This window comes from Anas platyrhynchos, chromosome 1 (genome assembly GCF_047663525.1).
Source record: "Anas platyrhynchos isolate ZD024472 breed Pekin duck chromosome 1, IASCAAS_PekinDuck_T2T, whole genome shotgun sequence".
Classification (NCBI taxonomy): Eukaryota; Metazoa; Chordata; class Aves; order Anseriformes; family Anatidae; genus Anas; species Anas platyrhynchos.
In genome coordinates, this window is record NC_092587.1 from 56,293,765 (window position 1) to 56,795,847 (window position 502,083).

At 44.4% G+C, this 502,083-nt stretch overlaps 10 protein-coding genes and 2 long non-coding RNA genes across 22 annotated transcripts; 6 read left to right on the plus strand and 6 right to left on the minus strand.

Moving 5' to 3' along the window:
- Window positions 1-454: 454 nt before the first annotated feature.
- Window positions 455-189,977, plus strand: SYN3 (synapsin III). Its single transcript, XM_013092067.5, has 14 exons — window positions 455-651; window positions 20,969-21,471; window positions 33,955-34,012; window positions 46,059-46,150; window positions 59,248-59,404; window positions 65,502-65,591; window positions 157,192-157,254; window positions 168,707-168,849; window positions 172,762-172,836; window positions 176,263-176,365; window positions 181,799-181,933; window positions 186,044-186,128; window positions 186,937-187,234; window positions 188,116-189,977. Exons 2-14 carry the CDS (start codon window positions 21,155-21,157, stop codon window positions 188,246-188,248), a joined length of 1,749 nt encoding a protein of 582 aa, XP_012947521.1. The 5' UTR covers window positions 455-651; window positions 20,969-21,154; the 3' UTR covers window positions 188,249-189,977.
- On the minus strand, window positions 68,320-105,167 carry TIMP3 (TIMP metallopeptidase inhibitor 3). Its single transcript, XM_005011515.5, has 5 exons — window positions 104,747-105,167; window positions 80,805-80,887; window positions 74,065-74,176; window positions 73,570-73,691; window positions 68,320-72,933 (listed from the first exon to the last, which is right to left on the minus strand). The coding sequence occupies exons 1-5, from the start codon at window positions 104,868-104,870 to the stop codon at window positions 72,736-72,738; spliced, it is 639 nt and encodes a 212-aa protein (XP_005011572.1). The 5' UTR covers window positions 104,871-105,167; the 3' UTR covers window positions 68,320-72,735.
- LOC119715638 (uncharacterized) lies at window positions 105,798-173,221 on the minus strand. 4 transcript variants are annotated; one of them, XR_005262903.2, is made up of 3 exons: window positions 172,507-173,221; window positions 114,892-114,983; window positions 105,798-106,520 (listed from the first exon to the last, which is right to left on the minus strand). It is a non-coding gene; the product is annotated as an uncharacterized lncRNA (long non-coding RNA). The 4 variants fall into 4 exon arrangements; XR_005262901.2 differs by lacking the exon at window positions 172,507-173,221 and adding an exon at window positions 147,302-148,032; XR_005262902.2 differs by lacking the exon at window positions 172,507-173,221 and adding an exon at window positions 121,617-127,532.
- Window positions 189,978-192,373: 2,396 nt separating the features above from the next.
- FBXO7 (F-box protein 7) lies at window positions 192,374-204,181 on the minus strand. 2 transcript variants are annotated; one of them, XM_072038220.1, is made up of 9 exons: window positions 203,909-204,181; window positions 202,696-202,996; window positions 200,717-200,944; window positions 199,239-199,380; window positions 197,985-198,068; window positions 196,779-196,871; window positions 195,623-195,799; window positions 194,889-194,926; window positions 192,374-194,527 (listed from the first exon to the last, which is right to left on the minus strand). In XM_072038220.1, the coding sequence occupies exons 1-9, from the start codon at window positions 204,022-204,024 to the stop codon at window positions 194,123-194,125; spliced, it is 1,584 nt and encodes a 527-aa protein (XP_071894321.1). In that variant the 5' UTR covers window positions 204,025-204,181; the 3' UTR covers window positions 192,374-194,122. The 2 variants fall into 2 exon arrangements, with proteins under 2 accessions (XP_071894321.1, XP_038029343.1); XM_038173415.2 differs by having other exon boundaries at window positions 203,903-204,180.
- Window positions 204,182-204,681: 500 nt separating this feature from the next.
- On the plus strand, window positions 204,682-230,212 carry LOC106014557 (BPI fold-containing family C protein). Of its 3 annotated transcripts, XM_072038242.1 has the most exons (17): window positions 204,682-208,867; window positions 210,317-210,424; window positions 211,549-211,674; window positions 213,889-214,000; window positions 215,982-216,110; window positions 217,803-217,958; window positions 218,670-218,733; window positions 218,821-218,881; window positions 220,513-220,604; window positions 221,933-222,106; window positions 223,277-223,330; window positions 224,283-224,453; window positions 225,076-225,143; window positions 226,549-226,591; window positions 227,589-227,652; window positions 228,675-228,751; window positions 229,285-230,212. In XM_072038242.1, exons 1-17 carry the CDS (start codon window positions 208,801-208,803, stop codon window positions 229,360-229,362), a joined length of 1,644 nt encoding a protein of 547 aa, XP_071894343.1. In that variant the 5' UTR covers window positions 204,682-208,800; the 3' UTR covers window positions 229,363-230,212. The 3 variants fall into 3 exon arrangements, with proteins under 3 accessions (XP_071894343.1, XP_071894338.1, XP_071894341.1); XM_072038237.1 differs by lacking the exons at window positions 228,675-228,751; window positions 229,285-230,212 and having other exon boundaries at window positions 227,589-228,637; XM_072038240.1 differs by lacking the exons at window positions 204,682-208,867; window positions 228,675-228,751; window positions 229,285-230,212 and having other exon boundaries at window positions 208,920-210,424; window positions 227,589-228,637.
- A 3,823-nt stretch (window positions 230,213-234,035) lies between these two features.
- LOC101789816 (BPI fold-containing family C protein) lies at window positions 234,036-251,585 on the plus strand. The gene is made up of 16 exons (XM_013092061.5): window positions 234,036-234,188; window positions 235,910-236,030; window positions 236,299-236,410; window positions 237,874-238,002; window positions 239,355-239,510; window positions 240,278-240,341; window positions 241,114-241,174; window positions 241,827-241,918; window positions 243,735-243,908; window positions 244,342-244,395; window positions 245,674-245,844; window positions 246,400-246,467; window positions 248,055-248,097; window positions 248,931-248,994; window positions 249,759-249,835; window positions 251,222-251,585. The coding sequence occupies exons 2-16, from the start codon at window positions 235,928-235,930 to the stop codon at window positions 251,261-251,263; spliced, it is 1,410 nt and encodes a 469-aa protein (XP_012947515.4). The 5' UTR covers window positions 234,036-234,188; window positions 235,910-235,927; the 3' UTR covers window positions 251,264-251,585.
- Window positions 251,586-252,070: 485 nt separating this feature from the next.
- On the plus strand, window positions 252,071-263,185 carry RTCB (RNA 2',3'-cyclic phosphate and 5'-OH ligase). The gene is made up of 12 exons (XM_027449922.3): window positions 252,071-252,296; window positions 252,400-252,478; window positions 252,581-252,648; window positions 254,569-254,668; window positions 255,540-255,696; window positions 256,308-256,464; window positions 257,576-257,735; window positions 258,728-258,903; window positions 259,521-259,709; window positions 259,954-260,064; window positions 260,960-261,079; window positions 262,165-263,185. The coding sequence occupies exons 1-12, from the start codon at window positions 252,204-252,206 to the stop codon at window positions 262,270-262,272; spliced, it is 1,518 nt and encodes a 505-aa protein (XP_027305723.1). The 5' UTR covers window positions 252,071-252,203; the 3' UTR covers window positions 262,273-263,185.
- Window positions 263,186-280,774: 17,589 nt separating this feature from the next.
- Window positions 280,775-288,598, minus strand: ASCL4 (achaete-scute family bHLH transcription factor 4). Its single transcript, XM_013092059.5, has one exon. The coding sequence runs from the start codon at window positions 282,767-282,769 to the stop codon at window positions 282,203-282,205; it is 567 nt and encodes a 188-aa protein (XP_012947513.1). The 5' UTR covers window positions 282,770-288,598; the 3' UTR covers window positions 280,775-282,202.
- A 187-nt stretch (window positions 288,599-288,785) lies between these two features.
- PRDM4 (PR/SET domain 4) lies at window positions 288,786-303,636 on the plus strand. 2 transcript variants are annotated; one of them, XM_038185107.2, is made up of 11 exons: window positions 288,786-288,927; window positions 289,369-289,502; window positions 290,130-290,315; window positions 292,453-293,247; window positions 295,878-296,027; window positions 297,220-297,359; window positions 298,103-298,188; window positions 298,880-299,007; window positions 299,261-299,575; window positions 300,963-301,131; window positions 302,460-303,636. In XM_038185107.2, the coding sequence occupies exons 2-11, from the start codon at window positions 289,370-289,372 to the stop codon at window positions 302,764-302,766; spliced, it is 2,409 nt and encodes an 802-aa protein (XP_038041035.2). In that variant the 5' UTR covers window positions 288,786-288,927; window position 289,369; the 3' UTR covers window positions 302,767-303,636. The 2 variants fall into 2 exon arrangements, with proteins under 2 accessions (XP_038041035.2, XP_038041046.2); XM_038185118.2 differs by having other exon boundaries at window positions 288,787-288,927; window positions 297,241-297,359.
- A 187-nt stretch (window positions 303,637-303,823) lies between these two features.
- PWP1 (PWP1 homolog, endonuclein) lies at window positions 303,824-320,048 on the minus strand. Of its 2 annotated transcripts, XM_027449914.3 has the most exons (16): window positions 319,918-320,048; window positions 319,720-319,778; window positions 318,789-318,973; window positions 318,263-318,348; window positions 316,311-316,407; window positions 315,637-315,747; window positions 314,820-314,950; window positions 313,414-313,487; window positions 311,319-311,415; window positions 310,612-310,673; window positions 308,810-308,921; window positions 307,709-307,799; window positions 306,727-306,848; window positions 306,166-306,271; window positions 305,256-305,395; window positions 303,824-304,530 (listed from the first exon to the last, which is right to left on the minus strand). In XM_027449914.3, exons 1-15 carry the CDS (start codon window positions 319,981-319,983, stop codon window positions 305,280-305,282), a joined length of 1,515 nt encoding a protein of 504 aa, XP_027305715.1. In that variant the 5' UTR covers window positions 319,984-320,048; the 3' UTR covers window positions 303,824-304,530; window positions 305,256-305,279. The 2 variants fall into 2 exon arrangements, with proteins under 2 accessions (XP_027305715.1, XP_027305708.1); XM_027449907.3 differs by having other exon boundaries at window positions 303,824-305,395.
- A 15,783-nt stretch (window positions 320,049-335,831) lies between these two features.
- Window positions 335,832-497,184, minus strand: ABTB3 (ankyrin repeat and BTB domain containing 3). 3 transcript variants are annotated; one of them, XM_027449865.3, is made up of 18 exons: window positions 495,924-497,183; window positions 406,617-406,766; window positions 394,338-394,542; window positions 383,726-383,878; window positions 370,775-370,940; window positions 367,449-367,538; window positions 364,076-364,177; window positions 362,874-362,967; window positions 362,628-362,763; window positions 360,695-360,915; window positions 358,858-359,036; window positions 352,593-352,664; window positions 347,207-347,312; window positions 346,329-346,431; window positions 344,736-344,817; window positions 343,811-343,879; window positions 340,572-340,685; window positions 335,832-337,143 (listed from the first exon to the last, which is right to left on the minus strand). In XM_027449865.3, the coding sequence occupies exons 1-18, from the start codon at window positions 496,930-496,932 to the stop codon at window positions 336,934-336,936; spliced, it is 3,261 nt and encodes a 1,086-aa protein (XP_027305666.1). In that variant the 5' UTR covers window positions 496,933-497,183; the 3' UTR covers window positions 335,832-336,933. The 3 variants fall into 3 exon arrangements, with proteins under 3 accessions (XP_027305666.1, XP_071894375.1, XP_027305684.1); XM_072038274.1 differs by lacking the exon at window positions 364,076-364,177 and having other exon boundaries at window positions 495,924-497,184; XM_027449883.3 differs by lacking the exon at window positions 352,593-352,664.
- Window positions 383,800-392,156, plus strand: LOC119717368 (uncharacterized). Its single transcript, XR_005266763.2, has 2 exons — window positions 383,800-383,932; window positions 390,756-392,156. It is a non-coding gene; the product is annotated as an uncharacterized lncRNA (long non-coding RNA).
- Window positions 497,185-502,083: the final 4,899 nt, after the last annotated feature.

The window sequence follows — 502,083 nt, forward strand, 5'->3', positions numbered from 1 at the left end:
ATCGTGGTACAAGGCAGACTCTCCCATTTCCTTGTGATCTGCTCGTCTTGTCACTCCCTTGTGCAGAACAGTTTTATTCTTTTCACATGTCTTGCATTAAAGGAAAGATTCAAAGCGTTTGATGCACTGTGTGTGCCATCACTTTGCCTGGACAGAGATCTCTGTATCCTCTGAGATAGTAATGGCCATGCACCAGAGAAATACTGCACTGTAGGACGGTTACACAGCAATGAAAAGGGAATGCCATGGCTTTTGGGGGGTGAGGACAAGAGAAACAGAATGGGGAATACAAGTGAGAATACAATCTGAGGTCTCCTTTTCAGCAGCGACAGATTCTGGTTTCTTTACCCGCCTCTCTTTGATAAGAGAAAAGCCTGCCAGTGGGGATGAAGCCAGTGACACCGGAGCCTGCACATCCTTGTTGTTCCACTAAATTATTCATCCTGTTCCTGTGATAATATAGTTATAAGGAGGAGCCTAATTGAATTTACTGTCTGGCTTTGGCCAATAGGGCGATAAGGATCCAGCAGAATGGGATGACGGTGAATCCTGCCAGTGTGCTGTGAATGTGAAGCAGGAGGGACTGGCAGTTTGCGTGCAGGAGGGAAAGCGAACAGGTCCAGGGCCCCCGGATTAGCAGCCCAAGGAAAGGTAAGGGGGTGAGCGGGAATGGGGCTTGCCAGAATCTGACCCTGTGCCACAAAGGTGTTTTTGTTTAGAGGAAAGCACTCTGCAGGCACTGTTTTCCCGCAGGGCTTGGAGGGAAAGGGAATGTGTGTGGTAGCACTTGCTCAATGCATGAAGCGTGTGCCTTTGTCTTTATATGTGCTGCAGGGCTTTATCATATCGCGTGTTCATTATGCGTGTCTGCACGGAGATGCCTGTGTTTTATATGGATGCAGCAGCAACCTATGAAACCCATGCATTTAAAAACGCAGTGAGAGCAGCAAAAAGACAGCAATTACCTCATGGGGAGTCTGAAGAAAACAGCAGCGCTTTCTGGTTTGATTGAAAATGGAAATGCAGAAGCTCTTAGCAAGCTGCTTGCAATCAAAAAAGAGCAAGTGCATGAGCATCTGTCTGTGTATGTATTGAATCTGCAGTGAGATATGAAAATGGGAAAGAGGAGGTCAGACTGGAGTATTAGTCATGGCAGGTGGAGATAAGTGACAAGCAATCTGTGTAATCAGATTCTCTAACATGGAGTGAGAGTGCATGTGAGTACGGGTGTGGATTAATCCTATCTGCTGCTGAGCCACCTACACCTGGAAAGCAAGGTTGGGGGGATCAGGACAGGTTATGTGACTGTCTGGAAGAACCAATGATCAATCTGTCCTGTTTGCTGCGTGCTCGAGTGATTAGCTATTGAATTGTTTCCACAGATTTGCTACCTCCCTTTTAATCGTGCAAAGAGAGGCTGAGCATCTCTGAGGGTCAGGTTGAAGACCACGAATTAACATTATCTGGAAGAACAGAAGCACAGCAACTAAATTAGCCTCTGCTCTTCGTTATGTTTCTCTGCATTTGCGCTGATAACAAGTGACTGCTAAACAGGCAGAGCAGGTGGGGAAAGCTGGATTACGTGTGTGACAAGCTCCACTAAGCCATGCAGGCAGGGAACATTGTACCGAGGATGTTGCAGTCCCGCTCCCACAGCTTTCATCTTTAGCAGCAGGCTGGCCCGAGCTGGTGAACCTTAGCCCAGCCACCACCCAGAGCAGGGTCTGCAGCTTGCTTCCTATAGTCACAGGTTTAGCTGCTTTTTGTATGCCTTCATCACCTTGTTCTTTTAAAGCCAGGTTCCAAATGGAGGTGTTGTTAAGCCAGGGAGGAACTCAGCAGTGTAGCTCACCTGTGGGTGTCTTATCTCAGTTGGGAGCTCCTAGGGTGAGTGTTGAGGAAGGTTTGCTTTTTCAGCTTGCTCAGAAGGTGATAACCAGGAGCTCCCTCTGAAAAGAGCAGTAAGGCAGAGAGCACACAAAATGGTTCATCTTGTATTAACCCAACCCGTTCACTCTGAGGAAGATCTAACCTCAAGTAAGTCCTCCTCCTGCCCTGACACCGAATCTCTTACAGCAGGGGGTTAGCTTTCCCTTGCCAAAACTCCTTTCTCTTCACAGGTTTTCCCATGTGGCCCAAACATGGGAAAATACAAACGCAGTGGGTGTTCCCCCCCCAGGGAGTAGCTCCCTGTGCACCTTGCCCTGTGTCTGTGAGGGTCTGGGCAGAAGTCTCTGGGCTGTGTTGCCCTGGGGGGGGGTGCTCATCCTGAGCTCCACCATCTTGTTGCTTGTGTGCATGCCCCAGGTGAGAAGAAATGTGTCCTGCCTCTTAGTGTAGGTGCAAAAGGGCTCCACCTTACAGAGGATATTTGTATTTGCTGACAGAAATCCCATAGGGAATGTGGTGCGGCTTCTGGTAGGATGGGGCCGTGCTCTCTGCCTCACCTGAATTACAGGAGCCGACTGAAAAACAGGGCCAAAGGTACATACTGAAAGCTAGTGGGCTTTTTTGTCTCTTGATTTCTCTTGCCTCTTTCCCGTCCTTCAGTTCCCTTAAGCTAGCAGAAACATGGTCATACTTGAGTTTGCCTCCAACTTTCACAGCACATACAAGAATCAGCTGGGAAATGAACCAAAACATTCCTGGCCATCTGAAAATAAACTCCCTGGCAAAGCTGACTTCTCTCCCTTACCTCTGCCCTAGCAAAGGAGAGATAATGAAATAACTTGCTCATTCACACGCTCCTAAAGGGTCTGGAGCCTCCAGGTGCAGAGCAGAGTGTTCTCCTACCAAAAAGGGGGCTGTGCTGGAGACTCCATCTCTCCACCCTTCAGAGGAAGCCGTTTGCACCTGCCTGTTTTGGGATAACAGCATCTTCCTCAGGAGATGCACACGGGGTGTTGGGCAGGAGGAGCATCCCTCTGACAATGCTGCAGCGGCAGCCCGGCGTGCGCTTGCAGCGTTTAGCGCCGGTCGGGTGACCACATTGTCTGCCTCTGCCCTCGGAGTCAACAGCGAGGCTCGGAAATGGGCGAAACGCCAGCATATTCCCAGGGAGGCTGATGTCATTGCCAGCTTGCCGGTGCCAGAGACAGTGCTGGAAACCTGAGGTTGCTTTTGCCATTAATTGCCCGAGATGATTAATTCAGGCGATGATATCATTTTCCTGGGTGGAGGTTAGGAGGTTACGTACTCGAGTAATGAGGGGTGTGATGGGATGCCAAACTTGTGCTCTGCAGTGAGGTTAACACTAATTACAAGAAGCCAGCCACAGTATCCTCCAGATCATCCTTCTTCCCCTGGAAACAGCACCATTTTTCTTTTGCTCTCCCGTCTTGCTGTTCATGACTTTTCTTCTTTTATTATTTTTTTCTTCGTGTGATTAATGAGTTGCTCCTGTGGGATATGCAGTATTGCAAATTCTAACTGAAACACTCTGCTCTTAACTTCCACAGCTCTCGCCTAAGAAGGCTTGTTGCTTTAATTTTAACTTTTAATTAAAGCTTTTTTCACCTTGCAGATCTCATTCTATCTTCTAAGAATTCCTTGTATTTGTGTCATTTACACTGCACTATCTGGCAAATATGTATGTATATAATATATATATATATATTTCCCTTAAAAGTAATAAAGTAGCTTTGGTTCTTATTGCACAGTGACTAGTGTGCTGCATTGTTGCTCTCCCCTCAGAGGATGTTGCTCTGTCTATAGGTGTGTAGGATTGTTTTTCAATCACCCTGGAAATTCTCTAGAATTGGGTTTTGCAGTTAAACTCTATGATGTTTTACTGTTTCTGAACTTTCTAAGCTCGATATCTCTTTCCTGCCACATTGACAGCTAAGCAAATAAGTGCAGAATTCCCAGGTGGAAATCACGAATTGCTGCCTTGACCCAGATGCAATTATTAGCTGATAAAGGTGCAGCAACTCGATCTGATTACCCATCGGTAGGTGAAATTGCTAACTTCATATGTCAAAGAAAACATCCAGGGCATTTTCGGAGCTGTTGTAAGTGTTTCGTTTCAAACAACATCACTGCACTGCCTCTTGTATTCCCCCCCCCCCCCCCATTCACTCCACTTTTTTTGTTCTCCCCTCTTTCCTCCATCTTTTTGGTTGGTCCCCAGAGGTTTTACACAGCCTTGCATTCTAAGTTTTCAGATAGACGTAGTAAGATCAAATGGAAACCTTCCAATTTCTAGATATGCTTGTTATCTGTGGGATAAAATGGTTTCCCTTCTGTTGAAGCAGTGGGGAAGCTGTGCTATCTCTCCATTCTGGATAATTTTACACTTCTTCCCATCCTTCATGGTTTGTTGTGTTTTTCTATCTCATCAAGAGATTAGAAAATGTCAAGGAATTTTTCATCAGTGCTGACAAACAGCAGAAATCTGATTAGCAATCGTTAACAGTTAGGCACAGCAGACTCATATATATTTATAATATGGTTGTCAAGGAAAATTAAGTGATTATGCAGATTTAACAATGTCTGTATTAATGGCTGTCAGGTTCCAGACACTCATCTATTGTCTGTTTAATGAGAAATAAGCTGTATGTGGCTGCACAGATCAAACACTAGAGCAGGGGTGCAGTATGACTTTGCTGCTGTTATCAGGGTGCCCTGGCCACAGGACAGGCGGTCCAGGGCATGTGCTTGCAATTGAGACCCTTCTCATAAAAGGAAGAAAATAAGGAGATGCCTTTCGTCAAGCAGTAGAAAGAGCCTGCAACGTGGCCTTTAGGGTGGAAATGATCTTTTGTCCTGGTGACAGGGCTCTGTTGTAAAGGACTGAGTTCTGCATTGCCCCCAGAGTGACCCCAAGAGGAAGAAAGGATCACCTGCTTTCCATGGTAGTTTGTGTACTTGTGGTGGGCTACCCCAGGAGGAAACAAAGCAGGTTGCAAGGGGTAAGAAAGACCTCTTTTCCAGGTTGGGAGTATTGCATTCAAATCACTTCTGTGAGAGCTGCAGTCATTTTTAAAGGGAAATTAAATTTGCTATAAACTGTCAGACTGGAATATAAAGAAGACAGACAGCTGCTGTACTGTTTGATATTCCAGCCTGAAGAACATTAGTGGCTTTATCTTCCTATGGACCAGAAGCAGGAGTCAGAGTTCATGTAAAAATGAGGAAAGGTGAAAGAACTGGAGAGAGAGGAGAATGAAGAGCTGTAGAAAGTGGGGGAAAAGGAGAGTGTATTTTTTTTTTTTAAGAAGGAAACTTCATTTTTGCCAGACATTGCGGTTTGGGGCTGATTTATTTCCTGCTCTCAGCAAGAACCATAGCCAACACTTCTTCACTGTATACTTGAACTGGGAAGCTTGGAGAAGCACCAGCTTCCTTATTTCATCTCACACACAGGAGCAAGAGCACACATAATAACTCCTTTTAAAGTATGGAAACCAATGTCTTCCACCAGGTCTCCATGGCTCAAAATAGTTCAACTCCCTCAAATGTAAAAAGAATGATCACTCAAGCCTTACATTTTAATTTACAATTTTGTTTTACCTTTAATTGGCAACAGCACAAACATGGAAGGAAATATATTCCAACTTGTTAATTCTAGGCCATTCAAACCACTAGGCTTTTTAAGAAAAGATTCTAATAAACACTTTTTGGTAGAGGCTATAGCTAAAACCACCTTATTTGGAGCAGAATAGGGGTTTTATAGATGCATCATTTCCATCCAAGTGAATGGAGAAAGTCCCACTTCATTGGGACCCAGAACATCCAAGCCTTGTGCAAGAAAACAGCCAGAGCTGCTTACACCATACTTCGTCTGTAGCCAACACAAAGTATTTTTAATCAGGAAGGACCTGAAGACTTTCACCAGCACTAAATTAACTTCATAGGCAAACACAAGAGTATTTACATAGGACTATTAGAAAAGCAAAACCAAGTGCAGCAGTGCATTCAGCTCCAAGATGATTCAGACCTTAAAAATCTGCTGTTTAAAATATAGTAGCAGTCCTTTTTTTTTAGTCAGAATGTATTATTTTTAATATAGGATATCTTTGCGCTGTGTGCTTGGCTTCTTTTGTACAACACAATGAACACACCCGTTCCTCTGCCATCTTCTTCACCCACTCTAATCTGTATCCTGTTGGGCTTGCAGTAAGGCTGAGCAGCCACGTAGCACAGGTGGGAAAATGTCAAAGACTATCTTGGCTCAGAAACACTTCTGCTTGACTTTGCAAAACAAGCTGGGAAACACCAGGGGAAGATGCTAAAAAATAGATTATTTGGAAAAGGAAGTCAAGAAGCAGAAGTTTTCTTGTTCAACTTGGCAGCACAGCACAGTTATAGAACAGTGGGGGAAAAAAAAATGGAAATCTGGGGAAAAGAGTGATCACACGGTCTTGGAAGCGACAGAATGGGTATTTCTTCCCCCAGCTCATTACGTGCACCTCTGATGCACTGTACACTGCCAAGGACTGAGTGGACACACGTGGGCAGAGAAACGCACCCAGGACCCAGCTGCTTTCTGAAGTGGGCGTGACAAAACCAAAGACCAACAAGTTCTTTTTGAGCCCTGAAATATTTGGCTTTGCTGCTTAAAGATGAGAGCGTGCCTTTATTTCCCTTCTGCTTGCTAAAGCATTAATGCGCTTTGGTGAGAGGGGCTCGATGAAGTGCTGCACTCCCTCCAGCAGCTGAAGGCTGCTGTATTTAGCTTGATGCATCTGTCTAAAATAGGCCGTTGTGTATTTAGTTAATCTTGTGGGCAGGCTTTCTTACTTCAGCAGCCTCATGAAGTTTCTTTTAACAGCAGAGAGAGGAGTAGGCGAGGTGGGGGATGCTGTTTTATAATAAAACTGAAAGAGGCTGTCAGGAATTAACATGGAGGTTACCCTGGCTTACTCTGGGCAGCCTTAATAATTCAACAGAGCCTCTCAGCCACAGCTTCCCCTGCTGTTCCCTATGGGGCAGTTTCATGTATGAGAGTTTCTTTACTCGAGAGCATTCAATGCGCTGGCTACACAGAAACACAAGGCATAGGAGGGGATGGTGCCTGTCAAGGGCTGACAGTCCCTATTAATATGCAGGGAGATTTTTCCCAGGAAGTTTCTTTGACATCGCTGACTCTCGGTCGCAGGTCACAGACCTCTCACTTTATATGTCATGCCTCTGCCTTGAAAGACAGTGGCACCCTTTTTGCTGAGCCCTGTGGTCATATGGCATGACTATTGTCCTCTCCCTAGGAGCAACCCGCAGAAAGAGCAGGATGGTGCTTTTAGTTACCCTGGGCGTTCACAGATCTTCTGATGTCACCAGCTGACATCTCCTGAAGAAGTCACACCAACCATGCAACATCATCTGTCCTCCACTGTGTTGAGTAAGAGAGACAGGTCAGATCTGAACCTAAAACTTTCAGTGACTTATTTCAGTGAGAATCCAGTTGAAGTTGATGGGAATTTTGCTCAAGCTGGAAGGGAAGGAATTGACTGTGTGCTTGCTGGCATGTTTTCTGGTTAAGTAAGTAGCATTGCAAGTTTCCTTGTACTCTCTGTTCTGCTAACTTGCACACAATGTTGGAGTTTGGTAAATATTCCAGGAAAAGCAAAGCAGTAATCAGAGAAAGATATAAGACACGAGCTTCTGCATTGCTGTGGCATTTCGTCTGTCAGACAGAAAAGTTTTGTGGTCAGCGTTGGCTGCATGGAATAAATAATAACAGTAACATGCTGTAACTTGTGATATCCAAACCTCAGAGTGCTCCCTCAACGCCACCATAAGGAGTACGCAGCCAGCCATGTTTCAGCTTAGCATCTCTCCATTGAAAGATCACAGCTCATCAGCTGTGAGACAGGCTGTGGAAATGCCATCTTTGAAAATTTGTTTGGAAAACAAAGTCTGGAAATGAATGGGACATTTGATACTTCATTAATATGTTATAAGAAATTTTGGAATATTTCTTGCCCTGTTTTGGAGCAGAAAATACGTTTAAATGGCAAAATGTCCTTGAAACATACAGTCTGGTTTTCAACCTACTATTACAAATATAGAAATTTTCAACTGGACCGTTCTTAGCCCAGCTCCATATGTCTCCCTGTGCTGTAATTTTACCCATACAACCACGCCTGAAAAGTCCTTTGTGCATCTGTTCAGAAGAACAGACATCTTCAGCTCTGCCCCTGCCAGCCTGCCTTTCTCTCCATCTGATCATTGCGATCTGCCGAGGTCCCAAGATAGCTGACCTCTGGCTTGGAAACAGAGAGGACATGAACGAAGTTTAAATTTTAGTAAGTCATCTACAAGTGCAGCCTTCTTGCCCACACCTTGGACTAATAGAAATAATACTTGGTTACCTCTGCACAATGCTGTAGGATTTGTATATTTTCTCAAAGCAGAATGGATGGTGAAAAGTGAATAGACTCGTGAAATTCTCTTTAGCTGTCTAACCTTGTAAGTGTACTTAGTGATAGAGCAATGAGGTCTAGGGACAGATAAGAACATTTTTGTTTTGTTTTGTTTTTTAAAGAGAGCACAGCACATGTCCATTTCATGGTATGGTCAGGGCTAACAGTTGTGGGGAAGAGTTGTCAGGAAGTTTTGTGAGTCTCTAAAGAGCACCTCTGAAACCCCAAATACAGCCAGCCTGCCCGTTTAGCTAACAGCAAGTTCTGCACTCCCTCTTGGCAACACTCACATGTTCTTTGCTAACACTGAGCAGTTGTTACACTTACGGGGTGGGAATTCAGAGTTACTATATGGGTTTCCCATCAGGCTTTCTCTAGCCAGAAGGCTTCTGCTGCTGCAGTAGAGTGTCAGGCAGGTGCCGTGATTGCACGGAGATGCCAGCAAAGGCCAACAGTTTGGTCAAAGTCTGCAGACTCACTGCCTCCTGCTAGCAACACAAGGTTGACAGCCCACGGCTGTCAGGGACAGCCCCAGGGAATGGGCTGTGCTACGAGGCTCAGCGACCAGGTGGAGGGAAGGCAGAGCCATGGCTGACAAACCAGCTGCCATCTCCTGCAGTGCTTGGCAGTGTTACTTGTGCAACGGTCAGGGTAGCATAAGATGAGAGATCGGCTCAGGTAGGGATCACTGCCAAGCACTGAGTAGCCTTGCAGATGATGCGCTGGCAGCAGCCGCTGCTTTTGCAGCACGAACATCTGAGCTCTTCCGGGGTGCCTGGACAAGTGTCTTTGTATTTGGTTATCCAACACAGTGCCTGCTGAACATGGAGGATCATCACAGTGAGACAAAATGCTGGCTCCTTCATTTGGGTTGTCAGGGAGCCACCGTTTTGCTTCTGCCACAGTAAAGGTGGCTTACGTATGGTGCTGGTTTGGGCCAGACTGGTGACTGCTTGTAAATTAACGATGGAGCTGGTTTTAAATCAGAAGTGATAAGCTCATGGCAGGGGTTGCTGGAAAAAACTACATGAGCTGCACTAGGTGGGAGGCCAAGCTCAATGATCCTAGTCTCGAAATCTATTTGATTTTTCGCAAGTGCTCTGCAGTGCTTTGATAGTAATTGAAAAGATGCAGAGCAATTATCCTCTTTCAGCAATGAGATACTAATGATGGGGAGCTGAAGTGAAGAAAAAAAAGAAAAAAAAAAGAGTAAGTGATTAAGCTGATGATAGTGAAGTACTTTTATGTATCTGCTATCAGGCAATGTACATTATTAGTACTGCTTGCGGTATGATCTTCTCTTGCTCTGACTTTATGCGTGGATTTCCATGCAAACCAGGGTTCTTCCTACAACTTTTAGGGAACAGCCCATGGATGTGCATGGTCTTTAACCAGCTTGTGAAAGTGACCTACATTTTTATGGAGTTTGATGATGATGACAGATTTACATATAACCCCAGAACTTGCTGGGTTGTGTTTGGATACTGTGTTTGCATTAGAGTAGAAAGGAGAGGGGACAGAGATCCTAGCATGTAATCTGACTTGTAAAAGGCCACCCATAGGTGACCCAGGCTACCTTCTTACACAATTAACATCTGGGTATACACAACAGTTTTTACCATTATCAGCTCTGAAAGCATTATTATAGCCTTAGCAGCTTTCACCTGAGCTGAGAACTCTGTATATTCTTCCATATTAAAAAGTAATAGTGTTTCCAGTTTTCAAGTAGATCTAATTTAAAACAGCTGCCGTGCTTGCTTTGTATATTATAGAACACCTCTGCAATCTGTATTTATATCGTCGTGCAACACGGTCTCTCTCAAACACGAACCAATTCAGTATTTCCACACTTTATTATTTTTAACAGGGAATGTCATTACATAATCAGGCATGCTATGACACAGAATATTTAGGAGACTTGCTTAAACTCAAAAACTAAGTCCATGGGGAAAAAAATAAAAAATAAAAATAAATAAATAAAAGAGAGAGAGTGAAAGGGGCCACTGTTTCTTTCTGCAAAAGCCATAAGATTGGTTTCCCTTTTGTGTGCAGTCTTGAAATAGAGAAGGATATTTTGTATGTTTTAATGTGCTGACTGCCATACTACAACAAGCAGGAAGAACAGGTCTGCTCTTATAGCTCATGGCTGTGGAAAATGCTGAATATGCAAGCGTAAACACAGGCAGATTTTGGCTGGTTGTCTTAACTGGGGGAGGCCAGGCTCCAGGAGCATCCAGCTCTGTGCAAAGCTGCAGGGAACAAGCACGCTTCCCCAGCCTCCTTCAGTTAGCACCCTGCCATCCGTGGTGCCAGCCTCTGAATGCTTGAAACTAAGAAGTTGTGCCCCAGGGTTTGTTTGGCTGTTTGTTTTTCAGGCTGTTCTGCGATGGTGTAGGGATGACAAAGCAATGCAGCTGTTGCAGGGTAGCCAGCTGCAACAGGCAAGCTTTCAAAGCAGGTCACCTTCATGAACCTAGGACTCAGGCACCTCTCCTGGGGAGTGCTGAAAATAAACTCAGCGGAGCACAGCAGCTCTCTAGCTGTTGCTCAGAGCTTCCTTGTGTTCAGTTTGGACTCTTCAGCTGATTTTACAGTCTACTTTTGGACGTGTCTTTTTTTCTGCAAATACCTATCAACAGTAAAAGCAGCTTTCATCAGTAAGCTTCAGTCACACGGGATTGCACTGCTTAGCCCTCATCCATAACAGATTGTCCCACAGAGTAATAGGAATACTGCAATACTGCTTCTATCCCTAGCAGTATCATCTTATAGCCATACATAAAAGGCAGAAAAGTACAGAAAGTGATAAATTGTGAGACTTGCAGAATGTGTCCATCTCTGTTGTCCATGCTGCAATGCTCGTGCTGTCTGTAACACAAGGGCATGGGGCTCGAGCTTCTCTGGCTGCACCCTGCTCTGCTGTCCAGCTGCACAACTCTCCCTTCTTTCTTCTTCCTTTTCTCCTCTCCAAGCTTAGGAAAGAAGATTTGTGATTATTGGAGAAGAAGCCAAAATTGTTGTTTGGATCAATCCTTTGCATTTCCAGTTACAAAATGGTTCTAATTGCCAAAGTTTTTCCTCTGAAAAAGACTTTTCTTTTTTCCTTCCATCCCTGGTGGCTACAGATTGAGCAGCCCTTGAAAGCCCTGGTGGTTGGATTCTTAAATAAGGCCGGCCAGTTTTGTAACCTTAAAAGCTTTGTGATTCAGCTGTTGATCGGCAGGGGAATCAGAGCTCTTGGCTGGTGGAAGCTGCTAATGCTTGGTTTAGTGGTGCAGCACGAGGGGACGTGAGCTGAGTCTTACAATGTCTCTGCACTAAATAAATTCCTAAATGAGGAAATCAAGGCACTGAAGTCCAGTGACCTTTCCTCCAGCTGACGGCAGAGGATGCTATTAAAATCCCACTGTGCTTTATTTCCATTTTTGTGCCCAGCCCACTTGCCTACTCTCTCAGGACTTCTTCAGGGTACAGAATCTGTTCCGGTTCCCACACTAATGCTTTATATTTTCTGCCTTTTTTTTTTTTTTTTTTTTGTCTAAACATGGTTCCGGAAGTTTGGATCCAGTTATGAAGGGCTCCTACACTTTTCAGCATGAATGCAAAAACTGGATAGGCAATCAGACAGGAACCCAGAGAGAAGACAGCTTGATAAAGGACTGTTAGTGAAATCATTTATCATTAGTTTTTTAAAACATATTTTCTATTTATAGTAGTGCACATCTGATGATACAGCTCTTTGTCAGTGCAATATGCCCACAGAGCCAACCTAACTTCTTAAATGGTGTTCAAAAGCTGGCCAGATGCTCTCCTAAAGAAGTGTGGCACCTGTCCCTGACTGTCCCGAACAAGCTCCTGCTGACACCATGAATGTATTTGGCTTGCAGCTTCAACCTGCACTGTGATAGTTCAGAATCTCACGGATGTCTGTGAGGTCGCAGCTGGAAAGCAGGTGCTGGATGGGGTGCAAAGACTGAGGTGATCAGTTCAGATGGGTAAGCTCTCCTCACTGGAGTCTGAAGTGTGTGGGTACATGAGTAAATGGGATGTACTAACACAAACCCACACAGCTTTTCATGCGTCCCCATGTGATCAGGAGCAATCACATGAAAAAGTGAAGAAAAACATCTTCTGGAAGTGCTCAGCACAGTTTGGGTTGGTCATTAGTGGTGAGTCAGACATAGCCAGCTGGTCCCCCACAGTGCTCCAGGAGAAGCTCTACCAATCCCTGTTCTCGCTGTCTCTTTGGGGGGAATAGTCTAGCCAGCCAATTTCCTACCGCTTCCACATCTCATGGATGAATTTGGCATCAAGCTATCTTACAGTCATGCCAGAAATCTTCCCCAGAGGGCAGTAAAACATCGCCTTGCTCTTCCATCATCAAAATAAATCAGTAAGTGTGCTCAGATTCCCAGCTTATTCTTCTCGTATTAAGTGCTGCTAAGTGAGATGGGCAAGTATGTTTAGAACGCAAATGAACAGCTTGCCACACAAAGTAAAATCACAGGCTTTATTTCTACAGGTATCTGTTAATCACATCATCAGGTCAAGTGCACCTCGAGTATTATAAAGGGTTCCCCTCCACGTGGTAGAAATCTGGGAAATTGGAATAGGATTGTGTCTGGAATGGAGTCGGGGGAAGAAAAAGGGTGGATGCAAATGGCAGCAAAACTTACAAGGACTATACTGGCAGTACAGATGGTTTAGAAGACTTCAGATGTTGGAAGGAAGACTGTTTAACTCCAAAGCATAAAACATTTGGGGAAAAATGCTATTTTGGAATAGAATAAAAAGTAATATTTTTTTGCGGCATTTTAAAATGAGTTAGAACCATTGGTGAAAGAAATGTAGGGTTCTGTTTGAAGATAAGTTACTTGGAAATATGTGATGCATTGCTGTCCTATAAACCTATGAAAAGTAATGGAATTTGTACTCTAGATAGAAAATCACTCTTACTGTCATCTATTAATTAATAATTATCTCTTTGGTGCATATTATGACTTTTCAGTGAACTGTTTCTTCCCTTTCACAACCTGAATATTTTTTTTCCAAGACATCTAGTTAGCTCTGTAGCAACAAAATGCTTTATTTACTTGCATCTTGAATACCTAATGTGTTGGGACAGAACTAAAACGCAAAGGAAAGAAAATGAGGTAGGAGTGAGGAATAGTGTGTGATCAGAATCGAGACCGGAGCCCCATTAGCGCTGGGAAAGCTGCTGCAGTTTCCTCTGAGCTATCAGTCCCTTAGGCACCTTCTATCTATACAAGCTCTAATGCATATCGGCAGGCCCTACATATTAAATACATCCAGCTTCTGGATTTTATTCAGATCAGCACTCTTCAAAGCTGCACGTCTCTCAGCTGAAGGAACTCCCTGATCTGTTACGGGCTTGTCTGGTGCCTCTTTAGCTCTTATCACCATGAAATCAGGACTTGTGTGGTTACTGCAGGAAACTTGGAGCACGTCTCGCAAACACACATGAACTGCAGTCACATCCATGACTGGGAAGGAAAAAGACAAGGGCAACAGAGCCCCACTTGCTTCCTCCTCACAGTTTCATACACTCAATATGCAGACCATTTATACCTACAAATTCTCTAGTTTGAGCTACTGTCTCCTGCTTTTCTTTAATATAATCGTGGGAAGCCACTTTGACATGTGTATAATGGAGGCTTAATGGAGGCATTAGTATCACTGTTACTTGGGATGGAAATGACCATGCCATTCCAGGAAAATAAGAAATGGAGACCGTGTGCCAACTCAACCATCTTTCAGATGGAGACGGTGCAGTAGCATTGAAGGATTAGCACTGGATTACCTTGCCCCATCCTGCCTGCTCCAGTTGAGCCTGGTCTGGCTTTGCTGATAAGTTTTTGATATTGAATAGAGACAGGCCACAAAAGGCTTCCCTAAGTGCATTGACGAGGGGATATTACCACTGCAGCAAGACTGAGGCCATTTGGTGCCAACCGGATTTCCACACTGAGAATAAAATGAGGAAGTAATGTATTGTTTCCACTAAGTAGCAAATCAGCATTTTAGTTCTTGTGGGCATTAAAGACGGAATATTATCCTAATATTCAGGTTTATTTTTCACTAAAAACTTTTTCACTATTGTTCATGGCTTTAGTCATCTTCCTCTGCAAAGTACTTGAATGTCCAATGACCTTACAATGACATTTTGTTATTTTAAAGTCTTTTTTTTTTTTTTTTTTTTTTTAATTCCTTCTTCTTCTCGCCCACCATTATGAAATAACTGGCAAAAGGGGAAAAGGACTAACTTACTTGCTGTGCTGGGGGCAGATCTTGGGAAGTGCTTTCTTTTGCACTCATTTTGGTATGTGTATATGTATTATCTACAGGACCAGACAAAGCAAATACTCTATGGTGAAGCTGCTACACAGACAGCATTGACAGCTGCAAACTGAAAATAAAATATATGTATATATATATATATATATATATAAATGTAAGAAAAAGGAAAATAAAAAATAAAAAAATTAAAAAAATAAAATCTGTAAAGCCTAGACTTTTCTAGTTCAATAGCTGCACAAGAAAGTAGAGAGGTTTTTTTAAGGTCTGCAGGAGTGCAGCAATAAGACAACAGAGCTCTTGCACATTTGTATGTATCAGTGGTTTAATGAAGCATGTTGGACTTTTTAAAGTGATCCATTTCTGACAAAGAAATCTCCTGACATCTCTGAAGATCTCTTTAAACAGAGAAACAAGACAGACAAGAAACTGGCTTGCTGTGAAAGAACTTAAAGGACCCATTTCTAAAGGAAATCACTGCGGCTGAAAGATGATATAGAGATAGTGAAGCAAGCGGCATTCTGGCCAGCAACTGTCTAACCCCAACAGGGATCTCAGACCCCGGGGAGCATCATTGTCCTGGTGGCATGCCACCTCCACTCCCCTGCCCTACCACCTTCCCCAACTGCAGCTTCCTGCAGCCTCCCGAAAGAGGCAGCATTGCTCTGCTGGTGTCAGTCACAGCACATAACAAATTTCCAGAAGTGTCCCTGGCAACAAGATGCACGAACCGCGCTGGTTTTAGGTGGAACTTGTGCTGTAGTTTTGCAAGCTTTGGAAAATTTCCACCAGTGTCTATGTTAGAGCTGTATTACATTGCTGAAGTTTGGGAAATCTCCCTGCAAACTGAACACAGGCATGGAAAGTTTGCATTTGTGTGCTCCTTGGGACAGCATACTGCCTTCCCAGCCCCTACCATTTTTGTATATGCTTCATGCTTTTTGGTGGAATATTCCTTTTCTGGTTGTCTCTGTTGTTGTTTTTTCCTAACCCTTGTTGTTTTAATTTGTTGATTTATGGAATTCTGACTTTCATAGAAAACTCCCAAGAAATGTTTGAACATGTGAACATCTTGAGCCCAACATTGTGGGAAATGAGGTAAAAACCCAACAAAAATTCTAATTAGTTTCAGAACTACTTGTGTTATTCTGCTTTCAATTCATACATTATACAAAGCTTGGTAATGCTGATGCCACTCAGAGTGAAACACTGAAAACTTAACAATAGTAATTTATCTCCTGCTTTCTTCTTTTTGGAAATATGTGCAGAAAGCCAAGCAGATGGATTTAAAGCTCTCTGGCATGGCTGCACCTCCACATAAGTCCTCTCCCACCTTGTGCAATACACCTGAAGTCAGAAGGAGATCCAGTGGGATATCTTGTGGTGTGCATGTGCACTAAAGGCTGTCCACAAAGTGAATGTGAGAGGCTTTAGTGAGCATCCCCTCATCTTTCCACCCCTCACGGGGCACAAGTGCAGGTGGGAGGACAGTCAGCACTATTGTCATCCACAATGGGTTTTCCGCGTTGCTGCCCCCAGTAATGCTCTGTTGAGGCTTTTAGGAGCAGGAATCAAATGCAGGCAGATGTGGTGCTGTTAGCTCATTACTTGATGGCATAGATAACGAGCTCAGGGGAAATCTAAGCACACTTACCAGTTATCTGCCAATTGAGCTTGGTTCCTTCTGGATGTTACCAAACGTTAGAAAGCAATCCAGGGGAATGGCAAGAGGTTTAAGTGAACATTTTGTTCTTGTTTTCGAACACATGTCAACAGTTTTCTTGAGATAACTTGCATCTCTGTGGAGTACATCCTTGAGAAAAAGCAGCTAGGTGCCTGGGTGTTGCTAACACACTTAGGGAACAGATTGCTTTCCCTGCCTTACCCTTCCAAAAATATCAGCCAGGAAGTTTAACTATGTGTTAGTAAGGGGCTGGTGGTGCCAGCCTCTTTGTCGTTATTTTCAAGGTCAGCTTTAATTGATCTCTCTCTTGCTTCATGTAGTTGCTCACATCATTTCCTTTTGATTCCCTGACTGTGCCCTCATTGTTGGGATTTCCATACGTTCCCGTGTTGTCCTTTGGTTAAACTGGTTCCTGTTTACTTCCTCCCTTTCTGCTTGTGCCTCCTCCTCTCCTTGCTCTCTTTCTGCAGAACTCACTAATTCTCCTATGCCTTATATATTATTTCCCCATCCTGAAATATAGCCCACAGTCCCGACCTGCAGCTCCATGGACCAGATGCCCACTGTTTTCCTAGCTAGCTTTTGGGAACGTCTGTTTCACACAGCAGACGATTACTCCTGCGTGGAGGAAAGCAGCTCAAAGACCTTGGCAGGAGCTGTGGTCCCAGCTGGAAGCAGCCCATGGTCTGTATTTCAGCTGTGCAGGAGGCTCCAGGCCTTTCTATGGGCAGGTTTGTGCCTGGCAAAACAGTAAATTGGTGACTTGTCTCTGTGCAAGCCACAGGAAGACGCTGGTATACACAGGAAGGTACAACTTAATGGTGTAGAGCCAGCAGCTCTCCTGCCTGTGGCTCTGGAGTGACAAAATAGCACTGAGCAGATCTGTCTTGCTTCTGAGAGAGGTGTTGGCTCCTGGCTTTGTCAAAGTTACAGCCCTACTTGTCTGCTAGGGTAGGAACTGTATGTACACTGGGTGGATGCCGAGCTGCATGCTGTGAGAGCTGCACAGAGCCAGATTTGGCATGATGTGCTGAGCCCTCAGGATTTCCACAGGAGTCTCAAGCAGCAGGAAAATGAGGTTGTAACCTACTCAAACTGCGCCTGTATGAAAGCCTCTCTTGCTGAAAGTTAATAACTAGCAAATGTGCATGATGCAGAAGCCGACCGTGAGGTTTTCCAGTAAGCAAAAGAATCTGCTGGCAGTTTGCACAGCTCAGATTGCAGAGAAGGCCTCAGTGGCTTCGCTAGTGGCAATCATTAAATTGATACAATGAAGCCAGCAATAACTTCATTAAAAAATAAAAAATAATAATTTAAAAAAAAAACTGTTTTTAACTACATTACTCATCTCCTTAGAAAAAAATGTTTAATGGGATGAGAACAGTTAGTGCCATCTCTTCAACAGACCCAAAGTTGAAGTTCCTGGTGGGTTTGCTATCTCATGTCCCAGAGCAGAGCCAGGTGTCTCTCTGCCACAGCAGCAGCATCCTCTGGAATTCACCTTTCACGTGCTTTGCTGGAGGGAGTTTTCCCTGTAACATCAGTTGCTTTGGTTTCTTCTTCTTCCTTCCTGAGCCAAGGGCACACAGCCCAGTCTTTGCAGCGAGCAGAAGCAGTGCCAGCCTAGCGCAGCATCCCAAACTCTCTGGACAAGAGAGTTTTGCCAGCACGTGGTACCTCCTGGACAATATCTACCACTGCCACACCCCTGGTGGAAAAAATGTTGAGGCACTGTAAATATTGCTGTTTGAAAGGCTGCAGGAGGTGAGTGCTCATTGCCTTGCAACAAGTCTGATAAATTGTTTATTGTAAATGGTACCTTGAAGGGCACGATTTGGGAAGCCCTCCTGCAGAGGAAGCCTGTGTGTTTTCCAGACACATCACGAGGTACTCTGGCCCTTCCCAGCCATACACCACATGCCTCCATGCCCTTCTTGAGCAGAGCAGAGAGTCCCCTTCGCTTCACTTGCTGGTGCACTGCAAGCAGCCTGTGTCCTTTTGGAGAGTGAAAAGCTCACGGAGGAGGAAACAGCCATGCAGTCACCTGGCAGTGGGGAGAAACAGTTCCAGGAGCATGCAAGTTGTACTGGACCCTGTCCCAAGGATATTGGCTTGTGAAAATTGGCCTTGTCTGGCCTGGGCAGCTGCGGCCAAGTTCCCTTCCAGGCTGAGAGCTGCCACAGCAGGACCCAGCAGCTCTTGGGCAGGCATCTGGTTCTAAAACTGCTCCTCCTGCGGCTGGTGTTGAAATCATTCTCGGATCCCACCTCTTCCCAGCTAACGCCAAGGTCCTCCAATAGAGCACACCTAGCTGCTGTACACAGTCACCGGGCAGTTATTTGGAGCCCTTCTAATGGTAGGCAGATCTCTTGGTTGCTCCTCTTAACAAGGACTGGACCTTCTCTTAAGCCATTAAAGCAAGGGGATTTTTCTTGTGTGCTTTACACAAGGTAAAATACACAGGTTCCTGAGCAGAGGATAATACAGCTCATTTTCACCCAGCCTGTAGTGTATAAATTCCCCAAAGTCTTTACAGATTCTGGCCATCCTGGACAGGTGACAGTATGTGTTAAGTAACTGCAGTAGTACATGAGCGGACCAAGTGTGTGTGGAAATATATGAGGCAAGTAGCTGGCTCATAATTCATGGATATTGTATGTTACCTGTTTTTTGGAACAATTACTGCATAAGCAGACAGGGTTACCGAAGTGCTCACTGGTGTGCGTCTGCTGATTTTGTGCAGTCACTGGGTGCGCCAGGACCGGGCGGGAAGTCAGCACAATGCCTCGAGATACATTATCGACTGTAAATGTGGCAGGAAATCATTAAAGATTTCCTTTGCTGTTCCCTGGGAAAAGGCTACCTCCAGGTTCCAGCAAATGCAGAGGACTCATACTGCCAGGGCTGAGAAATCAAGAGAAAAATCACTCTAATAAGCTGATGTGTCAGCAGCTTCAGCAGAGAGCCCTCTGCTCCAGATGGCTCCTGCGCCCATGGATTCAGGGAGGTGATGGATAGCAATATACGGGGGTCATGAGTGAAGGGAATTTCTGTAGTTCTTCTACTCCAGCCAGGCTCACCCAATCCTCACTGAGGCTCTTGGGGGCTAAGAGATCTGTGGATGCAGACAGATCTGAATCCCTTGTCTCTAAAGCTTTATAAATCCCTATAGCCAAAATTAAGTAGCTCCAGGAAGGAGATTCACAGATGCCAAACTCTCTTGGACCACCTGGAAGAAGACAATTTCCTACTGCGCAGAGGCAGTCAGAGACAAGAGGGCAAGCAGTGAGAGACACCACCCTGGGCAGGTAAAGGCAAGGAGCCCTAGCATTTGTAGGGGCTCATTCAAAAAAATTGTTTTAATGGTGATACCAGGAATTCACTTGACTCATCTCACTTGATGTGTGGGGTAGCTTTGACTTTTGTTGTTGCAGATAGGTCTGTCTTGAAAAACATTCATGTTTTACCAAAAATATGCTTCTGTCTTTTCTTTTTTCTGCATCTCACAAACCAGCCTCCAGTCTACAAGACTTAAATGCTGTGTCAGCAGAGAAAAGGACTTGGGGAATTACTATGGAAATCTCATTTCTGGGCTATGCCTACAGGTGCAAAATTAAAATATATATATATAAAAAAAAAAGTATCTGTACTAATTTTGTGAGATTATTTAACTGCTGAGGAACTTAGTGTTCTGGGTAAAAACAAAGTCGTCATACTATGGTCAAGGGAAAAGAGCCAGATAGTTACATTCCACAGTGTTCATTTTCTCACTGGAAAAGATGAGCAGAGTAACAGACCTTTCTTCTTTCTTTTTCTTTTTTTTTTTCCTTTTTTTTTTTTCCTTTTTTTCTAAAAGGAAAAATTAGATGGTCAAAATTCCAGGTTTGAGTACCTGCAAAAATCCTACAAGTGAGCCTGAAAAGGCCAGTAGCCTGTGCACCTGGATCAAAGTCCAGTTTTAAATATAGGGAGCAACTGGAACAGAAGAGAATAGTTTGAAGGTTCCACTGAACTTGATCAAGATGTGTAGGAGGATTTTTCCACTACTTGTTTTCTACATGCTATTTCAATTTAGGATGTTTGTTTCTTAAATGTGGAGCCTTGCTAACAAGCCTGCCAAAGACGATACAACTTTCTATCCTGTTGGACCGTTTTCTGGTTATTCCATAATAAGCATATTATGTGTGTTAGAAATAACACACACAATGTCAGAAATAAGCTGTCTCTCTTTTAAAAATTATCACTTACGGTCAGAATAGTTTTTCTTTCCCCATGGTGAAAAGAGTCATGAAAAAGGCTGTAAACATGCTGGAATTTCTTTCTCTTCTTATTTTTTTTCCATTTCTTCTGAACTGTTAGCCCCTAAGCTATTGTAAGTTGGCCTTCTTTGACTGAAAAATGTTTTGGGATGGAAGAGAGGCCATGAAACATACTTCATTGCATCTGTCTGGCTATACCAGTAGCATACCACATATAAACCAGTAGTCCTTTTTCTTCTTCCTCTCACTGTTGATTAATGTACTCATTGAAAGGGCCAGAAGAGTCTTCCTTATGTAAAACCCATGGTATGCATCTCACAAATGTGTCTTTGATTCTTTTTCCACAGGAGAAGAACGAAAACATAACTGAAAAACAAAGTCATATTCCTCCAGCAGGATTTGAAGGAGGAAAGCCTGCCGGCCTGGACAACAACGAAGTTCCCTACATACACACAGAAGCATTTCCCCAGGACTGGTGACACTGTTGTTCAGTCTTTCTCTTGCTAAGAGGGCTTCCACACAACTTTACAACAATGAATTTCCTCCGGAGACGTCTCTCAGACAGTAGTTTTGTGGCGAATTTGCCCAATGGCTACATGATGGACTTGCAGCGCCCTGACAACTCCACAAGCTCCCCAGTTTCTCCTGCCATGGAGAGAAAGCACCCACAGCCACCACAGCCCTCACAGTCTTCCTCTACTGGCACCAGCATCTTCAGCTCCATCTCCAGTGCCATGAAGCAAACCACACAAGCAGCTGCGGGACTCATTGATCACTCAACAAGCCCCAGTCCACCTGTGGCTCCAAAACCCAAAATCCTCCTGGTGATTGATGACGCACACACAGAGTGGTAAGTCATCATAGTACTGCTGCGTTCAGCTCCACCATGTCTGGGGGATGAGAGAGATCTGGGAGGCTTAGGGCATCTGCATCTCAGGCACTTTCACACCTAGGTCACCAGATCTTGCTCCAGTTTGTTATCGGCCTGATGACCTGCATACACGGCAGAGCAGGCTTTCTGCAGATCTTGACTGAAAAGGTGCTCGTTTGGCACTCATTGGCAAAAAAAGTCTTGACAGTCGCAATGTACAAGCACACACAGAGCACTGTTGGCTCATCTGGCTTAGCTGAACTGGCATGTTGAGCCGTGGTCCTAAGAGGTTGGACTTGAAGGTGTTTTAATGACACGGACAGGGAGTTAAGCCTACTGTCTGTGCCAGTCCTAGAAACGAAAAGGGATGCTTCTCTCCACCTCTCTCTTTCTCGGTCTTTTTCCTGGATGTAAACTTATACATAAATTAACAAAAAATAACCCAAGGCTACTACTACCAGTAGTAATGACTGGAGATCATTGGCTGGTCAAAAGCCCTTCACCTGTTTGTCATAGTGGTTATGGTCAAAAGGCTCTCAGGCTCAGCTAAGTCTGCCTTTTTCTTTCAGGTCTTTGTTTACAAACAGAAGTTTGGAAGTTTGTTTTCTGTGATATTTGGCAGCAGAGGACCCTTTCCAAAGAGTAGGACAACTGAAGTATTCTGAAATGTTACAGAAGTGACTTACTGCTCGCAGTGTGCTTCCTTTCAAAGTCTGCTGGTTTAGAAAACTGGCGGAGAGACCTATTTTGGGGAAAATCCAGACCATGTTTTGAGGAGATGTTCATTGTTCTGTCTGCCAGCTTGTCTCAACACAGAAAAAAAAAAGGAAAGGGTAACACACGCAAGGGGACTGTACTGAAGACTTGGAAGTGAAAGAAGTTGGGTTACCAGGTCTTGGCCAAGGGAGACGATTTTATTATTTTTTTCATTCCACTCCACTCTCCAGGAAAGTGGTCACCTTTGGTCTTCTGTGCTTTCTGATTGAGAGGGGGGACAAGGTGGGACCTGCCTCCCTGGGGATATCTTCACAAAGCAAGAGCCCTGCGCTCTGCTTTGCTTCCTTTGCTTCTCTAAAAGGGGCAGTGACTGAGCACAACCAGGTCAGGTTGCTTCAGCCAGCTTCAAGTAGGCAGGGGAAACAGCAGGGGTTTTCTCGAAGGAAAAACAACTTTTTAACTGTGGAAAAGTCCCTGATAAGGTGGTCTTTGTATCAAAAGTTTCAGTAGACTATCGTATTTTATCACTGTAGCAGTGTGTTAATGGAAAGTTGTTCAGCTGACAACACCACTCTGGTTCAATCCTGACCTCTCCTTCCTGGGTGCACCTGTAAGTCTCTCAGCAGGTTCACTGATCTCCATCTCTGCTTCGGTTTTTGCAGTTCCCTGAAGATGCTGCCAGGTGGCAGTCCCTTAACGTAGCATCCTCCAGCTGGGGATGGGAGTGCCTCTAATGCACGAGTCAAGCATCTGGAGTTTAGCCGGCGCTGCTTAGTCCAAACACTGTAATCAGAGAGGAAAGCCCTAGTTCGAAGGCCAATAAGTTTTTTTCCTTGAGATTAATGGTGCTGAAGGTAGTCCAGGCAGGGAAGAGAATGGGGAGGGGTTGGACTTTTGTTGCAATGTTTTCATGGTTTAAAACACACACTGCATTCAAATCCCTGACTTTATATCTCCCAGCTGCTGGTCTGTCATGCAGACTTTGTGCTCTGCAAACTGCAGAACCCAAGGAGCAGCAGCTGGGAGTTATAAAGAGGAGGTAAGGCTACCCGTGCTGTCTTCACTCCTCTGCTTGTGTGTAAGCACTCTGTGCATCCTCCTGTCTTGGCTATACCTCTGTTGTCTGTAACTCAACAGTTTCTACAAATGATGGAGGACGCTTTTCATGATGGAGGACTCCTCCCAGCAATCTGCATCTATGCAGGCCTACAGATATCAAATAATGCTGCTGGCAAAGGCTCACTGCTTTCACTATGTGTCTCAGGCTGTGAGGACACTGATCAAAATCTGGGTATGCATTTACCACAGTGTCATGAAAACCGAGGAAATAATATTACAAACCCTTGTCCTCCATGACTCTTTGTACCATGGGTAGAAATTCATGCTTAGCCTAGAGAGTTTCACAGCCTAAAGGTACCATAGTATTTTCTGAGAGAGTACAAGTGCAACCACTCCAGTAGGCCAGGAGTGCTACTCGCAGCTGATCTCACATCTCCAGGAAATTCAGTGAGGCCTTGACAGCAACACTGGAGAACAGTGCCTCTTCAGATTTTTATTATTGGTAACATACTTCCAGGCAATGCCAGTTATCTTCTTGGTCTCAGCCAGGGTGTTAGGTGAGCTCAAGCTGACCAGCCTGAGGTCAATGGCAGCAACATTTGCCTTATGCACATCTAAAGAAGCTGGTAATCTGGAGATTCTGGTTGTCCAGCCCTCATCATGTACAGAAACAACCCCAGATTTTGAAACGTGGACAACAACAACCTATTGTTATTTCTATGCTGGTGATTTGGGGTTTGGAAGAAGCATCATGTCTGCAATACATTTCTCTTCAACCCACTCTGGTTCTTGCTTCTTCTGAAACCAAATTTGGTTTTCAAGAAAGGGTCATTTCCTTTTCTTTTTGAACTAGTTAACTCAACTAGAAAAGATCCCCAAGAAATAACTACTAAAGAGCTACCCTTATTTTAAGGGGACGGGGCTTCCTCCCCCATAGCAAGTTACACAGGGTTTACAACAAGGACTAGCTTGCTCACAGACAGGAAGAATGAGAGACGATGGAATCTGCCATTTGATTTATCTTCTCTAAATGAAAACACTTTCTCATAATTGGAGACTGCAGCATTATTGCCAAGCCAGACATTAATTTATCATCACTGTTTGTATTACAGCAGAGACAAAGAGCTGCAATTATGGATTGGGACGAGGTGTTTCACAAGTGCATGACGAAATGATCTAACAACCAAAATAGGCATGTACATGTTGAAGGCACTTTAAAGTGACAAATGGCAATCCTATCTATTTTTAAGGAGCTACTCTGTCTCTGATGGCACAGAATAGCACTCTACTTATCTTGGAGACGTAGAGGAAGTGAAAAACACCCATGGGAATCCATGCTCTGTCTTCCTCTATAAAATCCTTGCCACTCCTGACATGTAGTATGCTCTGGTTTATTCCAAAGACAAAGTACTATAAAAATAATGTGAACTCCACAGAATACAATCAGCTGCTTTCTGCATTAGCAGCAGTAAAAGAAAGGTACATTCTATTAAAAGCGAGGGAACTCACCCAGCTTTCTGCTAAAGTGGCAATGTTTTGACAAATTTTCCATCTTACTCCAAGACCCTGCTCTAGCACATTGCAAGGAAGCACACAGTTAATCTACCACATGCAGGATGTACACAAGAGGAAAGCACTATCTGTATGGCTCCCTCATGCTCTTGGCTTTGACAGAGAGCTCTCAGAGACACCACAGAAGTGACTGTATCCACACATGGACATGCTAAGGAAAAGCTCTGTTTCTCTTCAGTGATTAATGGTGCACTCCTCAGACAGGTATCTCCACACAGAGAATGAGGGAGCTCCTTGTGGGCCAGGCAAGCAATATCTGTGCCTTGGGCAACTTCTGAAAATGCATCCACAACCCACCGACAGCAGCTGCCAGAAAAAGGGAGCTCAGACATGAATACATACACGCATGTGCACACACGTGCATGCAAACACACAGCTAAAGGGAGTGAGGCCATGAGAAAAGGGGATGGCAGGACTCCATGTAACAGCAGAAGGGCCAACTCTGGCAGCCTGACCTCAGCCAGCAGAAAAACATCCCACCTCTGGCAACTTCTTCGCCCAAAGCTCTGTTAAGTAAAATCATGCTCTTACTGGACTGAATGTCTCAGCAGATCAAGCAGGATTTAGAATTGTGAATTGTTAACGCACCTCCTCTGTGAAAGCACTCAGCTTCTGAGCCTAATGCTTCATATTTAAACAGCTTATTTGGGAAGTGATCAAGCACAGCTAAGGTTCCCATTAACAACATATGCTAAAAACATTGCTTTTTGGACCAGACAGCATAACAAAGTTGTTCTTGTTGCATTTGTTAGATATATTTGTTGCACTTGTGAAATATCTCGTGACAATTTTCAAAGCCGTTGGCATGTGTTGCCTGAATTTCAGGCTTTTTCAATTGTTAACAGTGGTTATGCTGTCTTGCACAAAAGGCATGTGCCCTGTGTGAGGCAGCTCTATAGGCTAGGATTGCGCCATATGTCACCAAAAGAAAAAGACTGAGAATATTTTAAGAGACAAAAATTGTATTTTTTTTTCCCATTTAATTTACAGCCAGATCTGCCTGAACATATTGTCTCCAAAAATTTAAAAATTATGGAAGAGAAAAACTATGATTAACACTGAATGAAATCCTCTTAATGCATCTGAAATGGCTCTTTGTATAATAATAATGTCATGGTTCGGGTCTAATTATGGGCTGACCTGACAGGATTACTGTTTTTCACTGGACGGAGGAGATTATCAACCCTTTTTATTAAAATAAAGCTATTTTTACTTCTGATAGTATATGATGTATTGAGCCTTAAATATGTAATTTGTCCAAAAATATAGCAGGTCAAATAATAACAGTCTAATACAGAATTTTAGTAATTTGGGACTTTCTAAGCCCTATTTTTTTTTCAAGAAATGGCTTTTCAAAAGTATTCCATGAATGTCATCATGAGTCATTTCATGCTTTCAGTAGGCTAAAGATGATATACGAAAGCTCACGTTCAGAGAAATATTTCTGTACTTAACTCACTGAAGTATAATGGCAAGTTATGGACTAGCTTTTCAATTTGGACTTCATTACTATTTATTATTATTATTATTATTCAGAGTTGATACTTCAAGCTTGATCTCAGGAATTTGCTGGTTAAATTACAAAGCTTTGTCTGTATTTCCTGGTAAGAAACCCACAGTCAAATAATATTGTGGTAACTGACTATAATTATGAATTTGCCTTTATTATACAAGGATAACCTTCTAAAGCTTCATAAGTTCTGTGCAACTATGCCGATATAATTTGCAAAAATTTACAAGTGAAATTTATGTTTTCACAAATCTGGATAAAAGCCTTACATTTTCATTATTTATCCATAGATAGCCAGAACTCAATATTACTGTTCCTATAATCTATGCCAAGTGTGACTTGAGGGCTGAGCTCCATTTCAGGGAAAGCAGAGGCATGCTTGTGTTCAATAGTGTGTGTGTCTGTAAGAGTATGTATGTGTACTTGGAAGCAGCATGAAGATTTTCAAAATTAGACATATTCCCTAGCATACAGGCATAGGGGTGAGAAGGAGGTAAGCCTGTCAGAGGTATTCAATAAATCACATTTATCACATCACTTTTCAATCTGTTTTAGGTATATCACCATCATGTCTGCCTGTATTTTCGTCCTGCATATGTAAAGCAACTTGGGATCTAGTCCTCCTGCGTGAAAGGTGATACAGAAATGTAAAGGATTAGTATCATTACAAAAATAGACACAAGGAATATGGAAAACATTCCCCACCAGGTTATAAATATGCTAATGCAAGTCAAATCTGGGACCTTAATTGCTTTACCAGAGTTCCTATAAATGCATAGAATTTAACCTCAGAATGTCCTGCCTAGTCCCGTACATATTTTAAAAAAAAAAAGGCTCAGATGTGTTTCTCAAGGCTTGTGAGCCAGATTTCTTCTGCTTGAAAGCCAGCAGCCCTACCTCAGCTTTGGTGTGAGTTAGCCTGCTACCCCCACTCCTAAAGTTCAGAGAGGTCAGAAGTGGGCTTCCATTCCAAGGAGGAACCGGGACAAAGCATTGCACAATCCTCAGCAAAATGACACCCCTCGCAAACAGCTCCAGGCCCTACCCTCTAGATTTAGCAGCATGGAAGTGTGCCAGCAATGTACTATTTTGAATAATATGCAAAATAAACTCGCTGCCTCGTGTTGTGCTTAAAGCACGCCTCCCCCTTCCCCAGCTCTTTGTGGCCAGGAGGAATGTGACCACAGTGCCGGCCCTTCAGAGGGTAGCCTGGGGGGGATCGGACCTACAGCGAAGTGTCCTTCCTATCCCGACAGCTGGAAGAAATACAAAAAGCCGTGCCCAAAAGCCTTACACTCACTTGTGTTTCTTCTCTTGGGTAGCTGCGTTGATTACCCCTGTTTCGTGAGCAGGAGGTGGCACAGGAAGATGCTGGGGGGCCAGCATTATGTGGGACTCTGCGGTTCCCTGAATAGGAAGAATGCCCTGAATTGTGGTGTCTGCAGTCATCATTAAAAGTCCTGGTAGTTTGCCAGCCCAGGTCTCCCCCAAAAGCAGGCTTTTGGTTCTGTTTGTCAACTTCTCGCCCTGAGAGAAAGGGAGGAATCACAAAAGAAACCTTAAAAAGCCATTCTCCCTTCCTGCCCCCAAACTTCCCTTTCTGTGGGTGTTCAAGCCAAGAAAACGCTTCCAGCCCTGTAGGGTGGGACCTGGGGCCTCATAAGGAACCTCTCTGTGAGGACTTCCTTTGTCCAAAAAAAGAGCCAACCCTACACCATCATCACAGCCTGATACAAATCTCTTCAGGAGCAGGCACGGAGGCGTTTCTTCCCTTCGTGTGATCCCATAACTAAGAATGCCTCGGGGGTTGTTTTACAGTAACCAGAGCAGGCTGGGCTTGTGGTTGTTCCGAGAAGGTAACAGAGGACGTCTGTTCCCACTAACTCGCCATCTGACCTCGGGCGCCAAGGACGTACCTGCTGAGCTGGCTCTTGGCTAGGTGGCTCCAGCAGCCCTGGCGGTGACAGCAGGGAGAGCAAGTTAATGTCACCCCAGGGTAAAGCAGCACTGCGTCCCGGGCTGGTACTGAAACATCCGTGGAGCTCCTGGCAAAGTATCAATGTATTTAGGAGCCCAAAATTTAGATGTGCCTCTTGGTCCTCCCCTTCCCACCTGTAAAATGGGGGTCTCCTTTCCTTCTCTGATCTTGCCTCTGGGCTATTTAACCTCTAGTTCAGACCTTGTTGTCTGAGATGTCGAAACACACATCCATCATGCTTATCCATCATTTTTAACAAGCTGAACAACCCTCCCTAGTGTTTATTAGGTACTCCTACGAAACAAAAATTAGCTACCAACCAGTCCATCCCACACCTGATCAGTGTGTAAAGGTCTCTGGGCTGCAACAGTTGTAGATAAGAGCTCAAGAAACTTACAGACCACAACACTCGTGGAGTGATTTTTTCTCTTCCCTATGCCCTGGGCAGTCAGGACTTGACCACCTCAAAAGTCCTTCCTGTTTGCAGCTGGGAATTGCAAAACTGAGCATAAGTGGTGAAGGGGTTGAGGGCTGGGCCCTGAAAGGAAAACCTCCCTTGTTTTTACCCCTGAAGAAAAAAGGATACAAATGCATCTCGTCTTCCTCCTCCCCTCCCCACTGCCTTTACAGCCTGTTGGGGGCTGGGGTGGTCGGGGCATTCCAGCGGCTGCTGGCCAGTATCCTGGAAACTGCCTCCTTTTTCCCAGTCCCAGCCCCTTTTATGAAGGAGACAATGCGGACATACAGTGAGTGCCTTGTGCATCACTTGGGCCCCAGGCCCTTTGACACGGGGATTTGGTACAGTGGCCAACCCCCCGCCCTCCCTCCGTGAGGTGCCCCCACACCCAATTCCAAGGGTTTTAGCCTGGCCTTTCCTAGGCTGGTCCAGAAAGAAATGACGTGCCTTGTTTTCCCATGGGGCTCGAGAGAAATATTTGTGATACAATTCCAAGGCAAATAATTCAGATAATCCCATAATTTACCCACTGATCCTTTGTGGTTTATTTACTGATGTCTTTTCCCCAGCACTCCTCTCCCTCTTTCTTCCACCCACTCCCTTGAGCTCCAGGTGAGAAGCAGTCTCCATCCAAAGAGTGGCTTTTCTTTCTTTGCTGTTTGTGTCTTGTTCCAGAGGCACAAACTCAGAGGATTCAGAGGAATTTGCTATCACAATATTTCTTGGCATGCTTGCCGTGACTCCGAGCCTGGGGAGCAGGAACAAACCCACTCCTGAGTTTGTAGCTCAAGGCTTCTGTCACACAGTGATGCCCCAGAAGGTGCCTGGGCTGATTCACATCACGGGGAGTTGGGGCTCAGATGTAATGCTTATTTACTCATCTAGTTACTCCAAGACATGCTACCAGCAATTGCAATGACATTTGTTACATCAGCTCCATTGCAGTCTCTTATAGGATGCTTTGAGCTATATTTTCTTGATCTTGTCCTATCCTCAAAAATTAGTTAATGCAGAAACCAGTTTATAGGATACCCTGAGGAAGTCCCATGAATTTAATACAAGATACCAGCCTGTCTTCAAAGCTGTGTAATGTGTTATAACCTCTGCTTCACCCAGCTAACAGAGCTGTGGGAATAGCTGGAAGCTCCTGTTCCACACAGAGGGGTTGCTGCTCTCATGCTGTGTTTCCAGGTTGGCCCCAGCTCACATACCCATAACTTTACTTCCCCTGGGCCTGGGGACACACAAGGCTTTGGTGGGGACATGGTGCCATCTGAGGGACCAAATCCCTGTGTCTGCAGACTACAGGCATGGAGCACATGGATTTTTGCAGCCTTCTCATGGCTGCAGTATGGGTTACCCTGCTCACAGAGTTACACCGGAGGGATAAAATTCACTGCTGGTATTCAGGTGTCTTACAGATCTGATTGCAGCTTTGCATCAGCACTCAAATCCCTTGTTCAGAAGGATGCTTCACAGATACCTAAGCCAATAATGTTATACATGGATTTTCTATGAATTCTCTCTTATGTAGGTAATTCCAGGTGAATTGGTAATAACCATCAGGTGTCTTTTTTCCCTGCTGCTATTCAGGATATACTCTGTGTCTGGCTGAAAAATCACCCATATGCTTCCTCTAGCCATGGTCGCTGAGGCAGACTGGGGACTGTTTCATGGCAGCTCTGGAAAACAAGCTTTTTATTCTTTCCGAATTACATCATAAGTAGAGGCATCAGGTTTCCTGTGGCCCTGTAACCACGTCAGGGCTGAGGCAGAAAGCAGAAGTTGTGCTTGTCTGGTGCCCTTGCACCCTCAAAACCTATCCCTTTCCAGGGTGTGCAGCTTCCTTGTTGCAAGGAGAAGAGGGGTTCAAGGAAAGGTCTTCCCCTGGAGGCCAGGGCAGACCTTTAGCTGTTTATTATGGTGCTTCCTCTCTCCCAGCTGGTGTGGCCACATTTAAACACAATTCCTAGCGCTGCCAATCCCACCCAAGAACTTTTCTTGAGCGTGGCCCTGCATTTTTCATCAATCACAACATGTTTACATGCTAATTTGCTGAGATCACAGCAACCGCACCACCCCATCTACACCCTGCGTTGCCAAATTATAACACTGCTGTGCCAGCTTCAACGTCTGATGTGCTTTAAAACAAAGAGCACTGCAGGCTGCCCAGGAGAGGAGTGGGCTTGTGTGGCTGGTGCCTTGCCTGGTGTCCCAAGCTGGGGGTGCTGCAGGGCAGCTCCCATCCTGGGTGATGAGCTGCTCCTCCTGTTGCTGGTGGTTGGCTGTGGTTGAGGTAAATGGGAGCACTCTGAGGCTTCTTAGAAAGGATTTGAGCTGGTCTTGTGGGAGAGATTCACAGCTGCATTACAAGCTGCCTAGAAAACCCCACAGCAAGTCACATTCCTGGGAATAGGTCTGGAGGAGCCCACCACCTAGAAGCTCAGGTTGATTTGGAGGAGAGAGCATTCTCAGATGTCTCTCCTGCAAAAAAATGCCCGTCTTTCCCCTGCATGCCCATCAGAGCAATGTGTTATTTCTTCCATCCATTGTGTGCTGTACTCTTGTAGGTAGGGATCAGAAGCCATTTCATGTGCTGTGCAGTACTGACCAAAAGATATTCCCCCTTGCCATGGAGGTATCATGATGTTTCCACAGCATCAGCAATGATTCCAGTTTAATTTCAAGGAGTCCAGGGTGAGGCTAAAGCCATTTTTCATTTCAGCATGATAGCCTCCACTGCCCAGGGGCTCTGGAACACCAGGTGTGAATTGAAAACATCACTACACCCGTTTCAGACATATTTTCAGAAAGAAGTGTTTCATTCTTACCCTGGGCTGTGTCAAAACGATGGGCTGACCAAAATATTTGCTGCAAATTGCTTAGCACCTGTAATCTTCAGGGACGCTCAGAGCAGGTTAATCCTCCTGGGGGCTGTCTTTCAAAGAATGTGACATATTGTGCTTTTAAAAGAAAGTTACCTGAGAGATGGGATGAGACAACCTGCGTGGAAGGAGGGATAAGGAGAGGTCACGCAGCATCTAACTTGAGGATGTTGCCCCAATGAATCCTCATGCTGGATGTGCCCTCTGCGTGCCTACCCATGAGCAGAGCCAGTGTTGTGGAGATGAGAGGGAGGATTTTTTAACTGTGTTGAGGGTAATTTCCTGGACTAGGCAGTGGAAGCCTCTTTTGCTCCATCTGTACCGGGCTGAAGACCATGGCTAATCACACTTCATTACAAGCTGAAGCAAAGCAGCACCAAGGAGTCTGCAACCAGCTGGTCAGCAAAGCAGAGAGGCCATAGAGGGAGGAAGTGTGTTTCATAAATGTGGGTAAGGAGTATATATTACGAGTGTGCTGGGAATAAAAACAAGCTTGTACCAGTGAGTAGCACGCCTCAAATTTCAGACCAGTTCCTGTGGGCCCACTTAAAGCTTATTCCAGTTTTTGAGAAGTTGCTGGTTCCAGCAATATCCCTCATGCTTAGGAGCAAGGAATGTTGCCAGACTCAGCCATACCTCCAGAAACACAGGAGAATTATTAAGCACATTTAGCATTCCTGTTTATCATTAGAGGCGTGATGTCTCAGCCTGTCTGTTGAGTTGCTTTTTTTCATGCAACATGTAAAGTCAAAAGAGGGGGAAAAGTGGCTGGAGTTCTGCTTGTCATACTGGACAGGGGTTGTTTGAGCCATTTAGTCTTGGTCACACCTGGCTGTTACAGCATCCCTCACCAACATCCATGCAGAGGTCTTATTAGCACCACGCTGATGGATGGGCTGTCTGGGAAGGGAAGCATGATACAGCCCACAGATGCCCTCATTACAGCCAAGCAGAAAACTTACGATTTTTTTTTTTTTTTTTTTTTTCCTAATAAAGTAAAACCTTTTGACTTGGTTTGAGCCAGGATCAAAAAAAAAAACAAAGCAACTTTTTTATTTACATTTCACATCGCTGGAGGAGGGGAGAATTCAGCTGAAAACTAGTGTGTTTCAGCCATGGGGAAAATTGCCTTCCTACTGTCTCTCCTTTTTTATTGGAACAAATAGACACATAGTAAAAATGTGAGCCAGCTTCTTTTTTTGCTAATACTATAAAATAGGGAGCAAAGCCGGCTTCCCCTCATTTTCCTTTACTTCTTTATTCTGTCCTGTCTTTGCCAATTGGAAACAGAACTCAGAGAGTTACTTTGTCTCTGGAAATAGCTCTTGAAGGGCTTAACTGTGTTTTCAGCGCTTTCCAAATAGAAGAGCATTTTGGAACCAACACAATCTTCCTGAAATTTTAGGGGGGGGGTCTGAGAAAATAATTTAAGCTCATGTCTTCTTATTTGAAGTCTGTTTGATGAAGGGAAGAAACTGAGAAAAATATTAAGAGGGGAAATTCTATTGGCAATTTCCCTGCTGACTAATCAATACAACAAGCTTCATGTGCAAATATGGATGAAAAGGCTAAAGTTGCCTGCCCTTTTCCTATGCTGTCTTCTCCAGCACAAATGTCAGCTTTGCCCTCCCTGTAATTGCTCTGTGGTCTATTTAGCTTAGGCAGCTAGGAGCAGAGGTGCTGGAAAGTGCAAAGAAATGGTCCTTCTTGTGACATTTCTCAGTTCCAAAACTAACACAGTTTCTTGGTTCAGGATATCCTACGTTCATGGTGCTGTAGATGGGTATAATATTTCTCTACATTAGTAGCAGAAAGACAAACGATGGAAAAGCAAATCTTCAGGGAGAGAGCATGAGAGAAAACTTTACAAGTACTTCAGCTGTGATGATAAAGATCCTTGCTCAACATCAGGAGAAAAAGTTTCTGATGGCATGACATACATTGCACTCCTTCTTTTGCAGAATAAAGATGGTGCATTAAAGGAGATTAGCAAGGGATCATTGATTAGAGTTGTTGCTCTGGAAAAGATTAGGAGAACATTTGGTTTTCAGCTTGAAAATGAAATGTAAAAGTCACAAGCCTTGAAGGAACTTTCCGGTGTGGTTTTCATCTGGCTTGGCAGGTTCCTCCTGGAGAACAGAAAGCTGAAAGAAGACAGGAATTAGGAAAACATGCTGTGACCCGGATAGGAATTCTTCAGCAAAACGGAACTGCAGAAGCAAAATAGCATTCAATAAGAGCCCCAAACCTTTAACCATGCCCATGTCTCTCATTTCTTCTGCAGGGCCAAGTATTTCCAAGGGAAGAAGGTGAATGGAGAATTCGATATTCGTGTGGAACAGGTCAGTGACAACTGAATGTGGTTGTAAGAAATGTGTGTGGACAGGGCGGAGATATCAGCAACAACCTGAGGATGTTCTTCAGAAGAAAGGAACTGGGGATGAGTTTTAATATTTGTTCATTTTAGAACATTATGGAAGACATAAGTGAAAATATCCTTTCCTCTCTCCCTGCCTTTGCAGAACTAGTGACTATGTCACCTTAAAATTAAGTTTTCATTTTGATGATGGAACAATAATGTCTTCCATTGGAAGATTATCTCACAGATCCATATGTGTGCCAAAAAGGTGCAAAGGCAGTACACCACAGTGCATGTTGGTGATGTTGTATTCCACATGTGAGTTATAGAAGTCTTCTGACTCATCCTATTTGACCTGATTTGAGCCTAAAATCTTTTTGATTTCCATATGCAAAAGAACTGCACACAGCAAAATATTTTCAGCTATTGAAAGCCCATAGGAACACTGAGAAGGCTCATGAACTGTTATCTAATGTGCTCTGCAAGGCACTGGACAAATATTCTGTTTCTCTGGTAGCACAAGGCATTCATTTCAACTCAAGACTCTTCATGCTGGGGACTGTTCCCTCCTCTCTGTGTTGGTGCAGTGCCTGGCAAAATGAAGTCCCCATGTTGACTGAGGTTTTACATGTTATTGTCACAGCAGAAATGATTATTAATAAATATTTGCAGGTACCTAATTTGAAAGCAAGCATAGTAAGAGAGAGATGTATATATGAATGGGTGATCATGAAGGAATGATATGCTTGCTTTTTCCCCTTTAGGGCTATAAAACTACTTGGGTGGGTAAAGAAAGCTTGCAAATGTTGTTTGAATGACCTGATATTTTCTGTCTTTACAAAGATGGTGATTCTGTGTTATGTATGTGTGTGTATAAAAGAACTAATGCAGTGGTTTTGAAGACTTTCTCAGGACCCACTGCTCATGACAAGTTGCTCCTTCTCTTTTCAAAGGGCTGTTGTCCTGTTGCCTAAGACTGTATATGAGAACACACAGTCAGTTTAAATGTTGTTTCTGGGACAGAAAAGTTAGAAGGTTGTTTTTGCAACTGTTATCAATAAATGCTTCATTTTTCTCTTTTTATTGGTGCCAAATTAGTTACTTCTTGTTAGCAAGAACAACTCTCACTTGCACTTTCTGATCAAAGCCTTTATCTTGCTGGCTGTGGCAGTAAATGTCTTAAAAGAGAAAAGGAAAAAAATAAAATTAAAAAAAAAATAATCATACTTCTCCCATTGAAGCATAGAATCAAATAACAATTGCCCTTCAGACCTCTGATCCAACCTTCTGTACCACTCAAAGTAGGGTCAGCTTCAAAGCTAGACCTGGTTCTCTTCAAAATGACTTACTAATTCTTCCTTAAAACTCCAGCCTCTGCCTTTGCCCTCACAGTGCTTCCCCTCAGCTTCCACCTGAGCTGCTTATGAAAGGCCTATCTCCAATGGCTGTTGAATGGAGAAGGGCAGAAATGGACTCTTGATCCGCGATGGGTTAGACCCAGTAATGACCCTTGTCATCGTCACTAAGAGCATATAGCATTTCCTCTAGGACTCCTTCAGGAAGACTCTTCCAACCTGTCTCTTGAAACCCTTCACGTGAGCTATATGTCTGTGCTTGAGAAGAGGCACCAAACTGCTCTAAAACCCTTAGGTTAGCGTGACTCTGCTGGTGAGGACCACTGCCAAGTCCCTCGCAGCCCTGTTAAATACCAAGTGGAGTTGAGTCTCTCAGTGACTGCAGCTCTCTCTGCCTGAGAGAATGAACCACACGGTCTGAGAGCTGGGGAACAATGAACAAGGGTACGAGCTTCTTCCTTTTGCCTCTCCCCACTCCTCAGATCAGGCAACCAAACCTTGGTGTAGCTGGCAGGGAACTGCTCTCGACTCCACCAGACCTCAAACACAGCAGATATGATCTCTTTCCCCACTTAGATCACTGTCTACCAAGGGAACACAGAAGCTGCATTGTCATGGGGAGTCCTCAAGTCTGACCTCAGTCCTCTCTGCATATCGTTGAGGCCAAGTGAGGGGCATTTCTTTCTTCAGACTCTGTTTTTTTGCCCCTTCTTTTTCTTTTCTTTTTCTTTTTCTTTTTCTTTTTCTTTTTCTTTTTCTTTTTCTTTTTCTTTTTCTTTTTCTTTTTCTTTTTCTTTTTCTTTTTCTTTTTTTCTTTTTCTTTTTTTCTTTTTCTTTTTTTCTTTTTCTCTTCCTCTTCCTTCTCCTTTTCCCTTTTCCCCATCCTTTCTTGCCTGATTATCTGGAGCCTTCCTCCACTCTTCTTGCTCTTTTTTGAGTAAGACTCTAAAGTGTTGTGGAACAGCAAACCAGAGGCTGAACACAGATCCTTTTGACGTGAAAAAAAATAACTTTCTTCTACAATGTTCTTATGGGGAAAAAAAAAAAAAAAAAGAAAAAAAAAAAAAAGGCAGGAAATAGCTGTGCTTATCCAGCTGGTGCACACCTTTCTTTTTGAGATCCCAGCTCACCGGTCTTCTCTACTGTAATGGTACCATGAACAGCACAGAAACTGTGTGGTGGCTACTCAGTTCCAGATGAGCTCTGCATCACATCATGGTTTGACTTTCAGGGATCTCTTGTGCTACTTGGTCTTCTCAGTAAGTTCATGTAGTTTTTCAGCTTTCCATTTGATCTTGCTTCAGATATCCACATACCATTGCCTCAACCAGAAACACAGTTTGCCTTAGGAGAATTCTTAATACCTTATAGGAAAAAAAAAAAAAAAAAACCACTTTTGATCTGAGAAGCTAAATAACAAAAAAACAGAAATTGAATAGCAGAAAGCAGTGAAAGGAAATATCCAAATGTTTAACAATCTTGAAAAACCACATTGGGGGAAAAAAAATAAAAAAAATACTGCTATAATTTTTCTGACAGTGCTATTTTTTTTTTGCCATTCTTCCAGGGTGCTCAATACTTGATTTAAATTGAAGGAAGGATTTGCCGTGCTGCTTTTCTCTTTCATCTCCATGCCTATTACATCTTCCTTCCTACTTAGCAAGCCATTTGGGCAGTTTTTGGGTGGAAGCAGAGAAGGAAAATGTTTTGTTGTAGTTTTTTTTTTAAGTCACGACATCACTTATTTATAGTGGAGTAGGAGCACTGAAAGCAGCACAGTCTCTCTCTCTCTCCCCCTCTCACTCTCAGCAGCGGGGAGTCAGTTATCTAATCTGGTTGTACTCCCCTACCCACTCTCTGAGCTGCCTCTCCCCCTTGGCTGTCATTTGAGGAATGCAAGACGTATGTGATCATACTGTCTCGCTCTCTCTGTCCCCCACACCCAAAACTGCAGAAGCCATTGGCTGATTTCAGCTGAATTTGAGAAACAGGCAGGAGTTTCAAGATATTAAGTTTCTACAGCTTCTTCAGCAGAAGTGAAATCAGTTCTTAGACACTGGATAATCCACAGGGAAGAGACTGTTAAATGCCATCCAGCCACTCAGGGAACCACTTCTGTAAGTCTCAGCCTGTACAAAAATAGGTTTTAGAGACTCTCAAAAAAGCTTTTCTGGTTATTTAGCACAGAAATGAACCAAATGACCTTGATACCACCCCAGTCCATTGCTCTTTAGCCAAGTCTGTTACCACTAACAAGGGACAAGAGACACTGTGGGCACCACCTGGTGCCAATGAGTAGGAGAAAGAGCTGTCAGGGATACTGCTGCTGGTATATATACTGTCCAGCCTCTGCTCTCTCCTGTGATTCATTAAAATGAATGTGACTTTGTTTCCATCTTTGTTTCTTCTCTTCTAATCTCCAGCATAATGCCCCAAACTTATCTATTAATTTGCTTTAAAGGCTGCAGCATTTGTTACCACACATCCTTAACTGAAATCCAGGGACACAATTCCATTTTCTCCTCCCTCCTGGCTGCAGAGGAAGAGGTTTTCAGCTGAGGGTTGAGAAACTGGGAAGCAAATGTGCTCCTGGAAGGAGGCAGGAGAAAAAGAGACATAGGAAGCCATGCTGTAAAGTGTAAGAGGCAGAACCAAATGCCATTGGTAGCAGCAAGGGCTCCACTCCTGGAACACAGAGAAGCAGACTTATTGAATGACTTTTATTTTCTACAGTCCCATGGGGGCTGGAGGCATTCACAGTTAAAGTGCACACAGAGAAAATCACTGATGCCAGCAGCATCTCATCATACGAGCTGTTCTACTTCCCTAATAGCCTCCATTTTTACATTAGACACATTTATGGATTTCAGTTCATCCAGCATAATGTCTGTTTCCAAAGCTTACTTGCCCTCTTAGCCTGGATGTCAGAAGACCCCCCTGAGGAAATACAGACAAAGCCAGGGAAACTACTGGGGGGGAGGAGATTATCCCTGCATGCAGGTATGCAGTGTGTCTTTCCTTTAATGGGACAATGAATCTACCCACCTGCATTTTTTCATAAATATAGTGTTGGCATCAAGAAACCTGACTGACATCCCTGAGTCCTGTCTTTGATGCTAATCCCCAGAGTGAGGCATAGTGCAGCTCTGCAGCTTTCTTTCTTTACCGCATCAGTAAATGGGGTATTCCTGCAAGAATTAGGCAGATAAATGCCTGGTTTGATTTTAGTGTAACATAGGTTTGTAAAAACTAATACTTAAATGCAAATACTCTCCTGGATTCAGGTCTTACTTCCTTTGGAGGCAGTTTTGATTACGTTTCTGTTATCTGAATTTTTTTTCCACTATATGTCCTTCTGGAGCAACAGTAGTCATTCAAGAGACTGAATGAATCACTGATCAAAAAGTGAAAATATGTTTGACTTATTCCCATTAAACCTTTGATAGTTTAAGTCTTACTCAGTGAGGGTAAAACCCTAAGCTTTAAGAAGCAGCCAAATCTAAAAATACACCTCCTAACTTATGCTAAAAATAAGGGGTTTAGGTTTTGAACCACATTGCTGCTTTTGCTTGCCTTAAGATTTCTGGCTTTGAGAACTGTAGGTTATACTGCAGGGTATACTGCAGCTCTTTTCCTCAGGAAATACAAAATCTAGGTGTTTTTTGTTGCTTTTTAGAAATGAAAAATATAAGTTTGATAATGTAAATTGGCCCTAAAGCTAAGTTAAGCTTAAAGAACCTTTAAGTGCCACAGGAGTTGACACTCTTCTGAAATTAATAATTAATTTTAGTTTTATCTTCTCGGACCATCTTTCTCCTTCACTAGCCAGAGGACAGGAGACATTAGGAAATACAGTATACTCAGGAGGAGAAAGCCTTATGCTCTGTGAAACATTTTCCATCTCTGGAGGCAACTGGTATTAATTCAACACCTCCTTCACCACATTCTTTGCCTTGTCCCAAAGAAAACAAAACTATGCACGCCTTAAGGATTTCACACGACTCTGGGATTTCCAATAGGAATCATAAAATGTCCTGGGTTGGGGTCTCCTTGTGCGTTAGGCTTTCCCTGTGCACAAGGATGCTGCGTGGCTGTGTGCCACCAGCAGAAGAGGGGAGGGATGCTGGGGCTGAGACGTGGACAACTACAGACCCATCAGTCAGCTCGTGGCACTGTGGGCAGTGGCCAGGTGAGTGGGACACTCAGCACCTGTCCAGGATGCCGATGCCCACAGAGCAGAAGATGTGCAGAAAGAGGTCACTGGGATGACTGTGGAGACCTGAGTTATGAAAGGGGACCAAGAGAGTCGAGTTCGTTTATGCTGCCTAGAGGCAGAAGGAGATATTACTGCTTTTAATAAGTACACCAGTTTAAGAAAGGGTTTCATGACATGGTACCTGCAGCAGCAATGGGTCATACCTTATGGCTCTGGTGGTATTCTCCAATTCTGTGTCTTGCATTGACTGAAGAGAGCACGTGAGAGAAAGAAGAGAGCACAGACCTGGCAGGCAAGAGCAAGCAGCACTTCTTAGAGTCTTGACCCTGAGGGTACCTTTCTTTCAGGTATTTTCTGAAGGCATTTTAATATATTTAGAGACGTCTTTCCTGGCATTAGGTAATTGATGGTGCAAGGGGGAAAAGTGTGAAGGAGGTTTGGCGAGGCCAAAAAGTTTCTCAAAATATTGATTCCTGTTGTTTGTCCAGCCGTCTTCTTCCCACCATTTCCTGCCCTTGACAAGGTGGGTCCATCTCTGTCTGACATGCATTCTTCTTGCACAGCTCATTCATTTGTCCCCGCTGCCTGGTTTATTTTCAGGGAATGATTATTCAGTGAACTCCTATGTACATGCTTCTGGAAAAGTCTTGTGGTATAGATTATGACTCCATTGGCAGCATTGTCAGGAAAAATGTTGTACTTGGCTCACACAGGAGATAATTGTAATACAAATCATGTCTTCCAGTTCCATTGTGCTTCTTGTTCTAAAGCAATATTTTCATGTGCGGCATAAAGTGGTCTTTTCAAAAGGTAGAGACTGATAGGCCCGTGTGTGACTGTGAGAATTAGCCTCTCATCAAATAACTGTATAATTTTTATTCATTACATGCTTAAGGTGTGGGTTTTTTTTTCCAACTAAAATACAGAAAGTAGTTCAAGAACAGCAACAAAAACCTCACAGCTTTTCCACATACAAGCATTCATGAAAAAGAATTCATGAATAAAGGAAATTGGAAGAATAGCAAGAATGACTTAAAATTATGAATTTCGTAAATATCTAAAATCTTGTTTTATTATTTTATTTTCCATTTGTTTTTTGGAGGCTTTCAGAGTTCATGCATTTGAGCTATTTCCTGGGATCAAAAGGTTTAGAAATGTGGTTTTGCTAACTAGAACTCCAATTGTCAGGCAGTCACATGGTTTCTGAAAAGAAAATTTAAGAGACAACTCCAAACGCCATTGGAGCTGATGTGCCAGCCAGCACTCTCCCAGGTCAAGGTATTAGCACCAGCACTGTCTGTGGGCTAGGAGCAGAGCATACGTCCTGGCTTCAGGTTTTATAAAGAGCGGTGGTGGAAGCTGTTCTTGGAGCTTCACAGCAGTGTTCCCCTCCCAACTCTCTATTGTCTCCAAGGGACAATGTCTCAGCAGAGAGATTTGGGAATCAGGGGTTGCTTAATCTCTAATTCTTCATGTATGTGATTAATTCATGTATCAAGTACACACTGCCCTGGTCCTCCCCCAGTTCACATCCATATGATTTGTTCACTCTCCTGCCTGTGCAGGGATTAGGGACTGCTTACCTCCCCCATGAAATGCTTGTAATGGTTGTAGTGAAATGTGCTGTTACTGGAATGCAGTCTGGTGTCTGCCAAAGTTTCTCTTTCCTTATACGTATTGGAAGGTCCACCAAGAAACTAAAGCATAAAATCCACTAAGGAATGTATGGGATTTGATTAGACATTAGTAATTCTTCATCTGAAGTGCCCAAGCCATGACACAAACCAGCCTATTATTCTGACTGCATTTTGTGTCACAGGAAAGGAGGAGCAAAACAGACCCACAGTGATAATTGGTGAGGAGTTGCAAGAGCAAGATTAGATGAGCAGAGAGCCTTGGTCAGAGGCTGGTTGTGTAGCACAGTTTACTGGGAGATGAAACAGAAAGTCTCACAGGGACATGTTGGGAATATCTGGGGAGATGGATGGTGCTTTCCAGGTGGAGAGCTGGCTCTAGAGGGAGTTTAAGAAAAAAAAAATAGCAGTCCCTTTGCTCAGGTTCTGTCCCTTGTGATCCTATTTAACAAATCCCACATCATTTTCCATGTCAGTTCATTCCCAGAGCTCCAGACCTCCATCAACAGCAGGCTGGGGGCAGGAAGGATGCTGGAAAGGATACAGGAAGGTCAGGACCTAGATCATGGGTGTACAAGCATGTGCACACACAGCAGGGATGAGAGAGGAGAAGAGGAGAAGCTTGGGTGTGCATAGTGAGTGTCATCTCAGTGACACAGGAAAGGAAAAGGAAACCAGCCCTCCCAGGCCTGTGGGATGGTTGGGCACAACTGGTGGGTAGGGGAGAGACAAAGGAGATAGGAACTGTGGAGCTCCAGTTTGCCCCGAGGAGGAGGGGAGAGCGGCCTCCTCAGAAGACCCCTGCTCACTTGCAGAAGGCTGGAGTGTAATGCCAGACTGAGCAGGAGTCTCCTTTGTAAGGCAAGTGGCTTCGTCCTTCCATCTTGCTCAGCAATGGTCCGGTCTCGGCTAAAAGATCATGGTGACTGGGCTGTCACAACCTAAAACTATTGCAGCCCCATCAGAGTGAAGCCCAGTGACAATAACACTGCTGAAATTGCCTAAAAGAGAATCTTACAGGAATGTTTGTTTTTTTCTCTAGGGAAAAAATAAATAAATAAAATAAAAAATAAAATTAAAAATTAAAATTAAAATTAAAATTAAAATTAAAATATAAATATAAATATAAATATAAATGTAAATATAAATATAAATATAAATAAGGAAGAAGGAAGGGTAAGTCTTCAAGCAGTAAGTCTTCAAGTTCTGCAATGGGCTTAGAAAGCAAGAGGAGAAACTTAGGTCAGACATCAGGAAAACTTTCCAAGGTTGTTAAAGCACAGATTGACTGAGGAGGCTCCTTAACCATGGAAGATACAAAAAAAGTTACATAGCACCTACACACAACGGCAGAGGTAGACCTGATCCTGCCTTAGGAAGGAGAGATGGTCTGTCTGATGTCTTGAAGTCCTTCCACCCCCGTCTTCTGTTATTCTGTGAAACTTGGTTTATGGTTTAAATCCAGCCTGAACACATGCCTCCCAGGAAGCGTTTTAACATATGGCTGTCAGGCCAGACATTCCACTACGGCATAATTTAAAACGACAAAATCCTCTTTGTTTCATTCTCAGCAAACAGAAACAGAAACCCTAAAATAGTTCAACAGAAAGATACCGAGTACCTAGGGAACACTGATGTGAGAAATGGAGAGTAGGTTAAGATTTAGTCCAAATGATCTGGAGAGATTTGTGAATCCAAATACCTGAAATAGTAGGCATTTTTAACATAACTATCCTCAAAATATTTGTGGGCACTCTCTCAAATCTGGGCCTCATGAAAATTCAGAATACAAGTCCCACAGTCTGTATTAAATTATTCTTAAAATGAACTGTGTCACGTTTGTCACATGGGGTTCACTCTTACCCTAGATGTTTTTGCAGCCACTGGCACCATCTGCAAAGCAAGCATAAAACACCATCTGACGTATTTCTGCCTAATTTTTGATGGGTCCTAACAAAAATTGCTGTGCAGGGCAGTGGAGAGCTGCGCTCTCCAGGTTCGTGCAGTTACCTGTTACTCTATCTGCTCAGCCTGCTTTCAAAGGCCTCTTTGTCTGCAAGGTAAGAGCAGGCTGGAGATGATCTCAGACTTGAAAGCCCAGCCAAGGGAAATCATCAGGCTACAAAACCCACAAAGTCAAAAATACAGGGAGCACTGGAAAATCAACAGGAAACAATTTCTGCTGACTGAAGTTTTCAGCCTTCTTCCAAGCGCCAGCTCGCTGCAGCCTGTCGGATCGGACAAAGCAGCTACATGAGAGCAGCAATGCTCCTTGACTTAGCTCGTTAAAGCTAAGTGGCAGGGAAAGATTAGGGACTCTTCCTCAGCTGTGGTTGTATTTCTGGGCGTTTTGGGGCTGGGGTAATGCTGTGGGTTTGCAGAGTCCCGCAGGCCCTGTTTCTCCTCGCTCTTTGCCAGGGTGCCCTGGACAATGGTTGCCACAAGGGATTTCTCCCTTTCTTCTGGCTCTCGACATTAGCAGGCCTGAAATTGGTCCTGGCAGTTTGGTATGGAGCACTAAGCAGCTCGGGGGATTCCCAGGCCTGTTTGGATGTCAGGTGTCTGAACACAGCTTTGTTTGGTCCGACCGCCTCTGGGCAATGCCTGTCAGGCTGGCTTAATTCAGCTGTACTTGCCAGCCCATCAGATGAGGACTCCCCACTATGGAATTATTATGGAAGAAAAGCATTAAAAAAAATAAAAATAAAATACAGGCCTAAAGCTAAAGCTCTGATTTCATATCTGATGATGCTTCCCTCAGCTGCAAAAGCCAAAGGTCCGGTTCAGTGGCTCTCTGACTGGGGCCTCTCTGCAGTCACAGAGGTGGAAAAAACATCCTTTCATCTCCCCATTCCATAAAGCTTTCACAAACACATGAAAGCTATCAAGCAGGTATGCTGTGTCCCACTTGGAGCCACTGGAGAGATTGCTGATGGTACCCAAAGCATCTCTTCTTGCTGAATTTGTTCAAGATGAACTCCCACTCCTTATTTTATTGAGTTTTTTAAACATACTAAATGCAGGTGAGTTTTAGAGGTACGGATTTGCTTTTCTCAGATCCAATATGATCACTGAAGATCAGCTAACCTGAGCAGTGTGGCAGTACCATGCAATCTTATAAGAAAAGTCCAGCAAGTCACCTGAATCACTGCCATTGTGTGTGTGTGTGTTTGAAGTAGGATTTACTTCTTGGCAACAGGAATTTTCCCCTTCCTTCCATTATAATTGTGAGTTAAAATGATGTAAGATCATGTAAGGGTGTTGCTTTGAAAAGTTTACACAGGGCCGCAGACATGAAATCCCATTACATCATCAGGTCAACAGTCCACAGCCATTGCTTTCAAATTACGTGGATTTTAAAAAAAGAAAGTTGGAAGTTATTTTTTCATTTGTCGTCTGGCCTCTGAGCCTTTACAGGTGCATTAAGTCTCCATCTGCAAGTTTTTTCCATGAGGAAAAAAACATGGTGTTTCTTTTTTATTATTTTTGTATTTTTTTTCTGTGTAAAAGTTGTTCCTGGCACTATCTTCCAGTTCCATCTAGTAGAAATATCCAAACATTAAATACTACAATCATCGTAATAAAATCACAATAAGCAACACCATCTAAGTGCTCTGATATTAGGTAGCCAGTGGTTAGGAGATGATTTTACTGCTGCCCAGTCTCCACCATACTACCTCTGAAAGAAACACATTAACAGGCAGGATTAAAAAAGCTGTTGAAAGGGAGAAGACAGTTTTTTTTGTCTGAAAAACTGAAAGCTGATTATTTATATATACAGGCAAATCTCATCTTGAGCAGGCAAACCCAATAATTTAACACAGGATTCTGAATCCATAAAAGTTAACTGGAAAGAAAGACTTTGCATAGTCCAACAAAAAGCACCATATATGAATAGGTTAAGATAGCCTGAGCTCTACTCACTGGCTCGTAAAAGACAGGTTTAGGGTTTGGAGCCTGAGTTTGGTGCAGATCAGCCAATCCCAACGTCCTCCTCCTGCTCTGAGTGGCTTGGGCTCACCAAGTCCTGCTGGCACTGCTGCCTGCCCGGAGCACAGTCAGCTGCCACGCCACAGGATTGTCACACCTCTCGCCCCGTTAATCGCTGTGATTTGTGTCTTAACCTTCACTGACACTCTATGCAGCCAGAATCACTCAGTGCACATTTACCTTCTGCTCCCCACAGCTTAAACATTCCCTGACAACCTTTCCAGACTCGTAAGTTGCACCTCTTTTAGAAGATAAAGTGTTTTAATAACTGTGTAGTACCATTAATAGTCTGCCCAGCTTCGCTAACCCTTTAATAGTTAAAATCTTAACAAGTAAACTGAATTAGGTGGGTGCCTCTGCTTATCACTTTCCTATAGCATAATGAGTCCTTTTAGCTATTTATGGAGGTTTAAACCTTTTGTATTAGGTTTATGGCTGGCCAGTGGCGTGACAGCCAACTCAGACATAATTCTAAATGAATGTTTCCAAGTGGAAACTTGGAATTTGAATTCAAATGACCTTACCTCTTTTTATTATTATTATTCTTTCCTGTATGTGTTTTTCATCTTGCTCATTCTTAATTCCTTCAGTACTTATTACTGCAATAAGCCTAATCCTGTAAGTTTGTACACCCAAGTGTGGGACCATAAATACTTCTGCAGCCTCTCTGGGGCAAATCAGCTGTAACAGGATCTCCCATTGCCTCACTGAAAAATAATAATAATAATAATAATGGAAAGGCAAATTCCATCTGAAGACAATTCTGTGTCTGTGTTCATGTGTTTATGTCTCTGCTGTCCTTGAGTAACGCTCTGTCCTTTTGCTCCACTCCAGGCTGAGTTCTCTGAGCTGAACCTGGCTGCATATGTCACTGGTGGCTGCATGGTGGACATGCAGGTCATGAGGAACGGCACCAAGGTGGTAAGGTGAGGAGTGCCAGCTTTTCTTTATAATCAGTCTTTCTGGGGAGATCTGGGAGCAAGCAGGATGACCTCAGGGTCTGGGCAGTATCTGAAGTAGAGCAACACAGACCTGATGATTTCAAAGTTTCCCAAAACGCATGGAAAGACTGACCTGACTGGTGGTTTTGTATCAGGTCTCAATTGCACATTATGCCATACAGTCATAACTTCCAGTTCAGACCCTTTATACAACCACAAGTGCCTCCTTTTTAGGTTCTTTTTAGCCATAAACCTCCTAATAAAGGGACAGACAATGGATCTTCCTTTCCCTTGATTTTTTTCTCTCCTAGTATGTCAACAAACTAACCTTCATTGTAAACAAAGGTTTGCATCATTAGCCTACCTGTGTTAGGTCCTGACTCTGGCAGACTATCATTGCAATAGCCACAAAGCCCCTCCATAAATATAATCCTTTTTTTTTATTTAAAAAAAAAAAAAAATCTCGCCTTTTTTTGGCTGAGATTCCTCTTGCTTCAGCCTTGGTCTGTGGTATATCTCACAGGTTAATACCATAACTCTCTTTGGTGGGGATTTCTGTCCCTGCTGGAATTACTTTGTAATTGCAGTCATTGCAAACAAAGACTCTTCCTAAGCAATGCTTCCCCAATCACACATTCAATTCACTTTCCAAACGCATTGTTTCCCTTCTTTCTGACACCAGAGTGCCCACAATTTGGACTTAATGCTATACAAAGTGCAATGTAGGTTGTCATATCGGTGTATGATGTTAAAATGTGTCTGTTTACATAGCCCTGAAATTACTTTCCACCCCAGGCTGTATCTTTATTAGTTTCTGTCATTACAATTTTCAACTCTGTATTTCATCTTTGAAACAAAAGCTTTTCCTTTTTCATGTAGAAATCTCATTGTTATTCCCAATCCATTTCCTAGCCTTCCTACTTCTTTCTGTACCAATTCCTTTGTCCTTTTTAGTGTATACAACATTTTGAAGTTTAATATTTTTCACACATTTAATTACTCTTTTGTCTGTTTGCTTCTTGTTCGGAAACAGAAATGCGGATATGTGTTATACCATGCAGGGAGATTTTTGAAAGGGATTATTAGAGCAGCTGAAAAATGGTGATTCTGACAGTGCTGGGCTCAGTTTAATTTCTGAGGACGTCATTTCCAGCCCAAACAGTCCAAAACAACACTTGTCACTGTCAGTTAGCTGTGACTGTGGTCCATCAATTCATTTCAGGTCTTGACATCTCTTAGTATGTCCGCAAGTCTCCGTTCTTTAGTACAATTTCACGAGTCTCTGTTAAAAACTTTAAAGGTTGAGTCTGTTATATCCATTTGCTTTCTTTCGTCCCATGAATGTCTGTTTCTCAGTGAAAGACAGCATACGTCCTGTGAACCTACCGCTGGAGCATCCATCAGACAGCGCACCGCACTAATCTGCTCTTGTGTTCACTTGCTCACAACGCTGGAAGGCTTCCCAAGAACCATTTCCTAGGTTGATCACATCTTCATTTTCCTTCCCATGCTTTTCCTCTCAAAGCCATTCATACGTCTGGCAGAAAGCTCATCAGCTATTAAACTGAAACTGAAGACAAAATTTATTTCACAGGAGTGTCTGTGGCATAGCATTCATGTTTCTGCTTTTGGTATATACAAATGCACCAAAACTGGCCTCATGAGGCTATTTATATATGAAATATGTATTTATATATGAAAATGCATATGTTTTTATAAGTGGCAGTAGTTCAGCTCTCTGTGTTTTCATCTAAGTATGCTTATGGAGGAGGTGGATTTGCCTCTGCTTGTGTAGAGATGCATATTGCTTGTCAACACACCAAGATACGGTCGACACTGTTACCCAGTGAGAGCACAGAGTTGCACACACCAGGGTGCAACCACCTGGGTGCAGCTTGCTTCCTACTCCAGTCAAACCCCCCTCATCCTGCCCACAAAGATGCTCTCCCTGGCCAGAAGCTCATCCATGTGCACCAACCCCTCCAATATGAATGTGGTGCTAGTCAGGGGCGAACCCTGACTTCCCCCGAAAAGGGGAAGGACTGAAAAGGATGTAACATCATAGGAATAAATGTGTGGTTCCAAGCTATTGTCCTCAGCAAATACTATTGAAGGAACCAAGAAGGCCTCGAGAGAGACAGGAAAGGAATTTCTGCTGCCCAAAGCACTCAGAGGCTGCTCAGTTAAGAGCTGTTTGTACTTCAGGAACAGGAAGGTCCCAGGGCCTGAGAACCACAAAAGTAATGGAAGAATTTTGGAAAAGAGATTTATCAATACTGATAATTATGACAGTAGTAAAAATAGTAAGAACAGTAAACTTTAATAAATTAGAATGAACAAAAATTGAAATGAGAGACTAATATTTATAGGATACCAAATCTTTTGACTTGGATGCAATCCTTCAGCCTTGGTGAACACAGACTGAGGCCACCAAGGAAGTGTTCTTGGTGCTGTATTTTGGTCATACACGTCTTTTTTTCCATCACTTATAGGGCCTCTGCTAATTATTAAGCAAGATATTCAGTCACAAGTCAGAATGTTCCTGGCTGGTGAGATATCGTACTCATGGTGTTTTTTGAGCACCCTGAGCCCATGGAAATCCCACCTACAAGTTACAGGAAGGTATCATGGCAGTGTCTTGCTAACACGCACATTTAGGATTCTCCCCCTGCAGGAAACCTGCCTTCTTCACATTTCTCTTCAAAGCAAAGGCAAAAGTGTGGTGGGTTGGTCTAAAAACAGTGAATGCACTACAGGCCAGTGGATTTTAAACCAATGACATGATAAACACTTTTGTTATCAATATTAATAATAACAGTAATAGTAGTAATAAATCAATCACTAGGATATTCTCTCCAGTCTTATATAATGTTAACTGAATTATTAACTTATTAAATTCTGCCATGAATGAGAACATACAACAGTCCTTGAAGCTCTCCGTGACAGGACCCGCGGGAATGGGGTTAAGCTGAGGCAGGGGAAATTTAGGCTTGACATCAGGAGGGGGTTCTTCACAGAGAGGGTGGTTGCACGCTGGAACAGGCTCTCCAGGGAAGTGGTCACTGCACCAAGCCTGACTGAATTTAAGAAGAGATTGGACTGTGCACTTAGTCACATGGTCTGAACTTTTGGGTAGACCTGTGCGGTGTCAAGAGTTGGACTTGATGATCCTTAAGGGTCCCTTCCAACTCAGGATATTCTATGATTCTATGATTCTATGATTTGCCACTTGCCTTGGAAAATTTTGAAGAAAAAAAAAAAAAGAAAAAAAAAAAAGAGCTTTGGAAGAATTATTGTTAACTAAAGAGACCAAGGAACTTGGTATACAGATCTCCATGACTTCTAGCCTGTATATCTTTAAACAAGTAGTTGTTTAAAGGTTAGCACACAGTATAACAGAAGGCAGGAATGGCAGGAATTACTTTTCTTGCCTGATTTTAATACAAGTGTAGCTCCCAATGTGTAATTTTGTAGTAACATAACTTCTTATGCACTGGTCCTTGTTACCCCAGCACTTCTTTGGATACAGTTGGCACTACAGCTTCCTCAGTGAAATCTTAAATATAGGAAACAGGAGATGGCACTTATGCATCCCGGAGGATCAATCCCTCACTGACTTAGACAGGGTGACCACTTCAACAGAGAAGTGGTATCATATCTGGGTGCAATGAATAGGCCATTGTGGAGCAATTAAGCAGTGTGAAATAAAATAAAATAAAATAAAATAAAATAAAATAAAATAAAATAAAATAAAATAAAATAAAATAAAATAAAATAAAATAAAATAAAATAAAATAAAATAAATAAAATAAAATAAAATAAAATAAAATAAAATAAAATAAAATAAAATAAAATAAAATAAAATAAAATAAAATAAAATAAAAAACAAGCATGAGTGATGCTTACTTTTAAATCACTTGGGTGAATTTTTCATCATTCTTCCAGGGCATCTGCAACTTCCTTTTTTACAGGTCTACAGACCTATACACATGCACACAGATATACAGAACTGTCTGGAGTCTAATTTACCTTAGGAACCTCTTGGGCTGTGTCACCTCTACTGGGTTTAGACGTAAGGAATGGGATTTTTATTTCCACTTGTTCTTCATTTCTCTGAAGGGCTAACATTTACTAACATTACTAACATTTCCCACAGTGAAAACAGGCTGTCAGTGTTGGCATGGCACCTATTCTGAGGTGCATTTATGCTTTCAGGATATTATAAAAGTGTCCCAGTATAAATGAGAATTTGGGCTGTCTCTGCTTCTGACAACGCTTAGACTCCCAAACTATGATCTCAGCCTCTGCATTAGATTAAATGCAGTCCTCTGTTTGCCTTTTGGGCTTTACAAGCCTTCAGCTATTAATTCCAGTAGATGTGGGAATAAGGCAGGGATATGTTGAAAATCTGGACAGCTTTCTTACATAAGGAATACTAATGTTTCTGGGAGCATTTCAGACTTTTGAGGATATAAATTAATCATGCAACAGACTGCTCTCATCTCCTGTCTCCCCGTTGAGTTGGCTTTTTTGCCATTGGGACTGATCACCCAGGGCAAAAAGCACATTTTGGTGTGTTTGCATGGGTCCTACCACCATAATGTCCTGGTGCAGACCTCACTGTACTACCACAGCACAAGCAACAGCTGATGGACCAGGAGATGCCCAGGGGCTGAAAGAGGAGGACCTTGTGTGGAACAACAGCCCCGGCAAGTGGGGAGGAGTGACAAAACTGACAGCAAGGCAGAGAGGAGCAGAGAATGTGGGACAAACCCTTTCTGTGGGAAGGATCCCTGCCATGGTTGCAGCATTTAGTCCTCCAGGCCTTGCCCGAATTTGGCTGGTCTGTGTAAGGACATGCGTGTCTCACTCCGCTTACCACAGGTGCTATGCCCATGTCACTTGTAGCTGTGGTGTGGTCTTGAACTCTGTGTCCTCCATGCAAGCCCATTCACTCCTTTAATTAACACTGACTTTCCCATTGGTTCCAGCTGATTCAGCGCTCATACTAAGCTCTGTGCTCTGATAACAGGACAGCTGCCTGTTGAATGACCATCCCACATAGACCAGTACCTGAAATGCTATTTTCTCAAAAGGTGTTTTTGCACTGCAGTACAATCATAGCCTGAGGAGGCAAATCCTTTTGCATGGAGGAAGCAAGGAGGAAACTGGCCACCCTGTCAGCAGGCATTTTCTTGCTATTCAGAGCTTGCAGAGCCCAGGAGACTTGTACTCTGGTTAAAAAATAAATAAAATCCAAGATACAAGGCTCTTCAAAGCTTGCCAAGGATACTGTCCCCTTCCCAATGCACCTTCTCCTATCCCAGTAGGTTCGATAAGTAGCTCCCTGCAAGATGTGTCTGGGTTTTCTAGCCTACAGAGGCCATGCTTTCTCACCACACAGTAGCTGTGCATTGCTAGGAGGTGGATGTTTTCTTGTCCCTTGAAGAGTATTCACTCCCAAGAGATGGTGGTTCCTTACAGTTCTTCTTCAGGGAGAATGTCCAGGGAATAGCTACCGGTGTTGGACACTGATGAAGGGTGTATCAGCAGGCAGTAGGTCGCCATCCACCTTCTTGCCTTCCAGCAAGTTTTTGTCAAAGAGGAACCCTAGGCTCTGTCTAGCCTATATCTTCTTAAATTTAACTCTTTATTTAATTGGGGATTTTTTTTAGATTTTTTTTTTTTCTTTCAAACCAAAAATCTGAAAAACATGGGAGAATTTGTTTGAGAGAGTTTAGATTCCTAGAAACCAGATGGAAAAATATATTGTGCCTATAGCTCTCCCAAGATTCACAGGATTTGGCATGCTGTATAGGACAATATGTGCTATGTATTTAACACTGAGCAACATTTGGGCAACATTTTTATATTGGTGGCATGGCAATCTGTACTGCAGTGGAGAAGTGCGTGTAACCTCGTGTGAGCTTTTAAAGTGCACCGTAGACAAAGCACCAAAGTGTCAAACGTCCTCTTCCCTTGCCTAAATACCCTTCAGAGATATCAGACTGGGACAAGGTGTCAGACAGGGTAGACCCTGGCAAGCTGCTGTTACACATGAAGCAATTCAACACCTCCAGCAAGTGATTCCCATGTGGGTGACAATTTACCTTCATCTTCCACTAATTTCTCCCTCTTCCTTACCTTCCCGTCCCACTTTTCTGAGCTGGAGCTGAAAAAGGCAGAGAAGTTGGGGCATGCTTATTTATTTCTTTATTCTCAGTTGCTTCCATCTCAGCTCCTGCTGTTAAACAGCTGCTTGGAGGCCTGCTTCTCTCATCGGGGCTTACTGATCTCCCAGATGAATAATGTCCCCCTTCACCTCCCCAGCAGCTGACGCCCAGCCGACATGCAGGCAAGATGCTGACAGTTATTGGGAAAACATTTGGCGTGCAGGCAGCTGCAGAAAGCAAAAGTCACTCTGAGCAGACGAGGGTGGGGAGCATCACCGAGACTAAACCATTCCCTGGCCCCTTTTACATCTGCAGTAATTCTTTCCGATAAGAAATGTGCTGCCAGGGCCTGAAGCACTCATTAATTAGTTAATCCAGGACTGAATGCAAGAATGATTAAAGACTGTTGTGGATTGTTTCAGTCTTGATCGGCTTTTTTTTTTTTTTTTTCCTTTCCTGACTTAATTTGTCTCCTTTCCACATGGGTTTTTAGTAAGGCTTTATCTTCATCCAGGGAGCAACACAATGGAGAAGTGAAGGGCCAAATCATGCTGCACCTGTACTTTACTGGTCAAGGTGGGTCCTCATTAATGGTCTGCTACTGGAACAGACTGTAGCCTCAGCAAGCACATGGGTAGTAACAAGTTGGAGGGTGTGGAGTGGTAGATATGCCAAAAGGCAGAGCTGCCATTTGGAGGGACCTCAACAGCTGGGAAAATGCACCAACACGAACTTCATGAAGGTCAATAAGGACAATCACAAAGTCCTTCACAGAGGGAAGAATAACCCCACGGACCAGCGCTGCTGGAGAGAAGCTGGAGAGAAAACAGCTCTGAGAAAAGGACCTGGTGGTCCTTCTTGTGTGCCCTCGTGGTGAGGAAGCCCAAGCACTGGTTCAATGGGCGGCATTAGCAAGGCTGTAGCTAACGAGACATTATTCACATCTGGAGTACTGTGCCCAGCCGTGAGCTCCCCCAGTATAAAAAAGACATTGACAGACTGGAATGTGTTGAGTGAAAGGCCACCAGGATTATTGGTCAAATACTGGAACAAGTGCCCAGAGAGGCTAGGGGATCTTCATTCTTGGGAATATTCAAAATTTGGCTGAACAAGACCCCAATCAACATAACGTAATTTTGTAATTTACCCTGCAATGAGAAGGGTGTTGTATCAAATGCTCTTCAGAGGCCCTCTCTGACCTAAATAATACTGTGACTTTATTTTATGTTCTTGGAAGGTATTCAGATCACCTTCTGTGAAATCTGTGATGCGCAAGTGTTTTGAAGGCAAGCTGCTGTTGGCAGGTGTGGTTGTTATTTCTTTGAGATATCATCAGGGTCCACATGCTTTTCCTTGTCAAGGTCAGTCAGTTTACAAGGAAAACACATAACAGACTTCAGAGACTGCCACAGTGCAGATCAGAGAGTGTATGACGGGATTTTATGGCTCATTGGTCTAGCGCCGAGAAGCAAATCAGAGCATCTTCCAAGGTGTCCTCCTCTATATATAGAGGTACTGGTCCTACTGCAACCATGATTACCATGATTCCTGTTTCCTGCTGCTTTTGCTACACCAATCTCCCTCACACCCTGTGGTATTTCCTCAGGTATTTCTCTATTAGTGTCCCAAAAGACCCCCTGCTCCTCTCCCCCAGCCCAGTAAAGTCATGTTTTTCTCCATTCTATGTTGCTTTCTTGTTTCTCAAGAGCCAGCTCTGCCTGAGCTTACGTTCATTATTTCTTTGAATAACCACAGCAAGGTTTACTTCTTTCTGTGGAAAATGACATGAGGTTTTGACTGAAAGAGATTTTTTTTCTTTGTAAATTACCCGTGTTAGCATGACATCCAACAGAACACGAAATCTAACATAATTGTAAGTGAAAATGTCATAGATTTCTTATTGCATTTCAGTAACTTAATAATAATACCATTAATGTACAGGTAAAGTTCAAAAAATAACTTGTTCCTATTTGTAAATGTCATTTTTGATTAGCCTTCAGACACCTGAGGCAGTGCATAGTTGGAGGGATTATTGTACTTCTCAGGTAGACGCAACCACTTATGGTTTGGACTTGTGCCTCAGAAGCTTGCCTGAAGGCTCCATTAACTCCCAGTAATGCAAAGCTTGTATCATATTGCATAATTATGTGCTTTTCTTCCTCTCCATGGCATGCCAAGCAGATAGGAGAGGTTGTGGAAGCGAATTGCTTAGTCAAAAATGTGTTGCACAGTTGGAAGTGGTTTCTGAGGAAAGGCTCCTTGAATAATGGAGAAATGGCAGGCCCTGAGGTGAAGATGTTCTTCTTCAGTGTCCAAGGAGGATCTTTTCCTATTGACATGAAGGGCCAAGTGCCTTTCAAGATGCGCAGTCTTTAAGAAAGAGAGCAGGACAGCCCATCTTCCTCCCATAGCACAGGCAAAAAGTGCTCTGAGCTCATCACGGTACTAAGGTATCTGAGTCAGCTGCAGGTGATTATACACAGTGGGAGATGGAAGGGATTATTAAAGGGTATTTTGACAACATAATCTATTCTTGTGTGTTCTTTCTTCATGCCCATGAAGCCATTTCTGCTTCAGTGAGAACAGCTGAAGGGCCAGGAAGCAAGCCAGAGTCATGTCTATAATCAGAAATAAGAAACAGGAGATCTCTTTAAGGCATGAAACCTCCCAGCAGGAATTGCTGTCATCATCTCTTCTCCATCCATTCACAGTGGCCGGAGACCTGTTTTCCAGAGAGAAATGTTATTGATGATCTTTTCTGGGTTGATTCTCCTTTTATCATTAGAGAAGTTAGATATGGAGTCACCAGGATACCTACTGCTGCTCCTGGGTGGTTTAGCTTCCATAGCTTACATCAGCAATCTCTTAAATTGTTTTATATTCCCTCATTTCTGACAATACTGTTTCCAAAACTGCTAATGCTGTCACAGATTTAAGAGCAGATGGGTCCAATCTAAGAACTTATATTCTGCGGTCAGATCTCTTCCTTCCTTTAAAATATTAGGTATTTGGGATCCAGGCTTTATACTTAGGTTGGTGTCACATCCAGTTTTACCACTAAGAGAGAAAGAAACCTCAAAGTACATTGGAACAAGTTGAAAAAGAGCTTGTTAAATGCAAACAAGCATCCTGCATCAGAGTCCAGGCTCGGGACTGGGAGTACCAGCATCTTCCCTGCCAGACAGTTGTCATCACCCAGGGGCGGCTGACTCTGGTAATTGATGGCCAATATCAAGTTCCCAGGGTAGGCTGAGCAGCTGCTATGAGCTGTGGCTAGCTTCTGGGACAAGATGGCAACTACTGTAAAGGAAGAGCAAGCCATGGGCACCCATAGGGGCTGCTTCACCATGGGGTGGCCAATCCTGTCATGCACTACTTAGAGCATTGAAGGGCTTCTGCTGCTGTGGCTGTGCCATCTGCCAGAGCCTGTGGCCACGTGAGCTGCAAGGAATGTTCTTTTCCATTCCAGAGGAAAACACGATCTCATCAGTTATTTCAGTCTGAAAATTAAACTTTTCCAGTCTCCCGATTGTTATTGTTTTATTATTATCATTATTTTTAAGAAAGGATTCTTGTACCTTTTCACCACTCTGGGAATGAGTAACAGACATTTTAGTGGCCTTTATTTTGCTGGAAAGTGCTAGGAGCCAAACTAAAACCAAAAGTGCTAGGAGCAAATGAAAACAGAGCCCTCAAGGTCTGAGAAGGGGTTTCTCTAAAAGGGTGGTGGCCAAAGGTAGGCTCCAATTTTCTCCTGAAAGCTTCATCCATCCATCTGTCACACTAAGGAAGATTTCTGACTTCAGATAGGTGTCTGTCGTGCAGCCCAGGCACTGCACCAATATGCAGAGCACAGCTCATAAGCAACATGTTTTAAATGTGTTCTACTTTCAGTTCCATTTACCTATGCCATCTCCCTGTCTATTATGTGTTTGAAGCCCACTAGGCTCCCTTGTATTCTTCCTGTGACCAAATCTACATGTATTTCTGTGAACTGTCTTTAGCAGGAGTCTAGATACAGTTTTAGTCAGAACTATCCATGGTCATCTAAATGCTGGCTGGACAGATCTATGGAATATGGTGGGCTCGTGCTCCTGCCATTGCACTCTTAGTCCTGCCAGACTGGGGTGCTTAGGACCTGAGCTGCTGAGTTTGGCTCACCCAATGGCTTTGGCAGTGGTGTTTCAACTGTGGGACTTCTGCCGAACCTGTCTCTCTGCCAAGGTTTTGAACTTTCTTTCATGTGAGATGCTATTGTGTTGTGTTAAACTAGGAAAAGAAAGCAGTTATACTACTGGTTAACCCAAATCCAAGGCTTGCTATTTAAAGATTTACACTCCAAGAATAAGGGGTAGCTCGCAAAAGTAATCTTCCACCAAAAAAAAAAAAAAAAAAAAAAGAATTCTCTTGTGTGAAACAATTAAGCTCTTCTCTCTTCACTTCACTTGTAGTCCCAGTTACTCAGCTTTCACACTGCCACTCCCACCATGATCATTCATGTTGCTTTTACTGTCTGCAACCTTTTCTAGCCCCTCGTCTCACATTTTGCCACTGGACTCAGCTTCTCCTTTACAGCCGCCTCACAGAACCCAAGGCTCTCTGGCTGATGTTTATTCGCAGCTAGTCCCAGACCCTGCACTCCTCTGCCTTGTTCTCAGTATCCATGGGAACATCATCATTGTCCCACAGTGCAAAAGAGAGATTCAGTGACCACCTTCACTGTAGAGATTCACTCTTCATCTCCTGCGTGAGAGAGTGCCCTGCCTTCCTACATGATGCAGACTTTGAGAATAGGCTTTTCTACATTTATTCTGTATTCTTGTGTCTGTCTTCCAAGCTGAAAAACTCTTCCTTTGCCAGGATCTGAAAAGACAAGAGCTTTTTTTTCTAAACTTTTGGCTGTCAGAGCTAAAGCTGCAGAAGGCAGCTTCCCAGCCACTGCTTGTCCTCCCCCCATCTGGCTACACTTACTCGCATGCCTCCTCCCCACCGCGTCACCTCAAGCCCACCCTTGTGTCAGGGAGTTGCTAAAGGGCAAAACCAGCAGCTTCCTCCAGGGATACCAGAGCACTGGTCTCAACCATTAGCTCTGAGGCCCCAGTAAGAGCTGTTCCCTAAGTCAGTCTGGGGGAAGACGAGCCATAAGAGAGATCGGTTCCTTCTTCATGTGCTCTGCAAGCAGTATGAAGGAGGAATGTGCCTGAAGCTCCTGGTCCCCACAGACCCCACAACTGTTTAGTGAATCAGTGGAGACATGGAGTCCCGGTCATAGGAAGCTGATGAACCGTTCCTGAGGACCTGTGCCTGCCTCTGGGCTGCTTTCTACATGGCAAGTCCAGCAGAATGGAGGAGTTAAAGCTTTCCAAGATTTGCATTTATTTGCTGTTTCTCAGCAGGGGGTCACTGCTTGCTTCACCCCCATTGACACCAGGGAGGTCCATAAATCAGCCACACAGTGATAGCGCAGCCCTCCCGATGCTCATTATGCATCTCGCTGCTGGAGGAAAGCACCACCTTTGGTGCCAAGTACATTAGGGAACACGCCTGGGTTTAAAAATACTCCATGGGAGGGAATCACAACATTTCCAAACATTGGCGTCTTGCATCACAAAAGCAGAGCATGTGCCTCGCCATGTCTAGAGCAAGAACAAAAGCCCAAGGCCAACAAGCAAAATGAACAGCTCTAAAACAACAAAGCGGCTCTGGGTTCTGTATACAGTGTTTGTTGCCACAATCTGGCCCAGACTTACCATCTCCGATTTCCTTGCCAGAATGATGGAAATATAAATAGGGGCTATAAACCCAGCTCATATATCCGAAGGATTGAAATTATAGTCTCTTAGCAAGGAAAATGTTCGAGGGTAGTGAGGTAATGGGACCTGGTTACAGAGCTCATTTCTCTGAAAAACTTTAATACAGCATGGAAATTTTTCCAATGTCCTTGATGCAACCTTTGTTAAAGTATAAAGTAATCCCCCATTTCAGTGGAAAAGCCCCTTCTGTGCCTTCAAGAATGAACTGCTGAGCTCCATTTTGGAAACAGTTTCTTTCCAACTGCTGTTTCCAGAGATTTCTGAAGGGCTCCAAAGGCACAGCATCACCGAGGAATGAGATCTGGCTGTTTGCAAGCTAACCCGTCGCCTCTTGGCTTACCTAGAAAGGGCCTCACTTTTCTGTCAGTTTGCTGAGAGCTGCTGCTGTTGAACCATAGGAGTCCCGGCTCCAGTCTTGCTAAACAATATTCTGGAAGTCCATGCCATGAGTCACAGAGCTGGATGAGGGGCTCTGCTCGTTTGATTAATTACATTACCATGCCTGTCCTTTATTTGTTGACTCATAGCCATAAAAGCCCGGGATGTGCTGCGTATGTAGTAAACTGATTAAAGGGGGAATGTATGTAAATGCATGGATGCATACGATAGCTTTTTGAAATCCCTCATGATCTTCCCACCCACTGGGCATTGCTTCAATATCGAGTTCAATCGTCAGGAAACAAATTTGCTCCCTCATCTGCGTAGCACATTGCAATGAGCTTGCCAAATACAGCCAAGCTTTCTGAAAGAAAAGAGAATCCCCCCACCAGTGAATTTATGACCCTTGGCTCCCACGTGTGCCTTGTTCTTGTGCATGCCTCAGTGACATGGAAACTGTAGAAAATCTGTTTGGCCTCTTTCTACACTCTCATACTTGCAACTACGTTGGAATTTTCCTTCTTTTTTTTTTTTTTAATGACTATGTTTTTTTGTTTGTTTTCTTACCTTCTAACGCAAGCAACACATGAGGAGAGGCCCAAAGAAGAGTAACATGTGTTAATGAAAATAAAAGGAGAAAGGCGGAGAAGAAACACAGAGAGGCTGGAAGTACTGCTGAGTGTGGAAAGTAAAATGTCACTTCCCATGTCTCTTCCAGGTCCTTCAAGCCTGATTTTGTCCTGATCCGGCAGCATGCCTACAGCATGGCACTAGGAGAGGACTTCCGCAGCCTCATCATCGGCCTCCAGTATGGTGGCATCCACACCGTCAACTCCCTCTACTCTATCTACAACTTCTGCAGCAAGCCCTGGGTGGTAAGTGATGACCCAGGTCCACTGCATGCCAAAGCTGCAAAGCAGATATCTGGTACTGATAGAGCACCAAACTCAGCCTCCAGAGTTCTTTCATGGGAATTCACCTTTCTAGGGTAAAACCACAGTCTAAACCACCTTAGTAATTCAGCTGGGAAATCTTGGGGGAAAAAAAAACAAACAAACAAATGAAAAAAACACCTATGAACATTGCTCCTTTATCAGCCTCTAGTAATCTCAAGGTGTTATTTCCTCTCACTGAATAGGATGTGTTTCACCTTTCCCAGTCTCTGTTGTGTCAAAAACAATAATACAGTGTGAGGGAGAATAGATGAATAGTAAGAGATTAATAATAGCAGATCAGTAGGCTATCTATGTCCTGACCAAAACACAATAAGAAAAAACAACCTTAAATGAAATATTAACCTTCACAGTTTTAAAGGGTATTTGAACTACACTGCTAGGATCTTTCATTAGATAGATGCTTGTGGTAGCCAGCTGCCCCATCCTAAGACTATGATTATCCATTTCTTGCAGAAGTGCAATAGTTTGGATATATCATTCTAACATATCTTGTGCTCTCTTCCTACTTCTTCTGAGTGGTGCTTTCTTGCAAGAATATCATCTGAAAAGACAGTCAAGAAAGGGAAAGAGATGGTCACTTCAACAACTAGGTCTAACAAAACAAAACAAAACAAAACAAAACAAAACAAAACAAACAAAAAAAAAACCTTAATATGGCAGAGATATTGGAAAGAGGCAGAAGAAAACACGAAAATGTATAGAGTTTGTCAACAGTTCCAAAAGGAAATGTAAGTTTATCATAAGGTGTTGGCCTGAAAGACTACCTTGGAAACTCCTTGGGCTCCTGGGGAGCACAGGACGGTGTTTTGTGTTTTTTTTTTTGCACTGGGAGCCTCCTTCACCTGTTCTTTAAATTTTGTCAAGTTCATCTTGTAATCTCAGAAAACATGAAAAAATATAGCATTGGCTTTTCTCAGCCCCGAATCAAAGTTTACAGTAACCCCCCAGACCTGTTATGACCAACTCTAAGTCATTAGGATCTGAAGGAGCAGGACAGCCTGAGGAATGAGGCTGGCAGGAAGGAGTTAGATGTTGATACCTTTCTGGAGTCTACATCTAGGTCTCCAACCAGTTTCATTGGAAAATACCCTCACTGATCATTGACACTGCCAGAATGGAAAAATTCCACTGCATTGTTCTAGGTACAAAGCAGGGAACAACAAGGTATATGGATCTGCCAAGGATAAAGCACTTTACAATATATCTCCCCCTGGAATATTTAAGATATTTTTTTTAGGGATTCTCCCTATTCATTGCACAAATACAGATAGGGTCCTGTCTTCTCCAAAAACATTGCAGCGCAGCAATGCTCCAGATAACCCATATCCTCTCCTCCAGGAAAGAAAATAAAAATAAAAAATCTAATTTTTCCATCACTCTACAGGTGGATGATGCACATTTGCCCTCAGTTGTCATTTGAGTGATGAGGGTTGCTGGGAGTGGAAAAGAGAGGAAGAGAGGGATCAGTGGAAGGTTCAATACAACCCTTTGGCATTGTTTTCTACAGTTAGCCTGACACACTACGAGAATGTTGACCCCAGTGACCAGACAAAAAGCCTCTGCACTTATGCTGGCTTTTGCTGAGGAAGACAGTCATGTGGTCTATTCCATCTGATTTGGGGTTTGAGTCTGTCAGGATTTAGCTGACATTTTTCAACTCATGCCTTGTAATTATGCTTGTGATGGTGTGCAGGGACCTCAAGATATAACAGGCCTATTTTTAGGAGTCTAAAATAAAAGAAAACAAACAAATTCAGCACACTGAGGAAAAAAAAAGAGAGAAAAAAAAATAAAAATAAAGCAGGGCTGGCAAGGCAGTGTGGGATAAATTGGCTCTGCCAGTAACTCAGCTCTAGATATTCAGGGTCTGGTAATGCCATGCTTTTCTCATGGAAAATACAGCTGGCTCACACAACCGTCCCAGAGAAGTCAAGGAAACCACTTGCAAACACTTAGAACAGGTTTACAGAGTGCCTCCTTTTCCTATTACTCCCCAACAGACATCACCCCCAAAGACAAATGATTGTAATGCACTAAGTAATCTAAGACCTAAATGGGGTCTGAGCTGGCATTTGGCACTGCTGAAATTTTATCAGGTCAAAGTTAGCTCAGGTAGAGATTGTACTGGGGCATTTGAGGGCAGGAAGCCTCACTGGCAGGAGAATCAGAAGATTTTGTGATAGCTGGGAAGTGAGGAGAGGCACAGAGCATTTCAGTGCATGTTCCATTTTGATTGCAAAACAGGCATCTTGAAATAAGGCATCTGCTTAACAAAGATTATTGGAAACTTTTTGGACATACAAAATGGTTGAGATACATGAAGAAATGAAATCTCCTGGGAAAATGTGCTTTTCACTCTCCCTTTTTTTTTTTTTCCAAAAATGGTTCCATTTCATAGAAATGTTTATGATTTTGTGGAGGGGGATGGAAGGAAAACTGTTTTTCCTTGGCAATTTGCAACGATGTTTTCTCAGCAACTGTAATTACAATCAGCTGAGTTTGGGCTTGAGTTTACTCAAACATGCAGCTCCACTTTTTAATGACATTTGCCAGGTTTCCAGTACTACAAATTTCTCCAAAGGTTAAAATTTGCATTAAACACAAGCACAGTTTAAAATAGACATTTCTGAGAGAAGAATAGACATATTCAGGGGGATTTCACTCACTGAGAAACATCTATGCAATTATTGAGAAATAATGCTACAAACATGCTAAACATAGTGCTTCAATTTTTTTAAAAAAAAGAAAATTTGTTGTAAAAGTCACAATACAAAATACAGTGGGAACAATGCTGAGAGTAGTACTCATACGACATGCAGAAACATCTTAACTGTAAGACAACTTTTGCACCTGTGAGACTGCAGGCAATAAGAAGTCTTAAAGACAGTCATCTACATAGTCAAAGGAAACTGCCAGCTGCACTCTTATGGACTGTCAAGAGATAGAGGCTCCCTGGTGACCTAGATAGACACTTTAAAACAGTACAAAAGGAATTGAGATGCTCTGAAGGGATCTTCTTTCTCTGGAAAGATTCCCTGCAACTCACTTGGATATCCTAGCAGCCAGGCGAGGCACTTCACTTGCTTACCTGTTCCAGGTGTCTCAAACCCAGATTGTGCAATGTTGCCTTGCCCTGTATCTTGCTCTGCAGTCTGGATGTGATCTCAGTAAAACCATGGAGCCACAGAAAGTAAGAATTGACACCAAAATGTGGAAGGAGCAGTTATCTCTAGTTGAGGTGCTGACTGTAACATTCCTACCCATCTAAAATGCACTGGGAGTAGCAACTTGATCTGTCAGGTATCTGATAGGTTCCCGTAGCATTCAACGTGGGTATCTCTTTGCCAATATCCTGTCCTTAATAACTGCCAAAAAGGAAAAAAATATATATACATATATATGTATATATGCATATATATATAAAAAGGAGGGAATTGACCCATGACCCAATTGACCATGGTCAATACCAAGGTCAGAACTTTTTTACATTGGTTCAGTGAGGAGGCTGCCAGATGGCTGAAGCTCTCACCTGTCCATCTGAAATGCTTGCCATTTCAGCAACAAAGAGCTATGCACTTCAAAAGAAAGCCCAAGGTACAAGTTGGAAGGCTGGGCCATTGTTCCAGTTACTTTGACTGAGCTGTTTTCCTCGAGTAACACAGGTGTCACCCCAGTGTCCGTGGTTTTCCAAGGGCTGCATGCACACGCAGCAAGGGACTTGTGCTGCTCTCAGCCTGGGTGTTTTTCTCCTCCTCCTTGTCTCTGTCTCATTCTGCTTAAATTTTGAGTCCTGTTTGCTCACTTTGCTAGTCAAAACAGGGCTTTGTTTTTCTTCTCTAGGATGTGCAGGACTAGCGCAAGTGGTTAAGAGAAGCAAGCTGTCCTCCTTCCGCAACATAAATACCCTTCTTGCCAACAATAATTATTCTACCCAGGGAGTTTTTCTCTTATCTACAGATGCAAGTGAGGGGGTGGTGGTGTTAGTGAAGGGATATGCCAGCTCTTGATAATTCCTGGGTTTTCTTAAATGCCACATTTTGACCTACGAGATTAGCAACAGGATTCTTCACATTTGTTTGCAAATCTGCTGGCAGCTGCCCCTTCAGCATGTAGCCTGGGTCTGGCATACACCCTGCAGCCATTTATTTATTTATTATTTTTGTGTGTGTGTGCTGGCTGCATTTTTTTTTCACACACATATCACCCCTTAACCTCCCAAAGGGGTATTTCTTCTTACCCATTGAGTCACGCTTCAATTTCTTGCACAGAAACGCTTTTGCTTAGACCAACCCAGGAAACAGGACAGGAGGCCTAACACAGATACTCAATGAAATCTCTTCTCAGTAGTTCTCACTTTATCTGCAGCGTAACCTTGAGGTTGCAGTGTGGTACATTCACTGGCTTCAGCCATTCCTCAGAAGTGCTCAGAGCATTTAAGATTATGCAGCCCATACTACTGGGACGAAAGGAAGCTTTCTTTCCTTTCCCCAGACGTCCTCAGGTGATACAGGTGACACAAAGGTCACTTGCAAGGTGACTGCATTCCTATGTTTAATGGGGAATTTGAAGGAAATTGTGATAAGGAGAAATCTGGCCAGTGAGACTTGGCCCAGACTGGAGGCCATTTGTTAATTTAACTCAATCTTACCAAGTTTCAGAGGACTTGGAAGCTTGATTCAGTTTCTAAATCATTTTTCAAATAAGGTATTAATGGGAAGTGAGTTCAGCCATGTCTCCCAGCTCAGCAGGAGCCACGATTCTCACTACTTTGGACCACTTTGTTTTCTCAACATTCACAAAAATAATTGAGCTATATTATTCAGCTCTGTTTCCCCTTCTGCAGGACTGCTGGTCTTACCACTTCACTAGCAGCACTGCTGGTTCTGCCTTGACCAATGATAACAGGGCTGTACCTCTTCAGAGTAGAAGGAGGATAAATAGATGGGTGATTGTGAAGAATCTAATGGAAAGTTTCTGTCATATACACCACCTCATATTCTCTTATTTATACTAACCCTCTTTTGGTGCCTTTTTCTACTATGGTATCGCAGGGTATAAAATTTCTGTCTTAGACAGAGGTTTGGTTGTTTTTTGTTTTGTTTTGTTTTGTTTTCCATCTGATCAATGACAGGTTATATAGAGAGGCTGCAGGCAGCATGCAATAGTCTGAAAGTTCGCAGATGGCCAAAGTGGAGCAGGAACTCACTATGCTACACTTCTGTTGGGGTTTTGGAACACAACCAGAAATCAAAACTCTCTCCTGCCCTGGGGGGCTTTAGGTCTGTGTGGGCACAAGCCTGACTGATAAAAACTTTGTAATAGCAGTGACAATGGTGATGTTCATGCTGACAGGCTGGGGCAATGGCAACATGAAACACATCAATGGGCCATGAGGAACAGATGATCTCCCCTTTCTCCTGCCCTGCTTGGGTGGATGTTGGGAGACCCACAGCTCATAATAAATACCAGTTATAACTGGCTTATGTCAAGCTTGTGCTTCCTTGGTCTAGCGCTCAAAGGAGGTTTTCCTCGAGTCACATTTCTCTCTTAGCAGTTCTCCTTCCCTTCAGCACAATGAGTAAAGGTGCCTTGCTTTGCTTTGGCCATGGAACAAAGATGTAAGGGAGAGCTTGGGTTTCTTTTGTCTCTGCTTAAGAGTGGTGGCACTGATTTCCTGCCTGGTCACTCCTCTGAGCCCTATCCTCTGCTAAGACAGGCCTCCCACCCTTTCCCCAACCACTTTGGAAAGTAAAGCCTATTCATAGCAGATCTGTAACTAAGCCCAAACTGATCCTCTCCTGGCTCTCGAACCCCTACTCTTAGTCCAAGGTTTGTGTATACTGTTCAGCTTGGCCCTGGGTAATTACAGCGAGTACTTTATTTGGTCCTCTCAGTTCTCTCACCTCCTTCACCAGTATCAGAACGTTTTGCAAGATCTTACCTGTTACACAATAAGCCACTGACATCTACTGTGTCTTGTTTTTTTTTTTTTTTGTCTCCTTCTATCTGCCCCAAGTTTTCTCAGCTCATTAAAATCTTCAACTCGCTGGGTCCTGAGAAATTCCCCCTCGTGGAGCAAACTTTCTTCCCAAGCCATAAGCAGATGGTGAGTACCTGTGCTTTCTTCTGACTCTAGCATGGGTGGGGGAGAAGCAATGAACATGAGTTGTTTATGAAACACTGAAGATTTGGGACGTGGACAGAAAGAGATGTTTGTTTCACAACATCAGTTTGCTTGGCCTGTCATGTCATTGCCATCCATGAAATGTTTATCAGCCTGACTAGGTACTCAAAGTAAATTGGACTTCTCAAAAGAAGAAGTTGTTTCAGCTTGTGTTTCCTTCTCCTGGTGGTTCTGGGGCTCTAGTCTTCCTGTCAACACCTAAATACCCAGTGTGCTGCGTGGCTACTGGAAACCATCCCAACCTCTTAGGGCACCTTCCAAAGAGGTATGCACAAGTGCCCGCTGCATTTGGCTTTGGTCCTGGAGAACATGGCTGAGTGGCTTTATTTAAAACTGTTGATGTCTCGTTTCCTTTGGGTTACAAGGACGACTAGTTATTGGCGAATTTTTCCTCCTAACTTATATTGGTGAATTAGTGGCTCTTCTTAGCTGGCTGGTTTTCTGGAGACCCTCTGTGTGTGAACCATGACCCCATGTGCAAGGCACCAGGTGGCTGAGTTTATTTGCCTTTGATTGAGAACTCAAGTGTGGTTTACAGCCTGGAGGTTAAGAGTGTTGCAATGTCAAACTGGAGCAAGAAAACATTCAAATCCCTCCATTCCCACAGATTCCTTGCTACACTGTGGGCCAACTACAATGTATAATATGGTGTAGGTACCTGATGGCAGAAATTAGTGCCGAGTGGGAGCTTTGAAGTGCTTAAAGAAACCTCATTTAGATTCTTGTAAAAGATCACTCCGGTGCACTCTAGGTACCTGAATGCCTTGAAATGCCACTCCTTTATCTCTGTGTTCCAATTCTCTGTTCCCTGTAACTGTCTGAAGGGACAACAGCAATTCCATTCCTCACAGGCACATGGTGAAGGTAAGTACACTCATATTGTGAAACACTCAAGTGAAGCGGTGTTAAGAGCTGTATTATCAACTAATACCAATTTGAAAAAAAATAAAAAATGGATGGCCCTTATATATTGAGCAAGAGTTGGTTATAGATTTTTTAAGAAAAATTAGTTCTTAAATCCTGTTGCATTTAATCACCACTGATTTATGAAGAGGGATTTGTGATATGAGTAATGCTTCAGGACAGTTTTGACTTTGGCTGACTATCACTTCAGGAATGGTATTTTTGGAAGATTTGATTAGGCTTTTCATTACAAATATGTTACTTGGCAATTTAGCATTATTTTTATTTCTGGAAATCTGACTCCTCCGCATGTAAACACATTTGTTACTGGTATAGTAGTTTGGTTTAGCAAAGCACTGATCTTAATTTCATGTATTTGTCATCTTTATAACTTATCACCTACTTGCAGATGCTATTGCTTACTTCCTAAAGAATACAGGAACCTTTTTAAACTGCAGATAATCTCATCTGAACACACACTATTGTTGACATGCAAGCTTAAGTAATCTGATTTAAATCAGTCACTTTCCAAACATTTACACAGGCAACAATCCACTTGGGCAAATTAAGACCTGCCCTTCCCAGGTGGGGGGTCTGCCCTTCTCTTCTGCCTGGAGCAAAAGAAATGAGTCTGTGTAACTTCCTAAGATCTTTCTAGATGCATCTTACAGTATCCTGGGCTGATAGGATGAGTATAAGGGGCTGAGAGAGTAAACGCTTATGCCAAGCAAGCTGTGTTGCAGCCATCACTCCATCAAATGCTTGTGAAACTTGCCCACTCTGCATCAGCTTCTCAATGTATCAGGAATTATAATTATATCCCCTCCCCAGTCTTTTCTTTCCTTTCCTGGAGGTGTTTTTTTTTCAAGCTATTCCAGTTAACACTGGCACTTTGGTAGCTGACCCCCCCCAGAAGTGCTTCTAACTAGAGTTATGGTGTTTCTTCTTTGCAGTGTGACACATTTCAAGCAATGAAATTCTCACATAAGAGACCCTCATCCCTCTATGTCTAAAACTTTCCAAAGCTTACTTTCCAAACTTCTGGATGAAACGCAGAACAGACACAGAAGTCTGTTTCATTCTTTCCTCCTTGTGGAGAACGGTGATTTTCCTAAAGTAAAAGTGACATGAAGGAAATTTCTAACAGCTGTTTTGGAGGCCCTATTTGCGAGCATTTTAATTTAGTTGAAAATGCTTTCTCTGAAGCTTCCTTCTCATTTCAACAGGGCATTTTTACCCAGCCTTAAACAGTAAACCTAAATAAAGGATACAAGGCTCTGACATTTCACAGCAGAAAAGATCTGACTGATGAATCTCCGTTTTCTTTGCTATGGGCATGTACCTTTCGACCATTCCCCCTGTTTACTAGAAATAAAAGCAAATTTGGCAACTGTTTGTCTAAAGCCCTACTGGTGCTGCTACATGACTTACCCATAATGACTGCCTTGCTCCGTAGTGACCCCCTATGGCCAATTAACAAGTGGGATGTTAACTTCAAAAAGGACTTTTCACCTCTCCAGGGCTTATGACCCCAATAACAAGTCTTCAAGTGATCAAACTCTAAAGAGGGAGGGACTACTGGGTGTCCTCTTTCCCAAAGAGCCAGAATGGCCAGAGGTGGAACGTCTGCTTTGGGCCCAATAAATGGTATCAAGAAAGGGAAGGAAATGAACAAATCCACTTGCAAATCCATTTGTGTACATTTGAAGTGGACAGAAACTAACATAAGTGAAGCAGAGACAGAATGTCTGTGATAGAAATAAAACCACTTTACTGTTTAGAATAAAAGGACACTATAAAAAGTGAACATTATGCAACATTACCTTAAAAGACAATATACATTCACTGAATATAAAATTTATAAATAACATGGAGGAAAACTGTAAACAGTGCTAGAAAATTTAGCAACAAATACATTCCTTCTGGACAAGATTTTTCACGCAGGTTTGGTTCCTTCCCCAAATTTCCATGACTATCAGGAACAGCAGAGTGGCTCTATGAAGGAAAGACTTTGTCAGAAAGAATGAGAAACCAGTACAGGCAAAGCAGCAGCATTTAGTGGGTTGTTAAGCTTTTTGTGAAGACTGGTAGCTCCAAAAGATACTTAAAAAAAAAAAAAAAAAAAAAAAAAAGTTTTGCAAAAATTTTGCCCTGCCCTTCCTTCTAAGCTAGAAAAGATATTATAAATATTTTTTTTCAAAGACATCTGAAAGAATGGAGGTTTGTTCCCATTGAGGCTTTTACTTCAAGAGTCTGTACTGTGAAAAACACCAGAGTGTTTGCCATCAATCACCCTGAGGTAGCACTTTGCTCCAGCCAGTATGAATGGTTGCTGGTGATACGTTTAGGTTTTCAAACAGTCCTATCTAAAGGATCTTGCAGCTTTTCAAAACAGGATTTTTGGCCTAAAATTGTGGTTTTGTTGCATGAAAGGGAGGGGGAAGCCTCCCACAGAGGGGGGAGCACTATGTCTCAGCAATTCCAGGAGAACTTTATTCAATGTACTCCAAGCACAGATCTCCTCCTGCTCTCTACCATTTTGGAAAAGGAAAATTGAATCCAATCATTCCCAACCTTTATAGTGATTCTAAAAGGGAAAGCACTCTCAAGCAAATAAGCAAATTGTCTATAAATAAGAAAACAAAAGGCAACAGCCAGAAATGACCTATGCCCTTCAAAAATTACTTATTATAATGCTGATGTACGTGAAGTATGGGGAGGAAAAAAAAGCCTCATCTTGTACATGCCCAAAGGACACGTTCACATGAGATGTGCCATTGACAGTTCCCTCTAACCTTTGGTTTCAGGGTGAAGTAAGAAGCATGGGAGAGGTGATGTGTGCTGCTGCAAGCCGTTTTATGTTCCAGAGCCTAATATTTTGGGGAGAGTGTCATACCTGCCTCCTCACATCCCCATCCCTGGCATGCCCACATCCTGCATGGCCTGTTCTAATGAGGGAGAGTTTTGTCCATTGGCAAGCAGAAGTGACTTAGCAGGACAGGAGAAAGGAGAGAGTAGAAAGAAAAGGAAGAAGTCTTTGAGTCTGATTTAGAGCCTTTCCAATCCATCTAATGGCTCCCTCCTGCTTCAAGGGAACCTTCGGTCAGGTTCTTAATGCACACACAAGCTAAAATTTAGCCCAAGAAATACATGTCCCTGATAGCATGCACAGAAACATAATTAAGAAGCTTCCCAAAAGAAATGTATTTTTACTGGATTCTTCCCCCTCCTTTTGGCTCCACATTTTTAAAAGCCTTAAGAACTGTTTCTTTACACAGCAAGGGAAGAGATTTGGTACCAAATCCCCACCCTTGCTGGTCTAGCTATCTGCATCTCAGAAATATTTTACCGTCTACAATATAAAATGGGTATTCATTTCATTTTCTGGTAATGTGGTTGCTGTTTTGCTGTTTACAGAGCACATAGCTACATTATATCCTACTTAGGGACACAAGTCCTCATAGCATTAGAATGCAAATATTTTCACAATAATTTGAGTGCAATACTGTGATGTCTCAGCTAGCTAAATGAATCAGTGACAGGTAAAATATGCAGAGCTGCAATTAAATGAAAATTCAAATCAACACTTCACTGCATCGAGGGGCACTCTCACTTAGCCTCCGAAGCTGTGAAAAGTGGCTGCAGCTCAAAGAGACGTCCGCTTGGCAAAGTCGCCTTGAGCTTGAGGAGGACCATCTCCAGCGATGCCGACTCCACACGATGCAGACAGTGAGGGTGGAACCATCACCGCTGGTGAGGCTGGCTCCACTCTGCCCTTGGTGACCCTCTGAGATTTTGTCAGCAGTGCACAGCTCAAACAGAGATTGCCCCCCTGCGTCCAAAGCCAAACCCCGTGTTCTGCCAAAAGGGGCAACCCACCACGCGATCCTATGATGGGTGCTGTGAAGCGCCCTACTCTCCCTCTCATCTCCAACCTATAATTTAGGAGTAGTCACAGGGAAGAGGATTTTTGGAAAGTGTTCCAAGCCTGAATCACAGGAAAATCCAACAGACTCGCAGTGTGTTTTGTTCTGTATTGCCACTCAGAGCTGCTGGAAAAAAAAAATACACAGCAAACCTAGGCGCCTCCTACATTAACTCTTTGAAAATGCCCTTTAAAGCTCATCTTAAAAATGAAGCTACAAACTTTTTGCTGCGACAATTCATCTAGGGAATGGGACATTTCAAGGCATGTACATCTGCCAGAGCTCTGGTAGCACAGAAGGACCATAAAAATGCATCAGGACCCACCTCAGACACCCATTCCTTCCCATTTAGCAAAGAGGCCCCAAAAACTCCAGTAGTTGTGAAGGTCACTGACTATAAAATGCTGTTTTGCCCCAGGCTGGAATCACTGCAACACTTTTTCCTGCTGGTGGCAGCTCTGCTTTCTAAGTGGAATGAGTTGAAGATATATGGAAACTTAAGATAAATAATCATAATAATACAAAAATGAAGTTAAGCATAATCTCCCTGCCCAAGCCCTCCCCGTCCAAAACTCAGTCACCCATTTTGCCAGCACCCCTTCTTCACCATCATTAAAACTTAAAATACTTTTATTTGATAAGAAAAATTATATTATAGTTTTCTTAATAAAAAAAAAAAAAAGAACGAAAAAAACTTCTCCAGTCGACAGCAAAGCACAAGACAGTAAGGCTCCTCCTCCCACATCACTGCAGGACACAGTAATGAGCACATGCACAGAGCTATGCCTAACAGTGCCTAGAGGGGAAACAGCACTTGACACAGAAGGAATCCTCTGGGCAGCTGAAATTTTATGATCCCAGCCAGCACTTATTAGAAGACCACTTTTCCTTGCCTAGCCCCCACACACACTTCCTTCCACTATATAAACAAATGTGCCTAGTATAGCTGCAGGGGAGGAACCGTGGTGCTAGGGTACAGAGGAAACAATGACTGTAGCCACTACTGCAGATACACTGGAGCTTCAATATCTTAAAAACAACTCACTGACTCGGAATGTCAATATTTCTGTCTTTAAACACAATCAAACCATTCTTTTGTTTACAACACCAAAAAAGTCCACGTCCTGTCAAAAATAGCTTATGTCATTATGTGTATATACATCTTAGTTCAGCAAAACACTATTTTGGCAATAGAATTTTTTTTTTTTATAGTAAGAGCTCTAGCAAGTCTCCCCTTTCCCTCTCTCATGTGATTGATTTACAGTTGGTATTTTCATATCTGTTTAGTTTAAGGTGTTTACAAGCTGTTTTTCCTGTTGAAGCAAAGCTGCAAAGATCCCAGGGACCAATGCTGCTCAAAACAGGATGGCACAGCACTTCATCTGCTCTCCTGCAGATGGATTTACCTCCCTGCACATAGGGGATGTGGCTTTTGTTTTTTAAACAATGGAAAGACGAAATGCTCTCTCCTTTGTTCTGGGGAAAGCCAGAACTATAAATGTGCTGTTACATTCACCCTGTGACTGAATTAGCTAGGACAACCAGTCAGCAATGCTTTTACCAGATGATGTGGTCAGACTCACCAGGTGAATTCTCCCACTGCTGGAGTCAATCACGTTGCCAATCTCTCCCACAGAGGAGGATTTCTTTTGGACATTATTTTTTCCAAGGTTGAGGCTGGGTTTCTTTTAGATTTGTTTCATTGGCCAATCTGATTAATGAAACCTGTTTTCCTTCAAATAGATTTGTCTACATATTTTCAGCACTTAGCGTATGAGAAGGGGGTGAGGGGAAGCCAGCGCATAGAAGAATACAGTGCCTAATTGGCATAGTTTTTAGATTTTTGTTTTCCTAAAAAAATAGAGATTATATTGCTACAGCTAATGATACATGTAAGAGAGCAAGAGCTCCATCTTTTTTTTTTTTTCTTCCATTTTTCCCTCTGGTGTGCAAAAGTAAGCTCCCAAATGTCATCTGATCAAAATGAGTGGTATCAAAAATGGAAAAGGTGATTACAACAAATTCAGTAAGGTAGCACAGACTTTTTTTCTTTCCTTTTTTTTTCTTTTTTCTTTTTTTTTTTTCTTTTTTTTTTTCCTTAAGTGTTCGAAGTGCTAAAATTTGCAAGAAAACAGGCACTAATTTCATTGTCATCATCATGATCTGGTAAGAGTTAGTGTCCAAAGGAAGATCAGCCACAAGTAAGGGAGAGGGGAGATAAGGAAGGGATAGCGTGCTCAGGGATCTGTGGCATTGATGATCGTTTTATCTGGAGGTGCCCATCCTCTATACCAGCTGCAGTAACCTTCTACTCTCTGGATGCAGGCATAGTGCTTCGCTTGATATCCTGAGTGGCCAAAGTTGGAGAGCATGTCTGTCCAAATGCACTCATTCTTGGAGGTGGCAAAGCAGGGCAAGTAGTAGCAGGGCCTGATCTGTAATTGTAAAGAGCAACCAGGTAAGGTGACATGAAACAACAACATTATATAAAAAGCCTTTTTACCAGAAATACAGGATTCAGAATTCCTCTCCCTAGAACCTTACTTACTAACTCAAAATTCAGCCTCAGCTTAGTAAGCACATAAGCATGTGCTTAACTGCACACATGCAGGTAACTCCAGAGTCAAAGGAGCTTCTCAGGTGAAGGAAAGTTGAGCTTATGTTTATGTTTTTGCAGGCCTGGGTCCATGAACAAAATCTTTGTACCACTGCTAGGACGTGAGTTTTAAACTATCCAAATTGTTTGCACGGGAAAAAAAGCTGTCCACATCTTGCCAATACTTTGGTACCCGATTTAAGTCATCTGCAAATGATTGAAATTGCCTAGAAGGCTTCTCCAACCCCAATTAACTCCAACACAGAATTACAAAGGCATAGACACTGCATCTTTATTTGATTATCTCTTCTCTGCTATCAACTAAAGCTAAGCTTTTCTGTTTTCCTTGCAAAAACTGTTGTCTTCCATTTGCTTTCCTGACTGTTCACAAACATCATTGGTATCAGCACCCAAGGTGAACAGAATTGTAGGGTTCTAATACCTTAGTACCAGCTAACGAGGAAACGCAACATACCTTGCATCCACAGCCCAGGTGGTAACGATGATTGAGTCCTTTACGCTGGGACAGAGTCAGACGGTCCCACTTCTCATACCAATTGCACAGGCCAGTGTAAACCTTCCCTTCGTACACGCGGCCTTGAAAACAGAGACATGGTCACAAGTTAGCACTTCACAGCTCAAGCGCTTTGCTCGTTTCCTGAGACCACTAATGCTCTCAATATGTTTGGCTTCAGTCGCTGTTCAACAACTGCTTTCTTTTTTATGAACTGGCTCAGGAATCGCTGGCCAGCAAGATTACAGCACTTCTGCACGTTAGGAGTGTTGTGTCAGATGTAAGCACCAGCAGCAACATGCAGGTGAGTAATACTGTCAAGCTTGTCTCAAAAACAGAGCAAAACTAAGTGAATTGACACCTTCGCAAGAAGCAAGGCTTGGCAACTGCCATGTCCTTCGAAGCTGTATGTATAGAATGGAAGATGTTTTCATTATGAAGCACATTGTCTTTTACCTGTAATCAGATACTGGTACTTGTTGACCTCCAGCTTCACTCCACAAAGACTCTCAGAGGCTTCTGTGTAGATATACTGGACATGAGGCATTATTTGGAAGCCTCTGTACATCTAGAGAAAGAATAAAAATGCTTTAAGTCATCTTAAGATAAAAACTTTTCACTTCAGTTCTTTACAATCTATATTCCTAGACTATCATGGCAAGCAGTGAACTTTCAGTGGTTAGGATGAAGGACTGACAGCACTAGCTGGACTCAGGGATCTGCTGGATCCCTCAGGGGATCTGAGGGATCACTGGATCTGCTCCTAGGACAGAATACCCGCCTGTAACAAGACACTGCAACTCCACACAGCAACCACTTTTCCCACTCCCATTAGTTCCAGTGGCATGAAGTGAGCAGTGCACTGACACTGCAAGCTCTGCCAACATCCTGAACATTTTTTTCCTTTACGTAGCTTATAATCAGGAAGAAATTAGTTCAAGTTTGGATTCTTTCTCCTTCATGTGATTTAAACTATTTCCTCTGAATTAAGGGATTTTTCTTTTAAACAATGACCCTATTTTCCAGTGTTGTTGCTATAAGAATTTCAAGCTTTTGGTGCGTGATCTAAGTCATCATCCCAGATGCCTCCTTCTCAAACATCTAGCATGTGCTACTCCTGCTGACCTCAGCAAGGATTTAATGTTTCACTAACTAAATGAAAGCAGAAACAAAATTCCACCCCACCTCCTAAAATTAGCCTGGTACTGATGGGTGCCATAAAGAAAATATCATGTATACATAATTCCACTATGCTTCTTCTCCTTTTTCATAACCTTTAAGTGTAAGCCAAGATACAATTCAATTTAATTGAAATATGAACTCACAGATATACTGGCAGTTGGAATCAATCAAGAATTAGCATGTCTCTCTATCTGCATTGACTTTACTGCTGCAATTTATGGAAATTCGTACATGCTTTGAAGTCTGTGCACAACAAAGAAACAGCCATTGCATGTGTACATTGGACCCGATAAAACATATCTTATTTTTGAAACACTGAGGATGATTTTCCTCCAAATTTCATCTTTCAAATTTGGTTATCATTTCAAATTATTTGGTCTCTTTCTCCCCACCAACTCTATGAAATACCAACTTCTAAAAGTGGAAAAATAAAAAGAAAGATTATTTTAAGAAAAAAACAGGGAGCTGAGAGAATCACTATTTCATATCATTTCCCAGCCTATCCTTCTCTCTATCAGCTTTACTGATAAAGAACACGTTCATATTCATTTTAACTATTAATAAGGTGAGGCATGAAAGGAAAAAAAAAATCCTAGAAAGTCCCAGAGCTATAGATTCTTGCTGCTGTGTCACCTAAGTGGTACTATTTCCCTCCATGATGTATTCTGTTCCTTGAAATCCCTTATTACTCTACTATCCCAAGGTATGCATCCCCACTTGCTCATCTTTCACTCTCCACCTCCACTCCCCCACCTAGAAAACAACAACCCTTTTTCTTCCACAGAATTCATCAGTGCTATTTTTTCTGGTGTTAGCAGCCTGCTTCCAACCTCTATGAATTCAGTGAACAGATGTCTGTTGATTTAATGGATTTTATACTAGACCCAGATACTGCATATAAAAACAAAACACTACTAATTTTTCTATGCACAGATGTCCAGCCACCTTCTGGGCATCCAGGGAGTGCCTGTAAGTTTTTTTTTCCATCCTTAGTGACATTACTCTAATCAGCACGTTATGCAGTTATCACAGTTCAGTAACAGCGCTGCTGTGTACAGTAAAAGACATTCCAGAGGGTTTGTATTTTCCAGCCTTCCCTCTACACCCTGCAAACATGCAAGGAAAGCATTTTTTAAAATTAATCACGATATGTGAGCTTCTGTTGACATAGTATGTTTGGAATAAAGCATCATGTCCTTAAGTGAGCAAAGTCTTACGCTGAATATGGAAGAAGTGAACCTTGCCTCATCTCTACATTATTCCTGCAATTTTGCTGGTATGGGATGACCTACTCAGATTTTCCAGTTACCCTCAAAACAGTTGAAGATCTAGATTCTGGCACAGGCATCCTACGTGTCCTTGGATGAGTTATTTAGCCTTCAGTGCACTTCCATTCCTCATCTGCAAAACAGCTCTGCCTTGCCTCACCAGGGTACTGTGAGGAAAGGCACACTGAGTAAAGACCATGTGTTTAGACCCCACTCTAGCGGGTGTTACAGCAAGAAGCTATGATAGCAGTATCTAAGCAGATAAGAGTAGCTAAGATAACAGCTGGGGCTGCCCAGCCTCTCCAGCCAGGGCATTATCTACACTACAGAGGGCTGGATGCTGTGCATATGCAACACAAGTGATCAGTCATCCAGGGTGCTAATCTCCAGGTAGTGTAGGACTAATTAAACATCTGTGCTACAGGGTCTACACATGCACCAGCATGCTTTGAGCCCATGATCCCCCTTACAGAAAGGGCCTACAATCTAGATAAATCACTCCTCTGAGGAGCTGCTCGGGTCCTTTCCACAGGACCCTTGCATCTTTCAACGTAACTCCTTGCTTCTTCTGTCCATCAAGCTCTTAATGATTGCCTCTGAGGTAATGCTGAACTGGGATCATTTTTTTTGACTCCGGCATCTAATTTCTTGTTCACACTCCCATGAGTCAGCACTGGCATGGTTGCTGAAGGAAGCACACTCAGCCCCTCAAAAAGCCCTTCAGGTCTACCCCAGTGACCCTCAGCAGTGCCAGCAGCTGAGGTGTTCATCGGCCCAGGGTTGAGGCCAGACAGGGCCCTCATCCTCTGATGACTCAAGAAAACTCACTACTACCTTGGTCCTCAGGAAGAAAATGGAAATTTGACAATCTTCTACAGATGCCTCCTTTCAAAACAAATAAAGTGTGTTTGGGGGACACACAACACATCCTGTAAGGGCTATTGGACCAGTCAGAAGAAGCCCAACCATAAAGCTAGCCTCTCTCCTAACTGCTACCCTCAGAGTCCTCCTGTGGCCACAAATGTGTATTTTTGGAAACATAATGACAGGGAACCAAGTATTAGCAAGAGTCACGTGCTGTTGCCTGCTAGTGCTGCTCTATTTCCAGCTGTGTCAGCATTCTCCTTCGTAGCCCCCCTGCTGCCTCAGAAACGCACGTGCAAATACTGTAGTGGTTCCTGCTGCATGAGTAACTTCTCCCCGTGACACGATGTTCCTCCCTCCATCCCTCCCGTGCAAGGTCACACCAGATGCCATGGCTTCCAGTCATCTTGCCTAACTTCAGCTCCTTAAAATTGTTTCATGTGAAGTAGACATCCCTCTCCTGTCAAATGCCAAGGAAAGGCAATTCCAAAACAACTCAGCCCACCCTAAAAAAAAAATAGTCTACAACTCTTAGGCTGAATTACACTTTGGTGGGGCCTACCCCTCTCCATTGACGATCAAGAGAGCAGGGAAGACTCAACACCTCATTTTAGTCTGTCTAAAATTAAACTTTAATCCCACCCTGCTTCTTTCCTCTTGTGCCTATCAGGTTTCACCCCTTTAAGGCTCACCCCTAAAGACTCCCTTCACAGACTAGCAACAAACCAAAGAAAGCCTTCTTGCTTTTGGCAGCCTGTGCTGAGCGTTGCCATGGTCAACCAGGGCTGTGCATGCACATGGAGCAGAAACATCCTGCCTCCTTATTTCTCTTGCAGTTGCCTGAAATAGCTTTGGGCCATGCTCAGGGTGCACTGCAGAACATGCATGGGTTAGAGCAGTCCTGTGCAGACCTCTGACACACGATCTTGAAATATTCTTAAATTATTTGAGATTTGAAATACTGTTAAGTTATTTGAGAAGGCAACGAGGGGAGTACTTGAAAAAGCACAAGGCCTTTTCAGGGCCGTGGGCTGACCTTATGCTCTTGCCTAGGCCCCAATCTATTTTAGTTATGAAATTCAGCAGTAAGTTCAGCAGTGTTAGCAAGAGCAAGAATCGGCCACAGCAAGCTCAAGGAGCCTCACGGAAGAAATACAAAGATAATTTGTTGCCTTTTAAGGCTCTCAATGCTCTTCAAAGGCAATTCAGTGCATGCTGCTAGACTAAAAGGCGTGTTTGTTTTTCATCTGCAGGTGCAGGCGGGTTTATAGGTGGCCAAAAAACACTGACATGTTAGTTTTATCTTCAGAGTTGTTCCCATGCAGCTGTGCAGAGCCAGAGTTTTCTTTTCAGCAGGAGGACAGTCAGCTTTCACTGGGGTGAGCAAGGGAAAGATGTGCTGCGTCACTCCGAGCTCCCCCACTGCACGGAGCCGAATCTCTCTTTATGCTGAATCCCCTAAGCTCAGCAGAAAGGCAGCAGGGTTTCAGAGAAGGCACTTGGTTTGTTTGTTTATCAGGAACTATGTCCTTGGGACATTCCAGCTCCACTGAGCACTTCGACTGCTTCAGGTTCCTTCTTGCCAAAGGTCGCAGTTAAATGTGCAGTGCAACTTCTCACCAACCCACCATTTACGTGGTAGGACACCACATGCCAGCAGAGGCAGTCTGACCAACACTTTAAAAATCACTCTTGCCTTTGCCGGACGTGTAGCTTTCTGACAAAATATTGAGGGACAGCTCATGAAAAAAAGGCAATTGTTCTCTTGTGGTCTTGGCGTGAGGCATTTATGGATTACTGCAGTCTCTGCTGTAAACACTCTGGGCCTGTGCTGCAGAATAACTCAAGGAAAAGAGCCAGGACAGGCTCCTGTGTCTTCTTTAAAGATTGACACCATGGTGTCCAGTGACAGGAGAGTGGCTGCTGCTCCATGCAGCGTGCTCACCTTGCCTGGGCTTGTGCTCTTCCCCTTGCCAACAGACACAGAGAAACCTTTTTTTTAAAAAAAAACTCCATTACGCAAAGACGGACCACCTTTCTTGTTCTGGCAGTGGAACATCAACCACTGGGGTTGAATTCTGAGGGAGCTGTAAGTTCTGCTAGTGCTAGACCAATATGTGATGACAGATTATGCATTTTTCTGGGAAATAAGCACTTGAAGTCATTCAGTTCCTGAGTCATATTTGTTTCCCTTCTCTCATTTGCATGCTTGGCTGTCTGATATCATGAATGTCATCTGACCTACAGATAGCTGGAGAGTGTGGTGCTGACCTTATTCCTTAGACAAAAATAGAAGGAAAATCAGGGGTTCCTGCTGGGTCTGGAGGAAAAGCTATTTTGCTCACTCTCCTGCACCGCAAGTGCTTTACATCTGAAATCTCTGTGCTTAGGCAGAAGAGCAGTAATATAACACATAATTCACTTTGAGGAACACTGTCATTCTAGATCACCACTGCATCCTGTTCTTTAGCCCTGTGTTAGAAACAAAGCACCAAACCGAGCAGGAGAGAAAGGAGTGGTCCTGGACAGATGGAGATGAAATCAAAAAAAGAATAATTGATGAAGCCATTGGAGCCTGTTGATGCTGAGTAGTATTGTGAAGTGAAGTACACCAGCTGAGCTGGACGGTGACAGAGCTGAACAAGAACAGCACAGAGTGCTGCAAGCCTGGTGAAGCCGGGGACTGCTGTCAAAAAAATGGAGTGGCAGCATTGTCTTGCTGCTAACGACATAACCCGTTGCTTTTCTTTTTTTTACACAAACACAAGTTAATGAAATTACATTTCCTTTTGAATCTTAAAAAGATTTTTTTAAGATAAAGGAAATTAATAAGCCCGGCACTTCCCTTATGCAAAGTGGAAGCATTCCACTCTAGTGGGAGAGCCATGCCAGATTTGGCCACGTGTGCGGTTTTGCGATAGTTTATGAAACAGGCTTTTCCTCTCCTCCTCCCAGCTTTGTTGCTTAGCTATAAACTGCCTTATAAAGAGACTTACTGTTACGAGGCAAGCAACTGTTTTTTTTTTCTGAACCTTTACTTTGTCTAATATGTTTCAGATTTCTTCAGTGTCTGCCAAGCTTTTCCATTCCCTTTCCTTTTTTTTTTTTTTTTTTTCCAAGACATAAACCAGTCTTATGACTGGAATCACATAGCCAAGAAAAACAACGTAGGGCTGATTTTTAGCATTACATAACAAGGGAGCAGTTTAAGAAAATGTCCAAAGCAGCAGGTTGAATGCAGTTTGTACACCAAAGAAATCAGGGCTCTGAAGAGAAGCACCTGAGAAACCAAGGAACTAGGGTAGGAGACCTACCTCTTTTCACCTAAAGAGTCAATAGTTCATAGCTCTTCCAACCTGATGATATCTGAAAGCTACAGTGTTTGCTTTAGCTTTATACAAAAACCTCTACTATATGAGTTTCCTTTGTTCTTATGTGGAAAAAATGCCATCATGCTAACTGGTGGTCACAAGGAGTGCAAGGCAAGAAGAGATGAAAGAGCACTCTCCCAACACTGGCAGATCCCCCAGCACCACATCTTGAACTTAACAAAAGAGCTGCATGGAAAACCTTGCATTTCCATAGCTTAACACTGTCTATGTTGAACACAAACATGACTCCAGTAGCAAGAGTGGCCCATCTGTCCTCCTCTACTACCAGAAACGTTAAAAGAGGAATTCAGGTATTCAGCACTGGATGTCAGGATGACCTCTTCCTGCTCCTTTCCACTCTCCAGACAAATTTCTACCAATTGCTGTTTACCTTCCATTCGGACTGACCAAGAGAACTGTTATTTTAAATATGTAATCTTTGTATGTTATCGCATGCTAACTAGAGTCATAATCATATCTGAAAATCTATGCGAAAAGTCTGCAAACATACCTTCATCTGCTTGACTGTGTATCGCATTGTTCCAAATGGTCCATCTTTCATGAGCTTCTTCCCCACAACTTTAGCTCGGATCACTGTCATGAGAGAGTAAAATACAACAAATTATAAATAACTTTACAGTGAGATACAAAAACCATCACAAGATTTAGGCTAGACCCTCCAATTCAAAAAATTCACTTAGGTAACTTACTCTGGAAAATAAAACTCCAGGCCAACCTTCCTCTCAATTTATTCTAAAAATCTCACACACAACAGAGGCATGTAAAATGGGGTGCCAAAGAAAGTAGTTATTACAGAAAATCCAGTTGTTTGTGAATACTAAGAACAAGCATTATTTGTGTTGAAACCCCACTTAAACCTGAAAAACAGACTATGGCTGGGACCAAGGCAAGGTAAAATCTTTGCACCAAGCCAGTGGGATGAAATTTGTATTGAATGCCTTAATTCTCAACATGGAGAATAATGTTCCACGAGGCACTACTTTTGACCTGCAATATCAGTGCCCCATGCAGCTTTTGTTTCCCAATAACCACAAGAGCACACTGGAGCCAAGCCAGTCAGAAGCCACCTGAAGGAAAAACTAGAGCTGATCCATCAATGTACACACTGAATCCAGCCTGAGACTCAGCCATCACAAATAAGGACCTGGAGGTGAAGATGAAGGCTTCATGAAGAGTTTTCCTGCTCTTGTATTTTTCACATATTCTAAAAAAATTACTGTTCTATATATCCTCTTATCAAAAAAAAAAAAAAAAAGAGAGATCTACAATCACTTGCTCATCTCGGTAGGAAAGCAAAGCTTAGTAACAGCACAGGAATTATTCAGCTAAAGACCACTACTCTAGAACAATCATATCACATTATAAAAGCACCAGAAGTGGCTTTTTACAAGGCCTTAAGAAAGTGAGATTTGACAAGACCAGTCCTGAGAAGTATAAGGATCGCCATTAGAAAACCCTATACCCCAAAAGCCACTTAAACAAACAAAAAAAAAGGAAGTTAAAATTCCACTAATCAAGAAAAATGAAGACAAACTCACTCTGCTCCAATTTGAATTCTGTGCCTCAGCCAGATTTCTCAAATAAACTTTAAACTTTGTAAGACAGTCCCCTTCTGGCTTTGATTCAAAGGTCCAACAAAACTTTTGTTTATTGAGTGTCAAACTTCTTTCTTAATTTTTTTTCAAACTTCTATTATCCAATGGCAGTAAAGCATATGAATTTTTACAATTTTATTGATTCCACTATTTAAGAACTTGCTCAGACTTCAATTTACTCCCTTCTTCAACATTTCATAGCTGCACTGAAGCATGTCCTTCAGGACAGTAAATATGTTTAAAATAAATAGATTCTTCTATTTGTTTCCTCCAGCCACCACCACTACCAAAGCTACAGAAACCAGATTGCTTAAGTCAATTAAAAATAACACAATTTCTTTAAAGCTTTGTGAATTCCGGGGCACTTCACTAATAATGAAGTCCATAGCAGAGGGTGTCAAAGGTCTTATCTACATCTGTTGTATAGCTGACATACTGAAATTGAAAAAACTGGTGTTTGCCTGGCACATCTGAAATCAACAATGGAATCTCATAACTAATTGACAATGACAACAAATATACTAAAAAGCAATTTTGCAAAACACTGGGGTTTCCAAACCAGAACACAATTAGCATCAGAGATGACAATCACGTTCCCAGTCGCTGACAAAACACCTAAAAATCCATTTTCTTCATGTACGTAGCTGCTAGCTTGGCAGCCCATTAACTCCCTGGTTAAAGTAGCGCAGCCACTTCAGAAAGAAGTCAGCTTCGATTTATGGACTAATCATCAGCTTCACCAAAGGACCAAAGATTCAAAACGTGCATCTTCTCCTGCACATAACAGCATCCCAGTTTCAGCTAACACCACCCACCAGGGAGGTGAAAGGACCTCTGACGAGACAAAGAAATCCTTGTCTCTTCAGATTATTACTCCCCAGTAAGGTTAGTAAGTAGAACCTTAGTGTGGGCTATTGCTTCAAGCTTTTAAGTAAATGGGTCAAGCCCTCTATGTCTCAGAGCTGTTGCCTTTATCATCCAAATGATAAACTTTCTAAGTAAGTTCCTTCCTCTGCCAAAAAGCCTGGAAGCAACAAGGAACCCACCCTGTATCATTTTTCCCATATTAAAGGAAAAGTCAGTCAAGGAGCAAAGGATGCTCCAGCTTAAGTCTACTTGCTGTATTTCGTGAGGCTGATTTCCTGCCCCTTATGGATCAGACACATCTGGGTAAATGGAGAGAAATGCTGGCCAGACAGGACTGCCCAGAGCTCCCAGCTGCAGATCTGCAGCCACATGTCTCCCAGTTCCCATCTTTGCGTGTTCAGACTGCTGTTCACCAGTTACACTGCTGAGCTACTCTTTGCACCTGGTCAAAGGACATTGCTCCTAACTCAGCAGGGGCCACGCATACTTGCCAAAGGACTTGTTCACTCTCTGCAAAGCATTGGAAACTCAAAGTATTTCTGCTGCAAGTTTAGTCCCTGTTACACTGAAGAAATCAACTCCTTAGATCTGGGGACTCCTATTGTTTCAACAGAATAAGGCACAAGGTGCCATGACTGCTCCCCTGAACTCCTTCCTTCTCCCTGAAGCTCTATTACAGTCCTGCTGTTACTGATGGGAAACTTTATCCCACACAAGTGGTCACCAAAATAGCTGCATATTTTTAAACCACAATTCCTTTGATGTACTGCCTATAAAAATACTCCAAGATGAATGTTTCTCAGTACTTTGGGGTTTCAGGTCAGGTCACTTTGTGGGACTGGAGCAGTTGGCAAGGTCTCACGAGTGATTTGTAATTATTTATGAAAAGTTAAATTAGATGGGGATATAAATCTTGGTAAGATAAGCATGGCAGTCGTACTGTGATTCAAAGAGGAGAAACTATACAGGCTGCTTCTCCAAAGTTGACACAATTAAAAAAATGAGGGGGAGAACGAACAGAGAGAAAGAAAACCGGATATTTAGATGATACTCCAAAAAGCTGTCAGGAAAGTAACAACCTGCTGTGGTTGAGGATTCAAGGAACACATCTAACAATGTATCACCAATAGCCAATATGTTCATCTTTTTTTCCCTCCTTTTAAATGTGAGCTGACTTAATACTTCAGAAAAACAGAGATGGCTCAGAATTGCCACAGGCCTAACATAGTGCAAACAGCTCATAGTTTGTATTTCATTGGCATCTATATCATGGTTGGAGCTCTCTACATGTGCACATATACATGAACGCACACAAAAATCATCTAAATACTTTTCCAAATGACACTGGGTAAGGCAAACAAATGAGAATGGGTACAGGATAAAAAGGCCCTACATGTGCTTTCACTTGTCCAAATGCATACCCATCCAAATCCACTCAAAGGCTCCTTAACTGTATCCCTTACTCTGTGGCCATTTTTTCAAAGATTCATAGGAAGAATAAGTCCAAAGGTAAGATATGGAGCAGGAGAGACACCAGCTTCACAGCTGAGATAGCGGAGAGTGGTCTTTTTGTGAAGAAAGTATTGGACAATAACTGGTGAGGGGAGTGGACCCATGCAAAATTAAGACAAGCATTTGCCAGGCTGAGGAAACAATATGGTGAAAAGACTTGTATTTACAAAATCTTTTCATCCAGGCACCTACCAGCTACCACACATGTAGCAGCAGCAGCTTAGCAGCTCTTTTTCCCCCCGTGCGAAAAGCAAAGGTACCAAATATCTTTCCATCCAATCCTGTGTCCTTTATCGGGATCAGCCACTAGATGGTGACACTACCACAAATCTCACCTTCTGTCAACAAGAGGGCAGTGGTATGTGTGGAAGCTCACACCACGAATCCCAGTTGTACATCCAACCACACCAAGAGAACCAGATGCTTTCTCTCAAGCTGGCTGGTTGTCATCCATGAACAGCAGCTTTAAGTGCAGGCATGCAGCCTTTAGAGACCAGGATTTGCTCCAAACCCATCTCCCTTGTGACCAATTATCATGAAAAGCTCAGGAGAGAAACATCTGCTACAATCTCATTATTGTTTCATGGATTTCTTTTTCTGGTGTGCAATATGAGTATTTTTAAGTGAGAAGTTTGGCTGAGACGTACGTTCATTGCACTTAAGTAAATTAAGGATGTGGAGAATTCTTGCTGTTTACTAATGAAGACATAGGGGAGAAGTTATTCTCCCCGCCCGTTCTTCAACATCGGCCACAGCCTGAGGCCACTGGCTACGGCAGGAGCTGGACTGCCAAACCAACCCCAACAGAATGGGGCACTTGGAAATGCCACCTCAACACGCAGTGTGGGACATGCCAAGGAGGAAGGCCGCCATTTTACCCATCCAAGGCCCCGTGCCCACTCCCAAGAGCAAGTTACTGAGAACTTTTCCCCAAGCTTACTAGCAGCTCTCCCACTCGGCCTGTCTCACAAGAGCTCCTTACGGTGCTGTACATGCCATGGGGCTTCCATCACACAGGGCTATGGCCAGGGGTGTGTTTAAGACTTCCTAGCACCCCTACCACCCTACTGAGGTATCAGTCAGTTGGCCAAGGCGGGATGCTCTCACACACAGATTTGCTAGCATTGTGGAAACCCTGATGGTGCTGCTTAAAGGATAGAATTGCTCCGTGCTTGTCTCGTGCTCTCCCTCTCTCACACAAGCTCGGTTCCTTTTCCCACACCCCGGCTGATCTGTTAGCAATCATTACCAACACTCTTGGCCTCCCTAATAACAGAGGGCCATAACTTCAAGTGGATTGTGTCCTTTGGACTGGAAGTCTGGCCCAGCTGTACGCAGCCTCTTGGGGACCTGTTAAATTGCCTGGTGGCTGCAGGCTTGCATGAGAAGCCAGCGGGCGGGGCTGTCTCTGGAAGAGGGACAGGAAAACACCCGCTCACCCGTTCCTCCACTTTTATGGCAAAGCAGAACAGAGGGGGAAATGTTGATGCCAGCAGGGGGTCACGAAAGGGCAAAAAACAGATACAAGTCCCCAGTCTGTCTGATCATTTGTCTGTACTGAAAGACGCATCCTCCCATGTAACCAAAACAGAATTCTTTTACAAACTGGAGTATTGAATTTGAAGGCTTCTTGCAAAGACTGAGAAGGCTGAAAAAATACAACAGAGGAGCTTTCTCTTGCCTTGTTCCACCGTGACCTCCAGCCAAAGCCACAAGAGCAATGAAAGCCTCTTTCGCTTTGTCTTGGAACACGCCAAGGGCAGCAGTGCTGCTGGAAAGCATCACTGGAGAAGCTCATCACAAAACCAAAAAAAAGAGGTAGTGAAGTAAGTAGTTTGCTGCTGGCTGCCTTCCTCTCATACCCCTCACCAGCTAGCTCCCAATTAACTTACTCAACTGACAGCCCAAATCTTGACCTTTTGGCTTTTCATCGCACTCTGAGGAACACCGATCAAGAAAGAGCACCCTCTTAACACCAACCGCTTCTACCAGTCAGTAACAACAAAAAATAGCACAGTGGAAAGAACTTGTACTTCCATCAGTAACTACTAAGCTTACTGGAACATTTTGACTGACATAAGTCTAAATAAAAACAGGAAGGAAAGACACCCAGGTATCTTTCCCTCCAATTTCTGACCAGAACTATTGGCCTTCAAACCACTTTTGGCCTTCGTCCTACAGATCAGAAAACTGTCCCTAACTGTGGCACTGCAAGGCTATTTGAAGCCTGCCCCAGAAAGCAGAAGCAATTAAATGGGATCATCCAGGCCCAAGTTCTACTTGAACCAACTGATCATAAATGCAGTTGCTAAATAGTAAGCAGGGTTTGTATTCCTTTCTATTCTACAGCTTTTCCTAGGCACTGAGAGCCTGTTTGCAGGACACACTGAAATTGCCTCACTTCCAACACCACAAAACAGGCATGATACATTCTTTCACACAAGATCAATTGCATCAGACCTCTCATTACTTCAAAAAAAAAAGATATAAACTGTTCTAGAAGGGTTTTCCCTATGTGGGGAGAAGGCTAATCCTCCCAACAAGACCGCAAATTAAAGATGTAAGGTTGCATGAAACAAGCAGAATTTGGGTTGTGCTTGGCATTTCTCCTGTAGGTTATTAACTGAACACAAATTTTGAGGTGGCATCATTTTTGAGGTAGCAAGCATTTCACTCTTTCTCTTTATTGTGCATCTCACTCTATGGAAGCCCAAGCAGTACTGCCTTGGAAATACATCGTGAATAGAAAGAAAAGAGAGTCTTAAACAAGAAACCACAAATTCTCTTCTAGATATTTCATTCTGGTTCCTACATACGATTTGTTTGATGCTCAGCTGCCCAGCACTGCATCTAACTCCTCCTGTCAGTTCCCTCACTTTCATACACAGGTAGACTGTTTGGTTGACAGAGAGAAGACCGACAGGAGGAGGAAGAGAAGAGGGATCTAAAATGCGTTTGCACCCATTTACAAGAACAATCCTTAAAGTCTATGTGTAGATGGTACGTTTTGTGCCAAGCAAAACCAGCTTCAGGAAATACCTCTTGCTAAAACACAAAGAAGCTAAAGGCAGAAAAAAAATAAATCTGTTGTTACTAGCTATTAGTACCTACTGAGTTCAGGAAAGCCAGGCGGGACCAAGAGATTATCTAGAACAGGCAGAGCATGACTAGTTGAGTCATAAGAGTTACATGCATCACTAAGTTAAACTCACAGCTTGCGTCAACAACACATTCTAGGTTTGCTACAGAAGTAAGCAAACAGAGCTGCTGCAGGCTGCAGAACAAGCGTGCCTACAGCTCTCAGGATCTTCTGACAAAATAAAGAGGAACCAAATCCACTCCTGTAAACTAGACATTTCTGTCTCCTTTTTGGCAGGCTTCTTTTTTTTTTTTTCCCCAACTAAATATTTAACTAGTTGCTGACAGATGAATTCAGTCTAAAGGCAAAAGGCAGTAGTTGAGTATCAGAGTAAAGGAAGGATGAGCAATGCAAGTAGAAGAAACAGGAGTGCCCCACAAACAGAGCGCAGCAGAGCAGCACCTTCTCTTCTCTCTAAGGGATGTTCTCAGAAGAGAGCACATTGCCTTGGTTTGTGTCACTGACAACTAGCAAAGAATGAACTGCTTTCAGTCAAGGTTGGCAGTATTGAAAGGAAACCAACAAAATGCACTTTCAGAGCCAACTTACAACAATGGATATAAATAATATGCATGTTACTTAAAGCTGGTCAGGTAATGCCTCACTCAAACACCTTTTCCCTGTTCCTTTTGTTCTACATAAGACTTCAAGAGTAAGATTTAACTCAGTCCTAACTTCTGGATCAAGTATTGTAGACACAGTACATACAGGACAAGGGGAAGCCACGCTGAGACAAGTAAGGCTCTGGTTTCTCACAGCTCTTTGGAAGCATTCGAAGGAGCCACAGCTCTTAGTGTTCCACTCGGAGAATATGGCAGGGCTGAGGTGAGACCAATTAGGGGCAAATGGAAACCACATGCGATTTTAATGAAACAAGAAGCTGGAGTGCACGGCTTACTGCTGCAGGAGCATTTACTGCCTGAAAGGAATGTGCATCTGGCATTGATCGTTTCCCAACCCATCAAGTGAGCTGTAACATGGAAAGCAAATTGGAGCATATGAAGAGAGATGAATTGCCTGAAGAAGTACCGTTAGGGGAACAGCCTTTGCAAGAAGAAAATGTGTCCTCTGGCTGTGATTTAGTGATATGATTGCAAGTGAGGCTGATCGGACATTTCCACAGATCACAATCAGAAGAAGAAACTACAAGCACAAGTGTTAGAGTGACTAAAATGGATTGTGTGGTACTTTAAAGAACCTAGGATCACAAAAATCCTGTTCTGAGTTACATGGAGCAGAATCTTACTCCCTGAAGGTCATAGGCACCACTTAAAGAATAAAGTACTGCTGACCGTAAGCAAGGGCAACATAGAGTCCTCAAATGCAATGGCTGTTTCTGAAGGTGAATGATGTTCTTATGTGTACCTCAAACAGGTAGACAGTGAGGAGATTTGAAGCTGAAGAGACAGTGCAGATACACCCCTTTTCCCCATTTTTTTTTCTTTTTTATTGCAATTTTTTTTTTTTTAAGAAGTTTCAATTCTGCTAGGAAAGAAAAGTCTTCGGTCTGCAAAGCTGTAGATAAGTTGCTCTACTGGGATATGGTCGTTCCTTTTGCAAGCTGTCGTGTTGTAGTTTGATATCCGGTTCTCAGAACAAAACCGCTATCTCCACCAAGCAGCCAAGAGACTGCTCAACAGACATCAGAAGGCAGGAGAGGGGGGAAAAGGATGCTCTCAACCAGCACTCAACTGTATATACAGTGAATGTCCAAGGCTTGCACCTGGTAGAGGCTACTTTGCTTTTCATTTAACAGTGAGGCCTTTCTAAAGCCGGATATGTAGAACTGGCATGTCTTTGCTTCTTTAGCATTAAGTCTCCTTTCTTAGATATGTGAAGTTAACAAGCTTAATCGCTGTATTTTTCAAGAAGGCAGTAGAAAATTCTTGAGTCAAATCTGCCTATTTATTAGTCTTCCTTAACATACCATGATATCCACGAATGCACTGGGAGACCTTCTGAAAGCAGTTTTCTTCTGCACATAAGAAATGGAGCAGCTCTGACAGCGCACGTAAACCTTTCAAAACGGGGAGTATCAAAAGCCACAGGCCTGGACACTCCCAGCCTCAGTGACTTACTTCAGAGTCCTTCCTTCAGCACCTCACCCGGCCGGGACGGGTGCCAGGCCCTGCAAGGAGGCTGCATGCTGCTGATCACTCCATTTTGCACGTAGGAGCTGGGGAGGAAGAACTGTTTGGGAACACATATAGATTTCAAGGGTACTGGGTGGACCTGCCAATTCCTTCCTGCATTGGAAAACTTGCATTGAACTGATAGAGTCAGCAGCTGTCCATGTCAAAGAGGTATACATATTTAACCAGGTCTGACCTATATGTGCAGCTCTGCTGTTCCTATTTGCACCAGACCCTACAGGACCTAGTAATAAGCCTGCTTGACACAGGAATTAAACCTGCATTCAAGCGATTTCTGCTGTCAGCAGCCAGTACCTTTGCCCACATTAAAAATTTCACCCTGAAGTCTCAGCACCATTTAAAGACCTAGGGCATAGCTCTCAAGACACTGGCCGGGCAAACTTCACACTGGCCAGCTCACCCACCTGGCCAGCATCCCATCATTTACCCCACCCTAACTGTGTGCTTAAACATCAGGCTTCAGTTTCAACAATCAGAGGGACATCGAGGGCCAGAGTTACTCAGTGATGACTTGTTTTGTGAGTAAGATTAAAAAAAAATAAATAGGAGAGTGATATGAGAGGCTTATGAAAAGAGGTAATGAAGAGCTGGAAGTCCAAGAACATCTGTAAGCAACAAGCATTTACATGAATAATTATTGCACATTGTACATCCTCTGGCTTTGAAGGGGCAGGATTTTCCCAGTGCACAGACACAGAGCACTGGCAGCAGAAAGGATAGGCAGACACTGGCCAGCAACCTTTGTTCTTCAAGTGGTTTCCTCAGAAAATCCCTGACTGTCCTACTGACAGACTGGCTAAAGTTGCTCCTTAGAAACGGTGACATAGAGAAATGGTAATTTAGTTCTTTTATTACCCAAACTTTCTTCATCAAAAGGAATTTTCTTCAAAAGTTCATGTTCATGGACAGCCCAAAGGGCTCAATGCAGAATAGATGTCCAGAAGTTATGTACTGCCTTACTACCCTGACACTTATGTTCATCCTGGTGTTCCCAGTGAAATATTAATGCGATACGGCTCTTGGCTAGACTTCCTTAAGCAGAGAACGCACTGAATAGTTAGTAGTGCCTGCCCTACCACCAATTGTTCACTGTGGGATTTTTATTTGTTTTTGCACGAATCCAAGACTAACCCATAGTGGTCTGTTCCTGGTCAATATTGCTGATTGGTGCTTTTTACGTGGAAATGTTCAAGTCTGACCATAAAAACCTGATGGTGGTTTAATTAATGTTAACCTACCAGTCAACTAGCTCACCTGTACTACTGGAGTTTGAGAGCTTCATAAAGTATTCTTACCAAAATCTTCCATTTAACTTCTAACTTGGGCAAGTTAGGCCTGCATTCTGGTATCAGTTCTTACGTGTTCTTGTCACTTTATTTTTATTTTACTTTTTTTTTTTAAGTAAAGCAAAATGCTTTATACAAGACGTGGATGGTTAGTCATTAGATTTCAGCAAAGTCATGAACATGAGCTAACCTCCCAGGAGCCTGCTTTGCAGAGCTCGGGTGAAGCTCACAACCAGAGCACAGGTGTAAGCAAGTTTAAACATCTTGACAGGAAGGGCACTAACACAAATGTAAGGGGAAATGCCTCATCTCAGTCCTCTGACAGCAAGCAGCACAGCCACAAGCTTGTTTGTTCATTAATGCAGCAAACCCATAGAGAACTGCCCATTGCCGAGGGCTAAAACAAGTGAAGGGTGGGTAGATGTGTACTAAAGAGAATCCTCAGCATCCAGAAAAAGATAACCACAAAGCCCAGAGGACTAATGACCCAGGATCCCTCCCAGCTTGAGGGGTAGCGTGTAACCTGATCAAAATCACTATCTCCTGCAGGGGAGGTTGTTCCTGTTAAATCATCAGGGACAGGACTGGAAGAATTGTTTCTGGAATGCTTTTTCCTGTCAGGAAATGTGGTTTTACTTAAGTCACAAATTTCTAAGAAAAGCATCAACTTCAGCAAAAATATTTATTTTTCTCCTCAAAAAAAAATGAAACCTATTTTCATCCTGAGTCAGCGTTTCTCTTTGATTTCTCTTGAAGTCTAAATGTTAATGTGACACCTCTTAACCCTTCAAAACATTAGTTTCAGATGCACCAGAATAATCTTTTTTTCCTGAAAATTCCGTTCAGAAGACTTTAATATTTTCCTTTTCCCTCCCATTTCATTTTGAATGAACTTCCACCATTTCAAAACTCTCTGCGGAACAGAAATCCCAACCCTCTCCAGTGTGTGCCCAGATTCCTCTTTCGCTCTGTAAATCAGAGGTGACAACAACAAGCTCTAATGACAAAAGCAAGAGTAACTTTCATTTTCCACCCTCGTTTCTCAAAAGCACCAAGTAACAAATTCCTGCCAGAGGGAGCTGCAGGTGCCAGGAGCTGGCATCATTTCAGAAAGTAAACCTGTTCTTCCTTATCTCGAAGGGGATCTAAGCCAAAATGGGCACCCAACATGAAAGTCCTTTAATTCAGTGCGCCAATAAAAGCCTGTCAACACCGTGGACCGTAAATGAATGCAGACGTACTAGAGCTGTCTTTAAAAAATGACTTAGGACACCACAAACACGGTAATTTAACCTGCTCCTCGAGTAAAAGCACGGTGCTGCTGAGTGCTTGTTCTCTGAGACTGCAGGGAAGTCAGCTCTGACAAATGCCTTCCTCTTCTCTCTATGCTTTCTAGCCATTTCCAACATTTTGAAGCAGTATTGTTTGATTGCAGGCTGCTTCCTGAAGCTGCTTCCTTCAACTGCCTGCTGAACCCAGTGGGAATCCTGCCTCCAATTTCAGCCGGAGTGGGATCAGGCCCTATATAAGTAGTGGCGGAATCCCCAGACTTAGGAGCTGAACAGCTGCCTCTGCCCTTCCGAAAGAAAAGAGGAAAAGTTACTCCTGCAGCTGTTTTCCCCTAAGTGCCTTCACTCCGAACTGTAACAGGACTGGAGGGAGGGGGAGAAGGTGGAATTTTAATAACCCATTAAAAAGAAGTACGGGCCATTGCGCAGCAGCTCTTTCAGTTCGACTCAAGCAGGGTCACTGCTGCCAGGCTCAGACAGCCCTAAGGGCACGGGAAAAGTCGTCTTCTTGTTTTCACATCTCATTCACTGAGCGGGTAACGAGGGGGAGGGAGGAATCAGCTTTGGGGTTAATTAGCACCATGAACAGACAGCTGCATTGTCATTAGAAGTTCAAGAAGTCATCAGGGTCATCACTGAACCGCAAGATGTACACACACGCACACGAGGCACACGTCTAAGCCTGGAGTTTTAGAAGCCTTGCTTGGCTCTGATTTTCCACTACTCCAAGGGAAACTCTTTGAGTTAAGAACACTGAACTGTTGTGGCTCTGAGGAGAAGCCAGAAGCACAAAGGCACTCCCCTTCTGAATGGTAGCTGTTCATCCCCTTTGGAGCTGCTTAATTTCGCACTTAATATACCAACTAAGAATACTTACATGGCTTTTTTCCCCTGAGAAAAATCAGAGGTCTAGCTTACCAAAGAGTAGTTTCAACTCTGCTTCCAGTATTCTGTGGGAAAAGCAGACAAAACCAGGGTACCGATGCACACAATTTCCTTCCACTGCTTCCTTCCACAAGCAAGGAAACAGAGGAAGTGCAAGTGCATATTAGCAAAACCAGAAATGATCATGTACAAAGAAAAATGAAAAGACAAAACCTCCAAAATGACAAGTACTACTATTAATAAGGTTTGGAGCAGTGCTGGCCTCGGAAAGTCACAATTTGGCTTAAAAACAAAAACAACAAATTATCTAACTATGCAAAACAGCCACAGATTACTTTCTCACTGCAGTTCACAGGAATGTTTTCTGGTAAGGGACGTTAGTGAAAACGCATGAAGAAAAATAAAAGGATTCCCCTCCCACCTTCCAAAAGAGGTTAGGAAGTAAGTAATACTTCAGACCTTGAGTAGTGAAAACATTACTGCTTCTACAGAAAGCAGACTGACATTGCCTGATCCTGTCGGCTGTAACTTTGCTGCCAATATATTCTAAAACCAAACTGGGGCTAAGACTAGTATCCCTAAAGTGAAACCTCACAAAAAATGTGGTTTTCCTTTTCTGGGTGAAAGGAACACAGATCCTGCTTGCTCTTGCTATTATATTGGCAGTCAAGTCTGATATGTGTAGCTCATGAGTGTACGGTTCTATTTGGTGCTTGCTCTTTGCCAAGGGAAATTACTCCAGGAATATAGAAGCCAGATTGTATTTATTTATTTATTTATTTATTTATTTATTTATTTATTAACTGTGATAGCTCTGTTTATTCCAGTGTATGCTGGTTGTTCACATTCCCAAATTTCGGTACGTTCAGGAATATACAGCCATTGAAGGATCTCAGGTAGAGATGTTCTCAGGAGGGAAAAAAAAATAAATATATATATATATATAAATATATATATATATATACATAAAATAAAAAGATATAGTCCAAAATCACACTTCAAAGGAGAAATTACATTCATCAGCATTTCAGTTCTAATTTCCCACATTAGGGTGGCTATTGGAAGCTCTGATGGATTTCATCAATAAAGCAAACCCATCTGGGCTACATAGCTCTCCTTTAGAAACTCCTTGGAGCTCTTCCCCTCCTATCCACAACTCTGAATATTTTTTGGAACAAAAGCTGCCTTTTCTCTATTTGACTATGGTGTTAACCTGGAGGGGCTGCCTCATCGCACCACTGCAATAATCTTTCAATAACCACTGTGGTCAATCTTTCTTTGCTGGTCCACATGTGTGTTGGGCAATATATGCTGGAAGGAACCCTGCTGTGTATGGACTTCATGAGGGCTTGATGAGCAAATATGGAGCCTGCAGAGAAACGTGACCCCCATCAGGTGTGCCACAACAACTACCACCCTAGGATCCTGTTCTGTCCACTCTCCTGTCCTTCCATCAAGGAGGCAGCCTAGTCAGAATACGTGCAGGCAATGTTGTCAAATTCAGAAGAGGGGAGCTTTGAACAGCACAAAGGACAAAGTTTACGTCAATGGTCCAAGCTACCATACTGCATAAAAGACAAACAGGAAAAGGTCTCAGTACAATTTCTGAGACTGGAGGAAAAGAAAGACCCAATGCTTTCCTTTATCCTACCTCTTCCAAAAGCTATTAGTTCTGGAGGAAATTGCTACGAGAGAAGGGCATTCAGAAACAAACATGAGATCTAGCATGGACAGGAAGGAACCTATTGGCTTGAAAACTTTCCGGTACTAGTGAAAGCTTTGTTTCCCATCCAGCCAAACACACAGGTGCTGCCTGCTTTTTTCAACCTACACCGTTTCTTCAACCAACTTAAACATAGCATGGGAAGAAAGGCCAGTAAGAACCTGCTTCCCAATTTGCTGTGCTGTTTTTCAAAGGAAGAGTCAATCTTTTGGAGAGGATGAGTGTCCTTGGGATCAAACGCAATTTGGTCCAACACAGCCTTAGCTCAAATAAAGCCCTTCCCTGCTGCTGGACACCTCAAGATAAGATAGTGTAAATGATAAAATGACCACATGACCTGCCTAAGAAAGGCTCAGCAGTTTCTCCATAACACTGTGAGCAGTTCTCATGATTTCACAGCTAGGGAGTAAATGTGGAAAGCAGATGAGAATGACAAAAAACCCAACGGAGACCACATTATTATCTGATGAGCCATTCATGTGCCAGAGCACAGGCAACCACGCCCTGCGGAGCACAGAACCCCATGTCTTCAGGGCTCTGAATCATGCAGCTCTAGCTGCCAGTGCCACTCCTGCAGACTCCTGTTAAGTCACACAGCAGAGAGGTGCAGGGCTCTGCAAACACAAGGACCTATAGCTCTAGCCTTATAGCCCTGTAATTATTTGGTAAGCATCAGGAAACATCTCAGAATAAAATATGAATAAATACACGATTCCCATCCTGCAGGCCAAAAAGAAAAAGAACAAACCAGAATATGCTAGGAAACTCACATGGAAGGTAGATTTGACACTCATACTGGTAACAAAATGCCTTCTCCAGGGTTAAATTATTAAATGTGTTTGAAGAGTTTTAGAAGGAACTTAAAACTGCAGGGTTTTTACTAACTACAAGGAACTAGGATGATGGCCACAGAAGAAACTATGAGAAAGCTGGGCTATCATCAGGCTTCTGGGAGGGGTATTGGTGTCAGCATCAGAAGTCCAGACTAGATGGATGGTGCATATGACCCTCGATCACAGGTGCTATTGCAGCATACTTGTTCAAAAGCGAAGGTGTTAAAGGCAACCTACTGGTAAGGGTCACTGTCTGTTTGCCACCAGGTCTAGCCAAACTTCTCTTTGAATGGATAACATTCCATTAAAACCGTCCTGTCTTGTGCCACCTAGGAATTCTGTCTGATATTGTGGAATCCGCTATCTCTGGGCTGTGACACAGTGGGGGAAAAGGAGGACAGCTGCTTAATTCTGTTGCAAATATAGTCTGTAGAGAAGATGGGAACAGACTTATTGAAGTCTCCTTTTTATCTTGATCCTCTGAGGAAATAACCAACTAAATCCTTAATCCCCTGACCCCTTGGGGGAAAAAATAAGAAAAAAGGGACAGGGGCTGCTCTTCAAATTTAGAAAAGTAAAACAAAGGGCTTACGAACTCATCCTGCCCTAATCCCAGCACAATCTTTGCAACACTGAGTCACCTGCACGTGAGCTGCAGCCCATCTTCCTACACTTCTCTGGGGCTGGGATTTTTGTCCTTCTGGACACTAAGGGAGGGCCCTGTATTTTCTGGCTATTGAAGCACTTGCACGTGAGGGCTACTGAAGTGTCCAAGAGGAAACTTCATTGTTTTACTTCCTGTTGGACTGATCCTCTTCACCAGGGCACTTTAGGTACATGTTACTGCAACTGCTGTACTTTTCCATGTAGCGCGGTCCCTCAACCAGCGTCTCCTGTTCCTTCTCCAACCTCTCTTCCCCACCCTCCCTTCTTCCCAAATACCAGAAACTGCTCAGTTTTTAGCTCTGGGCCATGTGCAGTTTATTATTTACTGGAGGAAACTGTTCGCTTGGAAGCAGGGCTTTGTATCCCAGCCCAGAGGTGAGCACGACAAACAGGGAGGCCGCTTCAGTCCTGAAGGACTCCCTCCATTTTCCAACAGGAATCCAAAGCGGGGGACCCAGCAGCCCCACACTCGACAAGGGCTGGCCTGCAGGCCGCTGCGTGCTGCCACCTCAAACCCCTTTAATCTGCAGCGTGTGTGTGCCTCCAGCCCGATGAAAGGCAGGCAGGATATTTATAGCGGTGTCAGACAAGGCAGGAAGTAGGAAACCGGGGCGGGTGTTTGGAAAGCGTATAAAGGGCTCGGAAAAGCACGGCCAGCCTGGAACACCTTCCCCAAGAGGACGCGGGGCTGAAGGAGAAGCGTCAGGGGAATAGCTGGTCTTGTTCAGACATCCTCCAGATCTCTCCTCCTCTACCTGTTGCCTCTCCAGCACCAGCTATTTCCTGTCTTTCAAAGTCAAGTGGAAGTTTTCCATTCTGAGGTTTTCCTGTCTTGGTACAAGCAAGCACTTTTTTCCCCTCCTCTAAGTATTTTAACTGTTTGGAGACCAAAAACCTGCTCGCTAGGGGAAGAGCTTCCTATTTACAGCTGATACCAGAAATTTGAGAGGGCTGATTAAACCCCAGAGGAGCAAGATTTTTTGCTTGTTCATGTATTCACTGAGCATGAGGGATTGAACTTGTTGTCTGAGCAAATGCTCCAGTGCTCTTCTATAGAAAATTAAGAGACTAACATAATGCCAGCAGGCCTCCCTGGGGGCTGCACTGCAGCGACACCCGACATGGAGAGAAACACTGAGAAAGGGAAACAGATGTTGAAGTCCCAGTGCTGTAATTACAATATAGCACAAGGGAATTAAAATTCATGTCTTTCAGCCCAGGCCAGCAGGAGCTTGGGTCAGTTTGAACATGGCCCTGTGGAATAGAAGTACTCCTGTTTCCAATGCGCTGTTGTAGGATTATTTTATTTATTTTTTTTTTTTAAATGAATCACCAGGGAGCAAGAAATAATAATGTGTTACCTTCACACTGTTGCACCTGGTGCAGCTGTTGCTATCTGTGCAAGTGTTGTGCAAATGCAGTGCAATTTATATCCACTTTGCTGAAGTACCAGTGATCATGCAGGCCAGGAGAAACCCAGTCCTTTACATGTCAAAGTCAAGGAAGTAAGAAGCGAAAATTTTAACAGGGTCTTTTTTCATCCTTGGAACTTTTCATATACCTGTCTTTACCTCCCATATAAACCAGTTTCAAGCTCTTGAGAAACAGCAGGGCTACAATACCCATCTGTTACTAAAGTGGCTGCATAACTAAGGACAATCATTGTTTTTTGTGTGTATTTTTGTCAATAACCAATAGGTACTGCACAACGACAGCTCTGCCATTTGCATGCTCACCCAGCATCTCCTGTCTGCACAGAGTCAGGCTACTACTTCATGTATATGAAAAGTACTTTTAGACAACATATTGTGTTTGGTTTAATTTCATTTGCCTCTCCTGATGTGGAATCTGCATCATTTTCAAGCTATACTGTATTTTCCTTATAAATTCCATGGGGGAATTAAAAAAAAATTTAAAAAAAGCAAAACTACTTCTTGCACACACAGCCCTGCAATGTGCACTTCTTGAAGGGCTATTTGAAGGAACTGTGCATTCCTCTAAATGGAGGCTTTCCAAAGCCTAAGCCTGGATCGCCAGTCAGAAACAAACATGCTACAGGCTGTTAGAGAACAATCAGTAGAATACTGTTGGTTTTTTTTTTTATGAGGGTTGTACTGCCCATCTTTTTACTGAAGCCACAGTACCCATTTCACTTCCCTGGATGGCACAGATCCACCTTGGGCTTGCCCCAGTTTCAGGTAGGGTGGCCTATCGCACATCCCAGCTAATGATTCTTCTTCACTTGACTAGCCTGTAACTAGTTCTTCAACAACGCTTCCATACAGCATTACTCCCTTCTCCAGTAACCCTTCTTTCATACTCCAGGACCATTCTTTGACGGGTCTTTGCAGCTTCTTTAGCTCCTAAATACCTTTCCCATTACAGGTTTCTGACTGAGCCTATTGGTGTCACCACCCTCTTCCCCACCCAGCAACAAAGCTGGACTTTCTCAGACCTGAGTCCACTGACACAGACCACCAGTTCTCCACTAGCCCAATCCAAGACCTTTACCCCAAGCTGAAAACAGCCTCCCCAAGAACTGCTCTCTGCTGGTTCGCAGTGGATTTCAGTCCCCAGGATACCCCACATCAATTCCTTCCTTTCTTCAATAAAAAATGATATTCTACATCTCAAGCAAACTGCTGCTGCTATTTGATGAGGTCTGATGATGATTTTTGCCGATGCATCTCTCTGCTATTTATATTGTTTTATTGTCTGTATTCTGTTTCTAAGGGCTGAAATTGCCCTTTGGAAAGGTCTTGTATAAACATGAGCAGGAATTTGGACTATTCATAGTCAACATTTGTTTTACCAGCACGAAACTCAAGAGACTTCTATCTTGTTTCCAAAAGGCTCACAGAATCTTTTTTAGCTGGCAGAAATGTTGAATAAATAGAATAATCAGGGTTGTGTAAAACAACATGCATTTTTATGTTATTAGACATTGTCAGCTAATCTACTAAATCTTCACTCTGGTCACTCAAGGGAACTACTTCACATTACAGGAGAAGGTTAACTGCTTTTTTTAAATAGTTTCAAGCACTTTGGTGTTTGTAGCATTCCTCTTGGAAACTTGAAACTGTCAACTCAACTCTGATAAAAGCCACTGAAATGCTGATGAGACAAGTGGCACTACACCTGCTTTACTTAAATTATGATGCTGGTCCAGTGTTCTCTTTCCATATTGATAACTGAGCCAGATTTAGATCTGGTGTAAGAGGGTGTAAAACTACTTAACTCACCTTGATCTCTTCTACCTCAGACCCAGTACCAGCCTAATGCTTTCAAACAACAGAAATTTGAAATTCATATGCCTCATGTTTATTCACTCTCCCAGTAGACAAGCACAGGAATCAGGACATTGGTTAACACTTTTTCTAAGATATTCCAAAGCAAATCCAGTTTAACTCGGGTTTTAAAGAAGCACTTACCCCGCTAAGGTGAAATAACACTGGTAGCAGTCACCAGTGGGCAGCACACAGACAACCTCAGTATGCTCCTTCTGGTACCACTTTACAGGAAGATTTCTGGGTTTTAATAAAGCCCCAGCAGCATGTCTCCCTCCTCTGGGACTCAAGTATGCAGGCACTTGAAGTACTTTCAAGTACATGAAAGAGGAGAGCCATACCCTGAAAGTCTAGAGTAATATGCAGCACATCCAAGCAAAAGCCTCCTCATCTTGAACAACAACAAAAACCTCATCACTAAAATGAAACTCAAGCACATGCATCCCAGACATTATTAGGACTGAAATGAGGCCCTCAGCTTGGTTTGGCTCAGAGCTGACAAGCACAGCATGCCTGGCCCTGCCTGCTAACTCACACCAAGCTGCCCTCTCAGGTTTACTAGCTCTTATGAACTTCCATCCGGAGCATACAGTGGGAGCTTCATTTAATGAGAAGACCTCCTGCACAGACCAAACGGGCTCCTTTTCTCAGTGATGCATGCTTGGTTGGGCTACATAAGAGCACCACATGGTACTGGAGCTGTGAGGAAAAAGAAATACAACCTCAGACAATACTGCTACAGGAAAAAAATAAGTTTTCATCTTAGCTTTAACATCCAATTAAGGCCAAGGTGACTCACCAAGTGCTCCTACTAAAGACTCTTGGTCCCACCATGACTGTTAGCAGGATTACACTTGAGTGCAAAGATCCATTTCATCAGATACCAGTCCAGTTGTTATATCTAAGAGACCCTGGAAGGCGAGGTCTTGGAAAATGTGAAGTCCACAGACAAAGATGAGAATGAATCTGCTACCTTGTGCCTCTTCTATGCTCAAGTCCAAACATCCTGAATAACCAAAGCAGACCTTTCCCCATCCCAGGTGAAAACCTTTGCTAAGCTAAAAAATGCTAGTACTGCGTGTAGCTGTACATAATTTCATTCCCACCAGCCTGCTTCTTCCCAGGAACATTAGAGGAGCATTACCAGGTAGGGAGCTCTCCAAAACAGGTGGGAAACCAAAGAAAATCAGAAATAAAAAAGCATCTTCATAAAGCAAGGAGCTCTAAGACCCAAGGTTAGAACATCTGGCTCTCTGCTGGCTCAGAGGTCTTGGTGGAGTTACTTCCTGCAGGAAATCTGGAGTAAGCACATGCAATGGTAACAAGACACCGAAGGAGCCTTATATAACATTCTGCACTACATCTTCCAAACAGTAATTCTCACCACATTTTTTTTTCAATAAATACATTTGGAGAAGTGACAAACTCCAGATCCCATAAGGTGATCTCTTTACTCTGAGAAAGCAGAGCAGGATTTGGCTCTACTTTAATTGTAAATATCCAATAAAAATAACAAATAGCAACTTCTATTTCTGCTTCATAGCACAATTTGGTTCTGAATGGTGATCTTTCTGTCAGAAGGCATGACCAGGCACAAGGAATGCCATTTCTCATCATGGACATGGGAATTTCATAAAAGTTAAACCAATCTCCTCAACTTCTTCCCATTTGAAATGGAATTTACTTTAAAAAAAAAAAAAAATACAGAGGGACTTCTCAGATCTCATGTTTCTAAAATGCCTTCAAGGGAAGTCCAGTCTAAAAATGAAACCACACCATTATTTCCCCAACAAAAGTACAATTTTTAAGTTGATATAGCACTCTTGCAACCATTATCGTGGCATGTAATCCATAAATTTGTTTGAAATTCATCTCAGCTCAAAGGATTTGTATTAAAATTAATTGAAGTAGCTTTCTTTCAACCTTTAATTTTAAACTCCTAAGTGATAAATCCAAAACCTTACGTGTCTGCCTTAATGGATAAGGCAGCACATGTGACCTCACCAGAGTCCATACACATGCGCATCAATGGAAAGACTGCATCTTTAAGATCTCATGTCTGATCAAATTGTTCTGGTTCTTCTTCTTCCTTCTAGTCTTCTATTAAAAAGGTGGAATGGTGAAGTCAAAAAAAAAGCCATGGAAGAAAAAGGGCTGGTTTTCAATTAGAACCTTAGACTTTGGGCTACACAAACTTCTGATCTTCCTCCTCTCCTGACTTGTGCTTTTCTCCTATCACACTCCCAGCTGAAAGGAGGCTAGCCACTGCAGATGTTTGTAACTAAGCTCATAGCATGGCAGGATGGAGGGATGGATGGCTCCCCTCACACTGAGGGACTCTAAGAGCTTGTCTCCATCTCCCCAAAGCTTGCCAACTCCAACTTAACCAAGAGTAAGGAGAGGGGCGCCTCTTACAGGTACCCTTGCTGAAATAGACATTTCTTCCCCCAACCCAACCTATAGAAAAGAATGTTATTTCGGGCTCCTTTGAACTTAGGTAAGAGACAGCTCATAGTGCCACGGCTCTTTTCTGAAGTATATGCGCAAGATGAAAGGGAAATAGGTGTGGAGTGGACAAAGTACTTTCTTTATCGTTTGCAGATTGGTTTGTCAAAATCCAACCAGTGATTTCACATACTTTGCTTTTCCTTTTTTTTGAAGGAGAGGTAGGGGGGAAATCCAGGCAGGAGGTGTTTTTCCAGACCTGTGAATGCAACACTCAGCAGCCAAGCTTAAAAGTTCCTGCTGCTCCTGCAAAAAAGGGACAAACAAGCCCTTTTCATGTCAGCTATGTCCAGCTGGAAATGTCACAGCTTTGTCACAATGGAACAAAGCATGCCTGGTGTCTGTTCTTTCAAAAGGTCTCTTAATTCAAACAAAAGAAAAATATTCACATCTGGAAGGGGTCGTAGGCAGGGGGTGGGAGGGGAGGAAGCAAAGTTCAGATGGCATGTCATAGCAGTTGCTGTTTGTCTAATTATTGTACTGCCTGTTCTAGCACTTATTGATCCAGTTAAAGAAAGAAAGCCAAGAGTTAAAAAAGCAAATTTTATTATTGACTGACCTCAAAGGGCCAGAGGAGACACACCTCTTCACTTTTGCTCGACTCATGGTGCGGAACACTCAAGCTGAGTGAAAAGACCCTTGTGACCAGTCTAGCAGGAGATTCTCCTTTTTGATTTTTTAAAGGAAGAAAATAAAACTGTGGTGTATGTCCTCCAGGCTCGCATTACAAAACCACAACCTTCACGTCCACAGGACGTACATCTCGCATGTGTTTTCCAATAGGTTTATTCGAGCATCTGTTTCTGCAAAGATTAAAACCTTCTAATGACTGCCGAGCTGGGAGGCTGCATCAGAACTGAGCTGGAGGATGATCAAAAATTAAATGTGTGGTGACGTGAGATTAAAGGGGAAGGGAATAAACTTGAGAGCAGGACTTCACTGGCTAGGCACGAAAGACCAACAGCGAGAGTTTACATTAGTGCTATATTAAAATCCTCCTCCTTCAGCATTCAGCGCTTCTGGACGATGAAAAGCCTCTCCTAGGCTGCCACCTAGCTAGTTAATTTCTCGTATTGTTTAGGAGCTATTTTAAAAAGCTCTTCTGCTCCAGCCCTTACTGCACTGACTCCTCCCCTCGGAGCTGGTATTTTGTCAGGAGTTTCAAGAGCGGTAAAAACTCGCTGCCAAGTCCCTTTCTTCCCCTCGTCGTGTTTTATAACGCAGCGCGCGGTTTCGTCTGTCCCACGGCCACACCAGCACCCTGCCCTCAATTCCCATGGAGATGGTGAACTCCGCCACAGCCAGAAAGCCTTAGCGTGTTTTTTGCCATTAAAAAAAAAAAAAAAAACAACCTTGACAGTGTTTGCTAAAAATCAGCCTGCAGGAGCATCACATTTTCCAGACAGTTCTAGCAAATTTAGCGCATTCCAGCACAGGATTTTGCTTCAGTCTTTCATACAGAACCACGGTCTTAACCCAACGTGCATGTAAGTCACCTTCCAGCTCAAGCTGCTCTTTCCCTGCGTGCTTCTCTGCATTAGCAGGATGCCTGAAGGCACGACGATCCCCCTGGCATCAGCCTGAGAGCTGCCACATCCCCGTGCAAAGCCGAGGTCCGAGATACAAGGAAGACTGCAGGGCAGAGAGCGGGGAGGTGACGGACATGACTTTGAACTCCATCAGAGGCAGAGCAATAAACAGGAAAACTTCACGCCCTGAAGTTTAGGAGCGCTGCCATGTGAAACTTTGCAGTTTGCCCTACTCCTAGCCATTTACCATCTGGCAGAAATACACCGGCATCAGGGTCTGTTCACAACAACAACTTATTTAACACCAGCTTTCTTAAAACTGAACTGAAAACAGCCCCCAAGCTGCTCCAACATGACCTGAGCAGCGCAGGAAAGCAGACCTGCTCCCCAAACGCAGCAAACGAAGGCCACACGCTGTGTGCAGCTTCAGCTGTGCAAAAATGGTTTCCCAGCCTTACTTTCACTGCAAGGACAAGCTCCTGGCAGCGGCACGTCGGTGGCACGCTTGTTGATCCAGGCTAGAGAAGAGGCGGTAACAAGCAGAGCTTTGAACAGCGCAGTTTCCTGGAAGGATTCCCCAGTTTAAAGCTATTTTATAAATATTTTCCAGGCTCCCATCAGCGAGGGAAGCTGGACCTGCAGTGGCTTTTTCTGGCACTCGGGAGCAGCCGCTCCATAGAGACCAGACACGGATAACCGCGCGCAGCCGCCGCTTTGGGACAGAGGAGTTAAAGGCAGGAGGGAGAATGATTTTCCTAGCAAGTTTGGCCAACTTTAAAGCCACTGGCAGGGCTTGTGACAGCGGGTACCCCGCCACAGTGAGCACCGATGTCCTGTCGGACTCCCGTAGCACCTACCGGGGGGGTTTCTTTGCAGACTGTGGCATCAGTGAGGTGTGGGTACCAGCACCGCGCAGCCCTCCAGCACCCTTCACACCACTCAAACCACCTGTGGAGGTGCCAGAAACCCTCACCCATGCACCCTGCTCGCCGGGTGCCCTGGGGACACCACCAATTCCTCTCGCATGCAGCCCCCAGGGCTCACCCCAACAGCTCCCCCCCGCCCCATTTCGAGCCCACCGCCCCATTTCGGGCCAGGGACTGAGCCCCGGGGCTTCGCCTCTCCCCCCAAAAACCCGAGGAGGCTCCGTGGGCGGCACTCACCGATGTCGGAGTTGCAGAAAGCATCCTGCGGGTGGATGGGGACGCAAGTGCAAGCCTCCACCACGGCGTCCTGCAGGCTCCAGCTGCAGAGAGCCAGGGCGAGGAAGCCGAGCCACGCCGTCATGATGCCCCCCGGGGGTTCACCCCTTGGCTTGTGTGGAATCGAGAGGGCAGGAGCCTCCCTTTTGCTAGCAGCCTCCCTTTGCACGGTGCCCCTGCTCGCTGGGACGGTGCAAGCCCGAGAGCGAGGTGCAAGGCGGTGCAGGGGTGCAAGGCGATGCACGGGTGCAAGGCGATGCACGGGTGCTGCACGCTGCTGCTCGCTGCACACTCCTGCTGCTTGCTGCTGCTCGGTGCACGGTGCTCGGTGCACGCCGCGGTGCGGTGCAGCGCGGCGCCGAGTTATAGCCGCCCCGCCGCCGGCCAATGGGAGCCCCCGCATTACCTCATCGGCGGGAGCGGCCGGCGGGATGGGAGGGGCCGAGGGCCGCCGCTTCAGCGCCTTATAGGGAATAGAGCGGGGCCGTTGGGGCGGGCGGTTACCTGCGCCGCTGGCCGCCCTGAGGGGAAGCCCGCCAAGTCGTGTCCCCGTCCCACAGAAACTTCGTTGTGCCCCATCCCTGGGTTTACTGAGAGACCCCGGCAGTGCCCGCACGGCTTTGGTCCCTTCTGGCCGGCTCTGGTCCCCCCGCCCCCTCTGGGGATTTGCCTCCCCTCAGGGTGGCAGCCCGCAGGGCGGGCAGAGGCGCCCCCGAAGCCCTCCGGGGTTTGCTTATAAAACTCGGGCTGTTCCCTCCCCTCGGCTGGTTATAAAGCGATTTTTTAGGTGAAAGGGGGTAGTACCCTAAAGAGCTACTCCTGAAAACACAAGGGGAGCACTGCGCGTTGCTGCTTTTCCCCTCTCAGCAGGCAGCGGATGGAGGAGAAGGACGAGACCTTAGCCAGAATTTCATCTTTGTATTTTCATCCAATGCTCAAAAAAAAATAAAAAAAATCTCAAATGCTCCTTCTCCTGCCACCACCCACTCCCCTTCTCTTCCCCTCCTCAGTGACTTTCTAGTCGCCGGTCACATCTACCCGGGTGCTCCCAACATTTCATCTCAGCGTGTATTTTAGCAGAGCAGCTTTAGCAGAATTTACAGAAAAGTCCCGTTTGTTTTGTTTTCCCTTATCCCCTTTCGGAACAGTAAATTTCTATCAGCTGTAGAAATGTAAATGTTATAGTAGAGCCGGGGCTGCGACGAAGGAGATTGCCAGCTGCAGGATACAGACATCCTCATTATCCTGCAGAGGGGACCAAGGGGCGATTAATCACGGTATCAAACCAGTATATATAATGTCAGAGTACTTTCCATGGGGTTTACAAGACTTAAGCATGTCTAGTTATAAATTATGCTGGTATTAAAGGCCGGGGACCAGCTGTCCTAAATTTCTAAATAGTCAGCTAAGTCTTTAGATTTACAATTCTTCTCCATCTGGGTGAAGCACAGCCTGCCTACACCTCTTCTTGAATCATGCCATCCCTATAAAATTAAAACCTCCAGTCTTATGGAAACACAGGTCTTTATTTGGAGCATAGGTGCACAAAAGCGTCGAGATGGGTGTTGCTAGCAGTGATCAAGGTTGCAAAGCAATCGGAGGAAAATGCAGGTTCCTCTCCTCGCTGTGACACAGCCAACCTGTGTGGCAGCTTCATCTCGCCGTGCTTCAAATCCCAATCCGTGTAATGGGGATAATGGTGATGGAGCTTCACAGGAATGTCTGTTAGTGAGCACTGAAAAAAAAATCAGGTGGTGCAGAGGTGATAATGGGTCATATAAGTATGTATGAGGCAGGACATTAAACAAGGCTTTAGATTTAGGTACGTCACTGTCAGAATCATTTGGCTTCAAACCGCAATATGAGAACCCCTCTGCGAAAAACTCCCTAGATATTTGGGCTGTCTGCTGGAGGTACTGCAGCTGAAGCTGAATCTGTCAGATTGGACTGTCATTTCCATTTTACTGGGTGTAAACAAGGAACAACCCCACTGACCTCAGTGGAGTAACAACGGGAGAAAAATGAGGTGTGCCCGGTACTTTCATTTTTTCTTTATTGTTCTAAAAAGGTTTGATATCGCCACCATCATGATACACCTGATCTATCAACATCTCAGATCAGTATCTGAGAGCAGCTCAGTTATTCCATAACCTGACACTGTGTAAATAAGGGAGACTTTGGCCCTCACACAATGAGATTATAATCACAACCCCAGCAGCACCTGGCCCAGTTACTTCTCTGAGAAGGTTTCTTCATTTCTATAATCACACCTTTCCTGTGTGTTCCGAGGGCTAACGAGCTGAATACTTTGTACCAAGCTTTGAAGACGATGGGTGTTGTGTAAATGCCAAGAGTGGCTATAATACAAGACACAGGACATGTTCAGAGGAGACTGAAGAACAAACCCTTCAGTCGTCTTCATTTCTGAGTAGGGAAAAGGAAGGGGGCTGGAAGTTACACAGGGCCCTTCAGGCATGGATGTAGCTTGTTTACAGTGAGACCAACCGAGCTTGTTCAAGTAACACCGAGTTTGTGCTGACGACAGGAACTGGTTCACTTTTCAAATATAACCCAGAGAAGTAATCTGCAATTACTTGCCGGGCTGAAAAGGAGTGCCGCAGTCTGACCCAGCAGCAGGGCACATCTGCTTGGAAGGGATGATGTGCAGGCTGGCTGCGTGTCTTCTCTGCCACAGTTTGAGATGTGACCCAGAAAATTCAAAATGCATTGTAGCAGCAGTACCTGCATGGCAGGAGTAGTAGTACCTGTGTTCAGTCAGTAAGGATTTGGCAGATTTGGCTGCTTTTCTGACACCTAGATACTCTATTTCAAAGAGATCAACTTCTCTGTAGTAGCTGGGATGCAGGATACTGTGCGATAATAACAGTTCAGTAGCACTGTATACCATGCAATAATAACAGCAGTTATTTGCCACTTAGAGGGTACACTTCATCCACAGAAACCAACTGCTTTGTTTTTGTAAATCACAAATAGTACTCAGGAAAACTCAGTCTGGCCTGTGGCCTGCTATGAGGCCCGTTAAATCATTTTACCTGCCTGCACATTCATTTTATCATCTGTAAATAGAGGTATTACATATCATCCTCTGACAATATCTATTAGACGTTCAATATTAGCCTCTCCACTTTGAGACCCACCAGTGAAATGCACTCTGGAAGAGGCAGGAAGGAGTTCTGATTGTTTATTTATATTTTGAAAAATTGATATAGGGTCAAAGTAACATAAAACGTCATGAAGGAACTGAAAGAACTCCATCTGAATCCCTGTTCTCTGCGTGGGAGAAACTGCAAAGGGAAAAAAATAAAAATAAAATAAACTAGCATTCAGCTCCTTTGGCTAGATGAAACTTTAAGCCTTATATGGCCATAAAAAACGTAACAGAGAAAGAAAGAGAAAATAAAGACCTTGATCTTCATATGAGAAAATTAGAGTTCACATTTGATTTATGTCACCAAATAAAGAAATCCACGTTATTTCAGTCCACCCCCGAGAGCACACTGTTGAACACAATTAAGGATCTCTCTGCTTTACTGGGCAGCCACACCACGTCATGCTGTGATCTTGTCGGATCCCACAAGCTAAGCCTGACTGGGCTGGGTCAATAGCTGGTGTGAAAATTCCCAGGGAAAGCCGTGTCCTGCAGGTGTTGTTGGCTGAGCAAAGTGGCCTTCTCCCCTCAATCCTGCACGAATGTGTAGAGGCAGTGCTAGGGGGCACTGCGCTGCAAGAGATGTTCGCATTTCGTCCGGATGGAGCCAGGTTCCTCGCAGTATCTGAAGAACCCCGTCTTTGCAAAAGGAGCGGTGTTAAGCTGGGTGTCTTGGTTATGTTTCGGGAGAGAGAGCTACTTTCTGCTTCCACAGATACTGCAGTTTACACCAGGAGCATAACTAACACCGTTTCCCTTCCACAAGTCCTGTTTGTGGCTGGGAAGGACCATCCCAGAGCTAGGTACAGTGACTGAGTCCTTCAAGAGGCACGAGGTGCTGCTGTAAATGAACTAAAGGCAGATCCTCTTCCCTTCTGATCACCTTTCACAACGAAACGTGAGGGATGCCAGACACTGGCAGAAAGCTGCTTCTGAACTCACAAAAGCATCTGAATCTAATTTGTACAGAAGGGCTTAATCAAACTACAGGAACCGCTGGCCAGAAGAAAAAAAAAAAAGAAAAAAGAGGAACAAACGAATGAACAAAAGAAGGACACACACACACACTACTACCACCACCAAAGGAAAAAACCCTGACACATGTAGCAGCTAAAAACACCCCAGCTCATCACAGACCTCAGCTGGCTTAAACTGAGCAAGCTCAGTTCATGAATGAAGGCAGGAGGCTTCAGCCCGTAGTCGCAACAGTCCTGCCACCTTGATGAACAAATACATTAATTTTAAATGCTTCTGAAGTATGGGCATTTTTCCATTTTAACTTTCCCGCAGCAACTTGACTTGCTTCATGAGCATGGAGCCCTGCCACCAGCATTTCAGTGTGCAGCTGCCAAGTTACTCCAAAGTCTTGTCTTATCCTAAAACCTTTTCTTGAAGTTGACGATCCTTATATCTTTTCCATCAGTTCAGCCTCACACCCTCTAGGGGATGTCCTTGTTTTTCTGCTTTTGTCTAGCGGGTTGGAAAGGACTGGTGCTTTTCGGAGCCACCTGATGTCCTCTTTGACAGCACACCCACACCATGTCACAGGCAACTCTACTGAGGCGGTTGTGCATTGCATTAACAAAATGTTCTCTTGTTTCCCGATTATCTGTTTCTCTCTCAGAAAGCCTGTGGTGTTTTTTTCTGACACTTTTCTTTGAGAAGGCTGTTTTATTTAAAATTTTCCTATTTGCTATGATTTATGAGTATAAAAAAGGTTGGGGGGGAAAAAAAAATCTATTAACTCCTCTATTGTATCAATGGACTTCATCTGCTACTTAAAACAAGAAGGCTTTTTCTTCAGAAATGTCTTTGATTCTATATATACATACGAAAATGTTTTATTTGATCTCTTTCTCAGTGGCTGCAAAGAATTATGTCACCTTCCTGTCTGGAAGCCAGACACAGGTAACGCTCTATCCCACTCCCAAGCTTTCAGTTAGAGATACGCCATTAACCTTCCCCAGCTCTAACAGTTCTATCCCGAAGATGCTCCACTGAAGTCAACACGACCATTTACATGCGCAAAGTTAAAATATAAGCTTAAGTGCATTTCTGGAGCAGGGCCAAAGGGTTCAAGCCAGGAAGCTGTGATTAGATGGTCTGACAGAGTCAGGGGACGGGACGTGATTTGCTTGGCTTCACCTGCCTGTGCCTCATTCCAAGCAATTAATTTTCTCTCATTTTTGTTTATAATAAGTTGTGTGTTGTTTTTTTTTTTTTTTTACTTTCCATTTCTCTTGCTTTGCTTTCATGGCTGCTGTAGCCATTTCCAAATTGAAGTTTTGTTTTTCTTTTTAAACCCTTCTAAACTGCATCAATAGCTTTAAGTGACTGAACAAAGAGATTGCAAATAGACGGAGTGCTTCAAATGGTAATAAGAGCTGGTGTTCCCAGAGCTTTGGAGGCTGGCACTAAGTAGAGAGGAGAGCCAAAGTGACCGAAAATCACTTTTCTGTTGTTCCTTTGTATGAACTGTTTTCTGGCTTATGCAATGCACGGTAATTAAAATGACTGGAATGCCTCACATTTTTAAGAGAGCTTTAAGGCAGCTCTGTGGCACTGTGGCCAGCAGAGTTCATGAGCTGTAGATTCATGGCTGTAAGCAGGTCTGACGTTTCTCTCCACGTAACTTGAACGAGACAGTCTCTCTGTGGAGGCCTGGGAGGTGAGCTTGAGGAAGAAGGACTTTCCATGGGAGAGGGTTTGCATCCGAGCACTGGCCACTGCAGTTGCTTGATGCATTTGTGGAGGTCCAAATAACTCCCCAATATTGAGCAGGCAGACAGCCTGGCAGACTGGCAAGTCTCTCACTCATGATCCCATCCCTCTGCTGGGGTTTGCTCTGCGTGGTGGGGATACGGGAGTACCTTGTAGCTTTTCACCCTCCTGGTACAGTCCAGAATTTCATTTTCCTGTTTTTCCATTTTTGCCGTTGACGGCGACTGGGAAGTGGTGTGGGGGAAGCCACTGAAGCCCTCATCTCTCAAGGGTTGGCCTGCCTTCTCCAAGGATGATCAGCCATGGAGGAACAGGGGCGCTGAATCCAGTCCTCTTGGCATGGGAGGCGACTGGACTGAAGCACAAGACCTTTTTGGCAGGCTGTGCAAACAGATCCTTCTCTCCTCACCTCTCTGCCTCTCAACAGCCTTCGGAGGCCCAGTAGGCCTGCTGGTCCCCAGGATGTGCCACTGGTTTTATAGAGCATGTTCAAATCCTCTGAAAACATCATACTTGTGAAAGGCAGGAAGAGGAGCACAAGGGAGCTGGCATCCCTCTTTTTATTTCACTGACGAGCCTGGAGACACCGTCACGTCTGAAGGAAGGGCCTTCTCTCCACCTGCACAACAGGTGCAGCTGCAGGAAAAGTTTACGGTCTCTTGCCTCTCCTGCATAACCTGCAAAAACCTCCTGCAAAAATAAGCCAGTTACTTGATCCCCTCAGTCCAGCTGTTCCCAGCTTCTCACCTGAAACTGCAAACAAAGGTGTTCATTGCAGGAATGGTCTCTAATACGAGGGCAGTGTCCCAGCAGGGAACAAACTCGGCGATTCCTGCCCTGCATGTCACCAGGCAGGTGTCAAAAGTGAGACGCAGTTCCTCTGTGTGGTGATCCCAGCAGAGATGGCTGCCTCAGCACAGGATTTTTTTTTTTTTAAATCCAAATCCACTTTTTCAATGCTTTTGTTTCTGTATTCCCAAATTTCTGCTGTGTTGTAACAGCAAGCGGCTGCCTCAGTTAGAGCAGGGCCCTTTCACACAAGCTCCAGGCCTAGAAGGCACTAGAAGCTGGAGGATTTCTGACCTCAAGGACAGATTTCTATCTTCTCTGGAGCAAAAGGCAGCACTCGTGTTTCCTCACTCTTCTGGAATTTTTCTCCATAAATCTCGGCTTACAGTGGGAGACAAAAGGTGAGGCGATGGTAGGTCTGCAGTCGGGAGCAAGGAGGGTCCTGTCATTTGTTCATTGTCTCACTCTTCCTGAGTGATGAGGAACGCCTGCATCAAAGGACCCTTTCATGGCTGCAGGGCGAGTTCCACACCTCGTGGATTAACGTCAGCAGTGAGCAGATCAGTGGCTGATTCAGCACAGATGTGTGAAAGTTGTATTCTTTCTCCACTGAAGATAGAGGGGAAAATGTACAGTCCCTCTTCCCTTTTCCTTTAATCTGAATGGACTTGAGCTACCCCTCAGTCGTGCCTTTCTCTGCCCATTCAGCCAAGCGCCCTGGTTTCCATTCTGTTCTGATTGGTAATGGGTATTGTGGAGGATGAGTTAATCTGTTACCAGATGCAGCACAACTGGAGGTGACGCCAAAGGAAGAGGAACAGAGCAAACTTCCTCCGTTTTTCCTTCACACTGAATGCAAGAACCTTTACCAGGGAGCAAGGGGATACGGCTATGATCTCACACGTTACTAGCAGAAGCTCAAAAAAAAAAAAAAAAAAAAAAAAAAAGGCATCCTATACTGGCATAGTTCAACTGATTTTAACTCAGTTTGTAGCAAGAGCAACAGGTAGCACACGGGGCGGGTCAGTGCTCTTCTGAAGGGGAGGCATGCAGTATGGATGAATGTCCTTGGACCCCACTGAGACTGCCCAGAAAGAAGGACTTCAATCGCATATCAGAGGCAGCGATGACAGCCACGCAGAGCGGGCAGGAAGCAGGGAGGTGTTGAATGTACAGATGTGAATCCATATTGTATGTACGGCTCATGAACACGTGCCCTGAGCAAGACCTGTGGCAGACCGGTGGCTGAGGGACTGCCCCACATTCTTCCCATCTCCCAGTATCTGCAGCAGTGATTGTAAGCAATGCTTAAAGCCAGCTGAAAGAGGAAAATGAGCTCGCACCACACCAGCCAGGGAGGAAGAGCTCTCCCTAGACACCTAGCTGAGGACTGGGAGGAACGTGCTGAGTGAAAAGGTTCTGCAGTGCACAGAAAGGCTCTCAGTTCAAGTTCACTTGCCATCTGAGTGCGTATAAAGGGGAAGGAGGGATGGAGACCTGCTCAGTGTAGATAAATCCTTAGTATGGGTATAACAGAAGACACTAATCTGGTCTCATATCTCACTGCATAGCAGTGGAAGGTGTACCTTCCACAGCAGTGTAATTCTCTCTCCCACTGCTCAAACAAAATGATCTACTGCTGGGAAAGAAAAAAGAAAAAAAAATCCATATGATCCATAGTCACTTTTGTTTCAAGGAATTTATTTTGCCAAAGCAGCAGCAGCACAAAGAGCACAGACCTGCCTCATGGAACAGGAAGGAGCATGCTAGAAAGGGGAATTTTTACTTCATCTGAAATTGCTTTCCCCATCCGGAATAAATCTTCACCAATGATCATATATAATGTCAATAGTGACTTAGCCTAGGGGGGTAGTATAGCGTTAGCTGTGCATGGCTGTAAGCAAATAGCACCACGGAGAGTTGGCTGGAGGAAGCAAAATCTTATTCCCAGTGAACACGAGAGCATTTCCTTCTCCTCCCTGCAGAGACAGAACCCAGCTCCTCAACTTCGACAATGCCTCCTACTCCCCCAATGTGTTTCCACTAGTATCACTGTGATTACACTTTTTTTTTTTCTTTGAAAATATAGTCTGAAGGCAGATAGAGCCACTCAGTTCTATCCTGAGACAAGTCCTCAGAGGAGGAGGGAGATGCTAATGCCAGAAAATAAAATATTCCGTCAGGCATTAGTGAAAAGGAGGAGGGAGGGCAGCTTGTAAAGCCATGCCTATGGCTGCGTGGAAGGGATCATTCTCAAAGGACTCCTTTAATCAGATTCCGCAGAAGATAGGCTCTCTCTCTGTAATTCACTCCATACCATATTCAAGGGCCATATGCGCTGGTCATGTGGAGATTTACAGTCTCAAATTTACTGGCCTCGGAGACTCTCAAAGAATTGTGCAAGAAATCAAGTTCTATGATAACCGAGGCCTCACGCTGCCGTGCTTTCTACAGACTGCTTCAAGCTCAAGATAGGACCCCTCTAGGGCTTTGTAAGCCCTTTTGGGGAAGAGGGAAGGAGAGAAAAGGGGCAGCTGCTGATCATTGCCATATGTGAGAAGCATCCCTGTCTGCACGTGGGTGTGATGTCCGTGTTATCAGCGAGTCCGAGCTCCAAATAGGCCCCGTTTCCTGTTTGTAGTCAGCAGCTTGCTGCTGGAGCAGCAATCCCATGTCACACTGGACTGGAGTTACAAAAGAGCAGAACGGGTGGGGGAAATCCTCTAGAATAGCAGGGATGTGAGCCAGCAGTCCTCAGAGGCAGCAGAGCAAGTGGGAGTTTAGCAAACAACCATTTTCTGTCTCTTTTCCTCAGAGACCTCAGCAAATCCAGTTCTCAGAGCTCATTTTAGCTGTTTGTGGCTGGCCTGTTCCTAATGTCCCTTTCCAATCTCTCACACACACTGAACCTTGGGATACTCTCTGTGGGCTGACAGATGACATAAAAACCTCTAATCTGCAGGTCAAATATCAAAAATGAAGTGGGATCAGGAAACTGGTAGCACAATTTGTGTTTTTTTCCAAATAAGGGAGATACGTTCATATTGCGAGTTCTTAGCATACCAGGTCTGTGTGTGTTTTTTTAAGAACCATATGAGAGGAATGACTTATTTTTGAAAACTTTATGGTAACCACCGAAGATATTACCATCCCATGGACACTGCCTTTCCTATGCAGACTATGACAGACGTGCTTTCATTCCTTACTAGCACTGCTCTCCTGGAGGAAAACCAAAACCACATTGTCCCAAGCACTGTGCTCATGAGTAACAGGCAGAGTGCGTCCCTGCCAAAGGGCACAGAGTACACATTAGAGAGGGTTCAAAACGAACACAGCAGCAATAAAGCTGCGATGCCAGGAGTGAATGAGCTTGCTGTGTGCGGTGTTCATACCGTAGGCGTGATGTTCACAGAAGTCTGAGTCTTACCTGCTTGGCGCTCCTGCGCTGATGTGCTGCCAATGTTCTCCCACCCATAACATTTGCCCTACAGTCTGTGATGAATCTGATGTCCGGAGGCACTACAGGACACGGAAAGAAGGTAAAAGGTTTGGGATGATTCATCTCAACCAAATTTAGCCATAAACTTGAAGCAACAGGTGGGTCTGTGCCTTCCCCTAAATCTCTTGTGACTTCATTCCCTGATCTCCCCTCCTCTTACCCATACAAATCTGCAGAGGATTCTCTGCGGGCTCAAAGTATTTGCTCAGAGTGATATATCTGTGCGACTGGGGACAGTACAAGGGCCTATGAACCCCTAAGGGATCTGGAAGAGAACCTGCCTGTATAAGAAAACAAAGTCCAGGGCCTGAATATCAGCTCAGGACCCTTATTTTCACTAGACAGATTTAAGAAAGCTTTGAGTCAGGTGAGGAATCCTTAAAAGACCTCGGTCCTGGGAAGCTGACTGGCAGCAGAAGGCAGTTATTATTGCCCTCAAGGACCGGAGAGCACTAGTCCTTGAGCTGACAGGGGGCAGATTTCTGTTATTAGTTGGGCAGGTTGCCCTAGTTTGGTGTTGGACTGGAAACAAGAGGCTGACGAGGACTTCTTGGACGAGACTGCCTGGAGCTGGCAGGAAGCAGCAGTCTGTCTGCATGAAAACCAGACCTAGGGAGCTGGCTGCCCACGGCTCTTCTCCATGCCCCGCAGGTTTTTCCCAGGTGTGGTTGTGCTGCACAAGGAGCTATTTTCCACTCTACAGAGACCCAGCCACTGGCAATCGTAGCAAGCATCACTGGTAGCAGAGGTGTAGCACAGCCAGGCTGCTCGGAGAAGCCCAGCAGTGAGCGGAGCACGTGTAGGGGCGCAGGGGGCATCTCAGGTTGGCTCTGGCTTCCCACAGACTCCCTGCGAGCTCTGCAGATGCCTGAAGATCCTCTCCATTTTGAAGAGCAAAGTGGGCAGCTTGTTTCACTTTCAGAACGTGATGAATCCTGTCCAAGCCAAAGGAATGAAAGGGGGGAAGCCTCCCTCCCACGCACAACCTACAGGTTTTCCTAATAATCCCTGGACGGATGGACCCGGTCATGTGAGTCCTTGAAACTCTAGCCACTTTGGAGGAGCCACGGGTGTGGTGCCATGGATGTGGCCAGCTATATGCGTTGCCCTTTACAGACAAGCTCACTGTCCTCCAAAGTCTGAGTATCAACAAAACCCTTCCTGTGGGGATTTCTAGCTCTGCCTGAGCCAGCTGCAAATTCCTTTGAGGCTAAAGACTAAGAAAACTGGAATCATGGGAGGACCTTGGTACAGTCCCAAAACCATTTCCACTGATCCTTCCCAAAAATACGGTTTCTCTGACCCAGGAATGCTAGCTCTGTAACAATGGCAAAGCTGAAGTCCTAGACCATTGGCATTAACTAGTATTAGCTCATTATTTCTGTGCACTCTGTCTGTCTCGTCTAATATGAAAATCATTCATGTGATTTTGAGAGATGTCTCCCTCTGGGAAAGGGCCTTTTTGTTCTTTCTTGTGTAGCACCTGGCACAAAAGGGATGCTAGCATTTGAGAGGGGTGCTACCTCCATATAAACGAATGAGGTTAGTGGGACTCCTAGCTTCTGTTTACCACTTCATTTTTGAGTTAATTATTTTTGAGTGAATAGTCGTAAAGCAGCTGAGTTATCACAGCAAAGCTAGAAGCTGTTTCAGCCAGGAAATGGTGAGAAGGGGGGAAAGCAGAAGTTGGTGAATAAATTATAGCGCAGCGGAACAGAAGCCAGGAGCTGGTATGAAGCAGCTGAAGCAGGCGGTGGCAGAAAGGTAACTACATACACAGAGAGCTCCTCATTCAGTGCCAGCAGAGCTGGAGGAAAACCGTGTTTGCTCCAAGGCAGGTGAAAGCACAATCCTTCAAAGCCAGGCCAGCCAGCCGCCCTGACCACAGGACCAGCTGCTGCCTTGCTTGCCAGACCTCCTGTTTTTGTGCTCTGTCCCCTCCAATCTGTCTGTGTATGGAAGGGGTGCCCACCAGTTGTCACCCTCTGCATGAACCAGCTGAAAAGTTTGGCTCCCCTACTTTGACAGGTTTCCTGCACGATATTTGTCCTTCCTCGCACGACGTGCTTTCTTTTGTCAATACTCGCAGACTTCCCCTTTTAAACGGGGAGGTTCTGCGGGGACGTACCACCTCTTGGAGTGAAGGCATTCCCCAAAAGCCTTCCCCGTGATGTTGTGTCCCCAGCTGTCAACACTCTTCTCTCCAAGGAAGGAGAACGCATACCAGGCCTCCCTCCCCTGCCTGCGGTGTCTCCAAAGCATTAAAGGCTCCAGCAAGCAGCCAGCCAAAATAGCCACCAGCATTCAGGGAAGGGCATGTCAAGGGTGGGAAGGATGAGTGGCTACGCCGCATTGTGTTCCAGGCACATTTGGCAGGTGGTCCGCAGGGGACTATTAGGTGCTGGTGTGTGTTTGGGCAGCTTCTGGGCGACTTGTACTCACGCTGCTGATGGAGGGAAGGCAAAATGATGCGGCTGCTCCTACAGGCTCTCCTCCTTCTCACTGTTTTGTCAGCAAACCCTGGGCAGAGCAGAGCACCTAGCCCCACATCACACCACTTAAACACCCAAACTTCTCTTTCCTCTTCCTACCTGCCACAGCAGCAGGGCGGGGGGGTCAGAGAAGTCTTCCCCCCAGGGCAAGAAAAAAAAAGGCAGATGAAGAGCAGCCAGTGCACTCATGCTCTTCGTTGTGTCCTAGGCCAGACCCCACAGACCCACAAACCCCACAGACCCATCATGATTGTGCTGGCGTGAAGCACACACAGGCATGAAGGGGGGAAGGCTGTCGGGCCTGTTCCCAGCGCCGGGGCAGCCCTTTGACAGGACTAGACTTTTTTTTTCTCCCCTCCAAGAGAGAGGGTGGTCAACACCACCCCTAAACTCACCTCCACCCCCAAACAGCTGCTTTGCCAAAGGGTGGAGAACCAGACCTCCTGATTGAGGGTGGAGCAGCTTGAAGGGGAGGAAAGCAGTGACTTCACTTACATTAAGTAACAGCAGAGCAGGGTGTGCGTCACTCTGAAAAACAAGATTTTGGGTGGAGGCAGGAGCTCTCTGCAGCATCTCGCACATGGAGCCTTCCCCTCTGTGGGAAAGCAGCAGGACACGCCATTCTGAAGGGGCAACTCGCGAAGTCAGACACCTTAATAACCTCGCTTAAGGAGATCCAGCAAGAAAAGTGAGGCAAAAGGGGCCTTGAGATTTTCTTCCAGCAGGGATAGAGGAGTGTGGCACCAGATCAAGTCCGTGTGAATGGAACAGCATGGGGATAAATTGAAGTCTGTGTGAATAAGATGAGGGTGAAGAACGGGGCTGGAGGCAGCGCTGCGGCAGGCCCTCAGGCAGGGCGAGGCCGGGCAGGGCAGCAGCAGGGCAGGGACGGCCGCCTGCTCTGCCTGGAAGCTGGGCAGCCTTGGCTGGGGCATGGCACCGCCACAGCCCCAAACACCCCACGGCCCGCTCTGAGTCAGGTCACTGGGCCAGGCTCTGTAAGGGATCTCGTCCCTTAACGCTGGTTATTGTGTGAGTGGGGCAGTGCTGGCAGTTCTGAGACCAGTGAGGCCTCCTGCCCTGGCTGGGGAGCGCTGTGTGGACAGGGCTGAGCTCCTCCAGCACGTATGACCTGTACCAAAGACCAGGTTGCAGTGCTTAGACTTGTGCTGGAACTCACGTGAGTTATTTTCTGTCTGGCTCCTACACACCTTCACATACCGCAACCCACACGTGGTGAGATGCAGGCAAGAATTCAGGCTCCGCTTAGCAGTAAAAAAATTGCTACGCTGTCAGACCTTCAGTCTCTTTATCTATCTTTATCACGAAAATATAAATCGAAGCCCCAGTTTTGTGGTACCAAGCTCCCAACGGTTCCTCATGCAGACTTTCCCTAGAGACTCACCAAATCTGCAAAGAACTCAGACAAAACAATAAGCCAGTTTCCTCACTCCTGCATCAAGTGTATAAGAGAGGGGAAAGAGAAAAAATGAAGGAAGCAAAAAGTGTACCTTTTCAGCCAGACCTTGACTGGCAGCAGCAAAGGCAGAGCTCAATTTCTAAAGGTCACCAATAAACATAATTTTGTGTTCCCACTCCCCACCTGAGAAAATTAAACTGAGTATTCACAGAGCTCTACTTTCTTGCTTCCAAATAATAAATAGCTTAGCAGAACAGCGCTGTTTTGGAGAAAAAGAACAAAGGAACATAAAATAACAGGCATCCACCAGGATCCCTTTCCTAAGAGGTACTTAGCAAAGCTCGCTCTCAGTGCTTGCTGAAGCACCGCTACAGCAGACCATTGCTTCTCCCTGCTCTAGAAACAGTCAGCACAGCCAATGGTTTGGGGCTACCACCAAAATTCATATTATCCTCATTTTTATGATGACATTATTTTTGTATCTTACACAAATCCTCCCACGTGTGATAACAGGTAAAAATTAAATTTGTGGGTATTAGACCTACCTCTAGGCTTTTTCAGCTCCTTTTCTCTCCAACATAGGCCAGCAAAGCAGTCCTTCCTTTCTAGCACTTAACCCTTCTGGGTCTCCTTGCTGGCAGGTCAAAAAGGAGAGAAAGGAAAACTCGTATTCAAGTTTTTTGTGTCTTGTGGTCAGCCTCGGCATCTCACCAAAAGGATAAGGATATTCTATATATCCTTACATATCCTATATATGCCTCAAGACAATGCCGTTCATAACAATTTAAGATCCTAGTGTTGTATCCGTGCTGCAGGTGAATGAACTCAGGCTAAGAGATGCCAATGAGCTTCTGACCCATTCCCAAGCTTTACTGCCCCCTCTCTGTTTTCTTAGGGCAGGCGAAATTCCCTCCGCAGACCGGGGCATTAGTAACACTAATGACGGGATGTATCATCCCTGCCTGCTGAGCGTGATTCACAGAGTCAACATGGCCCCAGCAGCTGAGAGGAACAATGCGGCGTGTTCTGTTACACTTTTTTGGCTACGCCATCGCTGGAGCCCAGAGCAAGGGCAGTGATGTCATGGCCATAGGCTTAATGTGTGAGTAACGCGTCCAGCACTACAAGCTCCCTGTGATCTCTTACTTCCACATTAATATAACTTAGGGCATATACACACAATTAGTTGCCAGAGCCAAGAATAAGTCATTTGGAAGAGATTATTTTATTTTAGGCTTTTAACAAGAATGCTTCTCGGTCCCAACAGGCTCGTTCTGGAGAGGTAGTACCTAGCTAAATGTCGAGCTATATAATTTAGTCAAGACCTCGGCTTTAAAGACAAAAGTTTGGAATGTAGAAATGGGCAGACTAGAATCCCACTAAGAAATAGCTTACATTTTTTCTGACAATTAGACATTGTTGTAAGTATTTACATAAAAAAAAAAAAAAAAGAAAAGTAAGAAAAAGCAGCTCTGAGGCAAAGAAAGAAATTATTCCCAGCCATTTTCAAGAAAATTACTTTGAAGCCTTTCGTGCACTTGTGTTTGAACAAAGCTTTTCTCCATTTAGCTTCTGAGTGGAGAAGGGAGGGGGTTATTCCTTCCTCTCAAAAATGTGTTATGTGTATTTAGTGGCCTGTCAAAAGAACCGGCGCAGGAGGGGGCGTAGGGGCTAAGCATATAGCGACATTGTAATCGGAGGCCAGTCAGCGGGTCACGCAGGCAAGCTCGTACTAGCTCTAAGCTATCTCATGCGTGTGCTGATAACCATAGGCATGGAGTTCAGGGTGAGCCATTAGCCAGCGCACTGCCCCGGGGACCAGGCAGGTTTTGTAGCCTGAGCTCAGAGCTGCCACAGCTACGCTGCCGGTAGCACCCAGCTCAGGTAGCCCCAAGTCAGCATGGATGGGGCCGCATAAGCTGCTGTCAGCTCTCTTGGTGCAGCAGGGTGACTGGTCCCTGCTTTATAAAGCTCTTCCCTGATGCACTGCCAGGTGGTTGCAGGTATCTCAGGTGGCAAGGCTTGGAGTTGTCCTCTGTTTCGGGCACAGGATTACGCCAGGATTCCTTTGCCCAGCGAAACAGGGGAAGCCCTGGGAATTCGTAACATGAAATCTTATCTCAAGAGAAAAACAAAGCAGAGGCTTCTGTGTAGAGGCTTGTTGAACTACGCATTCCTCTAATAGTTTCCCAACGCTTTGCTGCGTGTTCCCAACAGGCTGGAGGCTTTATCTCCTGGGCAGGCTGGGGCTGGAGTACTGCCAGCCTCCCTGGGGACCGGCTTTGGCCCTGTAGATGCCTGTGCCTCTGCAGTGGGCTGTGGATTGGCGGAAGCTGGTACAAAGCTGCCTGTCCGATTAAATTTGTTGTTCTGCGAAAGGATTTAGCTTTGTTTGCTGGTTATTACTGAAGAAAAAATCCTAAGCTGCTGCTTTAACCTGTGTTAAACCTTTCAGGGGGTGAAAGAATCTGGCTCCTTTCCTTCCACGATGTAAACATGGAGGAGAAACCTAAGAGAAGGTGCTAAAAAAAATTAAAAGAAAAAAAAATAATTAAAAAAAAGTTTTAAAATACTGTTTTGATTACAGCCTTTTTTACCTTACAATAAAAATAGAATAGTTATTTTTAAATTTCCTGGGCTAAAAGGCTGCTACATCAGAAGCAGTACTGAAGTTGGCTTCCGAAATAAATCTGATGGGTCATTAGCCACCATCGCAAACACGCTCCAGCTCCCACACATACCTGCTGTCTCCTTGGGAATGTGCTAGTAAGCCATCAAGAAGAGTTTGTAGAATATAAAGTTGAGGGGAGATGTTTGAGACTTTCGTATTTCATAATTCAATCCTGTACAAACACACCAAAGGCAGCCAAATCAAATAAACAACTTATTCCAAAACAAGATATCTGTACACAAGATTTGCTCTGGTTTAATTGAGTTTATGGCTGACTATTAGTTAAAACAATAAAATGTTATCTGTAGAGAAAATTTCAGGTCAGCAGGGACTCGTAGGCTACAAAAGATGACTGTGAACGTATAGCGTGAGCACAAGAACTTCTGAACTACTGCTACAATTGCAGGAAAGGCCCTTACAAAGGCTGCTTCTAAAGTTTTAATTTCCCTTGTGTGAGACCTGCAAGGTAGATCGTTTCTCTCACAGGATTCCTGCCTCCTTTCTTCAATTAGCAAATTAGCATCTCATGCTTTGTTTTATCCTTCTGCTCAGTAGATAGACCTGGATCGTCTTTAGTACACAGGATTTAAACCACGCTCCGAGAGCAGAATTACTAAAACCCACTTTGAGTTCAAGGCTTTCGGTGAGATACCATATCTAGCTGCTTCAGAAACATCAGCAAATTTGTTTTCACAGCACTGCCGTGGGTATCGTGTATCTTGTAGACAAGAGGCTGCCTACTGAAAACAGTAGAGGCAAAAGATTTGGAGTACCTGATACAGAATGACAAGGACTTGGGTTTTCACAGTTCCTAGCATGCTGCAGCACTTTATATTCCAAGCACAAAACCCAGCTGCAGTTGTGAGCTCTCAGTCCCTTTGCAAGCCGGCTGTGGTTCAACCTTCTGGGGCTCCAGCTGTAGCATTGCTCCAAAGACTTGCACCCTGCCACCAGAGCCCACACCTTCCTACCCTTGCCCTGCAGCACATCCACACACTGTTTTGCAGGGCTGTTCTGCAAACAGGATTGGGAAAATGATTTATATTAAAAATAATCCTTCTGTGCTACCTGCTTTCCTTAACGCACGAGGCAGGGGCTAATGCAGAGAACTGTTTTGATGCTTTCACAGCCTCAGAGCGGTTCCCTCCTGCCCGTGGAGCCAGGGAGCACCCTGAGGAAACAGTCTGTGCACTTGGAAATGAAGGCTGCATCATAACCCATCTGCACAAACGTCGCCTGGGTAACTTTAATCCCGGATTTCCTAACTTTTTGAGCACTCGAGTCCATAGCCATTGCAGTTTTTCTGCAGGCTTTTTGTGTGTGATATGTGTTCTCGTTTCAAGTAAGCTGGAGCATAAGAAGAATGAGTAAGGGAGGAGATAGCTATCTGGGCAATGCCAAGGTGTGGAAAAAATGCTTGTTCCTTCATCTTTATGCAAGAGTATTTGGAGATAGAATTTGGAATAATTGCCAGCAAAGGTTCCCCACTCACAGAAGCTTGTTGTTGTTAACAGCAGAGTTGAACTGGGTGTTGGTAACTCACAGAAAACCTTCCCCATGCAAAGTGCTCCCTTCTATTGAGAGTGAGATGGTTGCTGTGATGTTCAGCTCAGTGTTCTTCCTATCCCATGACCACTGCAAACAGGGAAATCAGTAACTTTGTTGGATGTGCACAAGCATGCATGATGGGCTTTGCTGCCTAGCACTGCCTAGCAAGTTCCTTTTCTCTTGTAAGCAGAATTACATAAAGGAGGTTCCTCTTCAAGTATTGCCATCACTAGCTCAATCACTGAGTTTCACCTGCTCATTATTTCACCTTTAGTGCAGATTTGCATGACTGGAGCAGCACAGAGACAACTGTTAGAGGGGCCAAAACCTGGCACAGAAAGATTAGTTACTGTGAAGTACACTAAAATAATAGTCTCATACTCCATCTGGGTCATCCTTAAAATTGTCTTTTCTGGCTTCCTTTCTTTTGCCACATCAGATCTAAGCGCCTTGATTTCAGCTTTTCTGTTCAGAATGTGTCTTTCTATTCCCACTACTACCCCAATCTACCTTTGGCTTGTTTGTTTGATTACAAATTCCCTCTCTGGTTTACACTTTTCTTTGTGCTGCTTCCCCATTTCCAGAATCCATGGGACAGACTCAGCCATGGCCTAATAAGGGTCCCATACAGCAGAAAGTCATTGTGGGGCATGGAGTATTGAGGCAAAGTGAGAGCAAACCATATTCTGGAAGATTATCTGCCATTAGCAGAGGTGATGAACGTCCATGCTAATCCAGCAGCATACCAGTCCTACCTGTTCTGAGCCCTGACACTTCTTGTAGAGTACCAACAGCAGTTTTGGGGAGGCACAACCAACAGTCCTTTCCTCAGACAAATTCCTACTGGGTGGTAGCCACATCACCAAAAAGGAATCATCACACACAGAGTTTTCATGCTTTTTCTACCTGGAACAGGTAGCTCTTATTTCCCACACAATAAACAGCATTCTCATTCCCTTAAAAGCCTTGACCAAGTTTTCCACACCACTTGCAGCATGGATTTTCTCATTACCATACCTGTTCTTACAGTCTGCAAGATACTGAAAGACAAGCTTGATACTTAGGTTTCCTCTAATAACCTCTTCTCCACAGGTATTTTGGTGTTAGTGATAGTAATGACCATAAATATAATAATGATAATATAAGGAGTAATGATTACTATAAGGTGAGTGGTAGAATTACTCTTGAAATCAGGCTTAAATTTGAACAAAATGCAGTAATATCCCTTCTGGAGAAGCCAGAAGCACTCTCCTCTTGCAGGATGAAAGGAACTGAGGAATGTGCTGGCTGGCACTGAATCCCTGTCCTCTTGGGCCTTTAATGGGTTTCCTGCTCCTGTAGGTTCAAAGAGCAATTACAGTCTCCGGCAAAAGTACAGCAAATGGAAAACAGATTCTTTGGCTCCCCCTGAAATGCCAAGAGAATAAGTAACCAAAAGATGCAGGACTTGAAGTCACTTTATTGCAGTAGTTTATTGAGCTGAAGGGAAATTTCCCTCCCTGTATCCCTGAGGCTGGAGGAAGTCCCAAACACAGGAGCTGGGTGGTAGGAACCCAGTGGCAAACCCATGTTCACACCCATCTCCTTGGAGGGGCTCATAGGGGGGCCAAGGGGGCCAAAAGATAATCCTGGACCGCTGCAGACTGCACAGCAAGCTGCCTCTGGGGTCCAGCTCCTTCACCTCTCTGCTGGGGGGTTGTTTAGTGCCTTTGAATTGTCCGTCAGAGAGGAACAAAAGCAAGGCCTGGGGAAAAGGGGAGGACAGCAAGGGCAGGGCAGCTTCCTTCTTGACAGGAAGTCATTATGAGGGTATATGGAAGTATATTTCCAGCACAATGCAGCTGGATAAGCAGATGGAGGCTGAGGAACCAGCCTTAGATATCAGGAGCCTGACAGTGGCAACGCTTGCTACCTCACCCAGGGATAACAGCCTGTGCAGAGCAGGAAAGCCATAAAAACAAACAATGGGATATGGAAGAAAAAGGGAAGGGCCCAGGTCATTCAGACCCAGGATAATCCATTCAGAGAGCTGCTGGATGTATGCACCACAGCGGGTTAATACTCTGGTTTTTCATCAAGAGAAAGTAGTGGGCATGAGCGCTGTGAGCTGCATACTAATCTCTTGTGAGGGCCTGCGTAGGCCACACAAGATGGCCTCCAACAGGGCAACGCGGCCCAAGTGCTTCTGCAGGGGTCTGCGCAATCAAGCACTGAAGGCTAAAAGCAAAATCCATGGGTAAAGCAGGACTGGATTTAGGACTGGAGCAGCACATTTCTTTTTTTTAAATTTATTTGATAAAATAAAAGTATAGTCCAGGGTTAATGAACAGGAGGTAGTAAGCATACATTGTGTCTATAAAAGACAGTTCTCATCTCTTACACCTGGCTCTGAAAATGCTTTCCCATGATCAGCAACACCTGCAGCATTAACGCACCACAGCACTGGCATGTTGTGAGTGAGGCTTCTCTTCCATCCCCGAAAAGAGCTGGGGCTGAACCAGTAGGTTTCTGATTTAGTATTCAGTAAACTACGCTGTACAGGAGAAACTAAATAAGCCTGCCTAAAGTAAAAAGCCCTGCGGGTTGCTTTGCATCATGTTTCATTTCTACCTCAGATTACTTGAGATTAAATCGTACCACTGATGGCAGAGAGAAATAGCTAGTAAGGCAGCACATCAGCAATAATCCCAATTTTGTGCTTGAACAAGGATGCCCGGTATCCAGTGACGGTACAAGTAGGTCACCCAGCTGGCTTCACAACCAGAGAAACTTCTGCATTCAAACTCAGCTTCAGGCACCATTCTGTTGTATGGCACAAGGATGGGATGTAGCTCAACTCTGCAGTTTCTCAGGTGTACGGGGGAAACTGTACACTCATAATTACACAACTGTGACGCAATAATTGCTGAGGATTTCCTTGGTCATCTTGTATTACAAATTGATGCTTCCTCTAGTTTTCCTTACTGTCTACAGAGGAAGAAGGGATCCATTCTCTCCTTACCATATGTATGTGTAATTCCCCTTAAGCTAACAGGAACCAACAAGAAATTGGACCCTAAAGAGGAGGGGTGAGGAAGAGATGAATGAATAAAAGACCCCTTCATAAGAGCTCTGACCTAGATGTGTGGGGTGTTTTTTGTCTCTGACCTCCTGCTGACAGACATGGACTACAGGCATAGAGTTTGGATATAAAATCTCTGAATCCAGAGCCATGCACATTTGGAGAGGGAGCATTTTTGGTTTGGCCCCCTCTTCGCACCATAAAGGATTTGCAGCCAAAGCAAATCTAAAGACAAATTGATATAATTTGTTGACCTTTTGAAACTATTCCAATCTATCTGGGGTGGCAGGGAGAAGGCTGTTGTAATTAAATGTTATGAAGTAATGCCAAATATTTCTCCTAGAAGGGGATCTTTTGAGTCAACAGGTTTGGACAACACAAGGTGAAAGTGACCTTTTCCTGCTACAATTTGATTGGGTCTCTAGACACAAAAGCAGAATGGGACAGAAAAAACAACTTTGGAGCTTCCAGTACAAGAAAGCCACTTTGTCCTCCATGAATGCTTAGTTCTAGTTTGAACATGGTCTTTCCTTTATCATCCCCATACAGCCACACGCAGTCTTTCTGATGAATCAATATGAATGGATTCCAGAAAATTCCTCCAGTGCTGCTTTAGAAAAGTCTAGTAATGGTAAAGCTCTATTACTTTCTGGACTCTTCACTGCCAAGGCTGAAACAAAGGACTTCTAGGTTGGCTGAAAATCAGCTGGACCACCAGACTGAAAAGGTAACGATGATCAAAGACTTGGCTTTGCTCACAGCAGTAATAAGTTATGTACTCCAGAGGTTGGTCCTGTGGTCCCTGCAGTTCAATCATCATGAACGACCTGTATAACATGGAAGCACACCCTCAGCCTGTCTGTGGAAGATGCAAACTTTACAACAGCTGGCTGATATAAATATATACGCATAACATTATCTTCAGCTGAGAGGGACGTCATACACCTAAGGACTGGGCCAACAGAAACCTCATTAAGTCCAGTAAAGAGAAATACAAAGCTGTGCACCTGAGGTGGAATAATTCCCTCCATCCCTACAAGCTGGGAGCCAACAGACCAACAGCCCTGCAAAGGAGCAGGAGGTTACAGTGGCTACCAGCCTGAATGAGCTGGCAGGGCATTGTCACTGTAAGGCAACTGTGTACTGTGCTACAGGAGAAGGAGCATGGCTGACAGATTTGGAAGTTATTTTCCCTGTTGTCTGGCACTGGTTGAGTATGCATTTGACACACTGTCCAGCCTGAAGCCTCTCTACTGCAGAGGGATGTGAAAACTGGAGGATGTCCAGATGAAATCTACCACAATGGTCAGAGGTCTGGAACACATCAGCAATGGTATGTTGAGGGATCTTGGCTTGTGTAGGCAGGTGAAAGGAAGGCTCATCTAATAGCCTACAACTACCTGAAGGGTAATTATACAAACATAACAGATCCACATTCTCTTCAGTGTGATCAGATGATATTGCACAAAAGAATGGCTGCAAATTGCAGCCTGGGACATTAAACTAGCCATTAATAAAAACATTTCCTATGAGGGTAGTGCAGCATGAACGCAGTGGTCACATAATATTCAGTTTTGGAGGTATTCAAGACAGGTATTCAAAGTTAGAGCTAACCCGATCGTGTGGCACTAGTACTTTGGTGAACAGGTGCTCAATGGAAGTAATATTGGGATCAGCCACACAATCAACATGTCTCTAACTGGTCTTGGTCAGAGACAGCCTCACCAGGGAGTAAGGAGGGATTTTAACCACTTACACTTAACAAGCCAAGTTTTATTGGCAAGCTCAGATACATTCCTTATGAGCAGAGGCACATTTTACATTTTATTATTGGTCCTGACAATCTATAGAGACATTTCCAGAGGTAGCCAGCCAGCCAGAATGAAAAGTTGCTGCCCCAGAGATCCCAAAGCAAAAGGCCAATTGGCTTCAAATGTTTTGCCATCTAAAACATCTTGAGACCCATGCCTATGTCCCATACTAATGCAATAAAGTTCACTTATTCAGGTGTCAGGAACAGAAGAATCATTCCTTCACTCTGACAGCTAAAATGCTAAAGCTATGCTGTCTTTTTACCAGCCTATTTTCTTTATCACAGACTATCCTGTGAGAATTCCAGCTACATACAAAGAACAATGACAGCCAACTATCTCCACTCTGGCAACAGTCAGCTCACAGCCCACATTTGAGTCAATGACCTCTTAACTGAAGAGAGAGACGAGCAGTATCAAAGGAAAACCCAAACCCAAAGTGTTACATCCTCACAAAGAATGCGATGATTTTACTCCACTGTTCATGACTAATAAATCACAAGGATTCAGTGAACCACCAGTTAATTTGTAATAATATTTGTGAAACAGAAGAGGGACAGTCTTGTGGTTAAGGCTGGACTGACACTCAGGATGTCTGGGTCCAATTCCTAGCGCAGATTTTCCTTTGTAAGCACTGTCAGGCCGCTTCAGCTCTCATCCTCAGTTCCTTGCCTATAAAGTTTTCCCTTTCTTTGACTTTTTGTCTGTCTGATCTGTTTTAGTTCTGAAATATTTCTGTAGTTTCTGACATCCAGGAAAGTAGAAAATATAACACACATGATGTAATGAATTGTGCTGTGAGCTGCAAATAGCTCTAAAATAGCCCCCAGGCTGTACGTATTCACTTCAGCCAGCTGACAAACATATATTTGAAGAAACCAGCCTGGACAAGTGAATGGTTAGCAAATGGAGACTACATTCAGAAGTAATTGTTCATAATGAATTCTGCTAAATGCCTGCTGCTACTGTTACCATTGAAATCAGTACCAGCACAGATATTTTTACTCACATTTCATGTAAACTCGATTTAAGTGATGGCACAGTGTTGATATCACCTTACAACAACAAAGTTGTTTTTTTTCAGACCACCAAACGTGGAACAGGAATTTTATGTTTGACGTTTTTGTTTGTGTTTTTTTTTTTTTCTTTATAAATTGCAACATTCAGATGCTTATCAGTAATGTCTCCCAGGGGTGATACCTCCAACTTTCAACATGAAATAGTTTTAAAATTGAACCTAGCACTGATTAGGTTGATTTCTAGCCTGAAATTTTTAGAGGTCGATTAAAACATCAAGATACAAAAACAAACATAGACATAATTATCTCTGTCTTGCTGCTTAATTTCAGAAGAACTGTCTAAGCACCAGTAGGCCTAGATTGAAATAAATAAAATCAAGTATAATCAGTTGACATTTTATTAACTTGACTCTTTGGACCCAAGACTGAAAACACATGGATCCCAAAGTATTAAAAAAAAAAAAAAAAAATAGTTCTACCTGCAGAGTTCTACAACATTACAAACATGTTAAAAACTGTCCAGAAAAGCACACATTAATACACAAAGGGGATTTAATTCATAAATAATGCCAGAGTCATGCACATGTCTGGAATTTTTGAGAGAATGAGGATATCTATGGAAGGGGATACTAAAACCCTGACAGAAAAAGAAGACTGACAATAGAGGCTTCTGAATTCCTATCAGAAATGCAGTAATGGTGAAAACCATGATATAAGGCATACAAGTTTTCACACTAACAAAGAAAAGTAAGACAAAGTGCACTAAGTCCAGCAATCCAGTCAGGTGAACCAGCTTTTTCCCACATTGAAAATAATCTTTGTGCAAGCTAGGCATCCTTCATTCATAACTGGGCTAAACTGTGGGTTGGAGTTAGTGGGACAGTGCCTGTTCTGGGAAACAGAATGAGCTGGAAAGGTCTTGAACAGTATAAAAGGACAGCAGGACCAAAGAACCCAGGAGCTTTGCCCTCTGCAGAAGACAATAATGTCTGAATGGAAAAGAGCTGCACATGCATTAGCTCTGCCTGCGACACCCAGAACAATACCGTGGCGTGCACTTGTCATAATGCTGGTCATTGTGCCCAGCAAATTGTGGCTGTTCATTATATTCCACTCTGAATGCAGTACTACTACCAAATTCAGGGGTCTGCTTTTCACGTAGCTCTGTGTAGTTAAAAACCACAAATCCTGAGGGACAAAGGAGTAAGTCCCTAGGAATTCTTCAGAATTAGTGGTGGGAGGTGATAGTCTCGATGAGTTTCCCAAGACTTGCTGCAAGGGGCTGAGGAAGGCTCACTGAGCCTTTGACTGAGCACTCTGAACTCTGGAGAAATCTAGAAATAACACAATTTTTCCAGTGTTACCAAAATCTGCAAGGGCTTCTCAGTTGACTGCTTTTCTGCATCTTAAGAGCGGATGAGGACTTTTTCCCTGAAGTCTCTGGAAGCCATTAGGAAGGTAAATATCCATTGAAAGTACCATCTCCTCCTTGTCACAGTTTAGTTATGTTCAGAAATGAAGTTACCCCTAGCCATTAACCATCCCTACAGGTAACTGCAGCTGGCCACCTGTCTTGACTTTGATGGACACTTCTATTCTTCAGTAACACCTATGCTTTAACAAGAACATACACAGCCTAGAGGCATATATATAATCCATTCGGTCCACAGAAAAGACTTTTTTTTTTTTTTTTTTTTTTTTAAATAAGCTACTGCAATCCACCTCCTAGACTGGATTTTCACTTCCCAAGTGTGACAGCTATTGCCTAAGATGAGGGTGTTCCACTCTTCCTTTGCACATCAAGTAGTACTGGTTTGCCCAGCTTATCACCTATAATTCAAAACTACAGTATCACTCCTCTTTATATAAGGACTTTAAAAAAAGTCCTTATATATAAGGACTTTTAAAAAAGCCTTAAGTGCTCCCATGATAAAACCTAATGCTTCAGCTGAACAGACCAACGCTTAACTACTTCTGTTCAGTTCCTTTGCTGGTGGTGGCAGGGGACACTACCCCAGCCAGTCCCCCTCTCTGCAGCAGATGATGAGACAGGTTTGCTACCCCTGTCAAACTTCAGCTCACAGATGAAAACCTACCTCAAATACAGATGTTACATTACACGACCCTTATTTGTTGGAAATTGGGCAGAGTACGTATACCACTTTCACAAAGCTTACAAGCAGCTTCTGTTCTTGCACCAGCTTTTGAAAAACGCTTATCAAGGCTGTCATCAAACATAAGACCCTACTCCTTTCATTCCTAGGCTGACCATTTATGCTCCCCAACTGATTTTAAGTCCAATTCCTCAAATATCAGAGCAGTATCAGAAGATAAACAAACAGAGCAGAGGACCAAGACAGGGAACGGCCTCGCCCAGCTAGCAATTAGTCATCAGAAATTAGGCTCTGTCAGAGCAGCATTGTTTTGGCTCAGGCTCTGAAATATACAATAAGGCAGTCTGGTCAGTGGTAGGCCTTCATCCCACCTCAAATGTAAACACATGAGGCTTCTTTTTTTAACCACAAGTTTAGGAAAGCAACAAGAGCTCTTGGCAAGCAACTGGAGATTACTTAGAGGCTGCTGGCATGCTCCTCGGGCTGTCATCTTATGCCCTGAGTGGTTCTGGGTGCACACACACTGAGTCACACATACACACAGAGCTACTAGTCACCAAACCTTTGTTTTGGCTGAAAAAAAAAAATAAATTAGTTATTTTTGGCTGGAGAGTTCTCCTTCCCTCCCTTGCTACAGCTGCTTGTGTCTCCTGCTGTCAAGGCAGCCTCTCCCTCTGGAGAACCTGACGTCCAAACTCCTCGATAAGTCTGTCAGGGAGCACCAAGAGCTGGGCTGCTCCTTCAAGGGCGGTGAACCAGGAGCCATGTGGGAGCCTTGCCAGCCAGGCCGCAGCCTCAGAGGGCTAGAGAAATGTGAACAGGACAGACCCTAAGATGGTGCCCAGGTCCATTCAAAAGTTCAGATCAAAAGACGGAATTATCTTGATGAGGAAAATCTAAGGTCAAACCAGGAAGTCAATATGTAGGTCACGGATAGGATCAGGTCCAGCGATCACCAGGCAGGTCTAGACAGGGACAAAAATAAGCCAAGAGACCAGTCCATAGCTTGAAGTCCAGGTCAAGCAGCTCCACAGCCAGGCAGGGTCATAGCTATATCTATACTGGAAACCACCACTCCTCCAAAATAGCTCATGTACGGAGACAAAGCCCAGGGCTGAGCTTACACAGAGTTCCGGGGCCCCATGGGTGTGGGCTCTAGGTGAGGATTATCAGGGTCATTAGTGCCATTAGTGGCTCAGGGCCCTGACAAAACCAGAGGCTCCATGTGGTCTGGGATCATCTTGTATTTACACACTGTCTTCTTGGTGTTAGCTTCTTACCCACATGGTAACTGACACCTCTCCTTCAACATGATCTATTTTTCTAATTTACTTCCCTCTCTAGCCCCTGCTTTGACAATTTTACCTCTCTAAATCCAGACATGGACATCCCATTGGCTTTCCCCTTCACCATTTTCCAGTCTTTCTCTGTGAGTTGTATTAGACCTGCAAATGGTTGGGAATAAGATGCTAGTTTTTATGTAATTTAGACAGATTTCTTCCCAGAGTAGGTTCAAAGGAGATACATGTGAATTAATGTCACGCTGCAGTTATATATTTTACTATATTCCATTTTCTTTTCTGCTTATAAAATGAGAGATATTGCCAGGCTAAAAACTTGAGATTGGTTTGGAAATGCCAGAATTGGGGTTGATTGTACAACTTTATTTGCCTCCTTTATGCTTATGTATCTATGTGCCAGTCCTTGATCGCTGGATCACATGCTGTTTTTTATCACAAGATTTCTGCCTTATTTAATACCGTTCTTACTGAATTAGCTCGTATCTCCTCATATTTCTTGTCCATTTTTCTCCTGCTATTCAGCTTCTGCCTTGAAGTGAGAATTCTTTTACCCACAAGCATTTCAGTGGTTCTCATCACTGAAATTTCACAAACAATAATCAATGCATACTCACATCTCTTCCAGATAAGGAGAGATTATCAGCCTCGTTTTCTAGATTAAAAAAAAAAAAACTGAACAAGTAAGAGATTAAGTTCAAAAGTATATAGTATATTTGAATGTCTTAAATGAGATACCTTAGACCCTATTTTTTTCTGCCTGTGTAGCACTATTTAACATTTTATATAATCATAGAGAAGTTTTTCACTGACATCAGCTGCAACCATGACTGCCTGGCACTTGGATTAGCAACGATAAGGGCTGTTAGGTCACAGTCTGACTTCCTGGATTTTACATTGTATATACATTTCACTCAGTTAACCCCATAATTAGTCCAATAATTCAGGATCAACCAAAGTATAAAGCAAGTAGTTCAGGAAAAAGCAGCCAGTCTCAATTTAAAGACCTCATGAGATAAAGAGCTGATGATTTGCTTGGGTTGATTTTTCTGGGGTGATTAATTACTCTCACTGTTAAAGCTTATGCCAAATTTCTTGTCTGAATCTGCCTAGCTTCAGCTCACAGACATAGATTCTTATTTTACTTTTCTCCACTGCATTAAAGAATCTTTTTACACCTCATATTTACTCCTCAGGAAGGTATTTGAATCCTGTATTCAAATCACTTGTCAAAAAGCTTTGTAAGCACCTCTTTGGATAAACATATTCTTCAGATTTTAAATAATTTCAGTTGCTCTTTTTCACACCATCTCCAATTTTTAAGTATTTCTTCTTTTTTTTTATATGTAAACACCAGACCAAGATGTCATTTTCGGGGGTTAATTGCAGCACGATATAAAAATTGCAAATCAGTTTCCAGTGTTTCAATTTAAAAAGGCACTTTTTTTTTTTTTTTTTTTTTTTGAGGGACAAAAACCTACTTCCTACAGAGAAGTGTGATTCAAGTGATTTTCTCAGCATTTCATATGGACTTTTAGGCACAGTTAGGGACAGAATCCAATTCACTAAGATGCCTTTCAAATGCCTTAATCCTCAAAGTGCCCTTTCTTTTTCTGCTACTCCCTGACTCATAATTTATGCATTTTCTGACTTTTGGAAGAAATGAAGCAGGGGTCCTGCAAACAACCTCCTCCTTAAGTCCAGATTTAGCCTCAGAACAGGTCCACCTGATGGACCCTTCCGAAGGGGACCTGTGGAAAAAATAACCCATGGTCATATAATTAAGGACTGATTCATAATGCTTATGTACAAGGAAGGAAACTGAAGGCTGCATTTCCTAACGTTTGTGTGCTTAACTTTTTGACCTTAATAAGGTTCTTTTAACAGTATATGGGCATGACCATTCATAGGTTTACCACAAAGCAAACTGAAAGAAAAAAATTGACATACTCTCTCTGGCAGCTACACATTGGCACTCGTGTGACTCACCAAATCTGGCACCTTGACCTGCACTGCGTGAAGAGCAGACACAATCAGCCCTTCATGGCTATAAACAGGTATCTATCAGCATGAAGACCTAGCATGCTGTAAATGTAAGGTAGTTTATCTGCATTTTATTGAAGGTTAGATTGCCCTGAATTACCCCTATTTATATAAAGTAAGAGTTACTCTATATAACCATAATACTGATTTGACAAAAGATCACGTATCAGTCCAGTATAACCTGGAAAAACAAAACAGAAAGTGTTTGAAAGTACTTGAAGTATATACACATACAGGAATAACTGTTGCCTATTAGTTCACACAAGGTAATTGGTTTTCCCTATATTTGTTTGTTCATTTTTCCACACCCAGATTCCCTTTTTTCAGTTCAGTACCTATGGTACCCGAGACTTGAAATGGAGTGGAAGAATCTTTGTGAACTTCTGTATTTCAGCAGCGCACTCGGAGCAGACAGGTGCCTTCATGAGTTTAGCGTAGATCTCTGGCAAGATTGCACTTAGCATGTGCAAACTGCAAGTTCCAGAAGTTTGGAATTTGACCAAATTTGGCCAAATTTTCATAAGGATGAAGAAACCCAATGAGTGCTACACTTCACTGCCTTTTTTCAGAGTTGGACTTGCCAGTTTCCCAAAGAAGCAGCCACAAGTATTCTTTACTATGGGCAAACCAGCAACTCTTCCTTTGCTTGAGTATGTGAGTGTGTATGTGTAAGTGCATACAGCCTCCTGCTTTGCCTGAAATTCCCCTTACTTTCATCTTAAGGGTGGCATATTCCAGCCTGAATGGTCACCAGAAGGCAAATTTTTCAGGTCAAACAGCATCTTATAATAAGACGATGGTCTGTCCGCATGAAACCTGCTCATGGAAGATGTTGTTAAACATATGTAGCATTCAAGGTACATAGTGCAGTTGGCTAAAAACAAAGAATAAATTGTAACTACATCCATGCAATCTCCAACAGAAACACTTGTGAACTATAATAATAATAATTAATAATAATAATAATAATAAGCCTGAATATGAGACACTCCACATATATTCAAGCCCAGTTCTGTTTTCAAAACATACATTTAGACAGACTGACATGTATTAGCCTGACGTAAAGCTGGGCTGAGTGATAGGAAACACGTATTTCTTGGTACTTGTGGATGCACAATGGTAGAAAGAGTCCTGACATTCTATCGGTCTCTGGACAATTCCGCTATTGATGTGATGTGAGTCATCACAAACAGGCCATCGCATGTTTCTGAATCCCGTCCTGCTCAAGGGGTTCCTCCGCTTCTTCCAGAGACTGTAGGCTGAGGAAAAATTCCGTGGGCTAAAGCCCTGGAGACCCATTCTAAATGCTTTCCCTTTTCCTTCCTTTTCTGTGCTGAATGACTCAGAGAGTCATTCGTTGAACTGAAGTCACCATTCCGCTGGTAGGATGGGAGAACCCCGTGGGGAGTCCAGAAGGAAATTTAATTTCTGTTTTATTTTAAGATCTTTTTTTTTTTTTTTTTTTTTTTTTTTTGGTGTAGGTATTTTGAGATTTATAGGGTTTAGGGGGGAAAGGTTTGAAAATTAGTAGCTGTTCTGTGATAAAATAAAGGATGTTTCAGCCATTTTCAGTACAATTGCAACGCTTTGTCACTCTGCCCCAAATATATTATGGTTGATACCACAGAAAGGGGCATTAGACGTGTAAGTATCTCTGAGGCCTAATTAACTTTATTAATGCTTGTAACTAGCTGCACTGAGATTCCTGGAGCATTCATAGGTGCTTTTCTTAGGCAACTCTGCACTGTTGAATTGGTGGTATTTTGATAAGCAAGAGACTCCAATCCTAGCAGGAGATAGCAGGTACACCGTTTCAAAATTCAATGTCTTGTGTGATTTGGAACATCCCAATAGTATTGCTTTGTGTAAAAAGAAATGTCGATAGAATATTTTAGGTATTTTCATTGTAAAAAAAAAAATCTGCAGGTAAGGGAAATAAAATGTTCTCCTGCTATTCAAAATGCTCCTGCTTTCATTTGACATTTCCACTAGAAAATGCTGTCTTGATGACATTTTTCACAAAAAGATAAGCTATTGTGACTTGCAGAAACCTTACATTTCAACTACTTTCTGGTTTGTTTTTCCCAAGTTATACTGGACTGGTACATGATTTTTTAGCAAATCAGTATGTTGATGAAAGCACAATCAGTTTCTGAGTAATTCCAACATTATTTTGACTTCAAGAGATACTTATCCTGAATGCCAGCTGACGCAGTACTTTCTCACTAAATGGTAGTAAACAGGGTTCCTGAATGAGCCATGCCTGCTGTTCAGGAGTCATTTAGAGCAATCGTATCCAAGGTTCACTTCATTGGTGTCTGATCTTCCACTATCCATCAATGCCTGACGTCAGCCCTGTGTTCGTGGCAGTCCCTTGCTTTCAGAAAGTCCCTTAAAAATCCAATTCTCCATATGCATCTTCACTAGCAATAATACAGTACAGAAAGCCAGGTACATGTACATGTATGCAGCATAACAACTAACATTCAGTCTGTTCTTGGGGCACGCTGTGGAGTTACACAGACCTGCCCCAAACTGCCATCAGTGCAAAACCACCAGCAGCTACTGACGAGCACCTCTAGGTCAGCGGGTCTTGTTGTGCCTTACCTAGGATGCAGGTGCCTCAGCCAGCCCCAGTCATCTGCCTGGGACCTTCCTAAGCAAAATAACAGACATTGTGCTCTTCATCTCTCTGTCCCTTCTAAAAAAAATTGGAAAATCCACCTATGTTTTTAGATAAAATGTCCCTTTGTAATGACATCTTCATAAATTCAAAGCTGCTAGTTCAGATCTCACTACTTACTTGGAACTGTTTTGTTTCATGTAAGAGTGGATGCTTCCATGACCTTAGACCTTAGTTCTTAAAGGTTTATTTTACCTCATCTCTTTCTTTGTAGATGCGCCAGGCTTTGGTGTCATCAGTTTCTAACGCTGCAAGCACTCTCACTTCTCCAGATTTTTGCTGAAGGAAATCTTCGTAGCTGACAAACCACTCATCTTCTGTACGCTCCTGTAATTTAATAATGCTAAATGCAGGTCACAGTTAACCTCTTCACTCTTTTCCAGTGGGTGGTTTCTTATTTCGATATTGCTTTCTACCAACCTGTTGTACTGAGCACAAATTTGCAATAAAATGCCTCATACTGTGCTTCACCACAGACTGCCTAAACTCATACCCATGAAACTGCAGGGCATTGTTAGCCAGAAGCTACACCAGGTGGCTAGATCTAGAGAAAAAATATGTGTGTGACCACCTCCAGGACTAGTAAGGCTATCTCTGAAATAAATATTAATTTCTCCAGCATACAGTAAATTATGCCAGACTGCATCAGCTGACCAATATTCCCATGCCATGGGGTTTTTCACTTGACCGGCCTGTGCTTTCAGTGCATGTGACAAGCCTTGACAGGTTCCCTTTCCCTTGGAAGACATCCTCAACCTTTTTTTTCCAATTGTTTTGATCTTCTGCCTCCTTGGTGACTTACCTCTTTAATATGAGATGAAGGGAGTGGCATGTTTTTATTCGCGGATAATTTTTTTCCCTTGGTGTGATTATAAATTGTGCTTCTTCCAACTTGCTAATTGCCCATGAGTTTAGTCACAACTCTAATAGGAATTAGCTCGCCACAGTAAATCCCGAGCTTCACCTATTTATGGTCAACGGCCTGTGGTTTTGCTTTCCATGCAAACATCCCTATTCCTGGCAATGCATCAGCTGCACCAATGTCCACATCCAAGGCACAGACATTTCATCTGCTTTCGAGATGATAGTGCTTTAATCCTCCGCAGCACTGCTCACCGGTCCCACGAAGAGTCATCTGAGGACGCGGTTCTATTGTCCTCTGTCCATGCTGGAGAAACTCTTGGAAAGTGATAGAAATGACTGTGGTTCCTGAAGGTTTTTCCAAATACCAGCCATTGTCCTTGTGTTGCTGTAGATCAGTGAGCTGCATTATGAGGACGGCAGCTCCGTGCCCAGCTTACCATTCTGCTTCCAGTTTCTCTTCTGGTAACAGCGTGCATCCTCTGGAGCACGATAGTGCTGTCCGTCTTCTGCAGGTTTCAGTCTGAATTAGGTAACTTCCTTTGGCTGGCAAATTCAAATTGCATTGCCAAGAAATAACTCTGGCTGCTCCAGTGGCTTTTCACAGCTTCGCCTCAGGTTCCAGCCATGTTTGCTCTCTTCCTAGAGACTCAGCTCCTCATAATCAAGGAGATTGGCTCTTCAACCCCCTGACAACCACAAACTCTGCTGTATTTTTGCCTGCTTATTGTACTGTTTAATGACATATGGTTCACATGTTTCATTTTTATGTGGAAGCCAGTATTCTTCTAATTCCTGTGATACAGTGTCCTGGTGAGCCTCAGATGTCAGGCCTAATTCAAAACTACTAGAAGCATCCAGTACTGCAGCACCAGCTATTGTCGAAAATAAAGCCACCTCTGACTGTCATAGAAGCATTCAGCTGAAAAGAGTCACTTAGCATCACCTCCCACCATCACCGAGGGCCACAGACTAGAATAGAGGCCAGAAAGACAGACGAGGTGTCCGCTCACCCACGCACAAGCACTGCAGACCACTCGCCAGCACCTCAGAGCAAACAAGGCTCCTTCTTTTCCTTGGCTCACAGTATTTGCTGATAGACAACAAAGCAATGGTTTTACCTTCTCCAGTTTGCTTACTCCCAAAGACTGTCACTGCCAGTAAGGTGAGGCTTTCAGTAACTGCAGTCTTCCAGGAAAAGTATTTTCTTAGCATTTTTTTTAACCTCTGGACAGCAGGATGTTGCTCAAAATCACTTACATTCCAGGGCTAGGATTCACCTAACCAAATGCAAACATGTAGATGTATATTATGCAGTTGTGTATATTTGGCCTTGGTCACCAGCATTGTCTTTGTCATCAATGGGACAAGCATTACGGTGGAGCAGCTATTCTCAGCCTGAGGTATGTGTCTCAAATACTTTGGACAAATCAGGCTCCTAAAACCCCAATTTCTTTCCACTGATTGTAAAGTTCGTTCAGACTGGCTGTTGAGATGTAGGCAAAAGCCAGAAATGTCTAATGTTAGGTGAGAAGTATCTCATTGAAGGAGTCTGACAGAGGTCTGCTTTGTTCAGTCTCTGATTCCCAACTGTTCAGAAGCAACTGACATAAACCCCAGCACAGGAGTGGGATCAATCCCAGCATGACATCTGCAGGGCACAACCTTTCTGAAAGACACTGCTCCCCTCCTGCTGGCACCTGCTCATCGAAACAAGGTACTACCACGTAAGCCTATAGCCACAGTCACAGTGATGACACGGAGCACCAGCCTTTGTATTAGAAGGTCTTCAAGCTTGAAAGAAAAGCAGATTAGAGCAGGAACTTTGTCTCAGAAGCAGCCTCTGGAAAAAATGCAGCCAAAAGACACCAGCTTTCCAAGCTTGTATCTCAAAGTGCCATCTCACACATAGCTCTGGGTGCATCAAGTATCACTGACATTTTCCTAACATTCGTCACAGACAAAAAAAAAAAAAGTGTATGCATTTGTCCCAGTGAAAATCCAAGTTGGGTTTATGTAGTACTTGTACAAACGTCACAGGAGGAGAGTGTTTTTCAGCTCTGTAGACAAAAGCTGCCGAATTTTCCAGCTTTGCTTTCACCGTGGGAAAAGAGCTGCAGAAGATACCCTAGGATAGTAAATGCAGATCTATGTAGAAGACATGAACCAGGCAGACTTGCAGTTGTTTGGCACATGCTCTCAGCCAGCCAGGAGATGCCCAAACCTCCTAGCACAGCTCCCAGCTCCGGCGGCTGTGCTCTCATCAGCAGGGGCAGTTGCTCCTGGCTCAGCACGGTGTTAGAGGTGGTACGGTGAGCTGGGAGGGGTGCAGCACGCAGACACGTGGCTGTGCTTGCACCCTGCAATGCGACGGCGGTTACCAGCAGAACTGTTTCCTTCCACCCTTCCCTATGGATCTGGGCTGACCAGGGGAGGGCTGCATGGCCCTCAGCTGGTGTGCAGCCCCTGCCAAGTAATCTCCTGTTTGCTTGTGAATGCCATCCCCATTGATCATTTTCCAGCTGGCTTATATTGATTTAGCTTAATTCAATGCAAGTGTTTTGCATGTAGAAAAGGCTCCATGAATGTTCCCATGAGGTCTAAATCGGTTCCTCTCTTTTCTCTTGCTCTTTAAATCCTATTGTCACTCATGTGTAGCTTTCCTGTGCTCAGTACATGCCTATTCCTGGGGGGAGCAATTGCCAGGGGCTTAATTTTAGAGAGGAATGCTCACCCTGCTGTCTGGGAATGAAGCCTGGCATAGGCAGCTTCAAAGAGCAGACAGATTTGTTGTTGAGCTTAAAAGACATCTTCCCCTTGAGTGGGATTTGCTATTGTATCTCTTCTGCTCTCATCTTCCCTTTCAGCGCATGGGAGGGCTCAGGTGCTTTCCAGGCTCCTTCCGTCTTCGGACCCTTCCAAATGCACATATTAGGTGCTAGCAAATCCTCAGCTCTGCCTCTTACCCGCTGAACATCACTGAGCTAACTGAGGATGTGGCAGATTTGGCAAGATTTGTGCTTAAAGAACCTGTCATTGGCTCTTCTGTTTACACAGAGCCCTGGCACTCAGACAGTAGAGACCTAAAAGAAGGATTATTTTTGATTCCAATAATTTAGCACAGAAGGAGAGAGTTCTTTGCCTTCTTCCTTTGCTTCACATCTCAATTTTAGTCTCCTAACAAAGGACTTCACACCAAATATAATAAAGCACTGAACTATTTTTCCTCTGTGCCTGTTGTTTTTCTGACAGACATATGTGTTTGTTTATTTTTAGATTATAAAATGCAATTATCGTGTTCTCTGAAGTACACATGTAAAATTAAAAACATGTTGAGTCAACTTGCTGCTTAATTTATGTTAATTAAACTATTCAATGGGAAGGATGTTCCTGGTTAGGTTGCTTCAGTGGGATCTGGATTTTATTCTTGGCTCTTCCACAGATTGCCTGCTTGATTCATGGCAAGTTACTTAATCTCCCAGTGTTTCAGTTCTTCATTCCCAAAATGAAGACAATAATTCACCTTCATCTTGTCTGTTTTGACTGCAAATGCTTAAAGCAGGGTTTATTTTGCACAGTGCTTGGCATAGTATCCTGTGAGTTTCATTTATAATTGCATATATTGATAACACGCCAACTTCTTTCCAAGAAAGAACAACTCTGCAAGTTGCTCCCAATGCACAGATTTTGCAAATAAATATGCTTTCCACTCCGCCCAGAAGGGCAGCCAGGCAGAGCTCTGTCAGATCACGCTCAAAACTGAGTTTTCACCAGAGGAAATACGCCGAGCTCAGGTTTCTAAACCCTGGGGATTTATTCTGGAAGTCAAGTACTGCTCTTCAAGGAGAGCTTAGTTCTCTCGTCGCGTCCCTTCATCTAAGCGAAGGAGTTTGTGAAATCTCCCAGGGAGTTTTACTACAGATCAGGTCCAGGCCTGTGGGTTAGGTAAGACAGAAACTCTGGCTTGAGCACAATTGGCCAGCACGCCTGGGAAAACTCGCTGTCATGTGAATGGCTGAAGGACCTGCTTCACCACGGTGGGTTTTCACCTCTCTGTGCCTCAAGTAATCAGGCTCAGCACAAGCTCCACTGGGCGGGCAGGACCTGACCCCGATTAGCCTGGTAACTCCACAGCAGCTGTGATGATTTTCTATCAGGACTTAACGTATGCTTGTTTGTGCTGACCGTCTTCCCACTACACCCTCACACATCTGCTTCTCTGTTTATTCACCAGTCGTGTTTTGCTGGGATTTTGCCTTATGGTTTTGTGCAATGCCAGTACATTCAAGGCCTTGGCCTTAGGCTGGCATCACTGGATTAGCAGTTATTGGAGGCAGTGCACTGTCTTCAGTCAGTGCTGCCTTTAGCTAAATCATTTTCTCAAACCCAGCATCTCTACTGAACCCCAGATCTAAGCACTTATTTCCCCAAATCTAGAGTATCCAACTACATTTGCAGTAAGGAGGGTGAGCAGGAGCTAATGCATGATGGAATTATGCTGTTAGTTTAGCTATTTCTACCTGACAGCAACCAGAGTGCTTCTCAATACCATCTACAGCCAGTATAAACCCCTCATTCCAAAAGGGCAAGGTGTCTGGGGTCCTCCCCCCTTACTGCTGCCTTCCACCACCCTACAGCAGTATAACGGCTAGGCGACCCTTACCATTTTTCTACCTGCACAAAGTAGGTACATTTCTACCAGCCTAAAGCTCCTTCCTTCACTTTTAGTATGTTGTACCACTTTGCAAGCATAACTCAGACCTAACATGAGGTTTACTGAGTGTCCTCAGGGTGCCAATCCTTTGCCTGGCCAGCTGGGCCTGGACTGTCCTGTCACCAAAGAGGGGGAGTCCCAGCTTTGCACTGCTGCTAACACACATGCCAGTTTGGGGCCCCATACTCCAAAACTTCCACTAAATGATGTATTTCCCATAGCCAAGCTTGTGGTACGGCCCATGCCCCAAGCATGACCCAAAGTGCTGGAGTACCATTACCCCACTTGCTCGTCTGATCATGTCCACAGCGAGGAATTGCTAGGATGGCTTTTAGTGTCATGTGGAGTCAGTATAAACCCCTCTCATTATAACAATTTCATGCAGTTTAAATCTGCCCTGCTCATTGCTGGGTATATTTGCCCAACAGCACTGTAAGCTTCATGATGCAACTCATCCTATTCACGAACAACACGATCGTGCAATAGACCTCTGGTTTGTGGGCTATCCCTTAGCAGAAAAATTCTGGCCACCAGCTGGCACTCCCAAGACAGATCAAACTAATGAGCCTGAAATAGAGGTCACTGAAGTTCAAAGCTTGTTCAGTTTGCACCTGGGTATTTAATTCTTCACGTTGCTGGTTCCCATCAATAAGCTGTAAGCAAAGAAGAGCAGTCAGGAAACAGGAGCAGGAGAAACCAAGGATCGGGGTATCCATGGGCATCTGCCTCCTGTAACATTCACAGTGAATTAAAGCAAATAGCCTCTGCTTCACCCCATTTAGTCAGCTCGCTTGCAATTCATGCCTAACTCATACAGCTATTTCCTTTTTCATTTCTTCCTCACGATTCACTGAAAAATTCTCCCTCACTCTTTCTGTAAACTCAGCAGCCTGTCTTCTGTTGAAGTCAGATGTTAGCTTAGCCAGTGATTAATGCAGCTTTTTAAAAGGTCAACTTTGAATCACACTACCAAGTTCACCCACCTCTCTGGGCAACTCCTTATGCCTCTTCTCTTCCCTATTTGCAGTTGAAAATAATTAAAACCGACATATTACTTTATATCTTGAAAGAACATTAATTGTAATCGTGCTCTTGGGTATTGGGAGATATCTTGAGGCTGTGGTTGAAGAAGCAGGACCTGTTTAATCCATCTCTCACACGGATCATTTGCAGCTCTGGAAATCTGGTCTCCAGTTGTCCATCTAGTTCTACATTCCTCCAAGCCAGCTCTCAAAACAGCCTGGTGGTTCTGAGGCAACTGAATTCCTCATTCTCCCTCACTTCTAAACCAGTCTTCGTAAGCCTGGACAAGCAGACTGCATTAAAGATTAAGGTTGGGTTTGTCACATGCTGCAGCGTGTAAGTTGTCCCTGTTCTGGGCTTTTACATGTATAGCGTCACCAGGGAAGAAGCTCTGCTCTGCATCAACAAATGCAAAATAATCCTTTTGATAGGTGATATTCTAGGGAATTTGATCTGGGAGCCTCTCACATGGGGAAACGTAGTGAGGAGCAAGCAGATTTTGCCTGTGAGTGTTTTTGTTTTCTTGTTCCTTTTGAAGTAAAAGAGGAAATGTGGGAACCATTTCAAAATTACCCATGCACCAGAGTGACGGAAGAAACACAGAAACAGATAAAGACCAACAGCTGGAACATATTGTGGTACAAGGAAGCAATTAGCTTATAGCATAAAAGAATGAAATCACATATAGGAATGATTTGTGCCTCCCACCGTTCCCTTGGCAACGCGGAAACTTTGGGGCAAACTAGGCCCGTGGCGGCAGGTCGGCCCATGCCACCACAAAGGCAGCAGTCACGGCCTTTCCTAAACAGCCCCTGTGTGCACTGGCTGCAAAAGTGGCACCACGTGAAGAAGCAGCACGTGCTCGAGAGAGCGGGGAATGTGGGGAGCCGGGCACGTTCCTGAGAACTGGGGAAGAAGCAGGCTCCGCATCCCTCAGATGCTTTTACCCAGAGCACCGAGGCCGGCTCTTTGATCATGGAGCGTGCTGTGGCATGAAAGCTGGCTGAGATACCTGCTCGGTCTCACGAGGCCCTTCTCTACGCACACATAAACCCTGCTGCTCGCCTCTATGAGGTGATCTTAGCCCGCACGGCCGAGACTCTGTACGAGAAGAGAGGGAAGATGTGGTCTGTCCCTTCCTCTCTTTTTGGGCTTGCACAGAACTGCTCCAAGTTCCCCTAGGAGCCTACTTCTCCCTTCAAGGATGCCTCAAGGCAGCTGTGACCCACATCCCCCCAGGCTTTGCATGATGAGCTGGGTGACCACAGCCTCCCCGCTACCCTCCTACTCTCAGTTGGCCTCAACTTTTGGCACAAAAGGCCGTCCTCGCAGGGTTGCTTAAAAGTTGCATAACCGAGTAATAAAACAGTGAAAATACCACAGGGTGGGAGAGGAATTTGAGATAAACAATCTTTACCAAACATTGCAAAAGAAACCGTAGCCTTGTTGAAATGAATGAGCTAACTCCCATCGCCTTCAGTGAGGCCCGGGTTTCAGTCTTTACGTGTGAGATGCCACGCTGCCATAGTGATGAGCTCAGGATAACGTTAGCCCCATGAAGTCAGACGGCTGGATTGATGGATGTAATCAAATTTCCTGCCCCGGTTACAGTTTTACTGTCCAAAGACTCAGTTTAATCAGCAATCTTACACAGAGTGGGATTTGTTTCAGGAGGGACCCCCTTTACCACTCCCAGTTGCTGAGAGCTGGCTAATCCTTTCATGGGGCCGGGTTCACATATCATGCCTCATAAACTCCCTCCATGAAGGTTTAGGAAGAAAGGGCAGGATTTTTTTGTAACTGCTCCGTGAGCGTGTCTTCACAGCAGGCACAGAGATACCCAACCAGGTGGCTTCACCCCATTAACTTCTCATGGGTGGAGACCAAGGTGCAAAAATACACAAGCAGCCAGATCCATGTATGCTAACCCCTGTCTCCCTCCCTGGAAAGGCCTGGGAACAGAAACACCCAAGCTGTCCCTGCATAAGCCATCTACATGTGTTCTTTTTGCCACGTTCATCCAAGTGTACATTTCCCAGCTGCAAACCCATATCACGACATGCTTCATGAGCCCATCAGCCCAGAGGATCTCCATGCAGTGTCCCACTGCGCGGAGCAGACATGCCAGCTCTGGTCCCACTGAGGTTGCTGAAAAATTCAGTGCATACAAAGGGTCACAGCAGCATTCGTGCTTTTGGGAACCCCTCCCACCGAGGACTATCGCTAGCCCCGTGTGGTGCAGGATCGGTTTAAAATAACTTCGCTCAGAGCCCTCCATGGAAATCCCCTGCCAGTCACCCTCCTCACGTGCTTTTTGTTCTGAGAATCAACAGGCCTCAAAGAGCAGGCTCAGAAGAGGCCACATCTGTACAGAATTTGCTTTCATCCCCACAAGGGTTCCCAAACAATGCCAGTGCCAGCCGGAGGTTTGCTGAATGGTATGAGAACCAAAGGCTTTCTTTGCTTTCTTGTTCATCCATTAAAACCTTGTGAGTCAAAATTAAGAGGACAGGAGTGGGAGCCTTTGGAGGCTGTGGTTTCTCACAAATGCCTAAAGCTAAGTACTAATGAGAAAGTTAAAAAAAAGTCTGCAACCCATCACCACAGCAATGCCACAATTAGAGACAAATCCAGTGTGCGCTGCTTTACATTTATGATGCAGACAAACTAATTTAGCTAATTAGGGCTGTCTACTAAATGCATATGAAATAGTACCCTGTCCTCAAGGTCCAGTATCAGTCTTGCTACCAAAGTCCAGAAGTGTGCACACATAGCCTGGACACCTGTTTCTCTAGCGGAGCTACCTCTGCACAGGAAAATTTGAACAGTTTCCTCAGGGACCCACCCACAGCTGCTGGGTGAAAACCAATCAACCAAGAAGTTCACCAGGACAAGTGTGTACAAAACTTTCTCATTTCAGAGTTTAAGAAACAAAATCAAGAAAAAGGAAAAAGCCCAGTTGGCTTCTGCCACCTGAGACTAGGTTTTCTCTCGCAGATTTTGAGTAGTCTAAAGAGTTTGAGGTACGATTTAGCTTCTTTGAGAGAGCATTTTTTTGTTTGTTTTGTGTTGGTTTTTGGTGGGTGCCAAGGCTTGTTTGTTTTTTTTTTCTTTCTTTCTTTAAGAGCAGCTCCCACTCCCCTGAAATTTTACCTATACATTTCAATAGCAACTGTTTTTTCAGCAGAGTTCAGTGGCGTTCAGTTGCTGCATTTCTGAGGTGCTGACGCTACCTCTGTGAGAAACAAAGCAAGAACCACTGTGAAAGACTTCAGCAGACACTTTGGGGAAATAATTTCATGATCTGATGGGAAGAAAAAAGGTAGAATCATTATAAGGAAAGAAGTACACATCTTTCTGGACTGGTCTTAGATTTTGCTCATGAGTGAGCTCCAGGCTGGTGCAGCAGTGCAGTGACAGCAGTGGGGACAAGAGGTGCCGCTGCTTCTCTTTCCTCTCTTGTGCCCCGTCTCCAGCCAGAGTGCCAGGCCTGAGCTCCCCTGGCTCTCCCAGCGCCCTTCTCTCAGGCACGTGCCCGTGTACCTCCATGCTGGCTTCTGCCCATATTCCGAAATCCTACCTGTATCCCGTGACAGCCTGGGAAAGAAACAAACACCTTCCTTCACTGGGCGTGGACCAGCTCACTCACATTTGCCTCATTTATCCCAGAGAAGTGGAGATATTGCCTCACAGATGAAATCAGCTCAGGTCTCCACCTCTTTTTCCAGTAAAGGGCGAACACTTTCTCTCCAGACAAAACAGGAGTGGGCTTACGGAGACCACAGCATCCTTTGGCTCTCCAGGCTTGCCCAAGCTAAAGAAGAGGGTCTATGTGTTACTGGGAATGGAATTTCTCTGCTTCCTGCTGCTCGCCTGCCGTTCCTGGCTGCTGCAGCCTGCCATACATCAATGTGTGTGCGCAGCAGGGGAAAAATGCTGCTGACCGAGGTGGTGGCTGCGAGATGAAAAAGGCTGATCCGCACAGTGGTTTCTTCTGTTTCCTCTGAGTGCAGACACTTGAGGAGCCCCTTTCTCGCTACAGCTGGGAAAGATGTCAACAGAAGCCAGTCCCAGCTGAAAATAACTCTGCCTGTGCCCTGGGTGTGGAGCCCGCTCGTCTCCTCAATCATTTTTGATTCAGATTGGCAAACTAGGTTTCCTCTTAGCATTGAGGTTGCAGCCAAGGTTTACATTTATGTTAATTGCACAGGACAGCCATGGAATGCCTTTCTCCCACTTCATTTAAAGCTATAATGCCTTCAGGAAACAGCTGGAGGAGGATCATGTCTTATCTCGTGGAACGAGCCACAAGAGGGAGACAAATACCCATATGGGGCCATTTTGGGTTACGCCCTAAAGCCTGGGTAGGTTTTCTCAGCTCTCCAGGGGTTTTGAGGTTTCAGATTATTTCCCTAGCCCAAAGTCAAAAAGCCTCATGAATGAAACATGCAGAAATAAAACGCATATCAAAAATACTTCCCTTGTACGGTTTGGAAGCATTTCATTTCCCTGTTGGATTAAAAAAGTTAATTAGTGCTCATTCACAGAATCATTGAAATGTGAAACTTTCTGCTTTGAAAACACAAAATTTGCAGCTTGGAACCTTATTTTTTTCCCCAGGCAACTTTTGGGGAGATGGTGAAATAGAGCCCTTCCTACAGTTTTTGGCTCCTACCAAAAACTTATAATTTGAAAGTTCCTAAGAACCCCCAAGAGACACAGAGCTAATTCAATCACAGGATACAATGGTTGCCTTTCATGTCCTCAGTGTCTCTGACATAAGGCAAAAATTAGCCTGGATAAACATACAAGATTTTTATCTGGAGAAATAAACTTGAAACTGTGAAGCACAAGAACAAGAGCATAGAAAGAACAAGGCTCACACTCAGCCTCCGCCCACTGTAGGTGCCTACAAAAGATGTCACAACACCTTCAGGGCTCAGAAGAGCTTCTACCAGGGTTCAGCTCCACGTGCAGCACATGGAGGAGGTGGGTCCTTGCTTTTGGAGCCTTTGGAGACCCTTACTCCACACATTTATGGCACAGAGAGCTGGAGAGACCACAAAAGGTAGGGGATGTGTGTCCCTGCCAAGCCACATTGGTGAAGGATTTGGATTCCTGCACAAGCCTAAGGGTTCAAAATGCCTAAAATGGAATCTGGTTGTAGAATATAACAAAGTGGGCCCAGAGCATAAACATTTCTCATGTGAGGTAATACTTGATTCTCTAGGTCAGTGGACTAAAGATATGTGGTGTAAATATTTGCGGCTGCAGGTGAAAAACATGGCCACCGTGGATTCAGTATGAAACAGTGAAAGTTATCACAAGGGAATGGTGTGACGTACAGCAGCTTTAAGCTACTGTGCCTGAGATAGACCTTTCTTTGTTCAACAGAAGTAAAACGCTAATGTGGCAGCATACACAGATAGGGCATAACGTGAGATTAAAAACTGCTCTGCTGCTCAGCCCTGTGAGACAGACCGAGGTCACATTTACAGTAGCAAACCACACAGTGCCAGGGCCATTCTCTGGCAATGCTGGTGTGGTCTGGCCACAGCCACGCTATTAAACTGTCTTGGCCTCCAAAATACCCTGTAGACCCACTCTGGTTTTCATGTTGTGCTTGGGAAATGTTAGGGGATTTATTAGTAAAAGCAACTCAATGCCATTGTCCTTGCTATGGCATTAATTTACCAGAACAGATGTACCCTGAGATACTGACTACTCAAGGGACACATTCCACGTTCCTCTTTCTTTTTTATATCCAAAGCCCCTCATGCCTTGGAGGGCATGTAGTAATCAAGGTTACTTGAGAGGGATAGTAATTAAGATCACTAACTGTGCTGGTCCCTTGGACTTTTAAAAAATTACAGAAATAAACCAGGGATTTTTCATAAAATAAGGTCAGACTGTGACTGCCTGTTTCCCTTGTGCTGCTATTTCTATAGCTCTGAGTGCTGAAGAATGGCAAGGAGGAAGGAGGCAATGATCCATTGCCCAGCAGCTTTCAGGAGCCCAGAGGGCATTTGAAATGTTCCAGCAGACCATGGCATCCCGTCCCATTTACCAGGCAACATCCATGGCTCATTGCTCCTCCTGCCCGCGTCTGGCACGGCAATGTCAACCAAGGCTGCTCAGGGTCATTGGCACACTTACAGCGGCATGAGACCTGCGGTGAAACATCAGAGCCTTTTCTGTGTCAGGCAGGGTGTTTCGTGCCGAACGCACTAACAAGCCCAGGGCCCGCTGCTCGCTGCACGCTGCTGAAGCTGCAGCATTGCCTGGTGAGCCGCAGGTTGTGAAACCACAGCCCAGCCCTCACAGGGGTGTGATCCTCCTGAGCGTCGCTGTCAGGGCATGCTTTGTGTAAGAGCTGGGAACCACTTTTGCTTTGCCCTTTGGAGCCACGAAAGCATCTGCAGCTCAGCACGTGGTGAGGCTGGAAGCCCACGCTAGCAGGTGAATGATCAGCTTCAGCAAGGCCTCATTATTCCTGCACTGCCTGCTCCTGAAGGTTTTTTTTTTTTCCACCATGAAGTTCAGGGAAGTTTCGTTCTCACCATGGAAACCCTAAGCTGCTCATTTTGGTATCAGTGAGAATTCAGCCTGTCCCGAAAAAAGGACAGCCTTCTGAGCAAAGGACAAGATCTGTTGGCCTGTGTCTTCTGAACCTTAGGGGCTCTTGGAAAAGGGACAGCTTTGAAGACCCCAGCATAACTTCATAAAGCATTTTCTTCTCTCTGTTTCCTTACTGTATCTTCTACCACAGCTGAGGCACTAAATGTTTTCCCAAGGTAACCCCTCACAAGAAAATTCCCAGAGAGTTCCCCACCCTGCCGACAGCAGGCACTCACCTTCCCTCCCCCTGCAGTGTGTTGATATGGAGAACGGAATTTTCTAATTTGAGAAAAACATGACAAAAATACCCAATTCGGGTTTGGGGAGGCGGGAGGGAGAGAGAACTCCTGCGTTTCCTCTTGATTTTCCTCTTTTCTCCCCACTCCATCCAGCAAATATACAATTTGCTGTATATATACAATTTTTTAACATCAGAATGTATTTCTTCCCCTAACAAGTGAGGAATATGGATGGCTTCCTTAATGAAAATGTTGAAAAAGAGTGGCTAAGCAAACCCCACACATTAAGGAATTAAACATTTCCATGTACTCCTAATGACCTTTAAAAAAACTTGCATTTTGAGAGGTGGTAATGGGCATTTATTGACCAGCACTGCTAGATGTGTGTGTGCATAGAAGCACACACACAGACACAAGCTATATTGTTGTTTTGCTGAGCATCTGTTTGTCTGGACTTGTTCATGTAATTCTCACACTTGAAGCTCCAAGGGAATGAGAATAATATAAAATGCTCGCACTCTTATCCTCCAAGTGCTGAGGGAGACCACTGGGAACCCAAAAGGATCCTGTCTCAAGTGTAACAGAAGTCACAGTAACCTTAGAGGTGGACTTAATGACAAAAAGTTCTGCTTTATGCTTAACCCTTTCCATCCGTTTCTGTGTCTAACCACAGCAAGTGCTATGAGCTCTGAAACATTGGTTTGTGGTTTGTTTACTCCAGGATGTGGACACTAAGTTGTGTTGCTGTTGGCCTTTCGTTTTTTTATGTGTGTTGTGTTTTCTAAAAGCAATGATAAGATCAAAGAATAGATCTGTACCACCCTGAAGGATCTTCTCACACTAAGGCACTGCTGACTTCACTTCGTAGCACAAATTGACTATTGCTGTATCTCCACCCAGTTATTCTTTCTATTTAAAACTGGAGGTCTCAGCTCCGGTGCTAAATGAAATGAGCAGAAGTCCATCCACTCAAAGCATCTTGAATCTAACCCTTTGCTTTGCACTTGTTCCTGGCCCTCCCATTGCTCTCGGATATCCACCCCTGTAGCAGTGAGGTCTCCTCCAAATTAGTCAATGTTTTCTCTCCTCACAACCTTGTTATCAGCAGCCTCATTCTTGGCTATTCTCTGTGCCACCTCCAAAAACTTGCACTTGCTTGCTAAAATGCTGCCCTCTGGCCTCACAGTGCTGTTTTGTGTGTTAGTTTATTCCCATTCGATTTTGCAAGCATCCCTTACAATCTACCCAAACTACTGCCGTCTAAGGCATCCACCTTGCCCCACGGCACTGATTTCACCACCCCAGCTCCGTAAGGCTCTGTAAAATGTATCCCATCCTAAAATGAGGCATTGTCTCTACTTTTCTAGAAGGTGCACTATTGTACACCAGCTGCCACCCCGTCTACCAACCACCGTACTGCTCCAGGTCCTGCCTTATATGATGCTGTCCTGATACAGTTGTTACTGAACTCCTCCTGACACAAGTATCTCACCATTTTTCTCATGATAACTCCTATATTCTCCTTCCTTCAGAGACTTTTGAGGATACCTACTTCTCCTCAGGGTTTTCTTCAGCTGGTTGGAAGCACAGGCCCTCTTCCCCCAGCTAATGATTTTTTCTCCATTGTGCTGCAATTATAATACAGTAATGAACAGACACGTGTGACTTGAAGGAATCCGTATCACGTGCCTTTAATAGAGCACAGATGTTCATGTTGGCAGCTCTTATTGTTCAACATGTTCCCCTATAGTTGCTTGTTGTTTTTTTCTCACACTATTCCTGATCTGGTAAACAGCAAAGAACAACTTGTCTGTCATACATGGATGACCACAAACCTCCACGGGGCCATAGTACTGATCCACTGAGTCAGCCATTCTGCACGGAGTTGGTGATTACATGAGGGAGCAAGTGAATAACTGAAACCAACACTTCTTCTCCTCCATATTTTACTAAACAGCCCTGAATGTTGCCACGACTGGCAAGGCCAGCATGCAATCAGTGCTGATCTTTAGCTTAGACCTTCAGTAAGATAGTTCAATAAACATAATGACATCATGTCATGACATCATTACTTTCCTCTACATTTGCATCAGCTTGCTTGCTTTTACAGGAAAACATATATATTCACTGCTCGTCCAACTTAATTGACACCAGGGAAGTGCCACACACATTACTTTCAACATTCAGCACTCAAGGGCATGAACAACATTCCCAGAACCCATTAGGTACCCACCCAGAACAGATTTTGTCATCCTACAAGTAAAGACAGCTAAATAAACAGAAAGGTCAGTTTTAGAGTGTCAAAGCTTGAAAAAAAATAAAAAATAAAAGATTAAAAAAGTCACAGTATTACTTCTGGGGGGAATATGAAGCAAAAGTCCTACAGTACCTTGTGCAATGGGGCTTCAGACCCAGTTGGAAACACTGGACACTATGGTAATACAGTACTGGTGCCAAGAGACTGAAGTTTTAACGTCACCTTTTCCCATCTCCCCAAAACCCTCCGAATATCAACCACGATGTCACTGCTCCCAGGGTTGTTTTAGTGTTGACTGGAAAGGCTCTGCAGAAGAAAGAGTAACCCTGGAAACTGGAAGTGCATTGTGTGAGGTGGATAATGTGAACTAATGCACAGAACTGAGCATGGCAGAAGGAAACTGAGAGAGGCATTCGGCATTGTTTATGGACTGCAGGACAGTATATAAAATCATAGACCTAAGACCAGCATGTGTTGAGGGCCGCCGTGAAGTAAAAGAGTGGAAAACATTGTATTTATGTGATAGAACAGGTTTCATCTAAGATATCTCCCTGGGGATCAATTTATATCCAGCTCTGTTCTACTGCTCCACCAGCAACAAATGCAGAAGATATCTGTATATTTACAAGAAGCACTGAAAACTGTCGTATTTGTTGGAAAGGAGGGGCAGAGGGTAAAGGAGAAAGTGTCATAGTTTACAGCCATGTGTTTTCAAACAGAGACTAATGCATGCATACCGGCACTCACTTTCACACGCCAGTGCCAAAATACTGATTAACTGCAGAGTTATCTTTGTAGTGACACTACACACGGAGCAAAGCCGGTAAAATCAGGGACTACAATGACATACTTTGGGCCATCCATGTCCTAAATTGGAAATACTTCATGACTCTCCACTCACCCCTACCAAAGGTGGCTTTGCTAAGTCCCTAATTTAGGATTCAGACTCCTGCTTGACTCCATACACCAAGTTCTAGGCACATCTGTAAACCTTGCCATCTCAAGGCTTTTGTGTGACAACATCTGGGAATCAATTTACAGGATTTTAATTCAAAGGGTTGAGTTGTGCATATGAACTAGCACTCCGTGTCTGATCACTGGGTTAGCTGCAGTGCTGCAGTCCCATCCCCAAACCCGCAGACATCATCTATACAAGCCCTGTCAACAATTTATGCACATTTTAAAAGCATCAAAGTGTTTATCCCCATTTCTCCAAGAAAAAGAGCCTTTCCTAAACATAAACAAACACATAGAGAGACACAGACTTGTCTTTGCATGATTTTAGTAAAAACATGCTTTTCTTATTAAACTCTGTTATCCTTTGATCAAAAGCATCTTCTTTCCCAGGAAATCTATGACTAAGCACATGTAAATACTCATGTTGGGGATCTGCTCTTGTGGCAATTGTGGCCACCCCCAGAACTTCTCACTGGGTTTGTGTGTCCATTGCCCCATACTCACATGTGTAACACATTCTCCCTCCGTTCAGCTTCCCTGCCCATTCATCTGCTTGCCAAGTATGCTGGCTGACCAACTCATTAGCAACAGAAATGGGGTTGGGGTCCCAACCTGTCTATGGCAGAAGCTCACAATATCTCCGTTGACTGGGGTGGAGTCCATCCCACTTCCACCACTTCAGCAGAAGCGTCCTAACTCAGATGGTTGTGGACTCTGCTATAATCCTGTGGATTATTGAGAGCTTTCATTCCCACTTAACTTCAGCACAGACTAACGGTACTCCATCATCACTAGACACACCCATTATAAATTGCAGCGAGTGCGTGTGCTGCTCTCTCTTTGCTTCCTCCATAAGGCAGGTTCATATACATACAAATTATTTCAGTGTGGGCTTTCAGTGGAAGAAACATATTGCTGGCAAGCCCTGTGCCAGCATTTTTCCAGGGCTACAGCTTCCCCAGCAAGGCTGCCTGCAGCACATTCGGAGCCTGGCTCCATGTTTCACCCCCAGCCCCTGGCACCGCGGCCAGCCCAAGCAGCTCGTGGCTCCAGCCCGCTGTGGCATCGGCCAGCCACCGCTTGGGATGAGGCAAAGCCTTACCAAGAAAGCTGAGCTCATGTTTCCAAGAAGCAAAGAGAAAGGGAGATGTTTGAGCAGAGCTTTGCCATTGCCTGTGGTTTCTCCTAGGCTAGCAGTAAACTTGGGTTGTTTGTCGGATCCCAAACTTTCTTCGCATGTACACAGGAAAACAGATGCTTCCCACTCCCGGGCCCCGTGCTCGAGCCAGGCTCCCTCAGCAAAACCCGCAGGTAGGGTACACAGCTGGGATAGCAGAGACACCGCTTCCTGCCTCTGGCCGCTCTGAGCCTGCGATACCGCATTATCTATCCCGTGCATTTCTTTGCCCCCTTGCCAGGGGCTCGCAGCTTGTGGCTTGCTTTTCCTGTGTGGTGGGAACAGCCACCGCCTGCGCTCCCAAACAGGGAGCAGAGGCCAGGCCTTGCAAGCGCTTTGGCTCAAACAATGTGCATGGGGCACGGATGACAAAGCTGGGAAGCAAGCCAGGTCTCCCTGAGCCTGAGCAGGTGGGTGCCCTGGCTGCTGGGTTACCTTTCATCTCCCAGCATTAAAGGCCTGGCATGGTCCATCCGCAGTCCTATCTTCAGTAAGCCTCAGGTGCAGCCTTCCATTTGATTCTGTTATGCCAGCAGCAAATTAAGTTTCAGACTCTTACAATGAATTAGAGAGGTGAAGGGGAAATGGAGCACTAACTCATGTGCCTGGACATATGCTTATCTTAACTGTGAGGCTCCAGGAAGGCCACCTATCGTGGTCTCTCGCTTCTTCCTCTGGCACAGGGCTGCCGGTCACTGCTGTGCCAGAGCTGTGATATATTGCCGCTGAGGGTGCCCTTCCGTGGAGGGCCCTTCAGCTTTCTGCCTGAAGAAAATCCCCACAAGTGACACAGGTTTCTTGAGTACATGATACACTCACTGTTTCCCCCTCTTGTGACATTTCTTTACATAAGCAGATGAACAGCAAAACATTAGTGTTCATTACTAATTTATTTATAGCGGGCTGCTACAGATGGAGACGGCAGCACCATTCTATCTTTAGGGCGTAGCGCCTGCCTGTCCATACAGACAATTGGTAATTAGCACAAGAACAATTTGTTTATGTATTCTCAAACTTAAATAAATAGGAGAGCCATTTATCTGTCAAAATTCAAGTCCCTTCCATTGCTGGATTTCCAGGTTAACTGCTTAAAGAGCAGAGCTCAGTGCTTCAGGCATGTAGGTAGAGACAAAAGTATCTTATAAAACATTTTCCATCAAAGCAAATGAGATATGCAATAAAAACAATGGGTTATGTACTGTAGGGCTAGCATTGAGATCACTAGGATCAGGAGCACGGGACAAGATGAAGCTCATGGTGATGTCAAGCCAAGGCATAGAAATGGACCAAACAGGACGTAGGGAAGGCGTGGTGTGAATATCCAGACAGACCTGGTCGTTGTCCTGCCATGTGCACTTCCTAGCAGCCTGTGCAACCCAGCTCTCAGCTGATCTCTACAAGTGAATCCTTGCTTGAGAGTGAAACTGAGGAGCAGAAGGGAGAGGGGATACTAGCAGCTTTCCAAATAAAATCCTACATGTGCACTCAGATGTACTTGCATGCTCAGATGGCAGAACCCTGCCCAATGTAAACATCACATGAGCCAACGGAGAAGACATGACATAATTTTTTCTATTTTTATTGCTGATCCCAACCCTTCTTTGTTCTCTTTTATTCCCTACACCCACCCCTGAAATTAGAGGAGAAAGGGCGCTTTATGAATAGATGGACTTTGTGAGTTGTACCCAAGAGTTGGCCCCTGTTCCCCCTCGCCTTCCCCCACCACTGCTGATGGGAGGGGAATGGGAGCTGCCGAGGGACAGCTCACACTCATGCTAAAGGCCAAAGCAGTTGGCGTGGAAAAAGAAAACAACCCTCATCTTTCTTAGAACTCAAATGTTTTCAGCATCTGAACGTGTTCGCGTATTCAGGCTTGCAGGTGCAGCTTTTTTACATGCATATGAGTCTATGCACATCCACACGTACACAGTGGGGAGGGGGAGGGGGGAATAAAATAAAAATAAAAGGAAGGTTTAGAAGTTACTGCTATTAGGCAGCAAAAGTGGGTCAGATCTGAGGAATTCTGCCTGGCCTCTATTTCCAACCATACGGGTCCCAGTGAAGAGCTCCTAGCTAATTGTCCTGCCACCTGGACAGTCTTCATTGGACCTATTTATCTTCCCATTGGCATGGGCATGAAAGCTACTAAATGAAAGTAAACTATTTCAGATACAATGGCTGGAAATGAATACTGATGAGGAGTTCCTTCTTCTGTCTTTCAGGTCACAACTCCGAATTTCCCGGTAGTGGTCAAGCTGGGACATGCTCACGCTGGAATGGGGAAGGTAAGGAAAAGGAAAAATACATACACTTCAGGAAAGAGATACCTATGTGGCACAGCATCCCTGCGATCGTACCCTGTGTGTGGCCAGATGGTGAAGGGTTTAGACGTCCCCCCGGCCTATCTGGGTGGCTCTGGATGCTGCTGGGGGAGAAGGGGCCTGCTGCTGCTGCCCTGCACTCGGAGCCAGGCAGCCAGGGTTGCAGGAGGGGGGGCGTGAAGAGCGGGGGGAAAGCTGGTTGGGCTGAAGTCATTAGGCTCGTCTTTTATACATTTTCTTCTCTCCCGAAAGTGGTGATGTTGTTTATTCAAGCACCTGCAATGCACAGCTACACCCCACAGTTCTCACAATGAGGCACGGCAGCGCTGGTCCTTCTGTGCGCATGATGATGAACTTATTCAACAAAGTGGGAGCCCTTCAGTTTTTTTTTTTTTTTCTTCCTTGCTAGGAAGAACAAGACTTTACAAAGCAGAGTGGCTGGTCGCCTGCCAAGGAATCCTGAAAAACAGTTCGCTCCCCAGAAGGACCTGTTTGTTTTTCCCAGGCTCGCTGGGATCTTTATTCCCCCAGTGAATTACCAGCCCCTGTTTCTGGGGGTGTCTGGGCTCCCTTTTCAGTGAGGCTTCGCCAGCATGTCCCTGCTGTGCTTTTGCCTCCTTTCCTTGCATATACCTCTTTAAAAAAAACACCCTCTATCTGTCTAAAACGTGATTTGTTCAAAATTAGGGAATTCTGGTGTATCATCTCTGAATCCAAATGGGTGGTATTTGAACTTTGTGACTGACACCCTTCTCACAGCACTTTCCTAGAGCAGACCAGACTTCTGCCTGCCTCACACTCTCTTTGCCTGAAAATTATACATAGGTACAGCTGACCTAAAGCAGGGTACAGCTTGTTTGCTTGCGCCTCATAAACAGAAATTCCTTCTGGCTTCCTGGATTGCACACAGGAGCTCTCATGATCATTCTTGCTTTGGTTGCAATGTTCCCCTGTCTAGATGGTAGCTGCCAGAGAGGAAGTGGGCTCACATCCCTGGGCAAAGTGGTGGAGGTGGCTTACAGAATTAAAGCATGTGCATTTAAACAAGCAGGAAAAGTTTTCTAAAATATTGGTGTTCCGTATACTAAACACACAGGGGGGTCATTGAATGAGACTACATGCAGACCGCATAGATCTGCTTTCAGGGCAAGCTGTTGAACATGTCCCCAAGAAGGATTTCATTAGCAAAATCCAAACAGGACAAACCAGGAGGAAGAGGCTTCTCCCTGATGAAGGGTTTCAAGTTCCCTGAGGCCCCAGTGGGTATCTTAGTCCTACTGCAATCCTGGACCTCTCTGACTACTCTGCAGTTTCATCTGTAATGTAGGGAGAGCTTCATGTGTCTCTCTTGTGCAACAAGGATGCTTGGGTGGCTACAGAAATGAGGGAAGAATAGAATCAAAGGAAAGTGCCCCAACCTAAACAGCATTTCCAGACAAAACTGTCCCCAGAATATTTAACTGGTGTCTTCTGCACAAGACAGCAGATCTTCTTCCACCTCTCACTTTCTCTCCCATTTCATTCTCTAATGATACTGATTTTTGCTGTCACAAGTTACAAGGAAAGGGGGTTTCTATTGTGCACAATTCAGTGCACAATTGTATGCAATGGTACAAGGAGGTTACGCAGGAAGTCATTCCAGATGCAGATAGGCTGACAGCCAGGGTCCTAGAAGAAAGAACTGGTCTGAGGCCAAGTTTACTTTAGTCATTATGAAATTAGGGACTACTAGGAAAGTCTAAATGTGGATTTGGGCACAGAGTTTCAACACTGCTCTGTTCAGTAAATGGGGAAGGTAAAGCAAGGAAGCGCTGTTGACCTTACAGTTTAGGTTTGGGTTCTTCAGTTTAGGTTTCTACCTGTCACAATCAGCCTGATGGAAAGTTGAGGCTCATTAAAGTAGTCTTCTTGAAGTCCCACTTCATTTCATTGCATTGAGGAAAAAAAAATAAAGAGAGAGAAGAGAGGAGGTGAAAATAAAAGAACAAGTTGGTTGGTATAAAAAGCAAGTAACAGGAAATTGTTTTATTTTTAAGACAGTAGAGTTCAAGATCAAGTGGGGCTGATGGAAAGAAACCACAGAAAATGGCAGGAGAAATACAGATAAGCAGAACTATGGGTTTTCTAGAAAAACAACACTTTTACATTAAAAAAAAAAGGGAGGGGGGAAGAAAGAAAGAAAGAAAGAAAGAAAGAAAGAAAGAAAGAAAGAAAGAAAGAAAGAAAGAAAGAAAGAAAGAAAGAAAGAAAGAAAGAAAGAAAGAAAGAAAGAAAGAAAGAAAGAAAGAAAGAAAGAAAGAAAGAAAGAAAGAAAGAAAGAAAGAAAGAAAGAAAGAAAGAAAGAAAGAAAGAAAGAAAGAAAGAAAGAAAGAAAGAAAGAAAGAAAGAAAGAAAGAAAGAAAGAAAGAAAGAAAGAAAGAAAGAAAGAAGGAAGGAAGGAAGGAAGGAAGGAAGGAAGGAAGGAAGGAAGGAAGGAAGGAAGGAAGGAAGGAAGGAAGGAAGGAAGGAAGGAAGGAAGGAAGGAAGGAAGGAAGGAAGGAAGGAAGGAAGGAAGGAAGGAAGGAAGGAGGAGAGAAAGAGAGCAAGAGAGCAAGCAAGAAAGAAAGGAAGGAAGGAAGGAAGGAAGGAAGGAAGGAAGGAAGGAAGGAAGGAAGAAAGAAAGAAAGAAAGAAAGAAAGAAAGAAAGAAAGAAAGAAAGAAAGAAAGAAAGAAAGAAAGAAAGAAAGAAAGAAAGAAAGAAAGAAAGAAAGAAAGAAAGAAAGAAAGAAAGAAGGAAGGAAGGAAGGAAGGAAGGAAGGAAGGAAGGAAGGAAGGAAGGAAGGAAGGAAGGAAGGAAGAAAGAAAGAAAGAAAGAAAGAAAGAAAGAAAGAAAGAAAGAAAGAAAGAAAGAAAGAAAGAAAGAAAGAAAGAAAGAAAGAAAGAAAGAAAGAAAGGAAGGAAGGAAGGAAGGAAGGAAGGAAGGAAGGAAGGAAGGAAGGAAGGAAGGAAGGAAGGAAGGAAGGAAGGAAGGAAGGAAGGAAGGAAGGAAGGAAGGAAGGAAGGAAGGAAGGAAGGAAGGAAGGAAGGAAGGAAGAGAGAAAGAGAGCAAGAGAGCAAGCAAGCGAGAAAGAAAGAAAGGAAGGAAGAAAGAAAGGAAGAAAGGAAGAAAATAGAATTATCAAATGTCCTTTTAAGAAACCCAGAAGAGGAACATATCCAGGAGACATTATGGTGGTTTTAACCATTACAACATAAAAGCAATAATCAGTGACAATAAGGAGATTACAGAGAGGTAAAGGATTTCTTTGCATTGGTCTTCAGAAGTAGAGATGACAAGAAAATAGCAGGTCTTTAGTTCTAAATATACATAATAAGAAAAGAGAGAGGTTTGCTTTCGGTTTGGATGAGTGTTAAAAAGTAAGCATTAATAGAGCACCTACATCAGGTCATGTTTTGTATAGAAGCAGTGACTGAAGAAACAAAAGATAAAATAACCAGCCTATTAGCCAAAGTACACATGTGAGTATTAAAAATAGTACTTACTGCAGCAAATGATGCCAAGATAGAGAGCCATGTACCGGTACCTGTAATGGGTGCTTCAAAGGATTCAGATTACAATCTCATTACCAGGAGAAATTGTCAAAGAAGTACTTACATTTTTCTTTTTATTAACGATAAAATCACATGTAATGGGAGGCACCAAGACTTAGAAGAATGAGCAAAGACTGGAAGTCCAGACACTGTTATTCTTTATTTGTACTGAGGTAGTGGCCAGAAGCCAAACTCTGGACAAAGAAAAGGCATCTTCCCCAGCAAGCTCCACCATTGACCTGCAGGCAGATTTGTGTCATTTCACAGTTCTTCATCTTCTCTGTGTTATGGACCAGAGTGCTATAATGATTACTGGTAATTCATGTTCATAAGGCTCTTGGCACTCTCAGAAGTGCTGAGTGTTTATTATTTTGTAATAATGGCTAGAAAGAGCATAATTAAAATATTCAGACTATCATTTTCACATATCCTTTGTTTTCACAACATTTTCACTAAATTCGCTCACCACGTTTTTTAATGAAAGGGTTGAACAGAGAATCCTCAAACCTAAAATAAAAAATAACTGCATTAGGACTTGTAAGAAAGAGGCTCTGTTGATTGTCTTTAGCTTGGAAGTGGACCAGTCAAGGTCAGAACCAAGAAGGGTGGCAGCATACCAGTAGTGACAGAAAACCTCTTGCCATGTGATGCATGTATGTAAGGTGCAGGTTAGAGATGAGTAAAACCACAATAAAAGGCATCTTTTGAACTTTCTGTTGAGAAATCCAGAAACAGTAGCTCTGTTGTTTGACCTCAGTGCCAGGGAAACTCATGGAGCAGATTATTTTGAGTGTCATCACATGACACTTACAAGGCAAGCAGGTGATCAGGCCCAGTCAGCATGGGTTTATGAAAGGCAGGTCCTGCTTTATGAACCTGATCTCCTTCTATGACAAAGTGACGCACTTGGTGGATGAGGGAAAGGCTGTGGATGTGGTCTACCTTGACTTCAGCCAGGCTTTTGACACCGTTTCCCACAGCATTCTCCTCAAAAAACTGTCTGCTCATGGCTTGGACTGGCGCACGCTTCATTGGGTTAAAAACTGGCTGGATAGCCGGGCCCAAAGAGTCGTGGTAAATGGAGTCAAGTCCAGTTGGAGGCCAGTCACTAGTGGCGTTCCCCAGGGCTCAGTACTGGGGCCAGTCCTCTTTAACATCTTCATCAATGATCTGGATGAGGGCATTGAGTGCACCCTCAGTAATTTTGCAGATGACACCAAGTTAGGGGCATGTGTCGATCTGCTCGAGGGCAGGAAGGCTCTGCAGGAGGATCTGGATAGGCTGCACCGATGGGCCGAGGTCAACTGCATGAAGTTCAACAAGGCCAAGTGCTGGGTCCTCCACTCAGGGCACAATAACCCCAAGCAGAGCTACAGGCTGGGAGATGAGTGGTTGGAGAGCTGCCAGGCAGAGAAGGACCTGGGAGTGATGGTGGACAGTCGGCTGAATATGAGCCAGCAGTGTGCTCAGGTGGCCAAGAAGGCCAACGGCATCCTGGCTTGTATCAGAAACAGTGTGACCAGCAGGGCTAGGGAGGTGATCGTCCCCCTGTACTCGGCTCTGGTGAGGCCGCACCTCGAGTACTGTGTTCAGTTTTGGGCCCCTCGCTACAAGAAGGACATCGAGGTGCTTGAGCGGGTCCAGAGAAGGGCGACGAAGCTGGTGAGGGGCCTGGAGAACAAGTCCTACGAAGAGTGGCTGAAGGAGCTGGGCTTGTTCAGCCTGGAGGAAAGGCGGCTCAGGGGCGACCTTATCGCTCTCTATAAGTACATTAAAGGAGGCTGTAGAGAGGTGGGGGTTGGTCTATTCTCCTAGTGACAGGACGAGGGGGAACGGGCTAAACTTGCACCAGGGGTGTTTTCGGTTGGATATGAGGAAGAACTTTTTTACTGAGAGGGTTGTGAGGCATTGGAATGGGCTGCCCAGGATAGTGGTGGAGTCACCATCCCTGGAGGTCTTTAAAAGACGTTTAGATGTTGAACTTAGCGATATGGGTTAGTGGAGGACTTGTTAGTGTTAGGTCAGAGGTTGGACTCGATGATCTTGAGGTCTCTTCCAACTTAGACAATTCTGAGATTCTGTGATTCTGTGTGACTGGAACAGAGACACCAGGAATAGCCTTCACCAGGAGAGACAAAGGGGCCCCAGACAATCTACTCATCTAAAATCAGGACATATGCCCCTCAGCCCCTCCCATGACCCTTATTACCCCCTGCCAAATTTTGAAGTCTCCCCATAGCTCATTGGCAATGGAAGACATAACAAGTGCTCTGTGCTTCTAGTCCAATACCCTATCGATACAGATGCAATATCAGAAATATTACTTAGACAATATTTTACAGAGGAGTCAGCAGAGAAAAACCCTTTTCTTTTCAATGAAAATCACAGAAGGACACTGAGAGGAGAGGTCCTTCCTCACAAAGCACTGCACTGTTGTTCATGCAGCAATTCACAAGAGGTTAAGACATTTTTGAGCATTGTGCAGTTTGAGCCTATTTACCCCAGATGTGGTTGGGGGGGTCTTTGTTGAACAGGGTGAGCGCTACAGTGAGAAAGGAATAACACTTCTTCCTGACTCCAGATCTCATAATGCCAGAGCCCATTGCTAGAAATAAAGCTCTTAGTGTGTTAATATCTGACATTTGTGCGCTAACATGACCCTTAAGTGCCCTAGGAACAGAGCCCAGCACTGCAAATTCACTCAAAGAGTCTCTTCACCTCTTCCTGATCAGATCATGAGAAAGAAACAACTGCCAGATCTGCAAAGAGAGGAAAAACTGTTTCTATGCATGTGGCTATATATATATATTTATATAAATTTAATAAATAGATATATGTTTTTTGCTACTCTTGCTTTATTTTTAGACCTCTCTAATTAGGCCAATTTAAGAGTCACCTCCTCTCCATGCCTGCCCCACAATTATGGAAACACCTCCCCAGTACAAATCCTGGCTCAGACGAATTTATTACATTGTAGAAGAAAAACTTGTTGTTCGTAATAATGTGGTCAGAGTTATTTTCTCTTTTACTGGATGGGAAAGACTTTTTTTTTTTTTTCCTGGTATAAACATAGCACAAACTGAACAGAGCCACTATGTAAAGTAAAAATACCACAAGCTTTTTATCAGGAAGGACAGTTCATCACCTTGTCCCTCTCTCTGAGACTTGAAATAGAATGTTCTAAAAGTAAGAGCTTTGAAAACCCAGCGCACTGAAGAGGAAAGGAAGAGGAAAGGGTTGCCTTGGCTTGTCAAGAAACAAATATTTTCATTTACAGAGGACAAATAATGACTTGACATGTAACATTCAGAACAGAGCAGCCCAATCACTGCATTCCCACTGACCCATCTTGAAAATAGCAAGAGCATCCTCATTTCTTGCGCAGCAGCCTTGAACCTTTTGCTGGACACAGAAAATGGTGACTGACCCAGGGTACTGGGGACCAAAGCTGCCAAGACCCATGGCTGAGAGTAGCTGTTCATTGGGAAGTTAATAGGGATTATAAAGCTGAATGCATTAAAGACAGCATAACATTTGGAGAGCTTCAGTCTGAAAATAATCAGGAAGCGTGGATTCTGTTGTATATTTATTATTTTGAGGTGGGTCAAAGGATTAACCACATTCAGTTAGGCCTAAACCACATCTGTGTCAACTGGATCAGGTATCTTCTGAGAAGGAGAGTTTAACTTGGGGTAGAGGGAAGGAGAGGCTGAGGAAGCCCTCTGTGCAGAGCTGTTCCTCAAGACCCAGTGTCCCCAAATAGCAAAGTCACTTCAGAAAAGCCAAGTGCAGTTTGAGATGGACAAAAAATCCCAAGCTCTGTGTGGCCAAGCCAGCTCCTCTGGAGGAAAGCGCTCAGTGTGTGTTTTCACAAGCCTACCAAGACTCAGTTAAACACCACAGGGCCAAGCCCAGCCCTGGCTCAGCCTTGGACATTTACTTTGCAGCTGAACCTGTCTCTAAACCCAGTTTGGACAGAGAAACTGCTTCTGCAAGCCATCTCCCGGGTGGTGTGAGATTAACCTGTGAGGCCGAGTTAACTCTGGATGACACTTGGAGAGGGCAACACAAGGGCAGCCCTAGCAAACTACTGTAATTATGCCACTTTGGCTGACTTTTTATTATTATTATTGTTGCCACAAAACTAATGAAAGCAAAAGGGCACAGCAAGGCAATACCTGCACTGCTTAGGCTGGAGATGAGCGAGGAGGACCCAGCCTTGGGATCCTGGTGTGCAGGAAGACGTGGCATGTATATGAGGCAGTGGATTTGGGGACTACGAGACAGAGGAAACAGAAGTTTTTGCCCAAGTCTGCTCAGGGGCAGTAAGATCAATGCCTCTTGGGAAAGCTGAGGGTGGAAATTGTCACAGTATCAGCTTCTGAGGTGCCACCAGCAAAGGGTTGGTCACCTCTGTGTGAGCATGTCCCCAAGGATCCAGGTTCCTCTGCTGCAGCCACAGGGAGCATGCTGGGCACTGCTGGTACCTGAATGAGAGAAGAGAGCCAGAAGGGAAGCAGCGACTCTCCCGAGGAGCTTTCTTGCTCAGAAAAGGCATTTGTCAACACGCTGGCCCAAGCTCTTCACAACAGGTCACTAAAACTCTACAGCAAACAGCAGCTGATGGCCCCAGAATGAGCCTATTGCTGCTCAAACAGCCAGCACAGCTAAGCAAACAGCCCGGCGGGGCAAGGGCTCTATTTGCCCTCGCTGTTTGCACTCCTCTATGCAGCTAATGGGATACTGCATTTATCCTAAGAAGGATGCAAAAAAAAAAAAAGAGAGACAAAATAGCTTCCTATTGATTCCTTTCCAACTTCTTTCTTTTCTCACTTCCATGTTTTTTGGCCAACCTGCCGTTTTAGAAGGCAGATTTATCCCTTATTGGGTAAATTGGTAACTGTTTGCTCTGTAATGATTTTTAACAGTCCTGTCTTAAATAATGCCCTCTGGTGTCATGCCACATACACCCTGCCTTTGGTTCTCTCTTTTTTTTTTTCTCTCCTGTTAGGAGAATGGAGATTTTATTGACATGTAAAATGGTTACAAGGCAGGAGGAAATGAATTATAAAAAATGTAAAAGTAGAAAGCTAATAAAATGGTGGACTTGATAGATAAGACAGGAAAATAAATCTAATTTGACTGTAACTGGAGTGCTTCCTGTTTATGAAGTAATAACCGTATCCTGGACTAAGCCAGCATTAACCCAGGACACAGTTGTTATTTTGTCAAATTTGGCTGGCTCTCACAATTAACAAGAGGCAGCTCAGATTTCAGCTTTGGTGTGGTGATTATTTTGATGCCTGGTGGGAAATAGGGCCTTGGCCTCCCAGAAGGGGACCTGGCGAGGTGCTTTCTCTAAGAAGTCCATGGGAAGGGCTGTGGCAAGGGCTGAGGAAGACAGCAAAGCTGTTTGCAGAGGATGGCACAGCGATGTAGCACCGGGGAAGTCAGCTGCTGTGTCCTTCATTTCTTACATTGCGTCCTACTTACCCAACCAAAAATCCTCCGGCCCATGAGAGAACATGTGTTTCATGTCCCTGCGGGGAGAGAGGAGGAAGGAAAGCACCCTTCCTTCCTACAGCATGCCACTTCTTTGAGGAAGAAACCCATTTATGAGAAGAGAATCCAAGTCCCTTCTAGCAGTATGAGCTAACTCTGGTCTGCGAGGGGAAGCGGCATCCCTTCCTCTGCCCCCAGACTGACGCTCTCGGGCTGGGAACAAAAATGCCTCGGCCGGGGCCCAGAGACATCTGTTGCACAAGCGCAGCAGCACTTTGTTTCAGATCCCACAGAGGTCCTGGTTCCAAGTAGGTCATTACGTAATGGCTTTTGTCTTTCCCCATCGCCAGCAGGGTCTGGGAGCCTGTGTCGTAACGCCCTGCAGTCCCTCCTGCCATCATCTCCGCAGGCTGGGACGCTCCAGCTTGATGTCACCCAGCAGCACCGGTGCTGCTCTTATCTCTGCAGCAAAAACACCTGGTACCTGCCCACCCTGCACTGCTCCCCCCAGGATTTTGTGAGCTGTGCCCAGGTTTGGGGCTCCCCCGGCTTGGGGTGCTCCCCATAAGGCACAGGGAGCAACGGCACAGCTAGGAGCAAGGCTGCTCTCCTGCATGACGTACAGAGGTTCCCTTTACATTTCCCCTTTGTCTTTTTTAGTTCTTTTTATTTTTTCCCCACCCACGCACATGCCTGGAGTCCCCCTCTGCTCCTTTTCTCTGATGGCCCTGAATAGTAAGAGCCCAACCCTCACCGCAGCCACAGGGAGGAGGATGAGGGCATTCCACATTCAGCAAGGGAAGAAGCAGAGACCAGACATTTTTCTTTTTACTCAGGCATCTAGAGATGGTTATAGGTCAAAATAGCTGCATTTTTCACCTTTCCCACAACCTGTGCAGTTCTCAAGAGCTTCTCTGCACCAGGCTGTGGCTGAGTCCTTGGCTTCTGCTGTGGCTGAAGCTCACACAAAGGCATCTGAACAGTAAAACAGGTTAGCAGCAAACCTGCCCTCTGTTCTCTAGTGAAGATGGCTCCTGCCCTCTCATGGCTGCAGGCAGATATGTAAAACCACGTGTTTGTTCTTCGCAGAGAAACACCAAATGCCACTGCATGCAGTTTCCTTCAGCCGGCTCCGCGCAGTCTGGCATCTCCCTCCTTCAGCACACACACACCGACACAACCACGGAGCTCTTCTGGGGCAGAGCCCGTCTGGCTGCTACAGGCGAGCAGACAAAGCGGGGCTGCCATCCCCAGCTGTGATCTCGAGATGTTACCAAACTACAAAGAATAGGTAATGCGTAAAGAAAGGCACTCACTTGTTCACCCTTTACAGAGCGCTGGTCTTTTTTCTGCCAATCAACCCGCCCTTCCTGCGTCCATCCCTTTCTGAGGAACATCAGTGGTTCCTTATGTACCAAGCAGATTTTGCCAGTAGACTAAATGCTGTGGTTGATGGTACCAGATGAGGTGATGTTGTTCATCATGTTCTCATTACCAGCTTGTTCACCATTTCCCTCCAATTAGCTTTCATAGAGGTTTAATCATATTATTAGAGCTTCTACTGTTTAGGTCCTTCCTTCTTTCTTTCCTTCTTTCCTTTTTTTTTTTTTTTTTTTTTTGGATAGGGTTCAAAGCATTTCTCATAAATGAACCCAAATCTGTGAAAAGCGGGCTTCTCAGAAAGTTCTCCAGTTCGTAGGTTATCGCCCTCATCTCCAAGTGTGACTCAAGTCCAACGCCCAACCAGCTGTCCCACGCACGCACCATGGCATCCTCCTCATACCGATCCCCCAAAAATCCTGGGCTCCCCCAGAGACAGCCTCTTCCTTCAGAGCCTGTTTCCCTCCAGGAGACCTGAACTTCTCCTCAAGGACAATCTGGATGGGGGCAATGTGAAATGCCAGGGAACGGAAGCCTAGAAGTGGCAGGCGACCAGTTCGCTTGTTGATTTCCCGGCCACCCAAAATGCTCTGTTTTCATCCGTCCCGACATGGGAAATAGCAGTTTCAAAGTTTGAATGAAGTAATGCCCCTTAAGAGATGAAATATTTTTTTGAAGCATCATAAAAGCAATGAGCGTTAGCAAGAGCCATCTGGTCGAAGTTCTAGCTGCCTGCATGGTGCCAGGTTTGCCAGGGCTTGTGCATGAGGAAGGAGAAAGGGGTTCATTTGCTCTGGGCTAGGTTCGTTGGGGAATTTCTCTCTCACGCAATCCCTGCTCTGTTCTCAGCTCTGCGTTTTTTAACAGACATTGTGTGACACAGTCACGGAAATGACTTCCACTCACAAAGTATTCCTGTTCTTTTTGCACTTGTCTTGTTTTTGCTGTATTTTTGGCAATCAAGGTCAAGGTTGAGAACCAGCATGATTTCCGGGACATGGCGAGCATCGTAGCCATGGCAAGAACCTACGCCACCTCCGAGCCATTCATCGACTCCAAGTATGACATCCGAATCCAGAAAATTGGCAACAATTACAAGGCTTACATGTGAGTGCGTGGCTATGCCAGGGTGAGACGTGGGCAGGGGTGGGGGAAACATTGCTGTGAGTGCAATTCATTCAGTGTCTGCTCTGCGCAGAGTAGGAGGCTGTCTTAATTCCCTTGAAAAATAGCCCTACTGTTCATCTCCCACCTCTGAACCCAGATCCCGCTTCCACTGATCACCCTCATTACTCACCATCAGCTCGTTGTTTTGGAAGATAAATCTCCCTCTACCTGTTGCTGAGCTTCAGTTAGTTCCCACTGTAAAACCATGCTGTGCTGTCACCTACCACCTCCACCTCCCCTTGTGACAGGGCTCATCCTACCCAGCAGTTTAGCAAAATCCTCCGGCTCTCAGTGCCCTCCTGAGGAAACTGAGCCCACCACCCTCCCCACCAGTGGGGGCAATAAAAAGGAGGGGTGTCCCAACAGCCTCAGGGAGCTGAGAAGTTTGGAAGAGGTGGTTGTAACTCATGGAGTCCTACAGTGTCCAAGCCACAGCAACACCCTGTCTTCTCCCCAGACAGAAATCATGGCACTGTCCTTACACAAGGGCACGAGGAGCATGCAGCACCATGCACAGGTGGCCTCACTTGGCCACCATACAGGGTTTCCAGGAGCATTTTGCATGATTGCTCCCTGGAGCATACATAGGAGGGGTATTTCTGCAGGTGGCCCAGTGCTCCTCCCTGCTCTGCAAGGGAGTGAGAGAGGCGGGACAAGGGCAACCCTCAGCACTGGGGTGTTTAAAAATACAAAACAGTGCTCAGCCAAACTTCAGTAGTCGTCAAGCTCAATTAAGGATGTAACCACACGGCTCAATAAAACACCTGTTTCTGCTTACTGCAAACCAGTAGACAAAGCTAAGCCAAATAGCACAGCTTCTCCAGGAACACCACTCCTTATGCAGCCACAAAATGCTGGACAAGTGGCCAGCCCTGGCAGCACATTCTTCAGGTCACCAGATAACATCTCACATGTTACCTAAGACCTGCAACACCGTGAGTTTTGGATCCATGCTTACCAACCCCCAGGCCATCTAGCTCTGGCACAAACATCGTTACATAAGATAATCAAATGGACCTGATCACATATTTTTCGGTTCTAGTTGCCTGGCCGGATTCCTGACACAGAGGTATTTAAGTAAACTAGATAATGACTGAGCTGCATTCTTCATGGGAAGGACTTTTGGAACACTCAGCTGCTTCATGTGAACCCAATGAGAGAAAAATTGTTTTAAACCTGATCGGGTCAACAACAACTCAAACTGGCCAAAGGAAGGAAGGTTTAAAGTGTCCATTAAAATTCCCTGTTCCTGCCAACCTACCCAGCCTTGGCTCCAGAGCCTGCTCCCACACTGCCTCTACGTGAAACAAAGGCCCAGTTAGGCTGATCATATCCTCTCCCTGTTTATTATTCGCACTCACCACACTCTCATCCAGACAGGGATCAGAAATAATACCAGATGATTGAGAAAAGAAAGCAGTCACACTAAGAGCTAATCCCATTTGGGAATATAGCTGTGCAAACAATTGTTTGCTAAATGAAATACGTTTTCACACACACAAAAAAAAAAAAAAAAAAAAAAAAAAAAAAAAAAAAAACAGCCATGAACGGGAAACACCTTAATGAGAAATTAAGCTTATTAGCAAAGAAAGCAAACAGCAAAATTCACCAAGTGACTTGCTAACCCAGAGTATTTACTTATGTTGAGAGATCCGTTTGTGGAAGTGAGCCTGGGGATCGGCGTAGCCAGTTTGATTGTGGGCTGCCCCTTCTGTACCAGTGTCAGACAGAAGAGAAGGTTCTTTCTATGATATCATGAGTTCCTATTATGTCAGAGGGCAGAGGTAGAAGCACTGAAATATTGGTGTCTCACATAGAAGACTCAAATTCATTAGTCATGCTAGCAAATCGCAGCCTTAAAGCAATTACAGCATGCGTCAGTCTAAGTGAATTGCTTTGATCTGTGAGCCATGGAATCTACCCAGGATTTCTATACCTTCACCCACACATATAGGCTTTAAAAAAACCCTTCCTTCTGAGAACAGGCTGTATATCAACATTTCTGCAGAATATGTTTACTTAGCACGCATCTGCCCGAGGGAGGATGCTGCAGGGTGACTCACATTCCTCTCCGCCCCAGATGTTCAATGCACTTCCTTCCAGCCCATGACCCAAGGCTTGAGTTCAGTTTCCCATTGACTTCAGTGCAGTGACTCCAGATTTACACTACTAACAAACACCTACTTAGCCCATGCCTTGGGCCAGTTACAAAACAGCAGATAAGTAGCATGTGATACATGCCTAAAATTCCACCAAATATATTGGACCGACATTGTACTACTGGTGAGGAGAAAACATGAATACTACTCATGTGGCTGAAGAAATTGTGGGAGAATTTATACACCCCCACATTCCTCCTTCTCAAGTCAGAGTACGGGGTTCATTTCCAGTTAAGACTTTGAATTTCTTTGTCAAACTGTATAGCTGTGGTTTGGTTTACTCACGGATGGCTCAACTGCTTGCATTTGGTATGCCAGGTACATTTTCTGAACACTGATATTTAATCATCTTGTTACTATTCAGACTCCAGGAGTTCTCATCAGTGCTAATGGCATTCTAGGTGCCACCTGCCACTATGGTGGCATCTATATGATAATAAAGCATTGGTCTTCCCATTATAGAACTGAAAAACGTAATCCCAAGAATCACATATCAAAAGAAAAAGAGATTTGAACACTGTCCTTACAGGGTATCAAGGATTCACAACAACCAAACCTCAAGGAGGGATCCATACTTTTGCTTAGAAAGTAGGGCAGGAAGGTGGATGTTGGGTGAAAGTAACAAAAGGCAAGAGTCAACTATATGAAAACACAATTATTCATAACAGTAATTAGGCTCCTTTGGCCCTCCTCCCACACCTTTAAATATGGGTTACAAAGACTATTTAAATTTCACAGCAACTATGCATACCACTTAAGAAGAGAAATCAGGAAAAGGACACCAGGCTGTCGTTCACCAGAATAAAAGGAGGTGGTAGGGAGGGTTCCAAAACCTCCTGTTGAAAATGCTTGATCATACTCCCCTCCTAAATCTCTGCCTAAATATCTTTCAATGTAGAGATTCTCCCTGGATGTATGCTGTCAGCTTGCTGACTTTTCTTAGGTTGTACACTGTGCCAGGATTATCTGGACAGTGTTGTCAAAGCAAGCTGTCCAAAGTCTGCCCCATGCCTAGGGTCAAGGAAAGGAAATTTTTCATCCCTTACTGGATGATGGTGAAACTCAAGATCTGCCAGCAACAGTACCATTCTGGGGAAATTAATCATCAGTTGCAGCTAATGAGACTCAAACCATTTTGCAATGGTAAATTCTCCAAGTCCAAACATAGTAAGCCACAGTAAGATCAATGAAAATCCAGTGGAAAAGAGGATATAAGCATATTTCCTAAGATACCCGTGCAACTGAAGTCAAAGTTAGGGAGACCTGAGTGCTATAACTGACATTTGTGGAACTGCTTAGTCAGATGTTTGCACAGAGTGTTGCTCTGCCACAGACGGAGGATGCTACGATTGCTGAACACAAGGGTGATTATCCCAGAGACCTTCTACCAACATTTCAGCTCTCCTAGGCCAGATATATAAAGAAAGAAAGTACTCACAGAGCTGGATGTGTACTCAAGATTCCTTGGAGGTTTCCCTGCCTAACTCCTCACTCAGCCTTTCATGAGTTCGAACAACATATCCTGTATGGAGTGTTGTTGAGGCAGGATTTGGAAAGATTTCTATGAGGAAGTACCTCACCTCATCCCCTCCTGTACAAGCACTGAGTCAAGAATGAGGAGTACAGTATGAGGGAGGATGGGGCAGGGATGTATTTTCATGTTCATGGTTATGTTTTTGGTTTGTTTTCCTAGGAGGACGTCTATCTCTGGAAACTGGAAGGCAAACACAGGTTCTGCAATGCTGGAACAGATTGCAATGACAGAGAGGTAAGGAAGAGGGTTTCAAGACAGTACTAGCTATTCTTGGGTTAGAAGGGAGGAATTGTATTTTAGACTTCAGTTCATTGATAGAACTCGTAAGCAAGGTCTCTCGGGAGGCCGGATAAAGGAGTTTAAAAGACCAAATATTTCCTTAAAAAAATACTAAGGGCACAAAGGCAAACTGTCCTGTTTTGGAGAACAGACTGGAAGTACAGCTAGGGAGCAACATTGCTAAATCATTAGATCTTTGGTGAATTTAGCCACAGGAAAAAAGACCAGCATACTAAGGTCAAGCACACAAGCACAAACATGTAGGGATAAAATCAGAAAGGTCACAGTGCAAAATAAGAAGAAACAAGAAGTTATTCTAAGTACATTACTAATGAGAGGCACACAGAGAAAAAGTGTTTTCCTGCTGCTCAACAGAGAGAAAAATCTGTCAGCTGAAGTGTTGAAAGCTCTAGTCTTCCAAAGTAGACACTGTTGTAGCTAAGGTCTCACGGCTGAACAGGGGAGAAGGAGCTGCCTCGTGCATCTTTCACACTAAACTTTGCAGATGGTAATTCCATATATTCAAATCACTGTGATATTTGCTAATATTACAACTTTGTGATATTGTTGACTCATGGTAACTTTGGTTTTGCTGCATAATCCAACCCTTTTTCTACAGAACTGCTATCTGTTTTTTAAGTAGATTATTCATAGATTTATAGAATCTATGAATATAAAATTAAATATAATTAATTATATGAATATATATAAAATAGAAATATAATAAATATATGTCTAAAATTATGACTAAATATAAAATAGAAATTAATTCTGTAGAATTAATAGTACATGTGTACTCACTCATCTCTAGTGAATCTAATATTTTTTTCAGACTATATCTCCGGTTCCCAATGATCTTAGTATCATAGTTAATTCTAACTCTGTCCAGGTTTGGGCACCACATTTGAAGAAATATAGCAGTTGAGTTAAAGAGGTCACAGGATAATAAAGGAAATGCTCAGAGGAGAAAAGAGAGCCTATAAGAAAAATATGCAACAATTGCTTATGAAGTTTTTTACCTTTTCCAGTTGCGGACCACTGTTGTTTTTTTTTCAGTAGAGGTGTGCACTCATGCATAATGAATGTATGTCTGCAGTGCAGAGGTTCACTTTCCTTCATTAGCTTTCCCAGAGCTGGAAGAAGTTGTCCACAAGCTGAACACTGCTGCATCCCAAAGATGAAAACATTTAGAGTGCAAAGTCTTCACATATATGAAAGGCTGCTAATAGGGCATTACCCACACTTTATACTGCTATACAAACCTGTAAGAAGTAATAGGCTTAAACTATAGTAGAAAAGGTTCATTTGGGCATAGGAAATATTTCTGAACAGTAAGGATAACACAGAACAGAAATGGATTGCCTGGAGGGGAAGGGGAATTTGTGTCCTCTTTCAGACTAGATTAGAGAAATGCCTCCTCTTTTGGGTACATGAGTTGTGCAGGTGATCATATAAGGTCCCTTCTGCACCTTTTGTTCTGTGAGATGAGGAAACCAAGCCAAGCACCTAATCTGATGCTGTAGGTGACTCTGAAAGATGCTAATATGACTATGGAAACAGGACATTATTACGTATCTTGGTTGTTTTACAACACAGCTGCAGCCAGAGAGAAGGGTAGAGATTCCCTAACTGCAGTGTTGCAGGATTAAAGCCCAGATTCCTGCTAACCTACTGAGCTGAATTTTGAAGGTTCAGTTTACAGAGGTAGTTCCCCCATTCACTGCACTAGCCCTGTCTAGCCACAAATGCAGCAAAAACCCTTGAAATCTGTGAGTCATCAGTGTATGCAACAAGACAGGAGTGTGCTGAAACATTTTGCTGAGTAGAAGTCATCTGAAATACCTGCTGTACTGAACAGTAGCCCAAAAAAATTGTCATCCAAATAATAATAAGCAAAATGACAGTAAAAATCTGCAAATGATAAAGGTAGAAAAAACTACCCTGATGCACATGCATAAATATGCTCCTCAGCCCCATAGCACTGCTATTCCACTAGAGCAGCCCTGATGCCTCCCAGTGCTCACTTAGGGCCAGGTAGCTATCAGGGACTCTGGCATGGGCAGCAATTCCCTGAGGCTGCCTGTCGAACCCAGACACCTAGAGATGTCCCTTAGGGAGATCTGTGATGGTGCTGAGTGTAGGAGCACAGCAGTGCATGAGGGCAGCTTGCAGGGCACCCTGCCTGGCTCACAGGGTCCGCAGTTCTCCTTGTGCTAGGCTCTCCCTTCCTCACAGGGGCTGGGGTGAACGTGCTTGGTCTCCTCATTAGGAGCCATTTTCCTGCAAACATTGTGTTCGCACAAGTTGATCATTATATTGTCAAGCTACAGGGACTCTGGCTGGCTTCAAGGATGTAAACTTGTTCTTTGGCCAGAACAGCTCTTTTCCCAGTCCCTGCAGGGTCTGCAAAATGTCAGTGTTTTCAAAAGACTGTGGCCTTCCCTCCCTCCCCGCATCTTGTCACAGTCCTGCTTACAGATCTGCTGCTCTGAGATTATTATTCTTATTGAAACGGCCGGGACTGCAGAGCAGCTGCACAGGAAATAAAACCAGGCCGCCTCGTTCCCTCCTCATTTCCACAGGGGGGGGATGCGGCCCCCTCATAACAGGCCCCTTGTCATTCTCCCTCCTCCTCTGACACCAGGACAGCTAAGGGGACACCTGTCAGACCTGGCCCCTGCTCATACCAGCTGGTGGTCCCGTTCGGGGACAGAAAAAAGGGCTGGTAGCCTGTATCTCTTCCACTGACCAGTGGTGCCTGGTCCCTGTGATGGGACCTCCTGGCTAGGAGCAACGCCCAAGGGATCAAAGGGAGGAGGCTGTAAAAGGATGGCACTGAAAGAGTGAATTGTCAAAAGCAGGAGGCGCTAGGTCACAGATCAGGGAGGGGGTGGCTACACCCTGCTAAATTCTGCACTCGCTTTCCCGTCTTATTGCAGCCCCAATATCCTGGACATCTTATCAGGAGAAAAGCTGCCTGCATAATGGAGGGCTTTCAGGCAAAGCCAATACAAACGCTAAGGGGCCAACTCTTCTGGGAGATTAAATGAGCTAAATATTTATAGCTTGGCTAAATGACAAGGGACTGGAGATCTGATGTAAATACCAAGGAGGGAAAGAAACATTTTAAGGTGGCTTTGAGGGCAGGATTGAAACAATCTGCACTAAAGAGAAACTCCAGGCAAGATTCTCTCTTTTGGTGATTTTTTTTGTTTGTTTGCTTGTTTTTCCGGTCCATCTCCTGTGCAAGAGGGGCAAAGTATGTAAAGTATACCAAGTATGCCTTCAGAATCTCTTTGTGCTCCTCTGAGCAGCAGGATGGGTGACTGTTGGTGTAATACCCAAGACACTTAATCGTAGGCCATGCTCTGGTTTCTGCAGGTACAGACTCTGGGCGGACGCCTGCGCGGAAATGTTTGGAGGTCTCGATATTTGTGCTGTCAAAGCTGTCCACAGCAAAGATGGAAAAGACTATATCATTGAGGTGAGAGCATGGGGAACCTGAAGGCAAGTCTCCTTCAGGAAGTGTGTCTGCATGCACACACGTTCCCTCAGAGTTCATACGCACCCATGTGCTCTCTTACTCCTGTGTGCATGCTCCAGCAGTCACTGCTCCTGAATGTCCGTCTATTTTCTCAAAGCTGTGGCCCACTGATATGCAAGGGACTTGTTCAGAGTCACAGGTAAACTGACAGACATACAGCAGGGGATCAGATTTATAGTGCCCTCATTTCTCAGTGTGTACTGTGAAAAGAAATGGGAGAGCCACACACTGCTTGGCCACCCGTGTTTTCCAGCTGATGAGACCCCATAGTGTGGCAATTTACCACCATGGGACAGATGTGATTCTACCTTCTTAACGAGCACATAGCAGCCTGCAGGTGTCGATGGCAGCATCCAAAGTTTGGCATGTCTCATTGCACCACTGCCCCAGTACCTTTCGTCCTAGGCTGAGCACCTGCAAAGGCAGCACACCTCTCAGAGCTGCGAGGAGAGATTGGCAGAATCATGAATAAACAGACCCAGATTCAGCCCAACCCGAATTCAGGTGCCACAGGATGTTAGCATATTGATCGTATTCATGCCCCCCCATTACCCATTCAGACAGAAAAATAGTCACGTCCAGCAGGTGATTCAGTGCCCTAAAAGTCTCAGTTTCTAAATGAACATGTCTTTCTCTAATCACTTTAAAAGGGAACACCAGTAACAAAACTCCTAGCCACACCTTATTTAAGAGGGTAGAATAAATGGCAAGAGTGTAGCAAAAAGGCCCATAAACAGCAGAAACAATTTAATTTTATTTTTTTTTAAAAAAGGTGAATTTGCTAAAATTTTTGCCTGGACAGCTTTCGCTATAATAGCAGATCAGCAGGACAGACCAGTACAGAGCTACTCCAGGCAGTGTGGGCTACAGACTTCTGTGCTCAGAGCCCCACTAACAGGATAACCTGTGGCTCTGAGAGTTAAGGTTATGCACGTTCCTCACCAGACCAGGAGGCAGAAGTGGGAACGTGGTGGATAGCACACTCAGGTCACCCGAGCGGGGCAGAGAAGGAAAAGCTGGCCAGAAAATCAAAGTGGAAACTTAAGAGACACTCTGGGGGAGAAAAAAATCTGGCAAGTAAGCAAGCATCTCTGTCACTATGTGATTCAAGGAGGCACAGCATCTGACCTGCTGTAAACTCCACCAACACAGGCCAGCCGAGGAAGATGAGCAGAGCCAGCCTACGGCTTCATGCAGGGTGCTGACACACTAGAAAGCTATGTGTGGGAGCGCAGTCCCACCCACTGATGAGGTTGGGATGCTGATGAGAACCACATGAGCCCTCCAGTGACTGCACATTCCAGCATTATGTATCCATTCCCAGGGGAGCGGTGACCTGTTAAAGGCCATGCGATCCAAGCATGTTGCGAGCAACAAAACACTGGGGAGCCTCTGTCTTTTCTGCAGTGATGGGCCCATGGCTGATGGGTCTGCTCCTGAACGCAATTCATCGGCACCTAGAGGAGCATCCCCTAGAGCAGGCTGCCTCCCTGCTGTGCATTTTTATGTCTCTGTGCACATGTAGCTGAGAAAGGAAGAGCGAGAAAGCAGTCTTGCTAGAGTAAGGATGTTTGGAGTGTGTCCATACATGGTCAGATGTGAGATGTGGTTTTCATATCCCTGCATCTATTCTTGCACATAAGCCCATGTACGTGCACACATGGGTAATTCTCTGTTTAAGGATTATATGCCTCTGTCAGGATATACCGTTTTTTTTTACATCTGCCTCTGTCTGAGTGACTGCATGAAAAGGGTGGCCGTATGCTAACAGCCCTCGCCAGGCTGCATGCAGAGGGAAATGCACACCAATACCCCCTCTCTCTCCAAGGTAAAAAACAACGGATCTAATGTGATACAAATCAGAAGAAACACATCAGCCTCAGATAGGTCATGCTGAATTATGCCAGCAGAGAACCTAATTGAGTAGGTCTGGTGTACCAACATCAAGCAGGCATTCAGATGCCAGGCTGATGGACACTGTCAGGAAAGTAATAGAGTAATGCAATACAAAGAGCAGAACAAAGCCAAACAGGCACCTTTTCTACTTTATGCAGATTGAAGAGAGATGTTGACAAGTAATTAATTGCCTCCAGCCTACTTCCTGGGGTACTTTTCTTGGTCTGAAACTGATCCTTTATTTTGCTTTTCTCTTTTGATACTAGGGAAAAAAAAGTTTTTGACTGTGCGACAGTTGTATTTTTCTTGGTGAGAAGGAACAGTAAGCTGTGACATTTTACAAGAAAGCACACCTAAATGGACTGAATAAATAAGAAATCTGCACAATGCAATTGCAGGCAGTAATTAATTTTCACAGTGCAAAGCAGTTCTCTAGGAGAGAATTGCAGAAGCAGTGATGGGCAGTTCTATGAACTGCGATTTAGCACAGTGGTTTGTTGCAAACAAAATCAGATTGAAAAAGATGAGTTATCAGCACAGGACAAGAACAATCTTTCACTCATGGTGTTTGCTGCCATGTGAACTTCACCTTCTTTTCCCATAGCAGATAACAGGACCTACTACCTTTCTGCCCCTCAAAGCACTAGCACATTAAGCACCATGTTCATGGCTCATATTCAAAGCTAAAATCTACTGCTTTCATACTATTAAAACAGCTGTGAATTTGATGGCAAATGCTGGTTCTTCTTTTTTCTCTGCTTTAAAGGACTTTGCCACTTCAAAAGAATATTCAGAATGAATATTCAGAAGGCCAGGTCCTCAAAATAGCACAAGTTAGGTACTGCTGTTAGCAGCCAGACTCTCAAAAGAGCTCAGCAGTGTGTATGGTTTAATAATCTCTCCTTTGGCCCTTTTTTTTCATAATGTAGCCCTTTGACACACCTCTTCTATACTGATAAATACAGAGTAGGTGGGGAGCAAGTAAAATAATCCTTTTGTTTTATTCTTCCTCCTGGATCAACTAAGCCCCACCTGCCACATAGCCAAGCCGTGTTAACTAGACACACTCCCTGCTGCCCCGCAAGGAGCCCTGCCCATCCCCTCACCACTGCCTTATCAGTCCTTCAGATATGTCTAATCATCTGTGTCCTTCCTTCCTTCCCTAAAAATCACCTAACACCCCACTCCTGTGCACCAGAGCACGGAATAACAAGCCCGGCCTTCAGGCCTCCGCGTCAGATCAGCGCAGGGGGGTTTCCAGAGTCTCTTCTTTGCCCTGCCGCCTTCCGCTCCCCCCATACACCTTATCAGGCGACAGCAGCTGCCTCAGGAGCAGCTACTGACCTTGGGCCACTACAAAGGCCGGGTCCACATGTGCCGACGTCCTCTTGTCTCACATGGCTGGTCTGTGATCTCCTCGGGAAGGGATGAGTGCAGTCTGTCGGTGATTCCTGTATTCCTTCCAGCGCTAGCATTCGTGGCTGCCCAGCTGCAGAGCAATTCGCCTTTGCAAGGTGTCATCTTGTGCTCCTTCCTGCTTCAGTGGCAACCGGCTGTGTCACTTTCCTCACTGAAATCTCCACCATTTTCAAAGGCTTTCCCTTACGCGTGTGATTGCCTGGTCCCATACTGGTGGTCTCCCGAAGCTCACACCCCTGCCAGGCCCTACACAGAACTGATCCCTGGTGTGTCTTCACTGCCTCAGGCAAGACCTGCTCCAGGGTTCGTTCCCCCTGGAGCCTCTGTTTTATTCAACAGCATCATCTTCATAGAATCGTTAGGGTTGGAAAAGGCCTTCAAGATCATCTGGTCCAGCCATCCCCCTACCACCAATGTCACCCACTAACCCATGTCCCCAAGCACCACGTCCAACCTTGCCTTAAACACCCCCAGGGACGGTGACCCCACCACCTCCCTGGGCAACCCCTTCCCCTTCTGCTCCAGCCACTGCTGCCACAGAAACAGGGAAAAGCAGTTCTTAAGGTGGGGAAGCGAGGGTTTTTATCTGATTTGCGTGTTTTGAACTGAGCTGTATCCCAGGGAGGGTCAGGGAGCCGCCGAGCGAGGCTGGGCCTGTCAGCAGGGTAACGGCATCATCTAGTGGCCGGACACGTCCCTCGCACGGTGCATTGCAGGGAGCCGAGACCTCTTTTCCTCACACACGAACTGGAATTGCCAGATGAAGTGGGAATGGTTTTAAGGGGGGGTTAATGGAGGGCGACTTGTGAAGGAAGCTGCCAGAGGGCCCCCGGGAGCCCCTGTGTATGAGACACGGAGGGGAATTGGCCGTTCCCTGCCACCCTCTCCACAAGAACAGACTAGAATACAAACACTTATTGACTTCACCTCACTGATTTCCTCTACCTCTAAATAAAATACATGAAACTTTCCATTTCACTCAAATAGTGGACTCAATGCCCCTGATCGCCTGGCCAGGGTGGAGTGCAATTCCAATTGTTATCTGAGCGTGAGTCAGTGCCTTTCTTGAGCAATACAATCTTTAACTCAGCATTTCCAGGGTTTTCAATGTTTGGATTAAAAATCAAAGCAAAATAAAATAAACTTTTCCAACTCTTCTTGTTATTTTAGTACAGTTGTATTTACTCCAGCTGAATCTTAACTCCATCATAGCACAGTTCTTCCTGTGGGATTCTGCTGTTTGTGAAGCACTTGATTTATGATGAACTGCTGAAAATGACGTTTAGAGCTGCTACACAGCTGAGGATCTGCTACGCTATCCTTATTATTGTTGTTGCCAGAACATTTCTTACCTCAAAGACCCTTTGACAGCTCTCCTTCCCCCATCTCCACAGTCTTGCTTCCCAACTTTCTCCAGCAGTTGTGGTACATGCTGGACAGCAGTCATATTACAGTTAATATCAAGAAGACAAGCAGGGAATAAGTTTACTTTTCTGCACTGGGTGCTGTTGTTTTGGTGACATCCTATTCATTATGCATTTCTGGTGTTTATTTCCCTTCTCAGGGTGCAGTGCTCTGTGTTGATTAATCCCAAATGTTTCCTGGTTTCCTCCAGTCCCTGTTGCTTTCATCTCCTCAGACTTCAGTACATTTTGTTTCCATCCTCCTGTGTCTGCCTGTGTCCCTTTCTGCTGCAGTGTCATCCCAAAATGTTGTAGCACAATGCCAGAGAGACCTCATCCACAAGAGGCATCCCCTCAGGAGCAAGTTTGTGTTTGCTTGATGTAGAAAACCTTCAGCCACCAGAAGCCTTGGGTTGGCTTCCAAGTTGTAAATGGAAGATGGGGAGCAGAGGAAGCACATGCCATTTCCAAAAAATAAAAAATAAAAATAAGAGAAATCACACCCTAGCATGTTTCAGCATGGAAGAGACTTAGGACTAGACGTGTTGATAAGGACATGGGGACATAAAGCAGGTTAGCATGAAAGGTGAGTTGAAACAAGCATCTGTCACCAGGAAACCTCTTTTTTAACTGCTGTTTTTCTTTCTTGTGGCAGGTGATGGACAGCTCGATGCCCCTGATTGGTGAGCATGTGGAAGAGGACAGACAGCTTATAGCCGATCTGGTTGTTTCCAAAATGACTCAGCTTGTCACCACTGCTGGATCTACCCCATCACCGCTGAGGCCTTGGGTAAGACAGAATATCAACCTTTTGGCCAAGCTGCTTTCCTGAACTCTGTTTCGCTCTCTTCTCCCTGTAAATATCAGCCAGTCAGACATCCCATGGAGATGAACAGTCCCATACCAGAGTGACTGACTCCTGCTCTTACGGAGAAGTCTCTTGCAGATCTTTGCATTGGGTGCCCTGAGAAATAGCTCAATCTCCTGCCCTCTCCTTTCATGTAACTGTGGCATCACATGGTGGGGGAGGAGAGGGGGAGGGCACGCATCTAGGCATTTTGCCTTGCTAAATCAAATCCTATTCTAGATTCATATTGCAGACAGCATTTCTAGAGGTGCTTGTAACTCCCAGCTTCACTTCCATCTAAAACCAGTCCTCAGGATAGGTTTCATTCCAGTTTTTACATCTCTGGTGAAAATCTGTGCTTCCCAAATAGGAGAGTGGGAATTTCCACCCTGACTTGTTTCATTTCTCAATGCAGCCTCGCTTCTTTGGAGATGCCCTTTACCCACTTTATCAGTAGGAGGCCTGACTACTGCTGAATTCCTATAATAACCTGTCATTTTTGCATTTAAGCTGACCCCTTCGCACTCCTCATGGCACATTCATTCCCTGAGTATATGCACTGTTACCTCTTTCAGTGTCTAGAAGGGAGCCAAGCAGGAAGGGTTGAGAACAACAGAAATCTGTACAAAAGAAAGGGCAGAAGAGTAATCAGGCTGAGTGATAATACTGACTGCAACACACTGGAAAAGTTTCCATTTCCACTCAAGAGATAAAGTGAGAGGAAGGACTGTGGCTCTCTGTCTCTGCTGTATGACAGCCTACTCCCTGCTAGACCTGGACCCCAGCATGCAGTGCATTCAGAGTAAATCCAAAGCAAACTTTAGGTAGAGTGAGGGGAACCTTTAATAGACACTAAAAATGCTTTGGGACAGTGAAAGTCATAGAGAATGGATAGGATTTACTCTGGCCAAAGTGAAACCAACAACTGACCCTGAAATAACCAAGATAAAGAGTGTATAAACTAAGAGCAAAGGGGAAGCCTGCAGAAGAACATGGACAGATGCATATATTGTCTATATCTGTACAGGACTGGATTGAATTGCAACAGAACTAAAACAGGGTCAAAGGAAAACAAAACAAATGGTCTTGGAAGCATAAGATGTCAAATAGAAGACTTACGTTAAAAAAAAGGTTTCTCAACAAGAAATGATATAGCACAAACAGTTAGGAAATGTACTTTTAGTAAGAAAACTATTCAAAAGCTCCCTACTATTAGAAGTCAAGCTTTATGGATGCTATTTAAGAGAACGTTGTTCTCCTGAATGCGTATATACATTTCTGATCTGCTCCTAAATGAGGAATGCAAGAAATAAACTTCTAGGGTTAAATCACAAAGTGAAAGAAGACATTCAAGACAAACAGAAAAAAAATCTTCCAGATTTGGAAATCTGACATTTTAAAAGATATTTATGCACACAAATCATTCATGCATACAATCACACAAGTAATAAAAGGAAACTTTAAAAGGATAGAATTTTATTTTAAAGATCAGATAGAGGGAAGAGTGAAACAAATTCTCTGAGTTCAGCAGATGACAGAACCCCACCAAAGCATTGGTGAGCTTTATGGATCATCCGATGTTAAGGGAGAAAGGGAAGACAACAGAGACAGTGCTGGGACTCCAGTGAATTTAATTGCTGAAAGTGGAGAACTTCTTAAATCATACATAGATTTTCCCAGTCAGTCATGCAGGGCAGAGAGCAAAAGCAGTTATTAAATTGCTGATAGCTGATATTTTTAAAAATTATTAAGCCCCCAGACCCAGCTGGCTACATCCAATGACGTGAATTTAGGAAGTGACTCAGCTGCCAAGAAAAAAGTGCAATTTCATTAGAAACAGTTATTGCTCCAGAGGATTGGTGTATAACAAATACAACATTTGTGTTTAAAAAGGCTACAAGACTAACATAGAAAAAATTACGTAAGGAAGTCATGGATCTTACACATGATCTCAGCAATTAATTTAAAAAATAATACAAAAGATTAATAAACCTACAGAAACATGGCTTAAGAGCATCCACCACAATATCTTTTTTCAAAGAAAAATGTCCCATTAATCTTCCTTTCCATTCTTTGTCCATCAACTCTTTGAGAATTTGTTCATAAAGTGGTAGACAGCAGGCAATCGGCCAAAATAATGTAACTAGACTGTCACAAAGCCTCAGGGAAGGTAGCAGACAAGAGCTATTAAAAAAGCAAGCAAATAGGGTCTAGAAGGCAAAGTTTCATTGTGAAGCAAATGCCTCAGATGAAGACACGGATATGATAGATGTTAAATCTTGCAAACAGTCAAGGACATTGGGTGGCCATCACTCCTGCATCTCTCCACCTCAAAATTGCTTTGCCTTCATCTCTGAGAAGCCTTGGGTTGGCTGTGGGCAGAGGCAACAGAGGTCAATATGAGATCTTATTCCCTTTCTTTGGCTGATCTAATCAGGATGTTTTATGTTATTTCCAGTATAATTCCTGCAACACCAAGACAATGTTTAAGTGTCCCAAGCGATGTAGGACTAGAAGCTATGGAATAGAAAATTCCCAGGTTTTCCTTCCCATCCATTTAGCTTGTCACAGATAAATTGTGTACAAGATTGGCTGACAACATCATTGTTGTCAGTATGTTAGTCAGTTGAAACTCATTTCAGTGCTTCCAGCTATGAAACATTTCTTCCCACTTCCAGAATCACTTAGCTCGTTCTCTTGACCTTCCAGGAGCTTCAACAACCCCTTTATCATTGTGTTCTCCATATAAATAATCCAGCACATACCAGTCTATCTGTCTCCAACTTCCCTTGCTCTTTCATAAACAATTTTGTGCAATAGGCTTACTCAGACTTTTGTTAACCTTGGACCAGCCCTCCGTGCAACAATTCTGTTTTGCTTAATCTGTTTATTAAAATATCTGTCAGAAAGAGTAAACAGTGAGAGAGAAGAAAGTGCAGATGGCACCAACTTATTTGGGTTAGCCAGGACCAGGGATGTCAGCGAAGAACTTCTGAGAGAGCTATGTATGTTAAGTCACCACAACAGCAAACCGTACCGAAGACTGAAAAGTAAGCTAAACTGGGGTAGAGAGAGGGAGAACATAAACTGTATATATACCTTGTAAGTCCTGCTAACCGTTTCTCTTAAGAAAGACACTGTTGCAAACAGACTAACGAAAACCATTGCTCAGCCTATGGTTGTGCTGACAAGGGAGAAGCAGGGAATTTGGATGCACAAGGAATGAGTTGGTGAGGTATACAGAGAACCAAGACACTGCTTCATCTGGAATAACACAAGCAGACACGCTTTGGGCAGCTGCAGAAAGGATCACAAAGCCAGGAAAGAGAAGTGGGTGATGAAAATGATTAGGAGCCTGGAAACATTCCCATGGAGGGACCAAAGGGATTCAACCTGTTGGCTTTAGAAAGGACATGAATGGGACTGAGGGCAGTAAAAACCTGCAAAATAATGAATGGCCTAGCGAAGGTAGGTTGTGAGAACTATTCTCAAACTCAAAGTAATGGAGTTAAGAAGTTGGGAAAGTTGTAAGATTGAAATGGTCTGAGTGACAATATAAAAAATAAAAATAAAAAAAAAATACCTGGAACTATTGCAAAGATTTTGCAGAGCAGATCATAAACTTTATGTTCCAGGGTTTGAGCTGGACCTTACTTAGGAGCAATCAAGATGAGACGCCTCAGGGTAAAAAGATGATTACTCCATAGACATTTCCATGGTTCATCCCTCCTTCCTTTGGAACATCTGGTGCTGGCAACTGTCCAAAATGGGAGATGGGACTAAGAGATCCCTCGGGCCTGATAAATTTGGCAATTCCCGATTACCTAAAAAACATTATGAACTGTAACTTCACCGTTATTCCCTGTGAACAAACAATTTATATGCTCCTTATTACTTAGCTCTCAATTTCAGTCCCTTGAAAATTTACCAGCCAGATGCTGTGTGTGTGTATTTAAGGAACACTTCAGGACTCCACTGCTCCTATATTACATCTGGGCTTCTCTTTGGGGACTCTGTATTAACTGGAATAGCTTTTTTTTTTTTTTTCTCTAGCCTCCACAAGTTCAGCCTCAGTCAGTGAAAACTCAGCCTGGACCTCAGCTCGCACAACTGTCTCAGCCACGGCCTCCTCCACAAGGTACAGTTATTTGGGACCCATGACAGTATGGACTGTAAGACATCAGTTTGCTTTCTAAACAAACACTCTCAGGATAAAGGTTTCGGTCATAGTCCCAATTCACTGATAAGCAGGAAGCAAATTCATTGTACTTTTAAAGCAGCTACTGTAAAATCCCGTATCAGCTCTGAAAGTGGGCTGAAAATTCAATACAGATCCAGTTGATAACTCTGTTAGGACTTGGCTCAGCAAAGAAAGGCCACTTGAAATGGCACTGGAGCAGGATTTGGGGCACAGAGTGTATTTGTGTTTGTACAGAGCTGTAGCGGCGAGAAGTATTAAGAAGGGATAGTGAGATTTGAGGGTCTACTACCAATATTGCTAAAGCCACCTTCTGATAATGCTGGAACAGATGCTCAGATAGTAGTAGGGTGCACCGCTTTTTTACATCAAAATGCTTTTCTCATGAAGGGACTGTTGACCCAAACCTGCAGATTCAGCTTTCATTTCCTTTAGAGCTGGTATTCCAGTGACTCTTCTTTCTCAATGCAGGAAGCACTTGATGAGAATAAGAAGTATTAGTTACATGGAAAAGTACAGCACATTGAAACGACTTCCTTTGGGGGGAGCAGCAGGGCTTCTTTGAAGAGGTAGAGAAATGGACAAAAACTCCAGAGACACCACTGTTAGATATTGGATTTCCCTTATCTTTTTTGCATAAAAGTAGTCTGAGTAGTCTCTCCTCATAGCAAAACCCATTCCTCCATATAGATATTTGCTTGTTTTCCACATGACCTTCTTCATGCTTATACGCACACATCCCTTTCAGGTGGGCCACGCCAACCTCAGGCATCTCAGCCTCCACGGACAAACGCCCCTCCACAGCAACGGCTCTCTCCTCAAGGACAGCAGCCCCAGAGTCCCATGTCCACTTCACCTCAGCAGCAAAGGTCACCTGGATCTCCACAGCAAGTTCGATCAGCAACTGGGTCCTCTCCAGTCCAGGCTTCCAAAGCAGGCGTCTTCCCACCACAGCAGCCCAGACCCCCTGCTCAAGGCCGGGCTCCTAGCCAGCCAAGCCCCACTGAAACGTCCAAGCAGCAAGCCAACCCACACCCGCATCTGAAGTAGGTGCTCAGTTAAACCACTGATAACTGTAGATAGTAGAATAAGGCTATCAAAAAAGTATCCTGAGCTGGCATGAAGAACTTATCACCTGTTGTCAGGCAGCAGTCCCCAAAGACAAAGGCCTGGACAGCTGCGAGTGACTCCAGAGGTACAAGTACCTGAGCAGAACTCAGGCCACCACTGAACTGTTGTCAGGAAGAACAAGTTTTAGGTTACATCTCAAAGATACCACATTCTTACTCTTGTTTGTATGCTCATTGTTAAATGCATGCTGTACCCTGGCCATATCAATGCAGCTACTTCCTTCTCAGCAGGGTATATAATCCTTATCCTTACAGACTGTAAGCAGCACATTATTGACCAGAAAGCTTGACAAGAGTAATTCCTTCACTTCTCTTTGGATGCAGGAGCCACACAAGGTTCTTTACTGGGCAATTATTTGCAATTGCTAGCAAAATGGGTGGGGACATGGCTACCACTTTGTACAAAACCTTGTGCTCTGTGTTTGAAATCAAAGGATCGCCATGCATGGTGTGGCTGATTAAAGGTGATCCTCAGTAGGAATCCATTATTCTGTATTAACGGTGAAATAACGTCAATGTTTGTCACAGCAGTAGCATCAAGAATTGCATGTTTTTAATCATATGCCTTCATAAACAGGTACTAGTATGGACTGTGATAGTAGATTAGATCCACTTGCCCATCCCTCATTCCTCCTATACTCCCCAGATCCTGGACGTCTTAGCATATGGAGATTCTCTTTGCTTACATCTTTTTTTCCTCACATGTAATTGTGACAGAGGACAAAGCATCAGTAACCAGCTTTGAATAACTGCCTTCTCCTGCTGAGTCTCAGTGTCAACTCTGTTTTCCATTTCAGCAAATCGCAGTCCCTGACAAACACCTTCAGCATATCTGAATCATCTCAGCGGGGAAACCCCAACGAAGATGAAGCAAAAGCTGAGACCATCCGCAACCTGAGGAAATCATTTGCTAGCCTGTTTTCTGATTAACAGCCCTGCAGCTGGATCTGTGCTTTGCTCAGCCTTCACTCTTCATATACCCAATGTCATCCTGGAATATACTCAGTGGCACCCAGCAATTACAGCTAATACCTGGGTAAAAGGAATTTAGAAAACAACAGTTGTTTTAATACAAAGAAAATATTCTAATAACGGCCTGAAAAGTGACTGTATAAAAGTGGCACTATTTCATTTGTTTTTCGTGCATAATCAGAATCATGTATGTTCAAATGACTGAGTTGTAAATCAAATTTTACTCCTGCTAACCCGTGTGTAGTCAACAGTTATTACAGTGCAAACTAGATTTTATTTCGGTTTGTATGTAGTCCATACAATTGCTAACTTCCAATTACAGAATCCTTGTTGAGGCTAAGATAAAAGAAAACAGAAATCTGCTTATTTCAGAAGCAGATGTGCAAACGGAGGCACATATTCATTGACTGATGAAGTGAGCATGCCTGAGCATGGAAACACAGTGAACTGTGGAACTTCATATTACCAACTTTACTAAAAGTCACTTTTCAGAGTAAAATTACACATTCAAGTTAAATACAGTACCAGGCATCAGTAAACACCGAAGATCACATGAGCAGGTCATCCAGATGAACTGCTGGTTTGTTCCAGATCACTCTGCTCATAGCAGTTAAAACGTCTGTTTCATGCCTTGCATTTAAGTCCCCAGCACATGATTCCTGAGTTCTGAGAGAAAAACGTCACGTTCTAACCCTGTAGCCTTAGCTCAAAAATAACCTGAGAAGTGGGCCTTCCACAAGAAAAAAGGGGGGAAGAAAACTTCTTTCCCTGTCCCCAGAAACACTAGGGAGTTCATATCCACAGTTCACACAAATTTCAGACAAAAGCCAGCTACACTCCAAGCACTTAGGTGACTTGGTCACATCTGGCTAAGGATGTCCCCCAGGAACATGGTTAATTAATAGCAGAGCTGATGAAGTGCACATACTTGTGTGCTGAGTGTTCCATAATACAGATCAGACAGAGAGATGGAGTGAAATCCTGTCTTGCTCCTCGAACTCCCATTGACTGGGGTGAGTGCACAATGAATCAAGGTGACAGACCTGCGATAGAACAGGAAAACTGTCATTTCAAAATAAGATGAGCTGGGCTCCATCCAGAGACACCAAGCAATGGGAAGGCACGTATGCAATTGCCCCAAGCAGGTAACAATCTTCCAGAGAAGACAGAGAGAGAGATCTCTGCTGGCTGTGGTTTCCCTCAAGTTTTGTCAAGTACTTGAGTCACAAATCAGCTTGAAGGCCAGACTTCTGGCTTTACGCTTTCCTTTGCAGCTTCACATCAGTTGCTCTTAGGCATACCAAGGGAGGAAGGGAGGTCAGTAAGCTAAAAACATTGGAGCCAATGGCACAGATTTTTGCTGTCACTTGAAGAGAGAGGTCCTCAAATCAGCAAAACCAACAGCAATAGTTGCCATTTTGGATCTCATGATTCACTGGTGGGAACGAAGCCAAACAAACTATTCCTGCACAGCACCTGTAATGAACATCTAGATCCAACGCAGTCACCTGGACCTCGCATGACCAACCCCTGAGCAGGCCTGCACACATATAATAGCTTTTGTGACCTGTGCACTTTCAGGCAAGTAACTGCATAGCTTTTCCAGCTTGGGAGGCTCTCGAGAGACTCATCTGGACCAATGATTTATACCTCACATTTCGAATTAAAGAATCACCCTATCCCCTAATGATTTATCTTTTTTTTTTTTTTTCAGCTCTACCATTGTCCTTCCAGGTTTGCTAAGCAGTTTACAATGTTGCATCATAAATACATGTCACTGCCTGAGAAAGAAAACAGACCCTGCTGTTCCGCAGCCTCCAGGAGCAATAAAAGAGTGACAAATGACCTTGAGCAAACACTGTCCCACTAGCAAGAACAATAGCAGATTAACAGGCTCCGCTATATGGAGAGAGGTAACACAACCCTGGTGGGAGAGGATTTCCTTCTGTAGTGCTTCCCTCAGCATAGCTTATGCCTTTCCCCTACTACACAGTCACCAGAAATGCAAAGATAGATATAGAAGTTTACTGCCAGAATCCTCAATTGTTCTATCAGATCTTTTTACATCTCTCTTACCAATACAGCCTATACAAAAATGAAGTGACTACTGACATGGCCCCTTAAAACGACCCCAGTTGCTCACTGAAACCACAGCAGTGGAATCATTTGCTGGTGCTGCACTTGAGCACAGCAGGGCTGTCCTGTAGCTGACCACTGCAGCAGCATAGCACTGTTGGTTTGATGCCCAGCTGCAATCTCAGACCTGCCTGCAGCTCCCAACTGTCATCTTTCAAGGGACAAGCAAACAGGATGGGATTTCACCCCCTTCTAGCTCCAGCTTGCAAAAATGAGTAAAACCAACAGGCAGCATCAGCTTATCCTGCCTATTTCTATAGTTCCTAAAAAGTATTTTCAGTTGTGTCCACAAGAGTGCTTTAATGAACACACTGAGCTGATGCCCTCAGTTAAAATGATGAAATGCTGTGCTGTGCCCTATAAATATTCTAACAGTACACTTCAATCTACAAACTAGATGTTGTGGCTAACAGATGATTCACAAATGCACCATTGTATGTTCACGTTATCACTTTCAATGCAGGGCTTCTATTCCTAAATCCCTACAATCTAACAAAGCAACAGAGAGAGGAAATACAAGGATTATATTCTCCATTTTACGAGTCATGAACTAAGGTATACCCAACTATTTAGGTGTCTAGATATAACAGCTGGAGTTAAGTACAGTTAAAAAGGCAACATAGAAGTTGGTGAATAGAAGTTACATTTAAATCACAGGACAGACATGCCCCACAGCATGCCTTGGGGTCTTTCTCACAGCTGTGAAAACTGAACACCTGGTCAGAGCACACTGGGTCTCCCTTTTGTCCTGCATGCTTTAATTTTCTTCACATGGAAGCCAGGAAACATGAATAGATGTGTGTTTGGATTCAGCCCAAGAAGCCGGGACACAGCTAAGACACCCACTCATATCCACCACCTGGAAAATGATTTTACAGTTTGCTGTTTAGATACACACCGAGACACATCTTGACCTTCTTGTAATATCTAGGTGTGGTATTTCAAGAGGAATGTAACTCACGTTCTCATGCAATTAAACATCTTGTATAAAGCTAGGGCTCAACACAGCAGTTCTGCTCCAGTAACTGCAGCTGTATCTTCTCTTTCACTGATCACAGACAGGTACATAGGACCTTATACCTTGCATACACCCTTTTTTTTTTTTTTTTTTTTTTTTTTTAATATAGTTGTCTTAAATTTTAGGACGAAGGTAAAACAATAGAGAAAAAATAAGTTTCTGATTTCCAAATGAATGTTAGTAGTGACTACACAGCACTGGATACAGATGAACAGTACAGGCAAGGAATGGGGGACACTTTAATGCAATTCACCTTTTGTGGTGTCTCTTCTGTCATTTGCAAACAGAAATGACACATACACCTGTCTTAGAAGCTGCCAAATAACAAAAAAAAAGTAGCTGGTTCTCATATATTTCCTGTTTTCTTCTCATTTTATACTGTTGGTCCTGAGATATTCAAATAGCATTTCATGTACTGTTTTATGAATTAAGGGAACTCCTCTGTAGGAAACTCAACAGTTCAGGATAAGTCAGGTTCCTTTCTCTTTGGCTCACAATGCCTTCACTACAATGCGAAGCAACAAAGAAGAAAATGAAGGAATATCTTCAAGTCACTCATTGGCATATCTGTAACAATGCTGAGTTCATTTCTTCACAAACAAACGTCCAAATGACAAAATCCAGGATAAACAGAACCTGTGGCATAAGCCTGGGAGACAAATGACCAGGTTGTCTTCGTGGCAGAGGGCTCAACTCCACAGCAGCAAGAAGCATGAGCAGAGTGAGCAATGTGGATATCATCAAGGCATTAGTAATGAGTACCTCTGGTACCACAAAATTAATGTATCATACACAAAGATCATTGTTCACAGAAATAGCTTGAAAAAAGTGAAGAATAAGTTACAAAATACTTTATCAGTTAAAATTGTCTGACCTTATCTGAATTTAACGTACGTGTTTCTGAAGAATTCAGCACAAGAACAAAATGGTGCAAGATCCACAGCGTAGACATTCATTTTATTTCTTATAGTCAGTGGAATATAAAGAATCACTGCTAGCTCCAAGATGTCTGACTGTGCACTTTACTTAAGTGAAAAACCCATTGGAACAAGGAAATTCAACCGCGTTAGGAAAATGTTAAAAATTAAGGCTAGACTTGGCATCAAATGGGAAGCATTGCCCCCCAGACTCTATAGATATTTACTCTTCACTGTTGGATAAGGGCAGGATTTGCTCTGGTATGCTGTAGCTGTGAAGTAGGAGGGGGGAAAAAAAAAGGAAATGCAACTTTTGAGAGCAAAATAAAGTATTATATTTTACTCCCGTGGGAGTTAATAACAAAACTTTCTGACCACACTCGTCAGCTGATTTTATACAAAACAAGATGAGTCACTGAAATATCACCTGGAAAAGCACATAAGTGTTACTGATTAAACAGCTTGTATTTAATAGGAAATGTAATCCATTTCCCTTCTTTGAATTCCAGAAGGATTGTAGAAAATAGTATCAGCTGTCACAACAGTCATCAGTACCATTTACATTTTCAGAAACAGAGATCAATCCATCTTAAAAAGGAAAAAAAAAAGAAAGAAATGAAAAGTTCTAGCAAAGTTTTGTTAGTTATTCCAGTCTTTAATTGAGCTTCAGCATCAGACTGAAGATCTTATCAGGAGACTTCAACAGTGACTTTGTTAGTTGTTCATTAATTAACAAGACAACACTTGAAAGGTGCTTAAAACAAACTACAATGTTTCCTTCCATAAAGATTCAATACTGCAGTAATGGAATTAAATGGAACTTACTGCAGTAAAGTAAGTATTAACTCTGTTTCTCCTGCTGCGATCCCATTTCCACTGCAACCAGATCAAGCTGCTTAATTCCTTAACTAGTTAGGCAGGAAGAAAGACTTACTTTTGCACCAATTTTAGTTCACACACAGTAAATGCGGCCATGTACTATAGCTACTTATTTGTAAAGTCAACTTGTTCAACCAAGAAAAACGACAGAAGTCTTGCTGCTGGTTCTTTGTAAAATTGCTCTGCTTCTGTTCAGATTTTAGAGTTGCACTGTAGCATGAGTTTACTCAGTTGTTTGCAAAATGAATTGATTTGTGTTCTAATATATCCATTAAAAAAATCCCTTCCCTGTATTCTTTGTGTATTACATAATAACACAAAAATACTTTTTACCTAATAAAAACAAAAAAAAAAGAAGTAATCTTTGGAAAAAAAAAAACTATGAACTCACATGTACCATAACAGTGATAGTATCCTATTCTATATGGAACACGGTAGATTTTTTGTTAAGAAAGATTATTAGCCAGGTAGATTTTAAACAAAATATTTTTTTCCTGGCAAATTAATAAAACTTTTCAAATAAGACAGACAAAGATAGGATTTGCATTTAAAGTGCTTTTTATCTGATGCAGCAAGTATTTGGCCAGTATCCTTCTGGTCTCTAAGTAGCACTTCACAGATGACTAAAGAGGAGGAGGAGGGCAGAGAACAGCATTAATTGTTCTAACTCATAGCTCTTCTTGAAACAGATGTTAGTGCCAGGTGCTGCAGTGTTACCAGAACATAAACAAACCCTGACTTTGGTGTCAAAACAGTATCATGCACACAAGTCCTTCCAACAATCTGAAGAGAAGGCAGATTTTAGTGCCTGGATTTTGCAGCCTCCTGCAGTTAGAAAGCAAGCTCAGGAATTAGAAAATTCACTGAAGGAGAAAGCAGCAGTCAAATGAACGCACGGCGAATGTCCATGGGGCGGCCCCGGCTGGGTCTAGGTGGAAACCTGTCAGTGGGTCCAGCTCGTCCTGGAAGTGTAGGGTTTGCTCCAGGCAAGGAACCAATGGGGTCAAAATGTGGTCTGAATGGAGGAAACTGGCCTGGTGCTTCCCCTGGACCAGGAATAAGTGAGTTAATTGGGTCTCCAACGTATGGAAGCGTTGGTCTCTCATCGTATTCTCCACCAATGATCGTGGGGGGGTAGATTGGGTTTGATGGGAAGGGGTTCGGAGGAAAGGGACTAGGATAAAATGGGTTGGGATGAAAGGGAATTGGATGAGGCGTAGGGGGCAGAAACATCATGTGCCTCCATCTCAAGGCCTCCTTCTTCTGTTTCAGCTTTTTCTTGTATAGCTGCAGACAGAAACAAAGGTATTTTATGGTCTAGAAGCACTTCGTGTTTCATCTTCAGCACTTGCATTCAGTTCTTCAATTCTCAGAAAAGAACTCCTCTTCATTCTTAAAACCCAGAACTGCAGTCACTCTGCCTGCCAAAGACTAATCACATGTCTGAAAGGCCTGTAACCTGCAATTTGTGCGTGCACTGTCACTCACTGATGCTGTTTTCTCCTACTCTGATCAAACTCAATGTGTGTGCACAGGCCACCACACTTAAAATAAAACTTAAGACTACAGCCTCCCCAGGTCAATGCTTTAGCCTCAAATTATCCTGTGTAGACTATTCTCAAAGAGATTATATCAAGAAGTCACCTACTTCTTTCCAGTCTGTGTCACGAGGCCTTGCAATAGGATCTGCAAGAGAAGCAAAAAAAATTAAAATGAGCAATCCCTTTTAAGTAGCATTCATGACAACGACGCCCCATTTTGTGGGAACTTGCAGGAGGAGATGAAAAAACACTTGGTCAATACATTTTTATATATAATGTGGCTTAAAAAAGATAATGTGGCTTTAAAAAGAATTAAGCTCCAGGACCATCCAGTAGGTAAGCTGCTCATACACCCATTCTATGTAAGGCATCATCTCAAAACTTAGTAAGATATCCCAGAAACACCATTCCCATCTTTGGAAAAATAAGGTTATCTAGGAAAGTACTATCAGAAATCAATCTCTTATAGCAATCTCTTATAAGGGACTGCTGGAAGGAATATCCCTTCCCTCTACTCTCTAGTATCTGCAATAGCCAGTGCACCGAACTACCCAGGGAAACAGGTGAAAAAAAATACTAAGGTCTGTACCACATAATGGCCAAAACTATATAATCCATGAGAAATGAGTCTGCATACTACCACCATTTTTCAAGGCAGAAAACAGCATATCCACCTGAATTACCCCTGACCAACTGTACTGGTTAGTATTGTAAAAGACTCTACTTCCTCCCAGCGTTTAAAAAACAGAAGTGGTTCCTTAAGGAGCCTCTTGACAAAATCTGTCAGACCTAATCCCTCTGTTCTCATGAGAATTAGAGAAAACATGCATCTCAACATTACCTCGGAAATCTCGCAAGTACATAAACCTCCACAGAAGCTGATCATTTGAAGCTGCATAAAGATCCCGGCAAACAGCAGACAGAGAGATGAGCGAACGGACATCCAGAAGTCTGAAGATCCGAAGCTTCAGCTCAAGAGGAAGGACCACTAACCCAAAAACATCTGGCAAGTTCAGTGCTACAAAGTGGAGGAAATAGAAGCATTACCTAAATGGTGCAGAGCTTACTCTGAAGACTCTAAAGAACGGAAGGACATTAGAACTTTTCCCTTCAATCATTTCCCTTTGATGCCTCATTAAATGACTTTTCTCAGAAAGTGTTGTGATGCGACTTCTTATAAAACAAATGTTTCCCAACTCTCAGTACATTTATAGAGTGCACAAAATAGGGCAAATGACATTTTATACTGCACACCACTGTCCACTGCAAGCCTAAGAAACACACCACATGCCTAACTATGTTTACAGGCTACAGAACAAAGGCTGGAATAGGTAAAGGAAAATAAATCTGCCCAATTTCAGGAGTCCACAAAAAAAACACATTAAATATAGAGCATGTTTCACTAAAGCCTTCCTGCACTGAAGTCTACAGGGAATCCCATTGTGTCTTCAGAATACAAAGCTGAATCTTTTATGGCAATACCTATATGCTGAAAGCCCAGTTTTCTAATGCTTCACTAACACCAGCTAGGGTTACTTCTTCCATCCTTTCCAAGCCCTCAATGACCACTTACTAAGGAGATCATTCCAGTGGTTTGACTTCCAAATACGATGCTATACAAGTTTTTCAGCTTTGACAAAGAAATAGATCAAAACTGCAAAACCAGAGCCACAAAGTTACTGTGGTGTGATTTTCTCATCACCAAGTATGAAGAACAGCCATTCCATCTCAATCTTTTAAGTGAGACTAGAAAGGACTTTCTGTCTTTACATAGCAAAACCAGGAAATTGTCATTACATGAGCATTTTTTGAAATACAGTCTCAATAAATTAGGTTAACCTTTGTATAAATTATTTATTCTTATTCTCTATGTACTACCACTGAACAGCTGTTTCAAGTGTTTTTAACACTTTTCCTTTTAAAGCTTTGGATAGACACACACCCCTTCCTTCCATCCTCAAAAATGAAGCACTGTATTGTAAATATCTTTTCCTCACCTTGTCGGGCAGCAGCCAGAAGAGAGTAAACCAGCTGGTCTTTAAAGAGACGAGATAATTTCTGAAGGTCTTTGTAAACACCCGCAACCTTTTCTATCAAAGCAGAGAGAGAAAAAGCTCAACTTCAGCAGGTTAGAATGCAACGATTATACAAGAGCAGGAAAACTACTGTTTTCTTATAAACAGAATCGTGCTTTGCTTGCAGTCTTGATGGGAACACATCTGCAGCTAGTATGTTACAACCGTGGAATGAAGTCAAGAAACTACAGGCCATTTCCATGCTAAAGCTAGTCTTTCCTTTGGCTTGAAAAAGCAACACTAAGAGAAATATCTGAGTTTTTCAAAAACAAACTGGCTCCCAAGCTTTCAGCACTTCTTTTCCTGGATTTCAAAGCCCATAGGCAGCATGCACCTATGTTGTAAATGCCTGCAACGTTCACTTCTCTGACAGGAATGTTTTCCCATTCTGTTCTCTGAAGAAATGATAGCCAGAAGACTGTACCATTATCTTGGACACGTTTCAGCACTCAGTTACTCTTCTACAGCCTTCTGACTAGCCTCATAAATCAGGGACTGGGGATCTGAGGACACAGTGTACAACACTGAGTCAGCCTCAACTGGCAACAAAGAGGTTCATTAATGCTTCATAAAACAAAAGGCTAGTCAGGCTACTCTGCTGACAAAGGATCTATATCCATCTGTCCAACCCAACCTTAGTATTCCTCTGATTTTGGCATCCTGGAGAGAGCTATGCAGTCAGCACATATTTTCTAACAAAAATAATACAACAGTGATAGCACCACAGCAAGACTGTAGGTACTGTCAGTCTCTGCCTGAAATATGAGGCAGAAAGAGGGTACAGTCCAGCATTGCTGCCTCAGATTCACACATAAATTCAGGACTTCATAAGTAAGAGGCATATGGGCCAAAGGATGACTCAGGCTTTGCAAAGTCCTTTTCTTACTCAGTGAATCCAAGAAATTCAAATTGTTTTAGCAGCAAAATACAAGGAAATTGCTACACGCTGAATTCCTTCTACCAAAAAGCAGCAGCCCCTCTAAACGATGACCACATTTTTATTCTTTCTTGCTATTTTTTACCACTTCAGTCTTAAACTGAAGAATATCCTTAACCACTGTGTTACCTGTGTTACTCTACTCCCTTACTCTTCAGTTTACCGTTATCAGTATCATAGCTCAAGCATACCTGGTTCCTGAAAGCAAACAAAGGACGCAGGCAGGAGCTGTATTCTCTTCACACCTTTAATCTCTTTGTTGATTTTTAATGTTGCTGCAAATATAAGAAGAAAATCAAAATTGAAAACATATTGAGATGACAAAGACCACTTTATTATCGCCTTACTCTCAGAAGGTGTTTTACTTTACTCCCTTAACAACTCCCCTCAAGAAAAATACCAAATGGCTTCAAGCAGCTAGATAAATAAGAGTTTCAGAAAAATAAACTGGAACTTAAAATAGTAAAGAAAAAAATATCTTAGTGACAAAAAACAAGCATTGTCTTCAACAATTCTATCACGTGGAAATAAATGCAACACACCTAGAAGGGGTACACACAGCAAGCCATTATTACAACCCAGTCATTAAAAAAATTAACTCAAATGCTATAAACTCTAGAAGAAGATTGAAGAGTCTTACTATGTGAACACTAGGACAGTGTTGCAACTACTATGAATATAAAGCTAACCTGACTTGGTTAAAACATTTCATTGTAATTTCAGAAAGCAAACTGCGTACATGTTCTGAGAATATATTACGTGCTTACACAAACTGGCATAAGCAGCCACATGTTTAACAAGAAAGCCTACAAATTTTAATTAAAGGTATCTTGAGTTAAAATCAAGCTCCTTTTTTTTTTTTTTTTTTTGAAAAAGATGGAATTGCTCAAATGCTAAATAAAATATGAAAAAAGAAAAAAACACATCAAGCGATATGGAAGTTGCTTAGACTTCCCTAAATTTTCTGTATCGAATAAATGCAGTTTTTGAGACCACAGTTAGACTGTTAACATGCTTCAAGAAAGATTACACATTAAAACTATTATGTAGTCCACAAGTTGTTTATAAGTCTTGTAAAGAACATAAGACCAAACAAAACGTAGCTGGAGCAAATCTCCCTCTTTTTAGTCTTTGCTAATGTATAACACAGTTCCTATGAAATGAAACACATAAAACAGGATTTTTACAACATTACAATGAAAAGACCAGTTGAATCCCCCAAGCAATGATCTGTTCTGAAGAGAGGGAGGGAAAAAGCTAATACTGAGACAATGAATGTCAAAAATTTTCATGGTCATGAAGCGGTACCTCACCTCATCAATCTGGAAAATCAAGTTATGGTTCCAAAGAGGGTGTAAGGAAGTATATAAGAGTTTTATCTTGCTGAACAATGGTGATATTTAATGATGCATATTCTATTCAGGATGAAAACTTGACCAACTTACCATTAATAGCAACAAGATCTCCCAAAGGCACACAAGTCAAACCAGCAGAACCTTCTTCACAAAGGGGATGTGTGTATTGTAGCTTATAAACACCATTCCCTCTCCATTTCTCTGGCATAGATACTGCCTTAGCTTCTGTTCCCTAAAAATATACAGAGATAATACTGCCATACATCACAAGTGGAAGAAGACGACTAGAAGTTTGAAAATTCCAGAATTATGCTTGAAGTTTAAATCTTAGTTTAGCCCCAATCTGTGTTATGATACAGTCTATAACTGTGTGAGCATATACTGTTTTCCCCAAGATAATACAAGGAAATGTTTAGTGTTTTTTGTCCTGTCCCAGTTTCTGACAGAGAAGGTTTTCAATATACAGACTTGCACCTATTTCTCTGAGATCTGTACTTCACTCTGTCATTTATTCCTGCATTCTGACAACTCCTGAATATATGTTAATTTGTGCATGAGAAACACGTTACTGCACCTGTTCCATGAACTTACAATCTCTGACGGGACTTGAAGAATCATAGCTTGAAATCAACTTGAAAATCTCAGTGGATTAACAACTTTCCTTTCAATTTCAGTATGAAAACACTCAGACTCCCATAGGGAGATACAACATAACCACAACTACAAGCAGACTCTCTCCTCTTAAATTTGCAGGAAAATTATTCCATATTTCCAAGCCTATTGATTAATTAGGCTTAAACTATTCCCAGTAGCAAATGTATTCTTCAGACAGTATTTCAGGCTATGGGAATACAGTTAACTTAGCAGATTTATTAAATGGTACTGGTCAACCAGATACCTAAACTGATTCCATACACACACTTAGCACTGCAAAGAAAATCAGGAGACTTAAACCACCTCCACAGATTGCAAGTCTTATCTTGCATGTTCAGTCACACACACTAATAAACATATAATGCTAGTCTGAAAATCTGAAGAGAAAAGGTGAAGTCATACACTGTATAGTGTCAGTGCCATAAGGTTTTTGAGTTTGATACCTCGATATGTTAGCGGAACCAAAGCCTAACTCAACGCAGTTAAGTTAATACAAGTTAGGTGACAATACCTGGGCAGACCTAGGCCTTGTCAGCCACCATTTGAACTGAATCCTATTGAGATGATGCTGATATTGAGGACAGCATTACAATGAAGTGCTACAATCCAAGAAGATCTGAACAAACTCATCAGCATAAAGCAGAAATGGGAGGTTACCAGCTGGGTCCCGGTGAGGATGGGGACCAAAAGGAACACGGAGGCAAGCCTCTTTTTTCACACCTAAAAGCTGCTCTAGTCTTTGCCCTTAAGCCATACTGCTCAGGCAAATAAGACAAGGTGATACTTCAGCAGCTGCTGACTGACATACAAAGCCCGATGTGGATCTTCAGAGGCATCTTGTGTCATACATTCTTGTGATGTTCTGCAGCTTATTCACACTGACCTGGAAGTTTCTTTTTTGGTGGTGCACTCACCTGTGGTACGTAGCCTGTCTCCATCATGAGCAGATGTACTAGAACGATCAAAGCATCGGCGGCACTGGTACACTCAGCAGAAAGGTAGAGCATCTCTAAGGAATGTGGTATCTCACCATCAGCAGCTTCACTGCACAGCATGGGCTCGGAGGGATAGGAGCCTGTACCTTCCTCCAGATCGACATCCTCTGGGACTAATCCAGAAGGAAACTCTATGCTGGATCCTGCCTTCAAGAGATAGCAAAAGACATTTACATTCAGAAATTTACACCTCTAAATACATCAGCATTATTTACCTGCTTACCATAGTCTTCATGGGCCCCAAGTCTACACTACAGATTTCCCATGCAACTTTTACAGACTCGTTTCATCTACATTTTCTAGAATCCCTGCTGAAGACTGGGATTTGGAGACTAGGATTACACACGAAGCCTTTGTATTTTTTTAATACTTATAATGCAAGCCCTTTGTAAAAAAAGTCAGTCGTTTTATTTCATATAGTACTCAAAGACAAATTGGTAACATAACGAACCTTCACCAGAATTCTTTTAACATATACTGGAATAATTTAGTCACTGGGGTACACCAACATGCATAGCACATAAAGAGATTAGCTTAGACTCCTTAAAAATACAATAGGCTTATATAGCTGAAAAAAAAAATACCAATAGAACAATTGAGGGCTGTGGTTTTGTTGGGCTTCTTTTCTCCCACCAAAATCGCACCATGTTATTATGTGACTTACAAAACTACCTACAAACTAAAAAAAAGCAATGAATTAAAACCATGGCTGGATTTATCTATGGGAAGAGGACCAAAAAGGGAAAAAAGAGCCTGAAGGAGCTGTAGCTATTTCTCTCCCACATGCATGTTCAATGGCACAAGACACCTTTATGTTTTTACAAGAGGCGTGACCATCCACCCAGGGAGCTTCCTGCCTCTCATTAAGAACAATGCACATAGGCCCCATTAAAAACAGTTTTGCATATTTCTACAGCTGTACTTTAACGATGCATAGCTGCTTGGACACCTTTCTGTAACTGTAGTTTTGGAGGAAGATGTAAGAATTTTTCACATTTGAAAAATGAAATAAATGATAGATTTCTGCAGAGCTAAAGATGGCCTGACCAACAGCTAAGGACCATGTATGCGCACAGCACCATGTGCAAAGGGCATACTGCTCCTGTGACAATGGTCCGACTACATTCACTTTCACTACTTACAATTCTTTTCATCCTAAATCTCAACTCTTATACTTCGAAACAAAATTTTTTTAAGTATGCTTAGCAACATTCTTTGTATAAGAGCTGTAGTAAGGGACATTTTGTATTAAACATTTATTTCAAAACAAAGAACTAATTGCTTTAAAAAGAATGATCAGCTTCTCTAGCTCATGCCTAACAGGGACATAATCACGTAAAGAGATAGGAACCAAGCACTGTGGCACCTACAGAATTTCTTCCAGAAAGCCTCCTTTCACCTTAGGACCCAGCAGCTGGTGGGTGAAGTTACCTGCTTAACTATTATATATACTGTCACACAGGAAACAAACCACTGAATAACATACAAAAAATGTGCCTATTAACTGCAACAAGTATATGGGATCATACAGATGTACACCTTTCTTCTCAGAAAGAGCAGTAAGTCATTGGAACAGGTTGCCCAGGGACGTGGTAGCATCACTGTCCCTGGGTGTGTTTAAGGAGAGGCTGGACTTGGTGCTTAGGGACATGGCTTAGTGGGTGACATTGGTGGTAGGGGGATCGTTGGACCAGATGATCTTGGAGGTCTTTTCCAACATTGATGATTCCATGAAGCACATGGCAGGAGCTGTCTCAGCAACATAACCTCCACACACAAGAAATACAGGCAGGCCTCTCATTCCATAACATCCAAATCACAGGGAACTTACAACCCATGAGAAAGGAATCGTGCACTTTGCAAAGTGCACAATTTGCTTCGCATTGTACAGGCCTTACCCTGTCATCATTACTTTGAACTTCCTCTTGAGCTTTCTGGTTGGCAGATTGTCCATCCTGCCTTTCTTCTTTCGCACTGTCGGCCTGACTTCTGCTGGGGATCACGGTGGATGTCTCATGACCATTCTGAAGCGTGGGAGGATTAGAAGATGAGGGAGGAGGTAGGCTGGGCTTGGCATCTTTTTCTTCTAGCAATAAACATATCAAATCACCAGGAACAATCCCATATGAAGCCAAAGTCTTCTCATCTTCTGTAAGAGCATCTTTGCTGTTCAACGTTATTGAAAACTCTGTATCAGAACTGCAAAATAATAGGGAAAAAAATGAAATGTGGTTGGCTCCGTCTGGGTATGAGAGGTAACAGAGCGGTATAGTTAGAAACACATATCACGTACTACGATAGTTCTATTCCATAGGTTTTAATGCATTTATAGTTAGTAAGACACAAAGGGAAAAGTGATAAAAGATTACTTTGTGATTTTTTTTCTCCTATTTTTCTCCCCAAGTACATTTTAAGTAGCTGTGGCTGCTTGGGAAGCCCAGCGGTGCCTACCGCAACCGCTCATAAAGCGGTCATGAAGGAGAGCAAACAGGTGCGCTCCAAACCAGAAGATACCAAACTTTGCAAAACAAACTTTATCTTGTTTTTACATAACCTTGGCCGGGTGTATATTTAGCGCTGTTGACTCAACCCCCTGGCTATCCGATTAAGCACCAAAACTTGTTTCAAACCCAGCAGCCGCTCTCTAGCGCGCTAGTTACAAACGAAGGCAGAGAAAGGGCTCCTTTAAAGAAAGCGATTACAACAAGAAAACCGACATAAAGGGAGCTGGTCAGCATGAGGGCACCACGTATAAAATGCTTGCTGAGGTAACACAGCCTGCCAGCGCCTGGTCCCCACAGAGAGGCTGAGCCTTAAAACCCCGCAAAACCCGCCCCCAAACGAGCCACTTCCACAGACACGTCTTCAATGGATTCAACAGACTTTATTACAAACACCACCAAGACTTCCTAACACTTTAAACTCTTTTTATTTTAACTCAACCCAGAGACCCCCCCCCCCTCAAGGCCCGCCCCACGACGAGCCCCACAGCGGGCGGCAGCGCCACCGCAGGGGGATATACCCCAACCCCCCCTCTCCACCCCACAATGGTACAGCCCCACCTCCCCCCCCCGCCCCTCCGCGGGGTGGTTCGCTCCGCGCTACCTGTACCCCCAGGCGGGCAGCAGGGCCCGGCACAGCTGCGCGCGCAGCTCCCCCAGCGTTGGCTCCGCCCCCGGCAGCTCCAGCGGCGCCGTCCGCTTCTGCAGCCGCACGCGCAGCTTCATGGCGGCGGCGGCACCGGCACCGGGCGCTGCGAGCGCGGCCCCGCCGAGCTCCGGGTGGTGGCGGCGGGCGTGAGGGTTGCCGGGCTGCCGCCGCCGCCTTGGCTTGGTTGGCGCCGCGCCGCCGCGCCCCGCCCCGCCCGGGACCGCCCTCAGGGCGCTGCTCGGCTTACCGCGCATGCGCCGCGCTGAGGGGCGGCCGTTGGGGCCCTTAGGGAGGGGGGTGTGGGGGGGGATTGGTCGTCAGCTGAGGTGTTTTTTTGTTTGTTTTCCTTCTTTTCGGTTCAATACCGCGTTGGGTGTTGTCTGTAAGAATAAAGATCTCAACGAGGGCTTGTTGTTTGCTGTGTGGTGCGCTCTGGGGGGGAAGTTCTTGGGAACAGGTGGCAGGGGAAGGGTTGAGGGAGGGTGCAGCCGTCAGAGCGCATCCCGTTATAAAGGGACTCGTAATTCCTTCATACTTTCCTTATCACATCAGATCTAACGCCTTAGCACCTGCCCCCGAATAATATTATCACATATGAAGCGTAGCAGACTTTATTATGTTGGCATTAGTTGCACTTCAGCTGAAGTTTTCAGACTTGAAAAAAGGCATCTCCCTGCACCTGATACTACTTTTTGTTAAGAGTATTCCGTTTCACTTGGAAATACCCACTTGGCAGAAAGTTGGTGGAAAAAATGTAAAGGGCACAATATTCAAGTTTGTGCTTAGTTTGAAGAATCATATTAAATGGAAGACTGAGTTCCAAGTAACTTGAATAATGCTTATTCTTACATGATCATGATTTTTCCTTCTAACAGCACAATTAACTCACCTGCATTTCTCCACACACGGAATGAGTACTACGAGGTTCAGGAAAACCATGCTTTGTAGGAATATAATATTTAAATAACAGTAGGCAAAGTGAACTTGAAAGACATAGCTTGCACAGCTCCCACCAAGTGCAGTTTCTTGTATCACTTTACCTTTCTGAACTCTATGGCTACAGGAATGGCCCTGTCTCTTCTTTCAGCATGTATGAGGCCAGTCAGAAAGAGGAGAATCAAACTTGTGAAATTCTGTTCTGGGCTACAAGCCAAATCTCACGCCACTCTATGTAAACATGGTCATCCAACCCAGGTAAATAGTTAAATTTCATTAAGATTTTGGTGTCAAATACTTACAAAACTGGAGGGCAGCCATTTTTGTTTTCAACATGTCAATAAAGTTCTGAATAAAAAGGACATGCTTGTATTGATGAAGAAAGGTGAAGACACTACCAAAATGAAAGAATACCACTCACTGCACCGTGAAAGAGCTGATGCTAGTTACATTTATCTTCATCTTACATACCATGCCCACAACTGCCAGCATTAAAACAGGTGATAGTTCCTAAGAAGCTTGCTGCATCTGTTGCCACTAGCCCAGTTTCAGACATATTTATGCAGTAATAAAATGGGGCTGCATCCTGGATAAACCCCAGAAGGATATGCTGCTGTGGCAGAGATGTGGGAAACTGGAAGGAAGTGGGAAAGGCAGGGACAAAAAAGGACAGAAAAAAAGAATGTCTGAGGATTGATCATGAGCACCATGCCTGTCAAAAACTGCTTTCCTCTGTCCTAGAGAGGGCTGACTCCAAAATGATTCATGCTCCTGCTTCAACACTGTGACCATTTTCTAGTGGCCATGGCATCCTGCTCTGTTTTGCCATTCTGTGTTGTCCATGTCTCAGTCACCCCCTGTGTTCCCACTGGCTCCATGACAGCTCTGTCTGTGCTCTTTAGAAAGAAGGGAGAAGGCTTCCCTAGTCTGAGAAATGCTCATGGATACAGTTGTGATGTTTCCAGCAGAAGCACCATTTTAGTAGCTTGAACAAGCTAAAGGAGTTGTGTGAAGTAAGATGGTTCAGTTTCTCAAGACCTGGCTGTATTAATCATTAGGTAACCAGATATACCAGTTACAAATGAGCATTTCTGCTGACTTTCTGCTAAATTTCCCTTTGAATTTCATGAGTCATGCCACAGTGTAAGGTTCAGACATGCTCTGCACACAGCAGTAAATAGAAAACAGGAAAAACTGAGAAACAATCATGTTAAAAGACTAAAACATTTTGCATAGCTTCCAAGTTTGCCTGTGCCAATTTCAAATGACCAAGAACCACCATCTTATTTTTATACTCACACATCCTTTTAAAAGGGGTGTTACTTGATGAGTAATATTTTTCTCCACCATTTTGGTTTTCTTTTGTCTCCATCTATTGGGGAAAGATTTCCAATGGTCAGGTATGAAGTTGACATCAGGCTGGGAAAGGCAGTCTGCAAAAATAATACAAGAAACCTGTGTACTTACAAGTTTGAAGAAATGGTTGTGTACGGAAGAGTTTTGGCTTTCAGCATGGTTCACACTTACCAGAAATGATGACTTTTTTTAGTCAAATTAATTTGAAAAGACTATACGATATGGTGACAAAAGAAAGTTCTTTGTCAGCATGAAGTAGGTTAAGAGACAACATTGGTTTCTCAACTCAAAGTACTTTATCTAGTTGTTTTTTTTTTTTCCTCACATGGTCAGCATAAAAAGTAATAGAAACCATTTCACCAAAGAACTATTGAGAGTCCTAATGGTAACATTTCTCTTGAGAAATTTTAAACTTAATATAGCTGCAGTCCTGTTGACCTGCAGTCAGCTTCCCATGGCAAGGGAGGACTATAAAAAGTAAAGGTCTCTTTGGTTCAACTAAATACCTCATGGAATATTTTTATTTTTTTCTGAAAGCTGAGTGCAGTAGTAAAGCTCTGAACCAGTGGACCTTTTCCATTGTTTTTCTTTCTGTATTTGCCAATACAAAGAGTGTGTTTTATAAGATGTATAAATATATATACGTGCATATGTATTAACCCTTACAACACTGGTGGTTTTTATGACTAGGGCCACATTAAAAGATGGCAGAGATGGTAGGATGAGCAGAAGGGCATGAAGACTGCAGTGTCATCAGATTTGTGAAAGTCCAAAGTACCATTTTGAGTTTGTCACGGGGGAAGGAGGTTCAAATCAAAGCCAGGGGCAAGAACCTCCTAGCTTCTCGTGGCTTGATGGTGGCCAACTTTACTCCTAAAAGGTATATTAAAGTATCAGAAGTACTATATGATTTATGTTGCTTTCCATCATCATTCTTGCTTGAAGATCAAAGGACTCCTTTGCTAGAGGCAATAAAAAAATTGTCAGAGATGTCTGAATCAGGAATATCCTGCAGGATTTCTTCTGCCAGCAGTCATCCAGCTGGCTGCTGCACTGCCTTTTCTCTAATGCTGTCAGCAATGATGTGGGAACCTTAGACTGGTGAGGGACCTCCTGAGTCACAGAATATATTATTCTCTTAGGTATCTTAGGTAATCATGTTATAGATAATTCTTGATAAAATTATCAATAAAATCTTTCACTCTTGCTTCATAGATCAGACTCTGCCTCTCAAAAGCACATTAGAGCTTTTTTCTTTTCTTTTCTTTTTCACTTCTGAACTCCTTTGTACATGGCAAATTTTTTTTGAAGTAACATCTTAGAGGCAGAGTTTGATATATTTGCGTTAGCAGACCAAAATCACATTTCTCTGGGTCATAATAGGAGGCTTCTTCACCCACGGAGGAAGATTCTCACAGGAAGATTACCTTTGTCTTGTGAGGAACCAAAAGGGTCAGGTTTTTCTTACTGAGATCACTGCATGTACTTTCTAGGAGTCTATGGCGACTTCTTACGGGTTTGCAATTTATATAAAACCAGGGTAGAGGCTGCACATGGAGCACATCCTCATGCTGTCAGCTCCACAAGTAATTGAATAGGTAATATTTTTTTAGAGTTAATTATTCTTTCCATTTGAATTCTATTTCATAGGCTTTTGTGGTGGTCAGGACCCATTGTGGCAAACATACCACCACCTGACACGGCTCTGTTCTTGCTCCAAATGTTTGTAAAAGAGTCTCATAATTGAGCCAAAAAACTGGAAGGAAAGCAGAGAAGAAAACTTAGAACAGACCTACTCAAATGCTAGATAGGGATCTGAGTCTGGGCAGATCCCAGATATCTATGCCTGCTGCATTCCTTTTCAACATAGCCGTATTTCTTACTCCTCCCCTTTTTCTTGGGGACCAGCTTACAAGCACCCCTGCAGTTCTCAGCCATAATGGCAGTGTGCAGAGCGCAGTAGCGCTATGATTAGAACACCAAGTTTTTTAATAAATGGACTTTGGTAAAAATAAATCAAGTGGTTCTGGCTTGGTACTAGGATAGGACAGTCAGAGAAGTCAGGAATTTGAACTAAATGGATTCAAACGGTGGAACGTGTATTTGTTTTCCATCAGCTCATAAGATGACTGCCCATCAACATAGTTGTCCATCATTATTATCAAATTAGTTCGGTGTGAGTACTGCAGCTATGTGTTTGTTTTTTTATTTTGTGGCTTGGCACAGATTAATAGTTCTCTGACAGCTCCACTCCAAGGCTTTGCTGTGGCTGTAGAGAGCAGAAGATCACCTGTTTTTATGTCATTTAGCAAACTTCAGTCTCTGTCATTTTCTGGTTTCTTTAAGCGTTACAGCCAATCTCTCTTTCCCATTAACCATATAAATTTTGTATTCCTTTTCCCTCAGGTAATCTTCCATATGGAATATCAGTGAATAGGAAGGGTTAAAACCGTGAAGCTATTGAGTCCTTTTTGATTTGATATCGCAGGGTGAGCTGCAGAAAGCCTACCTGTTCTTCAGCATGCAGCAGAGTAACAATGGAGCAAGGAAGAAACTGAAATATGCAACCCCAGTTCTGTGCTAACAGCAGAGATATTTGTGAAACTAAATGTTCTTTCTGGAGTGCAGGTTGGGTATATACTATACTTACTGTCATATTTGAGAACTGTTTGTCTCGTGTTTCTTAACTATTGAGACTTCTTTCCTGAATTTTTGGAAGTGAAAGAAATTCTTCTGTGAGCACACTGTGGACTGCAACTGGATTGTTTGTGATGGACCAAGACAGGACATTGACAAAACTCTTTTTCAGAGATATTCTAAAGATTGGGCAGTTTAAGATAGTGTGTTTTTATGGCTCTGCTAAGTCTGTACAAGACAATGGTAGTGACATTTTTTGTATCAGAAGCTTTCTTAGTTCTTAGGTGGGTTTCAGCTGTAATCTTTATTGTAAGTTTTATTTAAACTTTTGGCAGACTGTTCACAAGGGGGAACCCAAATGTGATATCTGCAGACTGGTAAGTAGTACTTCATTAGGGTCAGACAGATACACCGACTGAAACAAAGCAGCTTTTTATCTTTTTCTTCTTCTTAAGGTACTTGAATACTCTATCTCTGAGAAGACAAAAGAATTAAGAGAATTATTTACATCAATTGTATTTACATCAAATGCTTCAATTGCTTGATACATGCTCAGTTACTGAAGATAAAAATCAGAGCAATTTGTCTATCATCTATTGTCATCAACAATGAAAATGGCAGCTCTGATTTAGGTTATCAGTCAGATGACAGCTTCCATCTCCTTAGTTCTGTCTGTTGTGATCATCTGACTAAGCTTGTACAATCAACTCTTGATTCTGACAAAGACTCGGGGCTTTGTTGAAACCAAGAATATCACCCTTGGAGTGTGAAAGTGAAGCTTGTTGATTTGAGAAAGCATATGAAATACCATCTTTTAGTGCCATGAAATTCAATTGTTTGTGCTTTTCCACTTCCCACTTGGGAAATATTTAAGAGCCAAACAAGAACATGTAACTAACAAAGCACAGTGGTGACTGAGATGGCTGGGTTTTATTCCTCAGTGGGAATGACATTCAATGAGAATGAGATACCTTGCCTAGGAATCTTGTTAGATAGATTAGATAAAAATCTGTGTACTTTAATGATAAAAAATCTGTCTTGTCGTTGTTGGTGTTGTTTTATATTGATTTTTACTTGTCTGTGAAGGAGTAGGCTAGAAAAAGTTACATTTGCAGGAAAAGCTAGGACACTTTTTGGAACGACTTTAGGATTTGTGACTCCAGGTGGCTGTTTTGCATAACATTGGTACTTTAAAATAGTTCTTAATTTTGTGTCAGTTAAAATAGAGAAAACCAAAAAGGCATAAGAACTAGAGATGGAAAGACCAATTAAAGAGGGATTTTCAAAATTTGTCAGAATGTGGATTATGTTTTCAGATTTACTCATTTTTTTTCCTGAAACCACTTTTTCGTGCATAGTTTATTGGGGTAATTTCAAAAGAATTCCTTCAGAGAACTGATATCAGAACAATAGTGATGATGCATTTTGTCTGTCTTACAGTTCAGAAGTCCCTTGAAGAGCAGTATTTTCTGAGGTACTGGGTAGATACTGAATTTGCAGCTGTTTGGAGTCTGGCCTCATCAGTCACAGCACAGTCACAACACAGAAGTAAGACTACCAAAGAGTTGGAGGGGTTTGTTTCCTTGTTTGTTTGTTGTTTTTTTTTTATATACATTTGTATGTTTTCTGGCAACTTTGGAATAAATTGTCAGAAGTTGATCAAGACAATGTAGTGTTTATTGGAAATCCAGGGAAGATCTTAGAGGCTGGATTACTTTAGAAACTAGTAAGACCTTTTTGCTACTCATTAGTTAAAATGTTTTTGTTAATGACAGGTACCATGATCACATTCTTAAATCTTGGAAAAGGGTGTGGCACTCTCCTCAGTGTTAAAGCCCAAGTAAAATTACTGTAGGTCCCTAACAACTTCCAAACACAGCACTTAGAAGCTTTGAAGTTGTCTTGAGAAACAGCTTTGTTTCTAGGGAATTGAACAGTGGCTATCATTGCTGGTGAAAAATAGGATGAATGCAAGAGTTTTGAACAAAGGAACCTTAATTTTGTGCTAGAAAAGTGTAATAGAGAGGAAAAAAAAAATCATTTACAACTGCTTTTGTAAAGCTGTGTTATGTGGTTGTGTCCCGCTACATAGTGGCTCACTGTCTTGCTTTGTGCTCAGACATACATGTACTATGCTGCAGTCTCTTGCCATGGCACCCTTCTCTCCTCCCATGTGATCACAGTGTAATTCCTGTGTATGTTTTGAATTTACCATTGCAGTCCCTTCTTGTGAGTTGATTTAATCAATTGCATGTATCAGTGTTTATATAAACATGTATATATATTAAAAAAAAAAAAAAGAAAAAGAAGTGCTTTATTTTTAAAACAGGCATGCTCCTTCTCAACAGGTTTTGCTCTGACATGTTCATTCTGCAGGAGGTAGGACACAGTAAAATAAACCATCCAAAACATGGGTGGGAAAGCATAGAGTAGAGGAGAAGAACCATGCAGTCTCACCAGTAACTGATGCCTAGCAAAGTGCTATCCATTAATCAAAAATCTCTCTTTGCTCCCACATTCACTGCTTTGTGCAATAAACCACTGGCTAAACAGCCCATGACTATCCACCCTTGTTCCAGTCTCTTTGAGGGAACAGTGATGGATAAAGATTTTTTGTGACTCATGGTATGCATCATTTACAATCACACTTGCATCATAAATATTGTTAACAGGTCCCTGTGACAAAGGTGAGAAGATGCTAAAGATGTGGTATTCTTTGCTGCTGTGTTTGCTGTTTTTACAACTTGAAGCTAATCCTGGTCTTAAAGTGAGGATTACTCAGAAAGGGCTGGACTATGGTACGTCTTGACATTGCCAAAAGTTAATTTAAGGTGAATGTTCTGTGTACAGAATATATGTAGTTCCTTAATAAAGGTGCAGTGTAGAAACCAAGTCCTTAAATATTGAAATAGAATAAATTCCTTCTGTCACCTCACACCAGGAACATCCTTTGTCTCTTCTCTCACTTATTCTCTTGCTTTTTGCACCCCAGCTGCAAGTTTATCCTTCTATTGTTCATTACATTCTCCTACAATCTAACAGTGTTTCTATTACACTCATATTGATCTACTCTCTTAGAACCAGAATGAGATGGTCATATAATTGAAAGTGTAATATTTAATCGAAGATAATGAAGACATAATTGGAAAAAAAAAAAGCTTGCAATTTTGGAACAGCCACATAACTGCATACTTTTACTGTCATTCCTTCCTTTGGGGTGGGATAGCATCTGCATGTGTTGTTCTTTCAAAAACTCTTGTAGCTGTCTGCCGTAATTCTACCCCTTAACAGAACATCAGCAACCTTGTGCATGGTAGTCCTAATATCCACAAAATATTTTCCTTATTCTTTCTTTTCAGGCTAGCTCTCACTATCTCACTTAAGACTTAGTCCATGGGTGTGGAGAGCACTTAGTACAATTTTGATTGTTTACAGAATTAGTGTTAATAATAAAGGTTAACAAGGTACAAATTCAACAAAGGCTGGGTCATGCTAAGGATTAATTGTTATTTATGTGCTCAGCACCCTGACAGGTAGACAATGGACTTGTGAGATGAAAAGAAGCTTGGGGTTATGACTTCAAGATGAAAGCAAGGATCAGGTCCACTTCTTTCTCTGTATAAGCATTGTTTTTAAGGCTTTTGAAAAGTTAAGAAGTGCAGGGCAAACATCAGTCATCCAAAACAGAACTGATCTGTGCATCTTTTCATGACACAGAGGGAAAGCGCTCCCTAGGCATCTCTGATGCCTTTAAAAAGAACTCTGACTGGTATTTTTTAGTGTGAGCCCAGAAGTAGTTGTGACATTCAGGATGGCTTTCAAGTGCCAAAGGAATAGACCAACCCTGCATTAGCAGTTGGGGATAAGGACAGATGTTAACAGTGCCCCTCCCAAAGGTATTTCTCATATTTGCCAAGCATGGTACCTGTCATGCCTTTTCCCTTAACATGAGATTTGAGAGCTGAGGCAATAAATCCTGCCTGCTCACTCCTTACCTTCTTCCAGAACCTTTACAGATAATCCATCTGAGGTCACTGGCTGCTTTCATTTACAGTAGTAATAGAGAACTTTGGGTTATTTCTGTCAGACAGAGTCAATTATTTTGCTTTGGAGGCAGAATTCCTAGGGAATCATTGTAAGTTATCATGGATCTCAATTATTTGTGTTTTTTTGTTTGTTTGTTTGTTTGTTTTTAATGCACTGAAGTCTGGAAAAAAAAAAAGTTTTTTATTCAGCAACTGTGAGGCTCCAAAGCTAAAGAAATTCAAGTCAAAAATATGTTCTGAAAGCAGGACATCATTTGGTATTAAAATTTTAGTGGTGTCTTCATTAAAGTTGAGCAAAAAGGATGAAGATGCAATGAATTTGGGATTTCAGGAAAGCAGGGATTCCTTTCAGCAAGGAAAGAAGTTAGCAAAATAAATCAGAGATCTGCAGCATGCTGTAAAATATGTACTCAGAAAGAAAAGGGAAGGAAACATTTAAAAGGATTGGATTTAAACCTCAAACAATTTCCTCTATACAAGCAACAATTCGGACAGTTCTCCATTTTACGTACCAGCAATTCAGATGCATATATTGGCACTTTTTATGAAAGCAAGGACTACACATGTAAGTCATCTTGCAAATTCCTAACAGGCCCTTTTATTTAACAGGTGTAAAATAATCTGAGATAAATGTGATGGCCGAGTGTTTCCAAAGCTATCCACATTGTGTGTAAAGTGAAAGAAGTATAACAGTTTCAAAAAACAGATAAGAGTTCTGGAATATAAAATGTAGGTCAAAATCATCTTGGGTTAAATGATTTGTATGTGGGCTAATACAAGCTAAAATGTGGATGAATAAGGGGATAAAAGTAGGTCTAGGTAAGGGCTTAAGAACTGAAGGTTTTTAAGAACTGAGCATTTTTAAGAACTATGTTAAAAGTGATTAAATTATTTATCAGTATATCTGGACCTTTGCATGTCAGAATCTGGCCTGCAAGGTATGTGCTTCCCTCTGTCCCCTTATAGGTAGGAAGATTGGGATGGAGCTCCTGAAGCAAGAAGTATTGAAAGAGACCTTCCCAGGCTGGAGTGGGCAGGAGAGTTTCTTAGCTATGAAGATCAACTATATGATTTCAAAGTAAGTGAAGGAAATGCATCTCAAAGTTCTAGGATGAAACAGATTATTATATTATTACTGCATAGTAATAATTATGCAGCCATTTTTTTGCTAAATGCAAGTTTTTAATGGTTTATCTAATTCTGCTCCCTTTGATGGAATGCTGATTTGTTTTAAAAATACTTCCTTCTACCATACTCGGAGATGAGCTTTAGAAAGCCTCTGAAAGAGCACTTCAGCTATTTTATTAGTTGATTTGTCTCAGATTTTGGGGCAAGACAGTTGTATGCATGTCTGTGACACAGCAGGTGAAACGGATGGAAAAGAGGGAATAACTGGTGTTATTAAACATCTGCTACTATAAAGGACATGTAGCAGTGAAAGGAGTTTGCTTCATGAGGAAAAAGCCATCAACAAAGGCTAGGATGAATATGTGTGCATGGGGATGATGCATTTGAGCTGATGAGGCAGGAAGATGACTTCTTTTTGGGTAGATTTACAATGGCTAACATAGAATTTTGATTATGTAAGTCTCCACTTCTATTTCCTGCTGAGCAAAATCATTGTACTAGGAACAGCCAGTAGACTAACAGGTTTGTGGAGCTTCCTACAACATCCCCAAATGAGGAAACTAATAGAAAAGCAGAGTTTTTTACAGCCTTCATTCCCATCTTCCAGTTTAAGCTTTTCCAGTAGGCTGTAACCTGAAAAAAACATAACTTCTGGTCATTTAATACTAATTCAGAGCAAAGCTCTGCTGCCCAATGGTGTTTACTTTGTTTTCTTTATAAATTACCCAGAGCAAAAAATAACAATCTGGGAGACTTCATGATTTTATGCTGGATAGGGCCCACATCCTGTATCTATACCTAATACTTTGCTAACATTATAATATTCATTGTATTATATCATCCTTGAGACCTGAATCCTTGCCCATCCGAGAAAGCTGAGTTTGGACAGTCTGGAGAAGAAAGGACTACGGTGGTAGTAGGATGTCTTACTGCATGTCTTCCACATCTGCTGGATGGTGATTATAGAGGATATGGAGCCAGATTCTTCCTGGAAGTATCCAGTGAAATGATGACGGGCATCAAGAAGAACTCCAATTAGAAGTTAAGAGAAATGCTGGGGTGCACCAAAACAAGAGTCCAGAGAGACTGGGAGAGAGGCAGAGAGATACCTCTATACAGAGACATCTCCATCCTTGGAGATGTTCAAGACTCAAGTAGACAGGGCCCTGAGCTGGCTCATCTTGGAGCAGGGTGTGACCTGGAAGATCTCTTGAGGTTCCTTCCCACCTACACTGTTATGTGATCTTCAGAATCCCAATTCATTCTTCCAGCTTCTTGAAATCTTCCCAGTAGACAATCTGATTTTAGCCCACTGAAAACAGGTTATTGAAGGCAGCCGTACTGCTTCCCAAGATGTTATTGGAAAATCGGAAAATCACAGTCATTTTAACTAAAACTAGCTGGTACCTTCAGCCCCAGGGGAAGTAGATTAAAGGCAGTTGTTTCAGAGATCTCTGCCAGATACAAGGAAACAATGAGGAAAGCCAACTATGTGATAAGGTTGCAGCTGATATCTTTATGTTCAGCTTAATTCAGCACACCCATTGCAAGACAATATCCTTGAGTATCAGAAATATTTGTTTTCACAGGGAAATCTTTAAGTAAGATCTTATTTAGAAATACTGAGCCACTACAGAGCCCTTTGCTGAGGCAAGGAAGGGGATATGGAAAGGGAAAGAGAAACTTTGATCTTCTTCAGCAAATATTAGCATTCAGACAACCTGGGTTTATTTATAGATGTAGTGTATGGGTTTAACACACACATTTCCCCCAGCAAGCACATTTCCCCTTAAGGACTTAAGGGGAAAATATTGCAAAATTCTTCTACCAAAGCATAGACTTTGCCTGTAATAGCAGAAGAGTTCAGTGATCAGTAGTCCTTCTTAACCTTTTAACCTGTAATCTGATATCCCACATTCTGTTTTTTGTAGGCTCAGAATTGGCGCTGTAGATTTCCCAGAAACTTCTGCTTCCTTTATTCCTGGGATTGGCATTAGTCTATCCATGGCACATGCTTCTGCTACGATCAGTGCAGACTGGAGAATGGAAACATGGCTGCTGTAAGTATTATACAGTGCATTGGGAGTAGGGGAGACAGTTCTGGGAGAGGATTACAAAGATAATTCAGAAAATTAGTTGCCAGTTTTATTTTTTTTAAGTCAGATATGCTTTATCATGTAACAACAATCTGTTTAGATGTTTCCTCTCAAGAAGGAAACATTCCCTGCTAATTAATACTTTGGTTGGTTGGTTAAATATTCTACACCTGAGCATGTCTCTTTGGGAAGTCTCAAGTCAGATAACTGTTAGCATGCTCAGTTTGTCCAGACTGTATATGATAGGAATATTCAGAACCATGGAGTTTGCGATGACAGCATTTGTTACTTTTTTTGACTGTAGCCAATTATCTATTTGCTAGTACAGTGCATATTGTCTTCCAAAGTGTTCATATTATAAGGAGAGTACTGTCAAAATGCCAAACATTCAGGGGTTACGAAATTACACAGTTCAGGTCACTGCGGAAAACTGATTTGGCTTCAGGTGCCTATGTACTATGACGTTGTCTTCGATTTCATGATCGTATACTGATTTTTCCACTTTTTTATCTCAGCATTCTTGTTACAGATTTTTAATATTCTAGATTTTTTTCTTTTTTCTTTTTTTTTTTTCTTCTTCTTTTTAGAGAGGGAGAGGTAGAACATCTGGGATATCAGCAAAGGTTGCAAGGTACTAATCTCTACAACTGGGGTTAATGGAGTAACTGATAACAGCATTAGGGGACACTCTATTTGTGAGACAGATAAGACAGAAAGATGGATCACCAGGCACCAAGTTTCACCCCGTGTCCTGATTTCAAAGCAGCACACAGCTTTGCATTCGATTTTAGTACTGGCAGCTGGAAACTGCTGTCACAGTGGCCCTAACCTGTCCGTTGTTCATTCTGTCATACCAGCATTGTGAGGAAAAGGATACTGTGTTCAGCAGGGCAAATCAATTGTTCCCAAACACAAAGCCACCTCTCCCTCATGCTGAAGGGCAAGGACCTGGGCATAATCTAAAGGGACCCCAGAAATACAAAACTCTGAAGGCTTCACAGACTGCAGTGGAGACATACTAGTTGAAGCATGCAGGGTTTCAGGGAGGAGGTCAATGCCAGCTTTGTTGGAGTGCAGGGCTGTGAAGGAGTTTTCTTGCCTTTTTGAGGGGCAGAGAGAACACTACGCTCCCTGCTTGGTATGTTTTGTGCATAGCTGTGGATTTAGATAGATCCCAAGTATGCCCCATTCTTCAATCCTCCATGTTTCTTTCAGTTTAGAATAAGAGGGCACAGCTGAAAATGAGCTTTCCAAGGGAGACCCTTGACAACCCAGTCCCCCTGGCTGTTTCCAGGGTCAAGAATTGGGTCTTATCCTAGATTTTAAGGTATCCCTGGGTTCCCAGATCTCACCGTTGCCCTCCTCTCTACAGTGTCCCAGACCACTCTGCCAGTCATAAAATCTCCTGGCAGGCCCTTTGCTCATGGAGGTCTGGAGCAGGGACCCTGCCTCAATAAACCATGTCCTGTAAACTCATGCATATAATCTGTTTTGAATTCAATGCACGTCCCTAATAGAAGTTAATCCCTAAAAAAGAAACAGTCTTTCTTGCTGATTGAAGCAAGAAGTCCTTTCAAAGTGGATTTATAGATAGTTTCTTAAATTATTGCCTTATAGGACATGTTTCCCTGACTGATTGTTTTGTTTTCTAAGCAGCAAAGACCAAGGAGGAATTACAGTGTCCATCTCAGGACTGTTTATTGCAGTTATCTTCAAAGTATCACGGGACAGCACAGGCCACTTGTCCATATTGCTACACAACTGCCAGCTGAGCGTTAGTAGAGTAAAAGTCAAGTTAAATGGAGGATCTAGGTATGTACAGGAGATTTTGTAATTGCTGTGTGGGAAATAGTAGAGTTTGTCACATGAAGGCCACTTTCAAATTTTGACATTTAGGGATCCAGTTACAGGATACAATTATCAAAGGTTATCAAAATAGGTTTTTAAAGGTCTGTTTTCAAAAACAGGCTCCTTTGCCGAGTGTGTGAAATGTGGTTAATCTACATTTCTCTGAGCATGTGCCAAAAAATGAGCTGACTAGACATAATGCATATGAAAAATTTGCAGCTTGAGTATATTAAATGGTACAAGATTGCAAATAGAAATTTTCAGAAGGGGATTTAGATTGATCATGTGTTGTTACAATCTGACCTACAATTTAAAAATAAAACTTTTTATTCCAAAATAAAATGTGAAGTAATGTTTATAGTTCTCATTACTTTGATTTTCTAGAGAGCTTTATGTCGTATGTAAAGAGAAAATGTGGTTAATTGTTATCATCAAGTTTACATGAATATTCTCAACTTTGCAGATTGCCTTCTAAATAGTTCCCATGAGACTGAGAACAACTAGCATTTTCTGAGACTCACAAATTATTAAAAACAATTAATTGTACAGTCTACCAATATTGCTGTAATAGCATTCCATTAATCTAAATGATATTAATGTTCCAGTCTGGTAGATTTTATATTTCAAAGATTTCAATCCATGATAAAGTCTTTGTGTTTGTTTCCTTTTCTCCAGCTGGATAGCCAGCTTCCTGTCTGGTTATCTCCAGAAGCCCATTCAAAACAAATTGGATGAAAATGTAAGTTTCTAAAGATAATTTCAGCTAGTGAAGGGAGGATTTCAAATACAGACCTTACATTACTGACTTCTCTCTCTTCTCATATAGCTATGCCTAAATATCAAACACAGAATACAAATGATGGATGCACAGCTTAGAAAATATAACGGTGAGTTTTTGAAAACAGGTTTTTAAGTAATTTTCACAGTGCTCAGTTTGTACCATTTTTGTTAGATTCCAAACCTTTCCTGTGTTCACCCTACAAAAAAGTAAAGGGATAAAAACAGAGCCATTTTTCTGTACCTTATCCTGTTCCAGACTCTTAGAAATCTCTTGCAAGAATGTTATGTAGAATAAACAGGTTTCTTCTATGCTCATAGCAGGTCACCTGTAACCCTTCTCAGTTTGTTCTAGCTGAACATGTGTTTTCCTTAGATTTTCAAGTTGAACATTTTCTCACTGATCCTTTATGCTCTTGGTACTGTGGACATAAGAAAACCTGAGTAAGTAGTAACCCACTAAAAAGGTAATAAACATCCCATGCTGCACTGCTGTCCTGCAAGATCTTGCAAACTTATCATATCTTGTTTTAAACTTGTGTTCAGTGAGATAATAAAATGCTGCAGGATGATAGTGTCACCTTAAGCATATTTCTCTTCACATCATTAACAATTCCTGTGTTGCTCTTGTAGAGACATAGAGACAATAGATAAATATGTTCAAAAAGCATGTAAGATTTTCATGATTTAAATCAATAAGTATCCCACAACTTTTCTTTCTTTTCTTTTCTTTTCTTTTCTTTTCTTTTCTTTTCTTTTCTTTTCTTTTCTTTTCTTTTCTTTTCTTTTCTTTTCTTTTCTTTTCTTTTCTTTTCTTTTCTTTTCTTTTCAAGACTAAGAATATTTAACTGTAGCTTTCACCAATTCAAATTTATGTAATTCCACTGTTGTATAATTCATGTCAGATAATTTATTTCTGCTCTTGAAACATTTCAGTTTGTATTGTGGATATAGCTGTTATCAGCTCCATATTCAGAAGCAGTGTGTGTGGAAATTGTTTTTTCCTACAATGGCTTATACCCAGCATGTGCCAAGCACTGGCAAATATTACTGAAGATCGTGGTCATCAAGAACATTATCTTACACAGTTGTTAACCAAACACTTCAGGCTGTGCTGTCATATTGAGGAGTTAATAATCTCTGTGTGAATTCACCATTTCTCTTTAAAACCATGTGATTGTTTTTGCAGTATGAACAGACCTTACAGTGCAGCAATCAGAAACAGCAATCAGTCTGAAGTTGCATGTGAGCACCTTTCAGAAAAAAAGGTCTTCAATCATACTGTCTGATAAAGAGCACTCTATTGTTGTGAACAAACATCTCTTGTCTTCAACACTGATATACACAAAAATGTGCTAATGTCATCTTCCAAAGTATTTAGTACTAACTAACCATTTCACTAACCATATAGAATTTTATTTCTTTTGTGCAAACACATAACAAAAAAAGGGGACCCTGCCTAGGTATTTCTTTTACTGAATGGAAGCAGATTTCTGAGGGGCGTATTCAGTTGTGAAACAAGAGAACCAGGCCTTAAACTGGAGGAATTGGTGACTTTCTTTGAGGGGATACTCTCCCTTTTTAACTTTAAACTTTTTTTTTTTTTATTTTGTTCTTCCTTTTCCCACTGTTCTTCTTCAGATTCATAATTTCTAGAACACCTTTGCCTTTAAGTAAACAAAATATGTTTGTGATATTTTTGTAGTAATGCTTGTTTTGTTTTTGTCCATTATTTTTCTAGTCTCAAGCCAGATAGATGCCTTTGCACAAATAGACTATTCCCTAGTTAGTTCTCCAGCAGTCTTCAAATCACACATTAACTTGGATTTGAAGGTAATTTGCCATTAATATTTCTGTGCTCTCAAAGACTGTTCTGATACTCTTTTGCATTGATTCATTTTCTTTCACTACAGTCTTACTCAGCCTCTCTGCTTTTTAATTAGAAAAGCCATAAGACATTGGACGTTTTGGGTAACAGCCATTTTAGAAACCAGATACAATTGTTTATTTAATAAAATAACCACATTGGTTAATTAACCAAAGTTATCATTTAGAATTAAAATATTTCAGAGTTGGAACTTCTTCAGAGGTGCTTTATAATCAGTGATACATAATCCATGATGGCTACCAATGTGACTGCAATTCTGAGTATTTGTTTTGGGATGACTTAGGGTCCTGTTTATGTACAGTCACCCCCCCAAAAAAAAGACTTCTCACAGAGAGTTCTTGAGCAGCACATAGCAGGTCCTTCTTCATTTATTTTTCACCTTCTCTGGCAAGAGATATCACAGCAATATCCAGTTGTTCCAGCAGCTTCAACAATCTTCGTAACTTAGAGCATCCCTATTGCTCTCAGAACTGGCTTCACTTTAGATAGATGTGCTAAAGTTACAGTTGAAAATCTCCCTCTGGTCATTCTGTTCAAACAACAGTTACCATATACAAAAATAAATAAATAATAATAATAATAAACCTCTGCAAAGAGGGTATACGCAGCTTAACAGTACTAAGCATTATTCAGCTACTGTAGCTAGCTAGAGCTTACAGGATAAGCTTTTTAAGTTGACACCCATGATGAGATACCAGATGAGTCTTAGTCAGTTATTAATCAGGTAAGAAACTTATTAGCCTTCAGTTTTCCTTGGATCAGGCTGATTCTTAATGTTTTTGAGTTGCTATCTCCCAACTCTCAACTCTCGTTTTGGAGTTAGGTGGTATACATGTATAAAGGGTCCTTTGTCCCTCTCTTAAACTACTTCCAGTGCTTTTGGGGTGTGGGGAGGGGTTCCTGAAGATTTTCGTTGAATGTCACTCTTAGAATTAATTTAAATATATCTTTGCAACAAGAGAGAGAAAATTCTGTTGAAGGCGATTTTGGTTCTCTCTCATGGTAGCAGTTCAGAATATTCACCTGAATGCTCAAATTAAAATTTAGAAAGGGTAGAAGCCAGGTTTTATCTGTGTTTTTCCAAAAGAACTTTCATTTGCTGATTTTCAGGGCATATAATCAACTCTCTTGCTTGCTTCAGGTTTTCTTTAAAGTCAAGTTTTTCTTCAGGTAAGAAGATGGAATAAGAATTCTTTCTGTTAAACCACTGCTAATGCATTCTGACAAATACAAATGTTTACAAGTAGAAATACTTGTTAATAACTCATTGCAGGGCACAGTTTATCCAGTAGGAAATCACACAGACCCTCCCTTTGTGCCAGCTCCATTTGGTCTCTCAAACCATGGTGATTCCATGCTCTACCTGGGAGTCTCCAATTATTTTCTTAAGTCTGCTTCACTGGCTTACTACAGAGCAGGGGCCTTTAACATCACCATTTCCAAAGAGGTGAGTATAATTTGCATGTAGTAGAATTATGAATATCAGGAGCATGGATAGTCAGCAAAGGAGATAAATACATTAGGTTTGCAATTTCACACAGATCTGGGTCATGCTTCTATCACTTGTAAGAGTGATCCAGGACATTCATTCTGTATTTCATTATTTTAGATAGTCAAAACCTCCCTCAGACCTGAGTTTGCTGGCAGCTCTAGGCAAGGAGTGACAGATTCAAAAGTCACAGAGTCAGTGTGCAAGGGATGGCAGAAAGAACCAAAGAAAGCTTTTATCTACATAAGATCCAAATAGGAGAGGAAATCATAAAATAGGAAAAAGTGTACTTAAGCCACGGTCTGCTGCATAGAGGCCCACAACAAATGTATTGGCTGTGTTGAGAGCCAGAAAAATCAAAAAGAAAGTACAAGAAAACTAAGCTTTTAGTTGTGGGTGAAGAACATGTAAGACTTCTCCCAGAAACGCTGTTTCCACAGTGACATTAGTAGACAGGGATTCCATGAACTTTTTCTATTGAAACATTGCTAAGAAAGTCTTTATAAAAAGTGCTGACACAAATGGCACTGACAGACACTGTCATAGTGGTCAGCAGAAAAAGGGCAAATGAGATTTTTGAGTCCTTTCTCTGAGAGATTCAGTATATTCCATCTAATAAAGTCACAAAGGCAGGACATAAGCAGCATGCCATGTCTCTTCTTTCAAAAAATAATGCCTACACACTGTTTGGTCAGTGCCTCTGAGACATGAGAAAGAAGTCCATGAGAAAGAAATCTGTCTCTCTTCTGTCCCGCAGAACATTGGCTTCCTTAAGAATCACTTTGGGGCAAGGAAATTGTAAATTAAAACATGGATTATTTAAAAACAAAGTAAACAGAGTATGTTTTTTTCAAAGAGAACCTCATTTTCAAGCTGCTATAATGATCTCAGGTTGGAAATTAGGAGAAATTTCTTCTCAGAAGGAGTAGTCAGGCATTGGAATGGGTTGCCCAAGGAGGTGGTAGAGTCACCATCATTGGGAGTGTTTAAGGAAAGGTTGGACATGGTATTTAGGGGCATGGTTTAGTGGGTGGTATTGGTGGTAGGGGGACAGTTGGACCACATGGTCTTGGAGGCCTTATCCAACCTTAATGATTCTCTGATATAATTTATTTAATTTGTTTACAGCTTGCTGCTACATTTAACCTAAATACAGCCATACTTAAAGATTTTGTTCCTGAGGTGGGTACTTCTGCTTGTACAGACCTTTTAAGAAAGAATGGTAGCTGATGTGTCCTGTGGATATTGTCTGTGTACTTGCTCATTTGAAAAAGTTTGGAGGAGATGAGGAAACAGATGGTTTACAAGTAGTGGAAGATTCAGACATACATGTCTTGCCCCTCATAACTCTATGTTCTTCTTAACTATATCACACTACTCTGAAGTCATTCTCTGCTCCCATAAGTGTCAAATTTGCTCTCTGTATCTGAAACAGTTATAAAGAATACGTAGTAGACATCTTCAGGGAAATCAGTCTCCTTTTATTCCTGTTTAAAGTAATGGCATCACTGTTCTTGGCAGCCTGACTTCTCTATGTCAAGATTTCTGCTGGCTGCTGGAGATTATATACAACAGGAAGTAATGGTCAAGAGTAGCAAAGTTTATAAATGTGATGCAAGTCATTAAGATGCTATGAGATGCTTTAACAATTCCTAATGCAGCAACATTTACTATGAATTTATGAAATCAGTTATCTATGGCACTGTAAACTAAAGTTTTGTCCTCGAGGAGTTTCTCTATTTTTCAGAAAATAGGCTGTTCTGGAAGGCTACCTCTCTTCCAAATTCTTCATATTGGCAGGGTCAATGCTTTTTTATTTACATGAATCACTCATTTCTTTAACATGTGTTGCCAATCCCCTCCATCTGAAGTCACTTAAATTATTTCTTCAGATATGTTCAATATTGGTGTGTCTAAAACTTCATCATTTATGACCTCTGAAATTCAGTATATGCCATGCTAATTTAAACATTTAACTTGGTATAATTGAAATAGAGTATTTTGAATCTAGTTTAATTAACTATATTGTTATATAGCACCTGATTATGCTGTAGCCACAGAAACTGTAGTTTAAGAAAAGCTTAAGGTGCAGGAACTTCACAATCAATCTTTTATTCTTTTTGAAACCCCACAGATTGCTCTGCATTATGTAACAGCATGCCCAGTGCTTCTGAAACTGATGGCTACATCACCACCCGTGGTCAGTTTGCAGGCAGACAGATGCAGCCTGCAGATCACTGGCTGTGTAGAAGTGTTTGCTGTTCTGCCAAATTCAACTTCCCAGCACATCTTTACAGGGAATCTAGTAAGTAGCATGAACTATAAGATAACATTCAGTGCTGGAGCTGAACAAATCACACAGGAATCTTCCAATTCGTTTGAAAATCAGAGATCAGCATGAAATGCGTTATGCAGTCCTGCCACAAACATGCATACTGTTCTGTTGCATTTTACAGGGACGAAATATGCGCTACACATTGTAGAATTTAATATGCAGGTACAAGGAGCTATTTATTTTTTCCACGTGGGGGGTTGAGTGGTTATTCAAGAATAAATTTTACTATATATAAGTGATTATCTGATTCCAAGTCTTCCTAATTTATTTGTTATAAAACAGTTCAACATGTCCCCATGACTCTCTTCATTAGGTTGAAAAATGAACCAAGTATGTCAGCCATGCAGGAATTGAAATGAGCTAATGACAAGAAGGCAATCAGGGCAGTACTATCGCTTCATCCAGACAATCCCTGTTGCTGTCAGAAAGCAGCAAATTCACAAATGATTTCACTATCTACGCATACTGACTAAATAAAATATTTAGACATTGTGTTTCCGATCACAAAAAGCAATTGCATTAGTGCCTGTATCTAGGATAGTATCTGCCTCTGTATAGAGTCACAGAAGACTGTTTTGTTTTTTCCTTGCAGACAGCAAGTACCGGAGCCGATTTGACAATAACCAAACAGAAGCTGATAATCTCATTACTTCTGAAGAGGTAAATAAGGAAAATTCAGAAAACAGCATTAATGATCCCAACGTTAGGACCCACCAGAACTTCATTGTGTTAGTCTGACGGTGTTTGCTTCACTGTGAGAAAAAAGAACATTAATTACCTTCTTTCTCACAGGGGCTCCCTTTGACTGCTTAATTTATATCATGCAGATGAAGTATAATAATACCAGGGAACAACTGTGTGTCTTGTACAACATAATATTACCCCTTTCTCAAGGTTCAACACCCCTCAAGATGGCAATGTATTAGTTACTTTAAAGGCGTCTGTTTAAGTCTGTGCTAATGCTGGAGAACAGGGTTCAGTAGTTTATTCTAAACCCTCTACGTGTATTTCCCATGCCATGTCAGCATCATAAAAAGAACTGCCACCATGAAAACACTTTACAAGAGTGCCAGCTTTGTATGCCTTTACATGAGGGGAAGTGAAAAGTAAGACTACAAAGTAACCACACTTGCTGGTTTTGTGGTTACGGACAGTTATGGGTCTTCTCAGATGGCTTACAGTAAATTTTATTCACACTTCAAACTGGGCTATATTTTACAACTCCTTTCTCCCTAAAGACACGCTTGTGTAGAAGCACAGACTCTCAAGCAAGTAGTCCCTACCTGTGTTTCTTCTTGGCAGTTCTGCCCTCCACATTGGGGTAGAATTCCAGAATATATGGTATTTTTTAGTCTATTACATTTTCATTAAAGAAAAACTTAGGCATCTTTTTCTTCGTTTTGATCACTGGGCCTTTTTAACAGGAAGAGGAGACTTGGAGTGATCAGAGCCTGTCATGAGTTCAAGAAATAATGTTGCCACTCAGCCAGGGCTTTTGACATGAGATTGTGTTCTTCAAAATGCTGTGCTTTTTTATGTGTTTGTTTCCCCCAGAATTATGTTTACAACTACCTGAGGTTTATCCAAATCATAACAAACACTTGAGGAATGTGTAGTTCAGCCATTTCAGGAAGTAGTAATTCCAGAGAGATTTTTCTTCCCAAGTACTGTAGTCACAGCCCAAGACTACACATGACTGTAGGAGATTGATATCAGAAAGATCCCAGTAACTCTACAACTGAGTTTTGATTAAAAGCTGTTGGGAAACAAAGAGTCTTTGGCAAAGTAAATTAGCATGAAATCAGTAATTGCACAAATGAGATGTAAAAGGAAATGCAGTTCTCACTGCCTACTATACTTTTGCATTTTATTTCTGTACACACATTATGCAGTACTTAAAGACAAAAAAAAATCTTTTTTTTTTTTTTTTTTCTTCTGGACTGCAAAGGTGTGTTTCTTCAAGACTGTTCACTTCAGATGGTCTTTCATCTTCAAGCAGTGGCTGTGCATGATTTGTACCTTCATCCTTTCTCATCAATCCTTTTCTTTTACTTCTTCCCCTTAGGCTTCAGTTCTCCCTGCTGAGCAGTACTGTTGGCTTCTCTGAGGTAAGTTGATGGCTTCAGTGCCTAGGAAAGGTATCTGATCTCTTCAGAGATAAAAGCAATTCAACAAAACTTGTTGCTGGAAAATTCTTGGTCTGAATTGGGGATATCATCTGCTACTGCTCTTTCTGCTTTGAAATAGTATATTCTCTGCTTCTCTTTTTTTTTCCAGTAAGAGGAAATACCTCCTGGAGTGTTTTCTTTCTCATCAGAAGCACCAAATGTTGTTTGTTACCATGTAAAACTAATTGAAACAGAGAGGTCTGGGGCTGCATGACCTAGCAAGCTAGTTGATTTTGCTTCTTTCTGTATCCAGCAACACAGAGGCAGGCATGGGGCTAGAACATCTAGCTGTTTCTGTCAGTCAACCTGAATTTACAGATGGATTAAGTAGGCCTAGCAGTAGGAGTAAGTACAAAGTCAAGCTTAAGCTCAGTTTCAAATATCTTGAGTCACTTCAAACCAGTAAAAGGGGAGTAAAAAATAGGGGTTAAAAGAAACAGCAAGCCACTGGTTAAATCTTTCACCATAGACTGAGAAGTGGTCAGGGTGACTCTGCAGCAGCTCAGCCCAACCTACATCTTTAAGTGATGGGAGGAAAATACTAATCACAGTAGCTGAAGACAGAGCACTGAAACAGGGGCAGTTCCTGCCACACAGAACACAATTCAGTTCTGAGAACTGAGACTTGGAAGCCGAGATGAGGTTAAACGGATCATATTCTTACAGTTAAGGTTGATCACAGATACTTTACATACAGAAAAAAAAAAATCACTTATATTGCAAGAAATATGAACACCCCACCCCATTGCCTTGTATATTTTGCATTGTCCAGATGCAACTTTAAAAAAGTTCTTTTTAACCTGAGATTTTCTTTTCCAATTTCTGTTCTGATGTTCTTGCCTGTTACACCAGTTCTAACCCTTCATCTCCATCCTCAGGTTACAATCCTTTAGGCATCATACAATAATCACCAGATGTGTTTTCCCCCTTACTGCAGGTCTCACTGGTAAAGAATTTTCTGTCCTATGCTTTACGGAATGTAGTGATGCCAGTAATCAATGGTAAGGATCGTGGCCAGTTCCTGAGCACAGTTGGTGGGAAAGCAAGACTGAAACTGCAAAAGGAAATGCCCAGTTTTAAAGAATGTTACAGGAGGTTTTTTGTCAGTTTGGCTAAATCTGGACTGGTCTGCTCTGTGCTGGACCCTCAATCACCTGAATCAGGCAAGGGCTGGAACAGGGTGAGTCTCAGCATCCTTCTGAATGCTGAGCCTGGGTTTCCTTCTCCCTGAATGCAGTGCAGCAGCAGAGATGAGACATGCCTGAGTGTCATCCCCACAGAGTCAAGCCATGACCAGAGAAGGGCCCAGACTAGGGAAGCTCAGAATTACATCTGCATCCTGGGGCTACAGGATAGCATCAAGAACATTATCACTTCCCTCTGCCTGTGCACTCCCCTGCTGCCCCAGGCAGGACAAAATAGAAACTGGGCTCAGTGGGATACAGACAGTGAAGGATGATGAAGAAGGAGGTAAGGGTGGAAGGAAACAAACTGAAGAGTACAGAAGGTGCTCATGGGGTAAACAGAACCAAAGAGACTGCTGAGGAAGGAGGGGAGATATTAATGAAGAGAAAGGAAGAATGGAAAGAAGAGACACAGAAGTCAGATGGCTGGAAAAGCACGTGGCAGTAAAGCTGGTACTTAATCCACAGAAGTAGTGATAAAGGAGAATAAGAGGGATTGACAGGATTAAAGGATCAGGTAGAGAAGAAAATGAAAGGAAGAGAGAATAAGTCAGAATGGGAAACAGCAGAAAACAAATCTCATGGGGTAGTTAATCTGAAAAGGAGTGGAGGCAGTCAGGTCCCATTGTCATACAACTGAGAGATGTAAGAGTGCTCCCTTTTCACAGGACTTTTTTAATTTTTAGCAAACACAAGTAACAGCTCCCTTGCAGAGGCACAGTGATGACTGATTAAAGGGAAACTGTAAAACTAGTTTAGTTCCTACTGAAAGATGCTTCTGAAGTGTATTTTATTATTACCTAAAGATACATGTATATTTGTATTTGTCCTTTTCTAAGATAAACTAGGAAAAGGATTTCCTATTCCTAACTTCGCCCACACTACCCTGATTGGACCTGTAATAAAAATGAATCAGGTGAGAATCACAATTTCTTGTTCAAGAAAAATGCTTATTTTTCAGGCCTGTGAATTTGTGCATATTGTCATGTTGGGTTTCTAAATGTAGTTAATAGTAAAGCTTTAGTGTAACTATACACTAGATTTAAAATCCAGACTTTGGATGCACCCCACTACCACCACCACCTTAGGGTGCTTTGGGCAATTGTAGGTTATAAAGAGTTCTCTAGCCTTTTGGGGAATGCCAGCAAAGTGAAAACATCACAGAGATAGCTCTGCTATCCCCAGTAGGTCTTAGGAGCTTTGAGTGTGTAAGTTCTCTCTACTCTGCCCTTTCTGTAGTGCAGGAAAGTGAAGAGGCAACCTGGGGTTAGCATCACCCAGCCTTCTGGAGGGTTGTGTTAACTCACATTAGAGCTTATTCATACACTGAGGTCAACTAAATTGCAGGAAGCATAAAGCTACCATTATCACCTGCAGTGCTGAGGTCTTTACCGTGGAATCTAACCTTGAATAAGTCCATCTGAAATTTACATGTTCTTCTTTCCTCAGGGTCATCTGTTGATTTTCACTGATGTTCACTACAAACACGAAGGAGGGGAAGATGAGGACCTTCCAAGTCTATCCTAATGTCGACTTTCAAACAACAGAGAAAAGTGAAGTCTTCCTTCTGTTGGCTTGTTCGGAGTAGTTGCTACAAGATTAGAAGCATGGTCCTTGGTCACTATTTTTGATGTTTTGTCACTTTTCATGAACTGAATCTGTTGTTTTTAGTATAGCAGGTGTAGCTGACTGTTACTGATATTCTAGAAAACTTGTTGCAGTGTGATGGAAAGGAGTGACTGGTTCTTTTTACTAGTGTTACAAACACCAACGTTTATTAATTTCAGATACCAGTTATTGCAGTTTTCAACTTATCTCCATTAGTGTTAGCAAAACTTTATATAGAGTGGGACCTTATTCTTTGTAATATTTTCACAATGTGTCCCTTTGTAACTGTATTCCACGAGTGGGAACAGGTTATAAAATCCAGTGAATTATCACAGAACACTACAGAATCATAATTTATGTTATAAGTAAACTCCAGATCTAGTCCAGAAACCAGCTAAGAACAGGACTTGTTAAATCAAGTTGCTGAGGGCTATTTCCAGGAAAGTCTTGAATACCTCCAAGGACAGAGATTCCACAACCTCTTTGGGCAACCTGCTTTGCTATTTAACCCACCTCAGAGTAATTTGTTCCTAATATCTTATCAGAATTTCCCATGTTCCAGCTTGTGTTACCTTTTGTCCCACCACCATGCACTTTGAAGAAGAGTCTGGCTCCGTCTTCTCTGTATCCTCACATCAGGAAGTTGTAGACAACAAAAAGGCCTTGCAGGTCTCTCCCCAAGCTGAACAGACTTGATCTGTCAGACTCTCCTAGTAGGGCATGCTCTCCAGCCCTCTAACCATTTTCATCACACCTGCTGGACTTGATCTAGGATGTCAATATCCTTCTTGTACTGGGGAGCCCAAACTGGACACAGTACTTCAAACACAGTCTTGCAAGTGCCAAATAGAGAGTAAGGACCATTTACCTGGACCTGCAGCTTTGTGTTCAACTTACTGTCCACTAAGACTCACAGATCCTTTTATGCAGAGCTGCTTTCTAAACAGCCCCAAGCCTGTACTGATGCAGGGCATTACTCTGTTTAGTCCCAGATGCAAGACTTCATGGTTGCTCTTGTTGAACTTTATGTGGTTCCTGTCAGCCTACTTCTACAGCTTGTCCAGGTTCCTCTGAATTGCAGCCCTGCTCTCCAGAATATTGACTGCTCCCCCAGTTTGGTGTTGAGCACAAACTTCCCAAGAGCACACTCTGTCCCCTCATCTGGGTCATCAGCGAAGGCATTGGTCACAGCACTGATTCCCCATGGGACATCCAGTGGTTGCCAGTCAATATTTGGACTTTGCTGATCACAGCTCTTTGATTCTGGCAGTTTTCCACCTATAGCCTGTATGTCACCAATTTGGTGATGAGACTAACTGATAGTGTTTGAAAGGCTTTAATGAAATCAAGGTAAACAACATCCAGTGCCTTCCCCTCATCCACAGAACCACTCAGCTCATCTCAGAAAGTAACGAGATTGGCCAGACGTGATCAGCCCCCACAGGGAATACCTGTGCAGGCTGTTCCCAGTCACTGTCATGTGCTTTAGAAATGGCTTCTAAAATACTTTGCTCCGTGTCCTTTTCAGGGACTGAGTTGAGACCAACTGTCCTGTATTTCCCTGAAACATCTTTCTTGCCCTTCATGAAGGCAAGTGTGATGTCTGCCTTTTTTCAGTCATGAGGAACTTCTTACTGCCATGACTTTTCAAAGGTTATAGAGAGCAGCTTCTTGCTGATATCAGTTGTGCAGCACCTTTGGATGCGTCCTGTCTGGTCCCATGGATTTGTGTATGGGACAACATAAATTCTGTCTTCCTCTACTGCAGATAATACCTCACTCCCACAGACTCTGCAAGAGGCCCAGGGACCTGGGAATCCTCACAGCAGATCTTGCTAATGAAGATGTCTTTCTCTACATTTCTTGTCACCAGTCACTTGGCCCCCTGAGCAATGGGCCCACACTCATCTTAGCCTTCCTTTTGTTGTTGATGTATTTACAGAAACGTTTCTCATTACCCTTCACCTCCCACACTTGTTTCGGCTCCAAATGAGCTTTGGCTTTCCTGACTTCATTCCTACATGTTCAAGGAATGTCTTTGTGTTCATTCCAAGTAGCTGATCCCAGTTTCCATCTTCTGTATGCTTCCTTTTTGTATTTGAGTTCACTCAAGAGCTCCATGTTCATCCACTCTGGCCTTCTGCCACACTTGCCTAACTGTCTTAACATTGCAGTGGACTGTTCTTGTGCTCTGAGGAGGTTGTCCTTGAAGATTAGCCAGCTCTTCTGGGCCTCTGCTCTCCAGGGCAATTTCCCACAGCTCTTGCCAAGCAGGCTCCTGAAATCTGCACATCTGAAGTCTACAGCTGTAATTCTGTTCTTTGTCTTGCTTACTCCTCTCAGGATCTGAAACTCCAGTCTCATGCTCATTGCAGCCAAGGCTGTCCTTGATCTTAACATCATCCAGCAGCTCTTCCTTGTTTGTGAGTAGCTGCAGCTCTTTAAGGATATCAATCTCCACATAATTCTATAGCTCTCGTCTTTCTAAAATGGAGCTGGAAAGTTTATTTTGTCCTATGCCAATGTCACCATAGAGACATTGACCTAACCAGGAGATAGTAAAGGTGCATGAAAAGAAAAACTAGTCTACAATTGTCACACTGCAGAAAGTACTGTTCCAACTTGGGACAGAAATGTGGTGTGGGGTTGATTTTTCTCTGTTTATGTATCTAGCTGGCTACTACAGTTTTTTTTACAGAAAAAAAAAAAAAGCATCCTGAAACCAAACAGCAGTAAATCACTGCAGGACTTCCAGTTCATTGTATTCTATGGTAGGAGAAGAGTGATTATAAAATAAATGGAAGAAGAGAACTCAAAAGAAATCAGGGTTTTAAAATAGTTTGGTGTCCCTCATTGCTCCAGGCACTTCTTTCTGCCTGTTTGAGGGAGGATTCATGAGACAGAGGAAAAAAAGAACACCCTAGTGCCCATCTCTTCTCTCTTCCAATGGGACGTGTTCTCTAGTACAGACTGAGTGCCATGGCTGGATGGGCCTTTCCAAACCAGAGCCATGCCTTAGTGTGATGCTGCCCCTTAAGCCCTAGCCCTGTGGCTGTTGTTCACAAAGTGATAAAACAGTTCATGCCATATCATCCTGTACTTACCTACTGCTCAGTACACCATTTTTGATCTGGTCTTATTTCCCAGCTGACAGAGCAAGGGAAAAGATACATGCGCCTCAGTGTGCTGCAGACTAGAGAGCATAGAGAAAGGGGAGAATTAGGGAGACAGGGAAAAAGGACTGCTGGAGCATCAAGCTAGAGGCAACAACTAGAATCATGCAAAGCCAAAGCGATCTGCAGAGATGCAGCAGCAAGTCTCCATTGATTGCCATGCTGATAAGCTCATTGGGTTTCTTGTATATTGGGTAAAAAGGACTGCAATCCCCATTAACATATATATTGAAACAAATGCTTGGTGGCTCAATATGGAAAATTAAAATAAAATATTCCTCACAGAGCCTCTTTCTCATGCCTTGAAAGGTGAAAAGTTTGGATTTAGGAACAATTTGCAGCATATTTGAATATGTGATCTGAATATATTTGTGAGCAGATACTTGGCTTTTACTGGTATGTTTGTAGAAAGAAATGATGAAGCTGTTCTAGAAGCCTTAGTTTTTCTTTGTTAACTTTTGCTGAAAGCTTTATCTGAACCAGGTGGTACTCCATTAGAAGAACCATAAAATGTTAAAAGGATGTGAAGAGGATAAGCTGAGATGTTTTTTAGGCAATACTGGTTTTTGTAAATCTTGGAGATCTAAGCAGATGGAAATTGTGGAGCTTTTTCTTTGCTCTGAAGGAACTGTGAAATTTGTACAAAAAAGTTAAAGGAGAGGTTTATGTAAACGGTGTTGTGATTTTTATTCATCCTCAGTTGCCAGAGGTATAAATAATGGAATGATTATGCATGTACTGCCTTCAGTGAATGATGGATTTGTGTATAGTATGAGTATTTGTTGACTGACTGACAAATGTCTCTCCCCTTTTCTATTCATGATTGCACAATGAAGTGACTCAGAGTGTCCAGCAAAGTGCTCCATGCCTGAGGGAATTAGCTTGGGTTACATTCAAGCTAATTGATTAAATCACCTCTTTCACAAGCCAAGTAGCACTGGTCAGCTGAAGGATAGGCAACCAGAAGAAATAGAAAATGTTGTCTGCAAGGGCTTGACACTGTCTGTTTACACTATAGATAAACACTAAATTAAACATACACAAGAGAATAAAAACTATATCATTTATGGTTTTCTGTATCCTGAGCAATTTCAGAACAGGTGGGCCTAGACAGTTGTTTTCCATCTGTTTTTCCTAGCAATAGCACACTTTATTTCATTCCTTGTTATGAGTATTAGTTCTGTGGAACTACTGGAATAGTTTCCACTGGAGTATCCTCTCAGGTCCATCTGAAAAGCCAGCACAGAAAACCACAAGAAAGCAGCACACTACCCTGATCTCAGCATCCTGGCATCTGAGACCCCCACCCTACAGTTTGCACTGTCCTCTGCTTAGTCCCTAAATTAAATTAGAGTGATAGATTTTACCTGTGACACCCAAAATAGTTCAGGACATGATTACCCAAGAGACCCCTCCCTGTGTGATACTGCTGAAGATGGCAGCAATTGGCTGTCTTCAGCCTCTCAGCTCTTTCCTTTAAAAGACAGGGTTGGGGCTGCAGAGGGTTTTCCTTGCAGCATCCTCAGCCTTGTGGTACAGCAAAGCTCCTCTTTTCAGCTTTCAGGAGGAGAGGTATAGTAACAAATATTTTATAACTGATTGCTCTTTGTTGTGAAGCGCTTTTGTTGGGAAGGGATAGATGTGACTGAATCTGGCAAAATTCTGGGATTTTAAACTATGAGAACTCTGCCTACATAGAAAACACGCTTCCTTCCAGCATTTTGTTTCAGTCATACATGTTAAGCATATGTTTCTTTTGCCTCTTGAGTTCTGTCAATTGAAATTGAAAAGAAAATACTAGCCTTACCAAAAGGCAAGGGTGTTTTGTGGTATTATTTAAGTGTCTATTACAGTAAAGTTAAGCTAATTTTACATTATTATTTTGCAGCTTGCTTAAATTGTGGTCATGACTGAAATTCTTTTAAAGTTTTGAGGTGTATTATTATCTCTAACAGGTAGTTAAAATAGTTAATACAGCAACACCTAAACAATTTTTCATGTGTTAAGGGAGAGTGATGCTCTCTGCTTATAGAGGGCTGTATCCTTCTACACTATAAAGATGATGGTCCTAGACAAGAGGCCTAACTTTTAAATGGCTCTAATTAAATAAGAACAGTCCCATGCAAGTGTGCTGGGGAAAGGCAACCTTCTGTGAATGATTTTTTTGTCCTGGACAGTAGGTTAACGTTACTGTCCCCAGCTGTAAGTATCCCCTTAAAATTTTGTGAGAGGAAATGACTGAAGAACAGAGTCTGTTACTGAGAAGCCTGAATAAACTAAGGGAAACAAATCACCAGCACTAATATGTAAACTATTGTCAAAGGCGTTTATTTTGCTGTCATTCATTTGGTTTTATAAGGTACTTTGAACATGGATGTCCTTATTTATGAATGGAAAACAAGGGTAGAGCAAGCTTTAGACAAGAGTCTTGAAATCTCAAGTTTAAAAAAAAGTGGGGAAAAGCATGATAAAGGACACAGACTGCACATTTAAAGAGGTCTAAAACAACCATTTTGAGAAGCTAGGTCATGATGTTCAATGCTATTAAAAAAATTAATGGTGTCATGACCAAAATAACAGATAAAACTGATGCATCACTTTCCTAGTTTCCCACAATACATAAAGAAAAATCCCACAGAAGCCTAGGAGAAGAAATACAACCCTAACACAGGCCAGAAGTTATTTAACAGGAAAGAAAAAAGCAAAAATAAACGTTTATTTGACCATGAAGTTTGCAAGGAGATTTTTTGGGGGTAAAACTCAATGCATTTATTAACATGAAAACACCGCCTGCTGGCACAAATTGTTTTCTTTAGTTGACTGCTAGAGGGGTCATAGGGCTTCTCAAAGGTGTGACTAACATCTTCATAAATTGTTCCTGAAGTGGAGGATCTGTGTTTAAAACTAAATAACCTGATAGGTTTTTCCAAAATGTTAAGACCAGTGATACCTGTTGATTCACCAGCAAGCACTGAGAGCTCTGAACTTCTGGGAAAAATAAGGCTCTTATTTCACTAATAGGAGGACAAAAAATACAGCATAAAAATTCAATGTGACCTCTCTTCCAACAGAGTTTGTCCAGGTGGATGTATCCCTGCTGCAGTGAATAATTTGACATTTCTCCTATGCCATGAGGAGAATGCTTCCTCTTCTGTGGTTGCTGGGTTTTTCACTTTTTTCCATTCTGGAGGGAAAGCTGGTGTCAGAACCCCCCTCTCTGGGGGGGAAGAGGGAGTACGGCCACATACAGCATAGCATGAACTTCTACTATCATTATAAATCTTTCTTAACAGGTCCTTTGAAAAACAAAGATGAAGGCGTGCTGTTCTCTCCTCCTCCTCGGTTTGGTCTGTGTGCAGCTCAAAGCCAACCCTGGAGTCAAAGTGAGGCTCACCCAGAAGGGCCTGGAGTACGGTATGTGAGCTGTTTTCAGAAGCATGCAGTGATATTGCATTCAATCCCTACATGATGAGCATCTTTAGTAGTAAAGGCAGTGGGAGGAAATGAGCTAGTCACAGGCTGTAAAGAAAAGGAAGTCTTAAGAGCACAATAATGCATTCCCGTGTCAAATTCCCATCAAATGGAAGCAAGCGTTGTTTTAAAGTCTCCTAAAATGGTATCATATAAATTTAAACTCACTGCCAGTATCGAAGGTAACTGAACTATCACTTTCATCCTGTAGCCAAGGAGGTTGGGCTGGAGATCCTGAAGCAGAACATGGAGAAGGAACGTTTCCCTGATTTGACTGGCTATGAGAAATTTGGGCTTGGTAATGTCAAATACAACATCTCAAGGTAAGTAACAATTCTACAAAGTACGTTTTCTAATATAAAAGTTAGATGTTACTGCTATATTTAGCACTGTACATGCATTATGATGGGAATGTTGATGTGTTTTACGTTAACTATCACTTAAAGGAATACACATGTGGCTTTCATCCAAACCATGATGAAGTCGAAGCAAAAGCTATTGATTTCTCTTTAGATAAAATTATCTGGTCTATCTTAGTCAGCTAAGCTCTTGCAATGATCAGCAGAGAAAGATTCACATACCCGGAGGGTGGTTACACCTGTGCTGTAGACTCCTATTTTAGGATGAGATTAAATGTCCTCTTCAGGTGTCAGTTTTTCTACACTGACCACAGAGAGTCCAGAGAAACAGCTTACCCCAGACATCCAGCCTCCAGGTGGCTGGAGTGGAGCAGAGTAGAAGCTGGATCAGAACTAGCTGCAGATCATGAATACATCTGTAAGAACGGATTTTAAATTGGTGCACAACATGACTTAGCTACTGTCCAGGTAGCTGTCCCCACCAGTTTTGTCACTGGAGTTACAGACTCCCTGGAACAGCTGCTGGAAGAAAGGGCATCAGCACTGCATTGTGCTTGTTGGTGGTTGTACTTGCTGGAACCACCAGGACATCCACCTAAATAAATGATCCCACTCTGTAGTATGATTCTGAACACCTGTACACATACCATGTAGCAGATGCCAAGTCTTTTGAAGGCTGCCAGCCTTAAGATGCACAAAAGATGCAGAAATACTGTATGATTTGAAATAGTAAAATAGGAAAAGTTGCAGAACATTTGGGGTCCTCATGCATAAATGCATATGTCAGTGTCTAGATATAACACTTTATTGTTTAGTTCAGTGTTACAAAGTTCATTAGGTGCCTTGCTGGTTGTTCAGCACTTAACCAATTTGCCTTAATGACTGATTTGTGCTAAGTGACTGTAAACATAACATTACAACATGAGAATGGAGTGGCAATTACTGTAGCCTGAAAAAGTACAAGGTGGACAGGAATATTTCAAGTGACAGCTGAAATTACATTAATTTAGCAACAACTCTGAGTAAAGACTTCAATTTATGGCTATGCTTATTGTTGAATGACTATTATGATGATTGCATTTCAATTGTTTTTACTTACCAGTTACAGTACAGTAAACTGTGACTGGATGCTCCAATAATGCCACAGAAAATAGATTTGATATTAATGAAGGAAATAGTCTCACTAGAAAATGAATTCCAGAAGAACATAATTCATGTAAGGAAGAGCTAGAAAACAAAAAAATCAGTTTTGTTCAATACAGATTAGTGATTCCTGAAGAGTCAAAGTTATCCTGACTTCCTACCATTTCATTCCCTCTGGGAGCAGTTTGTGTTTGACTTAGATTTGAATCTTGTTTTATGTTCACCCTGACTCTTGATATATGTATTTTTTTCTTTTACTACCCCTTATCTCCCTCATGTTCTAGAATACGCATTGCCACTGTTGAATTCCCCAGTGCTTCCATGTCTCTCATACCCAGGACTGGGATAAAACTGGTGATTGGAAATGCTTCTCTGACAGCTGATATGAACTGGAACATAAGAACCTGGATGTTGTATGTACAGCCTCATGTTTCCTTGGATTTTTCTTGATGAAGAATATCAAAAAGCAAAGATTAGTTTGTCTTGTGATCTCCTCATGACAAAGATGCTCTTTAACAGCTGAGAGCGGAAACCCAGTAATGGATAGGTCCTCACCACCAGGGCTGCTGCTGGGAGGCAGCCCCTGCCTATTCATATGCTGAGAAGCACCTCTGCAAATAGTAAAAGATAGAAGTTCTAGCTGAATGTCCTGTCTGCCAGCTAATGACACATTTAGTAAAACAGGATTGTGGTCCAGTATAATAAAACCTTGCATATTTCGAGTGCAGCTGCACTGTTAGAAATCCTGTGCTATGCCTCCAGGCAATGCAGCTCAGAAGCTGATGGAGAAGGGACAAGGAAATGGCAATATCCTTATGGCTGTCTCCCTACATTCCCAGTTGTAGGTGATTTCAGAGAAGAGGAATCCTTCCTCATCTTTCTTCACAGCTTCCATTACTGATATTGCTAAAATGACAGAATTGCTATAGTCTGGAGATGCTGCTGTCAGGGTTGTAAGGGTGGGATGGCTGCTGAGTGAGGGCAGGAGACCTGGTAGCCGAGGCTGAGGGCACAGAAGGAGGGGCAGTGCCTTCACTAGCAAATGCAAACACTTGATCAGAGCTTGTGAGTGGCAGTGATCAGCATCAGCCACCAGGCCAGTCCATAGTGATGAGCCAAGCCAGCAAAGTACCATTGGGATTAATAAGGAATAAGACTGTACCCAGATGTACCTGCAATGTAGCTCAAGCAAAGGTGTGAGCTTCAGTGCAACTCCTAAACCAAGGGTAGAGACCCTCAATGAGGTTTTTCACAGGTGTGAACCAAGCTATGAACAGTTTGATCCAAAATTACACATCTTTGCTATGTTGGGGTTGGTCCTGAGTGGGGGTTGCCAAGCCCTTGGGGGAAGGCTGTGGGGAGGAGGTCACAGGGCCCATTGGGACACTCCAGGCCCTGGAACAGGTTTGCATGGAACATCCCCATATAGCACCAGGTGAGACTGCAGTACAGCTCTCACAGCTCTCCAGTTACCTCTGCTGTGGGAACGCCCTCTTACTAGAACCAAGTACATTAAAATAGTGAATTATATACTTTCCCATATTCTGAATTTCCCAAAATTGCTAGCATGAAAATCTGTGTAGAACACTTGATTCTTTGCAGACCCTTGGAGTCTATTTTTTTCTATGAGCAATACAATAAAAAGTATTCAGATAAACAACTTCATCCTCAGTGGACAGCAAAGAGTCTTATTTGAGAGTTAATGAGTCTAAAATGTTCACTAGCATAGGTTTTACAGTTGTTTATGTATTTTTACTTTATGCAGCAGAGACAGTGGAAGAAGCACAGTGTACATTTCCAAGGTGTTTGTTACTGCAATCTTTTCAACACCCCTGGATAATTCAGGCCATACTTTGATATCACTTACCAGCTGCCGGACAACTTCTGGTGATATAGACATCAAGTTGAATGGAAAAAGTGGGTAAGTGCAAGAGATCTGTATGCATGCTGGGAGAAAACAAGTGTCAGTGAATGGCACAAAGACAACTTCACAAAATAAGACACCCAGAACTGCTTTTAGGTGTCTATAGCTGCCACAGATGAGAATCAGGGCACTAATCCTGTGTTCAAATGGCAAAGTTTGACCTTTGTTCTTTCATTTGTGCCCACTGTCACTTGTGTGGAGAACAAATACAGCAGTTTTGGTCAGATCAAACAATCCCTTGTGCTTCTTTGATACAGTTCTTTCCAAATACTGCTCTAATATTCAGCTCTAAGTAGAAGTTACATGCTTGTTTTGTACTTCTAGTCAGAATGCTATAAAAACTGGACAGAACCAGGCTGCTGTCTGTTGTGCCTCTGGTTATAAACCTGAGCAACATGATCTCATTGTTTTCTTGTACTTCTGTCACTTTCTGAATACAGCTCATATTACGTGGCTTTGTTCGTCTGTTTTTGTTGTTTCTTACTTGCATTGGAAGTCCCTGGAACAGAATGTTTGTTTTTGTACATATGTAATGGTGCTAATGTAAAGAATCTTTTCATAAAGATGAAACTTCATCTACCTAGTCTAACCACTGAAGTGCCTAGTGGTGAAATGACCTTTTAAGTAGTGGCCCACTTCAGAAAGCTCCTATATGTGCTAGAATATCACACTTGGAGGCCGTTAAAATTGTGTTCTGCAGAGATCTGATTTCCTGTTAATGACTGCAGTACTTGACCCGTGAATTGCTTTTTTCTTTCTCTTAGCTTCCTGCATAACTTCTTTATCAAGTATCTGAAGAAACCCATTCACAGGAGTTTGGCCACTAACGTAAGCCTTTCAGATTGTGTAGGGGAGGGGTGTAAGGAGTATCACTTTCACAAGTCAGCACTGGGAGCTTGACAAAGGAAGAACTAGAAAAATAGTGGAGTCTGATTCTGGTCTGGTCAGCACAGTCATTTTGCTGGCCAGAAACACTTCGAGATAGAGTATTGAGTTCATGGCTGAGATACTGACTGATATAGGGGTAAGCTCAACCAGGGCCAGAATGCACAGTTATTTTCCTGTTCCAATGCAAATAGGTCTGTGCATGTGTACATATGCATTCTGATTATTGGGAAACTTTTTTACTCAGCAGGTAAAATGTATTGGGTAACAGATCTTGTCGTATATCACCTGATAGTATGACTTACCTAAATCTCATAGTATCAAACAAGTGAGTAGTTCTGATGGCAACCTGCCTGTCCTTGAGGAGGCAGAGCTTGAGGTGGGTGTCATTCTGCCCCAGGACAAGGATCTGTGCTGTGAGACCCATGTGGGATCTATGTCCTCATCACGCTACTTAAGGCTGTGGCTTTGTCACCCCCATCAGGCTGCTTTTAGCAACTTCTACCTGCCTTAAGGCAGGTCTGACATAAAATGGGCTTACATTGCATGGAATAGATACCATGGGGAACCAGTTGGCTGAAGAAAAGCAATCTTAGATATTTTGACAAATGTTGCAATCTATGTCACATAAGTAGACAGACTTGCTGGCACACAGATAAGAGGTGCATACAGTTCCATGCTAATCAGTCCATAACCTGAGTGTGCTTTTATACAGTCTTGTCCCAACATCAGATCTGGAATCCAGTTGATAAGTGAAGACCTTCAGTCACTGAATGGTGAGTTCCCATTGATGTGTTTTCCTTCTGCTTTCTATCTCCTATTCAATAAAACTCTGTAGTTTCCTTAACAGCAGCTGGCTAACAAAGCCTCCAGGAGCAGTATCAGACCCCACATTGTGTCAGCTCCTTTACTTAGAAGACCACAGGTGGATTAAAGGAGTGATACTTGGACAAGAAAATGACATTTCTGAGAGTCCAAGGACTTAGGGGCTATTCTTAACTTGCAAATGTGGCATTTCTGATATCAGAAATACCACCTGCCGCTCAGAAGCTATACAGCACTGGTAAGGCAGTTTTCCCTTCCCTTCATGCTGTGACTCTTCCTGTGCATGTAGTACTTGACAATCTGAAGCTTGCCTGGAAATTTAGGTCTTACTTGACAAAAGCAAAAAAACATTTGAGTAGACTAAATTTACTTTTTCCCCAATGGGAAAACATTAGACAAATTTAAGAAGATACTTTGAAGAAAGCGCTAGAAGAAACATCAAGTCTGAGGTTGGAATATGTGTTAGGATGTCCCTGGTTATGTTCTTTCCTACCCACTGAAACAACATGTACCATTCTTTCAGGAACTGATTTTGTTTTAATACGCAATTCTTTCTGTGTTTTTGTAATATTGGGTATTTTTCTTTATCTACCATCTTTACAGTCCTAATGCCAATTGATGATTTGGCTGAAATAGACTACTCCTTAAATAGCTTGCCAGCAGTATTCCGACCATACATTGAACTGGACTTAAAGGTAATTGCCTGTAGTGCTTCTGCCAATATTGGTGGATTTTTTTTGTTCTTGTATGATCCTCCTTCTAAGATTGAAGATGCCTGCTGTTCTGAACACTAAAACACTAAGCACTACTGCATTTGTTATTGTAATAATTTTTAAATAGTCTGTTGTAAAATGAATTATTCAAAAAAAATCCATTTTTTAATTGCTGTTGACTTGGTTATAGCAAATAGTGATAAAAGTTGACTAAACAAGCTACAAGAAATAAAGAAAGGAGAAAGGTATTCAAAGAAGAATTAGTCTTTATCCTTCTTTCACTGTTAACATCTGGCGTTTATTTGCTCTGTCAGTTGGGGACAACTTCTACACTTTGCACTAACTAGATGAGTGTGCTGATAGGTGAAAACAGGAATAGCAAGACTAGAAGTGGGAATTATACCTCTCCCACACTGAATGGAAAGAGAGAAGACCCTTGAAAAAGAGTGCAAGTCCAAGTCATGCTCCTGAGTTTGAAGGCCTGAAAGCTTCTTTCAACTGAAGGGGAAAAAATCTCCTTATGTATTGAGACAAAAGTTAGAGTAGTTTCTGACTCTAGAATGTCTTGACTGCCATGCTGGGTAAGGTGACTTGGCTGAGGGTAGTTCTGATCATAGTATCTGAGATCCTTAATTAAGTTCAAGATGCCTTATGCTAGGTACTCTAAACACAGAACAAAAAGACAGTCTTGTCTATTGTTTATACTTAATTTATAAGAACTTAGTGACAACAGGAAAATAAAAGACAGGAACACAACGGAACAATAAGCCAGTTTCAGTGTGGTAGAGACTGTTCTTGGCAGCAGCCACAGAATGCTTGCCAAGTTCTTCTCGGTATTCTGGTGACTAGATCTTATGTAGAGACTTGAGGCAGGCCAAAGAGGTAAAGTCATGGGTGTCTGCGAAAGCTATTATCCCACAGAAGAGACAACATGAGGAAAACATACAAAGCCAGCAGCTGGTAAATCCAGCAATTGATGGTTGACTGGGGAGGTCATAAGCAAAGAGACTCAGCACTTCACAAGCATGTTGACAGTCCTTAGAAAGTAACAGGAAACTTAGATGGGCAAGAGTTGAGGAAAATACAGACACACAGAATACATTTGAGATGAAACAAAGGAAAGAAAAAAAGGATATTAAAAAAATCTTAATCTGAGTATTTTCCTCATTTTAAATTAGTTTTACTTTTTTGTTTCATCTTGATGTATTTAGAGTTATTAGATCTGTGAGCTTTGGATAGCATCATGAGTGCTGCAAAAGGCAGCAAATGTTCTTTAGGATTGTTTAACAAAACTTTTTCTCTTGTACATTTTCCCTGAACAACTTACTTCATTCTCAAAGTGCTGATTTTGACCTAGAAAGGCCTCTAATTCTAGAGATCCATCTTGTAATTAAGGCCATTGGCTAGCTCTGGACAGCAGTTCTCACGTCTAAATTCTTGGAGGTGGGGAAAGGAGAAAGTAAGGTTTTTCAATAAGAACGAGCCTTACTCATTCAATAGGTAAGGCCTTAATTTTATTTTCTGAGCTGGTAGACTGTCTTCAGTGGGTGATCAGCATCCCAAAAGACAGGTCTCAGATGTCATCTGTGAAGGTGTCCAATCCCTGTTGGGATTGGTCTTCACAGCCTGCTTGAAAGCACTAGGACTTCAGGGTGTACTACAAGTCCTGTGTAGTTCTTCATAAAGAACTGTTCATTTTGAACAGTTCATGCAAAAGAAATTAGCAATTAATTGTCAGCAGTCACTTTAAAGCCATGTTTCGATTTTAACTTCTATCATCTCTGAATGTATCTTTCAGGGGATAGTCCACCCAGCTGGAAACTATACTGGCCCTCCCTATGTGGCAGCTCCCTTCACCATCCCAGACCAAACGGACTCCATGCTCTACCTTGCTTTCTCCGAGTATTTCTTTCAGACTTCCTCATTTGCTTACTACACAGCAGGGGCCTTCAACAGAACCATTGCAGAAGAGGTGAGTAGGAGACAGGAACAGAGTCAGAGTAGCTCAGGTTGTTCACGGTGGTGCTTTGACCTGCCAGTAGTCAACATGAGGCAGCTTGACTGCTAATTGGGCTGTAAAGGCCTAATACAGTGGGGCCCCTCTGTGAAAGCTGTGGATTGGAGGTAGGTAGACTTGGCTAACTATTTTCCTCGAGGTTCCGTAAGTCCAAAAAACGGTAGACTGCAACCCACATCATGAAAATATTAAGCATTTGCTTTCTCAGGAAACACCTTGGTATATGTTATTGAAAATCAGTGTTAGGTACACTGGATCCCTTAAGAATGTTTTTGACAACAAAAGGTGCAAAATCAAAGATTAATTGAAATGACAGTAATAATGCATTAAAAAAAACTGAAAATGAAGGTCAAACCTGGTAACATTTATTTTCTTTTTTATTTTCCAGACTTACAGTTATTTTAATATAAGCACAGAGATATTTGGCAGTATCATCCCTGAGGTGAGTACCAGTACTTTCACAAATACTTAAGAAACTTCCCAATATGGGTGTTGAACACTGGTGTATCCCAATGGCCTTATAGCATCGGTCAGGATCTTCCACTGTGGAGGTGGATGTATGTGTGCATGATAACAGCAGAGAAGAAAGGCATTGTCAACTCTTGCCTCCCCAATAAATTGAATGACTTGTGTTGTTACCAAACTTAGCCCATGACCTTGTGCATTAATCTTTGCTCTGGACGCTATGCCAAAACTACAGCTGTTCCCACCTCAAACCAGCCCTGGGCAGGAAAAATCTTCCAGTCATGATTCTTGCTTTGAGAGATGGGGCCTCAGCTCAGAAATAGCTCCTTTCTCCTGCCAAAACTTGTGTAATTGCCTTTGCTTCACTGTTAGCCTGTGACTGAGTAGCAGAAAGCAATCCAGTAAACACCTGGGAAGGGACAGTAGTGGCCATGTGCAGGAAAGCAAGCTAACAGATGGGCAGGAAACATTACATCTATGGGAAAGACAAGGCAGGTGTACAGGGTTTCAATTTATTTCACATGGAGAAGATGAACATAAGAGGAAAGATGGTATAAGCATGCATGGCTTCTACCAGCATTCCTAGACAAAATGAGAAACCAAAAATGAGAATAAGAGACTCCGGCTCTTGAATGCCATGGGTGGATCAAATCAGTCTCACAGTTCCAAGAACTTCACATCCTTGTTTGTTTCCTGGATGATTTCAGGTTCCTTCCTCAGAAATATAAAATTGCAGGGTAATTGTCATATGGTCTTCATAAAATGCCATGAGCATTGATGCTCATTCCACCCCCTTATTCTAACTAATGAACTTGGTGAACCTACTCATTCCTTAGGCAAGGGACAGAGTGAGGCTCCTCAGGGAACAGTCCAGAGCAGGAACCTGTCTCATGAGATGGATTAATCTCGAAGTGAATTAATGACTCCTGACCGCCTTTATTGTCACTTAAATGTCACATTTATGCTCCATTCCTTTCCTGTGTTCACATACCAATTTCTTTCAAACCAGCATAGAGGGAAAAAAAGTATCCTTAGAGTGGAAGGAACTTTCTACTGCATCCCTGATTATTGATTTATCACCACAGAAGTTTTCTGTTTCCTGCTTACATGAAAGAATTTTGTTAGCAGCTGTTCTTAACCTCATCTCAAAGAACTACTTCAACATGATTACTTCAGGAATGAGGAATTGTAATACTCTGGCCTGTTCTACAAGCATTTATCTTTGTTTGTTTGTTTTTGCCTTGGAACCTTACAGGTAGCCAAATATTCAGTAACACCATATCCAGTGATGTTGAAGCTAATGGCTACTGAAACACCTCTCATCAGCTTGCAGCCCGATTCCTTTACTCTAGAGATTCAGGGGTCCATGGAGGTGTTTGCTGTTCTGCCAGACTCAACCAACCAGTCATTGTTCACAATGAACACAGTAAGTACAAGAAACAAAATGACATTTAACTCAGGCTAAATACTTCCTTCCAAGTTCTTTCCTTCTGTTAAAACTCTGTATAAGAAACCAAGTAATAGATCTTTATTATTTAAACATGCAAATTCCCTTTAGTCACAGATGGTGTTGTATGACCACACTAACCTACAGGAAATTTTTGTGGGGATGAACTTTTTCCTGTAGACAAATGAAAATAGAAATAAATAGTGATTATGAATAACCAAATATTTCTTCTTTTAGAATGATTGTTCTACAAGCATGAACAGTCATGTCTCATGGCACTCTGTTCATTTATCTGAAAATGATTTTGATTAGTGAAATCTCATTACCCACTTCAGCACTTGTCAGTGCCATTCAGACAAGCAGAAACTTACTGCATGCAACCTCGCATGGGCCACTGACTAGAGAGAAGCTCCACCTATGTGAAACACTTCTGTGTACAACCAGGAAAATGATGTTTCTGCGTTTGTGATGAATTTCCATCAAGAGTTCCATTTTCTATGTCTGGCAACCCATGTTTTTTTTTTTCTTCTGCAGACAGCCAACACCAGCATTGCTCTGAATATATTCAACCAGAAACTGATGGGCTCACTCTGTCTGAACAGGTAATTCAACACGGGCAGGATGGCCTGAGCCTGTTCAGAAAATAGTGCTAGCAATCTCAACATTAGCAGTTTAGACACATGACCAGATAACCAGAACTTAATGAATGTAGTTCCCTAGTGAGTTCTGCTGTAGGAACTCCATCAGGAGAAAGGTTTGCACTTCTGTATTTTTCTTCATGCTTGTGATAGGTTAAAGATCTGTTGCTGCTCTTGAATCCTTGATAACCTTCTTCACTTAACTGAGCTGGACAGACTTCTCAACCTTAGGCAATGTGATTGCTATGACTAGAGCAAATAATGAATGTAAAAAGCTAGTCATTCTAGAGAGCTGGTTTAGTCTAAAATCACTTGCACAGAGTTTTAAGATCTAGCTGGGATTCTCTACTTCTCTGTGTGGCTGTACTTATACAGCCTAGAGCACTCAGGAAGATTCTCTGTGACAATTGCCGTGGTCCCCAGGAGACTGCTCACCAGCTGTGGATTGATGCAGGACCTATAGTAGTTTCATTGAATTTCTCTGCTCCTGACATTTTCTGTTGCCTCTGAGCTAGATAAATGAAGTGTGCAAGGTAGTTATGATGACCATGAAACATTTGAGAGCTTCCTTCGTCCTCTTCCAGCTAGTAAGATGCAATTGCTTTATAGCTCACCTGTGCAGAGGGGTCCAGGACACAGAAAAGAACCTGGAACCCTGCAGTTTCCTCTACATTCTCATATTCTATATTCTCATAGCAGAGATGCTCCAGCTCAGGCACTGCAATTCCCAAGCTTCAGAAAGCCAGAGATGGCTTGGGTGCTTAAAAATCTAGTGTCTCATTTTACAGAGAGAAGTTTTATATACCACAACCTCATAACTGGGAATTGGGACCCTTATTTCACAAAAAAAAAAAAAAAAATCCTTTGGGGAAGATAGTTATAGTGTTATAAATATGCAGATTCTCCCAAGACACAGATGTTAGGAATGTAAGGATAATAGTGTCATTAGTATATCTTTTTCAGCAATATTCAGGTAAAAAAAAAATCTGAAATGTGCTGGAAACTGGCCATGAAAGCTAGAATGCTGGTGCTGTGGAAACCTAGAAATCTTAACTATTTGGATACATGACTCTGTACTGAATAAATATTTGAATCTGGAAGAATAGACATTAGCAACGTAGCCAGCAGCAGCAGCACCGTGCTGTGAAAAGTTATTCTTCCAATCCCTAGAAAGGTTCATATCATAATATTATATTGATGTACATAAATCCTTGCAAAAGATCTGAGAACCTGCAAGTCTTTAATGCTGGCCTTGGTAAAGTCAATAACCAGCAGGATTTCCAAACCACAACACAGGGAGAACGTACACACATCCCTGGCTACAGCCCTTCTAGGGTGTTCTTTCTGTATGCATGCTCAACAATGCCCTAAGAAAACCACATCTTTCTCTTTCCTGATGAGGCAGTATGTGCTGTGTAAAATGTATTGCTTCAAAAGTCTCTTTACAGATGCTTCATAAGGCCTAGAGCTCTAAAGCAGTGACTGTTCATCTAGAATAATATGTGTTTGTCCTTTCTAGTGACTCATCTTTTTTTCACTTCTTTCCCTCAGGCTCCAGTTCTCCCTAACCCATTCCAATGTTGGTTTTTTTGAGGTAAGCAGACAGTTTAAGCACATAGGAAATGCAAACCAGGAATATCAATGATATCAAGGCTAAAGAGTAAGCAGTTAATTCCATCTATATTTCTAAACCATTTGGCTTCATTCCTGGACAGCTTTTTTCCCGCCTTCTGGCTGCCACCTCTATGCTGTTGATTTAATTTTTTTTAAAAAAGTACTCCTTTGGGGCAAGTTAGTCTTCTGAAAAAAGATATATTCTGAAGTTCCCCTGACTGGTATATCATATTTTATCAGCAAGCTGAAAGATCACTAACCACAGCCCTGTAACACAGCAGTAATCTGAACTGTAGCAGTAGAGGGAGCAGTGTGCTGCTGTCTAAGCAATCATGTGCATGACTGATGCAGAGGCATTCCATGTGTTGTGATGTGCACTCATCAGAGATGCTCAGAACTACAATATGGAATGGGAGTCAAAATGCTATTCTCAGATGCCTGTAACTCTGCTGTTGCAGCGTTCCAGGGAAAAAACCTGCCTCCAGAGTCATTTAATTCTGAATACAATTACTCAGTTCTGAGCAGGTGAGGAGAAAAGAGTAAAACTACTTTAGTCCTGCTTTGCTAATGGTGTGAATTGTTTCACAAGTAAAGGAAGTAGACTGCTTTAAATGAAAACGTTGTCCAAGCATGACGAGAGCTATTTGCAATTTGCATCTCACTTCCTTTGCATCTCTTTGAAGGCATGAGATCTTTCTGGGCTAAATGAGAGCCAAAAGCTGAATGTGAGCCTATAGTCCTCATTCAGGATGAGAGTATGATGATTCTACTCTTATCAGAAAGTGATGTTTAACTGAGCTTTCTTTGTGACAGGTCTCGCTTCTGGAGAACATCTTGTCCTACATCTTACAGACAGAAGTAATTCCATCAGCTAATGGTAAGGCTATGTTTCTAAGCATCAGCTAAAACCTTCCAGCAGAGTAGTTGTAGTAACTACTGACTTTCTGCTGAAGTAGCCAGTTCCTAGTAACTTCACTGGAATATGATCATCAGCCAATAAGCAGCGGAATGGGGAGATCAATTTGTGGGCTGTAAGTATGGTCGCTCACTGGCACTATTCTGCAGTGTCAGCAGAGAAGTCCAGGGCAGTAAGGTCGTGGAAACTCATCCACCTTTACCTCGTGAAAGGTGGCCTTGATGCATCAGTACAGATGCTTGTCTCTAGTCTGTATACCCACTTGCTGCCTCTGTGTGTGAAATGTATTCCTCTCTGTTATATTAGCCTCTCATATAATCTTAATTAAGGCCCTAAAGAGAGACATAGGCTTGTCCAAGCACTCTGTACTGGGACGAACCTTGCCTTCCTTAATTAATGGAGACAAATGGGAACAGGTTCTAATGATTCTATAGCTGTACTGACAATCTCTCAGGTCATTAAGGACAAATCAGTTAGTATGTGATAATGCATTGAACAGGAAGTGCCTTAATTTGGCTGCAATGCTGCCAAGAGAAGAGCACCTATAATTCTTTCCCCCTTTGGTAAATGAGTATTGTATCTACCTCCCAGGGTTGTCTGTGAAGACTAAGAGGATAATTGTTTTAAATGACCTAAATCTTTGAATAAACAGAAGGTTGTTGAAGGGCGGGTATTTATTATCTTCCTAATGCATCCCTAAATCATTGTGTTTGTCTTTTCTTAAGCTAAACTGTCCAAAGGATTCCCTCTTCCCAATTTGGCCAACATTACTTTGACAAGACCTCGTATTGCAATTGTACAGGTGAGATTTTGATACATTTATGACAAGGTTATTAATTTTTGGTGGGGGTGAGGGAGCTAGGCACTTATTCACCTTCTGCTTGTACAAGAAATCTGCTGGATTTCTTTCTTTTACTGCTAGTTAAAAACAAGATATTTTTTACTGTTTAAAATGAGATCTGTTACAATGGTAAAGTCTTATTAGAAACAAAATTATATGTCTTTGAGAGGAAAAACTTGAACTAGATTATATACATAACCACTGAGTGACCAAACATGTTTCCTCAGCCTTGGAAGTTGCAATTCAGTGTGAAAACAGGTTTACCTCTTAACATTTCATTCACGTTTCACTTTCATTCAAGTATCACTTTCCATGCAATACTACTGAATTTAACAGGAATAGTTGAAATATGGGAGGGAGCTGAATTTGATTTTGTGTGCAGTATGCACAGTATGACTGGATTTTGTTAATAACTGCTGATATTGGCTGAGGCTGAGACTATTAACCAAAAGTAGTTAGCAAGCTCTCAGGAAATATTCTTTGCTTCCTGTTTATTCTTCTCCAAATCACACAATATCTATTAAGCACAAAGCACAACTCAGGAAAAGAAGTGCAAAGGTTGTTTTTCACTCTTTCTTTGCAACACCCATGCCTTGCAGCAGCTGGGTATGCAATCCCTACAAGTAATTATTGTTTGGAGACTGCTTTCAGCAACGCTAATTGCCAACAACCTTATAGGCTAATTATGAAGGATTTTAGCGGTTTTGTGGGACCCGTTCCCCACCTCACTTTCTCTAGTCACTCTTCCTGTCAGTAATGAGAGTTGAGAGGACACAGGAGAACTGCTAAACCTATTCAGTGTGAATGGGATTCCCAAGTAAAAACTAATTCTAAAGTCTCCACTTCCAGTCCCATTCTGTTGGCTATAGTTCAGAGGAATGAAGACAATTCCTCATGCTTTTCATAGATAAGTATATTAGACTGTGGTGGACTGCTCTCTGAAGGTTTGTTGCTCTGTATGCACTGACAATGGGGGAAAGCCCAAAGGGCAGATTTAGATTACATGGATAATTCTAAAATGACTCAAATTAGGTTAAAAAAAAAAAAAAAGACAATCACAAAGTCGGATTATCTAGCTGCCTCAAGGCTCAAATGAACTTTCCTAGGTAGGCTGGATGATCTCTAGGTGTCTCCCATTGCTAGCATGCTGCAAAGGGATAACATACTAGGCAAAGACAGGGCTTTTTTGCAAAGTTTGAAGGACAGTTTAGTAGAACTTGGAAGTAACAAGTCTCAACTGTCTTCAGTAGATTTTCTGACTTTTAACACCAGGATAGAGTTGAATTTAATAAATAACTAAAATATTCTGTAATGCATAGCATTCAGTGACTGTTCTTCTCCCCACAGGGCTATGTGTTGATTTCTGCGGATGTTCACTACAACCATTAAAGGAGAAGAGCAACCACTTGTTGGGCATGAATTTAAATTGATGATGTGACTCTGAAGGATGAGCAACTGTGGCCACTGTGCAGTTCTCCTGGAGCACCTCACCTGAGTGCTGATGAGCAGTGGCCTGGTTTGGTGGGGTGGGAAGGGGTGCTCAGAAAGCTGAAGAAATGGTGAGGCTTCACAAGGGTGATAACAAGCAGACTCGGGGGAAGCAAGATGCATGCTTGGCATTATTTATTCTGGAGTTCATCTGATGTAAAACTGTTTTTAAAAAGATGAATGCCTCTCTTGAAATAAAGCCTTGTCTACACCCTTCCTGAAAGGTGCTGCAGTCTCTCAAGCAAAGAAAAAGTGTGTTGTCAAAATGCAGCTAGGGCAGGCATGTCCGCTAATCTGTTTTGACTGTAACAATCTCCAATAACTTCCTTTTGAATGTTATGTACTAAATAGGTGGAGAGGGCTCTCTAGAGCTACAGCAGAGGGGAACTGTCCTGCCTAGAGGGGGAACTGAACTAATAATGTGTTAACAATTCTATTATATGGGTTCAAGAGACCAGGTACTAACTGTTTTGATGTCTTTAGGGCTTTTTGCTAGCCCCTCTCCCCTGGCGGCTCTGAAATCCCCCACACAACACTGCTCAGATAGATTCCTTGAACATTTCGGTACACGTTTTTTTCCTGAAAAGCCTAATTCTCCATCTTCCAGCCTCAGCTCCTTTATCCCTCCTGCATTTTGCTGCGGGGCCTGCTCCCTGTTCCCTCCCTCCATCCCCCACAGAGCCCGGCCCCACACCGCCAGGGGGAGCCGGGCTGAGGCGGGTTTGTCCCTGGGCGGCCGCCGTCCGCGAAGAGCAACGAGGCTGAGGCGGCGGCGAGCGGGGTTGGGATCAGGAATAGGACCGGGAAATAGGATCGGGAACGGGACCGTGAGGGCGCCGCCATGAGCCGCAGCTACAATGACGAGCTGCAGTTCCTGGACAAGCTGGACAAGAACTGCTGGCGGATCAAGAAGGGCTTCGTGCCCAACATGCATGTGGGTGCGGGGAGGGCTGGGGAGCAGGGGAAGGGAGGCCCGGCCGTGCTGACGGCTCTCTCTTTTTCTCTCTTTCTCTCTCTTTTCTCTCGCCCCCCCGCAGGTGGAGGGTGTTTTCTACGTGAACGACCCTCTGGAGAAACTGATGTTCGAGGAGCTGCGCAACGCCTGCCGCGGGGGGGGTGAGTGCGTGGGGGAGCCCTGTGGTGCCAGCAGGCCGCTTACAGAGTGCCTCCTTCTGGTATTTTATCTTTATTTTTACGCTCTTTTTTTCTTTTTTATAGGTGCGGGAGGGTTTTTGCCCGCTATGAAGCAGATCGGGAATGTGGCAGCGCTGCCGGGCATCGTTCATGTAAGTGGCTGCTTGGGAAAGGGCGCTTTGCCACGCTGCTGTGGACCAAGGCTGGTTTTAGGGTGGTTGGTGTGCGAGGAACCTGCCTCTGGCAGTCAGGAGTGCTCATAAGGACAGGCTGTGAAATTAACCTGTCAGAAAGGAAGGTACCCGCCTCCTTCACCTCTTGTGAGCTTGCAGCCCTGAAGGCCAGCTGCATCCTGGGCTGCACCAACAGTGGCCAAAAGGGAGAGGGAGGGGATTGTCCCCCTCTGCTCTGCCCTCATGAGGCCCCACTTGGAGCACTGCACCCATGTCTGGGGCCCCCAGCACAAGGAAGATGTGGGGATCTTAGAACATGTCCAGAGGAGGGCCACAAAGATGAAGAGAGGGCTGGAGCACCTCTCCTAGGAAAAATGCTGAGAGAGCTGGGGATGTTCAACCTACTGCTGAACTACTTTCTACCTTTGCTTTTTATTTTTACTACTCTTACTATTTTCTCCACTGCTGTTATGGTCAGTTTGTTGTTTCTGAGTCACCTCTGCTGACCTGCAATGCCTGAGGAAACAAAGAGACAGCAGAAGGTGACAGTGTTGTCTGCGTTATTGCTGCCCTAGCGTTGTCAGTGAGCCTTCCCCTGCATTCAGCACTCTTTTACCTGGCCCCACACATTTTAGAAACAAAGCAGAAGGATGTAGGAAGAGCATAATAGGCTGTACCACTCTTCAGTAAGCTTAAACTTACATGTGGAAATTATCTTTTTCATGTTCAGTATCACTTAGATTGATAATTAACCAGTACCAGAATTGTGTTGTTGTTTTTTTTTTAATTGCTTCTTATGGTGACTCAGCATAAGTTTTCAATTTGTGGCTGCAGTAAAAGGTTGCCTGTCATTCTGCTAAAATGGGAGTTACAGCTGGCAGTTTGTAGGAGAGGTGTTAGGATCATCTTTCTATTTAGATCTTCACTTATTTTTTTAAACAACATTTTTCCTCGATGGTAAGGGGGTGCAGAAGAAGCACGTAATCCCCTGAAAAACATGCCTGATAACAGTGTAACGCTGTTGAAAAGCTCCAATTTCTGACAGTTTTCTGGGTGTTTGGAACTCTTTTTTATTTTATTTAAATAAAAAAAAAAAGTGGGATTTTGGAGTCCTGTTTGTGCTGCCCTAATTTAAACTTGCCATTCTTTGAAATTGCAGCATTGTGCAGAAGCATGTTCTCACTTTTTTTAATTGTTAGTAATATAAAAAGGTTCAATTAAAAAAATATATATAAATTAAAACCAGATCACTCCTATCTTATTCTGTTGTATCAAAAGAATGACCTTTTCCCACTTACAGCATGCAGCATTTGGCCAATATCTAATCACATATGTAAGAAGGGAAAACAGACTGTTATATGATATTATTCAGTAGCGTTGAATGCCTTCCTTGTTACATTTACAGTATTTAAGTATAGTGGATGTATCTAGATGGACCTTGGTAAAGACAAACTCATCTTCACTCTTACATCCCTGCTTCATGCTACTCATAAGCTGTTGCCTACATGGGATGTGAATACAAGGACTCTTGGGGCCAGAAAAAGGCTATATTGGAATTCAGTTTGAGATCACAGCTCCTACATTTAGGTGTTAAGTGTTCTTGAAATCTGGTTCACAGAGCCAAGGGGGTTTCTCAGCTGCCTAGCCACAGGGTGCTCACTTCAGAGTGAGATCAGCTGCGCTCTGCTTTCTTTGACAGTCTCTCCTGTACCTATATATGTTTAGATACTTAGCCAAATTCAGGTGTTTACCTCATTTTCATCTGAACATCCATTCTCTGTTTAGTGTATTGGTCTGTACGTGTGACAACCACGACCATAAGGCAAAGCATAACCGAGCTGGCTCTTAGTGCTGTACGGAGTTTTGTGGAACTTGGAAATTTCCTTCACTTTCTTTCAGAGATCGATCGGCCTGCCAGATGTCCATTCGGGCTATGGGTTTGCCATTGGCAACATGGCTGCCTTTGACATGAATGATCCTGAAGCAGTGGTTTCACCAGGTAAGGATTCTTCTAGACAGACTTAACCTGTACTGAGAAATGTCTGTGGTGGCTGAAAAAAAGGTAAAATGGCACTTACGTGTCTTTACACTACTATATATGCAGGACCAAAGTGAAATATATCTGAATTACAGAGAGTTAAAAGGCACTTAAATTCCTGCACTCAGAATCTTTATGGAGCAGGTGGTTACACCGGAAACATCTAAATGGTAGACAGGATTGCCCTTGTGTTTTTTTGGCTTGGGCTTGTTGTATCCCTCAGTCTTGAAAAGACAGCACAAGACTTGGAACTTGTGTTTCTCCAGGTTGATAAGGAATTGAATCTTTTTTTTGAGCAACATTTGTAAACCCTTTTTGAGAATACTTGCACAATTTATTAAAAATGTAACCTTACACTATTTCTGACATTTTAATAAACACCTTGCTTTCAGGGACTTGCTTTTAAGAACATATTATCTCAGAGAACTAGGCTAAGATTTTCATCCATCACTTTTCTTCTGTCCTGAGGCAGGAGAACAGAAATATCCTCTATAATTTCTGTGGACAGTATACTTAATATTTGTGTCCACTTGTTGGATCAAGTAGGGTATGTACAGAGCATACGCTTCAGACAGAAAAGCTATCTGTGTCAGTTTTTAGTGCTCTTTTTTTTTCTGCAAGACTGTCTTGAAATCAGAGGCTTCTTGTAAATCTGTTAAAATGGTATTTGTTGTTCTGCTTTATTTGCAGTATTGCGTCAGAAAGGTGTAAGATCACAGCATTTGGTGCATGCTCCCTGTCAGCAAGGATTTAAGATTTAAGATGAATACTCAGCAAATCCTCACCACCAGCACTCCCTTGATTAACTCTGTGGCTTTTCCTACTCTTCTAGGTGGTGTCGGATTTGACATCAACTGTGGTGTCCGCTTACTGCGTACGAATTTGGATGAAAGTGACGTGCAGCCTGTGAAGGAGCAGCTCGCCCAAGCTATGTTTGACCATATTCCTGTTGGTGTCGGCTCCAAGGGTGTCATCCCCATGAATGCCAAGTGAGAGAACAACTTTGTGTGTACATCAGTGGAGGGGACCTCTCTCATCTTTATTCTGATAAAAGATCCATCAGTGGGAGGCTTTAAAAAAGAGGGAAAAATTACAAACCCGTTCATGTTCTTTCTATACATGTGCTTCTCCAGGAGGAAAGGAATAATAATCAGCATACAGTCACCTGTTTCTTCCTCCATTTAAAGCCTTGACATAACTAAAGGTTGTTACGAGGTTCTTATTTCCCCCAACAGAAAACTTTCTTACGTGTAAAGGTATTTTTGGAAAGGGGTGAGGGAGAAAGCAGGATATTCCTCACACAACAAAGAGGAAAACGTAATGATCTATCTAATGTTAATATATTTATAGAGCTTGATTTTCATGAAGTATTAAGAAGTTGGACTTCCTATTAGGGGAGCTGGGGACTAGTCATAAAATTATAGAATAAGTTAGGGTAAATGGGACGTCTTGAGGTCATCTCACCCAACTCCCTGCATGAAGCAGAGCTGACTGAAGGTTGGTCTAACAGCAAAGTTATATCAGGTTGCTCAGGGCTGTATCTGGTTGAGTTTTGAATGTTTCCAAGAACAGCACTCATGTAGGTGTTTGGTACCTGCAGGGATTTGGAAGAGGCACTAGAGATGGGTGTGGACTGGTCTCTCCGGGAAGGCTATGCCTGGGCAGAGGACAAGGAGCACTGTGAGGAGTATGGAAGAATGCTGCAGGCCGATCCCAACAAGGTCTCCTCAAGAGCAAAGAAAAGGGGTCTGCCTCAGGTAATGCCATTTCAGGAGGGTTTTGAGTGCTCCCAGAGCTCAAATGTGAAATAAATACTGTGTAGGTCTCTAGTTTTGTATCTTTTCTTGAAGTATTACCTAGCAATTCTTGGCAGGGGAAAGATGAGATGATGGTGCTGTTTCTGAATAATTCTTGACAGAGCTGGAATACGGAGAAACTAAGTGTTGAGCATACCCAAGGTCCCTTGGGCCATCAGGTTTTCAGCAGTTAACTCCCAGTACTGGAATTCATCTTTGCTGGCATTTCCCTGTCGAGATATAGCTTTGTTAAGAGAAAGGCAAGCAGTTCTCAAACTTCTGTGTTTGTTTGCTCAGCAAGTTAACAGCAGGGCAAGGAAGGATGTCTTAATAAATGTGACCAGCTCAGAACTTTGAATTAAAGTTCAAGGGTTGGATGTCATTTCTGTGCATAGTATGTCATTGCTCTGGGTGGAACGCTTCTGAGATAGCAATAGTAATTCTACCATTGCTGAAGTTCTCTTCTGTATGACTTCTTCAGTTTTATGAATTGTGGTGCTGCACTAGACTACAGCATTTTAACCACAAAATAATCTTACATCCTCAGTTTTCTTACTCACCTAGCAACTGAGGAGTCACCTGTTATGGAATTGGAAAAATTGGGTCTTGGAAGTGAAAAATCTTGTTTTAATCTGCTGGAAAGGTTTAAGAACCTAGTTAACAGGATATTGTAATTTCCCTGTGTGATTATTAGCAAGTATAAGACTGCCTTTCTTATACAGACTGAAGGATAGATTCCCAGTGCTCTGTACATTTTCTGTCTTTCAACTAGGCATAAGTCTGCTGCAAAAAAGTGGCAACACAATCTCTAGATCCTGGTCCTTTCATTTATTTGCAGTCTTGTTCAAATGGTAAAAATTGTTATAACTACGAACAAAGAGAACTCTGATGATGCTACTTTATTCTACTTTCTTTTAGCTTGTCATTTATCATCACCCCCTTCCTCCCCATTCCTTGGGAGAGTTTTACTAAAACTAAAGCTTTTCTGTAGCAATTTGCCCTATTTTCCATATTCTGTGCTCCCGGAGGCTGCTTTACTGGCACCGTCTGATCCTTGTGTTGTGATTGGCAGCTGGGGACCCTGGGAGCAGGAAATCATTACGCCGAGATCCAGGTGGTGGACGACATTTACAACGAATATGCTGCCCGGAAGATGGGCATCGACCACAAAGGGCAAGTGTGCGTCATGATCCACAGCGGCAGCAGGGGTTTGGGCCACCAAGTTGCCACAGGTATGATCTGGCTGGCGTGCGTGCCTTGAGTGAAGCAAACTCTTCAGCATGATCTTGTCACGGACAGAAAATTCCAGCACCAAAAATACCATTTCTTACCACTTGTCAAGTCTATTCCGAGTTGCCTTGCTAGGGGTTGTCTTGCATTTTGTCTGCTTGATTTTGCAAGCCTTTCAGCAATGATAAGGTTCAAACCAAAGTGGTAGTTGTCTTTGGTCTTGCAGAGTATTGATCTTGCTGTTATGGGACAGGATAAAAGATGTCAGACTCATACAAGAGCATATAGAATTCCAGATGGATGCTAGAATTTCCTTTAATATTTTTTTTTTAAACATTAAAATGTTCAAATGCTGGAAATGCCTAGAGATGCTGTAGAACTAGCATCCTTGGACATAGTCAGAATTTGGCTAAGTCCCCAAACAACTTCATCCAGCTGGACCTGCTCTGAGCAAGAGATAGGACTAGGTAACTCCCTTGTAAATCTTCCAAACTAAATTACTGTATGATCAAAAATGGATGGAGATTTTATTGAATCCTGTGTCTAGTTCAGGGACTTTCTTTAAACATATTTGCTTATGGTTGTGAGATTGTAATCTTTGGTATAACAGAGGCAGGCATTTTTGAAGAAGAAGAAAAGACTAAATTCTTAGGTCACAAAAAAAGTATTACGTCTGTGTTTATTGTTTTGAACCCAAGTGAATTGCTTAGAATATTAGAACATATCAATAGACTGACCTGCATTTGCCTAAGTGGAGAATTCTTTCTGGTACACCTCAGGACCTTAACTTTTCTTTCTAAAAATAGTCTTGGGGAATGCTGTTTGCAAACAGCAATGTTATTCCACAAAATTACTTTTGCATTTGAGAGGAAGCTGTAGGTTTGACCACTGGGCAAATACGTTCAGTTTTAGAATATAAATTATAGACACCCATGTTAATCCCATAGATTGAAATAAAACTAGGAAATCACGTAGAAATCTGTTTATTTCCCAGATGCATTGGTGGCTATGGAAAAAGCTATGAAACGGGACAAAATCATAGTGAATGATCGGCAACTAGCATGCGCCAGGATTGCCTCTGTAGAAGGACAGGATTACTTGAAGGGAATGGCAGCTGCTGGAAATTATGCGTGGGTCAACCGCTCTTCTATGACTTTTCTAACGAGGCAGGTAGGAGCAGAGTTGTTGCTGATGTAAATATTGTGATATGTGTGTCCTGCTTTATCCTAGGTGTATGGAATGTATGGAAGCTGTGATATTTAATGTAACTTTTGTTTTTGTGCTTCCTAAGCTGCATTTTATGGATATTTTATGGCCACTAATTTAGTGACCTAAGCACTTGGCGTTGGTGGGTCAGAAGCCTCAGTCAAATTCAGCCATGATGGAATTGAGTACAACAGTGCTGAGTGTGACAGAAATGGACTGCCTAGATGGCTTATCTGCTCAGCAGCAGTTTGAATGCTGGAATTCAACCTGGTATCAACTAAACAAATTCTGTCAACACTGCAAAATGGCTTTTCTTGTATTCTATTCTTCCAGTATGAGGCACGCTAAAAATATTGCCTAAGTAGCTTCTGCAAGTGCAATCCAAGTGATGTTGAGAGGTTTTAAACAGATTATTGTCCTGACTATTAATTTATGTAAGTGTTGTTAGGTCGCTAAATTAGTGGTAAGAAACATTTTCGAGAAAATCTATTGCTTCTAATTACTAAAAATATTGTAAAACTTCCACATATATACAGCAGTTATCATCTTGTATTTCACATCAGGGTTTACTCTCTTCTTAGGCCTTTGCCAAAGTCTTCAACACCACCCCAGATGACCTCGATATGCACGTTATCTATGATGTGTCTCACAACATTGCCAAAGTGGAGCAACACGTGGTGGATGGGAAGGAGCGGACTCTGCTGGTGCACAGAAAAGGGTCAACCAGAGCCTTCCCTCCTCACCATCCTCTTATTGCTGTTGATTATCAAGTAAGTTTAGCTGGGGGAGAAAGAAATGAGATGAGAATTTTGGATGAATCAGACAACTTTAGAGTCCTTAACAGAGATCTGAATGCGATGAATTCTTTATTTGAGCTAATGACACCAGAGGCAAGCTGGAGTGTTCTGAGAGAATGTGAGCCTGGCCTCTTTTTTTGTTGATGTGGTTCTTCTCAGACATTTATTGATAATATAGGCTTTTGTTTGGTGAGTTAAGACTTGTTTGCATCCACAGCTGACCGGACAGCCTGTTTTGATCGGTGGGACTATGGGCACCTGTAGCTACGTTCTTACTGGCACGGAGCAAGGCATGACTGAGACCTTCGGAACTACTTGCCATGGAGCTGTAAGTCAAAAAGCATTTCAAGAAGGGGTTTGAATGGGGCTGTCATCCAGCAAACAAGGTTGTTAAAGGGTAATCCAGTGTGTGGTGCATCTGTTGGTAATACAGGTAGCCTTGCCACAGTAGTCCCAGGCCAGGAGGATTGCACGCTCAAAGTTCTTTGTCCCTTATGGAATAGTTTTGACTACTCCTGGAGAAAATGTGGGGGATGCTCCTTTATACAAAGCAGAGGTTAATGTGAAGATGTGGAGAATGAGCTGCTCTTACAAAGTCCTGGTATCTCTGAGCTAACAAGCATTAACAATCCTGAGGCTGTCCTTATAAAACTCCTCAGTAGTTGGAAAAAGGGATTTTCTCCCTTTTTATTTACTGTGTGAGATAAGATGACTGAGGAAGAGAAATAGCTTCCAGTAAAACTCTGAATTGTGAACACTGGCAAGTGGTTTGGGTAGAAAGAAACTTGCAGACTAGCATGTTTACATACAAAACTTTCCTTGCCATCATACCACATATGTGGTTATGCAGAAGCCAGTCACCTAATGTCTAAATTCATTTTCCATTTTGTGGCTTACTGTGCTCTGTGCCCTCAGCTATTCTGTATTTGCTCATAATGTAAACTGACCTGGGACTATGTGCTGGGTACAGCACCAGATGTCAAGCTTTATCCCAAAATATTCCAGGGGTTCTGTTGTAGAAGTCAACTTCCTTCCTTGTCAGTGTTTACAACCACTTATATTTGTGGATATTCTGACAAACATTCTTTCGTTTTCTTCCAAGCAGTTGGGAATGTAGCTTAGTTTTCCTGTGCGCATCTGTTGTTTTCTTTTTGATTTAGTAAGAAAGAGTTCTGTTTTTCCAAACTGCTATAAAAAACAGAACTAAATAAACTATTTTCTAGGGTCGTGCACTGTCTCGAGCCAAATCTCGACGTAACTTGGACTTCCAGGATGTATTGGACAAGCTGGCTGACATGGGCATTGCCATCCGTGTTGCTTCTCCCAAACTGGTCATGGAAGAAGTGAGTTTAACATTTCATTATCTGAGAGGGAAAAAGGAGTCTTGCTCTGTGGCTGTATAACCCTACCTGACTCGGTTCTTGGCACTGCTGAGCAATCACAAGTTCCCTATATATACAGCTTCTGCAATTCCTGACAGAGCTGTCCAATTTTCTAGAAAATAATGCGAAGTCTTCTCTGTCCCCAAAATCCTGCTGAAGGGGGAGATGCCTGTTTGACAGGTTTTGAAGGCTATGTGTTTTTTTCTCCTGTTCTCATGCCTGGCAATAGGGTTAATTAGCATCTACCCTGAAAAATCTTTGCGAGAGCATCACTAAAGTAGTAATGTGTTGTGGCTTCTCTTCCTTATGAATGATATTCTCCCAGCTTTACATTTACTGCACTCTGTAGTTGTCATGTACATGTATATTCATAGCAGTGTATGAGAAGTCCACGTTTTAAGAGAAATTCCTGTATTTGCTCAAGAAGAACAAACTTTAAACGGCAGAAAACTTGGATTATTATGACTTCGAGTTCTCCTACATTAACGTGATAGGATGTCTCTTGTGTTGACAGCCTCACTCATGGAAGTGCATTAATCATTTGTAGCTATCCTGTTCTGGGTGCTGGAGTTGCACAAACATATTGATCCTGTTAAAAATCTTCATTCAGGGGTGGCTTCCTGGTGCTCAGGGGGGAGCTCCAGAGTTCAGCCCTGATTCCTCCACCAAGAGGCAGTGAAGATAAATCCTAAAGGCTATTTATTTGTAAGGAGGAAGTTGGAGTGACTTCCTGCCAGGTGCTGAGGCCTGACGTTCTCACATGCTGTGGGTTTGGATTATCTGAGGATATTGGGAAAACTGAACCAAAACAGATAGCATTTTATCTGAAATGGGGTGAAAGCTTATTTGTAAAGCCAAGTATCTCGTAGACTTCAGATGTGTAAAATGGCTGGATTTGCAATATGTTCACCTATTTTTACATCCTCAATTTCCATGATTCAATTTTTGCAAAGAAAAGAAGGGATATCAAAAGCCTACCTCCAGCTTCCTGCTGGACTTTGGGTTGTTTATAATTTTGTCTTTTTTTTTTTCTTTTCCCCCTCCAGGCACCAGAGTCTTACAAGAACGTGACAGATGTGGTTAACACCTGCCATGACGCTGGCATCAGCAAGAAAGCCATAAAATTGAGACCTATTGCTGTTATAAAAGGCTAGAAATTGACAAGGCAGCAGAAACCCAGTGACATCTCCAGGCCTTTTGCAAAGCTGACTAGAATCTTCCCATACTTCTTGAAGACTGTAACATGCTCAGATATCACATCCCTGTTCTGGAAACACAGCAGTGGAGGATACCCCTATTTTTAATGACTTCTACACAAAATTAATGCCCCCCTTCCACCTCCTTGTTATATGATGTTCTTTTCTTGGGACAAAAGGGTAAAGAAATCGGTCTTGGCTTTTGCTATGCAGTCCCTCACCCGTTTGGCTGATTATTCCATAGGTAGGACTTCCGACTTGCCTGAGTTCTCACTAATTGCTGTGCTGCAAGACCACCTCCATCAGCAAAGATGGACCTGTCTCCACACCCGAGTGCCTGGAGCTCCTCGTGTGTACAGAAGTACTCTGATCGGCAGGGTATAGCCCTGCTGGGCAGGGAGAGGTTGCTCTGTTTGCAGATGGGTAAAAAATAGGGAGTTGGGAGTGGTCTCCCTCTTGGGTTGAGAGGGATTAGCCAGGCTTGAGGCGCAATCCACCCTCTCCCATGTACCACAGCCCCTGGTGTACGTGGCTCAGCCCAAGTCGGTGTTCTGCAGTCTTCTCTGACTGGTGGTAGGATTCGGTTTGTTTCTTTGCAAGGTTTTGTTTGCCCAATAAAAGTTGTGACTTAACAACTTAGAGACGTGCTAATCCAACGTTTTGCAAAGTTAAGCATGTGTTAAGTTGGATGGGATAATGTTTGCTGTGTCCTGCAGCTGATCGAAGTGGGTCATGTTGCAGGGTCAGGCCCAGTAGGATGTGACTGCTTTCAGTCAATGTTTCTTTTATGTTCATTAAATGAGACTGGAGGGGGGGCTGACTGGTAAATCATATTGGGAATTACAAATAAAATGGGAAGATGGACACTGCAGTGTGTCTGTGTTGTGTTTGTTACGTGGCTGGAATGTCTGTTGGCCACCTCTGAGGACCAGCTTGGTACCCACGACATCTTGTGGCTTCAGCCGGTGGACCTTGCAACAAAATGTGCAGATGGCAGGTTTTTTTGCAGGATACAGGGGAAGGGCGATGCAGTGCTGTTTGGTCAGCTTGGTTACAAGTGTGGTAGCTATCAGCTGTCTTTCTTGGGGCTTGCTGGGTTCTTAGTGGGTAGGTGGAGCCTGCCTGTAAGCCTGCACGCAGACACAAGAGGGCAGCCGGAGGAAAATTGAAGCAAGAATGGAGCCCTGCCAGGGACGCCTGTAAAGGGAGCAGATAGTGATGACTTGACTGCCTTCTGAGGAAACTTCCCTTTAGGTTTAGGATCTTAGCAGACACCTGTTGATCCCGAGATGCATAATGACATGTTGCTGTCTGAATCACTCTGCTTAGTGGTTCCTTATGTTGCAGGATTGTATTTGTTGCAGGTTCACAGGCAGCACATTCAGTACTCGTCACTGCCTTGATTCCTTTTGGATCCGACTATAAAGACAGGGCCTTGTTTTCTGATTTCTCCTGTGGAATTGCTCCAGATTATCATCTCTGAGGTCTGAGACAGACTCACTGAATTTCAAACACAAATAGTTTCACGTAGCAATATGAATTAGCCTCATGGAGCTGCTGACTGAAAGACAAATTGTTGGTCTCAGTCTTCTGCTGAAGTGCATGTTCCATTCAGCAGCTTCTGTATATAAATACTGCAGACTCTCCGATGTGAAATGCAAGGGAGCTCTTAAAACATTCATATTAAAAAAAAAAAAAAAAAAAAGCATTTTGAAACAGTTTTCCTTTCCTACGATTGCAGTTTTACCTACCTGTGCAGCTGAAACAAATTTCAGTTTCTTAATAAGCAGAAATCCTGTTCACCATGTAGGTGCTTTCTCAAATACATGCCTTAAGCCTCTTCTGATCATCAGCATTCATGCAGTAGCCTTTAAGAATGCAAAAAGTGATGGCAATTTTGGTTTCCTGTTGCAAAGCTACTCTTAGTTTTGGTTATATATCTTGCTATACAGAGGAGACGGGTGGTTTCCTAACCCCCTAAAAAGTGAGAGTAAAAATGTAAGACGTTGCCCAGTCCTGTTATTTGTATTTAAATTCGGATGTTGTTCTAATTAAAAGCTGCCCTTTTCCTCCAGATAGGACTGTCCACTGGCTCTTTTTTCAACCTGCATTTAAAAAAAAATAAATGGCTAAGTTAGGATGGCAGGCAGTATTACAATTCAGATGCTGGAATACAGGTGACTGCAGAAGCACTTCTTCAACACCCAAGTGCCCATGTGTTCACCTTTGGTGAATAATTGTTAGGATTTTTTTTTTCTTTGGTAGAAAGCCATAGGTAGGAGGTGTGAGCCTACCCTACGCCCCTGGAGCTGTTGCATGCCTCTGTCTAACAGCAGGTACTTGGCCATTGCCTGCCCAGCAGGTCGATTCTGTCACCTGCAGCAGAAAGCCTGCTGGCCCTGGGGCTTGCAGGGGGTGCCTGCATTATATCTGCTTTTAGCCAGTGCAATAAAATCAGCTCTTGGATGCAGGTTTTGTCTTTTCAGTGAGGAGAGCTTGCTGCATTTATCTTGCACTGTGCTTGAGAACAAGACGGTTTAGCTTACAAATTGGACCTGCCAAAACAGAGCTACTTCTGCCTCTAGCAAGCAGAAGGCACCTTCCTTTCTCCACTGGCAGGGCTCGCTGCAGTGACTGGTGCTGTGCAGCGAGCATGGGTGAGCACTTCCTTTCTTGCCAGGAACCTGCTGCTCGTGGCGCCCTCAAAGGCTTGTGCAGGTGCTGTTCCTGTCGCTGTCAGTGCAGCATTAAGAAGCAAACAGAAAACGCACTTCAGGTTTTTGTTGATGCAGGGTGATTCAGTCCTATAAATCCATCCCCAGCTTGGTGGGGCACCCCTGGGCCCTGTGAGAGCCCCCCAGGCCAGGCAGTTCCCCCCTGTAGTGCTTTAAGCAGGGGATGCTGTGCTTTATTTGCCAAAATACCCATTTGGCCAAATTTTTGGCAGCTCTGGGGTCCCAAACCATGTCCCAGCAAGGTAGGAGCTTGCACTGTTATTTGTCACGGTGTGTTTTTGTGCTGGTTGGGAACGCAGCGTCTAACCTGTGTCATGTTTATCGCTATCCCGAGTCTTTTGGGAATTTCTCCTATCTCTTGTCTCTCCCAGTTTTAAACACAGCTCCTCGCACACGCTGCTTCCTCCTCCGCTGGTGGTCCCGGGCTGGTGTCCTGGCCCAGGAGGAACAAGTGATCTCTGACACATCTCTGGCGCAGGCACCCCCGGCCTCTCCTCCGCTCTCCTTTGTTCCTCTCAAACATAAACACACTTAACTGGCCTCTTCTCCCTCCGCCCCCCAGCCTTCAAAGCAATCTCACAAAGCGATATCCCTCCCGCAGCATGTGCCAGCACGCTCCCTTGCTTGCAGAGGGAACGCTTCAATTACGCAGAGGGCCCTGCCCGCAGCTGGCATTTGCTTTGCTCTCTTGAGCCCTGTCCTAGCTTGAATGGTTTTGATCACCACCGACTCCAGTTTTTTTTCGCTTGGAGAGGTGGCAGCAGGGGCTTTGGGGCAGAAAAGGAGCAGGAGGGCTGCAGGTCCCCAGCCAGAGGCTGAAGGCATCTGCGGCAGGTGCTCTGTCCCCTGCAGGAGGGAGAGGGAGGTGGTAACCCCCTGGCATCCTCAAAACACGGAGAATTAGTTTGTGTTGCAGATGCTCATGGGGTTTGGGGTACTATTTTTTAATAATTACTGTGATATGTAGGAGTGCTGTGCAGGTCCCCCGGCGGCGCTGCTGCTGGCTGTGGTGGTGCTGAGCATGTCCCCCTCTCGCTGCCAGCTCCCTCCCAAAGCCCAGAAGGCTGCTTCGGTTCACGTTGTGTATAACATCCAGAAACCAAAATAATCACTCGTCTTAATTGCAGAGATTAGGACCAGGAAAGGGAAGTGGAGCCTTCTGCCAGCATTTGATCTGGCATTTACTAGCTTAGCAAAGGAAACGCGGGGACTGAGCTGCCCTCCCTCTGATACCGAGGTGTTTGAGGCGGCCCTGCGGTGAAGCCTGCTCCTAAAAGGAGGTGCCAGGTGCATCCGAGGGTTGCTGCTTCCCCCCACACCAGCTGAGCTACAGCCAGTACCCTGCCTTCCACCTGGGCTCAGCTTTGCCTAGCTCCCTTGAGCTAGGGAGCCGGGGTGGGGGTCCAGGGCTCTCCCCACCCTGGTCTCGGTCCAAGCATGGGGTGGGAGGTCAGGCCGGGCTCCCAGAGCTGCCCTCTGAAGGGAACCTGGGGAACCTGCTCAGGAGGGGAAGAAGGAGCAGATAGGAAGGAGGGGTGAAGAGGTGGCCGTGGGTGTGCGCCTGGTAATGCCCAAGCCCTGGTGCATTAGTGCAGCAGGTGATTATCCGAGTCAATTAAGCTGCAGGAGATAATCAAACCTGAGCACGCAGGCAGGGAAGAGTCACCCGTGGAGAACAGCAGGCTGCCAGCAGCTGGGAAGGTACATGCTTGAGGACTAGACAAGAATTTAGTGACAAAACTGAAAGGGAAAGGAGGCAGATGAAAAGCAAGCAAGTGCAGCATTTAAAATAACGGAGGAGGTTCTGGATCTCTGAATCCTTCCTTGTCTGCAGTGTGTGAGGGACTGCATGAAGCCTGGCCTCAGCTCTTCTATGTCAGCACCAGTATTCAGACGTGCTTCTGCCCCAAACTGTTGCTCTTCACTTGCTTTGGTGTCACACAGGCACTGCTGCTTACAGGGAAGGCCGTGGCACCACCGACTGCCAGCCCTGAGGAATCACTCAGCAGCTTCCAACTCCTGCAGCTTTCCAGGAAACCCCTCTTCAATGCCACGAGCCACAGCAGAGGTCTTTGGAAACCTGTAGGCAGCTGCATCCCCATGGGGAAGCAACCGGCAGCCCTTGGGGTTATAGTGTTGGGTCTCAGGGTGCCAGCACTGCGCTGCAATTCCCATTCAGTCCCCAGGCAGCAGGCTCCCTGCCGTACTGCCAAAAATAGCTACAGCCCGTAACTCCTTGTTACCTTTTTTACAGTTCCAGGCAGAGGGAAAGGTGGGTCTCCCGTCTGGAATAATGCCTGGCCGATAAATCACTCCGTTAGCCAGCGCCTGGCTTTCAAGAACTGTAACCTGTTTGCACTTCTAATCTTTTTTTTTTTTTTTAAAAAAAAAAGAGAGAAAGAAAAGAAAAAAGAAAGCTGGTTGTTTTATTTTTGACTAACGCTTATTATTGTTGGGCTATAAATCTGTGGCATTCACAGACAAGTTATCAAGCTTTAAAATCATAGATAGACCGATCAGTTCCTCCACTGTTTCCCTGCCAAATACTTAACCGCTTCTTGGACGAGGAAGAAAAAAAGCATCGCTGTAAATTATTTCTTCCCCGGAGGGTATTTATATTGTAGCTGTCGCCAAAGGGATTTTCTCCATTCACCTATCACAGGAGGACTTTTTTCTTTTCTTTTCTCCAGGCAGAAAGAGAAAGGGCTGTGATGAGTGCTTTCTTCCCCATTTTGGCTGTGTTTTGAGCCTAGCCCATACAGGATTTTGTCATTCCCCTTCCCACCATATGCCTGTGCATGTCTGCAGTGAGGGACTCAACCCTGTAGCAGAGGGGAAGCCTCTTTGCCCAGCCAGAGGCCGTGACCCAGTGCTGTGTTGGCAGGAGGGCACCTTTGGGTGCAGTGGGCACCCCATGGCACAGAAGCAGCCCTGTGGGGCCCGTTGGGCAGCCAGCTGGGAAGCAGGAGCAATATCCCTGCTCACAGGCATTTGGGGTGATGGGGGCTACTCCAGAGACAGGTTGTCCCTCCTGTCCCTGCCTCAGACCCAGGGCCTCTGAAAGGCCTCCAAAACCATCCTATTTCAGAAAACACACAAGCTCCTGGCTGCCCTTCCTGCCAAGCCCTGCAAGCTCTTCCATTAATGGTCAGTGGATGAGGCAAAAGTTTTATCTTGATTGAGAAACATGAAGCCTTGTTTGTGAGACAAATACTCATTTCCTTGTCTCCTGGGCAGGAATTCAAACTATTTGATTATTATCAATAGCAGGCAAGAGCATCATTGCTGTCTTCTTCCCTCCCTGTTCCTCTGGCAGAAAGTGAATCCTCCATCACAGACCAACTCCTGGAGAGGAAAGTTTGGCATAAGGATGAGGCATTTGGGGACATCTTCAGAGAGCAGCTTTCAGTATTGAGCCACTGGAGACTTGTCCTACTGGTGTCAAGTAATTTCATTTTCTTATGTCTTGGTGCTCTATCTGGTCTTCTATTAGTCTTTATGATTTAAGTACTAAACTCTGAATCAGGGACCATGCCTTACAGGTATGCAGCAGCCCTGAGAGTCTCTTTCTTCCTGGGCTTCTGGCACTGTTGGAGGTACGGGTTCACCCCTGGTGTGGTCTAAGCTGAGAACATGAAAACTTATGAAATGGCCAGTTTCAAGTAGTCCCTCCAAAATCTGGAGTTTTTCATAGTGCCCTGGCTACAAAGCAGAGCCCCTGAGTCAGATTCTTACCTTCGGTTCAGTGCAAGAAAGGTTCCTAAACTCTTCCATGCTTCGAGGGTACAGGACCTAGGCTTGTGTGAAGTGCTAAATGTTCCTCCTCATTTTTGCCATGTGAATGCATTCATGTGCTAAGGGACAGAAGCTGAGGGAGCATCAGGCTGCTCATGGGGGTGTTTGGGTTCCCATTGTCTCCACAACGAAGAGGATGAAAACACAACCTTTCCTTCCTGGCATAAAAAAAACTCACTGAGTAGCTCTATCTAGGTGCAGCCTTGATTTCTCTCTGCAAAATAAGATGATAGCACATCTGGAGATGCACACGTAGAACAAGAACAGGCTGAAGGTATCAGAGGAATGTGGCATGGATGAAAAGTGCCAGGAGGGCAGCTTGGGAGATGAAAACTGCCCCCTGTGACCTGTGGCGAGCCCCCTGAAATGCCCAGGAGATGACAAAACTGCTGGGGAAAGTCACCATCACTCAAGGAAATGTCCTGCTGAGCATTCAGGCTGTGCTGCTGAACTAGAGAGTGGGTGAACTAGAGAGTCATCTTGAGTCACTAATACTGAAGCTGCTCTTCTATCCTGCTCTGTTGCTGGTGTGCTGTGGAAAAGTAAATCCAGATAGACTCATAACTGAGTTAGTCCTATTATTAATGCCAACTGCAGAGTCAGGGAAGTCTTCTAGGGATCTCTCCCACCACACTTCCACTGGCCTGCCTCAGCAGAGACCAGCATTGCTTGGAGCAGGAGATTCGGGAAGTGGGGCTGGGACAATCCTGGATGATTTGAGACCTTCTTTAGCTAGATCCTGGACACAGTCTGGGTGTGAAACAAGTTAACATAGCTTCTGGACATCCTCAGTTGTCCAGCAAAGGTTCTTGGAGTACTTGTCCTGAATGCTCCTGTGCTCAGGGCAGTCATAAGCAGGGAGGCATGCACCAGGGGCCTACACCAGCTCCTGGCTACACTCCCAGTGAAGGCAATTTTCCAGGGCAAGCTGGGGTGGGTTTTCTTCAGCAGATCATTTTGATGATGAAGCCTATTTGCCTCACCTAGACTTCCCATTCAATTCATCATGTTGCTTTGTCTGGAGGGTTAGGAAGAAGATTGGAGCGAGCAGAAGGACAGCTCTTGACTGACTTTTTAGCAGGAAGCATTTCAGCAGCACATTTCAGCACAAGGGGCTTTGCTTCTGTGTATTTCATGGAAGACTCCAAAAAATCTTGAGATCAAACCAAGCTATTGAACGTCTCAGGCCATGAAAAGGTGAGGAGACCTCAGGCTGTCCCCAGCTTGCACCTAATGGCTGACCCAGCATGCAGGCCGATCCTCAGAGGTGCTGTGGTGGGGCTCCCCATGCTGGTACCTCCTTCACTCTGCCCTGGTCACCCCTCACACGGCCACTTTCCTCCCTGGTTTCTGCAGCCCAGGGTATGAAAGACTGGATTTGGTTTGTTTCATGTTCAGCCCCTGTTTCACAACACCGGCTTTTCAACAGGCCCACCTCCCCCCTCCCCGCCTGTGGTGACTCATCCCAGGAATTTTAATCTCCGTGGTCTGTCTGTAGTTGTAAAATATAATACCAACGAAGTTAGGCTTATTTATCCCGAAGCCATGAAACTGTTGTCAGAAGAAATTGATACGCACTACTGAGGGGAGAAAAAGGGCTGCTGCTGGGGAGGATTTGACTCGAACGTGGCTTTGAATTCTCAGCACTTCAAATGGAAATTTCCCTTTTTGAAGTGGATCCATTTTCATCTCCATTCCTTTCTTTTCTTTTAAACTACAGGAGTGAGGACTTGGAGGGCTTATTTGCGGGAGGATTAGCTCCTGCTGTGGCTCTTATCTGCAAGAAGTTTCCATCACCATGCCACAGGTGCCCAGATGCCTCGCCTCCCACAGAAGCTCTGGAGAAATGGCTTGGTGTGAAGGTCCTCCTGCCAGGTAGAGCTGATCTGCTTGGCTTTAGATGGTCAATGCAGCAGGCCTTTCCCTGAAGCCATGGCTCTGGAGGACCTGGGGACATGGTGGCAGAGACACTGGCCTCATGTGAGGATGGTCTGAGCACTGCCTCCCTGGCATTCCTCCTGGGGAGCAGCCTTTAATCCCTCACCCATGGTATTGCTGAGACCCACCACTGTCCCACAGTGGGCATTCCCCTGGGGGAACCACAGAGCTGTATGTGACCCCGGCACACATCTGAGCTGCTCACTGTGACAAATACTGCCATGGTTTCTTCTGCAGCAGTGTGTCAGTGCACTTCCCCCAGCAGTCCGGCCTGGGACACACCTCAGCTCCTGTCCTCCTAAGCCAGGAGCCAGCATCTCACCAGCCACAGGCCCAGAGGGAATTGAAGTACACTGTGTCTCTTGTGGTAAGGAAGAAGGACAAGTCCTTTACAAAGTAGAGAGGTCTGCACTTCTGCTCTCTCTGTGGGCTGAGGGAGCAGCTGAACCACTGAGCACATCAGTGCTGGTTTTCCATTAGTTGTGTTGCTGGGAAGTTCACAGTGGGTGTTGCTGCAAGGCACTGTCAAGGGAGTTCCTTTGATGGAGGTTTCTCCATGACTATGAAAGGAAGAAAAAATCGTACTTCAAGCAGTGAGAGGTAGTGTGGCTCTCACCACCACTGTCTCCATGCACAGCATTTTAGAGACACCACCCAATGCTTCTTAAACCCAATGCATAGACCTTCACCAACGCAAGCAGGAGATGGATCAGGCTCCTTTCCATCCCTTAGACATATTAATTTCTTTACCACCATCCTGATGTCTTTTAAAGCTGGGCTCACCCAGCAGCTGCTGGATTACCATCCCGTGGACCTCTTCCAGCCACTGAGCTAAGCACATCCCCCTGGGCCTTCAACACCTGACCAGCTCTGGACATGGAGGATTTGCCCACGTAAACACCAAGCATATCCTAGGCACTCCAGATCAAATCACAGGGTCTTCCCATTCCTTCAAAGACATCTGAGGCCTAATGTCTAAAAGAAGCAGATCAAACATGTAAATTTGAACTGAGATTAATTACACATTTGCAACTTGAGGAGAAAAAAAAAAAGCCATTTATGTTTGTCTGCATTAACTATGCCCGTGGGGGTGTTCCTTTGTCTTTGTACGTGATGATACCCCATGAGAGATTAGGTCTAGTTCCACCAGATCTCTTGAAAAGCCTTAAAGGCTTCAGGAAACTCTGCGAATACGTTTCAGCAGGAGGTAGACGAGGAGAAGGGAAGTGTCGGCGTTGCTTCCTCAGAGCACTGGAGAAGCCTTTGTTGAGTGGCTTGAGGCTAGTTCTCAGCTCCTGGATTTCAAACAGATATAATTATCGCTTGGATCAGGTTCAGGACTTGGAGGGAGCTGCCAAATCTTTCATGAAGTGATGAGTTTGTCCCACTGGATCTGGGATAAAAAACAAGAAAGAAAGGAGGAAAATGATTTAACCGTATAGGTGTTGTCTTACATACATAATGTGCCAAGTAGAGTATACTCAGTGCTGTCCTGTAGCCTGTCTTATACACATTTTCCCTTTGGAGCATCTGCGTAGTAATTTTATTTATTTATTTATTTATTATCTCTCTGAAACCAAGAGGTACTGGAATTGTCTCTATAAAATCTATTGTCCAAAGATCTCTATCCTAAGTATTCTTAGAAAAAAATAAAGTATCTGATCCAGGGTTCCCACTGATTCTCCAAAGCTTTTGAGTTGTTTTTGTTTTTGTTTTTTTTTTACCCAGCCCTGGAACTGCCTTTCCTTAAACATTCCTGAGTAAATTCTAAGTCCAATGGATTTCCATTCATACTTTTCATGGTGTCTGCGTGGCTTAAAACTTCAGATCTGCCTAAGCTGCAAGTTGCTTTTGTAATCTTTGCAATGAAGGCACTGTCAATATTTGAGCTTGTGGCCTTTGCTCTCAGTATTAAAAATCAGGGCTGGCTGAAAAGAGTGGAATGCTTTAGGAAAATAAATAAATAAATAAATAAGTAAAATAAAAGCTCCCTCTGTTTTGCAGACGTGGTTTAATGTATGTCCATTTTTACAGCATTGTAACTTATATCCTTTTGAACTGAAAATCACCATTAGAATTATTCCAGAACATTTCCTTATCTGTAAAATTTGACTTTAGATATAAAATAAAATATATCATACTGGTAATTCATGGACATAGGTTGCTGATGCCATTGTCGCACCCAACTGGCACTTCATACCAGATGCTAACACCAGATGCCCGTCTGCCCTGCTCCATGCTCCAAGCCCCCAGTTCCCAGTGCTTAGAGCTCACTGTAGGAGGTTCTTGGTGGCATTTGTTGCATCCACTTTTGTGCCTACACTTGTACCTAATCTGCTGCTTTAACTCTTGTAATTAAGAACCACAAAGAAAACTCACCAGTGACCTTCCTAGATGTGTTCTTAACATGTTTTAGCCAACGGAAATCTGGCTAAAGACCCCACTTTAGGCTTCCTTCTTGGAGACGACACCCTGAAACCATGAATGTACTCTTAATGCCCCCTTTTTGGAAGTCTGAACTCAGGCCTACATGGATGAAACCTTGGGCTCCTTTCACAATATCTTTTACCAGACATCTCCCTTAACTCTGCCTAAATTCTTTTCCAGCCATTCTTGTCCAGCTGCTGTCCAAAAATGCCTGCTCTGCACAATGCCAATGCTGACCGTCTTGCTCTCACCTAGTCTGCCCTCTGCACAGCCATTTCCTGCCCAGTCACAGTTCCTGTTACCCTTCACTCAACATATGCTGTGACTTTATTAGCTTTGCAGTGGTTATCAGATGATGGAATGACCTAAATTGTGACTTTTTACACTGAAGATGCAAATGCAAAATGCGTTCCTTAAGAGAATGACCTCAAAACACAACTTTTTTTCCAATTACAAACCTCTGAAAACGCTGACTGTTCCTACTACAGAGTAACTCAACCATTGCACTGTGATTGCATTGTCGTTCTTTTCCTTGTCCCTTCCACATGAGCTCCTACAGCACATGTAGATACAACTTGGCGCCCTCCTGAAACTAGCTTTAGTAAAAATTGAGCCAGCTGGTAACTGAATGAGCTTCTCAGACAGGGGACTATAAACAACATTTAATAACCTTATGCTTTATGGGCTCGTTAATGTAAATGGAGCTTTTGAAGCTTTCATAGTACTGAAAAATGCAAAGCAACGGAGCATGCCGCACATAAACAGAGGCGAATGCCCTGCATTTGTGCTGCACGTGTCGTGGTGACATGCTGCACGGCCCAGCTTTGATGTGTCCGGCAGGCCCCTCGGGATGTGCCACCACCGCTTCCATGGGGAATCAGCATCCCTGAGAAGTGGGAGTACAGCCTGGGTGACGCTCACGGGCAGGCTTATCTGTGAGCTCAGGATCTGCTGCTGTTCCCAGCACAGCTTCAAGAAAAGGGCCACGCTGTTGCTAAAACGGAGGAGAAACCCAGTGCTGAAGCAACCTGGGTTTATTACTTGATTCCCAAGCCTGCTGATGGTGGGCTGAGCACTGTCATCACCCCCTGCTCCCCAGCCAGAGCACAGCCTGTTCACAGCAGCTCAGCACTTTGATAAGGAATACGCTCGGAGGTGCTTGGCAAAGACTGACAAGGAAAGATGAATGAGGGGTGATGGTAGGCAGATAACTGTGGTGTGGCTGGGGTGCAGGCAGATAGATATGCACTGTCATGCAAATGCTGTGGTCTCAGCCATTTTTTTTTTGCACAATGACTGGTGGTAAAATCATATTGCTGCTTCTTTTTTGATAGTTTTATTTATTTATTTATTTATTTATAATTTTGCTTATTAAATAGCTTCCTGCCCATCTCCAGCCCAGTTGCTGCAAGGCACATCCATCTTCACCAAGATCAGCACATAGCGTGGTCAGCAGAGAGGTGTAAGGAAGGAGGGATGCTAAGGTCAGGCTGCTGTATGGGAAGGACACCAATTACACAGCCAGGCCATGGCCCTATACCCTTGCCCCTCTAGCAATAGCCAGAGCTACAGGGGCAAACAAGGCAGAGAGAAGAAAAGAGAACTACAGAGACTGATGGACAGTAGCAACATGTAAATAAACTTCTGACTCCTGGCATGCAGGAGTGGTGCTCATGGAGAAACTCCTCATTTAAGAGAGAAACCTCCAGTGCTTGGACTCTCCGCATGCTCCATGCTCCTCATCATGGTGCTGGGCTCCTCCTAACCTCTCTGCTATTCTGTGTTCCTCCTCCAGGATGAAGAACCAGTGTCTGGTTCAGCCCCAGCCTGCCCCACCTCTCATTTCTGGCTCATGACAGAGACCACAGATGCAGCAGGTCATGGCCACATTTGTGAGGGGTGCCCAAAGTGGCCACAGCCTCTTTGCTGTGTCCTCCCTGAACTCAGGGCACCCTGAGCCATGGGAATGAGGAAAGCACTTTAAATGGTAGAAAACACCCACACTGGCTGGTGGGGTGTGAGGCCCTCTCTCCAGCCCTGCCTATGCTTCCCTTTATGCCCCCTTATGTTGAGGAGGGTGACTGCTTTGCTTGCTCTTATTAGCATTTCTGCTACGCAAGATCTCACAGCTCTTTTTCATCTCCACAGGGTTTGCCTGCAAACGTGTTATACGTTATCACGTTATCTTCAAGCCTTTTTTTTTTTTTTCTCACAAGTTAATCCTTCCCAAAGGTGTCATATCTAATTTGCTCTTATTTCCCTGGTTTCAGCCATGCAGCTAATTTGATATCACACAGTGTGCCACACTTCAAAACCACTTTCTCTTCTCCACCTCATCCTTCCTCCTTCTCCGGTGTGAAAACACCACAGCACACACGCCTGTGTTTGTACATCCACCTTATTTTATTTATACATTACACAGTTTATTATCAGTTTCATTCATTAAGCATCAGTGAGCTTTAATGCCACTGGGTGTGGAGATGTATAGATCACCTCCATATGAGTTCCCCTGGGACAAGACCTCTACAGCTTAGTCCAGGACTTCTTCAGTGCTTCTTAAATTTAAAGAACTACATCTAGAGAGTGGCATAATATATCATAATGCTGGCAGTAAAGCAAATACAGGAAAAGACCAAAAAATCAATTTATTAAATTTTCAGTCCGTCAGCCTCTCACAGTTCACTCATTCAGTTTCATCCTCTCAAATCCAAAACCCCCTCAAAGTGCTTATATTTTCATCCCTTGTCCCCAGCAGACAGGACAAAAGGCAGCATGTTCTGCTAATGCAAAGCATGTTTGCCTGCTGACGCCCATGGGCTGACTGGCCATCAAGCAGGTCAAACTGAAAAGAGAATTTGATCTAGTGGCAATTTCAGAGACATGACGGGACAGCTGACGTGACTGGAGTGTGGTCGTGGATGGGTATGTCCTGCTCAGGAAATCCACAGTCTTAGCAGTACTGGCCCCTTCAGCCATATCTGAAGACAGTGGCGGTAATGAACCAGGTCTTCAACCACCCGGCTTCATAGATGAATGCATCGACCTTGACAAATCTCCTTGGTTTACACAAATACACCAAGTTATGACTGGAGGTGGCCAAAGAGTGGGTGCACTGCCTGTTCTTTGTGTTGCCCCAGGGGTTGTTGAGTAGCATGGAAATCTGACCCAGCATTGAGCACCACAGCTCATCAGCCAGAGCCATAAGCCCTCAGCTGGGCTCCCCGCCTCTGCCCAACCCCTTATTTTGTCAAGAATTGGAGAAATGCGATTTGTGTTTTGAGACTTTCTATTCATGAATGGGGGTTTGTTGAAAAACAAGCAAAAGCTCAGAAGCTTTAGGGGATGGGAGCTCTCACACACAGTGTGTTGTCTAAGCTTTGTTTCCATTGGAAATCAGACCAAAACAAAACAAAGCAGAACAAAACAAAAGACACACACACACACAAAAAAAAAAAAAAAAAAAAAAAAAAAAAAAAAAAAACTTTTTATTTTGCTTTGTCTGAGATTTGCAAGGTGTGGGACTGTGAGCACGCATGTGGCTCCTGGTCTTCCCAAGAAAACTCAGTAGTAGGGCTCTGCTCCAGGGCTGGGCTGTGGGTACCCCAACATTTCCAGCTTGTATGCATGCAGCTACTGTGTTTCTTAGGAAGGAACGGTTCTTTTGTAAGCTATGACAAATAAAAGGAAGCCAATTAAACTAACCTTTTCTTGTGCTTTTCCTTTGAAGTGCATCCAATAAACCCAGCCTGTGCATGTACCTGCACTATCCATTCCTGAGTTGGGTTTTAGTTGTTACTCGCTTCATTTTTCAGCTCGTTTTGTAAACTAGGGAAAGGTTTTCTCTTCCGAGGCTGTACCTCACTGCCAGGATGGAGCTCTGAGCCTCTGCCCTCACCTCAGCCCAGGTGTGGTGGAGGCAAGGCTCCGCAGCCTTCACGTGCTCGCAGGTAGCTGCCATGGTGCTGGGCCTACCCTGAGAGCATGCTGCATGCTCAGGCCTTGGAGGGATGAGTTCTGGCAACTACGGTGATAACCGAGCATAGCTGGGCCACCAGGTGACTCTCACGCAGGGCTTTATGCAGAAAGAACAGGTCCCTTGAGCCCCATGAGAGGTTTGCTCCCATAAAGGCCTAGTGGGAAGACTGCAGCGGAGCAGAGTGCTGTGGCACTGCAAAGAGGGACTCATGTCTTTCCCCAGGCCCGCCTTTCGACTTGCCTTTCAACACGAGATATGAGAGGGCAAGGCTGCTGAACTGGGGATGCTCAAACACAGTCTGTTAAATCCCACCCACAGACAATGGTAGGTCAGAAAAATAGGAATATTCTGACAGGAATAACCACAAAACCTGGATATGAGTGGGCAGGGGAAGGACACTGGTGACTAAACAAGGTGGCCCTTTCACTCCTGAAAAGCACCAGCAGCCTCTTGCGCAGAGCATCAAACAACCATCTTGTTCCCTGTTGACTTTCCAGGGTCTTGGCTCAGGGTAGCTGCCCTCACTCCCTGGAAAGAAGCATGTTCTCAGTTCAGTCAAAAGAATGCCAGTTGTAACATTTTCAGCCAGCTCTGGAGCATCTTCTGAGCACTGCCATCTTGCCAAACTGCTGTAAATTGCAAACTAATGCTTTTGGCAGTCTGCACTCATTTCACCAGCATCCTAACCTGACCCTGTCTGTATTTGATCCTCCACTGACTGCATGGAGATCCATTGAGGTCCATCCAACTTTGCTGCTCCCCACTTATCTGGAACAAATTTCTCTCTTACTTTACAGCTGCTTACCTGCATGCTGAGGGTTACTACTGATGAGGTACAGGCTGAGGCTATGAGCTTAGACTCTGTTTTGCAGAGACTGACTTGAAACCTTTTGCATCCATAGGGACTGACCTCAGCCAACCTCAGCAGGGCTCTCCTGTTGGTAGCACTTGAAATGTTGCAGATCTTTTTTTTTTTTTTTCCCTACTTCCAAGTGTGCTGGTGGCAAATGTTTTCAAAGATTCTTTATTTTTCTGTGGCTGTTCCCTGTTCATTTATTCCGGTGGGATAAATTGACCCTGATTGCTTTACTGTCTGAACATGAGTTCTCTGCAGTGCCTTCTGGTTTTCTTTGGCCACGTTATTGACACTGAGTAATATAACATGAAAGGAGTGCAGACAGGCTTTTACAAAGAAATCAGCTAAATAGCTATTAGAGGATTAAAAGCAATCCCATGGCCAGGATTACACATCTTTAAAATGCTGATAGTATCAAGGAGCAAATGGATTTGTAATTTAATGGCAGAAGAGGGAAGATGACAGATGCGTGGGTTTTTTCACATTTGATAGAAAGATTAAAGTGTCTGAATTTTGTGTGCAGGAGTTTGATAAAGCTGCAGCACGGTTGCCTAGGGATATCAGTGTTCACCTCTCTTGTAAATAGTGACTGCACCACATGGAGAGAACTCTTCTGGTCACCATTTTTATTAAAACTTTAACTCTCAGGGTGACAAGTTGGATCATTGTCTGCTTTCAAAGTCTCGTAATGATACACTTTAGAAGCTTTGAAGAAAACCTTTGTCTAGACAGAAACAGCTTAAGAAGCTTTTGAAATGTAGCATTCACTTGAAATCTTTGTTGACACACGTAGGAAGCGCTGATCCATATTTGGGAAATCTTTACCCGTCTTCTACTTCCCTGTTCTAGAGGTGTGCAACAGGTTTGCATGCTAGCAGGAACTCAAGAAAGGAAATGTACAACCTCCCTAGGAGCGGTTCAACTGGTCACAGATTTTTTTGCACAGAAATAATTTCGTTTTCATCCAGAAATTCATTTTCCTTTAAAATGAAATTAAGCTACCTGTGATATTCTAGTTTTTGCAGCTTCATTATTGAGGTTGGGTCAGGAGGTACTTTAAGGACATCTCCAGAGCTGTTAAAGAGTGAAATGCGAATTCTGCAATGTGTATATAAACACCTTCTTATTGATATATTGACTTTTTAATCCATCTCCTTGACTTGAGGCCCAGGGGTCTTTCCCAAAACATGGTTTCACAAAATCCAGGCTTGGTTCTGACTGCAGAATATTTAGGATATACAAGAAATAAACCAGTCCCACCTAGACATGCAGCAGATCAGCCTGCACCTCACATGGGAAGGGTCATCCTACAACAGCGATGGTCAAGCACAGGCCCAGAGTGGAGATGCTCCCCCCTCGGTTAGAGTCCCCTTGAGGCACATCCCACGTGAGATGAAGCTAAAGGGGGCAGAGCCATGGCTCAGTCTGCTTCTCTGTCCATCTGGACTAGCTGATCACTGAGAAGGCAGCGTGCCCTACCCTCCCTCTGGGATTTGGAAACACAGGATTATGGCTCTTGGATATGTCAACACAGAGGTCAAACCTCCGTGATAAGCATCTGACCTAAAAATGTATTTGGAGAGTTATCTGATGCTTCCTGCCTGGAAAGTAACAGGCATTCTGGTCGTTTTTATTTGTACTGGTTTAGTTTGATCTGGTTACTTACTGTCATTATACGTATGTATGTTAACTGCTTTTCATCTTCAAAGTGCTTTACAAACAGCTATGTGTTTCACAGAATTTGACTCAGGTACTCTGAGGAAGCATGTATTTTTTCACAGATAACAGAGATTTAATCTCTGTGTAGATGGAGAAATGCAATCCAGACTTGCTGATAGAGTTACCACTAGTTACCATATTTCCAGAAATCTCAAAACTGAGTCACAGAGAGAGTTTGAATCTCTTCCCAGAGGCCAAAAAGGAAAGAAGAAAAGACATAAAAATAGTAGAACCCTGTCAGACATTCCTACCACTACCTTGCACTTCTCCCCTTTCTTGGATAACAAATAGGAATGCTTATGCACCCCAAAATTAGTGCTTCATCTCTAGATACTTAGCGAGAACTGTCCAGGTAACTGTGCTTAAACTCTTTGGGTCTGGGAAACAGATCTGCAGAAGTAACAGCTCTTACAAAAAAACAGAATAGTCTTTAGAGAAGGAACCTGCCTACCACCCAAAGAATAAAGGACGAAGTTTGTGACTGCCACTGACATTTTTTACAGTGCCTCTTCAGTATGGTCAGGCTGAGTGAATGATCTGAGCCACTTGCTCTCTTAGGCTCTTTCCTTTTCTGAATTGTGCGTGGTTTGCCTAAGTGTCTGTTTTTCAGAATTATTGGCTGTGAATTAAGAAGAAATAATTGGGATCAGAGCTCTAGCAATAGCTAGATGCAAGTCACTCCACCGCAAGTACATGAAAGCAGGCACTCAACAGCTAATAGCGTGCAAACATTCATAGCAGTATTCTAGAAATCAGCACATTATTTTTACACCTAATAATTTTGATCAGATGCCAACAGCACAAGCCACCTCCCTATCTAGGTTTAAAAATCTAGGTTAAAAAATTTGTTTCATCAGTAGTGCTTTGTCTGCTCTTCCTATCCATTTTCTTTATTCTTTGCTGAACATTCAGGGTTCCTGCAAGCAGTGATGTCCCATTCATTACCCACTGAAAGTGAAAAAAAACAGAACAGACAAACAAACAAACACCACCAAGCCACAGCCAGGATATATTCCTTTTTTTTCCTTTTTTTTTTTTTTTTATTTAAATGAAATTTATGGACACATTTGAGGTATTTAATCAGTATGTGTTCTCACTTATACACAAGTATTTTTTCAGGTGGTCAGTCAGCGTATGTGAAGGAAAGACAAAAAGATACAAAACCATTTCACCAACATGAGGCCAAAAAAGAGCAGACGTTTGACAAGTTTGTGCAAAATGTATGAGTAAGAAGGAGCTTACCCCAAATTCAGAATCAGATTTAAGCACATAGGTAAATATTAAATAAATCTGGCCTTAGAAAAACAAAGATTTTTTGAGCAATTTGGAGAAAAGTTCTCATTTTAAGTAGATATTGTCCAAATTATAGGTATTTCAGATATTTTGAGATACCAGTGTGAAAAGGTGTATTCTTTGAAAAAGTAATGCAACATTCTGATCAAAAGGAGAAATGCCTACATTTTCTTGCAGATATAAACTGATATATTTAATGTTACCCTTTCTGTACATTAATTTAATGTACATTTCTGTACCTTTCAGGACTTAACCACCACAGGAACACATTTCTAAGCATATAATCTCTGACCTGCCAAAAAGACACAATCAGGACTAGTTTGTGTACAACTCGGTTTTCAGAAAATAAAGAAACAGGCTGGCAACATTTTTCTGTATCACAAAGGGAGCTTTGCTTTTATAGGCGCAGTTTTACAAATCTCTGTCTACCACTTTCTAGAATGGATTTGAGTGAAAGGGTCAGACTTTCTTTGCCCAAAATTTATCCTTTGGACAATCACCAAATAGAGTCCAAAGCATGAGTTGCTTCTTTCACTTTAGAAGAAGCCGTAAAAGAAATTAATTCACAGATGTACGCTTATTTATTAAAAAAAAAAAAAAAAAAAAATACTGTCTTTTCAGAAGTAGCAGTATTTTTGTGGGTTTTCTAAGAAAAATGTTGGGAAAGACATGTCATCTAGATCTTACCTTTCCCAGTCCAAATGTTTGTAAGCCGGTATGTCTCAGGCTAGCAATCAGGAAAAACAGACAATAAAACTTAAAGGAGGAAGCGGGATAAAGCAGAGGGGAGTTTCCTGAAATGGATTTATCTGGTTTTGCTGTCTCCTCGAGTGAAAGGCAAAAGAAAACAGACAAACAGAATAAAAGCTGAATGAAAAGTGGAAGACAAAAGTTGCTTTGGTTTTAACAAGCCAAAGTTTAGTAACACAGCTGAAACAACCTAAGCAATATCTATTTGCTTAAGAATCATCTTTAAGTTTTGTGCAGACAACATTTAAAGTCCTTCGACAGATTGAAAATACCTTTATCTTTTTTTCCTAGCTGTTCTCCCTTTTCCTGGTACTCGTTTTAATCTGTAGAAAAATCCCTGGGGTTTTAGTTTTGGTTTGCAGCCGATCTTGAAGGCTTCCGTCTCCAGGGGGCCATTTCCTAGCTGCCCGCCTCCTCAAATTCACTGTAGGGGGATGAAGCTGAGGAGGTTTTAGACTCCCCATCGCTGTTGCACTCCCGCAGGGGACCAGGACTGGGACCATCCGGGAGCTCCTTGGCGGAGAGCGTTTCCTTACTGTTAGACCCCAGGGGATGGCAGTCCAGCAAGCTCTGCAGGTGCTTGATGTAGCTGATTGCAGCTCGCAGGGTTTCCACTTTGCTGAGGCGCTTGTCAGCAAATTCTTTGGGCAGGTGCTCCCTCAGGCGCGTGTAGCCCTCGTTCACGCAGCGCACCCGCTGCCTCTCCCTCTCGTTCCTCTTTCGAATGAAGGCAGGCTCAAAGGAATAGTCATAGACGCCCACATAGCCAGGGACCGGGATGTAGGGGATGCGACCTGCGTGCCTGCCGTAGGCTTGCTCCCAGTAAGACGGGTCCAGGTGGAAGGGAACCCCGAAGGGCTCTCTCAGGGGGACCCCATGGGGATGCACGTGGCTGCTAGCCAGGGACATAGCTCCCGAAAATGCAATCCTGTTCAACAGTCCATCACCATCTTTACCGCTGTCCATGCTCCGTCCTTCCTCACCAGCTCAAGGTCGGCTCCTGAATTTGGCTTCCAAATCTCGGATCAATCCAAACGAGGAGGAAACATTTGTACAGGTACTCTGCCCCGCAGGCTGCGGATTCCTCCTGCGGTGTGTAAAAACTCAGATCTCAAAGCACCGCGAACATCTCATGAGGTCCACTCCGTGCTTGGCGATCAGCTCTAAGGCTTGATGTTTTTATAGATGCAGGATGCCAGCTAATTTACAGACAGGTATTGAGGACCATCACTCCACACTTTAAACCCTTCTTTTCCTCTGATCTTCATATTTCAAAAGATAATAAGAGGGTTCCTGTGTATTCCTTTTCTCCCCGCTTGAAATTATGACCATAGGAGTTAACGCCAAACATAAATAATCTTCCAGGCTCTAAACACTTCACATGTATTGTAATCCACAATACCGTTTGATATAATTGTCTCCAAAAGCTGGGTAATTTGCAAAGTTTACAGGGATCTTCAAAGTTTTGGCAGAACTCCTCCCTTTCAGGAACCAAGGATCTTCTGTCATCTGAAAACTACCCAAAGGCTTTTCACAATGAAATCCAAAAGACAACTGCAAGCTTTGTTGTTTCGGCTGCTCTGGTCTAACTGAAACAGCTCACGAGCAGTTTGCAAAACTTATACGGCACGTCTCTAGCTTTCTGGAGAAGCTGAGAGATCTTCAAAGGAAAGAGTGCTCTCTTGTGGTTGCAAGTCATGTCAGATCAAGAATGCTTATGTGCAAGCACAAGAGGAAAACTGCTTTCTTCACCCGAACAGAGGCCTTTTTAAGAAGTACGAGTTCCACAAACTGAACATGAGCATTTTCAAAAAATATGCAACGCTGTGCCTGTCTCTACTCATTGCAGAGCTGTTCTGGTCAGCACTATAAGCACCTGCCTCAGGTAGTCAAATATAGAGATTATGGCCTGGTTGGCTGCCCCAGTGTAGCTATTCCTAGATGTTCATGTAGATAGGGGCTTACTAGTGGGACCCTACAAAATGCTTTAACTGGGGAGCTGAAAATCCATCTCAGCCGTGCCAGATCCTTGCTGCACCCACCAGTTTGCCTGCAGCTTGTCAAGGAGTGGAGGTAGAGAAAAGAAAAAGACTTTTGGCAGCGCATTTCCTTTCTTTTTTTGCCACCATCAGTTTGGCGAGTTGAACATTTTGTCTGGGAGATCTGTGGGAAGGGATGGACGTGAAGAGGTACAGGCATGCAGGCTCTGTTAAAACTGCTCTTTTGCTCAAAGTGAAAGTTTCCGCCCTGCTCAGTCTTTCATGCCAAACAGTCCCTGAAGCGTGAGTAACTGAAACAACATCCTCCCCTCTGAGAAACACATCTATGTCTCTGCTGAGTCAGAAACCTGCAGCAGTGATGTCAGCGTGCGTTTTCAAGTCAGCTTCTGTAAACCTGCTGGCCCGTTCTGCAGCTTCAAAAAAACAATGCTGCAGGAGCAGTCCAGATAGTAATCTTCAAAGTATGATGAACGTACATGGAGACTGTTCCAAACACGTAAATGAGAACAGTCCTCTACTCTCATTTATGCCAGGGGCAGGATCAGCACCAAAATGGCTCAAAATCCTGGGCAAGTATCCATCTACTTTCACCTCTGTCACCAACGTTGACTAGCAAGAGACGGTGACTCAAGCTGAAGGTTTCGTAGCATTACCTAATGGTTAGCTAATGCATTTTATGAGAAGTTGAGATCTTATCCAGTCACAACCAAACGTCTTTCTAAAATGTCTGCCATTGTTTAGATGGGAGGGATGGGTGTGGGGCCAGAATTACTGGGGAACACCCCGTGGTATGTACAACTCAGTTCAGATCAAATAATCAAGACCCCTTTCTGCCTCTTAAATATCTGTGGAGGCTCTTGAATGGCATTTGTTTTTCAGCATCACTTGCACTATGAATTTTGCTGTCAGAGAGGTGTCTAGCAGAAGTGTTTTCAGGACAGAATTTTTAAATTAAAGTATCGCATTCACTGTTGCACTAAGGTAGGCAAGGACTTAAAGTTTTCTTAAAGCAAAGAAGATGTTGGCCTCTAAGCAAATAAATGAAGTAGGAAAAGGACGTTTGATGTGTGCAATTATTCTGTAGGAAATGCTGTTCTCTGTCATAAGCAGCACAAGCAAAGACCTTCCTCAGTCTAGGATCTTTGCAGCAGCACATAGGGAAACAGCAGCGTCCCTCTTGGGGCTCTCAGGTGACAAAACTTTTCACAGCTCTCCGTGACCCTGCCAGAAGCCCGGCCACATTCAAAAGGCAGGGTTAGGTTTCAGTTCTGTTGTCAAAAGCACTATTCTTTGCTGCCAGGCTTCTTTACCGTGTTTACTGTAAATGCAGGTCACCTGCACTTCCCAGGGGGTCAGATCTGCACCTGTGCTGAACAGACACCTGCTCCTCCTGCAGAAAAACCCACCTTGTTAATTGCTTAGAGAAATACACAGAAAGAAAAAAAATATTACAGGTGAATGTGATCTGTTAACCCGTGTGGCTGAAAGAGATGGTCTCACAGCAGAGCCTGCGGGCTGATCGTGTTTCTGAGCAAGAGAAGCAAGAAAACACACCACAAGCGCTCGCTGGGCGTCCTATCTTGTTGACAGATCTCGTGTCACTCCCTCAGACAGGGCTTTGCCCCTGGGCAGGGAGCCACACAAGGCAACACACCACGTGTCCCGTGGCAGGTCCCCTGTGAGAGAGCGGGGAGGGTGAGGGCGATGCATGGTGCTCATACCGACCTTCACACAGTGCAGGTCCTTATTGATGTGGCTACGTGCACAGGCTTGGGAAAGCTGCAGGACTGGCCCACGTGTTCTTTTTAATTTGATGAGCAGGTGAAGACTGCATGGATAACATCCCTCTTCTAAGAAGAGCTTTTGATCCTCATCCTTAGAATTAGAATTTTCCCAAATCGTTAAGAAATTAGAAGTTTCAATTACAAATGAGAAGTTTCCCAAATTAACTTCTTGTCACACCTTTGCCCGGATGATGCTTTGACTCCCGAATGCCACATCCTCCAAGCTGAAAGGAAGCAGAGGGCCTGGCTGGCTTTCTGGGAGGTAGAAGTCAGGTGTTAATCACAGCTCTACGAATGCAGAAAAGTCCTGCTTCAGAGCTGTTGCAAGAGGATATGCCAGCTCTGAGGTTCTGGAAGCTGTGCTGTTTCCGCTTGTATCACATGTTTTGCCTTTTTTTTTTTTTTCTCAGTACAAAGTTTAAATGGGGACACTGGGACATTCCTTACATACTCTGTTGCCTGTGGCATTCAAACAGGTTTCCTTCTTTCTCTGCTTCTTTTTACTTCACTATATGCACCTAATTATCCAGCCAAAACTAAGAGAAAATATTTCCCACATACATAAAAATAAAACATCGAGGCGTCTTCCTTCCAGATATAACTTAGTTGTGGTTTTAACTGCATATATCCTAACACAGTATCTACAAGAACGTAATCTTTGTACAGAGGAACCCTCGACTTGTTCACTCGCTCCCACAAGAATCATGAATAATACTACTGACATTTTTGTGTTAGAGTGACTGCTTTGAATTACTTTGAATTACTCAAAGCAACAGATTCTCCTTGACACCACGTCCCTCGGCGTCTCAAATGAAAGTCATCATTGAAAATATTGTAATAGAAACACAAGCGTCGGCTGAACACATGCAAGTTCACCTACTTCCCAACGGATGAGGTCTCAACTATTTTATCTGTGAACCTGTTACATGAGTAGGAGGAAGAAGAAAATGCATCAGGAGTTAAAAAAGAAACCCTCACAACATTATGCATTTCTGATATTTTACTGTTCTGTAATTATACTGAATTCCAGTACTTATTATATATATTGTAGATTGTCTGGGCTCTTACAGTTTATTAACAGATATAAAACTGAAATTAACTGTTTCTCATGTTAACTGCATATCACAGAATTACAGTAAAAACTGCAATTTAGATTGAGATTGAGGAATATAAGAAAGAATTTGTGCTTTGCTAATAGTTTTAGCAGTGTGGGCCATCTCTCTCCAGCTCTTTAGCTCAAATGGAGTGCTGCATCTAAGCTATAGAGGCTGCGTGCTGTGACTTTAACCGAAATACGGGTGGGCATGCAAAGTGCTAACAACCCCATAAAAGATGGAAGAAAATCTGGATACGTTAAATGGCTGGCCTCAACCATTGCTGTTTGCACAGTTTTCACCCCGTGTAACTGTGCTCACCCTGAGAAAGAGCCCCAGGCAGGTGAACAACAGCAGGAGAGAACCGATGGCTGTGACACGAGGGCATGGTCCTGCAGGACTTCTGCTCACACCGCAGAGAAGTACTAACGCATGCAAACTGCATCTTCTCCCCGTGATTTCAAGAGTCCCCCTTATTTTTCAGGATGTCTCCAGGATATTAATACAACTTGAAAAATAGCTCTGTAATTTCTCCTCACGCAGCAAGTACCACACAGCAAGTAAGCTTTCAGGGGACGTGGCGTAGTTGTCTTATCAAAACACTTCACATATAACACCTGTTTCATATATAAAAAATATCTTCCCTTTCTGAAGAAACGTTTCTGGAATGTGTTTTATCACAATACCTTGGGCATGCAGAATATGTCTCTGCAGACAGATTAATTTCTCATTCAGTGACACTTCACAGTCCCACTGTTTTCCTTTGATACTGGTGCTTTACACCAGCAGTTAAACTATCGCTTGTTCAAGGGAGGAAAATGGCTACAAGAAAAGCTGGAACCTTGAAGTGCTTGCTGGTAGGAGAAAATACTTATCTGCCTATGACTGCACCCAATCTGGCTCCTAGGTTCAAAGTATTACTATCAGCTCAGAGAGCTGGAATAATGTGAGGATTTCAGAGCAAGGCCAGTTCTCTGATCAGACTGCACTGTCATAATTGGCATTAAGACGAGCTCAGGGCTTGGGGTAACCTGGTGTTTCAGGACAGAGTTGGGATGTATTGAGAACAACTGCGAAGTTGCAAGGATGACAAGGGAAAATGTAATGTCTCCAGTCATCTTCTACGTATTAGAGGATTCGTGTGATGGAAGAGACTTTGGGGCTTGTAGTTGTTCACCAGAGTTTATAAGAAAGAGGCACAGTATTAGCAGCAACCATATGAACGTGTGGTACTACACTCAAAAAAAAATAAAAATAATAATAATAATTACAGTTAACCCCCCATCACAATCTTTGCAGTCTGTCAAAACCTGAGGCTTTCCTTCTGACTTGGTGAGCCCTTTTTTCGGCTGACTGAGAAACACTTGGTCACGGTTAGAGCATTATTTGGCTTAGTGGAGAACCTGAGAGACTCTCACACAGGTGGTGCTCTAAAAGATGTCACTCCTTTGGTGACAGGTGACAGAAGCCTGGATTCGCTTCACCTTAAAGCGGTCCTCTAGAAGGTAGGCATCTGGTCTAAACTAATCACGTAGGTCCCAGATACAGGCCAGAGACAGCGAGACAGCTCCACGGGGGATCCATCTCACACGTCTTAGACGCTGACCTCGGGATGGGACGAAGCACAGCGTGGAGATGCCTCATTTTCAGACAGCTAAACCCAAAGGAGAGGCTGTTTCCACCATGAAAAGAACCGCTTGCTGCGTACTGAACTGTAACCGTCCTTCCAGACCGTATGTTTGGCGTTTTATTTAGAACACAGGGCAGCCGTTCACCCCTTTACTTCAGCACCGCTTTGGGCAGGGAGGGTGGAGGGGGGGGGATAACGGGGACATCCCAAAGCCTCGCCACAAGAGGCCGGGGCTCGGGGAAGGCGGCGGGGCCGCCCGCTGAGGGGGCTGCGGGCACGGGGCCGAGCCCCGCGGCGCCGCCGCTTCCTGACTGTGGCGCCCGGCGGCGGAAGCGGCTGCAGCCCCCTCCCGCCGCCATCTCCTCCTCCTTCTTCCTCCTCCTCCTCCTCCTCCTCCTCCTCATTCCGGGCCCCGCCCATGAGGCGGCGGTGGCGGCGGTTGCGGCCGGGGCCGGGGCCGGGGCCGGGGCCGGGGGTAGGGGCAGGGGCAGGCGCCTGCCCGAGGGGCTGCGGCGGCTGCGGGCCGGGGCTGCTGCGGGCCCCGATGCGGCTGCGGCCGCGGCCGCTCCGCCGCCGGGAGAGGCCCCGGCCCGGCGCCGGGCCCCGCGCAGCGCAGGTGAGGCGGCCTCGAGTCCCCACGGGGGTGCTCGGGGGGGGAGCCATGGGCAGCCCCCGGCAGCCAGGGACCCTCCCGGGGCCCTCCCGGGGCCGTGGGTGGCGGTGCCGCGGGGGGAGCTTCGGGGAGGCTGTGCTGTCGGGGTGGGGAAGGGAAGGCTGGGGGCAGGTTGGGCTTTTGGGACCGATTCTGCTAATCCTGGTCATTGCACTCAGATGTGATAAGTGTGCCTCGATCGTGGCGTGGTCACAGCACGAGTGGTCGGCGTGTTTAATGCTTGTCTTTCGAAGGCAGCGTTTGTACGTCTCGATCTGAGTTTGTTTGCTCAACCCTTTTCTCCACAGCGCAGCCAGTAAGCAGGAATGCTCTTCCTTCTGTTTCTCTCTCTTTTTTTTTTTTTTTTTTTTTTTGACCTGCCTTCTCTGCTCCCTTCCCCTCCAGAATGAATGAAATGAACCTGAGCCCTGTAGGGATGGACCAGCTGAGCTCGTCCTCTGTCAGCAATGCCCTGCCCGTCTCGGGGAGCCACTTGGGACTGGCAGCGTCGCCCACTCACAACGCCATCCCAGCGCCAGGTAAGGGCTGAGCCCCACCAGGGGTGCTGCAGCTGCTGCCCTGTGTTTTACTGTCACCTGAAAGCTTGTAGCTGCCTGGCTAAAGTCGTGTCTTCAGCAGGTAATTAGGTGATGGGGAAATGGGGGAGGACAGACCATAAACCATCCCTTATGTGGGAACACTAAAGGGATGCGTACTTACCAGCCTTATGCCTTAGTGGGAGTCTCCTTTTGTGTTTTGCACTGGGTGGGTGGGTGACAGCAGAGTCCTTTGAAATACAGCCTGTCACTGCACATCTGTCCCCATCTATGTCTATCTTCACTCAGGTGAAAATGATGGTCTTTCACCTGTAAAGCAAAGCTGTTTTCCTAGGTGTTCTTTCAGGGGACACAGACAGAAGTTTGTTACAATTGGGAAGCAGAAGCAGACCCTGCATAATGTATCCAAAAGAAGATCTCCCCACATTCAGGCATACCTCTCACTGTTCTTATAACTGATCCATTCTTTGAAGCTTGTCGCCTTACGCTGTCAGTTCCATGTTGTCCTTCCATAGCAAGCTCCCGAGGAATTAGTAACCTCTTTGTGAGCGTGGTTGCTTATAAGCTCAGGTAGTCCCACTGAATTTAAATTAGCATTTTCTTTTCCAGGCTTGCCTGTTGCGATTCCAAACTTGGGCCCCTCCTTGAGTTCCTTGCCCTCTGCTCTGTCTCTGATGCTCCCAATGGGTATTGGGGATCGAGGAGTGATGTGTGGTATACCAGAGAGAAACTACACCCTACCTCCACCACCATACCCTCACCTGGAGAGCAGCTATTTCAGACACATTCTACCTGGTAAGTGGTCTGTGCTGATGGGTGGGAACAGAGAAGGAAACTGTTTTAAGAGCCATCTGGTTTCTGTCCTGAAGCAGCCAAGCCTGAATATTTAGCAGAGCTGTAAATTCTCTTGAGTTTTCCTGGAGTCTGGTGTGTCATTGACACACCTTCATGTTCAGATCTCTGTCGCTGTACATGGGTATATGTATGTGAAGAGAATTGCAGGGCAATTGCTATTTAAACTGAACCTTTTATTGCTCCTCCTGTTGTTTTCTTTTAAGGTAAACCAGAAAACAAGCCATGGCTGATTTTGATCTCAGATGGCTTGTTGTAGTTTGAAAACTGCTGCTTTGTTGTTGTTGTTGTTGTTGTTCTCCTGTAGTCTGAAGTAGCACTTGATAGGCACATAGTGGTTACAGTAGTTCAGAGCTCAAATTGAACAAGTCGTTGGCTGAGGAATTTGGGCTCTTTCCCACCCCTTTAGTCCATGGCACCGTTTTTCTTCATTTTTGTTCAAGGGTGGTTTTCAAAGGCCCAACATACTGATTTCTATCATGATTCCCCTGTAGCGTGCACATTGGAGTATAAATGTAGAATTTTACCTGTTAGTGTATCAAGACATGGATATTCCAGCTTTAAACGTAGACCTTGTTTCATTTTGTAGCTAAGATTGACAGGGTGGAAGGGGTTAGATAAACTTCAAGGTCACCCTGTGAGTGTTGTTGGTTCAGCCTGGATGAGGAAATGAAATACAGCAGCCCGGTTCTCGTCCAACTGCCTGACAGCTAGAGGCTGGGCTTGCCAACTGCTTCGCAGTAACCTTTCCTACTGCTCTGCATGCCTGCCCGTTCTGTGGGCAAAGAGTGGAGGAGGAGACAGTGCATCTGAGGGACAAAGGTATTTGCCATTCTTCTGAGGTGGAATAATGGATGCAGAAATACGTATTTTATTTGTTTGTTTTGTTTTTAAATAGTCCACTTGATGTTTAGTCAGGTATTTCTTAGGGCTCCCCTGTCAGTCATCATGCTGCCTTCAACATCCTCTTGTTCAAGCGGCAGGGCACCACTGCTCACAGAAATGTTTGGTGCAGCTGATGAAATGAAACCATCCATTTATTACTAACTTCTTGGCTTCGCCATTTTTATGGGGTTGTGTTGCAGAAGGAGTGACCGTACTTGCATGCTTATAACAACAGACATGTCTGCATGGAAAATTTTTACAGCAACAAATGGCTCAGAGGGTTCAAGGCCAAAAAGAAACATGCTGACTCAGGTCTTGCAGAATCTGCAAAATCTTTCTCTGTCTCCACTGGAAGTTCTGTTTACTTGACTGTGCTGATGAATTTCCTCCCAAGATTTTTCAGCTTTGTCTAGCAGGAGAAGCTGGTACTGTGTAAATATAGGTTAGCGTTTCTCTGTATCCTAAGTTCTGAGGTTGTTTGATGCTGAGGAGCTTTCCAGAACTACCAGAAAAGATGTTCAGGTTTCTAATTTATATTTAACCAAGCTATTGTTTTGAGGAGAAAAAGCATGCTTTTCATCTAAGGAAAGAGAGCAGATGACTCAGGATACCTTTGAGAGACCTTATCGCGGTCCTTTGGAATTGCGGCTGATGGGCTCTGAGATGGGCAGATGCCTCATTTAGTCTCAGAGGAAGGAAGTCGTCATTGTTAAAACTTAAATACCTAAGCAGAAAAAAAGGATGTATCGTGGACAACTGTTTCTAGCGGAGATGAAACAGGGTTTATCAGATGTTCGATTCTACTGGAAGCCCTCCGTCTTTTCTGAGCTGGTTCTCAAGAAGGAAAAGTAATGCCCAAAATGCAAAGAACCCTGCTGTGGTTCAGAGCCTGGCTTAAATGCTGCCAGAAACTTGGCTCATTGACAGAGTGATAGAGACACGTAACTAGAGACTTGCTCTGCTGGGTGGAAGCTCTGTTTTTGTTGTCAAAAGGTAGTCTGGCAAGAGAGTCAGGTTGGCATATGTTTGTGAGGAAGGTTTTGGGATCAGTGGTTTTTAATTGGCCATAACAAGGAGTGTGCCTTCAAGGATTTAGGTCTTAGTGCATTACTGTGCAGCACTGGGGTATTTTTGTGCGGGATTTGAAAACCTACGCCATCTCACCCTCTTCTCTTCTCCCCTCTCGTTCCACCAGGTATCTTATCTTACCTGGCTGACAGACCTCCGCCTCAATACATTCATCCCAACACTATCAACGTGGACAGCAATTCAGCGCTGTCGGTCCCCAGCAACCCCTCGGCCCTGGACCCCTACCAGCCCAGCGGGACCGTGGGGCTGGAGCCGGGGCTGGTGTCCATGGACTCCCGCTCGGTCAGCGCGCACGGTGCCCAGAACCTGCACCCCGCCGAGAGCCACGAGGTAGCTCTGGACACCGCCATCAGCATGGAGAGCGTGTCCAGGGTGACCAGCCCCATCTCCACCGACGGCATGGCGGAGGAGCTCACGATGGACGATGTAGCAGGGGAGCACTCGCAGATCCCCAGCGGCTCCCGGAGCCACGAGCCTCTGAGCGTGGAGGCGGTGGGGAGTAACCTGGCGTCGGAGGCGGTGGGGCACGGCGGCGTCCTCCCCATTCACAGCAGCACTTTGGACCTCCCCGTCGTCATGGAGCCCGACCACATCGCCGGGCGGGTGACGGGGATAGCGGACAGCACACTAAATGACTCCATTCATACTGTGGCCATGAGCACCAACTCTGTGAGCGTGGCGCTCTCTACCTCACACAACCTAGCTTCCCTGGACTCGGTAGCCTTGCACGAAGTGGGCCTCAGCCTCGAGCCGGTGGCGGTGTCTTCCATCAATCAGGAAGTAGCCATGGGGCCAAGCCACGTGGACGTGTCTGCGGACAATCTGGCTTTCGTACCGTCCTCCCTGCAGATGGAAGACTCCAACTCGAACAAGGAGAACATGGCAACCTTGTTCACCATCTGTGAGTGCGCCTTCGCTGCCTTCTTGGGGTTGGGCTCGCCGCGTTGCCGCTGTCTGGAGGGATGGCAGGGCTCTTGCTGCCAATCTCACAGCATTTTCTCCCATGCTGCCTTCAGGTTGGAAGCGTAGCTCTTTATGAGCCTCATGCCTTTAGTGGCTGTGCTGGTACTGCCCTTTCAAATAAGACTCTTACTTTTTAAAGTCCAATCACAAATGACTCTTCTGGCTGTGTTTAAAGACAAAGACAAACACAAGCTGTGGATTTAATCAGGTGGCCCTAGCTGTTGAGTTTAATGTTGTGTGACTTTGTAGAAGTTTTATTAAACCATGAGCAATCACCATGAAAATGTTGTTCTCAACAGGACCTACTGGAAAAAAGAGCAGAGAGCGAGGGAAGTTTTTAATATTTCTAATTATTCTCAACAAAGGACTTCAGTACAGAGGTTAGTTGATCTCCTAGGAAAAGAGGAGCACTGGACGCTGTATTCTCTCAATCCTGTCGTAGTTGAAGGAGGGGTGTTTGAGAACAGTGAAGTTCTCGTTTGCAGGGATGGAGATCTGAACTTCCACCCGCAGCTTGCCTGGCGTCCTGCCACTGAAGCATAAGGCCAGCTTTTCTGTGCAGTTGTCTCAGTCATGGCAGCATTGCTGCCTGCTGCTCCTGCACCCGAACTGGCCCTACAGCTGCTTGTCTTACGGCAAGCTTTGCCTGCAGAACAGTTTTAAGAAATTGAAACAGTGCCTGGTTAGCACTGGGAGAGGTGCAGGTTAGTGCATTGCCTTCCCAGTCCAGTGAGACACTGGAATTAAATCTTTTACTCTGTGTGATAAGATAGAACTTAAAAGCAGGTGGCTGTAGACTGATAAAATCACAGCTCTTGGAGGAAAGGTTTTACAGGTGATGCACTCAGGAGTTCCTACTAGCATCAGTTGCCTGTTGAACAAATAATGATCAAAATACTATGAAATACAACATGCTAGTGATGAGATCTCCTCTCTTATTCACCACCAGTGGGACACTACAATGGATATAGCATGCCCAGTGCTTTCATGTGATTTGCAAAATACTCTTTGACTTGGGAAGGTTTACATTTTAACTTTTTGTTAAGGAGGGGCAGTTGTTTCAGAGCCTCTGGATGGTTCTTTGTCACTGACAAGGCAGAAATCAGGGCCTTTTTCAGAAAGATTTTTACCGTGTTCCTAAGTAGGAAGAAAAAAAGTGTGCCTTTGCTTCAGACCTAAATGTTTGTGAAACAGAGGACACTTTTTGGTCATCTTTGCTTACAGTTCTGGCTCTCTGAATCAGAGCAGTAATCACTCTGATTTTTATGCATTATTTGGCAAGGACAGAAGTAGAAATTCACATGCCTAGGAATGTTTTTTTGTTTGCTTTCTCCAGTTCTTAAAAAGGTAGGAACTCCTACACCTTTCCAATTGGCTGTGTCACATGCCTACAACTTGCATTTTTTCCTTTTTGCCCCTTCCTGGGGCTACTCCACAGCTCCCTGGTGGCCTGAGGTAGGCAAGGCTTAAAAACAGCTACAACAAGTTTCTCCTTACTCGGGTCTGGCTGTTGTGGCTGTTGCACTCGTACACATGAGGCAATTCTAATATAAACTCTACCTGCTAATTTAGTGGGTACCTTCCTGCCTGTAATTGCAGAGTTGCTCGAACTGCGCTTTGTGTGGGGTCAGATTCCAGCACGCTATTCTCGCTCTCTCTCCAAAAATCTCTTAAAAAAATAATAAGGGAGCTGTTGTTTATGCCTGCTGAAGACTGCTTCTGTGATAGGTGTTTGTGCTGGAGTTGGGCCATCAAGGGGCCAAAGAAGGTCTTTGTGGAGACCCTGCTTAATTAACTGAGCGTCTTTCTTTAGGAGAATGATTTGTCAGGAGAGCGTTTCCTGAGTAGGTGTTGGTTGCTCCATTCATGGAGAATTCAAATGATGTTGTTTTTTTTGAGGTGAGAGCATTTTATGATGTGCTTTTTCCTGAATTTGTTGGACCAAGGACTTTCAGTGGTTTATGTTTTTGGCACTGCGTATGCTGAATGACAGAGTGGGTAAGTGGTGATACTGGCTTTTCTTGGACGCTTGTTTTGGTTCCCTTCAGTGGCATCTCAGGAAGGTGTACTCTAGGAGTTTATTGCAACGTGTCCTGCAAAAGGAACAGCGAGGTCAGGTTTCAGGTGCTGCATTGATTTCTGCATTGTCTGAATTTAAATGGAAACAAGGGGGTATAACTGATATAATAAGGAAATAATTGTGGGTTCAAAAACAAAAACTGTAGAAAGAAGACCTTACTGTCTTGCATTGGTTTTGCAGTAGTTTTGGTGAAGAGTGGGCTCTGTTCCATCACTGCTCCTGTAGGAACAGCCTAGTGGTCATCAGGCAGGCAGGTTTTCCTCGTGGCTGATGTGAATTTGATAGGAACGGTGATGTGTTGGTGCCCACCTGACTGTAACAGGAGGGATTGCAGTCTTCTGAGCAAAAAGCTCCTAAAACTGGTGGGTTAAAGCAGGTAGAAACAGGCTTTGGCAGGAGCTGAGCTAGAACATGCTGGCGGGGAGCTGATCGCAGCACGGGGGCTGTTTCAGCTGTTTCATCCCTGCTGTCCCTTCCTCTCCCTGCAGGGTGCACGCTATGTGACAAGGCGTACCCATCGGACTGCCCGGATCACGGGCCCGTCACCTTCGTCCCGGACACCCCGATAGAGAGCCGAGCCAGGCTCTCCCTCCCGAAGCAGCTGCTCCTCCGGCAGTCTCTCATGGGAGCCGAAGTGGGTAAGAACCAGCTGACTGTTTGTTCCTGCGCAGCAGTTTGTAATGCGCTCACCACCTGAAATCCCAAACTGTAGGGATTTTAATATGGGAAAGAAACACTGCAAGGCAGAGGCTCTTCTGTAATCACCCCGACTTCTCTTGTTCAAGAGCTTCTTGTCCTCCAGTTACTGTTTAGACTTCAGCTAGGGGTGCTGCCACGCAGCGTTACTCCAACACTTGATAAGGTCAAGCACGAGCAAGGTATGATGTTTATTTTTATCATGTGCTAAACAGGCCAGGCACAGCTTTGATAAGAAAAAAAAAAACCTACAGCACTTGCAGTCTGGGGGAAGATACCGATTAGAAATAAAGGAAGAGATTTCTGTCTGCTTGTTCACCAGCTTGGTTTGCTACCTGTGGGTCTTCAGGATGCTGTCATTGGAGAACTGATCACGAGTGCTTCTTTTTTCCCCCCCCTCCGTTTACATTTGGCATGTAGACTGTGACCTTGTCATTGGATGTGGACCTTGTAACTGTGTTACACGCCCTTGTCACCTGGAAGTCGAAGAGCACAGTGCAATCCCCTAAGGACCTGAAGGCTAGAGAAGAATGTGATTATCGGCTCGCTTAGTGCTGCTGCTTGTTGAGCGTAGATTACACTTGTTCTTTTCAAGCTCCACTAGTTCCCAGTTTATTCCTGAAAGCTATGCAGTGTGTTCATGTAGCTCTCTCTATGTAAATGTTTAATAATAAATAATATACACGCAGGAATCCCTCTGCCCATGACAGAAATACAGCTGCCTCTGGGGAGAAATGCAGAAGCTGCTTAACAATGCCCAGCAACAATTCTGGAAATTCCTGGGGATTAGGTAGGCGAAATGTAGTTCCTGAAACTAGTGTGTTCTGCTTCTGCAGAAAGTGCCACGGAAACTTTTAATTGGTGCAAGTGGCTAGGCTCTTAGTTGTATAGCTTACTAAAAAGTAAATTGCCTGCTTTTGACAGACAAAATGAGTATTTGTAATTACAACAAAGCGGCTCCCGATAGTGTCATGTGGTGGTGGTGGTTCTTGTCTCTGCGTTAGGTGTGTTCTACATGTGAAATAGAAGCTTTGATGATCTTATGCCTAGATAATCCCCCCCGGAGCGTTACCTCATAAGCTTCCCAGCTTTTTATTAAGCATCCTTCGTTGTTTAAATAACTGATTTCTGCAGATGTCGGTCTTCTACTGCTAGGTGTGTGGACACGAGAAACCATTCCTGTCAGGACTTGTTTTGGACCTCTGATCGGGCAGCAGAGCCATTCTCTGGAGGTGGCTGACTGGACAGACAAAGCAGCTAGTCACATCTGGAAGGTCGGTGGTGTTACGGTTACGGGCTCTGCAGGCGTGACTTTATCTGGTGAAATGACACAGCAGCTTTCACATTATCATCCTTGCCAAAACCAAAAGACTAATGCAGTTTGATTGCTTAAGACTTAATCTCAGCAGAGCAGAGCTGTATATCGCGTGATATATGCTGGTAGTCAGTCCTGACCTCCACCAAACATCTTTAATGCTTTTTTTTTCAAAGGGCTGCACGTGGTTTCCAGTATTTGTGTGGAGTTGTAGTGGAGATTGGATATGAATTTCTAGGCAGCACTTGTTTGTTTTGTGTTGCTTATAGAAAGTTTCCACAGGTGATAAATCACTTGTTGTAGGGAAGCTGCTTTACAGCTTTCTTTTTCCCATCATTTCATGTTGAGAAAATAAAATTGCTCTATATAAATAAAGTAGGCACCGTGTGCCCAGGTGCTATTATTCACAAGACGTGGCTTGGAAGAAAATGAACTAGATGCATTTCTGCTGGGAGCTGAAGGTGGTGAGTGGGGAAAGCTGCTGATAAATGGTTTTTCTAGTCTCCTGGGGAGCAGAGAGGTCAAGATTTCTGTGTGAAGGGGAAAGTAGGGTGTAAGAACAGGGCTGTTGGTCTTGGCAGCAGCAACGGTGACCTCCTGGCGCATTCTAGTTAAACACATCCTCTCTTAAAGGCAGAAACTCTCTTTCACTGTGTTTGTTGCTGCATTTCATCCTAAGATTGCATCTGTTTCTTCTGGTAGATCTATCACAACGGTGTCTTGGAGTTCTGCATCATTACAACGGATGAAAATGAATGTAACTGGATGATGTTTGTACGCAAAGCCAGGTGAGAGCCACCTATGCTGTGCTAAGTAGCTGGGAGTCTGGGCTTACGGCAGGCTGTGCTGGCTGCCCAGACAGCTCCTGAGCTTGGGACCTGCAGGAGTTATCCAGGTGTCTTGGACTGAGGGGAGAGAGTGAAACAGGACCCTGTAGAGATTATAACAGGGGAACCTGTGGACACGCTGTAGTAAAACAGCTCCAAACCTGAATGCTCTCTTGGGTTTCAAACACTGGGAACCAAATATATGTAGGGTGCAGCTTCAGAAGATGAGTTATCACATCTTGCAAATGGTGTTCAAGAGTTAGGTTTGAAGATAAATTTGCTTTAAGACTTGCCTGATATCTTCTCTCATGTGTTCTCTGTTGCTTAGGGGGGTTATTATGAAAAATATATGTATTTTTTTAGTTCCTTTAGTGATGCTAAACTCTCTCCTCAGCCCACTCCAATGTCTATTAATAACTTTGTCAGTAAGATACCACAGTTTTGTTTGGTGGAGCAGATTGGTTTTTAAGGTCCTGTTTTCCTTTACTTTCCTTTAAAATAAAGAAAGACAGAAGTGACAGATGTGATTTTTTTATAATGTGCTGGCAAGCACTGAGGTTCTCGTTACCTATTTATAGGAATTTTCTTTTTTTTTTTTCCCTCTTTCTGTATTTCTGGAGCACTTTCTTCATAACTCTCTTTATTGCTATAGGAACCGGGAAGAGCAGAATCTGGTAGCTTATCCTCACGATGGAAAAATTTACTTCTGCACCTCCCGGGACATCCCACCTGAACACGAGCTTCTCTTTTATTACAGTCGGGACTACGCACGCCAGCTCGGTAAGGAAGCACTGGGCTTTGTGGGCTTTGCAGGGACTACCCAGCACGAATTGCCTTTTGCTGTGACTTGGGAGTGCTTGGTGTTCCTTGTCAGTTCCGAGTGGTGTACATCAGAGTTGTCTTTTCCATTACTCCTGAAAGGAGCTGGAGTGAAGATGGCTCCAGCTGGCTTTGCTACCCCAAAGTGTTAGCATGGCTCACACTCCATCAGGCCTTGCTGTGCCTCCCTAAAAGCCATGCTTTGTGCCCAAAGGTGTCCCCGAACATCCAGACGTGCACATCTGCCACTGTGGAAAGGAGTGCGCTTCCTACGCGGACTTCAAGGCCCATCTGAGCAGTCATATCCACAGCCACCTCCCCAGCCAGGGCCACAGCAGCAGCCACGGGCCAGGCCACGGCAAGGAAAGGAAGTGGAAGTGCTCCATGTGCCCCCAGGCTTTCATCTCCCCTTCCAAGCTCCACGTCCACTTCATGGGGCACATGGGCATGAAGCCGCACAAGTGCGATTTCTGCAGCAAAGCTTTCAGCGACCCCAGCAACTTACGGACGCACCTCAAGATACACACAGGTGAGGGCTGGGGACTTGTGCTCATAAAAACACTGGGGCAGGGCCCGTTCTCTGGTCCCTGGGCCAGTTGGCGGGGTGTAGCTCGTGTCCATAAAGCCGAGCTCTTGCCCCTGTTCTCAGAGCAGCACCCTGACTGGCTACAGGAATGAGCCCTGTGCTAATCGCGGGGCATGGTCTCAGAGAGCTCTGGTTGGCGTGGGATAGGGCAGTGCTTGTAGGGCAGTGCTTACCCCTGTGTTCTGACTGATAGTTCAGTTCTGTGCCTAAAAGACTGTTGGTTAAGTGTTTTGTACATTACAGTTGGGAAGAATTGTCAGGCTTTGTCTGAAAGACAGAAATCCCTTATTCCCTCCCAGCAGCTCCTGTGCTGGCAGCTATGGTACAACAAGGCTTCCCTTCTGCTTATGAGAAGCCAACTGGGTTGGAGAGCTTGTAGCGGGGACAGTTGTACGCTTAACTGTGGGGCTGAGACCTCTCCCCTCGTTCCTGCTTGGTTTTTCATCTTAAGCAAAGGGCACAAGACCCAAAATTGGTGACTGAAGCAGATAAAGCTCAGCACTGTCACTCATCAAAGCCTAAAAGTCTGAGTATGCTGTCGACTTCTGTGTGCATTTGGATATCGCTAGGGGCTTTGGAGATAAAGGAAGAGTTGTCAGAAGATCTGAGAATGAAAAAGAGGAGGAAAAAACAGTGAAAGATTTTTCAGCTGTGTAAGAACATGATAGAGGGTAAGAAAATACATTTAACACAGGGTGAGAAGAGGGGAGAGGGTGAAGAGCCAGTCCAGCAAGAGGCATGTGGGTATTTTTCCTCTGTTCTCTCAGTAAGGTTGGGAGTATTTCTGGCAATGGAGGACCTACAGATAGATAACTAGAAAAATGGGATTAAAGCAGGTTACCAAAGAGCCAGTCAGCTTTGTATGCGTGTTAGATAAGAGCGCTTGTTTTTTCTAGCCAGTATCTGTGTTTAGGGTCCAGTAAGGCATCAGAGACAGTTCCTATGGGATATCAGTGGAGATAAGGTACTGTACATTAATACATCCCTGATGGTTACTATTAAAAAGGAGGCTACCGTTATTTTTACTCAAGAATTCATCTTGGATAACCCTGGTCTTACTGGATGTTTGCCTGAATCCCTGCTGGAAAATTTACTAGTCCCTTGGTGATGTTTTGAGACCTCATACAGAGAGGCATGGTTGGTGTAGACAAGCGGTGGAAAGTTTGACTTTGAGGGAAGGGGAGAAGAGGAATCAGTCAAGGGTTTTTAGAAGGACAAAGTGCAGTGCCATGCACCACGTGAAGGGTTCAGTGTTGCAGAAGTGTTCAGAGTTTCAGAAGCAGCCAGGTTTGCTTACTGTCAGTCTGTGGCTGTACGTGTGTCCTCGCAGGCCAGAAGAATTACCGCTGTACCCTCTGCGACAAGTCGTTCACCCAGAAGGCTCACCTGGAATCGCACATGGTCATCCACACCGGGGAGAAGAACCTGAAGTGCGATTACTGTGAAAAGCTCTTCATGCGGAGGCAGGACCTCAAGCAGCACGTACTTACTCACACGCAGTAAGTGGTCTTTGGGGATGTGTGGGGCTGCAGTAAATAACGAAGCTTCACGGCCTGAAAATTTGCAGCGTGCAAAGCGTTTGGCCCAGGGAGTGTAGGTTCAGCCTGTAGAATAGCAGAGATGTCGGTCTGGATGAATGCCTCGTTACTTGGCCTGCTGCTGCGCCTGGCCTGGCCGAGTGTTTGTTTGCAATCCTTCCATGACAAAGGAAATTCCAGGCACGCACCCTGTCTTGTGAAATAGCATGCTGGAGCGCTCCTCACTTTGAAGAGGGGGTCAAGCAGTCAATGTACATTTAACTCGCTGCTGAGAACTGTTTCTGAGTCCCAACATGAGAAAACAAACTCCTCAGTGCTGTTATTCCCAGCTGTTAGTGAAGTCTCTCTCTCTGTCTGCACCTGGGGGAGTGGATCTGCTCCCACCTGTTACTTCCACCCCAAGCCTCGTTTGTGCTCTTTGCCCCTTCTGTAGGGGGAGATGCCCACAGGCAGGACAGGGCAGGGCAGGGCTCCATCCACCTCCCCCATTTCTCTGTAGCTCTCCCAGCCCCTCAGCTCTCTGCCAGGCCCTTGGCTCTGAGGCTTTTATCCATCCTGTTTGGAGTTACTCCCAGTCCAAGTTCCTCCCTTACAGGCTGCTTGCCCAAAGCTAATCCCTCTGCTTGTCTCATTTTCGGCATCTGGTTCTTGTATGCACTTCAGATCAGCTTGCTGCTGCTTTCCTGCTGCCTAGGAGACAGCACAGTGCAGCTAGCACCAGGGAGGGAGGGAGGAAGAGACTTGCTTTGCTGCTTGATCTTACAGCCAGAGCTGGGAGCACTGCTGCTGGGAAGCGTTTTGCACAGTCATCTGCAGTCTGGTAATGCTCCGCTTAGCATTTACGGCTGAGGTTTGCTACCACTCAGCAGCTTTGTTCGGTTTTGTTGTGTGTTTGTGTGTTTTTTTTCCTTCCTGTTTGTGCAGGATGGGAAGCAGGGAGAATAACCCATCCACCACGGCAATACCTCTGTCCTTGCCAAAACATGGAGCTGAACCAGGGTTTGGTCTTACTTCAAAAGACAAACAAAAACCTTGCCGAATTCTTTTTAAACTTATCATCAGAAAAGATAAACATTGGTTGCACACTAGGAGTTAACCCAAAAAGCTTGACTTTGGCCAGTGGTGGGAGTAGAGAAGAGCTTTATGAACATGCTGCTTTCTGAGAGAAAACTGAACAGTGTTTACACTTCAGTGCTGCAGTAATGCTGGCAACCCTCTTTTCTCTTTAATACAGCATCAGCTGCCTTGCTGCAGAAGCAAACTAACTTTTTTTTTTTTTTGTCTCGCAGAGAACGGCAAATCAAGTGCCCCAAGTGTGACAAGCTGTTCCTGAGGACAAATCACCTGAAGAAGCATCTCAACTCACATGAAGGAAAGAGGGACTATGTCTGTGAAAAATGCACCAAGGCTTACCTAACCAAATATCACCTCACTCGCCACTTAAAAATATGTAAAGGTCCCACATCCAGCCTGTCAGCCCCAGAGGAGGAAGAGGAGGATTCCGAGGAGGAATTAATAGACTCAATGAGGACTGAAGACTGTAGGATTAACAACGGAGTCTATTCAGCAGGTGATGCCCTCACTGGACACAAATGAAGAAAATGGAGAGGGAAATTTTATTGGACATTAAAACTGGGGAAGAAGAAAAAAACACCACAAAAAAACTCATTTCCCCAGTCAGCGTATGTCAAATTCCTTTTGTTTTGGTCTCCCCACTATCACCACTTAATGAACTCTGTAGCCAAAACACTGAACGAGAATGGATCACGCACTTACAGATGCTAAGAAGGAAAGGTGAGGAACGGAGATGTTTCACACACGCTGTGCATACTTCTTTTCCAAATCACTCAGATTAATCCATCCAGCGCTAGGACACACGACACACCTCGCATCGTCCTTTGAGTGAAGAGCCACAACCCAGAAACGTAGCCGAGTGGTCGCCGTAACCTGTAAGCCAACTGTCCTTAACTGCCAAAGCCCTGACAGTAAGAAAAACAGAAATGCTGGTGGCAGTTGATGTGTTTTTCTTTTTAATACTTTTTAACTGAAGGATGTGGTTTGGCACAGAGCAAAGAATGTCAGTGCTCAGGGTTCCTTCTAAAAATAAAAAATAATGCTTTGGTTGGAAGTCAGTGAGATCAGCATTAGAAGACAAAGCAATTACCCCGCGCTACAGAAGGGTTCAGAAAACCAAAAATTGGCTATTGGAGAACGGTTACTGCCTCTCCTCCCTCTTGTTCGCCAGAATAAGAATGTGAAGAGGTAAAGGCTGCAGACTAGTAAGGAAGAGGCTTACAGATGGTCTGTGTTTACAGTATGCATTACGTCTTATGCTGTAAACCTTTTACCACCTAGAGTGATGGGAGGGTTTGCTGCTACTATTATTTATGGAATGAAAATGTATTTCATTCACTTGTTTTTTTTCCTGGTAAAAAGAAATTAAAAATGTGGCTCTTTTCTAATGTTCTTCTGTAATACTTACATATTCTGAACCAAACAGCACTTTTTTATCAGAAAGGGGGATTGCATCTAGTCAAGGGAGAGCTGGGATACAAGGTGCCTGCTTGCAATCAACAAGTCCTCCCTATGAAACAGAAAGCAACATCTAGAGCCAATGATACCCACAGGCAGAGCTAAAAAACTATTACCCTCAAAGAGTTTAACGTGAAGCGTTTATTTCAAATGGAAGCTTTGAAAAACTTACAGCTTTCCAATGCAGAGCACTTGAGCAGAGGTGGTTCTGGTGCTTTTACCTCATCAGCTTCACAAACCCAGTTGTTTGTAGGACTCTTTTGTAGCCAAATTGGATTTAGATGCAGGCACTTACTTGGAGGAATGGAACAGAAACCTACAGCCCTGCCTTTTCCCAGGTGTAGCCTGTACCAATTAATTTCTCTGCTTTACCTCCTCAGAATCAGTTCCAGTGAGCTAGGATGGAAAGCAGCAGTACCAGCTTGTCAGCTGTGCACACAGACACCACAGCTGCTTTGACACCGCTTGTTTTAACACCCAGGGCATTTCTTCTGCAGCAGTGCTTTAGCAGACACCTTCTGGAAGGTGGAGAGGAAAGCACTTCACAAGAGGCTGAGCATCATTTAGCTTCTGGCCTATGGGAAGGCACTTGGTGCTCGTTTTAAAGGCAAGGAACCTTGATGAGGTTCCTGCTGTTACAAATGAATTCAGTCAGTGGTTAGGCTGACACTCGGGGTTCCTCTGGGCCTTCAGGTTTCAGGCAGAAACGCCTGCGAGGGGTTAAGAACACAAGCAGGTGAAATGGATAGCAGTGACAGCGACCAGCTGAGATCCCTGCTCCCACTTTGTGCCCTGACAGCCTCTTACCCTCTTCTGGTAGCTCCTTATCTGTAAAAAGAATTTAAATTGAAATAACACATTTAGACTTTAAAATAAATGAACAAAACCCCTATCAGCAGCACGCATGCAACATCAGTAAGATTCAGGTGCTATGGAACCAGAGAAAAGAAACTCTTGATCTTGATGGGAAGGAGCAGGGATATTTCTGGTTTGATATTGGTGATTGGATGTGTTACATTCCACAATTCTACTCAGGGACTCCAACTTACTATTCAAGAAATACTCTTTCATACATAACTTTAAAAAAAAAATCTTTAAAACTTAAAATCTGTATTAGAAATCTGTAAGTCCAGTCTCAAGGATAAATCATCTGTGTATTTACACTTGCCCTTTCTTTCAGCATTTGTCTGACGTGACACAACTGTTGACTGAAGTACCGTTCCTTATGCCATTACACGTTCTTTACCCCCTTTGCAGTATCCGACAAACTTCTGAGAGCAGCAGAACGCTTTTCTGGTGACAATCTCCTATCTCAACTCCACACCCAGCAGCCCCTAATTCAGGGATCATAATCTCAGGCCCACGGAAGTCATTCAGTCTTTCAAAGCTGGTGATAGAGGCAGAAACTCGGAACTCCTGACAAGAGCTAAACCACATGACCACGTTTCTTTGAGATGAAGAAGCCTGCAGATCGCATGACACCAATCATTTCTATGAACTATTTCCAAACGGGGGAATTTGTAGAATACACGAGCTGTAGTCCCTTTAATTACTTTGGTTTTGTGAGCTTTGGTCCATCACGATTCCATGGCTGTCTCTGAGTTGTTGCTGCTACTGCTGGCCAAGGAGCTGCAAGCCGCGGAGTTTGCGCCAGCCAGAACAAGTCTCTCTCTGTTGCCAAAAACTTCATTCACTGCAACACAGGTAAGGGATTGTGTACATGTTACTTCCCAGAGAGAAGAGCACTGCAGCAAGTATACAGCATGGCAAACAATCAGAATGGAAATCCTAACCTGATGCAGTTTCAAAGCTTTCCCCCATTACTCAGAGTAGAGATTTTAAGCTTACATATCAGAACAATTCATCTCCCATGCATGACTAAAATCACAAGTTGTGTTATTTTCTCCCCCAGAGAATCTCTACATGTTTCCCTGTGCATAATTCCTTTACTCAAGTACTGTGAAATGGACGAGTTTTGTAGAGCAAAACAAGTTAAATTATTTATTTCTGCTTTCAGTCTCTAGTTTCCACCAAGCTCTTAAAACCCTTCTCAAAAAAAACACCAAAAAAAAACAAACACATTGAGTTATATGCAACTAAGACAACTGATCAAAACCAGTCCTCAGTTTTACTCCTACAGGTACTCAAGAATGTGGCACTTTTTTTCTTTATGTTCTTTGTGTAAACAAATACGACATAGGTATTATAAGAGATCAGGTCTTACACTTCAGCTACAAGAAAATAATTCATGGCAAACACAGTTCTCCAAGATAGAAAAAAAAATAACAAAAAAAAACACATCACATTTTTAAGCTGAAAGTGTGAAAACATCCAGTCTTTGAACACTTTGTTAAAAATGTTAACCTACAGTTTCTCTCACAACCATACTACATTATTGTATATACAAGTACACTCGGAGGGCCAGGGAGAGAACATCAAGATTCCAGAATGTAAGAATGTTACCTGCAGAAATGGTGCTTATATCCCAAACACGCAACCCTTCTCGCTCTCCTCCGAAGGCAAAAACAAACGGTAAGTCAGGGCAGCAAGCTGCACAGAAGAGAACACCCTGGGAAGGACGAAGAAAGACTTTAAATTTATTTATTTATTTTAATATCTAAACAATTTTACCATCTGCAAATACTTTCACCACGCAAGTTTTAACGAATGTAAGCTCTCTGTTTCCTGAAACTTTAATTTTGTGTCTTTACAAAATTTTAAGAGCTGTTAATTAAAAGTAATAAATCACATCTTCATCTTGAACCCAGCAAATACACACTGGAGTACCCATAGTTCTGCTCCAGAACATGGTATCTAATTTTCAAGTCTAAGGCTTTGAAGCAGTCTGGCAATTACATCTTGAATTGAATACTGCACTGTAACAAGAATGATTTACACAGAATACACAGATGGGATTATTTTTTTTCCCTAAAAGATGTTATGTAAAACAAGACTCAAGTTAGAAAACAGATTCAGCAGACAGTTTATATAAAAACCTTCTTGGAACCAAAAAATGCAAGTTACCATTTTCATATCCCTGGAATGGATTAAACTTGGTTTGTCTCCCAGGATATCCCAGATTTTCACATATTTGTCTGCAGATGATGTCACAAGGCACCCTTTGACCTGACTGCTCAGCTGTAGTCCTGGAAGATTAAGGAAGTGATTGTGTGATGCTATTTCAGAGATGAGGATACATTTTGAAGTGAAATCATAGGGACAAACCTAATGTTCTCCTCACACTAAGCTCTGTTCCAGCAAAAAGATGCAAATAGTTATTAACAGCTTTATCTTACCACTGCTCCCTACCCTGAGAGAAGTAACAATCTTTTGAGAGCAAACTAACTTCATGTAGGTCTATTTTGTTTCTCAATCTAGTGACAGTAGCAGTACAAAGTTGTACTGTACAAAGTTCTTACTTCACACAACCTGACTTCCCCCAGTAGTTTTTTTCCTTCATTTCCCAAGCACCATCTCTGTAGCTATCCAAGATGACGGGACATACTCATATCATCTCATTTTAGGCACTTAATCAGGTGCTTCAAGTTGTGTTTTTGAAGTTCCTATACTGGTCAAATGATCAAAGTAGCCTAGAGCAGAGTGGGTGAAAACCTTCCCATGTGCCATACCCAGGCCACCACCAGACTGAATGTCGGTATAAAAGAATTATGGATGCAGAAGGCAAACATTACGGTTCTGGGCCTGATTCCATAGTGTCAGTCCTTCCTCACCCAAAAAGCACAGAGATTGTATCCCAAATGAATAGATCTGTTTTGACATGTTTATTCTTCACAGTATTTGCTGAGAAAAATTCACTGTTTTTGAAGTCCTTCACTTACAGTGGCTTCTCAGCACAGATTGCTTCATGGTCCAGCTACTCTGGACACACACAACCATTTTTTTGTTTTGTTAAGGAAGGATTCACTACCACCTCAGTCATATCAGTTGAAGACATCTTCCAATAAGCCCTGCCACTGGGAACAAACACGATACACGCTCAGCTTACCTGATACCTCTTCCTCATGAGCCTTCAGAGTAAACAGCGGCTTATCAGAGCGAGCATCCAGACAGTACACAAAGCCATCCTCTGTGCTTGCCTAAGGAAACCACAACACTTTAAAAACAAGCAACTGTAGCCATTCATTTAAAGAAAGCTTCTATGACATAACACCCACCCTCTACTAAATCCCTGTAGTCTGGGACAGACTTACAGTGCTTCTCTGTCAGGCGTGTAACACACAGTTCTGCACTTCCCAGGTCAGACTCCGCAGACCCGGTGCCTGAGCTGTTCCACGTACCTGAACTACACTGCACTGACATATGTGGAAGACATAATCCCGTACAAATTTCTTCATTGTATTTTGAATTGAAGACAGTTGCATTGCTAAGGCTGGCTGTAATGCTAGGCAATGAAATACAGAGCCTTTCATCTCTAAACCAACAGCTCAAACTTTCTGGAGCCACCCAGCAGCTGTCCAGTAGAGCTGTGCAAAGTTAGTGTGACTATACTGAGAGAGATCTACATGGCAAACCCAACAGAACTGAGCAGCTGCTTTTGTGGGCTGTATACACAAAGCAACAGAGAACGAGGCAGATAACAGAGATATCAAAAAGGATTTGTTTTTAAATTCTGTTCAAAAGCTTTATTGTAAAAATCTTGATAAAAACAAGCTACTTTTACTTTATACCAGGTAAGAGAACAGTGCCCTCTAGTGCTGATGTGCAACACTGAATTAGCATTCAGGATCTTCACTGTACTTAGCTACTTCTCAGCTGCATTTGCTTCACTGTATGAAACATAACATTAACTATGCACAAGACAATATATCCCAGGCACTGAATGCTATGACAACATAGCAAAGATGGCATGAAAAAGGATCAGCATCAATGTTCACACTGTCACAATGAGAAGAAGATACCAAGTAAGTAACTGATTTCTATCCATATGGTGCAAAATCTACCTAAGAACAGCTTCTGTCATGTTGCGTTTTGAAATAAGCAATGCTGACAGCCCAACTCCCCTTCAGCTCTATTATCTGATTCAGAAACACAAACACAAAAATACAGGCTAAACAAAACAGCCAACAGGCCAAGTGTATATACTCACTAAGAAATTACAAGGTGAAAAATGATTCCAAATTACTCTTTCAACCTGACCACTAAACCGCCAGATTCGATGGTTATCCTGTGGGCTTCTGCAATCATACAGCACGGCTGATCTATCAGGAAAACGGATAGGAAGGGGAAAAAAATTCAAAAATTAAAACGGAAACTACTTCAGTACTAAGTCTTTAAATAACAGATGCTGAAAACCTCTCAGATAAGCACAAGCTTTTTACATAAGCTTCACAGTTGCACCTTGGTTACATTCAGTGGGGCTATGTGAGACTAAGCAAACAGAGCCCAAACTTGCTCAATACATTAGGTTCTTATTATACAGAAGATCATAATATGTATCACTGAATTATCGTATATTGACTTAATTAAAGTCAACTAATTGCTGTGCAAAAATAATGCCCTAATTCAGAAACCGATGTCTGATACATGTAAATTTTCAAACATGCTTTAACCAAAATAAAAAAAGGTAAATTTGGTTAGGTAACTGCTACTCTGAAAAGGGGAAAGAATAGATGGGCGTTAGTTCGAATCCTTCGGGATTCTTTACAGACACCTGCTCAGGCAAGTGGTGGCAGAATCTGTCCAAACCATAAAAGCTCCTGGATGCAAGCACAAGAAAGGAGCAATGCTATGACACTTGCAACATCTCACTGCAATCAACATCCACAATGTAACTCATTCCCACTCTACCTTTAATTAAAGCCAAAGAAACGTGAGCTCTAGTTTTCTCAGTTCCTCTACCAGGCATTTTCTAAAGCTGTTTTAGTGCATACAGAATTTTTTATGGTCTAACTTCCAGGTTTTGAAAGCATCTGCCATCATTCACTGAATTGCCTGCAGTCCTTGGATGCTTTACAAGAGAAATCCACAGAGGCAGTGTACTAGTTTATGGACAATATACTGGTTTATAGGTGTGCACAGGATTAAAGGGGTAGCTAAAAAGGAATTGAGAAGCTGAAAAAAGTCCAAATGCTGAGACTATATTTTTATGGAAGAAAATAGAGGGGAAGAAAGCAGACAGAAGCAGGTTCCCAACAACAACGCAAGGTTTTTCTCCAATACTTTTACTTAAGCAGACGTAGCAAGAGCATAATACAAGCCAGAGAACATAAAGGCTTGGCCAAACACCAATGAGTTTTAAAATACATTAACACAAGGCAAAGGCTTAAAAGCAGAATAAAAGTTAATTTAAAATAAAACTCATGGTTATAGCACAAAATTTAAAAGTTATCCCTGTGAGATTAGAGAACAGAGAACTTTTTTTTGGCTGGTAAAACTTGTAAGTATCTAGTCCAAGTGAGCGGACAAACCATTTCACAGCAACTGCAGGCTGCAATTACAGGACAGCCTGTTAAGTTTTGGCCACGGCGTGCCTGTCAACAGGGGCTATGCAGAGCTGACTGGGACTTGAAAGCCCTTTATATCTCCCGTCTGATCTTACAGTTTGGAAAAATATAGATAAGTTTTAGCAGGGATGAGCAGTGGCACACTCCTAATGCAGAAAATGCCAAAATGCCAAATTATGAAATAAATTCAGTTTGGAGCAGACACCTGGCACAGGAAATTACAGTCCAGATGGTTAAAAGATTTAGCTAAGCTGAGAAAGAGGTAAGGAAAGCTGCATTTTGGCCACGTACAAACCTGGCTACTTTAATGGAAAAAAAATAATAACCTTACTAAAATTTGGCAGTGCTACAAGCAAATGAAAAAAAAAAAAAAGAAAATGTGAAACTTCATTCAATATTAATAGCCATCCTAAGTGTAACATTTGAAAATATTACCCTGACTTACTTATCGTAAGATCCAGAAATAAGGGTCTGAGTTTCAAATGGATGAAATTGCAAAGTCTGGACCTAGATAACAGGAGATTTCATAAAGAAAAAAAAAAAAAGTATTAAGATAATACACAGAGACTTTCTCTGAACAGACATAGTAGACACACACACACACACACAACAAAAAAAACATACAACGTCCCAGCACTTTCACCAAAAGAAACAAGATGATTAGTTCATTTCTGATGTACCTATCACTCTACATATATACATTTTCTAAATTATACATTTTGGTAAAATTTATCTAAAGCTTTCTTACCTAGAACACACTGTAAACAACACTGGTTTCCTTACACAAGGCTTACAGTTTGACTTATGTTCAGAGAGCTACTTTTTGTAGCTTATAGCAGCACAATCAGATTCCCAACCTTCAGGGCTTTTATACAAAAGATGTTTAAAAAAGCAAACAAGCAAACAAACAACAAAAGCCTACTGCAAGTCTTCCCAAAACTTCCTTAAGGATAAGTAAAGTAACACTTCTAAAATCAGACACAATATTGTCTGCAAAAGCAACTAATTCAAAAATCTAAAGAATTCTGCACAGATGGCTGGAAAATTATAGAACTGTTGTTCTAAGGGTTTGCTACCAAGCAGCTAGTGAAAAACTGCAGTATTTTTCTCTCTGTTTTTCACAGTGGAAGACACATAGCAATTACTACATACCTTGTCTGTGTGTAGCGTCAGGCTGGCTGCGGCCTTACCCACGGACATATCCCACAAAATCACAGTGCTGTCAGCAGAGGCACTTGCTAAAACGTTCCTGATAATGCATCAAAAGTTAAGTTTAAAAAAAAATTCTTTATGTGGACACAAATTAATAGTGGTCAAAAATCCTAAATACATACAGAGCCTGATTAAGCACACTGGTCTATGGTCTATATATCTCAAACCTAAGGGATAACTTCCCTGAAGGTAATTCTAAGTTACACGGAAAGACTACAAACAGACCGTGTTATTTTAGTAAAATATTATAACACTGACATTTTTGCTTGCATTTCCTCCCCACACCACTTAAAAATATCACTTAATGGAAGACTTTCTGAGCAAAGTAAGGCGAGAAAGGCTTCTAGGTACTTTGTTTCCTTTAACAAAAAGAGTTTTTTTTAAATGTTACTTACACAGCTTCCATTTGTCAGCATATACGTACAACTAAGAGTCAGACAAACCTATTTTTAACAAAATACTTTGCTCTCTGGTATCTGAGTGTTTATATAACTAATAAAGACCCAACACTGTATGCCCATCCTACAATGTTCACAGGAACCACTAACATTTAACAGTTAGTTTACAGACCCCACATTTCAACTTAAATTTGATCAACTGCATCAATAGCAGTAAGTTTTGAAGTTTAATCAGAAGGAACTTAAAACATTCCTAAAGCTTGTCAAATACACAATACAGCCACTGCACTTAAAAAACAGATCTATAACCTCAACGTGCTGCTTCTGCTTGAAACAGCTCTTCTCCCACGTTCCCCCCTGCAAGGAAGTGTTTCTGACTGAGAGACCTAGCAGTCTTCTGGAAAAATTGTTCTCCCAAACAATGTTTCAAGAAAAAGTTACAAAAATGCATAGTGAAGGCTATGAGAATATTTTACATGAATGTAAGTACCATTAAGACCTACAGGCAGACAGTTATTTATAGAGAGCTGTCACAGCATGTCTTGCTTAAAGAAAAAGAAAAGCATTCATATATAAGCTGCTGCAAGGAGTTATTTGTTTCATAAGCCTCCCATTTCAAAGGCTGCTTTAATTTCTTGAAAGATCTATTGGTATCAGTGTGTTCATAACTCTGTACATTACTGAATTATACATTCCAGACACTTTAATTCTTGCAGCTGTAATTTTTGTGATTTGTCTCCATATTAGCACAAAACAATCATTGTGAGATAATATGAAAGTTAGTCTTTTGTCAGATGGGTAGAATGAACAATAACTTAACGCACTCTGCTCCTATGTGTAATTTAAGAACAACAGACTGCACTGTAAATTAAGGGTGAAGCCTATGTATGCTTATTGTATGTCTATGTGGGTGTTTCCTCCTTTGTCTAAATAACAAGGAACTTTAAGTAAATGTTGATACCTGCTGATCAGGAGTACGCAGAATTGACTACATGCATCTTCAGAGACATTTGTGACAGCAGAAAAAAAAAATTGTCAGTCTGTATCTAAGTGGTACAGTTTCAAGGTCCGTTCTGAGGATCCTTTGACAGCTGAATTGTTCAAAACCACCTAAGCAATAACAGCAAGTGGCATCTTTATTTCAGTCAGCACATTGCCCTTGACCTCTCCCCCAGGATGGGCCAGCTTTGTATTGCTTCAATAGCACCACTTTATTGCTAGCGCATTCAGGCAACAGAGAATTCCCAAAAGCCAGAGTCATTTCTACAGCTGTGCTATCAGGGCTTTCACACTGGTTTCTGTTCACGGCGCTAGGGCAAAAGGCAGAGGGGAGAGGGAAAAAAAAAATCAGATCAGGGCAAACCTTGTGCTATTCCAATTTGTCCATCTGACCTAAATGTAGCTGATTTATTGAATGGCTTGGACACACCTTAGCCCCGCCTTCACCTGGACAACTTGCAAATAAAAATGTGTACAAATAAAATGTGTAAAAATAAAAAATCATTTTTGAGAAATGATTTATTTCAGCACTGCTTTCAAGTTCAGTGTTATATTACATAATATTTTGTGGGAAAAAAATCTGCCTAATTAGGTATTCCAATTTGTATCCATCCATTGCTATTCAAGTACTCTTTTACCTGCTTTGTTTGTTCCATGAAAGATCAAGCACAGCATCGGTGTGTCCTTCCACCGTTCCTTCTGCAGACAAATTCTGTATGTGCAGATACAACATAAACAGGCTTTAGAATGCTACACCTTCAAAGGAAATCAAACATTAATGGGAATTCCTGAAATGCCCTCACAAATAACCGTATTTTCTCTCACTTGCTGCAACAAGGCTTTCGATAGCACTGCAGCATCTGCACTTCTACACCAAGTCTCCTGCTCCATCCACAGCAGGAGAGCTTACAGAACCAGTAACTCCCTTCAGGCTATAGAAGAAATTTCATTTTCACCAGCTAATGTGCAGCTCCTTCAACTTTTTTCTAAATGCTGCTGGCGGTTTCCTCTCTCTCCTCTTAATCAACTGCACTTTTGGCCCTTGTAATTGCCAGCTCCTGCAAATTCTAATTTAAAGTGGTTAAGCTTCGAAGGAGTCTCCCAGCACAGCAACTGGAAACCACCTGTAAGTCACCCCACTCTCTTCTACATACACAGAACATCCATACACAGAGCAACCAGCTTTTCAAACTGGAGGTAAAATTTATGAATGATTACCTTCAAAAGCAATTTTAATAACTCAAGGATTTTCAGAAGCAAGTTTCAAAGAACAAATTCCTTTTCTAGGGGTATTTTTTTTCCTATTTTTAAAATGAGAAGGTTTGAGAGCTCAGGAAGTAAAACCCCTTCCCAACTACACAGAGTGGGTTCTTCAACACTGAAGTGCCCCTTTGCTTGAGAAACCAAAATTAGCTGTACCTCAAATGTTCACATCCATATTTACCCTAAAGAATCTTTAAAGTACTTCATGGAATGTCTATCTTAAATAAAATCTAGAAGATTAAGTTATGCTATCTTCCATATTTGCTCTACATCCCCAAGAATTTGGACAAATCAAGGCACATTCAGGTCTACAACAAGGGTAGGATTCAGATCACAGAACCTGGCATTGAGTCAAAACCTACGCCTTACTCTTTGGTAATTAAGGTTTTCTCCGCAGTCCACTAAAAGCAACTCAGTCATTCTCTGGGCGTGTCTCTATGCATTCACCCTAGATAATCTTGATGACTACCTTAAAACATGCTTCAGTTCTAGATGGATAAAGCTAACAGAGGCGAATCCTGACTAACAGTGTTTTATTAGAGTAAACCTTGTCCTTTATTTCTCAATGCCTTATCAACTCTCTAAGTCATGGGAAAATAGCAGATTCAGCCTCCTGTATGCTACCCTAACATTACTTGCTGTAACCTGTCTAGACACCATCTTTCAACACGACAGTGGGAATTAAACCAGACTACCTATGGCTTTATTTTTTTCATTGTAGGAAAGAAGTAATAACAACATTATCCTTACTTTATGTTTCTTCCATTTAACCAATACTTACTTTTTTTCCTTTCTTTTTCTTCTTTTTCTCTTTCTTGTTGCCAAGAGAAAAGACTGGTTCTAAGCAGTCCACTATATCAAGGTCCCAAACATCAATAACTGGGGTCATGTTACCCACTGCAACGTAATTTCCTACACAGAAAAATGCAAAGGCAACCACTTTTAGTTATAAAAACAGTGTATATGGCAACCCAGATGTTGCTGCTTTCTTTGATTAGGTAAAATTTATGTTTACATGCCAGATTTTTCTATTTGAATGGTTTTGATGATTACAACTGACAAGAAGTGGTTTAAAAATACTGGCAGCAGATGTTGCCAGAAAATTTTGACTTGCTCTTTAGTACTCTTCCCCTTGAATACAAGTACCTTTTTGAAGACATATAAAGCACCACATGTAAGGAAAACAAAAAAACAAACTCTATGTGATATGGAAAAAGTCTGTAAAAACAGGAAAAGGGTTACTAAAAACATCAGTATATATAAATCTAATTGTGTTTTAAAGTTAACCAACTGCATTGGCTGTAATGAATTGGAACATTTTACAAATGTAAAAAAAATAATAATAACAGACTAGAGAAGAGCTTGTTTTGGTCTGCTAATTAACAATAACTATTTCTAATTAAACCAATATTTTAGTCACATGACTTGTTATGCCAGCAGCACCAAGATTAAAACTGTTATACAGTTTTTCCCTCTTAGCATCTTGGGTTTATTTCTTAGTCCCACTGGAGAAAACTACCTAGTGACAACATGACAGTAACATACTTTTCAAGTAGAAGTACTCTTACTTGACAATTTCAGTATCCTTTGTCATTTACCTGGTGATTCATCAGGATTAGGATCAAAATTCAACCACTCCAAACTTAGAGGGTACGCAGGCAAGATAATATCATGATGTACATAAAATGAGTCTTCTTCGTGATTATAAACTGGAAAAGAATTAGAGATATACATGACATAAATGAAGAGGAAAACCACACAACTCTATAGAAGGAAGATGTGGCAAATACTAAACTCCCAAGGTGATCTGGAATGCAAATCTGCAATGGGTTCAGAGTTTCAACGTAAAGGCCAGAGCCTCCAAATACTTACGTTATGGATCACAAAATTATACCTAACGAACTAACATTCTCCTGCGTACTTGAGATACGGAAGTGACAAGTTCAGCAAAATTTAAAGTTTGTTCCTAGCTTTCCATACTACTTTATAAGAATCACTTCAAAATAAATACTCTGTACTCACACATTTTCTACATGAAGAGACTTTAACGATGGTTTAAACATTAATTTTACAGAATCAATAATTAAAAAAAGAAATAAGTCTAGATTCAGTCACAGGGGAAATCAGGGTAAAAGACAGTTTTCACACAGTAGGAAGCTGAAGACTCCAAAAAACAACCCCCACTCCTTGTTCTACACAGCCATATGGAACAAACAGGCTAGGCAAAACCTATTTCCTAGCTTCGTTGTAAGGAACAAATCCTGTTACTTACCATGGACCTCCAAACTACAGTAGTCTTTATCAACTCTGCCACAAAGGACAAGATTGTCACTGGATTTAATCAAAAAGTCTTCCTGTTCATATTGATCCTGAACAGTGAAAAGGACAGGACAACAGACGTTAGCAAGGCACGTACACACACACACACGACTGCACAAGTACAAAAGGCTGAATCAGTAATGTTTTCTAACCAGAGCTGAAAACACTCAAAAACCAGCACCCTGCAGCCCACCCACCCCAAAAAAAAAAAAAATAATCTTTTGATGGTATATGCAAAAAGGCAGGAACCAGGCTCCATTGTGGGGATACTGAGTAGCTGTTCTGCAGGCTGAAGGAGCGTTTATGCAGACCTAGCTGGATTTAGAGAAATGTTTAATTACTAAACATGAAACCATCTCTTGAGGCTACCACGATGCAACCCATTGCTGAAAAGAAAATCACCACCAGAGGCCCACATTTGTATCTTATTTCCCTTGGGCTCTCAAGCCTGGGGCATTTATGTAATGTAACACAGTTTCACACAATAAGCACACTGTGGCTGCTCTTCACACACACAGGAAGCAATTCCGAGAGCATTACAGTGTTGTCCACTTTCTGGAAAATATTTCCAGAAAAGCACTGCCTGCAGCTATACTGGGCACTGAGCTGCACCAGAACAGATGTAGCCTCCATACAATTTCCATTGTTACCGAGGAATGGAAGGCATTTCGGGAATTTTTGTTAGTGGAAAACTAAAAACTGTACATAAAAGTCAGTAAACTTGCACAGACCACCGCCCTTCAAATATACAACACATACAGGACCTTTTGGCTTTTATGTTGCAAGCTTTTAATAACTTCTTTTTTATTCACTCCAAGCATTTTTTCAATATTTGAATTCTACTGGGTATTGCAATGCTTTGAGTTAGTCAAGTTAATGCTGTGCAGTGCTTGGTCTTCAACAGCGGTGGTAATAAACACCAATAACAAGCTGCATGCTGGAGAGTACTAAAAAGCATTCAGAAGCCGTGGAAAGGATTTGAGCATCGAGGGCTGAGAAAAGGGAGCTCCCCTTTTTTCTGTCTGGAAGAAAGCCAGCTTTTCTGACACAGAATAAATAGGATCATAGAATATCCCAGGTTGGAAAGGACCCACATAGCTCGTATTCTCCCAGTGCAGGTATCACTGACTATAAAATCCCTTTCAAAGCATTTATCTTCTCTGCTGGTACATGCAATCAAGAAAAATCATTAATGAGTCAATGGAACACACACAAAACATACAGCACCCCAAAATGCACACAGCAGGTGAACTTGTTTTAAAGATGCACATTTGCCTTTCTCCCTGAGCTCTGTTATGGTACATGAAGCCACCACAATGTCTCGTGTGAGATCACACGTTTGACAAGGGTCCCTTACAAACAAACTGGATGTTGTGGTATGAGCCTACAGCTACTCTTTTAATTTTTAAATCTTGGTGAAGAATCTAAAATAGTACAGAAACTACAGCAACCAGAAAAAAATCAGAACCTTTATGCTTAGTAAAAGGTCTCAAAAATTCACCTACTCCATCCCCCTGCCTCAGATGATCACAGTCCCTCCCTCCCTGCAGCTCTCTAGATTGTATTGTCTCTTTGTTGTCTCAAATAACACTGAGATGTGTTATTTCTTCAAGCACTTTGTGTGTCCAATCAGAGAGCTGACAAGCCACCTCCATGTACAGAAGCACACGTCCTAAATCATCAGCCAGTTCGCCTTAACATCTGACTTAAAGGTAAAAAGTGCACATAAAGGGTACGGCACAAAGCAGCCTTAAAAGGAAAAAGTTCTGTCTGAGCAAAAACCTGACAAGCCTTTTAAATGTGCTGCAAGCACCTAAGACCCCGTGGCTGTCTGGCAGAGAATTAGACTTAAATGAATTCTAAGCTAATGCTGTTTAAGATATTTAGCATTTGAATAGTACTTACAGTGCTTTTTAGAGTGATGTAAGGATCCTGATCATTGCTCCCATACACTGCCAGACCAGCTAAAGTCTCTCCCAGCTTTGTATCACCTAGATGGGAATTTCAGAACATATCTTACATGCGTCAACGACAGGTGGAGTTAGACACTCTTGTATCAGTACCTGTACTGCAGAAATACCAGGAATGGGCTAAATGAACTTCCAAGTTCCAAACACAGGAAGAACCTCGGTAAGCTACATTGCTTAGTGCTTTCAGGGACTCCGGCTGCAGTGCTCTGGCACTGCAGCAGGGGGAGTGACAGCCTTTCCAATGCCGCTCAGTTCTAGCATCAGGGAGGAGGACACTAAACTGTTACACTCACTAAATCACTTCCTAAACTGGGATGAGGAAATAATTCAACACGTGAGTTTCCAGCACTTGAAACAAAGCACTCTGTAGTTTTAGGGTACCCATGCCTCATGTACCACAGGAAGTGGAAAAAAAAGGGTCTTCATTTACAATGCATATCTGATACAGAAATTTCTCCTACCTGTGTCTTCCTCTTCATCATACTTATCCAAATCATACTCAGCCAATTCATCGTCAGTCAGCTTTTCAGCGTTTTCCTCCTGGTCGTCATTTTTAGGAGAAGACTCAGCTCTTTCAGCAGCGGCAACGTCCATGCCATCTGCCGTCTGGCCCTGCTCATCTTCATCGCTATCATCAGCATCCTCCCTGTTCAAAGACAGACATCCCTTGAGGAAACGACACAGACTGAGCACTTCCAGAAAATCGCTTAGCGGACTGGTAACAAGATTTCAGCACACAGTCCTGGCTGTTCATGTGAATCTCCAGTCTTTATATCAATAATTAGGAGATCTACTCATTCCTTTCCTGTCTTTTCCCAAAATAAAAGACACTGTTGTTCTCAGGTTGCCAGAGAAAGTTTTATCTTACACATTTTCCTAACAAAGCGTGGCATAAGTTTTCTTTGGTGGAACTAAACTGAAGCGTGTCTAGATCACTTTCTCTCGCATTTACTTGTGGATAATTCAGTTTCTGTAAACTTTTGCAAGGAATCCAGCAGAATTGGACAGCAGACGTGGACTGAGGACCTAATGGGGCTGCGCCAGGCCCCTTGGTGCAGCACACTGCCGAGCAGCACATGCTGCCCTCCTGCACACACAGGCAGCAACCAGCCAAGGTGGCTCTCACGTGTGGCTGGACCTGGTGATCCTGGAGGCCTCCTCCAACCGCAGTGACCCTGTGATTTCCAATGCAAGCATCATCTGTCTGTTCAGCGGACGCACTTTGCCTGGCAGTGCCAGAACTGGAAAGGATACAATTAGGGATGCTAAACTGAAGCCTGAGCGCCACCCCCTCGCTGAGGGCGCACTCAGCCCCTCACCCACCCCCCGTAAAGCCATGAACGAGGCTGACCCCAGCGTTAACCCCGTGCCCCCCCCACCCCCCCAGCTCACCTCAGCCGTTCGCGGGCCTCCCCGACGAGGCGCCGGAGCTCGTCGCGGCTCAGCTGCACCTGAGGGGGGACACGGGGCCGTTAGAGAGGGACCGGGAGGGACCGAGGGGACCGTGAGGGGAGACACCGAGGGGATTTGGGGGACACCGAGGGGATTTGGGGGCGCTGAGGGGGTCCTGTCCCCGCTCCCCCCCCCCACCTTGTCCGGCGTCTCCTTGGCAACGCCGCGCCGCACCCAGGCTGCGCACGGCACCGGGCAGCTCATGGCGGCGCCGCGTGCGGGGCCCGGCGCGCGGCGGTGCCGTCACGGGGGGGGAGGGAGGGGTGGGTGGTGTCATCGCTGCGCGCCTAGGAAGGGAGGGGCAGAGGCGGGGAGGAGGGGCGGTGGGAGGGGGGGGTGTGTGTGTGGAGGGGGCTGTGGGGGGGTGTTGGGAGTTAATTAGCGGGGCTGGGAAGGGGTCTTGGTAATTGGTCGGTGCCCGGCTCGCCCTGCAGCGGGAGCATAGCCCAGAGGGGGCACACACGCGCCTCCACAAAGGGGGGAAAATGGGTCGGAAACACCTCACAGAGCCGCAGTTACCAGTGAATAGCTGCTCTTTTCAATCACAGAATCATTAGGGTTGGAAAAGCCCTCCAAGATCATCTGGTCCAACCATCCCCTTACCGCCAATGTCACCCTCTGACCATGTCCCCAAGCACCACGTCCAACCTTGCCTTGAACACCCCCAGGGACGGTGACTCCACCACCTCCCTGGAGTTGTTTTGTGCCTGGAATCTCTCTCAGACCCATTTCTTAGCCTCTAATGAGCAGAGCTGAATTTCATTTTCTCCCGAGGCACCTCTGCAGAGTAAGGCAAGACTTGACAGCAGCGAGTTTCACTGTTTCAGTTTAGTCACCTATTCTGGTGGCAGAGCCTACTGCCTGTCTGCTTGTCCAAAGTGAAAAGAACCAAAACACTGTCCCTAATTCTGGATCCGCTTATGCAGAATTTGAGGCATATGACCCATCCCAACCTACCTGAGGAGACAAGTGCCAGGTAGTTCTCATCCATGTCTCATCATAATGGTTCACCTGGGTGAAGGTACCTGGCTAAGCAGAGTAAACTTTTATTCTGTCATGGGCTTACCAAGTGAAGAAGAGCAGGGTCAGTCGGAAAAAAACGTCTCCTCTGAAAGGAAGGATCAACTTCTTTTTTAGGGTATGTGTCAAGGTGCTTGGAGAGTATTACCCTTCATGCTAAGTAAGGGCGAAGGAGAAAGGAGACCTGAAGAGATACAGAAGCCACCAGTCCCAGTAAGCGTCCCAATAATTATTTGAAAACTAGCAAAAAAAGGGTGCTCCAGAGTCCAGGGCTCTGCAGAGACCTTGAAATATCTTGAAACTGTCAGAAACAGTGTAAGTGTTTCTAATGTGGCAGCTGGAAGGTACTACAAGGCCATGAGAAGGTTCATACTACAAATCCTACGGGCTGTAAGCAAGAAAACAAAGGGAATTTTATGTGTTTTGAGAGAAGTGATGCTGCAGGCTTGTTGCTGTGGTTCAGCTCACCTCTTCAGATGAGACAAGGGTAAAGGCATTGATACACTAACACTCAAAAAAAAATAAATCTTCTCTCAAATGAGCTGCAAAGTATGTGTTGCAGTCCCAGAGATGAACAGCTAAAAGGGAAGTCACAACATCAAGAAATCCTCTAACTTTGGACAGACATAAAGAAGGGCTTATGAGTGGCTTTGAAACACCAAGGGCAGCCACAAAAGTCCTCAAGGTTACCTTTTGATTCTCTGTTTGCATTCCCTAGGTATTGCTCTGAAATAAAGAGCATGAATCGGAGGAAACCAAAGGAAGATCAGATCCCAATAGGGCAGTATCTTGTCAGGGGAGACAACATACCCTGCTTGCACACGGCAGCATAGCCTGGAGGGAAGCACTCTCGTACTGATAGCTAGGCATAGGCAAGTTTTCAGGTGGTTGAAACAAGGCCGCTTTGGTTTTCTTTCATCCATGATCTCAGGGTGTTCTCTGGGAGATCACCAACCTCCCCGCTTTAGAAGATAAAGCATCCTTGCGCCAAGGCTTATTCTCCAAAATCTTAGGTTTTGCTTACCTTTATGGAATAAACTAGATCTGTTACTTATCCATTAGCTTATTTTTTATTTCTTTATGGAGCATCTGTTTCCCCCAAACGTGCCCTGAGAATTTGGGAAAACTCTATCAGCCCAGCACTAACTGCTGTAAGATACTGCTGGAGCCAACACAAAGGAAGAGGGAAATCCAGTCAGCGATCACTCGGCAAGCTGGAAGAAGGATGGCTGGGTGTGGAGAACAGTCACGTTTGTCCCCCAGTTGAGAAAAATGACTTTAAATGTATTGGTAGAAATCCAGTAGAGGGGAAAAGGGTAGTGTGGGAGGTGAAGAACCAAGAAGGACAAGAGGGTAGGACACAGTCAGGGCCTCAGCAAGCCTCACACAGAAAATGGATGAAGTTGAAAATAAGCATAAAATGATACAACACACTAGGGCTCTGCTAGTAAAGGAAAGTCAGTAAACATATGGGCATGGGAAAAACCAACTGGCAGAGCTCCAAGTGCTGTGGCTCTGCCAAGATATGCAAGTTTTACTTATAATTGTTGTTCTCACAGCTGGCAGGGGGTGGGGCCTGTGTGCCTTCGTGTCAGTGTACACATGGGTGAGCACTCAGAGGAGAAAGGGTACGTGTGAGTGTGTCAGGGCACCATCACATCTCCGTGGGCAGATGCACTCATGAAAACACCAGAAGACTCCCACCCCTCCAGCTGTGCTGCACCACGGCAGTGAAGGGAGATGCTAGGGGCTCTATTTGTCTCAGTGGTGGGGCGTACTTGCTGCTTGACTGTCTAAGAATATGGCCCAATACCAGTTGCTTCAAGTATTCATGATTTCAGGAGAGACCCTTTTTTTTTTTACATGCTTCTTCGCTCATAGAGCAGAGGGGCTGAGAAGCTCTAGAAGGGCAGAGAGGCAGCAGGGCTGTGCTATGTAAAGCAGCATCCTGGGCTGCAAGGCTATCTGCGCAGATTTGTGGATGTCGTTTTAGATCTTCGTAGCAAAGCTTGGAGATAGACAGCCCACACTCCTACTCTGGAACAACAGCCCCCTTGAAACACTCGTTTTTTAAAAGAGAAGAGAGAAGGGAAGGGAAGGGAAGGGAAGGGAAGGGAAGGGAAGGGAAGGGAAGGGAAGGGAAGGGAAGGGAAGGGAAGGGAAGGGAAGGGAAGGGAAGGGAAGGGAAGGGAAGGGAAGGGAAGGGAAGGGAAGGGAAGGGAAGGGAAGGGAAGGGAAGGGAAGGGAAGGGAAGGGAAGGGAAGGGAAGGGAAGGGAAAAGAAAACTAATTGAAGCAGCTTTCATTAAAATATAAAGGTCTCTTGACATAGAAACATCTGATATTGCCGCACTTACAAATATGCCTGTATATGCCACTATGCAGTTTAACTTTTAAAGTTATTATTTCTGACTGGTTTAAGTGATACTGTTATTTTCTAAATAATCTAATTTAAACTGAGATGTAGAATGATCTTTTTGGTGTGTGTTACACTGATGCCTCTGCTGCTGATGCCACCAATAGACCTACATCAAGCACTTCAGCCAGTCGTCTCCTGTTTGGACAATACCGGAGGGTTCTCTTGGGTAAGCTTTACTGTGTGACACTGATGTTTTAAGACATCACTGCCCACTTCTGCCTTATAGAGGAGAAAACACAGCAGTGGGCAAGACTGTCCTAAACCTTTATTATTTTAGTGAATGTGTGCCAAAGTCCTCGGTTTCTACATGTTAAGGTTGTCCAGAAAACCTACAAAAAATGTGAACTGGCTGTAACAGAAGCACAGATGATTTTGCAGAGAATGCAGAGCAATGTTGGTAATGGGTATGTCTGAGCTTCTCTATTTTTCTCAGGGAAGAGTTAACTCAGATGCCCATAAATAATACTAAATTGCTCCAGTATTGATGTTATCCTTGGGAAAGGTGACAGACCAGACCAGTTTCTTACAAGTGAAGCTTGCTTTGCTTTTTTCCCCAGTGAATGATACTGGGAAAGGAAGGCAAGGAGGCCTACATCTGCTACTAAATTTTGACATTTGTCGCCTTGCGACCTGTCTTTACCACACTCAGCTCCTGGACAGCTGGGCTTGCAGAGCCCGCAGGCACCTGACAGTGCCAGGATCCTGGTCTGGAGTAACCCTGTCGCTTGGAGCAATGTTTCACTCGCATAACTCACACGTATGGATTTTTCCTTCTAGGCCATACTTGAAGGGATATTACCATCTTTTGCCTCCTGGATCAACCTGTTTCATAATAATCCGATACATTTTAAAGAAAAGATTTGACTCTAAATCTTACAAGGTACCAAAAAAAAATTCAAACTTAGAAGTTAAAAAAACACTCAAATGAAAAGATTTTTTCAAAGCTGGATTTCACTGTCATTCTAGAATTAATCATTTCTCCATATTCTGAATTCTCCTTGATAACCATTTGGCATTTATTTGTATGCACTTACAGCAACACTGCATAACAAAGCAAGCTCCCAGACTTTTGGGTCTTCACAAATCCAAACTGGCTGGCTACCATGCGTCTGCAGATGCTTAATTTTAAGCACCATGGCACTCCATTCCCTTGTCTGACATGAATTTTTTTAACAGATCAGGGCTCAGACAGAAATTTTTGGAAACTGCCTCCATGTCACTTTGTCAGAGGCACAGTGGCCATACTGACAGCAGTGAGTGGGGAGAAAAAGCACCAAAAGTTCCTGATGCGAAACACTGAACACAGGTAGTTTCTGGGAGATGCTTCTTGGGGGAGCCCCCACGGTCCTGCTGCTGTCTGAAGTACACCGAGAAACACCTGAGCAAGAGAAGGAACAACAAAAACACTCACAGCAGCCATTGTCTAGGCTAGAAAACAATGGGATTTTTATTGAACAGAGATGGCTCATAGACACGCTCCAGAGAGTTCCACCTGCTGTTCAGCAGTACTCATTGCCGTCTGATAATAACCTATGGGGGCAGCTGTATAAAATAGGAATAAAATACCAAATCGCTATATTCATTAATAACTTTGCCTTCCAAATACAGAACCGTATGTTATTTAAAGTCTGAAAATAGACTACAGTTGTTAGCATTTAAACCAAACCTTTATGATAACAAATATACAAAAAGGCAGTTAATATATTAAACATTTAAATCAATAGCATACATTTCTCGGAGGTAAACATTGAGCAAACAAAGCCACCAATGACGTTCAGAAGTCAGGTAAAAGTTTTAAGGTCAAGCTCCAAACACTGTAGCTTTCCTAAAGCCATAGTGGTATTACACTTGTATCTAGCCCCTAAATTGAAAACTACATAGCATGAACATTTGAAAATACGACATTTGCTATCCGACAGGAAATTGGAAGTTTCTTCAGTCCTCATTGTATTTATATTAAAGCACCTGCGGAGACAGAGGGCAGTAGGAGTTAAGCACTTTGCTTTGCTAGGTTGAGGTTTTAGTTCTGGTACGGGTGAGGGCAACAGCATCCTCACATCAGACACAAATTCCAGCACTGACGGAAGAGAAGTATTGCCTGACAGATAAACTGCGTGAAGAATCAGCCTTGCAGCTTGCATGAAACAGCACGGGATTCGCATACCTGTCTATTTGCTGAAAAAGTCTGCGCTATTTCTACTGCACAGAAAGAAGTCTCCTTCAGTAGTTGATCTAATGCCTGAGTTTGGAAGCTTGGGATACATACCTACGGTCAAAAATAATGTGACAAATTTACTACCAATAAAAACGTGTTTTAATGCCAACAACTGATAAAAGTTCATATTGCAATATTGCTCACAACATAAATGTACAATTTGCACAAAACATGGCTCTTCAACATGAATATTTTGCAAGCTACAATATATATATATATATATAATATGTATAACTTCTTTCCTTAAAGAATTATATGCTGGAGTGCATGCAGAGAATTTCGAAGCAGTAACACAACAGGAGCAATCACTTGTTTACGGGTTACTGAAACCATTCAATACAGAAACACCGGGATATTAGATAAACAGACAGACAGATAAGTAGATGTACGGACACACTGCTTTTTCGTGGACCTTCCCCTGTTACACAAGAAGCGCCGGTTCCTTGTAAGCTCAGGTTCCTACGAAAGACTGATCCAAACAGGGCTCTGAATGTCCCCCACGCTCTTTGACCATCTGAAACCACAAATCACTTCTGCTGGAGGTGACAGCAAAAGAGGCACTTGTCCTTCAGCCAGGAGCGGAGGCAAGCGATCTTCTCCATGGGTAACACCTGTTCCAATCCTATTGCTGTGTTTACAAGCAGTGGGTGGTGAGCATCTATCCATCCTATGTTTTGGCTGGTCCCAAGCAGTCTCCTGTAGCCTTTACAGTTGGAAACCCAAGACGGGAGAACCTGGATCCCCTAAACAGCAGTGCACAGCACTGCCACCATTCTCGTCAGCTATGTACAAGGCATGACACGTCCCCTCCGGTTAAAAATTTACACAAAGTATATACAAATAAAGCTATTCTATCAAGGTGCAAGTTTATTATTCTCCGGTGTGTTCTAGCGAAGATTTCTCAAAAACCTTTATACAAACACACCGGGAGACTTTACACAAAGTTGATGTTTTGTCATAGTTCTCTGTAAGCTTTGTTCTGCAAGCTCCGGAGCAGAAACTCCCATCCCTTTCCCTTGGAGTTCTGCCTGTGCACAGGACTGGATTTGGTAGACTACAGTCACGTCTAATATAATTTTTTGACCTCAATATATTTTTAACTGGGGTGAATTGGCACCTTTTTTTTTTTTTTAATCGCAGGAAGTCATCAATCTCTATGAAATGAAGCAGGATTTGTAACTGGACATCGGGGGGGTTGCGGTTCATATGCCCAGTCCAGCTTTCCTGGCTCGATGGGACTGTTTGTGGTATGTGAAGCTAGCACAGCTTGGCCCTAAGGGTTTATTTTTAAGTCCTTGGCACTATTTTACATTAGCTGATGGCAGGCAATGCCCTCAAAGAAACATTTATTAAAAAAAAAAAAAAAAGATTAAATGCAATTTACTAAACAGTAAACATCAGCCTGATCCACTAACCAGATGGATGTGGAATGCAACTTGTCTAAAATTGGAATGGTTGATGTTTTCTTGGGCAGGTCTAAATTCGTAAAAGTCTTTCCCACCCCACGCAGGGCTCACTCCACAGCACGTAAATATAAGATGCTTCTAATAAAGTCATTGGAAATGCAGGGGCAGTGATCAACAAGCACAAGGGGAGCCTGCCCTCTCCCGTTTCTGCTCAGCAGAAACCTCAAAATTGTGCAACTCGCTCATGTAACTGCAGTAGATGTTTGTGATCCCTGCTGAGACAGGGCTGTGCTGGGCTAGGGCAGCAGGGTTTGGCCTTCAGCCCTGCTGGTGTGCCAACCACAGCCGCTCCGATGACTGGATGGGAAATTCTGTCTGCTAGAGCACTAAAACGCCTTACAGCCTTGCTGTGCTCCCACTGACTGAAGGAGAAACAGGCCAGATTTTAACAAGTGCACGCTCAGCACCACTAGAGGTAAGTTTTTTTTTTCCAAAAATCTTCCTCTAATACCATTTTCCTCCATTTTTGTGACTTGATTTGAACAAGACGTCCAAGGAGAGGCTTTGCACACGTACTTTCAAGCTACGGGGAGCGTTTTACACTGGGAACAGCAATCTGATTAGTTTTTCTCTTTTTCAGAGTAATGCAATAATGTAAAGAAGAACTTACTGCTTTCGCATGCTGCCCTGCATTTTTACAGTGCTGTTAACACAAGGACACTTAGCAATGACGAATTAAAATCTAATTGGAGGTTTTAAAAGGATTAGCGTCAGGCTGAAGGGGGTTTAAGATACCATAAGGTGCACTCAGAGAACAGGCCTTCAGTTTTCACTACGTTTGTGCTAAGGACCTCATTACGTGATGGAACACGTCAAGCTTTCCCATCCAGATGACTGAAGGAATATGTTATGCTCAAGGGAGAATTATGTTCATATTAAATAAAAAAAGAAAAGAAAAGAAAAAGAAATATAAGATAAACGCACATTTCAAAATAACATTAAAGCTGTGGACACAGTGGGCTAAAGCTGCCACTTTGAATTACGGCTGAGCTCCTCTATTTTTAATGCTTTTCGTCCTAGCTTGTTTCAAAGTGCCCTAAGTTGGTGTCTTCAGTGGAAATGTTTCCTCTGGAGCATTAACAGCAAAAAATGGGCAATTTTCAGAGGCATCTAGCAGAACTGAGAGACTGATACCTTTGAATAAGGCAGAGTTATCCATCCATCTTTCTGAGGTGAAATACTTGGGTTTTCTTTCTTAGCTCTACTTTTTGTCTACTGACAGATATCTGCCATCCTAATTTCTGTCCTCTGACTGTGCCATTTTAGAAGCTGAACATTCACAGAAGGACAAGCAAAGGGAAGGAGAGTTTCACCTGTGTTGCTAATTGCAGATGACCTCAAACGCGTCCGTGAAGCCACAAGCCAGTACTGAAGCTACATCTGTGGGACGGAGGACAGTATCTTTGTGTTTGTTGCCGATTACTGGTGGTTTGTGTGATCTTTCATTTGTTTCTCAATAAAAAGCGAAGAGAAACCTTCCCATAAAACCACAACAATGGATGGCAGCGAAGAAAACTACTCTGCTAGGAAAAGAAAAACATACACACAAACAAAAAAAAACATAACAAACGCAAAACATTCATAACCATTCCTGCTTTTATATAACACAAATTAGGAGTCTGCCCAAAAGCCGCAAAAAAAAATAAAATAAAAAAAAAAAAAAATCAAGACTCACTTGATGGTTCTGCACCATTCCAGAAACCATCTTATTTCTAACACATCCTTTCCTCTAGTTTTCATCTTTCTCTTCTGTCTTGAACTTCAAAGACATCTCAGAGACAAGTGGGTGTGGATGTTAAGAGGGATGAAGGAAGCAAAGAGTTGTCACAAGGACAGTGCAGCTCTTCTGTCTTCTCAGGATGCCTGCACCGGGATTTCCCCATTCAGCCGCTGTTTTCTTGGTAAACAGAAAGATCCAAGATCAGTCCTTCAGAAGTGGATGACAGAGGAAAGACTTCTTCCCCATTTAAGGACCGAGATTGCACTTTCTAATTACAGATATGCATTTGGCTTGGAAAGCATGAGATGCAAAAGGACTTCAAAGGTGACACGGTATGAAAGAGAAAACAGACCTAATCCACAGGCTAGAAAAATCAATGAGAAGGCTTCCAGCAATTTTAATGGGGCAAATTTCATTTCATGCTTTCATGTTTGGTTTGTGAATGATGTTATAGTAAAATCTCAACTTGTATTTTTCCTAGAATGTTCCTATATCCTTCATTTAACATGTAAATTACTTCTTGAACCTTGCATCAAATATTTATAAATGCTAAACTAGGTACAAAGTGAAACCCTTTTGGGAAAGTGGAGCAGAGGGAGGTTTAGCTGCACTAATGGATATTGCATTAATGCTTAGCATCAAGGAAGCCTGACTGCCATTAACAAGAAATCTCATTACAAACATGATTTCACGCCTCATAACATATCCTGCAGATCTATTCACTGTCCAGCTCCCTCTTTCGAACACACAAACACACAAAGATGACTACGGATGGAAAGTCCAAAACATTTCATAGCCTTTTCTCCCCAGTAATAATAATGAAATAAAATATAAAAAAATGAAAATCTGACTTAAGATACTTTCCAAGCATCGACCTAATAAAAAGCCTGCTCTGAGGACAGCTGTTGCAGACAAGCCTTGAGATGAGCCAGGACTGTAGGACACTAGCAGCCCACCTGCTACCATGTGGAAGGTGGGACGATGCTGTACTTCCAGTGGGTTTTGTTTGTTTCTGCTGCTCTTCATGACACCATGATTCAACACGCGCAGGATCCAGATCCCTCTGTGAGAAGCAAGAAGAGGGTTGGGAAAGGGAGCACTGAGCCCATCTGGGGACTGTGCAGAGCAGAGATGCGTTATCCGACCTTCCACACGATGCTGATGGGAACGGTGGAGGCAAAGTCCTGCCTTGCTGGGATTCGCCCATCTATTATCAGGATAACGCCCAGGCGCCGCTGTTCCCCACTGACACAGCACATGCAGCTGCAGTGCTCAGAGAAACTCAGACAGGAAGCAAATACCATTACTGGTCGAATAGGACTTAAATAGTTCATTTATTTATTTATTTATTTATTTTTCCCAGTATTAATTGGAATTTAGCCAGGAATGTGAGGACAAAAAGCTCTGAAAATATTTTCTTCAGTCCTCATATCCTTCAACGGATAAACACAAATTCAGAGCTCGAGGAAGACCGAGCACTTCACCATGCCCCCAAATGGCACAAATAATCACTGGTGATATGATTGAGAGGCCAAAATCAGTTCCCAAGCGGTTGAATCGCCTGTCCCAGACTTGCTAATTGGTGGTCTGCTAGGCGAGGCTTGGCTGGTGAACACCTTGATGCTGGGGCAGCTTCCACTCTGTGGAGACCTTGGGGTCCTCCCCAGGGAGCAAATCTCAGCCCACAGAGTGCCTTGGGGTCTATAAAAGCCACTCGGAATCAGAGCTTTTTGAAACCAGGCTTTTGAAAGTCTTGTCTGAAAGCCCCTCGTGCAATGTGCTACAGGACAGCCAATTTGTCCACTGCTGCGGAGGGGAAAGGGCAAGGCGTGTTGTCGTGAACCTGCGGCTCGAACAAGTCCAGATGCTTTGAACCACACTAATCCATCCCTGCCAGGATATCGGAGGTGTGGAGGCTGCGACCTTAATTAATTAAAACGACCTCCTAACAGACTGGCTTTTTCCAATGCGGCTGTCTTTTTTTGTGTGTGTCGGAGCATCTCAGTTTTCTAACGTGGCTTATTTTAAACCAGGAATGATTTCTGACTGGGCATTTCAGGGAATTTTTTTTTTTTTTCCCCTTTCTTTGTTTGCTTTAGAAAGGCAATAAGAAACAAGATTGCCTCTCACTGCGCTGGGCAAAGCCGCGTAATGGAAGTTTTAATGAAAACACAGCAGCAGAGATGATGGGAAGTGGGAAGACCAAAGTTAACCACACACAAAGGGGCTCAGGCAAATTTGTTCTTGCAGCCGCAGCAATGGAGATATTTATAAGGCCAAGAAATAATGCTACCAATTTCTGGAGCTCCACGGCCGCGTCTGAGCAGTGAGACCAAGCAAACCCTGAGCACTGCAGAGCCCAGAGCCACACGTGCTGGGTAGGGATGCAGAGCGAGGGATGGGAGATGGGGCTGCTGCCCCCTTCCCTCCTGTCCTGTCCTCTCCTCAAAACAAACAAACAAACAAAAAGCAGTAAAACTGTGCCCAAAGAAGGATGAAAAGTGCCTCCCCAAAGGAGAACAAACCCTGAAAGCACTCTTCTGGTACATCATGTACAATCAGGCGAGCAGATTTAGCCAACGAAACAGCACAGCTTGCAAAACCACAAGATGTTAATGGATTTCAACCTGTCTAGCCAATGCAACCCCTCCTGCAAGGTGCTGCCATGTCTCCTGGGTGTTTCAGTGACAAGCAATCCCCGCAAAGCACAGGAAGCATCATCTATCAAGACCACGCCAACCTGAGGAAAACAAAAGCAACCACATCTAGGACCCTCTGTGTGAAAAAGTCTAAGATAAATTAGGCCACCCATGACTGATCCACACAAGAAGTCATGAACCAAGCTAAAAAAATGAAAATTTAGCGGCAACAAAAAGGAATCAAATACATTCCCCTCCTCCCCCAACTATGTTTACTCCCCCAGACCTTAAGCTCACTGAAGCCAGCTGACAAATGCCCATTAGCTTCTGCAGATTTCCAGATTTTCCTTCTGCTTTGGGCACCACACTCATCATGTTTTCAGGAGTGGTCTCATTGAACTCACAGATCATTGTCTCACAGCTGAAGACTCAGCTTCACTTTTTTTATTTTTTTGCCCTTATAGGCCAGTTATAAATGGTGGGTTGGGTGCAATTCTGCTGAGAAGTGATAGTCTGGTCAGAGCTGGCAGCCTCAGTTTTCACCCACTGAAGACAACAGACCTCACCTCAAAATAAATAGCACGTTAAAGAATAAAAAACATTGGTTTTGTTATAAATGTGTGGAAGGTGTGATTGGAAGTCCTAGGAATTAGAGATACAAATGTGCTTATGTACAAGCATCTAAAATTAGTGATGTTCTCATCTGTAGAGTTTCAGGTATTATTTGGCTGTTAGTTCAAGGCTAACTTCCTGAAAGTTGGTTTATTAAATATCAGGACAAATCCTAAGCGGCCTTTTTAATGCTTATATATCTCAACAGGCCTACGCCTTTGTGCTAGGGGATGAAAGCAACATCAGGCACTTCATTTCTGCAAAGCACTTGCAGATCCTCACATGAAAGACACTTTGTCAAACAAACTAACTTCAAGTCTTTGACTTCAGGTAACTCTCGCTCATCAAAAAAAAAAAAAAAAAAAAAAAAAAAAAGTCATCCACTAACTTCAGAGGCAGCTTTAGTGAAGGCAGGCTTCAGGATGTCATCTTTCAGGAACGGTTTTGAAAAACAGAACCAGCTCCTGAGGGACACTAAATGCACACAACAGACTTCAGTGAGCTCTGCAGGATCCCAGCCTCTGCTGGGATTTAACCCATGGACAGCAGTACAAGGAATGGCCTTTTCTCCAAGATGGCCAAGTCATTCCTTGACTATGTAGATGTGTGAACTTTAACACCTCTACTTCTCTTGAACATTACAAAATAAATCTCGTAAGTAGATTTAAGTCCTGCAGACCTGAGCCCCCTTGGGTTTAGGGGCAATGCGTGCCGTAACAGAACCTTCCTCTGATTTGGGGCAGGTCTGAGGGGCTGGGGGTGCCCCTTCCTTCTCACCATACCACCTCAGAGCAGCTTACTTCAGTGCAAACTGATGATTTTTTTTTCTTTTAATCTTCAAAAGGCAGCAAATTGTTCAACACTGAAATAAAAAATAGAGTTCCCCAAAGTCCCCAGCACACCACAGGCTGCAACACATCCAGGACAAGTTCGCCGCTTAGTAGGAAGCCTGTGGTCGGTGGCTGTTCAAGACAAAAAGGCTCAGCGTCAACAGCAGCATGTGGAGGAGATTCAGCTCTCGTAATGCCAACAGGAGACTGGCTACTAAGTCTTCACACCTCTTCAAAAATGCCTCTCCTCTGTCTTTTAATAGACATTCGCACAAGTCTACTCAGAAGCCGAGTCCAAGCAGGCACAGCCTCAGCTGGGAAGACGTCTCAGGCATTACAAAGCTGGCCCTTCTCCAGAAGCACAGCATCTGGCCGCCAGCTGCCTGAAGAGGACAGCAGGCTTAAGGAAGAGATCAGGGAAAAACTGAGAAAGGAGCAGACAGTGCTGAAATTTGTCCTGAGAAGGATACCAGCCTTCCTCTCTGATGTCCAAAACCTTTGCCCTCATACATTCCTCATCCTCTTCTCTTCCCAGCTCTGGAGCAGATTATTGGAAATTTGCCCGTCTGGGAGAACGCAGATACCATTTCTGGGCTTGGGATGGGATCCAGGAGGGCTCCGGAGTAACAAATTGGGAAGTGTGGAAGCTGGCAGCATGCGGGGCAAAGTGGAAACGTGAGGGAGTTGAGGAAGTTAAGGGAGGGCCTCGTGGAGGGGCTGAAGGAAAGGCCTGCAGTGAGGCAGGGCAGGATGCCTGCAAGTCCTCAAACATTACAGCACTGGGCTACTATAAAAAGAAAAAGACAGATAAACGGCACCAAAACAGCCCTACACTCATTACAAGCTGGAAAGTTATGATAAAAAAATAAAAAGAAAAAAGTAAGGTTTTCTACAGATTTTACAATTTTTTTCCATCTCACCTAGAGTGGCTGGAGAGTGCAGAGGTCACGTTTTCCCTCTAAATTTGTAAATTACCACAACTCGTACAAAAAGATTAAAGAAGCAGAAGACCATTTGCTTTCCAAAATGATAATACCATCCCTCTGCAAAATGCTAATAAAACGCTCTGATGGAAAGAGCCGTATCTGATAGGGATGGTATTCACGGGCACCCACCGAAACTCACGCTGCTTTTTAGATTAAATTTACAACAGAGCCCTTCCTCCCAGCCCCAGATTAATGGAACGGAGAACCCATGCATGAAGCCACGTATAATAAAGCCAGGATATTATGAAACAGGCTAGAAGACAGGATCAGAATTGAAATTGATTTTGATGAAGTGGGGAAATTGCCCCAATTAAAGCAGCACAAAATTAATAAAGACAAGTCGAAAGTGTTATACTTCATAAGGTGTAGTAAACAAAAGCACACATCCAAAAGGGAACCCCTGGGAAAGGAGCAGTAAATCACCCAGGAATTATAATGCAAGGTAGGGTAGATCAAAGCCATGGGATGTTCTTGTAGAAAATATTCTGGGATATATTTTCTGATATGCTCTACATAAAACTCCTGAGAAAGCCGCTGTGCTTTGGCTGTTACTGTGTAACTCCCCTGGGGGAGCGGAGCATTTTGGGGAAGCTGGGGAGATGAGGGGAAAGACAGCAAAATTCAGAGGCCTAGAAAATATTATTGAAAGGACTTGGAAAGACTTATACTAGTGAGAAAAGTAGGATAGTTCCTCTCATACATTGAACGATCTCATAAAAAGGCCATGGATCATCTGCTCTTCCTGTCAGCTGGGGCTTGAAGGAAAAGTGGCTTGCTTTGCAGGAGCGAGTTTCTGAAGAGTCTGTGAGGAAACCCTTCTGATTGCGAGGGTGGTGGAGACTCTGGATCAAGCCCACAAACTACACATTGTCTGGTGTGGTCCAGCTATACCTCAACCAGCCTTGTGGCAGGAGACAGGCTAAAATCATAGCTCTGATGTGTGGATCCACCAAGCTCTGCTGACTACTTGCAGGAGAAATGCACGCCAGGGTTACGCAGAGGCTGGCTCTTCTGCTGCCAAAAGTTGTGCAGGTTACAGGTCAAAAAAGTATTGGAAATTATGATTTTTTTAAGGTTTCTTTCAGCTACAAATCTATGACTGTGGGATTACCTATGTTTTGAAGGACAAAAGCAATTCCCTTATAACCAACAGCTGCAATCCCTTCCTGTAAGAGCTTTGAACATGGGATGTGACACCTGTGGCTACCGCTGTAACATTTGACACCAGACTGCGGGATGAGGTCTGCTCCTGCCTACTCGTTATTAGCATGGGAGGATGGCTTTCCTTGGAGGAGGGGGCAAAAAACAAAAGGCAACAAGCACCCCTGCATGTTGTCGCTGCATCAGCCACAGTTTTGCTTTTCTAAGATGGCAACGTCCACAAAGAAGTTACCATCACCTAAATGTTCCCGACAACATCTCGTGTGGACCTACATTGTGAAGGATAAAAAAAAAAAAAAAGGTTTAATTGAATGACATGCTGTGTCTCCGCGACACTAGTGGCAGTTTAGACAGTTTTGCAATTTGTTGCAGAAATTGTACAGGCTTTAAAAGACCAAGCACACAGGAGGATTTACACCTCAGAGTGATAAAACAGCTCCCTACCGTGTTGATAACTAAAGCCAAAGCTATGTTCTCTGAGCATGCCAAAAACTATCACTGTGGAAGAGCAGCCGACGTAGACACTTCAACAGAAGAACAAGAGGTTACCAAGCACTGCCAAAATAAAACGTCTAAAGTCTATGAACTGGGCACAGTTTCTGAACAGCATGCTAGAAAATAAATATATTAATGTCACTTTTTGCCATGGAAAAGGCAGTATCTTTGCCTAAGCCTTGCTGTGGTTTTCTCCACGTTTTAAATCAAACAATTCAAGAAAAGTATCACTCAAAGACAGAGCATCAGGAATGTTGTGGCACGTAGCAGATTTATCTCGCTAACAGTACGCTGCAAAATAAACGAAGCTCTGACATCAAATCGCACCCCCCCATCCCACCCCACCCAAGCCCTGCATTGTAGATAACCTATACATTCTCAGGATATAACGAGAAATCATTCTATAGTACATATTTAATTATAATTTAAAAAAAAAAGAAGTCTAACTTGGACACAATCTCTGGCCAGTAGCAAAGTATCGACACGTTACTAGAGTAAAGATCTGTTATTATCCCTTCACTGTAACAAACAGACATCAGCATCTCGAGAAGGGTCTCTGGGGGTATCATATCACAAACAATTGCACTGGATAAAATAATGTGCTAATTTCACAAATGGAGTTTGACAAGAAGTAACATTGCATTTGTCTTGGCAAAACGAAGCACGAACAGAACATTTCACAGGTACAGTTACCATGCAAATGCATGTTGAGTTTGTCATTGTTTTTAACCCCAAATCACAATTAGCATGCAGTTTTTCCTGCCCCCCCAACTACTGTATTAGAGATAGTCTGGGTAATGTACCTCTTTGGTGTAACCATAGCCTGTCAGGCAAGATTATACCACCTTAGGAAAGAATACAAGCAAAACTCGATCATATGTATGTTTACACAATGTACATTTTAACCATTTATAAAACAAAACATGTTACATAGATTCTCAAACACAGCTCTGTCGAAAATGAAATTTTAAGCTTAAGAAATAGTTTTTAAACTACAAGGCCACCCCATTATTTTTTATGAACAATTTAAAAAGTTCCCACCCCTAAAAATCTGCCGGTATTACTTCCTCAGTTGCGACAGTCTTACCCACTCTCTAACACAACTGATCTTTGCTCAACAGCAGTAACAGTTCTTACATTTCTTAAGTGTACGTGATAATGGACTCCGGGACAGACACAGTTCTTAAATGCGAAACACTGGGACGAAACCGCCTTGAATGAGTAATTGGTCGATTGGTTCAGGTGTTCCCTGGCACCACTGCTCAGGCTGGGGCTTCTGCTGTTCACTGGTGTGAGTTCTGGCTTTTGTTGGCATCCAGCTCCACGACCACACTCTCACGTTCAGAATTTGAGTACAACAGCGATGCACTGGACGCTCTGGTACCCCTGTTGCTCAGAAGCATGCAGGAGCTACGTTTTCTGCATTCCCTCATCCAAACGAGGCTGTGGCCTCAGCACACCGCCTTTGGCCAACACAGAACTATTTGGATGCGAAGTAGAATCTATTTTTTTTTTTTGTATTTGTTTAAGCAACTGCAACAGGAGACTTAACTTGCAGGGTCTTTATTAAAGCGTTACCATCTTCCTCAGCTTTATACAATGGAGCCCTTTGAAGAAGACAAATGAATTGACTGAATCCTTGTAGCCAACGTCCTCTGTAAGTCCTGTAGTACATTTTGACCAGATGTTTCTCCGTTCTTGTCATACAGCAGCTGTTTGAAAGCTTCGTTTTCAATGAGGACCATCATATTTTTTAGAAAGTAGCCTTCACAATAGGAAGATAGTTCTGTGACTCCGAGAAACTACAAGAAGTGAAATTAGAGAAAGATAACCATTCTGATAAAACCTGGTCAGCAAGACAGTGCATAAGAGCTGCACACAAACAAATACACAAACTAAACCCTTCAGACAGGCACAGTAACACTTACAGATCTCTGTGTTGGGAGAGGGACATGGGGGTATTCAAACAGTATTTTATGCCTGTGATTCTGGTTATAAGTTCTACCTTACAAGGCCCTGGGTGTCCAGGGCTGAAGCTTTGGTCCCTTGGAAATTGGTGGCAGTTTTACCACAGAGTTCACTAGACCCAAGATTTCACGCCCTAAACCTATAGGTTTGGGATAAGCTACTAGAGCCCACATTTCATGAATGCCAACCTTCGCAGGAGTGGGACCATGACTGCAGAAACCTGTCATGCAGAGTAACAGCCTTGAGGGATCTTTGGAGAAGAAATGGAGGCTTGCAGAGCATGTGCTTGGGCTGTCAATATTCCTCTTATACTGAACATTGTGGCTGGGCAGTAGGCAATGATACCATGAAGTGTGAGCAAACCTCAAATGGTCATCTGCTGGGTGACCACCAGTGGTTATCACCCACTGGCCAGCTCCTGTGGTCATACAAGGAGTATAGCCATGATACTCTGCTACAGGAATTATAAGCTGTGCAAGTGTACAGAGCAGGGCTCAGCCCTTCCTCCTGCCCAGGGCTGAGCTCTGGGAAAAGCAGAGCTGTTCTCCTCTTAAACACCATTCATCCCTATTCATTATTTCAATATATTCACAGCACTGAGAAAATAATGTGTGTTTCTTTTCTTTTTTTTTAGACTTGTTCTGAGGCCCAGATTGCAAATTGTGCTAGCACTGAGTGTTCTAGGTATGTATTTAAAACTCCAATCAATTTTGTTAGGAGTTTGGGTCATTTGCGTAAAACACAACTGGTACCCAGTGGTAACTAAGCAGTCACCACTATATATCCTATTTGCCTGGTTACTTCATCTCTTTCTGGAGGTAACATGAAAACGAAACCCTAGAAGTGGTACTAATCGGAAGGCTGCCTCTGTAGGTGTTGCAATCCTAAGAATGGAAAGCCACGGATGATTTAAAGCTCTCTGTTCAGCTTTTAAATTGTGAGTGTGAGAAAACCCACATTCTCTCACCTTCCTACCAGTACTTCGCCTCTTTAACCCAGGGCTCCAAACACTTGTTCCTACAGCTCCTACTACACAGCTCGCCACCCTGCTAAATGCTCCCCTCTTACAACACCCGCCCCCACCACAAACAGCCTTCCAAATCTGCGCTCACTTCACGCTACGCTTCCACCAAATCAGGTCTTTTTCTCAATCACAGTGAGAAGGACTGGGCTCCCTGTGTCTCCCTGCTCGCACGTCTTCATCTGGAAAAATGGGTCTCGGCATCACCCAAGTTCCTGCAGGTCTTGCAAAATAGCAAGGACCAGAAATGCTACCTACAACAGGAACAAGCTGCTCAAATCCATCACCTGCTCCTGGCTGGCATGGTGGTTCCTGTCTTCGGTGCCAGCTCACCTTATTCCCATCCTCACTGCTGTCTTACACGAGCTTCTTCCACACTTCAGAGAGCAACAAGGGAAGGCAGACAGTTGGCTGGCAAGCTTTGGTTGACCTGCCTCTGAGCTCCTGAGGCACATCTGGCATCTTCCACCACGTACCATGATCTCATATACACATAACAGGCAAGTGAAGCTGCTGTGTGGCGAGAGCACTCTGAGCAGAATGAACTGGGCTCAGATGGTAACCTGCACATCACACAGACCAGGAGCAAAAGGATGGACAAGTCTACTCTGACCACTGCGCAGCAGAGAGGTATCTGAACTAGCTTCACATGTGTTAGTTCAAGGTCTGGAAACAATCTAGCTACAACAGTATGAAGCTTAGCCCTGGTAATTTACTGGAAGCAAGGTAAATTGGCCCATGAAGAGCTCTAGGGTGATGTAACTTAAGTAATTCCAGAAGCCGGGACTTCATTCACAGCTAGCTTAGCTATCCCTGCAATGCACTACGTGTCAATGCAAACATGACCCTGGAATTAAAAGCCTCTCAAGGAAACCATTTCCACTGACTCCACTGAGAGATGTAGGCAAAGGAAGCTGGAAGGCTGAGGCCCTTACAGGCAAACAAGGAACCAGATTTAGCCACAAACGCTAGGTTTCTTCAGTGAGGGTCTTCTACACTGCTGGTGCAGAAAAGTCTAAAGCTTGGTGTAAGAATGTTTTTAAATTGGGACACAAAACCCAGCCACATTTCAAAATTCAAAGTATGTGATTTTAAAACAAAATCATTCAGTTTACTTTTAGTAACAGTAACATAAATTGAGAAGTTCCCACATGAGCTAGAAGACAAATTGAGTATTTTTCAAGATTCCTGCACTGCTGATTTTATTTCCTATTACAATAAATGGACCTGCAAATACACCTAATCTCTTATTCTTCAAGAAGTGGAACTTTATGCTATTTCAAACACTGATTGCATGTTATCTGTACATCAAGACCTAACATTGCTAGTTGCTGTAGGAAATACCTGAGGGTTGGAACAGAGGTCAGATCTGCAGGGGTTTGGAGCAATCTGCAGGATTATTCTGTTCAATCAAACCTCCGTGTCACACTGTAACATTTTATTTTCTCCTTCATACAGCCCATGAAAGTTGAAGAAGAATCGTTTAAGGAATGCTTTAAAAATATTTAATTGCAACTCTATTTGTATCATTTCCATCTTCCAAGTGAAAGTCTAACTACCAAGCAAAAGAAGAGGGGAAAAAAAAATGAAACTAATCAACGTACAATCACCTCCATCAATGACCTAAAATATTTTTTGAGGTCAAAAAAAAACCAACGCTTGCTTTTCTGCCTGATGGCTCTCTAACTAGTTAAGTAATTTGATTCCAATAAGAAGCTGGGAATCCCTCTTCTCCAAGACATGAAACTCTCATTACTATCTTTGCATGGCTGTGAGACACTGCACTTTGACAATGAGGCATTTTCATGTATTAAAACGTTATCACCAGCATTAAATATATCACCCCTGTGGGCTTCAGGCAGGAGGAAATAGGAAATTTTAATGTGAAAATGCAGTCTAGAAGGTGAAAAAGAGAGATCTTATTCAGTCAGGTGATTCTTGTTGAGTAACTCGGTAATTTGGGTTGCTGTGATAAGGGATAGGTCTTCCACACAAGTAGTACACACAAGTAGAGTTTGAACCATTTAGGAAAGGGGGCAAGAACTTGCCCCAGACGCTCTTAGATGTGATTTAGGACTGTACCTCTACTAGGTATATCTATTACAGTCCCAATAAATTAATGACAAATCCTTAATATGTAACAAACCTACTAAGCATACGACATATGTATTACTTCTTAGCATAAAACTGACCTACAAGTACGAGGAGAGACATACAACATGCACGAGTAGTTATTTTTACCTTGGCATGGTTATAAATATCTACGCAGTTTTCTGTATTAATGCTTTTTGCGCAAATGATCTCACAGTGTCGTTGTAAAGCTTCAAGCTGGAAAAATTTAGCAGCAGAGAGAAGCTAAAAAAGAAAACAAAAGAACGGAAAAAATAGTCAAAACTGCTGAGTGGCACACATTCAGAACTTGCTTCTTTACTGCTTCATTATAATTTTTCTCTGCCCCTGCTTCAGTTTGAATGGAACTACTGACCCCTGACAGTCAGCCAGAATGCGAAGCTTGCTTGGCTGCTTTAACCCCTCGCAGTCCCCTCTAGATCAGCCTGTGCACGGGGAAGGTGTACATGGGCAGACCTCCAGGGGCTGTTGAGGTCCACATGCTGACTTTGGGATGGGGTTGTGTGTATGTGTCATAAAGGAAGTGTCAGCTTGGAGAGTCTTCGCTCCCTTGGCAAACGTGACATTGCAAGGAGAGACCTGCAACTGCATTCCAGGAAAAAGAGGTTTGGGTTCAGCAGCTCCCTAAGCTCTGGCTGAAACAGAGCACCTGGGTTAGATGTGGGGATGTCAGCAGAAGGGCCAGGACCAAGAGTAGGGAAGAATTCAAACCAGATGACGATAACTGCCCTGGGTAGTCTTAAAAACCTAGAGAGGCAATAAACTTCCAACCTGTCACCTCAGCAGGCTGGAGGAAATGGAGTCAGACCTCCATATGCTCCTTGCTCTAGCTCGTCAGCAGCAGTAAGGTCACGTCTAGGCCACAGGCGCTCAAACACTGCCTGGCTCCAAGTGGAGTGGGTGTGCAGTGGGATGTGATGTGAACAGGGGATCCAGCCTGGTGTAAGGCGATGCCTAGCAGCACTAGCACAAGGGTAACGTGTCCGCATCGCTGCACTGGCACAGCTCTTGTGCCATCAGGACTCCAGCTGACCTCTCTCTTTGGCCCTGCACCCACCCCATGCTGCCTGGCCTGGCGCTGCTTTGGGATCTCTGCACCTCACTGTCTGTGGGGAGCATGACCTGAAGCATGCAGGGCGAAAAACTGGCTTAAATTGTGATTTCTCCAGCTGATTTCAATACTGCTTGGACTTCCCCTATTGCTTCTTTTACATGTATGTCCTTTTCCAGCTGAGGAAGTGGATTTCATCATCTTTCCATGGTAGGTTATCACCTCTGGCTCTCTGCTCTGGTTTAGGATGCAGGTTGGGGTTCTTCATTGCTTCACACCTTGCTTTAACCCACCCAAGTCCCTTTGGCCAAGGCCTTCAGGCATTTATATGGATCTTGTCATCACAGATCCCAGGACTGTGTGACGAAGAGCCTTCCTGTGATACCCCAGCACTAGGTAGGAGCGCTGGGGAACAAAACCCCGAAACTGCCATGACATTATTATTCTGACTTCTCCTATGCAATCCGTTCAAGTTCTGCTTTAATCCCATAAATAAATCCAAGTGCTGGAAATCTGCAGTGCTGATGTGATAGCAGCCAGCTGGCCTCAATTATGAATTGCAGCAAAGATTTCTGTGGAGTATTTCTGGCACTTCTTGTTATCATATTTGTAATAAGGCAAGTTGCTAAATGCAGTTCTGAAAGATAAAGCCAAATCCTATTCCAGCTGCCTCTGTGGCTCAAGCAGTCACGTGCTGGTTTGTAATTACTTTAAACTGTGAGGAACCGTGGCCAGATCTGTTATCAACAAATCAATCAATCAGCCATACATTCTAGAGTCACAGAAGTTTTGAGATGTCACAAAAGTAGAGCAAGCAGCCAGCTGAACTGCAGCACAAGCTCTTTAACAACCCAGGTGATTACATATGCATCTCTATAAAGTTGTTGTGCTGTCTAGTCTGAGACTCCTTATTTCAGAGAGGGTTAGAAATTCAGGAGCTTTTTTCAAAACTGCAAATAAGAGAATCAGTGCCCTTTTCCTATAAAACTCAGAAAGTCGACGTGGGTATGCTTAGTTAAAAACCCACTGCTTGCACTGGGGAGGGATGATTTCAGTGCTGACTAGTTTCATCCTCCAATTGTTAGCAGGATTCAAACAGATGCCCCTGTACCCATCAGAACTCATTCAACCTGGCCACTTGTACCCCACAGAAGAGTTGCTCCCAATTTCTGTTTTGCAGCACTTTGTTAAGAGTCAAGATTCACATGGGTGCCCCAGATGGCAGCGTCATAGGGACAGATTAACTAATGTAAGCAATAATAAAGGGTCATGGGGGCAGACCATAATCTGCACATTGATGATTACCAGTTATGTAAATAGCTGTGATTTTAGTGTTTACTGTCCTGTATCCCTTTTGGCTGCCATAATTTGGTTATGGTAAACAGGAAAGCTCCCCAAAATGACTATCAAGAATTTGCTCAAATGTGTCTTAGTCCTGTTGAGTTGGAGTTGTTAGGTTGATCATAGCTGGTATTGACGGTGCACACTATATGGAAGAGCCTGACTTAATACCCAGATAGGCTATGGATGTGTGGCTATGCTGAAGGATCCGATGGGTTTGGAGTGGCTTTTGCAAACAGGTACAATGTCACTGGATTTTTAACACCCAGTGAGAAAGCAAAGAAGTCTCTGTATTCCAGGTAGCAGCTTAATATTTTACTCAGAAAATGAGGCATTCACATGCTTGAAATTGAACTAACTGCAGTGGGGTTTCTCCTGTGGTAAAAGTCTGGTGCGTGCCCAAGAATTCTGCAGAGTGACAAACCAAATTGGATCCTGTAATACTGCCGAGATAGGTCTGGGCATGCCAGCCTGAGCTACTACGCCAAAAGTAAGTAAGAGTGTTGTAGAGAAGCTGACTGGCCCAGCTCAACAGAGCACCTCACCTAGTAGGCTGAGAGACAGAGAGAACAGCTTACTGTGCTGTGGGAGTTGGTTCCAGATTTTGACAACACCAGCTCTGCATTTCCTTGAAAGAGCCTCTCCAAGCATCTAACTAGATGTTTTAATTTCAGATGATTTTTTGGCTCAATGATCTTGATTTTGCTATTCTTTCTTTTGTGACAGTCAACTTCATGCTGGCAGAAGTTACCATAATGGGGGAACAGCAGGGCTGGAAGGAGACTGAGTGTCTTCTGTGGGACTGTGGACAGCCTGAGCACTGTGGGCACTCAGTGAGAGGCAGAGGTGGATCTTACAAGAGTGCCCATGTCTTGCCCAGTGGCCTCATGCCCTTGGGTGAATGATACACAGATCACTTAGCATTGCTCCCACTGCAATCAAGATAAATGTCTCTTACCTCCATAATTTCATTATTTTTAATCAGGAGTGACTCTGCACCTCCATAGTACAGATACTGCATAACCAGCTGTAACAAAACAAAGGGAGTGTTTATAAAAAAATAAAAAATAATTCAAGACATCAGGGAGAAGGGAGTCATGTAAAGATTGCAGGTAACACTAGAGGCTCTTCAATACCGCCAAGGATTTGTACATAAAACTGGCCCAATCCAACTGATTTCAGGATATATTTGGCTACTCTATTTCTGCACAGTTCAATGGTTCCTTCTCACAAGTAGTCTGACATCTCAGCCCTCACCAGCCACGTTGTCTGTACTTTCTTGTGAGCCCCAAACAGTGTTCAGGAAGCTGAAAAATTCATTCTGAATTTTGACTGTATTTTTCAGTATGTACATGATGATAATATAGCATTTCTAATGCTTATTCTTCTCCTGCCAATGGCACCCACACCTCCACCCAGCAGTTTGTGGGCATGCAGAGATGAGGAGAAATAGTGGTGGCGCCTTTGCACTGTAATACAAGCTAACTGAGATCCCTCTGCAGTGAGCTTCCAGCACGCTCAAAGTTACTGTAGGCAGCTGGGAAACATCTGCATCTGTAACAGTTGATACATGGAACCACCTGAAGTCTGACTGAAGTAAAGAGAAGCGTATACAAGTATATGATACAGATGCAGAAAGCAAACTGTATTTTCATGGCAAATAAGTGATCAAATAATATTGCTAAAGAAGGGAATTAACTGTGTCTGGAAGCCAGTCCATTAAATACAGAGAAAGCCAACAACAGAAAAAGGAATCAAGTACTTTACACTGACGTGCCCTGCTTTGTCTGCATACCATTATCAAATACACATGTATTAGTTTGGACAGGGCATGTACAATGTTCCTATGTTCCATTCAAATTAAATGTGAGAAGTGACTTTACCTGAAAGATGGGGTACTTCACATAGTTGATCTCAATACAAGTACTATCAGTTGAGGGCTTGCTAGACAGCAGTGCTTTAAACCTAAACAGAAAGGAGCAAGATTGAAATACCAGCCCAATTATCTCTGTGAAAAAGTATGGCAAAGTGGAAGGACAGCATCAGCTCTTGCAAAAACAGTACACTGAAATGCATGGATTTGTCACTGACAAGCTTCAAGATTTAGACACATAAAATAAAGTTCAGTCTAAAAGGAAGAAGCCTTTCTTTTGGGAGATTTCAATTGGAAATTTTGGAAAAATATATCCGATATCACAATGGAAAAAATGGATACAGGAGATTCAGAAACTGTAATGATGTATATTACAAAATCAAAATGTATTTTGGAAACATTATCATTTAGGAAGAGTTGCAACATTTAAAAACTGAAAAACTATTTGAAGAAGATCAGTTTTAGCCGATATCCATTATGCTGCTTTAAAAATATTTTGGAACAAAATATTAAAACAACTATAGTGTGAATTTTAAGACTTCTATGCAGGCTCAATACAATTGTAGAAGAAGAGGCAAGAGAGAAAACTGGATAGGTTGCTTTCTCTGATTATCAAAACCTGAAATTCAGACAGTTTTCAGGATAAAACACATTTTAAATTGATAATTACAGATGTATGTAAGACAGATACATATGTAGCAATCTGTTTCTCAAAACTAGATATTCCCATTTGATTAAAAGGTAAAAATGGGAGGTACACTGTTAAAAACACAAGCCCTTGTACTTTCTCTTTTTGATAATTCATCTGACCTTCTAGATGTAGTGCAAGGCTTGGCTTATCTATCAAGACCAGCATTTGCTGGATGGGAACTTTTCCATACCTCAACTGCATCTTAATTAAAATATGGATAACAATTGATTTGATCTTACTAGTGTCAAACTCTATTGCAAGCACAATTTGATAAGCTTAAAGCTTAAGTTTGGAATGTGCTTGTAGACACTAATTATAGAGCTGTGTAAGAATAGTTTGTGAGCAGTGTAAGAAACAGAAATGAATACACCTGAAGTTGAGCTGGCTGACCCATATCTGGCCTTCTGAGCAAAGGACACAAACCATACGTACTGCCTTTCGATACAGCGTGACATGCTTTGTAGATATTCAATTTTATTTAAAAACATGTAAAATCTTGTCAATGAATTGTGTGATAGCAACATGCTTTTCCTACAGACTGTATACACTGATGCAACACAGGTTTTAATTGATCACAGGATAAATGACTGCTAAAAATCTAACTATTCCAACTCCTCTATGCTGGGTGCAGAAATGGATGCAGCAACGAGCTCCATGCAAAAATGCCTCAGTGGAATGAAGTCAGATGCATGGCCAGAAGCATGGAGCATTTACAGGGTGGGAATCTAGCGATACGAGCACTTGTTAACATCCTGCAGATCAACCAGAAACAGGCTGTTGAGATTTTCTGATTAGTAAAAACTTGAAGGTTCAGACATTAGCCCTTAAAGAATCTTAGCACCAGCAACAAAAACAAAAATACAAAATCAATTTCTACTTTTGGTTAAAAATAGAAATATGTTTGCATTTTACCTCGGTGATGCAGTAAATAGCAACACTCGATGTGCATAAAATGGTCTTCCTTCCACCAGAAATGTAACATCTGACATCTCTTTGTTGTTAAGAAAATGGGGATCTGCAATCACAAAGAAAATAAATTAAAAAAAAAAAAATTGGTTTGGAAGAGTTCACAAAGGTATATAATAATTTCCTGTTTTGACAGAGGAAGACAACAACGTAAAAGGATATTGTTTTTAATGAGGAAAGCCCATAAAGCTATTTTGGACAGTCTGAGACAGAAGATCCACAGACAGCCACTTGGAGTTCAGACTAAGGAAATTCAAAGCTTTGAAATCCGTGTCGACCTTTGCTGAGATGACATCCAGCCAGCCCTGCTGCAGGGAGCTGGCACAGCTTCCCAGCTCCATTACCCAAAGCAAACTTCATCTAAATGCCCTCAGGCCATACCCTCACCCTCTCCCTGGGCAGGACAGCCTTTGTGCCAAGGGGAAGAGAGTCCTGGAACTTGGCTCACGTCTTCTCTAGGTCACATCAAACCAACTCGGGCTCTGTCAGCAGGGCTGGGAGGGCCGTGCTGCCGCGGTGTCACCTCCAGCCAGCCACAGTGGTTTGAGATGCGGACAGACGTTTGGCTTTGGGCCCTGGGCTGGGATCCCAGCCTTGTTAGCAACACAGACAGATTTACGGTCCCACTCCAGTGCATCTGATGATCCTATTGATTTCAGTGGGAGTTTTAGGACAGGCTAAGGTTGGGGCCTTTCATTTTTCTAGTCCTGCCTTCGAAGTCCACATTTTCTTTTGGCTTGAGCCTCCTCAAGCAGCCAGCCTGCAATGTGGACTTCCCACAGCTCTCCGTAAACAACCAAAGAGCATCTCCAAGTCATGCTTACCTAAGCGAGAGGTCTGCTTGCGCTTGATTTCAACAAGCTTTGGAATAGGGTAGGGTCCGTAGCAATGAGTGAAAATGACGGACAGCTGCTGACTTATCACTTCATTCTAAGCAAAAGAAAACAAATACAAACAGCGTAAACTTGGCATTCAAAGGGAGGTGTTGCATTGTTCTCAAGAGCTGCCTGTTTTGAAGCTGAAAAATGTAATTGCTGAAGCTTTATTAAAAATTGGAACTTATAATTATTGGTAGTTGTAAACTACAGTTCTCACTGAGTTGTTTGTTACGTCTCCTGTAGGAAGCAGGTAAAATGAAATGTCCTCTCCTCGGACTCCCCAAGTGTTCTTTTCCCAACAAACTCCGTAGCCCACGTTCTCTCCAAATAAACAAAGCTCCTTTACAATAGCCTCTTCGTTTCATTTGCAAACTTACTTCACTGTAAAATAACTTTTTGCTGCTCTTGTAAAATAACTTTTTGCTGCTCTTTGGAAAAATGGCCATTGCCCACATTTCAGAAAACCAGAGCTACCAAACAGATGCACCGCCGGCATACATTTCTAAGCACAACCCCCTCACAAACAGACCCTCCTCTACAGAATGACAGAAGCATCACGGCCTGCCACAGAAGCTCCTCATTTAATCCCAAACATTTCATTAATGTGATTTTATATCCCTGGCACTGGCCTCGGCACCACTTCTCTGAGGAAGCCACCAGAACCTCACAGGGCCAGGTCTGGTCCCTGGCCCTACTCATCCAGGGCAAGGCACCCATGGGGCACTTTCCTAAGCAACTTAAGCATTTATTTGTCAGCCTATGCTGGAGTGACAGTGAAATGGATTTAGTGCTTAACTCTCTAAGTCACATCTGAAAGCCGGATTTAAAAGCTTTTGCTAACTTTATCCCACTCTTTGGTGGGAACTGAGCAGGTCTAGCCAAGTTCAGTGGGGCAAGGTGGCTAATTCCTGACAATGGAGTGCTTTGTCTTTTAACTGCAATGTTGGTTGGCAATTCCCTTCCAAACCGGGAAACTGTGATGAGACACCTAGATATGAGAGGGTCCAAGACCAAGAGAGTAAGCAGGTAAGGGAGAAAATAATACTAACATAACAAACTGAGGAGTTCAGATGTTATACTAAAATTATCTCCAGGCTTTTAAGACAGAAAACGAAGCTTTGCTTTCTCTGAGCACATTTCAGTTCAGTTCTAAAAGTAGAAATTCCTTAAACCCCTCGAGAGATGAGGAGGAATGGCAGCGATACTGTAATGACTCTTGCACCGTATCTCATTAAACAGGGTGGGAAAAGGAAACAAGCTGTGCCCTCATAGGCACACACTGATGTCAAAGGAAATTACATACACTCACCCTCAGGCAGAAGTTGGCTCCCACTACTACGTCAGCCATAATATTAAAAGAAATACTGAGATAAGGGAGATATTAAGAAATACCGACACCAAGAGAAACCATTTTGCAAGGCACAGGGAGCAGCCTTCAGAGGGGGGCTCACCGCTGTGCCTCCGGGACGAGGAGGATGCTCTGCCCCGCGAGCATCTCTCTGCTCGGTGTCCTGAAGTCGGAGCTCTGCAAAGCCCTTCATAAAGGGAGTGAATCACAGGGCAAAGAGAAAAGGAAGATTTAAAGCCAGATTCACAGAAGGAAGTGACTCAGCCGCTGGGAGAGCTGGGGGGAGAGCTCTAGACAGACAGGGCAGAAAGAGCAATCGCTTCTCTGCTCGGAAGGGCTGTGCCGAGGAGCCGCACCGACTGAGTCAGCCAGGGAGGAGTGCATCCGGGGGGATGCCGATTAGCAGCAGGGCAGCTCCGAGCTGGAGGCGGCAGATGCTAAAAAGTCAATAAATGCAACGCAGTATGGGGCTAATGCTGTGTTTCGGAGCGCGGGGAAGCTTCTGGAGAGGAGAGGTAGAAGAGCAATGCTCACCTTAACCTGCAGTGGATAACAGCGTGACTGCGCTGCCGAGGAGAGCTACTGGCAGCTCCCGTCAAATCTGCCAGGGTGCCAGCCTGGTTTCAGTGGGTCCGTGCACTCCTCGGTCCCAACCACAGCTGAGCCTGGGCAACAGCTCATTAAAACAGGCATATATTTCAGTAATGACATCTCCTCCTCCTAGTCTGTGGGAATGTGCTGGTGAAAAATCTGGTATCAAGCTCCCAGCACCTCGGTAGGAGCCAGAGGTCTCGCTCTCTGCAGACCAGGACATCCAGGTGAAGCAGGATCAGGAGAGAACAGGCCAACCCCAGCCATGCAGGGGTGAAAAGAGGATCCACACGTGTAGCAAAAACTGGCAGGAACTGGTCGCATACCAACAAGCCTGGGGGAGCCTGCCGCTATGGGCAAGACACTGCCTGCTCACAGGGTATCAAACAGGGCACGAACCCTGCCCACGGTGTGTGGACACCAGCCCATTATAAAGCCACCTTGCCACTGACTGCCCACAGCTGTGTTAAAAACTGGTGTTGATTAAGCTCTAATGAGCTCAAACTATGAGACGTTCGCAAGAGAGAGGCTTTAAAAACCCTAAGGTGCAGGAGAAAGATGGGACAAAGGGAAAAGTGACAAAAAGGGAGGCAGGGCCATCGAGCAGGCAGCGATGCCAAGCACTGCGGACCTCCAGAGCTCTCACCCAGGACACCGCTCTCGTTTGGCAGAGAGGAGGTTGGAGAGCTTTGGTTTCTGTCGATAACATTAAGAAATGTTTGCAGCTAGGAAGCTGAAGCATGTGCTCATTTCGAGTCATCGCTAACAAACCACAGCAAGTTTTCTCCCAAAAAAGACACGGAGAGGGGAGTGGTGAGCTATTACGGCAGAACAAGTCCTCTCCCCACACAAACACGTGCGCAGCCAAACCTCCCGGGGCCCTGGCTCTGCTCCCTGCAGCCTGCTGGCTTCACCAATAAACCGCGAAAGAATCGGCAAAAAGGAGAGATAAAAGGGATGCTTTGTCAAAGGTACAGTCTGTGACTGGATTGCTGGGGAAAAAAATCTGCTTTTTCAGAATCCAAATGTTGCTCTTGGAGCAGGCTGAGCCGAGCTGCCTGTGAAGTAACTGGGAACAACTACAAGAGACCACGACCTGGTGCCTCAGAATTGCTCCAGCAGAAGATGTATCCAGCCTGATCAACCTTCCCTCTTCCACAGCACCCATGCCGAGAAGCTCCAAAGCTGCCCTGGTTGCCACATCCACCCCATTTAAGCGCTGAGCATAATTCTTCTCTGTGTATCCATCCCCCTACCAGCTGATTGTGAAAGAACAGCTGTAGGAGCTCTCTGCAGCAGTTGTGGGCGGTGATATTAACACCAGAGGAGCAAACCCAAGTTTGTTTTCTTGCCACAGTTTGATGTTGAAAAACATTTTGCCTGGATGTGTGATGCCAAGATCTGGAGCAAGGCCAGCTTCCTTTCAGAGACTCAGCTCATGAGTGACTTCTATTGTGGGAGGGGAAAGAAAGCTTGGCATAGGATATAATGAAAATATTTACCTAGCCATGGGGTGGTTTACAAATAGGCAAGAGAGAACAGGGAACAGCAGTGAATCTTCTTAGGGAGGATGGTGCTTCCAGCAGCGTTGGTCGATGAGCAAGCAACTTTGCTTTGTAGATGCAAGCATTCTCCTGACTTAAAAGCATTCCTCAGAAAAGATCCAAAGGAATTCCCCACACTTGAACTGTGGGGGGAATTCATAAATCCTCTTGAAGTAAAGCTGAAGGTTTTCAAGTTGCCAGAGATGAATAGTTGATTGATCTGAGAGAAGGTGAAGAACTGGGTGGAGGGTGCAAGGGCACCTTTTCCTGAATTCGTTTCCGATGAAGATCTGCAGCACAACTCAGGAAAGGCTCCTCCAGACTTAGGTCCAAATGCTGGAGAAGTTTGCTTCAGTTCAGCTTACCAGGTTCAGCCTGGCCTTGCCATTCTGGGATGTGGTCCTACAAGGTCCTGGACACAGCTGGGAAACATCAAAACAGTTTTCTCCAGTACTTGGGGAAGCTATGTGTCATCTTGGTGGCTCATGGTCCAGACTCTTAAGGGGAAAACCCAGGTTGGCTTTAGCAGCTAGGCTAAGGTCTTGCCCTTTGACTTCCCAGTTTTCTGAGATCACAATTTGCATCAGCTGACTCCTCTTCAAAGGTTCCCACACTGTTTCTCCCTCAACTGCTCAAACCTCAGTGGCTAAGACTCTTGACTGACCTACAGACATCTTGCTACCTCCACCTGGTTGCCCTCTACAAGTTAGGCTGCTTTTCTTTACCAATTTACTTGTATGTGCGCCAAGCCCTCAAATTCCTCTACCACAAAGCCACAAAAACAAACACTCCCAGTGTTAAGCAGAAAAATGACGCACTTATTCTGGGCTTGGTGTCTGGCAGTTAATGCACATCTCCCCAGCAAGCAGAGAAACCACACATGCAGGGGTGCTGGCAAAGGTTTCTTTTCTCTCCCTGGTCCTGAGGATGCCAGGAAGACCCATCTCTACAAAATACAGAGCAGAAGTGCTGTGTCCAGTCACTTGTTGTGCACATGGTCCCCAGCTGCTGTTCCAGCACTGTTGAAGCCTCAAGATGCCCCAGACCCACTGAGGTGTCACCCACGAACCTCCTTCCATGACAGGCTGGGATGGCCTTGAATTACTCCTCTATTTATGCTCCCCTCCTCCCATGAAGAGCCAATAAAGGGTAAAACAACAGAGGGCTTTTCTCAGACCTCCCAGGCTTGAGCACTCAGACTCTGCTATGAGACTTTGTTCTCCATGTCTCTGAACCTTTGTCACCCTTCTCTAGGTGTTTCCGCTATTGTCCTCCAGCGCAATTCACTTTTGCCAGCTGCATCAAACTGATTAAATGCCACTTTAGAGGGTCACTCCTAGGTGATTAAGCAGCATACACATAATTAATATTAGTCAACAGTTGCAAAGGTAGGGAAGCCCCAGAGGTTGGAGATACAGTTAGAGGCAGTGAACTGCATAACAAAATGGGTTTTGTTAGAGCCAGGCTCAAGTCCTTCCACTGCAGATACAAATGGAAAGGAATTAATCACAGGTAAGGCACAAATGGACCCTTCAGTTAGCTCTGGGAAAGCTGCCAAGCCTCCCTTTCAAAAGACTCTTTATATCACAGCTGTGCATTGTATGTAAAAAGCTCCGATCCCCAGGCACAGTCTAATCCCTGGGTGAAAGCCCAGAAAAGGGCAGGTGTCACATCCATGGCATTCATTTATTGTAAATGAAGAAATGGCTCCTGCCTCTGGCAGGGAAACATTTTAGAAGGCAAACAGAGGATAGGAAAGAAATCAAACCTGTGTTAGTACGAAGCCAAATCCGTGTTATGAAAACACAACACAGGGTTAACAGTCTGTTATTAACATGCCACTCAGTACCTGGCGTTCACATCTCACACGGAGAATGCACGACGTACATGTGTGGATGACTTGCGTCCTGGTTACTCTGAACTGTTTAGACACAGAAGTACTACAAATGACAATGGGCAACATTACAGATCACTGCAATTATGTGAGAACAGTGAAACCTGCCTTAAGAAATCACTCAAAGTCCCAGCCAGAAGATCAATCACTGAACACAAGCTGGCCATTAGCTGGCACACAGAAGGTTATCAACCACTCCATGGAGCCTGTAAGCAGGCACTTTAGCATCATGGAGGTCTTCAGAGTTATTTCTAGTGCTGATTTTGATGTGCCTGTCTCCTCTGTGGAAAGTCTACTTTTTTTTCATTCGAAATATTTCAGTTGATGGCCAAAATATTCCATTTCCAGGCATTATTTTTTTCAAGAAAAGTAAAATATTGTGTGGAGAACAAATATTCTAATGAAACCTGTCATTATAATAAAACCTCAATTTTCCATTGAAAAGCTGTTCCACCAGAATGTGAAAGCTCACCCAGCATAGAGGGGTCTTTCCTGATTTGTTTCCAGGTAAGAGAAACACATACAGCCAACAGAAGGTTTTTCTCCAGGAGCTGAGCAAGACCAACCCAGTGCCTGCCCATACACTGTGCAGGGTTCGCCTCTCCCCTCTAACCTAAGCCCTTCCTGCAGAAGAGGACAGCCTGGCCCCACACAGCAAACCCAACTCCATTAAGCCCATCGGAACAAATATTCATTTCAGCCCACTGTGATGCAAGGGACAAGAAAGGGAATTTTTTAGCTCCATCTTCCAGAGACGCGTCATGTGCAGGCTACAGGGAAAGATGATGTTTGCTGACCACTGTGTCTGGACTTTGTAGAACAGAAGTACAAACTGCGACTGTTGACATTACTCTGAGAAACCTCTTCCGGTGTTTGTTTTAGAGGAATTAAAACCACAAAGACCATAGCAAACAAGTCCAAGAAACAGGACACCCATCTCAAGCTTCAGCTTCTGAACATTTTGCTACAACAGAGCAGGCAGGTGTTTCAGGCCTTCCCACTGCTTTTTGTTTGTTAGAGCCATCAACATTTTTTTTAATAGTTAATGCACTCGTGACAGAGGCTACATGCTTCTATTTCTGAAAGGATGTATTAAAAATATTTACTTTCTAAGAGATTTTGGATTCCAAGTGGCTAAGTCACTGGTTAAAGAGCCCTTTGGCTTTTAAATTACACAGGCCAGGTTTCTCGAGATACCTACACCCCTGAATCCGTTTGGAATTTTAAAAACTGTTTATTGTTTTAAATCGTTATTTGTTCTATATAACTGTCAACACGGGGCCGTTATTCCAACAGCTCAACCTTCCAAAAAAGTCTGTGAGCTCCTACAGGTTTCCTCAGCTGCCTATGGATGTATTTGTAGCGTGTGTGAAACTTGGCACGAAGTTTAAATTCTGAGGAAACATCTTTGCAAATAGTTTCGTGCGTCTTTCAACAAGCCTTCACGCACAGCCTAATCAATGCCTCGCTAATGGGCTAATTTTTAAAATAAACTACCTTGTCACTGACAGAAACTGACGGGAAGGACGAATACTGCTGAAGAAGGGTGGTGAAGGACCTCCCAGGACTTTTCAAGTTGCTTTTGCCTTGGATAATACACTAGCAGGAATACTTGCAGTCCTAAGCCAAGGTTTCCTGGCGTGAAGCACCTCTGGTGTCAAGCAGAGCTTCAGACGACACTTTAGCATGTGCACTTAACACCTGTGGACCAACACATTCAGCAATATATTTCCAAAAAGGATCCCAAGTACTGGCAAATAGCAGTTCCATGCCCATGCTGTAGGGGGAAGGCAGAAAGTTGTACTAGAGATTATTTGGAATTAAAATATTCTTTTTTTTTTCTCTCCAAAAATGTGGCCAAGGACAATTTGATCTAAATGGCTGCACACAGAAAAAGCAGTGGACGAAACTGGCTCACAACCCAGTACTGACAGCAGCAGCGCTGGCTGGTCTGCATGGATGGAGCTGGGTGATTTTAATGATAATTCAAGCTCATGCCGAGCTCCACAATGGAAACCTAACACCAACCTCTTCCAAATACCAGATGTGTTCAACTTCCAAGGCTGTGGTTTTGAATCCCTCTCTCTTCTAGTTGTGGAAATGTCCACCGAAACAGCTCCAGGATTTTGGTAGACGGGGAGGAAGAAGCATCCTCCACATTCAGCATGCTAGCCTCAGGAGATCCTCTTTGCAAAAACAGAAGAGCACACATGCACATAGATGATTTCTTCCCCTCGACTGCTGCCCACCAGCACAAGGGAATGGCCATTTTAGCCCTGCCTGCTGTCACGTGTGGATAACCTGCTTCACCTCAGGGCTGGGGCAGGCCTGAGCTCCCCGTGCCTGTCCTCCCTGGTGGCCACAGCTGACCTGTCGGCCCTGCCTCGGGCACTACAAGCCTGTAAATCGGGGTGCTTCCTCCACATGGCTCCACATAAATTCTCTGTTTGGGGGGCCCAAACTCAGCACTGCAGGCAGCCCGCTAGCACAGCCGCTCCTCAGGCAAACGCAGAGCTCTGACGCAGTTTGGGAGTTTCCTCAGGCCGTGAAGAGCGCACCACGGATACTGACAGGCAGTGATTCGGTTGCATCCTCCTATCTTCTGTAACAAGATCTCCAGTGTCATCTTAGCTTTGAGGGACTCAACCCTGCACGGCACAGCAGTTGAAGTTTAGCTCAGGGCTCCTCGCTCCCAGAAGTGTCTCTCCAGCTTTTGTCACACACAGCCCTGGCCAAAGCACTGTGAGCAGGCTGTTTGCGAGTTTGTCTGCCTCAGAGATTCAGCTGGTCCCAAACTGGCAGAGCCTTTCCTCCTCATCCCTTGGTGAACCACCACAACTTAATCAACAGTCTTAGTGTTATATCTGAATTTTGCCTACTCTTCGGAAAGCACCCTGACCTAAGCTTTCCATGTCCTTCCTACCACCACTGCCTTCTCTGGTCTTTGATCTGGTGCTGGGCTGACTGCAGGAGAGCAACAGGGGCAGAGCCATCTGCCTGTTCTCGTAGCTTTGCCTCGGCTGCACAGAAATACTGTCATTCCTCCACGCTCAGTCTGAGCAGTGCAGCTGATAAAGACATTTAAAGGCATGAAAGGAAATGAAAGCGCTCAGTCCCACCAGCAGCCACCAGGAGCTGGGTACTGAACCCTCATTTGTGCCTTCAGAAGTCTTCCCTCAGGGCTTCAGTGCAGCAGCGGATGACCAAAGTGCAATTTATTAACTGTTCTTCCCTTCTTATTTCACAGCTTTAGGAGAGGCAATAAAACCAGGGACTTCAGCTTAGCCAGTTTTGCCTGATCTGCCAATTTTTGTTGCCAGCTTGTGTTCCGCCATCAGGGCTTCTGAAAATTTTATATTGTTTTTCTTTCTGGTGTTTCCTGGCACATAAATGGGAGCTGAGTGCCACCCTGCCAAGCTCCAGGACACCAGCATCAGTGCTGGTGGCAGAGCTTCCAAGCAAACTCTCACATCTGAGCTTGAAGACAGGGTACAGGCATTTTTGAAAATATCTATAAGACAAAAGGGATTCCTTATATCTGGTCTTGTTCTTACAGATGTTGCTTAGTTTTTCTTTAGTCTTTCAGTTTTGTAATACTTGTCCCTTTTGCATATCCTGGGAACCAGCACGAACCTTATGTCCCAGTGCAGCGTGGAAGCTGGGGGCAGAAGGCCTGCTTCCTATTCAGAGACCTGCCCTATGTTTCTGTGTGAATTCTGGAGTCTCTCAGGCCAAATTACAAACTGATGTCTGGCTTAGCTAGGCTGTCACAGCTTCTGAAGCTGAGACTGTCACCGTGAGGCACTAAAATTCTACCTGTTTAATTACTTTGGTTTCCTTATTCATAAAAGGACAATAAGATCTTAATCTACATCTCAACTCATTAATATTTGTAAATTGTTCTGAGACTGCAGGATAGTTGGAACTACTTTTAGGAATGCAAAATGCCATTTCAATTAGGTATGCAATTAAAATATACTGAGCATCATAAGCAGCAAATGGGACATCTTGTTTCATATCAGCCAAGAAATGTTAAGTGGCTCTGTGCTTTCTAGTTGCATATTTTATATTTTTTGTCCTGAAAAACTCATTAAGGAAATGTATTGGGACAGACTGTGACGTTCAGCAAGAGTTGTAATGTCTGTTGAAGTTCACGGCCCACAGGGAAAAGGATGTCCATGTGGACAAAACGCCTCTCCCTGCAGCTCTACAAAATGTAGAGCTTTACAGTTCGCTGTAGAAAGAGAGGGACATGAACTACAGTTACAGTCCTTCTGCACCTCTTAAAGGAGATTTCCACTCTGTGGGTATATAGAAAGAAGAGTCTCTGCTCTCAGCCCTCCCAGAGAAGGGGAACAGAAGAGCCTTACAATCTCAGTTTTCCTTGGCTGCCTTCTACGGAGCAACGAGGGAGAACTTTTACTGGCTCTTTCTTCTGCAAATGAATTTATTTTGATTCCTTTCAAAGGGCTGCACAGAATCTGTCCTCATTTCTTTCTCTGAAAGCTTTCTGAGAGGCTTTTTGGACAAGACTGTGGCAATAATTCATGTCATTTGCAGACAATTTGTAAACCCTTACAGTGTCTCAGAATGATTCATTATTTTTCTAAGAATATGAAGCAGTTTATGTGTGTGCGTTTGTGAATATGCATGCTCATGAAAAGTGAAGACAGGCAGTTCCCCTAGGCCCAGAGGTGGAAACAAAAATCAGCACAGATTTTTTTTCTTTTTTTGAATATATCAGTTGCTTCACCCCTCTACATTTTAGCTCTTAAGTGAACCCAAAGCAGAAGGCAGCAGTCTTATTTGCTGCAATGTCTCCTAAAAGACACCCTGGAAGACCCAGTATAGTATTTCCCGAAGGTATGATCCCATGTAAGAAAATTATTCTAACAACGATCAGCTACAGACACATTAGCTTTGGCTTCAGCCACCCAGGAGAACCACAGTTACAGCTATTCCTCATCCTAGATTACAATTCTTAAACTTAATCTCTGTTAAATTTTCAATATGATTAGTTTTGTATCAGCTTTCAAACCAAACAGCACCTTGCTGGTAGTTACTGGATGAACATCATTAACCCAAGCCAGTTCTGAGCAAGGACTCCACAAATCCTAGGATTTGGAATGATTTCCTGAAAGATATCTCTAGATATTTTCCATAAATACCTATCCAATACAAACCGATCCCAAAGGGAAAGTTCATGGGAGGAAAAATCTGAGCAACTGCTGGAACAAACACTCAGCATTTGCACAAGACTGCACTCCAAGCCCTCTTTTGCATCAGGATACAAGAAATAAATCCACGTAGGCTTTCACTAGCTATACTATGTCTGGAACCCTTTAGTATTGAGTGCATACATCAGACCTTTCCACATTATTAAGGTTATTGCTGCAGGTGCTAAAAAATACTCACTCCTTGCTGTTATATATAGAGTTGGGTGAGAAACTTGCTTCCCAGTTAAACAAATAGAAGACTGTACCGACATGCACAGCATGTGATGAATGCTTATGTGATGCATACGAAAGAAACTAACCGTCACTAGGTAAGACATTTTCCTCTCCTTGCCAGCCCCATGATCCTCCCTTTGCTCTTATACTTGCATACCTAATGGTATCTCCCTCAAAAGGCTTTGTTAGTCTGATATGTCTGGCTAAGAAAATGTCAGCTGAAAGAATAAATCTGGGAAGGCTGCAAGTACAAACACTCACACAGAGGATTTTAAAAAATTATTCTGTGTGTGATCTTGTAGAAACCAGTCTCCCCACAAGTTTAAAAGTCCAAATCCCACATGAAGGAATGAGAAAGTCATGTGAGAAGTTAAATAAATCCAAAGCAAACACGACTATTAGCTTTGTTGCATGGTCCTGTAAAACAAGCTGGGTAAAGTTAGTCTCTGGGTTGGCTTGGTTATCAACATCTCTTGCTGTACTGCAGTTATCCTGGTGACTTTAATTTCACCGCTACGCATTAGCTTCTGTTGTCTCTCCAGCTCATTGTTAACATCAGGATTAAGCTGTTCTAGCAGGAGATGCGATTAGCTGGTGTTTTTAACCCATGCTTCCACAGAGAAGAAATCTGAGATACACAACACAAAAAGTAATAATCCTATACAGTCTAGCAAGCTTTGGAGCAACTGTGCAAAAAACAATATTGCAAGATTTGTGTCTTACAGGATCAGCATGAGGCTGATTTCTTTAAAATGTGTAATTTATCCTACCTTGCTGGCTTTCAGTATCTCAAACATCAGAGGCAACCCCTGTGTGATGAGCTCCTCTGTGTACTCTTCTTCTTGAATCGACTTGAATTCCTTTAGCAAGCACTGGATGAGCGGTCGCCTGTGCTGCTGGAAGGATGTTCGCAAGGACTCCAGCCACGTGTGCAGCGTCCAGGGAACACCTAGGGATGGAGGACAGAGCTCATTCTCAGCCAGAGAAGGATTTGCCTTTCTGCTATTGCTACCTTCACTTGTATACACGTTAAGATTTTAAGCAAAAACTGCCAAAAAACCCTAGAAATCAAATTCCCATTTATCCACAACTGAGAAAGTGGATGGCTATCAAGACATCCCAGACCTAATACACAGAAGCTCTCCTCCTCCAAGTGCTTAGAGAAGACTGTGGTCTCTTTGCTCATCTAGCCTTCAGCTTCTCTGCTGAGACTGCCAATTTGTGGTAATTGCTGTGGTGCTCTGTGATGCAAAACCCTTTTGGAAACTAGATTTACACTAGCTCATTTGTTTGAACGCAGCCCTGGAGAGCCATTAAATGGAAAAAAAAAAAAAAAGTATTTTGGTCACTACCCACCTGTATTCAAAGTGGTGGTCTTCAGATTACAACTTTCCTTAAGCGCTACCCCATTTCCCACAAACAACACTGGGTGCGTTAAGCAGATCAGCCTTTTCAAGGAGCCATTTGTCATGGCAGAACCACTCTCCAGGAACTTAAAGGGAAACGTTCCCATGCACTGAATGAGAAAACACACGAAGCTAATATACTACTCCAGGCGTTAGGCTGGATGTGACCCAGTTTCTCTTCTTGCGGAACAGAGTGGGAGGAAATGCAAGCCCAGGGTTTGGCAACAAAAGGTTTTTCCTTCCACTTCAGCAAATGCCCAGCAACCTGAGAGCAGCCCTGGTGCTCTCATCTCACTCAGCACCAAGTGCTTTGCCTGCTCAGCAATTCTGGTGAGCCACTGCTAAGACCCTACACCCTCACCCATGCAAGAGGTCTTCAGGGCTGGAGTGCTGCACCATGTGGAGGCACCCTGGGCACCCTGGCCTCTCTCTGAAGGCAAATTAATGAGGATTGGGCACACATCAATGGGCACACAGCCTAGGCTGACTCCTTCCTGTGCTCCCAATCACCCTCGTTGTGGACAGAAGCAGACTCCCAACAAGCTGGTATGATGCTCAAGCCCTGTGGTGGCACAGTTAGACACTGAGAAGCCAGTTCACTGCTCCTCCCCTCAGAGGCTCACAAACCTTGGAAAAGAAAGCGTTTTTTACTGCGGGACTGCATTATGGCAGAGTGCAAAAGAGGAGCTGTTGGAAGCAGTCTGCAGCAGACATACACCGCCCCAGAGACCTAGTTAATACTCTGCCAGGCAGCAGTGAAGATGGCTGCTGGTGGAAACAGCTCTGTCCTGCAGAAAAGTGACTCTGAGCAGGGTATGCTGTGGAGCCCAAAGAGGCCAGGAACCTGCAGGATCTCCCATCATGTTCCAGATGGGGGTCAGAGAATGAGGGGCTGCTGCTAGCATGGGTCTAACACACCATTTGATGTATAGGGTGGATGCCTGTTTTGTACAGCTGGCAGAAGAAGTGGGACACTTAACTGGCTTGAGAGATGCTCCAAAAGCCTTAGCACTACACCTGGGTTCACTTAACTCACTCCGCCTTCCTTACCCACAGACTCACTGGGAACCCTCCTGCAATTACCACTTCCACAGCAGTTCACGGAGGTGCAACTGTGGTCGGGGTAAGCAACAGCACATGAAGAAAACGTCTTACAGTGGTATTTGTGAGGAGGGAGAGAAGAGACGGTGCTGGCACTGACCTATACTCCGTATATCAATGGTCACATCCACGTATCCGTGCTCGGCGCTGTGGTACATGGCCTCCTTCAGGGCCTTCAGCTTGGCCTTGCTGTTGCGGCTGGCGCAAAGCGGAGCTGCTGCCGAGTCAGGCAAGTCTGTCCCCTCTGCCAGGATCTCCTCCAGTGACAGGATATCGCTCTTTTCCTTCTCTGGCTGAGCAAGCAGCTTACGGAAAACATTCCTGTCAATCACAGCGTGATACAGAGGGGGAGAGAGGAAAAAAAAAAAGAGCAGGAGAGCAGAGTTAGCGGCGATGCTTTTTTTTTGTGCCCAGGATACTTGCTGCAGCATGACAGGTTAGGACACCTATCCAGCAGGCAGGTCAGAAACTACTTCAATTAACGGGCTAGCTTACAACAGTCCCAAGACAAGCACCACTCCTGCTAACCCACTGGCAATGCCTGGACCACGACTGCAAGACGCTGCTGTAATGACAGCAACAGTACAGACGTCATACAAGTGGCAGCATCTTGTGGGAACACAAAACCATGAGCTAAACGTGACTCTCACGTGACTCATGACTTCAGGCACTCGCCCCACCATCAGGAAAGGCTGAGTTTGCCTTTGGACAAGCTCTCATGACTTTCACCAAGGAGGCCACTTGAGAAGGGAGCTGTCTGGAGCTACCAAAAGCACCACCACTCAATTAACACTCAAAGCAGTCTGGGAAAGCCAGAGCAACTAGACATTCAACGAGGCCAGTCAGGGCAGGTTCAAGCACTTGTGGGACTACTCTGGCTGGGCCATCAAACAGCAAAGCCCAAATTCAGCCACAGACTTAGTACCTTCGGGTTCATACCAGCATAACCTCATCAGTATCAAAGGAATCGCTCTCAGTTTCCATGGCTGTGAGAAAAGAAACCAGGCTGGTCCCCAGCCCACCTCCCTCGTATTCCTCCCTGTACCTGCTCAGAATCTGGCATGGAGTGGCTGCATTGCCACTGGCAAGGGGTGTCCCCAACAAATGAGTGGTTTGGGAAGAGAGGGGAAGAGGAGGGAGTCTGTGTGCATGGTGTGTAGGTAGGAACATAAAACCCAGTTCTCAGAAGTAAGCTGTGGGTCTGTGACATGCACAGGCTGCAGCCAAGCCTCGGAGTCCTCCTCAGGTGCTCGGCTCCCACCCAGACTGGCTGGCACTAAGGCCTGAGCAGTGAATGTGAGACTCCAGCAGAACAACTGTCCTCTCTGTCCTCCCAGAGATCCCTCGCAGGCTGCAGATGGGCAGCATTGCTTGAACCCGCCCTGACGTGCCATGAGCGTGTTGTTAGACTGGCAGCTCTTCTCTAAGCAAACAGACGGCAGGTACTGTCTCTAACCTGTATCTATGTTCCTCTGGATGGCTACAATCAGAAAAGTAGGAATGTGAAGATCAAAATACTAATCCATCGCACTGCAGTTAACTCCTGCATATTGCAAGATCATGCATGCCAGGTGCTCGTTTCATTACTGTCTTTTAAAAACTTCCAGCATACGGACAACATTAAGGCACACAGGACTTTACAGTAAACGCAGATGCAGAAACTCTGCTCCACAACAGCGAAGGCTGCAGCAGTACAGACACAATCCACCCCAAACCTCAGGAATACGTCAACAAGAAATTCAGAAGGAATGGCTTTGGCATTCCTTCCTGCCACCACACCAGCTCCCGTTTAACAGACATCACATTGCAACACACCATGGAGAGTCCCCTTCCTTTTTTTTTTAATCGGATAGTAAAAAGCAGTTTGTACCACCAACTGGTTAAATTCACATGCCAGCAAAAAGCCTTACATCTCTGCCCAGTTGGTGACATGGTTAATTGCTCATGCAGAATTTTCACCCATCTGCTCAAACCAGACTCCCAGGCAAGAAATAACCACTTGAAGTATGCCACTAGACTTGTTCCCACTCTACCTGTGTCCATGTGCAGCAGCCTGACTGAAAGAGTTCATGTCACCTTGTGGAGTCATGGAAATGCCATTCCTGTACATTGTTCCTATCATGGGATCAGCTCCTCGCTCCAACAGCAAACTGACCAGTTCAAAATTTCCTGCGAGTTAAGAGATACACATTTAGATCTTTCAAAATCCACTATTTGCTCATCTTAATTCACAGATCTCGACTTAAGAATTTATTACAAAGGGAGGAGAAAGTCCTTACCAGCAGCTGCTGCCAACTGTAAAGGAGTTTCAGAGTAATTTTCTTCTCCATGCTCCAAGGAACCTTCTACCTTTGCTCCAGCATCCAACAAGAGCTAGAAAGAAAATTCACCATTTAGAGCAACTGGGGGGGGTATCACAGTGTTCAGAGCTCATGAACAGTGACAAATGAGAGTCTAATGCTTCTTGTTATCTGCAAACCAGATACGATGGAGACAAGTGACATGCACATTCTGCTCATTCTCTCACAGAGGCAAATTGATCCCTTTTTTAGCTCGTTTTACACTGTCAAGACACCAGGAGCACTAGTGTCCAACTTCAGAGCCAAAAAAGTGTAACCCAGCGTTTTTGAATGGGAAATGGGGATAAGGTTGGTGTTCGGAAGTAATGCACTGACGATGGATATACTGAAAATTAGCCCAACGAGCATCCTTCCTTCGTGGTCTAACAAAAGCCCAGCACCGTCTTAAAGTGGAGCAGATTTCATTTGCCTCCATCTTTTATACAAAGACATGGCCAAAGAAAGGCAATTCTTAAGGACAAATCGCAGCAATGAGTCCAAAAGCTGTGGTCTCCATCGGGAACACTTCCACATGAATAACAACAACGCTGAAAACAAAAGTGGCCAAAGACAGCAGGATGGAGCCTGCCCTCCAGCCCCTCTTGTCTATTAGGCTTTCATAGTTTTGGCGCTTCATTATGTGTGCCATAGACACAGCTGTTTTGAAGAATAAACCTTCTCAACTTTTGTGATGCCAAAGCACAGAACCAGCATATCCCACGCGACGCCTTGCTTGGGTAAGGAGACTGAGTGCCCCTGTGGGACAGGGCGATGGCTCTTGCTGTCTGCCTCTCCCCCACCAAGGCAGCCGTTTTGTGTTTGTTAGAGTATTACAGCGGAAGAAAGCGTAATGAATGAGGAAACAAACACAGAAAACAAGTGGTCAGGAAGGAGCACAAGGAGTTGACAGACTTTCTTTGGTGCAAGTTTGCTTTAAAATCATCCTATTTAAACCTCATATTGGTTAAGGTTTGAACATCGTATTCGTTATATAATAGGTTTATTATATATCAGTACACTCCAGAAGAAGCAGAAGTAACCAATATGAGTATGACAAGAGGATACTGGTTTGAGATGAATGTAATTATAACTGAAGAGGAGAAACAAAAGAATGAGATGCAGGTAGGGAAATACAATAATACCTGAACTACAGGAATATGTCCATGCAACACAGCAAATGTCAGAGCTGTCCAATGGCGGGTCTCAGGGTGGACGGATGGGTATTTATGAGCAGTACTGACAACCTACAAACAAATTAAAGTTATTTTTTTAAAGAGCTATACGTAAGAAAATTCAACCTGCCTGAAAGCCAGGCATGTGAGGGAGTAGGTGAAATAGAAAACCTGGGAAAGGTGCTTTATAAAATGATTGGTTTCTTTTTTCCAGCAAAAAATTTTCTTAATGCTAAAACTGTTCATGCCGATTTGACAGCTTGAATAGCGTTCATACCAAATGAAGTCTTTTTACCAACTACTGTAGCTCCATCTAAACCACTGGCCACCAGATACTTTTGCACAAGGTCAAAACATCCACAGCTGTTTACAGCAGCACACACTAGGGAAGCAGGGATGGATCAGACGCTTATAGCTAAGGACTGCTCCCACTGTCTCCTCCAGACCATGTATTGACAGCCCCAGTGCTTGGAATTGCTTCCAGCCCAAAGAAATTCTTTCCACATAAATCAGTAGGACTTTTGTTGTTGACATCAAGAAAGACACATCCCAGTCCCTGCCCTAGAGTTTCCAGCAGTACTTCCAGGCTCCTCCTCTTCCACCAGAGGAAAAAAAGACGTCTGAGAACAGATGGGGCAGAGTGGCATTTCACAGATATTTTAAGAAAACTCCTTTTTACTTTTTTTCTCCTGTCTGAGTTGCGTTAGAACAAAGCAGGGTGGCTACAGTTGAAAGAGATGCAAACTATATCCTCAGGATAAAAAAAAATGGTATTTTTCACACTGCTCCTTCCATTTTCTGTTTTAGTGCCTGTTTCCTCTAATGGAGACATTGGGGAAGATGAATAACCACTCTCTACTTCAGGTTCCCCGTCCTAAAGTCAGGGATATTAATATTGATGAGGTTCACAGAGATGGAACAATCTAATGAACATTTGCAATTTGAGCTTGCACACTCAGATGGAGTGTGACACTAAAATTCAAAACCTTATTATTGGTCTTTGAAGGAGGACTAAAATCAGCGTAAAAGATGCACCATCTCTCTGCCTCATCAGCCAGCTCTGCTTTCCCTATCCTGCCTGAGGTAGTTTTATCCATGTAGGGGAGTGGGGCCAGCAGCCTAATGCTTGGTTGCATTAGCAGATTGCATTTCCAAGTGCCACATGCAGCATTTTGCTAGAAGCATACGACCGAGCCCTCAGTCCCAAGAATGAGGGATGAGGACAAAATCTGAAGAGCCTGTGCAGATCCCACAGCTTGTGAGAGGAGCGGATCTGCACCAGCACCTGGCTGCATTGCTCAGATTTGCCAAAGAGGGAGGTCAAAGTGCCTTTCTCTCTTGTGCAGCCCTGGAGGGACCAGTGCACCGTGAGCCCTGGTGCAACAGAAGTGTGCAGGCGCCTGGGTTTGCTTAGAAGGAAAAGGATCAAGCAGTTTGAGCCTTTGGATTTAGGCTGGGAAGCAAGAGCAGCAGAGGTTGAGAATGGCCATCACAGTTCAGTGAGACACGTGTCCAGCTCGTCCTCCTCCAGCATGGATTCCCACTGCTGTTTGGGGCAGCCCACAGCAAGCAGCAAAGAAAATGAAGTCATTTTAACTCCTTTGCTCCTTTTTTTTTTTTTTTTTTTTTTTTTCTTTCTTTTGGGGGGGGCTGGGGTCAGAATTCTTTTCAGTTGACATGGTGTTTGCAAAAGACCTGTGGCTCACAGGGCTTCTAAAGCCTCAGTTGAGATTTGCTGAGCAGCTACAGGTCCCACTGACTCCCGAGTGAATTGCAGCTTCTCAGAACATCTGGAAATGAGTCCATTTTCACTAAAGATGGGCAATCAGAAAGGGAGGTACCCAGCATTTGAGGCTACTTTTAGAAACACATATATATATATAACTGATTTGCAAAAAGAAATAGGGAAAATGATGCAGGCACCTGACAGAGTATTTATTTTCGTTCATGGCTGATTTGCCTTTTTTTGCCGTAATTGCCCAATTTGCACAGTTGGTTGTGGTGTGCACAAATCATCTTCTAATTGCACACCATAATTATTCACAGTTCTTGTCCCAAAGTGTTTTCATTTGATTTCAGAGCAAACACTCTACAGAAATGAATCAGGGAGGCTCGAATCCTCACTGGAGCTGCACTTTCAGATGTCAGCAGTTTCAGGACGACAAAACTCTTTGCATTTGCATTTGGTTCAAGTCTGGAAGATTACTGGCACAACTGGGAGGACTGGGCTTTCTGCTCCTGATGAAAGCCAAGTAATGCCCTTCCACCTGTGAGCCACAGACTCAGAGCAGCAGGAGAGATCAGTCCCATGTCCATTCAGTCTTTGATCTGTCTATCGAGAGTGCTAACAAGGGCTCGAGTATTCAATTATTGCCAGCTCTGAGGGTGGCTTACTTGAATCTTGTGAGGGAAGGGGTGACAGTGACTTCCTTAAGAAACTGAACTGAAATCATCAGATGATTTCACATAAGCCACCGATCAGCAATCAGATAGTAATGACTATCAGTCTTGTGCAGGTGACATCTATTTCTACTTTTAAATTAAATTTTTAAAAGTGCAAAATGCCTGGCTGAAAGCAGTAACTGCAATCTATCAGCTCGCTCAAATCCAAACAGAACAGATGGAACACAGATAAGTGAAGCAGACAGCTTAATTTACTCATGACCTCCACAAATTGAAACTGGAACCATTAACAAATAATTATTGTATGGATTTTCAAACGGCTCTTTAAAATGTACATACCTGCATTGCACGGAGCTGGACCACAATCTGTTTGGTGGACAGATTGTGTAAGTTTATGATGTGCATTCATCAAAGAGACGTTTATGTTCTGGAAGCTTTAAGCTCCTCATCCAACAGTTTTCAGCCCAAAGCATTTCATAAAACAGAACACTGGAACTTACACTGCGCTTCTGTGCTGGGGATGCTTAGGCAGAACATCCCAAGGCATAGAAATGCTCAAGGTTTGGCAGGCTATCAGATGGGTATTTCTTTTACCCTCTTGATTTTAACTCAGCTGAGATTCAGGGAATCCTTCCAATACCATCAGAGCTGTGCTCCATGGCTAGTGCTAATGCCTGTATTCATTTGCAGTGTGCAAACACAACTAAATCAGTATTACCTGTGGGGAAAGCCCGATGACTTGCCCCTTTCTGTGCAGTGAATCCCAATGTTAACCTAATGCAGTCTGATTTCACTATTCATTTCAAGTGGTGCTGTCCCAGACAAGACAATTTTCTTTTATTTTTAATTCTTGGGATTTTCCTTCTGCTACTGTTTCAGGAGGCAGTTTAAGATGTGAACAAATAACAGAACAAAGATACAACCAACAAAAAGTCCTCACCTCAGCATTCAGATCTGCTCCAGCATCTAGCAGCATCTGCACCATAGCCTCATCACCCCTGACACAAGCATACATCAGTGGAGTCATGCCCTAGTCATTTTTTGGAGTTAAAAAACAAAGGAATTGACAAATTTAACACAAAACTCTTTTCATTTAAAAAAAAAAAATAATTAAGTATATATCATCAAGACTAACAGTATGTATTTAATGACATCCATTATCTCTGTTACAGACATGCCTCTCAGACTAACAAAAGCAAACCATTTAGTAAAATCTCCATTTTCACCGTCACTTTGGTTTTTTTATTTTGTTTACACATTATCCTTGTCATTCTTAGCCCAGCTACTGAAATCCGGCTTGTGAGCTTCACCTCCGTGTTCATGTACTAAACTTAGCGTTTTTGTCCTTGGGGCCCCAGCAGAGAAATGTTTTTATCAGAACAACCATATTTTCACTGATAGTTTAAAAAGACAATAAGTCTATTCCGTTTTCTATGATCACTGTTTCTTAAAATCTAACTTTTAAAATAACCACCAGAGCCATTTTAAACATCCAAAGCTCTTCTTATGACAGGGCAGATTTGGGCGGTATTTTCCATGTAGGATAAAAGGGAATGGAGATGCTAAAGCTTTGCACAGCACTCCCTGGTAAACAAAAACTTAATTTTAAATGAAATGCTAGACAGCATTGTTGCAAGGAAAACACAGCCCTGTCTGGAGGAAAACTAGATTAACTGACCCTTCACTACCAAACCACCACAACGCAATTTGTATTAATCTGATGTACCTGCTGCGCCTGATCACCATTTCCCTTAAGATAAATATTATTGTAGCTGTGGTAATGAGTCTAGATGAAACCATGAAGAAATCATTAAATCTACCATAAATTATAACAGAAAAAGCCGCTTATTGAATACAGTAGGGGGTGTTGATCAACAGTCACTGGTTGTTTTGCAGTAAATTTACCGCAGCGTGCGGCTACTTCTGATGCCTGTTTGTAGCCTATCTCGAAGTCGCCTGGTAAATTTGCTGTCAGATGGCAGCAGGCTCACTGTTTAACCTGAGTGCTGCCATGAAGTGAAATTACTTTTAGAGGCACAGGGGATGCCCAGCATGGCCAGACACAGAGCCGTGCCACTCACTTCTGTTCCTAGCCAGAGCCCAGCACCACCATTCTTGCTGAGCTACCAATTTTCCCTGCTTGCATGCAGGGCTGAAAAGCAGTAGGTGCTTAGGTATGGAAGGATTGCCCTTGTAGAGAAAACATAAATTAAGGTTTGGCCCTGCAAGGTAGTGAGGGACCCCTTGAAAGTCATTGAGAACTTCACAGGATCAAACCCACTTTTGGAGATACAAAGAAAGGGAACAGGAATTTGGGGCCTCCTGCCATTATTAGCAAACAACTTCACCCCAGGCAAGGACAGGTTCGGGTGATTTGGAGATACTTGCAAAAAGAATTTGAAACAACTTCAGCTACAGTCAGTGACAGAACATTTCCTCTGGCAGTCAATAAACAGTAGCAGAGTAAACAAGACCACCAGAATTATCAAAAAGTTGTGCTTGGGCCTTGAAACACGGTGACTGGACAGTAGCTTAAAATTAAGTACCTGTTACTTAAGCTATTACTTCAAATTCTGTAAATGGTTTTATTCTAAAGTTAAATCAGGTGGTTAGCACATGACTTTGAAGTCCTTGTGCATGACCCAGCACTTGTGCAGCCAGAGCCAAGAGCCCCACAGCAATCACAGCAATGTGAAGGGGCTGCCTGTGTGCCACATGTGGTTTCTGGCCCTGCTGAGGCTGATGATGGACTTACCGTTGACTAAAAGAGGCCCTGAATGTCACATTGCTGTATCAGGATTTTAAAGAGTTAATGAGGTTTCCAAACTCCCCTCCTCTTGCGCTGTTGCCCCTGCTTCTTATGCTTCTGCCAGTCCCCAGGCTTGCTCTGCAGCTCAGCCCTGTGCTGTAGCATCTCTCAGCCCCCGTCTCTTTGCAGGTGGGAGGAATGGGTTTTTAATGAGCCCATCATTACTGCTCCGCACACACAGGAACACAGTAACAACATGAAAAATCAGCACCCAGGGCGTTTGGTTTTTGGTAAAATAAAAAATGACTCTTTTTCTTTCAGCCTTGTATCACTTAGGATTCTACCCTGCAAGATGTGGGATGTCTCGTCCAGGGAAGCATTTAAGTACTGGCTTAACTTTCACTCAAATGGGATGTAAGCATGTGTTCAGAGTTAAGCATATGATTAAGTACTTTGATGAATCAAGCCAGAGTGTTCCCAGGTTTCAGCCTGGAGGACAGAGGAAATATGCTGTGAAAAGTTTCCAGGTTCAGACTAACTTAAAATAATAATGATTTTTAGAAGTATGATGTATGAACCTTGGAATGGGCTCTCTCATACAACTTTTTTTCAGGGAGTACTGCTTTCTTCTAAAGCTTTTCTCAAAGAAATTCACAATATTGACCCAAACTGAAACTACTGAATGCAACATAACTCACATTCCTAGAGAAGCTTTCCTCTCAGATGACCTAAACCTACTTACAATCCAACTGTGACTTTCACTGGGGGCATCAGAAAATTCAGAAAACTCAATTTCAAAAGGAAGTGGTAATATCCAGGTCCATCATTACCCTCTTGGGAATGGGGAATGACCTCATGAGGATCACAGTCCAACTCTGCCAGCCACAGGGGCAGGTTTATCCCTGGACACAACCACTGGCCTCCTGGAGAAGCAACTCCAGAGAAATTTAGGCTCTTCAGCTGGTGGATGTTGGCAACACAGCTAATGGAGAGGTAACATTGCAGAGAGGCTTTCACGTCTAGAAGATCATTTCAAACAGGACTCAACTCAGGCAGACAGTGCCAGTGATTAACTTTTTCCTGACTGGGGACTGAGGGTTTATGTAATACGTGTTGCAAATCCCAGGGCAGTTTTCTCTGGAAAGGTGTTCACCTCAGAAAGTCCTGTCCCACACCACTGTTCAAGACATTAAAACCATTTTAAGTATTCAGATTAACTCTAAGCTGTCTCATGATCTCCTTCTGGCTTCACCCAGTTCACTTCTCTGCTAAGAATATTTCAGGGGATGCATTCGCCCTCATGCTGAGTTGCCTCAGTACCAAAGAATCAATACGACTTGAAATGACCAAACTTATCTTAGATATTCACCTGATGGTGCTTTAACTAAATGTGAAGTAATGCAGGGTAAACATTAAGGTCCTGCCTTTATTTAGCTGAAAGCTGGGGCTCATTTACTTCGATAAACAGAAAAAAACCCTCACTTTTCACGATTTTCTTTACATTTCTATCTTGTTACCTGTTCACTCATGCTGTTAATCCCATCCGGCCCCAGCAAGGATATGGCCTGTTTAACCAGATCCGTTCGGCCGCAGTTGAGCATTCGGAAACCCAGGTCTTGCTTGAACTTCGCTTCAGTGGCAACTGCATCCAGTTTCCGAGATGCACAAAAACAGTCGTCGATTCTGTGAACACGAGAAATAAACTCCCTCAGAGGACAGTCACAGGACAGACCTCGCTGTCCCTAGGAAAATAATACTTTGCCCTGTCTCTGAAGGATGTAGGTCATGCACACATTCATTCTCCTTTGACCTGTATGCTCAAGGGACGTGCTGAATGGGAAATGTTAATGCATACTAATGGAGATTGCCCTTGGTCTATCTTTCACGGGACAAGTCATATAATTTATTTTTATAAATGGGAAAAAAAAAGAGTTTTCACTGGATTTTTTTTCCCTATGGAAGCAACGCACAGCGCATTCTCACCACAAGTTCTCTCTCCGCATGGCGAGGTGATCCAGTCCCCCCAGTCTCTGAAAAGCTTCAGTGGCTTCAGTAAGCTTTGAACTAACATCAAATGGACGTATCACCATTGACAATACAACAAAGAGAAAACAACATCATTCCAAACGCCTTCAAGTATCTTACCAGCACAGCCCCAGTAACTGAGGGGCCTTTGTGGAGGAGAAAGCACGAGTCCCATGGACAAGCAGGGCACCGTGCAATCAGGGAGGAGAAAGCATTCTTGCAAGGTAATTGTGGCAAAATACCATGAATCCTCACTGGCTGTGCGTAACAGACAGAGTGTCATTCTGTTAAGGTCTTATTAGAAGGATCCCCAAACTGTAAGCTGCTCAAAATATCCATTTCCAATGGAAGAAGGGCTAGGAGTTATTTAGCCAAGACGTGAATCTACAGTTCTAGTGAGAGCAGGCAATTCAAATCCAATGATTATACAACCTGGTTTCATCTTATTAAAAGACAGTTTTGCTTTTCTTTCATGCTGAAGAGTGTCTGGGGTATAGGGTGGAGTCCAAATCCACAGTGCTTTTGGCATGAACTTGGATAAAGAACTGTTTAGAAAAACATTGCTTTCATTCTCCAACAACACTAGGTCAGAAAACAAGGGGCTACTTGTGAATGAAGAACAAAAATCAGGATCAAAAGTGAAAAAGGCAAATACACATCAAATATTTGTTTTCTAATTTGAATGTAAAAAAATGCAGCAAACCAAAAAATATACAAACAGCACATCATTATCATTTAGCTTTCTCCTTTAACGTGCTTTATCAAAGCTTTACAAAAATATGTGACACACTGCTTAATATTCAACAGCAATATGTGATGAATACACTGTTTATATAGAAGCAGTGGTATGTGGCAATAGCTGTCGTTCTTCCTCTTTCAGAGGAAGGAAAGTGAGACAGGAAATACAAAGGATTTTGATCAAAGCTTCTGCAGGGCTCAGTACCGAAATTGGCATCTGAGCTTAAGTTTGTTCTCTGCCTTGCTGGGCCACAACCAGACTGGAAATGATATCTTTTGTTCTTTCTAAATACTCAGTCTTGCTTTTGGCTGCTTAAAAGTTGATGCACTACAAATGCAAACAAAGTTTGGAGTACCATGATTGAGGGGAACAAGAACGATGCTGCATCACCACAGCACGCCACAAGATTAACACACGACACTCACACACAATGAACACCACCAGCAGTAACAGATTCTTAAAAGGTAAATGCCTGCAACAGAGATGAAGAAAGAAAACCATAAGCAGGCTGTTTGTTGCGCAGTTGTTTCTGAGCAAGTTTCAGGAACGAGCAAAAAGCAGCACAGATCTGCAGGGCTGAGCTCGATGACACGGAGATCCACAGGAGCGATTGCTGCTTTTACACATTCACACCGTGTGGCACATTTCTGGCACAAGAGCTACAGCAACATTTGGTACTTGCTACCCCCATAGCATGGGATGCTAAAGATCATCTGTGCCCTCCTTTAATGTACAACAGGGATAAGGCATACTCAGAAGTTAGATGTTGGGATTTTCAGTGCACAGAGGGAGGGGCTGGGCTTCCCAGCAGCAGCTGGCCATTTCCAGATGACTCTGGGCTGAAAACAAGGTGGTTCCTCAGTGAAGTGCAGCTATGGAAAGATCCAGACATCCTCTGAGGACTGCAGAGGTGTCTGCCACTATGAATCACTGCTTGTGTTAAGCCACTGCTTCATCATTTGTACGGAGGTATGTAACATAGACTCTGAATAAAATGGGTCAAACTCGGTGCTGGCAGGAACAGGCAGAGCTTCACTGACGTCAGCCAGGCTTGGTGCAAGCAGAACGCTAGTGATGATCTTCTCTTCACAAAAAAAACAACAAGATTTTGACCTGGGACGCAAACCCACACGTGGGAGGAAGGAGCAACAAGGACCTATTTTACCTATTCTGTAGGGGCTGCCCAGAGTTCTGCTCTGCTGTGGGTTCAGACATTACTTACTGCTGCTGCTCCGTGCGTTTGCTCCTCTCTGAGTTTGCTCTGGTCCCCTACGAGTACATCACTTCACCCACTTATAGCCAAGGACTCATTAGTTACTACTGATGCTGGATGTCAGCAAATTAGTACTCTTCAATCAGCTGGGGAGGATAATAGTCTTGGCCCAAGGCTACGGCTCTGGGATGCTACAGCTGCACAGGCACTGCAACAAAATCCAGATTCAGAGGAGGGTCTGAACTGCAAGGCTGGTGGGCAGCTCTGAAGGAATTGCCATCTAGACAAAGAACCACAAAGCAAGAAACCACATCTCAGTGCCTCTACCAGTGGTCTACACCTCCAAAAGGACACAGCATGAGACCCTGATTTATGGGACAAAGGGAACTATATGGTGGCAAAAACTGACATAGATCATTGCTGCTGCCACCATTATGTTGACTAATAAAATGGATAATGATCAAACTGGGGAGTTTAATAAAACAAGAGCGTGACGCAAGAGGAAAAAAATGGAAAACATTTCGGAAGAGAAAGTATAGCACCATTTTAAAAAGTCAGAGAGATGAGTGAGTTAAGGAAAAGGAGATTTAACATGTACAGATATAAAGCAGTGAAGAGACAGATCAAAAATGATCAGGAACTACAAGTACTGAATAGGAGAACACAGCATCACTTTTAAAACTGGAGAAAGCCACCTGGGAAGATGGTACGGCAGAAAGAATGAGCAGTCACATTTCAGAATGAAAATTTGGGGGGGGGAAGCATCAAAAATCAACCCTAAGCCAACACAGCACTGCATTTGCTCCTGAGTCCTCCTTACCAGTAACCTCATAATGCTGATTCCACCAGGATCACTCTATGAGTATAAGCAGGGGTCTCTGCCCCATGTTACACGATGTAAGTGGATGCTGTTCTACCACAGACTACGCAGAGAACTCACAAATACTAAAGGATGCAAGATAAAAGGAGGAAGGGAGGAAGCACCCTGGCCTGATGCACTCCGAATTCCCATCTTCGTAATGCAACGAATATACTGACAAGCTATGGAGAGGTGGGAAGAGGATAGGAAGAAGCCTGAAAAATAAGGCTGACGAGGGATGGTGAAGTCAGCTAAATGCACAGGGTCTCACTTCGGAGCTGTAAAGCTGTGCTTGCAAAGTAAGGGACACCAGCATCAGTGCAGCTGAAAAGGGCAACGCAAACAGAACTGGAAACCCCCCCGACTGCACAGTCAGTTCACAGCCCTTTTGCCAAAAAGTATTTGGGATCTTTCCAAACACACAGGACACTGACACCAGCTCGACAGCTGGACATCCCCTCCAAGGCCACATCAGCTTGCTGCCAGCTCTGCCCGCTGCCAGAGCTCTCACACGTTTGTCCTTTCCCCAAGTCCTCAGCCTGCAAAAAAGGATGCTTCTTCATCAGAAGGACAGAGCTGGCTGACGGGAGGAGCAGAAGATTGCAGGGGGCCACAGCTCTCTGTCCCCTTTTCCCTGGGGACAGTCTCAGGAGGGCAGGACGTCACGCCAGCCAGGGCTGCTCAATGTTGAAGTCTCTGACAGGTGACACAGTGGCAAAGGTAGGACTGCCCAGCATCTTTGGAGTTTTATATCCTCCCTCAAAAGGCTAAGCCCATTCTGGATTCCCACATTTAGCAGCCTGTGGAGCTGGGCAGGCTCCTTGGGACCACCACCACTGCACACCTGCTCAGACTTCCAACACTGAGAGGTTACATACATTGGGCTTGACTTAATGTGCACTGATCACAGGACTCAGTAGCAAAACCCATCCCGAAACTCAGGGTTTCAGTCACCCAACCTATAAACTCACTAACTGCTTCTTCCCAACCCTGAATCAAGCAAACGACTGCCTTTTCAGGTACGAGGGAAACCAGAAGCAAGTGAAATCCCGGTTTTATTTTTGTAGCTAAGCTGTGCGCATATTTTTTAACGTACGACTTTCTCCCGAACCTCTTTTAATTCCTCACGGATATTGCTTCCACAGCAGTTATCTTCAAGATCATTACAGAGTTACCACCGCACATAATTAACTTTACTGGGGCTTTATATGGGCAGCGCCATGGTAACATTAATTATTTGCCAATGGCCCCTGTCAAATTCTGCACGGTGACCATGGCACTCTCCCGCACTCCGAAATACTCAAACCTCTGAAAGGAGTCAAAGGCAATCTTCTTCATTTATAACGGCTCCGAACAGGAGAGCAAATTATTTTTATCTTTTCCCAAACTCGCGTTATGAAAACATAATGCGGCACTTCTGCAGCGATGGTGAAAGGCAAGTTTTTTTCATTGTCACTTGGACCGGCTAAGATAAGGTCTGTGCGGATCTTTAATAAGTTACTCACGGGCTGAATGCATTTGGGAAAACAGATGATTCAAAGACAAAGTGTTTCCATCGTAACTGGTATACGCAGCAGTTCTCTTATTACATAGCTTTTTAATTATTTGTTCTTTTGGAGGGGATTATTGCCAGAGTCAGTAGTGGACAATTAAAAAAATGCAACGCTCTGTAAATGTTATAAAAAGAAAAAAAAAAAAAGGCATGAACATCCTAATTATGTTCTAAGCTATACATGCCAGCATCTCAAGCTAATAGTTAATTTAAAAGAAATGGAAAGCAGAATGTGATGAGCAGCAGGACAAACACTTCCCTCAGCTGAAATGAACAGATCATCATCGTGATATCCAAGCACCAAAACCTTCTTTGTCCACCTGGGACTCAGTCATCAGCCCTTTCAATTAAAAGAATGATAATCTATTAATTAAGTCCGTTTCTTTAGCTCTGTGGAGTTTATTCACTATGCCTCTGTCCTAAATATGAATGAGGTCTCACGTCAGAAATTATAGTTCAGCTGGCTGCAAGTCTGGAAGGAGTCATATTTTAGCTAGCTATATGCATGTATTTGCAATGCTTAATTTCTTGGGGTCAGGGATCACGGTTTTGATCTGGGTACACACAGCCCACAGGACAAAAGGGTCCTGTTCCTCGCCTGGGGCTCTTCAGTGAGGCTACAGACACAAACAGCAGTAGCAGGAGCAGTAGCTGATTTGATTTAAATTTGTAAGCGCTCTTTTCCCAGTGACGTGCTCACGGGGAATATCATGTTAATATTAAAGGGACTCCAATATAAATACTATATTGAGACAATTATTTGAGTTTTCAGTTTGGAGAAAGTAAAACATAAGCACTAGCATGTTGATCAAACTGGTGAAGAGCGTTACATTTTAATACAGACATAAAGTATCCCTGGTTACTTTAACCAGGAGCCAAATTAGACAAGAAAATAAAACCACTCTGTATATTTATTAAACAGCTTCTTATTCCTGTCAAAGGCCTGACAATAAATTGGCTACAGATACTAGAAAACACATTTAAAAAGTGATGTAGCTATCAAAATCAAGACCCAAATCTATATTTCAAAACACTTTTAATATTACAGACACGCATAATATAGGGCAGGAACCATATTCAAAACTGAATCTGACTTCAGACTTTGAATAAGGCTAACGTATCAGGGGAAAATTTGAGTACAGATTCATCTTTCACTAATCTAAGGTTTCACTAATTACTGGAAGGCAATATGTTACCTGTATCCTGATGACTGCATTAAGGAACGTATATAGCATCAGAGCATTAGAAGCACTGCTGAACTTGCTTGCAATGGAAAAAAAATACAGAAAGGCTGTTTATCCTTAAGCTTGTAAAATACAAGTGAGTTCCGCCCTGGAAGTGAAGGAGAACATAAGGAGAAGTCCATCCCCTTCAATAATTTTTTTATTACTGCTGTCTTCAAGCAGCTGGTTGGCAAGACAGGTTGAGATTCACCTCAGGAAACCCATGCTCTATCTTTTAAGTAATAAAATTTCCTTCATCTACTGGCACCATCTGCCCCAAGGGACTGCTGGATTTTGTCAAGCAGCTTGTTTACAACCGCTTGCTGGTTTGGCATTTTTGTGCCTAATTATGGCAATAGACACGGTTGGTGTTAAAGGATTAGTGAAAATTTGTGGGAAGAACAAGGACATTCAAGGAGGTAGGCAAACACCACCCATTCCTACTTAACAGTGGCAGTATCTAATTAAATAGCAGATTTTCTTAGCAGTTTTCTACTCCCTCTCTCCAGAACCTCAGCCCTTCACCCTGTGAATTTTAAGAGAGTGAAGAACAGTAGAAATATTTTTGTGCCTTCAAACGTCTATTTATTAAATCTATTTATATTTTCATGCTCTAGTACAAACAGAGCATTTCCATAAATAAAACATTAAATGCAACCCTTCTTTCACTTGAAAGTAAGTAGAGTGTATGTGTGGTGTAGTATTAAGATGACATGGCAAATGGTGTAGGCTGCTCTGAAAGAAGAAAACTGCACCTCTTGACGTTGTGTTGCTGTGTCTTTCCCTTTCCAGTCTTCGGAAAACTCTCTACAGTGAGCCAAGGACATCCTCATGTTAAATTAGCTTCACTCTTGAGGTCAATAATCCTATTTTCCTAGAGAACCTTCATTAAGAGGGATGGTCCCAGACAGAAAAGCAGACTAGGTATTCCCGGTTCAAGGCTAATTGGAAATTAGGACTGATTTTCAATTAAAGACAGATTTTCAAAGGCATTCAGATACCGAAATTGCCTAGAGACCTTTCTGGATCAGAGCTGCAAATCCAACTCATAGCCCTGGGTGAGGTTGGGATGAGGCAGCCACTGTGGACACACATAAGACTGGAGTGTTAATAATCCCCATCCCTCCCTGCAGCAAGGCCTGGACCCATCTGCACTTTCAGCTTCAACTTGCTCATGACCGTTCATATCCACATATTCCCATGTCCCTTTAAACGGAGAGCATTTTTCCTTCTGTGGTGTTTACTCCCAATGTATTTATAGCAGGGAACAGCCCCCTGCTCCCATAGCAGTCACTCCGCTCAGCCAAATGAGCCCCAATCTTTCAGGCTTCCTCTACAACAAAATTTTGTCAGAACTCAGATCATGCTAGCCCATTTCTCTGCGCCTGGTCCAACGTGAATATTTTCGCGATGTGAAGACAATATTTGCTATTCCCCATCCCTTCCTGCCAGTTCCACCTACAGAGGCACCGGTATTTTCCTCTTCTCATGCACCCACAAATTGCATTTTCTTTTTTTTTCCCAGGCTAAGAAAACAACCATTTGGGTGGTTCACTGCCATTCTGTGAGGAAATACTTCACTACAGTCTTTACCAACCCATTTTCAACACTCAGCTCCCAATACAGTCTATTTTATGCTGTGTATCTTTTAAATGAGCTCTATGCGCTCGCCTTACAACTGTGGAGAAGTGCATTTCATCTCACTGCTCTTGTCCCAGCCCTCAAGGTCATCCACTCTTTCCTGGATGATTTCCCAAACTTCCTCTGTTTGGACAATGCCTCTCAGCACCATGGCATCAGCAAATTTTAACTTCATGAGCGCATTGCTAATATTTGTGCCAAAGCCCTTTCTGAAAATTAAAAAAGCACAGCTCTTATGATGGAGAGCTGAAGAACTCTGCTTTTAACCTCACTGCGGCCAACCCCACCCCTTGTCACCTCTCTTTAGGCCAACCCTTGCCCGTTTTTCCAGTCCCTGCACTAATCTCTAGCTCTCTGTCTTAACTCAAAGCTCCCTGCATGGACTGCATCACTCAACTCCAAAAAGATGAGATCTACTGAATTTCCTTGGGGTAGAAAATCAGTTATCTTATCACAAAGTTATTAGATTAGTCTGGCAAGCTCTATCTTTAGAAAATCTGTGTCACATTTTATCCCATTTTCCCCTCAACAACATGTCTTTAATTAGCCTTTGCTTCAAAACCCATTCTAAGGCCTCGCATATTATTGACGTTACACTAAGGGGCTGGAATTTTCCTTGGATCATTTCTCATCCTTTTCAAATATTGGGTGCTGCTATTATTAATCCTTAGAGTTACGGTACCACACTCTGGGCTTTGTCAAAAATATTTCTCTCTGACCTTCTGGTTTCATGAGGCAGCTCTTTCTCATCTCTGGGACAGAGGTTATCTGGTCACCCCAATTTGAGTGCATTAAGCCGCATAATTTGCTCTCTTTTTGATTACTGCTCTTCCATTTCCATAACCTTGTTGTTATTATTTAGTTTTCCTTTCTCCCCAGGATTTTCTTCCTGAAAACAGGAGCAAAGTATTCACATTCGGGTGATAGCATCTGTTAGCACTGATGCACACCTCCCCCGGTGCCTTCTCAAGGCCAGGACATAAACATACTGATTTCATCTCTGCACTCCAGGAAGAGAGGAGAAAAAAGGATACGACCATGGTTGGGAACAGAGACAGGACTCGGCCTCACAACTAGTCAGAGAAGAAAAGGGATATTTGCTGTGGTCACTCTGTGTGAGCCCAGCACCCTTGGGGAAGCCATCCATAACTCAGAAATGCTGCCTAAGCAAGCAATCAAGGTGGATCAAGTTATCATGGCTTAAACGTCTGCCACTCATCAGCTGAAGGGAAGACCAGACTCTGGGCCCTGAAGGACCAAAAGGAACATGTCAGAGGTGGCTCACGATGCTGAGCAGATGTCTTGGGATGCTGCCAGCTGCCAAGTTGCCCTTTGCAAATAGGCTCTGCCTTGCGTGAGGCTGCTCTCAACCAGCTCTGGGACAACTGGCAGCGATGCTCTCACCTCCAACGAAATTTGGCTAAACATTTGGGGAGCCCCGTAGGCTGCACATCAACATGGCATGGGGCAAGAAGACATCAGACACCTGCAGGGCTCACCCATGAGGAGCCTGATGCAAAAGTGCCATTGCCCATCACTGTCCTTTGGTTAAAATTGCCAAAATGGACTTCAGCCCTCTTTAAAGAAATGTCCTGGGCTCCTCTTGCCAAGACCTGCCTCCAGTGAAGCAGCTGTGGGCTGTGAGGGACAGCAATGAATGCTGCAGAAAGCAATCCTATTTCTCCAGTGTACAGAAGAAGACACAGACCTTTTCGTCTACGGACAAGAAGAAACTGTTCATCGAAACTAGTGAAGTTTGTGTCTCTTCCAAATGCCAGCAAGGAGCTTCACAGCCTTCCGAAGTGCTAGGCAAAGGGACAAATCCTCCAGGACTGCCATAATATATTACAAAAAGGAATAAAACCACTGACCCTGCTACAAAGCATGGCAGCCTTTGTGCTGAACAATACAGGATGCTTCTTCTTTGCTCTGTCTCTCTGCCTTCAGCCTCCAGTCCCCATATGTAGCCATCCATCAGCCATTCTCCCCAGCACATGTCTAACACCCTGGGTATTTTTTCCGAAACAAACATCCTGTGGATTGGAAGAAGGAAACCAGAGGCCTAGTGCTGGGGGCAGAACACCCACCTTCACTAGATTTATGCCAGCGCAGAGCTGCTTGGCACACAGCTCTCTGCCGACTTCGTCCAGCTGCCTCAGGTAGCACAACACGTCCTGGGAACAGGTGGGGTGTTATTTAAGTCTGGTCTCCCACCACGACAAAGCATATTTTGGACGCAACTTGGGCTTCGGTCTCGGCTAGCTGCTGTACAACCAGCAGTCGATCCATCTGTGAAACCCAGCTCCTTGCAAGAGGTAGAGACAACTGCTCTATTTAAAGCTCCCACTCCTGGGGGAAGGTGAACATTTAGATCCCTGCTCATTTGACAAGGCTGGGAAAGGGTAGAAACTTTCTGGCATGTCTGCTGCTGTAAAATGAAAAGAGATTAGGAAGGAGACAGACAGCTCCTGCCTGACTCCAGCCTCTACCCAGAGCAAAAACAGCTCCTCTTTCAGGAGATGAAAACATTGCAAGAAATTAAGGAGATGGATTTTTGAAGATCAGAAGAGGGGAGAAAGAGAGGAAGTATTGGAGTGAAAGGCAGGAAGGGAGCAGAGATGATTTACAAAGCCACATATCAGGAACCTCACTGCTGGAGTATGTGATTGTGCTGGGAAGTGTCACACAGCTCCGCTGGGAGACCTCCATGCTGTACTTCAGATAAGAAACCGAACATTTGTTTTTTATCTGAACTTCATAGCCTTTGAGATCCTGCCAGAGCTCTGCCTCTCTCCGTATGCGTATTTTTTCCAGTGTGGAAGCTGATTTTGCTTTATGCGTTTGCAATGACAGGTCGTGAATCAACACCACGGAATGATGCAATATCACAGCACAGGACACAGGCCATGGGATGTAACACATGGGGAATTTTTTGGTTTGGGTCCCTGCATTTAAGGGACTAAAAAAGAGTGCTAAGAAAAGCCTAGAAATTGAACTGGTTTCAAGGTTCCACTTATTAAGAAATATTTATCCGAGCCACAAAAATATATCAAGCTCACAGCACTTAAAATCCTTCAGCTGCCATCCATCCCACAGCTTATTTGAGAAGCCATCCCCTGTGAAGCTGTTGGGTCCCCCCCACACACACCCCGTGTTTGCACTTATGGAATTGGTGCTTGCTGGGGAGCTGGTGGCTGGGAACTCTTCCTCCCTCCCAGGGAGGCATGAAAGGCTGGAGCTCGGCTTAGTGGCACTGAGACACGGTCAGGGTCTGTACAGAATTCAAATACAAAAATTACAAGCAGCAAGATTTCAAATTAACATCCTGATGCTTCGCGTTATTCTTCAGAAAAGCACAGTCCTGCCTTTGATCTCAGGAGTACAGGCACGCAGGACCAGAGCCTCAGCTACACAAAGAACCTCCTGAACAACACTGGCAGCACGCACAGACCTCGACATAACCACCAGGTACACGGACACTCGTTTGCAGACCCCTGCTTTGAGATTCCTGAGATTAACATTTTGGGACATCAGTGGGTCAGTCAGGCCTCTACAGTCAAGTAAGGGCACGCTGCGAAGTCTGGTCTTTGTGAAATCCAAAGCTTGTCTCTGGCACGATTTATTTTTCCCTCCCACCTGATTAATTCTGGGCTGCACTCCTCAGGCTCATTCCCACCTGCGGGACGAGCAGGACAACAGCCACCACTTCAATTCATTATGAAATGAATTCTTGATGGTAACTTTAAACTAAGTGCTGATTTGTTCCTCAGCATTCATAATTTTTCTTCTAGCTTAATACAGCTGTCCCCAACTTTAAGGGATTTTGAAACTTCTGGAAAACCATCTAACCAGTTGATGGTGTTTTATATATATATATATGTGTGTGCATACACGCTGACAAAATATAACTTGCTAGAATGATGCAGATCATGCTTTTTAAATGCACAAATACCAATACCTTCATTTTTAAGACAGGAGATTTAGAGCACAAGCACTATTGCCTTATTTGCAATCCTACCTAAATACTGAAACAGAAATTTAATTAATTGTGCCTTTTCAAGACCAAGTGCTAGGTCCTCAGGAAATGTGTAGTACCTATAAGTCCTGACATTTCAGTAGGGATGCAGAGCGCTGCACTTCTGGAAATGAGGGTCAAGACGTTCACACTGAAGGGAAGCAATTACAGTCAATATTTGAAATATGAAACGCTCCAGATTTAGCTTTCAAAATTCAACATCTTTCTTCAATTAAATATTCAATAGCCATGACTACAAAAATCTGATGCAGATCACAAAGTAAAGTACTATACTCTCTGCTGAAAGAGCATGTCAAGGCCAGAGTCAACAAAGCACAGCTGCTCCGATGCAGGTTGTCACAGCTAATCATGTAGATCGTTCCTCTGCTTTCTGTGTTGCAGGGAAGAATGCACCTACTGCCGTGTGAGAGGCAGACTGCTGAAGATTGTTTTTTACATACAAATTTGTAAAGTAGTATCAGTGAGTAATTTCTACTTTGGCAGATTCATAATGCCTTTTCATATGAAAATCAAAACCAAGTATAAGCTTGATTCCAGCGCAGCCCTAGATCATGCTGTTATACATGTACATAATAATAAAGCAAAACAGACACTAAAAGCATATCCTGGCAATAAATACTTTAGGACTTCATTAGAAAACCAAAAGGTCACACTTGATACACGAAAAAGTCAAATTATCCAGGCTGACATTTACAACTAATTTGAACTGACATTAGCATGAAAAATACAATTTTACTGCAAGAGGTAGCATTACCTATAAGTTTAAACGTGCCCTTTCACCATTAGTGCTGAAAACAAAGCAGTGAAAATCTCTGCAGCCCTGCCAATTAGATCTCGGTATTCTAGAGCGAAGCGTTACGAAGCAGACAATTAGCAGAAGATTTCAGCCCCTCATTACCAAGCCGAACCTACTAGTGAGAGAAAAAAAGCAGGCGAGCAGATGATGGGCTCGATCCAGCTGTGAGATATTCAGGCACCCATTACCATGCAACCACCGGCTTATCCACGGATGTGAGCAAATACCAGAGCCGATTTCGCAACGCACGCAGCGACGAGCCCGAGCATCCGTGCACCTCTCCGGGAAATAGAGAGAGCCCTCTGCCTGCCTGCTAAATCGCTGTCACTAGGAGAGAGAGAGACATTATTCTGCACAAAGCACCAGATCGTGGTGTGGACTTACTTCAACTGTCGAGGTTCGCAGTCAACTCCGGGCAGTAAGAGCCTCGCTGCCTGCCGTACGTCATCACTGTCCACCGAGAAGCTGCGACGGTGCCCCGCGTGAGCCACGGCAACCCGTATCCACTCCATCAGGGGAGGCAGCACAATGAACGGCCTGGGAAAAGCACACAGACATGAGTGCTGTGGTAGAGCAGCAGCAAAATCACAGGTATAGGGTGCACGTGTGTGTGTGTATGTGTGTGTGTGAGCAATGTACAGAGAGCACAAACAGGGAGAGAGAAGGGAAGATGCAAAACGAAACCATGGGAGAGCAACTGGCTCAGCAAATTTCACGCAGGTCTAAATCAAGATGTCTCGCCCTGTCTCTAAAGCAGGATTATCTGAAGAGTGAGATTTATGAGCCACGCTCATCTATGGGGCTCCTGTGAGGTCGGTGCGCCCCCCCAGCAAGCCCACCCCCCACCTCCCACTTCACACCACGTATCCCAAAAAGAGGGCAGGAGCCCGGCACAGGACCACGTCCCGCTCTGGGTCACACACTGGGGCTGGGGGTGCTTCCCTGCTGCTCTGCAAGGACTAACCAGGGTGGAGAGAGGGGACCCCCACACCCCGGGGTGCCAGGAGTGCAGAGGTGATGCACAAGGCTGTCTCCAGCAGCTCCCATTGATGTGATGTGCACTTTGTGCTTGGAGCTGAAAGCAGGACCTCTGCAGCTGATCCCACTGTGTTGTTGAGGTTATCTGTGAGCAGCATCAGAAATCAGCCCGGTTCATTTCACTTTTTCACTTTGCAGCCTACCGCTGGCTGTATGAGATTGCTACACCTTTAGGTACCAGCTGTTCTGCCACTTGAGCAAAAATACACAAAAGTGCCCCCTAAAATGCACAGTGGGACTTGGCCACAGCCCCCTCTGGAGCAAGGTCACTGCCAGAGGCACCGTCCCTCACTTCACAGGACCTGGACAGCCCCATGTCCTAGCAGGAGCTGCCCAGGCCTTACACAAAGCACACAGCACACAGTTTGCCCACATCTACGCTAAAAATTATTTAGGGACCGAGAGAAATGCACCAAACCATGAGTGAGAGCCTTGGTTTCAAGTCTGAGTTTAGAGTTAAAAAAATAAATACATAAAGCATCTGCAGCTGACCGTTTTGGAAGGCCCCTGCCTCTGAGATCATGGTAGACAAAAGCCACAGAGCATCACGGGGTGCAACAACAACTGCCCTTCCATCCCCAGCTGGGCTGCGCAGCTGTCCCGAAGGGTATTCCTCCACGGGCATCCTCTGTGGCTGTACGCAAAGTCTGGGTGGGGAAGGGTTGAGGAAGGGAAGAAGAAATCCCTCTTTATACAAATATAGTACAAAAGTATAGTACAAAATTCTAAAGATTGTAAAATCATTTAAAAATAATAATAATAATTCTGTTTAAGAGCAACCTGTAAACTATGCTGGGAGTCCTGTGCTTAGAGAGGAGCGCTGAAAACTCCTTAGACACAGCGAGACTGCTTTCCTCCAAACTGCAAAGTGGGTACCCCGGCTAGGGGATATTAGCAGAGATTGTTATAATATGAGAGAGAGAAATGAAGCGTATAAATGAGTGCCGTCCTCAAGGAACATCTGTAATTAACCTGCTCCCACCTTCTTCTTCTGAACCTTATACTTTTTGCTTCATTTCCTTCGTGGCTCCCCTTCCCCTCCTCTTTAGCTAGATATTCCCTCTGTTTATGAGCTCAGTATCTCATCCTAATACTGCTAGTGCAGCAGCATCCCCTGCTTTTGCTGCCTTCCTTTCTCCTGCTTCTTCTTATTCAATATTGCTTTCCCTGCCTTGCCTTTCCTTCCGTGGTCCTTTCCCACAGAGGGGAAAAAAAAAAAAAAAAAGTCTGGATTGGATGCCCAGTAGGCAAATACTTTATATTTTAAATACATAATTTTACCCAAAAAGAATCCACCCTGAGAAAAACGATTTAATAGGATGTTGACTCTGGAATATCCTCATCCTATTTATAGCTCTTTCTGCCATTTATTTATCTTTCGAAAATTTGCCTTTACAGAGCTCTGACATTAGTATTCTGAAGGGGGGATGAGACATTTCAGAAGCGCTGAAGGACGCAGAAGCCCTCAGGCCGCTAACTTTCCCTGGGACGCCGGGTTCCCAAATCGCACAGGCACGTAAATGCCTAACCTCCTTTTGAAATATGGCATCTTCTGCTGACTTGACACTTCCATTATTATCCCATTTAAATGCGCTTCCATCACCTCAAGACCAGGCTGCGTTTGTTTCTCAGCTTTTACCTTCTCCACACCTGCCGCCACCGTTGAAGCCGGCTGATAAGAAAAGAACAAATTCTCCCGCAGCCGCCGTGAAAAGATTTCCATAACCCAGCTAAATCGCGGCGACGGTCGGAGGAAGCAGAGTGAGTGCTTCTGTGCCTACAAGCGTGCAAAACACTAAGCTGAGAAGCACTGAGGGACAAAAGGGAAGGGAAAGCTGCTGTGTGCCCCCTTGGGGGGCTGGTGCCAAAGGGTTCCCCCATACCTGTGCTCGGCAGGGCAGGCTGCCAGCCCCGGCTCCCCACAGCCAGGTCTGCTGCTTGTTTGCACTCTCTGTGGGTTAAAAAGTGTGCATTTTTCACCCAAACATCGATCCGAGAGCAGGGCTGGCCTCGCTGGCTATTAGAGCGGAGGGCGAGGGGAACAACTGATCGGTGGGAGCTGCTCTCATCACTTACCGAGCACACAGTGGAAAAGAATTGCAAATCACACTGGAAGTGTAAAAACACATATAATTACGCACAAACCTAGGTGCACTGGAAATAATTAATGGGAAACTAAATTCTAGGCTACTGTTTGCGTGAGTGAACACAGTCTGGGTCACAGACCTGAAGATATGCTTGTACAGAGCCTTCCTACAAAAACACAGGGGACTCGGGGACTCACTCTTTCTTCTCCCCTCTTGTGCAGGTCAGAAACTTTCCTAGCAGAAATCCTGATCCGCTGCAGTATAGAGCAGGGCAAATAAAACTGTTTATGAGAATTGTACCAGCCTTTCTATAAAATGTCAAACTTCAACAAGAAAAAAGAAATAAACAGGACTGTTTGGTGCAGCATACCCAGAAAAGGAAGAGAACTGCTATTCTGTGGAAGCCGAGGGACTTTCTCCAATGGCCAGTTGCACTCTGTCCGCGAGGACATGTGATTCACTCTGAATATATTACATTCCTTTTTCCAGAATTACATTCTTTTTTCCAGCAAAAAGCTCTGCTACTGCATATCTGAGCATGTCAGGGAGTTCGTATTTTGAGAAGAGACCCAAATAGGGTTGAGTGCAATAGGTTAAAAATACCCTTCAAGAGTCCATGCACCATGTGAAGGGGTTTTGTGTTTGTCTTTTTTTTTTTTTTAATGCTATTTGTGCGCCAAAGAAGAAAGAGGAACACAAAGTTATAGGGAGGTGGCAATCCACAAGATAACGTGCCATCAGCAAGATACGTACCACTTTCCAAATGACACCGTGCAAAAAAAAAAGATGAGGAGAAAGCATCACATCACTAGCACACACAACTGATTTATCTCTGCTGCAACGCAGGCAGGCAACAACCAGGAGAGGTTGGTATTTGTGTTTCAGGGCAGCCAAGCAGCAGATAGGCACCTTATACCTTTTGGAAGTGTGCACCTTAATCAGATTGGTCTGAGGGCAATATGAACCCGCTGGGCTGGATGGACTCTGCCAGAAGAGAAACACAAAGCCAGGAGCAACTCGAGTGCCACAAAGCACCCTGTCGGGGCAGGGATCCTCAAGCGCTCTGACCTCCTCCTCCAGCCCCTCTCTCACGTGCCCTCACCACTAAATGCACGCTCCGGGCTTCTTCAATTCACAGCCGGGAAGCTAAGTGTGAGCTCCAGTCATGTCCCAAAAAAGAACAAAATTCAGCACAGGCTCTGACGTTTGCCTGAGCTAAGGGAAGAAACGTCCCAGATGGCGATGCAGAGAGAGGGATGGGGGAGGAGAACAAGAAGGAGACCCCAAGAGGCCGGACCCTTCGACGCACTGTCCTCTGGTCTCTGGCAAGGGGACAGCCAGTTCTTCTCAGAGCCCTCAGCAGGCTCCGACTTAACCTAAAAAGGGAATTATCGGGGCTGCTCTTGCTGCATCAAGACACTTCTTTTTACAGAAGCAGCACCCCAGGCCTCCTTCCACTTCCACACCTTCCACTTAAAGCCTACGGGATGCACTGGGGAGGCGACAGCACACGCTCAGCTCTGGCTGTGAAGGCCAAACCCTGACCCCGTCGGCTCCCACCTGCTCTCAGCATCTCTCCCTGCAGCCCAGCGCCCCACGCTTCCCTCACGACTATTTCGGGACAGCGGGGGGACCTGCAAGCTCCTTTGCCTTGCAGATATCCGCAGGCAACAACCAGGCGGCATCCCTTCAAACGGGGACAGCAGCAGCCTGCCTGCACACAAACACGAGATACTGAAGGAAGGAAGAGCAGGAGAAGCGCCCGCTGTAAAATACAATATGCTGCTCCAGTATCTCTGTGTGGGTCTGCAGGGAGGCTGAGGATGATTTCTGTTTGCAGGATCCTTTAGCTGGTGAGGAGGATGCTAGGTGTTTAGGAAGCACGGGTGTTTAAAACTGCATAGGAGTCCGTGAGGGTGAGCGGTACTTCTGAGAAGCAGGAGGCCGTACCCTTGACGAGAAAATGCCTATCCAGACAAAGGTAGGGAGATGTTTCTGCTTGCAGATATGAGTCAGCAACTTCAAAATTATGAAGAGATCTTTTCATTTGTTTGGGTTTATGCGTTCACGGGTGTTGTTAAAAGAAAATCCCAATATACGAATTGAAAAGCACTCTCAGCTCTGACAATCTTTGTTTAGAAAGCATGATAAAACTATATATGAAATGTGAGTCCATTTCTTAGTGTTATTGGAGCACAGAAAAGCACATTTTCTCCAGTGTTTAGCACACATTTCAGATGGCTTTCTGGGCTGCAAAACGTGTGTTTTATTATTTAAGCCATCAGCTACTTGTCTTCCTCGAGAGCAAACAGCTCCCGTTGCATTCAGGAGGTCCTGCAGAGGGGCCTGGCTCTGGCACGCAACTGTCCCACGCTGGGCAGCCCCCCTGTGCCTCATGAAGCCCCTAAAAAAGTGGCAATGCAACTCATCTGCATTACATTCAGGCTGAAGGATCGATCCTTGCTCTCACACAAGCCTGAGAGGGACCTGCTCAGGCAGAGGGAGGATACCTCAGCGCTCGGGGCCTGAAGGAGGACATCTGCAAGTCACAGCCAGGGCCTAAACACGCAGTCCCCGCTGCCTCCTCTGCATTAAGGGGCGAAACTTGAAACATAACCGAGTCAGAGACATTTCCCAGGCAGTCCTGACATCAGATGTGACACGCCTGGCTGTGACATGCAGCCCTGGAAGGAAGCCAGCCCGAGGAGCGCTGAGGGGAGCGCGGTGCCGAGCGGCCTGGGCACCGCACCGTTCCCCTGACGCTGCAAGCAACTTTCTCTGTTTAAGAAATCCCACAGCGATCGCACGGACAGCTCGGGTCTAGGCTGATAAATGAGATTTAGAAAGCAGCCCCAGCCCAGAGAGGGTGTCGTGTCTGACAGCAGAGCTACAAACACTGCCTGAGCTGCTCCATGCAACATGTGCAATCCAGCGAGCTGCAGGCGGCTGCTGAAGGGATTTTAAAGAGTGGGAAGTTTGGTGTTTCGGATGCAAAGCTAGAGGATTTACTTAAGGATGAATTTGGGATTCCTTTTCAGTGGCTCCAAAAGAAATCAACCATGGTGTTAACTCAAGTGCAGCGAGGGCACAGTTTTACAGCTGAAGTTTTCTACTAAATAGTGGATAAAACCTGATGGGGTTATATAGGGTTATGCCACACTGGCACATCAAGCACGTGCAATGCCTTCTGCACGTACAGACTGCAGGGTGAGCAGGTTTCATACCAGGACTTCCACATTCCCAGTTCTCGGGGAGAGATGCAGGGCTTGCACTTTACCTGTTACTCAGCAGCCTTCCTCATCGCTCGCTCCACTTTCTTCTGGCCTTTGCTGGCAAGTGGCCTGCCCACAGAGCTCATAGCGCCCAACAGGTCACCCCAGGGCTACGTTTCCCCACATGCACCCTCACTGACATGGTTCTGTGGCTCTAACCTGTGCTACAGACACAGCTGCACCCCTTCTGAAGGTGCTTTATATCAGCTCAGCTTATATTATAGCAGCAGACCACTCCCCCAATTAAGGAGATCGCATCATATTAATTAGCCAGGTAGGCTAATAACTACCCAAGGCATGAAACAGAATTCAGCTCACAACCTGAACCCCTGCTGCTGGTCACAGCCAACTACAGGCTACAATTTTCAAGCATGTACTCGCAGACAAGTGTGCATCTGTGTGCATGCACATGCAAGGCAGGCAGAAAAATGAAAAGCAAGCAGCAGCCCCTGGGTGTTTTGTAAGGGATTGCTTGGCGTTCAGGGAAAAAGTGGTGAAGGCAAGTGGAAAGAGGGTTAAAACCAGACAGGTATCCATCAGCTCAATGAAGACTCGAGGGGAAAAGACAAAGGCAGAGGTGGCAGAGGGAGTTAGTGCTCATCCAAGGCAGAGGAAACGCTGGGGAAGGAGCTTCGCTGCCGCGTGAGCAGAATTAATGGGTGGCGCTGGCCGGGCTGCGCTGCTGAGCCACCGCTTCTCAAGGAGCTGTTAATGGGGAACATGGAGAGTTAGGAAGTAATGAGGGCTTTGTCAATACAGCTGTGGGTAAAAGTGGGTAAGGAACCACTTAAGGAGAAAAGCGCTGCACAAATCTGCAACTGCAGATTTCTGTGTTTTCCGGTGCTTAAGAAATTACTTGCAAAAATGTTGGAAGTGTTATAGAGGCTGAGAAGCAAAACACAGCCACGGGACAGATCCTTTTATTAAACCAGAAGCAGCAAGCTAGAAAGAAATCTTGGCAGCAGAGGTCTAATTGACAATTCTCTCCTTTTTTTTTTTTTTTTTTTTAATTCCCAGAAGAGCAGAAGAATGAACAAACCTAAATAAACTGCAGCCCCCCGCAGGTGGAGGTACCAGAGGAGCACTGGCTTCACAGACAGCACCTGGCACATGACAAACGTCTCCGTTGCATCCCAGCTGGATGAGTTAGAGACAGCGGACCCCACGAACAGGTCCAAATCCTCTCCTGTACCTCCACGCCTGCCAAAAGAGCCACCTACATGGTACCTGGGGCCATCAGATAACCCGTCCCAGCAGGACTGGCTTGCGTTGGTGCCAACAGCACAGCCAAAAAGGCAGGGAGTTTATTGAAAACTGATCAGATTGAAAAAAGCACATGATTCTGGAGGGTGCGGGGGATATCACACATCTGTCTTCTGGTTGGGTTTACTGGAGTTGAGGAAGCGGGGAATCTTTTCCAGATCTGCTGAGAAATCCTGGCCACTTTCCATCTCCCTCCTTGAAAGCAGCCGTTCCCCCCTTCCCCCAGCTTCACGGCACAACCATTTCCCCCTTTTATTTTATGCACGGATAACCACTGTTATAAATACACCTCATTCTTATTTCTCTACCTCCGTGAAGAGCAAACGCTGAGAAACACTCCCTAGAAAATTCTCCCTAGAAGCGAGGGCTGGATTTATTCAAAGGTAAACGTCCCCTTTTATGCATACCAGGAAACTTTGCAGGAGGTACAGATTTTTTGTGCTAGGAAGCGCTAAGCCAGGCAGGCCCTACCACTGCACCAGCTGTAGGGATTAAGCTCCAGCTTCCCTCCTGTACCCAGCTGCTGCAGAAGCACACACAGAGCCTTCGCAGCTCCCTAGCTCAACTTTGCTTCAGAGCCCAAGTCCTGGTGGACTGGAGATGGGTAGGAAGGACAGGAGCAGCTCCTGTGGGGCCACCGAGACCTGCAAGCACTGGGGGAGCTCCCTGGTCACACTCCGCAACCCTCTGCAGCCTGGGCATGCACGGTCAGAAGAGGAGGCCAAAACGGTAGCCAAGTTGTCCTTACGTGAGCCAAGGACAGCCCCTGTTCCATGGAAATCCTGTCTATGGCCAGATCCACTCGGTTTCTGGCTTCTCAGCACCAGCAGGGACCCAGAGAGGCCAGGGAAGGGGGAAAAAGCCTCGACTGCCTTCCTTCTCTCTGTGCTTTTCCAACATAAAAGTCATTGTCACAGCCCGAGAAGATGAGAGGGAATAGGGAACAGAGAGAAGGCATAAAGCTTGCAAATATTCTGCATATAAAAGTGTCATGTTTAACAAACCTGCTCCCTCATAAGGCATAAAAACCCATCCCGAAAACCGAAAACACCAGAAATCAGTCACGGACCATAAAGCATGGCCGCATGTAGGGAACAGCACCGATAATCTTTGATAGAAAATACGAAGGGAGGCTTCTCGGAGCACTAAATAGAAGTCAGCTGAACCAGGCTCCTTCCTGGGCAGCACAGGACACTCGCATCCAGCTGGGGAGGCATGCTGCAGAGCACAGCCAGTGGAAACATCTAGGCACGTGTTTAAACCTGCATCACTTCCACTTGTGTTTTCCAGTGCTAAGTACTACCGCATGTTTGATTAGGCAATAGAAGGAGTATCTGTTCCTTCCAAAGCTGACCACAAACTCTTGGCAATAACACCGAGTACTTACTTTGGCCCTAAACCACACAGCACAGTTGTTAAACCGGCCTTCCAAAGCGAGGCATCTTGCCAAACTGAATATTCGTAATAAAGCGCAGAAGAAAAATTGCATCTGGCTTTATATAATCAGTATTTCAATGGCTCTCACAAAGACAAGATATATTAAGACTACCTCAGGAAAAGGAAAACCTAGTAAAGCAAATGCTAGAAGAGATTTTTCAAATATTCTTGCCCTTTTTTCTTTCCACAGGGAAGTCTTTAGAAATCTTACAAAACCAGAGCCTCATTTTTATTCACTTTTCTAATCCCACTGGTCCCAACGGCATTACTCCCACAGATGAGGACTACAAATCAGGTGAGGATATTTTCTAATTTCAGTCCCCACTTTTAGCGCAGTACTAACCACAAACACTCTTGTTCACGAGTTAGTCTTTCTACTATGGAAAGGTTGGCTAGCAAATCACGAAATTACAAATAATTTTAAAGACATGAAAAAATAATTTTGAAGACATGAAAATCCTGGAGTTTTGTAACTTTCCTGCCTCCTTTTTTTTTTTCATACTTGAGAAAAAACAGAGCAAAAAGCAAAAACCATACTCACTGAGTGACCCAAACCGGGAAAGAAACAAAATGCCATCCGAAGGAAGATGGCAAAGTTCCCAGTAACATCATTAATGCCAGAGTTTCATCTTGCATGATTTTCTATGAGCCAGTATAAAAATATTTCAGTGAAGATATCATATTATATACCGCTCACAATTATACAGATGATGACATACTCAAATGCTGCTTTTAAGATGCAAACCCCACAGTGAAACAATAACCAAGCCCCGTACATGTGGCTGTCAGGGCATGTGTGCAAATCAGCGTTTGGCTCACAAATACGGCACGATATATAATATATACATCAGGACATAAATGTGGAGTTCAGCTTCAAAAAAAAAGCTTGCATATGCACCACCATGATACACATCCTGGAAATAAATCTCCGTTGCTTTCCAAGCACTGGTCACTCCTCTCATCTCCTTAGCGGTGATCGCTGGTTTTGGGCAGGGAAATAGCACGACATGCCTCAGGCCACAAGCAGAGGCAGAGCTTGGCTCACATTTCTAGAGAGGCTGCTGGGTTTTTGACAAGATGACTTTATTTGCTTGGCTGGAAAGCTGTCCTGGTTGCCCTCTGCTGTGCCTCGATGCTAAGCGACTGTTGCCCTCTGAGCGAGGGGATCAGCTGCCCTGTGCCAGGCACCCTGCGTGCCCGTAGGCATTTGGTCACCCCGTCACTGGTTTCAGCAGCATCTCCTCCTCCTCCTCACCTTACAGAAGACCTTGAGTCAGGACAAAGCCACACAATTGCCTCCCCTGCCCTGGTTGTCACAAAAGGGTGGATGAAAGCAGCAGAGCCAGATCTGGCCATGTCCCCAGCAGGATGCCTTGCTGGCCAGGCAGAGGTTCACAGCCCCCGGGTTAATCCTGCACTGGGTACACATCACGGCTGGGCACCTGGCATAGCTGGGGCCCTGCGTCTTTAACAGCCCCTCCTCGCTGCACAGTACTCTATTCATTTTCCACTTCCCAAATCACAGCTGTCAGACCCTATTAATGTGTAGAAAAACACATTTAAACCCAAACCTGCTAGGCCCGAAATAGAAGTTCTCATTTTCTTTTCCAAAACACAGAATAGCTGAGCAACAAAGAAAGAAAACGGAAATCTCTACCAAGTGCACATCTGGAATCAATTTGCTGTATGTAGCCACTGGGTGTCACTTTTGATATATATTGGGTCAGCCATGGAGCACTTCAGCAAGAGAAACGGATTTCAAAAAGGTGATCCCAAACCAAAACAGACTGCTCTGCAGCCTCCTATGCACAAGCTGTAATTAGCAATTAGCCAGCAACGCTGATTTATCAGCGAAATGTCTTCACAAAGATATTAAATACACCGTGAGGTGGCTCTTACCTCTCAGTCTGCAGCGTGACTTTGGACGGCTCCACATTTGGGTTCTCCCACTCCATCTGCGGGCAGTGCATGAAGTAGCAGAGGGTGTACAAAGCCTCGGGCTCCCAGTAGAGCGACCCCTGCTTCTGGTGCATCGGCGTGCCGTTCCCGTGCTGCTTGGCATTCAGCGGCTGGAGGTGGTGCATGGCTCGGGACACCAGGTCACCTGGAAAGCAAGATTTGGGTGAGCACCACGCTTTTAGCCCTCTCTCCTTCCCTCACGCTACCGCCTTTCCCTCAGTTTTTCAAACCAAGAGATGCACCAGGCTGTTTTCCCCTGCCGTTTAACCTCAGGTATGTAACCAGGAAAAGGTAGAACAGGATCCTGTGCGCTCATTATTCGTTGCCAGTTCTGACTTTGCCTGGTTGTTTACAGTGTGGTGACATACCCGGGCTGCACACAAGCCCCTGAAGGCCTGCAGGGACGTGTTTCTGTGAATACAATGCAGTCTCTGCTCATCCAGCCCATCCATCACCAGCTTCTCTACGGGGATCTTACAGGGGACAGTCCCAAAGGCCTTCCTGAAGACCAGGTAGCCAATGTCTGCTGCTCCCCCTCATCTACCGAGCCAGTCATTTCCTGGCAGTGGGGACAATGCAGAGTGGCCCCAAACTCTGCATTCTTGTGGTTAGGTAATGCCAGAGAAATCCTGGGGCAGCCACGCACATCCCGGCACGCTGCCCTGGGTGCCTGCCCAAATCCCAGCCCCTTACCCCATAGGGGCGGTTGCTGCCCCCAAAACAAGGAGGGCCACACCTATGGATGGACCTGTGAGCAGAGCTGGTCCCACGGCTCTGAAAAACGAGGCTTCAGGCAGTACCATCAGAAATATGCAAGCCGAAATTACAATTTTTAAGCCCAGGCTGGTCTAGAAAACATCATAATGTTAGCAGAACAGGAAATCTGAGACGTGGGTCCACCTGAGCTGTTCAGCGGACCAGGGAACAGAAAATGGCCCATCAGAAAGATGCTCATTGTCTCCCTCTACGATCATGTGGTGCCGAAAGTTTCCTCGCATTACAGGTAAGGGAAATAAGCTGCAACATGCAGGCCGTGATCGGCAGACCCAGCAAATGAGATTCGGTTAGCAGGCAAATGTAGAGGCAGGAGCACCGACTCTCTAAGCACTATACTGCTTGTAACTAATTAGCTAAAGGATGTCCCTCTGAGGCAGTGGATTTTATGATGTTAGCTGTCTAGTGACCACTATATAAAAGGCAGCAAAACAATTTTGGTCATAAACGGCCTGTTTTCACGTGTTCAAATCATTCTGAAGGTTCTTTGGGGGAAAATAATGATTTCTGATCAAATCAGATGGTTTGTTTTAAATGAAAATCTTAGCAAAAGCCCTTTGGGTCATTCTTGAGCTATACAAAAGCAAGTGATAGGGAAAAGAAGGCATAATTTTCCCATTCGAAGAAAAACTCACACACTTCCTTTTATTTAGTTTTCCCAAATGACCACTGAGCACTGAAACTTGGAAGGAAAAGTTGGAAACGTACACTGAGGTAGGAACGTAACACCAGCTCTGAAAACAAACCAAAACAACAAGAAAAAAGCTGAACAATGAGCCTACAGACAAACTTCAAGAATGATTTTGCTTGTGTGCAAGGCAGAGAAAAAGCTTTTTTTTTTTTCCCCAAAAAATCCCACCCCTGGTAACACATCACAGTACCTCCTCTCTCTGTCCAGCCTGACTTGCACAGGGAATGCTGCTGCTGCTGCTGCTGAGATAACGTGCAGCAGGGAGAAGAGAAACATCTCACTGAAAAACGTTCAGCCCAATCCTCCAAAAACACAGTCTTAAAACCATGAGCAGACGAAAACCACTGGCATGAGAAAACTGCCGAGTCCATGATTTCAGGGTTTTGACACAATTTTTGCTGCACTCTGCAATATTCTTCTGATTCAAAGCTTTCATTTAAAAATAGTTTCTGCCTTTTCCCCCTGCCAGGAAATTGTCATGATAGGACCAATCTTGCAGCCCTGCATGCTCATAATTTCCAAGAGAAGCTGTGCATGCAGAAAGCCTGCAGAATCGGGTCCCCGAGAGGCACAGATGTGCCTCTGAGATGATTAAACAGTCCTGCTCAAAATCATCTGCAGTCGAGGAGCAGCAGCAGGAAAGTTTGGGACAGCCATCACTCATCCCGTTCTGTCACAGCAGAAGTGCATTGCCAAGACACACACGGGGACATTCAACTGCTAGCAACATCACCGAGAGCAGAAGTCAAATCTTTTTTTCTGCAAAAGGAATGAAGATTGTGTAGAAGTGCTAAGTGCAACATCCAGGTTTAGCAATAATTGCAAAAGCAGAAAAAAAAGAGTTGCACTAAATTCAGTCTTTTCAGACCCGAGGCACCACGGCAATGCAGCATGTGGTTACGGTTAAGCACACGACCAGTCCTCGTTAAGTGGATTGGGATGGCACGCATCGGAGAACTCCTCTGGTTTCTGTACCACCAGATGAATAAAATCAGGGCACAGTTTAGGCCAAGGCTCAGTCAGCAGCATTACTTCACCCACGTTCCTCATCAAGTGCCGGGGCAGTGCGACTTGTATGACACATCCAGCACTGGGGGAAGCGGCACGGTGAGTAAGGAGGAGCAGCAGCAGCAGGAATGACGTGCGCAGGGCAGCCAGCTCAGCATCGCTGCTGATGCAAGCCTGGAGGGACTCGAGCCTCACTGGGATCAATGGCAAAACTGCAATCAATTTCACTACGACCGGGAGTTCATCCTTTTATTCTGCATTTCCTCAACTGCTTCATAAGGAAGTCAAAGCAATTCATGCCATTAAAGCTCAATTAATGCTTCTTATGTATAAAGCATCATTTAATTACATTATACCAAGAATTGATCGGCTTAGATCTTGCTATTCCCTTTGCTATGTTATCTCTGGTTACACTTGAAATACAGGCTCTACCAACAATTATTATAACATTCCTCCATCAGAGACAACTCAAGGCTTAAATAATCAATACCTATAAAGCACTGAGCTTCAGAGAGGGCAGTAAGCAAGCAGAAAAAGCCACATTATGATCTTGCTGTCTACCAGGCGAAGCACTGAGCGGAAGACAGGGATCTCAGGTTTCTATTTCATTCCGCTGTGCAACCTTGCAGCAGCCACCGCACCCCCCCGAGCCCTTCTCCTCCTCCAGCCACATCCTGTTACGGAGCCAAATCTTCAGGGCAGAGCTGGGGTCTGTGCACATCGGGGCTGAGGATGGAGCTGGCAGGTGTGTGTGCACTGTACAGCAGTATTTATGCATAGACCGCAAAATGTAGGGTGGCGTAACAACTGGTTTGAGATGTACGTGTGCTGTTTCAGACCCCAATGTTTTGATGTACCTGTTCCTCCTTGCTAAGGTGCTTTTGGTCCGCAACCCACCTGAGGAGCAGACCCGGGAACCCAACTGCCTGCTGATGAAACCCCTTGCCAATGTTACTATCATTTTAATTTAAACCAGATAAGCATTTCCACAATTTGCGCAGCACGAGCCAAATGAGTCGCCGCACAAACTGTTTCGCTGGCAGAGCCGCGGAGAGCAGGCATCACATCGCGTGGGACGGACCAGGAGACGAGCAGGCTCGGGAGGGAGGATGTTGGTGCTGCCAGAGCTTGGGAGACAGCAAAGACAGGAGCAGGCCCCAGGCTGGAGATCGGCAGCCCTGAGGAGAAACGAGGTGCTGGACATACCTGGCAGCAAAGGAGGGGAGAAACCAGCACCACGCGAGCCTCCAGCATTTCGTCCCTCCCACGACCACGAGAGGCATGGCCCGTCGCTGCTGCTGTCAATTCAGAGCTTTGCGGGAAGGCAAGACCCACATACATTCGATTTAGAGACTCAGAGCATTACGTAAGGCGCGTGCCGTGACACGGGCCTGCTTTGAGGCCATACTGAATATTTAAGGAACAGCTCCACTGACTGCAGGCCGAAGATGTGATGTGACAGGGAATGTTCAGCCGCACGGGGGTGGTACGTTCAGCAACCCACAGCACACAGCCCGGCTGCTCGAGCCCTCTCGACAGCGACCAGCTAAGCATTTTTTTTGCCTGCGTTTGACTCCAGTAAAAGCCGCTCTCAGCGCTGTGACTATTTCAGAGCCCAATGCTTACAGAATAACAGATCGATCCCAAGTCTTGTAATAAAGAATGGGGAAAAAAGAAGGAAAACAGAGGAGGAAGGAGGAGGAAATCATAGATGTCCAATACCTGCTTCTGAGAAGCTTCCTGCAGGATTTTATGATCTGGCTTGATGGACTTGATCATGGTTTTCAGAGGGATAGCCTTGCAAAGCCTACATTGTTCAGCTGGGTGTGTGCTTGCATAACCACGACCATAACCACGACAGGTGAATGACAATGGACAAATCCTTGCAGAGCCACTCCCGATGACACCTACCTCAAGTTTTTCTTGTTCCAAGAAACATGCTCTAAAGCCTCAAGAACAACTTGTAAACAGTGTTTCTGCACTCTGATAAGGCACACACTTGTTCAGCCCACGTCTTTCCTTCAAAGCCCAGGGGAGGGACCCCAAATTGTCCTGTTAAGGCATGGTGCAAAGCAGCAGGCAGTGTTTCTGGCACACCATGTGATGGCCTCCTGCCAGCAGCACCCATCAGTGCAGTAACAGAGCTCTGCTCACCCCTCCAGGACTCTGGTTTGTGTGCAGCCTGTTCTGGGGAATCGTGCCCTGTGGTGGAGCTTATTGACAGTGAGTATTGCTGCTTCGCTGTGCTACCTGGATGAGGATGAACATGTTCTCCCAACAGAGCAGGCCAGAGCCACGAAACGGACCTTCAGATCTGTCGATGTCCTTCTGTGATCTGTCCACATCATCAAGAGAAGTGCTGGCCAGAGAGCTGCACTCCAGGCGCTAACTTGCACAGCATGGCCAGCAGCTTTCAAAGTCTGCCCCGTTGCAAGCACATGACTCAGATTCGAAACTCACTTTCTTGACATGGATTTGCTTCGCAGCTCGGTGTAAAAACCTTGGATCTATGTATGGCTTTTGCTGAGGGCAGACTGTATTGAAAATGTGAGTTATGAGCTTGATAATAAACCAAGATCCACCCAGACTGATTGCTATCTGGTAGCCATGGCATCCTGCATCCTTCCCACAGCGTAGCAAAGTCTCTCCTCCTTTCTGCCTGCCTGTTGCATCTGCTTTCTGCACCAACGTGATGTATTGCTAGAGTCCGCCCAGGCGTATGCCTGTAAGCACACGAATGCAGGTGCACACGAGTGGTTTAACTGTGCCTGCTGCAGGACAACAGAGTGCCTCCAGTCATCTGCTCCGCCGGCCGCCCGAGCCATCCACACGCTTTCGAACCCAGCGGCACAGCTCCTCCACACTTGCTCTGCCTCCGGTACTGCACCAAGCTGCATGTTTCAAAGGCAGCTGAACAAAAAACTGCTTGAGGAAAACCCTCCCTCAGAAGATTTACGGGAGGTCTTCGTGTCGTTATCTCGAGGCCTGTCTGTACCAGGAAAGGAGGCTGCAGAAAGCTAGGGAGGGAGCGCACAGCGCAGTATCCATCGCGTACCTTGACGTGTGTGTGCTCTCAGCACTGAGTGTATTCAAACACGAAGCTGTGCTATTCTTGGCGTAGTGTATAATAGATTAAAAAGCCTGGGGCTATGGGTGCACTCGGGGTGCCGTAACGTGCACCCAGTGGAATATCCTGCCTGCTGCAAATTCATCACCGAGCTCACCTTGAGATAACCTCCCCATTTCTGTCCTATCCGCCTGCCTCTGGTGCCCGCCTTGTACCCCTGTGTGAATTTGTTCCTCGCTATGCCAGGCAATCTTTTCATCTCCTAACAGCCACTTATCTCTGCAACAGAAAAGCAGAGGAAGGAGTTTGCGGTCCCAAACTCCGCATTTGGCAGCAAAAGACAGGACCAGGACACGAGCAGCCAATTTCCAAAGAGCGGCTCCCCTGTGGCCTCCAACAGATCATTTAACCTTTTATCTCAGCTTATCCCGCCATCACAAGAAGGTTCTATTTATATGACAGAGTACGTGTTTGTGTGCAGTTCAGTGTTTGCAAAGCCTTTGAAGATAGAGAAATTAAGGATTGGATATAACCCATAAAAAAGCCGCAGTAATAATTAAACCTTTTCAACTTCACATACCTACCATAATAACACTATTACCTTCAGAATCTCCTACCCAACGAGGCAAGCATAATGTTTACGTTTGATTCCCCTCATACCTTGTCAGCTCCAAACAAAACAGCCTTTGACTCAGATGAGCTATTCATCTGCCAACCTAAGGCAGAGCTTTCACTCTGTCTTTCTGGACCACCGTAGTTGGATTTTTCTTTGGCTTAACCTGGACCCACGTCTTTAAATGTTGAATTAAGAGTCCCGCATGCCTGAGCAGGCCATCAGAAGAGTGCTCGCCTTGCCCCAGCTGATTGCCTGCGGTCTGCACAGCATGGGCTGGGGTGACAACAAACCTAAGGAACAGAAAATGCTGCTTTAAGAGTCCATAACTTGAAGGTGTTTATGAGGAGGAGTCCTGAGCTGATACATTGGGGATACCAGAGGAGGGTGGTGGAGGGTTGGAGCTCCAGAATCGCCCACCCACCAAGGTGATGATCATATTGTCAGTGGTGATGGCTGTATTGTCACATCCAGAGTGCCCACTGAAGCCACCAGCTCTATGGCCAAACCCCACACTGCAGGGAGCACTGCCATCTGAACTGCGGGGCTCAGTCAGTATCTCTGCCTAGTTCTGCACTGCACGAACCTAACTGCTACAGAGGAAAAGTTTTGGTGCTCTCTGGTGCTGCTTAGTCTGAGAAAAATACCTGGCATACAGCACTTTTGTTCTGGCAGTAAATAAGGACTGGGCTTACAACAATGCCGCTTCAGATGCCACCCTTCCAGCAAGCACCCTTAGCCTGGCATTTGCTTCTAAACCTGTGTTTAACCTCTTATTTACAAGACATGAATCAATTCGTAAGGCTCCTGCAGTCCTCCCTCCTGTTAGTTGTGGAGGATTGAGACTAGATGAAAAGGCAAGGGAGGAGATGCCGACTTTCATCATCTCCTTGGCTGGGGCTGCGAGGAGAAATGAAAAACAGCATTGGTATGTGCAAGCACATTGCTACTTACACTTGAGCAGTAACCCTTTCTTTCACCCCTAGAGTGCCAAGAGGTACTGTGAGTCTGTTATTTTGGAAACGTATACCTTCAGCACTGTGTAGGCAAAGAGAGGATGATGGGGAAGGGCAGCATCTTTCCAATGGTGAAAAGAAAAACCTCGCTGAGATTGAGTAGTGATGTGGAGGAAATACCAGCTTGAACGTCAGATCTGGGAGCTGTTTAAGTGAAGTATCATTCAAAGGCTAAAAAGCTCTGAGATCAGCAGTGTTAAGTAACATCCACATCTTCAGATTATCCCAGTTTGAAATAAAAGCACCTACTTATTGCTATTAACACTCGAGAGTAATGCCCCCACTACTACCAGTCACCATGCTTTGCACAAGACTGGGTGGCCAACTTCCCACCCAGGAGTGCCAGTGAACTGCCCATCTCAGGACTCAAAGCAGTTTTCTTCTTCTCTGACCTAAGACATCCATGAAGACATGGTTTGGGTGGCATCCTAACCTACAGTTTAGTCCTCTGTGCCCCTCGATGACACAGTCCTTCTGGAGCCTTTCCCATGGCCTCATCATGGGGTGGTTTTCCCAGCTCGGCCCTACACTAGCACCTTATTCTCCCAAAGGCAGGAACATTTCTTGGTGCTGGGGGGTGCCCAGCATCCCCTAAAGCTCTGCTCCTCCTTGTCACCACATCTATGAGTACACAAGAGAGAGGGTCCTTCTTCATCCAGCACAGCAGAGACCTCCAGCTGTAAGGCTCACCCCTTCTGCATCCAGTCTCCGAGCCGGCACCAGTATTTTTGGACGGGTGATGAATAGGTGAGTTGGGAGTGTTACACAGTTAAATCTAACAAATGTCTGTGGATTGCAAACACGCACATAAAGAAGTTAGGAGAAAAATTCAAAGGTCAAAACGCAGTATCACGGGATCTCTCAACAGCCAGAGCTCTCACTAATATTCCTCCATTTATCTGTTCTGTCCATTTTTCCCTGTCTGAAGAGGAAGGAAATGAGAAACTGGAAATCCAGAAGAATTTCCCAAACTTTCTGAAAAATAGACCAGTTCCTGTTTTCCTCCAGGTCTGGTCTAGAAACATGGGAAACTAGGAAAAACTGGAGAGAAAAAAAAAAAAAAAAAAAAAAAAAAAAAAAGGCTTTGTCAAATACTTTTCTAAAAATAAACAGTGAAATACTGTCAGGCTACTGTTTAAAATCCTATTATTTCTGCTGTGCTTCAGTTCTTCCCAATGTTCTCTAAATAATATGCATTTCAAATGAAATTACATTATTTTAAAACACACTGTAGTAGGCAATTACAATTCCTGAATACTAAATGCCAATATAACATAGAGCAAATTTATTGTTGTTTCTTAACTTTGTGCCATGTTCATTATATTTTAATGAATAAGGTTTCACATTAATTTTTCAAGCCTTTTCCTCAGAATCACGTATTACTTCAGTAATTGCGTTACAGAAATAGGTCTCTATTCACATTCTCCTCCTGTGTCCTAGAGACAAAACCTTGCTTTGATTTTCCCTAAGTCAGCAACACCACTTCTTCTTCCTGGTTTTGGGAGAGCTGCACTACGTTGTCCAGTGACAACCAGTGCCCGCACCACAGCATCCAACCTGCTAACCCCATGAGATGCCAGCAGAGGTGCCACCAGGCCTGGGCAAGCAAGGTCTGGGGCCACCAGAGCAGTGTCTGTGAGTCTGGTTGCACCTGAGGACCCCTCACTGAAAGTCAACCTTCACCTGCACAAGGGATGGTGGTACCATCCCTCTATGGCTGTGTTCATCACCTCCATTTTCCCTTTTTTCTCTCGCCTCTGTTCCCATCTGGGGAGATGCAGCCCACCTAAATGGTCTTTTCTAACGTGTTGTCAGCACACCTGAACAAATGCTGATATCGCTTATCCTCAAAAACCTGGTGAAAGCATCCTAAGAAGCAGTTCTTCACCAGTACGACAGCAGATCCAGCACCTGTCTGCCACGCCAGACAATTTCTGTATTGCTTAAAGGAATGACACAGCCAAACCAAGTAGCACAAACTGCCAGAGAGACACCAGTAATTCCTCTTACGCTGCAGCTAAAAGGCAGGACTTTTCCCCAGAAAATCTTCAGCCCTTTTACTGCATAACCACTCATCAGTCCTCAATGGAAAAGAAAGAGGAAAGAAAACAGGAGTAACAAAACTGGGGGGAGAGAACATGAAGGAAGCAGACAAAATGAGGGTACCATGTCCAGGAGGTGAGGCTACCACACCACACCGTGCTTTCCGCTTAGGATAAGTCACTCTATTTCCCACCTGGGACAGAGACAAAGGTTGGGAAGAAACCGAGCAGATTTCAGCAGAAATACAGACGCCAGCCAGTCAGCGGGCCCCGCTTGCCAGCTGTCGTCTTCCAAGGGACAGATTCGATTTCCCGTTGTCCACATCACCAGCAGCTCAGCTCGGCAGCTGGTCACGCTGCTCCGTGTGAGGATGCCAGGCAGAACCGAGAGCAAGGGATGTCTTTCCTCCGTGTACGTGCGCTGGTTAATTCTGCGTGCTTGCAACACTTTAATTATTAATGTTGATAAACTATAGGAAATCTCATTCAATTAGAATTACTGGGATTCTTCCCTCGGAGATAAAATGAAGTTGCTCTATTGCAAGATCACTCTGCCCTTGTTGTTTTTTCTGTGCAGTTATGAAGACCACAGAAATTAAGTCCTGGCTCCTGGGACGTTGCTTGTGGACACATGCTCGGGGTCTACTCGCTATGCTGCTCCAGCAGGTCAGGCTTTTGTCCTCACCACTCCTGGTTTCCACCTCCCCCTCCTCTTTACAAGCGCTATCCTCTTAATTCCCTCCCATTTCAGAGTCTCACCCATTCCCTTGATTCACCCCCACAAGAGCGGGGGCTTTGACATACGTAACCCTTCCCTCACATCCCACTTCTCCATGCCAGAGCTTGCTACATCCTCTTCTCTCTCTGCCGTGCCAATTCTAAGGCTCTACCACCTCCCACCCCCCACTGTGGCAATGATAAATCCCCCTTCACCTCCTCCCTCCCCGCCGACGACGTGCTGTGATGCCCAGGTGCTCCCCCCTGGCTCAGCCCCACTGCTCCAGGTCCTTCCCCCACACTGCAGCTCCCCAGCCTCCCTCCACAGCACAGGCCCCCTTACACCCCCTCATTTTCCTTCCTCTTGACAATTTTCCCCTAAATTCACCAGCTTCTGCTCACCGTGACACCCTGCGCTTCCCTCGATGCTCCAGGATCGAGGTTTGAACTCCGCACCAGCATTGTTCCACAGCACAGATTTTTATCCGATCGAGCAGAAAGCCTTGCAAGCTTTGCCAATTACCACTACTCCCACGATTTCTTCCACGACATGCATCTGCTTGCAGTGGATGGGGAGGTGCCCCCAATTGTTGTCCAGAGGGCTTTCTGGAGTGCTGTCAGCCTGCTGAGAGTGCCAAGCTCTCTCTGACAGCTGCATCTAACTCCCACTGATGCTGTTTTCTTCAAGTTGGCCACCCTGAAGTGTTTTGCCTGCGCTTGGAGTCAACAGATAGACACAAAGCAAGCCATATTCGCCAAGCACTTGAATCTGAGGTAGGACTTAGAGATGATAGATTTCTAAATTTAAATGGAAATTTAAAAAATAAATAAGTGGGGGTGTGGGGAGGATGCTAAAGATCCTGTTGTCTGTATTGCATACAGTGAAACAAACAAAATAAAACAAAACAAAACAAAAAACAAACCTGAAATATCCATAGGTTGCTTATTTACTAAAACACAACCATACATACTTGAAGAGAGAGAGAAGTATCATGCATAATTTACTTGGCATATGGAAAGTACTGTTGTGTATGTCACGTGTGAAATAAATAAGCATAAAGTACTTAATTGGAATAACACCAAACACCTGATTCCAGAGGCTGAGCAACACTTCACGCTAAGGCATGCAAGTGCTCTTGGCTTGTTGACGTTTCACCAGAACACAGGAAAATTAGCAAGTTGAAAGCAGAAATTCATACTGCGGCTTGCAGACAAACATTCATGGTGAATCCACAGGGCTCATAAAAACTGAGCCCTGATGATATGAAATAGCTACAGACGAGGCTCCCAGTACTACAGAAAAGGCTGAGAAATTGCACCTACGATCCCAATGTGCGTTCTGTACAATGTCCATCACACAACATCCAGTATTAAGAACAGCAAGCCGGGCTGCATGTATTTTCTTACATTTGACTCTGCAGTTTCTCCCCAAAAAATCATAATAGAGCTCAGAAAAAAAAAATAAATACCAGTTTTCCTGCCCATAACTCTAACTGTACTGTAAACATGTGATTGGAAAGCTTCTGTCCTAATAAAAAAATTCCCTGAAGACCCTCGTGTTAACTGCAAAATCCATTCTGTATGGAAATGCACATAGCATTTGCCTTCTGCCAACAAGACATCTAGGTAGTATTCAGAAAACTGTAAATAATTCATTTGTGCTGTAATCAAAATGTTCAGATTTTTACAGGTATCATAGCTTATCGCCTTTCTCACAAGGTGTTTTGATTAGTAACAAATAATTTATCTTCCAGGTGCTAATTGCTCTGGTTCAGGTTTGAGCTGTGCTTCCATCCTCTACTGAAACTGGAGGACAAGAAGAGTGAAGAACCTTCTGTAACGCAGACAGAATGAGCTCTGCTTTAATTTGTGACTATATATCCCTCATTTATTGAAACACTCAGCTTTTTTTTTTGCCAGCCCATCTCCAAACAGGCAATGCAATGAAATGAGACAGAACACCAGTATGTCAGACATTTACAAGTCTGGCCAAGCTGTGAGGTGCTCTCAAGTGCAACATGAAATAAAGCATCCCTCACCTTTAGAAATGAGAGCATTGGGTGCAAACGAATTGTAGCCATTGCTATGAGACCGCGCAAGACTTCTTTCCTCCTATGGATTCACAGCTTCAGCTTCCCAACCAGCCGTGGAGCATAAACATGACTAAAATCAGCTTCCAGTGCAGTAACACACATGTCCCTTTGTCACCCCTCTGTACAACCGGTTAAGGAAGGTGGCTTTGCTTTACCTCGAGGAAAGAAACCCAAACATCACAGCAACCTTGCACTTACTGAGTTCGGCAATGCTCCCCACACGCGTAGCCAGTAAAGACTGCTCGATGGTCCTCAGCTCCGACTGGCTGAACATCTGGACTTCCCCAGGCTTGTTTGATCGCTGCTGGTCTTTGTGAAGGTTCAAGCTGTCCGGCAGGCAGAGGACACCTACAGTGAATAAAAAAAAAAGAGAAGTCCCATGTAATTTCAGCCACTATTGCTGTCACCACCGCCGCATCCTTCTGGGGACATTCCAAGAGGCAGTCCGTGTGTGCAGAGCTCAAAGACAATAAACATTTGTAAGTCACTGTCACAGATGACTCATGCTCTCAGAAGTGACCCTCATTAACTCTTCTAAATATCCTCAAGTCCCTCATGATGTCACCTAGGGACAATTATTACAGAAAATCCCAAAGAACTGTCCAAGGCGGAGGTCAAGAGGCTTCTGAAGAAGCCTTCGAGAAACTACTCCAAAACCATAGGAGTTTAATGAAAAATGGCATCTCAGCAGCACAGTTCTTACAGATTGACTTTAAAATGGGGTATGAAAAGGATGATACGTTTATAGGATTTTCCTACACAGGGAATTCCAGCAACAACTGCCAAAATAATGGGTGGTGTCAAGGTGCTTGCAGTGTCATTGATGAGTCTACTGCATGTCTTTCGTAAATACAACTCCTCACAACTGAACTGCATGAGCTTCGAAAGCCCACTGCGCAGAAGCCCTCAGAGCAGCGAATCTTCGTGGGGGAGGGCATAAGCAAAGCTACCGATGTAAAGAAAAAAAAAAAAAAAACAACTTATGTTGCACACATCCATGCAGAAACAAGTCACTTTTTTGCCACGCTATCGAACCCCTCAGGCGCAGACAGAGGGCACACATTTATTAATCAAAATTGCTGTCATGCTACAAAACAGAACTTATGTACAAGAGTGGATGGCTCATTACCATCCTTGAGTAACAGATGAATTGAAGTCCAGCTTGGACAGCAAGCTCTCCTCCCTTCCCAAGGCCTCTGAACGGGCAGCTATGGCCATGCTTGTCCACAGCTTCACCTCCAAATCCCTCTGGGACGCACACAGGTGGAGACTCACAGGAGGCAGTGGGATTGCACCTCTTTATGGCAACTAAATTCCATCCTATCTCTAACTCTGGGATTTATGATTTGCTTTGAAAAGAAGATAGAATAGGAAATGTATTTTTTTTTTCAATTAGTTTTACTATTCATTCCTTTTAAGTGTGAGGGAGAAGTTTTACCCTCCCTAGCTGAGCAAACACTTCACAAAATACCTTTACAAAATGCCTTAAGAAGGAGGTGCATGTCTGGTGCCTTCAGAGGGAAGAACTTGCTGAGTTTCCCAGCTCAGAAAGCAACTGGCGTCTAACCCCACTCACCAATGCTCTGCCAATAGGTATAAAACACCTTGTTTCCTCCACCAGCCTCACCTCCATCACCTCCCTGCCTGCAAAGAGTCTTGTCTAAAAGTCCTGCTTGCAGCACAGACCTAAAAACACCCATCCTGGGAGAAAAGAGGCAACACAGGCTCAGTGTGCATGATCAAACCGAAAAGCAGAGGGTACACACTGGAGAAACTGGGACCGAAGGTGTTGTGTACCATGGCCGTAAGACAGCGAGCTAACCAGGCTCTCCCTCCCCACATGACAGCAACACCATAGCAAATTCCCTGCTTGAACACTGTGGATGGAAGAGCAGCAGTGGCCGTAATCCCAAACCTGGCTCCAGGCCCAGGGTTGTAGCAACCCCAGGCAAACCCCACGCACGTGTGGAGGGTCGCAGGAGAGGAGTAGGGCTTGCGGGGAGCACCCCGGAGAGAAAGATCCGGACATCTGACACAGCAACAGATGAAAGAATTGAAAGCACAGAGGTGAAGGATAAAAAGGGACAGCAACCAAAAGCTAGCAAACAAGCCTTCCAAGTTCTCTTGGGATCGCCTGGCATCTGCCTTGCATTTCCCATTTAGTGTGCCAATCGGCATTTGTATTCCGCGCACGTCCAGAGCTCGAGATGCGCAACACCTGGATCGAAAAATGCAGACTTGCCGGCGTATTTTAATAAGATTTCTCTCTCGGAAATATTTCTCATTTATTTAGATTGCTCTTCATAATTTTAATGGATAGAAATTAAGGCAAAATTGGAAGAGCCTTCCCTGCAGAAAACAGATGTGTAAATGATCTGCTCTAGGAGACTTCTGAAAAGTACAAATAGCTTTATGCCATCTTTAAAAAAAAAATAAAATGAATATCCAGCAGGAAAATATTCTTCAGCGAAAACACACCTTAAATGTGGAAAAAAACACTCTTTTAAGATACCTTAAAAATAAAACTTAAATGGTTTTAAAAAACGTAGGATGCAGAGGAGATGTCTCTGAGTGATGAAAGCTGTGGCACATAGACATTTCATTCTCTATTTTGTCTCTGACTCCGTTCCCACAGCCAGGCTTTCCCTTACAAACAGCCCTGATGATTAATTACTCTGTTCTTTAGCGAGGGGAGGGTATTCTTAGGCTTTCAGAAGAAAAGTGCAAATGAAACGCAAAATGTGCCATTGTTAGAAAACTTAGCAAATTATAGGATATGTCACGCCAAAGGGTTTTTGTTTTTTTTTCACTTGGGGTTGAGATCAGTAAAACCATGCAATAGCCAAACATCTGATACTTACACAGCAGCTTCACAACTCTAATTGACCACAGCGGGTGACCCGTGGTGCGTTGGAAGATTGTTTACAATTCTCATCATTTTGCTTCACGGGATCTGGTTTTTGCCAGTATGGAGAAAGGGAATTGCATGGCTCGGGCACACAAACCTGCCCCTCTTCTAGCTTCAACCGTTCTCCTTGAAAACAATCACTAATGTCACTAAAATGCTTTTTTTGGAAGGAAGAGTTGCTCTGTTTTTTCAGTATTTCCTGTAAAGCTCAAACGTGCTGATGGAAGAGTACGGAAGGGAATTGCTCCCCCGCAAGCAGAGAGGGAGCTTGGTGAGTCAAAGAGGGAGGGGGAAAAGGTAAAAACTTTATGATTATAATATGTCTTCTTTATAAGTAGAAACAAACCAGCTTTCACTGGTTTGGCTACAGTTCAATTTCCTTATTTTAATTCCCTGCTGACTGGCATTATTCACTTGTCAGCCACGGCTTCGCTGCATTATACTTGACACGCAGGTAAGGATCTCACGTTTCCAACGGCCTGGAAAGCAGAACTTTCTTCCCTTGTTTTTTTTGCTCTCTCAACTGTTGCTGCTGATGCTATTTGTCATTCCTAAACAAAGATTTCTGCACAGTATCTTCAGGAATAAGCTGCAGTATCTGTCTTTTCTCTCGCCTGGCACTGCTAAATGTCCTTCCTTTCTGCACAGTTACTCAGCCCCGCGCGCTTCTTTGCCCAATATTTTATCCCTCATCTTCCCTCCAACTCACTCGAGGGGAAATCAGGCAGGCAGTTGTTGCAGGATGAATGCGGGGCCAGACTCGCTCGACATGCCCCTGGCTGCTCTGTGCCCCGCCGTGATGTATGGCAGCCATACGTTGCGTTTATGACTGCTATGAATCACTGGAGCAATGGGAAACAACCAAAGCACTCCTGTGTATTTGGCTTTTGCCACCTTTTGGGGTGTTTTCTGTAACCTCGGCTGTCAGAGCCTTGGGGCAGGTATCTGTCTGAAAGGAGACACACTGAGAATGGGCCAAACCCAGAGTTTGCTTTAGGAGCCGCTGTTTGCAGTTTGCCCTTGGCCTCATCCTGCCCTGCTGTCTGTAGGTAACAGACTGAGGAGAAACAGTGAAAATACTTTAAAATCAGCAGCAAGCCAAAGAACGTAGTGACAAGCTCCTAATGCTCCCCTCCCAAATCTCTAGGGGAAAAAAAAAAAAAACAAACAAAAAAACCAACAACAACAAAAAATAAACATCGCAGGGCAGATCTGATGTACGGTTAATAGACTCCACATTTTTCCTGCCCTCTGGGCTCATTAGAAACACAAGCTAGAGCTCAGTCCCCAAAGACTTACAAATCCCAAACCGAAGAAGTATTGCGCAAAATGACAAAGTTACGATTGAAGATGCCCCAACTTGTAAAATAAGCAATTGTTTTAAATCCTCACTGCAAATTCTTCTGAAACCAGGGCTTCCTGGTAACTCTGTTTTGGTTTCCCCACGCACATTCCCAGCTCTTGTGCCGGGCTGATACACCACCCTCCATCACAAGGCAGATTCTGGCACAAATACACACACATTCCTGCACGCCCTTTTCGGAGCTTGCCACGGAGCTGCCTGCGCAGTCCTTGCAGCGTGGCAGAAATGAGCAAATACCCCACAAACACCCCAAATTTAGTGCTGGGCAGCAGAGGACAGAACTCATCCCAGCTCCCTGGAAAAAAAAAAGCCTGCAGGATCTGATGGCCCAGAGCAACCCCAATACTGGACACCACGTTGGCTATGCAACCTCTTCAGCTTGCAGGGCAGGAGAAAGAAGGTGTCCACAGCCCAAATTTCACCTAAATATAGAGGAATCATCAAAAAAATCTTAGCCTCCTCCACTCTTCTTCTATTATATCTGCATTTATTTGTATTCCAGCTGTTGCAATTGTTGTAAAATAGCAGATTCCTGAAGTGCTGGCCCCTATGCCAGGACTGGCAAGCAGACTTGCCAGTCTTGCCAGTCAGTTTAGTCCTTGACTAAAAATATAAGCACTGTAAAGACTACAAAGCATTTGTCTTACATTTTGGAATTACTGTTTTTTTCCTTTGGAAAGACTATCACATTTTTCTCGATATATTAATTTACAATCTGGATAGAAACTTGAAGGTTTTGCTGCTCTATTTTTTTTCCTCTTGAATGAAGGGCTCCTATTTTCAGGAGAAAATATTTCAAAGTATCTTTGACATCCCTCTTTATCTATCTATTACATCTTAAGCAAACGTACATATCTGGAAAATAGTTTAAACTCCCACTGCAAGGAGTAGCTGGATTCTTCTAAGAGTTTATAGAGATTAAGTGTGCAGGGCAGATATCAGGCAAATTGCTCTACAAAATGAGCCTGAAAACGGTAGTTAACCCTGAACAGCCCTCAAAACGTGCTGCTGCACATCTCTCCAGTGACTGCTGGCCTCGCTTAGGAGGACTACCTTCAGGGGCAGGAATTCAATTGAATTCTTATAGCCATTTGATTTTTTAGACAGGTGTTCCTAAGGACTAGAAGGTTTTTGAGTCAAGTCTTCTGTTGTCATACACGATCTTGTGAACTTCAAAAGTTCACAAAACACACAATCAAAAGATCTCTTCTTCCACAAGCTCATGAACCAAAGTATTTCCCAGCACCAGGGAGCAATCTTGAGATCTACAGCAAAAAAGCCTGCTGGAAAGAAAGGAAAGAGACAGAACTATTGCCAAGGACTTTTGCATAAGCAACACATTTCAGCAGGTGCAAACCCCGCACGGCTGATACTCGGACATAGAAAATCTCTCTCCTGACCCCACATTTGGTGGCTGTGGCAGGCAGGAGCATGTGAGGAAGATGCACTGTCCACATCCACAAGGGATTTTGATGCATGCTGCGGACACCAGCACTGTGACCCCGGCATCCTGACGCTACTGTCGAAGAGATGGTGAATCCAAGCTGACAAATCCCACCAAGTTGGGAAGAAACCCTCTGCTGCTTGAAGCCACCTGCACCAGGACACCGCAGCTCAGCCTGTCAAACTGACAGGCAAGGCAGATGGAAAGCATCTCGGCTTCTCCTCATAGAAATGAGACCATGGGGAAAATCTTAATGCTGATCGTATCAACCAGTGCTTTCAGTTCACTGGAGATCTGGAAAGCATTCAAGGCAAGGAGCGCGAAGTGTCTTCTTTCCACGCATTCCAGCCCGGTTAAATAACAGGGAGTGGCTTTGCATGGAGAAAATGCAAAGCACTTGGGAAAGCGAGAAGGCGATAAAAAAGTTTCCCTAATCAAAGTCTCAGAGTAGGCAAAGCCTCCCGAAGGAGGAAGTGTGCAAGAGGCACAGGAGTCAGATGCAAGACCCTGTAAAGATGTCAGATGCAAAGTAATATTGCTTGGTGTGTCTTTAACACCTACTAACCAAAGACGTTAAGAAGCATTACCCGCTTTCCACTTCGCCTCCTGACTGATGTTTAGCAGGTAAAGTAATATTCATGTCTGTTTTATAGATGAAGTGAAAGTAAAGCACTACAGAGCTTAGTAACTGATTCAAGGTGAAATAAGAAATGTCAGAGAAAACCAAGAAGAGAGAGATAAGGCCTCTAAGTTATGCTGTTTAACCACAAGAGATCACCCTTTCTCTCCTGGAAAAATCAGTACAAGAGCAAATGAAAAAATGCTTGAAAATGAAAGAACTGAGATTTTAAAAAAAAAAAAAAATCAGCCAAAAACTTTATCAACAGCAGCAACCGTTGATAAATGACAAACAGAAATTGTGCAAACTGTAGGTTTTGGGTTCCTACCAGCAGGAACTTCACTTCCAGAACAACTGCAAAGAACAATCCTCTCAGCTACACAAGCACAAGGTTTTTTTTTTTATTATTATTTCATCTGGCCAAGTTTGGAGGTTTTGTCTTAGCAATTTTGTCTCTGGCTCCTTGCAACTGGAAATTTCAGTAACTGCATATCTGGAGAGCAGTTTTTTCCAGGGATGTGCGATCATTTTCAGGGCAGTACCCCAGCTGAGCTGGATTTGATTTCATCAAAAGCCAGAATGGATGATCATTATCCAAAGCAAAATACCTCTGTGAGATATTAGAGCAGATGTTATAGGAAGGCAAGATAATAGAATTATATTGCTACACAGGGCTGTGACATCTTTTCTTGTAAGGAGTTTGTTAGTACAACACATTCTACTTAATTGGGACGTCCTCCTTATTAGGAGCCTTCTAAGGCAATCGTTTTAGCCTAATGATAATGAGTGGCAATCACTGCTGCTTTAAATGGCATTGAAGTAACAACAATTCAGCTAAATTAGGATATATTCTGCTAGCACCAAGCAGTTAAGTGGTGCACAACCAAGTGGAACAGAGGATGGATTTGATTGTTTGGGATATAAATTACAAAACAAAGAAGAATCAAAAGATTAGACCCCACTAAACATAGAAGCTACACTCCCAGATCAGCAGCTACAGCTTTACGTTCATTTTTATTTGGATATAAAGAAAGCAAAACCATGGTCCCGCCAAAATCAATTTGAAAATTTCAAAATCCTCAAAACTACCACCAAAGAAAAAAAAAAAGGAGAAAAAGGAAAGTGAACATGAAGCAAACTGATCCACAAGCAAGAAAATTAATGGAGATCCATCCTTCTCCTTGTGTCCCAGGTCCCTAAAGATCTCTCCCTTGTGGTCCCTTGCGGGTGCTGCTTACTGCTGTGCATCCATGGGCTGAATGGCCAGCACATGCTGATGGCAGGGCGAGCAGCAGCTGATGCAAAACTGCATTCTCCTGCCTCTCTGTGGCAAGGAGACTGATGTGCCTTCACCTACCTGGGATTTTCACCACCTCTCCCTCTGTTGACCGTGACGTGGTGTTTTATCGACTTCACAACAGGAAAATTGCTCAACAGCAGGCTGTGATCAGCTAGACTATTCCACTGTCACAGTAACCATAAAAGTTCCAGTGCAAGTTGGGATTTTTTTGGCACAGAGATGTTTGAGCTGACACACTGCATTTATTTCACACAGAGCACCCAGCGGCTCACCCTGGTCTAAGCTATGCTGCCCTGGAAACAGCTATGGCGAGGAGAAAGGTTTTCTATCATACCCTTTGACAGGAGGCATGCAGGTAAATAAGTAATAATAATACAAAATACTGCTATCATCTTTCTTCTTTGCTACATGCAAATAAATACAATGCACACTGCCATCAGGGACTTGATACCAGGAAGAAGTTCACAGTTCGAGAGGAATTCGCAGAAAGAAAGGAGAATGATGAATGTGTTGGCAGTGCTGGCTAGCGAGGGGGCTTATAGATGAATTTGGATGTTACAGCACGTAGCTGAACTGTGAGATGCCTCTTCCACATCGCAGCCAGCACTCAGGATGGCAGACATACCGAGAGGGGACAAGGATATGCACTGGAATAAATATGGGCTCTGGAAACGGACAGCAGTACTAACTCATGCAAGGATGGGCTTGTCTAAGAACAGGCAAAATCCCCCATTAGGCTGAGAGTTCGCAGAAGGTCTAAGCCTTTGAGTCACTGAAAATGACAAAGGATGTGCTAGCGGGTTTTTATTTCACAGAATAAAGACCTGTCAGCTGATAGCAGCAGAACAAGAGGATTCAGTGATTCAGAGCTTAATACGCTTTCCTGGAGCCCGTAATTTCCATCGCTCGTTACCGTCAGCCCCCCGAAATGCCCAGCCGCGACAGACGACTTCCTGTTCAGCAGCCCTAACGTGACCACGGCACGAAAGCCCAACTGTGCTGATAAGGCATCTTTCCAAACCAAATCAAGGCTCATCCGTTCTGTGATAAACAAATGCAGCTCATCAAGGATTAGCGAATAGGTATGTGCTCACGTCTGGTTTTTATGAGCTGCAAGTTTCCTGTAACCATGCAGGGGTAGACCTCTCGAAATGAGACTGGACCCCATGCAAACACATAATTCCCCTTTTTTGCAAACCTACTATCCAGACTCCTGCACCAGGTTCTGCAGCTACAGGAAGGCAGTATGAAATGCTTGATATGACAGCATTTTTTTCACTTTGTTCTCTGTGCACTTGCCATTCCTTTGGCATGGGCACCAAGCATCGGATCCCTTCAAGGGCTGGGCCCACCATTTCAAAAACACTGAAGTGCTCACAATTTCTGAGCAGTTGCACTGAGTACTATACAATATACTTGGCAAGAAAACGTAGAATATCTTAAAAAATGCCTCCTCTGTTTGCTTCAGTATTTGTAAAGATTAGTTATGTCTTTTGCAGGAGAAGGAATTGTTTGCCAAAATTCCTCCTTTTGCCTCAGAAACATCATCAGCTTGTTCAAAATCCATGAATAATACATAATGGCACAGACATTCAGCACTCAGACTGAATACAGGGCATTCCCAAACCAGTTACCAACCGAGCTCTTTGCGTTTCGCAGGCGGGCATGGTGTCACAGCCACAGACGGGACAGAGAAGAGGGGATCGGGGTTTTCGTGGTCTTTGTGCTCAGGAGCCAGCTATGAGTGCCAATGCTTATGGAAGCCGTCCTTACAGGAATTCACAGCAGTGAGACCTCTGACCTTACCAGGGCGGGGTAATTCGCTGACTGGAATATTACACGTGTTTCTGTGGAGCTGGGTGCTCTCTGTATGGTTTGTGAGCCACCTTCCACACACACATCGGAGTGCTGGCTCCGTCCCAGGGGACGCTCCAGTGGTATCAAGACCAGCCTTCAGCTCTGAGGGCCTAACTCGCCAGCCCCAAATGCTACCAGGAGGATGCACAAACATGTGATTGTATCAAATAAAGAATAAATAAACCAGGAGTTGGTGGGGTGTAATGTGGTGGGGTGCCCCGTGTGGGGGGCTGCGCCACGGCCTGCAGGCCGATGGGAGGCGTGATGGCCACCACACACCGCCATGCCCCAGCAGAGAAATGCAGGTGACTCTGGCAGAGTGCTGACTAACTTGGTACAAGTCGGGGTTTCGACCCCCGAGCAATGAGCTCAGGGTAAACAGGAGCGTGCCGAGCCCACAGCAAAGGCTAAGTCATCAGAATTTCCTTTCAACTGCTTGTGCAGATGACTATCAGATCAGCCGCTCCACCCTCGCCATGAAAGCCCACGCTTCATGAAAGCAAAGAGCGAGAGGCTGCTTTAGAAACACGTGCTGCTATTTACTGGCTGTAGGGCAGTATCCCATCACCACAAGCCCTCGCCCACACCACAAAGGTCAGCGCTGAGCAAACTGGTTATCGCAACAGCAGGAAAACCACCCACCCTCGAAGGCACGGGGTGCAGGAGCATGGCCATCATATAAGCAGCTGATAACCCCAGTGCAGGACGTGCTCTGCAGCCCCCTGCCAACCCCCAGCCACATCGGCTGCATGATTTGGGGGGTGTCTAGCAGTTAAGATGACACCTGAGCCCAGCCACTGATGGCCATCGCCTACGTGGGTCTGTGGTATCCAGCTCCCATCCTCCGCAAAGGACTAACTAGTGCTCTGCCTTCGGCCTGTGCTTCAATGGGATTTCACCATGTGTTTAAAGCCAACTATTTGCCTAAAAATCTCACTGACTGGAAAGCCTGGATGCTGGCCAGGTGACGGTCCTTTCTAAAAGTAACCTTTACGTTCTTCAGAAATTCCACTTGGCTTACTAAGTAGAAATGGCTTGTTAATAGCACGTGCTTCGCCATCCAGACCTTTGATATAGATACCTACAGCAATAAATCAGCTCTGGCCAGTAAAGGTTAGCCTAAGTGTGTATATATATATGGTAAAATCATTACAGACGATGAATAAAACTTACAAGAAGAGACATTAGAACATGTCTCTGGCACACTTTTATGACTGGTTGACCCACAAATTGGCTGGCTGAACCCTTTTCAAATAATACAGATTTTACAGAGCCGATGGACACACTCTTCCCCTCACCCAACTACAATAAAAGCTGTGTTCAGGTGTATGAACTCATCACAGGGCTACCAGTTTAACTGAAGACTTCTAAAATTATTTTATAGAGGTTTAATTTTTTTCTTTGATCCTTGAAGAGTATCCATTTGTAGAATTTGAATTTTATGACATCAAGATATACAGTCTTATTCCTAAAATACCTAATTCTTTTTTTTTTTTTTTTTTTTGAAAATGATGCCCCCTATTACTTTTCCCAGACAGAGAAGTCTGCACATTTATTCTCAGAGCAGTTAAAGGTCAAACTCTGTTTTCACTTTATGCATAATCTTCAGATACGAACCTCTGAATTATTCATCTCCTCCACTTCTTCACCTAGACACTCACGTAGAGACCCACAAACCCCAAAAACCCTATAGTAAAGGAACGCGGTCATTTCTCTGTCAGACCTTTCTGCAGTACACCTATTAGATAGCAGTTAAGGAAGAAACAGATATTCAGTATTTCATCCTTTTGTTTCAGTCAGGTTTACAGCATATACCCACATCTCATTCATCCTCTACTTTGAGCAAAGCACGATGCCGCTCCTCATGGGCTCACCTCTTCCCACACATGCCCGCAGCAGCATCCATGGCAGTGCTTGGGCTGCCCCATGGACCTGCTCCATCTTTGAGCACCGCTTTGCCAGCCCTTCCCTAGGACACCAGCACCACAACTAGGAAGGGGAATGAACTGTGGGGTGATGTGGGTCTTGCTCCCCACCACTACCTCCTTGTTGGAAATGGCTGAGCCAACTCTACTGAAATCTCTCCACATATACGTACATGCACACACATCTATACAAATATATATATATATATATATATATACACACACACACACACACACACACATATATATATTAATCAGCTGGGGGGGAAACATCTGCCCTAGAAAAAGTAAAATGCAGTTGGAGCATATTAGAAGCAACTGAAATCTGGGAAGTATAATGATAATCAGCATGTAGCCTTAACAGTAGGCCATGCTAACCGCCTCGCCTGTTACATCTCGTCCTCTGGTTTTATTTAGCCTTTTCTCTTTTAAGCAGACTAAAAGGATCCAACTGATGTTTTGAAACACCCAGACTCGGCTGCAATGGGACAGCATTGCATAACAGATGAACTAACGACGGAGCGGCACGTACATCCTAAAGGACATTGGAAAAACTGAAGAAAAATCTAGTCTTCACTACAGGTGGTTAAAGCCACTAAACTAAACAAACTTGTACTTATTCCAACCACATTCATCTAAGTACTGACATGTTACACTTTCAAGTGCAACCAGTGTTGTACTTACTCTAACCTCATTCCCTGCGGACGAGCACAACACAATGCTCCCTGCTTTACATCTCTTCATGTTAACAAAGATATGAACCACAGGGAATTATAAAAGCTACAGAATTATGAAGATCATAATATTTTTTTAAAAAAGACGCAGATTCAGAGAGAACTGTGATTTTTTTAAGCATAAAAACACACCGTGAAATGTTAATTGTCATGAACAACACTGCAAGACCTACAGAAATTACAAGCAAGTTTTAATCGTCTCGGCTGCATGTCGTGAGAAAAACCAACAAAAATAGATGAAATTTCTACTTCTAAAATAACTTTGGAATTAATTACTTTAATTTCATTCTAGTGAAAAGGCAGAGCTCCCTCATTTAAATCATTTGTAGATTTGTGTCCTCCAGCAATGAGTGGACAACACTCTGCCACTGACCTGAGCCACAGAGACTGCTACAGCATGCCAAGAGTGATCTACGAGCTTCATTAAAGAATTAAAATTTGTACAAGTATATACATATCTCTCTCTATATATAGATATGGAGATATATATATATACACATTTATATTTATATAAATTCAAGGCTAAAAATATACCTTATTTCTATCTACAGACTATTTGTAGGTAGAGCTAAACTGTACATTTAAATGGGAAACAGTATCATTTTCCCCTCGCATCATTATATGTCATACAGACACGATACTTGAAACACATTGCATGTGGGTCAGCTTTTCTGACATGAGGTATGCCTAAAGAAGACAGACAGCTCATGTGGCCCAAATTCCCCATTCCTTGTGTTAATCATGTCTCTAGGTGACTAATGACGGATTTAGCGGATTCTCAAAATGGTTTGTTGAGTAAGAAAGTTTTTCTTATTCTAGCAGAGGTGGAACCAACCTCCCTTCTCCCCATCTCCTGCAGAGGAAGGTTCCTGTAGCAGCAATATTCCAGAGCAGCAGAATAGGCCCATCACCACAAACACATCTGCAGTAGGTAAAACCTTCGATATGAGAACTAAAATACAACATTTAAAAGAGAGGAATTTCGACAAAAAAGAAGTGAGCCTCTTAAAAAAATAAATGTAGAAATGATTATTCTTGCTATTTCTAAGAAACAGCAAAACGTTGAAACTTTCTCATTTAATACATCTTCCTCAGACGGTTTCATCTTTGTTCAGCACTCGGGTGGTATTCTTTGTTCACTAAACATAGCTAGACAATTTGACACATTTGCCCTGATCAGGAAATAAAAGAGACACTGGAAATTTTGAGACAAGGTTTTCTTCTTCAGATGGGGCTGGGAAGAGGAACTGGAAACTATCCCTCAGTTTTGATTATGAACTGATCATAAGGCTGCCACTTACAAAGCCCACCCACTGGAGTTGTTAAGCCAAAAATGTTTCAGAAGCAATCTGATTCAGAAAGGGCAAGCCCAGCAGCATGGCTTTCCCCAGTACGCTCTGAGATAGGGAAATAGATGCAGATGCAGTCAGATGGCCCCTTGAAGCACCCTGAACTTGGTTTATAGGATCCAAAGCCTTGATCTTCGCATCATTTTGTAAAAAATACATACTGGAGTCTGCAAATCCTGGGTGAGGAACAAAGAAAATATGACTGCTAGAGATGGTGCTTGCAGCGTAAAGAGAAAAGCGGTAAAATGTTTTTGGGATGATTCCAGAAGCATGGGAAATATGCAGTATGGAGCAACGGCTTTCATGTGCAAGAGGAAATATGATTAAAATGTTCTTAGGTCCATAATTCAAGAGGCAGAATAGAGCAATATGATGTAGCAAAGAGAGATAAGGAGCTCATGAACTGTGGTCTATCAGTATGACAGACAAGATTAAAGCAAGCAGCTATAGAGAAGAAAAACAATAAAAACATCAATGATGAAAAACAATCCTCACACTAAACTGCACTGCATGTTTTTGGGCTATGCTCTGACAGCTCCAGGTGCAAGAATGTTCATGGGATCTACCACCCTCTTCTTACAAGTTAATATTAGCAGGCTACTAAGCACAGCAGTAACACGAGGACAGTTTTGGAGGAGTTAAACACAAGTTCGCACTTCATTTTACCGACACTGAAATTGTTAATTTAGGTGCTTTAGAAACAGACCCACCAGGAAATGTCTCTGAAGCAGAGCAAGGAGAGACTTTCAAAACACGTAGTACTGATGCAGAGAAAGATTAAGTATCTTGGTGGCAGCTAGAACATTCTGGTCTTCAGCAAGAGAGGACAGTGACCAAGACAACATCCTGTCCAAAGAAATCTATTATTGTGCATGAAGCTAGACTAGGTGGAAGCAAATGTACTTCTGTTGTCATTCGGCTGGACAATGGCAGTTTGCCTCCTGGTCACAAAGCCTTCACACCCCAGCAAACCCCAACTCGTTTGGGGTTTTGCCGCAAAAAAGAGGTTACAGCCAGAGTGCTGCAGCCATGCAGGCTGTAGGTGCAAGCCCCTACACCAACATGCGTCCTCAGAGCTAACAGCTCCGTGGCATCCCACCACCCTTGCAGTCCAGACACGAAAATAGAGCCACCTGGGGTTAATATCCCGTCTGGATATCAACTATCACATCTACCTTAACTTGGTGCAGGTCAGCACAACCCCATCAGCCTGAAAGCAAGCTGAAGATTTGGCTTTAAAGAGCTACGGGTGGGCTGAAGGCCAGCGGGACACACAAAACGTGCCGCGAAGCAGAGCGGGCACATTTGGATGTGAAAGGTGACTTCCGTAGGGCTGCAAAATGCCTGCTGTGCTGGGGCTCGGCTGGTGGAAAATACTGATGAGCTGGCCGCCCGTGGAAATCCTGTTCCAGCCACGGCTCCCCGTCGGTAACGTGTGTGTGTTTGCCAACACCCGCTCTTATTCGATTCCCTCCGCTGGTTTGTTTTGGCTGCTAACCAAACGCTGTCAGCTACAGCCTGGAGCCTGCGAGCGCGGCGGGGAGCAGCACGGAGGCCGATGGCACAACCGTAGGGCTGCGGGACCAGCCTCTTCTGCAGAGCCGTGGGAGGCCGGAGGCACGTACGTGACATCCTCAGGTGCTGTGGTTTGCGGGCTGTGGTTGCCAGCACACACGGAAAGGGGCAGAAGTGTTTACTGGGACTTGTGCTTTGCAGCAGGCAGGCGAGGGCTGCCCCCGGTGCACTCGCCAGGGAGCATCCGCTGGGTTTGTCAAGCCACAAGTGCAAACCAGCCCCTCACCAGCGCTGCTCAGGAAGGCACATCGCTGGGTTTGCTTTATTACCACCGGCTAAATGCCGTTGCAGATGACTGTGATAACAGCAGACGCATTGCTGTAATAAAGGAAACAATTTTTACGAAGCTACTCGAAGTTTTATTTTCAATATATATCATCAACGCAATTAGCAAATATTAGGGCATTAATTCTTCTGCAGGTGGTTGAGGTTAGGGCTCTCTTATTGATACATTTAGGGCTCTGGGCTTTCAATCTGCTGCCTCACATGAGAGCAGAGGTATGGGCACCTGCAACAAAACCGAGGTTCGGAATTCTTAATCCACCAGCCCAAGCCTCCTCCTCGCTAATAAATGAACGAGTTGGTAGCAGGGCATGGCAGGAGTAAGACACACCAGGCGAACCCAGCAACACGGAGCTAAACACCACCAAAAGCACACAGCATTAGGGAAGCACGCAGTGTTTCAGTACATAGATCCAGTGATGGAGTAAAGAAATGACGCTCCATCTTGATGCCACACAGTGTGGCTTCCCCCCTGTGTACATAGGCTGGTACTGGGAGTACTGCTCCTTATTTACACCACTGCTGATCCCAAACCAGCCCCTACTTTGAGCCTGAAACACTATTCCTGAGGAAAAAACAGGGAAATCCAGAGGAGCATGCTGCACAGGAGCAGGAAGAGGAGCTTTGCTCCCCACGTTCGCCCTGTCCAGGCACGGTGCCTTGGTTAGCTCACGCTTGGAAAGCACCTTGAGAAGCGCTGTGCTACACAACCACCCCTGCAGGAGGTTTGCAAAGCAACTAATTCTCCAGAGGAAGAGTGAAAATGGAAAATGGGAGCTTCGTGGTGGCGTATTTAAACAGACACAGATGATCTGGCCTCGGTAACAGAAAGGCGCGCTCTGCTCCTTGGGTGCATTTCAAAGACAACTCTGCTATGTGGAGGTGAAAACGAAGTGCACTTAAAAAAATACTCCCCTCTCCCAGCACTGTGGACTTTAATAAATCCAGATGTCTAAGACTTCAATTCTTAAAACTGTGCCTTGTAAAAAAAAAAAAAAAAAAGTCAAAGAAAAATGCGAGGAGAACAGCACGTTTTATATTCATTAAAGACCTGCACGGCCTACCTGGGAGAGTCAGAGGAAAGGAAAAAAACCATACAGCACAGACGTTTCAAATCATACAGAACAAATATTTCAGGGCAGTGAAATGTTATGAAGTACCTTAGTAGAACTGTTTAACAGTCGCAAAGTTACTTTTAAACATTTCATTATTGGGAAATCCAAATGTCAAAAAATCCTGAAACTGGCTTAAAAATAAATACATTTGTATGAGTAAAACTGAGTCCTTCCATTTGCTGCTTTATTTTCACAGCTTTCAGCACGCGCTCAGCTCTAGTCATGTTGTCAAACTGATCTCTTCAAACAAGAAAAACATAAATTAAATTTTTCCTCTGACATGCAGAAAAATGATCATGAAAGCACGGCATCCCAAGAGCTGGGGCTTTAGGAAAGTCATCGAACACGTCGAGATTTTTACTGACCAGCTCATCTGTGGTTCTTAACTGGATCTTCACTGGTATCTCAGTCATTCAGCCTGAGATTTTTAGTAGCACCTTTCATAGATTTACAGGCAATAAATCTATCAAAGCTTTCTGTTTCCCTTTCATCTTTTCTGGGGGAAAAAATGATAAAAGAAGAAGGCCAAAAAAAAAAAAAAAAAAAAAAAAGCTCATGCAGTCTGCTAAGGGAAAGGGAAGACATAGCGAAAAGAATTCAGCACTAGGAATAAGAACCCATAGAGTTGATAAAAACAAGAAATAGTCCAAAACCAGTTAATTTAATAATCCCAGGACAAAAGATCATTTTCTGCAAGCTGTCCTTGTGGCCTAATTCTTCTTTCTTAAACCACACCAACAGCTCGAGTGTTTCTGGCATTAGCTCAAGCGCAAGCCCTGCAGGTTTGATGCCGGAGGGGCAGCGCTGGGGCTGGGCCCCCCTTACCACAGGGGTGCTCCACAAAATAAAGTGACCCCCATCCAGATCACGCTTTGGATGTGAAATGACGCGAGGGATTTAACAGAGATGAATGTTTCTGTGAAAGATGGCGATTCCCAACTTAAAACACAGCGCCCTGATTTGAAATTTTGGGCTTCGGTGTCAGCGTTTCCTTGGTTTCAGCTTTTTCAAAACATGACATCCTGTTACAGTAAAAGACACGTCCTCTCACTCTTAAGAGAAAGTTTCATGAAAATGTTAAAGGACAGTGATAAATGACTCGACCGCTGATGTAGCAGAATATCCTTAACCAGAGCCCATAAGAAACAGGTTTCAGACAAGGCAAAACTCATACTGATTTCATTGTGAGCACAGTAAAGATCAAAGACAGTGCAACTCTTTTATTTGCCTACTCATCTGCTTTTTGTTTTTTAAAGCCCACAGTAAAAACAACGGACCCGATTAAGCTCTCCATCACCGCAGTGAAAAACGAGGAGCGATGCGCATACAGTCGCTGAGACTGCCACTGAGCAAAACGCTCCAAAATGAAAAAAATCCAGCCCTCCCTCTCCTCTTTCGGGTTCAAACAGACCTTGTCAGGTGGCTGCTAACCACTCACTCCCAAAAACCAAAGGAAAGCTGTAGTTGTTAGCAACGCCGGCCGGCAGGCAAGCAGCCCACGAAAACAGGACCTCTTGCTCTACGGCACAACAAGCTTATCTCTGCAAAGCCTGTGTTTAACAATCCCAGCTGAAAACACATGTGGATGACAAGCACTCGCATGGAATTTAGCCTAAAATTCATCATGGGGTTTGTTGGTCACTGCCATAAGCAACATTTGACCCCCCCTCAAGCCCTCCCCAGTCTCAGCAGTGGGCACTCTCAGTAACACGGTGCAGAGGCTGTGGACGTGTGGCCCCTGGTGAGCGTTACCACGTCCTGCCACTCTTTTTGTTTTTTCAGAGATGCCTTTCTCCCTCACTGTACGAAAAACTTTTGTTTGCAGAACTCAAGAAAATAATCCTAGTGTATATACAAAAAAAAAAATAATCCATGAAAATGTGAAAGAAAAAGGAAGGGAGTGAATAATTTGACCTGAAAGCTCATGTGTTGACCAGATTTTCACTGTAAGACTAATCACTGGAGAAAGCACTGAATGGCAAAATTCACTCATCATAAACTTCAGAGATTTCAAGAAAGTACTTGACAGACTCCATCACTATTCACTCTGGAACATCTTGAAGAGTTGGGCTTGCCAACAAAAATAATTACATCATCAAGTCTTTATACCAAGCTGCAGCTTGAATACTTAAAGCAAATGCAGATTTAAGTACATGGTTCACCAGAAAGGCTGGTGTCAGATCAGCAAGAATTTGCTCACTGCTGTAGCTGGGCCCTGCAGCGGCTTTGCTGTGAAAACAAACAAAAACAGTGACAATATATGATTTAACAACAGCCCCCTCCAAATTCAGATGTTGCCAATGTCCCCAGGTATCTTAGGGTGTCTTAGCCAACACGCAAGTCTGACAGAGGCCAATGGTGTGATCCAGCACAGGAGAAGGACTGAGTTAGCAGCAGCTCCAGAGGAAAAAATGTAATTAAAACACAACTTCCATCTCACAAGAAGTGATGCAGTTTATAGAGTAATTGGCCATAACTCACAGCCAATTGGGATAATGCCACCAACTGAAAAGGCAACATTTGTGCTCAGCATCTGAAATAGGATTCACCCATTAAAAAAAATTATCTACGGCTCAAACTCTTAAAGACTACAAGTCTTCAGCTCAAAATGTTATTCCTGCCTTCATAGACAGAGAAGAAAGCTGTAAATCCGTGAAGGGTACACACAGACAAATGCTGTTAGAAGCAAGTGTACCAGAATATTGCGGAAAGTGAATTGAAAAGAAATGCAAGGCTTTACTTCAAGGCTGGCTCTGGTCCGTAGGGTCACCCAGAAAACATTGGGTGGAAATATCAGGCAAGTATGGGGTAAGGAAACAACAAGAGCAGGAGGTGAGGGGAATGGAAAAAAGTGAAAATGGCACTGGAAGTTTTGCAAGCACAGGTGTGCTTTTTGGAGTAGTTTCTCCTCATCTTCATCTGGCACGAGTGCAGGAACGTGGCTGCAGCCACAGCTGTGCTCCTCCACCACAACGCATGTGCTTTTGCACCTCTCCTACACCTGCAGATACAGCCCAGCCTTACAGCCCTGGAAATTATCATATTTACAGCAAAATTGCCCAAAAGAAAGCACACGGGGGAATAGCCACACATCTGACCCCTTGTACAGCTCCGATCTTCACTGAACTGAATGTTTTATAGAGCTGTGCTACAAAACTGCGGGACATTTAAAAGCCATTGCTTAAGAGATGAGGAGATTACCAACTAGAAATGAGACATTACGTGAGAGAATTCCTTCTCTCCATTCTTACAATTTTAATGTTTCCATAAACGTTTTACGTACACTTGCTCTCTGTCTTTATTGTAAGGCTGTAAACGATGAAGGCTGATTTTACAAAGGAATTTTTAAAGCAATACAAATCTCTTTTTGTAAATTGCCCCAAACGGCAAATGCAATCTTCTCTCCACCAACCTACACCTTATAATATACTGGACCTACAAGCAGTCACTAACATTTAAGTGACCAGTGTGAGCATGACCTGCACTAAAATTAAACCTCACAAGACCAATATTACATGACTGACAAACACTGCATATATTTTAAGATATGCACTAAATAAAAACCTAAGAACCTTAAAAACAAACACACAAAAACCCCAAACACGTGAAGAAAATGAATTGAAAAGAAACGACTGCCCTCCTCAATATATAGGTATCAAAATGTAGAGAGCTTTGGTATAATGATTCACTGCAGTTAGCATGTTCTGCACATGATGTAATCAGAAAATGTAATTTTTTGAGCAACTTAGTTAATTGTGTGTCCAAACCACACTAAAGGGAAGTTAAGGTCACAAAGTCAAGCATTCTAAAATTAGGAAATGACAGATTCAATTTACTGGTGCAATCCTGATTTTATTCTCTTGTGCACATGCACTACCACACATGATTTTATCCCATGAATGCATACAATTTATTTCACAAAACTGGCAAGAGACCTGCAAAAACTACTGCAAAGGTGGAAGGAAAGCAGAAATAATGGGAAGTTAACAGTGATTTGCCCATGATTCTAGAGAAAACCTGTAACAAGGAAAAAAAAAAAAAAAAAAAAAAAGAAACCCAAAAACCCGCTGTGTGAACTTGTCCTTGTGTCAATAAGAAGGATGGCTTAAAGTCTACGTGTTAGGTTTCCCAACATAGTTAGCAACCTTTTCCCTGGCTGAACATCTACAGAGCAGTAACTTCTCCTGGGAGAAGAAACAAATAGATTTCACATCTGTAGCAGGTAATATTCCAGGGAATATGGAAACATAGGAAACAAATTTGCTTTAGTTAAATACTGCTCTGCAATGCCAGAGTTACGTTCACCTTAAGTAGGACAGTTGAATACCCAGCAAAACCCAAAATGGAAGCATCTGAAACTAGATCTCACCCTTTATTCTCTCAGCTTTAAAATGATAACCCCTCATTAGAGGAACATCTCATTAAATAGCCCATCTGGGTCACCGTACAGGTTCTCCGCTTGAACAGGCAGCACAAAGCCCCAGAGAACCAGGGAACTGTTGATGTCCAAGAGCTTTTTTTTCCCCCTCCTTTTTTTTTTCTCCTTTTTTTTTTTGTTTTGTTTGTGTCGTTGATTTTGGGTGGTTTCTTTTTTTTCTTTCTCTGCACTGAACAAAGATTTGCCTGGAGTCTCTAAGGACCCTGACGGGAAGGGTGGAAGCCTTCAGTTTGTTCTCTGTATCATTAAATCTCCAATGGAAAGCACAGTCTTTCATTATTCCAATCATTAGTACTCCATGACTGCTATAAATTCAGTCCCTTCAATCACCTGTCCCAGCTCTATTGCTGAAATCCTCTGGAAGAGCCTTCTGACTTCTTCTAACTCCAAGTAAAAATGCTTGCATCATTACAAGTTATTTAACAGAAGCTTCACAATGCACAAAAAGCATATGTTTCAAGGGTGAGGTTCACGATCAGCATGGGGTGGTGAGCATTACAGCACTGCTGCAGCCATTATTTTTAATTTTTTTTTAACACCTAAAGAACTGCCTGCAGGTCCACACGTCCCAAAATCTCACACCACTTGTTTGAGGTCAGACGCGGGGGTTACTGAAGCTAGACCAGTGTTTGTATTCTCAACAGCATTTCTTTGGCTGTTTAATGGTTCTCTCTGATTTTGAGCAGCTCAAGCATCACCTCCATGAAACAACAGATGAACAAATCAAGAAAAATCCGAGGACGTGCAGGTCAAGAAACCGACTGTCCCAATGGCATTTCTTTTCTTGAACACCACAAAGACAGTCTGTATGGAAAACTGGGCCCCATTTGTATTCCCAAAGGCAACAGTCACTAAACCACACTTCTGATCATCATCCCCATGTTCCTATGAGGAGCTGCAAGCTCAGATACGCTTAGCTAACACTGAAAACAGGACAAGTGAAAATTTAGACAGGCTTCATAACCGTAGGATGGTAAATGCTTCAAGGCCAAAGCCAGGTGTATTCATACCGCTCACAGCACAACAGGCCCTTACAGATGTTACCTGAGCTGGCATACGGCAAACAAACAGCCCAAGTTATCACAAAATTCTTGGTTTTAGGTAGGGAGTACAAAAATTAAGCAGTTTCTAGGCAGAACACCAGCAGGCTGCTGCTACAGCACCGGCACACACTTGAATTGGGATATCAAAAAGACGAAGCTGACACCCACAGCTTTGAAAGCAGGAACAAAGCAGCACCTTACTTAAACAGGCAAGGATGCAGAACTTGTATTCCAGCTTGAGACCCAAAACATCTTAATAAAGCAGTGCCTGCACATGAAAAAGCAAAACATCTTAAGCCTTTATAGAAAGCGCCCCTTTGAAAACTCTATTTTGTTTACAGAAGGTGCACTTTGACTCTTGTCTTTCACGCCATTATACTTCCTTTTGCTGCTTTCTAATTCATTCAGAGCAAATGAAAAGGAATCCGGGCAGCTCAGCCGGGGAGACAACAACCCACATCCCAGGCCTTTTAGCACCTCTGAGGGTGTGCAAGAGCGAACACCCCAGATGCTTCCCATCCCACCCTCTGGCGAGGGCTCTCCTCGCTCCAGCTGCGCTCCAAAATCCCGCCCGCGCCAGCCTGCCTCCATCTGCTCAGCGCCGCTTCCCGGCTGGAGACCTCACTCCTCACAAGCTGCCAGCTGAACCCCGACAAAATGGCCATGCTCCGTGAACCAAAAATCTCAGGGAGGCAACTGAGAGCGGTCTGCGATGCTCAGCATGGTGTTGCGAGGGCACCAGCGGAGGGCAAGGGCCTCAGCGAGGACGCTGACAGGGCCAAGGCTTTGTGCCGCTTTCTTCTGAGGCGTTGCACCAGGACGCGGCTGGCCTGCGGTACCTGTGCTTCATTAATGTCCAAAGCGAGAGCTATCCAGAAGCTCTAAGTGTTGCTGGCAGGCCAAATCCTCTGAGTCGAGTGGTATTTTTCTCCACTCACAGAGACTGAGGAGACCATTCATTAGTGGCAGCCCTCACCCATTAGCTTTGCAATCTGCAAAGGCGAAATACTGCTGAACGCTCACATTAGCAGGAAGCCTTAATGAGGGTAAATGCAAGGAGCATGCCTCCAGAAAACCAATTTCCTCGCTTAATTTGGACAAGGTCAACCTGATGAGAAGATACTGCGGTCACACTTCTCTTGCCATCCAAACGTGGGGCAGACGGAGCCTGCTGGCTGCAAACCCGGGGCCCCCTCCATCAAAAAGGACCTCCCCAGCAGGCCTCGTCCTTTCTGCCATGGATTCGGCTCATCAGTACCTCATGGGGAGGTCAGGGAGTGAGCCCTAAGGCACAACCCTACACCAAGCACACTCCTAGGGCAGCGGCAAAGGCAGCATCGTGCTTGTACAGCCAGACGAGCAGCTTACAGAAGTGGGCTTTTCCTAACTGCTGCAACAATTTCAATTAACTGAAGAGCAGCTCTACAACTCCTCTTTCCCTTGTTCAACTCAAGCAAAATAACTGCTCTGACAACAGATATAATTTGCCTTTTTGTCTGCACCTATGAATGAGGCTACTGCTGGGAGATACCCCAGCCAGATGGTGCAAGACACAACATTTAAGGATCTGGCAATTTTAGGATAAAAACGCCGGCAGCACAAGACTTGGCAATAGATGTGTGGGGCTTTGAGGAATATGGTCCTGAATGCCCAAGCACTGCCTGCCACACATACTGATATTTTTTCCATCATCCCTTGTTTCTTCTTCATGTACAGAAGCAGTTTAAATTATAAAGAAGCTTGTTTTCCAGGAAAACACAAGGCAAGGTCACTCAGTCAATAAAGTCTGGCTTCTGTAGTATTCTGGCTTTCAACAAACACAGACTCTGTTCTCCACTTGAACAAGCCCTAAACTTGCAAAGTGACCTCAAGAGGAATACGCAGGCATCGGTTCTGCAAGTATATGCCTATGTGCATCTTTCCTTAATTGAACTGTTACTCACACGTATAGATGTTTGCAGAGCTGGGGCCTCCACCTCTTTGTGTTCAAGCTGCTTGACAAATAAAATGCAAATGAGGCAATGTGCTGCAATTGCAAATTATGTATTATTGATAAAAAGTTACAATTCAGCACTGAGGATTCAAAGAGAAATTATCGAGGCCTATACTGAAAGAAAGGAGTGGAAAGATAACAAACATACTGAAGAGAATATGAATTTATAAAAAAAGAAAAAATAGGATGTTTTACATTTATTTACATTTACATTTATTTATCTTTCTACTTATTTCTACCTATTAAACATTTCTTTAAATGTACTGTCTTTCAAAGTGGGGCACCTTGCCTTGTCTGCCAACTTCAAACTGCATACAGATGCTGAAACAGACCCAGGGAAGAAACCGAGCCACTATTCTGCCTATCAAGATGCTGGTTTCGCTACTTTGAAGAATTCCCACAGACAGCATCGAAACAGGGCAACAGTGAAAAGGTGAGAGGCAAGAGAGACGGCTGCACTGAAAAGCCCTGTTGTGTTCAGCCACATATTTTTCTCATTTGTTTAGTCTGAAATTCCTCCTTCAATGACTCTGGATTTGTTACCTTTTCGGAAGGCACCGGGAACATCTGGACTCCATATGGCTTGCACCTCCTCCGTGCCAAATGAAGCTATATTCTGTTTTCTAAACCCTTTATTTCTCCAAGCATTGCCACTGACTGGGTTTTAAATATCTCCACACTGGACTAAATCGTAACCTTAGAATCGCTCAATTTGTTGACACAAAGTTTATGGCGGCGCATTGATGTGGTTGGATATGCCAGAGCTTTTTGTCCTGTCTTCCTTCTTCTTTATTCTTTCTGCTCTCTTTAAGATCAGGATAATGCAGATAGCAAGGCACATATGCTGAGAAAGCAGCTGAGCAGCAATTTCACCTGCGCTCAAGGAAACTGCTCTTGCTCACCCATCACCAAGATACAGAAGGGAAACAGGTCATCCTGACGGTCCATGTGCAGAGAATGTAGGCAATTAACATTTTCATTTGGTCTCATAATTTTCCAGCTCCTGATATCTCTAAGGAGCCACAATGAGATTTCTTCCAAGAGGGTAAGGATTTCTGCAACTCAGATACTGGGAAAAAAAAAAGGCATAGCTTTTTAAAAGTATTTCCCCACCCCTTAAATATACAGAAGAAGAAATCTAGTTCTTATTTGCACCACCACCACCCAACATTTCTGTGCGGCAGCATCTGCCACAGCTCTCTGCTACATCCACTGCAGCTGAGGCTACTGCAGAGACCAGGGGGCTGCACTGAGATTTCTGCCACCTGAACCCATTGATCCAAAGGTTTGTTCCACTTTGAAGCTCACCAGAATATTTTTTTGCTATTTCTCTCTCTGCAGGAGGGAAGCAGAGACCCGGAATCCACTAATTATTTAGATACTGTTCCAAACCCAAAGAGGATTTGAAATGTTGTCACCGTTCTAGAATAATTTACAAGCAGCAATCTGTGCAATTTTTCCTGTTGTACACCGGTTTGATTCCCAGGTATTAATCCTACCAGGGAACACACCGAGGTTCTTTACACTCTGTGAAGCATCAAGCCCTGAATCTCAACAACCATTACTTTGCATCTGTCGGTGTCATAGAGGCCATGCTTATTCCCAATCAATCTTTTTAGGTCTGCCATTAAAAAGGCAATCTCAGTGTTCAGGCACCAGGCTGAAATGGGGAGGACCGGGCTATGTACTCCTCCAAGCGCCCTGTACAAGGCACCTGCATCAATCTCCCATCCCCAATATCCTCCCTGCCCCCTCAGTGCACAAGATAGGGGGCTTGCAGGGGAAGGAGCTATTTCTTTCTCAATCCAAAAACATCCAGCACAATGCAACCAGCAGCAGCAGGAGCTTCTGAGTAACAGTACAATAAAATCAGCAACAGTCACGATAACACCTCGTTTCGGTTGATATACGGGGTATTTTCAGCCTTATTCCACAGGCACAAGTCGCTACAACAGTTCAGCCCAGCAACACAAACACCGATGGTTCAAGTCAACACACCAGTGCTACAGATGTGTGTGTTCTTGCTAAGGCACATCTTCCTCGTCACAAATCCAGCTTTGCCACTAAGGTCGCACCCAAAGTCTGTAGTAATCTGTGCAGGAATTGATCCAGGCACTGAAGATGGCACCTCCCTTTTCTTTCAGGCCAAGCACCAGCAGTGCTATTAACCTCCTTGCTGATGAAGGGATAACATTGCTCAAAGAGGCGCCGGCACAGAAGTCTACACATTGACACCGAGTTGTCTGCACAGCCCCGATGCTGCTATGCGAAGGTTGCAGTGCCTTCAATCTGCCCTTCAGCAGCTGCAACCTCTGGAGCACTTGCAGGGAAAGGGGCTATTCTCAGTGCAAAAAATGCATCCATCACAACACAACCTGCCAAGCCCTTGCTGTGTTAATTGCCACGGGAAGAGGCTGTGTGAGAAACACCCCTTCCACCAATCTGCCCACCTCTGCTGCCAGGGTTCAAACCTGCAAGGTGCTCAGTAATCAGGCTCTCATCCAAGACAACACTCAAGGCACCTTCTTGAACTCCCTGCCACTGTTTGCACCTTTAAAGGGTTTGGTGGGGCCATGCTGCAACTTTGGAACCAGATATCCCTCCTGGAAGCAGATATCCCTCCTTACCATGGTCCCCATAAAAACAAGTAATGTGCCCTTCCCTCTTGCTCACAGCGAAACAAAGAGAGCTCCCCGCAGTCAGGCATCCCCAAGAGGAGGAACCACACGTGGCAGATGCTGCTGCATTGCTTAATGCATCATTTAAAGCCTTTCGGGGATTGTGCCGTGGTGATGAGTAATTTGGCTGCAATATTGCCCACAGACAGCGCTGTGTGGATCAGGGCACTTTGAAGGTCACCGGCTGGGTCAAAAGCAAGAGAACCATACTGAAAGCACGGCTTTCCATCAGCATACACCCTGCAACGAGAATGAGAGCAGAAAGGGAGGTCTACAGTGCTGAAAACATTCTTTCATTTATTGCTGAATCACCTTATATGTGGTCTCTGGATAAAACACGCAGCACATCAAGCCTTTCAGATCTGTGCCCAAAAGGCTCGACAGACCCTGCCTCAACGTCTCCACCAGCTGCTCTGGGTACAATTTCAGATGTAAGTATGTGAGCAAGCAGAAACCAAACCTTCACCACCAGCACCTTTTTTCCGTGCCCCACAGCAATGCAAACATCACATGTGAAAATGAGACAAGACAATCTTACCCATCTTTAACAAAGAGTTTCAGGTCACCAGGGACATGCTAGCGCTCTCTGGGTTTGCACAGCTGCAAGCTCTGACCACATATGAACCCACGCAGAAAGGCAAGTTCATGAATTATGAACAAATATCGCGTGCCAAAACACATCAATCATTATCAGTCACGAATGAGCCAAGCGCCATCAATTCATAACGCTGACATTCGCACAGAACTTACACACACCAATCAATAGAACCGCATGGATCACTGAGAAAGGAGATGTCGTTTTCATATAATTTAACACTCGGCTTTTCATTGAATAGGAAATGCTGAAAGACCTTAAAATAAAATTGACAGAGTTGGTGCTCTAGTCAGAAGTCAGATAAACGGCTTTTGCCCACTTCTGATGTCTCACTCCTGTCTGAGAGAGAAAACAGATGAATTCACCCATTCTTCTCTTCAGAAAAAGCAAGCAAGGCCAGCAGCCTGCTCTCTAAACATGTGAAAACCTGAGAAGTCTTTTTACCCAGCAGAAAACGGGCACTGTTCTCCAAAGGAAGAGCATGATATAAAAAGCTATGGTTGCGAGAGGTTTTAATTAGGTAAAGCAGGCTTTAAAATGATACAACAAGGCTGTGATAGCTGGACTTGATGATCCTTGTGGGTTCTTCTCGACTCGGGATATTTTATGAAACAAGGAATCGGGGCATTCCTAAAACTAGCAGGGCTGACAGTATTTTAATGAGGTGTTTTAGAGAAGAAATTCCTTATTGGCATGTCTTCTTTAAATTACGATTAGCAGCTATTCAACGTTATTTAGCCTCCTAATTTCCTCAATTTTGGGACTACGGATGGGTCTATTAGGACAGCTTGCAAAATTATCTAGCGTCACGCCTTTTGCAGCAGAGCACGCCTTTGGAGAACGCGGCACCATGGCTGTGCACTGCCGAGCTGCCAGGGCTCTTGTTTCTAAAGGCAGGAACAAGTATTTCCTGCAACCGTGTTTTGGGCAGAGTGCATTGAAAGAAGAGGAAACTTCTGTGGTTTTCTTGCTCAACTGCCACACAAAAAAAGGACTTCCTTGTGTTTGAAATGAAAGGCAGCACATACCTTCCAGACATCAGACCAGCCCTTGCAATAAACACAAGGTGAATGCAGCTCTTGTTCTAAAGGCTGCACAGTCGCTGATAACAGTTTTTCTTGAAGGCCTTTGAAAAAGAAATGCTGCTGTTCCTTGGCTGGAATGCTTTTGCTCAGCCCCTCAGACCTGTCACCGCAGTACGTGCTGTGCCACCCTCGACATCACCGCAGGACACAAAGGCTGCCAAACAGCACGCTCGGCCAGGCACTTTTAAAGCAAGTGCTCCCACGTCGGTGCGGGTGCACGGATGCGAAGCCCTTGTCGATGCCTCGACGAGACATGAAAGCACCTGCAGTATTTACTCTGCAGCGAGTACTCCCTTCCCCTTCCCACACACACTTGAAAAATAGTGCGCCAATTCAGCCAAGCGCAAAAGCACGCACTTAAATTTCAGGGGGCAAACACTCATTACAGTCTCGCTATAATTATTACTGCTGTTGTTAAAAGCAAGCACAGGATTAAATGCAAGCACTTTGCTGAATTGATGTCTTGATCTCTTTTTACTTTTATCTAATCCTACATCTGAACCAGGCCATAAACTTCTGAGCAGAGAGAAAAATGCACTGTTCGGCACCACAGAGGAGCAACATGAACGAGAACAGGCATGTGAGAAAAGGGTTAACTATTTATGTAACATCGGGTACAACCTCAGGTTTCGTTTCATATTTCAGTGAGGTTCAGAGCAACTCTAAAAAAAAAAGCACTCTAAACCTTAAAAACCATCAGAGATCCTGCCTCTCTCCGCAGGAGTGGCAGAGAGGGATGCGTATGCTGATTGGAGCTACACACCCGTGTGTTTTTTCTGAGATCAGGACAGGCCGCTGGCAAGCTCCCACTTTTCCAGCACCACTTTGTGGGGGCCAAGGGACCAGCCTGATCCCACTCCGTGCCCTCCACCCCCAGCTCTCAGTGCCCTGTAGGGCTCTGCTATCAGGGCTGCTCCTTCGAGCATCCTGGTTCGAGAGCATCTCAGTTCGAGCATCTTGGTTCATCTCTCGGCCAGCATTTATGCACAACAAACAGAAGATGCAAATTTCAGCCGACAGCGTGACCAAGACTTTCTTTTCCCCCGGGATGTGGGACTTGTGTGCACTGACGCCTGTGAGAGCGGGGACTGTCCTTCCTCCGTCACGGTGCCAATTGTGGAACAAACAGCTGCAGAATCAGCTTGGTTCAAAATCTTATCAGAAGGGGCAGGAAAGTGTTTGCTGGCTGTGTGAGCAGTTAAACCACACAGGCGGAGCACTGGGAAGGACGAGAGCTGCAGCAGCCTCACCGTACACCGAGAGCAAGTAATTAGTGCGCTCCAAGATCAATGCACCGAGATTGATTTTCCTCTCACTTACCAATGTAAACTGGGAATAATTCCATCACACTTGATGTAAACATTAGTATAAAATTGGTTTAAGCGAGAAAAGCACTGGGTTGACTGCGTTACTGTATTGGAAAGCCAGTTTGAAGAGAACATTCTTTATTTCCTTGTAACCACGTCTACATCAATAAAATTTTCTTGATTACCTTCATTTGTTCTAAAGCTCTTGCTCCAGTCCAGATTATTGTACAAAACACCTTCAAGTCAAAATCCAAAGGCCCACTGACATCTACAAGCTGCTTTTTGTACCAGTTCTCACACACTACCGTTGTTTTTGTTTTTTTCCTCCAGAATATCCAGGCTGATGGCATCACTGATTACACCATACCCAGTGCTTTGAGCCTTTCTGAGGCACACACACCATCTTCCCCAGATTTGTGCTCGCTCACACAGGACATCGCAGTGCTTAGATCAGCTCTGAGCCCTGCTGGGACCCCAAGGGATGCAGAGGGGCACATGGATGGGGACCACCCCACAGGAGAAGGATCTGACGAAGCCTGGGATTAACAAGCAGCCACCACCCCCAAATCAGGAGAGGAATTTTCTAGACCACCTCGGAATAAGAAGATAAAATCTTCCTGCTGTGCTTCAAAAAGGCAGCAGCAGATTTGCCTGCCTGCTGCTGAGCAGAGCCAGGGCATCCCTGCTGCTCACTGCCCTGCCTGGCTGCTCTCTGCCAACAACACCCTGCTGTCCACGGCTCCAATGTGTCCTCCCAGAAATGTTCCTGAAGGTGCTGCTGTGAAAAGCTGCAGTCTGAGTCCACAGCTACCATCAGGAAGAGGTTTGATCCCCAAAGGTTGCTAAAGCTAGCTGTTATTTTCTCTGAGATTACAGCTGGTTGATATTATTATTATTAAAGTAAACCTGTTCAGTGCCAGGCGTGAAGAAGAGAGAAAGCAACACTTGACCTCTCTATTTAGGTCAAGTTTGTCTAAGTCAAACAAAGTACCTAGAAGCATTAACAATGCTATCAAATGCAGATACAAAGCTTAGCAAAACATGAGATTCTCACACAAATTATCGTCTCCCGGTAAGCTGACATCTACGGGATCATTCCTAGGCCTTTTAATTTACCATGTCTTCTAATTAAAGAAGATTAAGCATACTTCAAGCAATTGTTATTCCTTCCCGTCTGCCTCAGACCTCTTTCTTCCTCCCACACCACTTGGGAGGGTGGGCTACCAGGAGAACATGTCTACCCCTGCCCCAATCCCACCTGCAGGCCTGAACCCCTCGCTTCTTGTCATGGAGCCGGAGGAGGGAAATTCACTTCTTGTTTCCAAAGCTTTGGTCAGGGATGCACCTTTAAATGGGATGCACCGTGGTGTTTGTGCCTGAAATTGTGCAGGCAGTCTGGAATGAGACCAAAACCATCTACTAACACCTAAGCCTGTGGCACTACTCATGTGTGGTGCCTCCCTGCGACCTCCTGGAGGCTTCCCCAGTGCTCCTGACCCTCAGCTCAGCTTCCCCTGAGGTATTTCAGGCACCAAACTCCCATTGCAGGCAACAGGGGGGTTACACACCTGCCTCTGTTTAGGACCTGAACCACGGATAAAAAGCCTGTCCCTCAAAGAAAGCTGCTGGGGACAGCTGGAGCCAGCAGCAGCCACTCCAGAGAGGGGCTGCTGAAATTTCCACCTGAGGAAACATCACATAAAGGAGCGATCCCTTTGATATACGCATTAGGAAAAAGAACAAACATCCTCTCCCACAAAGTGTAAATATTCAAGACTTCTCTGATTGTCAGCGTATCTCCTATCGAGGGAGAGTATAGCGAGAGAAGAACCGCTGCATTTCAGGAATGAGTTCACTGTCACTCTGCCTGAAGCACAAAGATGGAAGCCAAGCAAGCTGCAGGCGTAGGGCTGGGGTGCACCAGCCTGCAGGCCCCGCACAGGGCTGCTCCACCATGTGCTCCACCCATTTTTATGTCATCTTTGGGAAAGGTTTTACCAGACACAGCTCTGGCTTCAGCCAGTCCTCAGACTTACTCCTCACACCCCCCTGCACACCCGCCTCCATGGCTGCAGATGCTGTCTGCCCGGCTGCTCCTGACAGATGAGGGGTTTTTATTCCCCCCTGCTGTCAAAGGTCCGTGAGCACGTCTGCTAGGCTCAGCCTGCACCCGTGCATCTCTCTAGCAGGCCTCTGTCCCACTCAGCTCCTCTACGAGGTCGCTCCCTGTTCATCGGGAGGTTTACTCCACCTGGAAGCACAAAGAACCGGGAAGGATGCAGCAAGGAAGGGGCTAGGAAATCCAACGACAAGCAAGGAAATGGAGATGTGAAGCAGTCGCATGCCCTGGCTAGGTTTTTGTACCCATGTATGTGAATGCCACAGCTACAAGACCTGCTCCATGCGTTATTTTAGCAGGATCACTCCTACCCCAGCATGATGCGCTGCAACCCACAAGCCAACGTGCAGGTCGGCCTCAACCCACAGCAGTGCACAGGCCCAGCACAGGCACCCACTGGGACACCACTACACTTTGGGGGTACCAGAGCTCCCCGAGACCCCAAGGTGCCAGTGGGATGGGTGTGAGCTGGTCCCCAGCAACCTCCCCATCACCAGGACCCACCACCCAGCTCTGCATGGCTTCTGGCCTACACCTTCCTGCAAGCAATAATAAGCCAAAATCAAACCGTACTTCAACCTCCTTGTTCATGCATCTAACCACGGAAACAGCCTGGGAATACTGATTCTCTCAGTAGAGGGGATTCAACAAATCACCCCACCCTGTGCCCTATCAAGTTTGATATCCGTAACGATAGCTAACGGCACTGAGAGCAACGGACCAAAGACTTATTCTCATGAAAGCTAATCAAAATGAGCAATATGCCTGTTCCACACACTCAGGAATTTGATATTGGACATTTTTTTTAAATTCCTCAATAAAATGAACTCTTGCATGCTCACTCTCTTTCAAAATCAGGGAACGGCTTCATCAAATACCTCTTCCCTCCTGCAGACTGGTTTTGCAGATGGCAGAGGGGGTTCACACGGGATCTGCTGCAGATTTTTGCTGTGACACTGATGCACTTGCTTGTCAGGGGTCTGACATTTGCACACCCATGATATACCACCTTCTCCCTGCCATCCGCCAGCTTTCCTCCCTTCCCATTCAATCTGACACTGTTTGCTGTGGTGAATTCATGTCATGTTTGCAAGCAGCTAACATAGCGTGACATAACTCCTGGGCAATGCAAATCCTAAGTCTTAGCAATAACAAAGGTGGGCTGTGAATCACTCCTGTCCTGTGTGGAACAAGGCTGCACTTCTTTTTTTTTTCCTCCTCCACCCATCATTTCAAAAACAACCTCCAGAGTTGCTCTGGAAGGCTCAGTTGCTCTGGTGCTCGAAGGGCCAGGCCTTGGACACGATTAAATTTTGCTCAAGATGATACCTTGCAACAGAGAAGTTTCTTCACAACTGTTTAAATTCTGCCTTTCCCAGCAGTCTCACGGTGAAGCCATAGTACGAGCCGTCTGCACGTGGGAAAACGGCACTGCTTGTATGCAGATAGTTCCTAACGACAGCATTTTTATTAAGGGCTGAGTCATGTTCCAGCTTGAGTAGTAACAGCGTGTGAAATAATCCCTTTAAACAACTGCTTGAGGAACCTACACCCGCACAGCAGTACGACAGGGACAGCTGCCACCTTCTCTTGCACCACCCTGCCAAAGCGGATGCGTGCGTGGGGCAGGGCTGGGAGCAGGCAGAAGCCACCACTGTCCCAAACCCACGGCCAGCACTGCCTCCTTCCCTCCATCTCAAGGCCTGCCACCTCTCCATCTCAAGGCTACGTCTTTGGGGCCAGGGCATGGTCTTGAGCCCCGATGATACGGCCTGAAATGGGGGTTCTCACGCTGCTCAGAGCCACAGCTTGCAGGGAGGAGAAACCTGAGGAAGAAATGCTGACTTGTGTTGGCCAAAGCTGCTGGCCCTCAGCCTAGCAATGCCTGGCCATGGCATGGCTCCGCAGCCCCAGGAGGGCTGAAATCACAGGGATTCCCACAGCACAGCTCCTCAGCTTTCTTGGTTTTCCTCGCTACAGCGCATGCTTTCCTACAGCCTCCTTTGAGCATCTGCACAAAAGGGATGTGTGTGGCTGTGCACATCCCCAAAAAGGCTGAAATTTGTGACTGCGCTGACTTGTGCATCCTTCGGGGCTGAGCGTCAAGGGCACAGCGGCTGCGTTTGTGGCCCAGGGCTTGTCATGAAGATGGCTATTAAGGCTGGAGCATGAATGAAATGACAGCTTGGAGCAATGCACGGCTTAGTCAGAGGCCAGAGGGGAAGCTGGGGAGCACTGGTACAGGCAGAGGGGTGGGGAAGGGATAGGGAAGAGATAAGAAGGGCATCTGAGGACAAAGAAGGTAGGGGAAACAGATGAAGAAACACTGGGAAAACCCATCTGCTCTGACACCAAGGACCTATTTTCACTCTCTGCACCTCTCACCCCACAGTGGCATCCCCGCACAGAGGGGAGACCCCAGGAAGCCCCACTTCTTCCTTCCCTTCACCACATCTCTCAGCAGTTGCTTACTGCATCAATCCTGCTATGCGCATGGAGGGGAGGAGGGGAATGAGACACCCTCCTCTCTTTGTGTTTCGTTTTTAATTTTAAACGAAAATACAGTACCCCCGTTGTGCCGTGCCAGGTGTGAATAGGACATTTAGCACTTAAGAAATCAGAGACTGTTTAAAGGGAAGAGATCCTGTTCTACCCTACAGGCACAGGATTAGGAAGGGCAGACAAGCCAGCTTCAGCCTACAGCAGGGTAAGTGTGGCTGCACCCAGAGCATCACCTACAGGGGTGCTGGCCAGCCCTCAGGTTGGTACCTTAAGTATTTTTTTAAGGGAGGAAAAAATTAAACAAAAAGACTCATCTTACCTTGTGACTACACGTGGAAATTGCCTCTGCTACAGAGCTCGGGGCCTTCATCACACATACATTAAGGTCGATGAATTCACATTTACAGAGTGATTTTCATCTTCTTACTGGAACTCTGCTCTGAGCAGAACGACTTCTCCTCTCTACCCCTTAGCAGCTCCTATTCCCCAAGACCTGAAAGAACCTGATCTTCCTTTTTATTTTTTCCAGTTTTGCAAGTTTGGACTAAAAGACAAAAGGAAACAGTTGACAGAAGAACTAAAAATGGAAATGTGGAACCTTGTTAATCAACACAAAGAGCTCTCAGACATGAAGAAATCCTGACAAGGGACCTTTCAGAAGCTCCAGTATACAGTTTCTGACATCCTGCATATATTCTGTTTGCATATATAGGTACTTATTTCTCCCCAGACCATCTCAGAAGCACACACCCCACACATCTGGATGTGAACTCAAGGAACTGGACCCACCACAAACTCTGGCTCCCCTCATGCTGGCCCATATCATCAGCACATCCCGCCCTGTCCTGCAGCAGTGACCTGGACGAGATGTGGAGACCCCGACTACAGCCTATTTCTCTTTGCTAACTGTGTTTTCTACCTACTTGAGCACACAGACCCAGAGGAAAATGACAGATTAGAAAGCTTTGCAGTGAAATCCAGCCTTGAATCGTGGTAATCTCTCTCTGCGCTGCCTTACTTGCTCTTACTTGCAGCCAGACCAAAACACAGCCAAATAAATATCTGAAATCTAAAACAGGGCAAGGGCAAAGGCCGTTACAGAGGCTTCTGTAAAGCTTATCTAAACTCAGCCTTTTATTCTGTGTTATAACACTGCTTCGTCATCCACTGGCCAGGAAGGATGCTGCTGCTTTCCTCAGAAACTCGCCTCAGTGTGAGCACTGCAAAATTGCAAAGTCCTTTCTGTCCTAACCTGACTGAATCCAGCTAACTTTCACCGTGAGGTTCAATCCATTAGCTGATTAAAAGCTACAGATCACGCTGTCTGGGACACATTCAGGCCATTATGAATAAGACCCGTCAGAAAAGCTTGCAGCGCGACCAGTATCTTTGAAATTGCTATGGCTACAGTTAAAATGTTTCTTCCAGCCTGAAACACCAACAGGCAAAAAAAAAATATGGTATTCTTTGAAATTACATACTTAGAAGTGAGTTATAGGTACAGCATCTTTAATCCCCATACAAAAAAAAAAAAAAAGTCCCCAAAGAATACCAAGTACGCTGTTGCACTCCAGCGACTGCATGCTTACGAAAATTGCACAAAAAATATCACTGATGATATTTTGCAGATTAGCATTTTGCAGAGTAGCTTCCGACAGACCAAACAGACCTTTGAAGTTTCTCTACAGAAAGCCTTCTTCATATCCATCTGCTTACTCCCATCACTTCTGAAAAACAGCTAAGAAAACACCCTTCTAAGCAACACGTCCAACTCTCAGTGACTGCTACTGAAAGCCATCAATTTCCCAAGAGCAGGATTCAAAATGAGAAAAATGGAGTATGAAAGAGACTTTTGCAGGGTTTGCAAACCAATGCTGAGTGCTGAATGACAGCCACGGGTTTCAGGCACTGCTACAAAAGCTCTTCCCAAGCCCTGTCCCAAGGTGCCAGGGCTGCCAGGAGCTCTCAGCGCTTTGCTCACACCGAGAGATTGCCAAGGGAGGTGGCTGGGACTATCCCAGTGTGCCAGGGCCAGCACCAGATGCCATCAGCTGTAACAATTATTTTGGGAGAAATGTGACGGGTTTTCTGAGCTTCCCGAAGCTTTCCTTGACTACCAGCTCTAAGACAAATTCTGTCTTGACAGGGAGAACAAGAAAAACCTCGAGGCTCCTCTGCCCACGTCAATTCCCTCTTGTTTCTGTCAGCTGAAAACTCAGTCCTTATAAACACACCTATAAAGTTTCCTGGATGTGCCACTGTCTTTTCATTAGTGTCATTTCAAGCCCCCCTATTACAGGAGATTTATAAGACTTCACAGAGGCTCGGCAAACGTTTGCAGTCTTTAAAACTCCATACGATAAATAAGTCAGGACTTTTCATCTGCACATTACAATGATATTTAAGCACTTGCCTTTCCGAGCAGTATAAACTAAATCTTGTCAAATTGCTGGTTGCATCTTATTTACCTAAATAATTTATCCTTATAGGCTTCAAATGATCTTCAAAGAGGCTGTAAAAGTTTCCAGTGTGTTCAGCATTCACAACCACCAAACAAATGGTTTATGCAAATATTTGTAGCTCGCTGCTCATTTGCCAGCCAGTTCCTATGTCCCGATCCCAAGCTCACTGAAAGCAAAGGCTCTGTAATTAGTTATGATTCCTCATTCACCTGCCATTCTGCAGGAATGGTTGCCTGCGACTATTTGCAAACGTCCTATGGCCTTGTGAATTATTTTATGGTATGATTAAGAAAAGCAGCTTTTCAAAGCTGCACAGAGTGATTTACAAACTGCACGGTCTGGCGTTATGAAGTAAGTGAAATCCCACAAACACGGATCCTTTACACGAATTTAGAAACGGATGCTTTTGGTTAAAGCACTTCCAATTAAAAAAAAAAAAAAAAAAAGAGAGAGAAAATAATATATAATTAAAGACCATTTATATGCATGGATAAAATATTTGTTCTCCTTATCCTACCAAATAGTCCTGGTCTTACTAAATAAACGATGCTAAATAAACAAATAACAGTAAAGGTTACCAGACCTCACGCTTCCTGAACATCAATGAGCTTGAATAATAGGAGTTATTCCCTGGAACAGACCACAATCAAAATATTTAAAACTACCTTTTTTCTACCGAAACTCTGAGAACGAAGAGAAGTCCTTTACAGGAAAGGGCCTTGCAGCCGGGTTACAGAGCATGAATAGCGTTTATTTACTTTAGACAAGGGAGGGACTCTTTGGGCAACAGGGAGAGTGGTTTTAACCCTACTGCACCATGCCGTTCCTAAAAGCCTGCTCGTGGGACCACAGACACATGCTCGAGTTGGGTGACACTGAGCTCGCTCCTCCTGGTTGTATTTTTGCAGCTAATCCATTGCAAACTGCAGAGCAGGGCTAGGAAGCAAAGCAGCCACACAAGCAAACCCCCCGGGGGAGAGGTCAGGTAGTCTGACTCCCACAGATATTAAAGTAGAATCCAGATTTTACCAGTTCGTGCGATTTCTGACATTTAGACTTTTTTTTTTCCCCCCGTACCTATGATTTCTACGCGTTTATTCTGTTCTGCCCTTGCTGGTCACCTGCTGTCATCCGAAATTGGAAGGACAACACGGCATTTATCTCGAAGGGAAAGAAAACAAGCGACCACTAATTCTCCTAGAAACTTCAACCTTCAGGAACAAAAACCAGATTTCTGCGTGTAGGAAGACTGTGAAATAAAAGACATGACAAATTAATAGAATGGCAACTTGACTGATGCTACCGGGTCTATAAAGGAAAGTTTGCAAGACTCATGAACTACTCAGGTCAACCAAATATGCTTCTTCACCAAACACATGTGTATCTAAACAAAATAGCATTACAGAAAAGCAGGAAGGAACACTTTGACCAGGGCAAAGGTAAGGCCTGTAAGAAAAGACTGAAGTGATCAGATTTGTTCAGAGGTCTGCAAATACATAGAAGGTTGTTGCTTATAGCAATGAACCGAGCTCGTCTCCACAATGACAGTGCACAGAAGAACTCTTGGGCTGAAAGTGCAGCAAGGAAGATTGAATTCAGGCATTAGGGAAGGCTTTTTTCCAGTGGTAAAGATAATCCTGGATATACTTGCTGGGGAGTGCTGCGGAGTTTCCCACGGTGAAGGCACTAACAAACCAAACAGGCAAACTCTGCCCAAAATGGCAAAGGTATCCCACCAGGTGTTAGAAGGGTGGACTCTGAAATAATGCCAGAGCTACTCTTATTAGTACACATTAGACTCGTGGAGTGAGTGATGGTGAATACCATTACTACAGGCACAGATTAGGAGCTCCTCCTGCTTGTTGGTGAGGGCAGGAGGAAGGACAAGGAAGAGTGGAAGGCCACCACATGCTTTCAAAACGGCGTTGGCCGGCGTAGCTCCGACTCCAGTGGTAGAGTAATGACTGTGTTGGCCCACAAATGGTCAGCCTCAATACATGCGATGCTTGTTTAGTGCTAAACACAGACATGGGAGAGGCGAAAGAAGAAGAGCACACTTCTATCAAGCACACGTACAAGAAAGCGCATATTGCTCCAGCTCAGATCCCACAGCACTTCAACCAGCCTCCCACTGCAGGTGCTGACATCCCTGCTTTACACGGAGAGGTGAGGCAGAAAGAGCTTGCTGTTTTCCACGCGCAGCAGCGACAGCAGGTACAGACACCCCAGGCAAGGCATTCACAACCTTCCCATCCTCCCAGCATCACAGCTCTGTGTTAACCGCCGTGAGATTTCCAGCTGATAGAAACCTGCTGACTTCTTGATGACTACCTATGGTCACAGAGCATCTTCCCCAAATTGAAGAATGGCCAGGAATCCAGAGGACTGCTAAATAGCTCACTGGGGGATAAGTAGGTCTGAGAGCATCTGACAGAAGACTTGAGGAACGGAGTTAGCCTGCAGATCCATGTCTATGTCTTGGGCTTATCCACTGAAAATGGGGCGTTTAGTAGCCTAGGAAACTATCACCGATGAACATAGGTCCCTGGGAGGTGAGAAATGTTTCAGCCACCTACATCTGCCCTCCGTTTTCTATTAGAGGGCATTTAAAAAAAAAGGATTTGGAATGTGGACATATTTATAAGCTAGTCAAATATGAGTCAAGTAACGCTTCCATCCAAATCTCTGTTGCTAATCCCAAAATTACAAGTAGACTTCCAGCTGAAAGGGATGACAGTGCAGCTACTTTTGCTACGGCATCATTTGCTCCAAGCACTCGCTCACATTTGCTGTCCCCTGCGAGAAAGACAACGCTGCTCCAGCACAAAGGGAGGCTTGGGAAAGCAGATAACGCCCCAAACCACCACTTCTCACACTCACTGAAGGGCTGGGCCAGATTTGATAAGCAAACTGCTGAGACTCTCAGGCAGCAGTCAAAAGGGGAATTTATTCCGTAAGACTATAGCCAGTCCACCCAGGTCCCTATCCGTGGCCACATCCCAGAGGGTTTTTTTTAGGTACCATGTTCCTGGTGCAGCTTAGTCTCTGATGTCTTCTTCCCTCGTAGGCACGCACGCTATGCCTTCAGACCAGCACGGAGCCAACAGCCCCGCTGTACATCTTAATCACTAGATGACCCACAGAGCTGCTCATTTCCTACCTGACTTTGAGCTGGTGGAGTAATCTGACAACATATTTTATCTAAAACACCTCCAAGCTATGAAGATTTTACTGCGTGCTGCATTCAGTACGATATAGCCACAAAACACGGATTTCCCTTAGATCTTAACGTCAGATCTTCCAACCCAGGGGACCAATCCTGCCAACACGGTAGAAGACATTTTCCTGTCAATCCTCTACATATGCAGACATCAGTATTATCCTTCAGGGCAGGCCCCAAAGTTTCAGAACTGCCTAAGAAGGAGCAGCTGCTCATTAGAGACTCTGTTTCCCCAGGACAGAAAACTTTTTCTAGCTGAGAATTACATTACGTTATAAGTTGTGTTTCTGGAATTTCTCTCTGCCTAGTAAGCTGCAAGCTTTACAGGCACAACTAACAACAGAGAAATTCAACAGGGAACGTGGAAGCGTGAGCAGCTCAGATTTTCTCTTTCTCTCCCCTTCCCTCCTTTCCTCACACCAATCCTTTTACCACCTCCTTGGAAGTGTTGGGTGTGTGTGTGTAGGGTTAAACTTGGATCTCAGAATCTTCCAGATTCTGGAAGACCCTTCTGCAGCTCCACAAAATGGCTCGGCTTCAGCAAAACAGCATCATTAATAATTTAGAGGAAAAGTGCCAAAAATATCCCAATTAGACTCAGCCCTATTATCCTCCCGCAGCTGCTTTTGTTGAGGAACTTCCAGAGCTCGTAACGCTGTGTACCTGAGATCTTACAACTCTTCTGAAGGAAAAAGAAGAGCAGAAACCACCTGAGTGCCTGGCTGAAAACCGCTGCTCTGGACCACCTGCAAGGAGGCGGCACTTTGTGCCCTGTAGCCTAATGCTTCCTCTCAGCTGTGGGTACGTAACGAATCCAAGAAATTTGTGTACGAGTTTGTGTTTTCCATCATTCTCGCTCATCTTCTTAAGGATGCTGCTGCTATATGTGCTGATTTTGGACATCAATTCAACGTTAAAAAAAACAGTGAGCTGGTGACTATTTTAGCTCAAGTTTTCATCGAGTGCCCTGATCACTGATGGATGGGACCAGGTCTCTAAGTCTGACACACATTACGGGGTGTGGTGCATCCCAAGCCTATTCCTATATCCACGAAGGCCATATTATAGCCATGGCAACATTAATACTGAACCTACTGAAAACGAAGGGCACCACCAGTGAAGAAAGCATCTATAAACTACGGGACATCGTATAATCATCTTGGCATTTCTCTGAATGATAATTCAATTGCCTCCGATCTAGTTACACAAGCTTTGTTCTGGCTAAATACCTCAGTTATCACACATAACACAGTCATCTGGAGTTCCAATTAGCAATAAAGATTAGGTGAGCAACAGTTTAACTTTTTTTTAAAATGTATTTAAATATAATTAATTGTCATACTAAATGTTAATGGATCAGAAGATGGTCTATCTGAACGCCTCTGTTTGACTGCCTTGCATGGCACCACACCTTGCTTTTTACCTACCTCATAAAACATTATTGAGCACACATCCAACCATTTGCTTACTCTGAATGCAATAAAAATGAAGATTATATCTAACCATTCATGCTAAACATCCATTTGAAAATCTCCCCTACCACACCTCTAGAGCTGAAGTAGGTCAAGGAAAGCACGGGTTAGAGTCACCCAGCACCAGTTTTTCAAGGGCTCTTCTCACGGATTTTCTTGGCTGTCCTCTCTCAAAACACACGCTAAAAAAAACCACCACCCAACGTGGATGTGACTTCAGACCCTACCAAATAACAACTACACAAACGGTTTTTATCAAGTGCCTGCAAACCCAGAATTAGGCCAAAAGAGGATAATTTCTGTCTTGGAAGAAATCAGCTCTGTAAGGTAGGTCGGGCAGGGCTGGGTTTTGCGTCATGCCTGCACTGCACCTAGTGAACAACGTTGATGGTGTTTCTCTGCCATTCTTCCAGCCTTGAAGAGCAGCAGCACAGCTCCTTGACAGGGTCCCTGGCCCTGTGCTCAGCCTCTCTGCTCCTCCCAGCAAACATCCCCGTTTCCTCCTCACACCACCATCCCTCTGCAGCCACTTCCCCAGCAAACCTGATTACAGCCACACATTTCCTCACATCCTCTAAACGAAGGATTTTCACGTATTCATACCCACAGCTACTCTGCCATACGCTTGCTTACCCAACTATTTCCCTTGGCAAGTGGTCACCCCTGTCACTATTACCCACTGACTGCTTGCAGGACCAAACCAGCACTTCGTCCTGAGCACAGCCTGCCGGTAGCCCTGCAGGCACTGCTGCTTGGCACACACTCGTTTCGGCTGATATTTCTCCTTCCCAGCAGTTCCTTTATCCCAGCCATCAGCAAGCAAGCCCATCTCCCCTTGGGAAAGCTCTGGCTCCTTGCTTGCACAGGGCACAGCGGTTAACGCATGAGGCCGTGCTATAGGGAGTGTGCACCTCGAAGAGGAACCCCAGAAGCCATACCCTGGTACCCCACTGCTGTGTTGGAAGCACTGGCAATAATACATACGTGTGTTTATTTTATACAGCTGTAGACATCTCCCTCGTCACCACCTGTGCCTGAATTTCCTGGCCTAAGCTACAGAAACCAGCACCGAGACAGCTGTTTGAAGCCTAGGAGGAACCAAATATTCAGCAGGTTTTAAGGAACAGCCACTCTGTTTGAGTTATTAAATTACCAGGGTGCTTTTCCAGAGACAAATTTTGCCAGTCTTGCTCTTTGCTTCTGCACTGCTCCAAGCAATTAAGAAATCAACAGAGACAGCTCCTGGATCAAGGAATTACTTAGGCAAATGGGAACCAGAGAAAGGACCTGAAATTCAACCTGAATCGCTCTTCTGATACTGTGATGCGGGGCTTGCCCATAGCTTGGAAGGCTGAATTTTTTCATCCCTTCTCAGCAGCAAAGCAGAAGCAGCAAAATAAAGAGTATCAAAAACAGGTACTAAATGTCACCATAGAAAGATGACACAGTTATGTGTAGATAAGCAAAAAGAAAATACCAGTGACAACAGGTGTGCCAGGCAGGGAGGGGACCGCTTCGTTATCACTGCAGAGAAAAGCAATTAAAACCACCCCATGTCCCAAACACTTTCAAAGGACTGATTTTTCTTGTTGTTTGGGTTTTGGTTTTGTTTTGTTTTGTTTTTTTTTTTGAAAGGGTGGCAGGTTGCCCTCCATCAGCACGTGCCCGCAGGATCTCCACCAGCACACACAGCACCCGTCTCCCTGTCACCTCAAGAAGAGGCACAGCGCACAGATTTTTCCCTAGATGATCTGTGGCTTCTTGGGGAAGCCCATGTATTATTCACTAAAGTTTCTAACACCCGTTAAATTATTGCTAAAGGTCAACATTTAGTATTTCCCGTGAGGACGGATTTGTTTTGCTGCCCTTTAGAATAAATGTTTGTAGTAATGTCCCTCTGAGCACTGGCTTCCCCCCCCCCAAAGACAAACAAAGAGCTGGCTGGGGTGAGGACCAGCCCTTTCCATTATTTTCCACCATCAGCTCTACTTGAGCTATTTTAACTCAACCCACAGCATTTATTGTTACAAAGCAAGTCTACGACATGACATAGCGATAGTGAGACCGAACAGGGCACTCTTGGTTTAGTTTTCATTGTAAGGGAAGGGGGACACCTTTTAAATGTCAAGGGAAGTTTGGGGAACACCAGCTTTCTCGGTCTGAACCACCAGATGGAGAATCCCAAATTTTCCTATCTGTCGTCACAGCCTCTAAGCCAGCATCACCACTGATTTTACGGGCGATGACGAGAAGCACCTTGGGGTTGGACTGTCCTGGGGAATATTTCACCGCACCTCTTCCAGAAGCACCAAGGGAGACCTGGTGGGGATGGGGGCAGCTCTGGCAGGGCACACCGAAGAGGGGACACACCAAAGCCCTCCTTGTCACTGCTCCTCCAGCCCATTGCCTCCTGCTGAATGCAAAGGCAGCAAGCAGTCAGCAGGGAGTGAGCTGAAATTTCTTCTTTTTCATTACTTTTTTCCAAGGTTTTTCCCAAAGCTGCGGTTATGTACGCAATTAACACAAGGAGGAAGCAGCTTACAGCCTGCACTGTTATTTTTGAGCACAGACAGCTTCTATTTCCACCGATTAACCCCTCCCTCAGCCCTCTGAGAAATCCTGCCCAGCCCTAACATGGGTACCATTTGGATGGGCACAGCCAAGCGTGGTCCATCCCGGGCAGCTCCTGGAGGCACTGGACCCCTGCGGTGGGCTCTGCCCCAAGCCTCATCCAACACACAGCCTCCGAAGCTGCAAGAAATGTAGGTGCTGAGCACTCAGCCCTTACACACTGCCCAAAGGGATGGAGAGCTGCCCGCTCTCGGGGCACCCGTGGCTGCAGGAGAAACACCTGAAGCCAGGTGGTTCCGTATGTGTGCTCCTCCACCTCTTTATTCACTCCTCCTACCGCCAAGCTGAAGACTTTTCAGCTACGTGGTTCTCCTCAGGATCTCTCCTCTTTTTTTTTTTTTTTTTTCTTCATTTTTACTCTGTGGAGAGCATGGAAATTTAGCATCCTTGCCCTAAGCACTCCTTCCCAAGGAGCGGCAGAAGAAATACCTGTATTTCCCCGGGGAAGAAATTAAGCCAGCCTCTCACCGCCAGCATCCTTCAAGGTGATGCTGACAATGATGTCGAAGCTATCGCAGCCATGCTAACTGCATATATCGGCGTGGGTACCCAGCTGGAAACCTTCAGAGGCATCAATCCCCACCTCCCCAGCTCTGGCACTACAATTTCTGTCCGGCCCACCTCCAGCATCCACGCTGCCCACCTGAGATATGAATATTTGCCATCGCCGCCCCGTCACCTACACTTGCGCCTGCAGAAGTAGTTCACCGGGAGTCAGTGGGATCTATGCAGCACATTTTCAGTATCTATTCCTCCCTGTTGGTAATGTCTATAAATTACTTGGAGAAACCAGCTGTAAAATTGCTAAATTGCTGATGACATGAAACTGAAGGGAGTAGTAAATACAAAGCAACCACAAGAGAGATCCAGAGGGATTCAGATTGCTTATGTAACTAGGCCAGTACACTGAAAATTAAATTTACTGTGGAGCAAACGCAAACTATTGCTCAGTTATTGGAAAACTGCAGAATCAAAAAACCTGCGCCTCTCAACTAAAGCACAAGAGAAAAGGGCCATGGAATAGCAGCAGACACCTCTCAAAAACTCTCTGGATGGGAGAAAATTACTGCAAGGGGCTCTGCGGAGGCTGGGAACGGCAGGGCCCTGGCAGGGGACCGTGCAATTTGCCCATCGGGCTCCACTCCATCTTCACCATCGCCACGTAAACCTGCATCAAAGCCATTTTCTTGAGTTAAACTCCAGCAGCTATTGGGAATGAGGGACAACAGGGCCATGTTATGCAGCGTGCTGCAGCCAGTAAGCTGGAAACAAAAAAAAACACCTGGAATCATCAAACTGGGGGTCACCAGCTCACGTGGAGGCTCTCGGTAGCCACCCATGGCAATGCCAGTCGAGGACCAGTTTGCAGGGGTGGTGGTTTAAAATTTAGTTTTGTCTCTACTTGGATAGATGGACCAGGAATAGGCAGTGGCAACAAGAACCAGTCTGCCCCCAGATCTCAAATAAGGCTGCGGTTTGGAGGGTAGCGTGCATATCCTAAAAAACTATGATAAAAAAGAAAACCAGAGAATATAGGGCAGGTGCCAAAGCAGACTGCACACGCAGGGAATGCTACAAGAGGCTGCAAAAAGATGAGGCCTCCTGGCAGCGAGGGCTGATCCAATGGGGACGGCCACCACAGCAGGGTAGAGGGAAGGAGGATGCTGGTGTGGGGATAAGCCAGCTGCCAAATGTGGTCTCCTCTGGGCACAACATTTTCTACGGCTCCCACAATATCTCACCTGGGCCTTACATTGTAATTCCCCTTACGATCGCTCTCGGGAAAAGCTGAACTATCTTGGCTGGAACTCCCTCCCGCTCCAAAATTAAAACAAACCAACGCATGGTTTTCTGCTGACCTCCTTGGGAAATTTCAGCATGGTGATTTACAGTTTGGCAGCGCTTACGAACAGCTGATTAAGTCCCGAAGTGCAGGAAAGTCAGTCAAGCGACTGGATTTACGGAGGCTGCTACCTGCACTGCATACCGCACAGACACCTCAGAACAACAGAGGCAGAGCCGGGATCCCCGCTGCAAAACAGCCAAGGACTGCATCAGATACAGAGAAACACAGGCTCCACTTCGCCAGGTCGGTAAGGTTGACATCCTGCCTCGGGCAGCAGGACCTGACACTCCAGAAAGTGCAGACCCCAAGCAACCCTGCAAGGAGCTGGGTGCCCCCGCCTGCAAATCCCGCTGGCCGCCGTGGGCCCGTGGCAGCTGTGCAATGCGGCAAACCATCCCTCCTGATCTCCAGAGGAGCGCTTCTATCCTGAAGCATGAAATTTGTTTAGCTCTATTTTCTTATGCATAACCAAGTATCTGACATAAAATTACATAATCCCTAAAAAAAAAAAAAAAAATATAATAATTCGTTTTGATACTTGACTCAACGGCATCTAGCAAGCATGAGGGGAGAGAGGAAACGTAAGGAAAAGATTAATTTTTAAGTGGAAAGCACAGAATGGCCTCAAAAGGTAAAACCATTATGATAAAGGACCACATTGAAAAGGTAATTAAAAAAGTTATTAGGCATAATTTCACGAGAAAAGAAAATGAAAAATAATCAGCGTTGATAAGGCAAATCTCCTGTTCTTAGATGTCCTTTCACACATGAAATTTCATTGTATATAAATCTGTATTACGTTCAGCAATACAGGATGGAAAGCTCAAGGCTTTTTTTTTTCCCCATTTTCTTTGCAGCAAACATAATAGGATTATAGCTGGCTGTGTTAGCTTCATCACTGTCTCCCTATCTGAAGAGCAGCTTCCCAAATGTCCTCCCCCTTCCCTCCAGCCCCTGCAGCAGCCAACTCTCCCGGGGCAGCCTCCCAAGTCCTCTCCAGTCCCTTCTGTACCCAGTGGCCAAGCTCAGCCCAGCCTGATGGACACAACAAGGTTTCCAAAATGTCCAGTCTCTCTGCCATGAATGAAAATCGACAACAAGACAGAGTTGGAAGGGGCCAGCGGGCTCACTTCACTGCCTCTTGCAGCGAGGGGCTGGAAGGAGCCAGGGACATGGGGACAATTGGGGAGCATGAGGAATGAGGAGCTTGGCCAGGGATTTGGGATTCCTGCGGCTGGGTGACAGAGGTGTGCACAAATCCATCCTGCTTTTAACAGCTAATCACAAATAACTCCCTTCACATCTGAGGCTCCACTGTTTTTTCTCCCTCTGCCCAGTTTTAACTCCTAACTCCACAGTGCATGAGAGCCTCTGCTCCAGGACCCTGCTGAATCACATTTCTGAATACGGAAGCCTCCCAAAACACTTTTGCCTTGCAGTGCCTATTATGGGGTTTCTACCAGCAGCACCAAGTGGAGATAAACAACCCAGCATGCAAATAAAGCAACCAACGTGTTTTCCGCCCCCCTCCTGATGAGATTTCAAAACTGGCACCGCTTCATGAATAAAGAAAAGGTTGTTTTGTTTTTGTTTCTAAGATAATAAAGTTTTGCGTTATTTCTAGTGCCAATGAAAATAGATACAGAAGAAAAGAAATGAGAGCAGGGTGGATGCTAAAATTGAAATTTTCCTGAGCTCCGCTGCCCCTAGGCTACGACTGCATCTTCCTCTGCGTTCACAAAGGGAATGACTGAGTCTTCCTGGGCGCCCATGTACGTAACTCTAATTCATCCTGAAGTCAGTGGGGCAAAGGCACACGCTTAAACATTCTGCTAAATTCAAACAGCTCAGACCCTCAAGGACTGTAGCTCAGCCCAGGGCCTCCTGGTGGGGGGCATCAAAATCAAATGGCAATCGCAGGACCATGACATCTCTCCTGTAGACACAGCAGCTGACTGGGACTTAAAGGATCTGCAGAGGAACGAACAAAGATGGTAGGAGAGGGTTAACAGCTGTAGATAGGCTTGAAATGTGGCAACCAGAATAACCGAGCTTGGATGAGAAATGCTAAAGATTAGGGGCCGGGCCTCCTACCACGGTGTTTGCACTGCACGCAACGCGTGTCATCAAGTCTCAGCTCATTGTAGCCTACAATGAAACAGATAGAAGGCCATAAAGGTGATAATTACCACAGGTAAGAAGAGTTGCGTGGCTGTGAATGTAGCAGGGCAATACTGATAAACGCACTAATCCCTATGGTTTCTGACACCGGGCTCTCTGCTCGTGTTTGCTGGGGCTGGGTGGCTCCCAGCCCTCAGGCACGTGGCTGGTCTCTCCCCAGGAGCAGCACCAGCTCCAGGTGAAGCCTGTGCCTGCCTGGTCGAGTCTGAGACAGCGTTGCAGGCGCCTGTGTTTTCCCAAAGAAGAGAAAAGAGCCCTGTGGGAAGAGCTGGTGGCCAGGTTTCTGAGGGAGCAGCATTCATTTCTATAAGCAGGCTGCGCTTCCGAAAAAATAACACAAAAAAATCTGTGTGTTTGTGCTGAGCGTGGCTCTCACCTCTGCTCTCAAGGCCATAAAGACCTCTTCAGCTCTTTAAGATGATGGCATGTCTGGGGGAGCCACACACACAGAAGAAAAAAATAAATGGTATAAATGGAACCATTAATTTTTCTCCATCTCTAGCATTTTCCTCACCACTGACCAAATCGACGTCCCAGTAACTCTTTACTTACACTCACAGCCCCCAAGGATTTGTTCCAGGAATAACTTCATCCCCTTGCAAACAAGCCCTGCTCCTCCACTGACCCTCAGGTCAGCCCAGCTCGAGGGTCTGCAGTGACACAGCTCCCGAGCTGGAGCGAACACCTCGCGTTATGGGCCGAGATGCCACTGGAAACGCTTCCCTCCATGCTCTGGGTTGGCTTTACCATTTAAAAAATCACTTTGGTATATCTAAACCTGCAGAAGTTGAAGAGCTACGTTTTTGGAGGAAAAAAAAAAATAAAAATGCTGTGGCCATGAGTCAGGAAAGCACGTCCTGAGCTCCTGCCGAAACCACCGCGGCCCCAGCACACGCCTCAGAGAGCATCTGCCAAGCGCCTCCTCAGCGGCGGGACCTGGGCTGAAAATAGTTTCCAGCAGCTCACGGTGTCCTCCCGCAGCACCCACTCCTCTATTTTCAGGCCCCGCAGGCATAAGGGGGCTCAGTGAAGCCCCGGGTGTCATCAGGGTGGGCTTTTGCCTTTGGGCTTGGCCCAAGTCACCCATGGGGACATGCACCCGGCAAGCCCAGCAGGGCGCAGCCACCAGCGAAAGCCTGCGGCGTGTACAGCATGGGTCCCGCTGCCCTTCCTAAAACAGTTTTCATCTTCTTCTTGTTAATTCCACCTTTTTTTTTTTCCCTGCTGCCGCCTAAATTCCTCACTATTTATGTCCCAGCTGACTGCAGAGAATTGATCCCTGCCCGCTTTGAAACTGCTCCGTATATATTTATAGATATTGTGCCTCTCGGTCTCCTTTCCGCACGGGGCTCATCCTTAGCCTCTTCTATTACAAGCCTTCTGCTTCCAAACCTCATTTTCTGTTGTCATTGATCCCCTCTGACCATATTCTAATACATCAATTCAGATTAAGAGAGATACCCTGAAGTAAATACAGTAGATGAAGCAGTAATGGTAGCAGAGTACAATAAGTTACCCCGCTTTGCACCTGAAGTTTTGCACCTGAATTGCTCCTGACTTGTCCCTGGGACACTAGCTCCATACTTTACATGTGGTATATTTAAATTTTCCTTCCTGCCCGAATCTCACTGCACGTGTCCTTCTTCACTTTTTCCTTCAGTTTTGAGCCATTTGTCCAATGCCTCCGTATCAGACTTCATTTTAAACAAAACCAACGAGCACATTTTAAATTTATAAAACATCTCGTAGCATGCAGGCCCCTTCCAGGGCTGCCCACGTGACTCAGGAGTAACTCAAGACTTTGCATAGACTCAAGCCCACCCCTGTTTAACTAAGTTTCTCCTCTGGTTTGAGTCCAAGAACCCTCTCACCCTCACTGAGCTCAGTGGGGACAGGCCAGCAAGCCAATGCACCACCCAGCAGCAACAGAAGGAAAAACAGTATGTTTTGGGGGGAAATCCATCCCTTTGCTCTTTGTAGTATAGGGTCCTGACCCAGACCTTTGAGAGGAAACGAAATGCTTCCATCTCCATCGCCTACTTCCAGCAAAAGGTGCATCCATTCAAAAGCAGGACCGCAGGTCTCCATGCTAGCACTAAAAAGAGAAGAATGTCAGAATGGGATGGGGAGGAGAGCCTTCAGACAGACAGAAAGGCCAGAAGTCGTACCTTTCCCTGGAACATGAGGCAAAGGGAAATCTCCATGCCTAATAAGAAGCACCAATGCACCTCCAAAATGGCAACACAGACCACGGATAGTACCTACTTCCAAAAGCAGAAAGCATCACGCTGAGGACCACGTTGTCTTCCAGTAAATCAATGGATGCTGCATGCAAGCATCACACAGACCTGCTACTGCAGTGAGGTTCTGAAGGACCTTGGTATGACCCAAAACCTTGAGGCACCAGGCCTAGGGACCCCATCCATGTCAGTGGGAGGTAGGACCTCTTTGTCCACCCATCACAGACCCTGCTGATGGATACTGCTCAGTCTGAGCCAGAGAGCTGCATTCATGTGCCTACCCCAACCTAATGTCACCGTATCTACCTTCAGTCAGTTAATCCCAAGAAGTGGTGCTTCTGCTTTCCGTTTTCCATCTCATTCGATCTCCCCCTTAAATGAACACTGTGGTTGAACTATAATTTTCTATGGAACTCTTATTGCCTGAAATGCACTTGTTCCACAATTTCGTGTATTTTTAGTGATCGTGACAGGTAGAAAATGCCCATCTCCCTCAGCAGACTTGTCTTTTGTCATCTGTACTGCCAACGGTCTTGTTTGTTTTAGGTAAGGACAAGCCCCAGGTAAAAGCACTTAATTACAGTGCTGTATGGTATCCCGGCACCTTGTGCGATTCCTGTATTTGCAGACTCCTCCAGTTCATACAGCAGGTTGCTAATCTTCAGATAATAAATGTATTTTATGTCTTTGATTACTAGGTACCGCTGCTTCTTTGTAAGGAATTGGGAGAAAAAGGTAGTCCATGACAAACGTACCCATACACACTAAGAATATCAAGCTGTGTTGTGACACTTCCAATAGAAAGTACCTGAATCCTTCTGTCAGTTCTCTCTGTAAGCATGAATTTGTTGCTAGTGTATGTGAGGGTTGATAGGGAATCACGTCCTTGGGCTCAGGGTGACAGAAAGCTTCTGCACAGGTCTAGTCCTGGACCCACGGCAACCAGCCAGGTCTTGATATGCTCTTCAGGCTAAGACCAACCTAAACCCACCTGGAAGTCACAGCTCGAGTAGAAGAGCACTGTCATTCCCTTTAATATATTTTCTCTATGATCGGGAAGACCCAGTTGGATAAACTAGGTGACATGACAGTACGTTTGATCATTTAATCCTTGGGCAAAGCTTATGCTTTCTGGGCAACCACAGCAAAAGCATCAGGATGCTAAAGCTAGTTATTTAAATAAAAAGAATGTTTGAACTGCATTTACAGCAAATTGTAAAGTTCACGTTTAACATGTTATCTAACACCTTTCCAAACACGCTATACTCGCCTGTCTACACAGAGTTCCTGTGACACAAATAAGCAGTACGTGGGGTAAGGTGAGCAGATCAGCCAACCACAAATATTTAAAATTCATCTGTCAGCTGCCCTCTTCCCCCCTAATGTGAGACTGGCTTAAAAAGCCCAATGTATATATTTTCAAATCATAATTCTTTTTATTTGTTGGCAGGCTGCTGAGCCTCTGGAGTATACACGCTTCGTATTTTCAAGCTTTTTTGGGCAGCCACAGCATGTGAAAACTGACATGTATGTGGTGGGGGTGGATTTGGAGGGAAGGAGGAAAATGAAACGAACACACCAGTTCCTCTGAAACCCTCCTACAGTAGATGGGGCCTTAAAGGGAGTAAGGAAACAGTCCCTGAAATACTAGCAATAAAAACACAGAAGCTGGCAATCTTGTCGCTATTTGAGATGCACAAAAGCATCAGTACCCAGACATCAATAAACTCGAGGTCTACCAAAAATCAAAGTGCTCCTTTGGAAACTTAGGTCTGGGCTTACTTCAGGGGCACTTCTAGACTTGTCACCTGCTTTACATCCAAACCCAACATGAAGCTCACCTCCAATCATCACCACCACATAACACAAAGAAAGAAAAAAAAAAAAAAAACAATACTGCAGGTTATATACCAATAGCAGCATGCTTTCAATGCTGCTTCCCTCTGCCAAAATGAAAGCAGGTTTAAAATCCACAGTCAAAGATGGACTTTGTGGTCAGGTTTTAAATCACACTGGTTCTGTCCCCAACACTGCCTGAGCTGACTTGAACCAGAACAATGTTAAACTTCCATTCGTCTTGCTCTTGCTTCTTACTCTGGACTTCTAAACCCTCCCTTGAGAGGCCAGGAATAACTGGTTAATCAAAAACACCCCATGGTTTGGGACAGAACAAAGCCAACAGCAATTTTTTGTAAGTCTAGCACTCCTATTTTGCAAGCCACAACAACCCCACTTCAGTTACATGACAGTATCACCCTGCTCTGGGCAGACAGATGAAGAATTCGTATTTTCCTGTTCACGTTAAAGTTATCAGCTGATATTCTAGAAATATAAAAGCATTTAAATCCTTCCTACACAATTCTTTTAAAAGAAGACTACATTAAAAGTTATACTGCTAACCAAACAGTTCCGTGGACCCAACTAACCAACGCCTTCCATTGAAAAATGATGCTTTTTAAGTTTTTGAAGAAAAGTATTCAACTATCAGCTCCTTGGCTTACCCCTCTTTTTGAGAAAAGCTGTTTTGAGTAATCAGATTAATAAAATTGCAACCATTTAACTTAAATTTTCATGAGAAAATGATTTGCCTACTTCCATTGTTGAAGACTGATGGAAGACACAAAACAATCTCTCTTAGAGCAGCTGAATATGCAGAAGTTGATTATATATCTATTTATGTTTATGCAAAACTTAATATGAACGTATCTTTGCCTTAAAGGCAATAATCTATTCCCCACACACAGACTTGGTTATGTTTCTGAAAGCCTCCCATACAGAATATCTGACTTGCAATAATTAATTTTTATAGTAGTCTTCTGGAAATTTCTCAGGCCATTTTTAACCAGAGGATGTTGTCGTTACATACCATTTACTAACACATACAATTGCTGCGAAGACAAATAACGTGCAGCTTTTCAAATGGCTACTACACGCTTTGTAAAACGTTACATGGGCTAATCCCTTGCCCACCCCTCTAAGCAATGTATTTCAGTAACTTCCATGACCTTCACCCAGAAGACAAACAATTCCTGCAGGAAGAAAACCAGGAAATTTTATACAGGATTCTCCTTACTTCAAGAGTCTCCAGCTCCATGAAAAGCTTATTATTTAAGATAATATGATTTCTCCTTTGATGAAGGACCTTTCTGAAAACATTGTAAGAATATCCTGAAGGGCCGTTTTAGAGGAAGAACAACAAACAGAGTATCCAAGGTCAGTAGCCTCGTGCACAAACTCACATTGATTTTATTAGGTTACAACCCAAGGAAATTCCTGCGTTGGCGAAGAACCCAACAAGACACAAGTGCTGCTAACAGCCAGATGTGCAATAGCTAATTTGTGGAAAAGAACAGATCCTCCAGAAGTAGCAGCATGTTAAAATAAAGTATTGGAAATCTGTTCACACAGGAAAATTAAAAAAAAATCAAGAACTGACAGCTGTAAACCCCAATCAGACTTTTACAAGGATGGTTTTATTTTTTTCAGAATGTGAACAAACCATGTAATAAGATAATATTGAACGAACACAAACTACATTTTGTAATAATCAGCTTTTGTTACCTTTGAATAAATAAATAAATAAAAATAAAGATATTTAAACCAGAATTCCCAATGAACTACAAATGGCCTAGCACAAACTTTCAAGATGACTCATTTTTCTGGCTTTCTGACAAATCCTCATATTCTTTCTTCCTCATCAGGCCATGGTTTTCTGTCTGCCTACTTGCTTGAGACAGACTTTACAGAGCTAACGTGTGAGCAGCAGCAAACATCCTTCCATGTGGATTTGTACGGGATGTTCTTGACCTAAATGAGCAAGAATACGTTCACTCCTGAACATGAACTCATAATCCCTTCTTTCATTTTTTTCCTTCCTTTATCTTGCCTTCTCATCCCTCTTCCCTGTGCTCCAAACTTCTCCTCTGAGCTGGTCTCACCGCACCACCAGCCACTTGCAACTTTGCCTTGGCATCTTGAAAGTCAACATCCAAGCAAGGCAGCGGCGAGCAATCACCCTGAGAAAGTAAACCTGAAGTTTTCTGCCCTCCCAGTGGCAAAGGGGAAAAGGGAGACGAGCCCAGCAGGCAGCCACACAAGGTATTGGTTTCAAGCACTGCCCAACTGCAGGTTTCCCACGCCAATACCCAAGACTGCTTAGTGCCCGGGCGCTGCATCTGTACAGCACATTATAACAAGAGCTCCCTACTTCAAAAGGTTGTTTTGCAGCTGGGAGTAACGCCTTCGATGATGAAACGCACCAAGTGCTTCATAAAGGTCAGCACTGCTGTGCCCACAGTGAAATGAGCTATTTGCATGGCCGGCCTCCAAAGCACTGTCAACACGGAGCTGTCTGGCTTCCTGGGGTTTTGCATGTGCGACAGATGATTTAGAAAGCGCATGTTAAACAGTGTTGGCATTACCTTTTCCTGGGCTCCACGAGGGAGATGGAGTATCTGTTCACCTTGGGAGTACCTCTACCTCTGAACGCGCTCCCGGTGCCAGCAGAATGAGCGGTGACTGATGTCGAAAGAGCTCTGCTGAGGGATCTCACCTGAGGAGCTTTGTCCCATGGGATATAATTTAAAACAAATTAGCCACCCCTGGAAACCTGCTCCAGTCACAGATGCCTCTCACTTCACTGAAAACCCTACCTGCCTTCAAAAGCAGGAATTCCAGCTGAAAGGGGGCACCTGCTCTTGAGCTGTGCTCACAGATGCGTCTGCAACACTGGTAGCAGGTGTGGAAACTGGGGCACACACATATTTTGAGGTAGCACAGGTACAAATGTTTTTGGGACAGCAGTTCCAGCCAGGGGTGTCTCAAGCCACCCTCCCTGCCCCGTACATCGAGCAAATCCCAGCTGCCACACCACCACCGTTCATGTGTTCCTCTCCCAAAGCGCTTCCCAAATCTCTCCCACTAATCCCGCCAGCACTTCTGAGAAGCAGACACCTGTGTTACCCCAAAATTACTGACTGGGAAGCCAAGGGAGGGAGCTGGAGGCTTGAATATTCACAGGGAACGGGAGGCACGAAGTAAATTCCCAGGTCCCTGTACCCAGACACCCGGGGGCTTCTGGAGGGCAGCCAGGCAGCCGGAGCCAGCCGCAGGCACCTCGGTTAAATCAAGCATCCATGCAGTCCTTGGTGTCCAATTCCCACCGGGCTTTTGGTATTCCCTTGGGCTCCTTGGAAAATCACGAGGAGATTCTGAATGAGAAGCCCCAAACCTCAGCTTGCCGATCAAGCACACAGCCGTCCTCCCTCTGCGCTGTCACACCGCAGGAGTAACCAGAAAGCTGGCCTCCGTGGGACGAGCTCAAGGCAGAGATCAAACAGCCAAGTGAGCAGACACCTTTATGAACTCATACCAGTAAATATAGGTTGCGCATCTCCAGGATTTTAACAAAAGCAAGAATACGAAAGCAATTCCCATAGCCTGAACAATTCACTTATGCTGGCCAAAACAAGGGAATTATTAATTTATTTGCTGAACAGAAACAGGTTCTTATCCGTGTTATTTGCGTTTAACACCCTCAACTGGTCCAGCCCTTGAGCAAAGTGACCTAAATTTGCAGGTAGTCTTGCCTCGAGCCAGGTGTTGGACTAGATGCTCTCCGGCAGTCAGCTCCAACTTCAGCTCTTCTACAACTGCACGCTGCAGCACTGCCGTGCTTTTGGCACAGGAGATTCACAAGGTGAGGAGCAAAATGCTACAGATTGTGCACCAGTAAATAACCTGCTTCTCTTTTCACCCTCCTTTCTGAAAGGTCTTGGGGAGCACGGTGTCCCCATGGAGCTGCCGCTGAACCACTCACTCCTTCAGGGGACCGCATCTGAAGGTAATCCAGTTAATCTGACGGCTGTCGTAATTAAATCACTATTTGGTGAGTAGCTAGTAAAGCGATGTATGTAACATGCAAACAAAAGCATGTGTGCACACAAACCGGGGGAGCTGGAGTCATTTCAGAAAATGTGGATCCACAAATGTGCAGCGTACAGCCAGCAGGATGGAGAAAGGAGCCAGCACAGAGGGAAAATAAGGAGGCAAAACGGAGAGAAGGAAGCAAGCTGCAGAGAACAGAGAGGATTTTGCTTGGTCACGAAGCAGAACAAGCCAGATTGCAGCTGGTGCAGACTGGTCAGACTCGTCTCCACCTGGGGAGCTGGCCCTGCTGGGGCGAAACACCGACACTGGCGATGTGGTGCCAGGAGCCAACGCGGCTGGAGCAGCTGGTGCTCTGCCAGGACACGGACACAGATGCTGACAGTGCTATTTGTGGAGGATCCGGCACCATTTTTTCCCCCCCGTTATTGTTTAAAGTGCTTCTACAAATATTTAAACTCCTGCAGCCAGCCTTCAGAAGTCCTGGTGATGAGCGTGATACAGAGGTTTTTACAGCAAAGGAAGGAAAAACAAATGAGATCAGTGATCTTCTTAGCTCTAACCTTTCCCTCACGCCATGCTCAGCACTGCCAGCACATACAAATTCAGCACACGTGAGGCTGGGAGACCTACTACAACAAGTTTTCTCTACTCCTGCCCTAGATGAGTATTTCCAAGCAGCCTCTGAGCCCGGTGACACACGGAGCACTTATTTTCTCCTACAGCAGATAGCGCTGAGGAAGCCACCCCTTAAAACACTGTACTTAAGCACAGATGATGTGGAACAACTGCTAACCTGCACAACCTTATAATGGGAGAACTACTCGAGCCTTTCGGTACAATTTCATAAAGGATCCAGCCCTTCCTGCCTTCACACACTAATTGCACTGAAATCGCACCCAGTGAGCCCATGCATTTTTAATCAGGTCCGGGCCTTCTGAACACACGGCTACTGCATGTGGTGGTATCAGCCAGAACCATCAATTATTAACGTCGCCAACCACACTTCTGCTGAGTAATTTCAGGTTGGCAGCACGTTACTTGGCTGAGGTGAAGCTTGCTTCGCGTGTCCCTCCCTTTATCATTAATATTCCTCCTGGCTTGCTTACAGCACCAAAGCGCCAGCAAGGGTCACGGCTCAGTTGGAGATGGTGCCCCTAGGGAGGAGGTGGTGCCTCAGAGGCCACTGTTGGTTTTTTTTTTTCCTTAGCAAATGCCTCCTCTTGGGTCATGTCCAATCTCATCGCTAATTATCACTTTTTGTTAAGGCCAAGGAACGTATCTGGTAGTCATCCTTATTACACAAAGATTAATAAAGAGGCGAGAACCTGTGTCATTAAACGAAGGGAGGCTGCGACAGGCCTGCTTTGCTGCTGGTCCTTCTCACCGTGTGAGCAGCACCCTGCAAGGCCTATTATAAACCAGGCACACGTAATGGGACACATGCCAGGCAGCCCTGTGTGGGTAGGAGGGGTGTTACCCGCAAGTTATTGCGCAGGCAACGAGGAGCAGAGTCATCGAGCTCCAATTTTCAGCTTTCCCACACTTTTCATTAGGGGACAGCGGGGTTTTAAGCCGTCAACCCGTTGGCTAAATTCTTCCCCAGGTGCATCAGGGTTTGTTCCAGGCCAGCCCGCAACTGAATGCATTCTGAGATTTTGGGAATAAATGTATAGCAGAGGCGTAAAATGTTTCTCCCCTACATTAATGTTATTAATGCTCATTTTATTAGCATTCCCCAAGATGAAATTCTCCCCATGGAAGATGCAAACCATAAATCTTTAGCTGTCAGCCTGCACGGCAGCTGGTGGAGCTGAGCATGGCAGGCATCTGTTTACCAGGGATGTTTCCTGATGGCCAGACAGCATTACAGCGAGGCTCTCGCACCTAGCTGGTGAGAGAAATGGAGATTTTGAACCAAGGAACAAAGCATGGGTTGTATGCAGACCAACGTTTGCTGATGTTTGTAGAGCAAAGCTGTACGTACCAGCTCATCGTGGCTGTGCCTCCCCCTAAACGCACACTTTAGGACAAAATCAGTCAGTGTTAGCAGGCACGGCTGAGCACGGTACAGAAGCAGCACCTGATGAACTGTTCGGTGAACCAAACTCAGTGAAATTTGCACTGAAATCACCTTCCTTTACCAAAATCCCCCCCATCACAAGGTCTACATGTGATTTGTGTCCAAACTCAAGCAAAGTGGTGATAGGAACCACCTTAGCTTGGCTGACACCAGTCCCCTAGCCTGGACAGCCCTCAGCCAGCCTGGGGACATTTTAATGCAAATTTACCTAAACTGGCCTGAAGTCCTGCTATGGGTTACGAGGGACAGAATTTGGGGAAGGCCCAGCTCCTGTCCTGCACCCAGGTGATCCCACTGACCTGTGCAGAATCCCCTCTGATGAGCACAGGTTGGGCAACGTACACCATGAGCTAGTGCCAGGTTTTGCACAAAGATGCATCACGTTCATGGGCTCCCAGCCAAAACAAAATCGGCATTTCAGGGAGAGGAAAGCCAGGTGACAGCGGAGAGCACAGGGGAGGCCAGGGCTGCCTGGGGACGCGGCAATGGGAAGGTGTCTAACTGGAAGCATGAGGCAGAGGGAAGGAGGGCTCGGTGGGGAGCCAGCACGGCAGAAAACACGCAGCCAAGAGAAAGTGGTAACTGAAGGCCCACGCCGTACAGATTTGGCTCCTGACCCTGAAATGCGGCACATTTCCAAGTCGCTCCTGGAGCAGCGGATGGAAGAAGGGAGGGAAAAGGGTCTGAGGCAATCACAGGGAAGGAGAAGTGAGAAAAGTGAGCTGAGGAGATCCAAGTACAACCGGCTTCATTTTCAAACACAATCATGCAATCACAGAGTCTCCCCCCTCGGGAATTTGGTGAAAAGCCACCCCGAGTCTGCTCGCGTGGTTTATGAGGTCACCAGAATCCCCAGCACAATTACATCCTTCTGGCGAAGCTACTCATTATTTTAACACACCACATCTTCTTTTCTTTTGGCTCACGAGTCCCAGTCTTTTAAAAGGCCCAGAACCGTGCTGGCACTTTTGAGGACCAAAGGGAGGAAGAAAGGAAGAAAGAAAAGGAGAGAAGGAAGCTCATCCACCTAACGGGCTTGTCGCCAAAACATAGGTTGCAACACAGGACCCAGCTTTTGCCCTGATACATGACTATTCTTACTCTGATTTCTTTGGAGTACCGTGATGTAAAAGTGCAGATGATTTACCTTGCAGTGTTAAACTGTATACTGAGGCTCTCCTCTTCCCACTGTTGAAGGGGAAGACCTGCTGCTTCTGCAGCCAAAGGCCTTTCTTCCACTGGTTCTGAACTAAAGGTGCTGAACAGGTATGGGATTGGGTACCCAGGGCAGCAGCAAAAAAGACCTTCATGGTCATATATGAGAGCCGCAGTCAGGATCGAAATAAAAGCCTTCAAGATAGAAAAAAAGAAAGCAGCAGAGGCAAGAAGGAACATGTGGTTCAAAGCATCGCCACTGCTTTAAAGAGAAGGGTTAAATTTGAGCGCGTTATGAGCTCACCCTGCAAAAACCTTATCCTGAGGTTTTTACTCAAGCAAATGCCTATGGATTTCATCTAAGTGCAAACTTCATGACCTGGCCAAAAGACAGCTTATGAAGAGATTACAAGGTTTGATTCGAGAGCGTATCGGCAGCAGCACGGGTTGAGCTTACTTAATTTAGGAAAACAGAAGCAAGTCTGCCTCCACAAGACTGAAAGACTAGAAAGGCTGAAATGCAAAACCTACGTAGGAAAATGTACTGGAACTGGAAAGGACAGGAAGAAAATGGAGAAATCATTTATGGTTCCTTTGGATATGTGCAATTATTTTCCACTATTGCCAAAGGGCTGTGAAACCACCGGAGGGGGAAGCCAGCCAGATAAGCGTGGCAAAACCATGCTTTGAAGGGCATGCATGTGTGCCACACAAGCTGCAGAAGACCAACACGTCTCCTAAGCTGTTGCTTCAGTCTCAGATAGCTATTTACCACTGCTAAACCCAGTACAATACCTGGCTTCTCCCAAAAGAGGATGGGGGTGGAGGGGCTGGGAGGTGGATTTCTTTATTACAGCTAAGGGGAAAAAGGAAAGCTAGATTGGCAGCGACAACAAAACGCTGCACAAAAATAGACAAATCCCCACTTTTAAAAAAAATAAAATTGGTGTGCTTTGCTCATGGCCACAGAAAGCCCTGCACTCAGCATATTTATGCTCTGCGTGTTAGTTTTCCACATTACGATGACTGCCAGCGCCTTCCAGGGCTCTGAAAATCTAAACTCTCACTGGAACCCAACTTCTGCTGATCTACGTTTCCATCATCTAACCTCCGTGACCCTACCCTGGTATCAGTGACTGAACCGCTCTGAAACAGGATTATATCATTTCTAGCACGAGCAATGTGTGTAAACATTGGACTTGATTTCCAGACCAGTGCAGCCAAAACCACTTAGCCCTGCTTTCAAACAGCTGCAACTGGAAATAGAATGTGTTATTTTGTTTTGTTTTAATAATGCTTTTAAGTTCACGTCACAATTTATTAAATTTACCTCTACACACATACAAATGTTTATTTCCTGCATCTCTACACGAGAACATCAGGGATGCTTATGTCTACCTCTACTTGCAGTTTTAGAATGTTTGCAGTACCCTGGTCATCTCATACAACAGCCAATTTGTACCAAATTAAAAAAAAAAAAAAATAGATTAAAAAGAATCACCACAGCCTTATCTTTCACAAAAAAAAAAAAAAAAAAAAAAAAACCACGTGTTTGCAATTAGATTTCAACCATAATGTCTTGTTGAATATAAACCTGAATAAAATGTATATTTTGGAAGTCAAGTATCATCTAGCTCCTGCAGTAGTTCATGATCTCATGGCTGCCCCTAGTTCTACAAGGAGGAAGAGTCTGCCAACAGGCACAGCATGCTCCGGAGAGACAAGAGCTCTGGAGTTCATCTGACTCATTGCCTGGCTCCTGCCAAGCCACGTCCTCTCCGCATGCCCACAACCAACACTCCAGGAGCCCCGAGAAGCTGCCTGCAGAGCGGCATGTGCTGCTGGTTCTTCGTACCTGGACCCTTTTCTCCTAACCTCTGGTTGACTTTTCCAACGAGACGTGGCTGTGCTCATCTCCAGAGTCATCACATTGCACCTCAGGATGGAGACAGCAGTTGGTTGCGTAGCTTCTGCTCTTGCACTATTTTGGTAACCTTGATGGGACGCTTATCTACCAAGCGGAGAGGGCACTATATATGGGAGCATCTACCAATGCATTCAAGTCTTCCAGCCCATTGCGAGCAATCTGATCCCCACCCCACAGCACCAGAAGACAGTAAAAGCAACTCCTGTTACAACAGCTGACAGACTAAAGCAGAAGTAACAGCACACCAGGCAATGGGATCCCCAGCAGGTGCTCTCCCCTGCCAGCTGCTGCACGAGGGGCTGGAATGTTTCCCCAGCCCTGATGCACTGCCGGTGAGAAAATACCTCCTGTCACCCTAAAGAATGAAGCACACAGCACAGCTTTGGATGTCAAGTTAAAATATTTTGTTTCAGAACGGACATTAGGTCCCATCCTGCTCCTCATGCAAGCAACCCTGTGCAATCTCAAGGCACGCGGTGCAAGGCAGGTCCAAAGAAGTCAATAAGAGCTTCTTCAGGGACATGGCCAGGAGCTGGCCTGGACCATAAGCAACCAGGAATGCTGTCCTGGAATAGGACGACCACTCGCTGGTCAGTGTGCTTGATCCTGGATAGTCACAAAACTCAATATACACAGGCAGCCTTCTGCAAGTAGGTGAAATGTGCTCAGCATATTTATTTTGACAAGTGCAGTTTGGTGTCAGTTGCCGGTAACAGGCAGGTAAATGTAATATATATAGCTTGTTAGGTAAAAATCCTTCAGATCCCCTCTTAGTAAGTTTTTCCTGCAAAGTAGATGGAGGCTAATTTTCGCTTCATGTGGGAATTATAAAGGCGTGCAGATTAACACCGTTACTCTTATTTTCTTGGAAAACCTGCCATTTCTCCTAAGCTGAATTAAACCCTAGGCTCTGGGTTTTAGAAGATGGTGCTGCTCAGCACTGTGAAAACAGTAAGACCGTGTGTGTATGGCTGTGCAGCATCCACTGCCCTGCTGGAGCTAAGTAAATTATAACCTTCACTTCTTCCAGAGGAACAGTCCCAGCTGCAGAGAAATGATTCTTTCAAAATGCCAATATAAAATGATACAGTCAAGCCTGCCTGATCTCATTCCCTGAAAAGAGATTTTCTCTCGGGATGCAATCTGGTTCGAGTGGAGGGAGTTATCTGCGTGCTGCATCAGAGCAGGGAGGATACGGCTGTTAGCAGCGGTCCGAACCTCTCGCGGAGAGCATGCCTCAATATATGTAGAGACACACACGCGGTAATTGAAAATGAACAATCACCCCAAGTGCTGTTCTGTGACCCTGAAGGGCTCCCTGAATGATGTGCTCGCTCACCACATTTCAGCTGGTGCTGCTGCAGCGAGCTCTGAGGGCAGGACCTAAGCTCAGGGCTGGGGGAGCACCCCACCACAGGCAACATCAAGTGTTACTGCCAGTATATAGTACTTGAGCCCTGAGGAACTCAAGGTGGTTGCTGCATCACCACGATGTCCTGCGAGATGTGGTCCCTCAGCCAGGTCTGTGTGGCTCAGGCCACAGAAGGGGATCTCACCTCCTCGCCACTCATGTACGCGCATGCATTAGACGGCTTTCGGAGTCAAGAGCCTCCTTCCAGTTTGCTCTCACAAAAGCACGAGGATAATTGCAGAACAACAAAGCAACAGCCTCACAGCCTTTTACTAACACCTCCACTGACATTCCCATAAAACATTTTGCAATATGACAAGGGAGAGAGAAAAGCCCACATGATAAACCAGAGCTCCAAGGGACCAGGCCGCATGAGTGAAGCTAGCACAAACCTACCTGTTCAGCGAGCGTAAGAAGATAAATGCTGCCAAATCAGAAGCCTGCAGACTCTGTTAAACTATGTTTTGCTTAAACTACCCTGCTGGAAATGGCTAACTGGGCTAACTTGTCTCCAAGAACTCATTCATTACTTAACCTTCACCAGCTGTGAGCTCGCTGAGGTGGGGACGTGACCTTTACAGGATGCAAGCACAGAGGAACGAGTGAAGTGGCATCTGTTGGTGCAAATTACCAGCAAAAGCACCTGAAATTTAAGGTAGTTTGAGAAGAGAATAGCGAATGGTTGCTCCCAGCCTGGACACAACCTTCAAACGCCACATCTTCTGGTCTTAACCCTTGTCTTAATGCTGCTGATGAGCAGAGAGACCCTTTTAGGGTTTTTTTTCCCCTGTGACTATAGCAGGGAAACAGAGGTGAAGCCTCCCTTGTCAGGCCATTCCTGCAGTGCAGGCAGCAAGAATTACCCCATGCCAGCAGTGCTAATGGGCTGAGAGCAGGCTGTTAGGGCTGGGAGCCACCCGAGCACCAAAGCAATGGATCAGCAGGCTGCTCCCACGGGCGAGAAAGGAGAAATCCTGCACCATTTCCCCTCACGCTTTCCCAGAGCCTCTGAAAAATGCTATTAAACGAAGAAAAATACCATTGCCAAAGTGATTTCAGCTTTAAGCTGCTTGCATGACAGACAAAGGTACAATGCGTTTAAGCGTGACTCCCAGCCACAGCTAGTTCCCACCGGCACATCCCAGCACCGAGGAAGAAAGAAATTCGGGGCCTTTCTCGTTCCCCCCAGTACAAACCAGCTTATGTTACCCCAGCTCGCAGGAACGCTAGGCAGGCCCACTTAAAAATGCATTATTTGCTCTTGGACATACTCTCTTGTAGTCCTGGAAGGCAAGGAACATTTGCTTTCTGCAACACATCAAACTGAATACTCACATGTGATTAGCTCGTTACGCGAGGTATCCTCAGGCTTTCTCTACTCCTCTGCATTTTAATAATCTCTTTTTAATTTCTGGCTGGTAGTACTTCCACCCCAAGTGTATTAGTATTTCCACACACCTATGCTAATTCCAACACCACGAGCAGATGCTACCCTTTCAGTCTCCCCACTGCAGCGATGTGACCAGCGTGCCCGATTTGCCAGCTCCAGGTCACCAGGAGCTGCACGACGTCCCCCTGCTTCACCCAGGCCACTTGCTAATGCACAGCAAACTTGACAGAGACACCATCAATATTCTTTCACACCAGCCACGTATCAAGGCATTTTTCAGAGCTTCAACACCGAGCTGCTCAAAGCACGTAACCAATCCATTAGTGCCGTATGAAAACTGATTTTTTTAATCTTATTTTTCTGCAGAATGGAAATACCATAATGCCAAGCTTGAAATAAAATCATGATTTGTAGTCTAATTTTTTAAGTATGGGAGCATTTTCCAGATTTTGCTTTAAGCCTCTGTTGGTGTCTGCAATTCCTTAAAGCATTCTTATACATCACCATATGAAAATAAACTGCATTTATCCCCCGCAGAGTCAATCTGTGCACCAATAATAAACACCCTAAGCCTGCCTCTTTTAATATGTGAAACGCTGACCTCAGATGTGTATGTAAGGTTGCCACTGACTTTAATGAAGACAGAAAAGCATATTTAAGGGCAAAATTTGGAATACAGTCTGGTTTTCCTCAATATTTCATATAACCACTGCATCGGATTCCTCGGGGCCTTTTTACCCAGGCCTCTGTAATGAGCTTTTGTGAGCTACACCTCAAGTAAGCCCCTTTTCCCCTTGACTTCAAATTTCAGAAACCTTAATTTAACTGAGAATATAAACAGAAACTCCAGAGACCATTTTTAATACCGTGTACTCTTTTGATGCTGCTTCGTAACACGCTACCCCTTGACAGACTTGGCTCGTATGTTTGCTGTAGCAAGCTGCAAACAGCCCCAGCTGGGCACTCAGCTCCCATGGGGCAGCCACATAGGAAAGGCCCTGGGCACGTGCCAAAATCCAGGGTAAAGGACAGATTTAGGGCAGCAGCACGTGAATAAGACTTAAAAACCTTCAGCTCGGGTGGAGAACAGGGCAGGTACCCACGCCACCAGCCCAGCTCACTGGATGGGGCTCACCCACTGAGTGAGCATCGCTCGAGGATCTTGCCACCAGCCAGCAGGCATTGATGGGTGTGATTCCTAAGATATGGAAATTACCTCATAGGTGCTGGATTTCGAAAAAAAAAATAGTAATAAAGCAAGCAAACTAAAATATTCAGCCTTATTAAGTGATGTCACTTTCTAAACGAGGCTTCTCCAAGAGCAGCACTGCTAGATTTACATTTTTTCATAAACCAAATCCACATTAAACCTTACTGAGTCTAATTCCACCACTGTGCTGAATGATCCGTTTACAAATTAAGCCAAGGCAAGAACCACGGGTAATTAATACGATCCAGAGCTTCCTCTCGAAGGCGTTACAGCTTGGGCTCAGCCTGGGGATGGTCAGCACAGAGATCCCAGCTGGGGGTGGCAGCCTCCCCTCCCCAAAACACTCCCCTCCTTTTGTAACTGGGGAATTGCAGAGCTTCAGCAGCTCAGGGGGGATGGCAAGGAGGCAAGTTCAGTCCCCCCCAGCAGCAGGGACCGAGGGAAGTGTGTCCCACATCCCAGGCACGGGTTCAGCCCCCAGGCACAGGGGCAGTGCTTGCTTTAGGAGGGATTTCAGGTTTTGCACATTCCTGCTGCTGAGGAAGCACTTCTATTGTGTGGAGGGGTGGGACGGTGACTAAGAGCCCTTCATAACCCTGGCCAGGCTTTGCACTGCCTCCCTCTTCTCTGGGTTGAAGGCTAACTAGATATAAACTAGGTTTCATTACACTGTAAATCATGATAGCGATGTCACAGAAAAAGAAATCTCCACAGTAGTTTCCATGAGGCACATACAAATTCAGGTAGCACAAGCATTTTCAATTCAAATGCTTCTGCTCTGCCCTCACCAGGACAACTCTCCCCAGGGACAAGCTCTGCTATAGCCCTGCCCGTGACTGATAGCAGAAGAGCAAACACCATGCTACCCCCCTTCCAGGTGTTCAGCCAGATGGTTACCTGAAAATAAAAAGCAAACAGTATGCTGAACTCCACCATCTTTTTCTAAAACACTTGCAACCTCTGCACCTGATTTCACACTCATCCTGTGAGAGGCAGCTTGTTTGAAGGGCTGACATTCCTGGAATGGTTTGGAAGCGTGCAGGTTGTTATCCGTGGCGCCGGTTGCTGGTAACACCATGCAACACTTCTGTCCAGTTCTCAAAAACCAGAAGTGACAGGTAAGGTGAGAGAAGATGAGAAAAGTGCAGCAGGTACAACACAGGATTTCACATCTTATTTCATTAGGAAGGCCAAATCCTAGTGCACATACTAGGAACCACCTGAACGCTGCAAGGCACTGCCCACTGAATCCAAGGAGGACATCGCCTCAAACGCCCCCTCTATAAAGGGGCTTCCACTAAAGCCATGAGACTCAACAGGCTCCTAAGCTGCTGCCCTGTTAAGCTGTGGATAAATTATCGCACCAACAGGACCAGTAGGTATTAAATGAGTTGAGCCCCTTGTTTAGACTGCTAAAAGCACACAGCTACACTGCCTCGATGCGGTGCCGAGAAAATAAACTTCCAGCACCAAACACCTGACTGCTGGCTTCAGGGTAGCGACAAAAGCAAGCCATGCAAAGAAGGGTGAGCTATGCAAATAGCAATTTAACTCTGTTAAGCAAGTGAGCACACCAGCTCTCCCAACGAGGACACTGCAAAACCGTAGGAAAGACCTCACCTGGCATTTGACAGCCTGCTGGACTGAACAGCAGCCGTTCCAGGATGGCACTGGGTCCCCAAATCTCATCCCACCCCTCAATAACGACTCCTCATGCTAGCCTTCGGCTCATCATTTAGTCTGCTTTCCTGAGCTTTTCCATCTATAAAATGGGAATAATCACATTTAATTTCCTTGCAGAGCTGTTATTAGGGTAAATTAGCTAATGTTTGTACACTGCTTTGAAAAATGTAGGAGTGCTCTCTCTCTCCTCTCTCACTCTCTCTATATAAATATATGATGTCCTATTATCATAACCATCTGTGCCAGTGGGAAATTTTAATTGCTGAGCTAGCTCTTGGGAAAGACCTACCATTCTATAATATATAGGTCAGAGGACTTGGTGAACTGTGAAGGTAACGATAACACATTTCAACGGGGAATGCAATGAGACATGAGGTAATGCTAAATTTGGTGCTAACAGGAAATGTTTACTAAAAATCTAGAAGAAAAGAGAAATCTTGGTGTCCCTTTCATATGAACTGAGTACTAAGGAAGGTGCTTTCAATCTCTATTCAGGAAAACAAACTTATCTTCAATTAAGAAACATGAGAAAACAGTGACCTGCATTTCAAAATGCAAAGGATGGCATATCCTAAAGGCTAACCTGGAAGAACTACATGTGAAAGTAATTCCACTGCTAGAGAGAAACAAGTGGGTCAAAATAAATGGCTCCTCTGGTTCTTGGCATGAAACGAGCTTATTCCTTAAATGAGAAAAGAAATGAGAGAGGAAGCAGAGAAGTTATGAAGTCTGAATATACGCTGGAGGTAAAATATTATAAGGCATGAAGTTAAGGGGACAAACAGTAAGGTTTTGATTTGCTTTGAGCTTGAAAGAGTAATGGGAAACAAGTATATGTTTTTATAAATATAACCAAGGAAAATACAGAGGAGAGAATGGGTCTATTGTTGAACGAGGCAGGGGATCACATAACAAGAATCCAGACGGATGAAGCACTCAGTAGTCATTTCTCTGCGTGTTCTGTACAAAGCACACAGAAGTAATTAGGCAGGAGATAAAATTCATGATCTAGATAAGCCTGGAAAAAAAAATGAAGAAGAAAAGAATGGGAAAGTATATTCATTTAATCAATGTGCCAAAATCTTTCCATAGCAAACATCCACTGAAATCAATGGACTTAAACAAGGGATAAATTTAGCCTGCATTTTATAACTCAGTAAGACCAAATGACACGCACAGAAGGGATCTAAAGAAACCAAATATACACAGAGACCATAAAACTGCTGTTGAGCAGTCTTGTAGCTCATACGGAACTAGCAAGACACCAGGAGTCTGGAGAAAAACAGTTGGTGGCAGAGAGGTACAACATCGGGATGCGGCAAGATGTAGAGCTTGGAAATTCCAATCAACTGTTTTATTAGAAGAAATAAAGCACACAACATAAAGCAGCATGACGAGAAAAAAAGAGGTGCGATAAAGAATGATTCTGCCCAAAGAAACCTCGATGTCTCCCAAACACGTCTTGGAGGGAAGGAATTCTAGAGTAATTAAACAGCCTTTTCTGTAGGATAACAAACTTGCATGAAAGAGTACGATTTCAAGAACAGCCCCGCCAAAACAGAGAGAATGGGCAAGTCCTAGGTCATAGCATGCTCATCTCCCTGGTATGAATCTGGAGAGCAGTCACTGGCCACCACAGATTAGCTCAGCAGAGCTGGAAGCCAAGGCTGGGCCAGCCTTGGACCCATTCCCTACACAGCGTGAACTAATGCTCTTAGGAAAGGTGCTAAGTTAGCACGCAGGGATAATGACCTTCTCGGCTTGTCTTGGAAAGCAAAGCTGCACGGCGTGCCCCTGCACCCTACCGCTCACAACAGGGGAGGGCAGTAAATAGATCACTGCTGGACTGAGGAGCCGCTTGTGAGGACTGATTTGGATGAACTCAAAAGCAAATTCAGGCGCCGACTCTCTCTGTTGGAAATCAGCGTCACTAATGGGAATGTGCCCTAAGAGTTTCACTCATCTACATGAGCCAAAGAGCACTATCTCCCGTCAGTGTGCCCACTGTGATCTTAAAAAACACATATATCAAAAACATGGGTAAACAAGCCATTTGGCACTTTTGAAAAAATGAACACAGTTTTTACAATATTTTACTTCAAAATGTTGCCTGTTTATATTGTTGGTAGAAGAAGAAACTATTACAATAACCACAACCTCTCTGCAGAACCACAGCATCTCCCACTGCTGTGACGTTACAAATGCTGTGTCACTGTTTTGTTTTTTTTACAAAAACATCTTAAAGACCAGAAGTAGCACTTAAATTTCTTGATCACAACTACAAAAGGCACCAATCTGCATCTGATCACAGGAAAAGGGCTGATATGCATCTGCTCCAGTCCTCCACTTAGGGCTTAATAAGAAAACATATTTGGCTTTGAAGAGCGCCGAGGATGTTATCAGGCATGGCCAGTGCAGCGTAAGAGCACAAGAGATCCCGGCCAGGCCTGCTGCCACAACTGTAGATCAAAAGGCCCATGGCACGGCGATTTCTGCTTCTTGGAAGAGAAGCTGGGAGTTCCTATTGTGTTTTCAGTGGCAGCTTACCTTGTCGAGACAAGAATGGGAGAACAAGTTTATTCAGGCTCACCCAGCCTGTCTGGAGTTCACGGCCCTCATGAAAATAGCTTTTTTTTTTTTTCCCTTCCTCTCACCGCTCAGAGGTGACGGGCATTTGCAGACAGAAGGCGGAGGGGGTGGATTTCCAGGATATCTGGTTTTAACCCAGCTTTTAGCTTGTGTCCCTCCCTGAAACTGCATATGCCACTTACAGCGTGAAGACAGCACTGCCATGAAGGTTTCTTGCCGTGTCAGTGCGAGCTGATGCATGAAACACCAGGTATGCGCCTTTCTGAGCGGCGCTCCCAGCCTTCATTTCTCAGTGACAGGTTCACCACCTAGAAGGTAAACAGTGCTTCAAGGGCTTGTCGTCCCCAGTCTGCCTGTGCCAGAATTCACCACTTTTTGGCTGCTAACATGATTCTTGCTGCCCGCCCACCAGGCAGAGACCGACCTCCCCACAGCGCCCGAGCCTTGGTGGCTCCCCTCCAGCAGGACACAGCTGGGGCTGCTCAGGAAGCCTTGCAGAAAGGCGATTTCCAACTGCTGCACCAGCAACTTGGAGGATAAGCCTGCTGCCAGGTGGCTTAGACAGAGATTATGACAAGCTGTGTGGCTCCCCATGCTTTTTTAGCTGCTTTTCTCTCTTCTTGATGAGCCTCCTGCAGTTCTTCTTCCATCTCCAGAAGCAAAAGTTGAGCGTCCTTCCTGGAAAGCCAGGCTTGGAGAGGATGCCAGGCATTGACACTGGCCATGCCACAGGCTTCCCCTTGGAAGTTACTAAGAAGTCACTGAGCAATGCTGCCAAAAGGCCAGTCCTTTGGTGGCAGTAAGGGTCAACACTGGCTGTCCTACCACAAGTGTCACCAAAGGAGCCTCAGGCTGAGGGCGCCATGGGCCTTTAACCTCCCCATGGGCCTTGACTTGGTCTTTGTCAAGGCTTAGGGACACCAGAAGTTTTTGTAGGTCACTAAGCTCAAAAAGCAGAGTGCTAAGAGGAAGGGTAAGTCTTTGGAAACATGGTTTTAAGAACTTTGGGCCTCTGAGAGGGCGTATCTTTCACTGACAGTACACGGACTTACTCAAGATGGTTACTACAGATTTCCCCTGACATCCTCTTAGCCAGTTGCACAGTATGAAGTAACCTGGTGAATGATACAAAGCTGACAACGACTTACAAAGCACAGGATTAAGTAGAAGAGACTAAAACACAAACCTAGGCAGTCTGTATCTCCTCCACTAGCACTGTGGTAGTGATTTGCTTCGTTCCTTAACCTCACATGCAAGTAGGATGTTAATACATGTTAAAAGTTTTGACCTGACTGGTACAGCCATGCTCAGCAGATCCAGCTTACTTGATTAAGATTTGTGGCATTCATTAGGAAAGAACTTCTGTGGCTAATTTCTTGTCCCTAGCACAACACAAGCATCAACCCAACTGGAGTATGAGACAGAACAGCTATTGAGAGAAAACGGAGGCAACTTGGCCATTAGAAGCCAACCTGCAGAAGCAAAAAGCTGCAAAATGCTACAGACAGATTTCATGCCATCCCATGGTGGTAGAACCAATAGCATCCAAAAAAGCAAGCTATTTGCAGCACCAGCGACACGAACTAGGAAATTAAAATACCAGAATATCAGTGCATCCACTTGGTTAGCCTGCCCATATGGCCAAGGCAATTATCTCCACTCATTTCACTTCTCACTGGAAAAAGGACAGATTTGGGAAGAAGGATGGAAAAATACTGCTTGCAAAAAGAGCAACGCTTTTTCACAATCTCTTAAAACATTTAAGTACATATTATCTTGAAAGGATATAAAACAGTATGATCATAGGCCATGCTAAACTGTGCCATCTCATAATAGAAAATCACCACCGCACAGAACCTGTACAGGGCAGATCAATCGCCCAGTGGGGTACCAGAGACATCAGAGTGTTCTGGGGCACCGCGGCACAGCGGGCACAGGCTGCTGCAGCAATTTCACAGAACTTCAGAGATTTAAAAAAAATATATATATATGCGACTAAATGCTCCCTTTCCTGTTGCTGTTTGTGTATTGTTAAAGGGACGACTGTATTTTAGAGAACTTTACAGGTCACCTTTAAGAATTCACCATTTATTCCCACACTTGGTTTCTATTTCCTAACCATCATTTAATGCTTGATAGGATTGTACTGTGCAGCCTGGTGTTCCCAAATTTCCTTAGCATCGGGTTATGAACAACAGCAAGATCGGCTACCCCTAATTCTCCACATCTCCCATTTTTTAAAGGCCGAGAAATCAAACTATAGGGAAAATAGCAAGGGAGAGATGGCTGTTTAAGCTTACTCAAAGTAAACATCAACTTCCAGCAGATGTCTACCCTACGGACATCACAGCAAGCACCAGAGCCCACCAGCAGCACGACAGTCCCTAATTAGTAACAAATGGAAATGAGAATGTATGGAATGGTGCTGCCTGTGCCCGTGCACAATAATTAGTAACACGCTACATCATGTGTGGTATGTGACACTGTCACTCCAGCAAACTCCCCTTCGGTGAGACAGAAGCAAAGTTAGACCAAACAAAACGTGGAGTTTTAGCTTAAGCAGTTTATTTGAAGGATGCATCGTGGTGATAATCTAAGAACATTGAAGCTGGATGTAATGTCTGAGGTGAAAACCTCAAATCAGTCCTGCTACTGCAAACAGCTTCTCTGGCTTAAATGAAACCTCACGGTCCAAATTTAGAAGTAAAACAGAAATCTCATGAAGAAGCCACTCCCTGGGAGAGTCTGGGAGTGCTGCTTTGGACATTGTTATGAAGATATCAAGTACAGATGCAGGCAGAAGGCCGTGTTACAGCATGCCTTTGAGAAACGACAGCAGAAGGGACACTGCTAAGGGTGTGTTAGGAGAGACAGCTGCTGCTACCGCTGCCAGTCAAAGTCACGGCAGTGCTCCTCTTACTGCAAAGCAGTGGGGAACACTTCTACATCCCATCTCCACTGACTGAAACTTTAAGGTTGCTTTTGCCTCCACTGTTTAAACATCGTAGGAAAAGACTGGCGTTGGGAAGCCAACTCGCTCTCGGAAATTCCTCCGTTTGCGAACCCACCCTTGTTATTTTTCTGCAGCATACGCACGGGTAAAAATAGGCAAACGGCCTCGATAGCTGGTGAAGCGCTCAAACGCTGAGCAGATTTGCTGCAATCTTCCCGGGCACTGCGCAAAGCGGATCCTCCCCTCCAGACACCCGTGACAGGAGCGGGAGGACAGCCATGCAGCGGGTACTTCGGTGTCTGACTATGCTCCTCTAGGGTGATTGTACTATAAATGGGTGGGTTTTCCCCCCCTTGTTCTGTTTCAGTCTCAAAATCCACCTAGCCCTTGGTTTACTGATGAGGACAAGGGAGGAGTGAAGGTGGCTTCATTCACAGGGAGGACAGCCCCCGGTCCCCTCTCTTCACACACTGCAATTGCAGCTGCAGAGACCTGTAGCTGGCCCAGCATCACCATAACAAAAAACACAGGACTATGAGACCTGAGATACAGCCACTACTTGAGGAGGAGTGAGACAGAAGGGGAAACTTTGCTTTCCAGCCTTGCTGAGGCACCCTCCCATTGAGCTCAGTCAGTGCTGGGTCATAGACAGGAGGGACTGAAAGAAGGCTTCAGAGCCCCCTCCATGAATCCAGCAAGTGCCATTGCCACAGGTGCATTGTTTGCTCTTTCCTGCAGATCACAAACTCAGCAGACATTTATGATAACTAAAGAAGCAATTACAGACACCCCACTGAAACACTGCAAAGACAGAATTACTCCAGATTTGTGGCACAGCCTAACCACTTGCTCATGATTGTATTTGCTACCAGCCTGACTCTGTTCCTGTTGAATCCATAACAGAGCACAGCCTGCAAGGTGATGGGGGCAACACTGTGCCTCGGGTACCATCAACACCTTGCAAGCTGTGGAGGCAGATGCTGAGACAGACTTTCAAGTATGGGCAATGCAAACTTAGCCAGATTTGTGCAAGTAACCACTGCCCAGATTCCTTGGAGGCGTGCGTATCAACAGCTGGCCATACTGCAAACATGATCTGTGACATTTGCTTCCCGCATTTTGAGGGGATTTTGGAAGCTATGTGTTACACTGTTCATGAGGAACCAAAACTAAAACTGAACTTGGCCAGTCAATCAGTCCTTTTAATTTTCCACAATGCTTCTGGTTAGATGCAATTTCTTTTCCTTAAGCATGTGCACTTCCAGCTGCTCTGCCTCACAGCAGACTGCAAGCAATCAAATACAAATGCAGACATTTAAATCTCAGGCAAATTCAGATCTATAGGATGCAAAGACGCAGACCCTTATACAGACATATGCACTTTACAGCAACGTACATGATACTCTAGAAGAGAAGAATTTTTGGGGGGTTTCACTTGTTTGTTTGTTGCTCAGAAACAGGCACTGATCCTGATACCCAAATGGCATTTTCTCAAAAGGAACAAAGTTATTCCTGGGTCTGTATCTTTTTTCTTACTACACGTCTTTGCTGGAAATGTTAATAGGGATTCCAGGGATTCAGTGCACACATGGAGGAACAGAACAGGCAATGTCCCATGTTCCCATAGCATAGCAACTGGTACTTCAATGGTGATCTGTCCTTCTTTGCCACTTTAACTATTTCCACCTCTCTGGAAGCTGTTCAGGTATGTGCAACACAGCAGACAATGCACAAACCTTTCCCCAGTTTCCACTGAGTTTACACGCTTGCTTTGCAGAAGTCAGAAAACATTTTTGGCTTTATACTATTTTTACTTGAGGTCCTACAGAACAACATAAATCCCTCCTTCCTTTTCTGGAGGAGCCAACAGCACTCGTTAAGCCTTCGAGTTCCCTCTGCTGCCATAAAAAGGTGCCGAGTTTCTGAATGCAATCAGCTGCTGTGCAAAGGCTCTGCTGTGGTCTTGGAAAGAAATCAGCACTCGTGTACCTCCCTGGCAGATCCTCCCAGGGCTGCTGAGCTGAGGCAGGAACCAGCAGTAGTGGTGAAGGTCACCTTTGAGCAGAAAGGCTTCCAGAGACCCTCTGCTTTGGCTTCAGCTCTTCGGAAACTGCCAGGCTTCGTAACTGATCGGCTGCACCGTGCAAGGACTGAAAGGAGCAGTCTGTCTCTGCAGGGAAGATCAAGAAGTCAAAGCACTTAAGGCTTCACTTCCTACTCCACTTCCAAGATACTCTCCTTGAAGACATGAAAGCTGGGCATCCTGCTAACAAAGACAGAAACGAGACACCAACTGGGACATCTCAGCTGGACAGAGAGAAATCTCCAGCCACAGAGCTGCCTGAAATTGGGCAGCACTTACAGACACATCAGCCTCCTGAGGCAGACTCCCAGCTAAGAGAAGTGCAGCAAACAGACCCCAGCTACACACACGGAACAAGGTTTCCACCTGGCAGGGACTACAGCTGGAGCAGGGCATCGAGCCAGGCTGGGCATGCCAGGAGATGTGGCATTTCCATATGCGAAGGCAGTATCCACCCCTGCTTTACATCCCTTTTAGGCTGAGGCACAGCTGCACCAAGTCCAGCGAGCACAGTCTGGGATTTCCCATCCCTTCCAGCTTCCCAAGAGCCAGGGAAAGCAGCTCCCCAAGTCAGGCAGTTGATGCTACGCTCAAACGTAAGGCACCAAATTTACTGCTGCTGTAACTGGCTCCAGCTGCACCTACCTGAGGGTGCTCTCTTGCGTTAATAGCGAGGAGACTGCAAACCACAACATCCCCAGCCTAAAATACGTGCACAAAATTCATTTGTGTGTGCTCGAGGGAGCTGGTTCTTCCCAACATTACGTTTACACATGTAAAACAGAGGCAAATTCCCAACTAGTGACAGCTTATCCAGCACCTGCAGGCACCAAGGCTGCCTGAACTGACTGTGTTGGAGAATCACACGCATTCACCACAAGAAGGCGACCTGATGGCAACAGGCTAGGGTGTGCTTGCTAGATCTGGACAGCATCCCCCTTTCGGCAGCCTTCACAAGCGGGTGGCATGCCAAAGCTGTGGCATAATAAGCACTAACATCTCGTGTCGTTCGGTCATTTTGTGGTAGCTGGAGCGTGTGCGCGCAGAGGGCGGCTCCATTAAATGCAGCACTCGAGACGTAAAGGACCGGTGCCGCTGGAAATTGTCTGAGGAGGGAAGCGCTACATGAAGGCTCAAATATAAAAAGATGTTTTTCTTCAACAAGCACACTCCTGTAATAGAAACCACCGTAAAACACTGCGATTAGCAGAAGGATGTATGTATGTTTTCTAGGTCAGCTCTCAATAACTTGAGGAGACACCGGGTCACAGACTCATTTGGGGTTTTTGTTTCATTTAAAACAACAAACAAACAAAAACCAACCGCCAACACACAGCTATCTGCACTTGACTGGAACTTTTCCATTCTTAAACCACCAGATGATCTGCCTGGCAATATACTTGACCTAAATGGAACCAAAGTAGCTTAGCTTTTCCTCACAATAACAATATGCATAAGGAAGATCGTCGCAGCATGTCCTCATCGGATATGAGGAAGCAGAAGTTTAAGGAAAAGGTTTACAGCAAGACTAGAGGCCATGAAACCAAATTCTGATTTCATTACAAACAGCTCAGTTTTTAAGCTTGGACCTGCAGCTCCAAATCCACGGACTGGATGAGGGAGAAATCAGCAAGTATTTCCATGCTCCTCTGTAATTTGAACCCACTGAGACGTATCTCAGGGCATAAATCACACAGCTCTATAAATAACATAAACTACGATTTTGTACTCTTTGGAAGAAAGCTGACGCCAAACTCATGTGGCAAATACAAGAGAAAATAAGCATGGCTTGTGGCCCAAGCATGCCAGAAGCTCTCTCTTGCTCCACAGGAGGGAACTCCACCACGAGTTGGCCATACCCTTTGGGGCTCAGGGCTACAGGTAGCCTATAATACACTAAATGTCTGTCTGCATGTAGCATCTTCAGGCAACGAGGTAAATGTTTATTAACAGAAAGTGCCACTAGCAAGGTTCCCAAGAGCTCCCATGAAAAGGTGAGCTCCACTCTCACTAAATTACCTGAGGGAGTCTTCCCAGCAAGTCCGTGTGATGTGAACTCAGGACTGGGACATCTCTGACTGCCTCTCTGTGCTACAGAAAAGGAAAAGAAGTGTCCTACTTTTATATGCACACTGTCACTTCTGTGAACTGAAGTATGACCTCTCTCTGGCACAATCTTTTTAAAACGAGGCTGCTACATACATGTGAAAAAGCAAGTAACCAGCTACCAGCAAAGACTTAGTTTTGTATAAACAAATCATCCACTGCGGCAAAGAGACCAGATAAACACAGTTTTGAAAGTGCGTGGTTATGAAATGATTCAGTGCATCATTTTGGCTCTTTTGAAACCAACGAGAAGATAAAACTGAACAATTCTTCGTTTCATAATAGGAAAGAAAGAAAGCCTCTTGTAGCAGACAATTGTCACTTAAAATCTCTTCAGAAACATACCGTTCAGTTTCAAAGTGGGGACAAAGGTGCATTATAAAGCACTTTACAAAATGTATTCCCTCCTATTCCATATCCCCACTCTTGGTAATATCTAGCAAAGAAAGCGGGACACATCTCGGAGCCCACTGATCCAAAACTAGCACGAGCTCTGCCTGCCCAAGACACAGGGATCCTTAGGGGTGCTTTTCAACCACTGTTTGGAGCCTGAGCTGCAGTTCGTATCAGCTTCCATCCTCCGTATGTTACACGAGCATGACTGTTGAGTGAGTTTCCAAGAAATATGAATGAGCACACGAAGGCCGTTTCTCAAAATCCTTGCAAAATGGGAAGTTGCACAAAGGACGGCCACTGATAACTGCATCTCCGCGAGTGTTATAAAAACACAACAAGATCCAGGGGAGATTATACCATTTTCTCCCACGGAGGGGAAGGCTGGTGGTGATCTGAAGCTTCATCGGGCATCAGAGAAGTGACACGGGGGTTTGTTGAATGACACAAAGAGGGGAGAAAGTGTTCATCAACGCAACCGAAATGCCAAGTCCTTGAATCGCTGCAAATACTTGAAGTTTGCAGGAAGGCCCCTAACACGGGCCCTAGGAAGCAGAGCATTGACAGGCCTCTAACACACCACTACCCAGTGAATGGAATGAAGAAACCAACATTTCCCCATCATTTTCAATTAATGAGACACTATTTTTCTGCAGATGGTAGCGATGGCACAGGGTAAGGACATCGGCCCCCTTGCAGTAGGAAGGTTAAGCTCCAATGCCCTGCGCTCACTTCTAACAGAAATCGTTTGTTGCGCTAAATTCCAAGAAAGCCACAATGAATTGTGCTACGGTATCAGTAAACGCACTAGTTACACCATTAGAGCCCATTATTTTCCCTCTAAGACATTGCACTGCTACATTATTGATGCAACAGTCCAGTGTAATGAAGCAGTGCTCGGCGTTCCTCCCGCTGAACGCTGAGCTCGCTGCGCTGTAGCACTGGTGCCAGATTTAGGGAGTTGTTTTCTTTTCCAGTAGGTCAAAAATTCCAGAAACAACATAAAAACAGCTGCGCAGAAGTTAAACACCTGTCCTTAATCAAACGCAAACGCTTTGGTTTCTATTTGATATAGCGCAAAATTGCAGCTATTTCTAAATACTCCGCTTCTGCAGTGAGTATTTTGACATCATCTGGACAGGCTATTTTCAGAAAGACATTCTAGAGAGATTAAACCAGAATGCAGTAAATTAGCAAGCTGCTTACGTAGATACTTAACTTCCTTGATGTTAAGGAAAAAAAAAAACAACTATATCTAGACAGTTGCCAACAGCCACTAGTAGTGCAGAGAGAGCACGTGTGAAAGCCAGGGAAGTTTTGCCTGTGCCCAAACTGAAGAAGAAAGCCTACAGCAGTTATCAGACATGAGATGCCCAGAACGGTAGGTCACTCAGCTTTGCAGCTCATATTCATGGAACTATTGAAATGAATGAAGTTTTTTTTTGTGTGAGCAGTACTTCAGGAAGGAGACTGTTTTCAGAGCGCCCGGTCATGCCCAGTCATCAGTGAGAGGTTTTACAGCCATAGAGGAAGGTCAGGGACGCCTGCCTGTGTTGTGCAATGCCTAGGAAGGCTGCTGAAGTGAAGCTTGGGCTAAAACGTGAAATAGTACTTCCCCTGCAATACAAGAGAATATTAATATAATCTTTAGAAATAGTTTCCTTTGCTTGCATAATTCCAGTAAACTGTTTCCCAGTCGCTTCCTGTGGCATTCAGCTTCACAAAGCCCCAATATGCTGCTGAAAGGAGAGAGCTCATTATAATTATTTTAAATTTACTCTCTTTCAGTTTCATTTAATCTTCTCGCATCCTGGCTCTCTGCAAAAAGAAAGAAATTAAGCAGCTGATCTGCTTCTGCCTTGCCACTCGCTCTGGCACGGTTCAATCACAGCTTCTCCTGGGTGCCTTCTTGCTGGACCCAATAATGCTGCTCCGCCGGCTATCACCGTACCGAAATATTCCCCCCGGGCCTCCAGGGTCCCATTATCTCTCCTGCTGTTTGCTCGAGTCTTTTTCTTTCTGGAAATGAGGCTACTGAAACTGAACTAATTACTCCGGGCTCGGAGGATGCTTTATGCAGGTGCTGAATTGTTCTCATTTTTCCTTGTGCCACACACAGCCAATACTCCTGTGTTTACTTAAACACCTACAACTATTGCGGCACGTCAGCGCAACACCAGCAGCATTACAAACCTTTGCTGGGAACGACATCAGAACCCATCCCCTGCTCCTCAAGCCACGGGCAACACCAGAAATAAAATACAAAGCCCTCGTTTTCTGAGCTCCTCATCCCTTCAATGCCATCTTTCCCCCCAAAATGGATGTTTTCCCAGGGGCTTACCCAACTCAGGGCCTACCCAGATCAAAGAAAGGCGTAAAACCCAAGCCTAGACCCCAGCGTGCCAGCAGCACTTCTCATAGCAGTCAAGGGACGCCTCGTCCCGCTGCCGGCAGCACGCAACACGCGTTGCACAAGGTGCCTGGGGCCTTGCAGCTCCTCTCAGTGGCACAGCTTCGCAGCCAGTTTCGCAGTCTGGGTGTGTTTGCAGCGCTTGCATGAGAAGAAGCTATTCCAGTTACGCTCCAAGGAGTCTCAAAGCATAGCCCTAGGTTGGGAAATCAGAGCCCTCTCATCTCCAGGTGACAGAGGCGTGGGCAGCGGTGGCAGGGCCCCTTCCAGAGGAGCCGCCTGCTGTCGCTGCGCCTCTCCAGGTTATCTGTGATAGTGGCCAACACTTGAGCATCCAGGGCCAGCCCCAAATCTTAGAAAATGCTTTGTGACTCACCAGCTCCTGCATCACACAGGCCACATCTGTAATTAAAGGTATCTCTGTAGGACTACACCCTCCCATCTGATAACCCCGGAGTCTCTGGGGAATGGTGCTCCCAGCCAGCTCCTGGCTCAGTCTCGAGCCCTTCTCTGCCCTGGTCAGCCGAGAGGAGCAGAGCCAGCAGACATCGGCACTCCCATCTGCTCTGGTGGTTTGATCAGGCTCATCTCCACAGGTCTCCTTACAAAACCCACCGATTATCCCACGCACACACAGTTTCTGTGTGCTGAAGGGAGCTGACAGCCTACGTCCTTCCCGAAAATCAATCTGACTAGCTGTATGCTTAAGGGATAAGCTTTGGTGAGGGTATTTTCTCTTGTTTAATTTAATCTTTCCATAGAAGCCTTCAGCCACCAAAGGTGACTGCTGATGTGTGACAGCCTCACTGACTTAGCCACGTGGGCTCCCAGCTTTTGGCTGTGAGACCTTCGCTACACAAGTTCACCATCTTTCACATTAGACAGGTGTTGATCTCAGTCCCAAATTTAAACCTGTAAAACATTTGAAATTACTCCTGCTTCTAGTAACTGTGGCTCACCAGACATGCTCCTTTAAGATGGAAAGCCAGGCACAAGGCATCATAGGCACTGATACAGGCAGGAATCTTTCATTATAAATACTTTGTGCATTGCAGGCCTCTCTTCCTGCATTCACTCCGCTTGCAAGGCTTGCACTATTCAGAGCGATTTGATACACAGATCAGTTGTTTGTGAGCTCAGAGGTATAATGAAGAAGTAGTTAACAGGTAAAGCACAACAGCAAAGCACCAGCAGGTCCCTGCTACTGAGGGTCAAGTTATTTAGTTGTGTTTTTTTTTTTTTTCCCTACGTTAAGGGAACTGCGTATTTTGAAATCCCTCCTCCTTACTGAGAGCATGCCAGATAATTAAACTGAAGCTCTTAGTCTTAAAATCTAATTTAGTTTTGAAAACATACGCTGCTGCACTATTTTTAGGATTTTTCCTATGTGGGCCAACAGAAATAGGCTAGCCAGTTCACCCGATGGGTTATAAGCTGTTCCTAGCGGAGTTCACTTCACAGCCTTCAAGCTGAACACAGTGAATCAGTAAAACAATGGGGAAAAAAAATCTTTTCAAGTTAAGAATAAATATCTAAAGTGAGATACTGATGCATCGCCAGAGCTCACCCTGGTGTTGGACAGGCATGGATGGGAGCCCTGCCCAGGTGAGAGCTGGGTCCAGCACTACATTTGGAATATCTTCCATCACACATCACTCCATACCGAACGTGCCCTCGAGAAGTGACACAGCATCAACGATAAAAGGATAACTTATTTGAAGTATTGAGTCTCGTCACTGAATCTAGCCCTAGCATTTTTGTTCAGCAAAATAACCGACACTTACAAAGAAGGATTCAGTGAAACTAATTTCTGCAAATACACTGGCCTGCAAAAAAAAATGTTCCTGTATTACAGAAGTCATCTTAGTGTCCTCCACAAAGAGCATCTGAGTGGTTATCCAAGGAGAGGGGTTTGTAAGTTCCCATTTGAGTTCCCCATCAGGAAACCCCACCCTTCCCTTACTCGAGGCTCCTTGTTCACTCCCCGCTGCCAGACAAAATGATGTGGCTGCGTGGTGGCTCTTTCCCTTTCTCCCTTCAGCATCAGGTCCCGCTGTCGGGCCTGAGAGCAGTGCAGATAAAGGCCACGTCCCACCCTTGGCTCTGCAGCCCTGACACTCTCCACGCAGCCAAACACAATATTTTAGCAAAGGCACTGCAGTCCAGCAGTGTTTATCCAAGACTACCACGGGGCCAGTGAAACTGCAAAACCCCATGGGGATGCAAAGCTTCCTCCGATTATTTGACAGCCTCGAACACAAATGCGTTCGCCATACCTCTGCTGCGGCCCCAGCCCCGTTCACTTCCCTCACCTGGGAGCAGTATTTCACAGCAGTGCAATTTAAAAGCAGGGTGTTTTTTATTAATTTTCAAGCCTCGGATTCTCGCAGGCCCAGGTGCTACCCCACAGCACTCGAGGACAGAAATCCGGTCCTTGACGAGGCCCCTTCTGTAATCTTCTTGGGAGTTCCTGCTCTCCTGCTCACTCATGAGCCCATCCCCAGGCCTTTCCAGCTGCCTGAAGCCAGCACGCTGCTCACACGAGTGAGATCGGTGTGTGTAAGGGCTGGGGAGCAGGCTGTGAATTTGCTGACCCAGGGGTACTACCTGGCCCTCCCAGCTCAGCTGCAACGCCTCCACGGGCTCCTATCTCCTGGCGAGCATCCCGCCTCCCACACGTCCTGCAGCTCAGATCCCTCCCCGAACTTTTGCTTTCAGCTTATGTACAACACCAGGGGGAAAAAAAATAAAGCTTCTGTCTGTCTCCCATGCTTCTACATCTGGGGATCTTTCAAAACCCACCTCGTTTACTGTCAATGTTCATTACTGCCTTAAGCACAAAGGTAAGAACTCAGTCCTGAAATGTGAAGCCAGCAAAGCTCCCACCAAGCAAATATTTCAGGTTAGCCAACAACAGCCAGCCACGTACTGCTATACAGATCTACACCAGGTCTGAGTGAGAGCCACCAGAACCAGAATCTGGCCCCAAAACTTTGACCAAGTAGGACACCATTTACCACGGTGCTTTTGCACCAACTCAACCAACTCTTCAAGTCCTTCCTCCCTGCCTGCTTGTGCGACTCAGTTCATCAGGGCACAGCCACCTGCCCTGAGGCCAGTTCAGATGAGTGCTGTAATTTTCTTCCTGTTCCTTACTACCAGTCCAGCATGATTTAACCCTAAATCAACTGCCCTACAAGTAAAGGGCCCAGAGAAGCCCAGCTGGGGACTGTCAGTGTCCCAAGCACCTTCTCAGCCCCCAGGCTGGTTTGTACTTCACATGGGAGGCAAAGAGCCCTCTTACAGCACCGTATTATAAGACTCCTGGATTGTTTCCAGGAACAATTACATCTGATAAAGGGTACTGCTTGTTATGAACCATGTGGGAATCAAGAGAGAGAAGAGAATACCACCAAGATGATGGAGGCCGAGAAAACCGTCACATCTCCTGTTTCTTCAAGCTCAATTCTGACCTCAGGCAAGAAAAGAGGAAGACCACATGAACCCATCAGGAGCTACGTGTATTCATCTGAGGGCGTTTGCCCCAGCGTTAACTTCTCCTTGCATTCATTTTTCTAAGTTAGGAAACCTCTCCAGCTAAGCCAGCAAAAACCAACCGTAAGCCACGCTGTGCAACTTCTGCACCACCCAAACCTCCACGGTAAGGGACTGTGATGATTCAAAAGCATCAGCTCAGTATAACAGGTTAAATTAAATAAAATAATTAAGACAAGACTCCGCAGCCCTAGCGAGGAAGCGCCTGCAGCCCATCCCTTCTGCTCAGCTGATAAGCGCCCACAACAGCTCCTTGCTCTTGAACTGCTCCAAGAAACACAACCCTCACTCCTGCTACAGAAATGAGACCACAGCTACTTTCTCGTTGATTCATTTCACTTGAGCAGTAGCCTTCTCTCTCCTGTTCTCACAGAAGAGAGATTTAGCTCCACGGAAAGCAAAATGAGTGACTGGCCACCAGATTATATCTCTTCACAGCCCGCACCAGCAGGATTGCTGCATTACCTTCTGGGAAGAGGGGAAGCTTATGCATTGACAGCCAAACGTGGCCACGCTGAGCCTGCTGATGGAAACTCTTTGTTGTAGGTAATCCCTGAAAGCAAGCACAGATCGAGAGCCGCATCTGAGCCTTCCACTGGCACTTTTCTCTGTAACGTTTGTGGTTTGTTTTTTTTTAGACTGCCCAACTGAACACCTCTGACAAAGTAGCTCCAGGTTAAGCTGATTGTGCAAGCTGCAGGGTAATTTTGACTCCATCTGTAAGTCTTTTAACATCTTGAAACATCTTGTGCACTTATCAGGTGCACAGCAATTGTAACCACAGACTGGCACAGACGTGGGGCAGTACCTTGCTCTCAGTTAGGAAGAAAACAAGAGCAAAGGAAGAAAAACGTCCCTACTTGCTCTTCATGCTCTGCTGAAGCCTCCTGCACCCAGGACAAAGGAAAGCACCCTGCAGACAGACCCACGGGGGGGAAGAGCTGGGGCAGAGGGACTGATAGCACAGCACCGATGCCTGGATGCGACAGCCAGCACGGCCCAGCCCAGGAGACAGAGCAGGAGAGGCAGCATAAAAATATTGAAACTGAGAGGGCAGTGGGAAAGTGGCCAGGTACTGATGCAAGCTGCAGAGATAGGGGAGTTTCAGAAGGAGCCAACACTGAAAAATCTGCCCACATGCCATGCAAACAGCAGCAGCGCTGCTGCTCTTCATCCCCAAAGTAAAAGAGCACGTCCTGGCTATAAGCACAACCTACTCACCCCCTCCTTGCCTTTTCTCTTTTATCCTCTCCTAGAGAAATGACACAGCGATTTTGGGTAGAAATACTGGTTTCAGTATCTGCAAGGATCCCCCTGCTGCTTCCAACCCCCTGCATTTTTCTGCTGCACTTCGGCCAGAGGAAATGACTCCCAGCAGAGGAATTAATTCTTGGCACCCACACGCTTTGGGAAACAGCTCTCTTTGCTTCTGGCATGATCTAACAGAGCAGCTTCCCCCTTTCACACCATCGCTGGGAGTAAGGTGGGGGAAGTCCATAAAGCTTCCCTCTGGCTTAGGAGAAAAAAGAATGAGGTCCCCTTCCAGGACAAGGGAGAAAAGGCTGAGGCTGTAAGTGGCCCCAGCTGGTACCCACCGGGATATTTACTGTGGACATTGCATGAGATTTCAGACATCACCTGGCTGGAAATACACGAAGCACAGTCTGTCTGTAAGTGAAAAATGACATGGTGACTTTCACCCAAAGTACTTCTGAACTGGCCAGGTGGCACTCACAGCCGAATTAGGACAGCTTTGTCCTGTTCCCCAACACTCACCCACCTGCACTTCGTGTCAGTGGCTCACAGGGAGGAAGGACGAGGTGCTACCGTTCAGCAATAATGCCAGGAAACCAACACACCGCTAAAACGACACTGTTATTCCCCTAACATGCTTCTTGTACACACAATCCTATTTCCCAATCACAATTTCAAAGTCTCGTTTACATCAGAAGCCAGGCAATATAGCTGCAACCCGAAAACTCCCTAGTGTGGCCGTAGCTGTAACTGCTACCAAGGTACTTTCCAACCCGATAAAGGGAATAATTATACCGCAATACATCATCTTTATGCTTAGCACTAGGGTGTTTCTGGCACAACCATTTCTGAATTTATTTTTGTTTAAGTTGCACTCATTACTGAAACAAATTATATGAATAAAAATGTCCTGAGGGAAACAAACCTTAATCAGCCACTCACTCAACCAGCAGCCTCCCGCTGGGTCTCCTCCTCCCAGTCCCACCCTCGCTCCTTCCGCAGAGGCTGTGGAAGTTCACACGGGAGGTTAGCGGGTAAGAGAACTGAGCAGGAATACATCTCAGCTGCTGCACTGCTACCCAAGTCAACATCTGGGCAAGGGGCTCGAGTGCCAAGAAGCACACGGGGAAAATGTAATGGCAAAGACCTGTACGTCTAACCTATAGGCACACGCATGAAACTTCAAATTGCGTTCCAATTTTCTTTTTTCTAGGAAAAAAAAATATATATATATATGTTCTTGAAACTGCAGTTAAAAAAGCCCAGGAGAAAGGCATGAAATTCCATTTTATACCTGAATATTCCTCTATCATGCCAGCTGAAATAAGTTTTAGATTGATTTTTACATTGCCCGTAAAGCCATGATAGCATCTTGAATGGTTCAATTACAGCAGAAAGGAGAGAAGTAACGAACAGACACAGCACTCTCTCCAGCAAATGAGGGGAATGGTCCCAATACACCCAATGCACACAGGTGTACATGCATGTATCACAACTTAAAAGCAGGAACTGGCTTGGTTAAGCTGTGCCAATACCTTGGTCTCTCTCATTTGCTTGGAGTCCCTCTACTTTGCCTGGATGAGGAGAAGAGGCTGAGGTTAAACTGAGGTTAGCTGACACGTGTTTGCCAAGCCTGACCTAATCCCTGGGTTCTTCCGAGTTGTTGCGACTTTCTATCTAAATAATATTAAGAACAGGACGAAACCACACGGACACGGTTGGCTTCCAAGCACCTATTTTTAGCGGCTACATGCAAACAGAGCAGGGCTGAGTTACACACGCTGGCTGCCCCACAAAATCCCGTTCCCCAGCTCCCAAGGGACCTGCATTCCCCGTGCCCCATCCGCTGACGTCGAGCGGATGACTTTGAGCGACTGACTGGCCCTCCAAGCGTTCCCCGTGGAAGTGGAACATTTTCTAATTCCTGCTATTTCTGCTGGATCTGAGGTGCGAGGAAACTTCCCTGCCACCTCGCAGCAGCTCTTCGATCCGGCCTAGAAGCAGGGGTTTGATGAGCAATAAAGAAACAAAAATAATATAGCTTAAACCACAGAGGTGCAGTTTTTTACTGCCTGTTATTGAGTATACAATATTTCGCTCCCACTATTTCAAGGAAAATAACACTCCACGCGATTGCTGTGGGATGTAAATGCGTGCTCCACTGTTCAGACGGAGCTCGTAATTGAAACATTTGAGCGCCAACGAAATCCCAAGCGTAAAGTTTCTAATTTTCATTCAACCATGACATTAAAATTCTGGTTGTGCAGGGAAAAAAAAATACTACCTCGGAGTGCTTTTGAGGTCTACTCCTTGTGATATAGTAGCTGGCATAAACTCACCCGAGATGCCAGGAACCGCTCAAGTACTCCAACACTGGTTCCTGATGCTGTCACCTCCTTTGCTTTTGTCAGTCCTACTCCCCTACCACAGGGGAGGGTGCCAGGAGGGTTATAAAGGAGACACAAACCAATGCCTGCAACATGCTAATGAGTGCCATTGCCTTCATCCAGGCACCTTTGGCCCTGTCCAAGAAACAACCAGGGTTTGTGCAGGGCGATGCACCCAGCTGAAGAACACCCTCATCTGAAGGCACACGACCGTCATTTATAGGAAGAAGAGGGTTATCTTGCACTGCTGATCTTACTCAGCAGCTTCCAAGATGACTGGGTATGACACGAGGCTAAAAAACCTCAGCTGTAACCACTAAGTGCTCTGCACAGCTGACGGGGAAGCCCTGAAAGAATGGTTTGTGCCTCCCGGATCCTCAGACCATCCGCCCCAACACCCACGCTCACAACCTGGATCAGAGCAGCCCCTGATTACTTCACACTCAGGCTCATGAGCCTCCCATACTTGCATCCTCACAGGTTGCCAGTTTCACTGTCCATATGGAATTTAAGGTGTTGAACTCAACCCAGAAAAGTTTTCAAGGGTTGATGTTTGCCTGCCAAAGAGACACCACCACCTGTCCCCTATCAAAATTGGGAGCAAAACAGGTATTTCTAGGGGGTCTCCTTTTGCCCTGTTTTGCTCACCCCCAATACCATATAGGCCACAGTACCTCCAGAAAAGCCCTAATCAGTGGTTCTCATCCACGTCTGATGGACCAAACCAACCCATTCTCATGTCTGCGTGCCCACTTGGTACTCAATTTACCAAACCCCCAGAGCACCAAGACCTGCCTCCCCTCCTGGAGCAGTCCAAAAAGGCGTAAGGAGAAAACAACTTGATGTGCAGCAGGCTTATCACGGTGCTTCGAGCTCTGAACACAGAGGAAGGATGAACTTGTGGTTATGCCACTACACAGAGATGCGGCTTCCAGCACTTCGAGCAACCTACCACAGGTTTCCCAAGTAGTTCTGAGCAGGTCAAATAATCTCTCCCATCAGACCTCCCTACTTTTTAAGTGCCTGGGAAGGAAACACTCGCAACCAACCATCGAGCACTCAGACATCAAAATGGTGAGGGCTAAATAAACAGATGCGTATCTCCCTGCTGAAGAAACAGCCCGGTGCTTTTAATGCCTTACAACGTTTGGTCTAGCTGCCGTGGAAGTATTTAAGAGTGTGCAGCACTCCTTTGGATTAAATCTAAATAAACATAAACAGCAATAAAAAAAATGGTTTTCCTTACAAGAAGGCCCGTGTCTTGCTTGCACCTGTAACTCTGAATATACGTAACAGGATGTCAAGCTACTTCTTGCATGATGCTAAAAAGCAAAACATGACAGGCATTTGCATAGGAAACAGAACGGCACAGGGAGAGAGGCAAAACAAAATGGACAACTTGCTAGGGCCTGATTCAAACATCTTTGAGAAATGCCACTTGCTCCAGCCAGGACTGAGATTTGTGTCAGGTAAAGCTACAGCAAAATGGAGACAAAAAAAAAACAACTCTGAATCATGCCCCTGGAGGGGAGATAAATGAGGGTCGGAGTGAAGTTCGTTTAAATCCACCAAGCTGCTACAGAGGGGGCTACGGATCTGCAAAACAAAATGAAAGGCTCGCCAGGAGCCTGCACTGCCAGTGCTGCAGTGTCAGGAAGGCATCGCAGTGCCACCTGAAACCGACAGGCACAGCACCAGCTCGAGGGAAAGCAGCGGTGGCCCTCCCGGGGGAGAGATGCCTGCAAACAGCGCACGGATCCTGCAACGCGTGCCTCTGGCAGCATAGGCGTCTCGAAGGGAGGTTCGGCAGAGCATCCAGGGAGGACAGGAGGACATCCTCCCAAACCCAGAGGAACATAACGGAGCCACATCTATTTACACCAGGGGGGAGGCTTCGCCCCTTTCTGCTTGCCATCCTCCTGTGGGTCTCTCAGGGGAGAGAGGACAGCAGCAAATTAGCCGTAAGGCAGCAGCTGTGCCTCCAACACCTCACCAGGGTTAATCTGCAGCCCCGATCTAGACTTCCAGTTATCCTTGTTCCCCCGGTTTCCTCTTCTCCAGCATTTGCATCTCAGCGTGACAGGTATTTCGTCTGTCAGCTTATGTGCCTGTGCACGCCGCTAGGTAGGCGAGGAGCACCCGGCTTTAACTACGGCTCCCCGAGATGCGCTACCAGCTTGGTCCATTTCCCTTTCCTCACCAAACCGAGGGAGCCGAAACCCAAGACATGTCAACTTTGGGATCCTGCTCCCTCGAATGGCAACTCAGTAAAGAAAAAAATATCGGACTCGTCGTTTGCAAAGAGGCGAAAAGAGAAATAAGAAATCCCCAGGAAGCTGATGCATCGCGGCGTTGCATCTGTGTCGAGCCCTGGGTAAACAAGCAGCAACATGAATGAAATCTGTCCAGAAAGACTGCATTTCAGCGCCAACCACGCAACCCCTGGCCAAACCACTGCGTCTGGAACAAAGTTTGAGCGAGCGAGAGCGAGCGCCCGGCTGCGCCCCTGCCATTCAGTGGGGAGGGGGCAACCAAAGCTCTGCGGGGTGGGTGCCCCCCGACAAACCCCACTCGGGCAGCCCCCCGGGGATGCGCACCCACCCACCGGGGGGTGGGCTGAAAGAAGAAAGGAAAGGGTGTGGGGCGACCCCCGGAGCTGCAACCCCCGTGGGGACACCCCTCGCCGTCGGGGGGTCCCCAGCCGAGCCGGGGGGCGCAGGGGGGACCCCGGGGGGCCGGGCACTCACCGCTGGCGTTCTTGCCGCAGATGAGGTGCTGGTAGGGCTGCAGCAAGCCCCACAGCTCGGGGTCGTTGTTGACCGTCTGCTCCAGCGCCTCGAGGGTGAAGCGCGGCCCCTCGGCGCCCTCCTTCTCCTTCTCCTTGTCCTTCTCCTTCTCCTTGTCGGCCGGGGGGCGGCCGGGGGGCGGTAGGGGGGCGGCGGGGTGTCCGGCCAGCACCCTGGCGTGGATGTCTCGGAAGAGGCTCTCGGTGCCGGCCGTGAGGTAGATGGCGGCGTGCTCGTGGATGCGCAGGGCCACTCGGCTGTCCACCATCCAGCGGTAGAACTTGCCCACGGAGAAGGCGAGCCCGCAGCGGGCCGATTTGCCCCGGCTGAAGCGGTCGCCGCCGCTGCCGCTCATGTTGTAGAGGGACAGGGCGCCCAGAGCCGCCGCCGTGCAGCGGGCGGCCAGCGTCCAGCCCAGCACGATCTCCATGGCGCTGCGCACCTCGTGCTTGGTGCACTTGGCGAAGCGGAGGCTCAGGCGCTGCGCCTCCCGGGCGATGCGCACCAGCGCCCGGCTCACCAGCGTGGACAGCCGCGCCGCCGCATCCCGGTTGCCGGCACCGACGCCGCTGGTGACACCACCGACACCACCGGCAGCGACACCGGCACCGCCCGGCGGCCGCGGCTCCCGGCGGGGCGGCGGCGGCAGCAGCAGCGCCTCCACCTCCTCCAGGCTCCAGGGGACCTCCTCGAGGTCGGGCAGGAGCCGGGCGCACTGCTGCCCCGCGCAGTCCAGCACCTCCGAGTCTTCCGCTAGGACGGTGTTGACGGTGTCGAAGCTGTTGTGGCGACTGTGCATGGAGCCAGCTAGGGGCGGCCAGCAGCTGCCTCCATAGGGGTACGTGGGGTGCGAATCCGAGCAGCACAGCGACAAGTTGGACGAGCGCACCGAGTCCGCCGCGCCACCATAGCCGGAGTCCAGCGTCAGGTCTTCCAGCGTCCTCACCGCCGTCTTACCCCTCCGGGCCATCGCCGCACTTCATGCTGCACCCAAGGCGCCCGGGCACGGAGCGGAGGAAAAGCTGGGGACGGGGAGGGGGCAGCCCCGCTGGGCTGGGCCGAGCCGTGCTGAGCCGAGCCGAGCCGAGCCGAGACGAGCCGAGCTGGGCTGAGCCGAGCCGTGCAGCCCCGCTCCCCTTGGCCGCGCACCGCCGGAGCCGCCCGCTGCCTGCTGCCGGCCCCGCTCCCGGCCCGGCTCCTGCACTGCGCCGCGGCGCGGGGTGGGCGGGGACATGCAAATGACCCTCGAGCGCCGCGGCCAATGAGGCGCGCGGAGGAGGAGGGTATGCAAAATACCCAGAGCGCTTCGGCCAATGGGGACGCGCCGCCCGCCGCCAGGCTCCGCCCCCCGGCGCTGCGCGGTGCTGGGCGCGCACCGGCGGCGGGGCACGGCCCGGGGGGTGGGGGCATGGGGGGGGGAACGGGGAGCGCCGGGGGGTGAGGGAGGGAGAGAAGAGCCCTTAGGGAAGCCTAAAATTGGGAAATCTGCGCGTTTCTGAGCCTGGAAATTAGGAAATTGTGAAATTAAAAAAATCTCGACATGGCAAAATGGTGAAGTTCCAAAAATCTGGGAAGCAGAAAATCTCGCTGTGTTCCAATCTTGATGTTTTCCGATCTTGAAATCACAAAAAGAGCAAAAATCTCGCTGTTTTCTTGCTTTGACACAGCAAAATCTTGCAATTTTCAAACCTCGACATCTTCAAACCTCAACGCTACCAAGCCTTGAAATTACAAAACCTGGAAGTTAACCCTCATCGAGGCTTGGGGAAGTAAGATCTCTTTTAGGATTCCTGTTGTGTTTCCTGCACGCTTTCGGGTTCCCCGTGCGACACACAGACCACCTCTCCCCAGCTAACTTATTCCAACCCTACGTTGCCTGCCTCGGCGCTATTGGGAACTGCCTGGCTGACAGCCCAGGCAACAGGCTGGGAGGGTGCATACTGCATTCAGTGTTGACAAAATGCTGTATCCTTTTAAGCATAAAACACCGGCAGAAATCCCATCCCTTCAAGTACAAGAGCCCAGCAAACGCGTTATCGTGCCAGCAGAGCTGGCCAAAATTCCCCAGCAGACGAGGCACGGCGTGCCGGAGCGGTGCCCGACCCAGGGAGCACAGCCTGGCGTGCCTTCAACGTAAACTTCCTACAGGAAAGGCACAAATGCAGCTCTAGGTAGGCTAATTTGTCGGGCGGGCTGGGGAAAGCTACGGCACGGCCAAAAACACTGAGGGGTTGCCTTCCCCAGCGGGTCAAGTGCTGTCGGAAACCGGTTTGTGAGCGTAAGCTTGGCGGTTCCACCAGACACGCTGCAAAAAGCTGATTTTTTATGGGAATACACGGGCATCGTAAGCTCAGCGGTGGTCACAGAAGGTAGCAGGGCTCAGGACAGGAGCAACCCCAACGACAGCCGCTGGCAGCCTGCAAAGAAGATGCTCAGGCCCCCGCTGACAGAGCGGGGGGACCATCAAACTGGGGAGCGTGCCTTGAGAGCACAATCATGCGGACTTCGTGGCTGTCCAGACCAACATCTCGCAGCAGAGCCCTCTGCTGTCCTCAGCCCTTCAGTGCGGAGCCTGCTCGGCTTCCAGGCTGCTCAGGGAAATCCTCCAGCTCTCAGTTCAGTGGGAGAACGGGTGCATCTCCAGGCCCAAACACCTCGTGTTGGGTATTTTTCTGACAAATGCCACCCACCTGACCTTGTCCCTACGCTTCCAGGAAGCACCGTGGCTCTGCGCTGACCGCAGGCAACAGGAGGTGAAAATTAGGGGAATCCCAAGTTTGGGGGAGTTTTGTAGCAGATGGTGGGTTGTGCTTCACGGCGTGCACCCAGGAAGGGTGGGCTGAACAAATGAGGGGGGCGACTTGTTCACCACCCTTGTAAAAGGGTTGATGTTGACCTTTGAGGCACTGTTTTTAGGCTACATCATTACCCACACATCTAGACAAATAGGACAAGTGAGAAGAGGGCAGCTGTCTCAGGCTGCGTGTAGACTCGGGCATTTATGGCACTGACTCAGAGTCAGCGCGTACTTCAAAAGATCTCCTGGCTACTAACTACAGAGAGTTTTTCTTTTCATTTTAATGCGGAAAGCAAGATATTGGGCCTCACTAGAGATTTTGTCCTTGTAGCGAGATCCCTATCACCTCCCATGTCATGCCACCAGCCTGGAAAAAGTCGCGACGCCCGGACGCACCAAGCGCGTGTCAGCGCCGGGCTGGTTCGTGCTTTCCTAAGGAGCAGAGAGACCTGACTCATTTCTTCGGGACGACTAATTACCTTCTCACCACACGCTCAGATCAGTGCAGGGCAGCCGTTCTGGATCTCCAGCTATCTTTGGGTGCCTGGAGGTCCTTGCCTTCCCCAGGTGCGGCCTGCTTGGCTGCTGCAGCCCGCAGCGAGCTTCGGCATGGTTTGGAAGGACATCTGACAGCGCTCCTGAGACAGGGTGACTTTGTTCTGGAAACTGCCCTGGGAGAAGATGGGATCAAACGGTTTGGAGGGAAACACGCCTCTGCGACAAGAGCACTTCCCCATGGGGTCAACAGCCCTCAGCTTTCATCCCAAAAACGCACCACACCTCCCCTGCCCTGGGCAGGCGGGCAGGTGTCTGCAGCCATACCCTACTGTGCGAGCCAGCTGGGGTCATTTGCCTACCAGACAAAAACATCCACTGAAGAAAACAGAGTCCCTTTATATGTCACATGCTCGGGGAGGGGGGACGGCAATTTTCAGCTAGTTGGAGACCTGGACATTAGTTATCCTGACAGAGCTGGGGATTCAGACAGGAGCTGATTAAGCACCCTCAGAGGATGATAAGTGCCAGCCAAAGCTCTGAAAGAGGTAAATTGAAACACACTTTAAAAAGGTGCTCAGGGCAAGTTGAAGCGAATGGGGAAATTAGAGATTGCGTGGGGAGAGCAAGAAGTGCCACAGCTCTTTGCCTTTCCTTCCCCACCCAGCGAACTGCCTGCAAATGGCACCTTGGTGAGAGCCGCAGGGCCAAGCCCGACTGCAAGCACGCTGGCAGGCGGAGCAGGAATGTGCCTGGGATCAGGCCACTCGGTTATTGTACTCCAAAATTCAACGCGCTGCCACGTCATAACAGCTCAGATCAAAAGCAGCACTCGCAGTATCTCGCAGCTCTATCTCGGGCTGGCAGCAGCAAGCAGCAGGCCGCACCAGGGCCTGGCTTGTGTTGCTGGGGATGTCCTGGCGCTCATGTTTCTGATCACAGGGGGTTCGTTTACAAAGCCAGGCTGTGATCCTGTACCTGCAAAGCATGTGTGAAATGCACCTCCCTGGCAAAGCAGCCTCTGGGGCTGCAGCTTGCCTGCAGCCTGCACAAAGCCACCCGTCACAGATGGAGAGATTGGAAGGAAAGGAGCGCTGCCATCACAGGTAGCATCATCCCCCAAGGCCTTTGGGTAAGAGCTGCCAAGCGTTCAGACAAGAGGGCTCGTGGAGGAGACTCCTGGTGCTGCTTCTTGACCACGTGCAGCACCAAAATGAGCAGGGGTGGGTGGCACGACAAGGCCACCAGCTCACTGGGACTCAGTCAAAGGACTGCCCAGCCCAGCTGCACTCTTCTGCTCTGCAAAAGCAACAGCTCCTACATCCCATTGAGCTCAAAGCCCTGCCAACTTTCTTCCTGCCATGCCCATGCCCCTGTGTGCTGAGAAGGGAGCGTGGTGGGGGTGTAGAAACCCGTGCCTGGCTGGGAGGAGAGCGATTCCGCAGGATTTCTGAGAAGCTGCTAACTGGGGACACTTGGAGAAACTGCCAGCCAAAACCAAATCATAGATAAAACCATGCAGACCGTGTCTGTGGTACGTTTTGGATGCCAAAACCATAAATGAATTCAGAGAGATCTGAAAATTTTCTGGAGGCTAAGACCACTGGTAGCTATTGATCACAATGATGCACATGCAGTCTTCCCATCTCTGGAAGTTTCTCAACAGTGGTTTGCCAGAAGTGGTGAGATTATGCCAGGGGAAGGAGCACTTTGTGATCACTTGGTTCCTCATGGCTCTGTAGCTGGCAGCTGCGAGAGAAGAGACACAGCAATGCAGAGACAGAGCCAAAGCCCCCAAGGCAGCCGTTTGGTTGCAGCCCTCACTCCCCCACCAGGGGAGAGCACTACCGCCAGCTCACCAGCTTGGTTCCGAGGTCTGCACGGCCAACACAGCCATGCTTACTGTCCTTACAAGGTGTCCTAGTACTTAGGAAGGATCAACTGCAACCTCTACACACCTCTTGACAGATTTGTCTCTTCTTTCCCCCAAACCACACATGATGAAGACTCTACAGCTTCCCTGGATGGTCTGTTTCAGTCGCAGTGCTGCTAGGAACAGCCTTCCTAGCATCTGACCTACAAATGTAAGGAATAAAAAGATGCTCCCAACCTTTGTTAGTGGACAGGGCAGACATCTCTACGTTACTTTCTTTTAGGCAGCACTCAAAGCATAGAGAGCCAAGCAGGATACACATGGAGTTATCCTCCAGCCAGCAGCTTCCCATAATGTCACTACACTCCCCAAAAGCACAGCAGTGTTTGCATGCTTTATGTGCAGTAAGAATATACTTACATGCTATGTTTTGATCAGAACTAAAAGAAACAGGACTAGCAGGCTTCCCTGAGCACAGAGACAGGGAAAGGCTATGCTCAGCCAGTGGGAATTTCCATTCCCACCCAAGACACAACCCGCTTAAGAGATGTATGCATGGGTAGATGAGAAAACAATTTAAAGGTGAAATACAAAGCAACAAAGATGCTCGAGATCAGTAGGAACTTCTTAGTTAGCTGACCCTTTGGTCTTTGGTAGAGAGGACAACTAGCATAGAAATGGCTTCGCTTACTCTGCTTTTTAAGTACTCACTTCTCCCTGTCTATCCATCACCACCTATTAATACTCGTTGTTTCAGGAACGACAGTAAAAGAGGAGAATGCTCAGGGTCTTTCTGGCTACTTGCAAGGATGCAGACCACACTTATGCCAGCACACTTGCTGCACCTGATGCTGCGAGGAGGTGATGAGCTGGATGCAGCATGCTTCGACCCCAGTGTGCTTTGCAACACCACTGCTCTCTCCAGCAGGATTGATTTCTGTCTGTTAGTACTTGCT

Coding starts and splice junctions, on each gene's coding strand:
- SYN3 (XM_013092067.5), top strand. CDS start 21,155: ATGAATTTCCTCCGGAGACGTCTCTCAGACAGTAGTTTTGTGGCGAAT. Junction 46,151..59,247: donor AACGGCACCAAGGTGGTAAG/GTGAGGAGTGCC, acceptor TGTCTCTTCCAG/GTCCTTCAAGCCTGATTTTG. Junction 59,405..65,501: donor TCTGCAGCAAGCCCTGGGTG/GTAAGTGATGAC, acceptor ATCTGCCCCAAG/TTTTCTCAGCTCATTAAAAT.
- TIMP3 (XM_005011515.5), bottom strand. CDS start 104,870: ATGACGGCGTGGCTCGGCTTCCTCGCCCTGGCTCTCTGCAGCTGGAGC. Junction 74,177..80,804: donor ACACAGTCAAGCAGATGAAG/GTATGTTTGCAG, acceptor TTCTTTCTCTAG/ATGTACAGAGGCTTCCAAAT. Junction 73,692..74,064: donor GTACCAGTATCTGATTACAG/GTAAAAGACAAT, acceptor TCTGTTTTCAAG/GCCGCGTGTACGAAGGGAAG.
- FBXO7 (XM_038173415.2), bottom strand. CDS start 204,024: ATGAAGCTGCGCGTGCGGCTGCAGAAGCGGACGGCGCCGCTGGAGCTG. Junction 202,997..203,902: donor CTGCCCGCCTGGGGGTACAG/GTAGCGCGGAGC, acceptor ATTATTTTGCAG/TTCTGATACAGAGTTTTCAA. Junction 195,800..196,778: donor TCTGGCTGCTGCCCGACAAG/GTGAGGAAAAGA, acceptor TCCACTTTGTAG/CACTGAACTTGCCAGATGTT.
- LOC106014557 (XM_072038237.1), top strand. CDS start 208,801: ATGCAACCCCAGTTCTGTGCTAACAGCAGAGATATTTGTGAAACTAAA. Junction 218,882..220,512: donor ACAGCTTAGAAAATATAACG/GTGAGTTTTTGA, acceptor TTATTTTTCTAG/TCTCAAGCCAGATAGATGCC. Junction 225,144..226,548: donor ATCTCATTACTTCTGAAGAG/GTAAATAAGGAA, acceptor TCTTCCCCTTAG/GCTTCAGTTCTCCCTGCTGA.
- LOC101789816 (XM_013092061.5), top strand. CDS start 235,928: ATGAAGGCGTGCTGTTCTCTCCTCCTCCTCGGTTTGGTCTGTGTGCAG. Junction 241,175..241,826: donor AGACCTTCAGTCACTGAATG/GTGAGTTCCCAT, acceptor CCATCTTTACAG/TCCTAATGCCAATTGATGAT. Junction 249,836..251,221: donor CTCGTATTGCAATTGTACAG/GTGAGATTTTGA, acceptor TTCTCCCCACAG/GGCTATGTGTTGATTTCTGC.
- RTCB (XM_027449922.3), top strand. CDS start 252,204: ATGAGCCGCAGCTACAATGACGAGCTGCAGTTCCTGGACAAGCTGGAC. Junction 259,710..259,953: donor TTATTGCTGTTGATTATCAA/GTAAGTTTAGCT, acceptor TTGCATCCACAG/CTGACCGGACAGCCTGTTTT. Junction 260,065..260,959: donor GAACTACTTGCCATGGAGCT/GTAAGTCAAAAA, acceptor ACTATTTTCTAG/GGTCGTGCACTGTCTCGAGC.
- ASCL4 (XM_013092059.5), bottom strand. CDS start 282,769: ATGGACAGCGGTAAAGATGGTGATGGACTGTTGAACAGGATTGCATTT.
- PRDM4 (XM_038185107.2), top strand. CDS start 289,370: ATGAATGAAATGAACCTGAGCCCTGTAGGGATGGACCAGCTGAGCTCG. Junction 290,316..292,452: donor TTTCAGACACATTCTACCTG/GTAAGTGGTCTG, acceptor TCGTTCCACCAG/GTATCTTATCTTACCTGGCT. Junction 301,132..302,459: donor CACGTACTTACTCACACGCA/GTAAGTGGTCTT, acceptor TTTGTCTCGCAG/AGAACGGCAAATCAAGTGCC.
- PWP1 (XM_027449914.3), bottom strand. CDS start 319,983: ATGAGCTGCCCGGTGCCGTGCGCAGCCTGGGTGCGGCGCGGCGTTGCC. Junction 314,951..315,636: donor TAATCCTGATGAATCACCAG/GTAAATGACAAA, acceptor TTTTCTGTGTAG/GAAATTACGTTGCAGTGGGT. Junction 310,674..311,318: donor TGACGCTACACACAGACAAG/GTATGTAGTAAT, acceptor CCTGTTATCTAG/GTCCAGACTTTGCAATTTCA.
- ABTB3 (XM_027449865.3), bottom strand. CDS start 496,932: ATGGCCCGGAGGGGTAAGACGGCGGTGAGGACGCTGGAAGACCTGACG. Junction 406,767..495,923: donor CTGCGGCAAGAACGCCAGCG/GTGAGTGCCCGG, acceptor TATTCACTGTAG/GTGTCCTCTGCCTGCCGGAC. Junction 337,144..340,571: donor ATATTTATAACCATGCCAAG/GTAAAAATAACT, acceptor CACTTCTTGTAG/TTTCTCGGAGTCACAGAACT.